This window comes from Glarea lozoyensis (assembly GCF_000409485.1).
Source record: "Glarea lozoyensis ATCC 20868 chromosome Unknown GLAREA7, whole genome shotgun sequence".
Taxonomy (NCBI): domain Eukaryota; kingdom Fungi; phylum Ascomycota; class Leotiomycetes; order Helotiales; family Helotiaceae; genus Glarea; species Glarea lozoyensis.
Genome location: NW_007361002.1, coordinates 1,115,407 through 1,583,467, shown reverse-complemented (window position 1 = coordinate 1,583,467; position 468,061 = coordinate 1,115,407). Strand labels below are relative to the sequence as shown.

At 45.4% G+C, this 468,061-nt stretch overlaps 149 protein-coding genes across 149 annotated transcripts; 71 read left to right on the top strand and 78 right to left on the bottom strand.

Moving 5' to 3' along the window:
- Positions 1–19,530: 19,530 nt before the first annotated feature.
- On the bottom strand, positions 19,531–23,374 carry GLAREA_01706 (Six-hairpin glycosidase; the record flags this gene model as incomplete). Its single annotated transcript, XM_008088922.1, has 9 exons — positions 19,531–19,548; positions 19,717–19,764; positions 20,278–20,305; positions 20,601–20,629; positions 21,194–21,212; positions 21,559–21,587; positions 22,055–22,081; positions 22,231–23,222; positions 23,290–23,374. 9 exons carry the CDS (start codon positions 23,372–23,374, stop codon positions 19,531–19,533), a joined length of 1,275 nt encoding a protein of 424 aa, XP_008087113.1.
- A 4,513-nt stretch (positions 23,375–27,887) lies between these two features.
- GLAREA_01705 (C2H2 and C2HC zinc finger) lies at positions 27,888–29,941 on the top strand (the record flags this gene model as incomplete). Its single annotated transcript, XM_008088921.1, has 2 exons — positions 27,888–29,636; positions 29,708–29,941. The coding sequence occupies 2 exons, from the start codon at positions 27,888–27,890 to the stop codon at positions 29,939–29,941; spliced, it is 1,983 nt and encodes a 660-aa protein (XP_008087112.1).
- A 3,006-nt stretch (positions 29,942–32,947) lies between these two features.
- GLAREA_01704 (uncharacterized protein) lies at positions 32,948–34,904 on the top strand (the record flags this gene model as incomplete). The annotated part of the gene is made up of 3 exons (XM_008088920.1): positions 32,948–33,163; positions 33,212–33,756; positions 33,809–34,904. 3 exons carry the CDS (start codon positions 32,948–32,950, stop codon positions 34,902–34,904), a joined length of 1,857 nt encoding a protein of 618 aa, XP_008087111.1.
- Positions 34,905–35,699: 795 nt separating this feature from the next.
- GLAREA_01703 (Histone-fold containing protein) lies at positions 35,700–36,321 on the bottom strand (the record flags this gene model as incomplete). Its single annotated transcript, XM_008088919.1, has 3 exons — positions 35,700–35,759; positions 35,810–36,134; positions 36,296–36,321. The coding sequence occupies 3 exons, from the start codon at positions 36,319–36,321 to the stop codon at positions 35,700–35,702; spliced, it is 411 nt and encodes a 136-aa protein (XP_008087110.1).
- A 749-nt stretch (positions 36,322–37,070) lies between these two features.
- On the top strand, positions 37,071–37,487 carry GLAREA_01702 (Histone-fold containing protein; the record flags this gene model as incomplete). Its single annotated transcript, XM_008088918.1, has 3 exons — positions 37,071–37,099; positions 37,153–37,421; positions 37,474–37,487. 3 exons carry the CDS (start codon positions 37,071–37,073, stop codon positions 37,485–37,487), a joined length of 312 nt encoding a protein of 103 aa, XP_008087109.1.
- Positions 37,488–40,785: 3,298 nt separating this feature from the next.
- On the top strand, positions 40,786–42,129 carry GLAREA_01701 (Periplasmic binding protein-like II; the record flags this gene model as incomplete). The annotated part of the gene is made up of 6 exons (XM_008088917.1): positions 40,786–40,820; positions 40,887–40,990; positions 41,070–41,287; positions 41,341–41,466; positions 41,530–41,659; positions 41,714–42,129. 6 exons carry the CDS (start codon positions 40,786–40,788, stop codon positions 42,127–42,129), a joined length of 1,029 nt encoding a protein of 342 aa, XP_008087108.1.
- An 876-nt stretch (positions 42,130–43,005) lies between these two features.
- GLAREA_01700 (uncharacterized protein) lies at positions 43,006–43,164 on the bottom strand (the record flags this gene model as incomplete). The annotated part of the gene is made up of 1 exon (XM_008088916.1): positions 43,006–43,164. The coding sequence occupies one exon, from the start codon at positions 43,162–43,164 to the stop codon at positions 43,006–43,008; it is 159 nt and encodes a 52-aa protein (XP_008087107.1).
- A 349-nt stretch (positions 43,165–43,513) lies between these two features.
- GLAREA_01699 ((Phosphotyrosine protein) phosphatases II) lies at positions 43,514–45,647 on the top strand (the record flags this gene model as incomplete). The annotated part of the gene is made up of 2 exons (XM_008088915.1): positions 43,514–45,284; positions 45,340–45,647. 2 exons carry the CDS (start codon positions 43,514–43,516, stop codon positions 45,645–45,647), a joined length of 2,079 nt encoding a protein of 692 aa, XP_008087106.1.
- An 841-nt stretch (positions 45,648–46,488) lies between these two features.
- On the top strand, positions 46,489–49,310 carry GLAREA_01698 (P-loop containing nucleoside triphosphate hydrolase; the record flags this gene model as incomplete). Its single annotated transcript, XM_008088914.1, has 9 exons — positions 46,489–46,505; positions 46,565–46,594; positions 46,653–46,673; positions 46,729–46,880; positions 46,934–47,169; positions 47,236–47,352; positions 47,396–47,726; positions 47,774–47,871; positions 47,919–49,310. The coding sequence occupies 9 exons, from the start codon at positions 46,489–46,491 to the stop codon at positions 49,308–49,310; spliced, it is 2,394 nt and encodes a 797-aa protein (XP_008087105.1).
- Positions 49,311–49,705: 395 nt separating this feature from the next.
- On the bottom strand, positions 49,706–51,235 carry GLAREA_01697 (uncharacterized protein; the record flags this gene model as incomplete). The annotated part of the gene is made up of 1 exon (XM_008088913.1): positions 49,706–51,235. One exon carries the CDS (start codon positions 51,233–51,235, stop codon positions 49,706–49,708), a length of 1,530 nt encoding a protein of 509 aa, XP_008087104.1.
- Positions 51,236–51,588: 353 nt separating this feature from the next.
- Positions 51,589–56,754, top strand: GLAREA_01696 (beta and beta-prime subunits of DNA dependent RNA-polymerase; the record flags this gene model as incomplete). Its single annotated transcript, XM_008088912.1, has 2 exons — positions 51,589–51,734; positions 51,819–56,754. The coding sequence occupies 2 exons, from the start codon at positions 51,589–51,591 to the stop codon at positions 56,752–56,754; spliced, it is 5,082 nt and encodes a 1,693-aa protein (XP_008087103.1).
- Positions 56,755–57,501: 747 nt separating this feature from the next.
- On the bottom strand, positions 57,502–59,323 carry GLAREA_01695 (MFS general substrate transporter; the record flags this gene model as incomplete). Its single annotated transcript, XM_008088911.1, has 6 exons — positions 57,502–58,306; positions 58,362–58,420; positions 58,484–58,544; positions 58,590–58,876; positions 58,939–58,953; positions 59,087–59,323. The coding sequence occupies 6 exons, from the start codon at positions 59,321–59,323 to the stop codon at positions 57,502–57,504; spliced, it is 1,464 nt and encodes a 487-aa protein (XP_008087102.1).
- Positions 59,324–60,086: 763 nt separating this feature from the next.
- On the bottom strand, positions 60,087–63,680 carry GLAREA_01694 (S-adenosyl-L-methionine-dependent methyltransferase; the record flags this gene model as incomplete). The annotated part of the gene is made up of 9 exons (XM_008088910.1): positions 60,087–60,545; positions 60,599–60,681; positions 60,734–60,941; positions 60,989–61,645; positions 61,725–62,794; positions 62,844–63,082; positions 63,160–63,243; positions 63,331–63,551; positions 63,600–63,680. The coding sequence occupies 9 exons, from the start codon at positions 63,678–63,680 to the stop codon at positions 60,087–60,089; spliced, it is 3,102 nt and encodes a 1,033-aa protein (XP_008087101.1).
- A 592-nt stretch (positions 63,681–64,272) lies between these two features.
- GLAREA_01693 (WD40 repeat-like protein) lies at positions 64,273–65,723 on the top strand (the record flags this gene model as incomplete). Its single annotated transcript, XM_008088909.1, has 4 exons — positions 64,273–64,324; positions 64,381–64,535; positions 64,586–65,619; positions 65,669–65,723. The coding sequence occupies 4 exons, from the start codon at positions 64,273–64,275 to the stop codon at positions 65,721–65,723; spliced, it is 1,296 nt and encodes a 431-aa protein (XP_008087100.1).
- Positions 65,724–69,974: 4,251 nt separating this feature from the next.
- Positions 69,975–70,596, bottom strand: GLAREA_01692 (uncharacterized protein; the record flags this gene model as incomplete). Its single annotated transcript, XM_008088908.1, has 3 exons — positions 69,975–70,190; positions 70,282–70,529; positions 70,590–70,596. The coding sequence occupies 3 exons, from the start codon at positions 70,594–70,596 to the stop codon at positions 69,975–69,977; spliced, it is 471 nt and encodes a 156-aa protein (XP_008087099.1).
- A 282-nt stretch (positions 70,597–70,878) lies between these two features.
- GLAREA_01691 (C2H2 and C2HC zinc finger) lies at positions 70,879–72,295 on the top strand (the record flags this gene model as incomplete). The annotated part of the gene is made up of 2 exons (XM_008088907.1): positions 70,879–71,978; positions 72,031–72,295. The coding sequence occupies 2 exons, from the start codon at positions 70,879–70,881 to the stop codon at positions 72,293–72,295; spliced, it is 1,365 nt and encodes a 454-aa protein (XP_008087098.1).
- A 2,688-nt stretch (positions 72,296–74,983) lies between these two features.
- Positions 74,984–75,151, top strand: GLAREA_01690 (uncharacterized protein; the record flags this gene model as incomplete). Its single annotated transcript, XM_008088906.1, has 1 exon — positions 74,984–75,151. One exon carries the CDS (start codon positions 74,984–74,986, stop codon positions 75,149–75,151), a length of 168 nt encoding a protein of 55 aa, XP_008087097.1.
- A 402-nt stretch (positions 75,152–75,553) lies between these two features.
- On the top strand, positions 75,554–75,937 carry GLAREA_01689 (uncharacterized protein; the record flags this gene model as incomplete). Its single annotated transcript, XM_008088905.1, has 1 exon — positions 75,554–75,937. One exon carries the CDS (start codon positions 75,554–75,556, stop codon positions 75,935–75,937), a length of 384 nt encoding a protein of 127 aa, XP_008087096.1.
- Positions 75,938–80,148: 4,211 nt separating this feature from the next.
- GLAREA_01688 (Thioredoxin-like protein) lies at positions 80,149–81,170 on the bottom strand (the record flags this gene model as incomplete). Its single annotated transcript, XM_008088904.1, has 4 exons — positions 80,149–80,306; positions 80,359–80,631; positions 80,690–80,789; positions 81,099–81,170. 4 exons carry the CDS (start codon positions 81,168–81,170, stop codon positions 80,149–80,151), a joined length of 603 nt encoding a protein of 200 aa, XP_008087095.1.
- Positions 81,171–81,581: 411 nt separating this feature from the next.
- GLAREA_01687 (uncharacterized protein) lies at positions 81,582–85,151 on the bottom strand (the record flags this gene model as incomplete). The annotated part of the gene is made up of 1 exon (XM_008088903.1): positions 81,582–85,151. One exon carries the CDS (start codon positions 85,149–85,151, stop codon positions 81,582–81,584), a length of 3,570 nt encoding a protein of 1,189 aa, XP_008087094.1.
- Positions 85,152–86,359: 1,208 nt separating this feature from the next.
- GLAREA_01686 (uncharacterized protein) lies at positions 86,360–88,629 on the bottom strand (the record flags this gene model as incomplete). Its single annotated transcript, XM_008088902.1, has 3 exons — positions 86,360–86,980; positions 87,036–88,107; positions 88,160–88,629. The coding sequence occupies 3 exons, from the start codon at positions 88,627–88,629 to the stop codon at positions 86,360–86,362; spliced, it is 2,163 nt and encodes a 720-aa protein (XP_008087093.1).
- Positions 88,630–90,328: 1,699 nt separating this feature from the next.
- Positions 90,329–92,395, top strand: GLAREA_01685 (FAD/NAD(P)-binding protein; the record flags this gene model as incomplete). The annotated part of the gene is made up of 3 exons (XM_008088901.1): positions 90,329–91,030; positions 91,088–91,381; positions 91,433–92,395. The coding sequence occupies 3 exons, from the start codon at positions 90,329–90,331 to the stop codon at positions 92,393–92,395; spliced, it is 1,959 nt and encodes a 652-aa protein (XP_008087092.1).
- A 669-nt stretch (positions 92,396–93,064) lies between these two features.
- Positions 93,065–94,822, top strand: GLAREA_01684 (Cysteine proteinase; the record flags this gene model as incomplete). The annotated part of the gene is made up of 3 exons (XM_008088900.1): positions 93,065–93,130; positions 93,185–93,323; positions 93,375–94,822. 3 exons carry the CDS (start codon positions 93,065–93,067, stop codon positions 94,820–94,822), a joined length of 1,653 nt encoding a protein of 550 aa, XP_008087091.1.
- A 552-nt stretch (positions 94,823–95,374) lies between these two features.
- GLAREA_01683 (WD40 repeat-like protein) lies at positions 95,375–98,607 on the top strand (the record flags this gene model as incomplete). The annotated part of the gene is made up of 6 exons (XM_008088899.1): positions 95,375–95,490; positions 95,549–96,881; positions 96,931–97,141; positions 97,211–98,109; positions 98,158–98,391; positions 98,440–98,607. The coding sequence occupies 6 exons, from the start codon at positions 95,375–95,377 to the stop codon at positions 98,605–98,607; spliced, it is 2,961 nt and encodes a 986-aa protein (XP_008087090.1).
- Positions 98,608–99,059: 452 nt separating this feature from the next.
- GLAREA_01682 (Mitochondrial carrier) lies at positions 99,060–99,944 on the bottom strand (the record flags this gene model as incomplete). Its single annotated transcript, XM_008088898.1, has 1 exon — positions 99,060–99,944. The coding sequence occupies one exon, from the start codon at positions 99,942–99,944 to the stop codon at positions 99,060–99,062; it is 885 nt and encodes a 294-aa protein (XP_008087089.1).
- A 296-nt stretch (positions 99,945–100,240) lies between these two features.
- Positions 100,241–102,007, top strand: GLAREA_01681 (Adenine nucleotide alpha hydrolases-like protein; the record flags this gene model as incomplete). Its single annotated transcript, XM_008088897.1, has 3 exons — positions 100,241–100,364; positions 100,419–100,595; positions 100,644–102,007. The coding sequence occupies 3 exons, from the start codon at positions 100,241–100,243 to the stop codon at positions 102,005–102,007; spliced, it is 1,665 nt and encodes a 554-aa protein (XP_008087088.1).
- A 1,405-nt stretch (positions 102,008–103,412) lies between these two features.
- On the bottom strand, positions 103,413–104,792 carry GLAREA_01680 (RING/U-box; the record flags this gene model as incomplete). The annotated part of the gene is made up of 1 exon (XM_008088896.1): positions 103,413–104,792. One exon carries the CDS (start codon positions 104,790–104,792, stop codon positions 103,413–103,415), a length of 1,380 nt encoding a protein of 459 aa, XP_008087087.1.
- A 634-nt stretch (positions 104,793–105,426) lies between these two features.
- Positions 105,427–106,327, top strand: GLAREA_01679 (uncharacterized protein; the record flags this gene model as incomplete). Its single annotated transcript, XM_008088895.1, has 2 exons — positions 105,427–105,623; positions 105,676–106,327. The coding sequence occupies 2 exons, from the start codon at positions 105,427–105,429 to the stop codon at positions 106,325–106,327; spliced, it is 849 nt and encodes a 282-aa protein (XP_008087086.1).
- A 502-nt stretch (positions 106,328–106,829) lies between these two features.
- On the bottom strand, positions 106,830–107,343 carry GLAREA_01678 (uncharacterized protein; the record flags this gene model as incomplete). Its single annotated transcript, XM_008088894.1, has 3 exons — positions 106,830–106,916; positions 107,033–107,145; positions 107,229–107,343. The coding sequence occupies 3 exons, from the start codon at positions 107,341–107,343 to the stop codon at positions 106,830–106,832; spliced, it is 315 nt and encodes a 104-aa protein (XP_008087085.1).
- A 1,787-nt stretch (positions 107,344–109,130) lies between these two features.
- On the bottom strand, positions 109,131–109,688 carry GLAREA_01677 (uncharacterized protein; the record flags this gene model as incomplete). The annotated part of the gene is made up of 1 exon (XM_008088893.1): positions 109,131–109,688. The coding sequence occupies one exon, from the start codon at positions 109,686–109,688 to the stop codon at positions 109,131–109,133; it is 558 nt and encodes a 185-aa protein (XP_008087084.1).
- A 412-nt stretch (positions 109,689–110,100) lies between these two features.
- GLAREA_01676 (uncharacterized protein) lies at positions 110,101–110,830 on the bottom strand (the record flags this gene model as incomplete). Its single annotated transcript, XM_008088892.1, has 2 exons — positions 110,101–110,426; positions 110,623–110,830. 2 exons carry the CDS (start codon positions 110,828–110,830, stop codon positions 110,101–110,103), a joined length of 534 nt encoding a protein of 177 aa, XP_008087083.1.
- A 1,725-nt stretch (positions 110,831–112,555) lies between these two features.
- On the bottom strand, positions 112,556–113,597 carry GLAREA_01675 (Cyclin-like protein; the record flags this gene model as incomplete). Its single annotated transcript, XM_008088891.1, has 3 exons — positions 112,556–113,109; positions 113,163–113,372; positions 113,438–113,597. 3 exons carry the CDS (start codon positions 113,595–113,597, stop codon positions 112,556–112,558), a joined length of 924 nt encoding a protein of 307 aa, XP_008087082.1.
- A 615-nt stretch (positions 113,598–114,212) lies between these two features.
- Positions 114,213–116,543, top strand: GLAREA_01674 (Mitochondrial carrier; the record flags this gene model as incomplete). The annotated part of the gene is made up of 9 exons (XM_008088890.1): positions 114,213–114,342; positions 114,392–114,472; positions 114,532–114,713; positions 114,764–114,789; positions 114,900–115,333; positions 115,401–115,471; positions 115,521–115,674; positions 115,726–115,891; positions 116,027–116,543. The coding sequence occupies 9 exons, from the start codon at positions 114,213–114,215 to the stop codon at positions 116,541–116,543; spliced, it is 1,761 nt and encodes a 586-aa protein (XP_008087081.1).
- Positions 116,544–118,176: 1,633 nt separating this feature from the next.
- On the bottom strand, positions 118,177–120,165 carry GLAREA_01673 ((Trans)glycosidase; the record flags this gene model as incomplete). The annotated part of the gene is made up of 8 exons (XM_008088889.1): positions 118,177–118,807; positions 118,865–119,139; positions 119,191–119,237; positions 119,291–119,459; positions 119,508–119,561; positions 119,707–119,726; positions 119,781–120,000; positions 120,151–120,165. The coding sequence occupies 8 exons, from the start codon at positions 120,163–120,165 to the stop codon at positions 118,177–118,179; spliced, it is 1,431 nt and encodes a 476-aa protein (XP_008087080.1).
- Positions 120,166–121,181: 1,016 nt separating this feature from the next.
- Positions 121,182–123,303, bottom strand: GLAREA_01672 (Glutathione synthetase ATP-binding protein; the record flags this gene model as incomplete). Its single annotated transcript, XM_008088888.1, has 2 exons — positions 121,182–122,207; positions 122,863–123,303. The coding sequence occupies 2 exons, from the start codon at positions 123,301–123,303 to the stop codon at positions 121,182–121,184; spliced, it is 1,467 nt and encodes a 488-aa protein (XP_008087079.1).
- A 1,240-nt stretch (positions 123,304–124,543) lies between these two features.
- GLAREA_01671 (Citrate synthase) lies at positions 124,544–126,647 on the top strand (the record flags this gene model as incomplete). The annotated part of the gene is made up of 2 exons (XM_008088887.1): positions 124,544–125,065; positions 125,118–126,647. The coding sequence occupies 2 exons, from the start codon at positions 124,544–124,546 to the stop codon at positions 126,645–126,647; spliced, it is 2,052 nt and encodes a 683-aa protein (XP_008087078.1).
- An 868-nt stretch (positions 126,648–127,515) lies between these two features.
- On the bottom strand, positions 127,516–128,245 carry GLAREA_01670 (uncharacterized protein; the record flags this gene model as incomplete). The annotated part of the gene is made up of 2 exons (XM_008088886.1): positions 127,516–127,707; positions 127,793–128,245. 2 exons carry the CDS (start codon positions 128,243–128,245, stop codon positions 127,516–127,518), a joined length of 645 nt encoding a protein of 214 aa, XP_008087077.1.
- Positions 128,246–129,028: 783 nt separating this feature from the next.
- Positions 129,029–130,842, bottom strand: GLAREA_01669 (Amidase signature (AS) enzyme; the record flags this gene model as incomplete). The annotated part of the gene is made up of 4 exons (XM_008088885.1): positions 129,029–129,252; positions 129,304–130,001; positions 130,054–130,504; positions 130,563–130,842. 4 exons carry the CDS (start codon positions 130,840–130,842, stop codon positions 129,029–129,031), a joined length of 1,653 nt encoding a protein of 550 aa, XP_008087076.1.
- A 1,155-nt stretch (positions 130,843–131,997) lies between these two features.
- Positions 131,998–132,689, bottom strand: GLAREA_01668 (POZ; the record flags this gene model as incomplete). Its single annotated transcript, XM_008088884.1, has 4 exons — positions 131,998–132,002; positions 132,056–132,189; positions 132,370–132,484; positions 132,557–132,689. The coding sequence occupies 4 exons, from the start codon at positions 132,687–132,689 to the stop codon at positions 131,998–132,000; spliced, it is 387 nt and encodes a 128-aa protein (XP_008087075.1).
- Positions 132,690–134,703: 2,014 nt separating this feature from the next.
- Positions 134,704–135,834, top strand: GLAREA_01667 (uncharacterized protein; the record flags this gene model as incomplete). The annotated part of the gene is made up of 1 exon (XM_008088883.1): positions 134,704–135,834. One exon carries the CDS (start codon positions 134,704–134,706, stop codon positions 135,832–135,834), a length of 1,131 nt encoding a protein of 376 aa, XP_008087074.1.
- Positions 135,835–136,229: 395 nt separating this feature from the next.
- On the top strand, positions 136,230–137,285 carry GLAREA_01666 (NAD(P)-binding Rossmann-fold containing protein; the record flags this gene model as incomplete). Its single annotated transcript, XM_008088882.1, has 4 exons — positions 136,230–136,722; positions 136,788–136,874; positions 136,939–137,031; positions 137,128–137,285. 4 exons carry the CDS (start codon positions 136,230–136,232, stop codon positions 137,283–137,285), a joined length of 831 nt encoding a protein of 276 aa, XP_008087073.1.
- Positions 137,286–137,399: 114 nt separating this feature from the next.
- Positions 137,400–139,814, bottom strand: GLAREA_01665 (Activating enzyme of the ubiquitin-like protein; the record flags this gene model as incomplete). Its single annotated transcript, XM_008088881.1, has 8 exons — positions 137,400–137,712; positions 137,764–138,158; positions 138,222–138,501; positions 138,556–138,847; positions 138,898–138,969; positions 139,116–139,374; positions 139,432–139,602; positions 139,803–139,814. The coding sequence occupies 8 exons, from the start codon at positions 139,812–139,814 to the stop codon at positions 137,400–137,402; spliced, it is 1,794 nt and encodes a 597-aa protein (XP_008087072.1).
- Positions 139,815–140,365: 551 nt separating this feature from the next.
- Positions 140,366–141,615, top strand: GLAREA_01664 (uncharacterized protein; the record flags this gene model as incomplete). The annotated part of the gene is made up of 4 exons (XM_008088880.1): positions 140,366–140,774; positions 140,832–140,986; positions 141,038–141,395; positions 141,443–141,615. The coding sequence occupies 4 exons, from the start codon at positions 140,366–140,368 to the stop codon at positions 141,613–141,615; spliced, it is 1,095 nt and encodes a 364-aa protein (XP_008087071.1).
- A 623-nt stretch (positions 141,616–142,238) lies between these two features.
- Positions 142,239–151,061, bottom strand: GLAREA_01663 (GTPase activation, GAP; the record flags this gene model as incomplete). The annotated part of the gene is made up of 16 exons (XM_008088879.1): positions 142,239–142,253; positions 142,307–142,559; positions 142,607–144,443; positions 144,503–145,179; positions 145,226–145,398; positions 145,459–145,545; positions 145,591–145,962; positions 146,009–146,296; positions 146,350–146,639; positions 146,689–146,848; positions 146,894–148,429; positions 148,496–148,616; positions 148,802–149,148; positions 149,195–149,778; positions 149,954–150,947; positions 151,008–151,061. The coding sequence occupies 16 exons, from the start codon at positions 151,059–151,061 to the stop codon at positions 142,239–142,241; spliced, it is 7,788 nt and encodes a 2,595-aa protein (XP_008087070.1).
- A 759-nt stretch (positions 151,062–151,820) lies between these two features.
- GLAREA_01662 (uncharacterized protein) lies at positions 151,821–154,952 on the bottom strand (the record flags this gene model as incomplete). Its single annotated transcript, XM_008088878.1, has 3 exons — positions 151,821–152,406; positions 152,457–154,845; positions 154,892–154,952. The coding sequence occupies 3 exons, from the start codon at positions 154,950–154,952 to the stop codon at positions 151,821–151,823; spliced, it is 3,036 nt and encodes a 1,011-aa protein (XP_008087069.1).
- Positions 154,953–155,477: 525 nt separating this feature from the next.
- GLAREA_01661 (ARM repeat-containing protein) lies at positions 155,478–158,435 on the top strand (the record flags this gene model as incomplete). The annotated part of the gene is made up of 4 exons (XM_008088877.1): positions 155,478–156,455; positions 156,503–157,743; positions 157,791–158,022; positions 158,070–158,435. The coding sequence occupies 4 exons, from the start codon at positions 155,478–155,480 to the stop codon at positions 158,433–158,435; spliced, it is 2,817 nt and encodes a 938-aa protein (XP_008087068.1).
- Positions 158,436–158,709: 274 nt separating this feature from the next.
- Positions 158,710–161,796, bottom strand: GLAREA_01660 (uncharacterized protein; the record flags this gene model as incomplete). Its single annotated transcript, XM_008088876.1, has 3 exons — positions 158,710–159,345; positions 159,394–160,041; positions 160,090–161,796. The coding sequence occupies 3 exons, from the start codon at positions 161,794–161,796 to the stop codon at positions 158,710–158,712; spliced, it is 2,991 nt and encodes a 996-aa protein (XP_008087067.1).
- A 546-nt stretch (positions 161,797–162,342) lies between these two features.
- Positions 162,343–165,687, bottom strand: GLAREA_01659 (Zn-dependent exopeptidase; the record flags this gene model as incomplete). The annotated part of the gene is made up of 4 exons (XM_008088875.1): positions 162,343–163,685; positions 163,737–164,202; positions 164,257–165,248; positions 165,582–165,687. The coding sequence occupies 4 exons, from the start codon at positions 165,685–165,687 to the stop codon at positions 162,343–162,345; spliced, it is 2,907 nt and encodes a 968-aa protein (XP_008087066.1).
- Positions 165,688–167,310: 1,623 nt separating this feature from the next.
- On the top strand, positions 167,311–169,285 carry GLAREA_01658 (uncharacterized protein; the record flags this gene model as incomplete). Its single annotated transcript, XM_008088874.1, has 2 exons — positions 167,311–168,495; positions 168,545–169,285. 2 exons carry the CDS (start codon positions 167,311–167,313, stop codon positions 169,283–169,285), a joined length of 1,926 nt encoding a protein of 641 aa, XP_008087065.1.
- A 1,443-nt stretch (positions 169,286–170,728) lies between these two features.
- GLAREA_01657 (uncharacterized protein) lies at positions 170,729–171,712 on the bottom strand (the record flags this gene model as incomplete). The annotated part of the gene is made up of 1 exon (XM_008088873.1): positions 170,729–171,712. The coding sequence occupies one exon, from the start codon at positions 171,710–171,712 to the stop codon at positions 170,729–170,731; it is 984 nt and encodes a 327-aa protein (XP_008087064.1).
- A 511-nt stretch (positions 171,713–172,223) lies between these two features.
- GLAREA_01656 (Protein kinase-like (PK-like)) lies at positions 172,224–173,663 on the bottom strand (the record flags this gene model as incomplete). Its single annotated transcript, XM_008088872.1, has 5 exons — positions 172,224–172,393; positions 172,484–172,649; positions 172,727–173,058; positions 173,106–173,416; positions 173,470–173,663. 5 exons carry the CDS (start codon positions 173,661–173,663, stop codon positions 172,224–172,226), a joined length of 1,173 nt encoding a protein of 390 aa, XP_008087063.1.
- A 1,559-nt stretch (positions 173,664–175,222) lies between these two features.
- GLAREA_01655 (uncharacterized protein) lies at positions 175,223–175,444 on the top strand (the record flags this gene model as incomplete). Its single annotated transcript, XM_008088871.1, has 1 exon — positions 175,223–175,444. The coding sequence occupies one exon, from the start codon at positions 175,223–175,225 to the stop codon at positions 175,442–175,444; it is 222 nt and encodes a 73-aa protein (XP_008087062.1).
- A 306-nt stretch (positions 175,445–175,750) lies between these two features.
- GLAREA_01654 (uncharacterized protein) lies at positions 175,751–176,323 on the bottom strand (the record flags this gene model as incomplete). Its single annotated transcript, XM_008088870.1, has 1 exon — positions 175,751–176,323. One exon carries the CDS (start codon positions 176,321–176,323, stop codon positions 175,751–175,753), a length of 573 nt encoding a protein of 190 aa, XP_008087061.1.
- A 793-nt stretch (positions 176,324–177,116) lies between these two features.
- Positions 177,117–179,221, top strand: GLAREA_01653 (Cryptochrome/photolyase FAD-binding protein; the record flags this gene model as incomplete). The annotated part of the gene is made up of 2 exons (XM_008088869.1): positions 177,117–177,718; positions 177,772–179,221. 2 exons carry the CDS (start codon positions 177,117–177,119, stop codon positions 179,219–179,221), a joined length of 2,052 nt encoding a protein of 683 aa, XP_008087060.1.
- A 531-nt stretch (positions 179,222–179,752) lies between these two features.
- GLAREA_01652 (MFS general substrate transporter) lies at positions 179,753–183,597 on the bottom strand (the record flags this gene model as incomplete). The annotated part of the gene is made up of 7 exons (XM_008088868.1): positions 179,753–179,926; positions 179,987–180,671; positions 180,755–181,006; positions 181,055–181,205; positions 182,059–182,095; positions 182,141–183,490; positions 183,541–183,597. The coding sequence occupies 7 exons, from the start codon at positions 183,595–183,597 to the stop codon at positions 179,753–179,755; spliced, it is 2,706 nt and encodes a 901-aa protein (XP_008087059.1).
- A 1,428-nt stretch (positions 183,598–185,025) lies between these two features.
- Positions 185,026–187,887, bottom strand: GLAREA_01651 (P-loop containing nucleoside triphosphate hydrolase; the record flags this gene model as incomplete). Its single annotated transcript, XM_008088867.1, has 3 exons — positions 185,026–185,198; positions 185,260–186,512; positions 186,563–187,887. 3 exons carry the CDS (start codon positions 187,885–187,887, stop codon positions 185,026–185,028), a joined length of 2,751 nt encoding a protein of 916 aa, XP_008087058.1.
- A 1,419-nt stretch (positions 187,888–189,306) lies between these two features.
- Positions 189,307–190,783, top strand: GLAREA_01650 (Nucleotide-diphospho-sugar transferase; the record flags this gene model as incomplete). The annotated part of the gene is made up of 4 exons (XM_008088866.1): positions 189,307–189,375; positions 189,429–189,485; positions 189,538–190,710; positions 190,757–190,783. 4 exons carry the CDS (start codon positions 189,307–189,309, stop codon positions 190,781–190,783), a joined length of 1,326 nt encoding a protein of 441 aa, XP_008087057.1.
- A 729-nt stretch (positions 190,784–191,512) lies between these two features.
- Positions 191,513–192,871, top strand: GLAREA_01649 (FMN-linked oxidoreductase; the record flags this gene model as incomplete). The annotated part of the gene is made up of 2 exons (XM_008088865.1): positions 191,513–191,593; positions 191,642–192,871. 2 exons carry the CDS (start codon positions 191,513–191,515, stop codon positions 192,869–192,871), a joined length of 1,311 nt encoding a protein of 436 aa, XP_008087056.1.
- A 388-nt stretch (positions 192,872–193,259) lies between these two features.
- GLAREA_01648 (uncharacterized protein) lies at positions 193,260–193,534 on the bottom strand (the record flags this gene model as incomplete). The annotated part of the gene is made up of 2 exons (XM_008088864.1): positions 193,260–193,437; positions 193,491–193,534. 2 exons carry the CDS (start codon positions 193,532–193,534, stop codon positions 193,260–193,262), a joined length of 222 nt encoding a protein of 73 aa, XP_008087055.1.
- A 1,530-nt stretch (positions 193,535–195,064) lies between these two features.
- GLAREA_01647 (uncharacterized protein) lies at positions 195,065–197,116 on the bottom strand (the record flags this gene model as incomplete). The annotated part of the gene is made up of 4 exons (XM_008088863.1): positions 195,065–195,575; positions 195,626–196,753; positions 196,833–196,949; positions 197,004–197,116. 4 exons carry the CDS (start codon positions 197,114–197,116, stop codon positions 195,065–195,067), a joined length of 1,869 nt encoding a protein of 622 aa, XP_008087054.1.
- Positions 197,117–199,625: 2,509 nt separating this feature from the next.
- GLAREA_01646 (FAD/NAD(P)-binding protein) lies at positions 199,626–203,520 on the bottom strand (the record flags this gene model as incomplete). Its single annotated transcript, XM_008088862.1, has 5 exons — positions 199,626–200,220; positions 200,279–201,679; positions 201,780–201,857; positions 202,755–203,377; positions 203,431–203,520. The coding sequence occupies 5 exons, from the start codon at positions 203,518–203,520 to the stop codon at positions 199,626–199,628; spliced, it is 2,787 nt and encodes a 928-aa protein (XP_008087053.1).
- Positions 203,521–203,906: 386 nt separating this feature from the next.
- GLAREA_01645 (uncharacterized protein) lies at positions 203,907–206,052 on the bottom strand (the record flags this gene model as incomplete). Its single annotated transcript, XM_008088861.1, has 7 exons — positions 203,907–204,011; positions 204,061–204,123; positions 204,184–205,096; positions 205,222–205,677; positions 205,728–205,842; positions 205,916–205,967; positions 206,032–206,052. 7 exons carry the CDS (start codon positions 206,050–206,052, stop codon positions 203,907–203,909), a joined length of 1,725 nt encoding a protein of 574 aa, XP_008087052.1.
- Positions 206,053–209,182: 3,130 nt separating this feature from the next.
- On the top strand, positions 209,183–211,326 carry GLAREA_01644 (Metallo-dependent phosphatase; the record flags this gene model as incomplete). Its single annotated transcript, XM_008088860.1, has 4 exons — positions 209,183–209,380; positions 209,442–209,720; positions 209,775–210,213; positions 210,263–211,326. 4 exons carry the CDS (start codon positions 209,183–209,185, stop codon positions 211,324–211,326), a joined length of 1,980 nt encoding a protein of 659 aa, XP_008087051.1.
- Positions 211,327–211,851: 525 nt separating this feature from the next.
- GLAREA_01643 (uncharacterized protein) lies at positions 211,852–212,604 on the bottom strand (the record flags this gene model as incomplete). Its single annotated transcript, XM_008088859.1, has 1 exon — positions 211,852–212,604. One exon carries the CDS (start codon positions 212,602–212,604, stop codon positions 211,852–211,854), a length of 753 nt encoding a protein of 250 aa, XP_008087050.1.
- A 762-nt stretch (positions 212,605–213,366) lies between these two features.
- GLAREA_01642 (acid phosphatase phoa) lies at positions 213,367–214,500 on the top strand (the record flags this gene model as incomplete). The annotated part of the gene is made up of 5 exons (XM_008088858.1): positions 213,367–213,580; positions 213,631–213,913; positions 213,964–214,120; positions 214,171–214,255; positions 214,304–214,500. The coding sequence occupies 5 exons, from the start codon at positions 213,367–213,369 to the stop codon at positions 214,498–214,500; spliced, it is 936 nt and encodes a 311-aa protein (XP_008087049.1).
- Positions 214,501–217,703: 3,203 nt separating this feature from the next.
- Positions 217,704–218,547, top strand: GLAREA_01641 (Pectin lyase-like protein; the record flags this gene model as incomplete). The annotated part of the gene is made up of 3 exons (XM_008088857.1): positions 217,704–218,028; positions 218,078–218,325; positions 218,380–218,547. 3 exons carry the CDS (start codon positions 217,704–217,706, stop codon positions 218,545–218,547), a joined length of 741 nt encoding a protein of 246 aa, XP_008087048.1.
- Positions 218,548–219,584: 1,037 nt separating this feature from the next.
- On the bottom strand, positions 219,585–222,307 carry GLAREA_01640 (uncharacterized protein; the record flags this gene model as incomplete). Its single annotated transcript, XM_008088856.1, has 2 exons — positions 219,585–221,666; positions 221,771–222,307. The coding sequence occupies 2 exons, from the start codon at positions 222,305–222,307 to the stop codon at positions 219,585–219,587; spliced, it is 2,619 nt and encodes an 872-aa protein (XP_008087047.1).
- Positions 222,308–224,198: 1,891 nt separating this feature from the next.
- On the bottom strand, positions 224,199–230,382 carry GLAREA_01639 (P-loop containing nucleoside triphosphate hydrolase; the record flags this gene model as incomplete). The annotated part of the gene is made up of 4 exons (XM_008088855.1): positions 224,199–224,372; positions 224,424–229,884; positions 229,934–230,266; positions 230,336–230,382. The coding sequence occupies 4 exons, from the start codon at positions 230,380–230,382 to the stop codon at positions 224,199–224,201; spliced, it is 6,015 nt and encodes a 2,004-aa protein (XP_008087046.1).
- A 1,486-nt stretch (positions 230,383–231,868) lies between these two features.
- Positions 231,869–236,456, bottom strand: GLAREA_01638 (Calcium ATPase, transmembrane M; the record flags this gene model as incomplete). Its single annotated transcript, XM_008088854.1, has 3 exons — positions 231,869–232,748; positions 232,802–235,947; positions 235,995–236,456. 3 exons carry the CDS (start codon positions 236,454–236,456, stop codon positions 231,869–231,871), a joined length of 4,488 nt encoding a protein of 1,495 aa, XP_008087045.1.
- Positions 236,457–238,912: 2,456 nt separating this feature from the next.
- GLAREA_01637 (uncharacterized protein) lies at positions 238,913–240,893 on the top strand (the record flags this gene model as incomplete). Its single annotated transcript, XM_008088853.1, has 2 exons — positions 238,913–240,247; positions 240,300–240,893. 2 exons carry the CDS (start codon positions 238,913–238,915, stop codon positions 240,891–240,893), a joined length of 1,929 nt encoding a protein of 642 aa, XP_008087044.1.
- Positions 240,894–241,144: 251 nt separating this feature from the next.
- Positions 241,145–241,948, bottom strand: GLAREA_01636 (vacuolar ATP synthase subunit E; the record flags this gene model as incomplete). The annotated part of the gene is made up of 3 exons (XM_008088852.1): positions 241,145–241,295; positions 241,351–241,859; positions 241,916–241,948. 3 exons carry the CDS (start codon positions 241,946–241,948, stop codon positions 241,145–241,147), a joined length of 693 nt encoding a protein of 230 aa, XP_008087043.1.
- Positions 241,949–242,455: 507 nt separating this feature from the next.
- On the top strand, positions 242,456–244,099 carry GLAREA_01635 (Multidrug resistance efflux transporter EmrE; the record flags this gene model as incomplete). The annotated part of the gene is made up of 2 exons (XM_008088851.1): positions 242,456–242,497; positions 242,570–244,099. 2 exons carry the CDS (start codon positions 242,456–242,458, stop codon positions 244,097–244,099), a joined length of 1,572 nt encoding a protein of 523 aa, XP_008087042.1.
- Positions 244,100–245,481: 1,382 nt separating this feature from the next.
- Positions 245,482–246,302, bottom strand: GLAREA_01634 (SRF-like protein; the record flags this gene model as incomplete). Its single annotated transcript, XM_008088850.1, has 4 exons — positions 245,482–245,775; positions 245,828–245,962; positions 246,046–246,061; positions 246,115–246,302. 4 exons carry the CDS (start codon positions 246,300–246,302, stop codon positions 245,482–245,484), a joined length of 633 nt encoding a protein of 210 aa, XP_008087041.1.
- A 3,385-nt stretch (positions 246,303–249,687) lies between these two features.
- Positions 249,688–250,473, top strand: GLAREA_01633 (uncharacterized protein; the record flags this gene model as incomplete). Its single annotated transcript, XM_008088849.1, has 3 exons — positions 249,688–249,856; positions 249,910–250,145; positions 250,201–250,473. The coding sequence occupies 3 exons, from the start codon at positions 249,688–249,690 to the stop codon at positions 250,471–250,473; spliced, it is 678 nt and encodes a 225-aa protein (XP_008087040.1).
- A 1,707-nt stretch (positions 250,474–252,180) lies between these two features.
- GLAREA_01632 (uncharacterized protein) lies at positions 252,181–253,332 on the bottom strand (the record flags this gene model as incomplete). The annotated part of the gene is made up of 3 exons (XM_008088848.1): positions 252,181–252,274; positions 252,328–252,868; positions 252,972–253,332. 3 exons carry the CDS (start codon positions 253,330–253,332, stop codon positions 252,181–252,183), a joined length of 996 nt encoding a protein of 331 aa, XP_008087039.1.
- A 647-nt stretch (positions 253,333–253,979) lies between these two features.
- On the top strand, positions 253,980–254,150 carry GLAREA_01631 (uncharacterized protein; the record flags this gene model as incomplete). The annotated part of the gene is made up of 1 exon (XM_008088847.1): positions 253,980–254,150. One exon carries the CDS (start codon positions 253,980–253,982, stop codon positions 254,148–254,150), a length of 171 nt encoding a protein of 56 aa, XP_008087038.1.
- A 2,646-nt stretch (positions 254,151–256,796) lies between these two features.
- GLAREA_01630 (FAD/NAD(P)-binding protein) lies at positions 256,797–258,240 on the top strand (the record flags this gene model as incomplete). The annotated part of the gene is made up of 2 exons (XM_008088846.1): positions 256,797–256,847; positions 256,894–258,240. The coding sequence occupies 2 exons, from the start codon at positions 256,797–256,799 to the stop codon at positions 258,238–258,240; spliced, it is 1,398 nt and encodes a 465-aa protein (XP_008087037.1).
- A 759-nt stretch (positions 258,241–258,999) lies between these two features.
- GLAREA_01629 (uncharacterized protein) lies at positions 259,000–260,789 on the bottom strand (the record flags this gene model as incomplete). The annotated part of the gene is made up of 5 exons (XM_008088845.1): positions 259,000–259,597; positions 259,669–259,677; positions 259,732–260,137; positions 260,189–260,211; positions 260,731–260,789. The coding sequence occupies 5 exons, from the start codon at positions 260,787–260,789 to the stop codon at positions 259,000–259,002; spliced, it is 1,095 nt and encodes a 364-aa protein (XP_008087036.1).
- A 1,416-nt stretch (positions 260,790–262,205) lies between these two features.
- On the bottom strand, positions 262,206–262,523 carry GLAREA_01628 (uncharacterized protein; the record flags this gene model as incomplete). Its single annotated transcript, XM_008088844.1, has 1 exon — positions 262,206–262,523. One exon carries the CDS (start codon positions 262,521–262,523, stop codon positions 262,206–262,208), a length of 318 nt encoding a protein of 105 aa, XP_008087035.1.
- An 864-nt stretch (positions 262,524–263,387) lies between these two features.
- Positions 263,388–265,121, top strand: GLAREA_01627 (Malate synthase G; the record flags this gene model as incomplete). The annotated part of the gene is made up of 3 exons (XM_008088843.1): positions 263,388–263,748; positions 263,797–265,006; positions 265,064–265,121. 3 exons carry the CDS (start codon positions 263,388–263,390, stop codon positions 265,119–265,121), a joined length of 1,629 nt encoding a protein of 542 aa, XP_008087034.1.
- Positions 265,122–265,760: 639 nt separating this feature from the next.
- GLAREA_01626 (L-aspartase-like protein) lies at positions 265,761–267,536 on the bottom strand (the record flags this gene model as incomplete). Its single annotated transcript, XM_008088842.1, has 3 exons — positions 265,761–265,956; positions 266,007–267,030; positions 267,083–267,536. The coding sequence occupies 3 exons, from the start codon at positions 267,534–267,536 to the stop codon at positions 265,761–265,763; spliced, it is 1,674 nt and encodes a 557-aa protein (XP_008087033.1).
- A 1,006-nt stretch (positions 267,537–268,542) lies between these two features.
- Positions 268,543–270,588, bottom strand: GLAREA_01625 (metalloreductase; the record flags this gene model as incomplete). The annotated part of the gene is made up of 1 exon (XM_008088841.1): positions 268,543–270,588. One exon carries the CDS (start codon positions 270,586–270,588, stop codon positions 268,543–268,545), a length of 2,046 nt encoding a protein of 681 aa, XP_008087032.1.
- A 1,232-nt stretch (positions 270,589–271,820) lies between these two features.
- GLAREA_01624 (uncharacterized protein) lies at positions 271,821–272,438 on the top strand (the record flags this gene model as incomplete). The annotated part of the gene is made up of 2 exons (XM_008088840.1): positions 271,821–272,278; positions 272,330–272,438. The coding sequence occupies 2 exons, from the start codon at positions 271,821–271,823 to the stop codon at positions 272,436–272,438; spliced, it is 567 nt and encodes a 188-aa protein (XP_008087031.1).
- Positions 272,439–273,278: 840 nt separating this feature from the next.
- GLAREA_01623 (uncharacterized protein) lies at positions 273,279–273,614 on the top strand (the record flags this gene model as incomplete). The annotated part of the gene is made up of 1 exon (XM_008088839.1): positions 273,279–273,614. The coding sequence occupies one exon, from the start codon at positions 273,279–273,281 to the stop codon at positions 273,612–273,614; it is 336 nt and encodes a 111-aa protein (XP_008087030.1).
- Positions 273,615–273,977: 363 nt separating this feature from the next.
- Positions 273,978–274,700, top strand: GLAREA_01622 (uncharacterized protein; the record flags this gene model as incomplete). The annotated part of the gene is made up of 2 exons (XM_008088838.1): positions 273,978–274,171; positions 274,220–274,700. The coding sequence occupies 2 exons, from the start codon at positions 273,978–273,980 to the stop codon at positions 274,698–274,700; spliced, it is 675 nt and encodes a 224-aa protein (XP_008087029.1).
- Positions 274,701–275,305: 605 nt separating this feature from the next.
- GLAREA_01621 (P-loop containing nucleoside triphosphate hydrolase) lies at positions 275,306–278,915 on the bottom strand (the record flags this gene model as incomplete). Its single annotated transcript, XM_008088837.1, has 5 exons — positions 275,306–275,675; positions 275,725–276,460; positions 276,512–276,584; positions 276,640–277,533; positions 277,587–278,915. The coding sequence occupies 5 exons, from the start codon at positions 278,913–278,915 to the stop codon at positions 275,306–275,308; spliced, it is 3,402 nt and encodes a 1,133-aa protein (XP_008087028.1).
- A 1,507-nt stretch (positions 278,916–280,422) lies between these two features.
- Positions 280,423–284,466, top strand: GLAREA_01620 (Protein kinase-like (PK-like); the record flags this gene model as incomplete). Its single annotated transcript, XM_008088836.1, has 6 exons — positions 280,423–281,039; positions 281,099–281,836; positions 281,900–283,722; positions 283,780–284,088; positions 284,136–284,297; positions 284,405–284,466. 6 exons carry the CDS (start codon positions 280,423–280,425, stop codon positions 284,464–284,466), a joined length of 3,711 nt encoding a protein of 1,236 aa, XP_008087027.1.
- Positions 284,467–286,486: 2,020 nt separating this feature from the next.
- GLAREA_01619 (C2H2 and C2HC zinc finger) lies at positions 286,487–287,897 on the bottom strand (the record flags this gene model as incomplete). Its single annotated transcript, XM_008088835.1, has 2 exons — positions 286,487–286,633; positions 286,713–287,897. The coding sequence occupies 2 exons, from the start codon at positions 287,895–287,897 to the stop codon at positions 286,487–286,489; spliced, it is 1,332 nt and encodes a 443-aa protein (XP_008087026.1).
- A 1,919-nt stretch (positions 287,898–289,816) lies between these two features.
- Positions 289,817–290,065, bottom strand: GLAREA_01618 (uncharacterized protein; the record flags this gene model as incomplete). Its single annotated transcript, XM_008088834.1, has 1 exon — positions 289,817–290,065. The coding sequence occupies one exon, from the start codon at positions 290,063–290,065 to the stop codon at positions 289,817–289,819; it is 249 nt and encodes an 82-aa protein (XP_008087025.1).
- A 4,462-nt stretch (positions 290,066–294,527) lies between these two features.
- GLAREA_01617 (uncharacterized protein) lies at positions 294,528–295,139 on the top strand (the record flags this gene model as incomplete). The annotated part of the gene is made up of 1 exon (XM_008088833.1): positions 294,528–295,139. The coding sequence occupies one exon, from the start codon at positions 294,528–294,530 to the stop codon at positions 295,137–295,139; it is 612 nt and encodes a 203-aa protein (XP_008087024.1).
- Positions 295,140–296,408: 1,269 nt separating this feature from the next.
- On the bottom strand, positions 296,409–298,051 carry GLAREA_01616 (uncharacterized protein; the record flags this gene model as incomplete). Its single annotated transcript, XM_008088832.1, has 2 exons — positions 296,409–297,797; positions 297,848–298,051. 2 exons carry the CDS (start codon positions 298,049–298,051, stop codon positions 296,409–296,411), a joined length of 1,593 nt encoding a protein of 530 aa, XP_008087023.1.
- Positions 298,052–299,275: 1,224 nt separating this feature from the next.
- Positions 299,276–299,851, bottom strand: GLAREA_01615 (uncharacterized protein; the record flags this gene model as incomplete). The annotated part of the gene is made up of 1 exon (XM_008088831.1): positions 299,276–299,851. The coding sequence occupies one exon, from the start codon at positions 299,849–299,851 to the stop codon at positions 299,276–299,278; it is 576 nt and encodes a 191-aa protein (XP_008087022.1).
- A 501-nt stretch (positions 299,852–300,352) lies between these two features.
- On the top strand, positions 300,353–302,160 carry GLAREA_01614 (Metallo-dependent phosphatase; the record flags this gene model as incomplete). Its single annotated transcript, XM_008088830.1, has 3 exons — positions 300,353–300,409; positions 300,462–300,563; positions 300,610–302,160. The coding sequence occupies 3 exons, from the start codon at positions 300,353–300,355 to the stop codon at positions 302,158–302,160; spliced, it is 1,710 nt and encodes a 569-aa protein (XP_008087021.1).
- A 1,423-nt stretch (positions 302,161–303,583) lies between these two features.
- Positions 303,584–307,217, top strand: GLAREA_01613 (Ankyrin repeat-containing protein; the record flags this gene model as incomplete). Its single annotated transcript, XM_008088829.1, has 4 exons — positions 303,584–303,600; positions 303,654–303,772; positions 303,825–306,997; positions 307,047–307,217. The coding sequence occupies 4 exons, from the start codon at positions 303,584–303,586 to the stop codon at positions 307,215–307,217; spliced, it is 3,480 nt and encodes a 1,159-aa protein (XP_008087020.1).
- A 1,886-nt stretch (positions 307,218–309,103) lies between these two features.
- GLAREA_01612 (uncharacterized protein) lies at positions 309,104–311,460 on the top strand (the record flags this gene model as incomplete). The annotated part of the gene is made up of 3 exons (XM_008088828.1): positions 309,104–309,183; positions 309,584–310,020; positions 310,079–311,460. The coding sequence occupies 3 exons, from the start codon at positions 309,104–309,106 to the stop codon at positions 311,458–311,460; spliced, it is 1,899 nt and encodes a 632-aa protein (XP_008087019.1).
- Positions 311,461–312,567: 1,107 nt separating this feature from the next.
- GLAREA_01611 (uncharacterized protein) lies at positions 312,568–314,517 on the top strand (the record flags this gene model as incomplete). The annotated part of the gene is made up of 2 exons (XM_008088827.1): positions 312,568–313,618; positions 313,697–314,517. The coding sequence occupies 2 exons, from the start codon at positions 312,568–312,570 to the stop codon at positions 314,515–314,517; spliced, it is 1,872 nt and encodes a 623-aa protein (XP_008087018.1).
- A 904-nt stretch (positions 314,518–315,421) lies between these two features.
- On the bottom strand, positions 315,422–318,153 carry GLAREA_01610 (MFS general substrate transporter; the record flags this gene model as incomplete). The annotated part of the gene is made up of 12 exons (XM_008088826.1): positions 315,422–315,860; positions 315,912–316,224; positions 316,341–316,532; positions 316,588–316,650; positions 316,699–316,932; positions 316,985–317,042; positions 317,093–317,133; positions 317,184–317,268; positions 317,315–317,549; positions 317,628–317,802; positions 317,855–317,884; positions 318,102–318,153. 12 exons carry the CDS (start codon positions 318,151–318,153, stop codon positions 315,422–315,424), a joined length of 1,917 nt encoding a protein of 638 aa, XP_008087017.1.
- A 1,865-nt stretch (positions 318,154–320,018) lies between these two features.
- Positions 320,019–320,526, top strand: GLAREA_01609 (uncharacterized protein; the record flags this gene model as incomplete). The annotated part of the gene is made up of 3 exons (XM_008088825.1): positions 320,019–320,132; positions 320,192–320,254; positions 320,368–320,526. The coding sequence occupies 3 exons, from the start codon at positions 320,019–320,021 to the stop codon at positions 320,524–320,526; spliced, it is 336 nt and encodes a 111-aa protein (XP_008087016.1).
- A 381-nt stretch (positions 320,527–320,907) lies between these two features.
- On the bottom strand, positions 320,908–321,854 carry GLAREA_01608 (P-loop containing nucleoside triphosphate hydrolase; the record flags this gene model as incomplete). Its single annotated transcript, XM_008088824.1, has 3 exons — positions 320,908–321,267; positions 321,319–321,522; positions 321,573–321,854. The coding sequence occupies 3 exons, from the start codon at positions 321,852–321,854 to the stop codon at positions 320,908–320,910; spliced, it is 846 nt and encodes a 281-aa protein (XP_008087015.1).
- Positions 321,855–322,318: 464 nt separating this feature from the next.
- On the top strand, positions 322,319–324,386 carry GLAREA_01607 (Acid phosphatase/Vanadium-dependent haloperoxidase; the record flags this gene model as incomplete). The annotated part of the gene is made up of 4 exons (XM_008088823.1): positions 322,319–322,442; positions 322,642–322,858; positions 322,906–324,251; positions 324,301–324,386. The coding sequence occupies 4 exons, from the start codon at positions 322,319–322,321 to the stop codon at positions 324,384–324,386; spliced, it is 1,773 nt and encodes a 590-aa protein (XP_008087014.1).
- Positions 324,387–324,963: 577 nt separating this feature from the next.
- Positions 324,964–325,525, bottom strand: GLAREA_01606 (Cyclophilin-like protein; the record flags this gene model as incomplete). The annotated part of the gene is made up of 2 exons (XM_008088822.1): positions 324,964–325,374; positions 325,448–325,525. 2 exons carry the CDS (start codon positions 325,523–325,525, stop codon positions 324,964–324,966), a joined length of 489 nt encoding a protein of 162 aa, XP_008087013.1.
- A 944-nt stretch (positions 325,526–326,469) lies between these two features.
- Positions 326,470–327,798, top strand: GLAREA_01605 (uncharacterized protein; the record flags this gene model as incomplete). The annotated part of the gene is made up of 3 exons (XM_008088821.1): positions 326,470–326,547; positions 326,612–327,493; positions 327,556–327,798. The coding sequence occupies 3 exons, from the start codon at positions 326,470–326,472 to the stop codon at positions 327,796–327,798; spliced, it is 1,203 nt and encodes a 400-aa protein (XP_008087012.1).
- A 2,502-nt stretch (positions 327,799–330,300) lies between these two features.
- GLAREA_01604 (uncharacterized protein) lies at positions 330,301–331,656 on the top strand (the record flags this gene model as incomplete). The annotated part of the gene is made up of 1 exon (XM_008088820.1): positions 330,301–331,656. The coding sequence occupies one exon, from the start codon at positions 330,301–330,303 to the stop codon at positions 331,654–331,656; it is 1,356 nt and encodes a 451-aa protein (XP_008087011.1).
- Positions 331,657–332,491: 835 nt separating this feature from the next.
- On the top strand, positions 332,492–334,679 carry GLAREA_01603 (uncharacterized protein; the record flags this gene model as incomplete). Its single annotated transcript, XM_008088819.1, has 2 exons — positions 332,492–332,607; positions 333,089–334,679. The coding sequence occupies 2 exons, from the start codon at positions 332,492–332,494 to the stop codon at positions 334,677–334,679; spliced, it is 1,707 nt and encodes a 568-aa protein (XP_008087010.1).
- Positions 334,680–336,040: 1,361 nt separating this feature from the next.
- Positions 336,041–337,695, top strand: GLAREA_01602 (uncharacterized protein; the record flags this gene model as incomplete). The annotated part of the gene is made up of 2 exons (XM_008088818.1): positions 336,041–337,046; positions 337,085–337,695. 2 exons carry the CDS (start codon positions 336,041–336,043, stop codon positions 337,693–337,695), a joined length of 1,617 nt encoding a protein of 538 aa, XP_008087009.1.
- Positions 337,696–338,672: 977 nt separating this feature from the next.
- Positions 338,673–339,686, top strand: GLAREA_01601 (uncharacterized protein; the record flags this gene model as incomplete). Its single annotated transcript, XM_008088817.1, has 1 exon — positions 338,673–339,686. The coding sequence occupies one exon, from the start codon at positions 338,673–338,675 to the stop codon at positions 339,684–339,686; it is 1,014 nt and encodes a 337-aa protein (XP_008087008.1).
- An 800-nt stretch (positions 339,687–340,486) lies between these two features.
- On the top strand, positions 340,487–341,413 carry GLAREA_01600 (uncharacterized protein; the record flags this gene model as incomplete). The annotated part of the gene is made up of 2 exons (XM_008088816.1): positions 340,487–340,574; positions 340,794–341,413. The coding sequence occupies 2 exons, from the start codon at positions 340,487–340,489 to the stop codon at positions 341,411–341,413; spliced, it is 708 nt and encodes a 235-aa protein (XP_008087007.1).
- Positions 341,414–342,566: 1,153 nt separating this feature from the next.
- GLAREA_01599 (uncharacterized protein) lies at positions 342,567–342,970 on the top strand (the record flags this gene model as incomplete). Its single annotated transcript, XM_008088815.1, has 3 exons — positions 342,567–342,600; positions 342,666–342,719; positions 342,777–342,970. The coding sequence occupies 3 exons, from the start codon at positions 342,567–342,569 to the stop codon at positions 342,968–342,970; spliced, it is 282 nt and encodes a 93-aa protein (XP_008087006.1).
- Positions 342,971–344,259: 1,289 nt separating this feature from the next.
- GLAREA_01598 (uncharacterized protein) lies at positions 344,260–345,056 on the bottom strand (the record flags this gene model as incomplete). The annotated part of the gene is made up of 2 exons (XM_008088814.1): positions 344,260–344,607; positions 344,718–345,056. 2 exons carry the CDS (start codon positions 345,054–345,056, stop codon positions 344,260–344,262), a joined length of 687 nt encoding a protein of 228 aa, XP_008087005.1.
- Positions 345,057–346,650: 1,594 nt separating this feature from the next.
- Positions 346,651–347,696, bottom strand: GLAREA_01597 (NAD(P)-binding Rossmann-fold containing protein; the record flags this gene model as incomplete). The annotated part of the gene is made up of 3 exons (XM_008088813.1): positions 346,651–347,107; positions 347,155–347,485; positions 347,540–347,696. 3 exons carry the CDS (start codon positions 347,694–347,696, stop codon positions 346,651–346,653), a joined length of 945 nt encoding a protein of 314 aa, XP_008087004.1.
- Positions 347,697–348,590: 894 nt separating this feature from the next.
- Positions 348,591–352,025, top strand: GLAREA_01596 (Ypt/Rab-GAP of gyp1p; the record flags this gene model as incomplete). The annotated part of the gene is made up of 1 exon (XM_008088812.1): positions 348,591–352,025. One exon carries the CDS (start codon positions 348,591–348,593, stop codon positions 352,023–352,025), a length of 3,435 nt encoding a protein of 1,144 aa, XP_008087003.1.
- A 423-nt stretch (positions 352,026–352,448) lies between these two features.
- GLAREA_01595 (HSP20-like chaperone) lies at positions 352,449–353,320 on the bottom strand (the record flags this gene model as incomplete). The annotated part of the gene is made up of 3 exons (XM_008088811.1): positions 352,449–352,693; positions 352,760–353,134; positions 353,302–353,320. 3 exons carry the CDS (start codon positions 353,318–353,320, stop codon positions 352,449–352,451), a joined length of 639 nt encoding a protein of 212 aa, XP_008087002.1.
- Positions 353,321–354,001: 681 nt separating this feature from the next.
- Positions 354,002–354,735, top strand: GLAREA_01594 (uncharacterized protein; the record flags this gene model as incomplete). The annotated part of the gene is made up of 2 exons (XM_008088810.1): positions 354,002–354,049; positions 354,100–354,735. The coding sequence occupies 2 exons, from the start codon at positions 354,002–354,004 to the stop codon at positions 354,733–354,735; spliced, it is 684 nt and encodes a 227-aa protein (XP_008087001.1).
- A 919-nt stretch (positions 354,736–355,654) lies between these two features.
- Positions 355,655–359,771, bottom strand: GLAREA_01593 (P-loop containing nucleoside triphosphate hydrolase; the record flags this gene model as incomplete). Its single annotated transcript, XM_008088809.1, has 19 exons — positions 355,655–355,800; positions 355,852–355,941; positions 355,993–356,096; positions 356,175–356,198; positions 356,248–356,384; positions 356,437–356,775; positions 356,833–357,059; positions 357,119–357,203; positions 357,257–357,278; positions 357,335–357,523; positions 357,589–357,638; positions 357,956–358,036; positions 358,086–358,103; positions 358,157–358,339; positions 358,388–358,507; positions 358,561–358,623; positions 358,690–358,719; positions 358,775–358,878; positions 358,928–359,771. The coding sequence occupies 19 exons, from the start codon at positions 359,769–359,771 to the stop codon at positions 355,655–355,657; spliced, it is 2,856 nt and encodes a 951-aa protein (XP_008087000.1).
- Positions 359,772–362,357: 2,586 nt separating this feature from the next.
- GLAREA_01592 (uncharacterized protein) lies at positions 362,358–363,338 on the top strand (the record flags this gene model as incomplete). Its single annotated transcript, XM_008088808.1, has 3 exons — positions 362,358–362,776; positions 362,823–363,156; positions 363,201–363,338. The coding sequence occupies 3 exons, from the start codon at positions 362,358–362,360 to the stop codon at positions 363,336–363,338; spliced, it is 891 nt and encodes a 296-aa protein (XP_008086999.1).
- Positions 363,339–364,694: 1,356 nt separating this feature from the next.
- On the top strand, positions 364,695–366,855 carry GLAREA_01591 (P-loop containing nucleoside triphosphate hydrolase; the record flags this gene model as incomplete). Its single annotated transcript, XM_008088807.1, has 3 exons — positions 364,695–364,882; positions 364,994–365,759; positions 365,881–366,855. 3 exons carry the CDS (start codon positions 364,695–364,697, stop codon positions 366,853–366,855), a joined length of 1,929 nt encoding a protein of 642 aa, XP_008086998.1.
- A 318-nt stretch (positions 366,856–367,173) lies between these two features.
- On the bottom strand, positions 367,174–368,060 carry GLAREA_01590 (alpha/beta-Hydrolase; the record flags this gene model as incomplete). Its single annotated transcript, XM_008088806.1, has 3 exons — positions 367,174–367,328; positions 367,385–367,542; positions 367,597–368,060. 3 exons carry the CDS (start codon positions 368,058–368,060, stop codon positions 367,174–367,176), a joined length of 777 nt encoding a protein of 258 aa, XP_008086997.1.
- A 1,469-nt stretch (positions 368,061–369,529) lies between these two features.
- On the bottom strand, positions 369,530–371,943 carry GLAREA_01589 (RNA-binding, RBD; the record flags this gene model as incomplete). The annotated part of the gene is made up of 6 exons (XM_008088805.1): positions 369,530–369,802; positions 370,254–370,506; positions 370,559–370,629; positions 370,678–370,842; positions 371,625–371,654; positions 371,707–371,943. 6 exons carry the CDS (start codon positions 371,941–371,943, stop codon positions 369,530–369,532), a joined length of 1,029 nt encoding a protein of 342 aa, XP_008086996.1.
- A 928-nt stretch (positions 371,944–372,871) lies between these two features.
- Positions 372,872–373,042, bottom strand: GLAREA_01588 (Oligosaccharyltransferase subunit ost4p; the record flags this gene model as incomplete). The annotated part of the gene is made up of 1 exon (XM_008088804.1): positions 372,872–373,042. The coding sequence occupies one exon, from the start codon at positions 373,040–373,042 to the stop codon at positions 372,872–372,874; it is 171 nt and encodes a 56-aa protein (XP_008086995.1).
- Positions 373,043–373,525: 483 nt separating this feature from the next.
- On the top strand, positions 373,526–374,676 carry GLAREA_01587 (CCCH zinc finger; the record flags this gene model as incomplete). The annotated part of the gene is made up of 2 exons (XM_008088803.1): positions 373,526–374,160; positions 374,211–374,676. 2 exons carry the CDS (start codon positions 373,526–373,528, stop codon positions 374,674–374,676), a joined length of 1,101 nt encoding a protein of 366 aa, XP_008086994.1.
- A 1,481-nt stretch (positions 374,677–376,157) lies between these two features.
- Positions 376,158–376,658, top strand: GLAREA_01586 (uncharacterized protein; the record flags this gene model as incomplete). The annotated part of the gene is made up of 1 exon (XM_008088802.1): positions 376,158–376,658. The coding sequence occupies one exon, from the start codon at positions 376,158–376,160 to the stop codon at positions 376,656–376,658; it is 501 nt and encodes a 166-aa protein (XP_008086993.1).
- Positions 376,659–377,855: 1,197 nt separating this feature from the next.
- On the bottom strand, positions 377,856–379,612 carry GLAREA_01585 (Cytochrome P450; the record flags this gene model as incomplete). Its single annotated transcript, XM_008088801.1, has 3 exons — positions 377,856–378,528; positions 378,575–379,318; positions 379,368–379,612. The coding sequence occupies 3 exons, from the start codon at positions 379,610–379,612 to the stop codon at positions 377,856–377,858; spliced, it is 1,662 nt and encodes a 553-aa protein (XP_008086992.1).
- Positions 379,613–380,487: 875 nt separating this feature from the next.
- Positions 380,488–382,010, bottom strand: GLAREA_01584 (Metallo-dependent hydrolase; the record flags this gene model as incomplete). The annotated part of the gene is made up of 5 exons (XM_008088800.1): positions 380,488–380,733; positions 380,793–380,979; positions 381,029–381,618; positions 381,686–381,785; positions 381,844–382,010. 5 exons carry the CDS (start codon positions 382,008–382,010, stop codon positions 380,488–380,490), a joined length of 1,290 nt encoding a protein of 429 aa, XP_008086991.1.
- Positions 382,011–382,382: 372 nt separating this feature from the next.
- GLAREA_01583 (cis-3-chloroacrylic acid dehalogenase, putative) lies at positions 382,383–382,935 on the bottom strand (the record flags this gene model as incomplete). Its single annotated transcript, XM_008088799.1, has 2 exons — positions 382,383–382,514; positions 382,567–382,935. 2 exons carry the CDS (start codon positions 382,933–382,935, stop codon positions 382,383–382,385), a joined length of 501 nt encoding a protein of 166 aa, XP_008086990.1.
- An 888-nt stretch (positions 382,936–383,823) lies between these two features.
- GLAREA_01582 (uncharacterized protein) lies at positions 383,824–384,531 on the top strand (the record flags this gene model as incomplete). Its single annotated transcript, XM_008088798.1, has 1 exon — positions 383,824–384,531. The coding sequence occupies one exon, from the start codon at positions 383,824–383,826 to the stop codon at positions 384,529–384,531; it is 708 nt and encodes a 235-aa protein (XP_008086989.1).
- A 409-nt stretch (positions 384,532–384,940) lies between these two features.
- Positions 384,941–386,127, bottom strand: GLAREA_01581 (GroES-like protein; the record flags this gene model as incomplete). Its single annotated transcript, XM_008088797.1, has 3 exons — positions 384,941–385,665; positions 385,714–385,848; positions 385,899–386,127. 3 exons carry the CDS (start codon positions 386,125–386,127, stop codon positions 384,941–384,943), a joined length of 1,089 nt encoding a protein of 362 aa, XP_008086988.1.
- A 2,112-nt stretch (positions 386,128–388,239) lies between these two features.
- Positions 388,240–390,480, bottom strand: GLAREA_01580 (MFS general substrate transporter; the record flags this gene model as incomplete). Its single annotated transcript, XM_008088796.1, has 4 exons — positions 388,240–389,336; positions 389,390–389,458; positions 389,509–389,749; positions 389,800–390,480. The coding sequence occupies 4 exons, from the start codon at positions 390,478–390,480 to the stop codon at positions 388,240–388,242; spliced, it is 2,088 nt and encodes a 695-aa protein (XP_008086987.1).
- A 3,307-nt stretch (positions 390,481–393,787) lies between these two features.
- Positions 393,788–394,412, top strand: GLAREA_01579 (NTF2-like protein; the record flags this gene model as incomplete). The annotated part of the gene is made up of 2 exons (XM_008088795.1): positions 393,788–393,988; positions 394,086–394,412. 2 exons carry the CDS (start codon positions 393,788–393,790, stop codon positions 394,410–394,412), a joined length of 528 nt encoding a protein of 175 aa, XP_008086986.1.
- A 1,790-nt stretch (positions 394,413–396,202) lies between these two features.
- Positions 396,203–401,152, top strand: GLAREA_01578 (uncharacterized protein; the record flags this gene model as incomplete). Its single annotated transcript, XM_008088794.1, has 16 exons — positions 396,203–396,580; positions 396,634–396,724; positions 396,778–396,877; positions 396,922–397,070; positions 397,119–397,266; positions 397,314–397,580; positions 397,631–397,677; positions 397,730–397,817; positions 397,869–397,882; positions 397,927–398,031; positions 398,078–399,395; positions 399,448–399,674; positions 399,728–399,741; positions 399,788–399,819; positions 399,866–400,374; positions 400,425–401,152. 16 exons carry the CDS (start codon positions 396,203–396,205, stop codon positions 401,150–401,152), a joined length of 4,215 nt encoding a protein of 1,404 aa, XP_008086985.1.
- Positions 401,153–401,391: 239 nt separating this feature from the next.
- Positions 401,392–402,992, bottom strand: GLAREA_01577 (Citrate synthase; the record flags this gene model as incomplete). Its single annotated transcript, XM_008088793.1, has 4 exons — positions 401,392–401,887; positions 401,955–402,653; positions 402,705–402,889; positions 402,945–402,992. The coding sequence occupies 4 exons, from the start codon at positions 402,990–402,992 to the stop codon at positions 401,392–401,394; spliced, it is 1,428 nt and encodes a 475-aa protein (XP_008086984.1).
- A 520-nt stretch (positions 402,993–403,512) lies between these two features.
- Positions 403,513–405,356, top strand: GLAREA_01576 (Phosphoenolpyruvate/pyruvate; the record flags this gene model as incomplete). Its single annotated transcript, XM_008088792.1, has 2 exons — positions 403,513–403,918; positions 403,966–405,356. The coding sequence occupies 2 exons, from the start codon at positions 403,513–403,515 to the stop codon at positions 405,354–405,356; spliced, it is 1,797 nt and encodes a 598-aa protein (XP_008086983.1).
- A 1,543-nt stretch (positions 405,357–406,899) lies between these two features.
- On the bottom strand, positions 406,900–407,634 carry GLAREA_01575 (uncharacterized protein; the record flags this gene model as incomplete). Its single annotated transcript, XM_008088791.1, has 1 exon — positions 406,900–407,634. The coding sequence occupies one exon, from the start codon at positions 407,632–407,634 to the stop codon at positions 406,900–406,902; it is 735 nt and encodes a 244-aa protein (XP_008086982.1).
- A 468-nt stretch (positions 407,635–408,102) lies between these two features.
- GLAREA_01574 (uncharacterized protein) lies at positions 408,103–408,609 on the bottom strand (the record flags this gene model as incomplete). Its single annotated transcript, XM_008088790.1, has 1 exon — positions 408,103–408,609. The coding sequence occupies one exon, from the start codon at positions 408,607–408,609 to the stop codon at positions 408,103–408,105; it is 507 nt and encodes a 168-aa protein (XP_008086981.1).
- Positions 408,610–418,038: 9,429 nt separating this feature from the next.
- On the top strand, positions 418,039–418,926 carry GLAREA_01573 (Ribosomal protein L6; the record flags this gene model as incomplete). The annotated part of the gene is made up of 3 exons (XM_008088789.1): positions 418,039–418,303; positions 418,373–418,486; positions 418,553–418,926. The coding sequence occupies 3 exons, from the start codon at positions 418,039–418,041 to the stop codon at positions 418,924–418,926; spliced, it is 753 nt and encodes a 250-aa protein (XP_008086980.1).
- A 200-nt stretch (positions 418,927–419,126) lies between these two features.
- Positions 419,127–420,191, bottom strand: GLAREA_01572 (Carbohydrate phosphatase; the record flags this gene model as incomplete). Its single annotated transcript, XM_008088788.1, has 1 exon — positions 419,127–420,191. One exon carries the CDS (start codon positions 420,189–420,191, stop codon positions 419,127–419,129), a length of 1,065 nt encoding a protein of 354 aa, XP_008086979.1.
- Positions 420,192–420,747: 556 nt separating this feature from the next.
- GLAREA_01571 (P-loop containing nucleoside triphosphate hydrolase) lies at positions 420,748–426,341 on the top strand (the record flags this gene model as incomplete). The annotated part of the gene is made up of 7 exons (XM_008088787.1): positions 420,748–421,285; positions 421,334–421,417; positions 421,467–422,229; positions 422,756–423,318; positions 423,377–423,964; positions 424,012–425,891; positions 425,943–426,341. The coding sequence occupies 7 exons, from the start codon at positions 420,748–420,750 to the stop codon at positions 426,339–426,341; spliced, it is 4,815 nt and encodes a 1,604-aa protein (XP_008086978.1).
- A 794-nt stretch (positions 426,342–427,135) lies between these two features.
- GLAREA_01570 (uncharacterized protein) lies at positions 427,136–427,591 on the top strand (the record flags this gene model as incomplete). The annotated part of the gene is made up of 1 exon (XM_008088786.1): positions 427,136–427,591. The coding sequence occupies one exon, from the start codon at positions 427,136–427,138 to the stop codon at positions 427,589–427,591; it is 456 nt and encodes a 151-aa protein (XP_008086977.1).
- Positions 427,592–428,346: 755 nt separating this feature from the next.
- GLAREA_01569 (N-terminal nucleophile aminohydrolases (Ntn hydrolases)) lies at positions 428,347–429,827 on the bottom strand (the record flags this gene model as incomplete). Its single annotated transcript, XM_008088785.1, has 2 exons — positions 428,347–429,176; positions 429,224–429,827. 2 exons carry the CDS (start codon positions 429,825–429,827, stop codon positions 428,347–428,349), a joined length of 1,434 nt encoding a protein of 477 aa, XP_008086976.1.
- Positions 429,828–430,515: 688 nt separating this feature from the next.
- Positions 430,516–431,394, bottom strand: GLAREA_01568 (NAD(P)-binding Rossmann-fold containing protein; the record flags this gene model as incomplete). Its single annotated transcript, XM_008088784.1, has 1 exon — positions 430,516–431,394. The coding sequence occupies one exon, from the start codon at positions 431,392–431,394 to the stop codon at positions 430,516–430,518; it is 879 nt and encodes a 292-aa protein (XP_008086975.1).
- A 628-nt stretch (positions 431,395–432,022) lies between these two features.
- Positions 432,023–433,993, bottom strand: GLAREA_01567 (Riboflavin synthase; the record flags this gene model as incomplete). Its single annotated transcript, XM_008088783.1, has 1 exon — positions 432,023–433,993. The coding sequence occupies one exon, from the start codon at positions 433,991–433,993 to the stop codon at positions 432,023–432,025; it is 1,971 nt and encodes a 656-aa protein (XP_008086974.1).
- Positions 433,994–434,735: 742 nt separating this feature from the next.
- Positions 434,736–435,924, bottom strand: GLAREA_01566 (Protein kinase-like (PK-like); the record flags this gene model as incomplete). The annotated part of the gene is made up of 2 exons (XM_008088782.1): positions 434,736–435,056; positions 435,109–435,924. 2 exons carry the CDS (start codon positions 435,922–435,924, stop codon positions 434,736–434,738), a joined length of 1,137 nt encoding a protein of 378 aa, XP_008086973.1.
- A 1,553-nt stretch (positions 435,925–437,477) lies between these two features.
- On the top strand, positions 437,478–438,870 carry GLAREA_01565 (alpha/beta-Hydrolase; the record flags this gene model as incomplete). The annotated part of the gene is made up of 2 exons (XM_008088781.1): positions 437,478–438,172; positions 438,219–438,870. The coding sequence occupies 2 exons, from the start codon at positions 437,478–437,480 to the stop codon at positions 438,868–438,870; spliced, it is 1,347 nt and encodes a 448-aa protein (XP_008086972.1).
- Positions 438,871–439,313: 443 nt separating this feature from the next.
- GLAREA_01564 (FAD/NAD(P)-binding protein) lies at positions 439,314–440,822 on the bottom strand (the record flags this gene model as incomplete). The annotated part of the gene is made up of 1 exon (XM_008088780.1): positions 439,314–440,822. The coding sequence occupies one exon, from the start codon at positions 440,820–440,822 to the stop codon at positions 439,314–439,316; it is 1,509 nt and encodes a 502-aa protein (XP_008086971.1).
- Positions 440,823–442,201: 1,379 nt separating this feature from the next.
- GLAREA_01563 (Homeo) lies at positions 442,202–444,316 on the bottom strand (the record flags this gene model as incomplete). Its single annotated transcript, XM_008088779.1, has 5 exons — positions 442,202–442,869; positions 442,920–443,195; positions 443,243–443,807; positions 443,881–444,230; positions 444,292–444,316. 5 exons carry the CDS (start codon positions 444,314–444,316, stop codon positions 442,202–442,204), a joined length of 1,884 nt encoding a protein of 627 aa, XP_008086970.1.
- Positions 444,317–446,761: 2,445 nt separating this feature from the next.
- On the top strand, positions 446,762–448,571 carry GLAREA_01562 (ALDH-like protein; the record flags this gene model as incomplete). Its single annotated transcript, XM_008088778.1, has 5 exons — positions 446,762–446,820; positions 446,878–447,277; positions 447,337–447,886; positions 447,961–448,314; positions 448,444–448,571. The coding sequence occupies 5 exons, from the start codon at positions 446,762–446,764 to the stop codon at positions 448,569–448,571; spliced, it is 1,491 nt and encodes a 496-aa protein (XP_008086969.1).
- Positions 448,572–453,528: 4,957 nt separating this feature from the next.
- Positions 453,529–454,462, bottom strand: GLAREA_01561 (uncharacterized protein; the record flags this gene model as incomplete). The annotated part of the gene is made up of 3 exons (XM_008088777.1): positions 453,529–454,046; positions 454,101–454,305; positions 454,355–454,462. The coding sequence occupies 3 exons, from the start codon at positions 454,460–454,462 to the stop codon at positions 453,529–453,531; spliced, it is 831 nt and encodes a 276-aa protein (XP_008086968.1).
- Positions 454,463–460,266: 5,804 nt separating this feature from the next.
- GLAREA_01560 (Phosphoglycerate mutase-like protein) lies at positions 460,267–462,276 on the top strand (the record flags this gene model as incomplete). The annotated part of the gene is made up of 3 exons (XM_008088776.1): positions 460,267–460,748; positions 460,857–461,229; positions 461,359–462,276. The coding sequence occupies 3 exons, from the start codon at positions 460,267–460,269 to the stop codon at positions 462,274–462,276; spliced, it is 1,773 nt and encodes a 590-aa protein (XP_008086967.1).
- A 1,137-nt stretch (positions 462,277–463,413) lies between these two features.
- On the top strand, positions 463,414–464,499 carry GLAREA_01559 (uncharacterized protein; the record flags this gene model as incomplete). The annotated part of the gene is made up of 3 exons (XM_008088775.1): positions 463,414–463,584; positions 463,692–464,124; positions 464,195–464,499. The coding sequence occupies 3 exons, from the start codon at positions 463,414–463,416 to the stop codon at positions 464,497–464,499; spliced, it is 909 nt and encodes a 302-aa protein (XP_008086966.1).
- A 1,102-nt stretch (positions 464,500–465,601) lies between these two features.
- On the bottom strand, positions 465,602–466,825 carry GLAREA_01558 (HIT/MYND zinc finger-like protein; the record flags this gene model as incomplete). The annotated part of the gene is made up of 1 exon (XM_008088774.1): positions 465,602–466,825. The coding sequence occupies one exon, from the start codon at positions 466,823–466,825 to the stop codon at positions 465,602–465,604; it is 1,224 nt and encodes a 407-aa protein (XP_008086965.1).
- Between the last annotated feature and the right edge of the window lie 1,236 nt (positions 466,826–468,061).

Here is a 468,061-nt window from a genome sequence, read left to right as displayed (position 1 = left end):
CTCTCTCTCTTCTTCTCTCTCTCTTCTTCTTCTCTTCTTACTACTCTCTCTTCTCTAATTCGTCTAACTTGTCTAAAGAATTAAGACTAGCCGCGATTATTCTCTACTCTTTCTTGTCTAGAGTATTCTCTTCTTTTTTAAGCCTCTATAGTAAGGTAGATACCTTCTATAAACAAACTATCTTCTATCTCTTTAGAGTACGTATCTTCTACCTTTTCTCTTCTAGAGATTTCTACTTAAATACCTCGAGTATTCTATTAACTTAATAAACGTCGTAAGTCTTACCTTAATAGGTATACTTAGTATATCGAGATAGTTTTATATCGGGAGACGCGACGTAAGGGCGTTTACCTTTCTCGTAATAGGAGTAGAGAGCTATATTCCTTTTACTAGTCTTTTTAATTAAATTTTCTAGGAAAATATAGTAATAATTATTAGTTCTCTTAATATAACGATTTAGGTATTCTATATATAGTAGATAGAGGTTTTGTTAGGTTAGAATATAAATAAGTAGATATAAGATTATTAGGACGTATACTCGAAGGTATATTTATTATAATAAGAGTAAGTTAAATAGATAATATACTATTACTATAGTAAGTTAAGTATAAAGCTTCTATCTAAAGAAATCTTAATTATTATATAGAACTTCTTACTTTACTTAAGTCTTAACGAGTTCGATAAGTTTAATAAGTTTAATAGCGAACCTAGTAAACTTATCGAACTTCTACTTATTACGTAATACTACCTAAAACTAGGGCCTATCCGCTAACCTAAATATAGCTAATATTAACTAAATTAAACTACTAAATAGTAGTTCTAGAAACTACTTAGTTCTTATAATCTTACCTAATTCTAGGACTTTTAGTTCTAAGAGTATTATAATACTAAGGCCGATACTACTTATAATACTATTCTCTATTTAGACTAGTAGGTCTATATACTTAAGTATAACTAAGAAATACGTTAGTTAAAGGCTATAGACTTCTCTTCTTTTTAATATACTACTTATTTATATAACTAAATATTCTAATATTATAGCCCTTAAAAAATAAATTAATTTAACTAGAAGAAAAATAGTACCTTATTCTTATTATAAAAAGGTAGGAAAAGTATATATAGTTTTATAAAACTTAAACTATAGTTATTATAGTATCTATACTACTACTAGTAAGACCTATAATATAAAAGAGGTAAACTAAATACTTATAGAATTCGACTAGAAGAGTATTAAGGCTTAGAAGGCTAAACTAGAGGCCGAGGAAGAAGAGGTATAAGATCTTTAGTAGAAAGCGTAAGTAGCCTAATAAGAGGCTACCTTCCGCGCCTTACGTATTAAGAAGTAGAAATACTTTCTTTATAAGTAGAAGTAGAAGATAATCTCGGCGGGTCTTAACTCGTTAGACAAGTTAGACGAGTTAGAGAGAAAATAGTAGTAGAATAAAGAGAAGAAAAGAGAGAAGAAGAAGAGAAAAGTAGAAGTAGAACGACTACTAGCCTACCCTACCTTACTCGATAACTTCTCTACTTATAACCTATTACTACTCGATTTAAATTTTAATTCTAAGTCTTTTTAGAAGGCCTTAGATACTAGTAGTAGAACTTCTTAAACTACTCTAGGTAGTTAAGGTTATTTATTAGTTTCTATATATTTTCTAATTATAAGTAGTCCTTTTATTTTATTAGATAATATAGTTTCTCTTTAATAAGTTTATAGTCTAAGATTTTCTCGACTTTATACTTAGTATTAGAGTTAACTAGTTTTATTTCTATAACTAGAGCTAGTAGCGCTCTAGGTAGTACTAGCTCGAGAAGAGATATATAGAATACTAGAAAGATATTTATACTTTTAGGTAGAGCTAATTTATAATTTAAGTATTCTTTAAGTACTTTAATTTTAAATAGTCTTAATTTCTTATTATCTAGTTTATTACTTAGTTATTTTATTTAGATATTACGTCTAATTAAATAAACTCTATCCCTCTTCTATAGAGTAGACTTTTAACTACGTCTCTTATTATAGTAATATACGTTTCTCTTAGTAATAAACTTAAGTTCTTTAATAAGTTTTTTATAAAGAGAGAAAAGATTATTAATAAGAATTCTTTCTATCTAGTTATTAATTTTTATATTATAAGGTTCTTAGAATATAGTCTTTTTATAACTAAAGTTAGCTTTAAATAGTAATACTTATATTATTTTTATAGGTATACTATTATATATAAACTAGGCTATAGGTAGTAGTATAACCTAATTATCTTATTTATAGTTTATATAATACCTTAAGTATACTTTAACTGCTTAGTTTATTCTCTTATTTTCTCTATTTATCTATAGATAGAATAAAGTTAATAGCTTTTACTTTATTTCTATATATACTATTATAGCTCTCTAGAGTTTAGACGTAAATAGTTTATCTTAGTTAGAGACTATTCTCTCTAGAGTACTATAATCTATAAATACGTATTAAATAAAGGTATAAGCTAATTTCTTAGTAGTACTAGATTTCTTATAGAGTATTAGAATTATATACTTAGTAAGTCTTTCTATTATAACTATAATTAAGTCGTATTTAATACTAGTTATTAGATCTCTTAATAGTAGAAGTTTAATAATAAAGTTCTATAATATTATTTTCTATAGTTATTTAGAAATTAGTATTATTTTTATAAGTCTATAAGAGCTATAGTATTCTAGTTTATTCTAAATATAAGTATTATAGCCGGTTACTACGTCCTTTACTAGAGATTAAAGCTTATTACTATAGTATTACTATTAGATTCTTTAGAGAGTTCTTTTTATTTCTTAGTAGCTATATTTCGAGGCCTTATAGAATCTCTAGATAAATTCTTTAGTATATAAGTTAGGTATTTTTAGTTTACTATCTTTATATCTAAATATTTCTTTTAAAATATCAGGTTCTTTATTCTAAGTAACTATAATTTTATTATACTATAGGCTATAGATCTTTATAAAGGTAGTAATTACCTTAGTATTAGGAATAAGGTTTTTATTCTTATCTTCTTTTAGAATAGCTTATTTCTTATATACCTTATTATTCTTATATCTAGACTATCGACTTAGAGTATTAGCTCTAGGGTTATCTTTTCCGGCGATATATTTAATAATAAGGTCGTAATAGGCAAGCTCCTCGGCCTATCTTACTATTCTCTAGTTATCTAGTTTCTTTAAAGTAAGGAACGTACGTAGATTCTTATAGTCTATATAGACCTTAACTAGGTACTTAGCTCCTAAGAGATAAATTTTCTAATATTTTAACGACTTAACTATAACTATAAGTTTCTTCTTATATATATTATAGTTCTATTTAGCTAGTAAATACTTCTTAGAGTAATAGGTAATAGAGTACTACTTTCCGGATTTATCTAGTTATAAGTAAATAGTACTAATAGTAGTATCTAAGGTATCGGTCTTAACTCTACTAGATTTATCTTTATTAAAACTTTATATTACGGGGTTACTAGTAAACTTATTCTTTAGTATCTAGAAAGCCTTTTTCTTAGCTTCTTCTATAATAAAGAGTACGTTCTTACGTATAAGGCGAGTTAGTAGGGTTACTATTTCCGAGTATTCTTTAATAAATTATTAGTAAAAGTTACTAAATTTAAGAAACGATTAGACGTCTTTAATATATATTAATTCCGGCTAGTTCTATATTCTCTAAATCTTCTTAGGCTCGATACTTATTTTTTCTAGTTTAATTATATAGCTAAGAAAAGCTATTCTTTATACTCTAAACTTATACTTACTTAGCTTTAGCCTAGAGTCTACCTTTACTAGGGCTCCTAGAACTAAATAGATATATTTTTTGTATTCTTCTTCTAATTCTAAATAGATAAGAATATTATTAAGGTAATAGATAATAAACTTACCGAGGTACTTTCGTAAGATATTATTATTCTATCTCTAATAAGTTACTAGGGTGTTAGTTAACTTAAATAGTATAATAGTATATTTGTAAAGACTAGAGATATAACGATTTAGTTCTACCTAAGGTAGACGAGAGTTATTGTAAGATTAGTATATTAAGAAGTAGGCGTAAGACTATTATTTATAGATTTAGAGATCTATTTATTATAATAAGAGTAAGTTAAATAAATAATATACTATTACTATAATAAGTTAAGTATAAAGCTTCTATCTAAGGAAATTATAATTATTATATAGAACTTTCTTTTCTTAAGTTCGATAGGTTCGCTAGCTAAACCTATCGAACTTCTAGTTAGTTTAATAGGTTTGTCTAGTAAACTTATCGAACTTTTATTACTATATAATAGTACCCTAAACCGAGGCCTATTCGCTAATATAAATATTACTAATATTAACTAAATTAAACTATTAGACGGCGGTCCTAGAAACTACTTAATTCCCGTAACCTCGTCTAATCCTAGAACTTTTAGTTCTAGAAGTATTATAATACTAAGGCCGACGCTACTCGTAATACTATCCCCTATTTAGACTAGCGAGTCTATATACTTAAGTATAACTAAGAAATACGTTAGTTAAAGGCTATAGACTTCTCTTCTTTTTAATATACTACCTAACTATACTATAAAACGTTCTAATATTATAGCTCTTAGTAAATAAATTAATCTAACTAGAAAGAAGATAGTACTTTACTTTTATTATAAAAAGGTAGGAAAAGAGTATATAGTCTCTTAAGACCTAAAATATAGTTATTATAGTACCTATATATTTACTAGAAAGTTATATAATATTAAGAAGATAAATCGAATACTCTTAGTTTACGACTAAGAGAGTATTAAGGTTTAAGAAGAGAAACTCTTTTTAGAAAATAAGTAGACTAAGGCCTAGATCTAAGAGATACTAGCTCGTTATACTTATATCTACTAGTAGTAAAAGTTTCTATAGAAACGAAAATAAAAGATAATTTCGGTAGGTCTTAACTCGCTAGATAAGTTAGACAAGTTAAAGAGAAAAGAGTAGTAAGATAAAGAGAAGAAGAGAGAGAAGAAGAAGAGAGAAGTAGAAGTAGAATAACTACTAGCCTACTTTACTCTACCCGACGACTTCTCTACCTATAATCTATTACTACTTAATCTAAGCTTTAATCTTAAGTCTTTCTAGGAGGCCCTAGATACTAGTAGTAGAACTTCTTAAGCTACTTAGAATAGTTAAAGTTATTTATTAGTTCTTATATATTTTCTAATTATAAGTAGTCCTTTTATTTTATTAAATAATATAGTTTTTCTCTAATAAGTTTATAGTCTAAGATTTTCTTAACTTTATACTTAGTATTAAGGTTTACTAGTTCTATTTTTATAACTAGAGCTAGTAATACTTCTAGTAGTACTAGTTTAAGAAGAGATATATAAAATACTAGAAAGATATTTATACTTTTTAGTAGAGCTAGTTTATAATTTAAAGGTCTCTTATATACTTTAATTTTAAATAGTTCTAGTTTCTTATTATCTAGTTTATCGCTTAGTTATTTTATTTAGATATTTTATCTAACTAAATAAACTCTATTTCTCTCTTTTAGTATAGGCTTCTAACTACGTTTCTTATTATAGTAGAACGCGTTTTATTCTAAGATAAACTTAAGTTCTTTAATAAGTTATTTATAAAGAGAGAAAAGGTTATTAATAAGAATTCTTTCTACCTAACTATTAATAGATATATTATAAGGTTCTTAGAATACTATTTTCTTATAACTAAAGTTAGCTTTAAATAGTAATACTTATATTATTTCTATAGCTATACTATTATATAAGAACTAGGCTATTAGTAATAAGGCGACCTAATTATCTTACTTATAGTTTATATAATACCTTAAGTATACTTTAAGTACTTAGTTTATTCTTTTATTACCTCTATTTATTTATAGATAGAATAATATTAATAGCTTTTACTTTATTTCTATATAAATAGTTATAGCCGTCTAGAATTTAGATATAAATAGTTTATCTTAGTCTAAGACTATTTCTTCTAGAGTACTATAGTCTATAATTATATACTAGATAAAAGCGTATACTAGCTCTTTAGTAGTACTTAACTCTTTATATAGTATTAGGATTATATACTTAGTAAGTCTTTCTATAATAACTAGAATTATATTATATTTAACTTCTATTATTAGATCTCTTAATAGTAAGAGTTTAATAATAAAGTCTTATAATATTATTTTCTATAGTTTCTTCGAGATAGGTATTTGTCCTATAACTCTATAAGGTATATAGTATATAGATTTATTTTAAATATAGGTATTATACTCGGTTACTACTTTCTTAACTAAAGTTTATAGCTTATTAATATAATATTACTACTAAATTCTCTAGAAGGTTCTTCTAATTTCTTAATAACTATATTCTAGAGCCTTATAGAATTTCTAAATAAATTCTAAAGTATATAAGCTTAGTACTTTAAGTTTTTCGTCTTTATATAGCGAGCTCTTCTTAGAGGCTACTAGTTTCTTATTCTAGGCGTCTATAATATTATTATACTATAGGCCTCGGATTTTAGTAAGGGCGGTAATTACCTTAGAGTTAGAGATAAGATTTCTATTTTTATCTTCTTTTAGAATAGCTTACTTTTTATAGATCTTATCTCCTTTATATTCTAGTTAACGGCTTAAAGTATTAGCTTAGAGATTATCTATTTCTTTTATATATTTAATTATAATATTAAAATAGACGAGTTCTTTAGTCTATTATACTATTTATCGATTATCTAATTTCTTTATTATTAAAAACGTTTATAGGTTCTTATAATCTATAAGGATAATAATAGGGAATTTAGTTTCTTAAAAGTAAATCTTCTAGTATCTTAGTACTTTAACTATAGCTATAAGTTTCTTCTTATAAATATTATAGTTCTATTTAGCTAGTAAATATTTTTCGAAGTAATATATAATAAAGTATATCTTTCTATTCTTATTTAGTTAAAGGTAAATAGTACTTATAGTAGTATCTAAGGTATCGGTCTCGACTATACTTAATTTATTAATACTAAAACTTTTAATAACTAGTTTCTAGGTAAACTAGTTCTTTAATTTCTATATAGCCGCTCTCTCTTTTTCTTCTATAAAGAAAGGTATATCTTTTCGAGTAAGATTAGTAAGCGGCCCTATAATTTTCGAATATTCTTCTATAAATTATTAGTAAAAGTTTCTAAAGCCGAGAAATAACTAGACGTCTTTAATATTTTCTAGTCCTAACTAGTCTTTTATTTATTAGATCTTCTCTAAGTCGATATTTATTTTTTCTAGTTTAATAATAAACTCTAGAAACTTAGTTTTCCGAGTACTAAATTCGTACTTCTCTAGCTTTAGTCTAGAGTCTACCTTAGCTAAGGCTTCTAAGACTAAGCGAATATACTCCTTATACTTATTTTCGTTTTCTAAATAAATAAGAATATTATTAAGGTAGTAGATAATAAACTTATTAAGGTATTCTTATAGAATATTATTATTTTATCTCTAGTATATTATAGAGGTATTAGTTAACCTAAATAGTATAACTATATATTTATATTAGCTAGAGAGTATAATAAATATAGTTATCTACTTATATTCTTTCTTAATTCTAATAAGGTTAAAGGTATTTCTCTAGTCGAGTTTTGTAAATATTTTTACCTTAGCTAGTCTATTCCGTAGATACTACGTATTTAGTAAAGGGTATTAGTTTCTAATAGTAATATCGTTTAGTCTTTAGAAGTCTCTATAAGGTCTTTCTTTATTATTATCTAGCTTTACTACTACTAGTATATTTAAAGTAGCTAGTAATTTAGATAATCTAATCTATTCTTTCTTAAGTACTATATTAATATACTTTTCTAACGTCTTAGAGACGTCGAACTAGTATCGTCTTAATTTCTTAAAAGATAGTTATCTTTCTTCTTTTAGATTAATCTTATAATTCTATAGTTAGTATTTAAATAAGGCTCGAAAGTCTTCTAGGTTTTCGAATAACTTCTTAAATCTTCTATACTATATAGGTATTTATTTTTCTTTACTATTAATAATAATAACCTATAGAGGACCCTCTATTTCTTCGAGGTATTTAGGCGCTTTAGAGAAGGTAGCGTAAACCTCTCTTTAGCCTTATAGTTAAACCTATATACCCTTATAGGCGTATCTTCTATAGATTATAGTATTAGTATACTAGTCTATTTCGAGGTTATACTCTCGGATCTAGGCTATTCCTAATATAGCCTCGTAGTTTCCGATTTCGGTAATATCGAACTAGATATTAGCTCTATATCTATCTAGTAAGGATAATTTAGACAAAATAGTTACTTTATTAACTTATCTATTACTATAATCTAACCTATCTACTAGTTTTAGAAGGTATAGGTAAATATTAGTTATAGAAATATTTAACTTTTTTACTATATAGAGTAAAATGTAATTTCTATTAGCTCCTAAGTCGATTATAACTCTAATCGGTTTTTCTCTAATCTTTATTTCGACTATAATTTACCTTTAAGCTCTAGTAGTATAGAGCTTATAAGAGTCTAATAATATCTCTATAACCTCTATATCTTAAAGTAGGTCGGTCTATATATAGTATTACGTTACCTATTCTTATAATCGGTATAGTATACTAAGGCGTAGAGTATAAGTATTAGAGACTAGGGCCTTTTACTAAGTAAACTCGTCTATTTGTCCTTTAATAAAGAAGACTTACTTCTAGATATACTTCTCTAGGGTTTTACTAATAATTTCCTATATATCTTCTAGTTTAAGGAGATTATTTAAGTAGAGTAACTATCTAAGTAGTTTAAGTAGCTTAATAGTTATCTTTTAAGTACGTTTCTACTAGAATACAACTCTTTTATATCTACGAAGAATACCTTATAATATACGTCGGTTATAGGCTTCTCCCCTTAGGTCTTTTTACTAGTAAACTTTTAGCTACTCTTAGTTTTCTAGATATTTCCTTCTTCTATAGTTCTCTAAAAGTACTAAAACTCTCTATATTTCGGTATTACCTCTTCGAATTAGTACGCCGATAAACTATTAGGTTTCGAGTCTATCTAGTATAAAGAATCTTCTACTCGGTATTCTTTATTTACTAAAGGTATCGCGGTTTTTTTCTATATAGTAGAACCGAGTTTAGCGGTTTCTTACTTACTCTAGTTATCTATCGGTAGAGTAGCCTTACTTAATACGGCTAGTTATCTAGTAAGACTAAACTACTTCTTCTAACCTCTTTATAGCTTTCCCTTATAATAGAAACTAGCTATATAACTCTCTTTTCTATACTTAAAGTAGAGTCTCTTCTCTCTTTAACGTATTCTTTTCTCCTTAGAGAGCTTTTTCTTACCTTTCTTTAAGGCGTTAAGTTCCCTTTTACCGATTATATTAAGCTCTATAGAGTTACTATAGCGGTTCTTCGATAGTTATATATAGTAAGAATAGACTTCTTTCTTTTTAATACGACGCTTATATACTTAGTTATCGATTTTAATAGTAGCTTTACTTAGTATATAAAGGTCCTTAAGAGGATCTATACGTAATAATTTATTCTTTATAAATTTCTTTAATTCTCTATAGAATAATATTCTTAGGGCTTTATCGCCTAGTCCTAACCTAGCTAAGGTTTACTAGAAGTTAATATTATAGTAAATAGCTAACCTTATCTAGGTAAGCTTAAGTAGGGCTAGCTCTAACTTCCTCTTAATATCGATATCTCTAAAGGCTTTTCTTATACTAATTATAAAGTCTTTTAGTATTTTAAAATAATCTTTAACGAACTAAGAGTAGACTATAGATACTAAGCCTATTTAGGTTTTATTCTTCTAGTAATTACTAATATAAGGTTCGATCTAGTTATAGGCTCTTTTCTTAAAGTACGAGATTAGAAATAAAACCTTATCTATTTTATTTCTAAACTTATCTCTATAAAAACCTATATAGAGCTAAGCCTTTATAATAAACTATTCTAGATTAGCTAGAGTCCTATTATACTTATCTAGTAGAGGGATTTGTAAGCCCTTCTTTACTTTAATTATAGTAGAGGTTAGTAGTAGTAGAGGTACCGAAGTTTCTACGACGCTTTCGGCTAGACTAGTAACGTTTAGGGCTATTATTAATAATCTAGTACTTACTAAGAATAAGGTACTTAAAGTATAACGATTTAGTTCTACCTAAAGTAGACGAGGGTTATTATAAGGTTAGTATATTAAGAAGTAGGCGTAAGACTATTACTTATAGATTCGGAGATCTATTTATTATAATAAGAGTAAGTTAAATAAATAATATACTATTACTATAATAAGTTAAGTATAAAGCTTCTATCTAAGGAAATTATAATTATTATATAGAACTTTCTTTTCTTAAGTTCGATAGGTTCGCTAGCTAAACCTATCGAACTTCTAGCTAGTTCGATAGATTTATCTAGTAAACTTATTAAACTTTTATTACTACGTAATAGTACTCTAAACCGGGGCCTATCCGCTAATATAAATATTACTAATATTAACTAAATTAAACTATTAGACGACGGTCCTAGAAACTACTCGATTCCTATAACCTCGTCTAATCCTAGGACTTTTAGTCCTAGGAGTATTATAATACTAAGGCCGACGTTACTTATAATAAGAGAGTATAATAAAAGTAGTCTTCTACTTATATTCTTCCTTAACCTATATTAGGTTAAAGGCGTTTCTCTAGTCGATTTTTATAAATATCTTTACCTTAGCTAGTTTATCTCGTAAGTACTAGGTATTAGGTAGAGGATATTAGTCTCTAATAGTAATTTCGTTTACTCTTTAGAAGTCTCTATAGAGTCTTTCTTTATTATTACTAGGTTTATTAGCGACTAGTATATTAGATACTATTAGTAATTTAGATTTTCTAATCTAACCTTTCTTAAGTATAGTTTTAACGTATTTCTCTAGCGTTCTAGTAGTATCGAAATAGTAGCGCCTTAAGGTTTCTAAAGAGTATTTTACTCTCTCTTTAAAATTAATTTTATAGTTCTATAGTTAATATTTAGATAAGGCTTAAAAGTCTTTCGAGTTTTTAAATAACTTCTTAAATTCTTAATACTATATAGGTATTTATTTCTCTATACCCTTACTAGTATTCTATAGAGGACTCTCTATTCTTTCGAGGTATCTAGGTACTTTAGAGAAGGTAGTATAAACCTCTCTCTAGCCTTTAAGTTACTATAAACTCTCGTAGATATATCTTCTATAAGATCTTCTATAGGTTACTATATTAGTATACTAATCTATTTCCGGGTTATATTCTCGGAACTAGAGTATCTCTAGAATAGTCTTATAGTCTCTAATATCTAAGATATTAAATTAAATATCTACCTTATATTTATTAGAGGAGAATAGTTTAGAGAGGACTATAGTTTAGTCTACTACTCTTTTATTATAATTAGTATTAGTTCTATCTACTAATTAGAGTATATATAGTTCTATACTAATAATAGAAATATTTAACTCTTTTATAGTATTATATAAGATAAAATTTCTAGTAGCTTCTAAGTTAAGTATAATATAGATTTTCTTACCTCGAATTTTTATTTTAACTATAATTTACTTCTATTTATTAGTTACGTAAATCTCTTATAGGTTTAAGAGAAATTCTATTACCTCTACGTCTCTTATTAAGTCGACCTAAACTTAGTAATAAGCTTTCTAAGTCTTTAGACAGTATAGTATATCTAGGCGTAGAGTATTTATATCGGGTATTAGGGCTTTCTACTAGGCGAAGATAGGTACTTATCTTTCTATAAAGAAGGCTTATTTCTATAGTTATTTCCCGGAATATTAGCTAATAATTTTCTAGATATCTCTAAGTTTAAGTAAGTCTACTAACTAAGGTAGCTATATTAATAGACCTAGTAACTCTATAGTCGTCTTATTAGTACCTTACTAAGTAAATACTATTCTTTTAGTATTAACGTAGATAACCTTATAGTAGATACTTATCTCGGGATTTTTCTCGAGAGTCTAATTAGTTACTATAAAGTAGTAGCTATAACGTATCTTCTAAAGGTTCTCTTCTCTAGTAGCTTTATCGAAGTACTAGTACTCTTCTAGTTCTAGTCTAACCTCTCCTTATTTAGAATATAACAAGTTACTACTTTCGGAGTTAACTATAGAGTAAGAGTTATTCTCTAGGTAGTATTTCTAGACTACCGATAGTTATATATTATCTCGGGTTTCTATATAGAGAGGTAAGATATTAGTACTAGAGTATACTAACGTTAGTATAGTTTAAGCTATATAGTATATTATTACTAACTAGTATATAGTATTAAGCTATTTTCTCGGGTCTTTATAGTTTTTTTTATAGTAGAAGTTAGCTAGGTAACTAGATTATTTATACTTATAATAAAGTCTCTTTTCTCGATATTATTATCTTTTCTTATCGGAGAGCTATCTCTATTATAGGGTTTTCTTAAAAGTTATATTTAATTATCTAGTATTACTATATTACTTATAGTATTCTTTATAGTAGTAATCTAGCTTCCCGCGCTCCTTTCTAAATTTATAAAGGTAGTTATCTATCTTAACTACTTTCTCTATTATAGTTACTATATTATAGTAAACCCTTTCTTAGTATACTAGTTCTTTCTAGAGGTAGACCTTTAATTCTCGCTAGAAGATCTTAAGTAGTACTATAGCGTTCTATCTAGTCTCGTTTCTATAACTTTAGAACTCTATAGTATATTAGATTATAGAGTCTATTTAGGTAAGAGCTAATAGCTTACGTATAGCTATTCTTTTAGTATTAATATCTCTAAATATTTGTTATATTTCTACCTTAAAACTCTCGAAATTTCTAAAGATCTTTTAAGTTACTATTATTATACTAGCCGGTTAGTTATTATACTTAAAATAGTCTCTTAAAAAGGGTTAGATCTAAAGGTAAGCTAGGCCTTTAAGGTAAGACGTAGTCTAGAGAACCTTATACTTCTTCGAGCTAAACTAGTCTTTATTAAAGGTAAAGTATAATTCGGTCTAAAGAAGAAAGGTCTTAAGCTTAGAATAGTTTTCTAAATATCGCTCGAGGAGTACTACTTTAAGTAGTACTATATTCTCGACTATAATATTTCTTTTGTCGTCGTCTAGTATACTAATATTGTCGGCCTTCTTACCGCTTCTCTAGGTAGGGTTAGTAGCCGACGTAAGGTCGGTATAACTAGCCGTTAGACTCTTATTAGGTAGTAGAGTAGTCTTCTTACTAGATAAAGCTATTATTAATAATCGAGGTATACTTAGAATAAGTACTTAAAGTATAACGATTTAGGTATTCTATATATAGTAGATAGAGGTTTTATTAGATTAGAATATAAGTAAGTAGATATAAGATTATTAGGTCGTATACTCGAAGGTATATTTATTATAATAAGAGTAAGTTAAATAGATAATATACTATTACTATAGTAAGTTAAGTATAAAGCTTCTATCTAAGAAAATCTTAATTATTATATAGAACTTTCTACCTTACTTAAGTCTCGATAAGTTTAACGAGTTTAATAAGTTTAATAGCGAACCTAGCGAACTTGTTAAACTCTTACTTATTACGTAATACTACCTAAAACCGGGGCCTATCTGCTAACCTAAATATAGCTAATATTAACTAAATTAAACTACTAGATAGCGGTCTATAACGATTCGGTTCTACTCGGAGTAGACTAGGGTTATTATAAGGTTAGTATATTAAGAAGTAGGCGTAAGATTATTACTTATAGATTCGGAGATCTATTTATTATAATAAGAGTAGGTTAAATAGATAATATACTATTACTATAGTAAGTTAAGTATAAAGCTCCTACCTAAGGAAATTATAATTATTATATAGAACTTTTCTTTTTTTAAGTTTAATAGGTTTACTAGTTAAACTTATTAAACTCCTAGCCGGTTTAATAGGTTCGCCTAGCGAACTTATCGAACTTCTATTATTACGTAATAGTACCCTAAACCGGGGCCGATCTACTAATATAATTATTACTAATATTAACTAAATTAAGCTATTAGATAGTAGTCCTAAGAACTACTCGATTCCTATAACCTCGCCTAATCCTAGGACCTTTAGTCTTAAGAGTATTATAATACTAAGGCCGACACTACTCGTAATACTATCCCCTATTCGGACTAGCGGGTCTATACGCTTAAGTACGACTAAGAAATACGTCGGTTAAAGTCTATAGACTTCTCTTCTTTCTAATATACTACCCGACTATACTATAAAATATTCTAATATTATAGCCCTTAGTAAATAAATTAATTTAACTAGAAAGAAGATAGTACTTTACTCTTACTATAAAAAGGCGGAAAAAGAGTATATAGTCATTTAGAACCTAAAATATAGTCGCTATAGTACCTATATATCTACTAGAAAATTATATAATATTAAGAAGATAAATTATATATCCTTAGTTTATAACTAGAAGAGTATTAAGGTTTAAGAAGAGAAACTCTTTTTAGAGAATAAGTAGACTAAGGCCTAAATCTAAGAGATACTAGCTCGCTATACTTATATCTACTAGTAGTAAAAGTTCTTATAAGAATAAAAATAAAAGATAATCTCGGTAGGTCTTAACTCGCTAGATAAGTTAGATAAGTTAAAGAGAAAAGAGTAGTAAGAAGAAGAGAAGAAGAGAAAGAAGAAGAAGAGAGAAGTAAAAGTAGAACGACTACTAGCCCGCCCTATCTCGCCCGACGACTTCTCTACTTATAATCCCTTACTACTCGATCTAAACTTCGATCCTAGGCCTTTTTAGAAGGCCCTAGATACTAGTAGTAAAACTTCTTAAGCTACTTAGAGTAGTTAAGGTTATTTATCGGTTTCTATATATTCTTTAATTATAAGTAGTTCTTCTACTTTATTAAATAATATAGTTTCTCTCTAATAAGTTTATAGTCTAAGATTTTCTCGACTTTATACTTAGTATTAGAGTTTACTAGTTCTATTTTTATAACTAGAGCTAGTAGTACTCTAGGTAGTACTAGCTTAAGAAGAGATATATAGAATACTAGAAAGATATTTATACTTTTTAGTAGAGCTAGTTTATAATTTAAAGGTCCTTTATATACTTTAATTTTAAATAGTTCTAGTTTCTTATTATCTAGTTTATTATTTAGTTATTTTATTTAGATATTTCGTCTAACTAAATAAACTCTATCTCTCTCTCTTAGTATAGGCTCCTAACTACGTTTCTTATTATAGTAAAACGCGTTTCGTTCTAAGATAAACTTAAGTTCTTTAATAAGTTACTTATAAAGAGAGAAAAGGTCGTTAATAAGAATTCTTTCTACCTAATTATCGATAGGCGCGTTATAAGGTTCTTAGAATACTATTTTCTTATAACTAAAGTTAGCTTTAAACGGCGATACTTATATTATTTCTATAGCTATACTATTATATAAGAACTAGGCTATTAGTAATAAGGCAACCTAATTATCTTACTTATAGTTTATATAATACCTTAAGTATACCTTAACTACTTAGTTTATTCTTTTATTATCTCTATTTATTTATAGATAGAATAATATTAATAGCTTTTACTTTATTTCTATATAGGTAGTTACGGCCGTCTAGAATTTAGATATAAATAGCTTATCTTAGTCCGAGACTATTTCTTCTAGAGTACTATAATCTATAACTACGTACTAGATAAAAGTATATACTAACTCCTTAGTAGTACTTAACTTCTTATATAGTATTAGGATTATATACTTAGTAAGTCTTTCTATTATAACTAGAATTACGTCGTATTCGACTTCTATTATTAGATCTCTTAATAGTAGAAGTTTAATAATAAAGTTCTACGATATTATTTTCTATAGTTTCTTTAGAATAGGTATTTATCCTATTAATCTATAAGGTATATAGTATATAGATTTATTTTAAATATAAGTATTATATTTAGTTACTACTTTCTTAACTAAAGTTTATAGCTTGTCAATATAGTATTACTACTAAATTCTCTAGAAGGTTCTTCTAATTTCTTAATAATTATATTCTAGGGCCTTATAGAATTTCTAGATAAATTCTAAGGTATATAAGCTTAGTACTTTAAGTTTTTCGTCTTTATATAGCGAGCTCTTCTTAGAGGCTACTAGTTTCTTATTCTAGGCGTCTATAATATTATTATACTATAGGCCTTAGACTTTAGTAAGGGCGGTAATTACCTTAGAGTTAGAGATAAGGTTTCTATCTTTATCTTCTTTAAGAATAGCTTATTTTTTATAAATCTTATCTTCTTTATATTCTAGTTATCGGCTTAAAGCGTTAGCTTAGAAATTATCTATTTCTTTTACGTATTTAATTATAATATTAAAATAGGCAAGTTCTTCGGCCTAGTATACTATTTATTAGTTATCTAATTTCTTTATTATTAAAAACGTTTATAAGTTCTTATAATCTATAAGAATAATAACTAGAAATTTAGCTTTTTAAAGATAAATCTTCTAATATCTTAGTACTTTAACTATAGCTATAAGTTTCTTCTTATAAATATTATAGTTTTATTTAGCTAGTAAGTATTTCTTAGAGTAATAGGTAATAGAGTATATTTTTCTATTTTCGTCTAGTTAAAGGTAAATAGTATCTACGGTAGTATCTAAGGTATTAGTCTTAACTATACTTAGTTTATTAATACTAAAACTTCTAATAACTAGTTTCTTAGTAAACTAGTCCTTTAATTCTTATATAGCCGCTCTCTTCTTTTCTCTTATAAGAAAAGGTACGTCTTTCTAAGTAAGATTAGTAAGTAGTCCTATAATTTTTAAATATTCTTTTATAAATTATCGATAAAAGTTTCTAAAACTAAGAAACGACTAGACGTCTTTAATATTTTCTAATTCTAGCTAGTCCTTTATTTATTAAATCTTCTCTAGGTTAATATTTATTTTTTCTAGTTTAATAATAAACCCTAGAAACTTAGTTTTTTAAGTACTAAACTCGTATTTCTCTAGCTTTAGTCTAGAGTCTACTTTAGCTAAGGCTTCTAGGACTAAGCGAATATACTCCTTATATTTATTTTTGTTTTCTAAGTAAATAAGAATATTATCGAGGTAATAGATAATAAACTTATTAAGATACTCTTATAAGATATTATCGTTCTATCTCTAGTATATTATAGGGGCGTTAGTTAACCTAAATAGTATAATAGTATATTTATATTAGCTAGAGAGTATAATAAATATAGTTATTTACTTATATTCTTTCTTAATCCTAATAAGGTTAAAGGTATTTCTCTAGTTAAGTTTTATAAATATTTTTACTTTAGCTAGTCTATCTTATAGATACTATATATTTAGTAAAGGGTATTAGTCTTTAATAGTAATATTATTTAGTCTTTAGAAGTCTTTATAAAGTCTCTCTTTATTATTACCTATTTTTACTACTACTAGTATATTCGAAGTAGCTAGCGATTTAGATAGTCTAATCTATTCTTTCTTAAGTACTATATCGACGTATTTCTTTAACGTCTTAGAGACGTTAAACTAGTATCGTCTTAATTTCTTAGAAGGTAGTTATCTTCTTTCTTTTAGATTAATCTCGTAATTCTATAGTTAGTATTTAAATAAGGCTTAAAAGTCTTTTAGGTTTTCGAATAACTTCTTAAATCTTTTATACTATATAAGTATTTATTTTTCTCTACCTTTATTAGTAGTAACCTATAGAGAACCCTCTATTCTTTTAAGGTGTCTAGGCGCTTTAGAGGAGATAGTATAAACCTCTCTCCGGCCTTATAGTTAAACCTATATACTCTTATAGGCGTATCTTCTATAGGTTATAGTATTAGTATACTAGTCTATTTCGGGGTTATACTCTCGAATCTAGGCTATTCCTAATATAGCCTCGTAGTTTCTAATTTCGGTAATATTAAACTAGATATTAGCTCTATATCTATCTAGTAAAGATAATTTAGATAGAATAGTTACTTAGTTAACTTATCTATTAATATAATCTAACCTATCTACGAGTTTTAGAGAGTATAGTCGAATATTAGTTATAGAAATATTTAACTTCTTTATTATATAGAGTAAGATATAGTTTCTATTAGCTCTTAAGTTAATTATAACTCTAATTAGTTTTTCTCTAATCTTTATTTCGACTATAATTTGTCTCTATTCTCTAGTAGTATAGAGCTTATAAGGGTCTAATAATATCTCTATAACCTCTATATTCTAGAGTAAGTCGGTCTATATATAGTATTACGTTACCTATTCTTATAAATAATAGAGTATACTAAGGCGTAGAGTATATGTGTCTAGAATTAGGGCCTTCTATTAGGTAAACTTATTAGTTTATTCTTTAATAAAGAAGACTCGCTTCTAGATACGTTTTCCTAGAGATTTACTAATAATCTCCTATATATCTCTAGGCTTAAGAATATTATTTAAGTAGAGTAACTACCTAATTAGTCTAAGTAGTTTAATAGTCGTCCTCTAGGTACGTTCTTATTAAAATACTACTCTTTTTATATCTATAAAAGATACTTTATAACGTATATTAATTATAGGTTTCTCTCTCTATATCTATTAGTCGGTAGTAAACTTCTAGCTATTCTTAGTTATCTAAACGTTTCCCTCTCCTATTATCTTCTAGAAGTACTAGTATTCTCTAGGTTTTAGGACTACTTTCTCGAGTTAGTAGGCTAAGGGGCTATCGGGTTCTAAGTCTATCTAGTATAAGGAGTCTCTAATCTTATACTCTTTAGTTATCGGAGAGTTCTTAGATTTTATCTAAACTACTAAGCTAAGTTCGGTAGCTTCTTACTTACTCTAATTACCTTTTAGTAGAGTAGCTCTATCTATTACTACTAGTTGTCTAGTAGGGCCAAACTATTTTTTCTAGCCTTTCTATAGCTTTCTTTTATAATAGAAGCTAGCTATATAACCTTCTTTTCTATACTTAAAGTAGAGTCTCTTCTCTCTTTAATATATTCTCTTCTTATTAGAAAGCTTCTTTCTATTCTTTTCTAAAGTATTAAGTTCTCTTCTACTAATCGTATTAAGTTCTATTAGATCGCTATAGTAGTTCTTTAATAGACGTATATAGTAAGAATAGACTCCTTTCTTTTTAATATAGTACTTATATATATAGTTATTAATCTTAATAGCGGCTTTACTTAGCTTATAAAGGGTCTTAAGAGAATCTATACGTAATAATTTGTCCTTTACAAATTTCTTTAATCCTCTATAGAATAATATTCTTAGGGCTTTATTACCTAGTCCTAACCTAGCTAAGGTTTACTAGAAGTCGATATTATAGTAGATAGCTAACCTAGTCTAAGTAAGCTTAAGTAGGGCTAGCTCTAATTTTTTCTTAATATTAATATCCCTAAAAGCCTTTCTTATACCGGCTATAAAGTCTCTTAGTAACTTAAAATAATCTTTAATAAACTAGAAATAAACTATAGATACTAAGCCCGCCTAGGTCTTATTCTCTTAGTAATCGCTAATATAAGGTTTAATCTAGTTATAAGCCCTTCCCTTAAAGTGTAAGATTAGAAATAAGACCTTATCTATTTTGTTTCTAAACTTGTCTCTATAAAAACCTATATAGAGTTAGGCCTTTATAATAAACTATTCTAGGTTAGCTAGAGTTCTATTATACTTGTCTAGCGGAGAGATTTGTAGGCCCTCCTTAGCTTCGATTATAGTAGGGGTTAGTAGTAGTAGTACCGAGGTTTCTACGACGCTTTCGGCTAGACTAGTAACGTTTAGAGCTATTATTAATAATCTAGTACTTACTAAGAATAGGTACTTAAAGTATAACGATTCGGTTCTACTTAGAGTAGACTAGGGTTATTATAAGGTTAGTATATTAAGAAGTAGGCGTAAGATTATTACTTATAGATTTAGAGATCTATTTATTATAATAAAAGTAGGTTAAATAGATAATATACTATTACTATAGTAAGTTAAGTACGAAGCTCTTATCTAAGGAAATTATAATTATTATATAAAACTTTTCTTTTCTTAAGTTCGATAGGTTCGCTAGTTAAACTCGTTAAACTTCTAGCCGGTTTAATAGGTTTACTCGGCGAACTTATTAAACTTCTATTATTACGTAATAGTACCCTAAACCGAGGCCGATCCGCTAATATAATTATTACTAATATTAACTAAATTAAGCTATTAGACGGTAGTCCTAGAAACTACTCGATTCCTGTAACCTCGCCTAATCCTAGGACCTTTAGTCCTAGAAGTATTACGACGCCGAGGCCGACGCTACTCGTAATACGGTCCTAGAAACTACTCGGTTCCTATAACCTCGCCTAATCCTAGGACTTTTAGTTCTAGAAGTATTACGACGCCGAGGCTAATACTACTCGTAATACTTAAGTAGTATATTAGAAAGAAAGAAAGTCTATAGCTACTATATAATCTATTTCTTAGTTATACTTAAGTATAAGGACACGCTAGTCCGAATAGAGAATAGTATTATATACGTAATATCTAGAAGTCTTATAACTCTAGAGTTAAGAGAGCCCTAGAATATTATATCTAAGACGTAATTAGATCTAGAACGAAGCCTTTAGGACCTAGTCTAATCTAAGATAAGTATTCTAGGGCTAGAGAGTTTCTAGAAGCGTCTTTCTAGATACTACTAGATTCTAGAAACTATAAGTTACTTATTTATTACGTAGGTTATAGAGGTAAACTATAAGATAGTTAGTTAACTCTTAGTTTCTTAGTTAGGAGAAAAGTTATATATTATAGTCGACTAGGTTGACTAGTAACTCGAGCGATTATCGACTTAGTCGACTATTAACTAGGTCGACTAACCTACTATAAAGGTTTTATATAATAATTATAATTTTCTTAGATAAGAGCTTTATACTTAACTTACTATAGTAATAGTATATTATCTATTTAACTTACTCTTATTATAATAAATATACCTTCGAGTATATAACCCGATAATTTTATATATACTTACTTATATACTAACCCGACGAAACCTCTATCTATAGTATATAGAATACTCGAATTATTATAAGAATAAGTTAATAAATTACTTAGAGAGAGAAGCTATCTACTTAGAACTAAAGAACTCTTATATAGTAGAAACTCTTATTCTAGAAGATTCTATTTATTAGAAATTAACTAGTTACTATTATTAATATTAATAAGAATATTAGTAATATTCTTATTCTAAAATATTTACTTAGAAATTAACTTTACTACCTTAGTAATATTACTTTCTAGAATATTCTATACTTACTATAGACTCTTTATAAGTACTATAGTATAATATAAGTATTTATTATTTAATACTTATAATTTAAACTTATAATTTTTAAGTAAAACTAGAATTTAGACTATTATAAGTTACTTTAACTTATTAATAAATTTATAGTTTACTAGATATATATTATAGATTTAAAAGTAACTTATTATAAAATATTATAATAAACTATTTATAGTAAATATAATCTTTTTATATAATATAATAATATATATTTATAGATAATAAAAAGAAGTATATAGTAGTATATATTTAATATTATATTATATTATACTAAAGTTAATATAAAGAATATAAAAATATAAAAAGTATATATAAAAAAAAAACTACTAGCTATATACTTAAAGTTTTTACTTAAAATATACTTAAACTAAACTTAGCTTTAGTACTTATAAGTTTTATTTAAATTAAACTTTAACTCTCTTTTACTATATAAGTATATATAATATACTATTATAATTATAAAGTTTATTAATAACTTTTTTTTCTAGTTTATTAATCTTATTACTTTATATATTTTATTTATATATATTTATATATATTAAATAATAATCTATATTTATTAAATATCTCTATTTATCTAATATTCTAACTTCTAATCTTTAAGTAAAGAACTAATTAATAAAATAACTATAATAAGTAAAAGGGTAGGTTTTTGTAACCTAGTCTCACTAGCACTCTTCTTAGCGGTTGCTGTCGCGGTAGAGGTCATCGTTGGAACAGGAGCAGTTGATGTAACAGGAGATGGCCTAAGATGAACCTGTCCTTCGTGGAGGGGTGGTTGGGAGCTGCTAATAAGCAGACCTTGTATTGTCTCCAGAGCACTCATCTGCTGACCTGCACCCCATTTGCCATCATATCCCCCTACATACCATTTCACCCCACACTCCAAGAAGTTAGCATATGAATATCTATCTGTTTCAAGAGGAAAGAGGGGTATCTAAGGATGAAATTCTCTCACAGCCACCTAGAGCCAGAGCTTAAAAGGGCGAACAAAGGGAAAAGGCACATACGGTCACTCCATCGCCAGGCCCAGAGCAAGATTGCGCGGCAGCTTTTGACGAAGCTGTAAGAAGCTGGTTTGTAGCGATTTTGGTGAATGGCGCAATCAGCGTTGTTGCCCACATGAAACGGGACAGGTAACCCTTGAAGGAGAACTGGTCCGTGTTGCAATGATTGACGGTCTCGCACGCCGGTTCGAACATGATATCCGTAGCGTTGTCAAAGGGGCTGAAAAAGTTGGCAGTTGCGTTAAAAAGACCTTGGGTGCGTTGCTGCCACAAGGCCGAGCCATTGGTATAATTGTACATCATTGCGGACCCATAAAGATATATTCCCGCGTTGTAAGTCCAAATCAGTCGATTTTGGTCGGAGCAGTTCTTCAGCACATCGGCGCCGTCATAAACGTGGTAATCTTCTGTCATCAAGTTAAGGTCCACCGTCCAATTGTAAACCTTCTCTGCCCAGTCCACATATGTTTGATTTCCGGTAAAGCGAGCCAACCGAGCTGAAAGTTGAAAGAATGCACCATTCGAAACGGTGTTTTTGTAGTCGTACCCATTGTTGAAGGAGAAAATCTGCCATCTTAAACCCCCAGCGCAGGATTCCGTGTCCCACCGGACAACTTGAGTATTCCAGAGCCGTTCGACCAGTTCAACCCAGCTATATCCGGAGGACGGTTGAGGGTAATCTTTCTCTGCCGCAGACATCGCAGCAAAACCCCAGAAAGCTTGATCATCATTGCCCTCGTCCTTTGCGTGCAGAGGAACCATAAAGTCCTGTTCGGGCCCAACTTGGCTGAGAAGTGCTTGTGTCAGGACATCGTTATATGACGAGTCCCCAGTATAATGGTAGTAATCCATTAAGGCACCCCACATGGCACCAGACTCCCACCAGTAGTATGGTGGTCCCAGTACTCCAACCGTCTCCGGTGTATTCGTGACATTGCCGGTGTAGTAGCTCATCATACCATGTGCGATGACAGAAGTTGCATTCCTTATCGAATCTGACAATTGATTAGATAACCTCGAACGAGTTGTACACCACTCCAATTGTAGCTGGAGCTTGCTCACCGGGATCGTTCACGTCCAGATCCAGCGCGAAGACGCACGTCGCGGCAGCAAAGAGCGCGCCGACGACATGGCTAGATGTTATCATCATGTGTTGACGGTATCTTGTCTTTCGCCCAGCAGGCTTCAAACGATGGACATATTTCGTGGTGGGTTGAGGTCGGTAGATGGCCCCCTTTCAAGAATGGCAAGTGCGAGGAGAGAGAGATTATAATCATCGTGCTTCCTGCTCGTATTTGACTAGCACTAGCTGCGTTCATCTTTTTTGTCAACAACAGGCATGGATCAGACCGTCGTCGACCAAGCACGCCGAGTTGGGAGGGAAAAGCGGATCTTGCAACATGCCGAATCGCATTGACCAATCATACCTTGTTGGCGTCGACGCATTCAGCACAAATATCATTAATCAGCGAGCTGACGATAGGGGCTGGGCCGCTGGGCGTTAAAGGGCTGAGATAAGGTTCTGATAAGCAATGAAACCTGGGAACATCCAATCCCAATCTGCATCTACTTTATCCTTTCGGACTGCTCTTTCACCGTACGTATCTTTTAATTTTGTACAGGTAACTCCATCTAGTCGGGAAGCCTTCCCAACAAAGAGGGAGCTAGAAGTCTATCACTCGTTTTCAGCTTCAATCAAATGAATAAGTTACTGTAGCAGCAGTCCAACAGACCAACAAACCAACCATTGAGGTCTCGTATCAACATACCTACAGCACTCTTCCTTTAATCTCTGCCGCCGCGGCACTGCCAGTGCCGCAGCGAGGGAAATTAGCATGAGAGTCTGCCACCACTACTGGCGCTTTCTCGTTATCATGATTATAGATCTGTGCACGACATTACTCTATTTTTGCTCGTACAACATTTTCAGGGAAATCGGTAGTGTTCCATGCGCCAGTCAAGTCAAGGTTGTTTGAATAATCAAACACAAATAACTTATTATTATTCATTACTGTTCGATCGAATTTTTTTCATACGCCGAACAAGATAGGCATGATTGAGTAATCACCGCACTTACCTCGGACCAGTCCGGCGTTCCTCGTAATGACATCCATCGACCTATGCAAACGAGCCCGAGCTACGATCGCAAATCAGTGAGGACGTAGTCTACTGACTGCGTGCTCTTGTTGTCATATGAGACATTGTAATGAACTTTGATCAAACAAGAAGCGATGCTTCACTAATTGTGTGGTTACTTTCGTAGAACGGCGCCGCCGAGGTGCAGGACCAAGCAGTATCTTTCCGACTGTTACACGCCGGCTGCACCCGAGTGGAACGTACGGAGCGTCCCTCTCTCGTAACCTTGGGGTACGCACCGAACAGGCCTCATACGAGTTTGATAATGTCAAGCTTCATCTCTCGAGACAAAGTAAGGAGGATTTGAGCATCTAGCAGCTTGGCAAGGAAGACTGCGAAGAAAATAATGACCGAGCATGAGAGTAGATTCGCAACCACGTATGTTATGTGCAATAAAAGGGAAATTCTTTACTATCCAAACATTTAACAACGAAGGACAGGCAGTCTACTTCGAATTAATTATCGGCGTATGTCGGAAACCACATCAAGTGATCACTTTCACTCATTCGTACTTTGGGTACTGTTCTGGTAGTTGTCAAAATACATGTGACGAAATCCTTCAGGATGTGCTAGTCACTTGACGTGTCCAGGTCTTTCTCGAAGAAACTGGACGGAAGCCCCCATACGTAGGTAGGTACCTTGGTCACCGCTCGGCTATAGGGAAGACGGGAGGTTTCCATTTATTCGAAATTCGCACCCTTCACTAAGAAATTGGAATGAGATCAAGTATGCGGTCATGAGTCAGTATAATATGCCTTCACAACAGGTATGGGGGTTGCTTTGTTGGGGAGTACCTACCTAGGTCGGTCGGTACGGAGCGTCGGATGCTTTGTAACTGTGGCGCCGCCCGGGCGACCTTGGTGAAGTGTGGCTCAGCTCCCTACGAAATAGCTTCTCAGCCACACTTGCCACATGGGAGAACATGATAGGTAGGGCTGAGCTTTAGTACCGAGTGCTTGGGCCGGAAACAGGCCTACTGTAGGGAGAACTTACTTTGTGGAGAGCACTAGTACGAGAAGAGATCGAAGTCATATCTAGTACTGTCCATTATCAGGTTTTACCTACTTAATAGGTAGGTACCTAGATATGCGCGCTCGGTGTACGACAAATCCATGGAGAGAAATGTGAATAATATCCCCTCGCTTCTTTTCTATCAGCTTGCCAGGGACATGACCGAGACGTGGTATATTTTGCGCCCAGTATCATACAATAATGCAAGGAACCCGATGAGGTGGGCACGTGGAAGGCTTAAGAAGCACTCCGCATGTATGCGTGTGCCAGCGCTTCTACTTCGTAACCGACCTGGCAGATGCTACTGTTGACTCGTTGTTAATTTCACACAAGAAATTTTCAGGGTAAAGTTCCGGGTGATCTATAATCTCGTAAGTGAATGACTGGCACCTTATGGCAGATGTTCAGTGAAGGTTGCAGCGCCTTCCTGCTGTATTAGATGTTGCCAATGTTGCCACGGGGTCGAGATTGACTACGCGGCCGGGTTCACGAGGACGGTCGCTGTCCTTCGTTTGGATTCTCCCACGCGTATCGCTTTGGAATGACCTAAGAGTATCGGCTAGGACACGATTGCACGACGTGTAAAATAATGGAAAATAGTCTAGACTAACCGAGTTAGACTAAATAATTTATATAACTAGTCAACGTATTGTAGTATTCAAACTAGCTGTTAAAGTCCGTAAGAGTGGAAGAGTCCGAGGACGCGGAACCGAACGAACTGTCGGGTACGAGCGAGCTCTTGTAAATAATCACTACGCACGCTTGCCCCCTTTAGAACATAAATGCCAACATCCTCGGCAGGGTTGTCGGAGATTAGCGATTTAGGAGGAATATGCGTCTAGAAGAGCCGGTGAAGTAGGATTCCTGTAGGGTTGATAGTTTCGGTTTTAGCTGTCTGACAGCGTGGTCGGCGAAAAGTCTCGCCAAAAGCAAACGAGCTGACGGTTTCCGGGATATGCCCATGAAACTTACATTTAAGCCTCCTCGACAATCTGTTGCCTATCTCGGAAACGATCGCGGACATGCTTTGCAGGCTGCATGTGTGAGATGAGTCTAACACGAATCAAATCGCATCTTTACCAGTCTGGGGTTACCTCCAGCAAACCAAGTACCTGTTTCGCGGACTGAGCCACGTGCATCCAGCTACACTGGACATCGCTCTCAAAAGATTGGATACACGTCAACAACAATAACGAGCTCAGCCAGTTACACTAGCAACTGTGCGCTAAGCTATGCCTGAATTACGATCTAGCTGAAGGTGATCATGTGAACCACTCTAGGACGCTTGGTACGGAGGAGAAGACGGATGCAAGCATAGGAAAATGACCGTACGAGCTACGAGCACTACTGCTACTACTCTTCTGTATACACTGAAAGTACTTTTCCAAATACGTAGGTAGGCAATGCTGTCAAGTCCACCTCCGAAAAGCTTCATCAGCAGGTCTGGAATGCTTTCAAACGATCGCATAATACAAGACCTGCAGCTTGAGGCTCATGCCTGGGTATTGAAAAATCAAACCGAAGAACCGAATTTGTCTGCACTTACTCCCAAACCAGTCAATGAGAGGCCCAAAGAAGCGTGCAGACTGTTTTCTATTTTCGTAGCGAATCGGCAACGGCGACGGCTTAAAGTTCTGACACGCTTCGACCTAGGGTCACTCCCTCGAAGCGAGCGCTAGCTTGTGGCTGAGCGCAGAGTAAGTGACACTTTGACAGATCCCTTCCTGAGGCAGAAGACCCTGAAATCAAGCCAGCCCCACTCTGGTACCACTTCCGGTCGATCCCATGCCGGATCAGGCGTGTGGAGCCGGCTCTTGCATGGAGCAACTGCGTCATCGCCTGGCTCTCGATCATTTGGCATCCAACTGCCCACAAACCTCACCTGTTCAGTCCTTTGTCCTAACGGACGTTCCTCGACCACTCCGATAACCTTGCACAACTGAACCGATGTACAATCCTCCTCCCCGAGTCCCCCTCCATGCGGCCCATCGAAACATGGTTACCACTGTGTGGTCATGACCTTGAAATACACCCTTTTCCGAATTGTGGGAGGGTATATCAAAACATTGGCCCCCCCGCGTTAACACTTGGATTCACCCCTCTTATGATTTTGTCTACAACTACTACTCTCACTAAGACATCCATCTACACCTGCCTGCACTAGCACCAGCACCAACACCAACACACCACGGCATAGCACACATAACCCGCGAACGCCCGCTCTGCACACCTCACCACCACCAAGCCAAGCTGACGAACCCCGAGATATAAACGAACAGTCTCTGAGCAATACTGACCGTTGATGACTACAACCACTAAACGTCTTCTCCATTCGAGCATCTCGTTTTCGTCTTCGTAATCAGAAGAGCCGAGCCACACTCCCGACTCGATCATTCCAGAAGCAAGCTCGCTTGCTTTTTCCGATCAGTCCGGGTCCACGAGTCATCCAAGGAATTTATACAAAGCACGATCGCCGCCACTAGCATTTTTGCTTTACCTCTCTCTCCTCTAGCATGTTGGCTGTACGACGTCACCCCCAGACTCCACACATTCCTCAACCACAACATTGGAACTCCTCGATACCATCAGCATCGAACAACCTCAACCAGATCAACACCAATCAACCTTTATTTACCGACGTCAACCTGACGAGCAATATATTTACCTTTGGTGGTGACGAGCCTCTGTTCGACTACCCACCGGCGCCTTACCACTCGAGTCCATCGCGACTGCCGATGCAGGCTGATCAGAGCAACAGCTGGTTCTCGCACGGCCAACTCACACCAACGTCGACGACGAGAGCACACCACCGTGAGTCCTCGCTGTCCTCATTAGGGTCAGCGGGACCATCGTCACCATACACCTCGAATACCTCGAATCCTCAAGTAGCCGGCGAAATTTACCATGACTTTAACGATTTCCAGCAGAATACATCCAAGCCATTGACCCCAATACACACGCCACTCCAAGAAAACTTCATCACACCACAATATCAGAGCTTCTACCACAATTCTAATCTGGCCTATTCGATGGCGCAAGAATCGTTGCCAAAACCATTAGGCAACGCGGATCTGATACCTGCTCCAGAGCTGATTAGCAACCCGAGCAGGAGAACAATGGCGGTGGCAAGTGACTCATCCCCGCCACAGTCGTCCGACGAGCAGAAGAATGGTGAGAATTCGAACACTGATTTCTGGTCAAACAGTCACTTACTCTCTCCTCGTTCAGGTTACAGACAGATGCCCAAACTCGACAGGACTATGACCGATATCTACAGCGACGAACTGTTCAATCCCAATTTTCAAATCACCTCCGCTCCTCTCTCTACCTCGATCAGGGCAACTCCAGTCTCACCGCACAACGATGTTTTCTCGCAAAGACTTCAAGCAGCAAATAACCAACATTTGAGTGCTTCGAATATGCAAACCCCTCTCACGATCCCATCCCGAGAACGATCACCCTTTCGACAAGGCTCCCCGCTGGCACCCACTAGCAATAGTTTTGCATCTCAACCAAATAATGCACGGTTTGGGACTGCATCGCACATCAGGGAACAGCAGAAGGCAGCGAATGACGCGCGGGCACTTCAACAGCAATTAGAGCGGACATCGCCAGAAGATACCGCTCCCAAGACCATATCACCCAAGGATGTGAATCTAGTGTATAACGAAGATGAGGAGGACGCGAAGACACCACTATTCCCGCAACAAGAACGTCGATCGCCAATTTACAGACAAACACCAAGGATATCCCATGAGCCATCTGAGGCCGACGAAGTCCCATCCCTCTCGCAACAAAGTTTCGGGAGCATGGCCACCTCACGGAGGGAAAGCTCTTCCAATTATTCTACCGCGTCTAACGGTGGACAACAGCGTAGCAGCAGTTATAATTTTGCTACCCCAGCAGTCCCCGCGCGACAGATCCCACAACAATATCCTTTCGTTCCCCAAACCCACCGACAGACAAGCAATATTTCCAACGTCAGTGAGGACTTCCCCGCTACGCTCACGTCGATGGAATCCAGTGGTAGCGACTTTGCGCCAGAATCGCCGGAGTTATTGAAGAAACCAGCTGGCTCTTCGGCCGACACAGGCACTTACACCTGCACGTACCACGGCTGTACCCTTCGATTCGATACACCAGCGAAGTTACAGCGGCACAAGCGAGAGGGGCATCGCAACTCCACTGCGATGGGGAGCGGAGCAGACGAAGGCGGGATGACCTCAGCGGCGCAACGGAACTCACAGGCAGGGCCTCACAAGGTACGTGCATCTCGACATCTCGACTCTTCCCCACAGGCTCAATCTAGATATACTAACGGACATGACCACAGTGCGAGAGAATCAACCCGTCGACTGGCAAGCCGTGCAATACCATCTTTTCGCGGCCGTACGATCTGACCCGGCACGAGGACACGATACACAACGCCCGTAAGCAAAAGGTGCACTGTCCCATCTGCACCGAAGAGAAGACTTTCAGCAGGAACGATGCCCTTACTCGGCATTTGCGCGTAGTCCACCCTGAGCACATCGAGCTCAACAAGAGCCGGCGTCGTGTGCATGATTGAACGTCGTTGTTCCGTCCGAGTTGACCTGAATCCGTGTCCTCGTCCACGCGCCTGCTCCTACCACGTTCGTCACCTTGGTTGTCACACCGTCCACACCTCGCTCCCTTCGAATGAACCACGAGAGCGGTTCCTGCGCCGTACGGCCTCGCCCGACGACGACTTGCTATTAAAAACTTCTGTGTCGCAGGTGTGCGCACCACGGAGAAATCTGCGACGCATGGACCTTAATGGAAGAGCGACGGCAGCTCCGTTCGGGTAACCATACCTTGCTGGCGCCCGGCCGCCGTTGAATCATCAGCCACACCCGCTTCACAAGCCACTCCACACCCCGATTTCATCCATCCCACTGATGGATGGCAGCACAACGATTTGTCAATTGGCACCTGCGCATGTGGAAAGAGGGGTCGACATACAATGACATCACGATCCGACGATTTTATGTTCTCTTACGAAATGCGCACTTTGGTACCACCGCGGAGTAATGGGTGTATTGTACAACAAATTGTTTTCCGGCTTGGTTTTTTTTCTTCTTCGTAAAATTTCGATTGCATCATCGGACCTGTCTCCGTGCATCTTTCATTTGTTTTTGACATATCAGTCTTGTAATTTGATGTCACGATTTTGCGTTCCATGTCGGCGGGGTTGAGGGTTTGGCGCCGGCAGGCTCCTGTGCCATCAACAAAGCATACCCTGATGTGTTTCTGTACCAACAGCATCTTCGAATTTCTCTTCGAGGAGGGGTGGAAAAGCGATCATGTCAGTCATTGGCTTCTAAACTAGAATGTAACAAACTTGTCTCGTTGCCGTATTTATTGTATTTTAATTAGAAGGAGCAAAACTTTGGGAGCAGTTAGTGCTCTACTCATCTTCGTAATCTTAGTACACATTACATCAGGGAATATGCCAGCTGGGTAAAGAAGGAAAAGAGAAGGGGCCCGGGGAAAAGAAAATGGCAAATTGTTAGAGATTTATAGTTGAATAATTAATTGATTTGATTCCTTTACTGATTCTGTTTTCTGTATATCTGCTAGTGCTAGCGCTCCCCAATTGGAGAGGGTTCTAGATAGCTGATTCTAGATCGTCAAATTGTAGGAAAGTACTTCTACGGAGGTATACACGTAAAAATAATAATGTGATATTTTCAGATATTTTGCTTAGACATGGGTATGACAGTTATATTTTTCTTTCTTGATGTAGACACAGTCGTAAAGACTGTGGGATCCCGCTGTCACTCAATTGTCGCAGCCTCAAGACTAGTAGAAAGCAAGCAATATACTAATTTCACATTAGTATACAAATGCTATGGTCCCTGAATTTGACCTTTGTTACCAACAAATAACGAACTATTAAAAAAGGTGGGGGCTAGTCTGGAATCAAAGTCTATATTACCTCTTTTTTACTTCACTTAATTCTTGTTTAAATGACTGTTTATTCTACGAGGACGCTACAAGAGTGACCGTACACACGTCAGTGGTATTTCTACCAACTTATCCTTATTGTAGCAAAACTCGAATTTTGCTTAACGTTTATCATGTTGGTACCTATCTTCTACATTCTCCGTAACATCCAACACCTCTGTGACTACATAACGGGTGTTAGCATACAACTACGCTTCTTTAGATCAAAAACTATAGAATATACGTTAGGCAGTGTGTTGGCTATAAATATCTACTATATTATCTTTGATTCTGGATCCGTTAAGAGAACAAAAAGAAGTGCTTCTGATCTTCTACATTCTGTGATCGCTGATGCTAGGTTTGGAGATCACTCCCGATGCCCATTGTCGTATCAAAGCTACATAGTTCCACAAATAGAGGACGTGTTGACTTTTATTCCATTATACTTTCAGTGCAAGAGCAGTCAGATGCAATGCCAACCCACGTAATTACCTTCAGATGCCGCTAGGACTTATTGGTTGTTACCGAGCGTTATAGTGGAAACTCGCTGCTCCTGAAGTTACAATTTCGGCCGAAATGGGAATGTTCTTTCGGAGTTAATTGTGCACCAAAATAGCACCAAGAGCTAGGGTGCAGAGACACTATGTTATTCGAAGACAGCTGGACCTGGTTGGCTTATGCTATGCAACTTAGTTTATAATAGTTTGTTGTCGCTGGCGTATATACTTCCAAGGACACAATCACGAGGCAAGCACAATGCGAAATCAAAGACATAGTACGATTGGTTTCTATCTCTTCCGCATCAGTCGTCGTTGGGCCTACGTCAAAGTAAATGCAGATCACCCAATAATCACATCGGCGTTCTAGTCCGTAGAAGTAATTACTGCTCTGAGAGAAATCGAAGTATCACTCATCAACGGAAGCGTAAAACAAAATGCATATATATACAGCCTATATAAACAACGAGTCTACTCTGTGATGCATTGTTTCAAAAAAGAGAAGATCATATTTGTTACCCAACTTGTATTTCGATCGCAGGAGAAGCCAATAGATGTCAATACTTACTTGAACAATTAAATAATTCACTTTCAAATTATGCTATCGCCTAACGCGCCAACATGTGTTGCTGGTAGGAAAATCGAATGTGAAATGGCTTGCTTTAGAATCCGGGCCGAATGAATTGGTCGGAAGGTAGCGCCTCTCCTCCACACAGGCCCAACAACAGCCACATAGGACACCACTCGACTAGGTTTGCGCACTTCGCTGACTATCGTATTCTCACAATACTTCCTTGTGACATATAATTGACATAAGAAAGGGTGTAACGTGCATCTAATAAATTGAGTGGTTCAACTTTTGGCGATGAGCTCACGACCATATGTCAAACGCAAGAGGACCATAACCGCCTGCAGGGAATGTCAAAGAAGAAAACAAAAGGTTTAAGCCACACTATTATGTTGACTATGTTATTTTCGAAAAAAGTACTGGGCTGATAAATAACTCCTCATGTTGTAGTGCAATCGCTCACAACCATGCAACCACTGTCAGGCCAGAAACGCGGCCGAAAAGTGCAGCTATGAGAAGTCAGTCAAATTCCCTTGCTCATTAGATGGTGTCTGTGCTGAACTCGGTATCCAGTTCGATTGCTCCAAAGGTAACAAGGAGCACGAGTGTCATTCGAGGACCTTCTCCACCTGGCTCCTCGACCTGGGAAAGGACGCAAGATGGTGAAATTGTAGACTCTTCCCCCGTTCACTCGGACCTTGCCGATCAGGTAGGTTATTCCAATATTACGATCGGAAATGCTCTGTCAAGCCTTCATGATGTAAGTGGGAATTCGTCGAGGCCATGAGGACATTGTTGACAGCCCAAGTCCTTGCTACGGGTAGACGGCAACATAGCATCCACAAACCACGGCTCGAAAAATGCCATATCGGAGCATATTAGGGAGAAATATCAGAAGTTAATCGGCCAATTGCCTGAAAATGATGTCGTGACTGACCTCGTCAACATCTTTTTCACTGAACTGAATGATTGGGCATTGGTTATCGAACAGCATTTCTTTAATAAGGCTCTCTCGGCATGGGATTCTGCCTCCGGATTTATTGCCAGTGGACGACTTAACCAGATTCAAAATGATACTATTCAATTTCCTGCTCTACTTTTCCAGCTGCTAGCTGTCGGATTACAAATCTCGCCGCCAGAGTCAAAAAGCTCGAAACTGCTTTTTGTGGATGGGTCTGGGGCTCGTGAAAACTTGTCTTTTAGATACAGCCAATTGGCAACAAGTCTCATGGAGTTGATAGGAAAGAATCGCCCTACTGTTACCTCTGTCCAGCATAATTTCCTCCTCGGACTTTGGCTCAAAAACCGTAGCCAGGGTACAGAATCATGGAGAGTGCTGAACAGTGCTGTCAGGTGTGAAGTCCATTCAAAGTATTCTCGCTGCCCCATGCTGATCCAAATACAGACAAGCGCAGGACCTGGGTTTGCATAGGGAAACGAAAGTGTTCCAAAGCCCAGGTGAAGAATTTACAGACGTCCTTGCTCGGATATGGTACGGCGAGTACAAAAGAAGGCTATGGGTGAGCCTCTTCATCTGGGATTCACATATGGCAATCATGCTAGGAAGGCCGCGCATCATTCACAGATCAGATTGTACCGTCCCAACCCCAACCGATTGCGATATTCCGACATATGCTTTGACGAGGATTCCCATGCCTTCTTCGTCGGGCTTCTCATCGTACACTTATCAGCTATTCAATTATGCACTGAGCCACAAAATACACGAAATGCTGTCACTCAACTCCGTAACGTCAAACATACGAGGGTATCAGAATGTTCAGCGTCTTGAGAATGAAGTGCTGTTTATGATGAATGGCCTGCCAGCATGCCTTCGGCCATATAATCCGGACTTATCATGGGATGAATCCTACCCTTATCTTCCCCTACAACGTCTTCAGATCGGGGTGGTGGTAAACGCCTATATAACTGCATTGCATCGACCGCATGCAGGAATTCAACCACTGAGTCGCGAAGCTGGCGTGAAAGCCGCAGTAGATACTCTGGAGTTTCAACAGCGTCAGTTTGAGATGCTAAAACCTCACCAATACAGAATTTACGGCTTCTCCTTCTTTACCATCAACGCCGGTTTATTCTTGTCCGCTATAACATTGGATCATGCACCGGGACCACAAGGAATGCTTGGGACCATCCTTGATGTCTTGCGAAAAGCTATCTACAGGCTGACCATTATGCAAGAACAAAGCGCTATGGCAAAGTCGGGCGTCGAGATTCTCACGCAATGTCTAAATGCTATCACGGCATTTGTTGACAATATCTACACGCCAGGAACATCATTCCAGAAGGAAATTGCTCAGAATGAGAGAAAGGAGATCGACATGCTGGGTATGAGTGCGCACCTACAGGACGGCTCTGTTGGTTCAGAGCTACTCTCCCATGGTTTAGACTTTAACGCGACGATGCTAGAGTCGATGGGTTTGATTCCAGATTTGATGCTGGACCCGTCGCTGGGATCATCTGAATGGTTTGGTTTTACAGTTTGAGATTACAAAATATCATATACGGTTATTACACCCCATGATGCTTACAGTGAGCAAATGTAGTATAACCGATGTCTATGACAGGGAGTCAAGCAACCCCCTTTAATATGAGAAGTGGAACTGACTTCTGCTTTTATACAGCATGGTTCCACATGATAGCTGAGGATCGACTTGAAGCCAACAAAAACCAAAAAAGAGGTGAAATACGAAGTTTGGGAGAAGTACCGTTCTCAACGACTAAGAAAAGTTTCCTGGACTTTTCGACCTTTTGGAATGATATGAGCGAGACAGACATGCACCAGGAGTTGTCCCCATGGTTGTCCATTGCAGTATGAAGCTTGTGTGTCGGTTTGAGCTCGAGAGAAGCAAGGCACCAATAAAAACAAACAGGCTATGCGGAGCGCGTCCAACTAGCAACGAATTTCCGCCAACGCGACAGAGGCTCCAGTCCTCCAACTCCCAATGGTGAACAGATCACAGACTTGTCACGATTCACAGAAACGAATTCAGATATAGAAACAATTTGGTAGTTGTAAAATTCATAATTGTAATGCCCCCACGCTCAGCACCGTCGCTGGCCGAGATGCTTCGTAATGTACACCCTTTAAAAATCCAGGCCCCATTGGCAAATAAACTCCACGCCATAACCATAGAAAACCCCAGACCCAGACCTTTACGCTCCCCTCAAATATCCCGATATGTTCCTTCAGAGTGAGTCATCATGAGAATTTGGATGACCAGGTCGGGATGCTTCATGTCGATAGTGTTTGAGAAAGATTCAAGAAATCATACCACACTCTACGATCGCTCACCACGGAGACGACGAGCAAGCTGGATGTCCTTGGATTGAATGGTGACCTAACAAGTTATTAGCTATGATATGCGAACAATGATAGGCAAGTACTTACACGCTTGGCGTGAATGGCGCACAAGTTGGTGTCCTCGAAGAGGGAGACAAGGTAAGCCTCAACGGACTCCTGGAGAGCGCCGATGGCAGAAGACTGGAATCTGAGGTCGGACTTGAAATCTTGAGCGATCTCACGAACCAAACGTTGGAAAGGGAGCTTTCGGATCAGGAGCTCCGTAGATTTCTGGTAACGACGAATCTCACGGAGAGCGACAGTTCCTGGCTTGTATCTGTGTGGCTTCTTGACACCTCCGGTGGATGGTGCGGATTTGCGAGCAGCCTTGGAAGCAAGTTGCTTACGAGGAGCCTTTCCTCCAGTGGATTTACTGCACGAAGGTGTTAGCTTTGGATCGCGTTGAGTGAGGTCAGACGCGTCAAAGTTGAAGCTCAAGATGTGCCACGGTCGCAATCTGGAGAGATCGCGACCGGCGAACACCTAGAACATCGCGCATTGTGCGATGATGAGGTTGAAGATGATAAGACATACCGGGCAGTTTGCTTGGTACGGGCCATTGCGAAGATGGATGATATTTGATATGGAAGTGTTTGGTTGAGATGGAGTTGTTGAGTTGTTGTTGTTGTGGATGGATGATTGATTGATTGTGGATGAGAAAGAAAGATGGAGGGGCGAAGGTTGTACTTTAACTTGGAAAGCAGTGATTAGCCGCGTCAGATCACGTCTCGCTTGATTTTCGTTTGATTGTGTTTGATTGGTTGATCTAAGAAGTGATTGCGCTAAGCCCAATTGGTCCTGACCACAACCGAGAATCAGGCAGTGGCACCCATGGACTCTGCACGAAAGTACTGCCAGGTAGTGTGAGTTTGGGACGGTATTCATTACAACGCAACATAGTGCACTGAATTGGTGATTAATTGGAGGTGTATTTCTAAACTATAATGACAGTTCATGTGATCATTGCAAGTTCCCATGAATCTCTTGTAATGTTTATTATTCACCCAATAATGATCCATCCATGGTTCGTTCATTTAGCACCGCACTCCGGTGCTGACGGTCTTGCCGCTACTTGCTTAAATGTGGAGCCTACGCGGTTTCGCGTTCCCAAGTTCCCACCTTGGAGCTTTGTGATAAGCAAGTGGTCTGTGCACCCATCACTTGGGAATAACATATAACATTCTGCTCGCCTTGTCATCCTCAACTTTGAAACCCAGTATCCACTTCGCACCAACTCCATATCAACCAAACTTTTCACTCCACGCGCCAAAACACCGCCTCATCAGCACTCCCCCAATAAACCTTCATCATGACTGGACGCGGAAAGGGAGGAAAGGGGTATGTACTCCTTCCACATCATCTTCAGCCTTTTGGCTAACCATCGCGTGCAGACTCGGCAAAGGTGGAGCCAAGAGACATCGCAAGATTCTTCGTGACAACATCCAGGGTATCACAAAGCCAGCGATCAGACGTCTTGCGCGTCGTGGAGGTGTCAAGCGTATCTCAGCCATGATCTACGAAGAGACCCGCGGTGTTCTCAAGACTTTCCTAGAAGGTGTTATTCGTGACGCAGTTACCTACACAGAACACGCGAAGAGAAAGACAGTCACTTCTCTCGATGTCGTGTACGCGCTCAAGAGACAGGGGAGAACACTTTATGGTTCGTACCGACGCGTTCCCTTTCCATGTCTATTTGCTAATTCCCGATGCAGGTTTCGGTGGTTAAGCGTTGCACTTTGGGGATATCATCTGCTTTACGAACGGTTGCTTTGGGGTCTGGGGGTTTTCTGGTGTTTTGTACAAATAGGGCCACATGGATTTGGCATGGGTGGGACATTCGGTGCGGATAATGAAACCAATATGAACTTCATCAAACTCCATTACGCGCTTTCCTGGTTTCTGATAGATTGTTTTCAACGCGACAAGGTTGACACTTATAAGGTAATTCAGGCATCGCCAGCCAGGTCCAAATTCGGCCTGAGTTTTTCTCTACGCGTCTGTTTGTTGTGAACCAGGCTCGTCTGGATTCGGCGGACGCGTTTGTTACCATGCGATGCGGTACACTTATCTTGCTACAATAATGAGCCACAAATTACGACTATGGATCGATGCTGCAAATATGAAATTTAAATTCAAACCCCTAAATCGAAATATCATTCTGTCTGTCTGTCTGCATTGCCCAGACCGTTTAAGTAGTTTTAAATAACATCCGGAAAGCCACGACAAACAAAGCTAATTCAGATGTCGTGAATTGTATTTTGTCATGAAAAATTAGTAAAATATCTAGACGTATAAAACACCTTAATTTGGAAATATGAAAGCAAAATACCTCTCCGGGGTTATATTCTATAATAAAGAGATAGTTAGATTTATATATCTTTAATATAGCGAACAATGATTTATATACTTAGGCCTAGAATAAAAGAAAGAAGTCTAATAATAAGTTTAAGGTTATTATAGGACTAAAAAGTCGGTAGAATAAAAGTCGGTACTTCTTCGATATAAAAAACTATAGCTATAAATAAGAAATATATTATAATACTAGATAGTAACGTAAGAGACTATAATATATAACTAATTCTCTTAGTATATATATATAAGTTCTAGAATTATAAAAGAAATAATATCTTTTAGTATCTCTAGAGAATAATTAAGCTAACTATAAAAAGAATTCTTACTTTATAGATAATATAATATAGTATATTTGTAAAGTTATCTTTCTTTTTACTTTATAAAGTTATCTTTATTATTCTTATTATTAGCTAAATAGTAAGTAAAATTAGTACTTTATAGTATTATAGTAATAGTTATAAGAATTTATAATTAGCTAGTATATAGAATTATAAACTTTTATAATTAGATAATTACTTTCTAATAAGCTTTATATAAATATAGTAATCTTAAGAATTTAAAGAATATATTATAGAAAAAGTTAAGATTAGAATACTTTAGTAATCTATTCTAGAAGAGTAGATAGATATTAAAAAATTATTTAGTTTTTATTATTATTCTCTCTTAATACTTTAACTATTTAAGTATATTATCTATTCTAGTTAGTCTCTATCTATATATATAAAAAATTCTAAGACTATTTTAATATTCTAGTTATAAGTTATAATATATAATAGTATTACTATAAACTTAATAGCTTATAAAAGTAATATCTAGATATCTTTACCTTTTAAAATATACTTTTATAACTTATAGATTTATATTAGAGATAGAGTAATATTATCTTAACTAACTAAATTAATTAATAGAATATTAAAATTTCTATCTTTACTCTTATATATAGATCTAAATAATAAATATTATAGAAAGACTAAGTATTATATTTAGTATTAATATAAGTAGAACATTACTACTTAAATAAGTTAATTTATATTTATATACTCGTAGTACTAAGATAAGCTCTAGGTTTTTATAGCTACTCTCTTTTAAAAAATTAGGCTAGAAAGAAGACGTTTAAGGTATTAATCTATACTAAAAGCTATCTTCTAGAAAAATAAAATAAAAACATTATAGATAACTAAACTAATAATTCTTATAACTAATTTAGAATTTAATAAAGATATATATAAAGGTCTTAGACGTTCTTTATATATTTTTAAAAGTACTTTTAACTATAATTAATTTATTATTAAAGCTATAATATTTAAGAGAGTAATATATATAATAATAGTTTTATATTACTCTATTTAAAGAAACTCGAAAAGGGGAACTATCTAAAAATTAGAAGTAGAAACTATAATTAGATATAGAAACTATCTATATATCTAAGATATATTACTATTTAGTAAAGTAATATAGAATAGAACTAACCTTAATACTTAAAGTAATAGAATTAAATTAAAAAGACTTAGAAAATATCTCTCTTAATAGGCGGACGATATATCTACTTTAATCTTATATTAACTTATTAATTTTCCGAATAAGAAGTTAATCGTCTCTAGCATTAACTGAATACGCCTATGAAGGAAGCTTGTCAATTAGCTTTCTAATAATGTTATTATAAGAGAATATCCCGATATGTTCGCAACACGCCGGAGGTAGATATACTAATACTAAGCAGACTTAAATTGAGACTTTGATAAGCCTAGATGATATTAGAACTCTCATTTGATATATTGCTGCAAAATAATAAAGTTTAAAGCGGTCTCTAATATGGTAATAGTTAGAAAAGCGCCCCCTCGTTCATACATGATTTCTCGCACTACATTTCAATCAGATAATCATCTCCGTACAACCATTCTGGATTTAAGACAGCCAGCTGAGCTCCTTCACTTATTAGATACAAATATCGTGACAGATCTACCAAGTATAATGAACTTTTGTTTGAGGCTCTCTTCTACCTCTGGGATTGAACGCAGAAGACTTGTTCAAGGAAAACATACCATAGGTACCTGTGACCGGACCCCCGCGTTCAACCCACTTTCATGCAGTACATGCAGAACGTATGTTTGCTGGCCAATTGACGTGGTAGAACATGGCATGACTTCCTATTAATAATTTACTTGCATCTATAGGTACGTGTTAGCTAGAGATACCATCTCATGGGGAGAAAATTTTCTGGTTAAATCGAAGTGTATAGAAACCCCACCATACCCCTCCTTTCCTTTCCATCGTCTATTTATCTTCATCCTCACCACTTCTTGACAAGCACCTTCAACCACACCACCATTAAGCACCAAAGCACCCAGAACGAAGCAGTATGTTCTTACAGAGACAACTAGCATGTTCAGAAGCGCAATGCATGATCTTCAGATCGAGGTAACGTCAATCACAAAAAGCTGTACGGGTGTTCCTTCTCTTCCGCTGTGCATTCAACCTCTAATTTCCTGTTCTCCGGGACTGGATTGACAGAGGAAATGTACAGCCAGAGAGATAAAGGATCTGAGATTATACCGTTAGAACTTGATCTGGATAATGCCAGCGTCTAAGAATTCATGCTTTCCCCTCCCCCATTCCTGTGGACAATCTAATTTTAGGTTAGCAACTGGAAACAAAGAAGAACGTGAAGCAAGATGTCTACTGATAAGATTACCTTTTTGATGAACTGGTAGGGTTATCTGAATGCTTGAGCTAGGATGGTAGCGACCGAAGACAAGCTGATTCCAGGATCTAGGCATGCTACGCCATACCACGCTCCAGTCTACTTGGCTCAGAAGTTGGGATATTTCGCGGATGAGGATATCAAGGTTGCACTGCTTGAGCCAAATGATCCCAGCGGTAAGTCTCTAATAGTATTCACCGAGCTTGCGCCATAGCAAGGCTCGATATTTGAGCTGGATCCATACTGATAAGCCAGATGTCACTGAAATAATTGGTTCCGGCAAGGTTGACATGGGCTTCAAAGCCATGATTCATACCTTGGCTGCCAAAGCTCGTGGTTTCCCCGTTACTTCCATTGGCTCTCTTCTCGACGAGCCTTTCACTGGCGTCGTTTATCTCAAAGATAGCGGCATTACAACCGACTTCAGAAGTCTAAAGGGCAAGAAAATCGGCTACGTGGGAGAATTTGGCAAAGTATGTGAAGTCTGGCTTCCGGATAGGATGATGCTTAACATTCGTCTTTGCAGATCCAGATCGACGAACTTACCAAATATTATGGTATGGAACCAACAGACTACGAAGCAGTACGATGCGGCATGAACGTCTCCAAAGCCATAATTGAAGGAAGCATCCATGCTGGGATTGGATTAGAGGTAAACAATACCCCATGGACCATAGCAAACCGTCACGGTAGTTTCACAGTCTGACCTGGATAGAATGTTCAAATGGTCGAGCTCGAGGAATGGCTTGCTGGGCAAGATCGACCACGCTCAGATGTGCAAATGCTGAGAATCGACGAACTTGCAGAGCTTGGATGTTGTTGCTTTTGTTCGATCCTTTATATTGGTTTGTGACTGTCCCCATAGCAGCCTTAGCCTCAAAGCTAATCATTACTTTTAGTCAACGACAACTTCATGGCTGAGAATCCAGAGAAACTTCGAAAGTTCATGAGAGCCGTCAAGCGTGCCACGAACCTCGTGCTTGCCTCACCAGAAGAGGCATACCAAGTGTACATCGACATCAAGCCCGAGATGGCGTCTGCTGTCAACCGAAAAATCTATGAACGCTCGTATGCTTACTTCTCCAAAGATCTGAAGAATGTGCAGCGTGACTGGGAGAAAGTCACTCGCTACGGGAAGCGTCTTGAGGTGCTGAAGGACGACTTTCAACCAAACTATACTAACGAATTCCTGGAGTGGGAACTCGACTCCGATTCTGCTAACCCCACTGGCGACCAGAAGAGGATGGTAGCTTTGCAAAAGGACGTGGCTGAGAAGGGAGGTTTCCAGCGACTCGACGTTACGATCGCCGTCTGAACATGACCGTCGGGTATGAGACGGACGATTGGGATTGGGAATCAGAAAGGGGAAGGACTCACTAGATACTACACTCGTTTGGAAGAAGACCAGAATTTGGTTAGTGATAAAATAAATACATGGTCTTTGCAAGGCATGAATTCAAGTTTTATCTTGGGTGTAAGACGTTGTGATCACAATGTCACATAGAATAGGAGGTTGTGTTCTTGAGCACTGGAATTCCAGACGAGATGATCGACACGCCCCACCACCCGAAACAGTTTCTTAGTGCCACACCGTAATGCGGGAGAGGGGAGAGGCGGGGTGATGGGTCCGTCCTCTATACTAGGCATGCGGAGCATTGGTATAAGGCAGCGCAAGAGCTGGGTAAATTATATTTGTTGATGCATTCTCCTACCGGTCAATAGTGGTAGGAAACGTCCAGACAGCAATATCCGTGGGGCTATGAAATCGATCGGGAGTGCTTTCTTTGATAACACTGGGCTGGAACTTGGAAGCCGATGCTGGGCGCATGGTCGATGCTCCATCACTGCCAAGTCTGACCGGGTGGGTAGAAGGGCTCCATTATTGGTGCTCCTTATCCTCCAGAAGTTACCGGCCTTCCCATAGGCCACCGCCGGCACCCTCCAGCACCTCACCCCTGTGCTGGCACAGAGGCCACCCCTGGAGTGTGCATGGGCTCCAGTCGTCTCAGTGGTATCATCTCCCCATCTCCCCAGAGCGACAGCCAAAGTCGTGCTCGAAGGGAAAGACAACACCACGAGAGTTTCGCATCGTCCAACTTCTTCAAAACCAACGACGCTTCTCATCTATCCCAATTATCGAAGCGCCATCTCCGTACCCAAGCTACCATAGTTCGCTACTGTTGAACTGTAATTATCGTTCAACACCGACTGGGTAATAGGTATCGACGAGATAGGCCAGTCTCTTATCGCCCTCTGCCTCTGCCTCTGCCTCTGCCTCTGCCTCTGCCTCTGCCTCTGCCTCTGCCTCTGCCTCCGCCTCCGCCTCTGCCTCTGGCCAGCTCGTCTGCATGTTCGTCCTGCCTTTCTTGCCCGTCTCATGCTCAGATTCCTCTCGACACGCTTCCAGTTTCAGATTGTCCACTTACCATATGCTCGCCGTCACTGACTTCCCTCACAGCGAAATATAAGTGATCTCTCGCGTCTGCCTCTCCTCGATTGGCCTGTTCCCACCCCCCACAGGTGAAGCACGCGATACCATTCCTTTCTGACAAACTCCGACCCATCCTGCGCATTCCAAACTCTGCTTTACCCACACATCGGACGGCCTCGAGCTTGCTTGGTATATGTCGAGCGCAGCCTCACACACGAGCAATTAGCTGGCCGAGGATCGCTCAGGGCTGGAGATTCCCCAAGTCGACATGTCGACCATTGTGCTTCCACGACCGATTCCCACTGGCCACACGCGCTCTACAACACCGACGCTCGTGCTCGAGAATATCAATACTCCTCCGACAGACTACCGTGGTGGACGAAATCTCCCCATCTTCCCCCCCATCGAATTCCCCACCGAGAAGCCGGACTCTCCTCCCCAGTCTCCACCCTCCAAAGAAAGGGAGCCCGAATTCTGTTCCCTCCTCTACCCCCCGGATCAGTATAAATCGCGCTCGCTTAGAGGCTCCAAGGTCTACGAGATAGACGCAACGGGTGTGGCGGCAGCTTTAGACCATATCGCACGCCAGCCTTTGCCGGACCCTTCTCTTGTATTTCCATGGTTTCACGGCCTCCATCCGTGTAATCATATCCAGCAAGCGTTCTTTATCGCCAGAAAGAGAAATCTGCGGAAGACACCGAAATGTTGGCGGGGCGTGACGATCGTGAAGGCAGGCGGAGATTTGAGCTGCTCCAGGCTCAAAGGCGCACTCGCCCCGGAAGAATTCCTTGTTCAAGATGAGGAGGGCACCATGTTCCGCGAGATTGATCCGAAAGAAGGCTTCTCGGTGCGAAACTTTCAGATCCAAGCTGCCAAATCTGCCATGATTTCCGACATTGTTGTGTACGGCGATAGATATGAAGCAGAGAAGCTTGCAAGGGACATAGCTGTTGCGCAAGAAGGCTGGAGAGAGGCACATAAAAGTAAAGGGCATGAAATTCCCTACTACAACACCTTTATCTGCACCAGTCGCTTTAGAGAGTTCGAGGAGAAGCATGCAGAGATAGTGGCCACCAATACTCGAGGGTTCTTGACTGGCAAAATCATTGACTTTTTCCAGCAGGAGAGGATCGAAATGTGTACGATGACGAAAGCATCAGAGATACATCACAATGTCTGGCTTGGTCCAACTCCAGACCATACCATCGATCCGTCACTGTTACCAGATGACGAAGAGCATTTTGATGTTCTGATCGAATGCAGCGATATGGGCTCTCTGAAGCCAAATATTCTGCAGGCAATTGCGGAAGATGGTAACTCGTCAAAGCAACCCATCTACCTGGATTTTCCGTCTTCTGGAAGCATTATGCCACCTTCTTGGTCTCAAGCTGAAGCTGATGGGATTCTGGATACTTGTAAATGGCTGTACAACGTAGCTCACGGCATCGGTTCAACAACTCCGGAGAAAGACGAGGATGGCGACTCTCAGATGTCTTTTACGGGGTCTCACGAATCAAGAGGAAAGAAGATACTGATCCATTGCACTGATGGTTATACAGAGTCTACTCTTCTGGGATTATCTTACTACACGTATGCGTCGGGCTTACCGGTACCCACGGCCTGGCTGGATTTGCACTTGTCAAGACGTCGCAACTTCTTCGCTTACCCCTCTGATGTTGCACTTCTTGCCTCAATTGCGCCAAGACTACTCACCGAGTCACCAGTGAATGTCAAGAAGTCCCTAGTAGAAATTACAGAACTCGCCAAGGAGGAACCCGAGTGGATCAAGAACATGGACGGGTCCCTACCCTCGCGTGTTCTTGATTATATGTATCTGGGAAATCTTGGCCATGCAAACAACCCCGATTTGTTGAAGAATATGGGCATCGGCCAGATTCTGAGCGTTGGAGAAACTGCAACATGGAAATGCACCCAATTGGATGAGTATGGAATTGACAATGTGATGACCGTGCAAAGGGTGCAAGACAATGGGGTTGACCCACTCACCGACGAATTTGAACGCTGTTTGGAATTTATTGGTATGTCGATTCTAAATCTTATGGTCCTCCGATGTGTAGCTAATGCCAATACTAGAGCAAGGAAAATCCAAGGGAACTGCCACTTTGGTACACTGCAGGGTTGGCGTGTCGCGCTCAGCGACTATCTGCATTGCGGAAGTCATGAAATCCTTAGGATTGTCATTTCCCCGCGCCTATTGTTATGTGAGAGCGCGACGATTGAATGTGATTATTCAACCTCATTTAAGGTTCTCGTATGAACTACTGAAATGGGAAGAAAAGCTTCGCAAGGAGACCACTGGAGAGAGCGGATTCAAAAGAGAGCTTGAATGGCCAGAAATTGCGCGAGAGATTGCAGCGATGAATAAACCTTACGCCAGATGAGACGACGTCATGATAAAATTGCTTTTACCTTCATTTTAATCTTCTTTTGGGATCCTACGATTTACGAGACACGACATATTATTTTATACCACCTTTGTTTCTTGGGACTACTTTTTATCGGGCTGGATGGGGAGTTGGAGGAGTCTTTACTCGTTGCTGGGGTCTGGCAGCCTGGGACTCGCTGCGACACACACGACATGCGAGGTTTTGGCCTTTATGGTCTTTGACTGGGTGGGATTGGGATAGGAACTGTTTGTATACATCTTGTATGACGTACGGAACAGACGAGGGGATTCTCGAACCTGGGAAATTGAAGTACCTGGTGGTGTGTCAACACTTGTGTATTAACCGAGCGAGTGGTTCAGATACAGGGCGACTGAGGAACAGAAGTTGTTAGTTACATATTAAATATCCCTGTTTGGTCAACATTGTTGGAGAAGGACAAATTAACAGTCGTATATTGTTAACTTGGTGTTCGCTGCTGTAGCACTTGAGACAATTTTTACATCTTATTTGGGAGGAATTGCTGTCTTTCTTTACACTTGATGACTTTTGTGTCTAAGTCGATAAACCACGATAATCAGAAACTACCGTTTACGTTTCATTATGTAAATTTATTGTGTAAATATGGTTATTCTACAACATTTGCGGTTAGTATCCATCAGAGGTCGTTTTGTCGATCTTTCTGCCTCGGCGCCTGAACAAGGGTTCTTCAGGCTGCCACAGGTTGCCGTAGTCTCCCATCATTCTCACATGTATGTATCAAAGGCGGCGAATTTGAGCTTGAACACCCTAAATAAAGCCAACCGCAGCACACGATAATTTTCGAACACTAACTAAGATGAAGTTCAACATTGGGTATGAGAACCATGTCATTAAGAAATTGAACACTACTACACGAATACTGATGAAGCTAGGGATCTCCCCGTGTTGTTTCCTTACCCTAGGTCAGTCTCACCTTTCAGAAATCCTTTCCTTACAAACATTTATTAACGTATCTGCCAGAATATATCCTGAGCAATATGAGTATGTTTAATACCCTTGAGCATTGTACTTTGCTTACCGCAGGTGAACAATGAAGCTACATGTGCGATCTTAAGAAGACTCTCGATGCTGGTGGCCACTGTGTATTGGAGATGCCATCGGGCACAGGCAAAACGGTCTCTCTCCTGTCACTCATTGTTGCTTATCAGCAATACTATCCTGAGCATCGAAAACTGATATACTGCTCACGTGAGTCTGCTACTAAGACTCTATTTTCAAAATAGGTGCCTGACTTGATACAGGTACGATGTCCGAAATTGAAAAGGCACTGGCGGAATTAAAAGCGTTGATGAAGTATCGAGCAGACCAGTTGGGCTACGTGGAAGAGTTCAGGGGCATGGGACTTACCAGTCGAAAGAATCTTTGTTTACATCCCTCCGTGAAAAGAGAGAAAAGCGGGGCCGTAGTCGATGCACGGTGTAGGAGTCTGACGGCTGGATTTGTGAAGGAGAAAAAGGATAGGGGCGAGGACGTAAATGTTTGCATATATCATGATGTACATTCTCCCTCCAGGTGACTGACACAAATCGCTGACAGGGGACAGAATTTGGATCTTCTTGAGCCTCATAATTTAATTCCGAATGGGGTTTGGACGCTGGACGGGATCATGAAATACGGAGAGGAGCATAAGCAATGTCCCTACTTTACGTCGCGACGGATGGTACGTTTCAACCTACCTTCAAAGTTGTCACTAACATAATTAGATGACATTTTGCAACGTCATCATCTACTCCTATCACTACCTCTTAGACCCTAAAATCGCCGAGAGAGTGTCAAAAGAGCTCTCAAATGACTGTATAGTAGTGTTCGACGAGGCACACAATATTGATAACGTTTGTATCGAATCTCTGAGCACAGATATCACGGAAGAGTCATTACGCAGGGCTACTCGAGGAGCTCAAAATCTCGAGACTAAGATATCAGACATGAAAGATTCTGATGCGGACAAACTGAGAGCTGAGTATGATAGTCTAGTAGCTGGATTAAGAGGCGCGCAAGAGGACAGGGATGAAGACGCTTTCATGGCGAACCCTGGTGAGATACCTTCCTTGTGCGAAATATGCGCCACTAACTCGGTTCAGCTCTACCCGACGATCTTCTAAAGGAAGCTATTCCCGGTAACATTCGTAGAGCGGAGCACTTTGTTGCGTTCCTGAAGCGGTTTATTGAGTATCTTAAGGTCAGGGAGCGCTTACCCGATTTTACTGTCGTCTAATCATGTCACAGACCCGAATGAAGGTTAGGCAGGTCATTTCGGAGACGCCCCCATCGTTTCTCGCACATCTCAGGGAATACACGCATATCGAGAAAAAGCCGCTCCGGTTTTGTGCTGAACGCCTGACCTCGCTTGTCAGAACCCTCGAGTTAACCAACATTGAGGACTATCAGCCCCTACAAGAAGTAGCAACGTTTGCAACCTTGGTTGCGACATATGAGAAGGGTTTCCTGTTGATTTTGGAGCCATACGAAACAGAGACTGCAGAAGTTCCTAACCCAGTGCTCCACTTCACATGTCTCGACGCCGCGATCGCGATGAAGCCAGTCTTCGATCGGTTCAGCACAGTGATCATCACATCAGGAACCATTTCACCTTTAGAGATGTATCCGAAGATGCTCAACTTCGAAACCGTTGTGCAGGAATCGTATCCCATGACACTCGCTCGACGCTCTTTCTTACCTATGATAGTCACACGAGGATCCGATCAAGTCGCCATTTCTTCAGGCTTCCAAGTTCGTAATGAGCCATCAGTCGTACGCAACTATGGAAATCTTCTCACGGAATTTTCAAAACTTACGCCGGATGGGATGGTCGTCTTCTTTCCGTCGTATCTCTACATGGAAAGTATTATTTCTATGTGGCAAGGCATGGGCATCTTAGACGAAGTATGGAAATACAAACTTATCCTTGTTGAGACCCCTGACGCACAGGAAACCTCCTTAGCCCTCGAGACCTACCGCACAGCGTGTTGCAACGGCCGAGGCGCTATTCTCCTCTGTGTCGCAAGAGGAAAGGTAAGCGAAGGCATAGATTTTGACCACCAGTACGGACGCACTGTGCTGTGCATTGGCGTTCCATTCCAATATACCGAATCAAGAATCCTCAAAGCAAGGCTTGAATTTCTCCGCGAGACGTATAGAATCAAAGAAAATGATTTTTTGTCCTTCGACGCCATGCGTCATGCAGCTCAATGTCTCGGACGTGTCCTGAGAGGAAAGGATGACTACGGGATCATGGTCCTCGCAGACAAGAGATTTCTGAGGAAGCGAACTCAGCTCCCGAAATGGATTAATGAGGCGATTCTGGATGCGGAGGTCGATTTGAGTACGGATATGGCGGTTGGTACCGCGAAAAAGTTTTTGAGGACCATGGCGCAGCCTTTCCCGTCGTTGGATCAGGATGGTGTCAGCACTTGGAGGATTGAAGATTTGGAGGCTCACAAGGAGAAGATGGAGAATGAGAGCATCAGACAGCTTAGGGCAGAGATGGAAGGCATTGAAAACGGAGGGGGGAAAGAAGTTGTCCAGAATGGAAATGGAAAAGAAGAAGCCCAGCATATGGGCGACGATGCATTTGATGATGCGGAGGCTGAGGCTGAGATGATGAAGCTGGATCATTGAGCTCATTTTATCAAAAAAGAAGAAAGAAAAAATAACGAAGCGAAAGCGAAAATCGGGAAACTAGAATGTATTCTTGTATAACCAGTGAGCACAATACAGGGTCAACCTAGAGGCCAAATCTGGTGCAACACAGAAAGAAAAACTCGCTCACCTCATCTGATACCCATCTCAACAAGGTTCAATCATCTGTGACACGGATGATTGGGGCCATTTAACGCGCGTGTTTGGATCCGAATCGTCAGGATCACACTGAGAGTAGCCAGTCTATGTTGCCCAATTAGCCATACAACCATACAACCATACAATGTTCGCTAAGATAAATGTCGGAATTTGTTTTACACCTGACAGTCCTATGATAAGCTCCTATGGTCAGAATCACGACGTATTGACACGTCTTAATGCATGCTCTTAGCCATCGTCCAAAAATTCTCCATCTTCGCCCGTGTCAGAGCTTCCCTCGCAGCGCTGTCTGTTTCGCACACTTTGCTGCCCCATTTCCTGAAGGCCCTGGCTTTCTCTTCACCCTCAAACACTAGCGTACACTTGTTGAGCGTCATATCCTTAAGCTCTCCTTTCTCATCCTCTGCTTTCAACCAATCCTGTAACGCTTCTGCCTTTGTCCCCTCCTTGATTCGCGTGGGCGAGTTCTCGGTCCAGTCAATACGTTGTAACATAAGCTTTCGATACTGGCGTATACTATGTTCTCCACCTTCCACAATCACTAGATTGAACCTCGGATGCATAACACATATTCCAGTGAGAGCCATTTGCTCCGCGTTCTTCGAGATCTTGAATCTGTGTGAACCGTTCGATAGATTGTCGATTTTGAACACCATCATCCTAATTCCTTTCGCGGAATCCTTTTCTTGATTCAAAGCGAGCTTTTCATGCCTCTGCTCTTTGGTGAGTTTTCTCTCTTCGTTCATTTCAATATGTGCCTGGTGTCGAGCTGCAATTTCTCTGTTTACTCTTGCCTCTACGGCAGTTGGATCCTTCACAGCTTCTTCACCTAAAACGCGCATGAGATTCCCCTTCTTCACTTTGGGGGGTGGTGCTGGCTCGAGACCCAGACGAATCTTAGCCTGTTGCTCTTTTAGTTCCGCCATCCTTCGTTGCCGCCGTAGTTTGGCTTGCTCCTTCGAGGTCAAGAACATAGGTTTTGGTGCCGGAGTATTCTTTTCCTGCGGCGGTTCCAGGAGGACCGGATGTTGAATGTACTCCGTAATTATAGAATCTACGGTGTCGAGCTTGAGCGTTTTTGGATCTTCAAGTCCATCGTAGTTTTTAGCATCTACTAAGCCTTCGTCCCACCATTCTATGGCTGGCGGTTCTTCGATCAGGTATTTCTTTTCCGTATCTAAATCTTCGTCGATACCGATTTTTCGAGACGATTCTGCAATCCTCTTTTTCATCGCCTCGAGGGCGGCTTGTCTTCGTAATGCATTGGCCTGTTGGATGTATTTCCCCTTCTGATTGAATACTAATTGCCTGGAATGCCTGTTCTTCAGCGTAGCTGTTTGCCCCCCTAAACTGATATCAAAGTACGGATTGTTTCTCGTCTCCTCCGCAGAAGGGCCAGACAGATCTAGCGGCTTTTTGACCTTCGCAGTAGCTTTCTCAACTTGGGGGCGCGAATTTCCTATGCTGGTTGCAAACTTGGGCGCAATCGTTTTTGACGGTTTGTATTGTCCCAGATCTTGGAGCGCAGGATGCAATTCCACGTTGAGCCCTCCTCTATTACCGACCAAGGCGGGATGCGGTGCAACATTCAGTCCTGTACCCCCTCCAACCTTCGACTTGCCGACTGCGGCAGCGACTCTAGCCTTCATGGCGGCGAGCTTCTCTGCTGCCGTTTCTGGCTTTCCGACGCGGCTGGAGGAGTCATGGCGAGGAGCGAGAATGGGTGATGCTTTTCCGCGATCCATAGATTCAACTTATCATTACCGGTATGCCAGATGGCTGATGTGTTTTAGGATATCGTGCGGCAGCTTGGATAATGGTTACGAATCGGTTCTTGCTGTTTCCTTCGCAGATGTTGTTGAGTTGACTGTCGCATGTATTTTCACGAGGACGCGGATGTAGGTGGCCCCGGCGTCGTTGATTGCATGAAAGTACTTTGACGCTTGGATCACAACCACCCGATAACGATAAGCCCCGGTGGCTGCGAGAAAAAAAGTCCTCATTTGAAGAGCTTCGCCATTGCTTTGCGGTAGCCCGACAACGCAGCTGACAGTCATCGTCCTAGAAGTGCCAGCCTTGGAATGGAAGTTTCTTCAAAATGAACATCTCTCAGCCTGTATCGTCCGCCATCGATAGCGTTGATTTTACCTTTCTCTCCGCTTCTGAAATCCTTTCGCTCTCTGTCGCAAGAATCGAAAACCCGGAGACTTTTGATACTCTGTTGCATCCAGTGCCGCAGGGTCTGTACGATACTGCGCTCGGTGCTTGGGGGGACCACTAGTAGGTGTAATCCCTCTCATGGTTTTGTGCTCAATCTAATTTTGGTAGCTGCTCAACATGTAAGCTCAAAGATAAAGCGTGCCCGGGGCATGTTGGCCACATTGAGTTGCCAGTGCCTGTCTATCATCCGACATTTATGACACAAATGCTTCGGCTGTTACGAGCGAAGTGCCGGTATTGTCATTATTTGAGGCTTTCTCGAAAGGAAGTTAACCGTTACTTGTGCAAACTGCGATTGATCCAGTACGGACTACTGAATGCGGCAGAGGAGGTTGACAACATCGAAGTCTCTAATACGGAGGATGCCGATGGAAGTGGGGGTGAAGATGGGCAGGCCTCGTCGGTTGAAAAGCTCATTCGACTAAGAAATGCTCATGTCAAGAGGAATATAAAGGTGGCTAAGCAGAATCAGTGGGACTGGCAGAGGGAGAAGAACGAAGCTGTTGCAGAAGCGAGACGGGTCACAATCAAGGAGTTCTTGAAAACCATCACGACAGGAAAGACGTGTAGCAATTGCAAGGGTATATCGCCAACTTACAGAAAAGATCGATTCGTAAAAATCTTTCGAAAAGATTTAAGCCCGAAAGAAAAGGCAAAGATGTCACTGGCAAACATTCAAGCAAAAAACGCTGTCACCACTCTGAGGGAGAGAGAAAAGCGTAAGGCCGATGGAGACTTTGACGAAGGCATTGCTGATATCGACTTGTCATCAAATGAGTCCAACGAAGACGAGGAAGGCGACGGGGAAGACCTTGATGTTGACGGGGACGTAGTAATGGGCGATACCGCGACGAAGACAGCAAGAAGCTCAAAATCCAAGGTAGCCGCAACCCCGCAGATCTACTGCAACCCCATGGAGGTGAAGGCGGAGTTGATTTTATTATTCGAGAACGAGCAGGAAATACTTTCGCTTGTGTACAATTCAAGGTCGACTGTGAAAAAGGCGGCGGTGGTTTCACCAGATATGTTCTTCATGCAAACACTTTTGGTGCCTCCGAACAAGTTTCGTCCCGAGGCGAAGACAGGAGCTGGAGAAATTACAGAAAACCCTCAGAACACGTTGTATAAATCGATCTTGAGGGGCTGTCTTCTAGTGTCTCAGATCTATGATGAAGTCAATGGGCTTACAGAGGAGACGCCCTATCGGATCAGAGATTTCGGTGATCTACAAGAGTCGTGGGCTGGGCTCCAGGACGCTGTCAACTCTTTGATAGACCGAGATCGCAATCCAATCCAGGGTGCGGCTGGCAAAAAGAACGAGGACGGGATAAAGCAGAAGCTGGAGAAGAAGGAGGGTCTCTTCAGAAAGAACATGATGGGCAAGCGTGTCAACTTTGCTGCACGCAGTGTCATTTCCCCGGATCCAAATATCGAGACCAACGAGATTGGCGTACCGCCGGTGTTTGCAAAGAAGTTGACCTACCCCGAACCTGTCACCAGCCATAACTTCAAAGAATTGCAACAAGCTGTGATAAACGGACCAGATATATGGCCTGGTGCTCAGGCAATAGAAAACGAACACGGTCAAGTCATAAGCTTGACAATAAAAACGCCAGACGAGAGGTTAGCTCTTGCTAATCAACTTCTAGCGCCGTCAAACAACAGGGCCAACGGGTCTCGAAACAAGAAAGTGCATCGCCATCTGACCAACGGTGATGTTGTTTTGATGAATCGCCAGCCCACTTTGCACAAGCCTTCTATGATGGGTCATCGTGCTAGAGTCCTCACAGGCGAGAAGACTATTCGCATGCACTATGCCAACTGCAACACTTACAATGCAGATTTTGATGGAGATGAGATGAACATGCACTTTCCACAGAATGAAGTTGCTAGGGCTGAGGTATTGCAGATTGCGGATACTGACCACCAATATCTTGCGGGAACTTTCGGAAAGCCGCTGCGTGGTCTCATCCAAGATCATATCTCTGTCTCTGTTTGGATGTGTAGTAGAGACACGTTTTTCGATCGAGCGACGTATCAACAATTGATATATAACAGCTTGCGGCCGGAGAGTGGTCACATTGTTGGTGATAGAATAGAGACCGTGACTCCAGCCATTATTAAACCGAAACCATTATGGACGGGAAAGCAGGTTATTACGACTATACTCAGGAACATTAAGCCTGTTGATTGCGCACCACTAGGCTTGAATAGCAAGCCATCAGTTCCCGGTGATCGCTGGGGCTCGGATTCGAACGAGGATCGAGTGCTTTTTAAAGGTGGCGAATTTATCACTGGCATCTTGGATAAAGCTCAAATTGGACCTAGTGGTGGAGGATTCATCCATGCCATTCATGAGGTCTATGGCCCTACCGCTGCCGGCAAGACTCTCAGTATACTCGGTCGCTTACTTACTAAATTCCTGCATATGAGAGCCTTTACTTGCGGCATGGATGATTTACGGTTGACTCCTCGGGGCGAACAAGCCCGGAGAGACACGCTAAAAGAAGCACATCGCCTTGGTCTCGAGGTTGCATCAAAATATGTCAGTTTGCAGGACCAGAAACCCACCGATACCGACGCTGAGTTGATGGAGCGGATGGAGGACGTTCTGAGGGACGACAGCAAGCAAGGCGGTCTCGATGTGATGATGAATGCAAGGTCGGGAAATCTGTCTTCACAGATTACCAAAGCCTGCCTGCCGGATGGATTGGTCAAACAGTTTCCAAAGAACCAGATGCAGAATATGACAGTTTCCGGAGCAAAAGGAAGCGCGGTGAACGCAAACCTGATTTCTTGCAATCTTGGTCAGCAAGTTTTGGAAGGTCGTCGTGTGCCCGTCATGGTCAGTGGGAAGTCGCTGCCTTGCTTCAGGCCTTACGAAACTAATATCCGTGCCGGTGGTTACATCGTGAATCGTTTCTTGTCCGGTATCAGACCCCAAGAATACTATTTCCATGCCATGGCTGGAAGAGAGGGGTTGATCGATACTGCTGTCAAGACATCCAGATCTGGATATCTGCAAAGATGTCTCATAAAAGGCATGGAAGGACTCAAAGTTGAGTACGATACCTCTGTTAGGGATTCTGATGGCTCCATGGTGCAATTTCTCTATGGAGAAGACGGTCTCGACGTGACGAAACAGGTACATCTTCAGGATTTCAAGTTCTTACTCGAAAACATTACATCCGAACTTTCGCAACTAAACTATGGTGATCCGAATTACGAGCAGATTTTCAGTGAAAAGGAAATCATACTCAAAAAGATGAAAAAGGCTTTGAAGTACTCGAAGGCAAACGATCCCAACGGACCAGATCCTGTACTATCCTCTTTCAATCCTGGCAAGTACGGCTATGCAACTTCGGAGAAATTCTACGACGCCCTTACGAATTATCTTAAAGCCAACCCGGATGGAATGGTGAAAGACAAAGAGCATCCCGATGGTGTAGGCGTTCGTAAGGCGTTGGAACCGGTTTTAATGGCTAAGTATTTGAAGTCCGTCGTCGATCCAGGTGAGGCCGTGGGAATTGTCGCTGGGCAGTCTGTTGGTGAACCCTCAACGCAGATGACACTTAACACATTCCATTTAGCAGGTCACTCCACCAAAAATGTCACCTTGGGTATTCCCCGCTTAAGAGAAATCGTCATGACAGCCAGTAATCACATCTCAACTCCCTCAATGACCCTTCGTGTCAATGACGAATTGTCAGCAGAGGATGGCGAGAAATTCGCGAAGGGTATAAGTGTCTTGTCGCTTGGTGAAGTCTTGGATGAGGCCACAGTTAAGGAGCGGGTGGGGCGAGGTGTTGCCTTTTCTGAGGCCAGGATATACGAAGTTCAGGTCAAACTCTTCCCTAGTAAAGAGTATATTGATACGTATGCAATTACAGTTGCTGATGTCTTACACACACTGGAGAAGAAGTTTGCGCCAAAACTACAAGCCCTCACTCGTAGAGCTCTAGGAAGAAAAAAGGAGGAAAAGTCTTCGAAGTCCACCAAAGGCGGAGTGCCAGAGATTGGGAAGTCTGTTGGTGCAATCGAGGACCCTGCGGCGGCAACCCGTAGAGGGTCCGAGGATCCACAAGCAGAAGATGAGGATGATGATATCGAGGAAGACGACGCAAAGCAGGTCAACGCAAATGCGCTTGTGAGCTATGCAGAGAATGATGAGGAGGACGATCAAGTGCAAGCTCAAATGCAAAAGGATTCAGAGCAAGATGATGCTGACGTCCCAGACATGGAGGACGAGGGAATTGGAGGGAGCCCCCGGGAACCTGACAGCGATGGTGAAGGGCAGCAGAAGGTCGACCGTCAAGAACAACGTGCTACAGAAGCTTCGGCGGAGCGAGAAGCTCGCGTGATGAAAAACTGTTCAGATGTTGTCCGTTTCCGCTTTGACGAGGAAGCTGGGGAGTGGTGTGATATCACTCTCGAGTATGCTGCTGATGTTCCTAAGATTTTGATGATGACAGTCGTCGAAGATGCTCTGCGACAATGCCTCATTCAGCAGATTCCAGGACTTGGTGCCTGCAACTACATCCCCAACCAAGACTCCTCAAAGTATGGCAACAAAATCCACTTGCCTGTCGTCCAAACGGTTGGGGTCAATCTTAAGGCAATGCAGACTTATCCTCACATCATAAACCCAAATACCATTTCCACGAATGACATTGCGGCAATGCTTGCGAACTACGGCGTCGAGGCCTGCCGCGCGACCATAATTCAGGAGCTCGCGGGCGTCTTCGGCGGTCACGCCATCAGTGTCGACAACAGACATCTAAACTTAATCGCCGATTTCATGACTAGGGGAGGAGGTTTCAGTCCGTTCAACCGCAACGGGCTTAGAGGGAGTGTCAGTCCGTTCATGAAAATGAGTTTCGAAACAACGGTTGGCTTCCTTGCGGACGCCGTCGCAGATGGAGACTTCGATGATTTGAGCAATCCAAGTTCAAGAATTGTAGTTGGGCGAATGAGTAAAGTTGGGACTGGCGCTTTTGATGTCCTGACGAAGGTACCTACCGTGAGAAGTGACGAGGAGAGTTGATCACATTGACTGGGTAGTATATGGCTCAATTTACATGCTTTTCGGAGTTTACGGTTATGTGTGGATTATGGTGGTCTATACCATCAAGAGCGTTAATGATTACATGCCAAAATAAGTTAATGTAGAAATGCATGAGATTGATACAAATTGTCGAGGCCTGAGAAAGAACTCGTTGAGTGACACAATACCAAGCCAGGCCAGGAATTACGACATACATACAGGAGACCAGCAACTAACTTCACTCATGGAAGTGACTCACCCGCTGCTCGTAAACTTAATTATCGACGGAATCCACTCACTTCGTTGAGTAAAACCTGTAAGCTAGTCCAATTATGCTTGTCTGTGAGAACAGGTATTCCCGTGGATTGCGCGATGATTGAGCGATAAGTGTAGAGCCTCTTTCCCTAAGAATGATCAAGCCATATTTGTATTCTACTTAGTTGTTGGGCGGATACTGAGGGACGGGATAAGGCTGACTGTCCTGTGATTAGGCTTAACATGATTCGAATTGGTTGTATATTCGCAGTTCACGATACCCAACCAGTTATTCGTTCGAAGTTTGCGTCAGTTAGAAAAGGGAAGGACTAGTAGCTCCCACAAACACTGGCAATTTAATATTTATCTCTATCTGAATAGGTTTCCATTTAGTACTCATCATAAACTTAGTCGACGCCGTATACAATCACGCTAGGTCATATTTTTGAAGTTCTTGTCTTGCCTGAAGTCTAGGTTTCCACCAGGCGTCGCTTAGGATGACCATTCAGACAATCCCAACCGCGTTTTCCATCTGCTCGCTCTTTCAGCCCACATGCTGGTGCTTTGACTTTCGCGTGCTGTCGTTCTGTTCTGCCGTGAGGCTTCCAAACCGCCTTTTTTAAAACCGCCGGGAAGCGAACACCATAGTACCAAAATCACTGCAATCAGAGCCAAGGCAAAAGGTTGTAAAACCTGCACACCCTTGGCTTGAGCGATAGCTCCGACAGCAAATGGAAAGAGTGCAGCGCCACCACCGCCAAAAGCAGCGGCGAACCCGATCGCCGACACATGCAGCCTCTTTGGCAAAATTTTGGTAGCAACGATGATCGCAGCCGGAAATAAAGGACCAAGAAAGAATCCCAGAAATCCCGCGAAGACAGCACTGCTGATGAAGTTTGGAATTAGCCAGAAACACAGCTCCAAAGCAACACTTATAAGTAAATATGCCGCAATAGCAGATTTCTCGCCAACTCTGCCTGTTACAAATCCAAGGACCACACGGCCGATGGTTATGCCTAGCCAGAAGCCCATTACCACCATTCCGGACTCAAAGTCACCCCCATGCCGCACTCTAAGCATGAAAGTGACGAGCCAACCACCTAGTGAAACTTCAACACCGACGTAGCAGAAGAGAAAGAAGGCGCAAATCCAAGTGATAGGATTATAGAGTGCCTCTCTTGTGCGAGAATGTCCACCCACTGAAGTCGTCAGTGGGTTGACGGCTCGATATTGCGACCCCGTGGCTTTTCGAAAAGTAATAGCACAGAAGATCAGTTCAACGACGGCAAGACCGATCCTGTAATGTACTTAGCACTTACATTCGAGTTCTATAGTAGATACTGGAGACTCACATCAGGAAGTAAAACGTGTTCCATGATAATCTGCCCTTTGTTACCATAGAGGTGGCAATCTGCCTCTTGTTACCACGAGCTCTCGACGGCCGTGCCTACACGATCCAGAATCTTTCACTTACAAGTGGACTTATTGTTGCTCCAAGACCGTAAGCACCATGTAAGAATCCTAGCAATCCATAGCTTTTGTTAATGAGATCACTTTAAACATGAATAACATTGGCTTACTCATTGGCGTGTTCCATATTACCGACCCAGGCGTTAAAAGCGCCATCAAGGAGCCCAATCCCGAAACCGGAAAATGCGAAGATAACAGGTAAAACAGCGTAAGGTGGTCTGGCCGAAGTTACCGAATAACACAAGATCTTGCATAGTGGACCAATTACAGCTGGACCAAGTCTGCCAAATCTCATGTGAATTTTGTTGTTTAATATCGCAGCTAAGGAATAACCGATGAATGGTGCGAGAAAGACCAGTGATATCACAGTATAACTAACATTATAGTAAGTCTCCAGCTACAAGTCACGTTGGTTAGAACAAGTGATCGGTTGTGGGCGATACAGAATTTTAGACGTACATAAGGTATCAAAGCCTATGAGCCGGGAGCTGTGTCAGTTAAACAGCACTCTATGTCGCGAGAAGTGAAAATCATGAGCTTCTGAGAAAACATGGCTATACATGAAGGTGGGAAAGCAAATGCAAATAAATAGTTAAGATTCACTTACCCCATAAGCAGCGTCATTCATTCCCATGATGGTAAACGCAAAGATAGTTGCAAAATATCGATATGCATTGGCTCTCGGCTCGTTCCATCGCTCTAGGTCGAGATCCTCGCTATCGGTAACTGAATGATCAACTTCTTCTTTTGTATTCTCGATATCCTTGTTTTCAGACTTGGCATCGGTAGGATGAGCGCTGACAGCTTCTGTCGTCAACATAGCCGCCTGAGCCTGTGTTGCCATGCTGAAGAAAGCTCGCCGTAGTAAAAAAATATCAGATATCTGGTAGGTAGAATCTTAAACTGATATCTACGGAAGTTTCTAAGCTGGTGGTCAGTCATTGCTTCCTTAGCATAGGACTGGGTAAATACTGAGAACTACGGAGGCAAAATTCTAGGCTCAAGGAGGCCATGTATTGTAGGAGAAAAGTAAGAAATGCTCACCGTGGGCGGAGCCCTTGTTATAGACCATCTCTGCGATCTCCAACATATCAGTCGGTAGCGTTTGGATAGTGGGATCCCCGGCTGCAAAGCCTAGGTATTCATTGGGTTTTCTTCCCCACTTCCGACACGGCGGTGGTTGTGTGCCCGCACTGAAAAATGTTCTATCAACTCTGAAGCCAAGAACCAAGCAGCTACATCCGTGGATCAGCCGTGGCGGCCCGCTTTTCCGGTCGGTTTTAATACGAGAAAGATGCACTCCACGTGATGTTGGAATTTTGCTGGTTGTGTAGTATGAATACGCCAAAAACAAATTGCATGTAGGGAAAAACACGGTATCTTTCTCGAAGTTGCAGGGTGACATAAGCAAGACGATAACTCGGATTCTATCCGAGTGCTGCCGTGGGATCATTCAACTATTGGCTTGGTGCGGTTGAGACCTTGCTATGATGTCGAGGAACTTATACTCACAGATCATCTGCGTAACAAGACTCAAATGCACTAGAAATCGTCTAGTTGCGACATAATCTACACTCGGCAATCGTGCGTTCCTGTGACCCGACTCCTTAGGGAAGTTTATCTCGCACTCGCTCATGAAATTCTGCGACGAGCCTTTGCAGGTAGAAGCTTCTGGTGTTGTTTGACAGGCCATCGAAAGACTTCAATATTCTTGTGATGTCTTGCCGTCCTTTCTCATACGCCTGCAAATCCCTGTTTCCATATACATCCTTCCCCGCAGCATAACCCGACTTCAAATCGCGAAAGAAAACGTTCACCGCCACACTGACGCCAGATATTGGCGAGGCGGCATGAAGCCACAACGATGGTATGAATAGCACATCGCCCCTTTTCAAGGTGGTTTCGTGCGGATGGCAGCCGAAGAGGCTGTTGCTTTCAATTGCTGCAAAGACATTGTAGCTTGAACTTGAGTCGCCTGGCTCAAAGTCGAATTTTGTCACATCTGTAGGTGGAAAAAGGAGCATTCTTTTTTCACCCTGGATCTGGCAAAGGACATTCGCCATTACCTGTACGATGATCAGCAGGTAAATTATATACTTATCATGATTATTAGACTTACATCATAATGAAGCCACATATTGACTGGACCGGATATGCGTAACGGTGAACTGTGCATGTTTTCATGTACATAATTAAGATATTCTGTACGTCTAGTCAGTACTAATGCGTTGTAATTACGCGGAGAAAGCAATACCCGGCAAGTGGAATTCAGAAGCAATCGATGGATAATCCCGTTCCAGGTTTGTGGGAATCTCTTTGGCGTTTTCAGACGAGAGAGCCCGCAGATATAGTCTCTCACCTCTTTCTATCGCATCTAAAAAGTCTCCAAATGTCCTGCTAGCGTATGCGAAATTCTTCGCCTTGAAGTCCATTTGTGAATGTGTACTTTGGTGGACAACGACCTATTATCATGAGTGTTTGAAGAAGAGGACAGTGCGAGTTGACTGACCTCTCTGCTAGAACCTATCTTTGACCTAAGGCCTGGTAAGGTCCATTCATCGAGGCAGCTACCGAGATCACAATCCTCTAGAACCACAGGGGACCCAGCTTGAAATACCGATTGTAAATCACTAGAGCCATCAACCTTTATCCTTCGCACTTGGATAGGCTGAGAAGGAATACTGTCGATTGACAATCCCGTTGATGGTACATGTTGCGGCATGGATGGAGTTGGTCGAACAGTGTGTGTATAGCTCCATAGATTATTACCGGAACTGTCATCCGGATTTTGGTCTCCTACAGAATATACTCCTCTGTTCCAGGATGTGCCAAACGAGAAGCATACAGCTGATCCTCCAACGATCACTATCGATGGCCCTATGGCGACGACACTTGACCCAATAAGGAGAGGCCTTGGGATCGTGTCATTGAGTTCTAACTGGACGTTCCTGAATTCTGCGGCACTCAAATCATCTTTCAACAAGAAAGAGTATATCTCTTCGCGTGAACCGAGCAGTGTGTCTTTAGCGACTCCACCAATGATATATATTAGTCCTTGATGATGTATAACGCTCGCTCCGAATCTACCAAATGCTAGGTTATTGGTTAATAGCTCTGATTCAGAAAGAGATCCATTATAACCGAGGTGGAATCGAAGTTTTGGGTTCTAACAGAAAATTAGTGAATGAATTCTACAACACACTTCTAGTGTTTCTGAATCCGAATCAATAGTTTGGATGAATTACCTCACTAAAGGGCGCCTCTACTTCCCAGTGCCACAAATCGGACTGTATAACCGCGTCACTAGAGAGCCCACCTACAACTAGACCACTACTCTTAAGGGAGTCCGAAGAGCCCATTAGAAAAATAGAGCCATATGTGTTGTGAGGAGCGCCACCAGCGCGCTGATGGCATTGAACCCAGCCCCAATGGCGACTCCAAATCAAATAATGCTGAGATAGCTGGCGTGAGTTTATCCTGCCAGTAGAAACGAGGACACATCCGTTACCTAGATACACAGCTTGGTGTCGATACAATGAGTAAGGGAGGTCATCAACCGGCTCCCATATCCCAACCCATCGGTGATAAATCCAACAATCTTTCAACCCTTTATCTGGAGATGTTCTACCACCGACCAGAAGTGAGGTACTCTCATCTATGATTGTGATAGTGTGACACATTCGACCTGAAGGATGGCTCGAGGATTTTGGTGCCTCGAACACCCTGTCACTACTCGCGTGCGGAGTAAGCGAAATCACGTCGTACGAGTCAACTCTGGTTTTCAATCCCATTCCACCATAATTCCCAAAAGCCGTCTCATGTCTGGCAGAGCCTCGTAGTGGCAATATTGCACCGAGTCGTGCACAAGCTTGTCCTTTTGGATTTTCAGAAAACATGACTTGTGCCGTTCGCGTTGATGCTGGTTGCACAGAGACAATAGACTTGTCATGTCCAGAGATACTATCAACTGGCACCAAGACATCAATTTGGAACCCTTTATTGACAGCTACGAGCAAGAAATAGTGACAGCCAAATAGGGCAAACTCTTCCCATTCATCGAAGGGCTCAACGTGATCTAAGACCTGGCGCTCTGCTGGCGAGATAAAGTCGGATGACGCCCATAACTCCCACAGGTTGCGTATGGAAATATTATCCCAGCCGAGCTTCCGAAAACGACAACTCTGTGCGTCGACCGTTGGATACTTTTGTACCGATCTTAATCGAGTATTCAGCTTCTTAAAGTGCGCCATCATGGTGGCTGCGAATGGGTGATCTTCGCCATCAGGGAGAAGCTGTTCAAGAAGGCAGAATTGTGCTTGTAGATATTAGCTGCGAATAGTACAATATAAGCTTGTCCCTCTCACCTGAAGGAAGCATACTCGCCCAACCAATGACGGCATCAGAGTAGACCGAGTCCATGTAGGCTATAGAGACCTCGGCCACAAAGAGTATTAGACATTGCTCGATATCTAGAGCTTGAGCTACTAAGTCATTCAGCCGTTGCAAGTCGCGAAGATCACAGCCTATTTGTAGGTACTGGTCACTGCTGAGCAACAGACCATCGTCTTGTGGTGTTTCCACGTTGGTCAGCATGGAGATCAACCTGCGGAAGCGGTCAGACTACCATCGAAAACCACTAGGTTGAAAGAGAGGGGATGCGCGGGCTGGAATAAATCTTACTCCGGTGTTTGCTGCACAGTTCTGCGTTTTCTCATCATAAGATCTTTATAATCAATGTCGACAAATACAGTGTTACCACAAGAACTAGGATACCGAGCAAGGCATTGCCACGGGAGCGGATCACTGCTCGTCAACGTTTGTATACATAGGAATGGTTGATTAGGGACGTACTAGCCACAGCCCAAATTGACCACGACTTTTCTCTTACTACTTGGTCGTTCTAGAAAAAGACGTACGACATTATCAATCGCCTTCATCCTAAGCCAGTAGCCGCGGTTAATGAGTGGTGCTCGTCGCTGTGGCTTGTTGACAAAATAGCGAAAGAATGGAGGCTCGTCCGAATAATAGAGACGTTCCACACTCCGTTTCGAGACAATGCTGCTATTGTTAGTCTAGAAACAGTCAACCCTTATCCGTCCTCTCCAGGGGGGAAAGCTCACCCCCATGATCAAATCGTCTTGGACGACCGAACCAGCCACCCTTTGCGGGTTTGGTGCACCACGAGCAGCATGGCTCTCCATTGTGAATGAGAGCGCGAGATTTCAAGCAAATTGAAGGTTTTCCTTCAGATGCCACGGGTTGGTCGCAACTTGCTGAGAGGGAATTGCATAGAAGGTCGACCCAGACTGATGTGTGGTGGAAGAATGGACACTTTGTTGAAGTGATCAAGCCGTGATTGTATTATCTTGCAACCTTGCGCTTGCGCTTGAGTGAGTCGTTCCCGTTACCCCTGTCGAATTTTCGCTGGAGCTTGGACCAGCTGGATGAAAGCTTCAAGCTCCAAATCCCGTGCCCAAGGACCCCGCGATGGAACGAACGTTCTCACATCCTCATATTCACACCTTTACAACCGTCACTCACGCCTTGTTTCCTGGCACCCTTCTAATTGTAAATCATACTACGAAATAGGAATGCCGAACTCTGCCCATAAATACCGTGCCACCGAACCGACTCTGCGTATTGCGCGACAGTTGCGCCAAAGTCCCGAGTCGCACCACCACGCCGCCATCCTCTATTCTGCCTCCTGCTTCATTGCGCGGTAGCATTTGAGCCAAGGAAAAAGAAGATCCAGCCAGCTACACATTATCTGACCCATACGTCCTGCAGGCCACGATGGCGATGAACTTCGTAACCTTCAACCAGAACTACGGCTGTCTCGCCGTCGGTGCGCTGCCTCCTCGCTATGATTGTATCGACGTCAAACTGATTTTGAACCTGCAGGGACCTCTCGAGGCTTTCGCATATATCACACAGATCCGTTCTCCAAGATATTTAGCAGCGATGAGGGGAATGTCGCCATTATCGAGATGCTGTTCTCGACGTCGTTGGTCGCCCTCATTCTTTCTCCAAGGCACCTAGTTATTCAAAACACCAAGGTACAACGGAGGATATGATACATCTCTTTCACACGCTGACTAGGAAACAGAAATCTTCGATCATTTGTGAGTTGACTTTTCCATCTGCTGTTCTTGCAGTCAGATTGAATCGGCAAAGGCTTGCCGTGGTGCTAGAGGAGGAGATATATCTTTACGACATTTCCAACATGACGTTGTTGTATACGATAGCCACGTCCCCCAACCCAAACGCGATATGTGCCCTTGCGCCGTCATCCGAGAATTGTTTCATTGCATATCCTTTACCGAAGCCAAGAGAAGACAATGGCGACAAACGCCCACCGCATGCGCCGCCCCTTTCTACGTATGTCGCTCCTACCTCTGGACATGTCATGATTTTCGATGCTTTGGAGTTGAAAGCAATAAATGTGGTAGAAGCTCACCGGGCGCCATTGTCGTGCATATCACTGAACGATGATGGAACTCTCCTCGCTACCGCATCCGAGACTGGAACTATCATCAGGGTCTTCGCTCTCCCACAAGGGACCAAACTGTACCAGTTTCGCCGCGGTACATATCCCTCTACCATCTATAGCATGTCCTTCAACTTGAGCTCAACACTGCTTTGTGTCTCTTCCACCACTGATACCGTACACATCTTCCGACTTGGGGGGCCCGCTACTATGCGGCCTGACTCGCCGAGAACTGGAAATGAACGCTGGACGCGAGCTCGTTCCCAAAGTTATGACAGCACCATAGAACCTGGGACGTCACGAAACGACGGAGAGGGACCTCATGCCCCAGAAATTACTCGAAAGCCTAGCGGTACATTTGGCAGCATGTTGCGAAGGTCTTCGCAGATGATGGGGAAGAGTGTCGCTGGAGTAGTTGGAGGCTACCTACCCCAAGCTGTTACCGAGATGTGGGAGCCCATGAGGGATTTTGCTTTCATCAAGATACCCAAAAATGGCACGGGGTTGAACTCTACCGGCGGCCCATTGCGGAGTGTTGTCGCCATGAACAACAATAGTCCACAGGTGATGCTAGTAACCAGTGACGGCGGATTTTACGTGTTTAACATCGATATGGAGCATGGAGGTGAGGGTGTGTTGGTGAAACAGTACTCGTAAGTCTCGTATCCAGTTGTGTGCGCTACGAGCTGATAACGTGATCAGTGTTTTGCACGGAGATGATAGGCTCGATCATTCAACGGCGGATTACACATCCTAAACGAACAGTCTACCATATTCTGGGTTTATGCTGCATGTCAGATGGAGTTCCGGTCGATCTATTGGAATTATTGCGGGATAGTTGGAGGCATTTGAACTGGCATTGTCTGCCGGCGTTTGGTTTTTGGTGACAATTGAGCGAGCACGATAATACACTTTTTCTACTGCGCGGCTGACTTGGTGGCTCGTCTGTTAGGCACTCCATTATCTATACCCGAATACTGTGTACACTATTTATCAATACTCAAAGATAGAAAGGAGAACGAGGTTGATAATACTAGAAGATGCAAGCCGGCATTTGATGGACTGAGCACCCGTAGCATGATATAGCTTGTCAGTTTGTTCCAGCTGGCGGACAACGGTGCTTGTTGTATCCTGCCAGAAGCCATGCAAGTCCGATGAAAAGATGCTGACAGCATGGAAATAATGGCAAGAAGCAAACCATGTTTGAATTCGATCTTCAGTCTATCTGCCAAGACTTTATCTCTACTGCCCCTAGATTTCCAATCCGTTTATCTCTTGACCAGCTGGGGCAAGAAAATTAAAAGCGATGCAGCTTCCCAGTAACAATATATCATAGGCTTGTGCAGACTCTCGATCTTACACAACATTCTCAGCTCATCTTAGGGGAATTGCCAAAGTGTGACAGACTCTGTGCGCTCCAGGCCAATTGATTGAACCATTAGGTGACTTATCCAACACTGTAACCGGGACATACATATCTCATTCATTTGTGGCAACCTACCCATAAGATACGAGCACCCAGCAATGAACACGGCTTCTTGCTGGCCGCGTTATGTCAGGCAGATGTGGAGGGGGAGGTACAACTGAGGTGCGTCGTAGGGCTGGAAGGGCAGTGGAAGCGTGCATGACACTCCGAATTCCCCGGCTCCAGTCACGGCACTCATTCGTATGCGCGCAAGGCATCTCACACGGTCCCAACATCTTGCTTAAATTATATGTCGGAATTATCGGATACCGTTTGTGGTCTTTGGGGTTGAATGAGAGCCAGCGCTTGGGCTTTACAGTAAGTTGAGAGAATGTCACGGAGGACAACTCAATATCGTTTTTAGATACGGGCCATACGATTCGAGTATATGCTCATGCTCGATGCGTTTGTTTCATGCCTGGAGGATGCAACATCGCACGCTTCGCCACAGCGGTAGAAGGCAAATTCGAAGATTCGAAAGATTCGAAAGACGTACAGAGAGAGGCTTCTGCGGCGAGAGCGCTGGCAAAAAAGTGCAGCAATGCGTTTTGACGTCAAAGACCTGGAGCTGATCATATCGAGGGTGCCAGTAACATTACACCAACATGGAATGTTAGCCTTGCATAGGCGTTGAAGAAGTACATGGTTGCTTTGGAAAACGTCGTCCGTATCCAAAACCAGTGATGGGCGTGTGACGAGGTGAGCCTCGTGCATTGTCTGACAGCGCCCCAATAACCAGATTGCTGAAATGGAAAGATACGCTCCTTGCTCTCACGGCACCGAGAAATCGAGACGGATGGGATAAGAATTGTGCAGGCAGTCCGGTACGAGTATGTCGTGGTCGTTGACCCAGTTAGGCCAAGCATGGGGTTGCTTCACCTATGAGACAGAAGATTTCGCAGATGCTAGTCGGGATTTGCTGCTGATCTTCACACTTTGAAGGTCGCGAACGAGCAGGTACGAAAGCACTTGCGACCAAACTCAGAAGCAAGCGTACGGTGGCCGTCTTTACTCTTTCTGCTGCCAAAGAAATCCCCGAAAGTCGCGGAAACTTCAAGTTTCCGACATGAGATTTTCCCTTAGGGCGATCTCTCAACTAAAGAATACTTTATCGCTAGACTAGACGCTACAGCAGGAATTGTGAAAGTCTCGAGCATCGAGTCCCAGAAAATGAGGAAGGATTCCGGGAAATTGGGTGTGGCATGAGAGTGATTCCGACATGCAAGCCCCTGGGCCCAGTACTGTCGTGAACGAAACAGGAATCAAAGAGTGATGAGAGCCGCCAAAAGCGGTGGTGATCGATAGATTACTAATGAAATGTGCTCGTAAAAGCACCGAAGCCGCGAGGAATCTTAACAACACCGTCTATTAAAGGTCACAACAAGCATTGGTCTTGGGGCTGTGCCATGGAGGATGAGCTAGATGATCCCCCATACCTCAACTTTCACATTATCGCACTGCGGAGTTAGCGGGGTCAAGATGGACGGCGAATTCAACCAATCATTGGCTATAGAAAGAATGCATTCTCACTTATGTCTGGATGCATGAAGTGATATCGTAGACAGTATGATATTTCGCGGATCTAATATCATATGGGTAATAGTTGTGGCTTTTAATGAATAGTAGGTTCCCAATTGGGTATGTATCATGTAATGACTACAAGGTGCTCAACTCGTACCTACATTTCCCAGTTCTGAATACACGAAGGAGCAACTCTAATTTTATGGTTACTAGCATCATTAGACTACATAAAAACAAAGATGTTCTGAACATGCATAAGGGAAAGTGTATACGTACGACCATGCAATCGAGACCTACGCCTACAGGGTATCGGCGGCTATAGTGCCTAACAGTGCTTCTGCAGCTGAATTGCCGCCTTCCCCCTCCTAGCTAGCAATCTCGCCCTGACATTCACAGTGATCGTTCGCCTAAATGAACTGAAAAGAGACGCCAACGCCGCTGCGATAAGGACAACGGCTCCATACTCGTAATTTAAACGAATGAACGAGCTCGAAAAGAAGCAGAAATGATCGGCTCGAAGCCCGCTCGCAGACCCGCCATTGCTCGCCGGCGTCCATTAGCCGCCGCGCGATCGAGTCCACTCCGAAGCTTTTGATTAGATCCGCCCGGCGCTTAGGAAGCCAACAAGGCGTTGCGGTACGTCAAATAAGCCCCTGGTCGGATGTAGGGTGATGGGTCGAGCTCAAGCCTCTGGACGGAGGCGGCTGCTTTGCCTCTGCCTCTCCCGTTCAACTAAGGCACTTAGCCTTTCACCTGTGCGCTTGGAAGTTGGAACGGCATCCGAGAGGGGAGCACAGGGAAGAAAGCAGATGATGGACTGGGGGATGGGAGATCCAAGAGGGTGGACGACGGTGAGCGCTTCTCGTCCACGATGCCCCCTTTATCCTGCCCCAAGTCGACGAACATGGCAGCGGGTGGCCCGCTGGTGAGATCTACGTACGGAGGTGCTGTACAACCTTCCTTCGTGACCTCGCCACAGCCAACGTCCCAATTCCCAATCCACTGGACCCATTTCCATTTACCTCTGACTGATCGTCTTGACGCGATCATCAGCTGAAAAACGCCAGTCGGTGATGGTTGGTATCGCGGCTGCGATTGCCGCTGGAGGATTACACGATGATTCCATGGAAAGCAGAAATGTGGAGGTGGACGGGAATGGAGTGAGAGAGTGTGAGCATCTCGGGAAAAGGAACTCTCTCGAGTTCTGTCAGTCCACCAACACACTCCAACACCACAAATACCAAAAGTCGCAATCGTAATTACGCTACAACGCCGGCAAAGCAGCTCTATATGTCGGACTGTATTGTCGTTCTGAAGCCAGGCTCAGTCTGCCTTGCGCTTGCGATCACCAAGCATCTCAGCATGATAGGGAAGTGTACGAGATCATGGCTATAATACCAGCAACATGGCGATCATAGCAATTCCAGTTACAGTACAGTACTGTACTTGCAGTGGATGCTGCCTCCTGCTTCGAGACTGCACTGCTGCTCTGCTGATGGAGGGGGGCACCCCTGCATGATGCACCTACCACATGCGGTCCCTGCTCTCACCAGGGACCAGAAGCGTGCACCAGCCAGAGCACCAGAGCACCAGAGCACCAAGAACCATCCCAACATCGCCGTTTACGAGCCGGCAACCCCTGCTGCAGAAAGAAACGGTCTGACAGCTGGCTGCTCCGTGGGATTTGAGTGAGTATTGTAGTAATGGCTGCATCTGACAGATACTTCTAATAATCATTTCTGACTTTCCTGTCCGGTTCCACCACGGTGGGTGGGTGGCTCCTCTTTGATATGTCTGTCTCCATCGGTCGCTCCCGCTAGGCCCTACCAAGTAAGTTCCTGAGAGATGCCCACTTGGCTGGGCTGGCGATGGCGCGACGGCCAGACTCCGTCTGAGGATGTATACCTTTGCCCTCCAGCACCGTTGAGCACCGCTGAGCACCTGCTGCTGTCAAACAGCACTCCGTATACACAAATGCTTTGTCTCCAGCAATCTCTGCAGCCTGAAGTAAATTACTTGGCTTCATGGCCCATGGCTCGTGGCTTCACGGCTTCGTGGCTTCCTGCTGGTCCTGTACGCTGCACGTCGACCGCCATTGGAGCTGGCCGCCTTCCCCCCCTGCTCGCTTGTCATGCTGGAAGACTCGCCCAAATGCAGGCCCTGCATGGCCCCTGTCCCTCGTTGTTCTCTGTACAGTACTGTTCCTGGTACTGTTCCTGGCGAGTTCCTCTCGTTTTCCTGAATGGTTCAGCAGCCGTCAGCCCCCCCTACCCTTCCCTCCCCCATCGCGGGCATCTAAAAAGCACAAGCACCACGAACACTGCCGTACCGCAACAAGCGAAAACGTCTTGTCTTGCCTTGCCTGGTCCATTACCACCATCCACCAACCCCCCATGCCATGATGCCCCCCCCCCCCCCAAAGCGACATGGGCTGTTGTAGACTACCAAAAGGATTGACATTGTCAGAGCCGGGGGGTGCTTTTAATCGTCTTTGTCCTGGACCCAGGATCTTCTGCTCCTCGAGTCTGCCTCGAATCCTCTTAAGGGTCTTTCCTCGCACTCCTCCTTCGTTCACGACTTTAGCATTTCAGTATCGTGTGTTCTGCCCTTAATCCAACCAAGGAGCCTCAGTCGTACCACGCATCGTCCCCGACTTGTGGCCAGCCAAAAGGGAGCGCTCTTCGTCGCTGTCACCGACCACCAGTTCTGTCTGGACCTCGAATGCGCCTCAAAATACTCACCCCAACCACTACCTCCAACGCGTCTGTGTGAACGTCTCCAATCAGCCGTCACCGAGCAACTGATTTCCAACATTGACGCATGCATCGACACAACGTTCGGCTTCTTCTGACCTAGCACCAACACTTCTTATTGTTGCTGTTGCCTCTGGACAATTTCTTATTTCTACTCTTCCTTCTTCACAAAGATGGAGCTGACCCCGCAATCCACTCGATCTCCCACGTCTCCATTTCGATATCCGTCAAACGCTCAGCCGTTGTACGAATATCCCTCGCCTGCCCAAAGTGATTCTCACTACAAGTCAACAGAACCTCTTCACGGCCTTGGGCTCTACTCTTGCCAAATGTCAGCATCACAGTCAGAGAACGGTGGCTCCGTGGTCACACAGCTCCCATCCACCACAGCCACCAGTAGCTGGCCCACAGCGACATTGCAACACAGGAGTGAACCCAGATCTACCCAGTCCACCCCCAACATCCTTCAATCGGAGTACGATCCCTTTGCTCCCTTCCATCCAGCAGTATCAGCCGCCTACAGCCATGACATATATGCTACGCAAACTGCCGAGTCATCTGTTCTCCCCGCCTCTCCAGCACCATCTGGGCATGCCTCGCAGCGATCATCATTCTCATCAACGCCAGCTTCAGAAGTCTTCACTCAGGCCGGATCGATCCATTCCTACACGCCACGCATCAAGATGGAAGAAGCTCACTCAGAGTACGCATCTAGTGGAGAGTCTATCATGATGAGTTCTTCGCCGCAATTAAGTCACAACATTTTAGTAGCCTCGACAAGTCCGTATCCTGGAAGTCTGGATGCCACCTTCTACCAAGGGGAAAATTCGGCCATGGGTTGGCCCAAGGTCGAATATACAACCACGACCCAAGATCTTCCCTCCATCTCTTCTCTCCCAATTCCACCTTATGATCGACGGTCAGAGAGTCAGGAAGAGCGGGTATCACGAGTGCACGCTCAGCGTCGGGGAACTAGTAACATTGCACGGACCAGACAGCCCCGTAAACTGACGACGAAGGAAGACGCCAATTTCCAGTGCCATGTCAAAGGTTGTGGGAAGTTATTTGGGAGAAGTTACAACTTCAAGGCGCACATGGAGACGCACGATGCGAGCCGGGAATATCCCTTCCCGTGTCCGCTGAAGGACTGTAACAAGAAGTTTGTGAGGAAGACGGATTTGCAAAGACATCACCAAAGTGTACATATGAAACAGCGAAACCACCGGTGTGACTACTGCAGTAGGTTCTTCGCACGAAAAGACACTCTTCGAAGGTATGTCAGGTATCCAAAACTTTTCCTGAGACTCTTGAACTAACTCTCCTAGACATATGGAAGATGGGTGTAGTAAGCGGTTCGACATTGAAACTGTCGATTTCCGTCCACAAAACTACAGCAATCCGGAGCCGTGTTCGATCAGGATCAGCCAGCGACACCCAGACCATCATCAGTCGCGACAAGCGTCGTACAGCTCTTCTAATGGTCTCGGTCCTCATGACAGTCCCCTCACGTCAGCGTCAGGGCCGTTTCTGGAACGACAGGAGTATATACCAAACAACGGTGAACATCATCACCAGCCGTGGGCCAACTGATTGCGGCTGCGATTCGGTGTAGAAGACCACGCCGATTCATTGACTGTTGGGGATGGGTCCAACAGAAGAAGCATCATCTGCCGAGCTTCAAACGCAGTCAGCAGCTCGAGCTCGACTTTCTCAGTCAGGGGATGTCTGCCGTGGGGGCCGCTGATGGTTGCGCAACGCGATGCAACCATCAAACCAGCAACATCAATCATCACGAAGTCGAATTACAAAGCTGGGCGCTGCGCTCAGTCATCGCTCTGGGCGGCTTCACAAAATCAATCTCATCAACGTCAAACGTGTCGCATAGGGATAAGCGGGAGTAGGAGGAAATGGCATTGCTTCTCGCATTATGTGAGATTTGGGTCACTGGCGTTCGGTTCACGTCATGCTTTGTTGCTAGAATACCCTTCTTCACTTGCGCTCAGTTATTGTATTCATATTGAAGCTCAGGAGTATGGTGTTCTGCACTGATAGAGATAACGTCCTAGAAGAGGGCGATCTGTACGCAGTAGTTTTTCATATTTTGATTGGAGGTCGAGGGACTTTTAGGTGCATACCTGTAGTGCAGACTGCAGCAGGCGGTAGAAAACTGGTCTGCATCTTTAGACCGATGTAGCACACACCGCGCGACGGCGAATCACAGAAAAATGTCAATCATTTCGCTACGTAGTATTTCCGCAATTGCCCACGCACCGTGCAGCCTCTATTTTTCCAAATGACTGATCATGAAAGAGCTTCCGGGACCCAAAAAAGATGTCTTGCGATATGGTGGTAGTGGAGCGCTTGAGTTGACGGAGTGAAAGTCATTACCAGCCCTGGACTGGTGGAGACTGGTGGAGTAGGCCTAATTGGGCAACTCACGACGGAGCCAATCATGGAAAGGTGTAGATTTTGCGTGGTCCGGACGCTGAAATCACCGGCTCCGTCGTTGGACTTGAGAAATTCCATAAATGTGCGCTCCCTACGTCCCACGGACTCCGGCTGTGTGGAGCATCGCGGTGAACTTGTGAGGAGGACGGTGGAGTGTGGACACTGGACTAAGGATGCTGGCGAGACGAGCTGGCATCGCACTGGCACCTCACCTCGTAAACCCCGCTGATACCGGGAGTCTTGCGTTAATCTGCGCACAAACTTTTCTTGACAAGTCCTTGGTCTGCTTCGTGTATTTCCCTATACGGAACGAGAGATTTGCTAGCTGCTAGTTTAATTATACGCTTATGTGCGGGTGTAGCGTGCACTAGGGCAAGAGCACAGAGCATAGCAAATTCCTTACGCTCGACACTCGTACCACGAACGAACCTCTCACCCCGGCGTGACACTAGTTGTGCTGAGCTGCTCACGGCGATTAGAAGGAAGCTCCTTCCTGGGAGAATCAAGGTACGGCGGCTATGGTGCGGTACTTGCTCCATAGGGAGACATCGTACAGTATGCTGTCAGATATCGATAGTATGAGAATCGTCCAACGGAGAACCAGCGCATCCAACACCAGGAAAGCGACCAATGATAACGATGCCAACCAACAACTCCAACTCACCTCGCTCCAGTGGCCAGCAGCCATCAGCAGCCACAGCGGGAGCGTGAGGGGGCAGGTTCGTTCGGAGACATTTCAGCGCGTTTCAATTTCGCACCACTGGCACCAGACACATGGCAGCCAGGACCGTCTGGTTGGTGTGGGTGGGATGAGATGAGATGAGATGAGATGAATGGGTGGAGGTGTGGTTTACTGTAAAGTACGACAAGTGAGTTGCAGCCTGGTCTGCCCTGGCATTGGAGAGTGGTCGTATGATTTTGCTTTCCTGTTTATGTACGTACAACACTAGCAGGCTTGCGGATAGCCTGCGGATGCGCTTGCTAACTGGACTTGGATATTTGTCACTGAATCTGGATCTATCCTAATTTTGATTCTGGGTCTCCGCCTCATCTGAGTCTGAACTGATTCTTTGAGAGTGGGGTGTACAAAAAGATCCATCGTACTCGCTATCCAGGCACCCAAGCTGGAAACAATTCAACAGAGTTTGGAGAAACTCCCTATAGCTCAAGCCTCAAAGGCAGGGCATTGAATTTCTGAAGAGCTTTGGCCGAAGAAGTGGCTGTGACGGCTGAGCAAGGGGTGGTGGCCTTCATGAAGGACGTGCTCGAATAGATGGGGATGCTCGATGGTCAACCGTCACTCGAGTATTCTTACAATTCCGTACCCCATAGATATGCTTGCCCATATGCATAACTATCAAAGTCCCAACGAGGGATTAATCTTTCCACTGGGTATACCACTGGGATACCACGAACTAAGTAGTATCCAATCCATGTGATTCGTCCAAACCATAAGCAATTCAGCTGGAGGACCAGAATCCCGGTTGGTACAAACGCAACTCTGGCTTCGGTGGGGAAGTTCACGGTACAGTGCAGCCGGGATATTAACCGCGCGGTTTCATCGTCCACCGTGGTTGACTGGATTCATGGAGATACTCAAGCAGCAGCGGGGGACGAGGCTAAAATCGACAGCACATTTGCACAAACGGCACAGATGGGTGACTGCAGCGGGAGGAACAGATCCAGGGCACAGGTTACGTGGTTTGGTGCAGAAGAAATCAACTCAAATGGCTCCTTCGGGACATTTATCAAGGGCTTTCTCCAATGATACCTTCGTATCAAACAGCCAGCCTCACAAATTGTCGATGGTAGGCAAGCCACAGAGACGCCATGGAATCGAAAAGGAAGCTCGTCACCCCGCACATCGAGATTGGCGTTCTTGCCCGTTTCTCCCGTCGGACAGCAAACAGATCCAGGACCGCACTCAGGGACCAGCAACCACAACGTCTTGATGCCGTGGATGTCGGTTGCCTCAGAGAGCAACGCGAGCAGCTGTAGGTCGGGACTCGAAATCACGGAGTAAGCGTTGGTCGTGCAGGCGGCGATGACGAGCTGTTGCACCAGTCGTATAACATGATCGAGTTCCGTCTCTTCATGGTGATCTTGAACGCATATAAGGCTGTCTTGGGGGCGGGAGGGAGAGAAATCCAGGAACTGAACGACGAAGAAGCACCGAGGTTGGGTAGTATCTGACTGCATGCTAATGAAGTCCTCGTGGGAGCCATATGTGAAATAAAGTGACCTGACCAGATTCCAGTGTTCACCCGCTTCCTCTCCTGCCACATTCGTTTCGTGAATCGCCCGTCTGGGGAGAGGCGCTGGAGCTAGACTAGGTTGAACGCACATGGCAACCAGGTCCCTGGCGTGTGCGAAATTCGAGCCCGAAGAAAAGGCGACCACATGGCGGAAGGTCGAGGAGGAGGAGGAGATGAGATGATGGTGACACGAAAGATGAATGAATCGGGGCTGGCTGTCCCAGGGCAGGAAGGAAAAGCTGCTGCTGCTGCTGCTGCTCACAGGCCTACTCGTACGGGGTATGATGTCTGCAAGCAACAGGTAGTCGAGCACAGTACGAGTACTTGGACGATTGATAGGAATGAGATTGGCTGCCCGGGCGTGGCGGATTGTTGCTGGTCTACATACGATGAGTGGAGACACAGGATGATGTTGTGGATGTGGATGTGGATGTGGATGAGAAGATGTGATCGTCGGAGTGGTGGACCTGGACCTTGGGTCATTGGAGACGTTATTGTTCTTCAATGCCCTGGAAGCCTCACACCTTAATCTCGCTCCACACCACTCACCTGCCCCTCCCACTCGCATCTCCACCATCTCACAACGAGCGTCACGGCCATGTTACCGTAGCTCTGGATATACCTACGTACCTTGGTACCTATCACTGCCTATGGAGCTACGGGGTACGAGTACTCCGTACAGCGCTCGAGTACACTTACCACCTGTTGTACGCCATTCCAGTCCTTTGCCGTGTTGGCTTTGCCGTGTTGGCTTTGCCGTGCTCTCGGAGATTCATCAGCGGCGCAATGATTTGATCGATCGCGGGTGACAAGATGAAGACCGGCATGTTGGAGATGCTGTAATCATCGAGGAACACCTAGCTCGGTATGGACGAGACTACAGTACGAGTACCCTTCCTGACCGAGGAGCATAATCAGATGCGCAGAGCTTCAATGCATCTGGCGTGGGGGAAAACAAGACGAATGCGGGTGACAACAATACTTCTCCACCGAGACTCCTGCGCAACTATCTGCTTTTACTGGATAATCAGCCATATGATTGCCAGGCCCCAATTCGACACACATTATTACCGTCGCTTTCCTGTGCGATGCGTCGTCTCGTCCGGAGGTCGCGTTTGTTCCATCTGCGCGTCAACAACATCGGCGAGCACTCATTTCCCGTGGGGACCTCACTGTGGTAGTCGCCGACTTCAAAGTCATCAGCCTCCTTCTCATCCTGCTTTATTTTAGGTGGCTTATCAAGACAAGCTCTCCATCTAAATTTGGCAGAAGCATAAGTCGGTGTTTTCAGTTGGTCACTAGAGTCTTGTACAAAGCACTAAGGGGTTCTTGACGGCCTACTCTGATATATTTCAAGACGATGCTTTGATGTTCTGAAGAGGCGCGGTCAATGGTGCACATAGGTCTTGTGATCCTGCCCTGAGTCATAGATAGGAAGAACTAACTGAGGAAGCAGAGTAACAGATTCAATGACACTCTTACCAAGATGCTGTTTCCCGTGCGCCATAGCTTTGGACGACAGACGGTCTACGACCTTGATATTCCGTCGTATTGAGGACCCCCCGTATCACCGATAGTCTTGTTAACGCGCCGTAATACAACATATTTGTACCTGACAGAGCAGCATGATGGTGCCCCCAAACTACATCCTCAAGAGCCGAATCGCCCGACTCTCGCTCCGATCCGGTGGCACGGTAGGCGCAACATCTACCCAGACCTTCGGAGAGGCATGGAATCAAATGGTAGTGACCGCAACACCTAGTTTTTCCAGTACCGGCAGGTTAGCGAAGACTTGTCGTTCCATGTCAGTCGGGCTTCACTACCGTACCTCAGGGTACAACGAGCTAATGAATATGTCTGTGTGAGTGCCAGACTACATTCGCAGTTTGAGCAGGAAATTCTGCAAAACCGCCTTGGTCACCAGACATGCAGAATTAATTTGCGGACAGTCGCTCCCTGTCTAGGCCTTGGTTTCAAGATGTCACCTCAACACGTTGCCTCTATCTAGAGCTTGCTTCTGTTGGCTGTGCATTTCTCTCGAGTGCTGCGACCTGTTCTGTGATAGACACGAAACATGCTGCACTCCCCTGGCAGAAGCATCCATTCCCCCAGGAATGAAAAGATGGTATCGTTCGTGATAGTTGCTAGCACGCTTTTCATGCATGATTGTGCCGTTCGACAGAGAATTGCCAACCGAGCTGTAGATGAGCCCTGATTGATCCAATACAACATGATGGGACGCTTTAACAGCGCATATTTTGCTTCTCGGACTCGTAGCATATTCGCTACTCTTTAGAGGAGAAGAATCTTCGCGGCGGCCAGGAAACCAGTGTCCAGAACTTCGAGCACAAGTTTAGCATGCCTATCTGCGTCAAGGATCGAGCTTCAAGTCGCCGTCAATATCAGCAGCTGCCAATGCAACATATCAATATTGTTCACTGGAGTTTTTTACCGTGAGCTCACGACTATCGTCTATCCAGGCGACGGAGGCAATCGTCAATGACATTTCCGTGGTAACGCGTCACACCTGTGAGGTCTCTTACGAATCATCCTCTGTCCATCTTGCGGGGTCTGCATCCTTAGCGACCTCTTGGGCTCTGGAGTCAGTCACAAGTGTCACTTGCATGCATCAGAACATTGAGAGAAGCTTTATTGAGGCACAGTTCTCAGCGGTTGACCCAGCGGTATTTGCGCCAGCCATGGAGCGCAGAGACTGCCGCGACCGCTAGACCTTCTAGATTCATCATTGCCTAAGTTGCCAATGGCTCAACTCGCATCTTAGGATGAAACTGTTGAAAAATCAGATGTCTAGTCTGGCTCTGGTATACATCAGGTCGATTGACCTTTTGACAAGAGCTGTTCGGAGTCTACTAGTTTCTCCGAGTGCCGAACCTCTTTTGGTTCGTGTTTATGCTCTACATCCCGTACATCCCTTTTATTTTCCCGTACAATCATGGAAAAGCCCTTCTTCCAAACGGCGATAATTAGCCTATGAGGGCAACTGAGTCTAGAATAATCCGAGGTTGCGCTTTATGCCGGCAAGTCTTGAGGAGAGGGGGCATTCGCGACCGAACAGTCCCACGGCGAGTTCCATTTCTCAACCACGAAATTCTGTGTCTTGTAAATGCTGGCAGGCGGTTGCGGCACCCACACACCCGTCCCTTGATGGTCGCATTGATTCCCTTGAGCTGCGCGGCGAGAGAAGTACATTACGTGAGTAGTACTTGTATGGATTCTGTGTTCCGTCTGTCGTTGAAATAAAGATCCTGATTTTCTTAAAGGCACGTGGAAGATCTCCTCGAAGGATCACAAACCCTGATAGCCTCTACATTAGTTATTCTGCTTAGTGACTACACCCCTCGTGGCCTTTCCCCGTTCACAGAAGGTCAGAGTGTCCGAAGAGCGAGAAGCGAGAAGCCCGCGAGAGGAGGCCGCGTTAGAGGTCATTACTGTAAGTGGTTGAATCATGTTAATGGGAGGGCTTCTTGGTTTCTGTTGGGTGAAAATCAGGATGAAGGAGCAGGGTCACCAAGCAGACGGGAATCCAGTCTGCAGAGAACACGTTAGAGCCAAAAACGTGCGTCGACTCGGTAACGAATGTACTGGTATGTTGATAAATTGCAAGCTGCTAGCTTCGACTTCTACAAGCGGAAATTCTAGGCGCTCCCGGTCGCAACCAGCACGAACTAGAACGAAAATGGTGACCATGTCAAGGGACAAAAGAATTGAAGCATGAAGATTGTGACATTCCCGAAAGGGGGGTGGGGGGGTGCGATGTTGAAATGGATAAGGTATCACCCTCGTCGTACCTGTCCGAAATGTCATCAACATAATCCTCGAGTCCTCGACAGTTGGTAGGTTAGATCGCTGCGTGCTCTAAGATCGCAAGGCCAACTTGCTCGTACATGTAAGTGAGCCTCTGGCCTACCTAGGTACATTAGTGGCTTTCCCATGGCTTCCCATGCACTCTGGCACTTTGTATCAGAGTCACCACCTTTTGTGGGAGGCAAGACGGTCGAAACTTGAAACGTCCAACTGGTCACGTCAGTAGGGAAATCCTACATGTACCCAGGTAGGCAATCGAATCACAAGCGCGTTATCTGAGTGTGCTGCACGAAGATTCGAGAAGACGTCGGCGGCAAGGGAGCTAGATTCGCGAACTCGAAGGATTGCATCTGTGGAGAGGCTGAGCAGCGAGCAAACACCGAGTCACCGACAAACAATGCGGTTCTCTGCTTTTGGCTGCAGATCAACCGACGACGTGTGTCTGCCACGCTGCCGTGTACTCGAGTACGGTACCTTCGTACGTCAAGCGAAGCGATCCAATCCCAGGCACGGCGCAGGTTTTGAAACGGGGAAGGATTCGAGGTACACTGCACAGCCATGTTTCGAAACATCTTTCCACACCGTCACCGTCCACTGCCTACTTGGGAGCTCTGCTGCGATTACGACTTTGAGTTATCACAGAGTTACATTTTCGTGTTTTCACCAAGTCGTTGCGTGGTTGGGGTATGTTAAACGTCGTGGCATTGTTGTTTGCGTGGGTACCTAGACATGTACTATGGACAGGCATATCAAGGTTACACCGTTCCAAGAGATGATTTGACATCCTGTTCGACTCAAGCATAAGTCGAGGCCTAGACATCCTAGTAACTTAGGAGCATAGAAAATACTGTTCATTGCGACTCTACAGCAAAGAATTCCAACCGCGCATTCTAGGCTTCTCAATCCCGAGATGCTCTACCACGACCGCCAGATGGTCCACCCCCACACCACATCTCTCTCTCCTTTAGAGTTCTCTGCCACAAACCACGGCAACCCAAAAGCGCCTTCTGCAAAAGCTTGATCGGTGTTCTTGCCTAGGAGCTCTTTCCCCTCTTTAGGAGCCATTTCCATGGCTATAACCGCGTCAGCAAACATAGAGACCAAGCATAAACTGTACATGCGTACCTTTCCTAGCCATTTCCTCACCAAGTGCCTTGCTCAAACACGCCATCAAACCCTCTTTCTCGTGCGTCGCTTTCCCATGAACCCAATATGCAGGATACAATTCATCCAGGCACTTGATCAATGCGTCTTGACCGCCTAGGACAGCGACGGCGCAAAGTGCACGCATGATGAGCAAAGTCAATGGCGGGAACCCAGGAGGCTTCTGCTCACTCATAGGGACTTGAAAAGCTTTGGCCCAGCGAATCCGTTCTTTATCGATCCATTTGTCCTTATCTGCGCGTTGTTAGCATTGCTACCCTGAGCTAAGTGTACATAACGAGTGATTCCAGACTTTTGATATTGAGCGGCGGCGTGTTACCACAAGCTTTCATAAGTCCACCAAGGAAGACGGGGATATATGTGATTTCCACACTCTTGAATACCGGGTCATTCTACGAATAATCATGTATTAGCAAGTATTTCCCGTATTGGCAAATTTGAAGCGCTCAAATCGTCTCAGCTACACAAATTCGACGGAGACATTAATGATGGAGCTAGACTCTGACACTCGAAGCTACACTAACATTGCATAGTAGGTATGCATGCCTATCGCCAGATGATGTGTAAAAACCCTCAACAAGAATAGCATCATGGCATACATCCCCTGACATAGTGTATAGTGTACCGGTCGTAGCCCCGAATGTGTCATCAGGCATAACATCAAGACAACCGCAGCTATAAGGCTCAAAAAATGCTCATACCCTGAGAATATAGTATGCTTCATATGCCATCGGACTGACGGTATCGACATACAGTAATAGTTTCGGACCCATTTTGAAATGATTGTCCCCAACAGAGTGTACGAGCAATCCAGTTGTCTGCTTTGCGTGAAGTTGCAATTTAGATTTCGCTTTTCCTCCAGACAAAGTCTGCGGGGGAAGTGCCTCGGCCCAGCTAAACCATTCCCCATGCCCGGGTAGTTTAAGAAACTACCTAGGTGGTTGCAGCATGATGTCACAGGAAGAACCAGAGCTTGTTTAGATTGCCATTAATCATGTTTCTTCGTTAATTTTCTAGGTAAAGCATGTACAAACTACATGTACAGGATGGGTATCAGTCTATCGTGTGCTACCATGTCCGACTTTGCCCCCCAACAACTAAAGCGAGGCGTATCTAATAAAGTCCTCTCCATTGCATCTCCTCAATTCCACACAACAGGTCTCTGTCCCATTACTGATAGCGTTTTAAGAGGATTTATGCCCAACCTTCCTTGCCCTCATATTCGGAAGTGTATGACGCTTTCCAGGCTCCCGTCCACACTCTGTAACAATCAATCGGATGAAATCAGGACTGACCCAGTAGCTGCTATGGGCACTAAGCATACTGATGTACTGAATTTCTAAAGGACCGCCACCAGAACTGAGAAACCAGTCGACCTGACCGTTGTCATTCAACAAAGCGAACTTCTTTTCGGCCAACTCTTCACGCGTAAAGTCGTGTATCTCCAACTCTAGCTGTGAAGGTAGTCGAAGTATCGGCGCAGGCTTTGAGACTTCGCCGACAGCCAAGTCATCAGAAGCAGATACACCGGGGGTAATATACCTCATAGCTTTACTGAGACTCTTGAAGAAACCAACAGTGGCACTAGGTACTTGAGCATTTTTCAAGCTTGTAGAATACGGTGCGTCAACTGTGGGATTGAGACGATAGGCAATCGGATCGTTGTAATGCATAATGTTATAAATGTTGTCCGCTGCCAGACAACCGTAGGTCCCTGCTTCTCCGGTAATCGATTTATCATTATCATCAGTAACTTCTGCATCGACTTTTGCTCTAGCCCTGCGAGGGCGCAATTGTGCTTTTTCGAGCAATAAGAAGAAACCTACAGGACTACCCGCCAAGAAGAGGTTGGTGCACTTGAAGTCGAAGTGCTTCGCGTTAATCTTCCTGGAATTCAAATCAAGCTTCGGCGTAGCGGTAGGCTGCTTGCTCAGGATATCAACAGCCATCGCGCTACCAAGAGAATGAGCTATCAAGTGGACCCTGCCCTCTTCATGAAACCCAGGATTGTTCTTGCACCAAAGTCGATACACCCTATTCGCCTCGCTGACGACTGCTTGAATCATTTTTGGTTTATGGTGGGACATGTACATTGGAATATCAAGCATCACGTCTGATATTAGGCTCCGAACTCCTGCGATTGAATCCGGCGTGATGTCCTTCATTGTAAACTCCGCAGATGTGTTGTTCTCTTGGTCCTGGCTGGTCATGGATCCCCCAGCCTCAAACGACAAATTCGAACGCCAATTCACAGGGAGAACCATAATACTACCTAAATCTGGGCGAAGCACCCTTTTCACGCCCTCATCCACGAGCTCCATGTTGACCGACCGACGTACTGTATTGATGGCATGTGTGAAATGAAAACTCTCGACTCGTTCCGAGAGTTTTTGACCAATCCCATGGACAACTAGACAAAGGTCGGTAACTTTTGGACGATCATTGTCTAGTTGGCAAGCCGGGCAGGCACTGCCCTTCGTAAAATTAGCGTCGCCTGAAACAGCTGCTTTTTCGACGGCCTTTTTGACATTGGCGGGCTTCTTTGTCGAATGTAGCTTATGCCAAGAAGCCCATTCAAATCCACGCACCACATGAATGCCCACCTGTATACCCTTGTTTATTTTCTGCAACGGTTTTCGCCCGTAATAAGCAGAAGGCTGAAGAGTAGGCTTGAGTATATAAGCATTCCGAGCATCTTTGTAGATAACTTGGGCTGAAGAATATTTCTTAGTGATGATATTAGACTTATCGGTATTTGCCTCCGAGTCAATGGTACCTTCGGCCGCGGTCTCTCCGTGAAAGCATTTGGCAGCGCAGTATGGGTTAGTCGACACATGTTTTTCAGCCTTTTTAGAAGGCGCCTTTTTGAGCACTTCATCTTTGGGCCAGAGTTGGTATACGATCTTTTCTTCGCCCACGGCCCCGACATCCATTGCACTGTTAAGTTCGTCGTTCCAGGTTTTCGACCAAGGTCTCAGTTCCCGGTACCCACTCTCAAGCTGATTAGCAACAGCAGGTTCGACAGGGTACATGGTCTGCTTATAAAACCAGGTCCCGCGAGTGACAACGGCGATGTCGTGAACAGGAGACCAATAGATAGGGTGCATCTGGAGGGCTGGTATTTTGACCAGGTGAAGTCGTGACACGCCTACTGGAACGTCCGTCTCGCCTTTGAGGGCCTTCTTGGCTTTGCAACCTGCTATTTCAACAGGTTCCGATTGTGTGAATTCATCATCCTCGGTTCTGTGAACGTTCTTTTGGTCATCGAGAACTTCGGCACCAGCAGAGGTAGGGTCCCTAGCAATTTGAGGTGTCTGATCATTATTTGACTCGAACTTTAAAAATGGTTGACCAGTCGTACCAGCTTCTTCACTTTGACTGGGATACGAAATGGCGCCTGGCGAAGAAGATGGTGTTACGGCGTCTTTCTTCCCGCGCCCTGTCGTGATGGGGACAGGCGAATCTGGTCTGAGGCCTTGTTTGGATTTGTGCTTCTTCAACAGGGATTCTACCTCCGACCTTTCTTTGGCTTTGGGTGAAGAGGCTGGAGACTCCGATGGAGCAGGTTTTGTGAGCTTGTCTTTCTTCGAATCTGGTAAGATTTCTGCTCTCTTTCCTTTTGCTCTGAATAGCAACGCCGGAGACAAGGACCTTGGCTCATTAACTGACTCATCAATCTTCGAATTTTGGTCTTCGGTAGAAAGGGTGGCATGGCGGCCTCCATGTTCCTGGTGGAGGTGCTTTTCATATTCCTTGTGTGCCTTTGACTCCTCGTGCTTCTCGAACAGGCGATATTCTTTTGTTTTTTGCTCGCTAACATCCGTACCCTGTTGTGCAGCCAGATTTTCTACAGTCCCATCCCGCTGACAATCGCTCATGGAATGTTGAGCCGAGATTGGATGTTGGGCAGTACCACTGGCGTCGCTCCTAGGGTTGACACAATCATGATGCTCTAATCGACCATCTGCTTCAAGAATGCCGCAGCAGGTCGAATTTGCGGCATCCAAATCAATTTGACGAGTATCGTCACAACCTGTATTGTTGGCGTTGCCCTCATCGATATCCGAATTATGGATAGTTCCTTTGACGTCTGCTTTCCTGCCGGTTGACCCCTCAGCTTCTTTTCCGTATCTTCTGTCTCTGCTCTCGCGAATCTGTTTCCTCGGGGATGTAGATACTCGTCTCTTAATCTTCCCAAGTGCAGCTTCAGCCCGCGCGTGTCTCCGGCTATGCCTATCTTCCTTACCCGCAGAGGTTTCAGCTGTCGTTTTCGAGCTTTCCCCTTCTGGCGTGAGTTTCGAATTCTTGTCATTCTGTTTGCTGTCTAGAATGTCAACAGGGAGACCGGCGGATAGCGTGGCAGCCTGTTTGATATTCTTGTCCTTTTCCACACTTTTAGCGCTCTCTGGGAGGTTGCCGGTCAGGTCGTCTGTGTTGGTTTTGTCTCCAGGCCGTGATGGGCGCTTTTTATCTTGCTTCTTGTCCTTCTTTTTGGACTTTGGCGAAGAGAAGTCCAACCAGGCTTCCTCTAGCGCAAAGTTGTCGCTCGCGGAAAATGGACGTAATGGATGTTTCGAACCTTTGGAGTCTGAGCCAGCCGTGGTGGGGACTACAGAAAGATCATCGATGGGGTCCGACCTGAAGAAATATTGTGGCTTTAGTTGCGGTATGTCGTCCCCGTCTTCAATTTCCCCGAAAGAGACACTCCGAGCCAAGTGGCAACTAGGTCCGTAGGTATGATGCATGTATGCCATTTCGATCTAGACTGTTTAGCATCACAGATGTTGATTGACAGATGTTCGCGTACGGTATAGGGATAGAGTCGCCGGTCTGCCAGCAAAGTAAAACACTCTAAGAGCGCTGGTATATAGCCAGATTAGGGACCAGTCTCGGTGCCAAAAATCACACAGTAATAGTAAAAGAGTAAGGACAGTAAAAGAAACCTTGCAGATTGCTAAGAGGAAATAGAGATGAGATTCCGGCGAGGATGGAGAGGGAGGGAGGCATGAAAGACGCGAGTATCGAAAGGCCACTGCTGCCACAAGCGTTACAAACAGATATGTTGCCTTCTGTTCCGGCAAGTGCGAGGCTCGACGCACCCGATTTTCCTTCAGGCAACGACGAACTTGACGATAACCATCTCGTTCCAGGGCCACCCTCCCATCACGCTCACCTGCACCCAGGAACCTGAAAGGACAAAATATTCATGTGACACAATTATGTCATAGCTCAAGCCACGCATCACAAGCCACATGGAAGCTCCGTGTACCTAGGTAGCTGGTCCTAAATTACTGACCTTCTCACTTAATAGTGATTATTAGATATTAACAAACTAAAGGGACAGGTACCAGACGCAGAAACATGTGTAACGACAACTATCAGAAGACGTTTCTGTTTCTGCCGCTCTATACCAAATGACATAAAGCAGCATGTTTGTTGTGTATCTGACACTACAAGACTTCTTCTCTATCGATTGTTTTGTGTTGTATTGCTCTATAGATACAGCATCTAGCTAATTACTTGTAAGAAACCAGCCGTACAGTTGTTTCCATGTTGCCAGTAGAAGAGCGCCGTCTTTTTTGGGGGTTTCGTGTATTTTTGATTTGATTGCTGCAAACTCAACACCTCGTTTGTAATCAATCCTCTTGTGCAAAAGTCTGCTCTTGCCCTACGAAAATTGGCAATGCGACATCAGAACGAGATATTTGATTTATCCATTTTCAACAACAAACAACAATAGAAGGAATTGGTGATATACAATCTTTAAGCTATGGTGAGCTCAGTACCACGCCCATATACCAGTTCGAGACCCATGGCGATCTTCTAAATTGTGGTGACAAACAGCAACTTGCAAGACAGGACTGTCAAAGTTCTCAAGGTAGCTAGTCGTGGCCACCACCTAACTGCACCATCTATTCCCGTCAGAGACCAAGTTCACATTATCATAAGGATGGGTATAATGCTACCTGTCTGGTTGTACCATGTATTCAGGAGTAATACTAAAAGCGGAATCGTTACTTGGCTGGCTCAAGTATGCTTCTTGCTGCACTTCATTCTTCATTCTCGGAAATTTGCTTTCGAGGTTTTCGATATTGAGCATAACCGAATCTACTGCACCAAGGACTTCCAGGATTTGTTTTACGTCGTGGATCAACTTCCAGAGGATAAAGTCACCATCGCAATACGTGTGGAACGTCATCTGCTTAGCGATCGCTGCCCAGCTGGAAAGCACAGCATTGACTTTGACCTCATCGCTTGCATGCTCCCCATGGAATCGGAATGCGCGTTGGTTGCTGGCAATGAATTCTTGCTGCGTTGCTTGATCATACATGAATTCTTTAACAGTAGGATGTGTGCCCCTCCACTTATTGATGACTTTGTTCCACGCCTCAGGCGATATGCGCGCTCCCTTCAACTGCGCCAGTAAGAAGGCATTTGCGGTTTGATGTAGATAAAATTCGAGCTCCATATATATCACTGCTTGATCTTTTGGAAGAAGCGATATCTTGAGCTGAGTTGTCTCGACAGGGTTTTCATTTCTTCTGCGATTGCTACTCTTAGGAGTCAAATCCACCTTTTCTTTCTGCCAGAAGTTAACACTGCTTACGCGATAATTGGACCGATCATAGTCGACTTACAAATCCACCTATCTTGTTTTTTAACATGTTGATCATGCCGCTTTTCTTTTGTTGGTCAGAAGAGCTTGTATTTGTCCGTGAACGGGTGCTCTTCTGCCAATCGGTTGCCTCTGACTCCCGTTCACCAGGAACTCTCATTTCCTCTCCAAATAACCCTTGCTTTCCCCACAACTCCTTCCTCCACGGCGACGGAGTGTCCGATGCAAAAAATCTCTTAACTGGCGACCGGGACCTTTTTGGTGGGTTCGCGTGGGGGCTAGGTGTCTCAAGTGGGAACCTAACATGACAATCTGCAGTTCGACCTCTAGCATAGGTATCGTGCTCGTAAGCATAATTTACGCTGTTGTTCGGCGATTGATAAATGTAACGCTCCTTATGGGAATTTGTTGACCCTAAGTCGTGGCTATGTCCCCGAGACAGTACGTTTGAGGACTGATGTGATTGAGTCGAAGAAGATGAGTAGGTTTCTCTGCAATTGTGACCAGAACGCTCTGAACAATCGTGGGAGCTACATTCTACGTTTTGCCGGCCACGTTGTGGACCTACCGACTCAGACATACCACGAAGCTGACGAGCCGATGCACCTCGAGAACCGTACTCGTCTACAAAGTTTGGTAAATTGGGGGACTGATCCATGCTCTCCCATCCTGTAGATCTCATACATCCTATTTGAGGAGAAGAACCGCTTCTTTGAAGTCTGGCTGGATGTGAACCTTGCGGTTGGTATACCAACGGACGTAATAGCTCACCCATGTCGCGAGCATTGCCGGCAGAGCGAGCATTCTTAATATGACCTATTCGAGGAGTCGGGAAGAAAAGTGGTGGGCTTTCGCGTTTTGTTGCAAGCTCACTCATTTGGGCCCATTCTTCCACGTCAAGAATCTCTGGAGTCTCCGGCTCAAATTCGTAACGGTTACCACGTCGGGTGATCTTGACAGCCTGAACAGGACTTTCGCGTCTTGTTGTGAGCACACTCGTGTGAGAATGTTCTTCCACTTGAAGAATATCTGGAGTGTCCGGCTCAAATTCGTACCGATTATCATGACGGGTGATCTTGACAGCATGAGCGGGACTTTGATGGTCAGTACGAAATTCCTAGAAGGCAGGAGGGGAGGTAAACCTACGAATTGAATAGTCCTTGTCCACCCATTCTAGCGGCGAAAAGATCTGCTCTCCTTTTGTTGACATCCACGAAGTCACCCGTGATAGCTGAAGAAGAATCAGAAAGATATTCGCCCTTTATATCCGAGACAGTTGAATGTGTTGTATCGATGGATAGCGCGTCTCTAGTAGAGGAGCTAGACATATGGGTCGTTGCACATTCTGAGCGCGCACTGAGCGAGTTATTGCCTGATGTCACCGCAGCTTGTCTTCCTTTGCGGACATCCATTTTGTCATGCGAGGATCCCGAGTGGGTATTCCTGGAGCTTGATGATGTTCGTGGTTGAAAATTCAAGGCGTGTGTTTCTCCTTCATGGGATCTGCCAGCTTGTTGTTCGGGTCGCTCAACTTGGGTGCTAGATTTCTTCCTTAAATGTAGAGGTTTGGGCTTCGTGTCCCAGTGCCATGGGAAATTTTTACCGTCCGTTTCCATTGGAGGAGTATATTGCTTGTTGCTGAAAAGCAATTGTAGAGTATGTATCGTTGCAGTTGGTATTGTTGTTCTTAGTAGTATTGTCGCTAAGAAATAATTTTGTTTACATAGTTACCTAGGTATTGACTTTTGTTTTAGCCGACCTTCTACATTCACCATCAGCTTTGGTGTATGACAGACTGAAGCTGCACGGAAGACAAAAGCATATTTTCCACAAAACTCTGCCAACTTGATCCAACAAATTGCTTTGTTCATCTGACCTTTACAAAACAAGTACCATGGCTTCACCTTTCGCGAGGCGATGATGCGGCTCTGTGCCCACTCTACAGCAGACTGGTGATTCCATCGTATCCTGAATAAACGAGTTCTGACAGCTGTTACTATACCACTGGACGCGCATCACGGCTCGTCTGGCCGAATTGTCGCTTGATACACCACCAAACAGAATATTTACAGTAACTTCTCATGTTGTTGACTCTCCTACAACCCTAGGCCCGTGTTTTGGGGGGTGTTGGCTAGCAATTCGAGAAGGGTGAACGAATACGCCGAGCTGAACTTTTGCCTTCAAGGGAAAAGAGGTTCGAGGCCTCCAACGACAAGAAAGTTATGGTCAACATGGTGCTTGATAGTCACAAGCCAGTGGGAGGCTTCGATTCCAAATAAAGCAAAGTGATCTTTCCTTTCTCGGATTATCTGGCTACATGAGCACTGTGGCTAGTTAGCGTGGCATATGTCTAATTCTTCTGGCATAGCTGCTCATTCAATTGCGATCGCTGCGCAAAGAATAGAGCTGTGACGGGTTTTGGTACAAGATCTCGACTTGGTTCTTCGACGTTTACAGATGAGTCTGAGATGATGGCAATTGACAAGCAACCTTGAACACGCTTCCATGGACTAGGTAGTGAACTACGCCAGACACACACAGAACATTTGCATGGTATCAAGTACCCAAAGGAGAATGTTGCGAGTATGATGGAATCTAAAAGATGGTGTGAAGAAGGCACACTGATGGTAAGAAATTCTGAAGTGACGTTGGAAAATTACGGTGGCCGAATCATCAACCGACCGACTCTGCAGCCACATTTCGTTCGTTTCTGGACCCAGAACTCCTGCCCAGGTGGGTTTATCTACCGAGTCTACCTACCTGTAGGTTCGTTGAGCGCAATGGGCACCTCCCTCTCCGATGACCTGGTAACCTCCAACTTATTAGCCCAGCTATGCGCATTTGTCCAAACGGCTTCGAAAAAGGTTGAATAAGACCTCGGGAAGCTCCTACAAATCGAAGTGCTTGATCGAAGCGGCGGGTGGCTCAAGCTGGTTTAACAATAATGCCGTTTTTAGCATCCGCGTCTACTTTCCCCGCAGCGCGCGTCAAAGCCGAGAACCACTCCCGCTTGATGGACTGGTGAGTTGTGGATTTTTTGAAGCTAATGATCAGTTAAGTATGTCAGACGAAGCAAGGATGGCTGTCATAATGTTTCCGTGGTCAAATACCGTCGAAGTCTCCGAGTTTCGTCCAGAGCGAATGCTTCACATCGTCCAAGTATATCTTGGGTCATTATTCCTTTCTGCTCCTATTGCCGCGGCACCCATTGTTTGTCTCCGTCATACATCTGTGTTCACGCCGACCTTATAATATTCGATCTCTACCTGGAAGCAACTTTGCCCTCAGTAGCATACAGTCCCTCTCACAGCCATCATGGACAAAGACATGGAACCAAGTGAGCGCGTTGGAGATACACACAGCTTTTCTGCACCCTCCAGCAAATATGATATTGTGATAGTCGGTGCTGGACCTGTTGGTCTCTTGTTGTCAACATGCCTGGCAAGGTGGGGCTACAAAATCAGACACATCGACAACCGCCCGGAACCTACGAAGACTGGTCGTGCGGATGGCATACAGCCTCGGTCTCTGGATCTTCTACGAAATATGGGGCTGAAGCCAGATATTATGGCATTCGAACCGGCGAAAGTCTACGAAGTTGCTTTTTGGGATCCAATGTCGTCTGGTGATGGAATCCACAGAACTGGAACGTGGGCGAGCTGCCCAAGTTTCATTGACGCTCGTTACCCTTTCACTACCCTCTTGCATCAGGGTATGATAGAGCGCGTATTCATCCGGGACTTGAACAAAAATGGCGTGGACGTTCAAAGGCCCTGGACTATCAAAGGCTTCAAGACAGATGCAGAGGCAGACGCGGATTATCCAGTTGAGGTTGATCTGGAGCACGTGGATGGTATTGAGAAGGAGAAAGTACGAGCCAAGTATCTGTTTAGTGGGGAGGGCGCTCGCTCATTCGTGAGGGAGCAACTGAAAATCGGCATACAGCACAAAGATCCTATTGCACATGTATGGGGCGTGATGGATGGTGTCGTGAAAACGGACTTTCCGGATATCAAGGTAAGCTTGGGAACACCCTTTTCCCAGGACGATCAAAGGTTGACCTTTCTTGAATAGATGAAGTGTACTATCCATTCTGAGCATGGCTCGATAATGGTCATTCCAAGAGAGAACAATCTGGTTCGGCTTTACATTCAGATTGCTTCTTCCACAGATAAGGACTGGAACCCTCGTAAAACAGCTTCGGAAGAAGAAGTTCAGAATTCAGCAAAACGTATTTTGAAGCCTTACGAGATTGAGTGGGAAAGAGTCGAGTGGTACTCTGTCTATCCAATCGGTCAAGGGATCGCTGATAAATATACCTTAGACCACAGAGTCTTTATGGGCGGCGATGCTTGTCATACGCACAGTGTAAGTACTGCATTCTATACTGATGGATTCTTTCTAACGGTGTGTATACAGCCAAAAGCTGGCCAAGGAATGAATACAGCGTTTCTGGACGCACTCAATTTGGCCTGGAAGATTCATCACGTCGAAGCTGGTTTTGCTGATAGGTCGCTCCTTGAATCTTACGAGTCGGAGCGAAAATTAGTCGCTGAGAACTTGCTGAAGTTTGATGCAAAATATGCTGCCCTGTTCTCACAGCGGCCTCCTGCTGCAAAAGATGTTGCCGCTGCTACAGCCCAAAAAGATCGAAATTCGGAGGAAGAAGACAACCAATTCATTGCAACTTTCAAGGAGTCGTGCGAATTTACCAGTGGATACGGTGTGGCCTACAACCCAAACACTCTTAATTGGTCTCCTACACATCCAGCACAATCGAGTATTATCAACCCTAAAGGTCACAAACTTACGACTGGCAAAATCCTTCACAATTCTAATGTCACGCGAGTTGTGGATGCTAATGTTGTCCACTTGGAACAGGAGATTCCCTTGAATGGCTCGTATAGGATATACCTATTCGCTGGCAAACCCTCGAGAAGCCAGAAAGCACTTTCTGACTTTGCTACCAATTTGAACAAAAAATCCTCCTTCCTGACAACTTATCTCCGTCCTGATATCGGTTCGGTCTCTCACCATGAGAAGCACAATCCTCATAGTCACTTCTTCACATTCTGTACAATATTTGCTTCCAAGCGACCTGAGATTGAAATTTCGAGAGATGTTCCAGAAGTACTAGCAAGATATCGGGACCATGTGTATGCCGATGATATTTGGGATCATAAAGTCCCGGATGCAACGGCTGCAGCTCATGCAAAAATGGGCCTCGACCCTGAATCTGGTGGCGTAGTTGTCGTACGCCCAGATGGTTATGTTGGGATTGTGACGAGCCTGGTGGAAGGCGCCGGAACTGTAGACGCCTTGAACGCGTACTTCAACAGCTTCTGCTCAAAGAATATATCTGGGCACAAAGCGAATTTATGAGAGGCCCAGGACAAACATTGCTGGTGTACGTGCGTTGTTAGCTAGATTTACAGTAATCTTTCTTGGGAAATAGAAGTTGAACATTGATGTTGATTGATCTTGTCAGTTGAGCAATGATCAAAGCTGGTATTGCTTATTCTGTGCTTGTGATCTTGATTTGAATATCAAGTCTTCTTGTCCACATTCAAGCCCATCCCACCTAAAAGCTCTAAAGGTACAGTTCGTGTGGAGGCTCAAGATCGTCGATTTCTCCGCGTGCTCGAGTTTCTAGTACGTTCTAATCTACCGCGAGTGTAGCCACTATCAGAACCCTTGTTACTTTTAATTTCAATGGGATTACACCCTCTGTGTAACTTTGCTGAGGGAAACATAGCAAGCTTATTTGTGTAAAGGAACAGTCCCTTAATAAAGGTGAGTACTTCGTCACCATTCGGTAAATCGCAGCACTTATTGGGTGGATGTAGTAAAAGCTTGAAAGTGGGTCCCGCATCGCTAAAATGGGTTGGTCGATCGCTTCCGGTGACCTTGCAGCCATTGCTACGCAATCGATCTTACTTTGTTCCCGCAGACGACAAAGCCGCCAACTGTCAAACCCATTCTAATGCGCCCTCAAACCAAACCTGAAGTTCGATGGTTCGACAATTCGTCGGATTGCACACGAATAATTCGATGATGAACAGTCACAAACGGAAGGCAGAGCATCAACTATCACCTTCATCGGTTGATGAGTTCGAGGTATTATCATGCGCCCCTGTACTCCGCGTACTCTTGTACTGACGAAAGAGTTAGTCCGCGACCTGTGACGCTTTCTCTACGCCCATTATGGGCCTTGTGCAAAGTGTATTGTCTGGGTTGGGGCAGGGGCTTCGCAAGTCCTTCACTTGGTACCAGCCAACGCCATCTGGAGAAAGGTCTATCAACTTAGGCTGTGAGATTTGCTGATCATAAATACATACTACATGGTCTGACTAAATCTTAGCTCCCTCTCCAGGCGCCGGTCCTTCCTCGAATTCGAAAATTAATAGCTCGGCCGCTGTCAAGCGTCAAAAGGTACAAAGACACCATCCCAACAGACCACATTCAAACGTTCGCGCGCCGCGGGAAATGGGACTACCAATACTGGACTTGGATGAGGCGAGAGATGAGCTTGAGGCTGCGCAAATGATAAACAAGCTTTTCGAGCCACAGCCTTTTGGATTTTCAAGGAGGAGGTCGGCTGGATGCGAAGAAGAATCCCAACGAGCATATGGACAACGACAACAAGAGCAACAACAAGTACACGAGCGGCAAAGCCGATTTCGTAGATATTCTGGATCTCACCACCCCAGGTCGCCGGCAGCGCAGGCTTCTCCGCAAAGTTCCTTTGGCCAAAACGATAGACGAAGGCGAAAAACAGCGAGTAGCTCCGTCCCCCCAAGTACAGCTTCTGTACACCGAAACACTGCTGAAACCCCTGCTTTGCTGTCTGAAGATGACGAGTTGTCCAGACGTATGAAAGAACTCCTCGGCGAGGATAACAAGGCCGTGGATTCCAAAGATGGTATGAACATGTTTAGCCCATCTGAACGGATGCTCCAGAAGCGCATGAAGCGAGCAGAGGAGAGAAAGGCCAGGGAATTAGAAGCTGCGGTTCTGGCAGCGAAGCAGCGCCGACTCATGCGCCGATGGCCTCAGAAAGCCTTGGTGGCCCCCCTAGAACCGGAATGGGAGAGAAAGGTCGAACAAGTATTGTCTCGCCGAGGTGAAGTTATTGCGACAACAATGAAAGGGATCGAAATATACCAAGATTCTTTTGAACGTTTAATAAGGGCTCAGCAATGGCTGAACGATGAAACGATTAATACTTACCTTGAATGGGTTGTAAAAGCCGGGAACCAAGCAGCTGCGGATGATATGAGGATCACTGGCGAAGCTCCAAGTATGATCCCTAAATTCATCGCCCACAACAGTTTCTTTTACACTATTCTTCTCAAAGAGGGTCCCGCAAGATCGGAGAGAATCATGAAGAGGTTGAAGGTTCCAGGAATCTCGCTTCTGGAAGTGGACACTGTGTTTGTTCCTGTGAACAATGGATCTCATTGGACTTTAGGCGTTGTGCGCCCTATAGCAAGGACAATTGAGTATTTTGACAGTATGGGAGGAAGCCCGACGAAATTTGTCGGGGTGATGAAGGAGTGGCTGCAGACTGCTTTAGGTAAAGCCTATAAGGAATCGGAATGGTCGGTGCCTAGCACGAAAAGCGCAAGACAAACCAACGGCTACGATTGTGGAGTTTTCGTCTGCACAAACGCTTTTTGTGTTGCCTTTGGCCTAGACACTTCGTGCTATGAAGAAAAGGACATGACCCAACAACGTAAGAACATAGCGGCCGTTTTGATGAATAGAGGATTCGAGGGCCCGTTTGCCTGGGCGAAGGCAGGATTATAATTGTGAGCAAGGGGAGTGGCCGCGGAAAGAGTCTCTGGCGTTTTGGATGGCTGGTTGCGGACGATACCCAGAGTGTTTGATTTTTGACCTGTTTTAATTTGGAGGGGCATATTGAGGGGTATTGGAGGGACGATAGTCTCGCAGGAGGAAGTTTCTACCATTAGCCCAGCGTTGCATTCGTGTCATGGTTTTAACGTAGATTCACTAGACAACGAGCTTCGATAGAGCTTTTGATTCCACCCATTCAATCATGGATTTTTTATGCTTACAATCTGCCAACTCTGCTGATGTCTCGCGCTCGCTGCAGCTCGCCCCTTGCTCATTTTAGCCGGTGTCAACCCCACAGCTTCAGGGGGGCTTGCGCGGTCGGGATTCCAAGGTTCCCATTCCATTTCCCCAGCTTCGGCTTGGAAACATCACGACAGGAGCATCTTCAGCTGCTTACCTGTCTGCTCGGAGGGAGGACGGCGCATGTGCATTCTTATAATTCATCTCATCTATGAATACTACTACCCGAGCTGCATGGTTGGGATAACTCGTCGCTAAGCGGGCATGGCTTTCAAGAAAGCGAAGCAGCGAGTGTCATACGTGCTTCCACTTGCGAACTCTCCTGGAGGACACCGGCTGGGCGTCAATGGGTTAGCCGTGGATAGCGAGAACTCTATATTGTAATCGTTTTCTCTCTGTCTCTACACGCTTCGTGGACAAAGCTGACGAATTTGCTAGATATTCCGGCGGCAGAGACGGCGCGATATGCGCCTGGGACCTCAACCTCGATTTGAAAAGCTCAGCGACACCAGACGCCGAGAACCCCTTTGAATCGCCGGAAGATCCCCCTGAGGACGAGACGAAGAGATCCCACGGTTCGTCCTTTCGAGCACAGACTCAGGCGCATACACATTGGGTCAATGACATTGTTTTGGCGCAGAACAATGCTGCACTTGTATCAGCCTCTTCTGATTTGACCGTTCGAGTGTGGCGACCTCTTTCCAACGACTCTGAAGCGCCGCAGACGATTGGGCAGCATGCAGATTATGTCAAATGCTTGGCCACCCCAAACTCACAGGCAGACTGGGTTGCTTCAGGGGGGTTGGACAGGAAGATATGTCTGTGGGACCTCAATGGAGCCGGAAAGAAACTGGAGATTGAAGTCGGAGACGAAGAGAAAAGCGAGAAGGGGTCGGTCTATGCACTCAGTGCCAGCCGTAGCATACTTGCAAGTGGTGGCCCCGAGTCAATCGTCCGATTGTGGGACCCAAGATCTGGGAAGAGAGTGACGAAGTTCGTAGGGCATACTGACAATGTTCGGGACATACTTATAAATGAGACTGGCGACACTATCATGACTGCGAGTTCGGATCAAACGGTCAAGGTTTGGAGTGTCACAGCTGGCCGCTGTATGCATACCTTAACTATGCACAATGATAGTGTATGGTCACTTTACTCTGAAGATCCGTCACTCGGAATATTCTATAGTAGCGATCGAGCTGGACTTGTCGTCAAGACGGACGTTAGAGGAACGCTTGGGGAGCTGGACGATGGCCTTTCTCTTGCTGTTGCGCAAGAGAACGACGGCGTGGGCAAGGTGATTGCCCATGGGGATTACATATGGACCGCAACGTCAAGCTCATCTATAAATCGATGGGCCAACGTAGACACCGGCTCAGATATTCAACTCCCGGAGGCATATAGACGGCATCGAGCATCAAGTGTGGCATCACGGCCCAGGCAACTTTCAACTACAACTACGACCAACGGAGCGTCCAAGAAAGAAATACCAGCGCAATCTATATTGAGAATTTCCAACACAGCAAGTTTTCCATCCGCAATGTCTCGGGAAACAGATTCCGCAACAGCAATATCTGCATTTGGCGCTGCAAGGAAGGGCTCCGAGGCCATTGTTGACCCCGACATCGGTGTTATTGTTCCAATCCATGCGTTGCCGGAAGAGACCATCGAGGGACAGCATGGTCTAGTGAAGCACAAGCTACTGAATGATCGTAGAAGAGCCCTTACCCTCGACACGGCTGGGGATGTATTGCTATGGGACTTGTTAGGGGTAAGCTCACCACTATCTCTCCTTGGATGGCCTTGATTAACGGAAATAGTGCATTCCAATCCAATCATTTGGAAAGCGACATCTTGAGGATGTAGAACCGGAGGTAAACACGATGGAAGCAGTCGCACCGTGGTGCTCCATAGACACACGCACTGGTCGACTAGCGGTGGTACTGGAAGAGTACAACTGTTTCGATGCCGAGATGTACGCGGACGAGCTCACACTCGAAGAGCCCGTCGACTTTCGTGATGATCAGCGAAGTAAGCATGCAACAGAACTTCATAGGGATTTCTTCAGCCACAAAATACCATCTCACTAACTCAATACAGTCAACCTTGGGAAATGGGTGCTACGGCACATATTTTCAAATCTCATTGATGAGCTGATCAAGAGAGACGAATTTTACAGGAAAAAACTCAACGACAACCTCAAAAAGCCGATTCACAGACCTGGGGCACCTAGCTCAATTCAAATCCCGACGAACACTACCGGATGGCAGGACACCACACCGAATGCGACCCCAAGAGGCAATGGCCAGTCTTACCCCATGACTCCGGGAATGGGTATTGGAGTCGCTACGCCAGCCGTGTCTAGTCACTTACCCGGAGTTCCTGAAGATGGAGCTCCTCTTGACAAAAGGGCCTCTCAGGCTAGCCGCTCTTCTGCAGACTACTTCTCAAGTACCCCTATTGCAACAGATCCCAAGACGGTAGCTACTCCTGGCGAGAAAAGCGAAGATAACCAACCTAAATCGCCTTCCGATGCAGACAAAGAGACGAATGGTAAAGACGTGAACACTTTGTTTGGAAAGAAATTTCGAATGGGCATGTCCTTTGGAAGCAAGAAGTTGGGCCGTTCAGCATCGACAAACACAGAGAAACCTGTCGTGGTTGACGAAAAAACCGAGGACGGCTCCGAAAGTTCGGAGAACGGCGAGAAAGAGAAAGAGGTCGATGACAGCTTTTTTGGAGTTGTCCAGAAGATCAGAAATGATTATGAGAAGGCTCTTATCGACAACCCCGAACAGCCCGTAGAGACCGGGATTACACCTAGCCTTCCAAATGAGACACCCGTATTGAAACCTCCACCACTGACAACCGTTATCATTCAGGAGGAAACTTCCGGTGGAAGCGCAGACTTGTACCGTGGGACTGTTGCGACGGTCGGTGAAGATGCAAGTATCATTGAGCAAAGGGCACCCATGTGGTTAGGAGACCTTCTTCTTCGAGTGAGTAAAACACAATGCAACGAGGAAAGAGAATCTGACATTACACAGAATCGAATACCAATCAAGGAGCCGGTCAAGGTTTCTTTCATCTTACAGCCTTGGCAGGACCAGCTACCTAGCATTGCTGGCCCTGACGGCAATTCCCGCCTCAATGCCAACCGAATGCTTCGCGTGAAGAAGATCCTAGCCTATGTTGCTGAGCGTATTGAACCGGCTCCAGAGGTACCAGATCCGAACGCATTAAGTCCAGAGGAATATCTAGAACTCTACTGTTATGACCAAGTAAGTCTGTTAGCCTCAAATATGAATACTACATCTAATACCAGCTAGAAACTTCCAATAACAATGAGTCTTGCGACCCTTCGGGCTCATGTCTGGAAAGGGGGAGCAGACGTGATGTTGTACTATAAAAGCAATGGCCGGAAAACTATATTGACTAAAGGCAATGAAACCGTGGCAGCGGATGCCACTGCTCAGACCGCCGAGGGTACATCATAATAGTGGTCCTAAATAGCGTTATACATAATCAAGAACATCTCGAGGCAATTCCGTACCTTATTTCCGAGTCATTCCCAATCATCTACCTGGCTTTGTGGTGCAGCTGTTAGACAACACGACAATCACACCAACATCACTATTAACAAGCAGTAAGGCCTCCGTAGGTCTTCCTGGCCCGTTTGTTTTGTTGGCCATGATAGATCGGTAAAGCTGTCACAGCGCGTTCATATTGTAAGGAACTTATTTATATGGTGCTTTGCCATTGCGTTATGTACTATGTATATTTACAAGTATAACTACATATTAAGTGAAGGTTATCATAGGATAACATCGACTGACAGAGCTATATCGCTCCTTTCCTTACGCATGAGAAGTGTTTGGAAGCCAATGGCCATCCACGATCCCACATACATGGATTGGTACCCAACCGAAACTGGAAGAAAATTATGGTATTACAATGGACGCCCATGTCTCTTTTCTGTCAGTGTATTTGCGGCCCACTGGTATGAACCCAGGAATATGGCACCCCCAATACTGATCCACATAATTCTAGGTCCGATTCCGGCAAAGAAAGCTTTGTATCCATGATCCTTCAGTATCTGATTAAGCATAGTGAAGAATGGTGTTTTTTCCTGCGCTAACATCATTCTCGTCTTCAAAACATCTAAAGGCGTCGTAAATCCTGCAGCAACAGCTCCAGCAACACTTCCAAGAACTCCGCTCTCTAAGGCGTTAATCTCCTCTCTACCGGATTTTCTGCGTCTGTACTCCTTCATAGCCTCCCATAGTGGAAATTGTATGACCGTAAATGGCACCTCTCTCATGATCGTGACCGACCAGCCTCTGTACATCTGTCCCCAAACCCCCGAAACCCCTATGGTTTTATGCTGTGCTAGGATAGCCTGAAGAGCAGATAAAGAAGTCGGATGTTGCCCAGCTTGAGTTCTTGTCTTCACCACTTCTGTGGGAACCCTCACGGCGCAAGCCGCTACCTCCCCCAAACTCGCCGCCACCATATGCTCAATAGGCGCCTCCCAGTCACTCGGTCCGCCTTCAGTTATCTCTTTCGCATGTCTTCGCGCAGAGAGAAATCCTTTCGTATAATCATATGTTACAAAAAAGAGAGCAGCACCGGGCGCCGACCCAATTATGTTGGCGCCTACTCCACGGTAGCAGCCTTTGAGCCCGCCATTCCCTAGGAATCCACCGGGCGCTTGGGATCGTGTCTTTATGGTGTCGATTGGGAAAAGAGCAAGGTCTACAGCTGTTCCTGCGAATGCGCCGGCGAGGAGGGAGGTTGTGAAGGTGGGGCGAGGAGGTTGTGGGTTGGTTGCCATGTCGGCCTAGAGCCAGCGCGATGAAATATTACGGACAAATAGAAGAAATCAAACCAAAGAAATCCCGTTAGTTGCGTGGCCGCAGCCGTGATATGGATGTGGAAGACATTCTGTGTTTTTGCATAAGCTTGTTGAAGCCCGAGCTCATGTTTTTATTGACTCCATATTTTGTCCCAAGCTCCGACAGAGTCACCTACGAGTACGATATTTAGGACGAAAAGGGTACTGCAGCACGTGAATGATCCCGAAGACTGACCACAACCTTACAACCTCACAACCCACCAACGAAAAATGTAATGACATTCAATCACATATCGAAAGCCACAGCTCTAGCAAATCCTGTGACCCTGCGCGAGTTCGCTGTCGCTCTGTCGAAAACATGGGGGACAACCAACAAGGCCAATCCCTCCAGGACGATCGGTATGTGGTCTGTTGATGAATGTCTCGACATGTAATTCTAATGGCCGAATGCAGGGCTTGCCATAAGCGGAGGAGTTGATTCAATGGCTCTTGCTGCATTATGTTTGAAAGTCAAGTCTTCCGCTTCGGTTCCAAGTCAAATGCAATTTCGAGCGTTTGTTATTGATCACGCTGCACGCCCCTCGAGTAGCGAAGAGGCGATACAGGTTGTTCAGGTGTTGGAACAAAAAGGTTAGAGCAGACTTGAATAAATCCCAACGCGGTTGTTAATCGTCGTAGGCATTCCCGGGCAGGTCCTAAATGTAGCTTGGGAAGGTCAGCTGAAACCATCCGAGCTATCAAATTTCGAGTCGCTTGCCAGAAAACATCGATACCAGCTATTGGGGAAAGCATGCAAGCAGCACGGCATTACGTCTTTACTCGTAGCCCATCATCAAGATGACCAAGCTGAGACGGTATTGATGAGGATACTCGCGGGCCAACGTGGACCTGCGCTTCAGGGCATCAAAGGTGAAAACGGAATTCCAGAATGCTATGGTCTCCATGGAATCTGGGAAAGTGGTGAAATCTCTACGACCACATTTGGGTCAGTTGAAGATACAGGCCAGTTGCAAATAGAGACCGGTGGCATAAGGATACAGCGCCCTCTGCTTGGGTTCAGTAAGGATCGTTTAATCGCTACATGCGAGGCTGAAGATATGACCTGGTTCGAAGATCAATCAAACCAAGATCCAACCCTTACTACCAGAAATGCGATAAGGCATCTTTATAGGGTTAACAAGGTGCCTTCTGCATTATCAAAAGATAGGCTTCTCCATCTGACTGAAAGGTGCCACGCTGCGGCCACGCTACGTGATGGCTTAAAGAAGCATTATCTTGCCAAGTGTGAAGTGACACGCTTCGCAAGTAGGAGTGGGACAATAATTATCAAGTTCTCAGACCTCAATGACCACGATCTAATGCTAGCGGCGACCCTTCTCCGTCACATCATCATGTTGATCACGCCAGAAGAGCACGTCTCGGTCTCAAGCCTCCATGGAGCCGTAAAACATGTTTTCGATCAGCGTGATGCAGGGCAAAGTACGGCTTCGGCGATTAGGTTTAATGTTGCAGGTGTCCTTTTCGAGTCACTTAAAGAAGATATTACGCTAAACAATTACACCGAAGTACCAAAACGGACTCCTCAGAGCAGATGGCTTATCTGCCGACAAACCTACCTGTCATCTGTACCGAAACCTTCATTCAGCGTAGCGCCGTGTCCCCCACAGGAGACTGTGTGGTCAGATTGGCAATTATGGGATGGTAGGTACTGGATACGTCTAGTCCATCATTTCGGAAAACCGCTTGTTATTAGACCGTTTTCCCCAGGAGACGTCGCGAAATTCCGCAGATCTCTTTCATTGGCCGGTGCCAAAAACCTCAGACGATACTTTGCTACCATTGCCAAGGGGGCAATACGTTATACACTGCCTTGTATCGTAGCTGAAGACAATGGTGAAGAAACTGTTGTCGGCCTTCCATCGTTAGATTTATATTCTTCAAGCGCGCCGATGAAGTGTCAAATTAGATACAAGAAGATTTATCTAGATGGCTTGTCGCTCCAGACCGGTCAGGAAAAGTCACAACCTGTCAAGGACGGCTAAAGTGTCTCCAAACCTAAATTCTATGGAGGGCAGTAGAATAAAGCACGTTTCAGTGGATATCCTTGGTTTCTCAAACTTGAGCTTCCGGATTTTTCGAGGAATTATCGAGTTCAACATTGAGTATAGACATGTAGACTTATAAGTCATATGTAAAGTTAGTGGTGTAAAATAATCAGTTGTTCAATATCCCGTACTCGTTAGGAAGAAAACCAAACGTGAAAGGTCGTTCATTGCGTTCAAAAGTCATCTAGTGAACTCGAGATAAATATACTCATGATAGCGTGATCGACTAGCCAATTACCAATTTTTTTTTTATTAATTTTACATACATTATAAGCTGTTGTGTTGTATCTTTGGTTGCAGTCAAGAGGTGTTTTAATGCTCATACCTGAATTATCGATGTCGTGCGTACTTTGGATTTTTCCTCCAGCCCAATAATGTTTGAAAGTAGTCTCGGCCTTCACTTATTATCTAGTAAGATTGAAATACCTCTGTTATCGTATTTTGGAAGTACTTAAAGATTCGGATTATCCCCTGTACAGGCAAGTTTTATTCATAGACAAGCAGTAATGCAACAAAACCAACCCCCAAAAGGACATATAACCTTGGAATTAGAGAACTTCTACTTGTATTTAATTCTCGCGCAAAATGTCAAAACCAGTAGTCTTCCTACAGCGTTAGCCCTACAGATGAAAACTCGTCGCATCTCAAGCGTGACGAATTGTACCTCGCTTAACACCATCTTCGAACTTTTAGCTAGAATGATATCCAAAAGAAAAGCAAAAAATTGTTCGAAGTTGAATGACAGTTAGCTGTCACCCGCAGATTTGCGGCTTCTGTGGATCGAACACAGTGCCTCCAGATGATCGTGTAATTCCGAAGTTGACTTCAGTCTGGCGCTCTCCCAAGTGAGCTAAAGCCGCTGATTGGTTGACAAAACCGCTTTGTTTCAAAATATATACATCAAACCATTAAGTCCCCCACACAATCTCAACGGATCGGGGTCGTATTCAAATTCAAGATGTTGATCGAATTGGGCAATCAATATATTTATTGTTAAGTATGTGGTTTATGATGGCAAATACTATATTGGTAAAACTTTAGCTGCATGCTCGACGTACATATCCAAGAAAGGGTTGTTAAGCTGGTATTTGGAATTCCCAAATGCACGCTTGGGTATCCTGCTGAAGCATATGATCAATCTCTGCTTATGAACGCGCAGGCAGCGTGTTCGCACTTTCTCTAGATTGTGAGAATGCTCTACGCTATTGACCCAAAACAGAAAAGCCAAAACAGAAAAGCCAAAACAGAAAAGCCAAAACAGAAAAGCTGTTGCATCAACGTCTCAGACCATCCTTATCTTCTAATATGGTCAATGATAAGAGGACCACTTTACGACCGAAGTTTACAGTTTCGTAATCACATCTCTAGACGAGTCACTCAGCCTACGTGACAAAGTTATGTCACTTCCGAATCCATTACCACCATCTGGACCACCAGTTGATGCCAACCCAGGACTAACCCCAAACCTCCTTTGATTCTCTTGCATACGAAACCTCATCAGCCATCGGACATGCATACAAGTGACTTGCTGTGTGCTTCTCAACTCGGCAAGTTCGTTCTTGATAGGCAATGTCTCATTAAAGAGCATCATCGTGTTCTTCCCCTGAAAATCGGACAGCTCGGCTGAAAGATGGCTGAGCCGACTTTGTTGGGTCTCTAGCAATGAAAGTAGGTAGTCATGTCCGGAATCCAAAGAATCTGTAGAGGCTGCCTCCGGCATACTAGCAAGAGATAGATCCATCAAATCCATAGGTCGATCAGAAGCTCGCTGTCCACTCTCGAGAAACTTAATGCGTCGTTCCTGAAGTTGGTTTGTCTCCGTCAAATTCCGTACATCGTCTCGCAGACTACTAATCTCGACTTTCAACATCTCAGCCATAGGCCCTATGGATTTGAAGTGGCAGTCATCAGCATGTAAATAAAGGTCCCTCCGTTTTGATTCATGTTGACAGCCATATTGCGCCCATTTGCATATCTGTAAGACATCTGGACATTCTGCTTTATGCTCAATTTCCTCACACCGCAGGATTTCGACTTCGCAATAGTCACAAAGCTTTGTCCTATCTCTACACAGGGTCTGTCGATGAGACTCCATCTCGATCTGCTCCAATGTCTCGTAGCAATCTGGACACTGCGCTGGGTAGTGAAGACACTGCTGAGTAGAAAGCCTCCTCTTTACCACTTGAGTGCATCCTTGCTCAGAAAGTGACCCGGGACACCTCACCATGGCTTCTAGGCAGTACTTTTCTAGGTGGTTTTCGAGGATGGCTCTTGCAAAAATGTTGCCGCAACAAGGACATTTTGCTTTCAGGGCATCAAGCTGATTGAAGACCATTTTGGGCGCCCTCGCTATCGTTGCTTGGGATAAGGGTAAACGGTCGACCGGACACAGCTCGCCATGCGACAGTGCATCATCGATACACGCACGGCAAAAAACATGATCACAATCTGTCAAGACAGGATCTACGAATGGACATCGACATATCGGACACACCAAGTTCTCATCCACGGTGCCCCCATATGTAATCGCTCTGAGGTCGACTGTATGACGGAGATTTAGAGTGGAGATTTTGTGGATAGAAGAAATAGATGCACCAAGTGCCGTCTCTGTCGTGCCACCGGACAGGTTGTCGAGATCTGTATGGAAGGTGTAGGCCTGTGAGGGGTCGGACAGATGTGAGCCTCGAGAAAGTAAACTATCAGGTTGTGACGGGGTATCCATCGCTGTGAATGACTTAAGAGTTGCTGATTCGTGAAGTCGCGGTTGGAACCCAACTGGGCAGAAAATATAACTGTATGAGTGAGTGAGGACTGAAGTGCGCCGAGGGTCAACAAGTGTCTCCCGTCACTGCTCAAGTCGTTGCCACCCTGAGAAGAGAACGTATCGAAACCATAAAGTCTTTGATTCAGACCCGGGTGTTGTCACTAGGATCACCATTGACAGTGCGAAATATGTGAACAAGGAAAAGTCATGAGGCATATAAGGAAGGTATGGGAGAATGGTGTTGTAGGTATTCAAACTCTTCGAGTCGGCTTCGGCTCAGGCACATTCGTTAATGGTGTCAACGGCCACCGTACTGGCCGGTGCACTTATTGGCAGATTCACGTAGGCGGAAGCATGAGAGACATTCCGCTGCGCCGTTCCGCTGACGTTGAAAGAGGTTCAGAACAACCTGGAAGTCGTAGGCCAACTTCTACGAGTAGCAACTGCCGAATAGAACGTGTTCTGTGATTCTTGACCGCAGGCCTAGGAAAGCTCTCTTGAATGAGAATACGACAGCCACCATTTGACATACCACTCTTAGCTTCCCCCGCGCCTGTTCAGAGGGCTGGCTGCAATACCTATACTCGCGGCCATGGCGAATCCCAACCAATACTTCCTGCTGGCAGACCACATTAAGCTGTCCCTGCTAGAAAGGCAGAGGGCCATATCGCTCAAACTTGAACCTACATCTCAGGATGGACATATATCACGCTCACTTGATTCATTACGAGATGGTCTCGAGAAAGTCACAAAGGAAAGGGTCCGGTTGGAAGAGGCAGGAGAAACCTCGTAAGAAACTCCTTGCCAGAGGCATTGCTACATAACTGACATGTGAGCTCAGGGCGAGTCTCACTCTCTCAGAAACAGAGCACGAATTACGAACACAATACGATGACCTAGCGTCACAATTCCACGGACATCCTTCCAGCACAACTTCATCCACAATCACTCACCCCAACAACCCATCTTTGTCGGACGACTTTGCCCGAGCCACAGAACGACCGCGAGTGACGTCCTCATCATCCTTCCTCAAGAAGTCATTGCGCGGTGTGGCCAGTCCAGCTACCAATTCCCCGAAATCAGTACGATTCTCTGATGCGCCCCATGTTCAAGAAGAAGAAGATGCCCGAAACAACCTCTTTCCTTACCGCGACGACCCAGAACAAGGACTGCCAGATCAAACCAACTTAGACAACCAGCAGATCCACGCCTATCATTCCCAAGTAATCCGAGAACAGGATGATGCGCTAGACAGACTGGGCGAGTCTATAAGCAGACAACGGGAATTGAGCATCCAGATAGGTGATGAGTTGGAGGAACAAGTCCAAATGCTTGATGAATCCGATAATCTGGTGGATAGACATACAAATACTCTAGATAAGGCACGAAAGAACCTAGGCACGGTCGCACGGAAGGCGAAGGATAACATGCAATTAACGATAATTGCCATTTTGATCATAATATTAGTTCTACTTATTATTATTCTGAAATAGAGGAGAGAAGGGCGGAGCGGGGTTGGCTGTATATTTGATTTGGATTGCATTTCACGGGCGTTTCGGTCAGTGTGGCGGCATAGTTGGGACCACTGTAAATATCCTGTTGGTAGTGAGAATGATCGATATCTTCCCGTAGACGGGCGTGCTGCGGGAGTTCCAAACAGCAATAATAACCATCTGTGAAAAGATCTCGAGCACTTACTTGCACATGATGATGTGAATCAGACCGAGATTCATGGACTTTCTCAATAATAGTGCCTCTAAGAGCATTCGAAAGCTTGTACGAGCCTTTTATATTCACGACCGGAGGGCTCTTTGGACCAACAACAATACGCTAGGAAGATTGGAACGCGGAAAGGACCGGTTCACATTATCATACACCACTTCTTGGTAATTCCCTCATATCCCTGATTCCTTCACAGAGTATCACTTTGGCTCGTTCCAGTCCTTTCCCCACATGTCAGCCTCCATAATCTCGCAGGCCAACTTGTTCGACCACCTACTTGTGTTTTTCGGCAGCATGATGTTGTGTTCTTTTCTGCAATTCCTCGGGAGATTCATCCTTGTTGTTCCTATCGGCTGCGATCTATTACCGGTCAGTCAGTGAGTGATTCCTGTAGTTTGGGAATCCCTCGAGTTGGAAATGATTGGCCCGAAGAGCACCGAAAGAGAGATATCTGTTATGAATAGGGGCACACATACAGCTTCCTCGCTGTTAGAGGCCAACTCGGGCTTCCAATGACCCTTTCCTTCCTTTTGCTTCTTCAATTGATCTTGCTTGTGGTGCTCATTGGCGGCGCCTTGATCATCATTGTCTGTAAGCCCTTGTTAGCACTTCCGTCCTTCTACTCGGGTGTTTTATGTTTTTCTCAAGAGAACACGGAAGGGTAGCACATACGTCGGTCATCCTCCTTCAACATTCGCGCACTGCTCACTGTGAAGGCTCTGGACTGGACGGCCATACGCTGGCTCGCAGCCAAGGAACGAGGAAGGGTACGAGTTAAGAAAGACATGTTTTCGTGGTTGTCGGGAAGGCTTCAACTACATATCTCAGTTAGCTGCTTCCCTAGTAGGGACGGATGTAAATCCCTCCGTTGCATCTGTTCCTGTACGTACCTATTGTATTGACAATTTTGAGCTTGAACGAGATTTATGTAGGATGCCAACAAGTGAAAACTGAGGTTGAAGATGGGCTAGCCAAGGACCATGAGCTATTTGGTCATCAAACAAAGTTGTCGCTAATTTTTGCTTGCCCGAGGTCATTGGGGTTGGAGATCCAGGTACGTGACCTCGGAAGAATGTCCCATAAGAAATGACGACGTCATCATGGGTATCCCCTTTCGCCCATCATCATCCCACCGACAAGAGGCAACCGATTGTTGTGCACTGCGTGCACTCCGGATTGACCCGCGCTACAATATTGTGAATGCAGTACTGGCATGTTGTACGGTTGAGGGAATCGACGCTCACTCCTTAGCAAAGATGCATCTCATGGAAATGATCAATAAGTATGTTTTCGTAGGATTAAACATCCGCCTCTAACGGCAGTCACGTCAAATGACCAACAGGAGAGGAGGATGCGGCTCCTTTGAAACATCCCGTACGTGGTGCACAACTGTCAAACAGGCATGACGAACAAGCCCATAAGTTTTAAGCGCTTCCTTAATTCCGTACGATGGGTTCGAGGTTGGAGTCAAATGTGGTGGAAGTTGTGTCACCGAAGCGTCGCCTCGTACAGGGTCCGACGATCAATATTAGTGTGATACGGACCATACAGGACTCTTGACTTCGTGAGTAACTGAAAAGAGTATCCTCAATCATTACAACAACATTGCTAGGACCGTCATTAATCACAGGTCTCGAGTTCTGGTCCGTCCGACTTAAGAAAAGCTCATTTTGTAGCCATTAAGATCGAGGTCAGTCATCATCATAGCTAGCTTTAGATATGTTAGGAATTACAATTGAATTTGTATTTTTGCTACTAGACTACGCCGAGCATTATTTGATTCTTGAACCACCAAAGCTCCCGTCGATGTTCCCTTCCGATCCGATATATATATGCATAGCCATGACTGTGTACTTAAATGGAAGAGGTTGCAGATAGAGACACGAAGGTCCAAAAACCAATAAAGCCCAACCCCATCTTTGCAGACATATATCATCAATATCCCGACCTGATATAATACGACACCGACAGATTAATCCAACAAACGCTCCAGTCAAATCGCCCGTTTGACCTAAATGACAAAACACCAGTAGAAGCGCTCATCATACAAAAGGCGCAATCTTCGTTCAGACCAACACCATGACCAACCGACCCAGCTATATCGAGCATAACAAAAAGATATTGAGAAGAAATCTTTGCCCCAGTAAATACCGTAAGAACACCAGCTTAACCACATCTCAGAATAAATGAAATCGTCGTCTATATGACCCGGTAATATATATCGTTTTTCGTTGGAATCCGTGAGGAAGACGCCGCTTCCTGTTCCACCCAAATGCAATGCGAGTAAATAAACACCAAAACAAAATTATGCAGTGCGCGCTCTGAACCAAGTCATCAACGTGAAAGAAACACCGGGTATCGAGATCTCCGAGTCGCGCCATTTTATTCTCAAGAATCGGGAAGGTAGGTTGTCGAAGATTTATACAAAGAATTCGTTGAGGTGAGGGGGGTTGTCGAAGCCAAGACCGGTGGCCATCAGGTATGATGACATGAACAAGAGTGCGTATAACAATTAGGGTGATGAAGGTGTAAGATTAACTCGTGCGAACTGGGTAAAACAGGAAGCAGAGACATCTACCAACGGCGACCCATTTGTTGAAGAGCACGACCTGGACTCACGGATTGTGGTGGGCTGGACATGCTAATTCCCGTACTCGGGTTGACGATCGGGATGGCATTACGGATGCGAGTAGCTGCCGGCTGATGCAGCTTCAAAGGGGTGGGCTGGCTCTGATAAGAAGGTATGTACGGGTTCGAGTTGGAGTTGAGAGAGAAACCGGTGTCGGGTGCCACTTGATGTGTTTGGGGGCTGGACTCTGGGGATCCGCTCGACAGAGATGAGCGGTCAGAGGACGACGAGTGGATCGAGATCATATCCGTCTCGGTGAGTAAATTTGGACAGAACTCCAAGTCGTCGTCGAGGTCGAACGATCTTCCGGCTTCGAAGCGTTGACGGTAGTTGGTTAACACCACAGCCTCCTCTTCTTTCCTCACCGTCCGGAATTGCTTGTGTGGATTCTGCGACAAACGAGGCGCCCGACGACCACGACCATTATGGTGTGAATTTTGCGTCGAGTGGGCGTTCGCCGAAGCAGGATGCTGATGTGTGTTGTAGTGGTAGAAGGACGACATTATCGAAACATACAACGCACGGCGAGATGAGGTCGGAAAGCGGTGGAAAGCGTTGGTGCGGGAGGTTGCGACCGGAGGGGATGGGCTGAGCGAAGGGTGCTTGGTCGGTGTGCGAAGGTTTTCCAGGTAAACAGAGCACCAAGGAGAGAATTCGAATTAAGATATGTAGACGACAAGAGCGGTGGTAATGCACAAAGGATGTTGATGTGGATGTGGGTGTTAAAGCTATTGATTCTGTTGTTGCTGTGATGAAGATAGGATGGCGGGTAGTGAAGAGGATGGGTTGTGGTGAAAGAAGGCTGGAGGGAAGGAGACGCAGAAGACTGTTTTGATGGGAGAGTCCGGTTGGGTGATGGAGGGAGCACTAGGGATGGGTCGAGGTGGTATCATCGAGTGGCGAAAGGAGCTAGTCTCATGACGGACTCGCCTGAGGACGAATCAGCAGTCGAATCCCACCCCCTTCAGGGCGGGTACCTTGCCCCTGGTTGTACGGGCGCCGGGACAGGCTCATTGCACTCTTCGCCATTGCTGTCTGCGCTTCGAGACACTGCGAGTTTGCCGACGGAGGGGACGGAGGGGAAGCACGAAGCACGGCGTTGGCGATAGCTTCATTCCTCCCTTTGAATCTCACGGAGCTATTCACGGCAAACACTTGAGCGGCTCCATTAACCTTAAGGGTCACGCATGATCCGCGTTGGCACAAATGATGGTTCCCCGGTGGCTGTGATAGCCCCCCGTCTGCGAACACCAGCATGATGTTAACCTTGAATTTAAAGCTGTGATTTAAAGTCGCAAAAGGAGGCTGTGGGCGTGCTTGTTCTGCTGCTCTGGTGCTCTGGTCTGGTTTGGGCGGCTCTATCTTAATTGTGAGGGACGCACGAAAGTGTTTCAAGAGAGACCAAAAGCGCCTACACCAGGCCGAGACAGGCCACACCTGGTCCCACAGATACAGCGATCTCGCCGTGTTTCTCAGTGTTCTGCGCGTGCTGAAGTATATGTCCGTTCTGAAAGGAACCATTGCTTGGCCGCAACGCAGAAAGGTTTCGAGCAGGGTTACAGCCGCGGGCCTCATGGGGGACCAGCAGTGCGACAGAGCAGATCTCTGGTGGTCTGGAGAGAAGTGAGACATCGACTTCTGCCATCTCAGCACCTGGGTCCTGGACTCCTAGACTCCTGGAGCTAGAAACAAGGGACCGGCCGAAAGACCACGGCGATCTGCTCCTGCGTGCTTGTGCGTGCTTGCAGCTCATCCACTGCCATCTTTCGGACTGCGTGGTGTGGTGGGGTAAACACCTCGACGAGGGTTGTGGTTGGCAGAAACATGTCAGCATCGCAGGAAAAGGGCAACACATCTCAGGATGCTGCAGTAGTAGCTACGGCCATCCAAATAGAACAGAGAGACCAGAAGGGACCGGCAATCTCCAAGCTTGAAGTATCGTTTCCATTGTTACTTCCCTGCTTCCGTATGGCGAACGTGGTGTTCGTTTGTGTATCTTGACCTGTCCTGTCCTGAGCTTTCGCGCATTGAACATCACATCCCACCCGAAAATCTGAGCTGCCAGCCTTCCACGGTCAGATTAGAAATTGCCCCTCATCCTCGAATCCCTTCCCTGGGGATGGTGGGGAAACTTAATCCAATCTCCTCCTTTCTGCTGCTGCGTGCCCTTCATATACATCAGCCACGCCTCGTGCAATGCACAATGAATGCGCAATCTTGCCTTGTTGAACTGCTACGAGTACCGTTCAAGCTATCCCCCGCCCAAACCCGGCCTATCACGAGATTCTTCCAGGTTACTGTTCCATTCGCAGCATGGCTGCTATGGCATTTCAATTGCATTGATGTTGCACCGCCTTCTACGGCCACCATAATCATCCAATTCCACCAGCACCACTCATAAGCAGCTCTTTTGCCCGACGCGGTTCCTTCCTGCAAGCCCTTTTTGCTCGACATTCTAGAGCCAGTAGTCACCCCACAACAGGCATTCATATGGTCGAAAGGGGACTGGCCAAATCGGCGAAAGTCGACTTTTGCATGCCATGACACTACATCCAGGCCTCACCGCCAGTTTCGACCACACACCCACTTGCGAAGCGAGACTCGAGTGTCCATTGTTTTCCGAGAACAATTAATGACCGCTGAAGGCGTTCACCTACAAAAATAAGCCTCCATCGTGATCATGTAAGATTGCTTTGACGTGCATGGGGCGGCACGTGGTGGAAAGTCTGTGTTACTCATGGTCTATTAACAACTTGTCGATATTGGATGATTGGAATTGGTTTTGAAACTCCATCTGTACAGAAGGAAATTTGTCCATGGTTTGCGAGCACAAAGTGAGCTGTGCACTGGATCCAAGGCATTGCCATTATCTCGAGTGCTCGCCAAGGATACAATAGGCTTTGAATGATACTTTTCAGTTGTGCCTACTGTATGACACTTGAAGAATCTACTAGCAATAACCTCCTTCCGTAGTGTCCAAAAATATAACTTATCAAGGATGTCGATGCTCACCCCCTTTCGGTAAAACGTCTTCCTAGTTACCATCAGATTTTCCTTCCTAGGAAGAATATCATAAACGAACATACAAGTTCGTATGACAGGAGGACCCAATCAAATAACCACAAGACGAAGCAGCGTGAGGCTTAACATCCTTCGAAGTATTGTGTCGAGAGAGGTCCCGTCCACTATGTATATCCGCAATGAAACAGGAAAGCTCATCGGTCTAACGAGCCTTCTGCTAGAGTCTGCAGTGGGCATTGCTCTCGCTAAATCTAAATGGAGGTAACCGGTGCTCAAGTCGGTGTACTGACGAACACATAAATATGCTAAAAGCTTGAAGAATGTTTGCAATGTTCTTGATGTCAGTTATTCACTTGTCAAGCGAACGTGCCTTGACAAAACGATTTATCTGCTCCCTCGTGAGCTTTTCATTGTATTGTTCTTGGACTTCATAGAAAGATATGATTTCCTGAGTGCAATCGACGATCGCTTCAATGTCAATGTTGCTTTCAGCAAGCCAACTAGCAAGTCTCTGGACTTTAGTTCGTGAACTGCCGTTGGCCTTGTCTGGATTTGAGGATTTCAACGAGCCTGCCGAGCTTAGAGCTGCGTGTGCCGCACTTGCGAGACCTCCTGCAGCATTACCAGCAGACTGGACTCCTGTTTGATTCGGCCGTAGCACGAGAGCAAGAAGAATAGCCATCAGTGCTATGATGTGAGGTGCAAAAAGCAAGGGTAAATCAGTCATGTAATGGTCGTTGATGATTGACCATGCCAGATTGGATTCTTCTTGTGTTAGTGAGAAGGTGCCTTGAAGAGAAGTGAGAGTTCTATAAGGGTGATGTACGATCATTTGCGAGCTCATTTCCGATATCAAAAAGAACTCGCATTCCCCAAGCTTCGAAGTATCATTGCTGAAGAAGTCTAAACCAAGATGTCAGCTGTTACTGCGCGCGTTGGTCCCAAAGGAGTTAAACCTGGCCATAACGTGCGTCCCTCACTCACGACAAGTCTAATGTGATGCGGGCACTCCTCCATCTTGCATGCAAGATAGACTGCAGTTGCAAGTACCAAGTATGGATTCGTCCGCCTAATCTCGACTTTTGTGTAGAATCGGCGGATGTATAGCTGGGCTGTCGCCATTGCTTGTTGTCGTACGCCGAGACGCTTCCCGAGCCTTGCGACTTCTGCGAAGAAATCAGTTAGCTTCTGCGTGAAAGCGCACTGTAGTTAAAGACGAGGTCAAACTTACGTTGATTGAAGTATATGCTCAAGTGCCTCAACTGGGGAAGCGGGTAACCTTGCACCAAATTCGGGTCTTCATCCTCGAGTTTCTTTCGCAGATCTTCCAGTCCTTCTCGAGTGAATTGCCAGCGTCGCCGCTGCGATGACTCCCAGTAGTTGGCTGCCATTTGCCGGTTCTTTTCCGCCCAGAGGCATGTAGCTAGTCCAATTGAAGAACGACTGGCATTTTCAAGAGTCGGCTGGCAATGGTTGCGGCGAACGAGCTGGTACGAAATTGATTGCCGCTCCAACTTCTCTGCTTCGAAATTGACACTGTAAAAGGTGAACGGGTGAGTGAGAATGGCAGTATCTTAGCAGCGTTTTGTAAACTTTGAAGGTTTCTGCTTGTCTCAAGGTAGCGAACGTCGACGTCTCTGAACGTAAGCACGAGCCTAAACCTGGGGAAAACTTGCCCCGAAGTTTTGCCTTTATCGACAACTCTTATCACCCGTGTGCACTCTTACTACGGTGACCTTATCAGCAGGAAAAGCCACGAGATCCCTGTGACGAATTGTGTCGAGTTCATTGAGAACTTGCGAATTCTTGGTAAAACAAGCATCAACATCAACAGCTCGAAGCCTCCCACTTTTACAGCCATATACACTCCATAGACCTTGGGCATAACGTGTGCCATGCCAGCACTTTACCGCCGATGAAAGCCAACTACTTACCTTTCGTTGCAGATTCTTTGCAGCATCTACAGCATGAATAGGCAATGATAGGGGGAAGGCCGGAACATCACAATGCACATCCCAGAGAGCCAAAATTCGCGGGATCTCCGTATAGAGAAGCTATGGAGTAAGCTTGATCCGCAGAAAAAGGGCGAAATAGATGTCAATGGGCTAAGGAAGGGTCTGCATGCTATTGACCATCGTAAGTTCTCCAACCTTGTACGCGTCGCACATTCTGATAGAAGCCACAGCTCTGAAAAACGCCGATGACATGCTCAAAGATGTCGTAAAAGCAATGGATAAGAATGGCGACAAAGTCATACAATATGAAGGTGGGTGTCGCAATTATCAGTACTGTCGCGGTTGGGGGTCGAAGCTGATATCCGCGCAGAGTTTCGTGTCTTCGTCGAGAATACCGAGAAAGAACTTCTAGCATTGTTCAAATCCATAGACCGGGACGATGATGGTAGGCTTGATAAAAGCGAGCTGAGAGGTGCTTTCAAGAAAGCTGGGCTTTCAGTCCCCCCTTCCAAATTGGACCAACTTTTCGCCGAGGTCGACGAGAACAACGATGTTAGTCTTACTCAAAGGCTACTATTCCAGCCAAACTAAATGTCATTTAGGGATATATAACTTTTGCGGAATGGAGGTATGTGAAAGTAATTCCGCGGCCCAGACTTTCTATTGTGACGTCTTTTGGCTCGCCTAAGAGGGGATCGTTATACGCGCCAAATTTTAGCACTGCTAACACAGCTTAAGAAACTTCTTACTCTTTCTTCCCACGAACTCGAACATTCCTGTACTCAAAGAAGTCCTTTCGTATTACTCCTCTACGATCACGTTGAACGCTGAAGGCGACACATCTATCAGCGAGGAAACTCTGGAAGGATTAGGTAGAAAATCATTTCTTTCAGCGTTCTTTGGATCCATCATGAAAATTGCGGAGCCTCCAAAGCTCCGCCCTCGTCCGGGAAAGTCGCATTCGGAAGTCGCAGTCACAGCAGAATTACCGACGTCAAATGACAACATGTACAACGGTAGAATGTCACTTGAGCCGCAAGTTGACCACAGTACTCAGTCTTCGACAAGCGCTTCAGAGTATCTCGACCCGCAAGAGCTGGCTGATGAATCCATTTCCGATTTTGACGCAGGAGATAAGAAGTCCTTGCTCTCTGAAATCCTGCCCGATCCCGGTTAATATATCTCTTTTTTCTTTCAAGGGAATTCCATGAATTACGGCTAATGCGTATGTCTTAATAGGCTATTTCGCAGCTGGTGGTATTGCTGGAGCAATATCTCGTACGTCGACAGCACCCTTGGATCGCCTCAAGGTACTTTTTGACGATTAATTCTACCTTCCACCAAACTGACGTGAGCTAGGTCTATCTAATTGCGAATACTGGTCCTGCTAAAGACTCGCTCGATGCTGTTAAAAAAGGTGACGCAGCGTCGGTTGCAAAAACTGTTGGTAGGCCACTTGTTGAAGCCACCAAAGAGCTGTGGAGAGCAGGAGGAATTCGCAGCTTATTTGCTGGTAAGCAAATATCTGTGGCTCTTAAGCGAACGTGTTGCTAATCGTAGGCAGGAAACGGGCTCAACGTTGTGAAAGTCATGCCAGAATCTGCTATAAAATTTGGTTCATACGAGGCTGCGAAGAGAGCTCTGGCCCAGCTTGAAGGTCATGGTGACCCTCAAAATATCAATCCATACTCTAAATTCGTTGCTGGGGGGGTTGGTGGTCTTGTATCACAGTGGGTTTTCTCGTCTATCAACGTCCTCAATCGTACTGACTTCTTGCTGGCTGTTTGTATATCCGATCGACACGTTAAAGTTCCGGTAAGACATTTTTCAATATGAGGCGTTTTACAGGAGCTAATAGGCAGCAGAATGCAATGCGAGACAGTGGCCGGTGGTCTTCGAGGTAATGCCCTAATTATTGAGACGGCAAAGAGGATGTACAAACAAGGTGGTATCCGGTCGTCCTACCGTGGTCTGACGATGGGACTTGTTGGCATGTTTCCATATTCGGCGATAGACCTCGGAACTTTCGAGTTCTTGAAGACCTCACTCACTCGTCGCAATGCGAAGCTCCTTGGCTGTGATGAGGAAGATGCTCTCCCAGGATCTTTCGCGACCGGTTGCATTGGCGCGTTCTCGGGAGCCTTCGGAGCCAGTATGGTGTATCCTATCAACCTTCTAAGGACTCGTTTACAAGCCCAGGGGACTGTCTTACATCCCCCAACATACACTGGGATAGTTGATGTCACCCGAAAAACAATCCAGAACGAAGGCGTCAGGGGTTTATTCAAAGGCATAACCCCGAATTTGTTAAAGGTAGTCCCAGCTGTCAGCATAACATACGTTGTCTATGAGAACGCCAAAAAAGTGTTGCATCTTCGATGAACAGGCAAGATGTGTTTTATAGACGGTTCTGATAGAATGGTGGTGTTATACATGCAATATAAAGGGCCAACTACATGCCTCGTTGGGGTTATGAAATGTACACTGCTTGAAGAAGATGCATTATAAGGGGAAAGGTGCATAGCACGGGCGTTAATTTGTAATTTTGAGGGATTTAGGCGTCTTAGGATACCCGACCTGGTATTTTATGGTCTGAAATGGTTGGAGAATGAGGTCAGGTATTGTGCGCAGCCTAACCTATTGGTTGACAGTTCTGTCATGTAAGAAATACTAGGCAAGACTACAACTTCCCCAACCTGTCATTGTAATCGTGATACGTTATGATGGTGATGCAAGTCTTTCAAACAACATACACGTGTTTAGTGTCATGTTTATAACGGCTGTCTTGTATGAAATATATCTCCATGCAGACTATTGTAGTGGTCTTACACTTCCTCAAGCCCTTGCATTCATGACTTTCTCGACACCTTCTCTTTGAGCCTTATGTCTACAGATAAGGGCAATGGCCTATTCTTTAGGCGATTGAGTCTGAGGGCCCGCAGATTATTAGTCTGGCTGTTAAGCAGTCATAGACGGAACTAAGAATTCGAGCATCCGTCGTTCACACTTCAGGTACCTAGTAGAGGACTAAATCTAGTCACACAATTACCAAGTAATCATCTTCACTTCGAATTTACCAAGTTCCAGTTCACGTATATCAAGCATGCGTTTGTGCAACACAAACATTCAACATTCAGTCAACAACTTTTCTTTCATTCGCCATTCACTCACTCAAAGACTATGTTGTAGCACTTAGGAACTGTTTATACTTCGCTTAAGAACAGTCACCCTAATGAACCAGTTCCAGCAAACAACATGATTCACCATGTTTAAGAACACACACAAACCCCCTACTAGCTAAAACTACTTCGCCCCCATCACAAAAGCCCCTTACGATTCCAACCACCCTTAAAACCCAGAGTCAAAACCCAAAGCCAAAATCTAACCCAAACCAAAACCTTATCAAACCCCATATCACTCTCTCAAACTCCTAAAAAGTCAAAATGTGCATCGTATTCGACTACCAATACCAAAAATGCAGCTATTTGGAACCATCAAATATCCTTGTCAAGTGCTACAGCTACCGACGCCATCGAATCTGCGAGCAAGATAATGTCAAAGTGGTCAAGCGGAAAGGATATTGCAAGCCGTGTGCCGAGGCTTGGGAGGAGACGGAGGAACAGTTCAGGGCGGAAGATCGCAAGTTGAATCGGGAGTTGAATGAGAGATTACTGAATGGAGGACTGGGAAGAAGTTAGTGTGGATGAAGAATGCATGTGGAGATAATTATCGTGTGAATGATGACCATACCTTGATTGTGCGACAACTGTGGAAAGGAGAATAAGCACGCGGAATCATCTTGTAATATGGCAAGGCATTATAAAATAAATTGACTACCGTACATCTGACCTCTAATTATCTGCTCTATCTATTGTGTAATTTTCTCTCGATCAAACCAGCAAACCGAGTAGAATGGAAAAAGCAACATAAAACCAAAGTGCTTAGCCCCCATATGACATAAATCGTGAAGCCGTCATAAAAATAAGTATGAACAAAAAATTAGGCAGCGAATACCCTACAATAGTATAACCGCCAAGAATCCAACAGCGAGAAGTGCACAACTTGTGATTTTGAGATTTGTTGCGCCACTCTTTTTGCTTGTGGTTGCGGCAGGCGCAGAGCTGGTGGTAGTGGTAGGAGCGGTAGATGAAGTCTGACCGGATGGGGTGTTGCTCTGGTCATCAGCCAACACAGTTATACTCAGGTCCATGGTCTGACCATTAGTCCCTTGAACAACCTGGCTGACTTTAGTATTGGTGACTGGGACCAATTTTCCAACATTTGATGAAGACACGCCATTATTAATGATGTCCTGGGCGCCAGATGGAGTCTCAGGGATAGTAAAGTTATTGTTAAAGCCCGACTCCAGAATCAGGGTCGAGTTACATGTTGGAGGTGTAACACTAGTGTTCTCAGCCCTCGAGCCCTGAATGGCGGTAAGATTGAGACTGTTGTATTGCCCTTGCAGCGCGTCATAATCCTGACGAAGTTGGAGAGAACCGTTGCTCGCAATAGAGACAAGCCCATAGTTAGATGTCTCTTGAGAGAACTCGTAAACAAGACCACCGGACATGACAGGGGTCATAAGGGGACCATACAAAACTGGTACTTCAGTGAATATCCGAGGGGAGGGCTTATTGCACCCGCTAGAGGGGAGAAGTTAGCAGAGCTATGGCTGGATGTTGTGGAACAAGTGTGCTTACTATTCGGAGAAGAAGACTGGGACGCTAGTGCTCTGGAAGTCCGAAATCAAGGTGTCATAAGAACTGGTTTGAAAAGTCGAGTCTCCGCACCAAGAATAGCTGTTCAAAGCAAACAAATCGACACGCGATGGGTCCGAGTCATCGCCAGTTGTGGTGCATTGCAAATAGTTCCAGGTGTCAATGAGAGTGTCCCTGACATCAGCAGCACTGTAACCCACTGGAATGCTTCTGGTCGAGTGTTTAGCAATGTAGTTTTTGAGATCTCTGGTGACGGCCTGTACGGGATTAGACATAAACTCAACAGAACGCAGTTTTTGGTGGCTTACTCTCATGTAGGGTGGGATGTTGGCACCGGTGGGAACATCGTTGATAACTTATTTATCTGTTAGTATTCGTCCGTAATCACCAAATCCACGGACTGCATACCTTCATTTCCAGCAAAGAAAAGCAACGTATTTGGGTAGTTCTTGAACGCCTCTACGACAGCAAAAGTTCGGTTCAGATAAGATGCCGTGTAGCTCGACTCGGGATCACCTCTGTTGATGCTCTCTCCAGAGAATGGAGCATTCACATCTAGCAGCATGTATATTCCGACCTATCTAGCCATTAGCAGACGCCGTGAACGGGAAAATTGGGTACTAACCGCATTGAAGATGGAGGCGCACTCATCATGATTAATATCGGGAGAGACGTTGTACTGGGAATAGTCAGTTTTAGTGCTGGTGATATCGATCGGAAGCGTGATGCATGAAGGGTGAGATAACTCCGATGCTACCTAGGTAGAGTATTCGAAACGCCACAAGAGCGTGTCAAGGCATTATATTGGAGGAATAGAAACTCACCACTCGAATGGCATTGACACCTAAGTTTTACGTTAGCCTTTGTCCACAAACGATTTCTCAATTGGTACACCAACCCAACCTCTGCATCAAAGCTGCGTCGCGTAGACATACATCTCCATTGCTCAAGGGATCTTCTCCAGATTGTGGTTTATATCCTGCCTCGCCACCAGGTTGATATGCAACACCAAGAATCTGATATCGGTTTCCCGTGACCGAGTTAACAAAGTTCGAGCCTTGTATCACGAGTGGCTGAACTGCGAGGGCGGTATGGGCGTAAAGCGCGAGAAGCGCAAGCTGTGGAGGAACATGGTCAGCGGGAGTCCGGAGGGGAGTAGCCAGAACGAGTCAATCTAATGTATCGAGGGAATTGAAGAGCGATCGAGACGCCCGGAATCTTTGGATGAGGGCTCGAGGAGGCTCTCCATGGTCCAGAGAGAGACTTACCGTTTGCGTAAACATTGCGCAGCTCCAATCCAATCGCCAATGTTTCGTTGGTGCAGAGATGACGAAGTAACTTGTCCGTGCAGCGACTCGGCGGGATGCTTGACCAAGTGACAAGGAATTAAACGAATGCTTGAGAGAAAAGACAGCTGGTACTTTCGTATATAAAAGTAAAAGAGAGTGTTGAGTTGAATCGAGACAGGACTTGCGACGAGGTTGGCGGGGAGAAAGAAAATAATTAGCCAAGTTCACTACCTTCCTTGGTTGCGACCTAGATACAGTAGGTACCTTGGTCTTGGTACTTCGTACAGTAGGAGGCACCGCGACCTCGCTCGCTAGCACTAGCTACGGAGCTCCTCTTAACCTATGCAGGCCAGCCAGCTTTATCGGATAACCTTCCTTGACCAACCAGAGCGCGCTTCTGCTGCTGACATCCCCTAGCGCTAGCTGAATGGTACGAGAGGAATGGATGATAGCTGGAGCATTTCTGGTCCTTAGTCCAAGACCGAAATATGCACATCATAGCAAAGCTTACTTCACCAATGCGAGATTCTTCATGATTCTCTCTTTTCTCTTCGCGATGAGATCACTCGATGGTCGGGTGGGTTTCGGCGAAATTACATTGGAGATGGGACGGCTTCCAAGCTTCGTCCTGAGGGTACGCCGCGTCCCGTACAGGTCCTGATAGCAATGGTCGACCTGAAGTCACAAACAGGCTTTGGGTTTACTCTACCGAACTACAATTCATTCACATCTCACCAGAATGCACCAACTCCAGTAAGGTTCTCGTAAGGGAATCAGATTCTAATTTGGCCAGGTCTTCTTTTTGCGCGCTCATTGAGGAAGACGTGACCAGATCCCTCGCCAACGCCTGAAAGTGTACATAGGTGGCCAAAATCCACCCAAGACAATTATGAATATCTATCCGTGTAGTTTGAGGCAAGAAGCGTTCGCTGCAACTACCACATTGATGCTCAAACATATGCCCAAACCCCATCATCATCAACAAGCAAACAAATTCGTCTTACTACCGTCTAACCTTGGAATTCCGGCACGGTACTAGCTTCCTTGCGGCCGGGTATGAGAGCCAGAGGGACGATACCACTGACGTGCATTTCTGGGCCGTATACGTGCATGTCCAAGTTCATTTCCTGTGCGGCGGACTTGATGTTTTTCAGACCCTCCTGGTAGTTGGGTCCAGCACGTCTCACCCAGATCTGGACCTTGTGCTCGTTGAGCTGAGTGCTGTACTCTTTCAGAGCGCGGATGACGCCCTTGAAAGTTGAGGCGACGTTGGTGAAGTTGGCAATACCACCACCGATGAAGAGGACCTTGCCCTCCTTGTGCATAGGAGCACGAAGCATCAGGTCAATGACGGTGCGAGCGTAGTGGAAAGTCTGAGTCTCTGTTGGAGCGCCAGAGTATTCACCATAGTTGGCAAGCTCTTCTGTGAACCCACTGCTGGCAATAGCATCGGCATAGACGACTGAAGCACCGCCACCAGCGACCAATGTCCAGACACGACCATTGGCGTTTAGGATTGTAAGCTTAAGGGAGGCACCGGTCTTTGCATCGAGCTCAGCAATGTAAGCTTCCTCTTTGCTCATTTCACGACCGAATGGAGCTGGGAACTCCATTGGTGGTCCGGCATCGATGTTGACCTTTCCATCTGCTGCCTTGACGGCGGTCATGCCGAGAGCAACAGGCGAACGAGCGACGGCCCATTTGACACCACACTCGAATTCCGCAGTCTGATCGATCTTAGCTGCCAAATCCAAGAAATGAACTTCGGCGGATGTGGCATCAGCGTTGGGGATAACAACGAGAGGGTTGATCTCGAGGTAGGTGAACTGGCAGTCGACGTAAACAGCATATAGTCTTGTGATGAAGTCGACTAGAACATTGTGGACACCCTTTGGTACCTTCTTGAGCAGTGTAGCGGCAATTTCTTCATTTGATGGGTATTCGGAAAGATCAACCGGAACGAGAAGCTTTTCGGCCTTCGCATCAACATCTCCAACATCGACACCTCCCTCGTGTGTGAAAAGAATCCAGTCACCCTAATGGAGTACTCATGTTAGCACGTGCATTTACTGGACATTGCTGATAGTATGTTCTGAGGTGAAAACAGTATGCATGACATTCGAGCCTCATCCGAACTTGCCATCTCGGGTTTTGTCCCAAAAACGGAAGAACGGTATGCGGCAGATGCACAAATGCAGGTACAGCTGTGATACTGAATATGATATGTGCCCTGGAGCAAAGCGAGTTGTGGGCCACAGGAAACGAGGCTTTAGCTTCCGTTCGCCCGTCGTGTATCTGTACCGAAAGCCGCTACGGCCGATCGCCACAAAAGGATCGTGACCACCCACAGTCAAATGCGACTTTCCTCACTCGAGTAAAGACAACCACTTCTCAACCACCCATGGATAAATCTGGTTCAAAGGGCAAAGCAGCAGATAACACGATCATGCAGCGATTCATCAATGAATGTATGACAAATCAGTAAACCCGGATTTCTCTGGTGCACTCTCATGAGAGTTTTGACCATGTTGAAACAACGGATACAGTGGCTAAGAAATGCCTTTGAGGACAATCTACCGTGGATCGGCACACCCTCCTAGACGAATCCCCAATTCCAGGTCGATTCGACACTGGCACATAATGCTCCCTAACCACCGCCAAGAAATATGAGAAGAAGATCCGGTCACGTACCTCTCTTTGGGAGTTGATGTTGATGTAGTATTCGGTTCCATCTGGATGTGGTACGAAAGGTTCAACCAAGAACTGTCGCAACACACCATTCACAGTTTCCACCTTCTGTGGCTTTCCAGCACGAGCGGCAATCCACTCCTTTGCCTCCGCCCATGTCTTGTTCAAGGCCAAAAGACCACTCTTTCCTCGACGCTTGATCAATTGATCTGGCTTAGCAACGAACTTGGATCCTGGGACGAGGAGCCATGGGTATGAGACTTCGGCTTGGTCTAGGATGGAGGAGACCTCAGCATCTTCTGGGAAGTATAGGGAAGCGAGCTTCGGTGGAGGGTTGTGAGTGGAGGATTTTGGGAGAGGAGATGGCTTAATGACAGGAGCTCTGGTGAGGTGATAGTTGAGGATAGCCTTTCCATCGGCTTCGAAGATCGACTTGGCGGCCATTGCGATATGTGAGGGACTTCTTTTTCTACTGCCGCGCTGTTAGCTGAGGGTTGTCTCGGAGCTGACGAGAGCAGCTGGTACTTTATTTGTAGAGACGGCGGAGGGGTACTCGGGGCTTCTTCAGTTCCTGAACGACTTGTGGAATGCACAACGCAGGGCAGCAAAAAGAGCTCCTTGGACTTTGGTATTGCAAAGTCACAGTATCTGATTCATATACAGCACGAGGAAAGGGCACCGCAGTGAAAGGAGGGTGTTGTCGGACAGAGATGCGGAAAAGTTCAGGGCGGATCTTGGGAGGCAGACATACCAGAGGGGGATCTTTATCAAACAACGCTTTCACACTTCGACAGGCAGACCTCGTGGCGGGAAAGAAGCAGTTGGTAAATCAGCGACGCGGATTGATTGAATTAGGGATTGGGGGATTTTCGTATCTGAGCAGAACTCCTGGATGAGTGAGGGCAGCTTTCGAGCTACGGTCACCGATACTTTTCTGTGGTGTGGAGGGCACGGCTGATTGGTGCATGCGGGTGGAGTGGGTCCTCAACCAACGCCGGTCCCCCAGCGAAAAAAGGCACAGAAGCTCAGTCGCTCCGCCGGCCTCCGCTGCATCTGTCGGGTCTGACTGGTGGTGGCTAGGGCGGCGCCAGAAAAGGGGTCAGATTGGCCCGGCTTCACGTCAGCGTCCGCCAGCTTACCTGCACCAACACACGCCGCCTTGACAGTCGGGTTTAGCTGGGGTGGACAGTGCGGGCCAGGATGGATTTTGGGAGGGACCACCAGAACGCTCAACACGACCGGATTCACAGCTGCTGAGAAGATCAAAGTCTCCCCCTTCCACCTCCGACTTACCACCCACACCTCGTCTCACCTCGTCTCGGTGTTCAACCAGCTCGATCCTGCAACCTGAACTTCTTCATCTCCAGCTCTCCGACGAAGTAAAGTCTCCGCGCTCCCTCCGCATATACTATTGAAGCTTTCCCGATTCTCCCACGCTCTCTGCCCCAACGAACCTCCGTCCGGCTTGAGAAAAAGCTCTTGTCATCCTGTTTGCACCCCCCGAATTTCCTCTTGTTGATGTGAGTGCTTTTCTACCCCGTTGTCTTTTTGCAAATTCTAGATGCTCTGAATTGGATCATTACGGCCTTCTACCTCTCCTTCAAGCTCGCTTTTCTACGTCGAACAATTCAAATTGCTCGAATTGCATTTTCTCAATATTGCATCTGCCTTCCTCTCAGCAACTATGCAACTCGTCAAAAATCCAATTGCTGACCCTAAGGTTTCCGAAGACCAAATCATGCCTTCTGCCACCACCAACGGTGCCAATGGCATTTCTCCTCAGGCGCCGCAGGGAGCGTCAGCCAACGACAACATCCGCCGATTTGCTGCTCCCAGCCGACCGTTAAGTCCTCGTGCTGAACACACTCTTTTCCACGACAAGACGAGATGTTTTGTCTACGGTCTCCAGCCACGAGCCGTGCAGGGCATGCTCGACTTCGACTTTATCTGCAAGCGCAAAACACCTTCCGTTGCGGGTATCATCTACACATTCGGCGGTCAATTCGTCAGCAAGATGTACTGGGGGACCAGTGAGACTCTCCTTCCAGTCTACCAAGACGTAGAGAAGGCAATGTCCAAGCACAGCGATGTTGATACCATTGTCAATTTCGCCTCCTCCCGAAGTGTCTACAGCTCTACTATGGAGCTCATGAACTTCCCACAAATCAAGTCAATTGCTATTATTGCAGAGGGTGTGCCAGAGAGGGTAAGTACCTCTGTTAGTGGAATGAGGCAATTCATCATCTGACATTTTCTAGCGTGCCCGCGAAATTCTCCATGTGGCAGCAAAGAAGGGCATCACCATCATTGGTCCTGCCACTGTTGGTGGAATCAAGCCTGGATCTTTCAAGATCGGTAACACTGGTGGTATGATGGACAACATCGTGGCTTCCAAGCTTTACCGAAAAGGTTCCGTCGGATACGTCTCCAAGTCTGGTGGTATGTCCAACGAGTTGAACAACATCATCGCCAACACAACCGACGGTGTATACGAGGGTGTCGCCATCGGTGGAGATAGATATCCAAGCACAACATTCATCGACCATCTTCTCAGATACCAAGCTGATCCCGAATGCAAAATATTGCTCCTTTTGGGAGAGGTTGGAGGAGTCGAGGAATACCGTGTGATTGAAGCTGTCAAATCTGGAAAGATTACCAAGCCAATCGTCGCATGGGCAATCGGAACTTGCGCAAGCATGTTCAAGACTGAGGTGCAGTTCGGTCACGCTGGTTCTTTCGCAAACTCTCAGCTCGAGACCGCCGCTGTCAAGAACAAGTCCATGAAAGATGCTGGCTTCTACGTCCCAGAAACTTTCGAAGACATGCCAGCACTCCTTAGCCAGGTTTACCAGAAGTTGGTCAAGGACGGAACCATCAAGCCGCAACCAGAGCCAGTTGTTCCCAAGATCCCAATCGATTACTCTTGGGCTCAGGAGCTCGGTCTTATTCGAAAACCTGCCGCTTTCATCTCTACTATTTCTGATGACCGTGGACAGGAACTCCTCTACGCTGGTATGCCAATCTCTGATGTCTTCAAAGAGGATATTGGAATTGGTGGTGTTATGTCTCTCTTGTGGTTCCGTCGTCGTCTCCCAGACTACGCTAGCAAGTTTTTGGAGATGGTTCTCATGTTGACTGCCGATCACGGCCCAGCTGTGTCTGGTGCCATGAACACCATCATCACAACCAGAGCAGGAAAGGATTTGATCAGTGCTCTCGTGTCTGGCCTTTTGACCATTGGTTCTCGTTTCGGTGGAGCTCTTGATGGAGCTGCGGATGAGTTCACCAAGGCATTCGACAAGGGACTGAGCCCACGTGATTTCGTTGACACCATGCGCAAGCAGAACAAGCTCATTCCAGGTATTGGCCACAAGGTCAAGTCCCGAAACAACCCCGATCTCCGTGTGGAGCTTGTCAAGGAGTTCGTCCAGAAGCGTTTCCCAAGCTGCAAGATGCTTGACTACGCTCTTGCCGTGGAATCTGTTACCACCTCTAAGAAGGACAACTTGATCTTGAACGTTGATGGTGCTGTTGCCGTCTGCTTCGTTGATCTTATGCGCAACTGCGGTGCCTTCTCCGCCGAAGAGGCTGAGGACTACCTTCAAATGGGTGTCTTGAACGGCCTTTTCGTGCTGGGTCGTTCCATTGGTCTGATTGCCCATTACCTCGACCAGAAGAGACTTCGAACTGGTCTCTACAGACATCCTTGGGATGATATCACCTATCTCCTTCCATCTTTGTCAACGGGTGCGCCTGGTGCTGAAGGACGTGTTGAGGTTCAGATGTAGATTTGCGGATTTGAAGGTTGGGTTCTATGGCGTTGGTCTTTTTAATGCTGTGTGTGGCATTTGGTAGACCCCAAAATTACGAATGGCGCAACTTAATGGCCTTCCGCCTGTATACTGCGCCGGGCCTATGTTACATTAGATGTTCACATAGCGAGTAACTTATGAATTGAGATTTAGATATTATCACTTTATGGAATTGCTTTGACTGACTACTTGAATGCTTCCTCATTCACAACTGCCTGCTTCTCCTAGTTTTCCACACCTCATGACCAATTTGTATGTACGATTGTATTCTCTGACCCTTTCTTGATGTGAAAATATTGAAAGTGTACCGAAACGGCAAGTCTCACCTATCAGAAGAGCGTCTGCAGCATTCAACAGATTGGCAACACAACAATCGATATTTGCTGGCCTTCTGCTAGCTTCTCTTCCAGGAGTGCAAATCTAGTTAGTAATTTGTTAGTGTGCGACGTGGAACACACCGCTTGTATGGGAACAGGGTCGTGGGTCAATAATGAATACGTCCGTCACACCGCTACGTTCTAAACCCAAGACACGATTTCTCAACAGTTTCAAGCACATGTTGGCAGACAGATGCGAGACAAAAATGAGTTGGCCAAAATTGTTGTTCTTGTGGTATTGTGCAATCCTTCAACCCGAGCAACTCCTTCTTGCCCCCGTTGATGTTTTCATACCCTGTGCCATCAAACTAAGCAAACTCCTAAAGCGCCGATATCCTTATAAAGTTGTGTATTAATACAACTAGTTTGCACGCCGTTTAATCCAGATCCCTTCTTTCTCAACTTCGCTCCCATCTTGTGAACCCAACTCTTTCTTCAATATGCAGCGGCACATTTGCTTGGGCAAATCAACCTGATTGAGCCTCAGAGGAGACACCACCCCATGAATTCAATAATTCATCAATATATGCTCGTTCAATTTTTCTTCCGTTTCCTTTGTCTTCTTCCTTGAGCAACACTGCCAGGACCTCAATTGGTGGGTTAAGACCAAGTTTCTGGGCGCGAGTCCATCGACGAATTCGAGAGATTCCGATACATGGCTAAAAAGCAATTAGCCACACAGCCCCAGACACACTCATCTGACAACCGTCCGACGATCAAATAATCAAGAGAGAATAAACTTACCCCGAACTCACTACTCATATCAAAAAACCTACAAACCTTCTCCTCCAGCGGAATCCCACCCATGTGAACCCTCGGCACCAACCTCTCCCTCTCCCTATCTCTCCAAAACTTCTTAATCTGCTCATCGCTGACTTTACTCGCCCTCACCTCCTGCGCACTCCTCGTGCCGTCCTTCAATCCCTGTTTCACATTCTTGATCTCCGCTTTCGCCTGTCTCTCGATCGCAGGCGCAGAATCAATATGTCCTAGGTCCTGCGACGCAGAGTCGATTTCTGATTTTATATCTTCTGCTTTGATGATTTCTGATTTGATGTTCTGCGAGAGTTTCGAGGGTTTGCCAGGGAGTGCCGCAGAGGGTTTGGTGACTTTGTTGTTTGTGAACGCGAGCGTTTTTTGGGTACCCTTTTGCGCTGGACCGGAGGATTTGCGGGTTGTGCCGCGAGTACCTGCCATTTTGTCGAGTTTGTGATGAGGAAGGTGCGTTCAGTGGTGTTGTGGTGGTGTCTTTCGCGATTGCGGTTCGGAGTTGGAAGCTTCGATGACGATTGAGATGCTGGGGGTGTTGATTGTGTTGCGCGAGGCAACCATCTGCAGAATGCTTGGGCTGTAGCAAGCGAGATTTTGTGGAGGGCCGCTGGGACGAACCACCACTTCACCACAATCTGTTTAAGAGGATTAAAGTCCATATTAACGTGACTTAGTGTGTTTTACTTGATAAGAATTGCCAATAACTTCTAAGGAAATTTTTTGAATTTGAAACTCAGAAGCGCTAATTTAACTTAAATAGTTAAGTCTCTTTATAAATCTACCAACCACTAGTGAACTTCTATTGATTTAGTACTTCTTGCAGTTATTCATCGCGCTGAAATTATACCTAGAGAATGTGGAAACAACTCTGGGCTTTCCAAATATGCAGAGCTGGTATAGTTGTACTGGGACGCCTCTAGGCTCTACAAACCCAAATCATCACAGTATGTGGATCAGATATTCTACAAGGTGTGTTGTAAAGATGCTCAAACCTCAGACTACAAATAGTTTCACAGCTATAACAAAATGTCTAGTCTAATACACGAAAGCTAATATCTCTACCACAGCACTTGGTCTCAGAGTGAGCAATCCACCAGCCTCTACTTATGCCTTGTTTCTTACTGAAAAGTGCCCGACCACCACTAACATGAATTTACAACCTCAGATCTTTGAACTGTAGCGTAGCCGTACACATGAAACCCATACATATCACATCCTCAACGCATTCGCGATGATCTCTACCATATCCAGCACTTTCTCATCTTCCAAACGTCTACCAACACACTGCAATGCGACCGGCGTTCCGTGATAAAATTCGGGATCATAATCTGCTTGAAGGGCTTCATCCTTCTTGTTCAAAGGTTTCCAGTCAGTTCGGACTTTATCCACGTCCTTGTCAGTAAAAGTAACTGGGAAAGTACACGCAGGATAATCTAGGTTCTGTCAGCTAGTTACGCAGGGAATCTCATCGAGATCGTAATTACCGAGTAAATTGAAGACTCCAGTGTAGTTCACACAAAAGATGTCAGTTTGGGTAACACCGAGTCTTGGTGCTGTCCATGGTGAGGCAGGTAGAATTATACCGTCCATAATCTGGTTTCCATCTTCCGCAGTAGCATTCCAGCGGTCCAGGTACTCCTTTTGGAAACCGTTTCTGGCGGTAATCATTTCTCTTAGCTTGGTCGGTCCAAGAGTCCCATGCTCGCCTTGCTCATAAGCCCGTTCGTAGCTCTTCATGCTTCCAAATACTGGCTCATCATGTTCCTTGGTCAGCCCTAAAATAGCAGCACCACCCAATGTGTAAAACGAGTTATTCATTTCCCGAACCATCTCAGGATGATTATTGGGAGACCACTCAAAAACTTCATGACCTGCTTTTTCCAGGGCTTTCTTAGTCATCGCCAGTCCGCGGACAATGGGAGGATGAGCGCTGATTTCTCCGTCATTATCGGAGATAATCCCGAAGCGAAGCTTTCGACTTGGAGGATTGATAGTACCACTTCGCCACGGAACAGCGAGACATTTGGGGTCTAAATTCCATGGAGATACTTCATTGGACAAGACTGCCTGGCAATACAGCTTCAAAGTATCTATTGAGCGGGACATCGGTCCATTGTTGGAAAATATGAAATCCTGGCCTGTGATCCCCGACTTTGTACCGTAGACTGGAAACCTTCCGAAACTGTATGTTCATGTTAGAGGATAGTTGGAGCTTGGGATTTGGGGGTGCTTACGTTGGCTTCAACCCATAGAGCCCATTGAACGCGCTAGGAATACGAATAGATCCACCAATATCGGTACCGACACCCAAAGGACTTCCTCTCATTGCCAAAAGTGCACCTTCTCCTCCACTACTCCCGCCGGGACTACAACCGCTGTGGTATGCTCCAGTAGTTTCACCCCAAATATTACTGTTGGTCTCCATCATCATCATGGCCACGGGAACCGCAGTCTTAACATAAAAAACAGCACCAAGCTTGGCCAGAATACTGACCAAGACGGTTGCTTCACTTGTTTCTTCATTTGCATAGCAGGCCATTCCAATAGACGACGGATGAGGTGGCGTCACCATACAGTCTTTTAGTGAAATTGGGAGGCCATGAAGCGGTCCAATAACTTTATGTTCTTTCTCAATATAGTCGTCCAGGAACTGAGCTCTTTTCAGAGCTTCGGAAAAGAGAATTTCTGTTAGACAATTAGTCTGTATCAACATCAGCACGATATATTAAATCTGAATAAAAACCAGTTACCAGTTGATTTGCTACAATTGAAGCTTTACAAAAAGCTTTCGTCACTTCCGTGGATGTCCAGGCCCTAGTAGCGATCTTTTCGAGGATATCGGCTGCCTCTGCCTCGATAATCTCTAGCTCATGGGTTGTGAAATGTTTTGAATCCTTAGGCACTGTAGTCACATTTCTCGGTAGATTTTGAAGATATTCCGAAGGAAGAAGATAATGTGTTGGAATCGCGGCTTTTCGTCGAGCAAGTGCTATTGCAGCGATTTCTTTGTAGTTCTGCCCCATTTCAGACAATCGTTGGACTAATGCAGAAGATTAAAGACCAGAATGAAACAAAGTGTATAATAAAAGTAAATTTAACAAATAAAAGATAATAGTTGGGAGGAGTTGTGTGTCATGAGAGTCTATTCCAAACAATTGTCTTGCTGAATTGTAGTCATATCGGCAATCATTGGAGAAGTGGGGGTCGAAGTCCGTAGCCGGTGGTTGCAGATCAAGCTCCTAGCCTCATAAGAAATTGACTTCATAGAAAGAGCGTGGTATCCAAAAGTGGCACATCTCATGTCTATCATTTATATGGTCCAAATCGATTTCGCTGGCATGTTCCAGATATCGAGACTACGTGGCTCATGCGGCCGGTTACAGGCAATGTCCAAACACAGAGTCATCCAAGAACATCATAAATTTCCCACGAACCAGATATACTCGGGAAGGTAGCTCTTCAGATGATATATTGTAACTATTCATATTAAGGTCAAATAGCCGTAACGAATTGGTTGGGCGACGGCGCGGCGTTCCCAAGTTACATCAACTTATCTGGTGTAGCATGTTGGCAATGAAGACATATTTGCTGGAATCAAACGAGGCTATACAACAATACAGAACTATGCTCCTACCCGAAGCGATGGGATCTACCTAGACCGACAAGAGAGGCACGCAGCTCCCACATGCTACGGTCTGAAAGTAGATGGCTCTCAATACAAACCTGTGGAGGTTAACGCCTCCTGGTCCCAAAACACAAGTCATACTTGGACACATATAAGCTTGTGCCTTCGGCCTTAGATTAAAGAATTGATTTCATTGTGGAAGATGCGTTACAAGGTCATGCGTGCTGAGGCTGGCATCATCGGCTGACATACAAATTCTGTAGGAGAGCTTGATGCTGTTTCCCTTAACATGGAGCCACCCCCTAATGGGAAGTAGAGGTAGGCTGAGTAGTGTGGATTTTTTTCTGCCATAATCTATAGACGTTCAGCCCATGGAAGAGTGAGGAAGAACGCATATGCTCAAATGGTGTCGGTCTCTGCTCGAGCAGTCACAACTGTAGTCTTGGAACTTCAAGTAACATCTCAATTAAGTGTTTGTAATCCGCCTGAACTCCCCCAACACCCCGTATGCCTGACCCCATGCGAAGCCCAAACGCCTTGTAGAAGAAATTCGTTATGCTGCAATTTCAGGTTAGCCAGCTACCTAGAGGGGTGGTGTGCATATGCCTTACTGTCTAAGTAGTCTGCGGCCATGAGCAGCTCTAGGCACAGCTCTGGTGGAATCTCCATATCTGGAACGTCTTCTCTATCTCGGTTTTTGAAATTGTAGCAGAAATATTCTGCAATCTTCTCGAGGATGATGCCACTATATTTCCGTGTCAGTTCCCATCGGCAGGTCAAGCAAAACTTTTTCTGGGGAACGAGAGCAGCAATTGCGTCTCAGTTCAAGTGTAAAAGGCATCAGCCAGCGTCGCGGCCGACCCTTTCGGGTTGGAGGTTCTGTCTGCAAAAACTTTGGTATAATCATTGACAGAAAATTTCCTACTCTCCGATATCCGTAATGGGTCCCGGATCCATATTTGCCAAAGGGAGAGAGAATCGGTTCACATACTTGATCTCAGCAAACGTACAACGGCCGGTCGTCGCCTCAGAGAAACCACCTACGTGTGGCAGAAGGTCAGTAGAACTTCCAAAAGATCCTCTGCACGGTGGCTAGCTGCAGGAATACCTACTCTTCGGATCTAACATCCTCTTGATGGCGCCACTTGTGCAAGCTGCTTCGCGAAGAACCACGAACTCGAAGCCATCACTTGATATAAGCGTCACGTACTTGCTGAGCCCTTGGGTCTGCGTCGAGCTCGACATCGTGGATGGGATGCCAGGTATTTAGCTTGGAGAAACGCGTCTGTGTGGTGACAATGAAGGGAAGAAAATCGCGTCTTTATCGACACACACCGGGTGTGGATACATAACCGAAAAGCATTCCTTTTGCTATTGATGATTGAATTCCTGAATACCTAACCGCCATATTTCGGTAAGCAACATAGCGTTCACCGTGAAATCGATGAAGCTAATGCCGTTTTTGAAAATCAGCCAAATCATTTGTTGCCAATCTCGAGGGCTCTGGCGGCCATATCCCACTGGCGCGACCCGGCTGAAAGCCTCTGTCAAGTGAACGAAAGTACTTGTAGAAGTTCGCACGCCTTGACGAAGACCGTTCAAGTTGCTGTACTGGTTGTTGAGTCTAGCTCTTCGCATCTCCTGTTGTTATCATCGCGAGTCATCACTGCGCCTAGGTGCGGGAAGGAATGGAGGATCGCTTTTTTGGAAAGGCATTCAAGTATGACAGGAGCAGTCACGTTTATAGTGGGAGACCTCAGCAGGGCAACCATGACAACAGCAAAAATTTGTACTGGATTTGCAGGAGTATATGGGATGGAAAATGTGTCTTTGTTCAGAGTTTGTACGTGCCGCCAAGCTATCGCACTTAATATCAGACAAACGCCACCATCTGCAAGATCAGCCTTTCCCGTCGCGCGAGACCGGGAGTGGTCGAAGTTCGAACGATGTGGCTGAAATCAGATACGGCTCGGTTCCATCATCTGTACCGCTTCCCAACTTCTGTCTTCCATATATTGGTTGTTTTCTCCTGATTGGGATTTCTAGAGCCCAGTCGTTACTCCTACAACAGCATGGCAAGAAATTGTCCGGAGTACCTCGAAGTTCAATTAGATGAAATGTGTATTTCGAAGTGAAGATGATACGAGTCTGGGCCATCCCGGTGTTGCTCTTCCTCTTTGGCGTTACACCGCCGTCCCGCAAAGCATGACCAACTGCCTAATCGGCTGAGAATAGATTTCTGCCACGATTATTGTCAGTGACGTAAGGATGCTTTGAAGTCAATGGACTCTCCCGAAAGGATGCTCGACATGATGGCCCTTCTTCGATTACTTTGCTTACTGTTCTAATTCGGCGGGTTGAACATTACCTTATGCTAAAGTGGATACCTACTTGACTGATAGTGGTCGCTGCCCACGACCCAACTCAACAGAGCGGCCTGGAACCAGTTGTACGGAGGTAGGTACTGTCCCTATCCATCGGCTACAAAGTAAGCGGCTCGCTGGCGTATTCAAGCTCGTACTTTGAATATGTCCGACATCCGACGACCTCGACCTGAAGTAGTATTCGGCTTTTGAATGTTTTATGCATCCAGCAAATCAAATGATTCACAGCTCAACGCACATGCAGCCTTTCCAATGACAATTCGAGCTGGAGGATGATTAATAAAAGAATCCGCCCTAGTCCCAGTCGGTCGAGATTTAGGTGATAAGTGCTCCAAGTCCAGAATAGGGATGAATGCTGGCCGATGGCGAATCCATGCTCGTTTGCCTGCTCCTGTCCTGTCATCTAGCAACCACTCACAAACCCCCCGTACTGCTTAGTGCCAAGTTATGAAAGGACCAACAGGACTTTCTCCAGTAGGAAGATGCGCACTGGCACGCGACACAGCTCCGGCGTGATGCTAACGTCGGATCAACTGCTTGGCAACAGTCTAATCAACAGTTTCTACCTCTTAGGTCGGGGAGCTTGCGTCCTTAACCACAGCTCAACTGTCGTTCTTTCTTTGATCGCAGCATCTTTATCTTAGAAGAGGTGGAAGCTCTCCTCTGCTGCAACACTCGCTCGATCGGTTGCCTGCGAGCTCTCCATCATGATGTTTGCTGTTATACCCCGCCTCGTTGGGCGATGTTTTCTGCATATTTACAAGACTCTCTTGAACAGGTTCGTCGATTGATGACGAGAGAACTGTACGAGGTATTTGGCTGACTTGCTACATAGACACACTCTTTTTGGCCTTCTCAAACACATTCTTATCAACATGACCTTCATCTTAATATGGATAACAACCTTCAAAAACGGTAACACAAGTCGCGCGGAAGCAGTCGGAAATCTGACTGACTTATTATTTCTAGCTTATCGAATCGATTCTTCAATCAGGCCCTACATACATGTAAAGTTTCTCGAGGAGGAAGACCACCGGGTGTTCGATATCACATTTGCGGGTGTTGCGATTCAGTGTATATTAGCGGTTGCCGGATATTCTTGGATGTACGCCCTCACCAGACGACCGAAACTCTCGCTACTCGCAGCTGTACCTCCCTTCGCACTTAACATCCTCCACATTGGAACGCACGAACTCTCACCGGCTCTCGACGTTTTTACGTGGCTCTCCTACGGAGTGATACATTTCGTATCGCCTTTCCTCGCAGCATTCTGGCTTTGGCTCTTTGCCTCACCCGGCGTTGTATCGATCTTCGCATGGTCATTTGGAATCCAAAACTGCTTAGGAATTATCACCCATCTTTCTTTTCCAACTGCTGCCCCATGGTATGGCGATCAGTACGGATATCCTTTACCTCCCGGAAACTACAGCATGCCAGGTTCTGCGGCGGGTCTTGTCCGAGTTGATGCAGTTTTGGGAACACACATTTATCAGAACGCTTTCAAGGCTTCTCCCCTCGTTTTTGGTGCCTTCCCATCACTCCACGGCGCCTTCAGTTGCTGTTGTTTTTTCTTCATCGCTCGCTACTCCAGACGAGGTGCATTCATGCTTGGGTTCTACGTTTTATGGCAATGGTTTTCGACCATGTACTTGCGACACCACTGGCGCCTTGATCTATTGGGCGGGCTCACATATTCAGCTTTCGCGTTTTCGATATTTTATAGGAGCTTGCAGCGCATGGATAGAGCGTATGCCTTGGGTGCTTCGGGGGGCAATGGTTGGCAACGGCTTTTTGAGAACACTCCATTACAACATGTCTTTGATGGAAAGTCTGATTATCAAGTTGTTCGCGAATCAAGTGACGACGAGGAATATTTCAGCAGGAGCACAAGTGGGGAGATGGAGGAGAGAACATCAGCAGACTTAGAGGCACAGCGGTTGGATGATTTAGAGCGAAGTTGGCAGAGCAAGCATCCTTCACAGAGGAGTACAGTTATTAGCTGTTAAGTTGGGTTGACCGATTAGTTAGACAGAAGAAGGGGGCCAGAATGCCACCTCGCTTCGGATCTCTCGGAAATAGCACCAACAATGTAAATAAACAATTCCAATATCAGCCGGGTGCCTGGACCCTCCTGCAATCTCATTTCAGAAGCAGAAAGTGACATTTCGGCATCCGACAATATCCGGCGCTCTGTCTTGCGCTAACACAGACTCCAGAGTTCTGGAAAAGCTTTATGAATTCTCGCCTGGATATTCCCAGTCCAATGTGGCTAACCCCACATTTTAAGGCCACTTGCAGATTCCACCTCAAGTTATCACGGGATCTGAGTTCATCATCGCCATCTTTCATTCGATCCAATCATAGCTTCCATTGAACCTCATCACCAGTCATTGAATACAAGATGAAAGGTTTAAACTTATCCAAGATTCACAGTCTATCAAAATCACCCGCCCTCTTTCTTCAAGCCTCCTCAAAACAATATTCGACCCAGACCTCCAAACTTGGTGTCCTCCATGGCAAAAAAACCATCATCACAGGTGCCTCCCGCGGCATTGGCCTCTCAATCGCAGAACGCTTCGCAGCAGAAGGATCATCCTTAGTCCTCGTCGCCCGTAACACCACATCGTTAAACAAACTCCTCTCTTCCCTTCCCAGTGGCCCGACTCAAGGTCATGAAATCGTCGCTGGGGATGTCGGATCCGAAGACTTCTGGACCTCGAATTTCAGAGGGCGGAAGGATGTTGATATCCTTGTGAACGCGGCGGGCGTGACGTTTGTAAGTCCGTTTCTGAGGATGGGAGGGGAGAAGATGGAGGCGGTTTTGAGGACGAATTTGATGGGCACGATGTTTGGGTGTGGTGCTGTTGGAAGGGGGATGTTGGGGCGAAGGGATGGTAAGTTTTCTTGTTGATGTTTTTGGCTTGAGTGTGGAGTACGAGATGGGCGCTAATTGAGGTAGGTTGCATTGTTAATGTTGCCTCACTATTGGGCATGAAGGGTGGACGTGGAAGTGCGGCTTATGTTGCAAGTAAAGCAGGAGTTATTGGTGAGTGAAATGCAAGAGCATTGCTATCACAGCAACGTTATTAGAACCACTCTAATCTTCGAAGGTTTCACGCGAGCTCTGGCAGCAGAATTGGGTGAGAAGGGGACACGAGTTAACGTGATTGTCCCTGGATACATTGAAACAGACATGACAGCTGGTATGTTGCCATTTCTTTCTCTAATACTTGACTATTCTTCCGCTGTCGGATGTCCCTCTTTTCCTGCCAAGGACTTTTCTAATATACAAATGACAGCTATGACTCCCGAGGCACGCTCCGATGCCCTTGACGCCATTCCCCTGAAACGATTTGGAGAAGCCTCAGATATTGCCGATGCTGCCGTCTTTTTAGCTACCAATAAATACGCAAACAACTGTGTGCTAAATCTTGATGGCGGCCTGAGTGCCGTATAATTAATTACACAAACATAGAAGATTGGTCGAAATTCCGAAGGTCGCTTATGTCAATACGACCAAGCGGACATAATTATGCGAGGCAAGCGACACCCGAGTCGCTTACCTATGGGATCAGTCGTCGTCAATCAAGATAGCACCATCCACCGTGTCATCGAGAACCACCGTCTCGTTGGTCATGGCTTTGGATCGCTTTGTTTGATGCTCTACATCTTCCACATCAGAAAACGTCCTCTTCTTGCCCGATTCGGCTGATTTCGCTACGATTCCGTTGCCGTTGGTTGCATTCGGCTGAGGCAGCTCATTTGAAGCTCCGTTTGACTCTACGACTTTCTGCCTTCGCGGTATTGGGGAAGATGGTGCATCGGCTGCCGGCTCAGGTGGAAAGTTTACTCCTTTTACTGGTTTGTCGGCTATTGGGCTGCTGCTGAAAGAAACGTTAGGCGATGAAGAGAAGGAACTTGACGAGGAGACTTACGATTCTTGGATATTTAGCACTAAGTTTACCCTTGGGTTCTCATCATCCTCATCGATAATAGTCAAGAAGCTATCACCTTTGATTCCTGTCCCATCTTGGTGAGCGACAGAAATGACGAGAAATCCGGACAACTTACCGAGTTCCCCAAGTTTTTTTGTTAGATTGTCAGTCTCTTCGACATCATATAGCAGATCAGCGCCATGATTTACTACTATCTCTTCGCCATAACCTAGCTCCATGCGCAGGAAATCCTTGACAAGGTCTCCAAGGGTAGCCCGTGAAATGTCAACAAGTACTAGAGCTTGTGCCACACTGCAGACTGGGCAGTCGGGATTGGGTGGTCTCGACTTGTCGGATGACAGCAATCTTTGGGGCGCAAACGGGGAAAGAAATATCTAGCCGAGTTAGACACATCCTGCAATTAAACAAAGCATTAGACGGTCATCATGTTTACTTACCTCCCGAGCACTCGAATATTCTCCCCGTAATACTTTAAATGACTGAAGAACACATAAACCTGCTACAATTGCATTTGTTGTTGCAATAGCAGGAATGATATTGCCAGCCATCTGCTTGATATCGAAACGAGATTTGGTCTCGATGCCAAAAACTATTGATCGTAGATTGGCGCTAGCGGAAACAAAGTCCAGAGTATCATCATCATCTTTATCGAACGTGATTACTGGTTCTGTGCTTGATGCTTTCATTGATTCGACCCTCTTACCCAGTCGTTCCAAACTTTGCTTGTGTTAACATACGACTCGTAGTAGAAGGGACGTAGAATGAACCTACCTATCCCGGAAGACGGCCACGTTTTCCTCTAAGGTCCAGGCTCTCTGGTCCTCCTTCAGCAGCTGCTCAATGGGCAATTGTGGGTTTAGCTTCCATTTTTCGGAAATTTCTGTATAACTTAATGGCCGAGGAGGCCGCCGAGACTTCCACATTTCTTCCATGGAAAGAAGTCTGTTGATATCATCTTTGTACACCTTGTCAAAAACAAGCTGGGGGAATTCTGGTGTGCCCATAGCATTCCTTATTTTCTTTAAAGCCTCCGATTCTTGCCGTAGTTTTTCGATCTCCTTAGCTGAGGTACAATTAGTGAAAAATTGTGTGATATGCCTATTCGCCACTGACCATTTTCTGAGTCTTCTGAATGATCCATCTGTGCCGATTCCTCCTCACTTGTTCCAAACATTTCACTGAAAGCTAGTTAGCATTCATATATAACATCATGAATAAGGCATGGGACCTCAATAGATAGCTCTTCCCCCAGACAATGCAATGTATGGGCTGGCTCGGTGTGCTTCGGATTGTGCAAACGGGAAATGTCTTGGGCGTTTCCTTGGGCGTACAATCATAACATGCCGTCACTCCCTTCTTAATGACCTGCACCTGTCCATTGAATCCAGTAGTGCCACTTTCGATGAGCGGTACATCCGCAGCCAAGCACATTTTGTTGACATGTCTTCTCGCTTCCAAGTTATCTAACGCGTTGAAGACAATTGTGAACCCTTTAAACCACGCCACATTGAACTGAGCATCTTTAATATTCGCATGGTGAGCTTCGAGCTTGACGTTAGGATTGAAAACATGTGCTGCCTCCTTTGCGACCTACGACCCGAACTCGTCAGTCTTGTTTCCTCCCATGTCAGAGCGAATGAGTCTCACCAAAGCCTTGGACTTTTTTATATGTTCCTGTCTGAAGAGGAATTGGCGGTTTAGATTACTTAGATCGATCGTGTCCAGGTCAACAATGTGAATCTCGCCAAATCCAGTAAGGACGAGGTTTTTGAGCAGCTCGCAGCCAATACCTCCAGCTCCAACCATAAGTATTCGTGCCTGTCAAAGTGGTTAGCGGAGCAATTCCTGTGCCAATTGTATGTGTATCGTATGGGGGCAAACAGAAGATTCGGAATACATTCGCAGATGTCTTTGGAGACCAGTTTCGGATGTGCGAATGTGGTCTCCATGCTCGATCTAGAGATATAATCCCCCAAAGACATCAGACTGCAGTAGAACTGTGGAAAGCTGTAGCTTACCTCCTTGACCATCGGGTTTGTGGTTTTCCCAAGCGACTGCTGGTATGAATGATCCCGAGTTAGAGATTGGATCATGATGCCGTTAGGTGGAGGCGATCGGCCTGCCACGATGGGAAGCGAAAAAAGAGGAATTGATGTCTGCGTTGACGTTGGAGAGTGTTTGCGCCTGGACGGCTGGGTACATGACAAGCCTCCAGTGAACGCGACGAGTTGCGACCAGAAGAAGCGCGATACCGACCGAGAAGCAGATACGGGATCCTTATCGCCGTATCAATTCCGACGATCCGAGCTCGGACCGGCAGGTTTCAAGGTGACGAAGCGAGAATCATGTCCTCACCTTGAGGTTTGGCAAATAATCTCACATTTTCAACGATTTGAGCCATATCAAACACCAGAAAAATTCGTATATCGGGTGCTGTCGCGCTTTCATCACCAAGAACGCTTCTGCTACGCGGACAATTTCAATCCAGAAAACCCTTCTATCGACTTTTGTCCACTAGCGAGCACGACTTAGGATTGACAATCCTCCCATTTCGACGACTGCATCCTTCGTCTGACCCAATATGTCTGATTCTGAGCCAGACAATGACCTTCTTGATTTTCTTCGTCAACACTTTTCCAAAGCCTCAATTGCAAGTGTACCAGAGACAAAGGTGCTTGAAGGTGCTGAGTATGTCTACCATAACTCTATTGACGTGGCCCTTGACTCGCAGTCGACTATTGCAGCAGCTGCCATGATATACGAACAGATGCAAAAGAAGCAGTATTCGACAAAGACATGGCAGTCACACGATTTTCACCCACAAGCACTTGACGCAAGCACTGTAGACTTCATTTTTACTATGGACTTGCTGAACTTTTCCTTTTGGTCTGAGAACGATGAAGAAGAACGGTTCGCTATCGAGTACCAGGGGAAACGTTGCACGGGATACAAGAGCTTGGTTGCCGCATTGCAGCGTGCACTTGAAGAGGGTTTGTTGCTTGCAAATGCTCTGAGAGGTACCGCTCATTAATCTCTTTGCTCTGCAGGTATTCCAATTACGTCTTCTGATTTTTGGCAGAGCGAAGACGAGTGTACCATTGATGTTTTGAGACATGTTTTCAGAAGTGCCACAGCCGAGGAAATTCCTCTCCTTCGCGAACGTTTTGACTGCTTACAAGAAGCGGGTGAAGTCTTGTACGAAGTATGTGCTTGCTTTTTGGGTGTAGGGAATGCTGCTAAATCCTACTTCTAGAAATATCAATGCAGTTTCACGAAATGCATTGAAGCTGCCAACCATTCAGCAGCTGCTCTTGTCAACTTGCTAGCTGAAAACTTTACTTGTTTCAACGATGTTTTCCCTTACGAGAACCGCAAGAATGTACGATTTTTGAAAAGAGCGCAAATATGCGTAGCAGACTTGTGGGCCGCATTTGATGGAAAGGGCTATGGGGAATTCCATGACATCGACGGGCTCACTATCTTTGCGGATTATCGAGTTCCTCAAATATTGAACTCACTTGGCTGTTTGTGGTACAGTCCTCTTCTACAAAGTGCCGTCAATCAGAAAAAGGTCATCGAAAGTGGCCATTCTTGGGAGCTCCAAATAAGAGGTGAGTTTAAAAAACCCTGTGCTATAAGGATGCTAATGATTTATCAGGTTGTAGTATTTGGTGTGTCGAACTTATTCGCAGGGAAATATTGAGAAAGCATCCGGATGCAAATATAAATGCCATCTTGATTGACTTCTTTCTGTACGACTTAATGAAAGAGCGTGAAGCCGCGGGCCAAGAAGATATCCCTCACCATAGAACTAGGAGTATATGGTACTAGAAGTTTGGAACCGAATAGCATTATAAACCTTCTGCTTAGGCGATATCGTAACAATGGAGAAGAAGCAAACTGGTCATCTAAAGCTTCACCTGGTTAAACCGTTAAACCCTGGCAAATTGATCATACAGAGACACAAGTAAATCGAACAGGACTTACGAATAATTTACTTCCGATTATCCTGACCTTCAAAGAATTAACTTTTATGGCAGTCTTTGACGACATTTCTACCTTCTAATCTACCGCCTGCTATAGTGACCATACGTTAACCTGCATCAACGACGTAGACTTACCGGTCCACAGTTAAGTTGTGATGCTAGTATCATACTATTCTTGGAATAGTATTGTTTGTAATTGATTTTTAAGCTATTGGAAACTAGATAAAAACAAGCAAGTCCAAAAGCTAAGCTATTAATATCTATTTTTGACAACCAAAGCGACCCTCCTCCTCTTCACCAGTTTTAGTCATCAAAATCGTAATTGACATGGCCAGCATACATCATATCATTCATCAACAGCCGTTAGAAGATATTTAAGTGTGTGTTAAGGTCGTATAAAGTTAAGAATGCGTTTATTGATGGATATCACCCCACCAAAAGGCACCAACAGTACTCTATTTGAACTTGCTATGCAATAATGAGCTGTAACTTTGTTAGCAACCATAGATGTTATGGGGATAGGTAGAAGCTCTCACCTCAATAAGTCTGTCTGTGAGGGCAGTACATTCTCTTTCATGTTCATTCTGAGTGTGGAAAGTCGCCGACCTCCATAATCCGCCGAATCCAATACCATCAAGAACGTCTTCAAGCATTTCTGCAGTATCCACACCACCAGCAAATTTAGGATTTGAAGTTATGGTACGAAGCAGTTTGTGAGCGGACTCAAGAGTTGCAGCATTCTGGCAATTCAGGAGAACATCATCGAGAATACTGATTATAGGAGCACATCTGCAGGACTCAATGATTTGTTTTAGTCAAGGATGGGAAAAACTTACAGGTGTAGGACAACAGTTGGTCGTTTTAGTGCAACTTTATTCAACCACAAAAGTCCACGATTCTGGATCGCTTCCTCTAAGTAGCGGAAGTCAACAATACCGATGGCCACGTTCAATAAGAGCTCTTTATCCTTTATAATTGTGAGATCAATGACATTCGTGACCTCTCCCGTCGTAAGGTCACCCCCCATTATTGTTTTGTTGGCAGCCCAGCTTTGCTGAGCTTCTGATGGTGTCATCGCCCTTGACATTAGCGCTCCCAGGTATGGGACATAAGAAAGATCCGCTGGGAACTTTGTGCCGTCCGCGGTGTTCGCACTTGTCGTCTCAAGAAATGTTGACAAGACACGAACCGCAGTAGCTTTCGTGACAGAGTCCGACAGACCTTTCACCAAACAAGCAACAACAGCAAAGTGGAAGCTTTCAATACTGAAATGGACTCCGTAAATTTCATCGAGCTGAAAAGCAGCATCATCCAGTGGAAGACGACCTTGCAATAGAACCGGCACCATGCGACCATCCTTAAATTCCCCGGAGGTAGCGATGTTGTTCAGTACGGCATCTAAGAACGAGGCCGTGCAATTGAAAAGAGGAAGAGGAACGAGCCTGATGAGCGAAAGTGCTAACCAAAATAGCTGGAGCCCGTAGCGAGAAGCCGAAGGAAGCTTATCCATCATCTTGGTCAATGAAGTGACAATTGCGACAAGCATTTCACTGTCACCATCCTCCATAAACCGACCAACGCTACTCCTCAAGGCAACCAACACCTGATACAAAAGATCGTCATCCACATCCTCTCGCGCTAAACACCCCATCACAGTGAAGGCTCTCGGCTGTATAGCAGGATTGCTCTGAAAAGCGGTACTTGCAACAAGGCTCATCCATCTGGAGCGCCATGCATTTGATGTATCAATTGTTGGAGCTGCGACTGTACTTACTTCTGATAGCAGAATAGCCAAGGATTCCGTCGCATTCAATGCCGGCATTCCAGAGTCTTGTAAGAAAGAGATGGAAGCCCCCTCACGTGCTGCCACATTGAACAGGGAATCATTCCCGGGCTCAGAAATTGATAGAAGCAGCACTTTGAGTCTTGCCATTTTAACTTCCTCCAAAGAGAATGTAGTGCACATCGCATGTATAGTATTAGTCAAAAGTCGGTGCACCATTACACGTACTTCTGGACTACCAGTGTTTGCTAACATCGTGACGAGATGAAAAAGCTCGGGAAGAAACAATTGTGACTGAACCCCACTATCAAATGAAGTTGATAAACAAAGGCGAAGAAGCACGCAAATTTCACTCCATACTGTGTTGTCGGGTAAATGACGAGTAGGACGAAGAGATGTTCTGTTCAGGGCTTTCCGTAACCGTGAGAGAAGCTTTCCGCGGATGGTGATTGTGCCAAGAGAAGCAATTACAGAACCTAAAATCTCTGTACGTTCATCATCGATGCCGTAGCTTAACGCAATTTTAGTAACCTCTTCCAAGAATATGTCTGTGTATGTTTCTTCGCAACAAATCATCGGCCAGATTCGGTGCTCAAAGGTGGTACTTAAGGTCACATCTGAAATTGCCACCTCAATAAGCTTGCGAAATATAACTGCAATCTTCTCTCTAGCTTTATCGCTATCAGTGTCGTTAGGTATTGAGGTCGTCCTTAAGCCAGGTAGCCATGGTGCCATATATGCGAGACTAAGAGGTCGCTGGGAGTATGGGAAACTTTCCCAACCAACAAAAAACTCGTTGAGAAAATCGACGGTCAGCTGCGGTTCTGACAGAGCGAGCTGCTTGCTGATGTCGATAATAAAATTGGAGGGATTCAATGGAACACATAGTTCTGATTTGGTAAGCATTTGGATTTATTGCGAGAAAGAAATATAAAAAAAATTGACATACCTTTCGTGCTCATGAATTTGGCGTCTGCTGCGAACTTGAACGCACGGCATAAAGCACACAGCAGATTGTAAGATGCAAGTCTAAGGACCTGGTCGGAGCTTGCCATGTTTGTCAACGCGATATTTAACAAGGTCCCAGGTACATCTTGTGGGCGAACAAGCCTTTCAAATGACTTTAATGTGCGCAGTTCTTTACCTTGTTTAGACTTCGCTCCTCGGACTGCCTGCAAGACCTCTGGCTTCCTTGGGCTGGTGAAATACATAACAATCTTCCCATTCTCGGTCCGAAGACCGAACGCGGAGTCATCTTCTGTTTGTATTGATGTCGGTGCCTCGTCTACTTCAGACAGCCGAAAAATGTCATTTACGGTAGCGTGGAGCCTCAAACCAGGTACGACCTCTTGCTTTTTGGCTGTTGTCACCTGTACAAATTGACTGCCAACCTTTATAACAACCTCAACTTTTCCCTTGGTTTTCGAAAGTCGAGTGATAGGCTGAAAAACATATCTTGTGTCGGTGACAACACTAATTGTATCTTTAGGTAGATGCAATTGACTTAGATGGAAATGAGCCTGCAAGTCCTGGAGACTTCCAATCAGATGATAGTCGACATTCTTTGGATGGAATGCACTGTTTTCGCTTTTTGCAGCCAAACGCAGAATGCGGCGGAAACATTTTCTAACATCTCAGTCAGATAAAACCTAAGTTGTCAAGATAAACTCACCGAAATGCACTGTTCATGTTGTAGACGAAGACTCTCGAAAGTTGTCTGGATAACTCCGTAGGAGTCAATAGATCCAACTGTTTAAACAAGGCATCCTGAGGCTCGTTTTGTCCATTATAGCATGTTGCATCGATGAGGATACCAAAAGGTCGATGCCACATGCGGCTAGCAATCTGTTATTAAATATTTTTAGCATCTTGACCGATGTGTCTGAGAGGTGTGGCTGCCCATACCTTCAGATATCCGAAGAGTAGAAGCTCCCAGTCTACCGTCTCAGTATCAATGTTACGGAGAATAATACAAATCATTGGCAGCCCATCCTGTTCAAAGTTAGCCAAGCAGACAAACAAGTCAGTGACACGTACTTTACTTTCCCCTCCATCGTAAACAGCACGAGTAGAGACTAAAGATTCTGTGTTGCGTCCAGCATTTTTCAGCATAAAATGTTGAAAACGTGAATATGACGGTGGTGTATTTTGTGAAATCATGGGTCGATTCCACGACACATCCATTGGAGGTGGACCAAGGTTGGTAATCAATTTCCTTAAAGATTCTAGCATAGGAACCGAGCTCCCGATCTCCACTAATGGTGAAACTACAACACCCTTCCGTTCTCGTAGTACAATCTTCTGACGGACATGATCCCAATGATCATATAGAAACCTGTGGAGTGCGACACACGAGCCGAAATCAAAAGCTTCGGAATCTACTGTCGGTTCGTTCACATTTGGGGCTACCTGATATCACGATTAGTAAACTTCAAGCAATGACCAAAATACGTACGGATATTTCTCTCAGAAAAGTTGTAACACGATAAATGTGCTGGGTTAAGAATTGATTTAGGGGATACATGAAAGGCTCTTTGGCGCCAAAAAGAACGTTGTTAGCAAGATTTTGTACGACTTTAGCAATTAGCAAAAGTCCACGTCGCATTTCTTTGGACAGGGGCGAGCTGATAAGACCCTCGACATCTGGAGCAACGATGGCAGGGCAGAAGAAACGTAAGAATATGAATGCCCCAACAGCAGTAAATATTGCGTCTGGAAATCGCTTCATGACCGCCGTCGAGATCTAAAGATCCATGTTAGCAAAATTTCCAATGAAGTGTGAAGCATAAGACTCACAATGCTACAGATTTTCCGGAAAGACACAGGCATATGAGGAGCAGAACTACAAATATCCTCTATGAAGACCCTAGTGACCACCTTGAGCTGTAAAGCATTCTTGTTTAACTCTTCAGCGGAAGTAACTCGAGCAGGATCAAGCTCCAGATCAAGATCTTTGGACGTAAGGACTAGTCTCTCAAGAACCTCTTGCAAAGTTGCTTTCAGATACGACGCGCCTTTCCACTTGGCATATAAGGAAAGCATTTTCGTAGCAACGCAATTTCGCCGTAACAGTTCGGCTTCATTCTCTAAAGATGAATTAGAGGGAAGTCGGTATATTTAGTATCAGGTACTTACCAGTCTGCTCAACCTCATGATCAATTAGACCCTCGAGTAGGACCGATCCCAACCCCCTCGAATCAAAGATGTTGAGTAGCGAGATTGTCATTTCGTCGACTTCATTGCTTGGGCATGCATCACAAAGAGCGATTGTCAATGGCATATCGTTGATGAGCAACTGCAATAGTTAGCACTAGTAGTGGATGATATCTGACGTACTCACTTCAAGCAACTCATCGTACTTCTCGTTAACTGCCGTATCAGAAAGATTATTGAATTCGGCACCCTGAATGAGAATATTGCACAGTACTTTAACGAAAGCGGTTCTTATGTCTAGGTCTTCATGATACCCAATTCCCAGAGAATGCTTGAGCCCTACATCGATGTTGGCACTTAACAAGTTAGATAATGCGGTGATTGCAAGCTCGGAAGTATTTGAAGAATCGTCGTTTCCAACTGGGAGCGATCGAGCGTCGTTCCTCCTAGCATCGCCAGAGTCGTAGTTTAGGAGTGACAGAAAACGATTAAAATATGTGTGGAACATTTGCGACTTCAGGTCGCTAGTATCTGCATCGCTTTGTCCGTCAGCTGGTTGTAAAGGAAGCCGGTAAGTCAGATCTGCTAGAGCTTTGAGACACGCTTTGTCAAGGTCTTTCTGAAGTCGCAAAAGCTCTTCAGCACGAGCCCCAGGGGCATGAATTGCATCGTTTGGCGTGCCGGGTCGTGCGATCCAACTAAATATGACCTCCAGTAATTGGTTCCTAATTCGGACATCGTGACGTAAATTGAGGAGCTCCTTCTTCTGGGTAACAGTCTCACAGAGTTGGCATATCTTAATCTTCACCCTCAAAACACTAGCACCTTCCTGTATTTCATCCAAAAATTTAGCGAAGTTGAGTGTCAATGCTCCTACATCCACAGAGAGAGAAGTGCCAACTTCAGCTGGACCCCCTAGCTTTTCCACAATACTTCTCAGAAGTGCAGAGGCCTGCTCCGCAAAGATGATTCGGGACTCAACAGAGAGCGATGTGTTCGTGCGGGGACTGTCGAACAACGTGCCGAGTTCGGTTTCTAAATTCTCAAACAATGGCAAATAGAGAGGCGACGCTAACTCGGTAGAAAGGGTCTCTCTAGTAGCTTCTCGTATGCGTACATTGTTGCTTGCAAGTAGTTGCACGCTTTGTCTCATATACTTTGTCAACAGGTTTTCGTCATAGCTGTCAGGAAGAAGACGGTCAATCCACCTCAAACCTGCAAAGTTTGACTCCTCTGGTGATGGTGTTCGGCCAGAGATGCAAGTCCCGCCAAGCGATGCTAAGAAGCCAGAGTAATTTCGCCATTCCACCAAAGCCCTTTCCTCCAAAATCTCTGCAGGACGAGAAAATATGTGTTTGGAGATTCTTAACCAGAAGTCAAACACGGTCTCCCAAGCAGCCAGCATACCAGCTGTAGGATGCGCCATCTGTCTCAAAAGACCACGAACGCGTTTTTGAAAGGCAACCAGCCCAGTGAACCGAAAGTCTCGAGAGGATATCTCGGTGTATAAATCGAGATTTCGTAGAGTCGGGGTAAGTGCTTTGGCAGATGATGCGGTTGAACCATCCACAATGCGGCCTTCATCGCAGAACAGAGATATGCATTTGGTGACTAGTTGGCAAGCCGAGATATCTGTTGAGCAAAGCGAAACGAGAAACGCAGTTTCCAATTTTGAACATGCAGCAACACGCTCTGGAATATCTTCCTCTAAATCCCTCAGCTCCTTGTTTAAAAATTAGTTAATGCTAGGATATGTGCTCAGAACATCATGTTGCATGCTAAAGCTTACCTTGATATGCTTCAAGAGTAATAATCTGGCTTCGAGAAAGTCATGAACGAAGTGGAGAGTAACTTTGCCGTCGTCGGTCATGTTGATTAACCTCTCAGCAACCGTCATCAGGACTACCGACCTAATCAGCGAATAAATTAGTTATACAAGCATCGAATAAGGACACGCTACATGTGTACATGACTTCACGATGGGAAAGTTGTGAGGCTTGATTGATTTCTTATCCAGATACGGTAGGTGGATGCCACCTAGCAAGAGGACCACTTTGCTAAGCGAGTTTAGGGGGGGCGGGGGGGAGACACTAACGATGTTCTCCAAAATGTATGCTTGAACAATTTCGTTTCAGGTGTTTCAACGCGGTGGTAGATGGCAGTAGTGCCCTCCGTCATGAGCTTCCGTGCTACAGTGCATGTCATATGTCTTGTTCGTTCATCGTCTGTGACCAAATAAATCAGAAATGATGTAAGGGTGCTCTCGAAAAACTTCACCCAGTCGTCCGTATTATCGGGCGCCCCTACAAGTAGGGTGAGCGGTGATGCATCTAGGAAAAGAAGAATGTTGTAGATCATGTCGGATGAGGTCGCGACCTCGAGGGGCTTCAATATTGGATATGGTTCGTCTGAATGGGACTCTCGCATTTTCAGAGCTTGACTCTGCTGACTGTTAGCAAGGAAACTGCTTATCGCCTCTTCAACGAACCTTAATCTGAGCTCGAATGAAGTCCGCTACCTTTGCGTATAGCGGCTGATAATCTTCCGGATTGGACTGGCGAGCGAAATGAGAGCAAGCTGATATAACAGCAAGCTTGAAACTTTGCGCGGCGTTTGGAGCAAGGCATAAACGAGCTAGACTGGCAACGCTGTGCTCAAAATTGAGGTGCGTCAAACTGACAAATGTTGCGGTCATGAGTGGCCCATCAATATTTGACGTATCTATTCCAGTGGAAGGGTTGCGGAATACTGCTTCCCTGACCTCTTCCTGCACGTCCAATGCATAGCTGAGTATAGCGGCGTCACTGTCCAGACTGAAATGCCGCGCGACTCTCAAAACGGATGTCAAACAATAAACGGCTGTCTCATTCCTGTTTTTCAAGGCTTTTCTAAGCATCTCTAGAAAGGAAACTTTCTTAGTAATACCACTACTTTTCGCATCTCTCATATTGCTAGCCACCTCAAATACTTCGGGCAATAGCAACAGAAGCGAGATCTGAAAGGGGAACAGAAGTGCTTTTCGCCGGCCACCGTCGAACGTGGTGGTTGTCATATCAAACAGCGTGTCTGCACCTAAAACTCCACCGGATTAGCCCATTTGATACGAATAAATGAATAACCATATGGAAACTTGAAAGAGATTTAATATTGTCACGCTTGATCTAGCACCAGCCATGCTTGCTGGCAAAAACGACATGTTCTAGGAGATCACAGGGAGAAGGAAAGGGCAAAGAGAAGGTTAACATACCGCCATCAAGTCTTTTGTGTGTGGAATGGAGATCAACAAATTCCTGAGGATTTCTTTCAAGCCATCTGGTAATTAGTTGTGGGACTACCACTGCTACTGTCGTTTGGAATGTCTTGCGAAGGTGTAGGAAATTGCCACACAATTCCTGAATCAGAACACCGAGTTTCCGGGCATCTACCCAAAAACAGGAGATGTATCGAATGACAATTAATGCACTTCTATCATCATCAACTAATACGTTGGGAAGGCCAGGCCCAGTCAACGCAGGATGGACTGCCTGCACCAGAGCAATCCTAAGATACTCAAGTACCTTGGTCCAATTCGAAAAGGACAGATATTCGACAATAACCCTGGTGAAAGCATCAATAGCATCAGTATTCTCTAAGAGAAGTTTCGGCACTTCAGTGCCACTAAGCTGCCCATCGAATGAATCCACAGGATCTTGCCTAAAGATGTCATATTTGTCGAATTTCTTGTGTGAGTCGTCCAGAATGTTCGAGCTGGGAAGTATATAGGTATCTGGCACAGGTCTCGAGAACAGCTTGACTGCGTCGAACAATCTTCGGACAAGATCGTCACTTAGGGCGTCAGGCGGCTGAGTTCGCGCGAGAAGGGTGTTTCGAGATGCCCGTCTTTTGTTCTGCAACCCTTTTGCGCCAGGAGAATTCTTCAGAATCCTCCCAGCATCCGTGTCTTCTGAGTCCGAAGTGCCATTTTCCGAGGTCAACGAGCGAGAGCCTGCGTTAACAGTATCCCAATGCTTCGAGCAGCAATCTGCCAAAAGCGCAAGCACATAGAGCTCCGAATATACCACATGTATTGGGTGCGAATGTAATCCTTTGTATGGTCTTGCTAGCTCCTCCAACAATTGTACTAATGCTTCAATGACAACAGCTATGCAAGCATTGCTAACTCCCACCAGGGTTGAACGTGTGAGCACTACAACTTCGTCGCGAGCAAACTCATGCGAAGGAGATCCGGTTCGATGGGGGAGCTGCACATCCAACCATTAGCAGTGCACAAATAAATTGGGGTTTGCAAAGGAACAGCCTACCCTTGTGGTCAATCGGTCAACGAGCGTAACAACCAGACTTGAGTCGCCATTCATGGCTGAGAGCTGGAATCGCCGCGAAGTTTAACCTAGTCACCACCTCGAGGCATGCGACTGGAATGTAAGCATTCAAAAGCAAGCACAAAAGACCCGGGGAAGGTGCAGAGATATTGTCTTGAGCGATGGTATGAAGGAAGCCAGTGAATGTGGTGGTGCAATCTTGGACATAAGGTAACCCAGCGATGTGTAGCACTCTATCAGCAGTGAAGCGAGGATCTTGTGTACTTCAGCACATCCTGCCAGCGGCGCATGTGCAGGAGTTTGAAGAACACTGGTGGGAGAGAAATTTGTGGTGGGAAGGTAGAGGACGTTTCCCAGGTTAGTCGCGTAAAGTGCAAATAGCTCGAGACGTCTCAGGAACCCCTCGATACTTTCCTCCGTACCGTCTTATGGCTGAGCTTGAGCCTAGGTGATCTGCATAACACCCCTGCAGCCTTAATCGGGGCCAGCCACAGCATACTGTCTCACTGTACAAGCCGGCACGCAACCTGGAACCTAAAACAACTTTTGAGAAATACGACACTGGTAGTAGCTGCGGTACACCGAGAAAATTCACAAGAAGCGCCACAACCAAATTATCCAATAATCTAAAATTTACTATTAAAATCTCAATTTTTTTTTGGTCTTTGTCTTTCTGCCACTATTTATACATGCATAACCTCCCGCCCATACTTTTACAACATCCAACCTATGATGCCTAATATCTTCTAGATTCCGTTGTCCCAAGATACCGAATTCTTTTGTAATTCCATTCACTCAACGATGGCCGCGATAGCCATCATTGCCTCTATATGATCCCCGATATGATTCACCTCCGCCACGATGTGAGCCGCCGTTGTAACGTTGACCACCATAACTACCGTTGCCGTTATTAGGCCGACCATCGTAGCCGTATTGCTGTGGGGGAGGCTGCGAATAACCTGGAGGTCCTGGAATATGGGCAGGTCCATTATATCCATAACCAGGTGGCGGTGGAGGAGGAGGGCCGCTGCCAAAACCTCCCATTCCAGGAGCGGGAGGCGCCCATCCAGAGCCGGGTGGTGGTGGAGGATAGTACGGTGTATTGCTGTAGCCATTATTATAAGAGTTGTTAGCTGGGCGATTGTTTTGTCCGTAGCCTCCTTGATGGTGGTTCGACTGGTTGCCACCAGCATAATTGAATGAATTACGACCCCTGCCATCCCCCTTCAATGGCACGCCCCCATGTGAACGACCCGACTTGGCTGCCTTGCTCTTAGTTTGCTCAATATCACTGGCATTTAGAGCAGGTGGCTTAAACTGGACTCCTCGCAACAACATGGACTTGTGGACATGTTTTGATTTTGGCATTTCATAATGGACACTAGTTTTATATTAGTTGATTTCCGTTGTGTTTATGAAAGGAGAAATTACCTGATAGACCGATCGTCGTCGAGGCTCGGCATGGCATCGCTAAGCGGGAAAGAGAGCGAGCTATGTGGGATATGAGCTTCATTCTTTTCCACTATTCCAGTCAAACCTTCACTGGCACGGGGGTCTAATTTGACAACGGAGTCGCCTTGCTTCTTCGAGTAAAATTTGGCGGCAACGTGAGAGTACAATTCCTCATGCGCTTCAGCAATGAGTAGTGCGTCTTTGCCAACTACATTTCTAGCTGCCACATCAGGAGCCAAGGTCGGGTAGACCTTCGCCATGGCTTGCAGCAAGCGTTCAGAATCAATGAATGGCAGCAGTGCCACTCCCTGCCACGCAAACTTCTTGCCATTGAGGTCAACAACGAAATCCTCAGGATAGAAATCAATAATTTCGCTGTCCGGATTGGTCATCAATTCGTGGAAGGCTGGTGGAATGGCTTGGCGCGAAGCCGCAGGTAACACTCCCATGAGTTGTTCGTAGGGCCTGAAAATGCGACCTTTATTGAAACTGATTGTCATATCTTTGAGGTCAACGAAATCCGCTGCGAAAGGTGCATAATGATACGGGTAGTACCAGTCCCAGGATGGGCAGCCTTGGAAATAATAGAGTAGAACCCAGGCCAATCCTTCCACGTATGCTCTTGCGACTTTATGTCTAAACTCAATGTCGCTTGGGTGGACATCGAACTTTTGAGAGTAATACCGATCGGCATAGCCTTCGTCCCAGAGGCGGACATTGTCAACTGGCGGTTCGTCGGTGGGGGTACTTGGCGTGCCAGGCTGAGGCGTACTTGAACCTGGAGTACTGGTATCTCCATCCTCCATCAAGTCAGCTTTACGCTTTCCAAGGGCAGAAGCCGGCGACTCCTGAAACGCCTCGGCAGATGGGTTTGCAGCCTCTTCATCCGTAGCTGAATTGTTGATTTGGCTTTTTAAAGCTGCAGCAGCACTCTTGTTGGCCAGATTCGCTTTGTAAATAGCACCTCGATTAACCGCCATGTCGTGAGTCATTGTCCGCACGTCCCGAGAAATATCGCCGGCACCTGGAGCAAACAATGGAAGACCAACGGGAGCATCGTTGTGCCTACCTGTTGTTCGACCTTCCGACGGAGAATCTTGGGCACCCCCTCGACCACCCCGGCCTCCGCCACGTCCACCACGGCCGCCACGTTCAGCCTGGAGCTTCCTTCTCTTTGCTCCGGCTTCTCTTCTATCTTCGGTCTCCTTTCTACGGCGGAAAATGGCATCTTCTTGCTTGGCAAGTCCTTCAAGGATAAGTTGGGCTCGCTCCAGGTCAACGTGTCCGTCCTTGGTAAGATAACCGCCCATGAAAGGAATGTTGTCACGCCAAATTGCAATCAGTGTGTCAATACCATTCTCTCGGATCTCGAGACTAGGAAGATGTGGCAAGAAATCATTTCCAACAAAAAAGCACATGAAAACCCAATCATCTAGTGCTCTTTCAAGGTCAAACCTGAAAGGTTGACTAGGAACATAAAGCTCTGCCTCGAGATACTCGCGCAGGATGGAGACATGCAACCAGATGAAAGGCTTCAGGGCAGGAGCACTATCTTTCTCGTCGAAGTCTCCATCCTTCACTTTAGCCTGACCTGTGCACTCTCGTGCCTCATGGCCAGCTTGACCACACATGTGACAGGTTCGTGGCTTGGAGTCTTGTGCAAAGACGTCTTCTCGCAATACACGGAAATGTGGTTCATGAGTTGCTAGACCCAACATGATCAAATCAGCGTCTAAGCCGTATATAACATGTCTCGTGTTGGGATCATGGTCAGGAGATGATCTTTGTGATCTAATGAATTCCATGATCTTGTGTTCACCCTCACCAGGAACAGTCGAGTCGGAGATGATAACCTTCATCTTTGCCCAAGCTGGATCAGTATTAAGCTTGAGAGCAATCCAGTACCGTAAACTTGATGCTAAAATATCCATAAACGGCGTTCCAGGGGTAATTTCATTTGAATCAAATGCTTTCTTTACGGCTGCGTCTTCAGTACGGCCGCCTTGCGACTTTAGCATCTTGGCCAATTCGGCCTTGTCGGCTTCTTTCTCTTTGGCCTCCTGAGCAGAACGAAATCGACGAGAACGTTGTTGGTTCATTTTTGCACGCGGCGCAACACCATCAATAGCGATCAGAAGCAACTTTCTAGGGCGAACCATGTTTACAACACGATCGGTATATTTAAATATCTCCAACATCATTTCCTCTTCATCCTTCGGTGGAGGCCTATCTTCTGGATGCGAACATGGATGGACAATACCGTTCATATCTAGATACAAATTATCGAATTCTTCGCCGTTGGGATTGGGACCCCTAGTATCGACCGGTATTTGGACGCCGTCAATTTCGCGAGGTTGCTCTTCAATTACTTCAGATAGTCAGCACTGTACAGAGAAAGAGGTCCACAAACTTACCTCCGCTCACAATCTTCGGGTATTTTTGGCTGAGCCAGCGGAAAAGTGCTGGGACACCCATATTGCCGGTTGCTTTGTTACAGCAAATAGAGTGTCAAGATGAGTAAGGAGGATCAAAGGTTCGTAGACTGCCTAGCTGAAGGACCTTGAAAAGATGCTCTCGATCTAGTTCATCTGCGACGAGCTTCAAAGTTGTTTCGAAAACACTGGTGACCTGATCTTCCGATGGAGTGTTGAAATATTGATATCTTACGCCGTTGTCGTGGTTAGATTTGTCCGCGAGGGAAGAGAAAGAAAAATGCTGAAGGTTTAGGGCGGAAGAGATGCTTTGTCGCGACTCGACCCTTGGGGCGATGCTTTAGCGCGACGCCTAAGGATAAAACGCCATGCCAAGTGGTGAATGCGCCGGAAGCGGATCTACTTTGAGCCGATTATCTGGGGAAAGAAGACAGAATTATAGGCGGTTGACGATTTGCTGAACAACAGCTAGCCAATTTATCTTTGAGAGCCAACAATGAAACAAAACGCGCCCCCTAGCTGACGTCTGACATCAGATGGCTAACAAATTCGAAGCATATGTTGAGCAATGTTCACTATCGCAAGTACGCCGGCGAAGCAGAGTGTCACCGAGACCATATCGACCTTAGCCTCGAGGCTTTCAAGCTCGACTCTTTTGGAGGACAGACGAGCTGCGATTTTGGGACTGCGATCATTTGCCAAGGACTATCCTGCATCGGTAGCATCTGATGCGCTTCGAGGGTTGATTACTAGTCTCACGAAAGATGGCGAGGATGTTGATACCGTTAAGGTGGTGCTCGAGACACTTCTGATGCTCTTCAACCCCAATGAGAACAGCCCAGAAGCATCAGAGGAGATTGCATTGTGGCTTGCAGACGAATTCACACAACGTCAAGATAATATCACCCTATTGCTTGATTTCCTAGAGACCAATGACTTTTATTCTCGATTATACTCCTTACAGCTCCTCTCCGCCATTTTAGCGTCTCGAACCGAACGAACGGAAGAATGTATCTTCACAGCACCATTAGGAATCTCGAGATTAGTGGCTGTGCTAGATGACAGGAGGGAGGCGGTTAGGAATGAAGCTCTTGCGTTGCTCACCTATTTGACGCCTAGCTCGTCCGAACTCCAAAAAGTAGTAGCTTTTGAAAATGTGTTTGACCGCATATTTAGTATAATCAAGCTTGAAGGTTCCATATCTGAGGGAGATAGAGTGGTAGAGGATTGTTTGATTCTTCTTGCAAATCTTCTTCGGCTCAATGTTTCCAATCAGTCGTTCTTCAGAGAGACTGGCTGCGTTCCAAAGCTTGCTCAATTACTGAGCAACTCCCTCGGTGGTGACACTACCGGAGAGGTCGCAGAATGGGCAATGCTCCAAAAAAATAGAAACACATTTGCGTTATTGGCTGTCCTCAGATTGTTCCTGGTTACCGGTGGTCATGGAACACCTGCGAACCAAGCATCTTTCTGGCAACATGGAATCTTGGCTCTAGTTCTTCAGATTGCCTTCAGTCGCAATACGGAAATGCAGATAAAGGCAGAGGTGAGAATCAAGCAGCTTTATGTGGGTGTAGTTTTAACAATGATCAGGCGCTTATAACTTGTGCGGATCTAATTCGAGCAAATTCGAGGCTCCAAGAAGGATTTGCTCAACTTCAAGTCACTTCAGTTTTGGACGAGCCGCCATTAGAAGGCACCGAGGCGGCACCGCAAAACGGTATTCCCAAGGTCTATGTCATAGACGGCCTTCTCGATCTCACACTAAGTGTCCCAACCCCGGCAGCTTTCGATTCTCGGATGGCTGCATGTGAGTGTATCAAAGCATATTTCTACAACCATCCTGCCATTCGAAAACACTTCTTGCGACGGGCCATTGATGGGCATAAAACTGGCGCTGACGAAACCGCTAACGTGTTGACAACTCTTTTGCAGCCTATGGATAGCCAAGTTTCTAGCGATCCTTATCGTTACTGGTTTGCGGCTGTGATATTATTCCATTTGATTCACGAAGATGGTGATGCTAAGAGTCTCGCAATGAGCCTCACTGAAGGTGATGCATCATCCGGCGAAGAGGTTGTAACCTGCATTCAGACCATAACGGAAAATCTCATCATTGGTATTCAAAAGAATGTCGATGAGCGTGTTCTCGTGGCCTACTTGATGCTTTTGTCCGGGTGGCTTTATGAGGATCCCGATGGCGTTAACGATTTCCTTGGGGAGGGTAGCAACATCCAGAGTCTGGTACAGGCAGTTGTAAATCCTGGACCAGGTGGAGTTCTTGTTCCAGGTCTTGCGGCGGTACTTCTTGGAACAATCTACGAATTTTCAACGAAGGATTCTCCTGTACCTAGAGCTACTATTCATCCTATTCTGGCATCGCGAATGGGTCGAGATTTGTACGTTGATCGGATCACGAAGCTCCGAGGCCATCCATTACTTCGGGATTTTGAAGTGCTTCCGCAAAAGCTAAGCTCAGCACCCCAAGGTGGATTTCCGGAAGTTTTCTTTGACAGGACTTTTGTCGAGTTCATCAAAGACAATTTCGGTCGCATACTTCGTGCAATTGATCGTGATCCGGGAATGGAAATTCCCATTATATCGAATGGGGTTCAGAAAGGCATATCAAGAGAAATGGTAGACTCACTGCGGTCGCAGCTTGAGCAAAAGAGCAAGGCACTTGAAAAAGCAGAAGAAGATTTACTAGTTGTTGGCAGGCAACTGGGTCAGGAGCAGGCAGATCACCGCAGAGCGAGGGAAACCTCTACTGTGGAGCTATCAAGGATAAAACAGGTCAATGAAGCTCTTCAAAGGCACCACGAAGAAGACCTCAAGTGAGTTATGTTTTGAGAATTCGCTAATTATTTACTAATGGTTTTAGTAAAATACGCGAAGAACAAAATCGAGTCGTTCAAGATCTTCAGAGACAGCTTGACAGTACCAAGAAAACAAACGAGGCCAATGCTGAGCGGGTCGCACAAGATCACCAAAGACAACTTGATCATGTACAGAAAACGACCGAGGCTAACGCTGCGAGGACGCGAAAACGCGCCGAAGCGGAAGTTTCCGACCTTCAGAAGAGCCTGAGCAAGTTAGAAGCAGATCTTGAGAAGGTAAATACAGCTGCATCTGCCATTGATTATCTACTAACACACAACAGGCGAATAAGAATCATTTGCAGGACCTCAAAACTGCTCACGATGAATACATGACCAAACAGACTGAGCAAGCGGCTCGTCTTAAGCGAGCAGAAGAAAAGCTAGCCGAAGCCAACGAGCGCGCCGAAGCGGCTAGAATAAAAGCAGAGAAGAGCGAGACCGCCGCATTAGAAAGGGCGAAGGAGAAGCAAGCCATTCAGAGCGAATTAGATGATCTGCTCATGGTGTTTGGAGACTTGGAGGATAAAGTTACTAAATACAAGAATCGACTGAAGGAAGCTGGTGGCAATGTCACAGATGAAGAGGACGATGATGAAGAAGAAGAAGACGAGGATGGCGATGGTGATGAGGAAGAAGATATTGACTAAGCTGCTGGCTTGGTTTGTTATATATGTGTCATAGTACTATTAGCGATGCATGGATGAAAATGACCGATTGGATTTTAGGCGTCACCTGTGAAATTCGACGTCAAGACTTTAAACAATAAATCAAATGGGCCTGGTTTTTAAGGTATAGTTCTGTCATAATCTCATACTCTCAGGCTTCTGTCACCAAGTCAATCAACAATTTGGTGTCACTCAAGGAAAGTAAGAATCAGAACGCCTTCCCAAGATAAATGGTTTAATTATGGCTAAGTAGATTCTACCATATTCTCTTTGCAGACATTTCATACCGACTGATCTTCGAAAAATCCTGCGCAACAGCTGCTTTCTCCTTGCCCAATCTCTCCTTCTCTTTTAATTTCTTTAACGTCTCTAGATCATCTTCGAAGATATGGCGTCGTTTCTCATCCTCCATCTCAACCATTCCCCAGCTCCCGAGTCGCTTACCCTCCAAATTGTAATTCTCATTCTCTCGCTTCTTCATAGTTCGATACCTGTTCCGCGCGAATTTCAAGAGAACCATGCCAAGGACCAATTTGCACGCTAGGAGCACCAGGAAGGCGCCAAGGAAGAAGATTAACATCGTTAACGCTGCGATAGCATCGTCTGCGCTTGGAAGATACCACCGGCTTGAAGCTGTGGGGTCGGAGATGCCGAAAGTTGAACGGCCGAGAGCTTTGCGAATGATGTTATCGAAATGCTCAAGCGCAGCTGTGGTCACCGGAGATGATGTAGCAGCATCCACTGACAAAGCCGTAGCTGTCGAAGGCAAGGGTGGTGGAAGATGAGTAGCGAGGAACATGTGGTATGTTTGGACGGAAGAGCGAATAAACAGGCACGACAAAGGGATAACCGGCAGGCCCAGTCGTTTCATGAGATTTTGGTTGACGAAAGCCTGGAGATCCTGTTAGCCTAAAACCAAAACTATCACAGTCGGATTTACATTGGTATAGTAGTCCTTGGCAAGAACGTCAAGGTATTTCTGATAAACCGCTGGCTGGATTCTATTGAATTTGCTGATGTAGGCGTGCTTTATCCAATCGACCAGCATTTCGCTGCCAAGAACTAACAAGAATGGTGAAAGCACCTCCCCCGTCCAACTAGGAAGTATTGTGAAACTGTTTGGCAGTATTGAGTTGGATCTAAGGGGCGAAACTGCTTCTTTGACGACGTCTGCAGCAGCTCCCTCGCCACCTAGGATGCTTAATCCGCCAACCTCGACTATATTCCTTAGGGCAATGATAGTCAGCATCAGCCAGAGCTGGAAGCGTTCAACAATGTCAGCGCAGGTCATCTGAAAAATATTGTCCTTCTGGAACATCTTGAACACTGTTGACTTAATCTCAACGAATTGATTCGACATGAGAAGTGTCAACAGAGCGTTGGAATATGAATTGACTGCCACGTTTAATGTGATAACTTGATAAAATAGGGCGGCGGAGTGGACGACGTTGTAGATCAGTGCCAGTATAAACATCCCCAATGGCCGCAGTATTTTACTGCGGCCATCGAGGTCTCTTTCGAGCGTCTCATCTGAAAAAAGGCACTCGAATATGTCTTGTCCAAGGGCGGAAAATAACTTGTCGAAGACCTTGACTCGTCAGTACACGGGGTACAAAGATGATATGGGGATGCATACCTCCAAAACATTATAAATAACGTAGAGCTTGATAGCTGCTTGACCTCGAATGCTATGATACATTCTACTTGCATCGAATTTCAATAAAATGATACAACTGAATATGATTACAGCACCTTGGAGAAGATCGGCTTTATGGTGAGAAGACAGAGACGATGGCACGGATTGCGTTCTTCGATGTCTGCGTCCCCACCCTTGCCTTGATTGGTGCCGCCGTTCATGTTCAGTTTTCGATGCTTCACGGGCGCCATTACCATTGACATGTTCGGAGGGTCTCCCGGGACGACTCTGATATGAACTTGTCGTTGAAATAGGTGGCCGTACCCTCGACGTGCTTCTAGATCGGTCTGAGGAGTCTGTCTTGTCTCGGCCTTCGCGTTGACGATGCCAGAAGCGGCCAGCGCCATGATAAATAAACCCTAAGATAAACTTGGTCTCCCTAGCAAGGACTTCACCCCACCAGGAGATCAAGACAATGAGCGCTTTGAAAAAACGAAGAGGTAGGATGGTAAATGTATACAGCCATGCATCCAGGCACGCTAATGAGCCAAAATAAAGGACTTGCTCCAGCTGAGGTGGCAACAAAAGAAAATTCAATAGACGTTCGAACTTGATCTTAGAAGACTCATAAGGATACTCGCTATTCGCTGCGCGATAAATGTACAATGGTGACGGGCGTGATGAGGATAATTCAAGCTGGAGATAGGTGGGTATCGACATGGGCGGAAGTGGAATATGCACTGGAGAATGAGGCTCTACTGAAGGCCCTTGTGTATGTTGCTTTGCGGCAGTACCGAGATCTAGTGGTTCAGGACGAGGTCCATGAGAGGCAGGCTTCCGTCTGGGTGATGTTGGACGAGGTGTGCTTTTCTGGTACGAAGACATGCGGTTACTGGCCGCTGGTAGAGCAGAAACAGAACGCGATGAGAATCCTGGCCGCCTACTAATTCCATTCGTCGTCGGAGTTGAGGCACTTTCCGAGGTAGATTTCCTATCTGATTCTGGAACAATGCCTTTTTTTGAAGGTTCAGAAGAGCTCTGATGAGCGAGGTCTTTTCTCTTTTGAACCCCCACGTCCAGTCTGTTAATCTCTGTCAATGTGTCTTCTCCCTCGAAGACTGGAGACGCAGCGAGAGTTGGTTGGGTCGGATGAAGAGGTCTGGAAGGAGAGGTCACTGGGAGACTCTCTGGGGCAGATGTTAATGCCTCCATATCAGCAGCAGACAGCTTCAACACCTCTCCATTTGCTTTAGCGATCGAAAGGGACGGTTTTCGGGCGGTAGGCGGTTTTTCCCTGGCAGGTTCCTGCAGATTGCTAGAGGAGTGTAGCTTCGAAGACGCTCCCGACCTTGTGGAGGTTTCAACATTGTCGGTTTTTGTCTCGACTTTATCCAATTCCTTAGCAGAGGCAGAAATGCTGCGCTGATCCACGCTCGGAGCCAGCTTATCGACTTGCTCTCGTGACTCTGGGAACGTCAGGCAAGCAGATGAACTGCGTGGCGACGGTGAAGGAGAAATCAGTTGAGCTGGTTCAGGGGCGCTCAGTTGGTATTTAGGATGCACATCGAAGCTAGGGTTGATGCTTGGGGCATGATTGGACAGTTCTGCTTCTGAATCTTGGAGTATCTCACTGCTCCTGTTTCTCTCGTGGGTGCTGGCGACGATTGCTTCTAGTTTCCGCGCTGCCTCCTCCGCATAGATGCCCATCTCGATCACCCACTAGAAGTTGCATGGATGGTAAGGCTGCTCTAGCAATTGGAAGTTTGTGGTGTAAAGTCCATTTCTCTGCAGCGGTGGTCTAGACGAACGAGGAAGTCGAATCAAAGAACTGGAAACCTGTCACATGTCACATGTCACCTGATTGGTCTGAATTTATGGTGGCGGCGACATTGTGGCCAGAGCTTGTGGGAGAACTCCGGCTCTGTGCCTCTTTCCCAAACCGGAATGCTTTAGTCCCAACCGGCGAGTTAGATTTTAACGCAGTGTGGCTAGTTTAAATAAATGTAAGTAGTGAGAGAAAGACTTCAATTAGACATTAATCACCGGAGTATCTTGTACCTAGTGCACTGACAGGATGGTAATTTAAGCAACGCACTATCTATATTTCATTCTATTTTTCCTTTTCCCATCCGTTACTAATACATACCGTAAATTTCCACCACGCCGAATAGCCAACGTGGGTATAATATAAATTCAGCGCCAGGTAATAAAGTCGAATATTCTCAACCTTGAAAACAGATAATCTTACATTCCTCATTTTCTTGGTAACTCCTTGAAAACCTTTCTAAAAATTTCACGACTTTTGTAGAGATTGCTGACTCTCAACCGCTCATTGTCAAGGTGGGCGCTGTCGCTTGCTTGGCCGCATGGCAGATGAGCTGCAGGTGCCCCAAACTCCTTTTCCAGGAACCTGATGCTTGGAATTGAGCCTCCTTCACGTATGTACAATGGCTTCCTTCCACGTCTCTTCTGTGGGCTAGAACTGCCATTTGTGATTGGGGAGAGCGCGGGGTCATCGAGGAGAGACGTGTCAAGTGGCGTCGATGCGAGAGATGTGTGGTCACTTCCATTTGTCAAAGTCTTCGTAGTTGCAGGTGTTGGTTTCAAACTCGGACTCGCGGTTGGGGTTAGCATTTTTGGGAGCTGTTGCTTTGGTTTCGGTCCGGGTACACTTGAGCGCCTCGATTCTCCAATCGGGCCCCAGACGTCCATAATCGCTTCCTCCAGCGTTTGAAATATTTCGTTGTCTGGATCCCCGAGCCAAGCATCAGCTTGGTTGTCAATCGCGATGGACATGTGATTGTGTGTGTCGAGTGTTGCGAATGCTTCTGAAAGAAACGTGGTAAGAGATCGAATGACCTCTTCAACCTCCTGATTCGGGACAAGACGCAACGAGATCGCGGCACTCGCATGAGACGATACAAGAGAACCGTCAGGACCGGACACCTTATATCGGTGGATTGTCAGATTCGGCTCACGCCATCTTGCCATTAGCGATGCTTTGAGAGTTTCTGGCGGCCCTAGCTCTGGGTTGCGACGGATCAACACTTCTGTAATATCATCATACCGAGCTGATTCTGCTGCTGTTAAGGGGAGGATATTGTCATAAAACCCTGGAATCTGTATGCGATTGTGGAGTCCCTTTAGCTTTGCCAATACCGAGGTCAGGTCAAATAAGGGTTCGTCCATCATGAAGCTACCATCTACACCGCTGTGAACATCAGGGTGATTACTGTCGACTTCTACAGTCGCATGCAGCATGCCTCGCAAGCCATAAGTCAAGCAAGGCACCTCATCGTCGAGCCAATAACTGTTAGCGAGTATGATATAGTCGATTTCGCCCACAAGATCCTTGTGTTGACGGACTGCTTCTTTAAAACCGCGTGATCCTGATTCTTCCTCACCTTCGATCAAGAAGGTAATATCGGATTCGAGCTCCTGTGCGAGTACAAGATCTACCACACCGTAGAGAGCTGCCATGATTGGGCCTTTGTTGTCTGATACGCCTCGGCCATATAGATAGCCATTAACACCTTTCATATCAAACGGATCGACAATCCACTTGTCTTGCTTGTTGTCGGCAGGAACAACGTCGTCTAGTATACAGTCAGCCAATATACATATATTGCCCGCGAGATAGAACTTACAGTGCCCGTAGAACAAGATCTTCTTTCTCTTACTGGAAGTTTCAGAATTGCCTCGAAACTTAGCGTACACAACTGGATTGCGGCCATCACTTGTATTAAGCATCTCCGTCTGAGCCCCATGTTTCTTGAACAGCGTTCGAAGAAAGGTAGCTCCTCTTCGGCAGTCCTCAGCATGATCTGGTCGCGAGGAAATTGTCTTGAACGACACAAACTCTTGCAGAGATTTCATGAGTTGACTGTCTGCTATTTCGGGCCTTCCTCGAGTTTCAAGCCTGCGATCTGTTATATTCCAGATAGAGACCGAATTATCGTTAGCACCTGTGATATAAAGTTGCTGACCATTATATGTGGTTACTGCTGAAGCTAGTATACGGCCTTCATGGGCCTTCCAACGATTTACACAATGGTACTGTTGATTGAACTGGGAAGAGTTTTGATATTTGCCATATTGGACAGTGCTGTATTTCTGATGCAAACTGTCAATAATCTCGTAAAGGTATAGGATTCGGGGATAACATACCCTTGCGAAACCTGTAGATCCGGCACTCCAGAGGAAGCCCCAGCCCATTTGCAAAGTCATCACGTCGCCTCTGTGCGCCTTGATAACTCGCAGCTTTTGCTTGGTGTCCAGGTCCCACAACTCAACCACACCTTCCAGTTTGCTACTGTAGAGGAATGATCCATCCACAGCCATTGAGAGGACCGACTCGGCATCGTCTTCCCCTAAACAAGCCACCTCTGTAATGTCTTGATTGCCGTGAGCAAGCTTCCAGATTTTGATCGTACCATCGCCTCCACCTGATATCAAAACATCTTCATCAGACTCGACCAGCCTTGTCACCCCTCTGACGAGAAGCATGCAATAGACATAACCGAAGTGCGCATAGTGCTTCATATGTGCCTTGTCGATTTCTAGTACTTCTCCGTCCGTAACAGAGGTTCGGCTAGGGAGAGGCCGAGGAGTCGAGGTCCCGCCATGCTGTACTGAGTCGAAGAATCGGTGATTTCGTCGATCTGGATGGCTTTCTGGATTTGGTCGCGGCCGTGCTGCTGAGTCCTTCAAACTACACCATTGAATGCTAGTGTTTTGCGCCCCGAGGTAGACCGTCTGGAATTGCTGCGAATATGCCACACTGAATACGTCCCCAACATCATAGGTGCTGTATATATGGTATATACGCTTCAGGTTGACTGGGCACCATGCGTTGACAATGGCATCCCCCGCGCTAGAAAACAAAAGCTGGCCGTCTGCAGAGAGGAAGAGGCACAAGACAGCTCTGGTGTGTGCTTGAATGCGAAGCACGAGCTCGAAAGATGCCAATGACCAAACAACAATTTCCCCATCTTGTGTTCCCGCGTATATATAGCGATCTCCAACCACGAGAGCTAGGATTGAGCTGTCGTTCTGTAGATGGTGAGCAAGCTCTGGTCTCTCCTTTCCCCGGACTATCTCTGCGCCATCTTCCGATCGGTCTGTAACTTCGTAAACCTCATCGTCGTCGCTCGCTGTTGCTGTAGAGCGGTCAGAAATATGAACGGGTAATATTGGAGGGTGCGCTGCTGCCCGAGTTCCAAAAATTGATGCCATTGTCCCCAGTGGATGTGTTAGGACGCGACCCTGGAAACGGTGCTAGATCCGCTGTGGCTAACCCCACCTTGCCCCGGATGCCCTCGTGGGGGCTCAATTGAAGCTACCTAGGTAATCCGCAGCTCTTGTAACCAGCCGTCTGTCCAACCACACGAACAAAATGGCCAGACGAAGCTTGAAAGGGACAAGAGTGTGGGGGCTTCTAAATCCGAAGATATCGATGAAAGGAAAGAGAGGAGAGTTTTGGAAATGCTTACCGGCGGTGTCTTCCACCTCCTCTACCTCTTCTGCTGTCTCGTCGTATTGCTGTCCCTTGGACGGCGCGTCTTCATGATCATCAACCCAAGCAGAAGCGTTGCACATTTTTCTCGTTATTGTCGATATGTTTTCTCCCCTCGTACAACCATTCCACCTCGTAAAGTACAAATCCCCGCTGCCTTCAAGCAAGATTTGGTTTCTTGCAAGAGCTGGCATCTTTCCTGAAAATTTGTTCAAGCGAATGAGTCAATTCGATTGCGTCAATTGGCAACATAATTGCGTCTTCAACATTTTCTTCTGGGGTTGATTCTGAGGAAATTTTGAGAAGGCCGGCGAGCTTGTCTCAGAAAAGGATATGTTTGAGTCACCTGGCTATAACTTTATTTCAATGCTCCGTTTGTGCTCCTTCACCAAACGCATTACGCATACCCCACGCATATTCACACTGCAACTCTAGGTAAGAGAACAGTGGAACATACATATTCAGCCCGAATGGAAATGAAGAGTCCATCTTGAACATCTCAACGAAGCACACGTGGCAGCTCCGAAGCAGGAGGAGACGAATGTAGCGGTAAGGACCAAGCTACCAGCTACCGTCGAAGGAGACTTTATGTAGATGGTGCAGATTGGTACTTTCGTACTTCTTATTGTACAGAACTGAGATGGCTGTAGTCAACTGATTCAGTATGTTGAGATTGATGGGCAAGCTACTCTAGTCAATAAGTAGACCTGTAGGTTATATTTCGTTGTCAGTCTCTTTTTCACTTGTCACACTTATTTCGTGCCGACACTGATGATAGCAACAGGAATTCCAACAAGTTTCGTCCCGCTGAACTGTAAAAGATTGAAATAATCGAACTCAATACATCCACAATGGATCCTCCTAACGATCTTTCGAGGGATATGCGGTAGTCATCAACAGACCACCTTGGGCAGAGCAAATTTTGGTAACGCTGAACAGAGGATAATTGAAAGTGGATCTACGTTGAATTACTGCCTATAATTTTCGTACAAGAACATGGTATTCAATGGGCTTTGGACGAGGGTCCTGCTCGCGAGTCGCTACCTTGGGAAGGCAACATTCGTTCTGTTGACTATGTTACGTATCTACTAGATTGTCTACCAGTATAGTAATGATATTGTGCACGTTTTTTTCGTCAAATCACCATCCAAATTCAAGATGCAACCTCGATGTGGCCTAGTATTTAGTAGTGGTGAGACAAAAGATTTTGATCTCATTCCGGTTCCTTCAATTTGGCCTTGGAAACGAAGTATTTTACAGCAAGTCATCTTCTTAGTTCAAAGCCAGATACAGCAAATATTTATTGCTTTGCTATTCCCCGAAAGAAGTTGGTAACACACTTGGATACACAAATTGATTCATCATAGATCATTCATGTTTCTGCAAGCGAACACCTTCACAGGTGACCCCTGTCCACCAATCGCCGGCATGAACCTTTAGGTCTAGTCTGCTAGGGCCTTTACCTTTGAACCTCGACTGTTCAAAGACGGATTCCTCTTTCACCTCTATCCTTCTATCCTTCTATCTAATCAATTTGCATTTACATAGAACTTCTTTAGTCTACTCATACTCAATTTGGTCGACTTGTTGACGACAATCACCCAATTATCATGATTCCCGAATCCTCTTCTCCAGCACGAGTTTGTACACGCCTCCCTTTCTGAACACGAGACGATTCTCCTCGCAGAGCCTTCGGTGTCGCCAGCATGTTACGAGGTCAAATAGATAACGATCCACACGATAAGCCATTGTTGGAGGCTGGCAGTGGGAGTGGGAGCGGGCCAGGGAGAGATGGATTGGGAATATCGGAACAGGAAGCAATCACAAGATCACCATCCAAAGGACGCTCCTTATCGCTTTCTGAAGGTGGACCTCCTCAACTGTCTCCATCGCCCAAGTTTCGAGAACCAGAAAAAAAGAAGTCGAAAGACGATAGCGCCATCGATGGCAGTCCTATTACGCCGCGCAGACCTGCCTTCGTACGCGGTCTTTCCTTGCAAATGCCAGCTCGCGATCTAATGTCACCAAATACATCTGCATATATCAGTCGTGCGCCGTTGTCACCCAAGTTGGACCATTCACAGACATATGGCTCGCCAACGAGTGTGCTTCCAAGGAGGTCTCGGGGTCTGGATTTTTCGCGGGCCGCGACGAACCTTCATCACAGCACCCTTGCGGAGCAGTCGTCACCCGACTCATCGCCCACAATCTCAGGACGAGCTATGAACATACCTAATCGGAAAAACGGGCTTCATTTCTTGGGCGGACATGAAACCACAAACATGAATTCAAGCTCGTTGTGGTCGACTATGGCAAATGCGGATCGGGCAGGAGTGTCGAGTTCTCTGGGAAGCGTGAACATGATGGATACAGTTTCAAGTAGCGACAGCTCCGACGATGACGATCTTATGGATGCAGACGATATCGATGATTCGATTCTTACAACGCCGCAAGTGGGCAAGATGGGCACACCGTTTGGAGCCATCCCTCAGGCCAGTCCAGGTAGTGGATGGATGGGCCAGTCACCGGCCGTCAGTAGCCTTATGAACTTCCAACGCGCTCGACTACGACATGGCAAAAGTAGAAAGAACTCGAGCAGTGAAAGTGGGAATTCGATGGCCAGCCCCAGCTCTAGATCACCCCCCGCAATGCGCAGTATCGAGAGCATGGCCAGCAACCTTCTTGGAAGAGATGTGCCGCGGGAAGGCGTAGGTTCCAGGAGGGAAAGCATCAGCTGGGCGGCCAATCAGCTACATATATCTGGCAGTGAAAGTGATGACGGTACATTGAAATCTACGTTGGAAAATGTCGACGGAATGCCTGTGACACCTGGTCGCGATGGTCAGAGGGGGGTAATACGTAGAGTGGTGACCAGGAGAGGAAACATGCTTGTAAGCTACAGATCATGTCGCAGTGATTTATATTGCTAATGAATCTCAGCCCAAGCCCAAAGGATTTGCCCGCATTCGAGCCGCCCTTGCTGAAGAGGGCGCCCCTGTCGAAACTGAATTTCGGCGAGAGGCAGAAGTAGTACGCCAGACGCGTGAAAGCGACGTGGACTTGGAGCTCACACGACACCCCTCCATATCTACCAGTACAACTACACACTCGTCACCTAACTTGGGACCACAAACACAAGATTCATTGGAGGGAATACCTGAAGATGATATAATGGCAGACATCTCTACCGGGCTTTCCAGTAGCTTCAAGCAGCATGCGATGCGCAATTCAAAGGGAAAAGATTTCTGGGAAACATTCACAGACGAGAAACATCGCACACCACCTCCACCTAACTTTCTACCTCGTGGGTCATCATCTGGAATGAGTGATGACCTCGTCCTTGACTCGCCCACTCCACCCATACCGAACGAACACCGCAATTCTTCCCCTTCGAGATCCGCCACTCCTCAACCAACGCATGCTGAAATGACTCAGAAGATGAATAAGAAAAGGCGTAGAGACGACGACTTCGACCCTTCAAGCTTCAAAAGAAGAGCTGTTAGTCCTGGGATGAGCGCGCATAATAGTCCCATCATGCAAAGTCCTATGCAGAGAGATCCATGGGGTGCTCGGCCGGCTAACAACGGGGAAAAGAGTGTCAGCGGAATGCCTACTAAGCGGATCGGTTTGCAAGGCATGGTGGACACCAATGATAGCTTGATGAAAATGAGCATAGAATAGGCTATTGATTGATCATCTACTAGTTGCATAGCATAGGAGTTTGGGTATTATACATAGTTGTGGATAGCGTGTGTACTATATACTATGAAAGCGACTCAGCGGAGGACGTGTTTTAGATGTGCAAAACCCGAGTCTGTGACTGACCGTGTGTGTGACGATGTAAAATATACCCTATGAGGGAGACTAAAAATGTTAAGACCCAGACATAGAGGACCCAGACATATCCTTCCTTTCAATTAAATGTTGAAGTCTCCTTCGAACTTTTTTGGGGGAGAAAATACATCACATACACTCTCATAACTCTCCATACCCGAACCGTCGCTCAAAAAATCTTGTTCACCAGTGCCCTTTAACACGCTACATTTTTCACTTATTGACTACGTACGTGCTGTCAAATAGCAAAGTTACACATCGTACTGCCTTCCTGATAAACTATCTTGTGTGTGCAGATGATGTGGTCGAGACAATGCACATCTATCTGTACTTACCAGAAATGCAGTAACCTTTCCCACAAAGAACCATTTTGAATAACTTCCCGATTTATTGTTTTACACATTATAATAAACTGCCACAGATCCCAATTAGCGAGCCGAGCTTAGCTAGCGACCAAACAAAAAGAATTTCCCCAAACAATCCCTCCACCACAGATCTTGCCTCGAAAAGATCAACAACCACCACCACCATGAGCAAAAATGGCAAAAATTTGGAGGAGCGGGGGATCGAACCCCGGGCTTCATGCAATCATAGATGGATACTGTTCAGAACAGACAATGCAAAGCAGGCACTCTACCACTGAGTTACACCCCCAAAGGCGCTGATTCGCTGGAAGAAATGTTGAGTTTTGCATATATATTGGTAAATACAAAAGTGGAGTGTATGGGTCGGGGGTTACGCGAAGGTCTGTGGGGTACCTATGTGGAATGGAATGGGTAACATTGACGTCTTTGGATGTTTTCAGTTCCTTGTGGCGTGCTATCATCCCATGGACGGTCGTGCCCATATTGATTGTATTATGGGACTGTAGCTGTATTGGATCATTGATACCTCCACTGCATTCACAGGTGCGAGCACTGAAGCCTTTGAAAAGGTTTGCTTTCAAACAGTAATGACATAGACATGAGGATTTGAGGACGGAAACTGGAAACCGGGGACTTTGAAAGCTTTCTTTACCATATAGTGGGGAGCAATATCATTGGGAAAGTCAATTGTCATACTGTACCCAGTGCATAGCTATGAACAAGATTTTCGTGATTATATTTTAATAATTTATTTAGCTAACTTTTCTCAGATCAACGAGAGTAGTAATACCATCCCAATTCCGAATGAGTTTCGTGCAGCGCCAAAGGAGGGTCCGAAATATAAAAGTGATATACGCTGCACAAATTCCCAAACACCCAAACTTGAAGACTTTTGACTCCACACTCGCAACCCACCTTCCGTCACCTACCCGACCCGCTCAACAGCCTCAATCTCCTGCACCTCATCCACCTTCTTCTCTTTCATCTCCCCCTCCTCTTCCAACTCACCACCCTTCCTCACCCGTTCAAAATGCTCATATGTCAAACCACTTGGCAACGCTCCCCTCATATTCCTGCTCACAAATATAAAACTGTATATCCCATCCCCCTCCCACGCTCCATATAGACTTTTCCACCCTGCATAGGTGGTACTGAACATGTTAGGACCAAAACCTTCGAATCGATCTGCTTTCCCGTATGCTACCTCTGGTGAGTTGTTGAGTAAGGTATGGAAGATCTGATAGAGATACGTTTTGCAGTCGTGGGTTGTCCAGAGCCATTGGGGTATGGATTGTGGTGTTATGGAGGGGGTGAGCGGGAATAGTGGTGTTGATTGGAGAGGGGAGATGGATGGAGGAGAGAGCGGAGTGGTTGGTACAAGGCAGGGTGTTTTGGGTGTAGGTGTTGGTGTTTGAGATGGTGATATCGACGGTGAGGGCGCCACTGTATCATTTCGAAAAGCGGGATGGCTTGTAGGCGGTGGTGTAGGCGGTGGCTTCTCCGATATAATTGTCGAGGCTGGACTCAATGGAGTCCTTGATTCCGTGTCGTCGAAAGTACTACTTGAGATATCTGATGAGCTTGGCGATGTGCTCGCTTCGATTATTACTGGCACAGCACTTCTTTCTGGGGGTAATGCTGGCATCAAAGTATGCTTCGGCGTCACTATTCTGAGGGACGAGCTCCGCGAGAGAATGCTTCGAGGGAGGCTTGGAGCCGAATTCGTCCTGTGGGATGATGACGGTCGTGATGCTTGCCTTTGGGATGCGCTTCGCAACAGTGATGTTCGGGTCGAATTGTCGCTGCTGGTATATGGCGGTGGCGATGAAACATCCTCACTGCTTGACGAAAAGAAACGGCTGCGAACTCGAGTGAAGAATGCGGGTGAGGTCTCCCGGGTCGAAGTCATTATGTTTGAAATGGATGTGTCCAACGCCTTTCCTCGAGGTGTTTAACGTTTCGAGATTGATATTGTCGCCGACTTTTCACCTGCTCTACCCTTGGGTTTCCCTCGTCTTGTATTGTAGAATTTCTGCATTTTAGTACGTTGTGAAAGAACAAAGTGTTCGTTGCGAACTATTGCCTCTAAGGGTCGTGGCATTCGTGGCCCAATTGTGGTGCTTCCCGCTTTTAGAACCATGGTTATCGAAAAGCCATTCTAGATGTCGCGTCGACGAGCCTTTCCGAGAACTGGAAAGTAGGAGGAAGATGTGGAGAATCATGTGATGCTTACAGCGAATGATCTTCCTTCAAACCCCGTCGGCTGATAGTTCTCTAGAGAAGGCGGTACTGGTTTCGAGATATGGTGGAACAGATAACAAAACGCAAATTCCAAAAGCAACTGCCGATACGGATTTCCTGTGACTGGGAGAAAAGACGGTGACTCTGGTATGCACATACACCTTGTGGTTTTAAGAACTTCAGTGCACCGTCTCGATGTCAAATATCTTCTTTAGTGCTTCCGAGGCTAAGATCCGATCTTCCGGATTGAACTTCATCAAACCTTGAAGTATAGCAAGTAAAGGTTTCAGCGATTTATCCTCGAGAGATTCAAATTTCCGTTCGAGACCCGGCTTGCTCTCGGGTACATCTGATAAAATTTTAGCCTGCGTAACCCATATTCAAACGTCGCATTAAACAACTGGAAATGGAGAATAAATAAATTCAAATGAAAGCTTACTCTCGAACACCTCCCACTCCCTTCCACCTTTCCTATGAATCTCCCGATACACCTCATCCCACTCCTTTGGCATCTCGCCTCCAATAAAGGCAAGCATAGAAGCGATGAATCCCTCCTCATCGCCCAGATACATGAAAGGAGGATCTCTGAATATGATTTCGTAAATCTGGATTTAAAAGTTAGCTGTACAATTATTCTGTTCGGTCTACGACTTTGCCCGTAAAGTCATTGAAAGTGACTTACCGTAACACCAACATCCCAGAGGTCGACTTTGAAATCAAAACCATCTGTCAGAATCGTCTCAGGCGCTCGTAAGGAATTTGGTTGTGCGAGATGATCTGGCTCATGACCTTGTTCGAAGGTATCACCGAAGTCTAGAAGACGAATATCTGCTTCGTCGAAAATATCCTGAGTTTTCCATTCTGCTGCCTTGACGATTTGGGTTGGAAAGCCTGGAGGCAAACCTTCCCCCGATTTGAGTACCAGATCATGGACTTGAGGTTGATCGAGGTGATCCATGAGATTGAAAGTAGGAACTTGTGGGAGTGTGTATGCTATATTTCGAATACTGATGTCTATTTGTGTTAGTGTCCGATGTGACTAGTGAAATCAAGACATATACCACCATGACCATATCCGTTCTCATGTATAAAAGAAACGGCGTGTAATAACTGTTTCGTGGCTTTCAGAACCTCTTTGCTAGTCAACGAATACGACTCGAGGACGACCGCAAGCGAAGGTCCTAAAACCTCGAAAATTAAACACTGATGTTTCCCATTCGGACCTTCAAGCTCAAAAGTATCGAAGAGCTCGACTATGAACACTTCATCTAATCCTTCGTTAGACGCCTGATCTAGGCCCTTCAGATGCTGCGCTTCAATTGACGCTGGACTATCAGCAGTCAAGATTTTGACCGCCACATATTTCTCTTCTCTTGTTCGATCAGCATATATTTTTGAACTCCTGCAGATTATTATCCAACTCACTGATTATCCCACGCAAGCCACACAGTCGAGAACCCACCCCAACCAAGTTTATGCTTTACTGTATACCTCTCATCACGGAGCGTCTCGCCAAGACACAGTGGATGAAACCCTCCTTTTTGGTATTTCGACAACGGCTCCTGACTACTTCTCAGCTCACAATTATCCGTGTCTTTGAATGAATCGAGACTCTCCATGATGGTTTAGTGTAGGAAGAAGCATTATGGACACGATGATACGTCATTGAGGTTTTGTGCAAACGTGTTTTGCTTTTTTTTGAAGGTGGTGGAAAGGGGCGTGCGCTAGGAAAGTTGTGCATGATTGAATGTTGGGGGCCAAGGCAGCTTCACGAATTTCGATTCTTTCATTATGTCTGCTGTAATGTGTAATTGTTTGCTTATGTAGTGTGAGATAGGAAATCAATTTTTTTTTCTGTAATAATAGTCTAGATGTGGCAAGTCTCTCATATTTTCGTTGCCCATTGGCTGCAAGATTGGGAGCTCAGGGTAACAAGACAAGTTAGGAGAATGGATGGGCTAATGTTTCGATTATTGACAATTTCAATTACGGATTGAAAGGTCAAATCTATCATCCTGTAAAGTTCTTCAGTTCAACATATGACGCCATCAATTCTCCTTAACTTCCATCTGTGTTTATCTATATTCGAAACACAGATTCGTTGGCTCAATTGTAACTCACACGACAGCTCAAGGTAGAAAGTTCGAGCACAGATTGTTCACTTCCATAATCTCTTGTCGTCACACAGTAGTTGAAATTCGACAGCTGACCTACGCCACACAGAAATCAAAGGATACCTATAAACAACTCCACCGGTATCATGTTGACAACATCCTGCACAAAATCTTGTGATATGGTCACAGAAGTGAGGCGAAGTCTAATAAGTTCTAGGTTCTCGGCGATTAGGAGGAGGCGTGCTGATGTGGTTACAATGGCCACAACAGCCTCAACACAAGAACGAGGAAGAACATATTGTCTCGCGTAAGTTAAGGGGAACAGGAGTTGAGGTATTATGATGATACAACCTATCCCTGGAAGTCCACCCGCGATTACACACAGTACCTTGGTGGTGCGACCTCATCTAGAGTAGGTGAAGTTTACAGCAAAGTATATCGAAATGAAGAGTCTCGATCCTTTGTTGATTATCATAAACATGCGACCATCGGCGGTGAGATCGCATTACCGGATACTGATGCGCGTACACGGGACTGGTTAAACCTGCCAGGTTTGCATATGGCGCGGGAACTGGAAGGAACAAAGTTTGTGTTCGAAAGTCAATTTTTGAGGGCGGTGATACAGAAATTGGCATTCATTCTGGAAAGTGGCGTCCATGTAGGTCCAGTGAACGATCCAAGAATCCAATATACAAATCAATTCATGAAAGCTTGGTAGCGAGGAAGAAACGAGGAAGAAACCGGCGCCCTAAAGTTCGGGCAGACAGCTCGAGACCACGCTGCGATGGCGACTAGGGGCACCTCGTTCTAAAGATCGTTGTCGATTGCGAACCAAACACGGCAAGTCTACCAGGCAAGCTCGATAACGGCGTCTTATGGCGTTGGCGTACCATTGGCTCGGATTCAATTGGCGTTCGGGAGTCATGTTTCTAGTGAGTACTTTCGTGGGTTAAGTCCGCGTTTGTGATTCCACATGGAGATATTGTGCATGGCAGCGTAGCTGGCATTTCCAGGCATCCTTACACGTCCTTGACCGAGGAGATGCGGTGATCAGATTGCAACTCATGCCCGAATATCTGGCGGCACCAATTCCGCAGCGACTTCAGCAACTCTTCAGCGAGAAGCATTTGCGGCCACCGAGGAACGTGACCGAGGGAGGACGTCAAAATGAAGCTGGGGATAATGCAGCTCACCCACCCATGTTCAAGAGTTGTGGTGATCATTGGATGGCCGAGAGAATCATGCTGGGATACGGCACCAAGACGCAGGGGTTGAGTTCTCTCTAGCGTCGATGTATCGAGATCGTCCGGTTCAGCCCCCGTCCGTCGAGATCGGCTTGAAGCCAAACCCAACGACATGCGGACGGAACGCCGCAAGGACGAGGATGACTAGAAGAAACTTCGCAAGCTCGACCTTTTTCCCAGCTTGATCGATACGGTACCGTCTCAGCAGGCCGTCATCCAATTCACGACATGGAGGCGGCTCAGCGGTGGTCGATTCGATGGGACAGGAGATCGATCGGCGACGGTTCAGTTCGTGCCATCGTGGTTGTGGTGTTGACAAATGCTGCTGGTGTACGTATCTGCCTGGGTCTAGGTATGCAGGGACCTGTCTACGTCGGGCACTTGAGTTTTCTTGGGAAAGAAGGGAAGGTAGAAGCATGATGCTACTACTACTGTATCCCCAGAAACGCTTTTCTGGTAACGCTTTTCTGGTAACGCTCCCTGCTCGATGCCGTAGGAGCTATCCCCGCTGAGTATCGGTTGGTCGCGACAGGCAAGCGGGCCATTCCTCCCCTCTACTGATTTCATCCAGATTATTTCCTCCATCGATTGCGCAGAACTGGGCCGGTCCGTGAGTGTCGTGGGTTGATCAGCGGAACTGCAGTGTCCAGCGTCGATGCGGGAGCACATCGTGCAGTGCGGTGTTGTAACAGATGAGCCGCGGGAGCTGATGTGTCGACGCAGGTCGATGCTGGCAGTATCGCTTAGGATAGATGAAGAGGGAGGAGGAGAGAAAGAGAGCCGGAGAGCAGGAAGCATGGCAGGACGAGGAGAGTTTGCGCGGCGTCGTTTGCGACGGGACTCGCGACTCGCCCAGGTATCCACGCCAATAAACGGTCGCTTGAGCCACGAGGAAACTGATACAGTAGCGGAATGTCTCATCTTTATTATCTAACTTGCCTGGTTACCTAAGTAGAGAAGAGTATACGGTATGTATATAGGTACCTGGTTAAGCAGAGTCAAGTAAAGAATGCGAATTCGAATACGGCGGCCGGAACCGTACCGTGCCTTGCTTTGGCTATGGACCCTCGCTCTCGCCGCCCGCGAACCCTCTCGAGACCCTTCACCTCCCAATGCGGATCCCCTAGGAATTTTTGATCGATCGGGACCAGGGACCCACTTTGATCTCAAAATTGCTGGGACCCTCCACCCTCCACCCTCCCACCTCCTCTCGACCCGTACCGAGACGCTGGCCGCCAGCTGGGTGATGGTTCCTGCTTGGAAGAAATACTCCTTACCCAATTGGTCAGCCCATGATCATTACTCTTTCACAACTGCTACCCACTCGCCTCTTTCCTGCTGCTCACCCCAGATATATACCCAGGAAGCTGAAGATGCGTTTAATGATAGATCTGTTCCTGTTGTCATATCCATACACTACACCGTACTAAAGATTGACGGTTCTGCATCTGATCTGTTCATTTGCCACCCCTGGTCTCGCTCACAACACATTCACCTCTGTTGCCGTATTCTCGTGGTCTTGGCAAGAGCGTCCTTAGCCCCGACCATATTTATATTCATTTCGATCTCCATGACCGCTTGATCTTGAAAACACCAAACATCAAAAATCCATTTTATACAGACGAGCTGTGCAACTCGGAAAACCATTGACAAACACATCTCCCACCATCGCCGACATCTTCACGACCTCTTCTAGACCCATCGTCTTCATCTTATGTTTTCCACCGCGTCAGCCACAAGAAATCGTGCCCTTTCCGCCCCTACCGTTACGTCATCCTTCACACGACTGATGGGTTCTCAAGGTCCAGAGACCAAGGTTCTCATTTACCTGCTCCGAAAGGATCTGCGTGTATCTGACAATCCGGTCCTTCATGCGTTGGCCAAAGACCAAAGTCATGGATTCACCCACCTGCTGCCTCTCTACGTCTTTCAGGCGCAACAGATCGAGGTGAAGGGTTTCATTCCCGAAGGTGAAGCTGCGAAGAGTCCCTTTCCCGAAGCAAGAAGTCAAGTCGCTGGATTTTGGAGAACGGGTCCTCACCGTGTCAAGTTCGTCTCCGAGTCAGTATGGGACATGAAGAAGAACCTTCAGCAGCTTGGAAGCGACTTGTGCATTCGAGCGGGAATGGCTGACGGTGTCCTCCGGCATGTGATTGATGAAATCAACCAGAAGAGCGGGATCAAGGTCGGCGCTGTTTGGATGACTGCGGAAGAGGGCGTCGAAGAGAAGCGAGAGGAGCGCGCCATCAGAAATCTTTGCGACGAGACTGACACGGATTTTAAACTCTTTGTGGACGAGAAGTATTTCATCGATGAGTGAGTACCGGGCTGTATGATTCTTCGTCGGAGCATCTGCTAAAGCTTCACAGTCGCGACCTACCATTTAGTGACCCCCAAGACGCACCCAACGTTTTCACTGAGTATCGCAACAAGGTTGAGCCTCTTCGAGAAGCCCCTCGCGCAGTGCTTGCTACCCCTGAAAAGGACTCATTGCCACAGTATCCCGAAGACTCCCAAGTACCCGCGCAAGAATCCCCATTCACCATTCCTGACAACGCTGAAGGTCTTCTGGCTGCTTTGATGAAACCTCTCACCGATCCGCTAATCAAAGATCCTCCCAAGGACCCCGGCGATGTTCAATCGGCGCATCCGTTCAAAGGAGGCGAGACCGCAGCTCAAGATCGTCTTGAACATATCATAGCTTCGGGTAGTGCTTCGAGCTACAAAGATAGTCGCAATGGTTTGCTCGGCCTAGACTTTTCTACAAAACTCTCTTCCTATCTTGTCTATGGCTGTATTACATCTCGACAAATTCACACGGCACTTCTGGCATTTGAGGACGGTACTGATGATGGCAAGTGGAAAGGTGTCACTGGCCACGGAAAGGGAGAGAACCCTGGAACAAAGAGCATTCGGTTTGAGCTCTTATGGCGAGATTACATGCGTCTTTGCAACATGAAGTTTGGACCTAAGCTCTTCCTGCTCAGTGGATTCCGAGATGAAAATCCGGCTAGATGGGCCACTCCAGGTCGACCTAGTCATGGATACTCGAAAGAGCAGATTCAGGAAATGGTCGAGCGTTATCTTAACGGTACCACTGGTATGGGCTTGATTGATGCCTCCCAGCGAGAGTTGTTCCATACTGGCTATACATCCAACCGAGCACGTCAGAACTCTGCATCTTTCTTGGCAAAACATTTATGGATTGATTGGCGTATTGGTGCGGAATGGTACGAGAGTATGCTTGCGGATTACGATGTCTCAAGTAATTGGGGCAACTGGCAATACCTTGCTGGAGTCGGAAACGATCCTAGAGGTGAGGCTAGAGTTTTTAATCCCGTCAAGCAAGCTTACGACTACGATCCTGCTGCCGCTTACGTCAAGGCCTGGGTTCCTGAGCTTCGTGGTCTGACTGATCCTGGAGAGGCTTTTCAGCCGTGGACCATCCGTGATGAGCAAAGAAAGAAGGAACTTGGATTAGCTGGACTTCCACTGGTTGAGAAGCCGCTCAAGCGAATCGATTTCACTGTTGGTAAGCGTGGAAAGCATTTAGGAAGAGGTCGTGGAGGTCGAGGCGGTGGTGGGAATTATGGAGGTGCCAGAGATGAGAACAAGCCCGGCGAGCAAGGAATGGGTCGAAGTGGAGGTCAAAGTCGTGGTGGATATGGTGGAAGAGGCTACGGAGGAGGTGGTGGTAAATACGGCGGAAGTTCTCGTGGCTACAATCGTGGTTATGGAAGAGGCCCTGGTGAAGGAGGTGGCCGAGAATTTCGCACTGGCATGATGGATAAGGAGAGAGCATATGCACAAGATCTCTAGGAATATCGACGATGTGGAATGAGCTCATGTAAGATTTGCATTTGCTGGAGTTTCTTGGTTGTTCATTGAGCGTGGTTAGGAGGTAAGCATGAGGTTATTGTGCTTTTGCTTGGCTCAGATCATTGTTGCACACCAATTTTGGGGCATTGATCTTTTGGTCGCAGTTGATAAGTGGCGATATTAAACAAAGTAGTGTGTAATACTGAGCCTAGTTGATAGCTAAATACTCAGGAATTTATTCATATGCGCACTTTCATATGTTGTTTTGCGAAATATCAAGTTGCGAATCAAGTACACAAGATTTGTATGCCATAGTCCCATCGAATTCTGAGTAAGATTCTGAGATAATTCGGCATTAACTTGATTAATTAGGAACTCAGTGACTGACTTTACAATCAAGGTTCTTGCAAGAGCTTTTTCGATGTCAACAAATCTCAGCGATACATCAGCACACAAGTATCCATGATCGAAAGTAGCGCGAGTCCTGGATAAGAGAAAGATCTTGTCATTCAAATCCCTAAAGATCTCCGATCAAGCAGAACTTTTCGTTACCACTTCCTCTCCAAGATCCTTGGAATCAACATCACCTTCTCCATTACTCACTTCAAGCACCCTATGTTTCTCCTCTCGTGCGGTAAAATATAACAACCCACTCGCCCAAACAGCCAACGCAATACAACAACCTATCATGGCCCACATTCCTTTCTACAAAATTTGTTAGCGACAATCTCTTAACAAAACTCACAACAAGAAGCAACCACTTACAGTAAAATCCGGCGCCTCACTCGCCCCATAAAACACCAAACTCCACCACGCATTCACAGCATTACTCCCACAATTCATACTCGCAATCACCACCGCCCTCACGCTGTCCTCGCGCCATCTCATCGCATCGTTCGCCCACGCGAAAAACGTAGCTTGACACGCATACACGCTGCCAGCCCAATAATACGCCGCCATCCGCACGCCGACGTCCTGGGAGCATAGAATCATGACCGCCGTCGCGATGCCCGTGACGCCGATGAAGTAGGCCACGATGTACCGTCTCCCGCCGAGGAAATCGGTTAGTGTGGCGAAGAAGAGGGTGGAGATTATTCCGACTGCGGGGACGCCGGTGGGGTAGTTGTTGAGTTGCGAGACGGAGTAACGTTTTAGGGATTTGAGGTAGAGGGATAATAGCGCGTTGGAGGAAAAGGATTCGGTTTCGCCGGCGATGATCCAGAGGATGGTGAAGCCGTAGATGTGGTAGGATGAGAAGACGCGTTGGAGGAAGTGCCAGTTCCACGGCTGGCGTTCGGGGACGGTGGGGATGCGGGAGATGGCTAGGGAGCGCTCGGTGGGTGAGAGATATGGCGCACTTGTTGTGGAGGGCGTGTCAGGGAAGAGGAGGAGTCCGTAGATGGCGATGGGAGGGTGATGAGACCGTCGATTATGAAGAGCCAGCGCCAGCCTGAGAGGCCGCTTTTCCCGTCGAGACTGGCGTGGATGGCTGTCTGTAGGAAGCCGCCGAACATAGTGCCTGCGAGGCCGGACGAAGTGAAGATTCCTGAGCGCTTGCCGAGTTCGCGGGAGGTGTACCATGATCCGAGGATGTAGTGTGTTCCGACGAAGGTGGAGGACTCGGCGATGCCTTGGAAAAAACGGATGGCCATTAGGTGTTGTGGGTGTTGAGCTGCTGCTGAAATCATGGTTAGGCTTCCCCAGAGGATCATCATGGAGGGGAAGAAGATGCGGGGTTTGAGGTGGTAGAGGGCTAGGTTTGAGGGGATCTGACCGATCACGTAGCTGTGAGTTGTTAGAGTTGTGGTCGCGGTTTGGGGTAAGAGTTCGTACCCGACTGTGAAAACAGTGTTGATCTGGTTATATTGGTTCCCGGTAAAGGAGAGCTCTTCCTTCATTCCTGATACGTAGGCATTTGCGAGATTGGAGCGGTCTAGGTAGTTCATAAAGTACATTAAACAGCAGAAACTCAGGATGAAGAAGTCTGGGAAAGAAGTTAGCTTTTGTTTGAAGGGTTTGGATATGAGAATATTATATTACCAAGTTTCCTGACTAGTTTACCTTCTCCTGGATGCTCATAGGGCTGGGAGATATACTCCTTTACTCGTTTGAAACCCATTCCTTATTATGTTTCAACAACTTTGCAACTCGCTTGTAGAGACTTCGAGATCTTTGAGTTAAAGCTCGCATGAGCTTCATAGGTCCTAGTTGAATCACAGTACAATTGATTGATGCCCAGAAATATGTGCTTCCCTTACGACCTGTAACACACACTGTCTTTCTGCCTCTTCTCAAACCGCAAGTGTATTTCATAGACTCTTCTAGATAGTGAACTTAGAGACAGAGGATTGAGCTGTTCCATAAAGATAGCTATAGGTAGATAAGAAGAAGCATCCATATCAATACCCGATTCCCCATCATAAAAGCTTATTGCCCCTCCGATTCGGTCGGCCAATTGCTGTTATCGTCGCACACTAGATCATTAGAGTGCAGATCGTCACAAGCGAAGAGTGGGAGCCAATACACCATCACGTGATGATTTTCCGACTTCAATTGTTGACTTCAGGTTGACCTGGAGAACTGCGACATGCAACAGAAAATGCGTATTGGCCAAGACTAGGTCCATGAACCTATCAAACTGTTTCACGCATGAATCAAGGAAAAGTGGTGCGTAACGTTCTGATAACCGGATTTTGCATTTCGAGGGTTTGAGATGGAGAAAAGTCTTGTAGATGCTAATATATGGAAAAATGGGTATGTACTGTAATCCCTTTAATGAAGGTATGCAGATGCTGTATCTAATTATTAAATGCCTTGCGCCCAAAATGCCAACATACAATCGTGTCTTCGTGCTTTCATTCCATATACAATGGTCTACATCTCAATCAATTGAGGTCTGCTTCGATGAATTTTTTCTACCTTCTTGTCCTTGTGCTTGTTTAGGAAAACGCTGAGCGACGAACTTTTCTTTTTCTTTTCGCTACTAACAATGACAAGTTCCTTGCCTTTGCTTTCTCCACGCTTGCTACGTCCGCTTTCTGATGGTGCAGGTAGCATCTTACTTGAAGAAGACCGGATGGGAATTTCCCGAGTGGCAAAGGTGCTAGAGCGAACATCGCTTGCATGTTCTTTTTCGCGGACGCTTCTATGCGTTTTGACGCTTCGTTCACTGCAAGCGCTTTCTGGTGCTTTTGGACGTTGTCGTTCCTCCTTTGCCCGCTCCCGAATTTTTGATTTTAACTTTACAGCGCCAGGCGTGAGATAGACGCCCTCGATGCTTTCCGATTCGGCATCTGCAATACCTCTTCTCCAGCTCTCTACACTGCCCATTTCAAAACTATCGTAGACGAGTGCCTCTTCTTGGCGATTTGCTTCTTGAGCTGCGGCCAATTCGTTCTTTGCTTTTATTTGCTTGACAATCTTGTAACCTCCAAACATAACGATCGTCACGCCAAGTGCAACACCACCAGCAATCAAAAACTGAGGCGATGCAAGTAGCGCAAAAGCAGCTGGTGAAGAGGCCTTCAAAGATGCCAAAACGGCAGGACCCATTGTCTTTAAAATGTTGGACAGCTCAGCCAGGGTCAAAGCCACAGCAGCCATAGCCTCTGGGTTTTTCTGTAGGTTGGCAATGATTGTCGTCGCCGAATGCTGCACACAGTGTGCTTCCAGCAACAAGGATTCTAATTTCGACAAGCCCTCCTCCAGCTCCTCTTCTTTATTCGAATCCCGAGATCCTGGCCGTTCATGTAATTCTCCATATGCCAAATTCATGTCGATCTTATCAGCACGTACATCCGGGTCCGAAACGCTGCGGTGTAACGAGTACGGTGGAGGAAGGGTTCCGGCTCTGGTCATTTGACCTGGAGCGGGAGCTCCAAGGTCGGTATGTCGACGGACCATTCCTGGCTGAACATCATCGAATAATGGAGAGGGGTGTCTCGACCCATCTTGACTCGAGCTCCGTTTCCCATGCGGCCTGGCGCTTCTATTACGTTGCGACGAAGAAACACTTCCTTCGGGAATGTGCGATAGTGGTGGTCTTGAGGTCAAGGCTTTATCTTTGTGGTGTCGGGAAGATCGCGTCGAGCGATGGGAGCGTCTAGATGATGCAACCGATGCGGTGTCTTCACGAGCTTCTATTAAATTCTGTGCAGCTTTGTATGCAATTCGCTTTTGTCGTTCTGCTTTCATCTCCTCCTTCTTCTCTTTTTTCTTCGTCTCGTATGCATCTCTTGCATCTTTGAAAATGTTGACTAGTTGTTTTCCCTAAATTGAAGGTCAGCTTGACATGTGAAATATGCAGGGACAAAACCTACAGTGCTGACCACCTTGCCAGACTTATTGATGATAGTGATGGTTTCCATTGCTGGCATCTTGACGTTTTTTGATTAATATGCGTAGTTGTATTCTTGCGAAGACCGGCTTCGATGTTTGAAAATAAATGATCGTGATATTTCGGTGAAGGACGTTGAGCCAGCCAAATTGCGGTGAGCCCGGTACTTAAAAAGCTGGGACTTGTAGATAACCAAGGAATAGCCGCCTCTATGATTCTATTTCAAGCACAAGAGTTTCAACACAAGGCCTCTGTCTCCTTTGTTCGAAGACTAAAGAAGCGACAAAAGTTGATCGTGAATTTGGGAGAGAGGCCTCCGAAGTTGCAGGGCTGGTGTTGTAGTCGAAACCCAGGTCAGGTGGGCGAGGCAAGAGCGCGAAATCGTTATCGGGATTGGCGGGGAGTGGCAGAAACTCCTGGCCTCTCATCCAAACAAGGCAAAAGAGGTCTTTCGCGACTGGCCACATCAAACAAATTGCACCAAAATAGACACGATCAATTACTGTGTTGCGTGATAGAAAGAGCCGGTGATTATTGCTCGACCCACCAGAAGTCGTGTCAATGTCACAGCGCTTCTTGGGTCGCAGAGCCAGAGCGCACGCAGCGGAGAAGTCGAATCTGTGGATGAGATGGGAAAGCGACGAGGCAAAGATGGGAAAGGACCGTCAGTCACAGCTGGCGCTTCGTGATTTGCCCGCGGCTGCATCTTGTCCCTTCCCTTTTCAAGGCACAAGCAAAGGCCCGGATGGCTTGACCAAGTTCTTCACAGCTCGTCTAGGATCTGCTGTCGACACGCTGTCTGCCAGTCGTCTCTTCGCCCTTCTGCCGGTCTCAAGCAGGTCGATTTTCTCCACGTTTCACGCATCTCGACGGGTCGTGGCGGACGGGATCCACGCGGTCTCGATGTGGCGATGCTACCAATTCTCGTGTGGCTGGAATGATAGAATACCTATAATCTTTTAGTCACCGTAGGTGCGCGTTTGCGACGGGTCAGATTTTGTCTGTCTGTCATCGTGACTCGCAATTCGACGAGGTGATCGTTGAAAGAAGGCAAGATCAACTGGCAAAACGAGCTGAAGCCGTCAATTGCCAGGAGCCGCAAAGGTGCATATCAGCACACGTGAAAGGAAAAAGCCCAAAATGCAACTTGACATGCAGTGATACCTCATCGCAGCCCAACATTCGGATGTCAAGATCACCAGAATGAGACGGGTACATGCTTTCGATTGAATTTCATCTCATCACGGAACAGATAATATCTAACCTACACTGCGCTGCTTCAACAGAAACTTCTGATCCGTAACTACAAGAACTGCTTATCCTACTGACTAGCCATTCGTAAACTCATATTGAGATGATAAACAGCGATTCGCTCCCAAATTGAGATCGTACACTCCGTAGTACCAATTACGCCACCTACAAAGAAATGACATTCCGAATTCGGGGTTTCCTGCACCATTTGATCTAACTATTCGCCATCCTTCATGGTGGTATCTAAAACATCAGCACTTGAGTCTTGGCGGAGTTTTCTGATCCAGTCCAAAGACTCCTGTAATCTTTTGCGGTTGTCTTCCAGCTCCATCCGGCGTTTGACTACTTTTGCATTTCCGGCCAGCAATTCTTGACATCTAACTTCCCCCCCTAAAGTATAGTCAGTAATCAAGCATTTCAATGTAGGAGAGTGTAAATCAAAGAGACTCACCTTCATCGATCTTAAGCTCGGCCTGGACATAATATTCGAGGGCTTTGAACATGTCATCGATCAAGTGTGCGTTGACTGCTGCACACACGGAATCACAAAACCGTTGTCTAGCAGTCATGTAGTATGCTCTGATGTACGAAGCCAGAGCTATTTCGGATTGAAATTTATCTTCTCCAAGCTTGTCCATCTTGAACTTGCTGTACACTTCAGCCATGAACTCTTCCCTTCTTGGGTCACCTTGGCTGAAGGTTAAGGCTTTTGTATACGCTGGTGTTGGATACACTTGGCAATATGCCTCAATCCTCGCCATTCGTCGTCGACCCTTGAACCACTCAAGGGCCCTTTTCTTGTGGTTTTCGAACGAGGCGTTATTCATGGTGAAGAGAGCAGATTTCTCTACTTTGAATAGACGCATCGTTTGATCGTGAAGTGTCTCTTTAGAGCGTTTGAGAAAGCTAGCTATGATGGCTTGTGAGCGCTTATAAAATTCTGTCTCGTTGTACTCGCGTTTAATGTCCGTATCGAGTTGCTGTTGGAATGTCGCAGATAGAATATCGAAAGTGGCCGCGAGGAAAGTTTGGAGCGGCGCGTCCCATCTAGCAACGCTTTGTAGCGCATACTCTCTTTTGATCTTATCAAGACTTCCGTCCGGAACGCCAGCAGGTATCTGCTTAGATATCTCGGTTTTCAACGTAGAAAGTGTCATCATACCTTTGCCCCAATCGGTGTATGGTTCCCAAAAAGGCCCCAGGTCACCCTTAGACCGAGTGTTCGCCTTTCGCCACTCGTCGACATCGACTCCAGGCCGTCGATATATGGGCAGTGATAGTGTAGGTGAAGTTTCCTCCTTAGGCGCGAGTTTGGTCTTCTTTGGGCTTATGATATTGCCGAGATCTTCACCGGACCGCTTCACAAGTTTGACTGGCGAAGTCTTGACCGGCGAAGCGCCTTCTCCGCATGAGTCAGAATCCAGTTCGTAGATTGTAGGTTTCACTTGTTTATCTGACGGGTGAGCACAGTCACACATTGGCCTCATGGCATCCAGGGCTTTCGAAAATTGATTGCACAACTCCTTCCACTGGCTGTGGAAGACGTTGGAGCTATTATCGAGGAGACCTCTGAGACCATTCTCAAGACTGTTTAGCCGCGTACGCACGGTGACCTGCGCTTTATCGTTGACTTTCGGTAAGCTAGATAATTCATGCTCAACTTTTTCGAGCTCTTCGAGAACTGTGCTGTGGATTTCAGGGATACTAAACATACCATCAGCTTTGTTTTTCAAAATGTGCTGAATGGGGCATACCAGGAATAAATAAGGCCCACGAACGTCTTGGACAGGTATTTTTGAATGACTTCTGTTCCGCATCGGTCGCGAAAACATGCCCATTCTGCGCCTTCACGCCAGAGCCGACTTTCTTCAAAAAACTTCGTTTCATATTCCCGGGCAAACTGATGATATTGAGGGCCTGGTGGCGTCTTCCAGTCTGGGCCAGGTTGGCGGGTAATGAAGTACCCATGCTTGAGTTTATACTCATGACCTTGGAGTATCTCCGTGTACTCACTAGTATCAGTTACCCGATCTGAATTAGTGAGAACCCCGACACACCTGTGTTCAGCTCTCTCCTGTCGAATTAGTAGTCGAGCTGTCGAATTCTGGGGGTCTATATGCATAGCCATAGCACAGATTATGAGAGATTTTTCGTGCCGAACGTATTCTCGAGTCATCGTTCTGAATGCTTCAGGCAAATACTGGTCGCTGGCAGCGGATACAATAAGCCCAGGTAAATCAAAGAAAGACAGAGCGGGAAGGCCAGGGGCGGATATTGAAATGGCGATAACGTTGGGTGAGTACACAGCCTGCTCTTTAACTGCGTTGTTTTCACGTAACTGCTTGTGCTGTAGAAAAGCGACATTCTCAAGGTTCGAGTCCGGAACGAATTCTTGAGGGGAAATGCTGGGATTTAGGAGCGCAATCTGTGCCCACTTAAGGACATCTTCTAGCTCGCTTTCCTCACGAATAGTCTTAAATGGGACTACGTCCGTAGTTGGATTCTGAGCCCAGAAATGATAACTTCGAGCTGTAGCTTTCTTGGTTTGATCGTAAGAAAAGGAGATGTGCAGTGAGACTTCACATTCCCAGGCCGGTCCTTCAGAAGTTTTGATGTTAGTTGGACATCTTGTACAAGTAGATCCACCCCGAGGTAAGTTGATTCCAGCAATCGCTGAAAGTAAGGATGATTTCCCTGATGACTGGTCTCCTACAAGTACAACCTGCGGTATCTCTGTCACGATACCACCCACAAGCCCTCTGATTTTATCGATAGCGTCGAGTGCAGTTTTGACATCTTTGCCGACTAAATGAAGCCCTCCCGGATGACCGTCCACCTCTCGGGCTTCTGTAGGCGAGGCATCACGGTGGGGTAAGTCATGATGAGTATCTTGTGCGGGCGATCTTCGACATCCGACAGGAAGATGGCCATGTGCGTCCTCGAGGATGCCTTGAGATTTTTTCAGATTCCACTCTTCAATCTTGTTGTCGGGTGGTTCGTTGGACATTGTCCTCTCTTTTGGCGTTGGGTAGCCAAAGCTAGTCACGGTGAAATCACCTTTGACGCGGTTGGGAGGCATTCCAGATATACCCTATAGAAGGTGCGGGAAGGTGATCGACTTCCACAAACTTGATACTCGTCAGCAGGGAAATATTTGCCGTAAGCCACTTCAAGATACCTGAGATCGAAGGTTGCGGAAGATAGACAAGGTACGCAAAAGCTTGCTCGTTGACTGCGAGGAAAGCAACGAGAGCTTCGACTTACAAATCTGTGAGATCGATTCTCGATGAACAATGGGGATAGAGGATGGAATAGTGTCGATAGGACAAAAAGATATCGACCAGAATGGTCAAGGCGCGGTGAGCCTGAGAGAGGCAGAAAGGTGGAGAGACGAAGAAGCGGAATGAAGGTGAGGTTAGGTAGGTATTCACCTTCAACTCTCGAAGCCAAAGTGAGCAAGAGTTCGATGATATAGAATATGTAGGAGCTCCGCGAGTGACTGTGGAGTATTGAAGTGGAAGTGTGGAAAGCCGTCGAAGGCTTCTTCGCCGAGGTCCTACTTATGATATATGAGCATCGCTCCCGGTTTGCTTAGGATGGTCAGTTTATGCAGCTCAGTCCGTGTCTATATCGAATCAAATGTAGACGATCTGCCTCGAGAGACCATGGTGTGTATGCAAGAAATTTCTCCTCTCGAGATTCCATCCTCGAGGTTGTTAGTTGCACAAGCGAGAACTGTTATGGCGGGCAAACAATACTACAGCTCGATCATAAGTGTGAACCGGACAACCTCGACAAGAAAATCTCAAGGCATGCTCGAATCAAGAGCCCTGCATAATGCGGCGGGCTGCGTCCGGACGGGAGGCTAGAATTGGCTGCATCTCTCGAGGCAAACGGTTCACACTTTCCAGCAAGATTCTTGTGTATTTCCTGGCAAAATTCGCGAGTCTTCCTGAGCCGATGTGAATATTGGGCATAAGTCCTTCACAAACCCAAAACCACCTGCACCGAGTCTCTCAAACCACATAGTTCCGCGCCTTATGTGTACCTAAGCCTTTCTGAAGGGTCCATTGCCGCCGCTCTTTTCTCCCAGCTTCCTTTCGCTGTTGCAGAGTAGGGGTCGTAGCATTGCGATGATGCTGCATTGAAGTTCCTCGGCTGCTTCTTGGGACAGCACCGCGAGAATCTATCATCCTGATCGATTAGCTCCGATTCGACAAAACTCTTGTAACCAATGTATGAAGTATGTCTCAAGGGAGAGGAGATATGGGCAACGGGGACCCCAATCAAAGTCACGATGTTCCACTTCCTGCAAATTGCACCCATCACATGATTAGGGTCCAGTTGTGGCTCGTCGTCTTAACCCCTGCCGGTGAGGCTGACCCACTAGAGGGGGAACATCTGCGCTCGTATCCCAAAAAGTTCCAGCAGTGCTGGCATTTCCCCTTAGTCTTCAACGCCAGATCATAGTGATATTTATTACCCACCGATTTGCAACATGTCTCTACAGATCCCCCACCGTGAAAAGGCCAACGGCTCCCAAGCTGCCACCAAAGCTGTCATTTTGGTAAGGTCCCCAAGCAAACATGGTGGAAAAGAGAGGATTAACTAGGGGGTTAGGTTGGTGGACCATCAAGAGGAACCCGCTTCCGACCATTGTCGCTCGATTTGCCAAAAGTAAGACTTCTCAATTGTCTGCATAGTCCCAGAAAACTAACAAAGATCATAGCCTCTCTTCGAAGTTGCAGGCCATCCCATTGTTTGGCACTGTCTCACCGCCATCGCGAAAGTCCCCTCGATCCAAGAAGTGTGCATGATCGGTTACTACGACGAGACCGTATTCCGCGACTTTATCAAAGACTCCTCAAAAGAATTCCCTCAAATTAAGATCGTCTATCTTCGAGAGTACCAAGCTCTGGGCACGGCAGGAGGCTTATACCATTTCCGGGATGCTATTCTCAAAGGAAGACCAGAACGCTTCTTCGTTCTAAATGCCGATGTGTGTTGTTCATTCCCGTTGAATGATATGCTTGCTCTGTTCGAGAGCCGAGATGCAGAAGCTGTAATTCTTGGTACACGAGTTGGTGAGGAGGCCGCAAGCAATTTTGGGTGTATTGTTTCGGATGCCCATACACGTCGGGTCCTACATTATGTCGAAAAGCCAGAGTCCCACATTTCGAATCTCATCAACTGCGGTGTCTATCTGTTCGCAACCGAATGTATCTTCCCTTCAATTAAGAGTGCCATCAAGAAGCGCACGGAACGACCGCGCCTCGTCTCATACCCCTCCTCGGAAAACCTTGAGTCATCGTACTTCCAGGATGAGGATGATGAAGAAAAGAAAAACGAGGTACTCAGATTGGAGCAGGATATTCTGAGTGATTTGGCAGACAGAAACCAGTTCTTCGTACACGAAACCAAGGATTTCTGGAGACAGATTAAGACAGCTGGATCCGCTGTACCCGCGAATGCTCTGTACCTCCAGAAAGCTATGCAGACGGGGTCAAAGGAGCTGGCGAAGCCATCAGCGAATATTCTGCAGCCAGTGTTTATTCATCCAACTGCCACAGTCGACCCATCCGCGAAGTTGGGTCCAAATGTCTCTATTGGCCCAAGAGCTGTAATTGGTGCTGGAGCACGAGTCAAGGAGTCTATTGTGCTAGAAGATGCAGAGATTAAGCATGATGCATGTGTCTTGTACTCCATCATTGGCTGGAACAGTCGAGTTGGAGCGTGGGCTCGTGTTGAGGGTACACCGACTCCAGTCAATAGCCATACCACGAGCATCATTAAGAACGGAGTCAAAGTTCAAAGCATTACCATCTTGGGCAAGGAGTGTGGTGTTGGAGACGAAGTTCGAGTTCAGAACTGTGTCTGCTTACCATTCAAGGAGTTGAAGAGGGTGAGTTCTAATCCAATTCTTCTTTGGGGTACACTAACTAGTACAGGATGTTGCCAACGAGGTCATAATGTAATATATCACATGTTGTTGATGGGCTGTTGTGGGTGATCTGCGGCGTCTATAGATGCAGTAAAAGTCAATGTTTTCCCAAGTAGCGAAAATAATCAAGCATATTTGTCACTTCCCTGCAGGATATAAAAAAGATCCGTACCGGATATAGGGGTCTTTTTCTACTCGGGTAGCATGCCGGCGTGCCTTTTGTCTCCTCACTGCGATCTGGCATTGGCCCAGCTCCCAAAAGAAACAAAAGAAGGTAACCGATTGAGTCGTTTCTGCTGCTTGGTAATAACCTTAAAGCTACCCCACTATTCCGCCCCACTTGGAGGGGTAGCACGAATGCCGAGTGCGTCCCGAGCCTTCTAAACGAAGCTTGAAACAGAATTTGGTTGTTGGACAGTCTCTGTTCATCTGCAATATCCAAACTTATCCAGACATTACTCGGCGCTGTTAGTCAGGGGAATACATGTGGCAACCCAATGGTGGAATTCCATGGATTTGTAAGCTGTGATGGCTTTTTTCCTATGTGACATCACCAGCGTACGCTCTCCATGTAGCAACAACACTAGCCTAGCTGGTGGAGCGGCAATTAAAATGGGAATTGCAAATGAATATAAATAAGTATAATCGAGAGACCACTAACTTCTTCAATTAGCCTTGACTTGTCGATTGCTTCAGTACTCGCTCCGCAACGTCCTCCTCCAACTCATCCACCATCCAAGCTCAATAGCTGTACGAAAACAAGATGTCGTCGCACCACGCAGTTACCAAAGAACATGGCCAGACAGCTAAAGTCCCAGGAATTCCCAACGTCGCAGCTGAAGGAGTATGTTGCATCACAATATATCGGTTCCATGGCTAACATCCATCTCAGATACCATACTTCACACCAGCTCAGAATCCGCCCTCTGGCACGGCTTCCGACCCCCAACCTTCCAATGCCGCCATTCCAAAAGTCTTCCAACCTATTACGATCCGTGGCTTGACCCTCCAGAACCGAATTATGCTATCTCCTCTCTGCCAATACTCCGCTGAGAACGGTCACCTTACACCTTGGCATCTTGCTCATATTGGAGGCATTGTATCCCGGGGTCCTGGGCTCACCATGATTGAAGCTACATCAGTTGTTCCTGAAGGTCGAATTACACCCGAGGATTCTGGAATCTGGGCCGACAGTCAAGTTGACGGTCCATATGGACTGAAGGCTATTGTTGATTTCGCACACAGCCAGGGCCAGAAAATTGCAATCCAGATTGCTCACGCTGGACGGAAAGCTTCTACAATTGCACCGTGGTTAAGTGCTGGTGCTGTGGCGACAGAAGATGTTAACGGTTGGCCAAACAATGTCAAGGCACCTTCAGCTATTGCGTACAATGACGCCCACTGCCAGCCATCTGCGCTTACACTGGACGAAATTGAGGATTTGAAGAAAGCGTGGGTTGCTGGTATCAAGCGTGCTATCCGAGCAGGATTCGACGTCATCGAAATTCACAACGCTCACGGCTATCTTCTCCACTCGTTCCTGTCCCCAGCATCCAACCAGAGAACTGATAAATATGGTGGATCATTCGAGAATCGCACACGTTTGACTCTTGAGTTGGTCGAATTGACAAGAGCGGAAATGCCAAAGGAAATGCCTCTTTTCCTGAGAATCAGTGCTTCGGATTGGCTAGACCACGATGGTTACACTGGTGAGTCTTGGAAGATCGAGGACAGCGTCCGGCTTGCCCCGCTTCTTGCCGAGAAGGGAGTCGATCTGATAGATGTCTCATCTGCTGGTCTACATCCATCCCAGAAAATCAAGCCTGGTCCAGGATATCAAGTTCCATTCGCCAAGGCCATCAAAAAGGCCGTCGGTGATAAAATGCTTGTCGGCGCTGTTGGAAGTATTACAACCGGTCCTCAAGCAGAGTCGATTCTCACTGGTAAAGGAGAAGGTAGTCACGGAGAGGAAGAGATTGATATGGCAATCGTCGGAAGAATGTTCCAGAAGAATCCTGCCTTGGTTTGGACCTGGGCGGAGGAGCTTGGTGTGGAAATCAATGTTGCAAACCAGATCCGTTGGGGATTTGGAGGCAGACCTGGTGCACCAAAGAAGGCTTAAATGTGGTATTATAGAATATTGTGAAAGACTTTAGCGTTTGGTGTTCGCTTGGTAGTTAGAATTAGACAGAGCAAGGTACTTCATGTAAGCATGAATCATTTAGAGCGAACAATAGTCTAATCCCAGGAAACGTGTAACATATGCCATATAAGAGACACAAATGGTTGAGACACATTGTAAGATGTCTGATTTCGAATTCAATTTGAAGCTTATCTGTCATCGTAAGCCAAACTAAAGTAAAGTACCATGCCGAGCCAACACGAGAATTACAACCAAGCCAAATATTAGAGAAAAGCAAACAACGCCATCGATCCACAACTCCAGATGACCTAATCCCAAGCCCACTTCACCAACCCCGTGTCGCCCTGCTCGCCCTCACTGAAGACTCTCACTTCTGCCCTCCACCTGTATAAAAACCAGCCCAAGGGTCCTCTTGTCTGTCCTGATTCTCATAACGATCTCGAGCTGAATAGTAGTTTTGACTTTGATTATATGCTTCTAGCTGTTCTTTCGTGAGGCCCGTTGAGGTTTGTTTGGATGACGAGGTAGAGGATTTGGATTTCTTGCTGTGGATGAGTGGTTAGTATGTGGTTGTTGAGGGTTCGCGGGGGATGCTTACGAGGAGGACTTGTGGGAGGAGTTGTGGGGTTTGTTGGGTGGCATGATTGATTGGATTGGAGTTCTGGAGGTGTTGTTGGATGGGAGGTAGTGATGAGATGGATGAGTGAGTTTGTTTTGGTTGTGCTGCTATTCGTGAGATGAGATTTTTATAGGACTATGTACAGTCTGAGAAGATATTCCCAACTATATTGTGCAAGCTTTCCAATATAATGAGCGTGTCTTGTCATACAACTCTACCCTTACCACATACCTTCATATTAAAGGCACACCTCAATTCCTCGGTAAAGACTGCAGGATGTATAACCTTAATACCACAACCTACCCAAGGACCCATCAACAACCTCAATTTCACGTACATCACTAACAACTAAGGACAACCTCAGTAAGAAGCATCACCGTTCGCCACAAGCCCAGCGAATCAACGAACCATCACGTGAAGCCCTAAGACCCAAACAAACCCTTGAGATCATGCAAGAGTCCACATCGTGCATTCGAGCCTCAGAACCTTCCTATCATTTTCTGACTGGCGTACGTGGCATGCAGGTCCCGTGGTTGTGCGTAAGACATGTCACTCGGGCCCTCAGGCAGAAGTTTAAGCGAGTCACCCCCCTTTTCTTGGGCCTCCTTTGTTGGTACTTGGGGAAATGAAGGTCTTGGTAAGCTCTTAAGGCATGATTGCTAATAGTGTTGAGCGTGGGGTGTGGGTACTTGATGTAGAATGTAGAGGTGAGGCGGCGTGAGTTTTTAAGGCGGAGGTTGGTTCAGGAAGTTGAGGAATAGGCAAATGCAAAAAAAGGGCACCAGGCAACCGAAGGGCGTAGGCAAGTCTTTCACAGTTTACTCTAACAAGACATCTATGTATAATCGTCTTTTGAGGAGTAAGTTTCAAGGTTTCTGAGGTCTGCAGAGGACGTTGTCGAGAAGTCATATGACAACTCTCTGAAGTACAAACTGACGTTATCTTGGTACGCGGTAGTTGTAGCGGATTCTCACCACCTGAAAATTACTCACTGCAAAAGCCTGGATTGTTACCGGCTTTCTAACCATTTTGTACATTAGCAAGACCGAAAATTTGGGTTTGAGATTGAACCATCCAAACTCTTGTATGAACTTTATTAATGCAATAATTTCAAGTTTATCTAATGTATAATGATCAAAATCTGGCAAAAGAAGTTCTCTGGTATTGATGTTTCAGATGTAGTTACACATTATGGCAAAAAAAACGTTTCCACAGCATGATAAGTACACATGAGATGAGAGTCAAGGCAAGCACACTGTATTCAAATATTTCCACGAGAATTTCGTTGTTAATTTCATTATCATACTTGAGTCCATGAATGTATGTAAACAAGCTAAGCAGAGCCAAAGTCAGTCGACTATTGTCGCTTGGCGACGAGACGGCCAGAGGAGCCATGTAAGGAGATTCGTAAGTCCCAGGATATTACCGTAAGTGAAGAAGATCAAAGCACACCACATTGAACCGAATAAATAAAACACCCAGGGGAACCTAACCCGCAAGTCCTCCCAAAAACTCCTGATGTCTTTCAGCGCAGACGACATCCAAACTCCGGCTCATTGAACTGATGTTTCTGTTGCCTGCACCAGAGGCTTCGTTGAGCAAATGTTTTGCGGACTGCCATTGACTTCCTTTGCAAGAGGGGGGTCATCTAGGAAACTTATCTCCAACTCAATATCTGGACGGTGACCCTTTGAAACCTGATGAACTTTCAGGTTATCAAAGCGTGTGTAACTTTTGCCACATCCCTTAAAGCCACACTTTGCGGGCTTGACGAGAGCTTTACTACACCCGAATTTGCAAGTCTGCCTGTGGCGTTTAAGGTTCGATGTTCTATTGCCCGTTTTGCCCGATGGTTGATGACCACATGGACAATTAGGCCCTTTGATTTTGCTAACAGAAGCATCAATGACTTTGTGTTCGTACGATGAAGTGAAACTTGTTCGTAGAGCTGGCAAAGGTCTTTGAAGTGGGCTGGACTGAACAAAGGTGATAGGCGGCGGCGGCAGTTGTGGTTCTTGATCAAAAAACGCGGGAATGTACGAGTGATCCGGAGAGGTTATCATACTACAGTTAAAGTTAGTTTCAGTTCATGGAAACCAGTGAGCCCAACTCACTGTGAAGTCATCCGCATATCTTGAGGTGGATCAAGTTCGGGATTCTGGAAGTCTGCTATGCTGGACGAAGCTAGAGTCATTGACTTATCAAAGGCCATACTTCTATTTTCAATCAAAGTTGACGGCGAACTAAGTGGGTTTGACGGTGATTGCATACATTCATCAGCCGAGTAGAAGTTTTGAATCTCGGTTATGTCAGGGAAATAATCATATGTCGCATAACGCCTGTCAGAGCAATCATTCTGTGGTGCGAAACCTCTATCATTACAGCTCGAGCTTTCGTTGACGTCGGGTGAGATTGGTGATGTATTTGCAGTTGCAATTTCTTGTCTAAACCCAGTAGAATCCATTGACTCGTCATCAAATATACTGCTGTGATATGTTGATGAACTCGAGGGGCCAAAAGCGCTGCGGGAAGCTGAGGAAGGTATGGAAATGGGAGCAGTATATCTGCGGGTACTGTTTGTATTGTTGCGATATAGCGTTCGCTCGTCGTCGATCACCTGAGGACAGTCGCAATCAACAGGAACTCCAGGAAGTTCGTGAAGGTTTAGCGCAGCCGCTGGGCTTAACACGTTGCCAGTGCCTCCTCCAGCTAGAAAGGCTTGCTCGAAGGTAGCATCAGATAGCATCCGAGGTCCTGGAAGATCAAATAAATATTCGTGCCCATAATGTGCTCGTCCATAACCCATGCCATAAAAGTTTGACGGAAGCTCAGCTGTTAATTCAACATCAAGCTCATATATACCAGGGGTGTATCCTATTTCCGAGATCTGACCCTCTGGCAGTTCTGAAACATCTAATTTGGACGAAAGCTCAGCAAGATGCGGATAGGAAGGCATGTCGCTCTCTGTTTTGGTAGATTGTGGCATCTGCGGCGCGTTTGGAAACCCCTTTCCTGCAGTGCTATTCCGGGGGGATAAAGGCGACCGAAAAGGACTCAGTGCAGTGGCTATGAGGCTCTTACACGACAATGGGTTGCAGTCTTCCTCCGTGGCATGAAATCTACCAATTGGTTCAGGTCTTCCACAATAAAGACACTCAATACGCCCTTTTGGAAGCTGGGTGCAAGCATAGAGATGCTTCATCATCGACTTTTCGTCCGCAAATTCTTCTTTCGGGCAGTCACTATATCCTCACACCGTTAGCCTCTATTTACTTGGTGTATTCCCACATCGCGCACACAGATTTTTCTTTGTAAACTTACATGAGAGGGCACTTCTTCAAATTCAAACTCGCGGAAGGGGACTGATTCCGAACGTATGCTACCCAGGTCAAGAACCTTGCTACAGAAGCTTTGTGCTTAGGAGCCTTCGGTTGCCGCCTACCATACGAATTGGTTCCCATATACTAACACCGACAACAAGATGCTACGTACCTGGTGCCAATGCTGGCGATACAAAGTCTTAGCGAAGGTCTCTTCGCATGGATAGCCGAGCGATGTTGGGGATGTGGAGGTGTTTGCGTACCAGAAAACTCACTTGAGGCCATGATGTGTTGGAAATTAGGATTCGATAAAGCATAAATATCGAACAGTCGATGTGGACCTTCCCTTCTGCGAAATAAGAGAACGCTCCTCAAGGGAAATGTCCTTGAGTATACCCCGGATATGCGAGCACCTCGTACACAGCGTACCGCTACATCATGTGTCCCGACGAAGTCCAATAACACTGCAGAATTTCCTTCCTTAAGGTTGTTCGAAAGCTGCTAACCTGAAAGCCCTTGCGCGGGCCATTGCAGGTCGAATTCTATCTAGAATTGCCGGTATCAAAGGCCCAGCATAACGACCAAGGGTAAAGAGCGACGTGGCTCCTGCGTTTTCTTTGTTCGATTGAGAAATTGGGCCTATGAGATGGTATAATCGTTAGCGGAGCGATATTCGGCGACATCGAAAGCCGTCCGAGCGAGGTGGGCAGTTTGCCTTATTCTTGAGAGCTCGGATTGGTAAGGACGATGCAGCTTCCTGGAGGCAATCGATACCTCCAACAAGGTGCGTTACCCATTGTAAGGAGTTAGGTATGTAGGTCAACAGCCGTATCATTTTCCTAGCAGTCCAAACTCCTTGAAACGTACCATGCGTTCAATCACCTGTGGTTGGGGTTACGGAGATGCGTGCTGCCTAAGAGGTCAGACGAGGCTAGCAAATTCCCAGGTGAAGGATAGAAAAAACCAACGACAATTGATGTCGATAGCTCGTGCATCAAGAGAGCTCGAGCTTAACAAGAAGCATTCAGCGGGGTGGCAATTGATATAGGTGATGGACAAGGCAGTGCAATGAAAGTCTTCTGCAATGAATCCCTATGAGACGTGGATTAAATCCATCATGGGGGCGGATAGGGGGCCAAATACAAAGTCAATCCCAATAACTTAGTGTTGGAGCTCTTTACTCGAGAAGTGTTGTTCTTCTCATGTGGTGGGGCTGGGAAACCCAAACCACGTAGCCAATAGAGAGAAATTTGCCCTTTCAGAGGCGTTGGTGCATATGTACTCGACGGATAATATCTTCAGGAAGATGCATATCGATAAACCCAAGAAGCGCTCCTCAACAAAGCAAGATAAACAGTTGGCGATCGGGCGACACCTGCATGATCATGCTTTGGAGCGGCCACGACCGGGTCGAAACCGCCAATTCGACAGTTTCTTGTAGACCCAGTACTCCTAATTGTTAGGCCCGTCCTCTAAGAACTTGAGCGAGCGGTGAATACAAAGATATCCAATAGCGCAGTACAGGTAGAAGACGCTCGCATAAACACACCCAACACGGAAATTGAGGCTCTTATGGGGTTTTCGACTGCATGCTACTGCGGTCCAATTCGGTCGAAAAGAAGGATCGGCAGACGTAGTTCTTTTCTTGTGTGACGAGATTATGTGGTATCAATCGAATGGGGTTGAATTAGACGGGATAAGTGATGAAAACAAGAAACAAAGCTTACCTTGCATGCATTGAGACTAGCTTAAGCAAAGTTTAGAGCATGTGTGGAGCAGCAAAGCCTTATCGATACATGATCAAAGTGCGTATACTGCCGTTCCTGGATTTGACCTGGAGCATAACGCTTTTCCTGCTTTCCGAAGAGAAGGCTTCGTCACCGGCCGGCTCAATATGCAATAGATCCAGCTGAACTGGAGTAGCTCCCGCAAACCGAATGAATGTCGAGAGAAACACCCGGAGATAGGAGTATACCGTATTTATAGAAAATCGAGATTTCGGTTAATGTAAAGTGGTAGGATATGAAAATCTCACGGCCAAGGAAACAGATCGTTTGTTTTGTGAGGCTTCATACACGAACGCGAATCTCTTTGTCCGAACAAGAGGATCAGCAGAAAAAGCAAGCCGTGGGGGTTTATTGAAACTGACTATCCGTAATGGTGTAATGGTGTGGTGACTGAAGAGCGGCTGGGTTGACGTTGGTGGTTGTCAATTCAGCAGCACCCAGACGAAGAGACCCACTTGAGTAATCTATGATTGGTGTGACACGGCATAGTGGGGCGCCATGGGCGGCTGGACACAGTATCACGTGAGTCGTTGCCACGAGTTTGCAACCTCTTAAGCAACAACACTGATGTTCAGGAACCAGCTTCTGGCCCTACCTCTCTGCATCGATGGACGTAAAACATATCCGAGAAGATTCTAGGAGGCGGGGAGTAAGAAGTGAGTACATTGGGGATGTTTATACCCGGATTCCTCTTATTGTCTAACCCCTAAAACAACATCACAAGTAGTCAAATAGAATTCGCGAGTATAGTTCTGCAGAGGTCAGAATATGAATCTTGGGGAAGATAAGACAGTCTTTGATAGAACAAAACGGCTAGGAAACCTTGGAAATACCTGACTTGTACCAATCCCCTTGATTAACTTGACGGATATAGGACGATTCAGAGTATTAACCTTCTTGGAGGGGAAGAGGGTAATGTGAGTAAGTAAGTAATGTGGTGAGAAAATAGTATATTGAGATGTCTAAGGAGAGTAAGTGAGCAGAGCTCGTACCGACCCGATCAAGCATCAAGCGCCCAAACTAGGTTCAAACCTCATCATCTCATTCAACATCTGCAAGTTAAAACCGTCGCCCTCACACAAACTCAACAACCATTCCGCATCCATCTGTCCCAGTTCTCCATGTCGCCCTTCCCATCTACCAGTCGACCCAGGAGACGTATGCTTCTCGGGCATATAACCAAGGTCGTCTGGGTCAGGTGATCTGCCTATAGGATCATACAGCTCCTCTACTCCGAGACCGGGATCCGTAAAAGTTTTCGATTTCGGGTCTGGTGGTTTGGGTGATGAGCGCACGTATGATTCTGGAGCGCTGCCCGGGAAGCCAGGAGAGAATGATGTGAGGGAGTTTGGTAGGTCGTGCGTGGACGGAGTTTCGGTTGTGATTGCTGCTGGTGCTTCGCCGTCTTTTGCTGTCGGTGTCTTAGGCTGAGGGGCTTGAGCGAGAAATTCCATCGTCGCGCCAATTACGTTTTCTAGAGCGTCGCGGTACTTTTTGACGACTGGTGTGCGTTCGGCCATTACGAAGAGCGCACTCGAGCAAGCGCGGAGGTCGTTTGAGACTGTGAATGTCCAGAGGTTAGGGGATGTGAAAAGGCAATAGCTAGATTGGAATTAGATTATGCTCAGTTGATTGTGATTTTTTAAAGTAGAAGACTTACCACATTGTAACCCCCGCTATGAAGACTGAATGGAGGGCAATGAATGAATGCCCATAACTGTCTCTCTGGTGAAGCCGTTTGAAAATCTGGCACAGCTGACCTGATGCTAAAAGGCAAAGTGCAATTCGTCTATCGGACGGTGGCAATATTGTCAAGAATGGCTGCAAAAGTAATCTTACTGCCTTGTAATAATGCATTCCCAAGTAGTCTGTTTCATATGGAGACGACGGTGGAAGCGCTCGATGCCAATCCTCTAGCATTTTCAATATCGGGTTTATTTTGCAGATTAGACTTGATATCGGTTTGTCGACGCGGTATATTGTACCTTGAATATGTGATTCTAGCCTTTTCAGGCGGAAACATTGTATAGCAAGCGTGATATTAGAAGATGGCCGAGACTTCTGGAACGTCGGTGAAGGAGAGACTGCCAAGGTACGTGCGATCAAGCCATCATCTCGAACAGTGTCATCTATTTCCAAAGGCATTGCAACATCAATATCGCGATCCGCAATACTGTATGGTCGACCCAAAGAAACAGCAATGACGCGCTCAAGGAAGTACACAGTCCAGAAGAGCCTTCTCCTCAGTTGGCCCTCATATGGCGTTAGATGCCCATAATAGGCTTCCCGATGTAACCCTAAATCGATACAGGTACGAATTGCCAATCCAATCATGTACCAGATGCCAGAATTGGAAGGTGATCGCAAATTGTACAATACGAGAAGTGTCATGGCCTCGATGTTGTGCACAGAATGGGATTCTCGCGCAGCCGAGATATATTGCAAGGCCGTCATGAAGAAATTCTCAGGAGCCGTATAGTCATACTGCTCTGTAAGCTTAAGCATCGTCGCGCCGATTGCGTAGATCATGTACATCTTGAAGGTTGCATACTGGTCTTGTGGTGATGAATTGTTCTGCTGAAATCGGCCCGCATGTCGTTCCCTGATCTCAGACCTGTCCAGAAAGGGGTAACGAAGATGTACCCGAGTAAAATAGGTATCCAGGATTCTGTCTCCCATTTTGTCATTCGGTGGCCCAGCACTATTTCTTTTCAGATCCGCAATTGTCATTGCTTTAGGCTGGCTTGAAGAGACATTCGATGCGAGCGCCTTGTTCCAAACCGTAGCTTGTACCATTTGCCCCAGGTTCTTCGCCAGAGAGAAGCCACTGGATGAGCCAACATAGGCGCCATCTCCGCCCAGACTGATGAATCCAACAATGTCGGCAAAGTTATGGTTTTTCTGTTCCTTCTCCGCAGAGATGGGCGAGCCTACTAGACTCGGGTCCAGAGCTGGTTGAGAATTGAGCTGAGGCTTAACAGCAACCGGGGGGTTATCCGTGTATGCAGCGAGTTGCGCTTCGAGAAAAGATATCCGCTCGAGGAGGGCTTGATTCGGACCACTTTACGATCATCAGCGTTTGTGACTCAACAATGGCGGGACGGCATCAGAAACACACACCTGTTGTATTCCTCAATGGCAGATTGAGGCTGTATACATACCTCATTGGCACTCGCGCAGTTAGCGCAAACCGGAAAGCCGTGGCATTTCTGTTTCCTCTGTCTGCACCGTTCACAGCTCTTTCTCGCCCTTTTAGAAGGTCTCGGATTCTCATCCATTGCTTCTGGCGCAGATGTCATACCTATATCCAGAAACAGAGTTTCTCTTAGGAAAAAACATCATGTCGAGTAGCGCGGTGCTCTTGTCTTGTTTAAAAATGGGGGCTAGAGAGTGGGAGGACGTCAACGCGATAAGCAAAGGTTTAACAAGCAATGGTGGGCGAAACAATTGGTCATGAAATGACAGGGGACGTATAGAAGCCTGCGTCTTCAAGAAATATAAATATCCCTCCGGAAATTGCATTATTCGCTAAAGAACTGAGGAACTTCTTCAACCAAGAGATATAAATTTGACGACGCGAACCTGAACTGTCACGTGACATCGCGATTGCCAAGAACCTTGGAAAGCTGTCGTTTTTGTCACTCCCAGTTTCCGTTCCAAACATTTTGCGTTGAAACGCTTGATTAAGATGGACGTTCACAATAACGCCTCGTTCATTACACAGCAGCGCACTTGATCTCTCTTAAATGAAAGGCAGGCACGTAAGTAAGTACCTGGGAAACTTCCACATATATATGAGTGGAACTCCGCGCACTTCGCTGTCGCTCGTGCTTGACATCGACTGTTTATCTACAATCACTAAACTGGTCAGCGAAGCAGATAATTGAGCTCGTCCAGGAGTCCATCGAACCGCACACAAGTTGTCTGAATACCATTATCATAACATGTAAGAATACCACAGCAACGAAAAGAGTACTGTACTTCTCCTTGTTACACACGGAATTTCCAAATGTGCTATACCTAAGTATACACAGGCTTTAAAACTGCCTTTCGTTCACGCAACGGCACATTTTATGACTGTTCAGGTTTAATTTATTGAGATAACGCCTTTAAAAGCAGTAGTAATGTGAGCTTACGAAATAATGTAGCCATCTTCTGTCCTCAACAATACAATATCATTAGACAGTGCATTTCTCGTCTCTTTCGACACTTGATCTTCTGGTATGGTACCTCGCCAGGTAACGTATCCAGCATATTCAGGCGCCACTTCAGGTAATAGCTTCCGCCTGATTGTTGAATTAGAACCATCGGCTGCAATAACCAGGTCTGCTGTTGTCTCGGTCCTACGACCCTCAATATCATGGAATTTCACAATCATCTTTTTCCCATCGTATTCAAGTTCATCAACATTTTTTCCCGTTTCGTATCTGACATCCTCACTTGGCTCAACTCCTGCAAAACTGTTCTTGAACATCTGATAAAGTGTGCTCCAAGTCGTCATGTACGCAGCTTCTTGAGGTGGAAATGTCATCACAACATTGCCCTCCTTATCAACAATCTCAACTTTGCGAGCGGTAATCGCATAAGACTCGTGGCCCTTGACATATCGGTCAATGATAGTTTGAACGTCCGGACCAGCTCGTATCCCAGCTGCTTCACTCTGCAAGATTGCAGGCCCCGATCGTTCGAGGACGCGGACTCTATGACCTAAGCCTTTGAGGACCAGGGCACTCATAAGGCCAGCTAAAGAGCCACCAACCTGTTCCCAAGTTTAGTGATTGTGGATATTCCACAGAGTAGTTTTAAACCTACAACAATAACATCGAGAATTCTTTGGTCCATGACTTCAGTGCTAGGTGGTACACGAAGTAGTAAGTGCGTAGTGAGTAAAAGGATTGACATGATGGAGAGATCCTGACCAAGCAGTCTCGAATTCACAGAGCACACGCCAAGCTGTATTATGTGCCACAGTTGTGCATTACCATGTTGGCATAATTTAACTATTCAGCATTTGTATTATGTTGGAGAGGGGCTGCGTTGCTATCCCACCAATGTCAGGCTCCAGCCAACACTCAGCTCCACAACTTCATGGCAACAAAACTACCAACATATTAGCCTAAGTAGATAACGAAGGACTGCGATGCCAGTTTAAAGTAAGAGTAATTGTTATTAAGATAATTCAACTCGTTAGATAACCAAGATAGCTCAACTCATTACATATTAAATCATGAGAAAAGTCGCGGAATGAATTCCTCCTATTCCCGTGGATTGTCTCATAGATAGAAAGTTCACAAAGCATTGCCCCATTGGGGAGCGTTAATAATGATGCCCATTAAACATCCCGAGATGATACCAGTCACAGGAAGGGTGATGAACCATCCCATGTAAATCCACTACCGAGCGGTTAGCGAGCCCCTTTATTAACATTCACAATTTACTTACTGCTACCATTCTCCAATTGATCGACTTCAACTCTCCATTGCACAAACCAACACCAACAGTCGCCTAGAGGTTTAAGTGATTAGCAATGCTACATATGTAAGCTCGCGTTGGGTTGGTGCTTACTCCGACAATACATTGTGTGGTCGAGACTGGAAGAGCTAAGCGAGTGGCCATAACGACAGTGACAGCAGCTCCAAGTTCCATGGAGAAACCACGCGAAGGAGAATGTAGAGTAAGACGGTTGCCTAGATTCCGCATAATGTTGTAACCATAGGTCCATAGGCCAACAACGAGTGCTGCCGCTCCGTAGCACAACACCCAGACCGGAACTGGAGATTTAGAAGAGAGTTTTCCAGTGCTCCAGATCAGGTATACTGTAGCTAGAGGTCCAACAGCATTACTGACATCGTTGGCACCATGTGCAAAGGATGCAGTAGCCGCTGTGAGAACTTGAAGATAAGAGTAGGCATGTTCGGCTTTGTTATCGTAATGAGTGGCTTTGGCGTGCATTTCCTCAAGATTACCACAAAGGACAGAAGATTTCTTCTGCTCGGCAACAACATCAACCTCGACACCGTGGAAAAATGCCTTGTATAAAACTCTTGGTAAGTTCTTTGGCTCGTACCACTTGCCAACTTCAGGTTCATACCATTTCCTAGGCACAGTGGTCCCAGGGATTACGACTTCGTTGGAGGTTCGTCCTGAGCTGCTTCCGAATGTGATCTTCTCGTTGGTGTTGTGATTATCGGCTTCGATATCATTAGCCAGATGAGGATTGCTGCGGCCGTCGCGTTCAAGCTCTTCTCGAGTTTTGTGTCCCGCGTAATAGTCTCTCACAGTGGTTGCGCTGGCGTCTGGGTTTGGCGGTACTTCGCCACGTCGAAGCAATAGCGGACCTTTGAACATATCGTGCCATTTGAGCTGCCAATCTCCCATGTGGAGTGTACGATGGAGGTAGGGAAGAAGGAATAGGACAGAAAGCAATGCAACACCAAAGGCAACACCGAATATGACTCCAATATATTCACCTGGACCCCTAAAGCAAGTTAGTATATGTTTTCCTCGTAGAGCCCAATCCAAGCAGCCGTATCTAAAAGTGATAATGCCGCTAGCTACAAAGAATAAGAGCTTAGCTAGAGAGCAAAGGCAAAGGCTGCATACCACTTCTTGACGGCAGATGCTGCAGATGCAGCACCTTTCCAAACGATCAACATTGTGAGGATACCCGAGGTCAATGCAAAGTAAAAAGGCACCATGATAAAGGCAGCTCGAAGTGGATTCTTGCGCTTGAGCACCCCGTATTTCGTGATCATGAAGATGATAGATGCAAAACAACCTGCGATACCAGGCGCGATTCCCCAGGTTGCGAAGATCTGCGCGACACCATTCCATCCCCAGTTGACACCGTCAGTACCAAGTGTGGCAATGCCGACGCCGATGACAGCCCCAATGATGCTGTGTGTTGTAGATACCGGAAGTCCAAGTCTGGTAGCCAGTGATAGGTATAAAGAAGAAGAAACAAGGGCACATGTCATTCCCAGCATCAAAATTGTTGGCTCTTGTTCAAACGCCTTCGTCGTCAGGATCTTTCCTCTGATTGCGTCTGCTACCCGAGCACTTTTGTCTGTCAGCTAGTCTGAGATGGCCCAGATGACGCTTTCGCTTACCCAACACCGACCGCTCCAGCGAACTCCATCACAGTCGCAATGCACATTGCTTGCTTGAGGGTTATTGATCTCGAGGAAACAGAGGTTGCGAAACTGTTGGCAACATCATTGGCTCCTTCGAAATGTGTTAGCTGCCAGCCTCTAAGTCGAAGTAGATCAAGGGTTAATGATCGAGGATGGCTGCTCACCAATATTCCAAGCATCAAGGAACGCAAAGATCATCGCTATCGCGAAAATGTACTGATGGCAAAGTCAGTCAGTCTATCGTGATAGGTATTACAAATGGAAGGCTCTTAGTACTGACATCAAATTGATGAAGCGCCATGTTGAAAACGGTTCAGGCTTTGAAGAGACAAGTGGTAAATTGAAACGATGATAGTGAAGAAAAGGATTGCTTGAAAGTGTCCTAGATTATGTATGTTGTACGGCTGCGGAGCTACTAATAGGCTTTAAATATACTGTGCTCTCTACCATAAAATGTCATCTGAATCGCGCCTTCTCCATGCGCGCCCAGTTCTCTTGCTCACCAAGAATTCCCACAACTGTATCGCCACGCTTGAATATCACATTGACATCCAATAAGGCTGCATATTTCATGACCGTGGACAGTAAATCTCTGAAATTTTTGTCGAAACGAGCCACTTGGCCAAGCAGCTGCCCACCCTCATGAGTACAGCCAACCCCTTGGGGTTTCTTGGACTACGATCCAACAGAGCAGTATGGTAGGCAAGTTTCCCCGTGGGTGTAGAGCAATGCACCGGGAAACCAGCAGATTCACGTCATTGGGTTTATCGAGATGATGGCCCGAACTTGGCTTATTTGGCATTCTTGGTGTTCGACCAATTCTTTTACATTGCACCACAATAAGGAGAGCCATGCTCCAGTATGTGTAACTAATGAGTGGGGACATAGGTGGAGCCAAGAGGAGGATGTTCAGTGGACCTCAGCAGCCAAGGTCTTGCGACAACGTGCTCAGGACATGCAATGTAATTGGTCGCAAGCAACGACAGGTCTTGAAGTCAAGTCCTACTTCAACTTCGGCAAGCACAAACAATTGAAACCCCTTCAGATATTACTTAGAATGATGCCAGAGAGAAGGAACTCTCATGGGAATAGCAAGACTAAGTAGGTAAAGTTCCAATGGATCTAATGTACACATAAATCTGCCAAGGTAGCGTGGCTCCTCGAACTCGAGTTTTATCGTGAACAATAAGAGAGGTTTAGTGCTTTTCATCGTCAAAAGTCTAGCCAACCCCATATGGATATGAAGGCTGAGAGACAATAAGGTAGCAGCTTTGAAGACACATGTAGAGACAGTGCAAGAACGTTCAGCAAACAGATTATGCAAGAAATATGGGCCAACACATCCATGATAATGCTGAAAGAGACTGGGAAATGCCGAAAAGGCCTGGAAAATATAGCAATCATCCTTTCGAATAGAAAGAAATGATACGCCCATGGGTCGCTGAAAGTTTGTCCATCGCTAGATTCCTAGGCCGTCCGTCCACAGTTTTCGACAGCGAGTTGGTAACTTCTTTAAAATGCAACCTCCGATTCTTTTTCAACGCGGTACTAAGCAAGGTAGAAACTTCTACAAATCAGTACAAAACCAGGGCAATTGATACAGAGAGACATTTCGAACATCCAAACAATAGCATCTAATCTTCTGTAGATATTGACACAACAAACATCTGACCACTGCCACATGTCTGGTTCCATGGACACTGAACGTATGCCAATTTCGATTTGTGCGAGAGCGACGCCGATCTTTAATGTGTAAGCCAGCTCAGAGTGGAGCCCGATCCCAGGTTTCTACAAACATGTACGGAGTACCTCGCGGAGGACAAAATAAGTGTCAGTTACCTGCCTACTAATTTTGGGACCCAATAAGTCGACGTCGAACGGAGCTTAAGAAGTTTTATTTACTTAAAATAATTGACGAAATGAGTCATATTGTTCCAAGTTGATCCACTAAATGCCGATATTTCGTCAACTTAATCGAAGAAATATCGTTCTTCGACTGCCACTTATTTTGTCCACCGCGAGGTACCTAGGGAGTAGGGAATCTGCACGATCGAGATGCTTGCTTGCCACGAGGCCAAGGTCGTGTCAACAAAGTGCTCCAGAGTATTGAGTTTTTAGAACGACCCTGGTAAAACAGAGCGATAGTCCCTCACATGGTAGTGACTGGAACAGGAATTACTCGATGTCTCCTCTGTGGCTTCCGGTCCGAACGGGATAATGTCTCACAAGCTCCTTGGGCGACCGTCAGAACGGATTCAACATTCTTTACGACGGGGGTGCGAACGTCTGTACCAACAAACGAGAAGCATGCTTTTCGACTTGCACGTAATCCTTTGGGTCAAGATGCGATGGGTGCGATAACCTTGCGTGAACAGACACGGTAGTTGTTGGCGAAAGGTCTTACCCAGCTTGCGCGAATTGGCGATACTGGATCAGCAACTGCGTGTCCATAGCCTGTGCAGTCATCAGCAGGACTCCCTGAAAGTCGGTAGACTCAGATGAGTTTGAGGTCTGAATACGGCTGTGTGAAGAGACAACCAACACGCGAAGCACCCCGAGTGTCATGCGAAATACTCGAAGATACGCGAGAATCAAGTTTCGACGCGGTCATGGCCCAGAACCCGCGGGCAGATGGTTGAGTTTCGACAACTGTGATTTGAAATTAAAAAAGGTATCAACAAGAATGGGTAACTCATGTGTGGAGTAGAGATGAACAACAAGCGGAGTGGAAAATTGATATTCCAAGACTGTGGGGTCCCAACGCTAACTTTCGCGTCGAGAAAGCTTGTCTCCACTAGTTGCGGTTCTAACAATTCCATTGGTTCATGGCCCCAGGGCGAAACCCTTCGACGTTAAGCTGTCTTTCCCACCTTCCGACCGACCGAGTAGTTCCTACTCCCCATTTATTCCATTGATTTGGTTCTGTTTTCATGATTCGGATGTTGATCAGACCTGCTCCCGGGCGCTGGTACAAGTATGTGAGCGACAATTCGATAAACTGTATGCATGCATACAATTCGGCTGTATGGTACCGCCAGGTACCTTTCGTACGCTTCTCGCAAGCTACCGCCACCCACAACGGGTCCGGGGTCTGATGCAGTCGATCTAGGCCAGGAACGAGACTCAATTCGGAAGGTCAAACTATCTTCTCCGGTTCTGACAGCAACGTGCTATCAATGATAGGACTAATGAGCCACTGATAACGATGGGCTAAACCACCTGGACCATGTGGAAGGCGAAGGTTAGGCAAGTCGTATGGACTTGTACCTATCAGCGACGAATATGCTGTAGCATATGTCAACGGAATCCGGCGACACGTCTACGGTAAGCTAGCGCGGCAGCATCATTGACAAGAATTAAGCTTCCTTGGAAGTTATAAAGAAGTCTTGTCGCTTCTTGGGTTTGCATGCCAGCCTACCAGCTTCTGCAACATGAGACATTCTTTCGCCGCGCTCCTCGGCTTGGCCGCAATCATCGTGGACACGGCCTCGGCATGTGGAGGTTGCAACAACCCGCTGGAAGCTGTTGTACACGAACGCAATGTTCGTCGAATGCAACCAGAAGCCAGTGGTGCGGTCAGTGGCCCCAAAGCTGAGTTGGAATGGGGCCAGTTGAATTTCATGCACACCGTAAGCACTCACAACACCATCAATAGCCGAGTCAAACAATGAATATTAACATCTTAATCAGACCGATACGCATGGCTGGCTTGAAGGTCATCTCAAGGAGCAGAATTATGGCGCTGATTGGGGTGATTTTGTGTCCTTCTCCCGTCACATGGTTCAAAAGGCGGGAAATCTTGGTGTGGACCTCTTGCTTGTTGATACTGGGGATCTCCACGACGGCAATGGGCTTTCCGATGCCGCTCTGCCTAACGGTGTGCTGTCAAACCCAATCTTTGATGAGATTCAATATGATGCTCTGACTATTGGTAACCACGAGCTTTACATTTCCGATATCGCGTACGAGGTGAGACCATGAGTCTAAAACAATTCTTAAACAGTACTTACTAATCTTCTCTAGACTTTTGCCAATTTCAGCAAAGTTTGGGGTGAGAAGTACATCACTTCAAATGTACAGATTGTCAACCCTGCTACGGGTCAATTGGAGTACATTGGTAAGAAGTATCGTTACTTTACCACACCACATGGACTTCGAATCATGACATTCGGCGTTCTTTTCGATTTTACCGGCAACTCAAATGTGTCTAAGGTAATTAAGGCTGCAGATATGATCAAGCAAGACTGGTTTTTGGCTGCAGTCAACTACCCCCAGCCGATCGATCTCTTCCTTATCATTGGCCACAATCCAGTCAGAACCACTGACTCATCGAGTACAATTGGTCTGCTTCAGAAAACCATCCGAGCCATGCGTCCAGAAGTGCCAATTCAAGCATTTGGTGGGCACAGCCATATCAGAGACTTCCAAGTCTATGATGACAAGAGTACCGGTCTGGAATCTGGTAAGTTGCTGAAGCTGTGAAGTCAAAGCAATCCTCTAATCAGCATCAGGACGTTATTGTGAGACTCTCGGCTGGCTTTCAATGAGTGGTATCAATTCTAGTACCTTTACCGGAAACGTGAAGCCGAGAGGCGTTGCCAATCCAACTAGAAAAGCTACCAACACTTCAACTTCCGGTCTGGTCTACTCCCGTAGATACCTAGATTGGAATCGCTTGACGTTCGAATACCACGCCACAAAGTCTCAAGAGAGTACTTTTGACTATCATAGCGGTCTCCGAGTTACGGGTGATATTACTAATGTTCGCAAGAAGCTCAATTTGACCTCGCTGTATGGATGTGCACCTGCTACTTACTGCGCCAGTTGTCTTCCATTCGGCGCACCGGGCAACATCAACAGTCTCATTTCCACTGCTCTTGGTGAGATTGTCGTCAACCCTTCACGTGCTACCACTCCTCGATATGTTATCGTAAACACAGGTTCAATCCGTTTTGACCTCGTGAAAGGGCCTTTCACCTATGACGATTCGTTTATCGTTTCCCCATTCAACGACGCCTTCCAGTATATCAAAGACGTTCCTTACGACATGGCACGCAAAGTCCTCGCAAGTATCAACGGCGCACCTCTCCCCGACAAACGTGATCTTTTTGACACCACGCCTCGGCTCGCCGATAGAACCTGCGCCGACCCAATAATGTCCCAGATCTCCGGCGTCACAAAGAGAGAACCCATCATCCAACCCATCACCCGCCGTCAAACCATCGTAACTCCCGGTTACGTCACCAAGGACGACTTTGGTACTGACGGAGACGATACTGTGCACTCCAAAATCCCATCCTACGCCCAGCCAAACTACGTACAAGGAAATGGATCATTCCCTACAACCGGGACACCAGCAACCGTAGACGTGGTATTCCTCGATTACTTCGCTACTACGGTGGTAAAGGTCTTGAATGCCATGGGAGGAAGTTATACATACGCGAATGACGTTTCGTATTATCTCGATCCTAGCTACACTACGCAGAATTACCTTCCAGATTACGCGAAGAAGTACTGGCAGGCTAACGTTCCTAATTGTCCTGTAGGACAGGGCGTTGGATATCCGGACAAATAGTTTGCATCCGGGAACAGAAAAGAAAAGAATAGTGCCTGGCAGGGTTTGAAATAGATTGAAAAATATGAACAAACTACAACAATAGACTGTCTTTCATCACTTGATTATGGAAAGTCTCCATCAGATCTTCCACTAAGCTGAGGGTCTAACGCTACAGGCAGACTGTTGGAGCGTCTCTCAAACATCTTACAGGAACCAGAGTATCTCTTGCGGAATCAGTTGGACGTGGTCTCACTTCTGTAAGCGTATGCAAAACACACCGATATCACAGTTATTTGTAATGAATAGCATAAAGCCTCAAAAGGTTAACCCTAGTCCTACAGAAATAATAAACATGTAAAAAACCAAAATCTAACTATACCCGGTGATATCGTATATCTCATCACTCCGTAAAAACCCAGACATTGATAATGGAACCACCCATGTGAGCATAATCCTCGTCATCCACAATCAGAGCTCAAGCTCTATCGATAAGTCATATCATGAGACAAGATAAATGTACCTCGGCATGTTGACCACGCCGCCTCAGATAAGCAGTCTTCTTTCAAACCCGAATCTCCTCCTACCCGACACATCTTTGCCCTTGTCGCTCGATTTCCGACTGTATGCGCCATCGACTTGAGGTACCCCAATGCGTTTCGGAGGAAAGCTATTTGGTTTGAGCGCTGCAGCCTGATCCCTTGCCATATGGTACTTTTCGAAAACCTGCTCGACCAGCTGTTGAAGTTCCGCCCTCGTAATATCATTTCCACGAATGGCCAACCTCATATCTGTTTCCTCGATGAAATCCTGCACAAGTCGCAAATTGTATTCATCCTTCCGGAACCGATCTGGCAAGCCTTGGCCTTTCAATAATGCGAGTATCCCAGCCAAACTTGCGTTCAACACACCGAAGACCGTGATTGCAGTTTTGTGAAGTTCTGCTTGACCTCCCAGGGAAGAGAGTAGAGCACCCATAATCACTTGCAGAGCGAGAGCAAAGTAGTAGAGAAAGTTGACGATTCGATACTGCATCGTGCGCGACCGCTGGGACTCGATGATTTCCTTGTAGAGTCCAGTCGCTCCCTGACGGGCTGTCTCGAGGTCGGCATTCTCTCCGTAAGTGCCTGCAATGCCAACCGCTTCGCGATATCGAATGAGATTGTTGTCGTAGTTATCCGAGCTTGTTGGTCTCTCTGGCTCAACCGCAGCCTCGTCCTTCGCAGACGCTCCCTCGACGTGCGAGCATGGAGCGGTCCCCAACAGGAGAGTTTGCTCGTCCGGTCCTGTTGCAGCCATCGTGATGGGCGAAATGGGGGTGAGATGAAGGAGTTGAAGTTGCAGTGAGTTGGTATGAAACTGCAAATCGACTTACCTCGCTGCCGCCTTCCATCTTCTCCAGCTGGGCTGCCTGTGAAGCGCCTGCCCCGGCTGCTGCTGTCAGGCGCATTTGGAAGGAGCAGATGACTGCGATGAAGGGGGCCAGACATAGTATTCTGAGACCGAGGTTTTCAGTAGGTCTTGTTGTATCCAGCCCTTCTTCTCAGGTCCCAACAACGATTCACGCACTCGAAAGTCATCGGGATGGCCGTTAAGGATCAGATCTGAAGGCGCATCTGAAGCGTTTGAGCAGCTGGTGTTCCTGCAGTTGGAGATGTAAATGCGACGGCTGAAGATCGCCAAGATGACTCGTAAGGCGGTCCTTGATTGGCTGGCACTCCCCCTTCTTGACCACCAATGGCAGCTGTAAGATGGGCACGCCACTCCGGCAGTGAAGGCTGACTGGCTCGAGACTGGTTCCTCTCAGACCAGCCCTGGAGGACCACAACAACCTTTCCTTTCTCACCTGCGCTATTGGGCACATCTCATGCTCGCCTCGTACCCCTTGAGGAGGAGGAATGTCCGTAATAGGCTTTCAGCAGCGGGTTCGTCCGTTATTTCATGTGCTATTAAAGTTAAAACCATGGACTCGCCCAGAATGATAGGTTTGTTGTCAACTCGTCGTCCTGGCAAATATTTTCTTGCTTTCCACTCTCACTTTCTTTCATATCACAGTAGAAAATGCATTTAATCGCCCTTTGCGCTGTGGCAAGCGCCATCGTTGTTGGTGTACATGGTCAAACACAATATACTGCAACAAACGCGGCGTCGGTGGCTGCTGCGAGAGCCACCGCTAGGACTCTCAGCCCAACGAGCTATGTGAAGGGTAAAACGTTTGACAGAGTTGTACAAATCTGGCTGGAGAATACAGACTTTGATATGGCACAAGGAGACCGTATGTGCTACCACAATCAATTAAACGGGCGGGCACTGAACCAAATATAGCATCTCTCCAATCAATAGCCAAGAAGGGGATCACTCTGACGAACTACGAGTCTGTAACTCACCCAAGTCAGCCTAACTACATTGCTTCGGTTGGAGGACAGACGCATTGGGTTATTTGGGATCTATTCTCGCGAATTAGCAAATCGACCAAGACCATCGTGGATCTTTTAGATGCCAAAGGTGTTTCCTGGAGCGAGTATCAAGAGGATATGCCCTATTCCGGGTTCCAAGGAGACTTTGTTAATCAGCAAAACGGGAAGAATGACTACGTGAGAAAGCACAAGTACGTGTAAAGATGTCTTCTAAATTTCCAGTGCTGATATGTTTTACTAGCCCATTGATCTCCTACGATTCCGTTTCTTCAGATCTGGATCGTCTAGCGAAGATCAAGAACTTTACAATGTTTGACCGTGATCTCAAGGCGAACAAACTCCCACAATGGATGTTCATTACTCCAAACATGACAAATGATGGCCATGATAGTTCAATCGTATGTAGATCGTAACAGAATGTGCAAACAATAACTAACACGTCACTCAGACCGTTGCCGGAGCTTGGGCGAAAGGCTTCATTGAACCTCTTCTCCAAAACTCGAACTTCATGAATAACACATTGTTGATATTGAGTATGTGCCTGAATTCCACTTTTGGGGATGAATACTGACATGAAACAGCTTTTGATGAAGCTGAAAATTATTTCGCTAGAAACCGTGTGATGACGGTGTTGCTTGGAGATGCTATACCGGCCAGTCTTCAGGGTACAACAAATGATACCGAGTACAATCACTACAGCATTTTGAAGACTGTAGAAAACAACTGGAATTTGGGAGATCTTGGGGAGAATGACAAGAAGGCAACCGCATTTTGGTAGAGTCTTCAGTATCAAAAACAAAGTTCATACCTCATGCATCTGTTCGCTCAGTCGTGTCCGATAGTATAAGGTCTCCGTAACCTTGATTATTTTGTTCGCAAGATGTTTTCTGTTGTTGGGTGGCAGGTGAGCCACATGCCATGTTCGCTAATTCTTCCCTACATTGTTGGGCTAGTAACTAACTCCCAAATCATGATCAACATCTAGTTGCTGAATGGCATACATAAGATCTTACATTTATGTTCTTGGTCAACTCAGCGACCTAATGTCGATAATGTCCGGACTAGGCAGTATCAATTGAACTAGAGCTCATCTCTGTTCGCTCAGTTCAGAGACTCAATGATCTTATTGCGATTGCATCTCCCCGAGTTCTTCGTGTCTTTGCTGAGATAGTTCCATCCGATCTACGAAGATGTGGTCAGTTGCATTTAAAACCAGAGTTTCGACAATCTATTAGGTGTTTTTGACCGCGAAGTGTATGCTTTTTTAAGGATGTGTACGAAGAGGGTTAAGTGACGGATTTCACAGATCAATCAGAATTGTATTGGAGGGATTCGATTCGGATATGCCTTCAGGCGTCGTTCTGACAAGACCACAGGCTTCCCCTCAATATCGAACGATCTGTCGACGAGATTATCGCCACCATAGATTTCTCATTGACGGAAAATTGTCGCGTGTCTAGGTAGGCTGAGGGGAAATATAGGCCATCCAGTTGTGACATCTTGTGATCTTGTTCTTTCGTAAATGGTATGTAAGCGGAGTTACTCGATGTACGCGGAAAAACGAATGTTTTCAAAGCCTTTGAGTCCCGAGGATCCTCTAATGTGACCCAAAAATTTGTTCGAGAATGATAGAAGGCGTCCACACCGTAGTCTACAGGAAAGCTGTCCGATGGCAAACTCTGCGAGAACATACTGCCTCCTGACTTGTGATAAATGTGAAAAGCTCAGCACAAGCGTAGATCTGATATATCTGAATTGGTATAGATAATCAGATGGGGCTCCGGGAAAAACCTTATAGGCGACACACATTAGATTTCGGCAAGATTAGATGACGTTAAAAAAACTATATTCAGCGGCATCTAGTGGTTAGGCTCCGCGCTAACACTTAAAAATACGGCTTGCTTTTCCAATGTATTATTTACATATTTTGGGCGAAACGTGCGCGCATGAGGACTTAAACCAATTGAGACGATGTTTATACGGTGTACGATGAACCAATACCTGCACATTTCCCCACACTCTGCCAAGCGATTACATGCGGGAAAAGGACCAAGGAGAACTCAGCAGTTGATCACAACGCTTCATTGGACACACAACTCGGCTTTGGTTGGTGGGGAAACAATAGGTCCTTCAGTTCTTGAACTTGTATTCCCATTGTCGCAAGAAATCCTCCGTTCGGTATAGCAAGAATCAAAGTGTCTTTTCAGGTGTGCTCTAGTGAGCCAGAATTTAGGCTGTTGAAGTTCGCTACATTTGTGGATTTTTAGTGGTGGACTAATGATCGTGAAATGTCAAGAGTGCAACGGACGTGCCTAATGGCATCCCAAGACGGATCTGTCAGATGATGGACAGCGCTGCTTGTCATGTTCAAAGATCGTCGTTGAGCTACTTCAGAGTAGGCAGCAAACTAGTCTGCTAGAAGCTCCATTGACTAATGTAGTGTAAGCCTTCGATGGGACAACCAACGAACACGTTTGGCATATTGTAGCGGAGACAACAGCTAGATATGGTTCTTAACATCGGTCGAACAGTTCGAAGAAGACCAGCTTTGTTGTTATTATTCGCAGAAAATCAAGCGCCCTGATGCAGCCAACGCTATGAGGTGAGAACACCTACTGATCTCTCGACACGGAATTCACGACACAAGGAGAAAATTGAAAAGATCTGATGTATTTCGCGCCTATCTCGCATCGAAAGATTGGAGAGATCTCAATTCCGATTCAGTCGGGATGGTCTTGATAATCCGAAATCGCCGTCGGCAGCGGTTTCTGCTCCTTCTCCTTTTGCGGATTCATGCAACCTTCCACTTTTCCATTGACGGACACAAAATACCAAGACTTTCGCATAAAGTGTTTCTGGATCTTGCCAAGTTGCCAAGCTCCCCTGCCAAGGAGAAAATAACAGATGAACGCCCAGCTGTGTTTGGGATCTACAAACTCATCAAACAGTTCATGCTGACGCTGTGGAACATGAGGTTGTTGTGCAGAGCCTCAAAAATTTGATGCTTGTGTCACCGAGAGTTTTGCAATGGTATTTCTGTACAACTCCAAATGCCATGTCGGCAAGATGCATATCTTCAAAACGATGGAAGTTGGGGTCTGTAAGCGAGTTCAACGGGAATATCCCCTACTGTAAAGCTTCGGTATGAGGAACCCACTTCGCGGTCCTTCATCGTTCAAAGAAGCAACAAGTCCTAATTTTATTTCCCGATTAGTCCTCAAGGAGCTTTTAGACATCTTGGCCAATTAGACTGACTCTCTCAAACAGAAGCGACCCATAATTCAATTTGGAGCACGAGCCAGCCGGTTGCTTCCAATGGGTTTTGCCTTTAAAAGAGGGGAATATTCCGACGGAGAAATATATATCCAGTTCGATTTGAGGATATCCAACTCCACCACTGTTCGAAACCTGTGACCCTAGGCGGCCAAGTGATTAGAATGAAGAATTTATGTCGGCATCCGAGTCTGCCATGTGTCTAGATGGCTACCAACCCACACTTTTAAATCGTCCGTCCACTCGATCCCGACACGGTAGCCGGGTTTGGACTCTTTTTATGGTTATTCCATGATGTTTCCACAACGGATACTGCCTGGCTTTGGCCATATGTTGGATCAATTAAGGTTAATCCACGGCAAAGAGGTAAATTCACAGACTCATAGCCACACCTGCCGGAAATCTACCAGATCAAAGTGGCTCCAGGTAGCTCCAGGTATAGTGAACCAAGACTCTAGTCAGAGATATCGGAGTTTGTGAGCTGTGTCCCCTTAGCTGATGTCTCTAAAGATATCAGACATCCAAAATGTATAAGAGAAGCTTCCTTCCCTCAGCAGTTTTTCTTTCCTCACCAGCTTCATTTTAGCTTTACTTTCGTTCTACAACACTCTTTCTCAATCCAACTAATAGATCATTGTATATTTTACGTTCTTTTACATATTATTACATCCCTTAAGCCCAACCAGCTTATCAAACAATATATTCAAAATGCAGTTCACCACAGCAGCCCTTACCGCTATCTTGGCCACCCTCGCCGCCTCCCAGACTCTCAACATTCCAGCCCGTTCCGGAAGCATCCAAACTCTTCGTGCCCCAATGGCGATTTCTGGGTCAAAAGACATGGGCAACAAGGAGTACGACCGTGGACAGGCCTGCGACACTGACGCTGACACTGGATCTGACAACGCTGTTTTCATTCTTGAGAACGGTGCTACCCTCTCCAACGTCATCATTGGTGCCAATCAACTCGAGGGTGTGCACTGCAAGGGTGCCTGCACCTTGAAGAACGTCTGGTTCCGTGACGTTTGCGAGGGTAAGAGAACTTCAACAAAGAGCAATTGTACATTACTAATTCCGTATAGATGCCATCTCCCTTCTCGGTAACGGTGATGTTCTCATCCAAGGTGGTGGTGCTCAGAACGCAAAGGACAAGGTCGTCCAGCACAACGGAAAGGGAACGGTCACCATCAAGGACTACACAGCCGTCAGCGTTGGAAAGGTCTACCGCTCATGCGGTAACTGCTCCAACAACGGAGGACCAAGAAAGGTCATCATCTCCAACCTCAAGGCTAATGGAGTTACCTCCGATGTTGCCGGTATCAACTCCAACGTATGTTTTCTTCATACCATGAATCAGATTTAGCGAGGTACTAACAACTCACAGTACGGTGACACTGCCACCATCTCCGGATCCTGCGGAAAGGTCAGCCACGTCTGCCAGGAGTTCAAGGGTATCGACAAGAAGGTCACCAAGGGCGAATCCCCAAAGCTTACCTCCACCGGAAGCTGCCTTGGTGCCCAAGGAAAGCTCGCTAAGCTCCCAGCCTGCTAAATGCCTACATTGAATACGATTCAAGCTGCTCAATCTTGAAATTTTGGGTCGAATTCGGGAAGTGATTATGTGGAGGAGTCTCTTTTGATGCTGTTGCATCTTTCGTCTCTTTTCCTTTCGTATATTCTTCGATTGTTAGGACACTGGTACGCGACAAAAATCTGGGAATGGGTTGCTTGGTTCTATCTTGTATATATTCTGGTGTGCTAAAGGGCATGTGAAGCTGAAATACATATCCTGAAGCCAACAAACGCATTTGCGCTGTGCTGTGACCAATGTACCGGACGAAGTTTCGGCTTTCTAGTGATACCACTTGTGACGATAGCTAGCATGTATCTTCGTCGTTATCATACGACTCATTCTACGAGTCAGTCTGGATGGCACCTCTGTGTTAGCCTGAGAATCACCTGTATTCTTCTTTCGGCTTAGTTCCACACTATTCCTGTGTGTATACCTCGTGACTGGTGTATAGACTCTATGTGGACGTATTAGATCTCCTTCCATGTTTAATAGGTGTATATACCTATGGGGACGGATACAAGTTCCTTTTACGTTGTCGAGGCACACGTATCCTAGACTAACATATCTACTACTTAACATTATACTTACATCTATTTAGCTCACATTGAAGATCAGTTAGCCTAGGGCACGCCGTCAAGGAAAATCTTAGAATTCACCGTAGAGACCTGGTGGAAACCCTACTTCTCTTGCCGAGCCTATTCCTCTGCTCAATGATACTAATTTAACAAATTATCCGTGCAACAGAAACAAAAGCATAAAACCATCCTCATAATTCGTTAATATTCCATCAATTTCCATGTCTATTTGCATTGTTACATTCTATCCAGATGTTAAACATAGCTCTAGCCTTTCTTTTCACTCTATGTCCCCTTGATTCTATCTATTACTAAGAAAGTGTACTGCAAAACAAGCCAGCCAATAAATGGAGAAAACATTGCTACGTTCATAATTGGTCCCTAATTTATCAATTTTCCCCATGACTCCATCTTTTCCAATCATGTTGAACATGACAAACCTCAACGTAGCGCCTCCTCGTCAATAGGTTGATAGAACAATTTCAGCTCCTGAACACCAGCAGCAATACCCGTCAAGGCTCTAACCAAAATCTGGTTGTCCCTCTCAATTCGACTAATCCTACGTTCCAACTCTAGCGTCTTGGGACTCTTTTCCTTCAATACGTTGTTTCGTTTCATACGGCGATCATGTCGGCGTTCCTCGAGCGTAGATGGAGGCTTAAGACTTTCCACGGATCTGTGTCGTGGTACACCACGAAGACGTGTTGGTAGGGCTGCAACAGCAAGAGTATCGGAATCAGAAGCTAGGAGTGATTCAGGTACAAGATGGGTGCTTGTTTGCTCAACTGACTGAGAACTAACAGTGCTGTAAGCTCGTTTAACGGATCGGTCACTTGTTGGAGGTGGAGCTGAATAGGAAAGATCAGAATCTCCAACAAAGCCCGTGTACTCCGGGAACTCAGCGACCGTTCGGATAGGTGACAGAGATATCTCTGACATATTCTGTGCTTTGATCCGCTCTATATTGCTGGGTCGAATCGAAGAAGCACGTGAGGAGGCTTTCGCTGCACCTGGCTCAGAGTTGTTGCGCGAGATCATGGAGAAGTCTGATACTATCTTGTCGCATAGGCTGTCTTTGCTTGCATGTATGCTATGTCGTGGGCGTACGCTAGATTGACGTGTCATGCTTTCTGTCATGGATTGAAGAGGCGTATGAGTCGAGTAAACGGATCCTGAATCCGGTCTCTCCCTTCCAGGAGCTAGCGAGGTTGCTCCACGGTATTCACCAGGTCGTGGTAGAGAAGGGGAATCTGAAACAACTTGGCTTAGCCCTGTAGCCGTTAAACCTCTTTCTATGTTTTCATTGGCCTCGGTACCATTCATGCCAGATGCAGATGGCGCCTTTGATGTGGCAAAGATGCCCTGTGGCTTCTTACTCGACTCCAATTGTGTAAACCCTCCCTCGTATTTCTCATATTCAAGAGGCTTTGGCATAGGTACGTCAGAATAAGCGCGATCATGTCCAAAGACCGTTGGAGCACTCTTCCTGCGACTGCTTGTGTTTTCCATATACAGAAGAGCCATATCCCGCGATTTCTTGATCTTTACTTGTTCTTCTCTTGTCTTCGGCAAAAAGTCATAGTCATCATAATCTATATTGTCGGTTGGTGTTGTCAAAAAGGTGTTAGCTCCAACAGTAGAGTGTCGTTTCAAGATTTGTGTCTTCACTGGCCTCGTCTGGGAGGGCGGCGCCGTTGCAGGTCGTGATATAATAGCGACCCGAGCTCCAGAAACGTCGATCAAAGTCTTAGAAGGAGCCGTGCTCGTGCTCTGAGGAGGATGAGTTTCCATGTTAGCTTCACTCAAGTTCGACGTAGTTGCAGCTGCTGTGTTCAACCCATGAATGGGCTGTATGCCATCAGTGATGATCGAGGCACTATTGAGATGCGTTCTAAGGTCGTTGGTTGAAATATCCGTAGGACCGACTGAATTGTCAACATATTCTTGTGGCACACCTAAAGGTACCCTTGTCGTCTGTCGCGGAGGTATAACACCAACATTAGAGACATGGTGACTCGGAGCAGTTGAGACACTACTTGCGCCGCGCGAATGGCTACGAGTTTGGGAACTCTCCACAGTACCACTGGAGTTGCTATATTCTGTGTGCTGGTGCTCCAGGGGCGTGATAATAGAGAGAGGAGCAAACCCGCGGGTGTATCGCGAAGGCATACTCTGACTTGAAGCATGTCGCGCAAGTTTGGAACGCCTTTCTTGCTGACGGTAGAAGTTTTCTAGTGTCTTGACAGCTTCGGCTCCTATGATATCTTCCGTAGGTGTTGCATTCATTTTCCGTTGTTCGCGCTCGTAGTCAAATGTTCCGTTTTGAGCGCCAGACATCAGCATATGAAATGACCCTGATTCGCGCGCTTCGGCTACCGGGTTCAAAACAGTGAGTGAGGCTCTTCCTGATCTTATATAATTCGCGTCTGGATCTCGCATTGACTGGTAGGAAGACTGCGTAGACAGTGTTTGTTCTGGTGAGATCGTGATTGGCACATAACGTGCACCGGCGCCAGTCTTACACTTTTGCAATTGGTTAGCATTAACTCTCCTATTAGACCAGGTATCTCGATTATGACAATCCTCGCTAATGACTTCGAAACGCGATGCGATTGCAGTGGACTTACCGAGACATTTGAATCAGATCTTTGAACTGATTCTGGCTCCTTTTCTCTCTTAGAACGCATCTTTGAAAGTATCCTGAATGGTGACTTCTTTGCGCCTTTATTCTTGCGATTTTTCAAATCGTCTTCGGCATTCTCAGCCACAAGATTGGTCTCAGGTGGCGGTACTCGCGTCAGGAAATCTGCAAGCGCTCGCATGCTTTCTCGATTACTCTGAGACGCACCCGGGTCTCTTGAGCTTCGTCGTGAGTAACCTCCATCTGATCGCTCTCGAGCAGGTCTCTTATCCCTGTCTGGGTTGTATGGTGGTTCACTCCGCCGACGATCATGTCCTTTCGTACTTATGTCGCTGTACGTGCGGCTGGAAGATGGTCTGTAACTGCGGATATCACTTGCGACAGGTGGGGCGTCTCTGCGAGCGAGAGCTTCGCGATCTGAGATGACTGTCACTTCATGATGGACTTGGATGGAATTTGACGAATTAGACCGCCGGCGCGCAACTTGCGATGCGCTTCTCCGTCTACTGCTGGAGGCTTCCATTGCTCGTATTCTGCAGAGATAAGTCAGGCAGATGTAGCATAAGGTAAGGACAAGGTGCTAGAGATTGGACTTACTAGAAAAGTAACATTTCTGGGTCTATTTCTTCTTCTATGCTTGCTATCCGCCTAACGGGTTTGTTTTCTCGTCCTGGCTGAAGGATCGAGACTGACGACGAAATGTTCGGAGGTCTTTGAGGTAGGCAGAGTATGTTCCACAGAGAGCAAACGCCAGCAGTTCAACACTGCGACCTGTACCAAAGCTGGAGTTTGTTTGCAGGAGTGTGTTGTTCAATTGAAAAATGGATTTGCGCCTACATGCAGCAGGAAAATTGCTATGGGATCTACGGTTAAGATTGCAGCGACGCCTAAGTGACACAACCCAGGGCAGTGGCAGCTCTAATTCGGATTTGCGCACAATGTTGACGAAGTACTCGTACTCAAGACCAAAGTTTGGCAGGAGCGAGGAAAGAGCCGCCCGTTTGACGGGATCAATCGAGCTATGTAGGACAGCTCCCGATCGTGCTAGAGTAGCGTCATCTCTAGTTGATAGATGTACTTGGGTAGCTCTCCACGAAATTGGTCCAAACAGGCGTTGGTGGGATATGCAGTAGCATTATCCGTACAGGCGCCACAAGGAAAGGTACAGCATGGACGCGCAGCCTGCAAAGTGCAGACCGGATGGGCATATGCTGGTTACCCGAAGAGACCGAGTGATTGAATTGAATATTGCCTGGGTAGGTAGTGCGAGAAAGAGATTCATTGGGGGAAAAAGGCAAGATAACAATCGAGCGAGAGAATACCGACGATTAGCTGTGTACGCAGCGGCAGTAGTGGAAATGAACCACACACCAGTACCGGGAAGGACAATGCTCGCTCCTTGCCTGCTCGACTATTGCTCGATCATCTGCGGCCACTGTCCGCTGGTAGAGACTTGATAGTAGCGTGGTGCTTGATCCGGCCGAAGGCTGCAGATATGTGGAAGTTAAAAGTCCCACGGCCGTCTGCAACGAAGATTTGTTGATGAATTCAAAGTGGAAAAGACAGCGTTCAAAGAAGACGTAGAGAGATTGTCTACACTTCTTCGTTCTGTTGCTACAAAATGCTTATTCGAACGGCCCAAACATGGAAGTGGAAATGAAATCGGGCTCCCTACAGAATAAATCAGCCCTGTGTCACAACGTCTCACCCCAGCTCTCGGACAATTAACTCGCATTCCGCCAGCCATAATGGGACATGCAAACGCCTGGCGCGGGTCTCTCGAGCGGGGTGGAGACGATCGGCGGACAACAGCGCACTCGAAAGATGCGCAAACTCTATTACTGCTCGTCCATTCGAATTGGTCGTAGATAACAGTATAGACTCGAAGTGACGCTCAAGGGCCGAGCAATGCAGAACGGACTGCCTCCACGATATTTGCTCTTTCCGTGCCGATAGCTACAGCCACTCATGTGACAATTGACAATTGACAAGTGACAAGTCGAGCATGTTGAAGAGGGAGAGGTCTACAGACGTTGGAGACGAGTACTACTCCATGTGCACCAAAGACGCATCTCGCAAGGTGCACCATTAGCGAGCACACCCCTACCACAACTCTATTTTGACTTGACTAGATGCAATAACGAGGTCTCGATCCTCCATGGCATCATCGACCGTAGAATACATTATTGGCAATTCTGAAAGTTGGCTGGTGCCAACGCCAAAATATCACTAGAAACCCCCTTATCATATGCTGCCCCTACGTAGAGATGCCCGCCCTATTCCTATTACAAATGCTAAGAAGATGCGCAACCGCTTGTCCGCGCCAAAATGCGATACTACGCCAGCAATGCTTGAAACAAATCCATCATACTCTTTGCAACCCAAAACGCCAATAATGGTAATTATATATACTTTCAACCTCTCTTCGGAGGTTTACGTTGTATGAACGGATCCGCCGCTGCCTTTCGACGTGGAGGCATCATGCCAGGCGGTCGGACTGGTTTCGCTGCCGTAGGAGTTGGCTTGTTTGCCTGTTGAGCTCGAAGGGCGGCGTCCAGATCGGGACCCTTATCTTTTGCCGGTGCGACCTTGGGAAGGAAATTAGTCAACATAGACATCATCTGGACATGCACTCATACCTTTTTGTTAGCGGTGCCATCTTCTGAGATGGAGTCCCTCGATCGTTTACCATGCGAGTTTTTAGCTGAAACACTGCCTCCTATACCTGGAGAAGAATTGCGCGAATCGGTCTTGGATATAATTGTATCGGAAGATAACCCTCTCGTTGGAGTTGGGCGTGCGGGTTTCCTATTCTCGTCGCTGATCGAGCCTTGTCTGACCGTGTCACCCATAGGAGCGTCGGTCATGATAACATCATTGTCCATTGCCTCAATCACGCTTGATTTTCTATCCAGATTCGAACTAGGCGCGAACGAAGAATTGCTCGGAAGAACAGGGCGACCGTTGGTAATTGGGCTAGGAGGTGGAACTTCGTTACGGGACGATGTCTTGGATAGCAAGCCCATAATATCCCCTCCGCTGTACTTCTTTCGTGTCTTCGCATCCTCAATCAACTTGTTCCAGAACTCTCCTTGGCGCAAAGACCTGGAATCACCAAGAACCCAAAGTGAAGATTTGGCTCTGGTAAGACCAACATTCATACGTCTAATATCACTCAGGAAACCAATACCGCCGGTAGACTTCGCTCGGACACATGAGAAGATAATAATCTCACGTTCACGGCCCTGAAAAGCATCGGTAGTGTTAAACTCGATCTCGTTGAAGATACTCTCACCAAAGCGGTTTTGAAAGCGATCTTTGAGAGCATTAAGCTGGGCTTTGTATGTGGTGATAATACCGATCTTGCCAGTAAAGTCAATGTTTTGGTAGTCTGTCTTCAGGCGCTGATACAGCTGCATTGCGGCATTAAGTTCCGGAACATTGATGAACGAGTGCCCTGCACCTTGAGTCTGAACACCCTCGACATCGAAAAAGCGGTAAGGACCCAATATCGTGCTTGCGTGCCATGCTTGTCGTCTCAATTTGGCCATACCATCACCATCAAGCAGTCTTCCCTTGTAGAATTGCTGACTAGGAAAGCTAGAAATGTCCGGATGCATACGATATTGGGTATCGAGGAGGTGTACATCCTGAGGATGATTCTTTTGCATTCGGACAAACAGACTTTGCTCGTACCCATAGCTTTGAGCAGACCTCGAAAGAACAGTGGGTGGTAACTGCTCAGGATCTCCAACCAGTATACATTTGGAGCAACCGTATTTCAATGGAATGAGAGCGCTCAACTCAATACACTGAGCCGCTTCATCGATGATGACAGTTTCAAATTCAATTGAGAGATGTTTAAACATGTCGTGACCACTACCACTGAGGGTAGAGCAGAGCACATGAGCACCATCGATTATTTCTTGCTGGTATTTTCGTCGATTGATCTCATTTTGCCTCGCGAAAGTGTTACCGCTCTGCTTTTCCTCATCGATTTTGTTGCCGAGATGAGCTTGCTTACGTTTCAACTCATCAAATTGTCTCTGTAGCTTACGTTCTCCATCCGTGTCTGACTTCTGGCGCATGGCATCCATCTGTGGTCTGAGAGCATTCAATTGCTCCTTAATAGCTCCGGCCTCCTTGTGGAGTTTGTCTCGGTCTTGTTGTACCTTGTTCCCACTATCATCACCTTCCATCTTTCGGCGGACCAGCTCGTCGAGCATTACGTCTTGAACCCCTGCGTTCGCAACGTCGCTCCTACCGATGCGAATTACGTTGATCTTCTGATGCGGGCCACTCAATGGTTGGATCCCTTCCTTAAGTCTGACCACCAACTCATCCACAGCAGCGTTACTAGGAGCACAAATCAAGAGTTTTTTCTTAGGACCAATGGAAGGAGTACTCTTATCTGCGCGTCCGGGCATAGGTGCTAACGCTCTCGGCTGAGCATTTTGCTGCTGCAATGCCTGGGTAAGAAGAGCGCCGACCATAGCAATGATAGTCTTGGTCTTTCCAGACCCTGGCGGTCCTTGAATCAAGGTAAAACCGTCATTGTCGTTGGCGGACAAGATTGCTTGAGACTGCCCTTTGTTGAGATTATACTTAGCCTTTAGGTTGTCAATTTTCTCATCCGAGTATTTCTGAAGCGGTGATGGTTTCGCCTCCATAACCTCTGCACACAGATCGTAATACTCCAAACTACTCAAAGCTGCGTACTCCCGCTGAGTGGTGTTCATATCAGCGAGTTTTACAGTATGAATTTTTGCGTTCATCGAAAGACCTTTCAGGAGTTCCTGGTCAATGTTCCTGCTGACCTTCAACGTCACCTCGATTATGTCTTTCTTTCGGGTGGTCCGGTCTACGCGGGCAAGACAATGTGGCTCTTCTCGATTCTTCATTGGATCCTTACATTTCGATAAGAGAACAATGTCGCGCTCGTTAAGCTTCATGTCGCGATTGAGAGTCATGGGCATCTTGGCACTTATCTCCATGAACTTATCGACAGACATTCGATTAAGCACAGTGATCTCAATTGGTCTGGAGGTATTCTCTTCTTTCGCCACTACCAGAGATCTCCATACTTCTGCAATAAGTAAGGGCGTAAATGTCTTCTTGTAGATATCGAGATCAAGGAAATTGTCGGCAATTCTCCTATATTCATTGCTGGTGGGTGGGGTATCGCCCTCGTGGAAAAGGTCCCATTCGAGTATCTCTGTGTAAAGTCTGTCCATATTGGGCTCTACTCGGGCACGCAGATCTTTGACAGATCTCTGGACTTTGACTTTGCGGACTGGGCCTTGTTGTAACTCTTTGAGCGCACGCCTTCTGCTCGCTTCATATTCAGACACCGCTTTAGCACCGACCTTTCTCGTCTTAACAAGAGCGTTCGTCTCGTCTTCATCTTCATCGGCATCACTGTCCTCATCCGAAGATCCAACCATGATTTCACTACGTATAGGAGCGTGGTCTTTGCCAAAAACACCACCTATATCTTTGAGTCCAGAACCTTCCCCACGAACTCCACTTAAGCCGCGGAGAGCCCTCGCTTTTGCAGCCTGTTCATTCTTTATTCGCTGCTTTTCCGCTTCGGCTTGACGGCGCTTCTCTTTGAAATCTGTCATGTCGCGGCTAGGTGCGGCAGGTTGTATTACAGAATGTGGTCGCATAGAGTTAAGCAATGCTCGGTTCTTCTCTGTCTGAGAAGCCAAGGTTAAAGTAGTCTGCCTAACAGGCAAGGTCGGTTCACGTCTTCTCCCATCCGCAGATTTTGACCATGCATCAATAGTGCCTTGTTTCTTGACCACGGGAGCCACGGGAGTTGGCTCCACGGTATCAACCCCTTGGTGTTCATCAAGAGCTCTCTGCAGCTCCGCCTTTTGTTGAGGAGTTAGATTCGTCCGCTTGAAGTCACGTTGATTCTCGCGTTTGCACGCTGCCTTAATGAAATCCGACGCATAATCGTCTATCTCCAGATTCGACTCCCCAAGACATCGCAAGAGTTTGCCTAGAAGACTGGTTATAACACTAACAAGGTAGCTGTCCCTCAGCCTGAGAAGCCCTGTGAGGCCGTTAACATTTTGGCAGACGACTTCCAGTACCCGTTCGGTGGAAGCATTAGTATCGCCAAGTGTCGGATCTGTCAGCGCGGAGGCAAAAACCGTGTAGTTGTTGAAGAGACTCTCAGAGTATTCCATAGCGTCTCGACAAAAGTCTTGCATGTAGGCTGTGGATTTATCGACCCGCGGGGCCCAGGATTCTGTTGCACAGAACACCATATCCATTACTCTCCACTGACCTTTCCACCAAGCCAAGACAGCGCCGCGCTCTGCGGTGCTGAGTGAACCAGAACGTAGCTTTCCTGTGCTTCCGCTCAGAGCCGTGAGAATTTCACGTCCCGTCTTGATGGTATATGGAATGGGCGAAAAGGTTCTAGACTTGCAAACCTTACCTACGGCGAAGGTCAAAGAATTTAATGTTGGAACGAAGAAATCATCCAGCAGAGCCTCGACCGCGTCTTGCTTTCCCATCTTACCAGTTAGGGCCTTGACAAGGGCTACGGCAGCCTCGTGGACGTCTTGACTCGGAGAAAGAAGAGCTGCGAACACCGGACGAGCTGTTTGGGGAGATCTACAGAGTTCTTGCAATTCTTCCGATTCAAAATCACTTAGTCGCTCATACACTCGTGAGATACTGTCCATAAGTTGCCCGAAATCACGGTTGTACTGTACGTGATCCTTTGGCATTAAGTCGGCAGCTTTCTTGTTCTTTGGTAGCATCACGTCTAGGCCTGTTAAGATGGTGGTGGCGCTCAGAATAACTTTTGCCAACTCCACGTTGCCCTTGCGGAATATATCAAGTACAGCCTGCCAGACAGACTGGGAGTGAGATCGTAAGCCTCGCTGAATGGCGATGTTGCTCGAAAGAGCCATAAACTCGGCACTCATTGCTTTGCAATCTAGCGCGAGCGCTTCGCCGATCACAGTCATACCCAACTGCTTCAGTGCCAGATTGTCGCTTTCCGGGGCTAAGTCTGCAGTTCCTGTGATCAACTTCTGATATTTCTGCACCAGGCCCATGATGTCGTTAATTACAAGTAATGATGTAGAAGGATTTATGGTGTACTCAGGGCTGTTGAAGGTGCGCAGGGTAACACGAATAGATTCTAAACCCGCCCGACAGCATAAAAGTTTGGCGCCTACGCTGGACGCGTCTGTCCCTTGAAATCGTTCAAGCAGGTTGAAAAGTAATGACCTACAGGCATCGTAACGATGAATGGGCTCTAGTGACTGGATAAAAGATGGAATCCAGGTAACCGCAGGATTTGTATCGAAATCAACATGTTTCGCTTCATTTTCAAGAAGTTTTCGGAAACCAGGACTGTTGAAGATTTGTTCGGCTACAGTGGCAGGAGATATAGTACCAAGCGCTGACCAAAAGTCCTTGGGTGACTTCTTCAGAAGCTGCGAAAATGCTTGGATGACGTCTTGTACGATTTCTGCAGAATCAAGTTGAAGATGCTGGAGGCCTAGATGGTAGATTCCGGGATGAACCTCCATCGCACGCAGGGAGTGGGTTATCAATGGCCCATCCATTTTATCCAGGATCAGAAGGAAACCGCTCCAGAAAGTTTGCACTGCTGCTAAATCCGCGTTCGGCTGGGCCACTTTGACAATTGCTTCACCAAGAGCATCATGAACAACCCAATCGAAGTTATCAGCGTCAAGAGGCTTGGTCAGACTTTGCCATGAAGCTTTTGCGAATCGCGACCGTATGGCATGTTGCTGAAAGAGGAATCGAGCTGTGGCAGGGAGAACGTCTAATAACCTCAGGACGCTTTTGCGCTGACACTCTTCAAATACGTAGTTGAAATTGTTTGATAGGTGATCTTCCGACTTATGAAAAGCGGTACTACACAAAGACTCGTAAAGCGCTACCACTGCTGAATGGTCCGTTTTGATTAGTAGTTTTTGACTTCTTTTGGAGGGCTCGGCTTCACATAGAATATTTCTAGCAAGAAGAAGGCCTCTTTCGATTCTGCGTACATCCAATTCGTTGAGACGGCTGAGCAGTGCAGCAACTACCTCGTCTGGGAATACCCTACAGACACATCAGCACACGTTTTATGTTGCGAGTTGGTTTCAATCACTCTGCAAGTTCCTTTAAATACGCTTTCCTACCTATATGCCATTGGCGGACGCAGGCATCGCATGACTGGAATAAGGTATCGAGTTTTTGCTCGTAGTATTCGTGGAATCCTGGGGGCGCGAATTCCCCCGCGCCAATCACCAGCGATGCTGCGAAAGCAACTTTAGATCGTTCTTTGCCCTCTTCAATTGCTTTGTGTTTTCCTTCGATGCTTATACCCTCAACTTCCCCATCGTCCAGCTCTGCTTCGTCCGGGTGAAGATAATCGTGATAGTCCTCTGCCGATCGCTTGGGACAAAACCAATGAGCATCCTGGTTGTAGCTTTTCAAATGCCTAAGGATCTGCCCATTAGCTGTATACTACAATCGAACGGGGAATATAGTCGAAAAGGTCGACACATACGCCTCCAATTCCCTGAGCTGCTCGAGGAGTTCATTTTCGCCAGCCATGGTGGCGCTTAAGCAACGCCTTTGTTCCCCAATGAAGGCTACCTGATCTCCGCTAGTTCGCCATCTTTTCGACAGAATCTATGAAGCTGGTGTGGTAGATTGTTCCGGGGTTGGAGATGTAAAGAAATGAATAGGTGATGAACAATTATGGGGTGTCTTGCTCTTGGGTGGGTACGATCTTGCGTAGTCTAAAGCCTGTAGACAATTCTATTAGTTTTGGTCGAATATTTTGAAGATGCAAATAGCTTTGGGGAGAATGTCTTGGGGTATGTTCCACGTCTTGTTTTGGAAGAGAGGGATGGCGTTGGATTTTATCAAGATCGTAGAAACAGACAAGTATGCCAGAATGCACTCGATATATCACAGCAATGCCGCTGGTTTACTTTGGCAGCGGCGTCAATCTCAACGTGTCTTTCGAGCCTTGCAAGCACCTTTCCAACTCGTGCAGTCTCAGAAAGAGAAACCAGTATAAGATAAAAGAGACTGACAGTCACACTGCACCCCCGTTCCGTGAATAACAGGCTCACCAACTTCTTATCTCTGCTAGTCCGAGTTCCTACTCAATATATGTTCTTAGAAGCCTATACAATAGAGCTGCCGATGCTGTGCAAGTGGAAAGATCCTGTTTACACCGGATGTTTGTCGGAGATGGACTGGGAGGATCGTGTAGAGACGGATTGATGTTATTTGGCAGGTTCGGTCGTATGATTGCAATTCCGGTTCCTGCAAAATGAGGATCAAGTGAACAGCAGACAGGTGAGGAGTGGTATGAAGCAAATGTTGTACGGGTATGAATTTCGCGTTAAGTGGTTAGACACGCCGCGCCGCGCCTGATGTGATCCCTGCATACCGTGAAGAGCTCTCAAGGCCACCAGGCCACAACTTTGCAACTTTATAAATCTAATCTAAAGTGTCACACAACATAAAATCGCAGGAACGAAGCATGCAACACAGTGCTGATGGGGAAGGGCCAGAGCCAACGGACAATTCATGACTGCAACATCACATTCAAAAGAAAGTAACCCCAAAATTTCTCACCTTCACTCACACGAAATATTCTCCAGGATAGACATGGAGTTCTAATAAAAGGAAGCCAAAATAGTTAGACACATGAACTTCTTCTCTTTAAATTATTTGCTCGTAACCGCTGTATATACAGAAGGAACGAAAGACTCGCCCAACCTATTTCCCCCAATCATCTCCAGCTTATCGCTCGAGAGCGATCCAATATTTGCCTTTAGTAACAGATAGAAGATAGTCTCGAGGAGTAGGGATAAACAACCAAAACCCAAGCCTCCTTCCAATCCTTTGTGAACGCCGAGACACCCATGCAGTAGAAACAAATGCGGTGAATTACCGGTTCATATAGATCGCTCAATCATCATGCTTGGAAGATCTCGATGTATCAATGACAAAAGAAACAATGGTATTTTACAACTCCTGACCACCAACATTGCTTTTAAAAAGCACAACACACTGATCACCTTCACCGGAGCTCTGATGAAATGTCCTGCCTCCTACTTCTTACGGGACCGATGGATTGACTCGACTCGAGACGAGTCAGCAGCGCAGCTGATGTGAAATCGTTACTCGCTTCGAACGATGGACGAACGCGGTCCATAGAAGCGCGTATCCGGTCAAAAGATGGTCTAGGGCGGTCCATTGACGGCCGCATAGGCAGAGGTGCTTCGAGCGACTGGCGATGTCGTGTAAATTCGGTCCCATCACTGCCGTTTTGGCTTCGTCCGTTGTAGGTAGTAGCGGCGGTTGGAGCGACTGAAGGGGGGTAAATGGGCCGTTGGTCTTCATCAATGCTTGGATAGTAGGTGTGCTTACTCGGCTTTGGAGCATCAGATGAAGATGAGGATGACTCCTTCGATACCCCGTCATCAGATATGATGGCTCTGTCGAGATAATCGAATTTTCCTTGCCTAACTTGCTCACGGACAATGTCGACGTCGTAAGGGAAGTAAGCTTTTTGGATAACTTTAACGCAGAATCGGGGCAGGAGGCAGAGGATAATCGAAAGTGAAGTGACAGCCCAGAAAGTTGGCTGGGCGAATATCTCGGCAGCTGCTTTATAAAAGTATGCGGATGATTCGAAAGCGGAATAAACACCAGTCCAGAACCAAATGAGTAGTACACTCACAGCCACCAGTAATACCATAAGCCAATCCCAGCGATAGGTGTTGAGCAAGAGGTAAATATTGATCACGGCTACAGCGGCTGGGCCAATGTAGACACCAAATCTTTCCCGGCTATCGATACCCAAGCCATTAGTGCTGGCAAAGTTGGCGGCTCGGAAAAGGAGCCAGGCAACAAAGAAACAGACGACGGATTGGTAAAGACCATCAATCATATACAACCTGATATTTTGTGATTAGTACAGCGAAAGACGGGGGGTTTTTGAGCAACTCACCAAAACTTCCATTGCGTCCATTCCTTACGCTCAATGCCCCTTCTGTAAAGTTGGGGAACGGCCAGAGACACCTTATCGCTGACATCCTGATCTAATATACCCATAAAGACTATAGGCAACGACGTAAAAGCCAAGTTGAAGAGAAGGATGTAAGTGTAATCGTATAGGTAGGTCATGTCAAAGTCGCAGAAAATCTGGTACCAGAAAATGGTAAAGGTCCAGATGACGTTTTTGTAGAAGAAATTGGCGATGGTTTCAGCGACTCTTCGATAAGACCAACGTCCGTGTACCAGAACCAACCTCTGCAGAAATCGGAATTGGCCGATTGCATAATCAGAAGACATGACAGCTTGACGACCCTCCTCTCCAGCAATACCAACACCAATATCAGCCTCTTGGATCATGGCGACATCGTTGGCACCATCACCGATAGACAAAGTCATAACATCCAATCCATTCTTCACCAATTGCACAACGGCGGCTTTTTGAGCGGGAGAAACACGGCAGCAAAGAACTGATTTGCATTGCTTGCAGAGGAGTAAAAATCGTTGCCGTAGTTGAGGATCGAGAACAAGCTTGAGAGAGTCACCGTCAATGACGATGGCGTGCGTAGGCGCAGGAGGGTGATGACTTTTCCTGGCCAGCTTTAGTTCCTCGTCGGAGCCTGTAATGTTGAATGTTTTGAGATGTTTATCTAGCTCCGCTTCAGCGGTAGCAACCTGTTCATCCTCGATCTTGAAAACGATTAACTCCATGTCGTTATTGAGCAAGTTGCATGAGAAGCCAATGTTGATCGCTGTTTCGACCTTGTCACCAGTAAGCACCCAAAGCTTTATGCCAGCTTCGGCAAGGAGGGCAATTGTGTCTGGGACGCCTTCTTGTAAACGATCTTCGATCGCTGTACCACCAAGAAGAATGAGATCGCGTTCAATAGTGTCCGCAACGGCTTCGAGCTTATCCTCTCGGTCTTGAATAGATCCCGCAGCGATCTCGTGTTCCGCATTCCATTCCTGGTACTCCTGCTCATTCAACTCCTTCTGGGCAATGCATAGTGTACGCAAGCCTTCCCTAGCGAACATTTCAAGATGTTCAGCGGTAGCCTTTCGTAGAGGGCCTTGCTCATTTGGTTTTAAGCGGGAATAGATCATGCTGTCGGCACCTTTACAGAACAGAATGATCTTGTTATCTGGCATCCTGATTATCGCGCTCATCCGCTTTCTAGTGGAATTAAATTCCAGCGTATTGAGAACCTTGTATGACCTTTCTTGACCTTGAACATTCAATCTTATACCATCTTCCGAGTTTCCCAAGACTGTATAGCCAACATCTCTTGCAGTCGAGACCAACGCAGCCTCGTCCGGTGACTGGGCCTTGAATTCGATTTTGGGGGGGTCCCCAGGCACAGTTTCAGAAATGACAGTATGGCACAACGCCAGGGCCAGCATGAATTGGTCATTAGCTTGTTGCTGCTCTATTCCAGATTCGCCAGCGAGATCAGTGACAAAATCGGGAGCTACGAACGTCAAGTCTTCGTCGTGAAGATATGGATTATCGTGAAGCTTTCGCAAATCTTCCAGCATTCTAATTCGACCTTGTGCAATTTCCTCACGACATCTTGCTGCTTCCTTTTCCACGTCGATTCCCATTCGCTTCTGCATACCAGCTTGTGCCTCTGTGTAAGCTTCGCCGTAAGGCACACCGTTAATACTGGCCTTCTTGAATTCCATCACGTTTTGCGTCAAAGTTCCGGTTTTGTCAGAGAAGATGTACTCAATTTGCCCCAGATCGTCGGAGATGTTCCATGACTTTGGTGTGCAAGGGTAGTCCAGGGGCTCGTAATACATATCCACATCGGAATATATGAAAAACGCCTGGCAAGTTTTGATAATCTCGAGGGAAATAAACAAGGAAATTGGCACCATGTTCTGGAATAAGATGAGTGCGGCCCAGAATGTAATGAAGCCATCCATTGCAGGACGTTCGCCAATTGAACCGAATTCGAACCAGGCGATTGAATTGTTGCCATCCCCAAATGCAATACCCTCAATAATGGCGGACACGAGACAGATAAGAACCAAGACAATGAAATTGTAGATGACGTTCCAGTTCAACTCCCGGGAAATCCGAGAACGTTTGGTGGGCGTGATACCAGCGTTCATCATGATTTTGGTGTCAAACCCAGTAAAGACAACCACACCCAAAATCCACTCAGTGTTTCTCAGATTACAGCCTCGAAGTAATAGGTTGTTGATTGAGATAGGTTCAACCATCTCCTCTTTGGTTTCATGTTGCCTCCATCGAGCCGCAGCACTATACTGATAGAGATTCGCCTGTGGGGGCTCACTCTCAATTGAGAATTCGGTCTTCTCGCAGTCGCGAGCGTGCTTGATTTTTCTACCACTTCGAAGAGCATGGCGAACTTTCAAATTAGTTTCGCCGTCCAAGTTCTTGGTTTCGACATAGCAGGCACCATCGGGGTCGGATGTAGAAAGGATGACTACGTCTGCCGGTATCTGGTCGTCGTTGTAAATTCGGACAAAGTCGCCCACTTGCACATTCTTCCAAAAATCTTTATGGAATCGGGCTTTGCCAGCCGGCTTTTCGGGATTAATGAGAGATCCAAAGTGGCGAGCAGCCGGTGCACCATCCCCATTGAAGGAAAACGCGGTTTTAGGACGTTCATGATCTGCTGAAGGCACTTCTAGTCCGTCTGCGCGAGGAAGTGGGGAGGGTACTGGTGTCATCTGAATATCTTCGCGAGCAGAGACGAAAGATGTGCGTTGGGTATGTGTAGAAAAAGCAGATGCCCGTCTAGTGGCCGCCGATCCGAACGATGGTCGAGGTTGGTCCATGGCTCCCTTCGCGTACTCTTCCCCAGGTTTCTGTTTCTTGCTCATTGACCGCCATGTGGTGGCGATGAACCGACTGGTAGCTTTCTTAATCCTTCTCCATAATGAAACATCATCGGCGCTCACGTTCACATTATTCCAATCGACAAGTCGGTGAATCGAAGAGTTGTTCAACTCGTTGTCCAGTACTGTCCGCCGATAATCTTCAATCGCATCCTTGACAGCTGTAACGACGACAATGACAATTAAAGGTACAGCGTTCAGACCGGGATTGGATGCGCCAAATATGCTGAAGAACTAGGAACCATCAATACGGCCCAAATTGATAAGAGGTTAATGCTTACCGTTAAAATAATCAGAAACAAGAAATAAACATTAGCAATATTGTGGAATTGATACCAAAGATTCTTCGGTACGAAACTGATTGGTGTATACTTGGCCGTCCGAATCTTATTTCTTCGATAGTGCTTGACCGGGTTCCCGTCCTCATCGATCGCTTCGGGTGGCAGAGGAATATTGAACAGAATATTCCGCGGGCCTTGCTTATCGCGGTCGTGATCTGGGTCTTCCACTACTTTCCCGTCGTCTTCTGGCTCCTCTCTTATCCCACCGAGATCTGTACCCATTGACTCTCCTCCACCGGAATCTCTCTTCTTCTCGCTCTGTGACCCCCTATGATGGAGTCGGTCGATTATGGACCCACGCTTCTTGGTGCCCGACTTTCCTTTCACCCTCTGCGTTGCCCATCTTAACCTTTTCGTCGGCAGAGGTGCCTCCTCCGGTTCTTCGAATGAGGAGAGCGCCATGTCGTTGGCCTATACGCTGATGTTGGGCGCAGCCCTGACGGGATGTGGTTTGGCCTCCAGGGTTAGTAGGCTGTCTGTAGCCACGTTCGATGATTGAGTGTCGACTGCTCAACTCCGTGGTGGACAGGTACAATCACTGCTCGAAGTGTTGCGGCAATTCGAACTTGACAGATAGTGATTGATGAGGTCGCAATCGTAAAGTGAATTTGTTCGCCGGGTACTATGGAGACCGGAACGAACGGATCGCGTCGACACGACAGATGCCTTGTCCTTTGAACTTCTCGACTTGCAGTAGAAGAGGATACTGCTTGACCATGCCAAACTGCTTTCCTCGGGTTCGGTTTGTCGAGTGGAAAGATTGGAGGTGGCGTGCGATTGACGGATTGTTAGTCTGCAGTTGGGAGGTGGATTGTAGTATATTGTAGAAGACCTGAGTTGAGTCTTGCCGGGGCTAGCGCGAAATTGCTTATTCAGAACGGGCTAAAACAGAGCTGCAGACCCTTTGAAAACCCCGGTCGTGGCGATGATGGCGGGCACGATATGGGAATCCCTTTGTGGAGCACAAGAAACAAAAACTTTAGTGGTGCCTCAAAGAGAGCTATCGCGACGACGCAGAAAGAATAGTTTGGGGTGTTGGTGGGAGGGTTGAAGAATAACCTTCCAGGAGAACAAGGTGTTCGTTTGTGGCAGAAGGAGCGCTTCGTACCTATGTACGGAGCATCAGCAAAGCACCGCCGCTGGGCTGGGCTGAGAAGACCTGGGAGGGACGGAGTGAGATTCGCTGTGCCGGACTTTACGGTAATATAAAATTGCCAACGCTGAGCACTCAAATGCGCTGGATTGTTCGAGGTCTCTTCGCAGCTCGCCAATTATTCAGGGGCATCGCAGGCCCAGCAACGACTCTACCGGCCAAGAGACAAAAGGGGGCTGAAGGAGGATTGTTGGCGGAGGATCACATTGCACTCGGTGGTCTCTCACATATCTAACCCTCTCTACATGCGCAATAGGAATGACTGCACATTCTACACGTGCAATAATCGCAGGTGTTTCGTTCTTACTATGCAGTTGCAGTCATCATACAGTAAGTAGCTGCTAACATTTACCTAGCGGAAGTCAGGGAGGTGCCGTGAAGACGGTGAAGCTGCTAAACCCCGAGCAAGCCCGGTGCGCGGCGGTGGGATTGGTAAGAGCAAGTGGTCGATGTCGTAGTGGAAACCTGTCACAGTGGTCATTTTCAACGTCCCGGATGCGGAAAAGGCTGACGACCGAATCGACGGTACTTGGCGGGGGGGGAATGCAGAAACTAAAATGAAGATATACGAGTACGGTGCTGTCCACAACAAAGGATGTTGTAAACCGCGCGAGGAAGGAGACGGCATAAATGAAGCTCTAGACTTCTCAGACTCTCCATCTTCCGTAGGACACTTCTCTTCCCGTATATGATTCCCACAAGCTGCGACGTTGTGCACCGTAGGGCGACAGCGATTGTGTGATCTTGATAGCACGGTCTACAGATTATTTGACGACTGTACTCAGCACCCCGACTTCCGGTCATCCCCTTTTCTGCGGCTGATTGCACAAAAGCGCCGTGCCATACACCTACCGCAGCATAACCTGGTGTAGATACGACTTCCACCACACAATTCATGTGCTTCTACCAAAACCAATTGTTGGCAAGCATAATCGTACGTAAATGTCTAGTATTATTGGTTCTTCTGCTAAACATCAAACGACGAACAATTACGGAGCATCGAGGCATGAATGAAATCAAAACACGAGCTTCAGAAGTTCGGGTTGCCCCGGCCAAGACTCAAGAGAAGACAAATGATTCCGGTCCGGATTTAACCCGAGTCAGCAGCTCGGATGGTTGGATTCGAGTCGCGACTCTCAGTATCCTAGCCTTCCAGGTTGGTATGCGCCTGTATTCCATAATCATGTTTGTTTGTCCAACCCGAGCAGCTCTTCACAACTGCACATCGAGGAATCAGCTCAGCGGACGCCGAACGTGGAGCAGAAGGTGGACGAATCAAGCAGACACATCATCTCAACAGCAGCAACGATCTTCTTCGAAGTGCCTCTCGCTGATCCTGGGCCTGGCGCTTCTCATCAATCTGTAGGCGAGAATCCTCCTTCAGATCCCTCCAGAGGCAGTTGCAGATGGTCGACTTGCGGTGCCTTTAGACAGTTCTTCTGCACTGAATCACAAATATCTGCAAGCTGGTGAAACCGTGTCAAGGACTTCTTCGCCATATTTCACATAAAATACCTCGTGCACTGACGGTTTTGAGAGACTTCGCTTCCATTCTAAACATCGGGGCCAACTCACCGATTCCGTCGTGTAGAACCTTTGCACGTAACTGACGCGACTCCACGCGATGTCTCTGAAAAAGAGCGCGTTTCTTCCCCACTGATTTATATAGGCCGGATCATTTTCTTGATGCGCCTCATATTTGGAAATGGCTGGCGACAAATCCATCCGAGACTTCTTTGCTCCGAAGCAAACACAAGCTGCACCCCAGTCTTCCCTTCCTAATTCCAATTTACCATCCTCACGAGCAAAGTCAACTTCCCAACTTGAATCCTTTAATTATAGTGTTACCAAGGACCACTCGTCATCTTTTTCATCCAACCTATCATCCCCACTCAGCAGTAATAATTCAGCGTCACCAACACGAACGGTTGGACGCAGTATTCTAGATCCTGCACCAGGTTTCGCCAGCTCTGGTAGAGAAGTGAGAGGTTCTGACGATGAAGAGGATGATTCAGACTCCTCACTGGAGGAACTCCAGACCATCTTCGCTACGAAGAGCTCGACGGTGCCAAACACGAAACCAGCCGCACCTTCCACTCCCACAGCGAAAAGAATCAAAACGACTGATTACAATCTGAATGTTTCTCCATTGGCCATATTACCAAAGTACAGGTCGGATTTAAAGTCACTCGTGAAACTTGCCCAGCATGAGAAAGAGACTGAAGAAAGTGCACAGAGAGTCAAGGCGATGGAGGCCGATCGAGAAGAGCAAGAGGAAATAGCTCTTTCTCGAGGAGACATTGACTTGGCTTCAGCAAAGCTATCTCACGGGTCGTTACTCGAGTCTGTCGTAGCTCAAAAGGAAGAAGGTGGATTACGAAAGGTCACTCGTGCTTTAATGAGGACAGAAGCAACAAGTGTGCAAAAACACTGGTCCTTTTTCTCAACCGAAAATGAACCCCCGAAAAGCAAGCGGGAAGCTTTCCCATCTCGTTCAGTTCCAAAATCTTGGCGGGATATGTTGGGAGACCCAGAGATTCGCCATCAGACGTTCGTCTCTGGCTATGCCGAAGACATGGTAGCATTAGGAAATAGTCTACCAGATGAGCTGTTCATCTGGATTCTCAATGATGCCAGCTTTGAGCAGGACGACGTTCTGAGGGCATCGTATTACAACACTCTTAGAGTATCAGCAAAAGAGCAGACTAGCAAACTAGTCACACCAGCCATTATCGAAAACATGTTCCGTAGTCTTGGTGCTAACCAGAACGCGCTATTAATTGAGGAAGAGATGACACCAGTACCTGGACGGAATTCGCTCAGTCAGAATCACGATTGGTCGCCTCTGCGCTCATTTGCACTGTATTTGGTTCTGAGTGCACATGCACTGGGACCGGAGTCACGGGAGCTTGCCATTTGTTTGCTGATTCGGATGTTGGCCGATAGCATGGTATACAAAAACATTGATCTGCTAGATTCAATACAGACTACGGTCCGGTATCTTTGCAAATATATCGAGGATGGTGTTTGGGAGGCTTCTGTAAGCAAATCCCAACATTCCGTCATTGGTTAGACTAACAGTACTACAACAGTGCCAAAAAATCTGCAAACTGATATTTAAAACTGTCAAAATTGCTACAATGTGTTTGCAAATTGTAGAAGCATTACCCTCCACCACACCCAGGATCCATGACCTTCGGAGGAGACTAGCGCTCTGCTACTTCTACGGCAATGAATCTCATTCTGAACAAAATCCTCATTACACTTTAAATATATCCAAAGTTACGAGACGACTGACAGAGGAGGGATTCCAGCCAAATCAAGAGACAGATTATGTAGAATTCTCAGCTCTGATTGCACTTTTAGACATTGCTGTAGACGATGGAAGGAATGTGAATCTAGATCTGAAGGATAAAGCAGTGGCAGAAGGATTCGATGAGCAGGTGGAGTTGCTCATCAAGGTGCTTTCACATATTCACGCCGGTATTGGTAATCCTGGAGCTGCATATATATCCCGGATCGAAGCAAAAGAGATGCTAGACGTTGTAAAACAGCGATTTTCAGACACTCTACGTGCGAGGCCAAAGGCTAAAATTTCACATTTTAACAAGCCTGCGGAAAAGGTCGAGCTTTTGGGGAGAGAAAGAGCTGGCATGAGTGCATTCCTAGCAAGGAGCAAGGCATAGTGCAAGGATAATGCAATTATACACAGATACCCACATGTTCTGACTACTGAGTATAGCCACAGGTAGAGGCGGGAGCTGCAAGTATGAGCATCTGAAGACCAATACTGCACGCAAATGAGTTTGAGTATCATACAATTTCTATGAGGTTTGCTGAAAGCTAGCAGCACAGTTTGTTATTTATGTCAGTTTCCAGAGTCAACCCGACTCCAGCCAAACACCACTCCCTTCACGTCCTCGAAGCAACCCACCGTCTAATTATAAAACCTCCTGTTCTCATTCTTGCCAAATAGTGTCGTTCTTACAGATGGCAAAGCATTGTCCTGAAGCAGCTTCAGTCGTTCCTCAAATGTATTGTTGATATCAATCTTTCCACCACCACCAACAATCGACAGACCACCAGCACTGCCACAAGGTTAGCTCACAAATCCACCAACATGCAATCTCTCTGCCAACTTACGATCCCTCAGGCTGAGGATTCTCCTCATCAATCGACACCGAAATCTCTTTGCCCACCTTCTCCTTGTACTCCTTCGAGGCCTGCTCGATAGCCTTCTTGAGCAAATCATAATCCGCTTTGCGCCCTCTAACCTGCACCTTGGACTCATTCAGAGCATAAAAGCCTTCCAACATCAGGTTCTTCAGAATGGTAGTGTATTTTCCCTTATCCTTGGTCGCATCTGTCAATTTCTTCTCCGCCTGCTCGAATATTGAGTCTAGCAGCTCCTGTCTGGCGGAGAGCACCTTTAGTCGGGTCTTGTTGGCTACGGTGGAACGGGTGATTTGCTGTGACATCTGAGCGGCCTTAAATTTCTTCTCGTATGCTGTATCGATTGAGGAAGTTTCCTGGCGAACAAGCTTCGACTTCTCAATAGCGAATTCTTCATCTGCTTTTATTTCGATTTCGCGGCCCTTCTCCATTGCTTCTTGCTTGATGAAGGCCGTCATCTTCTTCAGCTCCTGTCCGACCTATACGTAACTACAATTAGCTACCAAACCATGTAACATAGAAGCCCGAAACCGACCTGGTCGTCGGATAATGCGTGAGACTGCGACATCTTGGGTGGTGGCTGTTTGGGGAGCTGGGGAAGTGGTATTGGTGTGTTTATGAGGGCAGCTCTAAGCTCCCATCACGATAAGAGCAGGAGCAGAGGGACGTCGTCAAGGTCACGTGCAGCTTAATGATGGCTGAGTTGTCTTGGAACTCTTGAACAGTGCACGCCTGTACGATCTCAATTAGATTCAAATGGTCAAATTGCCGGGCCACATGATTCACAAAATAGGAATATCGCGTTACAATTCTCATCAAATCCTGTTCAGAAGGCACCCTAAAGATTCCTCTCATTCCTATTGCAGTGACCAGTCAAAACTACTAGCGAGACATGTTCGAGGGTGACTTGCTTAGCTTGGCATGACGGTGAGAGATGGCAAGGAATATATGCTCCCTTTGACAACCAACACTTCTTGCTCTTGAATAACCTCCCCGTACTAAACGCGCCACTCCCGGACTTGGTAGTTACATCTCCGTTCCGCCAAATGCATTGTTGCGAAATTGCGACTGCGTGATGGGAAACCTCGGCGATCTTTCGCCAGGAGGTAGTATAGCTGTATGTATACAAACACCTCAGAATGCCTCTACAAGTCCAGCCACAGTCGCTGACCATTATGTTTCTCTTTAGATAGGCATACTCGTTGGACTTATATCAACCAGCGTCCAGAGCATAGGCCTAACGCTGCAACGCAAATCACATATACTAGAAGACGAAAAAGACCCTCACGATGTTCGACGTCCTCCACATAGAAGAAGGCGGTGGCAGCTTGGGATGGCTATGTTTATCATATCGAACTTGGTTGGAAGTACCATACAGATAACAACATTGCCTTTGCCGGTTCTCTCCACTCTACAGGCGTCCGGATTAGTCTTCAACTCGATATGCGCCACTCTAATACTTGGGGAGCCCTTCACGAGGTGGTCTTTGGGAGGAACGATACTGGTATCGAGCGGAGCTGTGTTAATAGCTATCTTTGGCGCAATACCGGAACCCGCGCATAGTTTGGATCAATTGTTGGATTTACTGGGGCGGAAGGCGTTTGTGCTCTGGATGATATTCCAGGCCTTATTGGTGGTCGGTATAATCGTTGTAGCCGGGTTTCTCTCGCGAGCTCCAAGCATATCAGCAAGTCCGCGGACTCGATTATGGAAAGGTCTAGCATATGGATGTGTGAGTGGGATATTATCAGCCCATTCGTTGTTGTTGGCGAAATCGGCAGTGGAGTTGTTGGTCAGGACGATTGTAGACAGGATCAACCAGTTCAACAGATGGCAGTCTTGGGCGATCCTTCTTGGATTGATCTTCCTGGCTCTTACTCAACTATACTTCTTGCACAAAGGGTTAAAGCTGGTCTCGACAAGTGTCCTTTATCCCCTGGTCTTTTGCATATACAACATCATCGCTATTCTTGACGGCCTGATTTACTTTAACCAGACGGACCGTATCAGTGCTTTACATGCTGGATTCATAGCTATCGGAACTGCTATACTCCTCTCTGGTGTACTTGCCCTTTCATGGCGATTGTCAGATGAGCAGACTCAAAATCCAGCGGTAGCTCAGAGCGCTCTTGCACCAGGGCTTGGGCTTGTGGAGGATACGGAAGAAGAGGACTATTCCGACGAGGTAGCTGCAGACGAAGAGAACGCGATTGTTAGCCAACATAGGGCATTGTTAAACGGGGAGCCCATGACACCGACCACAAAACTAGATACTGTACTAGGTGCCACAAGGCACGTTCGAAAAACGGTGCGCCTCACGGAAGCAGACGAGATCTGGGGCGAACTTCAAGATGATGACACGAAAACCACCTCCCCAACACACCCAAGACGCTCCTCTACGAACCTTTCAGCACCTAAATCCCCCAGACAAGGAGATAATTTAGGAAGTCCAGAACCTACCGAACACACATCCCTGTTACGTAACAACTCCTTCAACCGAAGAAGACGCAGGAGATCAGCAGGTTTCCCTGGATTTCAAGCCAGACCGGCGTCAAGAAGTATTCGAAGAAGAAATACCCAATCCCAACCACAAGAAGCAACCGGCGGATTCTGGAAGATGAGATGGTGGAAACGAAGCTGGGGAAGCGGAAAAGATCCACCTGATCCTGGGCTTGGTGAACGGCCACCCAGCGGTAGTGGTGCAGGTAGCGCAGTGTAGAAGATAACAAAAATCCAACATCTTCCACGCTCGCAAGCGGAATTCTTGTATATTGCTTCCCCAAAACACCGCACCCTACGCTCTTCTACGTACATAACATGAAATTGGGAGTTTCCACGGGAGTCCAGCGTAATCATTTCTAGGAGTTTAGGGACCGGGTTAGTAGGAAATGGAAATGGGAGAATACATCCTATGAGGGATTTTTGTATTCTACTATACACTTTGTAGATCGATGAGGGGTTAGGGACTGACAGGAGGGGGCCTCATCATTTGTATTTTATGCGGAGATTCTAGGGCTATTTAAGTTGCATTTGAGAGGGGATGGTTGGAAGAAATATAATGAATGGTTTTAGTATATCGTCTAGGATTTCTGCATGACCTTTGACTGTTCCGAAGTCGATGTGTTGAAAAGTTATACGTTGCGGCTTGGCCTTGGATTGCTTCCAACTTCCATGTCCACTGTTAGACTTAAAGTTACCTAGGCAATACGCACGTACTATTGTCAAACCGCGCCCATCTAATCATTGGAATGTCCGCTCTCAAGAGTCAAGAGTCAAGATTGTTATCTGCTCAGCTCATATGCCTAAATATACCGACTGGCGAATTCCACACATGCTGGTTAATCCTCGCCAATGACACATCTAGAAGTTTAGGGTAGTCAGAATGAATACAAAGTTTTCATTATTGTGTAGCATATCCACCACTAATCGAGAGGGTGATAAATCCACAAGCACAAACATGTTACTAAGTAGTTGAAGAGACAAAGAGAAGTTCCAGATAGAGTTCGTAGGACAGACTGGATGAGAAATCGATATTCAAAATACAAGTAGTCTCAGTTAGACATTGTGTGGGAGATTTATTTGAATTTTAGATTCAATGATGCATTAACCCCGCCAGATCTGGCACCGAGGCTGTAATATACAGGTTCAACTAAGCAGCAGCACGAGTGACCCTATACCCCACCACCACCATGATTTCCACTTCGAAAGCTTACGCAGAATTTCTCAAGAAGATGTGAGTTCCAAACATCGTCTCATGAAATTCGAGCAATTCCAATGTAAAAAATCAAAGAGCCGCCTCGTTTTCCCCTCAAATATCCCTATCAACCCAAAATTTAGTGACTGGCAAGATTAACCGATTATCAGCGCCCTAAGCATGTTTCCCCTTTTCCGACTTGTAGTCAAGAGAATTCTGTGCAAGCAATAACTAACGAAATAGCAAACCCATATCAAGACACCCGAAACACCAAAGTAAGTTAACGGGAGGATCGAGACCCGCAAGACACGAACGTTACGGAAGCGTTGTATTATGTGTCGGGTATCAGTACTATAATTCAGCCCAACCCTCTTTCGTGTACTTAGGACCATTGGCGCAAATGCATTTTATGCTTGATGGGAATGTTGTTGTGGCATGCCAGTCTGTGGTGGCATAGCATATCCACCCCCTCGTTGTTGTTGCTGGACATAGTTTTGATATGCTATGGCTTGTTGTTGTTGATCCATCGAAGCCGTCATGTAATTAGGATTCATCTGCGCGTGTTGTTGTGGCATGGCGGTTCGGGGCTGTTGCGGTGGAAGATGTTGCTGTGGTGAAGTATCTTCTGGGGAATCGACGGTGTTCTGATCGTCAACCCCATTCTCGCCGTTCCCGGCGGGTTCGGGAGCATTCAAGCATGCCTATTCTCTGTCAGCAGACGACTCGCGCAGCTGGAAATCAACCTGCACATACCTGAATCAAATTTTTGCCTTCCGCTTTGGTTACTAAAGGCTGGAGCTTTGGTGTCGTGAAGGTATAGACCAAGCCGGTCTCAGAAACGACGAGTAGGAGCACTTGGGTACCAGTGAGGACGGACAATTCGTATGCCTAGAAAGGAAAGATTAGTATGGCTACTTGAAGCTATCGCAACGGAGCGCCGACGCGTAAAGCTAGTGAGGAATTGATTACACGCCTTTTTCATGATGCCTGCCTTACGCTTCGAGAACGTTATGTGTCGGCGCGATTTGTCTGTAATGAACTTGATCTCGATCTTCCTGCGCTCGCGTCCGGGCTTATCGTCATCATCGTCGTCGTCGTCCGCGGTCGAAGGCCTTTGGCGCTTGATGCCCCGAGTATCACCACCTGCGAGCGAGTTCCCATTGCCCACCGCATGCTCATCGAGTGTTGAAGGCGAACCTTGATCGTGTTGGTCGGTGATGTCGGCCATTATTGATAAAATGTTTAAGGTATGACGAGAACAACTCTTTTGAGTTGGATGCCGACGGCCTTACTGCTTATGGGAGTGGAGAGGCTGTTGTCCTGCTTTGTCGCAGATACCTGGTCGCGAAGTGCTGGATTAAGGTTGGCGTGGTGGGAAGAAGCGAGTTGAGTCGGAAAAACCGCCTGCGAAGGGCTGGAAATGCGGTGGTCTGGGGGTGATGGAGGTCGGGTGAACTGGAGGCGTTTTCCGACCGGTAGAATTGTAGTGGTGTACCGTACGTACGGCACTGGATTGGGATGCTGGGCAGACAGCACGGTGCGGTTTTCTTGTGGTGTTCCTGGATGATGGCTGGAAGAGGAAGCGATCTGGATAACCAACTGTGGGAATTAACGATTGATCAGGAAAGGTGAAAGCGGGACGATTGACAGGAAGATAGATTGGAGCAGCGCGGCGGATGACTACAAGAGATATGGAGTAGTGCGTGAGAAACGAAGGTAGAGGCTGAGGGGGAGGGGGCAGCGAGGGAACTTGGGTGATTTGGGGGAAGATGAGAGGGAAGCTTGGGCAAGGAGAAGCGTAAGCGTGGAGTCCGGGCGCGGGTTGGTGGTGCTGTTAGGCTAGGGCCCAGGGGGGAGTCGATAGTGGAGCTGGTGGGTGGGAGATGGGTGATGGGTGATGGGTGATGGGTTTGGCGGGCGGGCAGACTGACAGACAGAGCCTGTGCCTCGGGGATTCGGGGGGTGCTTGGAGTGTGTTTGTGCAGCGGTGGTGGTGCTGGAGACGAGATATGCTGGCGCTTTGCCCACGTTGTGTCCACTGTCCCTGTCCACTGGAGATTCGGCGGCGGGCACTGGACCGCTGGTGCAGCGCAGGCCTCAAAGTTCAAGCGAACAACGCTGCTGCTGCCCGCTGCTCCCTCGACCGCGACAGAACAATAATGCACATGGTTTGGTCGCAGTCGCACTCTGAACCTCTCCTTTAGGATGATCCCGAATACAGCCATTTCTCGTGCCATGTGTCGTTCTGCACCGATTCCCCCATCCCCAACTCCTGCATCGTGCACCACCCAGCGGCCACCCACTGCCACCAAACGAATTGCTGCTGGTGGTTGGGAGATGTGCAGACTCGCAGGCAGCCCTCGGCCTGCTGTTTTCGGCGACACTCGACCCCCCCACTCGCAGGAATGAGGACGTGATGCTCAGCCAAACAGCGTGCGCAGAATCCGCTGCAGGTCTACCGGGGAAGTCGTCCCTGGCTCTCCACCCACCCTTCCACAACATCAGACGAGCGATACCGATGAGGGGGAAGGCAGCCATATCGCCAGCCCGAAATAGAGGAGATAATGATGAAATACGTCGTTATCACAAATTGCTGCAGCGACACTTGCAGTCGTCCTGCGCAGCGATTGCACCCACTCAGCATGCTCATTGGCCGCAAATATACAGAGTGCTGGTTGCGCAACAGTTCGCAAGAACTATTTCGGGCGCAACAAAAGTACTTCGTATGTTCGGACGAGTGCACGAGTTGTGTTGCAAACCTCCCCCCGTTGCTGTGCCGCGCTTGCAGAACACGCAGAAAGTTGGATCCTTCGACGGCGGAACCGTAGATGTTGTTGTAACCATTGTCGCAAAAGAATTTCGAGGTTTTCGAGGACTTCAACGTCGAGGCGCATCCAAGTAGATTTCCGCGCAAAGGCGCAGGTGTGTTCGAAACATGACGTGCGTGGGGAATAATAGAAAACCGTTGCGCGACTCCAAAGAATACACACGTACCTTCCAAAGTTCTCAGCAAACCCCTTTTCGTCCTAGCCTACGCGATGCAAGGTTGATATGTTTGCTAACTGGAGCTCTTGTCTCAAAAAGCGCGGTGCTATTACTTAGTCGCGTCGATGTCTTTCTTTCCGTATTCGTCGTCGAAGATGCGCTTCATACACGTGAGGGTAGGTGCAGGGATACAAGTAGTATGGTAGAATTGCGTTTGAGAAAGGCGTGTCCTGTTCGAGCATCGCTCCTCAGAGGGAAGGGGGAAAGGGTTGATTTAAGAATTAGGAGCTTAGCGTCATCTGGACTAGCGTGAGGGGTTCAAGATATTCCGCTCCGGATCTCCAGTCTGACTGAGGGTCTGGAATGCTCGATTCTTATCCCCATTCTTGTCAAATGCCGACAGTTGAATCCTTCGTAACGAGAATATTTGTCTAATTGTTGTCGAAAATAGATGAAATAAACGAGAGTTAAAGAAAACCGTTAGAGCCGGTAGTGGTATGGCGACCTAATCCTGATCAGGACATCATCAACCAATATTCACCTCGAGTACGTACTTATCAGAAATATGTTTACTTAAATCCATTCATACAAATCGTTTAATTGAGAGAGATATGCAGAGATCCTCCACGAAAGAGCATAAATTTAATTTCAGCCCCAAGTCATGAGGTTCAAGAATGGTTATTAAGCACTGTGGCTTCTGGTTAGATGCGTTGAAAGCTCTTGTTTTAGGTACCTGCTAAAGAATACAGTCTTTGGCAAAAGCTGGCTGGGGTACCAGCGCAACATTTTTGAGCTGTCACCCCTAAAATTTCCAGAAACAGTGCGGTTCTTCGAATAAGTTCATTCTTTAGATATTCGCCCAGTCAATGTCATGAAAAGTCTACAAACTCGATAACTTTCGGTATATACTTTGACACGTGACTTTGACCATATCTTATCACTGGGTCTCCTAATTTCCGCTAAGTACACCACTACCTTCCAGCACGTTTAGCTACAATATCCGACGGCTTAGAGAATTTAGGACTCTTCTCTACAAGCTACAATGCTAATGTGTCGACTGTGAATGTCGCTTAATTGTCCTCAAGTCGGCTGTTTGGCGCTTAGCGACGTTTTACTCGACCCTGATAGGGACAACAACATCTGCTCTCCCTCTTTGACAAAGCTTCCGATCGACCTATTTAATAAGCTGAGCAGAACACCAGTTCTGTCTACATTCATTTTCACTCGCCTTGAGCTCCCAAGCTGAGGTTTTAATGTCCTTCCCTACGGAGCACCAAGCAACCTGGTCCGTGCCATCGCAGTCTCCCGCAAACGGCTGCCACAGATCCAAATCTTGAGGCAAGATCCAAAACATCATTTGTCTTGGATCCTACACCCATAACCGCCCAAGCCACGACTTGTCTCCACACTCACGACAGCGCAGGTTTGTTTCCTTTCTTCCTCTCTTCCTTTCACTGTTTCTCTCTCTGTGTGTCTTGTCTTTCGCTTTTTGAATTCGTTTCCTGTTTATTCTATTCTTTTAATTCTAACCTTTTCATTTCGTAAACCTTGGGGAATTAGACGCCGGTCGTCATTGTGGTAGCTGGCCAACTCACACTTTACGAAATATCACGAAGAAAACACTCAAGATGGCGCGCGATAACATACTCTTGACCTACGTGGTGGTGGATGTCTTGTTCGTGGTTACTGGGGCTCTGTTGATCATCTTTTCAATCAATACCCAGATCGAAATCGCGAAGCCATTTACCAAGGACAATGTCGTGAAGGATTTGCTATTGGGGATGTGCCCATTAAATGGTAAGGAACATGGCTACCGTTGTGGGAGCCAGAAGGGCTAATATGTATACCAGCTGCTGTAGGAAATGCGGTTCTCGTCTTCGTAACCTTCCTTCTCTCCATCCCAGCGATAGTCATGCCAACAACCCGAACATGGCTTAAGATTCATGGATACATGACCGTAGTCTGCGCGATATTCACATTGGTTCTCGGTTTGGATATATGGTTCGAGACATTGAAGACGAGATCAAACCTTGCAGTCATCTGGAGTGCGCAACCAGCAGACACCCAGAGTTTGATCCAACAAGTTGTACGTACCTGCCGATCTTTTGATGTCTACTTTTATTTTGCTAACAATAAATCAGCTCGGCTGCTGCGGCTACATGAACTCCACTTCTCCGCCATTCGTCAAGGACGCAACCTGCCCCAATGCCCTCGTCGCTGCCGCTCAGCTCGGTTGCGTAACCCCTTTCTCGGGAGAAGCCAATAACTTTCTGGACCTCGTTTTCACCGGTGCTTTTGGTATCGTGGGTATCGACGCTGTACTTGTAATTCTTACTGCAATTGTGCTTAAGGACCGCAAGGAGAAGGAAAGATATAGGTTCATTGATGAGAAGAACGGAGCTGGAGCTTTTTAAGCTGGGAAGGTTGATGGATTGTTACAGACAGGGCATAGCGAGGTATTTGAATTTTGGACTGGGAGCACTTGGAAATATCTACGACCGTAATATTTTCTGCTTAGTTTAACAGCTGATCGAAAGTCCCGCCAGAAGGAGTTTTATTTTTGTGTATATTCAGTTGATTCCCTCTTAGTCTGGTTTTATAGAATAGTCTGGGCTGTTTTTGCACATAGTAAGATCACTTGAGAATTATATTGCACTTGTTGTGTATAGCACGAGCCTGGGAGAAAGACTCTCCTTCGTTGTAACATGTCCCTGTCAAGTATCAGACATCTTGCCAATTCCTGAAAGAAAGGCTCATAGCTTCGCTTTACCTGTTTAAAGCAGATCTGGTCGAAATCGACTTCTGGTTCTGCTGGTTCATAAACACTGAAGTTACTCGTAGGAGCCAACTCAAATTTCTTAACTACTAGATCAAAATAGCGATGTATCACTTTGCGATTTTAGCCATTACAAAGGGCAAATAGGCCTCCACCTAAACGTTTTTTCCTAAACGGAGGACGAGCTGTTCTTTAAAGTATGAAACTGTGAAGATGTTCATCAGTGCCGTTTTCCTCCTACAAATCATATCTGCGAGTTCCTATTGCGAATTCGCGATCTCTCTACATGTCAATATGAACTACTCAATTTACAAAATCTAAAGTTCGTCCTTCAATTTTATGTTTTGTCATTTTGCCAGAGATAATGTAATGAATCATTTTGTGAGGGTTGGCAGTGCTTTCAAGAACGTTGGTGGAATCGAAGTTGCCTGTAGAGCTGTCCCTTGTGGTGTAGAGCTGAACCTTGCGGCAGTGAGTGGCTAAGGTTGGCGATAGGAAGTGCTTCATTGGCGTGTAAAGGACAGCAATAGCTTTAGAGGTAATGGTATGATCTGAAGTATAATAAACAGGGTTCGAGGAGGAAGCATTGAGTAAAAGGTTTGAGGTTCACGTTGCAGTGATGTAGGTACCTATCCTGGTGTTCACCAACACTTCTGACGACCAAGTGTGGGCCAGTTGCTATTGGATGAAATGCTAAGGGGTGGTTGTAGTTTTCGAAATTCGCGTATCTTTATCCCACTGAAAGGTTTCAGTAACACATCACTTGCTCGTGGTGAAGTCCATGCCGAGGGGAATATGAAAGTCATGTATTAGATGCTTTTGCAATAACTTTGGGCAGATAGTCCAGACAGGGAACCAGGACCATGCTTATCGTTCCATCGTTCGAAAGAACTCTAGAAACAGGCGTAATATTTGAAGAGTGTCTCCCAAATGCTGCAGACAGTAGGCATGGAAATTGAAGAAGCAAAAAAATCCACGTACGCGTGCGGTCAAGACCAAAAGATATCTTTGTAATGGAGGTGTTATTGAAAGATTGCACGCTAGATGATGAAAAACAACCCGATACGAGAACTCCGTTTCTTGTCTGCCGATTAATTTGGCCAGCTTCTTGCCCAACGCTCTAAACTCCAAACCAACCAGCAATGTCCACACTCGTGGTTTGATAACCAACAAGTGACGCCCCTCATCCTGGAGAGATCATAAGCCCTTATCGAACATCGATCAAACATCCATTGACCGTTCTCAGTGGTATGGCCACTATCTCTGAGAAGTGTGTCTCGCAATCTATCTCTTGGATCCTGCTCGCGGTATAAATGACTACTAATAATTCTAAAACGTGGGTATCTTAATTTCCAATCCTGTCCTTTGTGGCAAGTTTATACTCCGGACACCATTCATCAAGGGACAAAATATGTTCCTTCAAAAATCTATCAGGTTGACTAGAGTAATTCGTTAGTTTCGAGGGTGGTACCGTGAAGTAGATAGTACTCACTGTAGTCCTAATGGATGAGGGTAATCGATCGTTTCGACTGCAAACGTTCTCGCAGTTTCCATGTCTGGTAACTTGATGCTGCTCACGATCCCCTCCTCGCTATCCTTCTCCTGCAAATCCTTCATCCGGGAGAAGAACCACTGGTCCTCGGGGTATGGCTCTGGCTTCGCAGCCCATTCGAACTCGGACAGTACCCTCAATGTCGTTTTCCTGTTCCTCAAGCTTAATCCGCCATTATATCCAACTCCAATATCCGGATTGATTGGCGCGCCCACAAAATCCCACTCGAAAAAGTCGTCTACCTTTCGTACTGAATTTGAGCATAAAATGCTATCTGTCTGGAACAAGAGTACATGTTCTGCAGGTGCCATTTCCTCCCAAATCCATGGTGTCGTGAGAAAGTCCGAGACGGAATTCCAGTTCGGGAAGTATACGCCGTCAGCGAGAGCGCGGATCACGACTCGTCCTGCTCGTTGATGGCGTAGAAGAGCAGCGGATGTGCTAAACGATCCAAAGTTTTCAGCGGCTGTGTAGATTACGACTGTTCGCGAGAGCTGGATTAGCATTTTCCAATGAATCTTTTTGGCTCAACCCCGCTGGCCTAGGCCACAAATCTTTGCAAAGAGAGAGCAGAGAAGACTTACTTGGCCAGTCTGGTCCAAGAACAGCACTGAAATGAAGCACAAGTGGTACGATTCCTCCAGATCTTCGAGTCTCGATAATCACGGCAGCTTTGTTACTCGTGCTGACATTGACCGTCATCCAATCTGCTTGGAGGTGCGAATCCGTTTTGTTGCCCGAATGTCGAAGCAGCTTGTAGTAGTCGTAAAACTGCGCCTTTGTCGCACCAAATGTTCCATTTCCAGAAAACACATTGAGTTTATCCGCGTACTTCGAATGGTTGAATACCCGACCCAGGAACCAGAATACCAGGATCAGCCATAGCGACGGCAAAATCCATTTGCGTGACTGCGCGCTCGCGAGACTGGCGACAGCGATCCGCATCTTCGTCGTACACGTCTTTCTTCGACTCGAAGACAACGACGACGTCTAGGTGGAGCAAGAGAAGAATGGAACAGTCGCAGTGATCATCGTCGAAGGGGGAGACCTCGAATATGGGACATTGTAGCACATATCAAGCGTCGCCTTACTGATGGTACCACTATTGCATTTCCAGGGGCCCAGTAGGCATCCTTTTCTGGACCCTGACGGCCCAGCCAGACGGCCTAGGGCTGAACCGCTTGGGCGCTACGCTGTACGGCTGAGAGAGCTGATAAGGATCATGCGGATGCAGCTCATCTCTTTGAATCAGGGGTTATGCAAAGCTACACGTGGGATACTCAAGTAATACTCGGACAGCTCGAAGGCCTTTCAATTGAAATTGCAGTCGTCGATGGATCCCTTTAGAGCTTGAAATGAAATCGAAAAACATATGGTGATTCAGTATTGCTTTGTTCTCGCCTATCCCCGGGCCTAGTTTCAATAGACTGTATTTCTCCCGTTAGGCCATGCTCAAAGAGGGAATGGATATGTCGCCAGCGACACCTGGCCAAGGATCGACTCAGAAACCAATACTAGCTTGTTTAATGCTTCGAACCATCAATGGCTTTCTTCGAGAGCCATCTCGCGAAAGTCACGCTCTTTACATCTACATGCCTGGTCACAAGATTCGCCATCCAGAATATAGTGGGATACAGAAACAAGACCGTGAGCATTACGTCGGATGCATAATGTACGCCATCATCTTGTCCAGTGTATTTCCACATAAAATTAGAAAGGTGCCATCCCAGAGTATACAGAAGGGTTCCGTGGATAATGTATAACGAAAAGGATATTTTACCGAGGTACTGCGAAAACTTAGTCGTAAATATAGTATGAAGGAAGTGAGGATTGTCGACGGTAAAGACGAGATTGAACGAGGCAAGAAAAATCCAGAAGTGGTCTTCATCATACATCGTTTTGTAACTTGTAGGTATCAGAGACGTTAAGGTCATAAATCCTGGAGATTGTGCAGCACCGTCAACCACATGAGGTGTACTGCACACGAAGAGTGACAGAAAGAAGTTCCCGATCCAGAATATCTTCGCAGCCATTCGGCGGTGTTGGCTTCCAGAAACCCGAGTGATCGGGTATTCCATTTCCATTGATTGCAGCTCTCCTTCTCCCAGTATCTGTTTATCTCCCTTTGCCGATTCTCTCATATGATGCACTTCCGCAAGAAGAACTCCGCTCAGAAATAGGAACAAATGGGAATAGACATTCCAAAACAGAAATAACACAATCCCAAGTAGTACTCCGAAACGTATAGCTCTACGAAGTTTAGCAACTCCGAGGAGGGTGAGGAAAATAACCAGAGACCCACGTAGCTCAACTACTATCATCCAGAGATTCGTATCGTAGGGCGGATTATAAACTGGATAGTTGGCCGCACGGAATTGATCGGATAGCCCAATAACACTGCGAAGCCAATGCATCAAGTTCTCTCCAAACGTGGGGAGCACAACTGGTTCTCGAGAGCCAGGCCCAGTTCCATATAAGCGCAAAGCCGCGAGAAGCATTGCTATGAATGAAATCGCGGCAGGAGGAAGAACAAGCCTGAATCCTCGCCGCATCGAAGAGTTCTGGGACATGGCCTCCTCTCATGAGACTCAATGGTTTGTAGCTCAGCGAAAAGCCCGAGATTGCGAAGAACACGGCCACTGCTGCCAATCCAGCGCCATGAAGTAATCTGAGAATTGGAAGTTGAAGAATAAAGTAGCTGGCACGAGTAGGACTACTTCCGTAGCCCGAAACGAGATTCGGAATAACCAGGTGGAATGGTGAAACAAGACAAGTAAAGATGCCACACCCCGTAAGCCATCTAGCTATGCTGTTGGATGAAGTGTTTGTTCTTCTGGGTGAGACTTTTGTGAAGCCCACATAGTGGACTGACGAATAGTTGGAGGCGAGGCGTTGAGTCGAGATGTGAACAAAGTTAATGACCAGCTTGACAGCGAATGAATAAATGAAATGATTGAGTCATGTTTCAACGCTGTATACAACCCCGTTGCAGAATGACTAGGAGTGTCGTGATGGTGTTGAGTTGGATTTCTGCTGTGGTTGTGTTCTTCCCAATCAGGAATGGTCGAGCTTGCTTGGCTCCTCCGCCTCTTGAGAATCTTCAACTCTTTTCCAACTTCCAAAAACCTCTCAGAAGCACGATGTTGTTGACTTCCGAGTAATAAGCCCCCCAGCTGATTCCCCTTCCAGCGTTATTTCTCCTCCAGCCATATTTCGCAGCTTACATGTAAGCATGCCAAGGAATAAAAAGTAAGGCATACTCGTACCTCCGTGTGCGATCAACTTTTAAAGGGGTCATATTCACTTCATATCGGTTCTTGTCAGCCACGTTCCGTATTCAGTCGCCCGCACGGCAGGCTTCTGCACTGGACCTGCATGGGCTCGGCGCTGCAATTTCCACTCGGCTTGTTTCCGTGGTCGTTGGCGACGATTGTCCGAGCTGAAGAAACTTATCTCTTCAGGTATATACAGCTATATTCCACACTTGATGGCATATCTGAACGCGGTGAGAAAGGAAACAGAGTGTAGACTTCTTACGCCAATGAATCTTTCTATTTTCAAGCCGATTTGCTGAAACTTCTACAGGTCGGTCACATGACATATGTGTATCACTGGTGCAATCATTACCTCGTAGTATTAGACGACATCAGGTACCTCTCAGAAGGTCCAAAAGATCTATATATAGCATTCCGAACAGCTGTATCAAACCTATATCTACATAATTTTCAACAAAATTTACCAGGCCACAATTCAACCTGGAGCCCAGCGATGGGACCTTGATAACGAAAACTACTGGTATTGACTTTTCTTAAGCATCAGCACCTAGTGGTGAATTTTGAGTTTCGACATTATGTTAGAGAGGTGATCTATTGCTACAAGACTTCTTCACTATGAAAATATCTTGCTGTAAGAGTTTTGCTTTGTAGCAGGTCTTACAAGATCGTTACAAGACAGCTAAGCTAGTCACAAAGAATGGACTTTATCTGAGCCACACATTTTGGTTTTCTTCAAGTTCATCGTCGAGAATTTTTTACGTGGACACGAATGACACAAGTTGAGATCGAAACTTATCATTTATACAATTCTCCCTGCTCCAATAATTGGTTGATTATTTTCCTGTCTACATCTTCAAATTACAGTCTGTTGGAATTACTCACAGTTGGAAAGACGATGCATGGCCTGCTACTGAATGTTGTTGTTATGCAACCATGGCCACCCATTATCAGCATCCACCCTCATGATTCACAAGCAAAATGCCAGATGTCTTGTTACATTTATAGGAGACTTTCGGTTTGGGGATTATCTTGTTATTGCTTTCTTGACAATACATTTTCATCACCATTCTTACACTCAAACTTCGAAGTTGTCTCTATCTCTTTCATTAGATCAACTAGGGGAAGAAGATCGCCATGGAGACCAAGGCGCTTACTAGTATTGCTATCATAGGCGCCGGTCCAGCAGTAAATCCACTCTTCTCTACTCTACCTATCTCTAATATTTCTCTAGGGTTTAGCTTTGGCTCTTTCTCTTCATATGCACGCTCCTCACATCAGAACATCTCTCTACGAGCTTCGCTCACCAACAACGTCTCTGTACGGCGCCGTCACCTTTTCACCCAATTCAATCCAAATTCTAGATAAACTCGGAGTTTATCAACGGATCAAAGACCATGGGTTCGAGTTCGAGGATATAGTTTTCAAAGACAGTTCCAATGTCACTACTGATGTCTACTGCATGGGAAAAGAACAGTTCGGCTATAAAGCACTCCGAGTTTATCGTCGAATTGTACTGCGTGAGCTACGAGCAGTTGCAGCAGACAGAGGAATCAGCGTCTTCTATGGCCGAAAGTTCTCAAAAGTGGTTGACGAGGGAGAAGAGGGTGTTACATTTGAATTTGAGGATGGCACAAGAGAGTCAGCGTCTCTTCTTGTTGGCGCGGACGGAATCCATTCTCCAGTTCGCCAGTACATACATCCTGATGCTTCACCGATCTACAGTGGTAACATGTGCATCACCTCTGCTGTCAAGCGTTCTCAATTGCGTCTTCCAACTCCATATTTTCCTCTACCGTCATCAATTAGCTCAACACTAGGTGTCGTTGTGTTGGCACCTCAAGATCCTGCCGGAGAAGAGATCCTCGTCTTGACCCAACGACAGCATCCTGAGCAAGACAAAGAAAAGTGGGATATAGTGCGAAACAACAAGCACAAGCTTCACTCCATCCTACAGACCGGCAAAGAGACATGGCCTGATGTCGTGCAGTCAGCCTTGGAGCATCTCGACATTCAAAAACTCTCAGTGTGGCCTTTCTACCTTGTTCCTGGGCTCACTACCTGGAAGTCGGAAAAAGGAGGCGTCATCATCATAGGCGATGCTGCTCATGCTATTCCTCCTCCTGCCGGCCAAGGCGCAAGTCAAGCTCTCGAAGACGCTTTCTCGTTCTCCTATCTTGTCTCAAAGCTATCAAAATTGGACGATAGGAATGAAGCGCTCATGAAATGGGAGAAGTATAGGATGGCGAGGATGGAAAGAGTCACAGAGCTAACCAGGAAGTTGAGCAACCGAAGACTCCCTGCGGAAGCACTGGTGAAGTTGTTACTTGAAGACGTGTTCGTGGACGGTGCAAAGGAAGGACAATCATGGTTGTACGAGCCTAGAATTGAGAAAACGGTCGACGACTTGCTTTCTAAGTTGACGAAAATATCGGATCCAGCAATTGAGTCGAATCTCGACTTGCTTTCTATGTTGACGACATCCAAAACGCCGGAGCCAGCAGTTGAATCAAAGCTCGCCGCGTCCTTGACTGCTGCAGCATTGATTTTGTCCGTATCTTCTGGGAAAGCAATTGCTTGAGTAGGCTAAGCTTGCTTTTGAATTGTGGCAGGTGGTACCGTGGACGACGAAAACGAGTGACCGTCACAACTATATCCGAAAAAACAATACAGCACTCGCTTATTTCGGAAGAATATATTGATAAAGGGGTATCCATTTCATCGCTATGAATAGCGCTAGATTTCATTAGTTAGCTACGTAGATTTTAGACTCAGGTTAGCGTGCAATTCGATGATCACTACCACGCATGACTCAAATTGTGAATTGATCCATGATACCAGAATAGCCTTGATTGTATTATGTGATAGATGAGGCATGAAATCGGCTACACTGAATGAGCTATTCCATGCATTTCGCTTGTTGAAAAGTTCAGAAGTAAGTTCCCGTGTCACATTCCGGGACGTATGTTACTGTTTCATCGATTACAAAAACAAACAGATGATCAGAGACGTAAACTGCTCACTTCATAGTTTATCTATGTTTCCTAGCTGCACTCTCGCTCCCGCAGGTTGTCCGGTCGGGACGACTTAATCCATCCCTCTGCCACAAGTCGAAAGCTGGACCTATAGATTTGGGTTTCCCCGGAGTTATCAGCAGCACAGAAGCTGCTCTATTTTGGCTTGTTATTTCCATACTACCTACAGTCTATAAATGGTTTTACCATGAGATACCACCAACTCATGAGACACTGCAGTTAATATTACATCAACAGCAGACATCACATTATGACTTGTATTTCTTTGATTTGTAAATTATTTGGTTTCCAACCAGACTTGACTTCTACCTAGGAGCCCAAACAGTCGTATGCACACCCATTCCCTGCTTCAGCCCAACATGATTCATGACCTCCGACTGCTCTACCCCACCATCTCTCTCGATCCTGTCACCGAGTAACGTTCCCTCATCGCCCACCTCACTCCTGATACTTCTAGTTCGATGGCTAGCCTCGCCTTGCTCCAAATCTTCTACGAAGACATGCACCTCCTGCTTCATATTAACCTCCATCCTCTCCCCAATCCCCGAATTCACAGCCTGAATTCCATTTCCTTTCGGCGCGTAGAGCTCAATTGAGGAGGAAACACTGCCTTTTCTTCTAGAAATGCCCGAGGAGTCGGACTGTGCGCTGGCTCGTTTTCCAAATATCGGGGTTGATGGTTTGTTGAATACTGGCCGTTGGAAGTTGAATGCGCGTGTAGAGGCCCCCTGTGGACTATCCTTCGTATATATTGATGATTTGGAGATCTCGGGAGTCCTTGGGCGGGTGGTAGAGGCAACGGCCGATCCAGCGTGGGAGTGAGCGTTATTGTAAACTTCTACAATGAGATCTGCCATGGCCATCTCGATGTTCAATTTTATAATATAAGCAACTGGGTGGAATCTTGTGCAAAGTCAGTAAGTTTCATTGGCTTTTAAGGAAGAAAATGTAGCATGGGATGGTGTGTGTCTTACTGCATATATCTACCAGTTCATACATTAGCATATTTCTTGAAAGTTTGTTGGTAAGGTTCTTACACGAAACTGTTATTTAAACTCATCATACTGATGATAAGAACATCCATACTCAACGATAAAGCAATGATGTATTTGTTGAACCTCACCAAACGGTCATATTTCTTGAGCCCAAGTGACACGAGCCTCTTTTGAATGACGAAAATAAAGTAGAAATTTAGAGCCGCGTCGATGACAAGATATATAACTTTTTCGCAACGGTCCCAGATGTTGTTAATCCTCTCAAAACGGGGAGATATTTGAAGGCGTGCAGGAATCCAAATGCAATAGACCGAGATATTGATTGCGGTGATAAAGAGAGCGACGGCGAACTTGATTCGATTGGCTTTCCGGTGATCCGGAAGAAGAAGAGCAATTCGATTTATGATGATTTGGAGAAGAAATTGAACTTGTAATGCCCAACATGTCACTGGGAATAGGTTAGATCAAGACAATCACGAAACTCCGTTTCGGCACTTACAAATCCAGAAGTAGAAGAGGAAGCTAGCCAGCGTGTTAGTCATGGCTGGTAAGCCACAGAACGATTGCATGCTTACCTAGGAGGAATGATTCCAAAAAGATGAAGCTAGCATAGAACAGACATTGCCAGGCAAACGAAGATCTCAAGCCATATCATCCATATATAGGGTGTATTAAGCCTTCCTGTTCCATACTTTCGTCTTATTCTCTGGGTCTGCTTGACTGCAGTCCACTATATGTACTTTCAGTATTATGGACAAATTGCAGATATTTCCACAGAAAATATAGAGCTTGTGTAGAATTAGCGGTAATTGGTATTTCTTACTGTAGTTAGAAACCCGACACCGAGCGTAAATCCCCAAGCAATTGAAGAAATTCTGATCGCAGGTATGAAAGTCAGCGCGTATACTTCATAGGATCTGGAAAATAATGGTCGATGTTCAGATGACATGAACCCTTAGATAAAAGGTAAATTCCACGAAAAGACCCTAAAATCCTAGGCGCAGAGAAGAATGAGATGAGATATGCTGGGAGCTAACTTACGCCAGATCGGCTTTGGTGACTTCCTGAAGAACGAAGTCCTTTCCAAGGAATGTGAGCATTTTGTAAGTAAAGACTGACGGTGAAGGCGAAAACAAGGTATTGTCAGCGAAGGCTCAAGCTTTCATAATGAAAGAAATTCTACTTGTACAAACTGTCTTCAGATGAGGAGTATCTTCCTAATAACCAGCGAAAGTGGCGAAACTTCTTGTGATGTAGTATGGCAAGGTTCCCTGTTTACATAGCACTTCAGGATCGACATGGTCTGGGCTAGTGCCATGTATCGCAATCATTGAAAGCTTGCTAGCAACATTCATGCACCCCCTACAAGTGGTAGACTTGAGTTTGTTAATACCTTGTCCCCAACAGCGCCGCGAATGCTCCACCTTGAACGCGCAATAAGGAAATACTTTTGCTCGATCCGTCACACCATGATTGATTGGATAGACGATTCGAAGGCGCGGGAAGTTTCATGGCTACCTTGCCGTATAAGTGGTACAACGACAACTTCAATGTCGGTGCGAGAAAGGCCAAACATTGTATTGGGTAGGATCAAATCCAGGCGACTGTTGTTTACAAGGGTCTATCTTGAAGTTAGTACTCGGAACGCGCACTAAAGCTTCCCTCAAACTCGCACGGCCGCCACATCATTTCTAGAACATGCACAGATTCATCAATCCTCAATGCGACTTATCCTGGAGAGTCGCTGTTCGTGCTACACCGCCAAAGAAACCGACTTGCAACTCAGTATATCCTCTCTAGAAGGACCCTTAGAAGTGAAAAAAGGTTGCTCATCTCTCAGGACGTCTAGCCAAATCCCTAAACCTTAAAAAGAAGAGTTTGGACCAGCATCCTCGACATAAATAATGCTATAAATTGACAAGCACTATGGTTGGCCATCAAAAGCCTTGACAAAATACATACCATGGGATATACATATTGCAAAAGCCTTGGCTTTAATCGGGAAGACCGATTCCAAACCACAGAGAACATATGTCCTTGAATTTCAACAGAAACGCAGAAATTAACATGTCTCGAACTGTACGTGGGCAACTAAAGACTAGTCCCTAGGCCAAGAGCACCACAAGTCATCTTTACCAGATGTTGACGTCCAGTCTGAAGACTTACGTGCAGTTAAAGATATGAAATTCTCGCAGAAAAGGCCCTTAAACATCGAGGCCAGAACAGTCACGAAAAGTCCCTAATACAAATAACACCCTCAGAAAGAGTTCTTTTGTTATGGGAAATGCTTGAATATCTGCTGAACTTGTAGCGCAAGAAAGACCCGATCATTTCTTGAAGGAAAACTCATGTACAGACTGAAAATCAAGAGAGTCAGACACAGGACAAGGCGAGCGCAAGCATGAATCTGAAAGATAGTTGCAGCGACGGGAGATGTGCATGATTCCGGAGGCGAGCACGACAACGATCCTTGAATGCTCCCGATCAACGACTAGTTCAGACGAGCTTTGACAATCTTAAGGATCGACCGTTTGTTTCGTGGAAATCAATATCGGTCTAAGCCAAAGCGTCAGATCGCTGTGAAGAAAGGTAGCCAGGAATGTAATATTTTGGATGCCCTTTGGACCTTGTGAGGTATAATCGATAGTTTCTGCTGTTTTGAGATCGTGTCCAAACCCCCAGAATGTGCAACAACCTAATTGAGAAGGCCCTTCAAAGCCTTTCCGGCCTTCTGAGTTCTTCTCTCGTGATGTTGTCGAAGACGATATGGAAAGTGGACTTGGTTGATAGATGTTCCATGGAACCATCCGGGACTCTACAGAGTTCAGGTCCATGGTTTTGACTTTTGCGAGTCGTGCAAACACTTTGCGGAATCGTCGAAGATCGGACAGCCGTAACGATGGGGACTCGAAAGATGAAGCAGAAAATGTTTGTTGTCGGGTCAGTGGCAAGACTGAGACGAAGGATTATGACTTTGTCGAGTCGATTGCTCTCCGAAAATAGCTCGACGTTTCCATCAGTCACGTCACGTGTATGCCAATACCGAAGTGAGTTCCGGAAACCGCCGGCCACGGGCCGCGCTTGATTCAATTTCAGGCCGAGGCACGCGAGGCTCTTGGGCTCTTTATTGTGAGGAGCTTGGGCCCGCTGGGGAGACGTCAGGACTATCAATTCGGTTCGAGATTGGCTCCAGAAGCACATGCAAATACATCGACAATAGGAATTCGTGTATAGAAGTGTTTGCATGTGAGCTGAAAGAGGAAAAGAAACGCTGTTGATACGCTTTATAATTCTGGATGAATCTGATCTCTTACTAATAGTGAATAACTGTTCCAAATGTCATGTATAGAAGAAATATCATCTAAGAGCGGCAAGCAAGCCTATCTTCACTGCTGGAGGACTTCTCCTGATCTGGGGTATTTCCCCACATCCACAAGCACAACAACCTCCATTATGACCCCTCCCTTCCACCCGAACCGATGCTGCTCTAAATCTCCGTCTGCCGAATCGCTCCCCCATTACCGGGCCATGTCCTCTCCTCCTACGGACGTTGGATGACATTTTGAATGGTCACTCATTCCTCGGTGACGCACATAAAGGGCTGATCTCCTCTTTCCCACCTGCGAATATACATTCCAGACCATCCCACCTCAGACCACAAAGAAGTCATAGATATCCATCACAGATAAATATCCAACATGGCTACCACAGACTCAATACTCCAGGGTGTCAATATCCTCGGCACGATCAATGACTCTCATAAAAAGATCCTCAGTAAAGACGCTGTTGCTTTCCTTGCGCTCCTCCACCGATCGTTCAATGGCACAAGAAAAGAGCTCCTCCAGCGCCGAGTTATTAGACAAGCGGAACTAGACAAGGGATCTCTGCCAGACTTCCTACCAGAGACCAAACACATTAGAGAAAACGATGCGTGGAAAGGAGCAAAGCCTGCCCCAGGCTTGATCGATCGAAGAGTGGAGATTACAGGACCAACCGATCGCAAGATGGTTGTGAACGCGCTGAACTCGAATGTGTGGACATATATGGCGGATTTGGAGGGTTAGTACAAGCGACAAGAATTGGCGAAGATATACTAATTTGTAATAGACTCCAGTGCCCCAACCTGGGATAACATGATCAACGGACAAGTTAATCTTTATGATGCGATTCGAAAACAGGTAGATTTCAAGCAAGGGGAGAAGGAGTACAAGTTACGAACCGATCGAACATTACCCACACTCATTGTTCGACCTCGAGGATGGCATTTGGAGGAGAAGCATTTCACAGTCGATGGAGAGCCAATTTCTGGCAGTCTCTTTGATTTCGGTCTCTACTTCTTCCACAACGCAAAGGAACTTATTGCGAGAGGAACTGGCCCATACTTTTACCTACCCAAGATGGAATCACATCTCGAAGCACGCCTCTGGAATGATGTATTCAACCTAGGACAAGATTATATTGCCATCCCAAGAGGCACGATTCGAGGAACGGTGTTGATTGAAACTATTCTTGCAGCTTTCGAGATGGACGAGATCATTTACGAACTCCGGGATCACAGCGCGGGATTGAATTGTGGACGATGGGATTACATTTTCAGTGTCATCAAGAAGTTCCGTCAAAACTCCAACTTCATCTTACCGGATCGGTCAGCAGTCACCATGACTGTTCCCTTTATGGACGCCTATGTCAAGCTTCTGATCCAAACTTGTCACAAACGTCAAGTCCACGCAATGGGTGGAATGGCTGCTCAAATTCCAATTAAGGATGACAAGGCGGCAAACGACAAAGCAATGGAAGGCGTCTATGCCGACAAACTCCGTGAAGCCAAGGCAGGTCACGATGGAACATGGGTAGCTCACCCAGCATTAGCAGCCATCGCCTCCGAAGTCTTCAACAAACACATGCCAACACCGAATCAAATGTTTGTTCGTCGCGAAGACGTCAAGATCGGCCAGAACGATCTCCTAAACATGAACGTACCAGGAAAGATCACCGAAGAAGGTATCCGCAAGAACCTGAACATCGGACTCGGATACATGGAAGGTTGGCTCCGCGGCGTCGGATGCGTACCTATCAACTACCTTATGGAAGACGCTGCGACCGCCGAAGTGAGTCGAAGTCAGCTGTGGCAGTGGGTGAAGCACGGTGTGCCCACCGCTGAAGGCAAGAAAGTCGACAAGGCGTATGCGCTCAAGTTGCTCAAGGAGCAGGCTGATGAGCTTGCTTCCAAGGGCGCAAAGGGGAATAAATATCATCTCGCTGCGCAGTACTTTTCTGGACAGGTTACCGGAGAGGATTATGCTGATTTCTTGACTTCGTAAGTTTCACTTTCATCTAATTCTGTTGCGAGTCCAAATGCTAACACGAAATTTAGCCTTTTGTATAATGAGATTACGAGTGTTGGTAGTTCTTCGCCTGCGTCGAAGTTGTGATGAGTTGGGAATTTGGAATTTAAAGCAAGATTGATATAGTCTTTGTATAATTGAGAATGAAATATGAACATATTCAAATTTGATTCGCGGTTTATGTCGTATCTAATTGTATAAAGTGTGCCTCGGTATCTCAATCCCCTCATAGCTTGTCGGCGGTTGGAGCTACATACCTAATAGTTACGGTGCGGGTAAGAGAAGCCTCCGACAATAGAGGTTGATCAGGTAGCGAGAATTTAAGATTTGCAATTGGGAGATAACTAAATATAATTGGGCACCAGTGGGTGACACAATTCTCTGCGCACCCAAGAACTTTGAAAGCGGATAACTCAGCACAACAGCGAGATATTATGTTTCTGGTAATATAGACTTATTCGCGAGGCTTAGGACTACCACTGGATGAAAAAATTATTACAATTGGATGTTGTCCCGTCGTTAAAAGATTACTTATGGTTTCTGGCTGCGCAGAGAGTTATGTCAACCCCTGGTGGGGCAGACGCAAATCGCTGTGAACTATACAGTAAATAGAAATGCTAGCCAAGTACAGACATCTATTTTATACAAATGTCAAATCTCTCTAAGACCTACGACATGGGCCAATTAAAGCCTCTTCACCCTTCGCTAATGGTATCGACAATTCTTCTACTCCTTTTTCTTGTACTCTGAAGGACCAATCATCAGTTCTGGTCGGACGAGCGCATCGAAGTCCTCCTCGCTTAAGGCCTTCAACTCCATAGCCGACTCCTTAAGAGTCGAACCCTTCTTGTGAGCATTCTTAGCTACCTTGCTAGCCATGTCGTAACCAATCTTTGGGTTTAGTGTAGTAACCAACATGAGCCTAGAAACGTGATTAGCCCCAAAATTTCCCATGCAGCTTGTTTGACTTACGATTCGTTCAAAATGCTCTTGATCTTGTCCTCATTCGCTTGGAGACCAACAACCAAGTTCTTCTCGAAACTAGCCATTCCATCGCTCAAGATGCGGATGCTATGTAGGACATTTCGGATGATGAGAGGCTTGTAGACGTTCAACTCAAACTGTCCGTTCATACCTCCGATGGATGCAGCTACGTGGTTACCCATGACCTGGGCGCAGACCATTGTCAAAGCCTCACATTGTGTAGGGTTGACCTTGCCTGGCATGATACTGCTTCCTGGCTCATTCTCTGGCAGAGCAAGCTCACCAAGACCACAACGTGGACCAGAACCAAGATACCTAATGTCCTGAGCAATCTTGTTAAGAGAACCTGCAAGAGTATTGAGAGATCCTGATGCTTGGACTAGCGCGTCATGTGCTGCGAGTGCCTCGAACTTGTTTGGAGCAGTCTTGAACTCGGTGCCAGTCATTTTGCTGACCTCCTCGGCAATTGCTTCTGCGAATCCTTTGAAAGTATTGATTCCAGTACCGACAGCAGTTCCACCTTGGGCCAGGAGACGAAGATCTGGAAGAGAAGATTCGACGCGCTTGATACCGAAATCGAGCTGAGCTACATATCCTGAGAACTCCTGGGCGAGAGTAAGTGGTGTAGCATCCTGGAGATGAGTACGTCCAATCTTGATAATTTTCTTTGCCTCGAAATCATCGACTTTTGCTTGGAGAGCATCTCGGAGAGACTTGATGGAGGGAATGAGTTCGTTCTCAATTTCCAGCACAGCGGCAATGTGCATTGCGGTAGGGAAAGTATCATTCGAGGAAGCACTCATATTGACATGGTCATTTGGGTGGACTGGCTTCTTGCTACCCATCTTTCCTCCCAGTATCTCAATAGCACGATTCGAGATAACTTCGTTGGCGTTCATATTCGACTGAGTACCGGAACCTGTCTGCCAGACAACCAGTGGGAAGTGATCAATAAGCTTTAGAGAAGCAACCTCTGAAGCTGCTTCTTGAATTGCTTTGCCAATCTTTGGGTCTGCCGAGATCGTGAGCTTAAGAGCATTTTGAGTAGATAGTAGAAAGCGTACCAAGTCCGTATTTCATGTTGACAGTCGCAGCAGCACCCTTGAGGATACCAAACGCTCTCACAATTGGTGGAGGCATGCGGTCTTGTGGCTGGTTGATCTTGAAGTTCTCTAACGACCGTTCTGTTTGTGCCCCCCAATATTTGTCTGCTGGCACATGAACCTCTCCAAAGGCATCGGTTTCTGCTCTTGTCTCCGCCATTTTGTATGAAGTTGCGTGGAAGTCTCTCGTGAAGCGGGGTTGTCTGGAGATGTTTGTGGTCTTTTGGGAGCTCCAGGTCAGGGAAGATGAAGGTGTATACGGGGATTGGGTCGCAACAGTCGACTTGGATCTATTCGAGGAAGGAGTATTGGAGAGAGTAGTCGCGCTCTTGAGGAGAAGGGCATTCGAAGCCCTCGGTCTAACAGCTGACAGCCCACCAGCTGCTCTTGCAGCACACGCCGAGCTCCGGAGCATATCGTGAATCTGAAAGAATGATTGGCCGCCGGGGCAGGTATGTATGTTTTAAAACTGGGTCAATTGGCTGAATATGCGCAAAATAGTCAAGAAATACACCAAAATGAGAAGATGAAATGTGTCCTGTGATATGTGCAATGAACAGGGCGCAATTGACAACGATATAAATCGGGCGGATGAAGCATCATCCAGAAAAAAATATCGCTGATGCTCTCGCCCGGCGGTGGATCTCCGGGGTTCGGGAACGCCCGGAACAGTGCTGACATGGGGTTGGACAAACCACAAGCGGCGAGGGGATAACCTCATCTAGAACTTTATGAGAGTCGTGTTGTACAATATTCTGTTTTTAACGTCGGCATCTTCAATTATCCTCCCTGCCAGTATGTCAGTAAACTCGAGTTCAAGACACCTGATAAAGCTTACTAATAAATGTTGAGATACCACATCTCTCAATAATGACCGGCATTGACTACATTGTGTGTGGAATTGTGATCAAAGGGTACTGAAATCAACCATAAAGCATGACAAAATTGTGTTGTTGGTCTCTCCATCTCGAACAGAGAGCTGGAAAGTATCGTTTACATATCAGATCTCTCTAGGAAGGTATTAAATTTCCTTCTACAGCGCTTAGGCCAAGAAACGTATCTTCGCTCTTTGTAGGAGACCAAGTAAGTCACTTTATATACCGCAAATAGCAACAATCAACCTCAGGTATGTAAAGACGTAGATTACTTTAAGTACGGCTCTAGATTTATTCTAGAGTATTTGTGCTCCTACGACGCAATGAAGTTTAAAACGTCCTCATTGAGTTGCTGTATGATTCGGTTAGAAGATTCTGAAGTCAATTAGAACACTAAACGCAATGAAGAGATCTGCTAACCATTTCCCATACACATGGAGCCATAAAAGTATCGTATACAGTGTGGATGATGGACTTAATATTAGTAGTCTTCAGATAGTATTAAAGTGTACCATTCTCATTATCATAAATCTATATATGTGACAATCAAGCATAGCCAAAGGTCTCAGCATGCACATATATGCCCTGAGCTCCTGTACCCTTATGTACCGCTCGATCGTCACTAATAGCTACTGCAGCATTTCTCGTACATTGAACCAGTCCAGCAGGTCCGCACACTACCACTGCCATCTCGCCGAGAGCCACCTCCGCTGTCTTCCTGATTATGTTGGAAACATGGGGGCGTCCGGAAAGGACCGCTATCCTCGAGTCAACTACTCTAGCTGTCTTCTGGAGACTAGAGGTTGAAGAACCTGACTCTCGCTGTCGCCTTTTTGATGCACAATTGCAAGGAGGCACGATGGCATCCTCATCTGTGATGACGCGTGTGCAACAGCAGTCCTTGTCTTCTGAGATAGAACTTATCTCAGCAATACTGCCATCTAAATTCTTCTTCTCGTCCACAGGACTTTCTCTGCCCGACGCTTGGGCATATTCCGTCAAATTTCCTCGAGTATCGCCGCCCTTGATCGAAGATTGACCGCTGGTCAACATGTCGTCACAGGTGACATATATGCTAATTTCCACCGCAATATCAAGCCCCTCATTTCTCAAAGACTCGACGTCTCTGATCACCGCCTCAAGCTGAGAACCAAACCATGCAACTGATGATTTTCTCTTAACAACCCATACGAATTTGATATAACGCGTCACGGCTCCAGCAGGTGTCATGAATCCAGAAAATGGAGAAGAAGACGACTTGGATCCTATCCATTGTTGCACGACGTCTCTCATTAGTGGCACCGTGAAGGTCGCACCAGTGGATCCTGCGATGAACACAAGACTGTCGAATTGCCTCAATGATCGGATCTTGGAGTAAGGACCTTCGATGAAGACCGATCGACCCTTCTGGTTTGCCTGTGATGAGGGTAGACTTGGCCAGACTTTCTCCGCGTATTTGAAGAACCTTCGCGTAGCACCTTTCTTCGCCCGTACTACAAATTCCAATTTTCCATCTTCCGGCAAACTGGCAATAGTGAAAGGGTGAGCAGATAGTGGTGCCAACACATGGCATGCGAGAAATAGATGTTGGCCAGCTTGCCATGTGATTGGGGGATTTGGGATTGTAATTCGAGTGTGGTTTTCGTCAAGAGGCTCAAATGTAGCTTTACAAGCTATAAGCCCAGAGCTAGTCTTGTGGAATATTGCCAGATTGTAGTAAAAAATGTACATCGTGCGAACAAATCGATCAAAGGCCCAAAATGCAAGAGGAAGCCAGATCCAGATCTTGTTCTCGTCCGGGATGTGAAAATAGAGAGCAGCGACGAAGCCGAGCCAGGATATAATATGTTGTACTACGAAAACTTCGTATGAAAGTTTTCGGATCGGAGCGAAGGATGATATAACGAGCCATAGCAAAACACCTCCTGCCGCGATACCTTTCTGAGTGAGAGGATCCGTCTTTATTTTCACCATAATATAGTCGTATCTATCCCAGGAGGTAAACCAGTATCCCATGTGGATAAGAACGGTGAAGAGAAGCGCTCTCGCTGTCCATCTATGAAACCAGCTTAGCCGTTCGTATCCCATGCCGCTCAAAAAGCCAATGATATTGCGCTTGCCAGCCAGCAAGACGATGAGTGGCATCTGACAAACAGCAATAAATCCTGAGCGGTAGCCTATGTCCTCGAAATCCCTGAAATCCTTGACGTTGAAACGGTAGAAGACGCAAACAACTATCAGTACGATATAGGCCACCATGGTGGTGATAAGACCAACTGGAGGAAGATAGAAGTGTTTGTTTCGAAACGATAATGGAGTGGAGTAGTTGGAATATTCTCTGATTGTTGCCGTAATTGTGGCATGACTTCGAAAGAAGAATGACTCTGGCTTCGAGGGGGACGGCTTGTTCTTTGACGATAACCTCTGATAGGCAATAACTCTGTTGAGGACATTGGCTATCGTAGCGGTTGCAATCGCGGCGCCGACGAAGGACCAGAAAATTCGTTGCATATGGAATAGGCCTGGCACGCCTGCTGCCATGGCCATCGCACCGCCATTATGAACATGCTGTCTCGCAGCAATTGACGCCATGTTATCAGATACTTCTTGTCGAAACAAAACCATATACTCGAGAGATCCGGCGAGTATAAAAATACCGTCCGTCACACCACAAACCAATGTCTAGTTTTTACCACTCATGAGAATTTCAGTAGTTTGAGCAGGACCGGTCATGTATTTCCAGTCTGTAGTTTTTGCTGCAGAAGTCGGCGGGAGTGTCAAATGGTGAATCGAAGGACGCTGTGGTGTTGGTAATGAAATATTTACAAGTGGGCGATGGAAGGATAGCAAACTTGTAAAGAGACACCTGCGAAAAGCGATAGCGTGGAATGCAAGAGGTTAATACAGGACCTCACAGCTAACGCGGCTACACCCACAGTCATACCAAACTGGAACTTACGGCTGGTGAAGAAAGAGGCGCAAACCTGCGCAGCATCTGTGAGTGGGAGCCAGGTGATCGGATCTCACTACCGTCTATAGTGAGGGCACAAAATCGCCTCTTTGACAAGGGACACACAAAAACAGTATTCCGCACTAGTCGATTGTGGAACATGCGCAGGATTGAGAATAAGATATCCCGCTAAAGTGGTGTACGAAAGTGTGATGGATTCACTAGAAGAGGGCATCGTGGATGAGAGAAAGTGCTTTTCTCGATAGGATGAGCATCTGACGCTGCCTTACAGGAATGACTGAATAACAGTACACCAAGGTCACCGGCAGCCATACGAATTGAGCTGCCTGACCAAAAGCAGCACCCACATTCCAGACACGAGCACAGACCAATCCCCAGAAACTCGCTCAAACTCTCTCACGCGCAAAATAATGCGCAACAGACCATTCCAAGACCCAGCGTCCTGGTCTTTCAGAATGCATAATTCTTGGATGCCCCAAAGCAGTGCCCGTCAGACTCAAACAAGCTCACGCTTGACTAGCCAAGAACTTCCAAGGCTCTTTCTTTCTTATTCCGTCTGGTATCCGCACGTGGGGAAGCATTTCTGTCTCTTCTTTCCAAACCCGCTCACGTCTCAGTCGCTTCTAAACCCGGGATCAAACTGGTGATTGTTACTCAAAGCTTCTCAAAACCACGCGATTTGGCTGCTTCTGTCGTATTAAATAGCACACGTCCGCCCATTCGCACTTGTCTTGAGAATACCATCATACATCTCATTCATCGACTACCAACAACACTTCAATCTTATCGGACATTCAGAGCAGCGCTCGGATTATCTTGAACGTCTCTCCATAGTTATCATACCTCAGCAAAGATGGATATGAGCAGTGTAATCAACGCAAGACATGGCGCGGAAGCGGAAACCGAAATGATGACGGCCTCCATGATGGAAATGGTGTTCTTCTCCAGCACAAATACCGCCCTTTACTCGTCGATGTGGGTGCCCAAGAACATTGGACAATACGCAGGAACTTGCATCTTTCTCATCCTTTTGGCGACAATCCTGAGAGCTTTGCTAGCGTTAAAGGCATGGAAAGAAGCCGCCTGGTTAGACGCAGAGTTCAAACGAAGATACGTCACGGTTGCTGGAAAACTTCCCAAATCGGAGCGCATCTCGTCTGATAGCAAACGGATGATCTTGACGGAGAATGGAGTGGAGGAAGAAGTTATGGTTGTGGCCAAGAGTGGTATGGAAGTTAGACCATGGCGGCTTTCTATTGATCCTGTGCGAGCTCTGTTGGATACAATTATTGCAGGTGTTGGGTGGCTCTTGTATGTTCTGCACTCATTCGTTTCGGTAATCTTTTGCTAACTCGATGCTAGGATGTTGTCAATCATGACTATGAACGTTGGATACTTCCTTTCTGTTCTTGGAGGTACCTTCCTGGGCAGTCTTGTACTCGGCAGGTACAGCAGTCGGGAATCTCACTGATACGAACTATACTTTACGAGAAATGACATTGGCGTTTGGGGAACTTGGATTTGCATAGTCAATGCTGTGCACTGGCGACTGGTCACTTGGATGGAGCAATCCATACTATGTTTTTGTATACTGGCAGTAGTACACTATAATAGATTTTTGCTGAATAATAGAGCATTGTTCTTCTTCACGGGAAGCTACATCTTGTCCTACCTGCCGCGTCACTCTTGATAATTTGACTCGTCTTGTGACTGTTTTGTATCTCTTATGAGGTAATGAATGTCCAGAATTCAGCAACAAGCGGTTTTGCTTGTTTTGTTTTTGCGTCGCACTCTATGATATCGCAAGTTGTGGGAAAATTGTACTTGAATAGTTTGACCTACCTTTTTTAGGAAATGACTAGAATACCAGGATTCCAGGGCAGTGAAGATTCCTCCACCCCGCCATCTTGCTAGGGAGTGGGTGGGGAATCCCGCACTCAGGGTCGCGCTAGCAGGGAGCTATAGACGCCCCGCAGAAACATGCTCAAATCTTCTCTCACGACAGCTCTTGGCGACACCCATTCGATGTCCCGGGACACACTTCAAGACAGGATTTGAAGAGCAGAATGCTGATGAAAATGGGATGCGAAGGCTCTTGTAATTGATGGTAGGCGAAACCAAGTATCCGATTGTCCGCAATTGCCACTTGCTCTTCTGATATCCGCTCATCTTTCACCGCTGCGTTTCCGTAACCTAGTCGACTCAGTAAGTGGGCAAACATCTAACCCACATTCCCATCTCTAGCTCTTTCGGCAAGTGGTATCTAGGAGCTAAACCGAGAGCGAGGTGAGGACAAGCTTTCTTTGACGCGATGGATAGTCGACCGTCCGAGCCCAAAATTGGATCTGAAACGAGAGCTTATCTGCTCAAAAGAACTTGCGACGAGTCTTTCACAATTGACTTCAAAGAATATACGAGCAAGGAGCCGTCAGATCCGCTGGAACAATCGCCTCTACTTATGGATGTTGAAACTGCTCCTCCACGCCGTGAGCAGGATGCTAAGCGAGAAGTAACATGCTCATATCGTGCTCTTTGTGTCTCCTTCTGGAAGCTGCACCCTCATATGCACGTACTCGGCTTGCAGATCGTAGGGGCCCATGGCTTGCTCCTGATGCTTAGCTTTGTACAGACAATTGCTCCAGCTTGAATGGAGCTCGTGAGCATGTTTTTGTTTTCCACAGAGCACAACTCCGGGGCTAGGTAGCTTTGGTCCCAGGTGTACTGCTCAAAGCTCCCGTTCCTGAGATGAGGCTGGCTTCCGTGCACGCTCTGGACTTGGCTGCAGAGTAAGGTGCGCATTGGGGCGTGGTTTATAAGGAAGAGCACCCCGCCATTTTGAGCTCTTTGTGTTCATTTTGTGTATTGCGAGCTAGTTTTCCAGTATTCACAACTTCACCTGTGTTTTGTCACACCAGAAACTTGCTCATTTAGTCAGCAATTGTTATTTAAGCTGTTCTTTTGGCCAATTGACCTTTACCCATCCTCATCTGTCAAGATACAAACAGTCAGGATGAAGACCACCATCACCACTCTGGCAGCATTTGCCTCAATCGCCTCCGCCCATTTCACCCTCGAATTCCCCACAGTCCGTGGATTCGACGAAGACAAACTCACCCAATTCCCATGTGGTTCATTTGACACCGCCGGCGTCAAAGGCCGCACGCCATTCCCAATGACTGGCGGAGAAATAGCTCTAACCATGGGGTAAGTCCCATTCCCTCCGTTTCCACAACCAATTCTAACACTACCCAGCCACGACCAAAGCCAGATCGAAGTCCTCATCGCCATCGGCAACGACCCAGGCTCCGCATTCAACACCGTAATCAAAAGCCCCATCTCCCAAACCGGTCTGGGCGCCTTCTGCATGACGGGCATCTCCATCCCCTCGACCCTAAACGTGACCGAGGGCCAGAACGCCACCATCCAAGTCCTCACCAACGGCGATCCAACCGGCGGTCTCTACAACTGCGCCGACATCACCTTCTCCTCGACCGCGACGATGCCGAGCACGAGCGTCTGCAGGAATAACACCGGTGTCACGGCGGTAGCCGCGAGCGCGGATACGCATCCTAATGGCACGGCGACGGGAACGACTACGGGGGATGCGTCGGCGACGAGTGCGAGTTCAGGCGCGAGTGCTACTGCGACGAAGAATGCTGCTGTGAGGAATTTGGGTGCGGAAGTTGGGGGGTTGGTGTTGGCGGGTGCGGCTGCTTTGGCTATTGTTTTGTAAATTTTGTTGTTTGTATATACCCGATTGGTAGATTTCTTGGGGAGAAAGAAAACGAAAATGAAATTATGAATACTTCAAATATGGAACGTCTCAACTTGGTCATGTGCGAATTGGAGACTGAGATTTCTTACCTCTTCTATGATAGTGGATAGTGAGACATGCGTTGAATCATAGGAAGGAGACAGGGCAGAGGGTTAATGTTCAGAAAAGCTACCTCTGAAATTCAAATACAAAGCGACATTCGAAAACTGTTGTGAACACTAGTTCCTACACAATTGCAAAATGACATGACTATAAAGCTGAGTATTGAACTAGGTGGTCGCTGAAGCTTTTGGAGCAGGTGTACTTGGTAGAGATAAAACCAATGAGTTGTAAAACACTTCAAGCCATGATCGATGGATTCCACACAACACACACGGATATGCATCACTCAATATTTCACATTCCAAAGTTGCCTAAATAAAAGCTCTAAAGCTTCAAACGCCGTCATATAAGGCATAGCCATTTCAACCCATATACACCACACACCAACCACCTATACACCCAACGACCCAATAAACACCCCCAAAAGCTCCCGTCCAAAAACGCCTTAACCCTCATCTTACCTACCCAGCCGCCATAATCGCCCTCCGAATCCCAATAATCTTATTAATATCCAGCTGTTTATAATCATCCGGCATATGTTCACCACTCGCAATGCACAGCACCTTCATACGTTTATCATAGCGTAGACCCGTGAGCAATTTCGGCGTGATGAGGAAATACTGGCTGGTATGTTCTCGACATGCGATTTCGACCATGCGTTCATGGACCATTCGCTCGTTTCGGGGGTCCATGCCTTGGTTGATTTCGTCGACGACTCGAAAAGGGGCGCGAGCGAGGGATTGTAGGGCGAGGAGATAGAAGATGGTCGAGACGGAACGTTCGCCGCCGGATTGGCGGTGGGCGTCCAGAATTTGGAGGGTTTCATTTTCTCTGTGGGATAGTTAGTGGTTGTAACTTGTATTTAGAATAGCTGACTTACCTGAACTTGACTTTTATCTCGATGGCCCAGTCGTTGAAGTCCTCGCTCTTGGCAACAGAAACTTCCCCAGCACAGCCTATCTGCTCAAAATTGTACGAGAAGGCGTCACTAATCTCGCGGATGAGACTGTCGAGCGCAGGCTCCCAGATGCTTCGAGTTTGCGTAATTTTCCTGTTAAGCTTTTCCAGCTTCTCATCCGCTTCGCCGATTTTGTCTTTCATCTTATCCACCTCCAGTTGGCGCCTTTCGAAGTCTCGAATGGCATTGGGATTAGTTGCATGGATGAATTCAAGTTTAGCTTCTTCGGCTACGATCTCGCGTTCCAATCCTTCCACTGTCAACCCGCGTTCGACTTGTTCAGCATAGTATTCCGCATTCTCTACACTGGCAGCGATCTCGTTACAAGCGGCCAGCGCATTCTTCGCCCTTTCCTTGACTCTTTGAGCCTCCCTTTCCAACTGAATGACTTGCTGACGCTCATCTTCCACATGTTGCCTGATGGATTCAGTCTTCGCCTCAAGCGAATCAGCATCTGACTTGGCCTCGATGTATCTGATTTCAGCCTCCAGCAGCTCTTGGTGGCATTGCCGAATTTTGACTACCTGATCTCGGTATTGCAGGGCAGCTTCGCATTTTTTCATAACGAATCCATCCTGTTGATTCAAGTTTCGCTTGACGCTGGCCTGGAATTCAGTAATGTAAGACATTTTGGCTTCCAGTTCCTCTTCATCACGTTCTACAAAAAATTAACTTCTCGTACCAATAGTTAAGCATGTGAGTTGCTTACTAATTTTGTTTGGAAGTGCCAAAAGAACGCTTCGAGCTGATTGTATCGCCCCCTTTTCCTTGGTGAGTTTCGCCTACACGCAACATTTTAGTATACTTTGAAACGGACATTGGATGAATGTAGCTTACAGCTTCTTCTTCGGCAGTCTTTGCCTCAGCCTGCAAACGCTTCACACTCTCTTTGATCTCACCAGCCGGCGCTCTAAGAGTTTCCCACTCTTGCTGCAGAGTATCTATCTCTGTCTGTAGTTCTCTTCTGGCCGAGACGTCAACAGGGCGATCGACCCAGTATCTGGCTGCTTGGACACCTTTCGTTGCGGTTGACACGGCAGCGTCTCCGTATTCAGCTCGTCTTCTTACAGTGTAATTATTTCGTCCAGCTGCAAAACTAACGATTTTCTTCGTCGCTAATATGGTGTTGTATTGTTCTTCATTTAGTTCGTTCAACGCTACAGCAGCTTTGTGTAAGCTTTTAGCAGATGTGAGCATAGAAAGTACTGTCTCCGGGCCGTCTATAAAGTCTAGCGCATAGCCATCCAACCCATATCTCTGTAGCTCTGAGGAGGGTATGTCTGGATGTCGTTGAACGGCCCCGTCCGCCTTTCTCAATGGCACAAATGCGAGTGACATGGGTTTGCCAAGGAGCTGCCTATTCAGTTTGTTGAAATCATTGTCTGTTTGTGCGGTTATAGCCAAAAAGTCGTCAGGTTGGAGGAGAGATTCAATGACGCTCGTGTATCTAGGGTCTTTTACGGAGCATGTTATCAAAGGCGGCCCATAAACTTCTTTTTCGAACTCGTCTTGGTGTTCTTGCACCCACTTCCATGCTTTGTGGGTTTCTGTTGAGACTGCCTCAAGCTTGTTCATTTGTTGGCCTTCGCGTGTGTCGAGAGCAGCTAGTTGCTGCTCCTTCTCCGCTTGTCTATTTCGATTTTCCGTTGCTTGCTCTCTGAGGGCTTCAACCCGGGATCTCAGCTCCTCTATTTCAGTATTCTTGTCTCGAACTTCCCTCCTTTTGGCTTGCTAACACAAAACATGTTAGCTGAAGGTCAATCAAATAGATGCAATCGACTCACAATCTTCTCGTTCCATTCTTGGGGGTCGAACTCCACAGGCTTCTCGTTATCAAATTTCGCTTGTAATTCGCGGATCTTTCTTTGCAACGCCTGTATTTCTTGTCGCCTCGCCTTGAAGGCTGAACGCTCTGCTTCGATTGAACTAATGGCCGTGCTGAGCTGATCATCTATCGCTTCCATCTTGCTAGCCACCCGCTGAGCATCGCCTTCCGCCTGTTCGACAGCCTTATGTCGAGCTTTCACCGCCGTAGCAATTTTGGCTTGATAAGCTCTCTTTTTCTCGGCGGCCTTAAGGGTGGGATTTACTTCAAGCTCTAATTGCCTGAAGCGCTTTTGGGAGGCCTCTTTCTTCTTCTTGAACTCCAAATGTTCTTTACGCGCATTACTATAATCCACAAATGGAATCGTCTTCTTCAGGACATCGATTTTTTCTATGACCTGGTTTCTTTCCTCTAACCGTTGGACTTCAGCACGCAGATTTTCTTGTCTACTTTCAAGACCAGTTAAGCGCTCCCGGTCTGCTTCGGTAGCTTGCTCCACGGTTTTTTGTTCCCTCCTGTACCTTTTGAGCTTCTCGTGTTGGTCAATCATTTCCTCTGGGGCCGCGGCACGTTGAGTTTGTAGCAACAGCTCGACAGCTGACATTCTGGAGAAGTGGGAGACTTTATCTTGGGGAAGAAATTGGCATAAGTTGTCGATTTGAATATTGTTACTCTTAACAAGGCTGTTGACCGCACCGGGGGACGACTTCTTCCCATCTATCCACCAGTCTTTGCTGTTACCTTCGCGAGTAAGTCTGACACGAACGACTCGGTTTCTTGGCTCTTCCGGCTTTTTGTATAATTCGATTTCGATTTCCGCACTACTCGCGCCATGTTTGACAAATTCGGCAAAACTTTCGCCTCGGCCGAGGATCTTAGGGGAAAATCCTAGTCCCAGACATATTGCACAGACAAGTGAGCTCTTTCCTGTACCGTTAGGTCCGATCACCATGTTGAGATTTGGTCCAGGAAAGAACTCGGCTTTCTCGTATGTTACAAAGTTTGCAACCTTGACACGAACGATAGCACCGGGTTGAAATGCTTCTGGATCGGTATGCTCTCCATCGTCCTCCGAATCTTCGTCTTCCACGCCATCATCCTGTGTTCTGCTACGCGGTTGGTGAGAGGGTGGGTTTGAAGTGGATTGTGATGCGTGATAGCCATTAGTGCGGGCACGTTTCGCTGAATTAATATCTGGTGTTGAGTTTCGAGTTCTTCGCATCGAATCGCTATCGTCGGCGTCTTCTATTTCAGACCTGGTACGACGAGAGCCACTCGTTTGCAACATGGCGATATCCTCGCCGTTCCGCCCGTCGTAAGTGCTGTCTTATTTTTTTTCGTAGAGAGCTCGTGCTGATAGACGCGACGCGACGAATTAACAGTTGGCGTGTCCACGTGACGCATAGTGAAGCTCTATCTTGGACGTTGGCCTTGCATATCAGGCTTGACACCTACTCCATCGCCAAGCATTGAGACGACGAAGTAACCTTGAGGAGCATCAATATTCAGCTTACGCAGACTTCACCTTACATTACTATTCAAATATTACCAGTCTGCTACATGAAATCTTGAGAATTTGGAATTGTTGTTTTGACACTTCTGGTCATCTTTCGTGCAAACGTGGTGCTTGATGGACCTGGGTGGCTTTTGTCCATTAGGAAGTTATTCTCATTAGACAATCAAAGCATGGAGCATTGAATTAGGAGAATGAAAGAAACTTTCTAGTGCCGATATTCTGCTGTTAACTTCTATCATGGCGGGGGGTGAAAAGAATGAATCCCATAGTTGTGAATCATGGTGGGGATAGTTGTTGACTGGTATATCACATCTTCAGCTTAAAATTGGTAAGGGTAGTAATTTTTTGTTTCAATTAAGCTGTTTATGTCCCTGTGTGCTAGACGGCTTCTCATATCTAGCAGACTAACATAAAGTATCGCAAAAGCGTTCCCAGAGAGTCAAGTGAAGCATGTGGAAAACCCAGCAAGTACTATAACTTCTTTCTTACTTAGCATACATCTAGCTAACACGACCCAGTTACACAAATAAATCTGAGTGTAACAACATTTATTTCAAACTAAATTCCACCAAATCATGCTATCCCAGCTTCAGTTGAGGACAGATAGAAAGCATAAGGTGCATACCTAGTATGCATAGAGTTCAAGACATGTTAAAATGCTCTAAATGCGGAATACATCAAGGCGCAGGCTTTGATAGGCCGATTTTTCCCCGTGAGTTCCGATCGCTTAAACGGCAAGCAACTTCTGAGATTCTGAGGTTGTGTTGTGATTCAATGCATTCCTCCCGCCGATGTATGCGAGGAATTGACAATGTCAACAAATCGTCTCCGCTACAGCACTTGGTCGCCAAAGTAAAGTGTCAGCTTCAGCATCTCCCTAGCTCTTAATCGAGATATACACTCGTTTTTTTCTTTGATTTGTTATTACAATTGATTTGTGCTCTGAACTTCAAGGTTCGAAAGTAGACTTTCTCTAGCTTCCAAACAATAAACACCAAGACACAAGACCGCGTCGCGTTCGACAAGCATCCACAACTCATACGATACCTCCTCATAGCACGTATACGACTGTGCTATATACTGACAGCTTTTGCAAATACAGATTCGTTCTGCTGTTCGTGACCCGGAACACGCTTCGACCTAGCCAGACAGGGGATCTACCTACGAGTTGCTTTGTTTACATCAGCCATCACACTACCAACTTGAGGCAGCGACAACCGGCTTCCAGAGTATTTTGGTCATGCAGTTATAGAACGCAAACTAGCTCGACTTTGTTACTATGAGCAACCAACTTCCACCTCGACCGCCGTCGCGTCGTCAACCTCTCGGAGAAGCGACTCGTAGAGTCAACAATGCTCAACAGCCGCAATCCATGCCACACCATGAAAGCCTCAAAGTTGATGGCCTGCTTCAGGTACACAAACCTTCCTCCCCATCTCCGCTATCCCAGGGCGAGACTTATCGCGACGCCTCGAGAGGATCTCCTGCGAACCCTAGGCTCTCTGCCATATCCAAGGATTACCAGGGAACCGATTCCAACCGCAACTCGCAAATATCCACGGTATCTACCAACGCTTCTGATGGTAAGCGCATAAAACAGTGCATTGGGCCTTGGAAGCTGGGGAAGACTCTAGGCAAAGGAGCAACTGCTAGGGTTCGGTTGGCCAGACATGCATATACTGGTCAAGAGGCCGCGATTAAGATTGTTCAAAAGAAGAATGCGATAATGTCTCAGGCTGGTAGTCTCGCTGATATCGCCGATACCACCGCATCGGATTTTGACGAGAGCTTCCGACGAATGCCTGTGGGCATTGAACGAGAAGTTACTATTATGAAGCTCATCCAACATCCCAACATTTTGAAGCTGTATGATATATGGGAAAATCGTACCGAGATGTAAGTTTTAGAGTTTTCAAGGTTTCGTAGGTATTGAACTACACTTACTAGGACGTTAGATACCTGGTCCTCGAGTACGTCGACAACGGAGAACTATTCGAACACATATCCACAAAAGGGAGACTTTCAGAGGCGGAGGCGGTCCGCTACTTCCGTCAAATTCTAAGCGCTGTCGGTTATTGTCATTCAATGAATATATGTCACCGAGACTTAAAGCCGGAGAATATCTTGTTGACAAGAGGTGGAGATATCAAGATAGCTGATTTTGGCATGGCCGCGCTACATCAAAGCCCAGATCACAAATTAAAAACATCGTGCGGCAGCCCGCATTACGCCGCTCCAGAACTAATTCGTGGTTCTAACTACCGTGGAGACAAAGTGGACATATGGAGTATGGGAGTTATACTCTACGCCACGCTTGCTGGAAGGCTGCCTTTCGATGTCGACGGAAATTCAAAAGATTGGTTACAGCCTCTTTTACAAAAAATTCGCAAAGGCCAATATGAAATGGCACCGGAGTTCAGCAAGGATACCGTTAGTCTCATCTGGAGGATGTTACAAGTCGATCCTCGGAACAGAATCAACCTAAACCAAATATGGAGACACCCACTGGTCAGAAAGTACGAGTACCTAGATGACTTGGGCAAAGGTAATCAGTCAATGTCGCCGAGCGCTATGGACTGCGCTAGGCCTGTCATGCGCCGAAGTGAGATTAACAAGGAGTTGCTCCATCATATGAGATCTTTGTGGCATAAATATACTGAACAGCAGTTGCTTGATGCTTTGCTAAGTGAAGAGTAAGTTTCAACTTCAATTGAAGCAATGATTTATCGCTATGGGGTTATGCTAACACTTCAAAGGCCCAATGAGCAGAAGCTATTCTACACCCTCTTGCTGAAGCACCGAGAAACACAACTCGAAAACTACATTCCAGATTTGGCGAGTTCAGCTAGTGACTACCACCATGCCAGACCTCTCGCGATGACAAAGACGTACTCTACTTGCAATTTTTCTCAAGTCAATACCAAAGGACGTGGACGTCAAGTCTCTCGCTTCACAGTGATTAGCAATGCAGCGGAAACAGAAAAGAGTTATGATCCCTTTAAAGCATCTCGACCCCAGCATCTAGACGCCATGCGAGAGGCTGAAGGTGTCAAAGTAGTCATCCATCGTGATCAAGATAGCGGCGAGGATGAAGCATCGCTCAAAATGCGTATCCCTTCCAAAAATTCTGTTAGCAATGCCAAAGACCGTGGCAGACAGAGGCCTGTTCACCCTAGAATGTACGCATCAAGAAGCTCGATGGCAAGCTCAAGCAGAAGTCGTGGTAGCGCCGTGTACTCGCGAGCTGTGATTGTTGGTCGCAAGCGTGGGGTTAGCTTTACGCATCTCAGGAGACTATCTGGTGAAAGTAGAGTCAATCTATCGAGTAGCCCACACAATTTCAAGGCGGGTCGGCATAGTAACCACACCGAGGTCACTGACGATGGCGGGGACATCATTCGGCCGGTAAATGCTATCTCAGCATCAGCGCAATACATCCGGTCGAAGAAAGGACAAATAGTGGCTGTGAAGCCGCTTCTAGCAGCGCCGAAAAATGGTCGTGGAAGTCAGATATGGACTGAAGATGTGCGACAACTAAGCACCAGTCTTGCCAAGGACTGTGATGAGGCTTTTAACAGAACATCGATCGTGCCCGGTTCTAAGGGGCGGAAGTTGAAGCGTGCTTCACTTGATTCTCGACCATTGCCACCACCGCCAGCTCGGTCTGATTCTGTCAAAATGGAACTAATGGAATATCGTAAGCAGGCAGAGCTACGAAAGCATTATGGAGGAGGTGGCTCGCCCGGCCATCTAGATCGTATGGTATCGCATTTCGACACTTTGATACAACAAACTTCTCCAACGAAAGTGGGTTCTACTCGGAGAGCAATTTCGACGCCCGTGGAAGCAAAACATAGAGCACCAGCACGTCCACTTCCCTCTATTCATGAAGCACGAGGTGAAGACACATCCCCTCGAAAATCTTCACATACTCGGAAAGAGTATGGCAAGCCTAGAGTTGAAGCAGCCAAGAGCAGCCGCATAGCATCAGCTCCTGAGCCGAGAACTGCCACGACTCAATATTCCGAGGACTACTTTTCAAAACAAGCTTCTCAGATAAAAGACACTATCCGCGTCGTGCCGCCATCTTCTCCTATGAGCCCGGTAAAAGTCCCGGCGCCTCTAAGTATTCGAAAGAAGAGTTCGAAGGGGGGCGGTGCCGTGCCTATGATGAGCGGTGGGTTAGACTACAATTCTGCTGGGAAGAACAATCACCGCACCTCTACATTGGAGCTCCGACAGCAGTACATTGCTGGCGGCGAGCAAGGACGATCTGAACTGGAAACAATAGACGAGCATCAATACAACACCCAGAGTGAAAATGTCGGTCATGACACCAGTCTAGGCACAATAGTTAGGAAAAAGTCTAGTTGGTTCAAACGAAACTCAAGAAGTGGCTCGATAGAATTGAAGAATTCGGAGGCCGCTTCCGACTCCTTACTTTCCGAGGCTTCGAGTAAGAATACTGCCGACGACTTTCACAACCCTCGTCCACTACCAGTACCAGCAAAGAATAAAGGATTCAGTTTGCGCCGCCTCTTCAAGAAACGAAATTCGAAGCCAGACATGACAGTTAGCCGTAAGTTTTTGATTAAAACTATTTAAAACGATCGTACGACACTGACACTATTTCTAGCTTATGATATTTACGACGACAATACAGACACTCAAGTCTCGATGGCTGACGTACAGCAGCAAGCGCATGCTGCTCGTAGTGCACATCATGATGATCCACGAGCCCGACAGATAGAACCCCAACAGAACTGGTTCGCCAAGCTATTCAATGTCAAGCCAGCAACAAAGTACATATGTTTTTCCGTCTCCAGACGGCGAGCTCGACAAGAGATTACGAGTGTACTGCGCGAATGGAGACGATATGGTATTCGTGACGTTCAAGTTGATAAAGAGCGGAATATCGTGTTTGGCAAAGTTGGAGCTAAGAATTGTAAGCACAAATTGTGTCCTCTTTGAGCTATGACTAACTGAAGACAGTTCTGGATATGAAAGAGGTCGCTTTTGCAGCTGAAGTGATGACGGTAATCGAACATGGAAAACGATCTGCTCTCAGTATCGCACGATTTACACAGGAAAGAGGTGCTGCGAGCAGCTTCCAAAAAGTTGTGGAAACAATGGAAAGCGTACTGAAGTGTCGTGGTATGCTCGTGTCTGACGACAGAAAAAGTAGAATGATGATCAAGACACTGAATACGGCATCTTGAAGACCGCGTGCGGTTCTGGGAGTTGTGCTAATATCTTCCAAGGCGATGTGGGCATCTTTGGTTGGAGACCGCAAGACTTTTACTATTTCGTTCAACCTTTCTAATCCCTTTTTGAAAAGCGATTTCTGCATAGGCTTGGGGTTTTGCGTTCAGACTTTGCTGGACCAGGAGGAATGCTTTGGGGATAGTTACTTGTAGGATAAATTACAATTCGGTCTGTTTTGAAGAGAGAGGTAATCAGAACCAAAGGGTTGGGGAGTTTGGAGAATTGTTTCGAAGGGACGAGCACTTTACTGTTTCGTGCCAAACTCATAGATTTCGAAATAAAAATATGCTTCAAAATGTGGAGAGATTCGGATCTGTTTTCTGACGCTGAATTTCTGAAATCCCGTTACCATTCTCATCTGGACTCGGAAGACTCAAAGTTTTGCAAGCCTGCCCCATTCATCCGATGCTGTACAACAACAAGACCATCGATGTTGCCGAATGATAGAAACAATAAAGTGCCACATATAACCACATGAGCGGGGAGCGTCCAAGCAACTTACATCTAAACAGCAGCCCAGAAACCTGCTTCAAAAGGCAGAAATCTCCTTCAAAAGGCCCATCACTTATAGTCCAACTACAAAACTCATCACCATCTTCGCCACACACCAAACCGCAGTACTCCTAGATATCCTAATCCCATCCCATCACACGAAACTCCTCGTACACCGTACACCGTACACCTCGACAAACAGAAGTGGTGTGGGGTGCCCCCCTGACGCAACTACCGGACCGGGATTAGATAGGCACAAGCACAGGGCGCTTTTTGCTGTTCGGGCTGTGTCGTGTCTCGGTACTTGGGGTGGACACGACAGCAAACGAAACGCCAGGAACGCCACTTTTCAACGGCTATCGCGAGATTTTCTTGGGGGGGCGTGGTAGGTGGTGCAGGGGAGGGCAGGGGTGCGGGAGGGTTTTATACATTTATTATTGGTAAAGAAGGAGTTTATTACTTTCTTTAACACATCCTAAATGTTAACGTTAACAACACAAACATCCGCCCCAGACCCACACCACACCACACCACACCACAAACGCAGATCCCATCCTACACCGCGTGTCAAAAAGCCGGGGGGGGTCGAGGGCGGTCATACAAAAATTCAGTGGAGCCACATGAAAATGCCCACCGAACCAACCCGGCTACGGGCATGTTGTGATTATGATGGCATTGTGCAGTTCAGGCAGGTAAGGTACCTAATTTTGGTGGAGGGGAGGGCCGATGTGGTGGTGGTGGCTTGGGAGATTGTTTATTTGGACTTCATGTCTTCTTTTTTCCTCTTTCTCTTTCTCTCTTTCTCGTTTTCTGACCTTGACCTGGTTTTGGGATCTGGAGTGAGTCTTTGGGAAGTCTCCTTATCTTTATTCGTTGGCATTCTCAAAATCAGCAAAACTTCCTCCAACAGGGCCCGGCGTTTTTCGTTTGCAAGTCGTCTGAACTTGCGGTCTGTACTTTGTTTAATCAATCTGGTCTCTTCCTTTTTGGCGCCTCACATAACAGAATCGCAGAATCGTCAAACTTGAGCAGTAACAATCATTCATTCATGATTAAACTTATGTCCCCTCGAAATCCGCCCAACTCAACTTAGCTATTGTAATACAAGTATAAAAACAGATGAGTCCGTCTTTCCCCCAGATCAGATCATCGGATATCTCAAAAGATGGGCTACTCAAATGCCACGAAAGATAGCAGAGAAATGGAAAAATGTTGCAAAACCCGATTGCCGTGGAGAGGTATTCCCTTCCATCCATCGAGCGGTAACCCGAAGCCCCAAACTTCCCAAGACGGCGAGAGAAGACGCATTGCATCCCGCAAACACCCCCGCTAACCGCAACTCCAAAACGTCGTCGAAATATAACCGTTCAAGCTCCCGGCGACCTTAACCTGGCCCGTCTTGCAACCATAGACAAGATTTCTGATCAAGTCAATCCTCAACGCCAAACACAATTCCGGTTTCGAAACCCCCATTTTGTATTACAATCCGAAATTTGCGCCCCCCGTCCAAACACCTATTATTGCACAAAGAGCGAGCATGACGACTTCGTGTACTGTCGCAACTTTGCCCACATTTCATGTATGGCTCAATTTGCCTTTTTGATCTCCGGACTATGACCCTCGGTCGAGTCACTCATCACTTCGGACTTGTCAACTGGTGACTGGCTTCCAGTACTAGTATTTGCGGTACCATTTGTTAAGTTCTTTCCACATCCCTTGACCAAGATATGTCTCTGTTCGTTCAGTTAGCTTTCTATTTTCAAGAGAAACCACCTCCAATTACTGCAATTTAGAACCGGATCAAGAACGAACCTTCAATGCGTCTTTACGCGAGAAACTCTTATCACAATGTCCGCACGGAAAAGGCTTCACAGCCAAATGGATTCGCTTATGTCGTTTCAAATCGTGATTTCGATTGAAAGACTGTGGGCATAGATCGCATGTGAAAGGCCGGTCATTCTGTGGCTGTCGCTCAGGATGATGTCCATACATCGGTCCGCTCATCTGGTGTGGTGGATATTGCATGTTCATCCCTCCAACGATCGCCATCTGGTTTCCCGGGTTGTGGATATTCGACATGATTGGACCGTTCATGGCAGGTAGGTTGAATCCTCCATAAGGCCTCGCTTGGTATCCTTGTGGTGCGGAAACTGGAGAAATTCGGTTGATCGGTGCGGATGATGAACTTGGAGGAGACTGTTGGGTTGGCGATTGTTGGGTATATGCAGGGAACGTGGATTGTTGGGGTGTTGATGAAGGGGTGTAGTACGTTGGGGTAGGAGGAGGACGACCCCCATATTCCGGCGCGTGGATTGGTCCTTGATGTGGTGCCTGTGACACGTGGTGGGTGTTATTCAGACCATTGTTATTCAACTGTTGAGGGGGCGGTGGCGCTGCAGAGGGTTGTTGGTGTTGCTGATGTTGCTGCTGCTGCTGTTGTTGCGGGGCAAGAGTTGGAAGCTGTTGCTGCTGTTGTTGTTGCTGCTGCTGCCCGCCGGAAGAACTCATGCTCGTGGGAAAAGGAGGAAGACTGAGATCGAATGGAGGTGGGGGAAGTCCTTCTCCTGAAGTAGGAGAATTCGTGCTCCGATTCTGGAAATTTGTTGATGGTGAGTACAGTGGCCGCCCGTTCATGAAGTTCTGCTGTTGCGCGTACGGAGCAGGCATTGGTGGAGCTGAACTGTAAGCATAGGATACCGGGTTATGGATATTGTTTGCAGGCCCGGGCCAGTATCCCATCGGTTGATATGGACCAACACCCGTTGCTGAACTCCCCGAACTTCCACTATTTACGCTCGACAAAGGACTGTGTTCGTTTGGTAGGGCCGCTGGAGGAGTGAGAACGCTGCTCACCGAAGGGACGGGCGCGGAACTGGTAGGCGCGTATGCTGGGTACTTGTTATGCATTCCTGACTGGAGATGATCCGGGGGCGGTAGCTGGAAAGTCGGTAGATTGGAGGCGGCGGCCCTTCGAGCTGTGAAGCTCTGGGTCTCCATTGCAGAAATGGCTATTCAAAACGATGTCGGCGAGGAAGACTCGGAGATGTTTGGCGACAGATAAAGACGAGTAAGCTGCGCGCTTCCTTTGGTGGTGAGGGCAGAGGTGCCGACGCGAGTGAATGCTCACAAAGCGAATTCCGGTTTCTTTCTTACTTTCTTTCTTTCTCTCGTCCCGAACCAGACCAATTGCTGTATCACTGACTTGCTGTATCACTGACTTCCTGCACGCAACACACTCACGACGCGACTGGAAGAGTAAGTTCGAGGTTTGGTGTTTCTCCAGAGGTCGGTGTCCACACAGTTGTAGAGAATGTGGAGCGTCGATCACCTGGATGGCGGCCGGGGAGGCGTATATATGTAGCTTATTGGAGCCGGGGGGACGCCTCGACAGATGATGGGGATGGGATGGGGGACGGGTGGCTCGAGAGTTTGAGGTCGAGGCTGGAAAGTAAGTTGCTTGAATAAGAAGCAGAAAATAATGACAGTCCAGGACTAGCCAGCAACGACTAGGACAGGGTCGAGTGAACAGGTCTTTTCGCTACGGAGCTGCATTTTCCTTTCTTGCTTGTTGCTGGGCTCGCGGGGGGTCACATCTCAGGTTCCAAGGCATATCTACCGGGGGGCAGCGAGGAGGGGGGAGGACTAGAAAGGGCTGCCAGGCCTGCGATAGAGTGGACGAGTAGGCGTAGGCACTGCGTACTAGGTCTAGGTTCAAGTAGGTAGCGTGCAAGGCTATAAGCTTTACGCTGGCTGAAGTTGGCTGTTGCTGGCGCGAAGTGAAGAGGGGGGAACGGTGAACTGTGCTGATTGCGCTGCGCAGGGGTGCCAGTTGCATGGGATCGTGGGATCTGGTTCTGGCTCATCTGGCTCGGAGTAATCCGGTCGACGGTAACCGCTTGAGTGATAGCTGAACTGTGCGGGACTGTGCTGGACTATGCTTGTTTAGATGATTTGATGATTTGATGACAGTCTGCAATAACATCTATTATAATACCCTTATCCCCTCTCACCCATGATGAGTTGATCAAATCATTCAAGTGCCGTCTGACTGGGAGAGCAGAGCATGAACAGAGGAAGACGAGAGACGCTCGCGTAAGGTTAAGATTGCTGCTGAGAACCAGCTGCTGCGAGGGAAATGCGAGGTAAACACGCGGGTGTCTAGGATCAGATGACCGAGACGGACCGCCGCGCGATAAGACAGCTAAATGCGAGAACCGAGTCTGAATGTTTCCAGCTACCTGGGAAATTAGCACAACGATTGCCTTGTAATAATACGATTACAGTATCTTCGTCTAGTACTAGAAGACGACGACTAGTACGCATCGCATTACGAGCTCTTCTTCTAGCTCTTCCTCTCTACCACTCTATCTAACTGTCTAACATCCAAGAATTTCCTCAGCGTCCAGAGTCTAGACCGCCGCTTTTCGCCTCCGCCGACCCTCCAAACGTCGAGATGGGGGTCCAGCAGGGGCGCGCATAGTGCTCCTCCCGTCTTGCTGGGAACAAAAATTATTGAATCGACACCACCACCACCACCACACGCTTCTCCGCATCAACATCAACCCAAGCATTCCAGCACTCTTCACCTCAATCCGGCTGCCCAATACGACCCTTACCATCTCATCGCAACGTCAACACGGTTTCCCGCCCCGATATGGATGCAGAATCGTGGTCAGCACCACTACCATTGCTTACCAAACTTCAACCTTCTCTCTCCTTGCAACCCGACCACGCCGGATTCGGACCAAGAAGTATCGGGTCATGACTTTACGGATTCCACGATTTCCGCATATAGCAACTTTCCTTTTTGCGGCTGGATCAAATGAAAAGCTACTCGATCGAAAAACGACGGCTAAGATCAAGAACGAAAACTTGGTACGGTAGCCGACGCGATGGGTCCTCTCGAGTCAAACATCTCAACCAGCCTGGCATTTGCCCGGTCGACTCGTCCCGTCGTCGGTTGACCATCTGCTTCCCTTCCTTATTTTCTCCAGCGCCGTGGCAGCCCAGGCGGTCATTCGTCCAACACCGGGCGTCGCTCCCGTCCCCGAGTTTTGTACCTCTGGGATTGGTACGCTGCGTCGCACCTCACCTGCAGTGATGTCGCAGGACGCAGTGACCAGTGTGGTAAGCTGTCCGACGCCATATCGATGCATGCAGCCCATGGGGTTCCAGAGGCTTTTCTTGGCTGCACGCCCACGAGCTAAAATGCAGCCAGATGCCCAGGAAAAGCTGTCGCAAGGACTTGCCAGATGTCGTGCGGGATGGGCTGGCTCATGGCTGATGGCTGATGAAATCGACGGGAAATGGGAGACCACATGCACTATGGATGGATAATGGAACACCGCTCAACACTGTCGTGGGACGATCGTACGAACATATGCAACAGCCGTCAACACCACAAGAACAGTGAGCACACCCGACCATGCACAGCACTCCGAACATTCTACCGTCGTACAAACAAGGAACCAGGTTGTAGAGACGATGCTCCTCTGCGTTTTCACCCAGTTTCCCAATAAATGGGTTCCATTCAACACGGGAAGCGCGTGATCATTGACTATGATTGGCCTGTCGCGTTGATGAAAAGCTTCCCTCGAAGCAAGCACGCTATCGCTATCAGGTATGCTTGCAGCTTGGGAATTTTGGTAGACGTCAACTGGTCTCGCCGGATTATCTCATACGTTTCTGTAATGTTTATTGGAAGACAAGAACTACTTCTCTGCAGCGAAGCATCTCCAAGCTCGCACGCTACTACTGCCACTTGTCCCCGACTGCACGGCTCACACATTTCACAAAAAAAAGTGGTGGAGAAGCATCTTTTTGCGCGGGGAAGAGCAGCCAATATTGACAAAATGGGTTAAACGGCATCGTGAATGGCACATTTAAACTCCTTGCCCTAACTACAAATCTCTTAGTTGACGCCAGAGACGGGACACCTTGGGAAATCTGGATTGCTGGATTGCCGGGGCCTCTTGCAGGGCCTTTTTATGACACTCGACAACCACCACCGCAAACACAACCGCTGTATGGACTGTGGGATTGTTCATGGGTTGAAAGTCATTGGCTCTGTCCCAAATGGTCGCCGAGGTGCCAGAACCGAAATCGAAATCGGAAAGCAGCGGTCTCTGCCCAGACACATCATATATGAGATCAAGAAAAGAAAAGAAAGCATGCTTGTCATCTATTTCACTGCTTCGCCTATATTCAGTGTAACGACATTAAAAGCACGAAAGCCTCTTTTCCATGCTTCGTCGTTGGTTCATTCGAAGAAGCGGAATCTTGTTGAGGTCGGAAGCCCACGTTGCGCTGTAACTACCTTGATTGAGAAGTTGCACCTCTGGGTTACCAAAACCGAGGGTGCGGCTTGTGGGAAAGTTATTTAGGCAAGAAGCTGTAGGCCTGCACACTCTCACTATTAGCCTGGATCTCTCGCACGACTCCTCGTGTTGAAAATAACCTCGTGGGACACCAGTTTTAACATCCGTATTTTTGTTAAAACGTGGACTGTATCCAGCTAGCGGAAAGGAGTGCTCAAGACAGCAAAATGAGGTCTGCATGTGGAACAATTTGCTAATGCGAAAGAAAATATTACGGTGTGGGCAAATTTGCGACCATAACGGGAATGTCGTTTATTTTGGCTCATCTTGGATCTGTGGATGGCCAAGTTCCAGTTGAGCACGGTCTAGACCTCTGGCCGCTGGCAGCGACATCTTCAGAAATGTCCCCTGTAAGCACGGATCATGGATAGGCACGACAGGAGCATGGACAAATGACCACATGCAAGCCCGTCCCGAAGAGTTCCTTGAGCCTGGGAGATCTTTGCTGTTGTACCTGGAATGGAATAAGCAGTCCCTACGACTGCGAGTCTGTGCGATTCTGCTGGTTATCACAATCAAATCGACATCCATGGACCGACAAATGAAAATGCACACGGAAGTTTGCCACAGAAGTAATACACAGCTCGTAATCCGGCGGTTCATGGTTCCGAAGCTACCAGCTTTCGGGGACAACTCCTTAGACTTACAGATATGCGGGTGTCCATGTCCTGAAAATCTGTGGGAGTCAATCAAGCTCGCCTAAGGCTCAAGCTCCCATGTTCCCCGCGGTTGATTTTTGCGATCTGGATACAGTATTATGGCGCGGGCAACGATGTGCAAAGTTCAGACGAAGGGTCAATAGAATGTGTTGCGTGCGATACTCTAGATGCGGCGGGTTTCCTTTAGAGATCAGGGAGACACATTTCCAACCTCGTCGTCTCCGGAACAAACCCATGTGAGAGGGGTACACGGTACGACCCAGCTCCAGGACACAGGGGCCGAGTGGATGGCGGACGCCGGATGCTCATGTTCTATACTCGAGCACAAGAAACAGCAGTATCAACCATACCTCCGTACCTAGAGGGAAACGACCCCTAGGGTTCTTGCATATGTTACAGTACCGGCCACCAACTCACGGCTTTCAGCCTTCTTACCAGCTCTCTGGGTACTCTTCGTGTGCCATTCTGTCGTCCCGGAAACTCAACGTCGTGCGGAAACTCGCCTTTTTGGCGCGATGGCTTGAGATGCACCGTTGACTTGATACTTTGATGGTCAGTCAACCGAGAAACGTCTACTCACTTCGAATAATTGCTCCATAATTTCAGAACACATTTATGGACTGTGCTGGGAATATCAGCCTTCATGACAGGGACCGTAACAATCCTTGATAAGCCGAAGCCTCGCATACGCCCACAGACAAAAATGATCTGGGGGCGCTAGTTAGCCGTCCCCCAGAGAAACCACGCAGAGCCGCATTGTCCAGTAACAAGCCACCAAAACGAATGCACGGGAAATGTTCACGTTTATCCGCAAGTTTATAGGTCAGGAGTCAAACTCTTTAGGAGATGGTGTTGTGGGAATAGCCAGAGCGGCGTTCTCCATCGACGCCCATACATGTGCCTCCAGGGCCTCCCCAGTCGATGGCTTTTATGCATGCACACCTTGATTCAGATAAGATTCAGCCATCAACTGGCTCGGAATGAACCACTTCTGACCGTGCATTATACCATTACCTCGCTTCCTAAAAATAGGTTTATTGATAATAAGCGTAGTCAGCGATATTGCTTTCTTGGATCATCAGCTCGAGCATCAGACTACTCCGTAAGTGCGACTGAAATATTCCCTTCTTGTAGTCTGTCGAACTCTTTTGTAGTCACTTTCTGTGCTGATCGTCATTTATGGCACAGCAAGAATATGCACCAAGCGCTGGCATCTTATTTATCAAGACAGTTCATTTCCTCGACAGAATTTCAAGCATTTGAGCCATCCAGATCAAAGTGTCCACTGTAAAATCACCCGCAGCTTGTAGACAGTATCACTTCAGATTTCCATTCACTTAGGATATATTTATAGTGGCACGTCGCTTCGTGCTCTACGGTACTTCGTCCGAAGATGTACAAAGAGAGCCGTGCCGCATGGTGTTTCCGGAGGCAGCTCTGAATTTCCGACTTACCCTCCGTCTGACAATTTTCAGACAGCTGTTGAGAAGATCTTACAGCTGAGGGCTGAGGGTGTTCAGATGACACCCATCAGTTCAAAGCTATGTTTGCTTTTTTTCGTTACCCCTCGCTTGAGCATGAAATCAATTAAACGGATCTCCTTCAAACCTCATAGGCTCGGGGTGTAGAATTGTCTGGTAGAACCGAAGAAGCAGTGCATTACAAGTTTGTGGAAGGATGAACCTCCGAATAACTGTTATGCTTTTTAAGGTAGTTTTATTCCGAATAATGGAACGGTTCACCAGCAGAGCAAGCCACCGGCATGTTCTTCAGGTTCGACAAGGCAATCGGCAGAGTCGAGAGGCGCTAGAGATGGAGAGACTTGACAAGCTCGTGCCTTCAACCACGCAAACGACTGGAGAACAGCTCAGTGGTATTGCCTAGAGTTATTGCCTAGACTGCGGATATCGGAATCTTTAGCGGCCCACAAATATAGGGTTATAACGATATGGCTTTGCCAACTCATGAGTGTTACCTCGCTTTGGAGACTTGATACTGTGAATCGTACCGAGATCCACACCAATGTACGGGAGATTTCAAGCTAAGGCAAATACACATCTCAGTGTGCTTCGGGAGGTTTGTTAACTCACAAGATCGTACATGTTACAAAATTACCGGAGATTTGAGCAGACTGAGCCTGTGATTTGATCCTTTCCAGTAGAGCGGTGACTTCCGTACGGAGATATTGAAAGAGTACTTCAGAATACTAAAGAGAGGCTTTTGCAAGCGAGTGCTGTGGTGTGGTGTTTCTTCCTCCTATTTTTGTTGGCTTTAGTACCACACCGCATCCAGTAACGTCTTTGAGATTTTATCAATGTATCACCTTAATTATCAATACCTATGGCCGGGAACAAAATATCGCGTTACGATTCTTCGACACAATGACAAGAAACCAAGGCGTATTTCTTTGACCGAGGGCTGTATGCTTTGTCATTCCGAACAAGATGTCTCTGCAACATTTTGAGCTGGCAGCCTCAAAATTACTCGTCAATCTCTATCAAGAACTTTCTTGAAGCAACATCAATTTACTTACCTAGGTACCCAACTCTCTACTTGAACTTAATGAATTCCAACCATAAAGTAACGTGAAAATGTGTCGACATCACGGCATTATCCGCGAGTGTGGTCATGAGATTTGGTATCATGAAGGCTGCAATGCAAAGCAAGGTGTACAATATGCAGAGCCCGAGAAGGTCCGTCTAACTGTAGACTTTTTCTGTTACTCCTGTCTCGCCAACCCAGATAGGTATGTGGTGCCTTCACAATATCTGCGCAAAGAGAATCTCACAAACGGCAAGGCATTGTCAAAGTCGACTTTGCGTGATGCTAAGACCTTTTTGGACGCCCCTACGAGGCCTGGACAGCCAAAATGGGCTATAAGTCAAGGAGAATTTGACCGAGTCTTACTCACTCGTTCAAATTTACAGGCACTTCTCATTAGAGATATGTCCAACTCCATCATCGAGACTGGAGACATTTGGCCGTTTGAGGATTTCGAGCTTCCTGAATATGCTCAATTACTATCTCAGCTTAATAAAGTAGTAGAGCCTAGCTTGCTGTTCCGTAATGACTACTTTGGTTTGTTTAGAAAGACTAAGGAGCCTCAAAGACTTGAGGCCTCGAAAAAAGGCTCTAATCTATTGAATTTGTCGGTGTTGGTTTATTCAAAACCGAACAGAAATAGACTCGAGAGCAGGATATGATCAAGAAACTTTCTAGTTTGTTTCCCCTTTCCTGAGATATCACTTTACAAGTAGATTCGCCTCCCTCCTGATATACGAGATTCGAAGTCTACATCCAACGTCTCTGCCTTGGAGAGACCATGACGTTGTGCATTTTGAATACGCTAAATATTATGCTCTATTATCCTTGCTTGATGTAGACTATAGAGCGTATTGTCAACTAGCTGAATTGAGACTGTCATTAACAAGCTAAAGAAAAGTCGACTATTTGCAGTAGACTAAACAAGTGGTAAGTAGAACATCCTAAATAGCTGTTCAATATTTTTTAGTTAGCCTAGGTAAGATGAGTACTTCAGATATTAACAGGGCTCGAACGAATCTCGAAGACGTCTTGTGCTAGAGAACAACAGAATGAACACATGATGCTTCATCAAGGCCCCAACTTCCCCAGAAAAGAAATCATGTCTCTACTACCAAATCATACCGTCCACCACCAGCTTAAATCCATACAACTCAAATCCCCCTTCCAGAACACCCCAACCCCCTCGTCTACCACTACCCAATCCATCTAGCTCATCCGTCTCGCACCAAATCCACACACCAACCCTAACCCCAACGCCAAAAATCCCACTAACCCATATTTCTCCGACGCTTAACTAGCATCTCGGCCAAGCGCCTAACCTTAACATTCTAGACCTTGAACGCAGTCGGTCGGGCCGACACGGAGAGCGCCTACATGGGAGGCGGGGAGGACCGTTGATTGATTGTTTGGGTTTTTTCCGGGCTTGGGAATGTGGGTTAGTATGGGAGTTAGTGGGATGATGAAATTTCGAGGTCCATGATCGGAGATGATGAGAGTTTGGGAAGGAAAAATTGAGATGTCGAGTCGTATTCTGCGAATGACTGTTTGAGTGATTGTGTTACGCTATCGATGAGGGAGATTTCGGACCACGGTCGATAATAAACCTCCTTTGGAGCTAGGTCTAGTTAAAGGCACTGTAAACCATGTAGGTGTACAACGTGTCTAGGCGGTTTATCGAATCGATGTCCGCTAGGCGTTGGTTGAGAAGACTTAACATTGTCTTTGAAACTTACAGAATCTTGAAACTTTAGGGTTGATGTTTGAGATCTCGATTTTTCTGCAAAATGCGCAGAAAAATGTGTAGAACAGAGTCACCACCTACTCAAGCTCACAAAAAGAGATCGCAATTTACTCGTATCATAAACGTCAATCAAGCTCGCATAGTGGCTCGCAAAGTTGCTGAAGAATGGACATCATTTCCATTTCTCTCACTTATTATCTATATCGCTCTTTGCCTGCTCTATAGGCACACCATTTCCCTCAGCATCTTCCACTAAAGGTTTCGAATCGCCGTTCGTTTCCACTTCCCTTAAATCTTTTTTCAATTCCGCTACCACCTCTTCATAACCCTCCGTCTTCATATCCGTGATCCCCAGATCATCTTCTTCCTCCTGAGTCCTGTCGTACTCGATTTCCTCCAGCTGGGGATCCTTTTCAGGAAGCATTAAATTCTGCACATAACTGCCAGCAAGCGGATCGGTAAGAATGACGGTAAATTTGGCATCCCCCTTGATGGCGGCGTCTATGCCATCAAAGAACTTTTTCCAGTTCGTCTTGGTTTCCGAAGCGAGTGAGTCGCCTCCGTCTCCAGAATCGTCACCAACATCGAAAATCTGTTTATGTAAATCGTCTCTAATATTGGTCAAGAGGCCCTCCACTGTGGTGAAACGCCCACCAAGTGTTCCCGGATTGACTTGCAGACTCAACTCCGGACATTCAAGAGCACAGGACTCTGATTTTAAGATGTCTCGTGCTAAATCTGTTGAATTCTCGACCTTGAGAGTGATCTTCTTTCCCTTTTCCGGAATCGCACCACCAGTCTTGACTTCGTTGGATCGATATCCACATAATTCGCAGACCGTGCTCATAATAATGACCTGCTTAAAATAGGGAATGTCGACCATTTTCATGTGCGTAACACAAGGTCGGGTGCATCCAGGACATGCGGCCGGGAAAGAATATACTTCGTTGGGCACCACATCGTCGTCTTCGAACGTAGCCGCGGTAGGCATTCCCTCTACGGTTGTGACAATTTCTTCGTCATGCTCCAAATCATCATTGCCCGTCCCACCGATGCCTAGATCCTCATTCTGCTGAGGAGTGCGCGAATATTCAACCTTTTTCCATTTTCCGACGCCATCCTTTTGATCTGGCTCGATCCATGAGTTCCCCGCGGGATCATCGAGGGTGACCCTGAATGGAAAGCTCTTCCCATCAATCATATCTCGGCCTTTAGCAAGGATCTCTTCAATTTTAGCCCACACTTCTGGCATCTGCTCCTTTCTCGCAGGTTGGTGTAATTCTAGATCCTCAAGTATCATCGAAAGTAGTCCTTCGACATTAGTCAATTGCCCTCGGCCAGCCGGGACCTCAATGTCGAGCTCGATAAATTTGACTACACAGTTGTCTCCTTTAACGACTTGTCGCGCGAAATCGGCAGGCGTGGTAAGACGAAGTTCGTATCGCGCGCCTCTTTGCTGGATTTCTCCTGCAGATTGGATCTGAGAATTCTTGAAGCTACAGTGCGGGCAGTAGAAAGACATTATGATTATTTCGCGAAAGAAAGGGATCCGAGTAAGAAGCATTCTGGTTATGCCCTATTCCAAAAAATTAGATCAGGTGTGGGTTGATCCGTGGAAAGACTCACATTTTCTCTACAATTCATACATAAACTCTCAATCTCGTCCACTACTTTCTGCTCTTCCTCTGGCACTTGTGTTGTGGTAGGGGCGACTTCATTCGCGTCTGCTTTGGAAGCGGCAACATTTTCGGCCTTATTACCTATACTATCAAAGAAATCGTCAAAAGCCTTGCCGTCAGGCTTGGTATCTTCTTCGTGGGTATTTGACATTGCAGATGTATAAGTTGGTATAGTTGAAAATTAAAAAGTTGTCGATGGCGGGGTCTTTCAAGGAAAAAAATATCATCGATAAGCGATAAGCACTTGTTAGAACCTTGTGGAACCCCTCATCAGGCTGGTCACAAGGCTGTCAAATTGTAACAGATTTCTTAAATATTATGTTCGCCACTCTATCGGTAAAAGGTTTCTGGCTTCTCTAATACGTCTTCAATCGAATGACAATTTCAAACAAGCTAACTAAGATGAGGGTTTTCTAATCGCCGCAAGTCGCTTTTTAGCATACATCGAGTTCTCAAGTCCTCACTCCTGACAAACCTAGATGGGCAAACTCAATCATTCCTACGGATTTTTGATTGCGGTGTATTACATCGAGCCTCTCAGGACTGCAATGATTTCAGAAGATTTGATACTAGCCGTCCGGGGCTCCTTTCTGTCTTCAGAACGAATTCGTACGCAGCTATCATGCCCCCAGTAATCATTACGACCAGCAAAACGGAAAGGAGAATTCTGCTATGTGTTAGTTCTTTCCTTGCGTTGTTCCATATGGACTAACATGACTTTTCTGTTTCTTGAAATACAAGACATTCGCTCCGAAGACGACCCATGTTCATAGATTTCGATACTGGAATTCCTCAATGATGTTTCCTCGTTGCTGTTACATTCTTGTCGAATTAGTTGCGGCGTCGGTTGAACCTCGTCACATTTCAGAACTCGTGCTTCAGAGGCCGCCAGAGGATCTTGTTGTTGAATATGCTCTTGGTGACGGAGCCAGTGTCTGCTGAAGGATGGGGTCATCCGCTTCACGCGCTCATGTATTCCATAAGGTGTTGGAATAGTATATTGTTGACGAATTTCGAGAGGACATCGTCCCTTTTGTATAAGGTCGTGATATGTATTTGCATTTTTGGGCCGTTCTACCTTTGGTTGCTCATTTGAGCCCCCAGCGCGAGGGGCAAGCAGTGGTGTATGCAAATCAGGTCGTTCGGTCCTTTGTGCAATGTATGTCTTATCCCAGCATGTTAAGGGCTTGGGTCTGGTATACTCAGTCTCTTGCCAATAGTATGACACAGAAGGTAGTTGATATCTCGAACGTCGCGATGCTAGTTTCCAAACATGTCAACAATTTGCAACATCTTAGACAGCATGAGTCCGCACCATCGACCTTTGGAGTCGGCTTCCTAGTCGCAGAATGTACCCAGCTATGTCTTTCGGCCATCACTTCTTCATGAAGTCCAACAAATCGAGGCCAAAACCAGATGACGTGCCCTGAGAGGCTTTCTGTTTCGCCAACAGAGCTTGAAGGCCACCCTGCTTCCGATTCTTCGCTCGCTTCTTGCTACTTGTACTTGGGCTCTCTGTGGCAACTATGTTGGATGATAATTTAGGATTGGCGGATGATGGAGGGATATTCGCAGATTCTGGGTCGTGAGCCGATGTTTTCCTAGGTTTGTGTCGTGGTAAAGATGTTGGAATAGGATGTCGAGTTTTCTTCTTGCAGCATTTGCATGCAAAAGTGATACATTTGCTCTGGGGAGCATCGCGCCTGCCATTCAGCTTTCGTCTCGATTCTTTTTGGGCCTCCATTGTCGCCTCTAGTCCTAAAATCATGATAGTTCCGCAAGCACCGCAAGTTTCCCGTCGGTGCGACTCCGTCGGCTCAAGATTGCTGCAAGATAAGAGAGCATTGTACGTTGACATGACCTGCCTGGAAACTGCAGGTGCCGTTATCGCAAGAACACGGGCAGATTCATTCAAGAAGTTTAAACGCGCCGAAACTTCGGAAGATGCCATAATACGTTCATTGGGAGCTCAGCACTGAATATGAGGCCTGGTGTGACGCGACGAACGAAGTGATGGGTGAAGAATATTTTTGAAGCAGCTGTGCGGGGACATCAGAAAACGGCATATGTTCATGGTCCGAGCTTTCTACATTTTTAGAGCGTCAACAAAACCAAAACCATTGGATATTCATACATCTGGATGTCGCAGTATTTCATTGATATGATATTCCGATTTGTCACTGATATTGGAAAAAGAAAAATTGTGTTTTCAAAAATGACTTGACTTGTTACTAAGGTTTTCCATAAAGCCCGTTTTTTGTATTCAAAGCCAGGACGTCGTTGCTCAACCCCATACTTCTAAATCCAGGCATTCGAGTAGACAACCCTTGCTTCTCGATGTGTTTCGTCATTTTGAGCACTCGAACTCAACAAAAGTTGGCATTGATCCACTGAGCTTTAGTTAGTCAATAGGCTGCTGTTAACAAACGCACTCTCTCTACCTTCCTGTACAATGGCTTCCGCTACGCTTATCGACGGGCAGGGTCTGCGAATTGCTGTCGAAGGATGTGTGAGTGTTGCTACCCTCTACTTCCGGTTCATACGAACTGAACCACAATTAGGGGCATGGCACGCTAGATGCTATATACGCATCAACAGAGAAAGCATGTCAAGTAAGAGGCTGGGATGGAGTAGATCTCCTCATCATTGGTGGAGATTTCCAGGTAATTAGAATATCGAATACCCATCAGGCGTTACTGACGATTAAAGGCAGTACGGAATGCACACGATTTAACGGTGATGTCCTGCCCGGTCAAATATCGAGCAATTGGCGACTTCCACAAATACTACAGCGGCTCCAGCAAAGCCCCTTACCTCACGATATTCGTTGGCGGCAATCACGAGGCTAGTAGCCATCTTTGGGAACTGTTTTATGGCGGCTGGGTTGCGCCAAACATGTACTATATGGGGGCCGCGAATGTCGTGCGAATAGGTGGTGTTCGTGTTGCGGGAATGTCTGGCATCTGGAAAGGTCGAGATTTTAACAAGCACCACCATGAACGCCTGCCATACAATTCAGATGATATCAAGTCAATATACCATGTTCGCGAAATCGACACACGAAAGCTCCTACTGTTACGCTCACAAATTGATATTGGTGTTAGTCACGATTGGCCGCGAGCCGTTGAACGACATGGAAATGAAAAGTTGCTATTTCGGATGAAGCCCGATTTTGAGCAGGAGTCAAAAGATGGAACGTTGGGTAACCAAGCAGCAGCCTACGTTATGGATAGATTGCGGCCGCCATACTGGTTTTCTGCTCATATGCACTGCAAGTTTTCTGCTACCAAGAGTTATGAGAGTAATGTACACCAGGTGACTGGACCTGTCACTTCCTCAAGCGCAACAAGAGATATCACCAGCTCCAAGTTGGATGAGGTTGAGACCCCAGGCAGCCTAGCTATGCCCCACAACGAAGACGAGATTGATTTGGATTTGGATGATGATACCACACCTCCTCCCACAATTATTAATAGTGGATCTGCAATTCAAAATCAAGACGAGATCAACATAGAGGACGACGAGGAGGCCACGAGTAAAGTATCAGCAATAACTTCATCTGTTCCAATGGACATTCGCGCTCAGCTTCCAGCGGCATTTTCGCGAGCTCCACCCTCACAGCGTCCAACTCCAGGACAGCCCTGCCCTCCTGAGGTGACCAACCACACGGTACGATTTCTTGCTCTGGACAAATGTTTACCAAGTCGTAAGTTTCTTCAACTACTGGAGATCTTGCCGCACGGTACGCCCAAGGATGACTCTACGACCGCTGAACCGAGTGCTAGAGTCAAGCCAAAATTCGAGTACGATCCTGAATGGCTAGCTATCACACGGGTCTTTGCTTCTGATATAGTTCTTGGGAGCAAAACTGTTCCTGTACCGCGAGATTTAGGAGAGTCTCACTATCGGCCCTTGATAGAAAAGGAGCAAGAATGGGTCACAGAGAACATTGTCAAGGCAGGAAAGCTTGAGATCCCTGAGAACTTTGTTGTTACCGCTCCTATATTTCAAGATGGGATGCCAGAGATCGTTAGCGAGGGGCCTGTTGAATACAACAACCCTCAAATGCAACAATTCTGCGGTCTGGTAGGCATCGAAAACAAGTTCTTTGCCACTGACGAAGAGAAACAGGAGAGGATGAGGAGTGGCCCACCTCCAGCGGAGGAAAGACGGGATGGTGGTTTTGGAAGAGGACGTGGGAGAGGACGAGGAGGGGGGAGAGGGAGGGCAAGAGGGAGAGGCAGAGGGGGGCGTTGGTAGAGCTCTTTTGCATTATTGTTTACTTCCAATGATACCCCAGGCATACGGATCCATCGCTATCGTCTTCCGCTGGCATAAACTAGCTTATCTTGCAGCAACCGCATGTCGGAGTGCGGTAGTTCATTTCACTTATGCTGTAGTTTACTGACGGCCACTTCGAGAATGGTGAGGCAGGAAAGATCTGGAGTTAAAAAACAGGGTAGAGAGCCACCGTGCTCAGCAATGTTCTGAGATGAACAACTCAGTGGCATCTGCAGTGTGCTATGAGAAGGATTCTGAATTCTTCTTGGGGCTTCAGAGACTGAAATCTGGGGTCGGACAAAATGCAGAGGAGCGGATCGTGAAGCTTAGCCAGTCCTGTGGCAACATGAACGCTCTTCGCCCTTTTGAGAATCCAGTATGCATATCTCCACTCATAATCAGGATCATCACATGCATCGTGGGGTCCCGGCTCAATAAGAACGTTGGCATGCCTGTATTCATATCAAGGTACACAGGAAACACTGCAACTGTCAGCGGTACCATTGCATTGCAACGCAAGACGGTGAACTGGTCTATTCTTCGCGCTTCCCCTTTCTTTGTGCCAACGTAAACCTCCTTCGAGCGCCCTTCATAGTCAGATGATCTTCGCACTCGAGTAATGAAAGGTCGACCGTCGCATCCCGACGCCGGGAGATCCGGTCTTTCGACCGGTTGGTGCAGCGCGGTACCTGCTGATCCAGTGATCGCGCATGCAAAGGCGGTGAGTGGCTGGTGCTACGAGTGGACAAGGGATAACGACCAGTCAAAATATGTCCAAAAATAGTGCACACGCTTGACGGTGAAGCTGCGTAAACACCTTTGTTATAAGACACAATCGTATTTCCTTGCGTTCATTTTGGAAAAGCAAGAAGCTGCGACCGTTACCTCTCAGTCCAGTCCAGCTTCCATTTGCCACAGCCCCACAAATCCCAATTTGTGTGCTGCAAGCACCTCATCATATCGCTCAAAATCTCATTACTCCGGCAAGTGGCAGAATCAAACCGACCAACCGCGTCCTCGATTTAGGACCGTGGACAATCCTTGAATCAACACCTCTTGACTCTCGACTACGTCCTGCACCTACATCACCTAAGAGCTCCTCCTCGAAAGACTTTGCTGTGCAAATCTTTACATTTCGACGTACTGGAGACCCTCAACAAACCCGGACACCCAAAATCCAGAGAACTGAATGGCTACCCTTGGTGAGATGATATTCGACCAACGAAATTCTATTTCATTTTACAACCATTGACCTTTACCGCGGATCTGTCCTGTTTCTGGATTTTAATCCGTCAACTGGAACGATCACTGTGTAACTGAATGTTGCTCTGCCTCATTTGAAGCTTGGAAACAAAACTATTGGTTTGCAAAACTGTACACAATTGGAAGAAATTGAGGAACAATGAAGTTCGGACGCAAGTATGTTCATATGCTGGCCATTCGGGCGCAAAGGCTGACATCAACTCCCCCAGTCTACCCCGAAATCAGGTGCCAGAATGGTCTTCCTCATATATCAACTACAAAGGCTTGAAAAAGCTCATTAAAACTGCTTCTGCGGTATACAAGCTCGGCAAGGACGTCAATCTCGCTGGTAAGGGCTACCCAATTTCACACAGCTCAAAGTTTTACTGACCACGAGACAGAAATTCTTTTCTCGCTTGACCGAAACCTCGAAGATGTGGACGCATTTTACAATAAGAAGTTTGGAGATGCCTCCCGGCGATTAAAGCTATTACTGGAACGCTATGGCTCCTCGAAACAGAGTCTGGAAGAACTCGATCAAACCGAAATTGAGGAGTTAATGAGCGCTCTACTGGAGCTTCGTGGCCAACTTCGGAAGTTACAATGGTTCGGCGAGGTCAATCGACGGGGTTTTGTCAAGATTACCAAGAAACTAGACAAAAAGGTCCCGAACGTCTGCGCCCAGCATAAGTACATTGCTTCCAAGGTGGATCCGAAACCGTTCGCTACAAACGCGGCTCTAGCGGAGGCCGTGAAAACGATAAATGACTGGCTTGAGGTCTTAGGAGATACTAAAGGGAAGGATGGTACTACCCCAGTCCAGGCAGCTCACACTGTCAAGCGCACATCGTCAAGGTCTATCATCAACTTGCCGAACGGACTTCTCGATATCGTCGACCAAGCTATTCGCAATGACGATGTTCCCATTCTCAAAGAGGCCCTTGCCGAAGTCAGTTTCGAGCCTCACGATGCAGGAATGCAAAAGTTGCTAGTCAATCTTCTTCAAAGATCTATTTCGAGCCGATCACGTCAATGCATTGGCTTTCTTTTGACAGATATCAAATCTCTAGACGAGACGGATGACATCAATCATCGTAATTGTTTACATCGCTTGGTTATTTCCATTGGTAGATCCAAAACGAATCCTCAACTTACCAAATCCCTTGAGCTCGATTCTGAGCGCATGCGATTTCTGACCCCTGCGGAATCACCTCTGTTGGGTCCTGAACGTTGCGAAATCCCCGAATCTACACTTCTAAGCATCAACGACGAGTCGGTAACCCTCTTGATTTACCTTCTCGATAAACTTCTACCCCACCAAAGAGCTGCATTGTCCAGCAAAGACTCGTACGACCGCTTACCTCTTCACTACGCTGCAGAGTACGGATTCGTCGTGGTTTGTGAAGTCGTCATGAAGTACATGCAGACGTGGGGTCAGTTCAGTGTAGAACATGGCATCGATGCTCCTGAATGGCAAGACAAAGAGGGACTCGCGCCTCTACATCTGAGCGTCATTGGCGGCCATACTCTGACCACTGCAGCCCTCCTCAGAGCGGAGAATTGGCAGGGTTCCAGAGACCAAAAGGCTGCAATGAGACGGGATATTTCGAAGTCCAGCGCAGTTCTTGCGCTTGCCACGAAATCAAATTTTGCCCAAATCGTACAGCTTCTTGTTAATGCAGGGGTGGATATCAACTGGCAAGATGAAACTGGCGAGACTGCCTTGCATGTTGCTGCTCGTTTTGGTCACGATGAATGTGCGAAGGCGCTATTGAGCGGTACTGCTGATCAAAGAGCTGATGTCGAACTTGCGGAGAATTCATTCTCATGGACCCCTCTGCATATCGCTTGCGTCGACGGTCATCAATCTATAGTTGAGCTTCTCATTGCAGCTGGTGCAGATATCAAGCGACAAGATGCGTCTGGTTGGACCGCCAGGGAACACGCTGCATTAAGAGGGCACCTTAAAATCGCCGATATCCTCTTGCAGGCTTCGTTAGAAAGACTTTCGACAGGGTCTGATGCTTCGTCGGGCACTAGCTCATCTTCATCACATAGAGTTTCATCGCTCGAAGCTGTGCACTCACAAAGTAGCAGTAACAGTATCCCCAAAGCAGTGGAACCTGTCAAGTCCTTTGGTCATCGATATCTGACAAATGAAAGTCTCGTCCTTGTTAGTCTAGGTTCCATGGATATGAGGAAAGATCTCCCAGCCGTGAAGCTTGATAAGATTCCAATGGCCCAGGCACATTCTACCCAACTGGACACTGCGCTTTCTGTCATTGTTACTGCAAAGGGAGCCCAGGGTGAGCCAACGATCATCGATCTTCCAGTCCAAGACAATATTTCAACAGAGCCAATCATGTTTTCCACCGCGGACGTTTCGGCAGTCAAGCTTTACTTTGACATCGTCCCAACTTACGCCGGAATTCAGGAGCATAAGGTTGGTCGTGGGGTGGCCATCTTAGCCAACATGAAACAAGCAATTGGCTTGAAGCGAATGAACTTGCAAGGAGACGTGAGCGTCCCAATCATGAGCACTGACCTGGAAGTGATTGGCAGCGTCAACTTCAACTTTCTCATCATTACACCATTCAGCCACCCAAATATGGGAGTCACTGCGAAACAAACGTACTGGAAGGAAATGACGTCGACTATGGTCATAGGACACCGAGGTCTCGGCAAGAACGTCTCTTCAAACAGGTCTTTGCAATTAGGAGAAAACACGCTACAATCTTTCATTGCTGCGGCCAATCTCGGCGCCAACTATGTGGAGTTTGACGTTCAGCTTACCAAAGATCTTGTCCCCGTTATCTACCACGACTTTCTCGTTAGCGAAACGGGAATCGATGCTCCAGTTCACACTTTGACGCTTGAACAGTTCCTTCATGTCAATGATGGTACGCCACGCCCTTCTAGACCGCCTTCCCCGCCGAAAGAAAAGGATAACCCGGCTTTCAAGGTTGTTCGCGGCGCAGATCGTCAACGATCGCTATCCCTCGGGAATGCTATACCTGAGGACGAGATGCCTGAGCGAATGAAGCACACTCGTGACTTCAAAGCCAAGGGCTACAAAGCCAATTCCCGCGGAAACTTCATTCAAGCACCATTTACGACGCTCGAGGAGATGTTTCTTAAGCTGCCAGAGAACGTTGGCTTCAATGTCGAGATGAAGTATCCTATGTTGCACGAGTCGGAAGAACAAGAAATGGACACATATGCGGTTGAGCTAAACAGCTTCGTGGACACTGTATTGACGAAAGTATACGACCTCTGCAAAAAGCGAAAGATCATCTTTAGCAGTTTCAACCCGGACATTTGCCTTCTTTTGAGTTTCAAACAGCCGAATATGCCAGTACTCTTCTTGACTGATGCTGGAACGCACAAGGTTGGTGATATTCGGGCAAGTAGTTTGCAAGAAGCCATTCGCTTTGCCAGTCGCTGGAATCTTCTTGGTATTGTCAGCGCTGCCGAGCCACTATGTAACAGTCCACGGCTTGTGCGTGTGGTAAAGGAAAATGGCCTTGTTTGTGTCAGCTACGGGAGTCTGAATAATGATCCTCTCAAAGTTCAGGTTCGTAATATTCTACTATTAGTACGTCTCCGACGCTAACATTTCACAGGAGCAAGTTAACGAGGGCATTGATGCGGTCATCGTGGACAGTGTGCTCAAGATCCGAAATGGTCTTACCAAAAACTCGAAGCCAGCCACTTTGACTGTACCACAACCACTTCCGACCCCAAAAGCCGACATTATTAATGATGTGGGCGTAAAGGACACGATTTCGCTTTAGAGAATTTGTGGATGAGCAAAACAGAATTGTAACCCATGTGCTCAGCCGTTGGAGTGTTGGAGAAGGATGTTCAACTCACTCCTCATACCTTTTCCTATGGAGTACAAAATTGCTTTACCTTCGACTTCATGGCGTTTTCTGATTCTTTCTCATTGTACACGAAGATTAGATCGGTCCTTGTTTCCTTAGATAGAGTTTTCTTTAGCCGTATCCGAACTCGACCGGGCTTTGGCTTTGGCTTCGAATTTGACGTTTTGAAGGAGCTACGATGCTCTCTTCTGGTCTCCCTCCTCTATAGCTCTGCCCCTGCTCTTTCGGATAGAGTGCTGCTTCTATTAACGGCTTGCTGACTTACGCTTCTAGCATGACCCACCACAACCAATTCTCGCTGCTTTTTCCCTACTACCACGTTATGAGCTTCCAGAGCCCTTCGACCCAGTAGCTTCTTTATACTTGTGTGCGAAGCTTAAGTCCATCTTGACGATTCAGACGGCACATTATAAGTTAATTAACAAAACGACAGCTTCGGTTTCTTTGGTGATGTAGGTTGGCATGTGAGGTTTTCTCTTAATCGAGTTGCCAAATTGCCGCTACTTCATCTCTATAACAAATCTGGCATAGAAAGCAAGACATCAATTTGGCTGAGCCACACGTTACTAAGGATACTATTCTCAAGATCGAGTGTACTTTGGGAGAAGTAGCCTTAGGATCGTGACAGTTGGAGACTTTACTCTCTCTCAGCATTCCGTTCAATGGGTTAGAAGCTGAGGAGGGTGAAACAACTTCACGATCTGTTGCCTCTCACTGGACTCAATTTAGGTTCCTATTTGAGTGTGTTCCTTGAAACTGGGGAGTGATTCAATGCTGATCCCTAAAATTCGACATGAGGTGATATATTGTCACTTTGACGATGATAGTGAGGCTCATGATAAATCTCACATAACCTACTAAATTACTGCAGGACTACATCAGTCATCGCCTACTAAATACCTCGACCGTAGCTTAACATGATGTCAGAAATTATGTACTTGTTCACTTGTACTTACAAGACTCGGTGTCCGAGGGCTATGGCTCTATCATATCCACCAGTGCATTGCAAGACTTGTGGGACACTTTCCAATCATATCAATGCCCTGAAAACGACTTTCCAACACTCCTTGCCCTGACAGTCATATACAACATTCGTAATAGAGTCAATGTTGTATTCTCACTCCAGCAGATTAAGCTAGCTTTTGGCCAGGATATCTGTGTTTTATGTTCGGGAGGTATCTCATCAGACTTGCAACACTACCTAGGTACTGGTCCGAACACAAGCCTCTGGCACCCGTTCAATCCGCCAGGATATATTTCAAAATACTGCGAATTTAGCACTAGGTGAGGTCTTGATCCTCTGGTGGCTTTCTTCGCTGAAGATCACCGTAATGCAAATAGCATCCTTTAAACAGTATATAAAGTAGGGCGGAAATGAAGTTTGACATATCCCAGTACCCTTTGCACATTTTCATGGGATGCATGTCGTTTTTTTATTGTCTAACTCTTCACTATGGTTCTGTAAGTTTGGTGTTATTCTGTGACTCATTGTATTCGGGTTCAGGATTTGGGCGCCAGAGTATTTGGTGCTGTGGTAAAGAGGTGACTTTCCTTCAACACTAGGCGACGCGTCCCTTTCTGCTTTCAGCACTCCAACGCCATTCTTACTTACCACAACACCTCACAACAACCAATCTTCTGCTTTGCATTATCAATTGCAGCTACCATATAATATTGGCAAGAACTTCGCAAATTATTTTCACTTACGCTTCACTTTCGATCTGTACCAGGAGGGAGATCCAGCAAGATCCATATCCTGAGATATTCTGCAACTTGAAGGATTGAATTTGTACGAGATGCCACCAGAAACTTCAAAGGGCTCGCCGCCGAGAGTAGTGTCGGATCTCTGTGGTTCAGATATCGAAATGCTCGAAAGGTGAGTCAATAGTTCAGCTGAGTTTCTTGTTTACTTTCTGCTTATACCCGGAGCAAGAGAACAACACGATTATGAGCAAAACTGATCGCGTCCTTCCTATCATTATACTGGACTCTTACCTACGCAGACGGGAGGCCATTTTTCTTCTGCTATGCTCCAGGCTATTGTACAGTTGAGGTTGCCGTTCGATTATTCTTATATCAATGTCTCAAGTCAGCAGAGAATTTTGCTACGCGCCACGCTGTTGTTATCGAGCGATTTGACTTTATCTTGCAGTTCGGTCACTAATCGTCTTTTGTTACTTGCATAATTCCCCTTTTTTCTGTTTGCTCCGCCGCGCTAACTCACTCACTCTTACCCTTCACTCTTTGCAGAAGATATGAAGCGATTGCTAATACAGAGTAAGTGGATCTCCGAATATTCAATACAAGACCAGAGCCAACAAACGAAACCGAGTCATTTCCATCAAAAAAGAGGCAATCGATGAGCATGCTGAAGGGGAGACGGTTGATAATTACAACGACTCGGAGATTGAGATGGGGCCAATCAATAAAAAGGCAAAGACAGCCCAGATCCCTGAAGATGCAATGGCGATTGGTGTCGCAGCAGCAGAGCCTAAAGCAGTAGTTTACGCTTTCCTTAGCAAAGCAGAACACCCAGCACTTTTGTTTCGAATCGATAACGCTCGCGTGAGGAGAAAGAGTCAAACGGAATTCGCAACCGGCAAAATGTCCTTTGATCAGATAAAGTTCGACGAAGCATTCCACAAAGGTTCCGAGGGGGATACCAAGAACTATATCCGGAAAAAGCTAATGAAGCTACGTGGAACAACAGCTGGTGAGCAATATCCCTTTTCAAGCCCGAATTTCTCTGTACCATAGCTTACAGGTTATAGAAAGCACCCATCGGTCAACTCCCGGGCCTCGCGTGACTCTCGGCGAGGAATATTTATCAGAGGTCTCCAACGGTTTGATGTCCAAGAATATCCAAGAGACCGGCACAAAGAACAAAATGTCTCTACCCGATCCACTAATTGGACCCAGTGCTACAGGTAACGGACAAACTAAGAATGGGAACCTGAACTCCCGGGTGAAGGATACACAAAAAGCTCCAGAAGACGTCACATCTATAACAAAGTTGCCGGACGAGAAGATCCTTAACGTCGCAAGTCCAGATCTATCTACACTTTCGGTGCCAACTTGTGGCAGCAGCGAGGACAATCTAAAGAGGTTCACAGATTACAGCGATACTATCCAGAAGTATCTAGACGGCCTCCACTCAGTTTTCAAACATTCTCTTGAGAAAAAGGATGAAGTTATTCATGAATTAAGATCCGAGTTGGAGAAAGCAAAGTCCGCTGAAGCCAAGGACAAGAAGCGTATCAAGTCCATGACTTTTGACATTGCTCGGTTCACAGTCAACACCAAGGATCTTCGAGCAAAAGTTGAAAAACTGTCAACAGAGCTGACGGAAGCTAAAGCCATGACGCGCGATTATAACACGAAATCGAGAGTTGCGTTCGAGTTTGACAAAGCCGAGAAAAACAAACAAGAAAAAGACATTGACATCGAACACAGAGTACAAGACAGCCAAGAAGGTGCACACTCAAATGGTCCAACTGAACTTGAAGGCCGGGTAGAAGAAGCCGCCTGTGCAAAACCTTCTGCTCGAGTCGATAATAAATTCCGCCCAGACAAGACTCTGGTTGTTACACCGGGCCAGCTTAGCAGTGCAACCACTTTCTCCAAAGCAGAGAAATCCACGACAGCTAGCGTTTCGAAAGGAGAAACACCGAGTGTCACTGAAACTGAGAAGTCTCAGACCAAACCAGCATTTCAGATGACTGATAACACAGAGGTTAAAGTCCATCAGTTCACAGAACGAGGAAACATCAAATCTTTGAATCTCTTGAAAGGCGGTTCTGTGTCAAATACTAATTCAGCGACACCACTCGTCGACCTTGCTCAGTATGTCAAGATTTCAGATAATGAGCCTAATGGTGGCATGTTGAAGGAGAGCCGTCCGCGCAGGGTCACATATGGTAACCGAAGTTTCGACGAGATTAACATCCTTTATCCTCTCAAAGACGTCACCATGACAGGCAAGGCCAACGGCTCTGTTTTAGTTGGGCGAAAGGTATACCAGAGATATACTCACAATGGTGAAACCAAGCTACTCTTTTCTGCTGGCCATTTTGATTCTGTGGTTGATAGAGATGGGAGGAGATACCTGAAAAATGTTGCGTTGAAAGAGCATAAACCGGAATTCGATCTTTAGAGGGTATCGAAGTGGATTTCCTTTTTTAAAGTACTTTGAAGTCGTTGTCTCGAGGTAACTAGCTAATTAGCGAAGGAGGATTTCGGAACGACACACTATGTCATTTGAGCGATCTGTGGGCTCTGCAGAGACCCTTTCAGGAGGATATTCATTTCTGTTTTATAGGATATTGTTGTAAGCTTATTCAGAGAGGCATTCAGGTAATTGCGCCAGGAGGCTTCAAAAGTTGTTTCGCCCAGGATTAAGTAATCTGATGTTTTAAAGGTCTGTAGGATTCTAGATGCGGTATACTTTGTCAAATAGAATTAAGAGTTTACTTTATTTACACATGGTTAATGTCCACTTATCACAGGTGATGACGCCCAATTTGAGGTGATAGTAACCCGACTAATAGCACTTTCGCAGTGGACAATAAGAAATAGCCAAAAGCCGACGTTTGTTCGGTTTCTTTGACAAACCTAGCATGTTTCGTCACTGGAGTTGCCAAACACCACGCAGTTGGTTTATACAGCGAATAACAGTCTTGGAGACTTCGTTTGAAATTTCATAAGCATAAATAAAGTCTCTTATAATTTCATGAATTCTCCGCTACGTTTGATTTGGCACGGTAGGAAGTAGGTAACTGTAATAACTCGTTGTGACACATTACGAATGTGTTTTCCCTTTGATCGTTGGAATATAGTCGTACTTTGAAAGCTTTACTAGGGTATATAAATGCATCTCCAGACGCTAACTAGATTATGATCTAACCTAGAGGTGTTGAAGACTTGGAGCAAAACGATGTTTAAGTTAAGTTGATGATATCCTGCAATATCTTTTATCTCGCTTCCTGCAAAACTCAGCTGTTTATTCGTGAACCCACAGACGCACATTCATTTGTTCACCACTGACAAACCTGCTCTAGTACATGACCTATGAGTTGGCCTACCATGTATTCACCAGAATCAGGATTGTTTACCTTTTTTGGTATAGCGTCTAATGTTTCGCGTCAAGGAAATCTCCATTAAAAACACGAATATTTATCTCTCCACCAGACCGCGTTTCGTTCTCGCCATCTGAACAATTGCACCACTTCAGCCCTTCGCCAGATTCTCTGTTCCTCCAAAAATGAAGACTAGAAGCACTGAAAAAAGAATATCAGCAGAACCGCTCGCTTTCCATCCTGTGGGCGTCAGAAAACAACCTCGTGTCAAGAGTACACCAAAAAGCGCGCCTCGACAACAACCTGGCAAAGCTCAGGTGAGTACGCATGTACAATATGGTGTCTCAGATGGTCATCATGTCAATACCTTCATTCTGCCCTCCCAACCGGCGCCGAATTCCTCAGGCAAGGCTACCAATGCAACCAAACCGCGACTAATACTGAGGCATAAGATTCCGGAATCATCCCATCTAGCTCGAGCAGTACATGTTAATTCAAACAGACAAGATGGCTTCGTTGCAAATACACAACAACCAACAATATTACCAGAAGATGTGTACTACTACATCGGTTGGATCACTAACTCCGACCCACCCATTCGAGTAAAGGCAAGCAGGCACGGAGGATATCTAATCATGCGAGTACACTCACCTTCAGGGCGCCCTGGAACCGCTGATCATGATTCTCCAGGCTTGAAGGGACGCATTCAGATTAAGGAAGTCACGCTTGATCCGCAGTTGTTTTCGGCCTACACTGACAGTATCGACAATACGAATATGGTAAAGAAGGAAATGATTGTGGAACATTTTCTGAGGATTGTGTCAAATATTCAAACGCCTTCGACGAGTACGAGCCAGACTCGCCTAGCTGAGAAGCGTACAGAGCCTAAAGATCCTGCCTCTCACGAAGAAAGACTTCAGCCGCCGACAAGTGGGCATATCAATCAAGCTCCACATCGAAAAGGTCTTGCAAATAATACCTCCCGCGAAAAAGATGTTACGGTGCCTGCCCATGGTCATCTCGCCGTTGGTAAATACATAAGAGAAACCAAGAGGACTGACGAGACTGTGTGGGCTTGCTTGCAATCATGGCAAGATCCGAAGGCCCGCACGAGACTGACTATTAACGAGAATTGCAAGAAGGTAGTCAAGGGACAGTTTATATCGTTCGATCCAAAGCTCCCAAGTTCCTCGGCAAAAGCAATGCCATTGATCAAGGCCCAACTTCGTATCCTCGGTAAGAAAGGCAAGTTTCTGGATGCCGAGATCATTCGTCGTATATCTTCAAGAATATCGTGCTGATAATAAAAAACAGCAGAAAAGAGTGGCAACAATCCAGACCAGAATTATTATATCGACGATGGAACAATCGATTTCGGGCCCCAAGAAGTTGAATTGCACGTTGAACCACAAACCACGAAACCTTTGAGCACCATCGCCGAAGATCTCGAAGGTCTAGGAGCTTCCCTCGAGTCTGATTCCGAGAGTACTCTCATTCCTGCCACCACGGCCAATCCGGCAATGTTTAGCATGAGCAACAATATACAAATAAGGGGTTTTATCGGCAATAATATCTATGCTGCCCAAGGCAGCCAAACAGGATTTTCAGTCCCAATACAACAGCCGGCTATGATGGCAAAGCCCTACAAAAGTATTTACACAGACCTTCGAGCACCGCTGCAACAGTCAGCTATGATAGTAGAAAGCACACAGACTCCCCAGGTCATTCAAACAGGATTTATAGCGCCGTTTGAACAGCCGGCTATCATGGCAGAGACTCCTCAAGACATTGAAATGGGCTTTCAACCACAGATTCAACAGCCAGTCATGGTAGCAGAAAGCACACAGACCGATCGAGCCGTCCAAGCAAGCTTTAAAGCGCCAATTCAACGACCGATCATGATAGAAGAAAGCACACAGACTGACCAAGCCATCCAAATGGGCTTTGGAGTGCAAATACAACCGATCATGATAGGAGTAGCAACCCAGACTCAACCTATGGGCAATGACACAGACAGATTCTGGATCCTGAGACTCGAAGGGGAGAACGATGAGCTGAGGAAGAGAAACCTGCAATTAGAGAAGGAAAACTTCTACTTGACAGAACGACTCAAGGAAGCTACTTCTGGCTTGTAAAGATGACAGTGGTGTGGTGTACAAGATGCTGGATGGGAACATTGTGGGTGATACAATTGGTGGTCAAATCGGAATGTTTGTTCAACTGAACTGAAACATTGTATTGTACTTTGTATATAGGTCGTATAAATTCGATCGTGTCTGGATATCTCTCAGCTTTCTGTAAATCTAACTAATTGTGAGCAACATTTAGGCAGGAACCCTCTGATACCTACCTTGGAAGACAACACACCGCGAGATAGCGACTTCCCTTTACTATGTAGCTTACTCAGTATCCCGTATTCTAAATGAATGACAGTCGGAACAATATTTCTCTGATGAAGTTGATAAAACACCATATATCTCATCTGTTATTCTCAGCAAAGAGGACCTTCCAATATCTGTTCAAACCTCGGCTTCGCGATGGAGCTCATGAGCAGTCGTAGGAACACGATGTTTCTTCGATTGGAATTGAAGAAATATCGTGTATTTCGCCTATTATTTTCAGTCAATAAGATATTCGCAAGCTCTAACTATCCAAAGTTTGAAGTTGTTTACCCGCTCTAAATCATGAAGTTTTGTTGAAAGGATAGTCAGGGATTCTACCACTTACTCAAGACTGTTGACGAAATATCGTGTATTCCGTCTACTATTCCGAGTAAATGTGGAATTTTTGGTTTCTCAAAACATCATGACAAGAGCGCTTTTAGAAATTGCATCGTCCTTGGTAAGTCGGTGTCATGTAGAAACAAGCATAATAAAATTAGCATAGATATCGGGCCGTTGATGGGTATAAAATTGTCATCTACTAACTGTCGAGCGCTTCTAATATCTATTAACCACCAATCATACATATAGTTATGTCCACCTTGATATTCTTCATTAACAGGCCACGTTTCCATATGGTATCCAACTATATCGGCCATTACACACTTCTCTCTTCTTGAATGCTCATCCGGTGCCTCATTTTGCTGTCGTCACCAATGTCGAGGGCCTTTGAGCTCGCTCCATGATAAGACTCCTCGTCAGAGATTTTGGCACTGGGAGTGTTGACGGCCAAGTTGTGATCATCATCGTTGCGAACGACGTACTCCTCCGTATCCAAATCCTTAAAGATGAACCAGAAGGCGATTGCAGAAACCATACCAACGATACTTGGACCAGCAAATGCCCATACAATATGTGGGTCGGAAATAGCTGGTGCGGTTGCAAGGTTAACAGCGTATTGAATGGCAGACATGAAGCAGTTGATGGCGCTGACCAATCCACGCATGTTTTTTGGCGCACGAGAGTAAGCGATTCCGTAGGCGGTAACATTTACTAGAATTTCGCAGAGAGCTGTGATGGATAATGGAATAGCAGTCCTATCTTTGTCAGCGAGAATGTTCGTGGATTAAAAGGAGTTCAGAACTCACCACCAGATGTTAATTGGTGAAACTAATGAGACTCCGTCGGCGTCGACACAGGTAAGACTCGAGGCATGGTCACCGCAGGGTCCTGTGATATAAGCGTAGTGAGTGATAATTGCCCACCCAATTGATCCGATAGAGCAGATCACCATTCCCGTTGTCATACGAGCAATTGGTCCAAAGTGAATCTTGTATTTTCGAAGCATCGGGTAAAGCACATAGTCGAAGAGTGGAACCCCGAGAATGATCACGAGAGGATTGAAATTGCCGATAAGATCGTTTGGTACGCCATTTGTAGTCAGCATTACACTTAGAGCGTCTAATGAAACAATTTAGATTAGCAAAAAATATGGTGTAGGTGGACATATTTGCTTACCAGCGGCTCCTCCAACACCTCCGTCGTTGATGAAAAAATTGGCAAAAACAAGAAAATACCGCAAGCTTGGAAAGTCCGCTGAGTGTCTCTGACAAATTGATCGTCCCATGAAACAGTCACAGGGTTACTGCTTTGTGCAATTACGGACGGCTTAGCAGCCTCCCAAAAGCCAGTTCGTCCAATTTTGCTGAATCCGTTACGCTTTAAGCACATACCAACAACTTTGATGACATTCCCAAGATCACTTCCACCTATATAATTTGGTCAGCACTGCCTCATATCGGTTCGAGAGTCTGGATTGCATACCTGGTTTGTGTAGCACCAATCTTGGGTGGAGCCACCAAAGAAGCGCAGGGAGCATGAAGTATACTATTTCAATTAGCATTTAATATCGATTTTAAGCCAGGATTAACGCACTGATGCCCGGAACCAAAAAGGAGCTCCAAAATCCAACGTATTTAGCTAGATAAGAGGTTGGGACACCCATAAATCCACCGATGTTGATGAGTAGGTAAAACCACAACATCATTCGCTCTGTAGTTGCCTCTGGGTCGATGACAACTTTCTCTCCAGATTCCAGTGTTTGAGTGACAGGTCTATTGTGAGGATTCTGATCAAGGATAACAACGGAGATATTGGGCTTGAAAAGTGCTGAGTCATGTCAGAAATGAACATTTTAGGAATCATAGGTTTTTCGACCCACCTGCACCGAAAGCGAGAATGTATAGGGAGAGTAAAAATGGTCCTTCAGCATGCCCTGCCTGGAAGAGTATGTTAGAACAGTTTTCAGTCTAATGGAATGAGAATTTACCTGAATGACCGAGGGGATAGCAGCAACCACCATGATTACGTCTAAAGATTCATCAATTTCTACACATATGTCCAGCAAACGGAAGACTTACGAGCAACACCACAAATCGCAATACCTACAGCGATGGTCTTGAAACGACCCCATTTTGCGTCTGCAAGCCATCCTCCAAGCATTGGCTATAAATCGTTAAGAGACGTCTTTGACTTAATTCGAGGAACTTACAAGAGCATAAGTTAGGAAGCCGAAAGAAGATGTCACAGCAGCGGCGACAACGGTTCCTTTTCCTAAGGCACCGGCAGTTTGTTGAGTCCCACGTGGTGGTGCGCCAGCTCCGTTGCCTCCTACGGGAAGAGGACGGTTGACGAAATTGCTGAAAACTTGTTTGACACCAATAAATGAGGCACGTTCAGCGAACTCGACGACGCAAAGTCCGTAAGCAGTTATTGGAACATGTCCACTATAGTCTATAGTAAGTATATGATATACAAGATAAATGCTGATGCTCAAAATTCCCCAGAAACTCTGAAAGACTCACGCGACTCGACGAAGAGTGTGCAACTCTTCATCCGTTGGAGTATCATCACCAGACGTGTATGCGCCAGGGTGGTTAAAGCTGTCCGCATGGATCAGAGTTCCCTTCTCTGGGGTAGCCAAGATGGCCCCCGACCCAACGATCTGCTGCGCTTCTGGTAAGGTCTGATTATTCATCGCTAAAAGTATACATCAGCAACTGGCTCCGGCACGGCGACTAGGAAAACCTACTGGTGATGGCTCTATGATCGAAGAAGTCCACTGACGACAAATCAATGGGAATCGCAGACAAGATATAGACGATGAAACGATCAACCTCGCACTCCACGCATGGCTTCACTCCCCCTCCGTTATCAGCCCTTGACCCGCATAGCAAGGCGATCTGAGCTGCTGGGACACCATTTTCCGTACGCTCTTTACTCCTTTGGGCTCACATGCCCGCGGCTAGCCAAGATACGCAGGAAGTGATATAACATACCCGCCGCCAGAGTCGAGCGACGCTCAATGAAGAAGTTCGTTAATGGTATCATTCTTGGCAACAGGCTAAGCACTATGGCGCACGATGCCGAGGAAGCTTAGGGTTCGGTACGGAGTACTTCATGGGCCTGATAGCACAATCTAAATAGCGGGGATGAACCTCAATTTGAAGGTATTCGAGCCACTCGACGTGACAATTTCCAGGATCATGGGAGCCGACACAAGACAAATGATACTCCGTAGACAATTTGACAAAGTCCAGATGCTAACCATAGGCGCGCGAAAGGTTGCACTGGGAGATTCTCGAGCGCTGACCGAGGGGCACAGAGGTGTGGATCCATGCACAACAAGCAGGTGGACTCCGTACTTGCAGCGAGCGTGCAAGCAACGCCAATCACGCCACGAGAAAGCTTCTGTTCTTGGGGTTTCTTGGTATCCTTTCCTCGTGTGCCTCGACGGTGCAGTGCCAGGTAGCCGGTGGGCGATCTGGTTGAAATTGGTGTCGCGTATGATTAGCCATGATTATTGCCTATTTGCCATTTGCCTACCAAATCGCGAAATACAGTCCATGATTTGATAGGCGATAGTGGCGACTTTTGACGTAAATTGGCCAAGTAGGTGCTATTTGTTGTTGATATCGTATCTACCATGATTCTGAGCACCTCGCGGTGTGCAAACAGTGGCAGTCGAAACACTATGTTCGTTGGATGAAGTTGACTGATCATACTATATTTCGTCTAAATATTTCAGTAAATAAGACCATTGTATACTCCAAATAAATTAAGATGAATTAAAGTCCTTTATTCATTTTAAGCAGCATTGTAAATGAAGGAATATTTAGGAGGTCGTACCATGTGTCTTTTTCCTCTTCAAGACACTGTATCTTGTATGGATAGGGCTCACGACAGGAGTTTTATCTTGGAGAACGTCCGGGCATTTAAATTAGCGGGTTAACCGTATAGGAGCAGACCAGAGACTCGGATTTGTAAAGGGGTTCTTGAACTAACAAGGCAGCCTTAGCTCACATGTTCTGGAAGACGTCTAGAAGGCGCACTGTGGATCATTCCGTATTGTTTCCAAATCCCAGCCTTCTCGTTCCCACTCTTGGGATCCAATGATAATGTCAGGGTTCTAATGTAGAAAACCTGTTGAAGACATGAAGGGTTAACCCATTGAAGGAGAGGTCCCCGACGCGGTACGGAGTATCATTGAGACCCTTTATCATTGGTCTTTTTTGACGAGATAGACGTGCTGGATGAGGAATGAAGAAATCGGGTGATTATTCCTCAACAGCGTGACTTGGCCGGATATCTGATGAGAGTATCCTAGGCACTACCTAGTTATGAGTTTGCAAACACTCGCACTGATATCTTTCTTCTTGTCTTTCATGACCTCCGTGGCATAGATTGATGACCGTTGAACATTATTGTGCATGACTCAAATGTGTCAAGTCCGGTGGACAAACGCCAACAATAGTGGTGAAAAGAACATGACTTCTGCTAATGACAGTTGAAGATAACGATCAAGGGCAAGTGGATTGAAGCGTACAAAAGAACGACCGGGCCGGTGGATACAAAGTGTGCCCGGCAAGACTCCACCCAAACGACTGATAGAGTACGAGGTCCCAGAGTAAGCGCTGGCCGGGGATTGGAACAAGAATGTATCCAACTCTTCAAAGGAAAATAGGTAAAGAGTAAAGTATTAGGGAACATCTGACAATGAAATAAACATCCAAGAAACGTCATCCAAACATGCGGCTCAAAAGCTTAATGCGCCTCGGAGTTTTGGCGTCTTCCAAGGTTCAAACCGCCGCCACAAAATCATTTTTAGGCGCACAAGCACGTCAACGCGCCTAAACCAACACCCCCTCCAACGCGTCTCCCTTTGGGCACCATACACATACGCAGCCCATACCAAGATGTCGACAGCATCCAGAAATGCGGGCGCTTCCACGAGCGGCGCGCAAGCTGGTGTGGGTGAGAAGTCGCTCTTTGAGCAGCAGCGAGAGCTTCTGTTGAAGGAGATTGGCGTGGTATGTTCTGCCTTTGCGCCCGAGAAACAAGAGCTCGCTGACGGGGTGCAACATTTTAGAGCTTCGAGCATGTCCTGCATAACATCAACAAATTAAACCGATCATTGGAGGGCGTCATTGCTGTGAGTAATACTGTCGGAATATGGAAATCTAGCATGAACTTGAACTGGTTTCGTTGATGCGAGAGGATTGTCGAAAACTCACTATGAACTCAACTGATGCGAGGTTCATCTAGGTCGGAAACGAGTTCAGCTCCGTTGAGGCACTTTGGTCATCATTTGAAAATGTGATGGCCAAATATCCTGATGCAGAGGCAGAAAAGAATACTAGCGAGGAAGCAAGAGACACTGCCGAGGGCGACGAAGAAACCGTACTGCCGGAACACAAAAGTTGATGTTGATGGATTTCAAATAGACGACCGGGAAAAAGGGAAAGATTGATGAGGCGTTTGGATTACGATACCCTGGAATTGAAACAAGAGCAAGAAGAATAGCGATCAGTAAATTGAGTATGTTCTGTATGAGTGCCAAACAAGGTCGTAATACATAAGAGATCCCCCAATGTTTGCGCGTTTACCAACCAGCACAATCCCTATTAGTCAACAGAAGAAAGGTACGAAATGAGAGAGTCGAAGTCTAGGAATATGCGCTCTGGCCAAAAGCTTCTTCTTCTGTCCGCCAAATATCCTTTGCCAGTTCATCATTTCTAGAACTCCTTGTTATGCATTCATTGGTCGTGTCGTTGTGATTATCATATTTTGTCGCAATCCAGGCGATTATAGAAACTTGCAGTTGGTCCTCTTCTTCTTTCTCGTACCACCACTACCACCACTCGGCTGACTTGGACTAGATCCTGCTTGTTGAGGCTGTTCTCTCTGAGAACTTCGATCATTTTGGACAACAGTGTTGATGGCTGATGTGAAAATCTCGTCGACTCCAGTCATCTCTTTACTACTACACTCCATATATCTCGCCCCCATTTTGTTTGCAACAGCCATGCCTTGTTCTTGTGTAACTGGTGTTAGACCCTGAGTCTTAAGAAGGTCGATACAGGTGCGTTTTGTTCGGAGATCTGACTTAAGTCCGACGAGCACTAGGGGCGTGTATGGGCAAAAATGAAGAACTTCTGGGTACCACTGATCCTGAGTTAGGGATGGGGGTGCTAGTAGGAGTGTACCAGAACTTACTTTATCCATCACATTCTCCAAGGAGTTCGGGCAGTCAATTGCAAAACAGACAAATAAAAGATCTGTTTCGGGGTACGATAAAGGCCGTAGACGATCGTATTCTTCCTGCCCAGCTGTATCCCACAGTGCAAGTTCCACTGTTTTGCCAGTCGGCTGATGTGTTGGATATGTAATATAGTTCTCAAAGACCGTTGGGACATATTTCTAGCAGATGATCAGCTTATGGAAGTACTAAGATCTCTACATGTACATACCTCTGGGAAGTACCCTTGGCTATAACTTATAAGAAGACATGTCTTTCCGCATCCACCGTCACCAACGACGACAATCTTTTTTGAATATGACGGACCTTCCGTGACCGTCGTTCCTGCGGATTCGCGACCCGTAGAGTTGCTGCTCATCATCGTGCTGACGGTTCCTTCGCTAGATCTGGCGCTTTGCTCGCGGCGTGTTGGTTTTCTTCGAGGCTGCTCAAGTTTTTCCGACATATCAGACCGCCTTCCGTAGTATTCCCCTTGTTGGTACTGCGCCGACATTACAGCTGGTGAATCGGTATATGAGGTTGTGTGGTGTGCTTCAGCAAGCAACCGAAGCCGAACTTATATTATAACGATGATGATTTGCTTCAGGTTGATCTTTGGAAGCTTCTAACGTGGCTTGTGTCTTATGTTGAGAATGTGGATGGGAAGTTGGTTCAGGAGAGGATGGATTTCCCCAACCGCAAAGTCAACATCAGCCGGCCCACCCTGGCTGACCCAGCAACCACAACCAGCCTATCGAAATAAGGTTTGACACAAGCACAATCGCGCACGGTATCAGCCGAGGTGGAGAGTTATCTGACGACAGGAACTTTGGGGTTCAACAATCGTCACCAGGAACAATAAGTGGTTGATTTCCGACGTCCATAGTCGCTCCTTCATATTCATTGGACTTTGGCAACTCTAATTACACATCCCATATTCGGTCGAGTTCAAACCATTCCGCCCAACCGAATGCATCAATGTGTCCACCTCCCAATGGCTCTGGGCCAGGGCTCGAGAAATCCTTGAATTCCTCACCACCTACAATCAAGATCAATGAAGCAGAAGAAGTGCCTGATGCTGGCCTGCGAAGTTTAGATCACTGTAAGAAGGAATTTCCCGTCACCCTCTCTCGGCTTGGTTCGACATTTGGTGGTTGTGACCTGTTGCGATTGCTTAGGAAGTGCGCATTGGAAGGATCGCACTAAGATAGCAAACACTTTGCCGTAATGGCAATGCGGTTTCGGCTTTTATACTCTAGAACATGCGGTCTAAAACTCTGTATATACTGACAATTTTATAGACAAGCGTAAACTTCCACCATGGCGGTACAAGATGCGACAGAGCCTGCTCCCACTCATACGCTGGGAGACCCCCTATTTAGCTTGGATGCAGAACAAAATGCGATCTCCAGCTCTCGACTCTTATTTTGCGATCACAGCGAACCTCGGCACGCATACATTTTTCATGGTCGTCCTTCCTATATTATTCTGGTGTGGACATACCTCTCTGGGAAGAGGGTGAGCAAGGTCATGCTGAAACTATGAATTTAGCTGACGGTATTCAGGATGGTACACATTTTAGCTAGCGGAGTCTTTATTACAGGATTTCTCAAGGACTTTTTCTCACTCCCTCGGCCGCTGTCACCTCCGCTTCAAAGAATCACCATGTCGGGATCAGCGGCTCTAGAATATGGCTTCCCCTCGACTCACTCTGCCAATGCCGTATCCGTTGCTGTGTATGCTCTTTTTTCAGTAAATTCCCCGGAAAGTCAACTTCAAGCGTCCACGAAACTCATAATAGAAGTTGTCAGTTACTCCTATGCGTTTTCGATCATCCTCGGCCGCTTGTATTGCGGTATGCATGGCTTTCTTGATGTTATAGTTGGAAGTATTATCGGGGCTATGATATCTGCCATTGAGTGCATTTATGGCCCACGAATCGATCGGTGGCTTCACAGTAGCTCCTGGACCGCGCCTGCGACTGTTGCCCTCGTGATTATAGTTCTGATTCGTATACATCCTGAGCCAGCTGATGATTGCCCATGCTTCGACGACAGCATTGCTTTTGCAGGTGTAATGATAGGCATTGAATGCGGTGGGTGGCATTATGCGACTGGTGATTGGGCCTGGGACTTCCCAGTGCCTGCAACCGTCCCATTCGATCTCAATCATATGGGATGGCCAACAGTATGCGCACGAGTTTTTGTTGGGGTACTTGTGATATTTGCTTGGAGGGAGGTTATGAAGCCTGCTTTACTCAAATTCCTTCCCCACCTATTCAGGGTGATCGACAACTATGGTTTTATACTCCCGCGAAAATTCTTTATGCCTGCCTCTGAGTACAGTAACATTCCTTCGCGATTAAAGGTCGATAACGTTATGCCATCTGTTTCCGATCTCCCGGGCTTACTCACTTCGATTCGCCATCCTGGTCGTGGTCGGGCTGTATCTGTTGGTCCACAGTCTGCGGCGGACGCATATGAAACTCTTGCTTACCGTGAGAAGCGAAGAAGAGATAGCCTGACGAATTCAGATGGCGGGATGACTGGGCCATCACCTCGATCAAGTAGCAGGTCAAAGGACTACTTTTCTGTCGAGACTGATTCTACTGAGAAGAAAGGATCCACAGGACAGTCTTCAGGAATATCGGGGTCTCTGAGCGTCAAGCCCTCCGGAGATCTTCCCACTCCAGCTCAATCTAGAGTGGGTTCCTTTGAACAAATGATGGGTCAGGGACATGTTGTTTTGACGCCTTCGACTCCCCCAGCGATCGCGGATGAATACGACGAAGATCCCGTGATTGAAGTTGCTCAGCACACCGAGATGAATGAGACAGAACTGTGGTCAAAGGTACAGAAACCTAGAGTAAGATATGACGTTGAAGTGGTCACGAAGTTGGTCGTGTATACAGGTTCGTACTGAAGTATACATTTTGATGGACTGCGCTTAACAACATCTAGGAATTGCAGTGTTGGCTGTAGAAGTCAACCCCATTATATTTGAGATCGTTGGTTTAGGAATGGGTCAACATATACCCAGTCGATAACGCATTATTTGAGCATTTCCATTGTCTTTTGAACAGCTACTCCTGGTAGCCTCGACGAGCATCGCTCGTATGTGTATAGTGATTTATGATGAGCAGGAAAACGATGGCTTTAATGATCGCTTGATATTCCGGCGTTCTGGACATAGGCTAAGACCAGGATAATAAACATTAATACATCGCCCTAAATGGCATAACGAACACCATCTTGTCCACTATTGCAATCCATATGTGAACAATGGCGCTAAGGTCGTCATAGTGTATCTCGATCTCTTCAAGAGGTGACATGGACGTTGGCCCTGAACCATATCACTGTCGTCGCCACCTAAATCCAGGAAATTTGCGCGCAGAAGAATTATCCCCCTTTCGCTAGGTCACCGCACGCACACAAGTGCGTATTCCAGCACGGTGTCCTCCCTCCTCAGCCCAGATAATTGCGTCTTGCGCTAAGTAGGCTTGCAAAATTGCTGCTCGTCCTGTTCCAAAGGAAGCTCCAAATAGAAGTTCCAAAACAATATTTAAGTCCCCTATGCAGACGGGTTCTTCTTGACGTGTTGATACAGTCTCGATTTGGACACGCTCACCCCGCTAATGGGTTTGCGTGAATTGTGATGCTCTCTATCTTGATCTCTTGCTTCGGCCTGTTCTTCTTGTCCACCTCAACGGCCTCCATCTTGCTTAATGTGGCCAAACCATCGTCTCCAATAACATGACCAAAGACCGTATTTTTGCCATCCAGATGCGGCGCCTTGTCGAAACATATGAAGAACTGGCTTCCATTGGTACCTGGGCCTTTATTCGCCATACTGACTATTCCTCTGGCATTGTGTCTCAACGACGGTCGGATCTCGTCTTCGAAATTTTCTTCCCATATCGAAGTCCCTCCTTTTGGTTGCGACGTAGGCGCGCCGGTCTGTATCATGAAATTGGGTATTAAACGGTGAAATGCGGAGTTGTTATAATAGCCGGACGCACAGAGTGCAATGAAATTCTGCACAGCATGTTAGACTTAAGCAGTCACATTGCGCTTCGTGGGCAAATGCAGCATCAGAAGGTTACATTACCTCTGCCGTCTTGGGAACGCTCTCGCAGAATACCTCTATCTTCACATCGCCAAAGTTCGTATGTAGCGTGACGGACATAACTGATTGAGCTCGTCTGCGCTGGGAGCATAGCTGAGCGTGGTGTGGTGAGGTGGAAGCAGAAGCGTTCCTCCGTAGGGCTGAAAGATCTCCTTGATCCACAGCAACTACGAGGTTACGCGGCCGAGCAAACGAAGACAAATGATCCTTGGCTTGGTGACGGTGGTGACCTCGGGCGGGATCTCATGCGGGGTTCTGGTGGTGTATGAGTGTGTGAATATTGCCTAGGAATTATCCTACTCATCGAAACCTTGAATATTGTTAAATCCAATGTTCGTTATTAAGCTCGATGCTCTGGTCCTTCGAATCACCGGTTTGTTTATCGATTAGAGTATTCGAGTATCGGCGCTAGTCGTGCACGGGAGGCCGAATGAGAGACCGTTGGCATACACATCTATGCGGAGGGGAACTTGGAAGGGTTTCCGTTGCAAGCAGCCACAGCTGTGCAGCCATACGAAATACAGTTCATGTACCCTCCTCCACACCACACCACTCACACCCGCCTAAAGCATAGCAACGAACGTTGTCTCTCCACTATAGGACCTCGTTCCAAGACTCCAACCTCGAGAAAGGGAACCTCCAAAACATCCATACCCACGGTCCACAATCGAAGACCTGCCCTCCGGAGCTCCCAAGCCACCCAACGAAGCTATTCACGCCATCCAACCCGCTCCCCGCGCAATCGTCAAATACATTTCAACTGCACATCGATCCATCGCCACTTTGCTTCGTAGTACTCGAGCGCACCAAGAGCTGAGCTGCAGCCTTGTCCATATGGGCTCGGCCAACAACGGACATTGCTAGCAGTTCGCAGCGCAACAACAAACGCTTCTCAAGCCATTTCTTACATGGTCGGTCGATAATCAAGACGCGCAATTGTCTGTCGACACCAACAACATCTGGGCGCAGACCGCCCGGTTGCGCCAGCGTGAGCCCGAGACAAAATGGCAGTCTTCGTCAGAGTCTCGGGGCCGCCAAATAGCAATTTCCTCGTGGGCTATCCGGGTATATCAGCGACTTTGGTGAGAATTTTCTGTCCTTTGCGACAAGATGCGATCTGTAATGCTAATGTGGATTCATTCGCAGCCCAGAGTAGAAGGGAAAGTTGAGATTAGGCCTCTGACAGGAGTAACTTCACCGGTTGCGATATCGCTGGTCCGAATATGTTTGCAGAGGAGAGAAACGATACATCCTTCGGCGGAGTCGCTGACGAAGAAGCATCTGGGCACGCCACGAAGGGACACCACGGACGTGGTGGGAAAGGAACTGTTATTATTCCGGTGTCCGGCTGGAAGGGAATCCGAGAGTGTAGTTTTAATGGACTTGCCGTTTGTGCTATTCATACCATTTGGAAGAGGAGGAGAAGAAAGCAACCGACGGATACCTCCGGCATCATTACAACTTCCGAGTCGAACCGCGGAGACATTCTATGAGCTGGTTGTCACAGTCCAACAAGGCCAAGAACAGAAAAAATATGCGTTTCCAGTACCAATACAGAGATATGATACCCTGTCGACCTTTGGAATGTACAACCGTCCCGAGTCGAACGATCAAACGGTAGACAATCTGGTCACACTGGCAATATCATTACCTCGCTGGTCGTATGGGCCATTAGATCCGGTGAGCGTCTATATCAAGCTATCACCAAATCCAGATTGGTTAAGTAAAGCGAAAAAAGTCATGATACAGAAAATCACAATTGGAATAGAAGAGGAAATTACTTATAATCCAGAGGGAGATGAACCCACGAAGAAAGTCACTCGCATAGCAAAACATACGTCAAATATTGGAATGAAGTTACCTGAGGCTGGATACTTCACAAATTTGGGTCTGGTGTTTCCCTCAAAAGAGCTACGAGACCCAGAAGGTATTATACGTAGGGGAAAGGGAGCGTTTCCGATGTACTCGGTCAACTCTTTCACAACGACAGGGACATTATACAAGATCGAATTCTTCCTAATTATCAAGGTGCGTGCCCTCCTTCTTACCAGCTTACTTGTAGTGTTTGAAATGTTGCTAATCGATGGCAGGCGCACTTGTCTTCAGCCAGAGACATCACGTTGAGGCAGCCAATCGTGGTTTGCCCGATGGATCAGCAAGACTGCAAGGAAGAAATGGATGCCATCGAGCAGGCCGCAAAAGATGCTTCACATGTCGACCCTCATAACCCAATGCTACCCGCCTGTACGATCATTCGCGCTAATGACAAGGACGCGCTCAAAGCTTTAGGCTGGACCATGGTGGGTGGACAACGAAAGATGGTGATAGAATGATGAGATTCGCCATCACCCTTTCTCGTTTTAATTGGCCGGCCCAGCATAATCAATAATAACAGCATATGAGACGGATGATTCTACCTCGTAATTATCTTGAGGCCAAAATCTTTGGGATGTAAGCTTCAATTTCGGTTATCTGTCGAAAATCGACGAAATATATTTGAACGGAGGTGGCCATATTTGTTACAAAGCGGCGGCGCGTTGGAGGCTTGGTTGGACTGGCGTTCTGGATGTGAAATGAATCATACTTTCATAAACATGAAATCTGGATGGAGATTATATGGATGAGATATACTCACCTTCCGCCAATGTTATTTTTGCATATGAGCGGCGTTTTTACGTGGTAGGTGTCTCTTTGACAGGAGACATTCGACTTTTAGGGGGCTTGGAAGACGTGTGTATATGAGACGACTGGGGGATTTATATGACCTGCTTGTGTTGGATTGGTGGGTGGATTTGTCGATCAAGGCAGGAGCAGTGTTGATATAATGAATGAAATCTATGATACCACAGCCGCTTTCTCAATTCTGCTCCCTTCTCCTCATCTGGCTCGTGATCTATTGGATGTCGTTACTTTTCTGGCTTCTCATGGTTTGGTTTGGCCGCTGATTTTATTTGTATTTTCGTGATACGCTTCCCAAGCAATCCTCATTGAAACGGAAGTCCATCCCTCAAGAGAACCGAATCTCCTCAAATTCTCCACAACTTCTCTCTCCTGTTCCCATAATTCGAGACTGTCCATTAACCTCGCATTCCCACCATATTGTTCAGCAACTTCGACTAACCAACCATCTTCGCACCTCCTTACTCAGCCTCTCAGCCTTCACTTAAGCCCCCAGCTCATCTCATCTCCCTGTGACGTAGGAGAAGGCTGATATGCTTATCGTCGGAGGTATAATGTTGTGAGATTAAAATGGGATGAAAGAATAAAGCATTTATTTTGAAGCTAGGTTTTGGTTGTAAATCTATCCGATTTTTGGAGAAAACGTTTTAAGACTGTTTAATCGATGGGAGTATTAGCTGTAGTGAAAATAATAATAATAATAATTGCGCCTCTGGCAATGTAAACTGATGCCCGTCTACGTTCAGGAAAAAAACCTTACATTTTGGTACATGGTCCGTGTGCCTCCTCCACCAAAACCCTACCCTTTCTATAGTAAATAACCCACTTTAACGTCTAGAAAGTTAAATTGAGTCTTGTGATACAAATCATACTTATATGTTAAAACTGTGTGTGATTTTTACCTACTTAAAAAGTTATGTTCTAGTGTGGGAGCGGTTTGAAAACTGTACACCAAAAACGACGCTTTTTACCGAACGAAGAGCCCGGTGCCAAAAGATCGAAACAAAACGCAATTGATGCTTTACAAGCACCAAAAGAATGAAATGATGAGTCGTATTTAATATCTCGGGCTGTGCTTAGGTTTACGCCAAAAAAAAAAACACACACCGCCTTTTTACTCCAATTTCAGCCAAAACACCAAAACATCCACCTTTGTGCTCCATATACTCCTTATACAACCAAAAAAATCACAAGAGTTACTCCCCCGCGTTAAACTGAGCACCGCAGGATTCGAACCTGCGCGGTTTCCCACTGCGGAAATTGTTGTAGCTGGACTTGCATCCTAACCTAAACACAGCGCCTTAACCACTCGGCCAGATGCCCTTTCGCTTGGCTAAAATTGTGCCAAATTTGCAATATTAAGCAGCTTTACTAGGTCAGTGTGACGTTCATACTCCAATAATGTAAGAACCTGGAAGCTTATGAATGACTCAGGTAGTCATTGAACCCACCAGGGGGTGACATAACTCTCTGCGCAGTCAGAAATTACAAGTAAGATTTTAACAACGAAACAACATCAATCTTTTTTTTTTTTTTTTTGGATTTATGAATCTAATCGTACTTCTAACCCTCACGAACAAGCCTATGTTAACAGAAACATAGTTTTTCGCTGTAGTACTAAGTTATCTGTTTCCGGAGTTCCTGGGTGCGCAGAGAACTGTGTCCCCGGCTGGTTACCGTTCGATGCTTCAAATTATTAATGTTATCCTGCATTAATAGAGAATGTTCATTATTTCGCGTTTCAAGAGACAGTCTTCCGAGCCAGGCGCTGTAACTAAAACAGGGACAGGCACTCTCAGGGGGAGGAGAAAGTGGCTGATATCGTCCTAAATACGATAACTTGAGATCTTTTTAATAGTATTAGCTAGAATCTAAATTGAGATCTATTTAGACTTTAATTATTAAGAAAACGAAAGAATAGAGAGTCTAAGAAATAAATTTAGTTAAGGTACATATTCAAGAAGTCGTAAAACCACTGTTTTTCACGTATCTATGTCTTAGAGTGGCCTATGCGACGAAATCAGCCACTTTCTCCTCCTAAGAGCAGGCCCCCTGAGCTTCGGCCTGGTGCGCAAGGCTGACAGCCGACTCACAAAACCTGTGCCATCTGAGAAAGCAATGGAAATATTCGACATCCCACGATAACTCACGCGAGCATGGCTGACCTCGACGAAGATGCCCCAATTATCTCCTTACAGTCCAACAATGAAGATGACGATCCAACGGACGAAATTGCAGATTACCGACTACTCTCCACACTTTCTGCAAAGTCGGGCCAGCTCCCAAAACGAGGAGAGAAAGACTTCGAACCTCACGGCACCAGGCATCAGGATGGTATTCTAGAGTCGAGTAGGCAGGCTATGCACGATGCTTTATCACACACCAGATTTCATTCCGCGAAGAATCATACAAGAGGCTTTTATTATGGGGACGAGAGCTTGAATAGAGATGAGGTTGTTCCGCCGGAATGGAGAAAAGGCTTAGACGATGACCATGTTGTCGTTCTAGAGAATACCAAAGGTCCGCATTGGAAAAGTATGGGGAAATCAACACTAGGCCAACGATATGCAAGTGTGTGGCTACTGCCTGAAGAGGCTCTATATTTGGTGGAGAGAGGTAATCTTGACCTCTGGTGGCCATCACGTTCGTCGTTCAAGGGTATGGTTACGAGGAAAAACGATGAAGAAGATATTGAAAATCCTGACACGGTAGATGAAGACATCGATGAAGGCGTACCAATGAGTTTACAAGCGGCATATGCCCTTTTGATTGGCAGGGACGAGCAAAGAGGCAAAGTGAGCTTAGACAGGTACACTGTATACACAAATCTCAGAAGAAATGGTTATGCAGTCTTAAGAGCCTCAGATGATGCGACCAAGCCCGGCGATTTTCAGAAAAGCAATAATGCCCCCAAATATACCGAAAACATATTTAATTGGCTTTTCGGCGGGTTCTTCCATTATGAACCCCCACCGTTTGGGCCATTGGTGAAGCCTGGCATGTACAAATCGTACAACACCATCTATCAGCAGATCGCCATAATTCCGAGATACAAGCCTTCACTGGATGATGAAGTAACACCACCAGAAGATCCATACCGGGTTGTCTTTTACGCCTGGAAACCGGACAATGTAGCCAACTTTATCAAAACAAATCCAGGTATTCCCGATTTCCGAATTGCAATCACGGATGCACGTTCATCATTCGTACCGTCGCTGACACAAGTCGAATCTTTATTGAGGAGCACACCGTGGGATCCACCCAAGTCGGAGTGGGCTGGATTACCAGAGAAGCTTTATCAGCGTTTGAGACACGGTTGGCGAAATGTGGTTTTGGCGGTCGTTGATCAAGGGGTTATCAGCTATTTGCGCCTTGGCGAGACTGCATTTGGAGAAGAAGATTTGTCCAAGAGGTTTGACCAAAATCTCTCTGGCGGTGGTAAGCGAGGTGGAGGCGCGGGTCGTGGTCGTGGGGGACGTGGGAGGGGAAGAGGACGAGGTAGAGGTAAATGAATTAATAGCTTCCCTTTTGCATTATCTGTTCATTGCTACAATGTTGCTCGTATATGTTGGGGTTAGATTAATTGATTGGTGTGCAGAAGCCAAAGTGAGAAAGATGGCTTTTCGACCCTTGTAGGATTATGACAGTTGTTGGCAATGCTCACAAAAGTCGTCAACCAACCCGAACGGCTACTTGCAGATTAGGGAGCCCCTATCACGGCATTTTATCGATATTATCGTATTTGCTGCTTTCCCAAACGCAATTGAAAAGAGCCAATTGTTCTTCGATTGTTGTGACATATTTATTAGATGCAAAGCGCTATTATGACGCTGGCTGGTAAAGTACGGAGTAGATAAGATGCACAAGCGCTCTTCTCAAATCTTGAAACGTGAATCATTCAAAACAGGACATTTGAATCATCAGCTTTCGTCCACTACATAGATTCGAGCAGTAATTAATTGCTAAGATCTGGCTATTCACTTTGAAAAGAAAAGGAGATTAGAGACACAGCTGTCGTACAACTCATCACTTTAAAGATCCTACCGGACCGCCAACCGATAATCGATTGCCTACAGCTCCCTTAAGGCGAGGGATAAAAGGGCGCTAGCTTAATCTACATCCGATTAATTGATTCGCTTGACCAACCTGAACCTGAACCTAAGCATTTCTTCTGCGTCTCATCACATCAACGGGTCAAGGCTCCTTTCAACTCTCTTTCTTTCTCCGACAATCAATTTCCAACGCTCTTTTGATTCTTTTTTACCTGACTTCTTACCACACTCGTACCTTCATAACAACGCCCCAACAATCAACCATATCTCGATCTAACAACGCATTGCCACAACGATGGAGGTGCCACCTGGTTCGAGCTCTGGTTCGTTGGGTTCGTTGACCACCAGAAGCACAGAAAGTATGGAATTAGATGGCTTTGAACAAGACACGCCAGCAGAACCAAGTAGTCCGTAAGTACCTGCTTTCTTGATATTCTTGTCCTAAAGATTATTCGAACTCCCGCCGTCGAATATCTACTGCTCTATTCGATCCTTATCATCGTCCTAATTTTCCATCGCGCTGTGGCTTCAATCATCATCATATTCATGTTGGCTGCGTGTCCTCGTTTTCCAACATGTTCAATGTTTCCACTTCACCTTTTGGCACAACTGCGCCTTCCATAGCGATGCAATGTCTATGACGCGCAACGCATAAATGACTAGAAGTTCTATGTCTTCAGATGCATCACTTCACGTCACAATGTTTTTGTCACGTCATATTTGTCTTTCTTTTTTTGGCACCATAGCTGTGTCACTTTTGTCAAATTCTTTGTGGCTGCGATTCACTCGGCACGTGTGTGCACCTCTCTTTTGCAATTTTTGCCATCACTTTAACTGTTAATTGAGCGCTAGCTAAAACTCTTTTTAGGATCTCGGGTTCTAACACTAACAGCATCATCGTTGATGTCGGAAGAGATCAACTTGACGATGCACCATCACCTGAGTACGGCAATGCATCTGCTATTTCAATCAATCCAGACGATGAAGAAATAGCAGTCGCCGCAGCTCAACCAAAGAGAAAACGTACTTCAATCAACTACAATGTAGATGACGCCCTGAATTTTGATGATATTCATGTCAGTCCTAGCATCACAGGTCCAATCATCAAGCGATCAAAGACGCTACCGAAACCAAACGTCCGAGGTGTCATAATCGGCGTCTGGCGTGACTCCAATGAGCTTGATGTTGCTAATAAACACGTGGTATTCGGGTTTATCGATATTCACGATAGGCTACGTACAAGAATCTACGGAATGAACCGCAAGCGAGAAGAACTTGTTGGTAACCTTCCTACAGGCGCCGGAGGATGTTGGGTCACCTTTCCTAAAATCATCTTCGATTCTCACTTGAAGGATCTTTCTCCCGGTCAAGTCAAAGAATATGTCAAATTTCGAGTTCAGGATTTAGAAGATTCATCAACCGAGGAACGTTCCGAGGAACTCAATGCAATAGCTGTCGGTCGAGCGAAAGCAGCTGTGGCCGATGGTATTGCGTCGCCAGCCAGTAAACAAATTGTGCATCGCCCATCTGGACGTAAATCAGCAAGCCGCCAATCATTCCCACCGCAAACTCTACGCAAGACGCCAAGCTTTCAGGCAATCAATTCTCCAAATGATAAGCTTACGAAGGGTTCCTTCTATGATGGCAAACCAACGGGTGTGCTTTTAGGCTATTGGGTCGATTCAAACTCGCCGCTAGTGGAAGACAAGCACGCAATGTACGGTGTCATTAGTGGGCACGACTGTCTTCGGGTCAAAGTGCAGAGGGTGACTCGTGATGGTCGATACGTTGACGGTAACTTTCCCGTTGGAGCTGGGGCAATGTGGTTAAATTATGATAAAGTCGTGTTCGAGCCACACCTCGCCGATTTGACCAGACAGCAAATGAAGGAATACACCCGTATTCGTCTAAGCGATCTGGCCCAGTTACAAGATGAAACTGACCAGGAGCGTAAGTTGAACGAGGCGAAAGCTGTAGCGCAGGCGAAGGAGATTGCTGCAAGAGATGATGTTAGCGACAAAGCCATCGTGCAAAAGGCTCCTACGCTTGAGATGGAGACTCGACATAGTGCTCGGTCTGAGCAAAGGTCCCAGGCCAAACAACAAGCAGAAGCAAATGCCGAAGTGGAGAGAACACGAAAGCAAAAGAAGGAGGCTTCCGAGAAACAGCACAAGAAGACTCAGAAAGAAATTTCTCTGGACGAAGCTTCTGCTCAAGGGGCAGCACAGGTTGAGCTAAAGAACAACATGAAGAAGCTTAATCGTATCTGGAAAGCTCAACAGACGGTGACGACTCCACAAGCTCAGGCAAGCACAGCCACCCCACCCCCTCCGCCAGAAGAAGTAAAATATCATAACGGCATTAAATACGAAAGGAAGCAAACAGGAGTTCTTCAAGGAAAGCTAGTCAGCGCTGCTCAAATACTGAATATTGACGGCGAGGACTACATTGAGTATCGAGTTTTAATGAGGCCGGCATTTTGATTACTTGCTTCTGTTTATCCTGAATGATGGGGACTAATGTACGAGAGTTTTCTATATCGACTTTTGTGTTTTGTAATACCTATCGACGGCAGATGGTTTCAGGCAGGGCGTTATTGTATACCAATCGTTGATTTTCATCATGACATAAATTTAGATTAGTCTTCACATACGCGCATACCAATATGAAGTGGAAAGCTTCTGCTGGACTGGGATGGAAATTAGAACTGGTTTAAGGGCAGTTGCCGAATTCAAGGGTTGTTGCAGTCATGCCCAGTAAATTAGCAAAAGAATATGTTACAACAGTCTTGGTCTACTCTGATCTGGTCACCGGGAAGTGTCGAATAATGGGTTGTAAGTACTGGTGGTAGTATGTCTATTTCAATCCGAACCGAACCTCTTCGTAGGATTTGGAGTCATTCGTTGTCAGCTTAGAGCTCGTAGGACACTTGTTGAGGTAAGAAATCCTTTGGTGTGAGTTCAGTAATCTGACGAGATTCTCCAGGTCATTTATAAAGTTTCTGGTCACTGGCCGCCCACCGCGAGCCTAGTTGTTTGACAGACTCTAATAGTTCGATTTCTAGAATGATTTATTTCGTGCTTAAAGGTATTTGGAGACTGGTTTAAGACCAAATTTGGTGCAAAAGATCGTATTGCTTATAGACAACCAAATGCGACGTCTTTTTACTCTCCAACTCCTTAGTCTCGTTAGTAGTTCGGACCTCGAATTCGACTTCACTTTCGATTATACTGTCTATTAGCGCCCCAATAGGTAAAGATCGTCGTTAGATCTATTTCGCTAAAATCTAGACGCAAGGTCAACTTCCTATTTTTGTCCCACTACGCAGTTCTACTTTATTAGCTTCAACTTCATCGGATCACAGAGCCCTCAGCAGGATCTTATAATATAGGATCAAAATTGTGCCATCTGGAGGAGACAGAATCGGCCGCGTTCGCTTTCGATCTAGGTCACTAGGTGTACAGATTTTTCGGAAACGGCAGTCACCTCTTCAAACGCCAGGCGGGTGGAAGATTTTGCTGCTCACTTGCTATCTCCAGAAAATCTTTCGTTGGTCAAGAGTAAGACAGAGAGCTGATAGCATATTTCTTAACAACTATATCATCTGGTGTATGTGATTGTGTGCGTTGAAGAAGATCGGGTTTTGCACATCAACCAGGGTCCCAATCTGGCTTTTCTACAACTTCAAGCCTATCTTGAGTTATTACGCTACGACATAGGTAAGTTGAGGAACCTTTTATTTAGTGTTGATGTAAACATGAAAGTCTTCTCGCTAAACATTCCAATGTGCAGGAATCGATCTCTATACTCTTCGACGCCATCAACCTTCCTTGACGACTTCACCATGGGTGATGAGAATTTACCTCCGAACAGCATGACGCCTACTAAAAGCACGAAGTCTGCAGAATCATCCATCTGGTCTTACAACAACATTGGATCGCCTACAGTAAGACCTTCAAATATCATTCCGATCTCCGGCGAAGGACTGGGGTTGAGAACTAGAAGTGCTGTTACGGCAGTGGCTGAACCTTCCAATGCAAAAGAAAACCAAACAAAAGCTTCAAAGAGATCAGCAGAAGATACCTTTCCCAAAGATACTGTTACTGGGCACCCAAAACGAGGAAAATTTGAGGCCATGAAAGGTCCTGCTAACATGGAAAATGTGGAAACAGAATTCACTACAAGCTGCGAAATCGAAAATCGACTCGAGGATGGACAACCTGCAGAGCCTCCGCAACATAATGCAGATCTCGTTGTTGGCACCAGTATTACCGATCCTGGCAAAGTTCGCGTATTCGCTTTCCTCACCAATTCCAATCAACTGAAGTTCGCCCCTGACGAGACTGATGTTGAAAAGAGCGACGTCAAGTTCCATAAAACAAGGTCGAAGTATGAAGAAGTAATTTTTGACCCCAAATTCTGCAAGGGAAAAGAAAGCGATACGAAGGAATATATTAGAAGTGTATTACTCAGTAGGAAAGGCTCTTCCGGTACGTTGAATATCACACGATCAAAGATCAGGTCTTTGAACATTAGTCAACCAGAACCAGCGCCAGTTGAGCAATCTACAGCACCCCAAGATAAGCAGATTGAGCTGCCATCAGAGCCTGCTGTTGATTTTGAAGCGCCTCCATCTTCAACCCTTGAGCCCTATCTGAGCCAAGTACAAAATGTCTATGATGATGTCGTGTTGGAACGTGATAGGTACAAGAGTGAGATTTCAAAGCTTTCAAACAAATACAGCACACTCATGGCGGAGAAAGACAAACTGCTTTCTGAGAGAAAGGCAATGAAGAAGACTCTTCTCGCAGGGGAGGCATCCAACAGAGAACAAGCCACCAAATTAGCTAGTAAGGATGCTACTATCAAGTCTCTACAGGACAATTAGGCCGTTTGGCGAAGGAGCTACAGCAAAGAAACATTCGAACAACTGGCAATACAATAACGGTCAGGGGCCAGGAAGAACAACTGCAAGGAGAAAGTAGCAGCGACTCTGCCGAACAAACATGTTCTCGCGACACAACAAGCCAAGAAAAATCACAAAACAGACAAACTCTCGCCGAGCAGTTCAAGTCACTCAGACCACCCGCCGGTTGTTTGGAAGCTGATCGCTCAGCCGCCAATTGTCAAGCCGCCCATCTGACCAACCCAGGAGCACCGAAGGAGATCACTGTGGATAATGAGAAGTACGAGCTTATCCCAGAAGGAAAGCAGAATGCCGGCTATTACAAGCAAAAGTCTTTCAAAATCTTTGGCGACGATGGAAAAGCTTACAAGAGTAAAAGCTACCTCATGCCGCTCGTTTTACAGATCCCAGGAGACTACACAGGCCAATCTGCGCTGATCAACAGCCAAGTATGTGATCGCTATATCGAGAAAGGAGAGGAGAAGTTTGTGACCAAGCCGAGTGCTCATTATCTGATTAAGCATGAGGGACAATGTTATGCGAAGTGGACTGTGGCTCGTGTGATTGAGGTTCATGCTGACAGTTCTCCATGAGAATAGTCATCCTAGTGAGCGAAATTTTCTGTCAAAACACAAAGATACCGTGGTATCAATGCTGTTAAGAAAGAAGATCGAGGCGGAGGGGCTGAGTCAGCTTCGTGTCTGATTAGAGAGGCGTTCGTAGCTAAACTTTTGTGTCGGATTATAAGGATAACACTCGATTGTAAAAGGACTCAGATTTTAGAACTACTTGATTAAAACTAGAACTTTAGCTATAAATTAGAGCTAGTAAAATACACACCTTTTTATAGAATACGAGTATTAGTAAAGTGACATTTTACGTCGTTATCCTAAAATAGTAAGAGAGGCTTCTAGCTTAACATATCTAGAATAACAAGTAAGAAGGTACTAATTAGTTAGAAAAGTAGGGAGCCTGTGGACTGTATAGTCGATCGAATCGATATTGTATTTTGACTACTACTATAAGTCAAGCCTAGTAATTAGTTAGTAGGCTATTTATAATTTAACTATAGAATATATAGAATGAAGGTAAAAAATATAAAATAATTCAGAACACCTTAAACGCAGAGTCTAGTACTGTAGTCACTTATTAATAATCAACTCTTAGCGCTCGTTGACTACTTCAAAGAAGACGAAGATGGTCGTCGCCGAGGCAAGTCATGTGACCTTTATTTCTGCTTGTCTCGGTTCGTCCCGTTTCTAGCTGCACAATGACGGGCGGATGCCAAGTACTAAGTTCCTTGATCGCCCAGGAGATAGCTCGCTATATTTCTCCTGGAAGAATTGCGAAGATGAATTACTATCTTTGTAACACACCTTTGCCTTTTTCCGACGGCAGTCAATTGTCTCTTCATAACGTCACATCAGGATTCCAAGCGAACACGACAATCACCTATCAGCTCTTCGGATTCGACTAGAAATAAGCTCAGAAACGTCATCGTCACAAGGCTTGGCGCTTTTCACCTGCCGGTCCATCCGAAAAGAAGAACCTTATTAATCCAAGTACAGTCATGGACGATTTTCTCGAGTTGGGCATGGAAGGAGTTGATAAAGTGGTGGACAAAAACTTCCATAAGGTTCCCGATAAATATCTTCACTCAGACGCATATATCCCACATCGTAGACACAAACGCGATTCCACTAGAAGTAGTACACAAGACCCATCCGAGGACGCATATTACGAGGCCAAGGCACAGAGAAAATCATCGAAGGATCAGAAGCCTAAAATGGCCAATCAAGACGTTGCCACCGGAGGTACTTATTTAGACTACAACCAGAACCCGAATTATAATCACAATCCGGTTCCCAACTACGGCAGCGCAGAAATGGCGAATGTACCCGTGTACAGCAACGTACCACCACATCCCCGACCACAATATACACCATATTACCCTTCCAACGAACCTCCGAGACAGTATGAGTCCTACCGTCCGGACTTCGACGATCGCCGCTCGCGCAGGGGAAGGAGAGATTCGAGTTCGAGTTCCTCAGGATATGATTCAGATCGACCAGTCAGGAGGCCGGTGAGACCGAAGAACCTTCAGCGGAGAAGGAGTTCAAGTTACCACGGCCCGTCGAGCAGAGGAAATGATCTAGCGCTCGCGAGACGATCCGGGTCCAGCCATACGGGTGTAAGAGATCAGGTTAAGGATAAAGCACATCGTTATGGCGTGAAGGGGGAGATCGATGACCTGTTTACTTCGAGTAAGAAGGGTCTTACTGGCGCGGCTGTCGGTGCTCTTGTGGGTGGTTGGGCGGCGCATAAAGCGCAAGAGGCGAACAAGAGGGGCAATGGCTCATCGAACAACCTTATCACATTGCTTGGTGCCGCTGCTGGAGGCATTATTGCCGATGTGGGCGTTAGCAAGTGGGAAACTGCGAATTCAAAGACCGAAGAGAAGGAAGAGAAATGGGAGAAGAAGTTTGGAAGTGAGGGAGGAAGGAGCCGTAGGGGGAGTAGGGACAGAGGTACGAGGAGGAGAAGAGACAGTTATAGTTCCGATGAGGGCCGTTATCGACGTTAAATGGGTTATGGTTATGATGTTACGGGTATATATATTTTTATGCAACATAGATGGGGTTTTTGCGTTGGCGTTCGAATAGAGATCATTGCGGATACGGAATGGGAGGAGTATGAAAATGCAGTTGGACACGGATATATGGCATGAATGATGAAATAAATGTAATGATAGAATATTTCCCGAGAACAAGTTTTAATGATCAGCCTACGATTGCATTGTAAGTTTAAGTATTTTACCCCCATTCTGTTTAAAACAAACGTTAGTGCAGTGTAAAACCTGGTCTTCATATAAACCGTATTTGAGAAGTATGTGGTGAAGGCACCGACTCGAGGTTTGGTGGCCTTTTCCTGCATATGTATACAATGAAGTCGACGACAAAGGACGCATGGCACCAGCACGTTGCGTATAAAAATAGAAAGCGCATAGTAATTTCCAAACCAGCCTAGCACCTTCTAAGGGCTCATATGGAAGAGTGATAACCTATTTTTGTGTTGGGTTCAGATTATTTCCCTGATCAAAGTACTGTAGGTATTATGCATCACGGGCATCGTATTGCAACATAAATTCCTATATGAAAAATCTGCAGCTTATTTTTTACATGGCTAATACATGTGTCTTTGCATCAGAATTTATGCATAGAATCTCCAATTGGTGTAGTTATACCCCTACCTAAAGCTTGCCATCTGACGGTAACGCAACCGAGGCAACCAAAGGGGGTCGAAGCGTTTGACGTTCTTATTTAACAAGCCACAACGATTGCTTCTTCACAACAACCATCATACATTATTGGTACTCGCAACAACATGAAATCTTCGGCAGCTATGCTTATGGATACTCTAAAATGGGTAGAACCCAAAATGACCCCATTGGACGAGTCGAGAAGCATTGACGGTTGGTATGAATGGGAAGGACAAATCGCGTCCGTAACCTGGTCGCGTTACATTTTTTGGATGTATATGGACCCCGACACACCTACGGAAGAGTTACCCAAGTTTGAACCTTTACAACTGTCAAAGCTTCTTCGTACTCAACTCTCCGCTGCTGGACTATCGTTACCAAATTTGTTTCAACTATGCGTGGAAGAGGAATAATACTCTTACAACGACACAGCCGAGGAAGCAAAACTCGGCATTCTCATGCCAATGTACAAAGGCCTAGATACGGAGAAGACTGGAGAGCTTTACCGCGACTTAACTGTCTTTCCATATCATTATCCCTTGTTACGGAATAAACAGCTTGCCCTGCGAAACATCAAACGAACCATGAAGAGAAGCGTAACACCCAAAATTAGGAAGCTTATCATTGAAAGCGGCGCAAATACCGCATACGACATAATGAAATTGATCAAAGAGCATTGCGCTCCGAGAGACCAAGAATACCACGCGGCATGGAAGAAGCTGTGTATTTCAGCTGCTCCGAAAGGCAAAGACAACGTCAAGAAATGGTTGAGGGAGTGGGAAAGCCTGTTTCATAGATGTCAGCAACAAAAGTTAACATTCTTAAATGGGGATGTGCCACTATTCAATTTCCTCGATGCGATAAATCGTGTCCCAGGATTTGACACCGAAGATATGAGATATCGAATATTATACAAGAATACCGACTGGACGTTCCTATCTCTTGTGAATTTCTACCAATACAAAAACGAAACATTGGAGCCATGGAAGCGAAAGGCAAAACGAGTGCAACGCAAGAGGCAGGGCAAACATCGGGCACCTGCTTCTAAGTAGTTGACTTACTATAGACAAAAGATCCAGTTAACGAAAGATGACATCTTATCTCCTTCAGTTAGATATATTAGGTATCCTACATACGGAAACCAGGAAATGAGCAGATTTTTATCCCGACTTTTGCAATTGAGTGACCTTGCTGGCTTTTATGTTTGGTCGACGCTGGCAAGACATGACACAAATCCTCCCGTTCGATGAAGCAATCGATTTTGTTGGAGTTTGAAAGCTTGTGGGAAAGCAGTTGTTCTGAACTGCAGAACTTCCCTATTCCAAACAAGGAGACCTGGCTGGTCTGGAGCCTAGAACTGATCTTCCTCTGACCACTTCAATATGACTTCATTCTAAAAAAGGAATTGGAGTTTGTGTTACTATGCCTACGAATCGACAACATTTCTTATTCGTGTTCGGCTGGACAAGCAGCAATTCAAGCTATCCTACGTCAATGACTTGAGCAGATTGCATCAACGACGGCCTCGACCAGAGTTTATCCCTGGACATAACGCGTGAGACGCGTTGTCTGAGCGCGGAATATATTGATCATTGCGGGGTTGATATTTGCTTTTGGCAAAGAAGTGCATGAACCAACGATCGAGATCGCGCTATGATGGCAGTGTGGATCACTTAAATGACTTCACACGAAGTCACATGTTCTCGTGTGATGGCTTTTTGGCGTTTTCACGATGTGTCAAATGTTTCAGAGGCTGATAGGAGCCGCTAGCAGCGTGGTTGTCATGGTACCTGAGTGGACTTAGCTGCGAATGTGTTGACATCATGAGTTAGTGGATGAGCTAGGAGCTGCCGCACCCCACATAATGAGATCTATGGGATTGAGATCATGCTCGGGGATGTCTTCCGCATGGAGATTTGCATGAATGGAAACTTTCGCATAGGAAAAGGCCCGGAATCCGATTTGTCGATGTTAGTGGTAGGGCTTGGTAGATCGATTGGTTGTGGGGTAGCTGTGATGGAATCGATCGTTTTGTCCGTATGAGGTGATGTGAGCGAACACTTGGAAAAAATGGAGGAGGAAAGGTATATAAGATTGAACAATTCCGGTCTCAATCACTTTCTTCTATCCATCAAACATCACAACTTCATACCAACCACCCAATACCCAAAAACCAAACAAAGTTTGCAATCAAAAATCATCAACATGTCATCTACCGGAGAGACCTACAAGCCAACTGGTATGTTTCACATTTCCCCTTCATCTTTCTCTTTAGAACTTGATCAAGACTGACATCTTACACAGAGCACGGTGGACTGAAGGAGGACGGAACTCCAGACAAGCGTGTCGGCACTGGACGTAAGTTTTGACTTCACACATCTCCCTTCCACAGTAAGACCTAACATACAATCACAGAGTTCGCTCAAGGAAAGGTCGACCCTCATGAGGCTGGAAAGTCTGGAGGAGCAACCTCTGGCACTGGAAATGCTAGCTCAGGATCAACTGGCGGTTCCACCGGCGGCTCTGATGCCTCTGGAGGCAACTACAAGCCAACCGAGCACGGTGGATTGAAGGAGGATGGTACCGTAGATGGACGTGTTAAGCAGTAGATTGATTCTGTTGTTGGACAAAATAGTCACTGCTTGATGCAGGATATCTTGTATGAATAGCGTTATGGTTACGGATAGCGAACGGGACGCCGGGAGCTGATTATGAATTTGTTCTCTTTTATCAGTTTTGGTCACTCTATGAGAAAGGATTTCAAAGAGGTTCTATGCGTTTATGCTGTGTCGGTTTGTCAGTGAATAGTGACATATCAACTATATCCGATTACCGAAAGCATCAGCATCCGGAATTTGTTGAATGATGACGTCTCCATTGTACAGTCCATACTGGTAGGAACATCGTCCGTGCAATGACGGATAAGAGTTTTAAACAAAACAATACCTCTTGAACTGAATTCCGGTGATTGTCATTAGACGGTTTTTGGAACTCGTTCTGAACTGCTGACTCCGCGTCGTCCTCGCGTTCAGGATTGAATCAAAAGTAATGGAGCAAGTTCACAATCAACAAACAAGTATAATTTTACCCAACGAATGTTATGTGACCAAGCCGATATAACATACTTATTCCGTCTACTATTTTCAGCAACTCCATAGTTCAAAATCCAACTTAAAATCCTGAGAGATTAGATGATTTATTAGCACTAAATTTCCCTCCCTACTCTGTATATTTCACCCTGTCGAAAGCTCAAAACCACTTATCTTGTCCACTGCGTTGGTGACAGGTGCTTATGTAACAAGTAATTAATTTCAACAAATGTAAATCTAAAACTCGATTCTTACCGTTTTCTGTATGTGAATTGTGAGGAGTTGATGAGGTTGTTTCTCTTTTGAAGTTGGGTTTTACGATATCATTTATTATTTTCCTAAGAGGGCGATGCAAAGACAACTCAATAGATCACTGAAAGTAAATTGGAAATTGTGCAGGTAGTTTCGAGGCGAAAACTTGGCGGATTCTTTTAGGTCTCTAGGTCTGAGAAACGTGAAACTCATCCCAATTAATAGTCCAGTAATGTGATACGTGCTGTGTTCAACAGGCATGGCAGCCAGTACAAACATCTCAAGCAAGATGCGAAGATTCTGATCAAATATAAAGCTTGTATTCTTTCGTGGAGCCAACTATTACATTAATACCAAAGGTATCCTCTGAAATTTTACCATTCCAAGTCTTTCGTATGAACATTGGTAACGATCCGTTTTGATTATCATCAATCATCGCTCATCCACGTGCAAATTATCGACCACACTAGCCAGGTCCTTTACTGTATCAACGACATCTCGAATGCCACCACACAACACCCTTCAAGACATTAATGACATTTCCAACATTACACTATTCATCTGTAAGCGGCCGTCCCTCCCACAGCTCTCCGAGCCCTCGCAGCAAATCTCAACTTCGCCGACGGATTGTCACAAGTCGCAGTCAGACATACACCCGGCAGCACGCTCTCGTCGGTAACGCAGCACGAACCGATCGCACAGATGCTGCTACCTCCACACTCCACGTCGGTCGCACACGGCTTGAGAGAGGCGCAAATAGCATTGGCACCACAGAAGCCAGAAGTGGAAGCGCCCGTGAAACAGTAACAGTTCTCGTTGTTTTGGCAATTCTCGATGCCCGCGTCACAGGTCGAGCCTGGGCAGGTTGGTGGGGTTGCGGTGGCGGTTACGATGCTGGTCACGGTCTGGAAGGAGAAGGTGAGTGTTAGTTTCTGAATTGGGAGTTGGGAATTGGGAATTGGGAAAAGTGGAAAGTGGAAAAATGGGGGTGGAATTGAGGCTATTGATTACTTACAGGTGTAGGTGCTGTGAAAGTGCTTGGTACAACACCAAAGCAGGAACAGGCGCTGGAATATCTGACGGTTCCCGAACAGGCACTGGCGTAAACTGGAACGGTAGCAGCGCGCTTCGCAATAACAGTTGGAGCTGGAGTGATTGTCGTGGTAATGAAGACGGTGGTAGCTGAAGGCGTGACGGTGGTTGCCAGGAAAGCAGCACAATCTGCCTTTGCACTCGCGACTTGAGCTGCTCCTTTGGCGGTACCAGTAACGGCTCGGGCACAATTGTCTGCGTTACAAGAAGTTGCAATTGCAATTCCCGCAAGAGAAAGAGTGACAGGGAGTAAGAACTGCATAGTGAAAACAATTGACGATTGCAGAACACACACGACGATGTTGTTGAAGAGGGAGAGTGTGGGTTGAACAAGTTGAAGCCCGGGGAAGCTCGAGACTTTATTTATCCAACATTAGCATCTTGGAAAGGCACAGTTACATGACGGCAAGCCGTGAATATTATCGATGCGCCCATTTTCACTTGGATGGGAAGAGTAGCGGCATCTTGACCTGCATATCTTCCGGGCGTGCAGTGATACCGATAAACTCCTCTATTCACCGGAACGGTAAAATGCAGCCTTTGGATGAATCGGGAATAGAGCTTCTGCATTGGTGTCGACAACCCATGCAGTACCTCCGTACCCGGCCAGGAACAGATGCTTGGCTTTGATCCTTACATGCGAACATGTTTATTCTCAAACAAAAGACAATAATCGCACATATGTTGGTGTAAGAAGTGCTGCTATATTGAGAATCCTCCTCGAGTAACAAGTCACTCGACAGTACGGCTCCGCCTCCACGAGGGCTCCCCTTAATTTGTCGAGCGCGCTACGGCCGCCAATTCTTGTCACTTGTGGTTCGGTTGCTCACTGCACGCATGCCTACGACTCTGCACACATGTAAGAAACGGGGTGTTGCGTGTAGCGCTCACCAACGGGCTCGTAACCATGGCCATGCCGTACGACCCTGATCTCAGGTACCAGAAACCAATAAGGCAAAATTGTTACCGAGATCCGCGTGGGACGGTTGGACGGATACTTTTAGGGCGGGGAATGCTTGCTGCGGTTGTGTATATCCCTTCGAGTTCACTTTCAAATCGTCAAAGTCAAGATGGAGCTGGTGGAACACAATCACTCCGTTCTACATCGAACGATGTCATGGCTATTTGGCTTTCTGTGACGTACGGAACATGCTCTCACCCGCGAGAAATACACAGCTTGTCATCACCAGTATTCGTCCAACTCGTACGTTCAAGGTTGATTGCCGAATCATGGCGCCGGATTCTCGCTACCGTAGGAAGCGCATATGTTGAAACAAAAATGTTTTGAAACATTTCAACATGCACTTTGTGGGAGAGGGCAAAAGTTGGATGTTTTGACTTCGAATGCATGCTGGAGGCTCGGGAACATCCAAGCGTCGAGCCTTGTCTTGACGCTACCTTCTGCTGACAGTCTGACCACACCTATTCAAAAAACTTCCAGAGATAATTGTGAAGAGCAGATGACAGTAAAATGTAAGTTGGCGAGATGCAGGAGTTGCATAACCTGTTACGAAGTCACCAACCTCATAAGGTTAGTGCTTGGCATGAAAGATCAATGAGCAGAGAGTGGTCTATCAGGATGATGCGCGTGGTTTCTTTTGGGAACTCTCGTCGAAGACCTAGCCATAAGCCTGCATTTTCAAAGAGGACAGTCACTTGTCTGACGACAGAAGGTATGATTAACAGAAGAAGAATAGGTTCCGTAAAACCAGTCACCAGCACTGGCGAAGTGATCGAGATGTTCAAGACTCGACGGGTAAATCGCAGCACCTAACCGGCGGAAGGACAGTTCTGCAGGCTCAATTTGAAGGGTTATGGAAATAGGGGTGGAAATCGACAATGATGATATTCAAACGCTAGCCAAGCTTGCCAGGAACGAAGGGGTGTCCGGCACTGAGCCCTCCGTCAACTGCCCATGCTTGACCGTTGACATAACTGCTTTCCTCACTTCCCAAGAACAAGGCCACTCTTGCGACCTCATCTGCGTGCGCCCCTCGATTCAGAGGGTTGAGCTGGCCTATTTTCTTCTCTGTTCCTCTAGCTCTTGCTGCTTCATACATCATAGCCGTCATTCCTGTTTCGATCACACCAGGACATATAGCGTTGATTCGAATGCCACTGCCGGCAAGTTGGTATGATACCGTCTGAGCAATCGATATCACAGCTGCTTTTGAAGCAGAGTAATCCGTAGAGCCAGCGTTTGATCGAAGACCCGCTACCGAGGCGGTACATATAATACTTCCAGAAGGATACTTCTTTTCGGAAGAGGTTTTTCGCATCGCTGGTGCAGCATATTTGGCCGCTAATTGAACACTTTATCGCGGTCAGTTGCCATCTTCTGGTCTGGAGTGAAGCTCTACCTAACGACATTGGTGTTCAGAGTGGAGAGGAACTCCTCAGCAGATATGTCCGCAAATAGTTTGTGCTGCCCAACAATGCCTGCATTGGCGAAGAATATATCAAGTCTGCCATAGGCCTTGATCGCGTCAACTACCACAGCCTTCACCGACTCCTCGTTTGCCGCATCGAATTTTCGTGTATGTACTTCGACGTTGGGATATAATGATGCAAGTTCGCGCTTATGTGTCTCGAGGTTGTCATTGTTGAAGTCGCAAATATACACAGCTCTTGCACCATTCTGAGCAAACTGGTGTGCAGATGCTCGACCAATACCTAGAGGGGAGTTGGTTCCTGTAGGACATATTAGCATTGCATTGCATGGCGAGAGTGTTTGGATAAACCCACCCGTTATGATGACTACCTTTCCCTGAACTCGAGGACCGTTAGAATCGGGCGCTATCTTCTTGAGCTTGGGGATATTTTCGAAGTTTCCTTGATCAGGAACAGGAGCTACTAGCTGCTCGCTCAGTGCTTCCAATCTTCTCTTCGCCACGGCTGTCATGGTTCTTGTTTTAAGAAATAGTCTGAAAGAAATAAAAAGGGTTCAAGCAAGACCTTCGAGAATCAAAACAAGGAAATCAAGAGTGGTCTTCCAAGGTTGTTCAACGTTTGTTGTCGATTGACATGTAAGCTTAATATTGCGGGGGAGTTCCCGAGCTTGATCTGGGGAAGATTTGTACCGCGGCATAGCAAGCCAATCATGCCCGGCCTACACGTACAAGTCTTGCACTTGCATCCATCCCACTTAGGTTCAGGTATCTGCTACTTATTGCCATACATCTGCCTAGATGTAAGTAACGAAATGCTGCCTATTGATTCGAACAGTCCCAGGTTTATCGCCATCTTCGGTGAAGAGAAGTAATCTGCAGAAGCCGTCGAGTTTTATAGTTGGAAGTAGGCATCCTCAACTGGAAAGTACACACAACTAACCTTCAAAATAAGGTACTGTACTAGTAAACCTGAAAACTGGCTCTAAAAAACCGCCGTTCGCTTGGTATATGGTATATCGTGGCCAGCTGCAATCAATAGCCTTGGGTTCATGTTGGAAAGAAGTATTTGCTTGCGTAATGCCATAACTATGCGCTCTAGTTTTGGATCTAGATCCTGTTACTAGTCGCAGCACGTAGCTTTATCAAATCGCAGTATTTGAGAATCGTGCGCGTGCAATCATTGTATGCGGGATTTGCGTGCTTGAAATTCTCTCACTAGCATGGTGAATTACGCCAGAAATCGTGATTCATATATGGCAATCCTCAAATATTCCGTAGTGAAAGAACAACTTTGGATTAAATTGTCGCTGTGTAGCTTTGTTTTTCTTTGGGTACCTAGGTATTCTCTCTCGTTGTCTCAGATCCTGGTAGCAGGATGGTCTAGGCGAGGCGAGCTTATGACGAAGATGGCATTTGTTTCTCACAACTCCCAACCCTATCCCCACCCACAAGACAAGTACAACCCTTTCGCGTCCACAAACCATTCGAAAGTTGGCCAAAGAGCCTTTACAGAAGCATCATTTGTTTCATGCCATTCGGATGCCTTTTCCTCATCGGTGCGGAGGTTATCAGAGGATTGGAATTTAGATCATTGGGAAACGACAGATACATGTTTCCTGGCAATGGAACTTGATGTTGGTTCTCCCTCACTCCAGAGGTCGAGCTCCCACCACTCCACCGCTTCCGCGAAAAGTTCACGATCGCAGACCATACGTGTACGGCCCAGGAAATATGCTTCGTACATATCCAGCTCTGCGTCATCCATTTCAGACAAGTCCCTAACTTCATTCCCCTCATTCTCGCCAGAATCCCCAAGGGATGATCGACCACCAGGTTTTTCATTACAATCTACCGGCGATATTACCAGTACCCCACGAAAAGCCTCCGAATCTGCACCATCTATTGTCGACAGTCTGACGGCGTCCAGCGTAGAGCGAACGGCTCTGTTTGACGATGCGCCTCTCACCACAAGACATGTACCTGGTGCAATTCATCTCGCCAACGATGAACATATCGAGAGGTTGATTGCGAGGAAAGGCGCAGTGGCACTTGTCCGGCAGATAGCTGAGGATCTGGCTCAGCGCGATGCTCAAATAGCGGCAATACGACGAAAGGCAGAGAACCGAGAGCGTGCTCTAAGGAAAATAATAGTGGAATGTGGTCTGTCGAATTTGGATCTTGAGACTCGATTAAGAGCTGTGGAAGCGGAAAAGCGAGTTGCCAGTCATGGAAGTCTTGATTCTTTGGTACCTGAGGAAGGGAGATTGGAGGACTTGATGAGTGACGCTATGAATCAGCAGGTTGCGGTCGGAGAGCGAGCTGTTCCAGACAGCGATGCAACAATCCGGGCAAGAGATTCTCTGAAAGCACTTGAGGAGAAACCTCTGAATACTCAGAGGGGTTGGAAGGATTTCATATGGGGAGGGACGAGCAGGAAGGGCAGCCGATCAAGTAGCGTTGTAGGCGATGGTATTAATGGCACGGCTCCGTCAAATACAGGAAACGTCGCAACGAACGGACGCCGTACGGTTTTACAGAATGGTCTCTTCGAAGCTCCGGAATCATTACGCAGCCCGAGCCGCTCTTCTAGCATCAATGCCAGCACTGTCACTCGCGACCGAAAACCTTCTTCCGGGTTAGCGACTTTGGCGTTAAAACTTGTCGCAGGGAGTGCTACCCTTTCTAGAAATCAAGAAGAGTCTGATGGGCGAGGCAGAGCAAACAGTACTGGAGTGTCAGGTTCTATGAGGGCGCCATCTTCAGCCAGTACCAGGACGACTATGTCAGCAAGAGCTGCGGTTAAACAGCCATCTAAAGCAATTCCAACTGGCCGGCGGTCGCTGGCAGGATCTAATCAAAATGGTGCCCCTAGGGTTAATCAAGATAGATGGGACACGATGGGCGCAAGCCCTCAAAGCACATTGTCAGGCGTGGAGAATTATGGCCCTGTAGAAATGGATCAAATCCTACCTCCTGAAGCACAACCGCCTACACTTACTCAAACTCATAGAAATCCTTACAACCAGGAATTCTTGACTGATCGTTTCGGCTTTATCTACGATCAGCGCCGGAAAAAACGACAAAAGGAAGCAGCTGAAAAGGTGCGAAATGGGAAAAGAGGCAGTCGTGTGGAAATGTTGAATAGCGCAAGAAGTGGAATATCAGCAGGGATTGCTGATGACGACCTTAACGGATCTGATGAAAGGCCTGATACCCCTACATCTATAGACGAGGGAGTCGAAGATGGCAAACCTGCAAAACGTTGGCAAGACTATCTAAAGATTGCCACGTTTCCTACCGAGTTGCTCTCGCATACTCCATTACGTTCGCAGCCTGTTTTTGAGGTAATGGAAGGTAATGAGGGCCCAAAATCACCAGGTATAGTTACCGATGAGCGTGGTTTCCTACCTTCAGCAAGCACGGCAGCTGCAACTCCAACAACAGCCGTTATTAGTGAAAATGCGACAATTTCCAAACCGGATACATCCACCGTGGTTGAGGCAGAACTCAATGCCGACGACGTCGAACCTGTCAAGCTACTTTTGCAACAACTCGATGAAGTGCATGATTCCCTGCAGCGGGACAAGACGATAAAGTGGAATGATTTCTTGCGGAAGGTCAGAGCAGAGCGCAAGAGGGATGGTGAAGCAGCCGCAGCAGCTTTTGCAGCTACCACGGACAAAAGCTCCCGTTCAGTAGCTGTGATGCCAGAAGCCTCCCTCATGGATGGGGAAGTCGTTGGAGTAGCTGGCTTGGGAAACAAAGGAAAAGTTGGACGTGCAAAATGGAACGAGTTTAAATCACTTGTGTTAGGTGGAATTCCAGTCGCATATCGTGCTAAGATCTGGGCTGAGTGCTCTGGAGCTGCAGCGATGCGAGTTCCGGGTTATTACGACGACCTCGTCGCTCGTCAAGAAGCTGACGATGATCCCGCAATCGTCGCTCAAATTCAGATGGATATCAATCGAACCCTCACGGACAATATCTTCTTTCGAAAAGGACAAGGGGTCACGAAGCTCAATGAGGTTCTAGTTGCTTATTCTAGACGGAACGCTGAAGTAGGGTATTGCCAGGGCATGAATTTGATCACGGCTTGTTTACTCCTCATCATGCCGACGGCTGAAGATGCTTTCTGGGTGCTCACAAGCATCATTGAAAATACTCTACCACAGGGATATTATGACCATAGCCTCTTAGCGTCCAGAGCAGATCAGCAGGTGCTCCGCCAATATGTTACAGAGATTCTTCCGAAACTCTCCGCTCATCTCGATGATCTGAGTATTGAGCTTGAAGCTTTGACATTTCAATGGTTTTTGAGTGTCTTTACCGATTGTCTGTCTGCGGAAGCCCTGTTCAGGGTCTGGGATGTTGTGTTCTGCACGAACGATGGCAGCACATTTCTATTCCAAGTGGCTCTCGCATTGCTCAAGCTTAACGAACAGCAACTACTTCAATGCTCTTCGCCGGCGAGCATCTACACATATATCAACCATCAGATGACGAATCATGCTATCAGTATAGATGGTCTCATCCATGCATCTGAGGGATTGCGGAAGGTCGTCAAAAGAGAGGAAGTGGAAAGCAGAAGAGCCAAGGCAATCGAAGCAGAGAAAGATTTGATCCGTCAACGAGAAGCTCGGAATGCCATTCGAAAAGCCGAACGCCGTGCAAAAGCCAACGGATCTCCGTCTAGGACGGTCAAAGTCAACTCCAGGAGGAGTAGCCCATCTCGAAATGAAACCAAGAAGACTCAGCTTGAATTAGGGACTGATGACTTTGGGGAATTGACAGTGAGAACGCCGATGCCAATAGAAGAAGAGACCGCATTACAGTTAGGGTAGGAGGGGAAACTTATATTAGATGGAATACGGCGACGAGGATTAAGCGGGTTACTTGTCGTGTGCATTTTCTGCGGGTTTGGGATATGATGATACCCCCTTTATTGTTTCTGGGATTTGAATGGAAATTGAGATTTTACGTTTGTAGATAGACATGTCGTGTCATGGTAGGAAATGGGAATGATTATTCGAGAGTTTGATACAGTAATGCACATGCAGGGATAAATAATGTGGCTTGAACGTCCGCACAACCTATGTATCAATTGCTTTTAATGTTGATTTACCTAGAACCTATGGTGTATCATACCAACCCCCACAGAACTGATGTCGTGGTTGACCGCCAATTGGCAAGTGATGAATCCGATGAATCAAGGTTGACACGATACGTTGGAAGTATTGCTGCCAAAGAAGCCCGAACCGTACATCTCAGTTGACCTCCTCAATCTTGGAGGTAGGTTTGCTTGAAGAAGCTGCTTCGTCGTCTTCCTCAAGCTCTGGCATATCCTCGTCATCCTCATCCTCTCCCTCTTCCTCGCCCTCCTCACCACCCATTCCTGCTCCGCCAAGCTTAGAGAAATCAATTCCACCAAAATCACCACCGGCGCCGCCCATCATGGAGCTCATATCACCCATTCCTGGCATACCACCCATTCCACCCATACCTCCTGCAGCTGATCTGTTAGCTTTGCTTCATTCCACCCCACACCTCGCGCGCCGGGAAGTCGTAGAAAACTCACCTAGATCATCCTCAGGAGCGTCTTCCTGCTCATCCTCATCAACCCACTTATCGAAATCCGTCTTCAAAAAGTGCACTTTCTTCGCCTCCTTCAACAGACGTGGCCAGAACTCCTCTTTCAGCTCCTTCTTTCTCAGGACCAGCTGCACGTTCTTGGCCGTGTGGTTCACCTTTGTGTGCCCCTCGTCGATCTCCGAGTAGAGCTCGAGCTCGAGGGCGTAGTCTTTCTTTAGGGAGTCAGAGTGCCCGGCGAACTTTACGGATGTGGGCTTGACGTCCAGCTTGAGGTTCGCGGCTTGCACATCGGGTACGGTGATGGTTACGTAGAGATAGTTCTTCTCGGGGTCGGTTGCGGAGGAGCGCTGTGCCCAGAGGACTGTGAGGAGGGGTGTTAGCTAGGTTTGAGAGGGGTTTCCTGGTCCTGCCGGAGAGGTCGTGTTGTCTGGTTTCTGGATTTGCTTCTTTTTCCATCCTGTTTCGCAATCCAGCCCGTATATCGATCTAGGAGACAGACACTCTTCATGCAGGGTGATCAAAGCTTACCTTCTGGAACCAAAGCCATTGTTAGGAAAGTCGTGTGTGGGACGAGAGCAATTCAACAAGAAAAGGTCGGTATATTATAAAGAGATTTGGTGTTGTTGTAGTTGCAATTAGTCAAAGGTGAATTGGAAGAAGAATTTATTTGTTGGAGATCAACGTTGCTTGCTACAGACTTGAAAAGAAGCGCGCACTTGCAGGCAAGACGAGGCTGCAGGCGAGCCACCTTCCATCGAATGTCATGGAAAGCGAAATGGCGGGCAGATCGCAACCCTGCATCTTCAGCTGGTTAGTTTTCAAGGCAACAAGGCTAGAGTGAGGGGATTGCAGTTATGAATAGGTTCATTATTTTGAATTATATATGGAAGACTTTAATCTAACTGTCAAAGACGAGTCCTAAGCAAAAGACGAGGCGCAATGTCAATTTAAATTCTGGTTGTACTTTCGTCACTTTCGTAGTGCCGTGCAGCCCTATTCCAGCCACCGCCAGCCTTTTCTGCCAGTCCCTCTGCCCAAAATGGTAGCCTGGGGAGGGTCACGTCACTAGCCGTAGATACGCCGTGAACCTCGATCCAGGCCGGGAATAGTTACATCCAGTAGACATATTCACAACCACGGTCACATCTTGACCCAACCGCGGTCTCCAGCAACTTAATCTGCTACACCAATTATTCTCGGCTCAGGCGAACAGCCAACAGTCTTCAAAATGGAATCCATCAAAGCCGTCTTTTTCAAACCAGATCCCCAAGCCCAAGTGAGCAACCCCACCACCACAAGACAACCCAACCTCTAACCCACCCCCAGGTACGGAAATGCAATCAACTAATCCGAGCAAACACGCGCAAACTCGATCGCGACATCGCATCCCTCAAAGTCGTCGAAAACAAAGCCAAACAATCCATCATCCAAGCCTCCAAGCGCGGCCAACGTAACCCCTCGCAAGCAGCGCAAGCCGCCAAAGAAACACGCATCTTCGCCCGCGAACTCGTGCGCATCCGAAAACAATCAACGCGCTTAGTGACGAGCAAAGCGCAGCTGAATAGCGTGAGCATGCAAGTCACCGAGGCGTTTGCGGTGCGCAAGATTGAGGGCAGTATCCGGGCCAGCGTGGGGATCATGAAGGATGTTAATAGTCTGGTGCGGTTACCGGAGTTGATGGGGACGATGCGGGAGTTGAGTCAGGAGCTGGTTAAGGCGGGGATTATCGAGGAGATGGTGGGGGATAGCTTGCCGGATCAGATGGAGGAGGATGAGGAGGAGGAGGCCGAGAGTGAGGTTGATAAGGTGCTAGGAGAGATTCTGCAGGATAAGATGGCGAAGGTTGGAGCGACACCGAATTTGCCTACGCCGGTGCAGACGGAACCTGTGGCGGAGGATGAGGACGAGGAGGCGGCTAATCTGGAGCAGATGAGGGATAGGTTGAAGGCGTTGCAGAGTTGAAGGGTTTGCGAAAGTGGTTCTGGGAAAGCGATCATGGTTGGTACTGGCGTTTGGATGGGTCCAGGTTGGTTCTTAGGAACTTGTTTATATGGTGTTACGGAAACATAAGATTTCTTACCAGTGACCTCTTACGGGGGTGCTGGATTTTGCTTTCACATTGATTCTTGCATATCACGAGGAGGCTTCAAAGACAACGCACGTGTTAAGTTGGAGTCTGATAAATATGCGACTATTGTTTACGCTTCTATCTCGACATTTCCTGTGGAGTAGATCCTTCAAATGAGTTGTCGACTAAATTGAACATTATCTCACAGCGGTACAGCTTATCTGCGTGACGCAGTATACTGTGAAATCCTAATTCTTGTTACAGTGTTGCTTAAATGCTCAAGTGTGTTGCCATATTGTTCATCTCGAGTCTTTTCTAAGAGTTAGTACATTTACATTAGTTGATGTCAGGAGAGATTTGGCTCTATTGGGTTACTGATTTCTTCAATCTGTCACAGATTGAACTTGTCGCTAAACCCGTCAGCCTGCTCCATGAGGTTCACATGATGATGTCTGGTGCGGAATCTTGACTCGATCGTGGTTTTCTTTGATACCGAATGTCATTCATGTGTCTTTCTGTCCAGCCAATGCTCTAAAATTCAGGTTAGTTTGACGTGATACATTCCAATATTTCATGTAAAACCAGATGCTGTAAATATATTTATTGCTTTTGATGTTGTAGCTGCCTAAATCATAACTTTTGTGTTGATCAATGTATCTATCGAATAATAATTTCCGTATGTATGTTGCAAGATCTTATGTCTGGTAAGTCTTTGTATGTATGTATTGATCCAGTGGTGTCCTCCAATTTCCTTCTATCAATGTATGATGCCCTTACTTATAGCAAAATTGATATGGCGAAATGATCGACTTTTCAGAGCTCCCGGTAGTCCTCATCATCGGAGTCGGAACCTAAGTCGTATATGGGGATATCGTCGTCGTTGTCATGACCATTCCCAGCACTATGCTCGTCCTTCTCGTCATCATAGTCTGAAACAACTCGCTTTCTACCGTTCTCGTCTGTATAGAAGATTAGCTGATGCTTTATATCTTGTGTTCGGAAAGACCAACCTGTAACTACCTTTCCAAGAAGAGAAGCCATCTCGTATTTCGTTAATTTTTTCATTTTCGGGTCAATGATGGACTGCTTATCGAGCTGCTCTGTAAAATAAAGTGTGAGCTCCAGCTCCTAAAGCATGATAACAAACTTACTTTCGTAAATACGCGAATCGATAGTATTGTTGACAATAAGCTTCGCAAAATGCGTCTCACGTTGTTGGGGCATACGATGAACTCGACCGAATGCTTGTTGTTCTCTGGATATGTAACAGTCAGGACACGAAAATCCGTAACTGCGCACCAGTTCATCGTGTGTATAGAAGGAATGAACTTACAGGCAGACGTTCCACCACAAGTCGCTACTCAATATTAGTGACAGCTGAGGAAATCCAAGGCAAGCCTACTCACATATTGATTACTCGATTTGCAAACGCAAGATTGAGGCCAACACCACCGCAGCCAAGACCAGCAATCATAACGTTAACGTTTGGGTCACTTTCGAAAGTGTTCACCGCGATATTACGCTTTTCTGGAGCTTTGTCGCCCTGGAGAAGATGAATACATAGATATTACCTATCAGAATGTATTGCAACTTACCGTGAAATAGACAAATTGGCAGCCCATCTCTTCAAGCATTCGACCAGCGATTGCCGCAAAACCTCTCCACTGGGTGAAGATGATGATTTTCTCTTCGGGGGTCTCGGTCAGCAGTGTCTTTATGATCATCGTCATTTCCTGCGTTTTGGCGCTTTTCATAATTGGGATTCCTCGGTCGTATTTCTCCGCCCAGGTATACGATGTTATTTTCGGGTGGAACTGCAAGAAGTCTTTGCCTTTTCGGTGCACTGTTGGATTTCTCCGGCTATTCTTTGGACTCCAAGGTTTAAGATGTTTTGCCGGTTCGAACGGAGTATCGCACTTAGGACACAAAATCACCTAGAATCAATTTAGCAATATTACTCGATCGTGATTTGTAAGGACTGGAACGCCTACGCCTTCGCAATCAGGATCAGTTCCCTCCAGGCTTGCAATCTCATTGTCCATGCAATCGTCGCAAAAAATATGACTGCATTTCTTGATAGTAACCTTGTGAAACTGGTCTGCAGACTCAAAGCAAAGAGAACACTGGGCTTCTTTTTGTGCGTCGATAGCTTCGTTTGCGCTCTGCCATGCAGGTCTTCTCTCTGCTAGTTCCTTTTCTTTTATCCAGTCTTGCACTTCTGAAAAAGAGAAGACCCATTAGATAAGCCCAACATAGGCAGAAGGGGGGGAAGCATACTGTTTAGAATTGTAATATCTTCGGGAGAGTTCAAAGCAAGAAGTTTCTTCTCCAGGCCTTTGAGGTGTTTGACTTCCAGGGCAGCCTGCGTGTTATCAGATCATATACATCATTTACAGGTGAAGCACCAGAATCCACTGTACCTTTATTTGCCTCTCCACTAGTAGGGGATTAGCTGTACATTGTCTCAATCTTGTAAGATGAACAACAAAATACTGTAAATTCTTTTGCTCGTCAGTGGCCTTCTCTGGATCAAGATACTCATTCATAAGCTCTCGAAGTCGATCCTCGAAAGCACGGTAGAGAAGTTTCTCTTCACGGCCATGCTCAAGTATGCGAATGTATTCGTGTGCGTCTGGTAAGTCAACAATTGGCCGCCCAAGGAAAATGTCTGTTGGCTTTCGGCTGGATACACATTTAGCCTTCGGTCTTTTGAAGTATACAGCTGTTTGATTATCTGGGAAGCCTACTGTAACATTGTTTTGCAGAGGAGCTGATCCAGTTCATTGCTCGATGTCAACTAACGGTACTATTAGTTGATTTATTCGTATAAGTGACTGCGTTGGGGCATGAACATTTTTAGGATCGCAATACCGATTCTTGAATCTGTCTCTGCATTAGACCTCATCATAAGCAGCACGAATCTGGGAGATCACTTACATTCTATAGCTTGGAGCAACCTCATGGTAATTCAGGAAGCGAAAGTACGGATAAAACTCTACTTCGGGTAAGCTTTTTAAATATCGATACTGGTCATACATACCCTCTAAGCGATTCATTATTGGGGTCTTATGGCATTAGCGAGCAGCTAGAACAGCGGGTGAGAGCAGAACTTACTCCACTCATCGCCCAAGGCCGATCTGTCATCAGCGTACATGCAGCTAAGCTTCGGCGAGAAAGATGATTCTTCATGTTATGCTGATTTGCTTAGCCTCTTAAGAAACAAAATGACGGAATTAATTCTTACAGACTCATCAAGAATAACCTGTAAATTTGTTAGCAGTCTCATCGATGATTAATACAAGAATAAAACTTTACTCGATGGAACTTGATCTGATGCAAAAGTCCTCCCTCTTCGCGGTGCTGTTCAATCCATTCTTCGATCGGAGTGGATTCGTCTTCTTCCGGGTTCCCTTTTTTCTTTCGGCTCTCAGTACGCCCACGAAGCTCGTTAATAATTGTAGCGTCTGGATAAGGACAACTAGCCGAGACTTCATTCCACTGTCGAACGTTACTCTCTTTTTCATACCAATTTAGTTTGCTACTTACAGAAGTGATCATGATATCACAATCCGTTATTTGCCAAAGCTCTAACTTCAAAGAAGCTTTGTAGATCATAACCTTTAGAGGACCTGCATGTTTCTTTATCTCCTTCAACCATTGCAATTTCTGTAAAACATCTATTACTAGTCGCTCTAGACCCCTAGTTCTTTTTGACCTACCAAAGCAGACGGTACTACGATGAGTGTGATCTTTCGATCTTGCGAGACATCGTCAGGTGGAGGCTGACTTTGGATCAAGTAATCATTGTATTTAGATACCATATCATAAGATATAATTTATAAACCTACAGCGAGAGCTTGCAAAGTCTTTCCAACACCCTGATGTTACGGATTTAGCTCATACACTTAATGTTGGTTTCAACAAGTAACTTACCATAGAATCCGCAAGAATTCCCCCTCTGGGACCCCCAGAAATATCAGTTGGATTCTCTCGCTCGATCATCCACTGCACTCCAATCATTTGGTGAGCATATAGTGCTGTTAATATCAGCAACCTACTCCCAGAGCTTCATAGAGAACAACTTACCAGTTTTCATACCCTTCATTAGATACTTATCATTCTGAATGCGTACATGATGGCGCCCTAGATAGGATAGCGACTTTTTCAACGCAGACTGATCTATCCCAAATTGTTTGATATCTGCTTTCTCTGGGCGGAATTTCTTCTGCATTGAAAGTTGTGTCTTTCTGTTTGAGGCCAGGAAATCGGGTGCCTTTGCAATTTTGGGGCGAACAGCAAAAGTCGGGTCATGTTGAAGAAGTCGCGTGATAGTTTCAGAACCATCGCAGTTTGCGTCTAGGACTTCCGATTTCTTCTGTTTCTTTCTTGCAGGACTGCTGTTCTCGGTTTTTTTCTTAGCCTTTTCTCGCTGCACCAGCCGCGATTCGTGCATCGACTTCCCTCCTTTCTTTCGCGCGACTTTCTGTTTGCAAGAAAGCTTTGATGTAGGAGCATCATCAAGCTCGGCGCGTAAAGCCTTCGCTAAGACTTCGTCTTGGTCGTCCGGAAGATGAGTGGTCGCAGCATTGTCTTCTGGAACGAATAGGCTAGGAGAAGATTCCCGAGGGCCTGGAGAAGAGTTTTTCGAGATATTCTGCGGTTCGAGGTCTCCATACGCTTCATCCAAATCAAAGGCGGAGGAGTGAAGTCTTTTATTTTGGGGGATCGATGTCGACTCCTCGAAAATATTTTGTTCTGTTTTGATAATTGGAGTACTTGGCGAATGCAAAACAGGGTCGTTCATGGCAATGTTTGCAGTCCCTTCAAGGATAGAAACTGAGCAGCCGTGAGGTAAGTTCTCATGAGGTTCCTGGAGTAAGCCCATAGACCTCTCTGGAGAGCTCATTCTAAACTTCCAGGCAAAACACATTTTGCATTTTCTGTGGAACAGTTAGCTTGTGGAACAGTTAGCTTTTCCTGACTGAAGCATGAGTTCTGAAAGTTCGCCCTAGTACGTCAAGTTTTATCTTGTGTCAAACTAGCCAAGATGTAAATGTACCCAAAGCCTACGAAACCCCATCTCTCGGGATGTAAATTAACGGAGCAACAAAAGCAAAAAAGGAAATAACTTCACAGCTTTAATGATGTTAAGCCATGTTACAAGCAAAATTCCAAGAATCTTTTACTTCGGCGGGGAACAATGAAAGTGAAGATGAACAAACCCTCTGAATGCTTGCCTTTCCACTCTCTCAGATGTTGTAGCTGCAAAAAAAGCGAGCTTCTAATCAGAACTGTGTAGAGGCTGATTGGGTACCGTTCGTGAGCTAAAGATCGTGAAGCAACTTGATAGTAGTGAGAATGAATATCGATGAGGGGTCTGTTATCATGAGGAAGAATTAGCAACCGCGTGAGGAATAATGGAGGTTTGTTGAGGGGAACCTGGAGGTGACCGTGCAAAGATGATGTGTAAAGAAGTGTAGGAGGAAGGTGAAGATGTAAAACGTACTGATTTTGGGAGATAACAAATCTAGAGACTCGAGATAAATGGCTCGGGTCAGTGGGCTGAGGTGAGGTTAGGAGAGAGAGATAAATAGATGCTCCGCTCTAGACATCGAGAGTAGAAATGAGACGAGGCCAAACTCCAAATATCAAGATAGATCGAAACAAGTCTAGATTGGAAGCTGAGGAAGGAAGAAAAGTTAGTATCGAAGTTGAAGGGGGTCCAAGTCTGCCAAGTCTGTTAGTGCTTCAGCATTTCTGCCGTTTCTGAAGATGATACCGACCTGTGAGGTATGTCACAGCTACAATTCAGATTCCACGTAGAGAAGGCAGTGGTACTGAGTAACATGAATGAGGAGAGAGGGTTGAGAGAGTTCCGGAGTGTAGAAATCTCCTGATAGAAGCTCAATGTGTCTGCATTATTGCATGTAATCATAAACACACATCTCTTCAGCTTTAAAAAGATGTGCCTTTCGCGAAAGAAAGAGCGAAACCCAACAGAAATCAATTCGACTTGCCCCGAAGTTTGTCGACCTCAAGGGAAGATTGCATGGGTAGATCTTTTCTTACATCTTACCATGTTGCTACTTGCATGATTCTTCCAATCAGAACTTTACCAGTGAAAGACAACACCTATAACCATGCGATTTACAAAGTTTGTCCCGAATGTCCGACATTTTCCTTGTGACAGAGTATCTTGCTCCCGAACACATCGTGATCTCTTCGGTTAGTATCCAAGGTATGGAGAACCGCTCGGGGAGTGGATTTACCGCTCGTAGCAGACCTTAGCAGATTGTTCTCTGGTATGTTCAAAGCCCGGTTTTGATGTCAAGACCGATTTGTGTTCTGGTCATTATGTCTGTTCGTGTTGTCGTCCCCATGAGAGCAGGTCGTTGTCGTGGTCGTCGAATAAGCGATGAACCGAAAGTGGGGCTTCGACATTGGCAATCGCAGTTTTCCCAAGCCTCTGGTATTCCTGTTCAACACAGCATTTTGCACTGCAAGCCCGATCGATAGACAAGAAAATCAGGCTTAATACATTTATAAATTCAACGTTCAGATGCTCCAAATCTACTGAGATGATCATTTTCTCCACACTTTTACTTCTTCGTCTTATCTTGAACCTTAACGTTCTTCCCTTGCTATCTGCAGGTACCCAAGCCGTTGATAATTTTACTTAGTTACTGTACCCGTGAGCCTCTACAATATGATTATCCAGCCATGTATTGTAACGGCTTCTGGCCAAAGATTCTAGACTAGTCAAAGTCAGCTACAATTTTTGGAATCTTTACGAATAGCTAACAATCGACTTCGTAGTAGAAGCTTCCCATTTCTGGTCTTGTGTATGGTTCGAATGTCAGTTTCGACATCGATTGACTCTACCATGTGGGTGCGTTAAATATCCCCCTGGATAAGATGCACTCCTGCACGCTCTAAATCTGTGTCTCTTCGTCAAAGAGCAACTTCCGGGCTAGCCCATGACGATAGGAATACATGCTCAAGGTGCTTGTTAACTGTTCTATCTAACAGTTGAGACGAACCGGGGTTCTTACGCTTTCCAGTCTCGACACAGTATATCTACTACTGTACCACGCGGTTCGCTCCTCGTCGAATTTGTTTCACTGGGACCAAGCAATGAGTTTTCGCCTTGTTTCGGAAAAATTGTATTCCCCAAACATCGAGACTATCGTATGCAGAAAAGAGGGCCGATTAGGTATCTCATTTAGTCAACTACTTAAAGGTAAAATTTCCCAAGTTCCATACCACTGACAATGCCGACACCGTGGACAATAAACTCGCTTAGCTGTGAATGTATTTTATCTAGCTCAATGATAAAATCATGAGAAAGACCTGCCAGCTGGAGGCAAAGGTGAAGATACTGTTACGGACTGGGCTAATCTTACAAGTTTACCACTTTATAACATAAAACCTTCTAAGCCTTTTCAATGTCACTTTCAATGTCAATCTCAACCAACCATCTGGCAATTATCAACAATTCTTTATCCAAATATCAATTATGTTCTTGAAAGGACTAACGCTACATCCATCAACATCGGCATCGTCCGAAAAGACCGATCTGTCAATTGCATCAGGGAGTGAAGATGGAGGCATCAAAATCCCTTGCAAATTTCCCAGGCCAGTTACAGTTGAGGAGATCACAGATGCTGCCTTTGAAGATGAAGCAACAGAGAAGAATCTGTTGAGACGTAACGGCCATCCAGTATCTCTTGAAAAAGATGGAACATACTTTGTCGACTATTACAAACAGGTTTACAGTTTCTTGTATTTCGCCACGGGAAAAACGAACGGCCAAAGTATCCGCGAGTGTTTTCCCGAGGGTATAGATCCGACACACGAGGATATGAAAATGGTACACGCAGTGGTTCAGGAGATTGGAGACAGGTTGACTGATGGATTTGGTATCCAGATCGTTATGTAGGTCTTTTCAAGCGCCGGAGAGTCAACAAATTGCTAAATTGAGGTCGAGGGAACTGCTTCGGGACCCGCTATGGACTATGGATCCGGTGCCTGATTTTGAGACGCAAGACGACCGTATTCACTATTTCATATATGCCTTTGAAAACAACCCATTTGCAACGGTCAGTTTGTTATATGAAATTAACCCGGCGCTGGACATTATGTTTATCCTATCCGACTACGAACACGACGGCGAACTAAGCCATCTCAACGCTCTAAGAACCAAACTCAGAGGTCATCTTTACACTCGCCTGGCGTTATTGGCAGATCTAATATTCTATGGTTATTTTCTACGTGACGCTGAACTTGAGGGGACAGACGGAGACAATTTACAATGGGTAAGAAGTCTAAATCTAAGTTTCACAAAAGCTAACTAATACAGATCAAAGGCCGCGTCGCTTCGTGCTTGAAACCAAGCCCTATCACGAATGGTCGATACGGAGAGTTGGACCTCGATGACTGGCCGATCAAAGCCCAAATCGACCCTAATGACTGGACCAAGCCATGGGATGGCTGGTAATATGTATCTCGAGTAAATCAACTGGGGACAAAATTATTATTGGAAGCTGCTGGGGTAATTTGGGTACTGCATAGAATGGCTGTGAGGCTGGAGGGATTATCAACATCATTCTGAAGAGAAAACATTCGTTAGTTGTGTCGCATGAAGGGGTTGCCAAACCTTGCGGCGTTAAACATATCAATAGACATTCTTACAATAGAGAAATTTTGGAGGGAAATGACCTTCACCTGCCTGAAGTAGCCGTTTCCAAGTATTTTCGCAACTCTGTGCAAAAAACCAATTGATCGAAACAAACTTGATATCTCGAATCGCTCTGCTGCCTTGCATCATGACTGGAAGCGGGGTATATGGATAAGAAAATCATTGCTTACATACCAGCTAAGCGACTGAGTGCGATAAGGAAGTAGGTACTGCTGATTCGTACACATCCATGGATACATGAGGTGTTCTTGCCTTGTGGTAGACAAACCAGTGTCAGTCTTCTGCTAATTAATATCTCAAGTAGAATCGTTTCCCTCGAACAGTAAACAAATTATATGATTTTCAAGACTGCCTTAGCTATCCAGACGACCGACATATTTCGAATGCTGCTTACCATTTTTGTTCTCACGAGGTTGCCTCTAGAGTTCTGAAGTTCTCAGGAAGGAGAGTGGGTCAATGATTAAAAGCGGGTCACACTTTCGGATAATCCTATTGGCTAGCAATGCGAGAGAATTGAACCCCTAACCCAAGCCCGAGCTCGAGGTCGTTTGCACAACAAGACTATCATTTCAACATCAATCTCTCATTCGACAAAAGGCAAGGCAGACTCGCCCTAAAGGTGAGCGACTTCTGGACTCGCAATTTTCTTACCTACTTCCCCGCTTCAAACTCACGTTGTCTCACGACATGGCCGCTTTCCTGCATACAATCATGTCCATCCCCACCAGCAGCCTTATAAAGATAGGCAAATCATAAACTCTACCTCCCTATTTGTTGTCCGGCAAACAAAGATTCTGACTCACCGGGAAGCCGCATGTGGTTTGGAGTGATTTCTCTGGAGTTGAGCCTCGATAATGTATACCAATGAGGCAATCGCTAGGTTCGGCCTGCATGGCAGCCTTGAGATATCCATATTTCCATGTCACCAACAGGGTCTACTTACTTGCGTATCACAATCAGTTCAAACGATAAGAACCAGCCTCGTGAAATTGGCATGGGGGTCTGTTGCCTACGAGTCTCCTACTGAAGTTGGTATTCAGAAAGTGTACATAACTTGACTGCCGTCAGCAAAGGACAAAGCAACTCACTTTTGTTCTCTACTTATCACACATTCCGTCTTACTCTTCATCTCAGATTATTTGGAAATCCTTCAATATGAGCACAACTCCAGAAATCCTCGACTATGTCAAGGTTACCATTCCTACAGAGGATGTCCCAGCAGCTACCACCACAACTGGAGTTACGACCACGAGAGCACTCAAGCCCAAGGCCACGGAGCCTGGTATGAAGTGTGAGACTAAAGATTTCTACAAGAACAAAGACGCATCTGCCTGGACTCACAAGTAAGGTTTACCTCTCAAGTGATCATTACTTGCTGCTGAGCCAGTTCAACCTGACGCTGGTGGCATGATTGCAAGTACTTTGAATTTATGTGTCTAATTCTCTCCTCTTAGATACCCGGATTATCTTGAAGAGGCAGTCGAGAATGACGAAACCGCCCAACTTGCATTTCTTAAACGAAACGACAACAGTTCTAGCACTCGCAAGAAGTTCTCCCTGAACTCAATCATTGTGCAAAGTCCACTTCTCAAGAAAGCATTAGGAAAGGTGTTCGAAAACTACGAGGGTGTTACAACAGATCTCAAACGTCTGAAGTTCAAGAAACCATTTGCACCATTTGTTCACAGATGGGAGAAATTCGAGGAGGTGAAGGAAAATGAAACTGACGAAATCACCAAAAAGCACCTGGAATTGCTCTGGGACACCCTCGAATTCGAGCTCCGAGACACCATTGTGACACAGAAGGACTTGATCGCCAATGGTGTCATGACTCACGACTACCTTTGGACAATGTTCGAGCCAGGATGTTTGGTCTTGCAGAAATCTGCAGATTTTGAGAGGATCATGGAGGTCCAAAGCGCCAGCTATGACGGATTTCACACACTCGAGATGAAAACTTTGTTTGTTGAGTGGGACGGAAAAGACTTCGGAATGGAGACTGAAGACCACACGATTGACAAATTCGAGGGTACCAAGAAGATTTCTGAACTGTCAATGGTCCCCCTTTCGTACCATGAGGACTCGGTTGGCGTTCAACAGAGATGCATAGAGCGTGGTCGTACCTGGGAATCACTATGTGGCTATCACTTCAAACAATACAAAGGAGTAGGAACCAACATTTCTGAGGCCAAGTTCAACATTGAAAGTAGAATCATAATCGTAAGCATCTTTCTTCCTTTATCCCTACATTTATGGGTTTTGCTTGGAGTATTTATTCTGTCTTGACTCGGACCATGAGCTATTATTTGTTCAATCAGTCTCTGACATTATCGCGCGATAGGACACTGCAGCCTTCAATACTTTCAACCCGAACAACCAAGTGTGTCTTGCAAATCTAAGAGACGATGATTCCTACAAAGCCCCATCCACAGAGACTGAGCCCAAGGAGACGGCCACTCTCACTCCTTATCAATTGTTACTTGCATCAAAGTATCTCAGAGGATATTCTCTGAAAGACAAGCAATGGTTCAAGCTGGATCTTGGCAGCGTTCGAGAAATCGAGTGGAACGAAACAGCCTTCTCCAGCTTGGTTCTTCCAGAAGATACAAAGGACTTGGTACGTGCCTTTGCGCAGAGCCAGATCCAACAGGAAGAAGTATTCGACGATGTGATCAAAGGCAAGGGTAAAGGTGTGATTATGCTTCTGAGTGGTCCTCCTGGAGTTGGTAAAACTCTTACAGCTGAAGCTGTTGCCGAAACCACACGCATCCCTCTTTACTCGATGTCTGCAGGCGATCTCGGTACTGACCCAGCCTCCGTCGAAAGCACTCTGAAGACGATCTTCACCATGACTACCAAGTGGAAGGCAGTCCTGCTTCTTGATGAGGCCGATGTGTTCCTAGAGGCTAGATCGAAGAACGACCTTGAGCGAAATAAGCTCGTCTCGATCTTCCTCCGCATGTTGGAGTACTTTGAAGGTTTCCTCTTTCTCACCAGCAATCGTGTCGAGGATATGGACGCGGCGTTTGAGAGCCGAATTCATCTTTCACTGCAATACAGCGACTTGAGCTTCGAGTCTCGTAGACAAGTCTGGTTGACATTTGTTGATGGTTCTGACCACAATGACAACTTTACCGACGACCAGATCGACGCTCTAGCCGAGCTTGAGCTCAATGGAAGACAGATTAAGAATATCATCAAGACGGCTCAACTTCTGGCAACTAGCAAGGCTGAGGTCTTGAACTTTCAGCACGTGCAGGTTATCACTAAGTTGAGGGCTAAACACGCTGCTTGCCTTCCATTGAGGAGCAGCTGAGAGAAATTGCTTATTCAGCGAAAAAGCGTAGATAAAATGCAGGATATTTTGTCAACTTAATCGAATAATCTCGTGTTTTGGCTACCAGTTAAATTCTTCACCATAAGGCAGACTAGCATCCGTGAGCAGTCTTTTGCTGACACGAAATAGTTAAATGGACTTTCGCAGATGATGCTCATTTGATTTTCCTGACCACGACTTCCCTTACCTATGCGAGTCCAACATGACAACAAAATTCGTAATGCACTTTTACTCCAATGAACCACCCAATATTCCCCCACCCAAACGCACCAATCCCAAACTCCACACCAAGCAAAATCAAGAAGTAGCAAATTTCGCCGCTTCAACAGCATTCAATCCATACAACAAATGAGGAGAAAGAATCAAAGGTCCGTTAACACAAATATTATCACCCGCATTACAAAACGTCTTCCTCTTAGATTCAGCAACATTAGCTACGGGTTGTTTGCTGTCTGTTTGAAGTTAGTTCTCTTCCTTACTCATTAGTCGTAATAGATGATATACTCACAAGGATCTCCAAAGATAATAACCTTGCTAATCCACTGCGCAGTCGCCGCTGGCAGTAATTTCGCAGCATTATGAATAATCTGTCCACCCTGAGAATAGCCAGCAGTGATCAATTTAGTATTAGGACATTTTGCTTTCAAAGTGGTGATTTTAGCAGCCCTATCACCAGAACATCAGTCTCAGTATTGGAGACGCTGGATTAGGAAGACTTACATATCCGCACTCCCCTTAGCATCACCACCAGCCAAATACCCCTGCACATCCGCCGCATAGTTATTCACACCCTGAACGACCACATTCGCAGCTCCAGCAGCCATATCGAGGGCTTTCAAGAACGGCGGACCGACGAGAATGCCTACATTTCCAGGCTCCGTGGTACCGCGGGCGAAGATCACGGTGTATGGTTTACAAGTGTTTCCGAGCTCGTTGTAGGTCGTTTGTTCGCCGGTCAAGGCGGCTAGGAATGATTCGAAGGTTGTCAGGATTCCGGCCACGGCGTTGATGGTTCCGTCAACGGCTGGGAGGTAGTCGAGGAGGAGATCTAGGAATGCGTTGAGAGGTGTCTGTCTTTTTTCGGCTTGGTCGCGGGTGAGGACTGCTTTTGGAATTGGTGCTGCTATGGGAGAGGCGAGTGCCAGACTTGCGAGGGAGAGGAGAGTTATAGTTGAGAACCGCATGATGGATGGTGGTATTATTGCTAGTAAAACCCGAGAAGTATGATGAACTATTGATCAAAGGGTTCGCGAGTCTCGAAGAAGTCTTTCAAGTTAATGATACCTTACTTCGGACAACAAACACACACACCTGACGAAACACTCATTTCCCCATTCCAACACGCTCTCTTTATACACCTCTCTTTCCCCTCTCACCATCAACTCGACATCTTAACGCGGGGTTTCCACAACTATACCAGGATCCCGTGCCGTACATAAGCTTTATTACAATCCTCCCAGTCTCAAAGCAGACATGTCCCCCGAATCATTTGCACCAAGAGACACTCATGGACAAATACAAGTCCTGATTTATCCGGTCTGGTGATGAGTCTTTGCTCCGGCGCCAAATACACAGATAATTCGCCAGAGGCTTGGGGAGCTCGGGGCTTATTGAAATCTAGTTGACGAATGGGTAGCGAGAAGTGATCGTTGGCACCCCTGTTGATTCGCTGGTGAAGAACTACTTTAATTCCACTTGGAACATCGAACTTAGTCGCCAACCAATACAACTGTGAAAGAGCGCAAAAAGAATGTGATGAATCTCAAAATGAGAACAACTAAAGATCTTCCCCGATCCAAGTGTATCCACATACAAATAAATCAAAGAAACCACAAACAAGGCCCGTAAACAAACCCCGGCTTCTAAAACTCTACGCGACACTTCCCCCGCACCCCACTCCAGTCAAACCTCCGTTCAATCGCGGGGAAACATAGCAGCTTCACCAAACTGACAACACACATGCTTACAAAAAACGTTCTCAATCATTCAAACACTCAGGAACAATCAAAACAAACCTCGGTATCCAATCCTTCGATCTCCATGTGATATCTTCATCGAGCTTGTCGTCTGGGGGCTGCCAGCGGCTACCCGCCGCCAATCCACATGCAGAACCGCTCCCGAGATCTATGGATGTTGGTGTGGTTGTCAAATAGTGATAGCTGGAATGCTATTGGAGAGACTGGGACGAATCGGGTAGTTAGCTCGCCGGGTTGTTTTAAGCAAGTTGAGTGGTTGAAAGTGGCAGAGGGAGCGACAGTTGTGATAGTATAGCCAGTTCTACGGTACGATCGAGGAGATATAGTGCTTGACTATTATTGAATGATCGTGCATGAAAAGAGAAAAATGGTTTAACTGATTGTGGCTCTGTTGCAAGAATTAAGATGCTCCTTTTAAGAGCATCGGGATTACACTCGTCATAGATTGATTTCGATATGATAACTAATTCCACGCCCCACAAAGAATTTTAATGCTGTTGAAGGAGCTCTCGGAAAAGTTGCATGAGCGTCTGACACTCGAAGCAGATTAGGCATGAGCTGGGGTGCAGTAAAGTGATAATACCTTCACAATGCAAAGGAATGATCTGTTTGTTTTTCGTGCACGCAGCCGGGTTTCACTGACTGAAGAATTGCACGTATGAAGGTAAGGCTGGTTTTCAGTGGCCAGGAAATAAGCCAGCCCCTAGAGCACGACCAAACTTGGGGCCTATTTGCGCGAAACAGTTCTCGGAAACTTGGTTGGCAATTCTCCCGCCACCCAAACTTCGCGGGTATTGTCGGTGATTCTTTGGGCATAGATCCTTGAGACCTCTCAAGATGTACTGAGAGAAATTGGACAAGGTGGATGGGATGGCGTGCCCGTGCGAGGTAGCGAACAAGGTACTCGGTGTCAAATATTCTACAGCTTGGGCAGAAAACTGGAACGAGGACTGTGTTTGTTCAGCTCTCGAACAGCGTGCCCCGCCTGATTGGGGTGCCGCTACGATTGGATTCGTCACAGTTCGAAAGTCATGTGGCTCGGAAAGTTGCTTCATTCGTTCTGTCCCGAAAGATTCTTCGCATTGGCATTGCGCCTAAATTACAATTTCGTGATGGTCAACGTCTGCCGATCGACTGTCCATTAGGATATAAAATGTTCCCCCCATCCATAGACTTAAAAGAAATAGACCCGCGGTCCCGAAAAGGTGTCGAGCTAAGCAGTAATACAATCGCAGCATGGATTTTCGGTTTAATGTGAAAAGAAACGCGCGCGTCAAATTGTGGTGGTCCATTATCGGCCATTGGAGGTTGCCTGTGTTCCCCCGCTCATGCATACCTCATAGTTTCTTCACTGAGAAATAGTTAATAACATTTCATACATATAGTGCAAGGGCCACTTACCAAGACATCATCATCCATGTTTGCATCACCATTGGCAGCAGGCTGAGCAGTTCCTGCACCGGCAGTCTCGGTTTCATTGTTTCCAGTTGCTCCAAAGTAATCCATCATCTCGGAGTCAAGCTCTTCGGCGGTTTTCTTAGCAGGACGAGCATTCTTGGCTTTCCCCCCACGGCCGCGCGCGGCCTTTCCTCCACGAATGGCTGGAGCAGCTTTCGAGTTGGCAGCCGATTTTGGCTGTGCTTTGGGTTGTCCACTGGCAAACATTAGTATCCAAAGCATATAAAAGGGAACTCGGAGCTGCTCACGTAATACGATCGCTGAGTCCCTTTGGCGGGGGTAGAGCTGCAGCGCGCCGCGCATCAAGAATAACATCGATCTTTGAAACGTTAGTATTTTCTAATGACGAATTGAAGAGCAGACATACCTTCATGCTTCGGTTGTCGACCATGACGCCATTTTGAGACTCAACAGCTTTAACGGCCGAGTCGGGACGAATAAAGAAGATGGTGGCAATCCCACGACTAACGCCTCCAGGCCCATATGATAACTCCACCCTTCTGACAGGTCCAACGGCTTTGACAAAGTATTCCTATTTGTGCAACTTTGGTTAGTTATTTATAAACCGGTAATCTATGAAGTTGAAGCGTGTCTGGTGGTTGGCCGCTGGTAGAAAGGGAAATCGCGCAATCTCGTAATCGAACCGGAACAATATCACCGGGGGCAGTACAGCGAGCGAGCAGTAAGCGTTAGAATATGTCTGAGGTCGGCCGGGAAAGATCAAGTCCAAGATGAGAGTGGAACACCGCCGAGGCCTGACATCATCATCGAGTGACCGAAAGTCCGTATACTCCAGGTGCAAAGCAGTCTATCACTCATCTGCCGTAGAAATATCCCGAACACCCATTAGGATGCTACCAACGAGACTTGACGTAGGTCAGTGTGTAAATAATGCCCTCACGTTGGTCTGACATGTCGAATGACCGTATTTGTCGGCTGGGAGAATCTGCTATGCTGCTTGCCCACTGCTGCGCTCGCTGATACTGTCTGTACAGGATGCCATTTTGGTTTGAGATGTTGATCTCAGCCACAAATATTGTCTGCTCCGTTTTCTGAGAAATGCTTGCCAGGCAAATCTTCAAGAATTAGGATTATGCAAGACGACAACAAGCTCGACTTCATCTGGCAGGTGCTGCATGTGATCGAGCAAGAGCAGAGAAGGAGTCATTGTTGCAAATATCCAAAAGCCCGCATGTAGCCCGCGGAAGTCGGCCAACGTTGGAGATCACATCGATGGATCATGAATCATCGTAGAAGATGGAATAGGAGTTCGACAAAATTCCAAAGACAATAGTTGTCTCATCGATAACATACCTTCACCATATCTTCGGTAACATCCTTAGGCTGATAGAGAATTAGTATGACAAAAATTAACAGGGGCCATATCTCGACTTACCAGATTGCTGACCATAATTTTACTTTCTCCATTTCCTCCTGATGGGCCTGTTGGAACAGGCTTTACGGCAGCCTTTGCGCCCCTTGCATTCTTCTTTACGCCTCCGACCGGAGCAGGAACGGCTGGCTTGGAAGTACGACTTCGACGGCGTGCGACTGCGGTTTTACCTCCACGGCCAGCGGTGCGACGTGTGGAAGAGAGGATCTCATCGAGGGATTGATCGAGTTTTCCCGACATTTTGGATGGGATCGCGTTTGCTTAGGGGTGAGCTTGTTATAAGGACTGATCTTTTAAGATCAGGATATGCGCGCGTAATTTCGCTGGTGAAGATGAGGCGGCTTGTGTATGGATGGCACAAGTCCGAAGTACTCTATTGTCGCTTTGATGTGATCGCGATGTTGGTAATGGTGGCTTGAAGGTGATGAGGCTGGCGGGAGCAACGCGACTGGATAAAAAATGGCAGAAAGATGCGACTTCGAAGTTGGATGAATTTGCAGGTGTTGGCAAGATTTGCTTGAGTATTGTATTCAAGAGATAGCAGAAGAATCGGAGGCTTGAAAGATCTTTGTTTGTTCGTGAAGGATGAGTACGTTGGTCGGATGATGATGAAAGGGGAAGGGGGCATGAAGGAGCTGGCAAATTTAGCGCGATTTTCATAGCGCGCGATCAGGCAACAAACAGGTCACGTGAATAATGCTTTGCTTGGTTTGGGTACATGAATAGTAGCAGCCCCTTAGGTAGTAGATGAACCAAACGGCGTACTTTGGTTCATTCACCAATTGGAGTTCAGTTAATATTTTTGAGTGTTGAAGTGTGATTTGGCTTAGTGGTAATCCAATTACTCTAGATGTCTTGTAGTAGAAAGGTTTAATGTATTTATGGTTGAATTCTGGTTGTTACTGGTAGGTCAAGGACAGAGTCCATTCCCAGCCATTAAGAGCAAGGATAAAACGCATTTCGTAATCGCTTTTAGGAGGCTTTTTTCATTTCAATACAGATCTTATGTGGCGGGTACTGTGATAACCTCACAACCCTCCATACTGCTCCTTAACGCCAGGTATGCCGAATTCGAATGCTGCAACATGGACGTGTTTCTCGACTCCGTGGAAAATATCTTCGACCCCTCGTCCTCATAGCTTTTCACATAGTCCCACAATCTACACTTTCACCTTCCTATCGAACCAGATGTCACCTCCGCCTGCGTTGAGTTGCGGACCTTGACATCTTCAGCGTCTTCGATGGAGTTGACCTCGAGCCAGTGGTAGACAATTATGAGCAGCATTGCAATTGATCCAAGGACAATCGCAAGTCTGTAGAGGTCGTCGTCTGAAATCATTTTGTTTCCGAATCGGTATTGTCGCTGAGAGAGAGGACACGTAGTTTGATTGTGACTGAACTGCTAGTGGACATTAGTTGATGTGAAATGGTTAGAAGTTGAGGGAATTTAAAGCTTACATGGAATTCAGTGACCGAAACGACGTCAATTGATCAAATACAAACTCCTTTGCTTTTTAGTCGTCTTCACCTTGAGGCCAGTTTGAGCTCCAAAGTTATTAGAGCACAACTACCAGCCCCACAAATTAGCGCGAATGTCGCTTATGCGGCCAATGACGTCGACCTTTTCAAAGTCCCCCACCAGATTCGGATTCCAGACGGTGATTTGCCTCGACATTTTGGACGTCTCGATCGAAAACAAGTCGGCTTCTGCACCACAGTCATTTCTGGACATCTGAAAAGCCGCAACGGGTCAGAACTCGAATTTGTCTATTTTCGATCAAAAACTTCACATCTCATCTGCGACCATACTCCATCCGCAAAGATGCCTCCAAAGAAGCAGCCGCAGAAGGAAGGCGGGGGCAAGAAGCCCTCCGCAACCAAGATTGTGGAGGATAGAACATTCGGGATGAAGAACAAGAAGGGTGCGCAGATGCAGAGGCAAATTGCCCAGATGACACAATCTGCGAAAGCTGGAGGAACACCCGAAGAAAAGAAGAAGGCCGCCGAAAAGGCCCAGCGAGAGAAAGAAAAGGTGGCGTCAGAAGCTGCAGCAAAAGAGGCGGCAGAACTATTTAAACCTGTCCAGGTGCAAAAGGTCCCATTCGGCGTGGATCCAAAGACCGTCCTGTGCCAGTTTTACAAAAAGGGCCATTGTGAAAAAGGACGAAAGTGCAAGTTTTCACACGATTTAAATATCGAACGGAAAGCACAGAAAAAAGATCTTTACCAAGATACTCGAGAGGAAGAAGAGGAGACCAAGAAGAAAGAGACGTCGGACGATTGGGATGAAGAGAAGCTACGGAGTGTAGTATTGTCCAAGAAGGGTAATCAAAAGACTACCACAGATAAAGTCTGCAAATTCTTTATCGATGCTGTTGAAGAGGGAAAGTATGGTTGGTTCTGGACATGCCCGAATGGAGGGGATAAGTGCATGTATCAGCATAAGCTGCCACCTGGGTATGCCATACTGAGGATATATTCGTCGATCATTGTTAACGTAGCACTAGGTTTATTTTGAAGACCAAGGAGCAACGTGCTGCAGAAAAAGCACTTCTGGATAAGTCGCCACTCAAAACACTCACACTCGAGGATTTCCTGGAATCGGAACGACATAAGCTTACAGGAACACTTACCCCTGTTACCCCAGAAACATTTGCCAAATGGAAAGCGGAACGAATGGATAAGAAACAAGCTGAGCAACAAGCCCAGGCCGCTAAGGAAGCGACAGGTCGTGCTTTGTTTGAAAAAGGAGACTGGAACGCCAGTGGTGATGAAGATGAAGACGACGATGGAGATGAATCAGATGATGATTTGGAGAAGTTGCGACAGGAAACAGAGGCACTTCGAGCGAAGAAAGAGGCCGAGCGACTTGCTGGATATGGTCACGCCTACACAACGAATGGGGATAACGGGGTCCTCGGAAGTGTTGAACCAGATATCCATGGTGCAGATGATGAGAGTGGCCCATCTTAACACCATAATTCCACGGGGCTGTAAAACCAGGGCACGCGAACATCATCGCCCTCTCACAATCATCCTGACAACACACAAGCTGTCGGACGGGTACGCCGTGCAAGACGAAGTCTACATCATAAGTTAGTCGACATAGGGGTTCCCGAATGATACTCGACTTCGGACGCAAGGTGTCCTCGTCTCCCGACGGTCGCAGTGATGAGATTTGCAATTGCCAGAAATAGTAGGAACTTGGCATCGCTAAATGTTACCACTAGTAAAGTATGTTGTTTGATGTATACACAGATATTTGCCAGCAACTCAAACTCCAATTTCAGCCCGTTTTCAAAATCCATTGTTTTCACATCTGATACAGTATTCCTGTATGTGAACTTAGCCACCTCTACCGAATCCAGAGATGAACGCGTTGTGACTTCCAGTATCCGTTGGTGGCTGTATCTTAACATCTATAGAATCGTGCGGTTGGTGGCAAAGATCAAAGGAACGATGGACGATGGTACACAACGCTACAAAATACAATAAATCTAAGAAACTAGCTAAGAGACATTCTATTATTCAAGAAGAAGAGCATTTGTCAACATGAAACGACCAATCATGATGTTCCGAGTCTCTTTCTAGTTGCCCCCTCGTCAGGAATAGAAACATGTCGGCATTGCAATGTGACATGGTCATGTTTAGCTCGACAGAAGCTCTACGAAGCTTCTATCAACTCAAGATATCCAATACTGGTCGTATCGCTGCTATACGATTGAATCGTGTATACGCTGTTCTCTCTAAGCGAAACCTGCTCAAATGCGCGCAGTCGAGATTTACACCCCTTTGGGCCATGCTTCACATGTAACATGAGCATCTCGAGCTCGAACATACCTTTTTCCTAGCTTTGACTAAAGACACAGACAGGTGCGGAGAGGTTACAACGATTAGAGACAACATGTTACTCACCCCACCACGGATGTTATTTGAGCACTTTTATCTGTAACGTGCTGAGCCCACCGAAGACGCACACTTCGGGCACAGATCACTTCATTGGAAGCTACTAGGATACATAGAGGCAACACTCACAAGTACATATCATCCCAAAGTCACCAAAAACCTTGCTCATTTACTTCGTCTTTACATTAATCAAATTTCAAGGGAACACGGTTACATATTTTAGAGACTTTTCGACTATGCCTCAAATTAACGGTTGTAAATTCTCCTGGTATGTCTCGATATGATTCTTATTAGTTGCTTTGTTACCGGACGGCGCCTCGTATTGAGTAAATTATCAAACCTCAATGAACTGACCTGAGGCAGTGAGCCATGCTTAAGGGGTCATAGAGCATCATCTTGTGCTCATACAGATAGAGTTTTGGTCAAAGTGCGGAAACCTGGAAGGCCACTTGAGACCTGTGCACACCAACTGTCAACATGTTGTTGTGGAAGACTTGATGGTCTATTCTCTCCTAGTACCAGTATGCACTAACTCTTACAATTTGACCATGAAGCCATGCTCACTCTTCTTAGTACCGCTCGAGCAGAGTCCTAACCACCACTCTCTGTTAGATTCCGTTGTCGAACGTCGAATTTCGTATACACGACGAGAGGAAACAGAGCCACGGATCAAACATGGTTATAGCATCACCAAACGTCCCGCGAATAGGAGAAAGACGCCTACTAGTTCTTCGATCGATCACTTGAAACGGACAAAGCCAGATCCGGTGACTTCGATTTCGACACTGCTGCAGAACTGCTCTGAAAATACGTCCCCACGATTGCAAGCCTGGACAACGGTACCCAACCCAGCTCCTGCAACCTCAGGTCAGTTCTTCACAGATGGGACAAATACGGACAGAAGCGAGCAACGCAGAAGGGATGTTGGGCAGACTCATAACGGAGGATCACCCTACCGCTTTAGCAGTATAATCGAAATTGCGCCCAGCCATGGTGGTCTACACAAAAGTGAAAATGGCCGACAAGGACCGTCCACTTTTGTTGGGTGACAAATCCAGAATCACCAGCTATATGGATAGCATCCAAGATGAAGAGAACAAACCTGAATAAATATGAACATTTATTGAGATTTTGATATCCAGCGTATCGCATAGGATATTCTGTTTGACTGTGTATTTCTGAGGAGCGGACAACTAATTCGAACGACGCACTCATTTCATCGAGGCATCTTTCAATTGCCTTAATATATCTCATCGCTCCGCTTATTTAAGCGCTCAACTAGAAGCTACCCTCAGCTGCCACATCATCCCTGATTAAAGAATTACTGGGCTTTCAAATAGTTCCCGCTAGCATTCACAGTGTTCATTTTCAGCTAGCAAATTAAACTTGGTCAATAGACTCCTATTTCTTTTCTCGATATAATATCAACGGTGTATACGCTATTTCAAAAACCCTTTTGGTATCCAACGCCCAACTCTACCCCAATTCTATCCTCCAAGATTCCCATCCGCACCTAGTTGTCCTCTTTCTTCATCCTCAATTTGGTGGGAAGATATCTGCAAAAGATCGGCAGCGGGAGCAACGGGGATGGCGGCAGTATCTACAAAACGAGCTGAAGGACACTTGTTTACAGTTGCAACAGTAGTAGGTGTTGTAATCTCTGATATCCATGGAGTCGACGAATTTTGTTGTTTTGTCTTGGTTTTGCTGGCACATTGCTGGTGAAGTGGGTTTTGGTTGTGGTAGTTTGTGGTGTTGAAGTTTGTGGTGACGGGAAGATGGTTTTTTGCTTGGTGATGGTGGTGCAGGTGGAGGAAGGTCGGAGGATAGCACTTATAGGAAGTTCTGGTTTACCAATCACACGTTTTCTCTGAATGAATGGCGAGGGTAAGACAGCTTTATGTTGTCCTTGTGGTTATTAAGTATGAATCTAGGTTATGGTCCAGCTATTCATAGAGATTTAGCCAGTCCCTAGTCATAACTTCAACTTAATATATTAGAAACTTCTGGACGCACGATTCTTCACTCACACCTTAAGGAGAGGACACTGTCACAGAAATAGTTGATTCATAATGTGGGATATGATTCTGTCATGCTTTTGTTGGCATGCAAATTCTAAGCTAATTCACAATAGCCAAGTCCAATAGAGGTCCAATACATATGAATAACAGATTTTATGATACATGATTGATAAGAGACATATATTAAAACTCCAAGGATACAAAATTACACAAATTCCCTCAACTTTATGAAACCCTTGTAATTTTGACTCTCGCATCACCACATGGAGGAAGGACACCAACACCTGCCATAGTCTCATCCGGTATAGGAGCTTTATCAGTGAGCTTCCCTTTGGTATCTAACCAGCCTTGAAACTCGATGTCGTATTTTGTCACAAAGATCGCTACCGCTGCCAAAATCTCCTGTTTGGCGAAGAATCTTCCACTACATATCACATTGCCTCCACCATATGGAAACCATTCATCCGGACGCATAGCCTTTTCATAAGCAGATTTCTCGTCTGGATCAGAAGGTTTCATTTTTGGCATTTCGATGAATCGTTCTGGCCAGAAAGTGTCTGCCGGATGACCAGGGACGTCCCATATAGGACCATGAGCTGGCTGCCAGGATGCTGCCATTATGTGGTTTCCTTTCTTTAGTATATAGCCATCGCATTCTGTGTCTTCGGTCACTTTGCGGGTGACAGCCGAGGAAGTTCGGGTACGAAGACACTCCATGTACATCGACATAAGGAGAGGTGAGTTGGCGAGAAGATTGGGGATGTCAATCGTTAAGTTGCCCGCTTCGTCCTTTTTCATTGAGGGTGCAACTTCATCGCGAAGAGTCTTGATCAAGCCAGGTCGCTTCAGGGCTTCGAATATTATCCATCCAGTGCAGGGAATCGCGTTGGAATTGATACTACAAGTGATTAGCAGGAAACAATTAGCATATGGTAGTAACTCACGCCCATATCATTGGTAGCATGGCAATGGCCTGTCCTTCTCTTGATAACCCAGACTCGGCAATCACCTGCACCATTTTACGACTGTAGGTAGATCCAAAACACTCTTCCCAATCTGCATCTTCATTCTTCGGGTCATAATTCTCCCAAGCATGATTAATCCACCTTTTGCAATGATCTATCATTCGATCACTCGCTGCGTACTTTGCAGAGATGAGGAACTTTGGTAGACCAATAGCTATTTGAGTGAAGCCTCCATCATATTCCCAAAAGTCTTTGGTCAAGTCAGGGCACAGCGAAAAGATGCTGGTGCCGACAAGAGATTTCGTGGATGCCACGAACATGGCATCCTTAAAGTAACTGTAAAGAGACGTAGTAAAGCTGTGATTCAATGGTTTTTTGTCCAATGCTTCGTTGAATTGTTGGATGAACATGTTGGTAAGCATGTTCACGTTGTGAGCAGTGAGAAGATACTTAGGTCCTAGATCGTGGGATTTCTTCCAGATTCGACCCTGAGCAGGAACATCGGCGACTGGTTCATGAGCTAAGCCTGACTTATCCTCATCAAAGACACCTTGGTCCTTTTTCGACATGCCTGAGTTATGAAATATCATCATGGTAGTTGAGAACTTGGTAAGCGTTTTTGAGTTTTTGAAGATAGTCTTCATGTTCTTTGGCCCAAAGAGAACATAGATCTTGATAGGACCAAGTTTAAGTGACACCGGTCTGTCTTGAGGGGACTTTGACCTGTTCAATTATCAGTAAATAAATAAAAGCGATAAAATTGTGTGCTGACTTTGCCCAAAAGTACATGTCATGGCCAGTGATGACTGCTGTAATCCCACCGATCCATGGTATTGTATAAGGCAACGTCAACGGCTCCCTGCCTTCGAATCGACCTGCATTGCCCCTAGATTGGACGAAATATCTAACTTCTGTGAATATCCGCGTAGAAAGCAGGACAGTGGTTATCGCCAATGCTATCGAGACCACGATGTCAATTGTTTGGTGGCCAGTACAGGCAAGAATAGCGAAAGCCATGATAGAACATATGCTGCTGCGTTAATTTATTGATAAGGGAGGAGACTTTGGGAACCCGAAGACGTAACATTCAAGCTTACGTACATTTTGTGCACGTTTGTTGGTTGCCCTAGCTCCTGCCCTGTGAGATTTTAAGTTGGAGCTGAACAGCGCCGCAAAGTGAGCTTCGGTTGGCGTCGTACAATTAGCCAATTGGGAGGCGAGCACGGAAGGTTAAACGGATAACAAGCTCGAGGTCTGAATGTGACAGAAATAAGAAATATCATAAACATAGCGAATACCAGTCTAGCTACGGGTTTCTAGAAGAAAGGAATTAGTTTAGGTGGTTCAGCGAAGGTTATCGCTACGCTCGAAGTAGAATGGTAGCGAGGCTCCAGAATTAATCCTTCAAGTCGACTAACATCGTTGACTTCCTCCATGTTTTCAGGTAGCTAATACCTTCTTTGACTCCATTTGAAGCCTATATTAAAATATCTAGCAGCATCACAATAGAAAGACCTCACGAAAAAATCAATTGGCTAACTCTTTCGTTCACCATGAGCCACGATGACCCCATTACTTGGAACAAAACTATTTTATCTCATATATGACACTCCCATTAGCCACCAAAGGGGTAAAATTGTTGGCGCACTGATCCAAGCGAGTGGCTAGGAGCTAACGAAGCATCCAAATCCGTCAGTCCACATATCTCTTGGCTAATAAGTTGGCTTACGGCGAAGCTCGGTGAATCGGGTATCCGGATGTTGAGGTGAAAACTGAACCACGGAGCTATATCATGATCCAATATCTTGTAGGAAGACATAGAGGTTGCATCCCACAAGTTTTATATCTTAAATATTTCGATTGTCATAGTGGCATGAAACTCAACTCCAGAGTTACAGTTCGTCGTGCTTCGGCCTGCTGTTGACAACATCTTGTACATCGTAGGGTAGATACACTAGATCAGGACCACCCCAATCTGCCGGCAAATCAGTTCTCTTCTCCCATATCGCAGTAGACGGGATTTTGTCTTTCATGTCCTCCTTGACTTTATCGACTTCATCCATAACCCGCATGAGATTTTCACCCATGACATTATTGATTTCTGTATCATTCCAGCCTCGACGTAGTAATTCGACGATCTGCAACGTTGGTATGGAACATCAGCGGTTTTATTACCAAAATCAGCTTCAGTACTTACAAGATTGGGATACTTGCTGGCGTCTTCCAGCCCTATAACACTTGAATACATCCCATCGAAGTCTGAGGCAATGCCAACGTGATCTCTTCCTACAATTGAAGCGATGTGCTCTATGTGATCTGCTACTCCAGAGACATTTGCAGTCTCTGGACTGGGTCCGATGAACGGAGGGAAGAACACCGAAAGACTGCAGTTACTATTAGCAACTACATCTACGATTGAAAGTATAAACGCACATTATACCTGGATTTTGTCCTGGTCCATCACCGATCAAGCGTAGAATATCGTCCGGGACATTGCGTGGATGGTTCTGGATAGCTCTGGCTCCTGCATGTGTCCAAATGACAGGTGCAAGTGACAAGTCAATAGCATCTCTCATGGTTTGGTCGCTTGTATGCGATAGATCAATCATCACTCCTAGCCTGTTGAGCTCTTGGACAAGTTCCTTCCCAAATTCGGTAAGACCAGGCCCATGATTCGAGCTCTCGAGAGGTGGTCCAAATCCATTGGAAGCAGCGAAAGAGCTATGACAGGTGTGGGTAAGTGTTAAGTATTTAACCCCCATCTCTGCGTATAATCTGACCGTAGAGAGCGAATTGCCAAGGAAGTGAGTCCCTTCCATTCCTATTAGGGATGCGATTTTGCCATTGGCAAAGGCAGCCCTAATCTCCTTGGAAGAGAATGCGGCTTGCATGTGCTCAGGATGCTGTTTAATCATATTCTTGATTATGTCTAGCACTTCGAGTGAGTCTCGTAATCCCTCTGTTGTTTCCAGGAAATCCGCTCCGTACTCTTGATTTAATACTTGATTGGCGCAAGGTGCCCACTAGGTGATTTAACTTAGCTCTATCACCAAAGACTCAAGTATCGACAGAAAGTGGCAAGATACTTACAACTGTGAAAAAAGCCCCTCCCAAATGACCTTCACGCATTCTCGGTATATCGACATGGCCTGGCAGTTTACTTGCCAGTTGAGGAATGACATCAAGTGGTCTTCGATCTAGAAGTCTCTATTAATGTATTATCATTGTGATACAACGGTACTTTTTACGTGCCTAGGCCTCGAATGATTTGAGGGAGGTCAATGTGCGTGTCTATCAAAGGGCTTTCAGACATCAGCTTGATAGCTCGAGAATACAACGCATCTTCTTCCTCCTGTATCCCCTGTTGAGCATTGACCAATTGAGACAGGACTAATGTCCAAGTCAAAAGCTTCATAATTCATATACTATCTGTTGTAGTGAGTCGGATGTAACAGGAAGGTGAAATTGGGGTCAATTCCGAAGGTGGGATGCCAAACAGAGTTCGGTAATCTCATGGTCCCTGGCCAATCCAATTCATCTTGCTAAGCAGTACTCGGCCTGCACAGTATTGTCACACAGCATGTGCGTTTCATCCACAGTAAAATAAATATATGAGAAGTGGCAACATGAGATCGGACATACCAAGCTATCATGATCTCAGACAAACATGTCAAAAAAAAAAGCACTCCTTAACCTGACAGATATAAATACACCACCATCCATTGTTAAGATATGAAGGTGTGGAACCTTATCAAATTTTCGTTGATTTGGGTTATGAACCTCGAGATTAAAAAGATTGAAGCAATTCGGGTCTCTTTTTGACTTCATCTACTAAACCTTTGAAGTCTTCATCACCAGCCGCTGCCATTTTCTCGAAATCAGACCAGTTCTCTTCAAGCCACTGAGCTTCTTTACCAACCTGATTCCGTGATCAGCACGCTCGATGTCTCGTAGGAGAACCGAAGACTCACAACAGGAATGGCCAATCCGCGCTCCCTAGCCACTAATCCAGGTACAATGAAAATGCCTTGTAGTTTTTCTTGATTACCTACGACTTCATCCCAGCACGCTTCCATCTCCTTGGCCAGTTTATCAAAGCCCTCTTGGCCTCTGCCACCGCCGCCTCGAACATAAGCGAATATCACATTTGTTCCGTCTTTGCGATTGCCTCCAACAAAGAAGTCCTCTGCATTGGAGTCGGCGTGAGCTGTGAATTTGATGTTTACAAAAAGGGATGGCGTGTTGAATGTTTGAGCATGGAGGTTGGTGAGAGAAGTTGCCAGATTTTGGCGCTGAGAAGGCGCCAGGGAAGCTGAGTGTTGTATATGGTAGAATGGCATGATAAAAGTATGTATTTGCTCTCTGCTTTGAAGTTAGTTTATTGATTTGTAGATGATTGTTGATTGAATTAGTTGCGGGGAAGGATGCCACATTAAGGATGATTACTTGTTCGGATAACTCTCGGCAGTCCAGCTGCATCCGCCAAAAACGTCTCAACCGCCGGCTATGCGGATTGCACCGCTAGTCAATAAAGAAGCACGAAATAGCCCGGCATCGTGAGTAAAGAACACTGGTAAGGAGTGTTTGTATTTGTGACGTTACAGGCTCAAGCCTGGCACTGCTTATGCTTCATAATTGGTTACATCAGACGAGTTACTTACCAAAAGATAGATGCATACGATTTTCCATACAGTATCGAGATAAAAATGGGGCCCTAAATATGAGTTGAGAGATACAGTGACTCCGGACAAAAAGTATTCTGACAAAACGACTATTCGTTGATAACATCCTGCCCCGGTATGGTTCACATGATCTGAATCATTCCAATCGATTATTGGTGAGTAAGTGCAAGTCGTAACCGACGATTGACAGTCGACATAGATAAATCGGCAATCGTGTGACGTGTATCTTAACGAAGGAGATGAAGCTGAGACCGCATCCAGCGAATTTTGATGTCGAGGACACAAAGCGGCGGAAACCCATTTGCTTGTTGAAACCCGATGACACCGAAGTAATTGGTAAAGAAGAGTATGGCTGATGCTCATGCTGTTGGAGGTGCGACACTTCGAACGAAGTTCCTGGCGTGGTCGCTTACTCAACGACGTTCTTCGAAGAGGTTGCCGAATACGGAATACAGTAAGTATGTCAAATCCTGAGAAATCCAGTCGCTATTCTTTCACTGGACCCAAAAATAAGCCTGCTCAGTATATAAACTGAACAGTATCCATATGATCCCTCCACTTTCTTCTTCTGCGTTAATTCCCATATCAGTTCTCGATACATCACATACGTCCAACAACATACCGTTAAGAGCTATGCCATCTATCATACGCCACGCAATTCAATCCTTAAGTGGTACAAGCAACAGCGATTGGCCGTTGATTCGTGAATCACAGCCTCGGTATCAAAATGATTCAAGGGAGTCATACGTCAGTGGAGATAGGGGCATGAGAGAAGGAAGCCGCGTTAATGAATGGGTGGATACCCAAGACAGAGGTCAACAAGCTAGACATTCAAACGATAGGCAGGCTCCAAGCACTAGATCAATAGCAGAACCAAGAGTCGGAATACTGGGCTCGCGAAGGATTTCAGGACGAGAGAGATTGCTGGACCTCGCGAATCTCAGAAGACCATCAAGACCTTCGCGTGCTTCAAATGCTCCAGAAAATTCGTCCACGTTGCGTGGATTGGCAGCGCAGTCACTATCAAGATATATGGATCAACGTAATAAACCGCAAGCCAATTCATCGACCTCTCAACAACGACGGGGAAGGGAATTCGACTTTGAGAACGAGGAGCTAAGTGATGTTGAACAGCAAGACCAGAATGATCCGAGACAAGCTGAGAGGCGGCATCAGGAGAGCTATTCGGCCGACAGGAATGGTTATGAAACAGGGCCGTATTCACAGCAAGAGCGGTGCTATGAAATGCGGTAAAGATCAAGAGTGGCTAGACTTGCTTTGAGATTCCTGGAACGAGAGAAGATAACTTACTATGTCAACAACTGAAAGAAATCGGAAGGGATGGGTTTTGATGGAGGAAAGAGATTGCTCAGAGGAAATGATTCTCCGAAATACAAAGCTTCCTTGGTTGTATTGTTGATTTCCAAAGCGGGTATTCGTGGAATATCAAAGAGATGCATTAGATAGAAATAGAAATGAAGCCAAATTGCGACCAGATGACGGTGATGTAAAAAATGGTGTTCTGACAAATACGCGTCGTCACGCATCATAGGAGTATATCTGAGACCACCGACCACCACACCCCTATAACTTTTTCACAACCCGCTGATTCTAAACTACAACTTAATTGCCTTCCGCAAACATTTTCAAACTCCTACTTTATCTACTTCGATCCCAATCCCGGTGTGTCAGCAATACGGAACAAATACTTGTTTCCAGAGTTCTTTCCATCACGCAAGCCCACCATTCCATCCCCAATACTCGCCAGTCCATTTGGTAGGACTTCGTACGGATGACCCTTCAACAGGCCCTCCTGCAGAGCGAAGGTCATATACGAGAAGAATGCATGAGTGAATGCCTTTGGTGCGATATTGAGTCCCTCAGGTCCGTCTGGGCTGGCCGGGTCTGTTGGCTCCCAAAGCCCTGGCGCAAAGGGAGTTTCGGCCTTGATATATGCGGGAAGTCGCTCTTGATGAGGTCCCCCGAGCATGAAAACATATGATGATTCTTCGCGGGCGAGTAGTGGGGAGAGCATGTCGACCGTGTCGTTGTTGCTGATGGAATCAACCACGTAGTGAAGCTCCGGCGCTGATTTTCGGACTTCTTGAGCCAAGGCGTCTTTGCCAATGCGGTAATCAAGTAAGATATCTCCTTTACTGGGTTCGAGGATTGAGGAAACGATGTCGCCAGACTTGCCAGCTATCGCAATGATGGGATGGATGTTGGCCAGCGCAGCAAGCTTTACTGTGAACGCTCCAGTGGCAGAGGAGGCTCCGTAGACCAGGAGAGGCGTCTTGACCTTTGACGGTGCCCATGGCCCTTTGAATCGCAAGTGCTTGAACAATCCCAATGCCGCCGTCGTATAAGCCAGCCCGGTTGTTGCTGCCTCTGCGGCATGTCAGTGTTGTAGTTTCAGTGAGGATCGGATGTCCATACCTTCGAAGGTCACATTATCAGGAATATGGGCAGTTGTATGTGCAGGCCCAACACCATACTCAGCAAACCCACTGCTATGATTCAACGCGATTACTCTGTCTCCTACTTTGAAGTTGAGAACTTTTGATCCGACAGCTGGCCAAGAGTTAGCTGGTGAAGAGTGACAGAAAAGGGTTTACTCTGACCATGCACATAACCTGCGAAATCTTTTCCCGCATTGCGGTGGAGAGGGGCTTTGAGGTCACCGTGTATGAGTTGTGCAACTTTCTCGTCAGCAGCTTTCCAGTCAATTGGATTTGCTCCCGCTACGACGATCTTGACGATGATGTCGTTGTCTCCAGGGACCGGAATTGGGGCATCGTCGATAGTGATATGTAAGTCTGGGTAGATGAACACTTCTTTCATGCTTGCCATTTCTTCGCTGATTGGATATTTAAAAGTACAAATTCTTCTAATGGATGTTGTCTAGTATTTGAAATATCCAAGTGAGTTGAGCTAATGTTTCTTGTATCTCAGATACGCATCTATAACGGTGTATTCTTCTTCCTATATACTTATTTTCTACGACCGTCTTCCATGCACCTTCATTGCTTCTACTCAATAAATCTTTAATGATCATACATTATAAATCCCGGATTTCCCATCTTTCATGGCATTCTCGGACGCGTTGATAAATCAATCCGATCACGATTGAAGTTGTCCAGCCAATCCAGCTTCTTCAGCTGTAGAAGGCAGGGAGCGTCTACCAGAAAAGTGCAGCCAATAACATTCTACCCACCATAAGATTATCTGTAGGCTGATGACTGATCACAACAGTGCATCTTGAATATCAATCATAGAACTGATTGGAATGAGATTAAATGGCAAATCGGATTATGAAGTCTCAATTGTGGAGGGTAATTGAAGAAATTGCTGCCATGAGGCAGAATGCCACTGATTTGCAATATGTTCTGACGACGAGCTTGCCACAGATGGATTCTTTTTATGTTGAAATTCTCTTTGCGCACGGCAGCACGAAAGTCTACCTATCAATAATGTAGATGAATACTCCGCGAACCGAAATCTTCAGAAGTTCTGCACAAGAATAACTAATCGAATCCCTATCCCAGTCCCGACTTGCTTAGAAAATTTCAATTTCGCGACTCGGTCTCGCGATTCGGTCTTGAGCATCGAAGGGCGTGTCGAAGTACATTTAGAGATACTTGACACGATAGCCAAATAAACCTGCTGACCAATACTGCTCTTCCAGCTTTCCCCGGCGCCTTAAACTTGTACATTTCAGTCAGCATTCTATCTCACCACGTTCTCGAATAACTTCCAGAACCCTAAATACAAACTCAACTCTCAAAATCAATAAAAACATCACATGACAACCCATCGCCTCGACCTCCCCCCTTAAACTCGGTTACACAGAGCTGAAGCAGTGCCGTCTTACATGCATACATGTACCAGTACATTGGATTCGTCGGGTCATCTCTGACACGAGTGCATCATACGAGATAACTAGAATAGAGATGTGGCTTGGTGACGTGCGCTTGGGATTTTAGAGCGCGGATTTATCCTGATTGGGGATTTAGAGCGTGCGAATCGTGATCTTACGTTTGTGGGCGATTCGTACATTTCGTAGGTTCGGTAGTGTGTGTGATGATTGCCTAATGGGGATGGAGAGCGCGATGGTCGTCTCGTTGTGGAAGGGAGGGAGTGGTTTGGCATGTTGATCTAGAACGGAGTGTTGTAGGGCGTATGGGCGGCGAGGGAAGTGAGAATTGATGAGTGCTATCTTATGTTTCCATGAGGAATGAGAACGACTTGATTTTCACTCAGAGTGTTCCAGGCTGCTTAGTGGTCTACGAATGACTGCTTTTATCATGATGTGGCTACGGCCTACATTGGACCTTTGAGGATTTTCCGAAGGTTCTTGTACCGGCCATAGAGCACTCCTGTCTTCCTATGAAGCTGACGATAGCCTATGTCAAAGCCAGTTTCTCGGCCGTTATCAAGAAATAGTAAAATTCCGACATACATGCGATTTGAAATTTATTATTATATACGATATCCTAAGATATGATGACTGCTATGTACTCTCCAAGACCAATTATTTACAATCCTCAAATGAAAGATTTCAGACCAGCAAACGACGCATAATCACATGTTGTGATTCACACCGCTTCTACCCAGACTCGAAGCTATGCATAGAATACAAGGAAATAACAATAAGAGAGAATCAATCTAGTCTAAATGCTTTCCCACTCCAGCAATGTCGGAACTCTGTGGTCGTGTTGATATAGTACATAATGGCGCTGTAAATTAGATATTACTGGATTGATATCTGACATTGTATGTTGATAATGCAAAATGATGTGAGGTCTGAGCCTCGGGTATATAAATGAGTGTTGTATTGTGTGCAGTCGCATGTGCGACTTGGGTATCAAATGAATGTGGTCGTAAGTGCTGCCGTGAAAGAGCGTAGGACCTCCGAAGTGGTGGAAGAAAATGAAAATCGTGAAGTCGTGAAATAATGCCGTATTATCGCTTGAAAACTTCAGGCCATCGTATGTCTTTGATTTTATCGGTCAAACCATTGCCGATTTGCCATCCAGAGAATTTGATAAGTCTGGGCTTCGGCCACGAACTGTTCCTTCTCGCAACCCATGGCTTTCCAAAGAACCATAATAGAAGCATGGTTGGGGTTGCACTGAGCATGATGAGTGCCATGGCCAGGAATGTGAAACCAGAACCAATTTTGTCCAAACTGGGTTGAACAGTGCCTATCGCGAGTCCAGTCAAGAGGAATCGTACCAGATTCATGGCAGGACCTACCGATACTCTTTGTCTAGACAAGTCACCAATAAGGACACTGTTGAGAAGAAGTATGGCGGTTGCGGAAGCCCCAATGATGAACTGTATTATCAAAGGAGCGGCTATCGAATGGGACTTCTTCTGAAAAGAGAAGCCATAGCCTCCAACTGTGCTGATGAATATCAAAGTTATCCACCACAAATTTCGTAACCGTGCGCGTTCAATTGGGAAGTCTTCGAGCGACTTGAAGTTGAGAATATCAGAGGCATCGAGGCCATGCATATGACGGTAATGAATTTCTGTCACTTTGAGGTCGTGGTCCATCAGGTATCCGATGGAGAAAAAGGTGAAGACTGAACCAGCCCCTGCTGGCAGAAACGCTAAACCAATGTAAAGTGAGGATAAATACTGATAATGTTCCTTAAACATTGTAGTTGTCGTTGCGATCGTTGTAGTAAAGATTGCAAATGTGACAGCACCAAAAATTGTAGAGATTAAGACGTTCTTCTGTTTGAGGCAAAACAAAGGTTCCACAAATGATCTCAAAGTCAAAAATGTCAAAGATATTTTGAAACAGTCGTCAGAGTCAGGCTCTAGTATAGCGTCATGAGATGATGTAATCATGTTGATTAGAGGCTGGTGTATGTACCCCAAGCGATAAGAGCCATTTCCTGCGATACTGCGAAGCGTTTCTGGCAGGAAAAGAATAATTAGGACAAGTGCGATGAGGCCGAACGCGCCAAGAAACCAGAAAATTGCTCTCCAGCCAGCGAAATAAGTGAGTAATCCACCGATTGTGGGGCTCACAAAGGTAAACGTTAAGGCTACGTGTCAAAGTTAGTATGTGACTTGGCTATCGTGACAGCGGGAGACTTACTCGCTCCAAAGAAGCCAATATACTTCTTCCTCTCCTGGGGTGTGGATATGTCCCCTATTACTGCTTGGCCTAAAATGTGATCAGCCAAAATAACAATTACAATAGCATTGAATGCTTACACGTAGCAGTCAAAGCAGCTGTGCCAAACGACTGAAGGCCGCGGAGCATTGTCAAGGTCACAAAACTGTTGGATAGAAGCAGGCCAACATCAGCTCCGAGGAATATGATCAGTGTTATAATGAACATCGGGCGTCTACCAAAGGCATCGCACAGCGGCAGCCAAAAGAATGGTGCAATACCCTGAATGATGATATAAATGGAGATAGTAAGTAGTACTAGTGTTATGCTAACGTCGAAGTCCTGTCAAACGTTAGTACGGATCTTGACGCCAACCACATGAACTAGCTTACATTCGAAATAGCCCGAATCGTTGGGAAATAAATACTCATAGACAATGGCGACAGGATAGCAACAAAGGTCACAAGTACCACTAGTTGCCTCTTTTTCGATGGATCGAACACGTGAAATGGGGCTGGTGGTAGTGCCTTGCTGATATGTTTTCTTGCCTTTTCATGAAATAGAGGCTGTGGAGCTTCTGTAGGGGAGTCTGGAAACCATTTCTCGAAATGATCCAATGGTGATGTTGGACTTCTCGTGCTTCGTGGATTTATATCTGCTGGCTGCGCATGAATCGCCCCGCAGTCTATTGAGAAGGGTCCAACAGAACTTGAATTGCTTGTAGATCTTGATCTTGATAATTCTGGACGTACAAGTAGCGATCTACTGTCATATGGAGTCTGCAAACCACCCATTACTGGTGCAAGTCCCAACGTCGAGTTGGAACCGGGTGATTGGGAATAGGGATGGTATCTAGGACTTGGAGGTGCGTGTAGTAGCTCGCCGACATGGACTGATATTCTCTGGCCTTTCGAAAAGGACATTATTGAAGGACTTTTTGCCATGTTCGAAGTCCAGCTCTTACGAATCCGACGCTTTGGTTGAGATTGTGTACTAGGCTTCGAAAAATTGGAAACCAACGACTGGGCGGGACTTCGACTTCTTGAACGTCTTGGTCTATGGGAGAGAGCCATGGTGGATGACGATCCTGTGCGCTTGTTCAGAAAATTAGAACTGAGACGTGAAAGTCGAATCTTCTAACACCCGCAAGGTGACTGAGGATGGTATTTTGAGCAGAGCCTCGACAATAGTAGCCATTTCACCTGGAGCTATCCTTGAACACTTGTTACTGGACTGGAATTGTTTCCCATACTGGCACGCCCTAGCCCTGCGTGGGTTACCTTGAGGTGCATGATCCTGCGTGATAATGATCCTACCATACAGTAACTTGAACTACAAGCTATACATAGGATTTTCTTGCCAGCAAAGCTAGTTCTATCAGTCCGACCTGACACATGTTGAAGTGAAGTATAGTAGAATAGAAATACAGGTCACCCAAAAAGGTTCGCTGAAGCATAGTCAATGGAATTTATTGAAGATGATGTCCTCAGAAGACATCGATGCAAGCAGAGTAGACGTAACAAATCGCCTTGACGTTCCTCCCTCCGGAATAAACCCCTGAATAGTGAGACAGACAATGATAGAGGTAGATCCCGCTGGGGAAACGAGGCACAGCATGTTTATCGCACGTGGGTTGCTGAAGGATCTCGCTGATCTCGATATATCTCGTCCGCCTCCCGCAAGGGGAAGGTAAGCAAGGCTGGCTGACCAACTTCAGATGCAAGTTGGTGCAACTTCGCTACTCGGGAAATATCCATCATGTTTCCAATTGAGGTAATTGACGTATCCTCGAGGATACTTCTTAATTGAGAAAATGCTGAAAAATATCGTGTCGGCTCCGGGTTGCTAACATTGTCCGGAAATTGAGATCAGCATCCACGTCGTCACTTGAAGACTGGTGCATCGGCAGCGTCGCTCATTCCATGTGGTTGAAACCGCCCGACGTTACGGCGAAAATCAAGCTATTATCTTCATGATATCCGGAGGGATCACTGCTGGTTTCGATTCAGAAACTCTGTTCCTGGCCGTTGTTGTTTTGATGTGCTGATAAAGCCCGTGACTCGTGGCAGACAAACAGCCCGATGTTGGGGGCTTGATTATCGTACCAATCGACCTATGAAACCATCAGCGTATTGACAACGGGCGAAGCCTTCGCGAATGCTGATGGTGGAGGAAGATGGGTGACTGGCGAGGGGGTCAAGTTTGAGATGGTTGTACCAGTGCCAACACGGGAGGTTGGTTGTTCCTGAGGGAGGTCCGCTAGGTGCTAGGGTCTCTGCTAGCGTGTCAACTAATCATCGCCCAGAGCAAATTAAGCTTGGGAGATCTCACGGGACGCTCGGACTGTTCACAAATACTGGCATAAATTGGTCATCCTTGCACACACTGCATATTCTGCACATCCCCATGAGGCCACAATTATGAAAACCTTTGGCGATAGGGCGAAGAGTCCTTCCTGCCAGCTGGCTGGTGATCCTTCTTGTATCCCAGGTTGCTCTTATCAACTGGATAATTTGATTTCTGCACTTCTCCCCTCGTGCACCGGTGCATCCTCGAGCCTCGTCTCCGGACCTTCTGGACTACCTAGGTAAGCCAAATAGCTGCGTTGCCACCCCCTTATGATTTTGTTAGGGGACCTCGTTTGCACCAGCGAAACAAAAACACAACATTGTTGGATACAAGGTACGAGGTACATGGCGGATTTCGCGCTGTGCACAATTCAGCCTAACCGGACATTGAACACATCAGTCTGACATGTGCTGGTCCTTGGATGCTAGCCATTCTTTGGTGATGTCGGTAAACACGACTCTACAGGATCAGGGAAAAGCCTCGATCTTTGTTTCCACAGCGGCCCGAATATACGAGCACCTGCCTCGCAGACTTTCCACGAGCAGGTACCGTTTCGTGTCAATGATGTGTCGATGTTCGAATAATCCTGAAAAATATCACTCTTCGACATATGGTAGTGCTGACAGACAATTAGACTCGAAAATTCCCTAGGTCGACAGCAACTTAGCAAGCACTCCACCACACCACACAGCCTGGAACCCCGGATTTCTGTTTGCCTGGCTTTACCCGCAACCTTATATTTTCAAGCTAAAACGCTTAAACAAGCACGGCTGATCTTCACAGGCTTGCCACGAGCTATTGCCTTTTCACTGAGGCTGGAACAAAGCCTGCGGTTTGTTCCAACCCAACTAGCAGTGATACCGCTCTTAAGTCCGCATTATTCTTTTTGGCCAGGTACTACCCCTGAGGTTAAGCACCAGGTCTATATCAAATAAGGTGGAATTTCCTTAGTGGAAGCTCTCTCATGTTCTCCTCTGCGAAGACTCTGAATCACGATCCGTACGAACGTACAAGTCTCTTACAACACTCCAAGTACTCTGCAAGATACTCATCTTGATGGATTTTACTCTGCCCGCGATGTCGATCGTGGTTCCCGGAGGATCGTAACGTATGAGATCAACCGGCAGTCGATTTACGCTTATTTGGTGCTTATCGAGGAAGGCATTCGAAGAAAACGACGAAAAATCGCATGCTTCATTTCTACAGCGAATTTCATCCACCACAAGTTGCGATCACTCTTCATAGCAATGTGTTTGAAATTGCCAATCTCGTTCTTCTTATACGTGGCTCCTCTAAGCAGCGAGCTCTACGCGGACACATTAAACTTCCTTTTACATCGCCTCAGTACTATTTATTTAAAAACTATACTTTTATACTTAGCTATACTATCGTGATTTATAATGTAGTAACGAACTTATTTATCCTCCTAAGAAGAATAAATTAAACTTAACTAATTTTAATCGTCTTATAAACTACGGGATTGAGTATTATTGTCTTTAAAGTCGTTTAGCTTTAGGCGCCGGAGAAGGAAATTTAATAGCTAGTATAGATCACTGTAAGCGAGAGACTGCGTGGTCAGAAAGTACATCACCAACAATTTAAACTGCTAGGTCGGCCAACAACTACTCGTTGATAGTTGCTCATGACTTGCAGATATTGACGATGTTCTTCCTTTCGCTTAGACAATATCCCTATCTTGGGACGTTGCATACACCTGATTTGTAAGATCACTATTCAAAAAAGAACCACGGACTTGCACTGATCAAAATCAGATTGGTCCTTTTTGCGCAAAATTTCCTTTTCGGGGTAATGGTTAGCAAATGTCGAGGAATTTACTCTGATAACCATCATTTACGTGACGAATAATTCATTTAAACGCAAATATCTAATAAATAGGCTGCCAGGTCACAAAGTCAGCTATAAAACCCTCAATTAAAGTCAATCAAACTTCGCTCTTTGTAAACATATTTCTTATCGATATCAAACCTTAAGATTATCTCTGATATCTACATCGCTCCTAAGTCCTCTCAAATGCCCACCTATTTCCATCATGACGGCGCCTATCCGACCCCCGAGACGGACAAGAATGCCGCCCTCCGATTCTTAGCAAACTATACCAAGAGGATTGACAGTGCCGATTATAGCACGTCATATTTACCCTATTACCATCCTAAAGCAGTATTTCACGATGCTACCGGTGTGGATTATGTTGGTGGTCAAGCTATCTGGAGCGTAAGTTCCCACTTGAACTTTTACTCCAACAAATCTGTTATTGCTATACACTCTACATTGGCATATCATCGGGCACATTCTAACACAACTCAAACAGTGGATAACAAACCTCTTCGCCCCCTTCTCAAAAATCTACATGGAAACACGCCACATCCTAGTAACCAGCCACGAAGACGGCACCCACGAGATCTTCTGCGAATGGTATGCGCATTTCTGGCCCAAGGGTTCTGAAGGCGACGAGCGCAAGGTGTCGATTCCTCGCGCTATGGTTTTTAAGTTAGGGCATGCTGAGGGAGATGGAAGTGATGGGGAGGTGGGCTTTGAGGGGCTGCAGATTGTGGATGCGAGGCTGTATTATGATAGGAGTTTGTTGTTGCCTTTGTTGGTTAGGAGTCAGCAGGAAAAGGAGAAGTTTGGGCATTGAGTGGATGGGAGTATTGGGAAGGGTGGAGATATGCTTGAAATAGCAGAGGCTCGTCGAGTGTTGAGGACGTAATAAATCCAAGGCTTATTCTATCTTGGTAGAGATTATTGACTTCTGTGATATCTCACAAGAAAGTCAAACGATTACAGATTATTGTTCGTACTGTGCTTCGCATGTACTCCAGTTTGTTGGAGGTAGATTGACAATTTCGAGAGAAGCAGGTGGTTGTACTCCCTATTTCGGGCTATAGAAGCTTAGCTCCTTGAATTCGGTAACCGCTGGATTCATTCTTGATGTTTCGAAGATGTGAAAGTATTCGTATGCAGATAACATGCTGCTGTTGTCGTTGTTGAGGAACGTCACACATGCCTTGATGGAGAGATTTGTGTCGCAAGATTGGTTAGGTGTTACTGGCCAATTAGAACCATGCTTCTCAGGATATATGTGGAGAACAAGTTCGAATGTTAGTGTGCACGTGCCAAGTCTGTGCCGAATAATCAACAACCGCTTTCCTCTGTCTTTGTCCAACTTCAACCAGGTAAAGAATACTTTTCCGGACATTACTGGCCATCAATTAGTTTATGTTTATTCCTTCGTTCAGATAATACAAATCGGTTTCATGGTGAGCCTTGGGACATTTTATTTCATCCGCACGTTGATCGGGTCCCTCCTCGGCCAGGCACAGAAAATATCACACACCACGTATGTTGGACATGTGAAATATTATGTTGTGTACTGCGACCAGCAACGGTCTTGAGTTATGAATGCGAACACCACAAGGGGAAATTGTTCAGTTTGACCTTCGACGTTGGATCCTGGGACATTATATTGTGATACGAACAAACACACGACAGATCTCTCAACAACTTCGATGTGGGCTTGAAGATCATAGTCAATAGATCATTTCGAGGAAGTTGCAGTCTCGCCCGCTCGATCGAGAAGGGTCAAAAAAGTGAGCAAAATTAATACCTTTTGATATCAAAGTCCACAAAAGCACCAAACAGTTTTGGGATAATCACCACGAGTCTATACAATTTATAGAACTGTCGAGCTTGGTAGTTGTCAAAACCGAACACCGCTTTCTATGTAAGAGTTTAATATTCAAATAGGTTATTCGGCGTCGATTCTCTCCTTTTTGTGGAAAATTTGACCACAAACGGTTCTTCTTTGACTCTTATACCACCATGGTTCGTCTCAACCTGGAAGGCGGCAGGTGGATCAAGTACAGCGAACTTCATGTCACTTCAGTTCTGTGTCAAGTTCTCTAAGGGGCACGTGTACCACGGCTTTTCTATCTCTCAGAAAAAACGCCCGAAGCAAATCAAACTTCACCGGTTATCACTACCTAGGTATTTCAATTTCATAGGGTTCGCCTGCTGGTCTTGATATCGTTATTTCGCTTTGAGAACACATCGGGCAGTGGCAGAAAGTTCGCGGACAGATGCACCTGCAAGCTTTTAGTTACACACCCATTTTCAATGCACCAACTGTGTATTGCATGGTACAGATTGTTGTCATGCATTGCGAGATTGATCTCTACCAATGTCGCATTCCTCGCGCTTCTCGAAGTTCGTTGAGTTGTAACATGCATGGATGAGCTTTGCATCTCGTGTGTTCCTACCTCCATCGATTGCTTTCCGCGAACACCGCGCATAGTTCCTTCCTCGACATATTCATGTGCAGGTCTCGTACCCTCTCGAATTTTCCCCTGTTTTCTCTTTCGTTTTGAATTGGACTCTGCCAAAGATTTTGTTGTTGCGCCGTTTCTGCCCCTATCGAATTCAGCAACCATGTGGTTGGCTTTTGCGTTTCTTTTGGCATTGGGACCTAGATTTCTGCACGGTGCGTATACAGATGAAATCCAAGATGCTGATCCAGCTCAATCTGGATATCTATCCAACCACAATCTCGACCCCGCCGTAGTCAAATCATCAAGTTTTGGAATTCTATGGAAAAACACATACGCAGCTAAGGAAAGGTGGTATGCGAAGCCGCTTGTTTACACTCCACCCGGTGCTTCTCAATTAGTGTTTACAGCATCTGCAATGAATGTTGTTCGGACACTAGATGCAGTAAATGGTACCCTTTTGAAATCTCGGACTATTCAGCCACCATTCTTAATGAGTGATATTGGTTGTGGTGATATTCCAGACTACATCGGCATTATCGTAAGTGGCCCTCAATCGATCCAGCAATGTCCTGACTCAATGGAATACCCCAGGGAACGCCAATTATCGATCCTGAATCAAATACTGCATACTTCTTTTCTAAAGGGTACAAAAATGGAGAAGCGAGCGGCGGGGTCGCGAATGGTAAGTTTATGGAAGATTTGAGCAAGGACGGTCCTGATACATGAACTGAGTAGGCATTTACAAGTTTTACGCCGTAGACGTTTTGACGCTCGAAGACAAGCCTGGATTTCCGGTGTTGGTTGACGGAAAGTTTGCGGATAATGATAAATCTCGGTAAGAACTTGCGACCCATGATATAATTTGTCTAAACAATGTAGATATTTTCTTGGTGGCACTGTTTTGCAACGGCCGTCACTTGCAATGATTGGTGGCAAAACTAAAACCATCATTGGAACTTTTGGGGGACACTGCGATTTATTCAATTACACTGGTATGATTGTGGCAGTTGGTACAGCACCAGGCGCAGGTACGTCGGATTCCAGATCTCTAAATACACAGCTGATGACTCGAGCAGGTGTAGTATCTCTGTACGCAATGGAAGCGACTCCAGGCGCTCCAGCACAAACGCTCGATATAATGAACCAGCAAGGTGGGAAAGCTGGAATATGGCACGCAGGAATGGGATTAGCAGTGGACGGGAACAAATTCTTTGTGGTCACTGGGTTAGATTGAACTTCTACTAGCTGAGACAATCACTCATGAATTCTAGGAATGGTCAAGGCCATGAGAACGGGGATGTTCCAGCTTCCGGCAGGACGCCGTTATCAACGCTGGATGAGGTCGTTGCCAGTTTCTCTCTCTCTGATTCGGGAAAAATATCTCTCGTCGACTATTTTGAACCGTACGAGTACGTCAGTATGGATGCTGGTGATAGAGATCTCGGATCTAGCGGCGTTACGCTTTTGGATCCTGGTGTTTTCAAAGGAACAGGTGTAGCTCGTATAGCCGCGGTGATGGGAAAAAACGGAAAAGCTTAGTGAGTGGTATCGCCAACGATCATGTTATTCGAAGACCTGACAGGATCAGTATAATGAATGCAAACAATCTAGGAGGTTTCAAGCAAGGTGTAGGAGGTGATCAATTCCCTTTTCTATGTTGTTGGACAGCTTCTTACACAGAAAGTAGGCAGTGACAACATCATTCAAACCATTATTACGCAGGGCTCTGTCTTTGCTGGGGCTGGCTCTTACCCCTTAGAGGGCGGTTATCTCTAGTAGGCATTCTGTCTCGCCTCCTCCCTCAATATTTTCGCTAATTGTTGTAGTTTTACCCCAGTTGGTAGGTTTGGCGACATCTACTGCACATACATGTTGACGTTCTAGGTAATCCAACGCTATGCTACAAGATTGGTGCAGACTCCCAAGGACTGCCACTTTTTACTTTAGTAGGTCAAACACTGACCAAAGGCGCTGGTAGGGTTGGCATAGGTAAGCTTTAATATGAAGTCTCGCAAACTATCTAATATATGACCAGGAACACCAACAATCACTTCGTACAAGGGCAAAGCAGGAACCGGTATTCTCTGGATTACTGATCCCGACGCAGGCTTGAGGGCATTTAATGCTGTCCCTGTGAATGGCATACTTTCGCCCATTAGCCTACCACCCACTGGCGGCCTTAATAAATTTCTACGCCCTGCTTTTGGAGACGGGCGGCTTTATGTGACAACCTCAAACGGTAACATCATATGCATGGGATCCCCTGTTGCTTTGCCTTTGAAATGTTCATCGCCTGTTGACTTTGGCGAAACAGTCATTGGTTCAACGAAGACCTTGCTGATAAATTGCACAACTTTGATTCCTCTTACGTCGATAAATGGTTGTGTTACAGGCGTCGGAACATGGAAATGCTCGAACTCCACTCTACCAAGTGGACCGCTTGCCGTTGGAGCTTCATTTTCTTTCCCTGTAAGTTGGGAGCTAGCAGAGGGTTCAGTAGAAGATGCAAAAAACGCTTCCTTTGGCAAAGTCATTCCCGGCGTCGCCAGTACCAGTCTCAATATATACACCAGCAACGCGGTACCCAAATATTCGAATGTTCTACCAATTAGTCTGACCGGAACGACGGTCTCAAAATCGGCTTTCTTCGATGTCGTAACACTCGAAATAAATTTCGGTGGTCTTGTCGTCGGTTCAGATGGAGCAAAGACGGGGCTATCTTCTTCCCTGATTCTTTCGAATATTGGAGCTGAAACACTCACATTCTTAGGCAGTGCTTGGGCTAACAGCATTGATTCTGAAGATGGCCCGGTACTATTTGACAATATCACAGATGGGAATTTGGGATCTGGGTTCAGTTCATCGAGTCTACCAAAAGTGAATGATATTCTCACAACGGGGGAGTCGATCACTGTTCCGTTAGAGTTTCTCACCAATAAAACGGGAACATACTCCACCTTTGTAGAATGGTGGACCACGGGGGGGTCTGGATATGTTCTTCTCGCTGGTTCAGCTTCCACCCCACCTGTCGCTAACATATCAATTTCCACATCGGAAGGATACTGGGATAGTAAAGAACCCCTGGTTATGGACTTTGGGAATGTCGTATCTGGCACGACCGTGTCCAGAAGCATAAGGATTTGTAACAATGGAGGATCTGTACTTATGATAACTAAAAGCAAACCACCTTCTCAGAGAGAATTATTTGCTCCAAATCCGTCAGTGGATCTCCACGAAGGGCAAACCATCGACGTTAATGCCTGTGCATTGGGTCAAATCTCTATAGTCGCGGCGCCATTGGGAGTCAATAGGCCTGATCACTCCTTAGCTGATGTATGGATTTTGAACGTCGAGTAAGTTTTCTAAAACTCTCAATGACAATGGAACAATGCTAATATAGGTCAGCGACATCACATTTGGAGTCCGTGATGTTTCAGTCAGGGCGAATATTGTTACACAACAGGTTGGCCCTCTTCTATCGAATGGCTCAGCTGAATATTTGTACCTTGGTTGTTATAATGACGGTAAAGGGAGGCAATTTCAGAAATCATTCAGCTCTCCCACCAACGAAAATGGGCAGTGCCAGAATGTATGCTTTAAGGCTGGGTACAGGTTTGCAGGGACTGAATATCGTAAGTGCGAATCTTTTCCTTATTGACTATTGACAGCGACTAACATTATAAAGATACTGAATGCTGGGTTTGTCCTCAATCCACTGCGTAATACATTTCTAACCCCAACATAGTGCGGGAACAATCCACCATCTGTGGCCAAATAGTTGGTGAACCCGCTTCTTATGATATTCCATACTGATCAGTGACAGTTCCATCGAAGCTGCGAAAGAGTGCTCCTTTAGCTGCCCAGGAAACACAACACAGGCCTGCGGTGGTCCCGGGACATATGTGTCCGTGTATTATGACCGTCTGAAATATGTCCCGGGCCCCGAAGCACTTCCAATGGATACATCAATGATCCAGTCGACTTCCGTCTCATCTTCGACATATCTCTCTAGCTCTAGCGTCACTTCTTCGAACTCAGGCACCCCAACATCGCCGACATCTACTTCTAGCCCTACTGTCACTTCTTCGAACTCGGTCACTTCCACATCGCAAGCCGCAAGCAATTTAACATCATCAAGTGTCACATCTCTTATGCTGGGCCCAACAAATGCGCCGATCAGCGGCGGATACTCATATGCCGGCTGTTATAGTGAAGCAATTGGCGAGCGAGCACTGAGCGGAAAGAGCCTGGCTACAGATGTGATGACTGTCGAGACATGTAGAGTTTTCTGTGAGGGCTTCGTGTGGTTTGGGCTCGAATACTCCAGAGAATGTAAGTCATCTTTTTGGCGGTTTACGTCGAACAATCTAACGTTGAAATAGGCTACTGTGGAAATGATCTTAACGTAGGGAGCGTTTTAGCTGCAGAGAAAGATTGTTCTAGCACTTGTAGGGGCAACCAGCTTGAATTGTGTGGCGGCTCTTCAAGACTATCGATGTACAACAGCTCTCTTCCTGTCTTGAGCGCAACCACCGACTCGAAACGGAGAACTGAGACGACCAAGCTAGGTGCCTCTAACTCGGGAGTGAGCTCATCATCGCTTCCCACTGCATCGTCGCAGATCAACCCAACCTCAATATCCGTGAACACAGTATCAGCTCCTTCTACAACGACCATAACAATGGTAACCGCTGCGCCAACACTCCTATCTCCAACAATCTCGGCATCAATCTTGAATGGATTCACTTCCATGGGCTGTTTCTCTGACCCAGCGGGCGGTCCTTTCTCCGGTCATAACATGCCTAAACTCTTTAGCAACGACAGTATGACACCATCGCTCTGTATTTCGTCTGCCATAGCTCGTCTATCAGCCGTACCCGCTGCAACATACGCCTACGTTGGACTGGAATACGGACGTGAATGTTATGCTCATACTGCTCGCCCAAGACCGGAGCCTACTGCGCTGAAAGGACCAAAGGCCTGCACCATAAAGTGTAAGGGAGATTCCTCCCAGAGCTGTGGTGGAAGAAATATGCTTAATGTGTGGATGCTGGGTGGTGTTTCTGAGACTAGCGGGATTGGTGCTACCATCACGAGCACTCTGCTATGAATGGACAGCTTAAAGAATTTTGAGGGGGAATTTGGCGCATTTTGGCACATGGCAGCACTTACTTCACCACTTCTCACTTCACTTCAATATCATATCCGAAAACTAGACAATAGAAGTCCATTAAAATGCTTCACTGTTTACGTTGTCGCAAATGTCGCAAGTCTACAAATGCAAATGGGTGGCAAACCCTCCTAAATGGTTTTAGCCTCTTAACTCCAAAGACGTGCCTTTTCAATACTTTAAGCCTTCTCGGCAAGTTCCACAAGACCTTGCAAATTGATGCTCTTAGGTCTCTCAATAGGCAATCCCAATGCACGATCCCAGATCAACTGGGCCAATGGTCCAAGACCTCTGCTCACACCGAATGTAGCGGTGTAATAAAGCGTCTCGTGGAACCCGTAATGGTGGAACAACACACCGGAACTAGAATCGACATTTGGGTAAGGATTCTTTGTCTTGCCGTGTTCTTTGAGCACTTCAGGGGCAATCTCGGAGTTCTTCTTCACGAGCTGGAAGACAGGATCTTTTGCAATCTCCGGTCGCGAAGAAGCGTAGTCCATAAGTGCCTCGAAACGAGGATCTGGCTTTCGTAGTACGGCATGACCGTAACCTGGAACTACACGGCCAGATTTGAGGGTCGACCATAGGTAGTCGGAAACGTCCTTGGATGTGAAGTCGGTGCCGACGTGTTCTTGCATTTGCAAAATCCAGCGGAGAACCTCTTGGGCGGCAAGGCTGTGTAATGTTAGATTGCTATTTGTGTATAACGGGACGTAGAAAAGAAATGAATGGTACAACATACCCGTGAAGTGGACCTGCAAGACCTTGTAACCCTGCTGAGTAGGACAGGAAAGGGTCGCTCAACGCGCTACCGACCAAGTGTGTAGCGTGAGCAGAGACATTTCCTCCTTCGTGATCACCGTGCAAGGCGAGGTATAATCTTAGCAAATCCTGGAAGTTCTCGTTTTCCTTTCCTCCTTTGCCTAGCATGGCGGCGAAATTGTAAGACCAATCTTGTTCTAGGTCTACGGATGCTGGCAGAGCACCACCACCTTGGTATGAGTTTTGATATATCTTCGCTGCGATTGTCGGGAGCTTAGCGAGGAGAGAGATGCTGTCGTCGAAGGTTGGTTCCCAGTAATCTGCCTTGTTGACACCCTTTGCGTATGCTTCAGCGAACTTGGATGTGTGAGATAGTGCGGATACAGCAATAGCGAATTGAGTCATTGGGTGGAGGTCTGTTGGGAAGCTGTCAAGCATTTTGTTTACGAAGTCTGGAAGAGCTGATCGCTCCGCGAGCTCCCGCGAGAACTTTCTGACTTGATTTGTTGAGGGAACCTGCCCTGTCAAGAGAAGCCAGAACATTGCTTCTGGCAACATTTCTGTACCGCTCGTCCCTTTAGGAAGCTCTTTCTGGCAATCTTTGATTGTACGTCCATGGAAACGAATGCCCTCGTTGGCATCAAGAACAGAACCTTCCCATACCATGGCTTTTAATCCTCTGGAATTAGTTAGTAGGGTCTCTTTCCAACACTCTTGGGCTATTCAGTACCTCATGCCACCAATTGTGTTTTCTACCTTTACTTCACCAATAACTTTGTCCCCCATTGATTTAACTTTCTTAAGAAGCTCCCGCTTGGCAGGAATGCATTCCTTGAAGGTAGTTTTAAGATCTGGTTCGGAGGAGGTGGCATAGTTTCTGTAGGAAGGGATGATAGTTGTTCGAACAGTCGCAGGCTGTTGTTCCGTTAGCTTTAAGACAGTTCTTGCTAGAAAAATTCATAGTACTTACTCTAAGTGCTCTAAATGCCTGAGAGGCAGATCTTGCGTTCATCGCCATCTTCTGACCGTTTGACCGCTGACGCGGGGTACGTGGGGTAAACTTGTGGGAGTTTCTATTCCTTGTTTCGCAGCTGCGGTGTAAAGAGAATTCCAGAAATGTATATCTTGAAAAAAGCTAAAGTCCTAAACAATTGAGACTTAGTAGAGTGATTTTCTGAGTTTGTGAATTGCAGCTGCTGAGTGAAGTCCGCCAGTTGGTGTTTTGAAGGTTGTAGCTCTTGAGCCGAGGATAACTTCTGACCCCTGGGGAAGCTGGCGATTGACCAATCATGCATCCTCGGGGCTCTGGAAACCGACATCGCCGGACGCTTATGCCGAACACAACCGCTAGATCCCTCGCCTTCGCAAGTCCCAAGTAAACATCAAACCGAATCCCGATAACGGATTTTGCAATTGCTATCTAAGAGACTAAAGTACCATGACCAAGCAAAATACTTGTAGGTGACAGTTATAAGCAAAACCAAATATTTTGTTTTCTTTTCTTTACTTCTTGCGTGGTTCTTGCCAGTCCCAAAAACATGCTTCGACGAATCGCATCTACAGCGCCGAGGCGGATCATAACAGCTCGAACTTCACAATCAGTCCAGCATGGCCGAAATCTTTCGATATCTCCTGCAAGAATGGACGCTTTGAAACCCCTTACCCACCCAGTCTCGACAGCGCTGGCCTCAGACTCGTTCCAATTGCTCCCCGAGTCGCAGAAGCCTGGCTCGGCGGAAGATGCCCTTTATGAACAACAGATAGAAGATGTTACAGCCTGGTGGGCGAGTCCGAGATATGAAGGTATCAAGAGACCATATTCCGCGGCAGATGTTGTGTCAAAACGGGGGAGTCAGATGCAGTCATATCCTAGTTCCGTTATGGCGAGAAAGTTATTCAATCTCATTAAAGAGAGAGAGGCAAAGGGGGAGCCAATACATACAAGTAAGTAAATGTCTAGAGCACCAGAGTAGACACTGACAGTTTCTCAGTGGGTGCAATCGACCCCATCCAAATGACACAGCAAGCGCCAAACCAGGAAGTCCTCTACATATCAGGATGGGCATGTTCCTCGGTTCTTACCACTACAAACGAAGTGTCTCCAGATTTCGGCGACTATCCCTATAATACCGTACCGAACCAAGTTCAGAGGCTCTCCAAAGCGCAATCTATGCACGATAGGAAACAATGGGATGCGAGGAGGAAGCTGAGTCCTGAGAAGCGGGCGCAAACACCGTACACAGACTATCTCAGACCCATTATCGCAGATGGAGACACTGGCCATGGAGGTCTCTCAGCAGTTTTGAAACTTGCTAAGCTCTTCGCTGAGAACGGGGCTGCTGCTGTACATTTCGAGGATCAAATGCATGGGGGTAAGAAGTGCGGTCATCTTGCTGGCAAGGTATTAGTACCAGTCGGAGAGCATATCAACCGACTGGTAGCAGCGAGGTTTCAATGGGATGTTATGGGCTCAGAAAATCTTGTGATCGCGCGAACAGACTCAGAAAGTGGGAAATTACTCAGCAGCGCAATCGATGTTAGAGACCATGAGTTCATTTTAGGTGTGGCGGAAGATGGAATCGAACCCCTTGCCGAGACAATTCAGGCCATGGAGCTCAAAGGAGCAACTGGGGCGGAGATTGACAAATTTGAGGCGGATTGGGTGAAAAACACAAAGCTCATGTCTTGTGATGAGGCTGTTGTCAGCCAACTACAGGCACATGGAGCCTCGCAAGTCGATGTCGACTCCTACACTAAACAGACAACGGAGAACAGAGATATGTCGATCTCAAAGCGCCTACATCTCGCATCTACCTTTACATCAAAACCTATACACTTCAGCATCGATATCCCTCGAACGCGAGAGGGCTTTTATCACTATAGAGCAGGCATGAAAGCAGCTACGAAGCGAGCCATCGAATATGCCCCATACGCCGACCTTCTCTGGGTCGAGACGGGAGATCCAAACGTCAAAAATGCAGCCGAGTTCGCAGGCGAAATTCGTGCCGTTCATCCCCACAAAGGCTTGGTGTATAACCTATCACCATCTTTCAATTGGATGGCTTACGGATTTACGCCCGAAACTCTGAAATCTTTCATATGGGATATCGCGAAGCATGGATTTGTGCTACAACTCATATCTTTGGCAGGTCTTCACAGCACGGCCACGATCTCACACGAGTTGAGTAAAGCTTTTAAGGAGGACGGTATGTTGGCTTATGTTGACATGATTCAAAGAAGGGAAAAAGAATTAGGTGTCGATGTGTTGACGCATCAGAAATGGAGCGGCTCTAACTATATTGATGGAATTTTGGGAGCGATACAGAGTGGTAGCTCTAGTAGTAAGAGTATGGGTGATGGCAATACTGAAGGTGGATTCTAGGGTATAAATGAACACAATCAAATATTACAAGGCTTCAATAAGAATGTTGTATAATCTCGTAGACCCATCAAGTCTACTTACTACGACTGTACTCTTTCTTTTTAGATCTAAACATTTTTTAATCAAGTAAGCTTTGTGTGTTTCAAGTTCTATTCGTATCGTCATCTAACAAGGTAACATATAGTTTTACCTTAGTGATATGTTTTCCCAGCGAGCATCTTCAGCCGCTTCTCCGTGCATGATAACCTCGTAATAACATGTGCCCACCACTTTGTAACGACCAGGACTCGGAACGTAAGGCAGCTCCGATCCCTGAGAGACACACACCACATCGTCAATCTTTCATTCCAAAGATGCCCATTCGATTCCTCCGACTCCTTGACAAAACATTCTACTTTCAGTCCAAGTTGCCAAATCATGTGGAAAATGATCCAGCTGCTTTAGCCCCTTAATCTTCTCACGATCTGTTGCTACCATACAAGGGCTAAAGCATCTTTTGATGGCTGCGTCAGGGTCGAGCTCTCGACTCGTCAGATCCCAAGTCCTGTCATTCGACTTGCCGCTGGCTTTGAGGTTGAACGAATATTGTCTCGCTGGCACAAATGTCTTGACCACATTTAATCACAAACCACTGTTGTAGACTTCGAGATTCGTCATCATGCCCGTATTCCATGCTCAATAGGGAGCCGAATACCTTTTGTAAAAGTATATTATGGGATAGTACTTCTCCTTCCAACGCCTTTGGAAATCTTCATCGTTGACATCCAGGAAGCGGGTCAACGTGCTGATGACAGTGCCTTGGAGAGTAAGGTATTCAAGGTCTATGTCTGTTTCAGACTTGTGAAAATATACGATAAGTCTGGATTCTCCTCCTGCTGTAAAGTTTCTGTTCTCACAGTCGCGCAGTTGCAATGGCAGACCCATCCTAAGACTCCAATCTGGCACCCAGGATGGCAGAGAAATATTCTGCTTCGACTCGTCACATATATGAACAGCTGATAGCAGGCGAAGTGCTTCTCTCCACGACATACTTCTAATTTCGTCAGCTTGGTGTAGAGCTCTGGCAGCGAGATTCTCAAGTCACAATCCTGCTGAAAAGGTCTAGCATCATTCTTATTACTTAATCCAGAACTGCAAAGATCTTGTCTCTCTTACCACCTGAATCTCTTTCTCTCGCATTAATAAAAACTCCCTAGTACGCCATTCCTTTTTCTACTTAACCCACCTGTACTTTGGTACCAAATCTTTCTCTCAGCCACGATTTTCAAGCATTGTGATATACTAGATGGAGCTCATCCCAAATCGGCCTGTCCTACATCGTCATTAATATATTGCATTTCACCAAAAAAAAACGTTCAGCGTCCCAAGCATATCCCCCGCACAGGATGGTCACCTTCTTTGGGATGACGATTTCTTGCAGTGTCGACATACGAGTGGATCATTGTCGATCGAGTAATCCTCTCCGGACAGCCTACTATCATAGCATAATATTAATCCTCCTCCACGGTCTACTTCTTGTGACTTTAGGCTTTGCCAGTAGCGACTAATCGACCATAAGATCAAGCTTGATAACATCCTGCTGGCGCTGAGACCATTCATGGCGCTTAGGCCATCTGCAGGCGTCTGCGGTGACAGATATATGCAGTAGAGGTCCATTCAACCTATCTCCAAGTGTGATATCTTGTCTAGGTTGCTCAACTAGTGCGCTGAAGTATGCCATGAGCGCGGCTTCTGTATCAACTGGATTCAGATCGCTTATCGATTTGGAATAAGTCATCAAAGCGACTGCTTGGTCACCTCCTAGCAGGCAAACGGAAACGCCATTGTCAAGATCGCCAAAATAGACGGCAATGAAACTCGGAAGCTGATCTCGGGGTGTTGTTAGAGATGGCCCAGAAATGCCAAATTTGATATAGCCAAAAAATCGTAGGAGCTCTCGAGTTAAAATTGGTTTATACATCCGATCATAGAGCCCCGGTGGCCATGCTTCGATATGTGCGAAGTGGTATGGTTCAGCACTTGCGAAACGTATTCGAATTCCAGTCTCCGTATGCAGATGGTGGCTTATAATTGCAAAATTATCCCAATCCCGAGCGATGTATATTGTACGAGCTTTGTCGCGCCGCATCAAAGATACCACGGCTAGTTCTTTGGGCCGTTCGCGGACAAAGACAGTATCGTTCATGTTGACTAGAGAGATGCTGTGAGGATGTCCTGAGGTTTCACAACCCAAGTAGAAGTGATGGAAATTGATGTCGTTTTGAAGAGCACCATCCATGAAGGGATAGAATAACGAAGTATGCACTCGGAGTCCCTTATTAGTCATTGCAATCTCTTCAACTTGCGAAAATTGCGAACTGAAGAGACAGCAATTCCCGAGTGCGACGAATTCTAGAGGGTGACAAGAAAAGATTCCTCGGTACGGTCGACTGTCTTGATGATGCTGTGACCAAGCAAATATTGATAAATCGGCTGATGACTTGATAACTTCTTCCTGCAAACGAAGAAAGGCCCTGTCCCCTTCACCATAAAGCAAGGGCATATTGATTTGGAAAATCCCCAGGAGGCAGTAAGCAACATCCTCTATCCGCGACGTTTGTCTATAGGAAGCCCAAGACATCCGCTGCCCAAGGCATGTTCCACGAAGACTAAAATCTGTGTCATCTTCGAGAACATCACGGCTAATGCCAGTTATACGAGAAAGATTTTCATTTACCGTCAAGTCTGACTTCGAACCTCTGAAACTCTAGGTACGATCGTAGAACTCTATCTTGGTTGACGCAATGAGTTCCTGAAGCGTCCACCCCCGGGTAAACCACCTGAGAGGGCGAGCTGAGGGATCTGAACCAGCGCTTTCATAGGCAGGGTCTTCGATGTTCAGTTCGCTATCCTTAAGAGACTTCATGTCAACCCAGTCATATTCTGGTCGCCAATCGCTCAGGAACGCGTAGTATACGTGTGCCCGCTGATACCAGCAATACATAGAGTTGATTGACTCAGAGAGCTCGGCGCTTGACAGCTTATCAATGCAACAAGTATCCACCCAAGCGTATTTGATGCCACTCGCTTTGGCAAGTTGACAAGTCTTCTCGATCTTCGCGAAACCACCTTTCATCTTCGCCTCCTCCAGGTTAATGAACTGCTGGAAACTAACTTCCTCATCACCCCAAGTGTGAGACAGAATTTCATACTGGGGGACATTAGGAAACATAAAGCATTCAAGGTTGAGTGTCGTCGTGTTGATTAGCCACATTGCGAGAGATTCAGGTAAGCTTTATTAGCTGTCGTAGAATATGCTATCTTCGCTACATCCGTAGCGTACTAGCGAGTTACTTGTGAGTAGTGAGAGTACCGGTAGATAGGTAAGTTAGATTACCTTAAAGCCCATCCATGTAGGTAGAGATGTAGAAAATAGATCGTAGGAAGCTTCAGAGGAGCGCCTGCAATAGGGAAGTCTCGGAGAACCCACATGTAACCGATTTCCACTCTGAGTGCACGGTCCACCTCAGTACACACTCAGAAATCATTAAATTTGACCCTACTAAAACTATATAACTTTTACTTAATATAGCTATAGAAGACGATATATAAGCTACTCTTAATAAGTGTAATACTACTCTTAATCCTAATTATACTTAGATTACTAAATCGTATAACGGAGTATACCGTTCTACGCTTTCTAGGCGTTATCGGGGGCAAATAACGACTAGAGCTATTGTAACCTCTACTTACCGCTAATGTCTTATAAACGCCTAAGAAGAATAGTTAATTAGTCAAATAAATAAGCTATCTGTGCGGTATATACTACTAACGAGTTCGGTCGTTAAAAATATAGTAGAAGAGATAGTCGGGGTAGCTATAAATAAGAACTAGGTCTTATAGTTCGTCCGCCGGTATAAGTCGAAATTACTAAGTAAGTACCTAAGAAATATCGACAACTAGTAGGCCTACGCTAAGTACGCTCCGCTATTTACTTATTTCTATAAACTAGTAATATCTCTATTTCTTATTTAACCTATTTCTATCTCTTATTCTACCTATTATACTATATAATTTCCGATAAAGAGAGGGGCTAATAGTAGAGTAGTATAAACGCGTACTTTTAGTTTATCGAATAGATTTCTCCTATATCTATAATATAGACGAGAAGGGTTTTCTCTAAGGCTTCGTATACTTAGTAAAGAGAATAATAATAAAGAAAGAGTATAATAGCGGTCGTATACGTTTAAATTGTTAAGATAGAAGTCGAGAGTTTATAACTCTAATTACCGCTATCTACGCGGACAGTATAGTAATTCTACCTACCCTTATATATAAAGGTACGTCCGGCGACCTTATAAGCTCCTAGGTAGAGGACGTAGATACTTAGGATAAGGTACTTTTTAGTTCTTCGCCGACTAGGTAGAGTAATAACGATTTTGGCCTAGAATAGCTAATAAAAGTTTTTTACCCCTCTACTATTAAGAAGTCTAAGTAAAAGCGTAGCCCTCGACTTCTAGTTATAGACAGCTACTCCTCTTACGTTAATATAAAGTTCCTAGATAAGTACGACTCTTTAAGAATAATTATCCTTATTCTACTACTATATACGACGTACCGTCTCTAGCCTCTCGACGTCGGTTTATTCGGGCCGCCTACCTTCTTTTATTTATAGAAAATATAGGAGTTAATAAGAATAAGCGGTAGGCTTTATTTCTTAATAAAGAGGTTATTTTAGGGTTATTTTAAGGCGGCTTAGAATAAAGCTTTCTATATTAAGAATATTAAGTCTACGTTCGCTAAAATAAGGTACTAGCCTATTAATTCTATAGCGGTCCTATAAGTAATTATACTATATCTAGCTACTTCTCCTTAATTACTAGATTTATCGAAAAAGTACCTTAAGACCCCTAAAACCTCGAAGACAATCCGCCGCTTCTAAAAAGAGTATATAGCGAACCCGACGCTACGTAAGCTCGATAAGTTATTTCGAGCTAATAAAGGTTTAGTGTAAGGGTTTAGACCCTAGGGGTAGAATACTAGCTACACGTACTAGTGCTTACTAAGCGAGGGCCCTACCCTAATACACTATATAAAGCGCTACTACTAAGCGCCGTACTCCTATATATAAAAGGCGGGCTCTAAGTAGAATCCTTCTCTCTCCTTTATCGAACTTATTTAATTCTATAAGTAAGCCCTTATATATATATAGCTTTCTCGTAATATTAAGTTCGATTAATTATAGATCTAAGACAAGTCCTCTAATCTAATAGGTTTATACTATCTACCGGCGAAAGCTTATTAGCTACTAAGAAATAATAATAATAAGTATTAATAAACGCTAAGTTATTAGAAGTACTTTAAAGGGTTTACGTATATTAATAAGAGATAGAGGCCGAGTTAAAAAGAGAGCGTTCCGTAGAAAAACGTAGAGAAAAAGAAGAGAGTTAACTAAGTACGTTAGAAAACTCCCTCTCTATAAATAACCTTTTAAGAGCTCTAATCGCCTCCCTCGACGTAAATAAGTCGTAGTCTAATAAATAACTATTAGGCCCTAGGAATTAGTACCTACTAACCTAGAATAGACAAGTAGATACCTTTCGGGATTACCTTTTAAGACTTAAAAGCTTATATAGAGTACGTTCTATAGTAAAACTAACTCTCTCTATAGAGTATTATTAGAACGCCGTCTATAATACTCTTCTATTCTAGAAAAGAGCTAGAATAAGGTACTTCTAGGAAAAAGGGGACGCTACTTATAGTAAGGAGCCTAAAGTATTTTTTACGTAACTTAATAAGACTTTTACGGATAGTAACGAGAAGGCTAAAGCCCTAGAGAGGCTATCGAATATAAGATACTCTCTAGGTTAACTATAGTATAAATACTAGCTAGAATTCGATAAACTTCTACTATATACTAGCGAAGAGAGCTAAGAAAGCGATACTAAGATTAGCTACCTTAAGAATACCTTCTTAAATTCTATTCGGATATATATAGTAACTATAGTAAAGATAATAGACTACTATAGCTTTATAGAAGAGGTAGAACGTATTATAACTAACCTTAAAGAGACTAATTAGTTTAAATTAACTAATAGAAAATAAAGAGAATAGAATAAGGACTCTATAATAAGAATAATAGTAACTATATAGTTATAAGGGCCCTTTATAATATCTAGAGTAGATACTAATAGTAATATAGTAATAGTACCTATACGTATATATAGTAAATAAGAGAAAGGTAATAGAGACTATAAGTCTTTAAATAGAAAGTAAAGAGTAAAATAGATAGACGTAGCCGAGAGAGAGAAACGCTAAGAGAAAAAACTCTATTTTCGATATAGAGCCTTAGAGTACTATATCTAAGAATACCTATACGACCTACCCGCGTAACCTATTAAAATTAACTAAGTTAGGTTAGGCCTACTTCTAGAAGACGACGACAAAACTATAGAGCCCGAATCTTTTAAATTAGAAAAAGTCTAGCTCTTAGTCGTAGTTAGAAACTAAGAGCTAAAAGAGTATTAGCTAAAGGATAAGAGAAAGAAAAGAAAGTAATAAATAGAAATCTTATATATATAGACGTAATTCTTTAGAAAACTTTCGAAACTTTCGCTCTTATTAATAAAGAATACTAATACTATACTATAATTAATAGAGACCTTATAAAAGGACTTAGTCTTAAGTTTATTAGTAATAAAAAACGAAAGATAATAGAAGCCTCTTTCGCTATACAAAAATTAGAGATTAAAGGAGTAGTCGCTTTCCGAATAGATATTACCGGGTATAGTTAAGTAGTATATATATACGTAATACTAGACCTAGTATTTCTAATAATTCTCGGGAACTTCTAAAAAGTATAAAATAAGATATAGACCGCGCTAGATAAACGGTAGTTCTATTATAGTAAGGTAAGATAATAGATAAAGAAAGGTCGTAACTATTATAACTATACAGATAATAGGGCTTTTACGACAGTAGCCGCTACTAGCGCTAAGGATATTAGAAAGGCTATAAAGGATAAGAAAGAACTATCTATAGAATAGTTAGAAGAAAGACTACCTCTAGAGGTTTGTAATATAGTACTATTATTTTTAAAGCGAATAGTAGAGAAATTAGCCCCTTACTAACTAGAAATTAACTATAAGATCGAGATCTAAAGCTAGGTAGATAGGACCCCGATAGCTTTACTATAGAGACTACTATATAGTATATCGAAGAACAAGCTACTAGTTTTAAGAAAGTCGCTAAACAACCTCTAAGGAAAGGGCTATATTAGGCCTAGTATATTAGAGGCAGCGGCCTCTATCTTATTTATATAGAAGCCCGGGGGAGGACTTAGGTTCTACTATAATTATTATACTCTAAACGTAATTATAAAGCCGAATAGATATTCTCTACTACTTATTCCGGAGACTCTTAGAAGTATAGCGGGCGCCGATTAGCTTATAAAGGTAGACGTAGTCTTAGCCTTTTACTAGATTCGAGTAGTTATAGGCTATAAATATAAAACTACGTTCCAAACTAGATTTAGTTTATTTAAATAGTTAGTAACTCTATTCGGTTTAAATAGGGCCCCGGCTATATTCTAGTAGTATATTAATAGCTTACTATAAGAGTATTTAGACGACTTCTACTTAGCCTATATAGATAATATAGTAATTTATATAAAGGGGTTAAAGGAAGACTACTTTAAAAAAGTCTATAACGTTCTCTATAAACTATAGAACAGAGGCCTATTTCTAGATCTAAGAAAAAGTAAGTTTACGTAAAAGAAGATTAAATATCTAGGATTTATTATATATACTAATAGGAGAGGTATAGGACCTAATCTAGAAAAGATTAAAGCCGTATAAAACTAGGTAGTACCTAAGACTTAAAAGGAGGTCTACTACTTTCTCGAGTTCTATAACTACTATTAGATATTTATTATAAACTACTTAAAATTAGTAAAGCCTTTAACTATACTAACTAGTAAAGGTATACTATTCTCTTAAAGAAAAGAAGAGAAGAAAGCGTTCTAGGTTTTAAAGAAAAAGTTTTATATAGCTCTAGTACTTTACTACTAGAATCTATTACTTTCTATATTTCTTAAAATAGATTATAGTAGGTTTACGCTAGAAGACGCTCTTCTCTAAGAAAAAGATAGAGTCTATTAACTAGTCGGCTTCTTTTCTTAGAAGCTAAATAAGGTAGAAATTAACTATAATATCTATAATAAAGAAATATTAGCTATAGTATTCTACTTAAAGTTCTAAGGATCTAAGCTAAAAACCTATAGCTACTTTAATATTTTAATAGACTATAAGAACCTAAAGTATTTTATAACGAAAAAAGAATTAATAGAGTAGTAAATTCGTTAGTATAAAGTAATATTATTATTCTAGTTTACCTTAGTTTATAGACTAGAAAACGAGGTAATAGTACTAAACGTCTTATTAAGAAGAGAGTAGAATACTTTAGAGAAAGATAATAAAATATTAAGATTTAGGAGATTTTTAGATCTAGACTATATTAAAAACTAGCTAGACCTAGTAGAGAAAAGAGAGGTAGTAGTAGTCTCTACGTCTACTTAGATACTAGCTATATAGTTTAAATAGAATTCCGACTACTAAAATATAGAGTCCTTAGCCCTATTCTAGAACCTAGATATAAACGAGTTATAAGACGAGATAGTATAGAAAGATATACTATACTAAACTATTCTCTACTCGCTATAAAAAGATAACTAATTATTTCTAAGTAAAGTTAAAATAAAGATCTAGGTAGGCGACTATAATATTAATATAAATAGTTACCTATACTATTACGAAAAGCTATAGGTTCTAGGAGCTCTCTTTTTGTCGAAGAGTAATATAGATAAAGAGAAACCTAAACTTTTATAGAATAATACTCTAAGAATAAAGCTTATTTAGTCTATCTATAATTCTCTAGTTTACAGCTATCTAGGTCGAGACTTTACTACTTTTATACTAGGGCGTAGTTTTTATTAGTCGCTATAGTCTAAGTATATAAAGTAATTTCTAAGAAACTATAACTATTATAAAAGAAATAAGGTATAGAGAGAAAATAAGTATAGTCTTCTAAAACTATTACTAGTACTCGATTAATTCTTTTAGGAAATCTCTATAGACTTTATAACCGACCTACTAAACTCTAAGGGGAATCGATACCTATAGGTAATTAAAGACTAGTTAAGTAAAACCGTTATATTAGAGGTAATACCTAGTATAAAAGCTAAGAAGTATACTAAAAGATTTATAGAGTACTAGGTATAATACTACGGGATACTTCACGTAATTACTAGTAATAGAGGGACTAACTAGATAAGTATATTTTAGAAGGCCTTCTATTACTTAAGTAGTGTTTAATAGAGATTAAGCTCTAGATACTACCTATAAATAGATAGAGGGCTAGAGAGGATAAACTAAGAAGTATAAGTATACTTAAGGCACTTTATTAAGCGAGATTAATTCGACTAAAACTAATAGCTCCCTACTGCCTAGTTAGTACTTAATAGTCGTTATTAAGTAGGCTTAGAGATAAGTCTATTCTTTATAATATATAGTTACAACTTACCGTCCTCTATTTCTCTAGAAATAAAGTCTAATTTCGATATTAGGCTCCCTATAGCTAAGAGAGTAAAAGTCTTTATAAAAAAGATAAAGAGAGTTACTAAGCTATATTAGGTAAATATAGTAAATACTATCTAGAAATAAGAGGATAGTACTAATAAAAAGAGGACTCCGGCCTCGGTTTACTAGGTAGGTAATAAGGTATAGTTAGACTTACGTAACTACTAGATATCTCGACCTAAGAGGAGCCTAGACTATAAATATATAAAATATATAGTAGAAAAGGTATTATTACTAGTATTCGTCTATTTATTAGGGATCCCTAGTAATATTTACTCTATATTTTATATAGACCTCTTACGGCTAGTAAGTTAAGACTCTCTACTAGAGTAGAAAACTAATAATAAATAGCCGGAACCTAAGCTATTTAAAACGTATAAAAAATAGTAAGTAGAAGAGATACTTTATACTAAAGATAAAGCTAAGAGAAGAGGAAAAGTTAGATAAGTATTAGTAAAATAGTCCGGCTACTATAAGCTAACCTAGGAACTCTTAGAAAACCTAACAGATACTATAGCTATAGATAACTTTAAGACTATCTATAGAGATCCTAGACTCTATAATAGCCCTTTAATAGTATAAGGAAAAAGAAAGAAAAATTAAGAATAAATAAAAAATATATAAATATTATAGAGTCTAAGATATATTTTATAGATTATAGAAGTTTTAGAAAAGAGTTTTAGTTTTATTATTATTACGTTATTTTATTAGATTATCCTCTATATAAAGACTACTAAAAATACTATAGAAAAAGTAAGTTATACTATAGAAAAATAATTCTACTAAGTAGTACTAAGGTCGTAGCCGAAGGCTACGTATAACTATACGGAGACCGAGCGAAAGTTACTAGACTAAGGTATATACTAAAAAAATAGAAAGAAAAATCTACTAGGCTAAAGTTAAAACCGGAAACTACGAGAAAAGAGCTAGAGGCCGAAAGATTTACTAGGTATTATTATACTTTCTCTTCTTCTACTTAGGATCCTTAGACTTAGCGACTTTAGGCTACTTTAGGGCGAGTACCGGGCTATTACGCTAGACTCCGAGTTAAAGCGCTAGAGGGACTCTACTAGGGCTAGAAAGTAGTTAGTAATAGAAAATAAGTAGAATCTAATAACTTATAGTAGGCTATTCTAGGCGATTATCGAGATAATAGATCGAGAAACTTTACTAGCGACGTTCCTAGAAAGGGTAGTTAGTAATAGAAAATTATTAAAAAGCGAGTAATTTATAATAAAAGTAATCCGGACTTCTAGAGAGGCTTTAAAGTGCGCTAAGCTTTTAGAACCTTAGTTAAATCCTTATAGGTATTCTTTCTAAAATACTTATTAGCCGATATAAAACTAGCGGAGCCCGATAAATATATACCTTCTTATTTATAGAACGTATCTAGGTAGCGTAAGAGATATAAGTAAACTACGGTCTATAGATCGGTTAGCGATATATTTTAATTAGAGTCTAGTTAACTTATAAGTCCTTATAAGTATATTTTAAATAGGTATAAGAGATATAGAACTAGGCTCGTATAAGCTAATAAAGTTAGCGGACCTTAATAGAAAAAGGGCGGGTTTCGTAACTTATATCTTAATTAATATAGTTAATAGCGAGGTTAGCGTATCTAGTATAATAGATATAGACTACTAGGGGAGGGGCTATCTTCCTTCGATTAGTTTCTATTAGAGTCTAATAAGAGATCTACTTACCTTTATTTTAGTTAGTTAATAAAAAGAAAGAAAGGATAAAAAGAGGGAGGGATTCTAGTATTTATAGCGCGGATTACTAGTAGCTATAGAGATAGGCCCTATTTAATTAGATCGAAATAGAAGGTAAAAGAATATATAAAGGTAAAGTTAGTAAAGGTAAAGTAGAAAAAGGTTAGGTTTAAAAATAATTATATTTTAGACTATAGAGAGAAAATAAAATCTAATAAATATACGTCGGATAAAGTATTATTTTAAGGGGGGACTACTAATAGAATAACCTAGTAGTAAATACAGATACTAATAGGCTATAGACGGAAGGAGGGGGGTAATATAAGGGTTTAGACTCTAGGGGTAGAATACTAGCTACACGTACTAGTACTTACTAAGCGAGGGCCCTACCCTAATATACTATATAAAGCGCTAGTACTAAGCGCCGTACTTCTATATATAAAAGGCGGGCTTCGAGTAGAATTCTTCTCTCTCCTTTATCGAACTTATTTAATCCTATAAGTAAGCCCTTGTATATATATAGCTTTCCCGTAACATTTAGCTACCGAAGCCTTAATTTAAGTTTACCGTTCTATAGGATTTAAGAAAGCTCTATAGCTTAAGAAGAAGAAACGCTAGCGTAGTAAGAAGTTAGGATTAAACAGGAAAGAAATTAATAGGATAGCTTAATTATATAGGGTAGCTAAGATCGAGGAAGCTAGGTAATATTAAGCTATAATTAAAGCCGAAAAATAACGAGTTAAGTAAGATAAAGAGTAGGATAGGTTAAATAAAGAGGTTAGAAAGAACTAAGAAAAGAAAGAGAAGGACGACTATAAGACGTAACGTAAAATAACTACTTAAATACGGAAGAAGGTAAAGGCGTAGGCTAAAGCGGATAAGTTAGCTACAAAATAGGCGGTAACTATACTAAAAGAAGTAGTAGCGAGCCCGGTCAAGTCTCTAGTAGTTATATTAGTTATATCGAGTAATTTCCTAAGTAGTTTAGACGCTATATAACCTCTAAATATTACTATATCTTATTCTATATAGAATAAGGTAACTCTACCTACTCGATCTAGTCGATAGCGTAAAACTCTATAACACTTGTTATAATAGCTCTAGAATTAATTCTATATATACTTTAACCTTACCTAAGCTTAAATTATTAATTATAGAATATTATCTTATATAGTTATTAAATAATATAATTATTAATTATCGTAGTGTTTCGGTCGCTCTTCCTAAATTAAGCGTGCACTGAGTTGGACCGTGCACTCAGAGTGGAAATCGGTTACTCCAGATCACGTGCCGACGAGTCGCATCACCAAAAAAGTTCCCAGCTTTAATGATCAAGCCAAACGCTAAACAACCACGATGCTGTCAACCGCTCGATCGAAAGGACTCGAAAGAGCCTTCACCTCAATTCCTTCAGCAACGATACCGTCTTTCCTCCTCCCAGCTTTCCGGGTCACAGCGACGCGATGTTTCTCCACCTCCCCCAGTCGAGCCTCACAAATTGGCAGAGCAGCTTTGAGTATACCTCCGGAGGTAAAGTTCGAGATTCTGCCTCCGGTTATTAAGAAGGGTGCTTGGGGAACAGGTGGTCCGGGAAATTTGGTAAAGGTAGAAGGTCCATTAGGTACGTGAGATGTGGAGGATGAAGTGCAGGAAGTGTTTGAGGAGAGGTCTAATAGGAATTGCGGGTTAGGAAGCTTGTCAATGACCGTCCCATCGTTCGTAAACTTAGAGCACGATACCGAGAACCGGAAAGCATATGTCAGCGTCCAAGACAAGGAGGTCAAGAAGCAGCGCGAGATGTGGGGTATGTGAATTTATCCTGCTTCTTCTTTCCTATGAGCTTGCCCAAGTACTCACGTATTCCATCTAGGCACGACACGCGCATATCTACAAAATCACATCCTCGGAGTCTCAGAAGGCCATACTGCCATTCTGCGCCTCGTAGGCGTCGGATATCGAGCGACCATCGAAACGACCGCGACAACCGTCACGCCCGAATTCCCAGGCCAGACCTTCGTCGCATTGAAAGTAGGATACTCGCATCCGATCGAATTGCCTGTGCCGAAAGGAGTAAAGGCTAGCACGCCACAGCCTACGAGAATATTGTTGGAGGGTGTGGAGAAGGAGGTGATTTTGTCGTTTGCGGCAAAGATTAGGATGTGGAGGAAACCGGAACCTTATAAGGGGAAAGGCATTTTCGTTAATGGCGAGACGATCAAGTTGAAGGCGAAGAAAATCAAGTAAATGATTCGTATCTGTGGGGGAAGACGAAGCGTTGCTTTTATTATGTTGTACAGTATAGCATCACTAAGGCAGGGCAAGGCATATTGGCCTGGGAAATGTAAAGATATGTGGGCAAACTCAATGTAATATCAAGACTGCAGCCGTAAAATGGAACGGTCATATTCTCAGTTTCTGTCTTGACATAAACTGCGATCTATGTTCTATTTTGAAGAGAGGACCTCCTTCACAACATCAAGGACGTAATCGTGAATCGCAGCAGGCGCAGCAATAACACCCTTATTCTCTGCAAGTGTTCTTCCTTTTCCAAAATCGAGTCTTCTCCCCAAAGTATCAGTGACTTGACCACCAGCTTCCCTCACGATTAAATCACCTGCAGCGTGATCCCATATCTTCTCCTGGTAAGTCTTGCTGGTGGGTAGTCTGAGATAGATATCCCCAGCACCTCTTGCAACAGACCCATACTTCGCCTGTGAGTCCATTCTCACACTTGGTTTGGTAATTCCCAATTTGCTTGCGATAGCGGCTTGGTCCCCGTGAGATGAGTGGCCAGCCTCAACACTTTCACAGAAGATGGCTTCCTTGATATCCTTCACTGGCTTCATGGCAATTGGCTTGCTATTTGCAACAGCACCATCTGTCAAAGGACGGCTCGTGGCACCTTGGCCAAGAACAGCTGAGAACAAAACTCCATTCCCTTCAGTATCTGTTTGATCTTTGCCAGATTCCGCAGTGAGTGTGGCGGAATCATCGACGGGAAGATTTGGGCAACCGAGAACACCAACTTTGACGTCTCCATCAACCATCAATGCTAGGCAGACAGCGTATTGGCCACCTCGAAGGAAACCTTTGGTGCCATCGATGGGATCGAGAGCCCAGATTCTTCCCTTGCTGCCTCCAGCGCTGTTGCCAGCATCAATGGCTGTAAGCATATCATCAACGCTCTCAATTGGGCCACCAATGACCTTCTCCGCTGCGTCGTCTGACAGTTTGGTGCCCTTCACCAACGCCCAGATCTCATCACGCAATTTCGTGTTTTCCCTCAACGTACTAGCCTCTTCCTCACCGACAACCTCATCTTCAGGGAAGTTCTTCTTGATAGCAGCGATAATCAGAGCCTGAGCACCGAAATCTCCAATCGTGACAGGCGAAGCATCATCTTTGGAGACAGTCCCCTTTGCTTTCTCATGGAAAACTTTCTTGGTGAGAATGGCAGCTCTTTGAACCGCGAGCTCTGCAACTTCCAATTCCTTGCTGTAGGTCGACATCGTGACAGTAGTATAAGGGTTGAAAAGAGTTTTTTGAGATGAAGGGAAGTGGTGAGATAGAAGAGAAAGACGCGGCCAGAACTTTGTTATTAAGGTAGCCAGTATTACTACAAGAAGGGAGATTAATAAAACCGGGCGTCTTGGATTGCTTTTTCTGCGTTGCGATACTTGGGGTGGATGATGTGAAGCGTTGATCTGATATTTCGTGCTACCTGTTTGCACATGAGCCGGGCCGAGACCAGCTGGATATGTAATATAAAGAGAATCAATTGCGGAGGGGATTTAAGCAGACTGTTTGTGTGATTTTTGTTGCTAGAGGCACTTACTGTTGAGATCTGGCATCACAGGACTCTTAAATAGTTATGAATGATCGAAAATGTATTCGTATTTCTAACAGCTGGTGAGTTGTGGTGTGGTGAGGATAGGTGAGCTTTGACATTTTCTCAAGCCGATGGCCGAACATTTGGGACAAGACGACGATTAGTTCCTACTTAATTCCGTTGTTTCACTAGAACTACTTTATTATCTAGTGCACACGTCTACCTTTATATTCACCATGAATGTGACTAAAAGGAAGTTCAATGCCCTTCTAAATGGCATTGGCAATAAATCAACGACCTCACTCTCCTCCCAAAAGGATGTCAACAATGATTCCAGCGTTGATTTAACAGCTAGCTCAACGACCGACCAAGCAGACTCACAGCCCAAGAAGCGTCGCACTAGCGGTTCAACTTCGAAAGACATAGAAACAGTTTCCACGGTGAAAACTCTCGCGACGAAGCTCTCTGCCACAGCAAACATGACACATAAGAAAGCCGCATCTGTCGCAACCACCCCATTAAACATGGAGAGTCCCAAGTACGCGCCTTGGGATCGAGAAGAATTCCTGAAGCGTCTGAAATCATTTTCGAACATTGCAGATTGGACGCCCAAGCCAGCGAAGGTTAACGAGGTAGAATGGGCGAAGAGAGGGTGGGTGTGTCAAAAGATGGAAAGAGTCAGATGCTGTCTTTGTAATGTGGAGATACTGGTAAAACTCAACCAGAAAGTGGTGGACGGAAAGGTGCAGCCTGTGTATATTGAGGATAACATAGGTAGGTTCGCGATAGAGAGGTTGGCAGATATGTGCTGACTAGGTGTAGAAGAGGCTCTGGTGGAGAAGTATGTTGAGCTCATTGTATCTTCGCACGATGAGAGTTGCCTCTGGAAGCAAAGGGGCTGTGACGGTAGGAGCATCATACTTTGGCAATGTCTTCGACCGCTAACCTCAGACAGATACGATATTCAAATTACCGCTCACGCACGCACCGACGACACTTGAAAGTCTCCGCGGACGATATGACGAATTGCTAGCTAGGAAGGCCCACCTCCCATATGACTTCAACATACGGACACCGTCTGGTTTTGACTACGACACTGTCTTGAATTACCTTCCTAAGAACTTCTTCGCTCCAGCCACCCAAACAGATGTAGAGAATGCTTCAACCCCAGCTGTGAATAAAGTTGCATTTACGATGGCGTTATTTGGCTGGCAGGGACAAAGACACGAACGTTTAGGGGATCAGTTGGACTCATTATCTTGCCAAGCATGTTTCAGGAATCTTGGACTGTGGCTATTCAGAAGCAAAGAAGTTAATAGCTCAGGTGAAGAAGTGGTTCGAGCCCCGATGAGCTATTTGGATACCGTTGAGGAACATCGAGACTATTGCCCTTGGAGGAACGCAGTATCACAGAATGGGTTGAAAGCGGCATCGGTGTCAGAAACTACAGCTGTCCCAGGATGGAAGGTTGCGATACGGGTATTGAAGAATGATTATTACTTACGGACAGGAAAAGATCCGAAACAAAGTATTGCGGAAGTTACCAAACCAGTGGATGACCAGGCTAGCGAATTTGGTAGTATAATGGACGACACGGAAGATGTGAAAGTTAGAGACGAAAAGGATAAGGAGCGGTGGGCTCGGTTGAGGAGAGTGAAGAGTCTTTTTGATACGAAGAACAAAAGGAAGTCTGCAGCAAGTGTGAAGGAAAAGGCAAAGTAGAGCACTGAGCTATGGTGCTGCTGGATATGAATTGCTCGATTCTGTACCAACAGAGTGTGGTCAGTTCAAAATGTTTTTGGTCGCATTTTGGCGTTGGCTTGGGAGCAGGCTACAATATACCCACAGGCTCTTATCCGTTTTGTGCATTTATACTTTAGGAATAGATATTTAATGTTTTAACCTCCACATTTCCAATAAGTATGTCATGATTTGGTTTTTCTCTTCGATATCAGTTATACTTGTAGGTAAAATTGATAGGTAAAATAAAGGTGCACTACCTACTAAGGGTAGCCAGCGTCTGGCGTGCCTGCGTGGGCCCACTCGCGTAAAGTGGTTTTCCTAAGGGGCGAGTTTTATTGAGTTGCTATGACGACAGACGCGATTAAGGGACCGCGAGGCTACAATCTCAACGATAACATTTACTGCCCGCTTTGCGATAAAGACTTATAATAACCGACTCCATGAGGTACTCTTCGTCATTTACAACGATTTGCATCAACATCAACTAACTCATATCACCAGAGGCACCTCAGGCTTTGCTCCCCAGAACTCTTTGGGCTCGTCCGAGACACCCAGCTTTCGCTCTCGCTCCCCTGACAAAAACAAACCGCAGCATCAGAACTTACCACGATCAACTTGGACGACTTCGGACTGGGAAGGCTCATCACCATTTAGAGACTTCAAAGTTCCATCTCCTCTCAGTGAGATTGGTAACTCGACATCGATTCTTTCGCAAGATACACCTGGATCGACATCCTTTGTTTTTGGCGAAAAGCGTTTGAGTGCGCCAACGACCGAGTCTCCTATACCTTTTGTATTTGGCGCTTCCAAACAGCATAGCGATAACAAGATGGTCAACGAACGCTCTCCCGCAAAAGTGCCTTTGCGACCGGTCGTACCTAACACTCAAGCGCCACAGATGTCTCAAAGCTCCGATTATCCCAAACCCTCTCAATCAAATGTTCCTCAATTTGGCCAGTCGAGTCTTCCTCAATCACCGCTTCCAAAGATTCCGCAGAAGAGTTCGAACATGTTCATCCAGCCAAAATCAAGACCTGAGCACCATAGAGAGAATGATAGACCAGGTATGTTTGTGTAGTGGGGTTACTGCCGGGCCAAAGACTGACATAAATACGCATCTAGCACATCCACATATGGATGCTATAAAGGAAAAGGCGAAAGAGTTCTTCAACCCCTTGATTCCTCGAGCACCCGCGGCATACAATGCGCCAGTCGCTGCCCCAATGCCTGCTGCAACAACTTATACCACGACCAAAGCAGCACCAGCGCCAACCTTCAGTTCATTTGGGGGAACATCTAGCTTCTCTACTGTTAATGGCAGATCTAACTACATTGATCTTACTCTGAGCAATCACCGTGCGACAGAAAATGATTATGATCCGTTTTCATTTGTCGACCCTGCCAAAGCGCAAGCTGATCTAAAGGCCCTGTTCGAAGGGGTCATCGACGATGATGACGAAATCCCACGTACCAGATCTCGCAGAAAGAAGAAGGAGGCCGAAATTGAGGATCTTGCAGATAAATTGAAAGCGATGGATGTGCAAGAAGAAGAAAAGTTCGAGGTTGAAGAAGAGGAAGATGATGGGACAGTTGAGGGCATCAAAGTCAAATTACTTCCTCACCAGACAGAAGGCTTCGACTGGTTGATGGCTAAGGAGCTGGGCACAAGTAAGAAGAAGGGCAAAGCTCCTAAGGGAGGAATTTTGGCAGGTATATTGCCCACTTGTTGTTTTCACTGCCCCATACTAACAAGTAAGACGACATGGGTCTAGGCAAAACCTTGCAATCTATCGCGCTCATTGTCAACAATCCGAGACCTAAAGACGCTGATTCGATTGCCAAGCGCAAGCTTCCTGCCGGTGTAGAGAAATGTACTTTGGTTGTGGCTCCTCTTGCTCTCATCCGACAATGGGAATTGGAAATAAAGGATAAAGTGGAAGAAAGTCATTCGCTTCGAGTAGTTGTCCATCACGGACCACAACGGACCAAACGTTTTTCAGATTTGAAGAAGTATGACGTTGTTATCACAACCTACCAGATCTTGGTATCCGAGTTTGGAAACTCCTCTACTGATGAAGATGGTCTGAAAGTCGGCTGTTTCGGTCTCCATTGGTACCGTGTTATCCTTGACGAGGCTCATACCATTAAGAATAGAAACGCAAAGGCAACTCAGGCATGCTATGCTTTGCGGAGCGAGTATAGATGGTGTTTAACGGGAACGCCCATGCAAAACAATTTGGATGAACTTCAAAGTCTCATCAAATTTCTACGGATCCCGCCGTACGACAATGTCAGGGAATTCAAGGATCAGATCGATAAGCCCATGAAGAACGGTCGAGGTGATTTGGCATTGAAGCGTCTTCGTACTATTCTGATGACCTTCATGAAAAGACGTACAAAGGATATTCTTCTTAAGGAGGGAGCATTGAATCCTGGTGGTAAGCCATCGGCTCCCGGAGCCGCAAGTACCACTGGATTTAAAGTTACGGAGCGTAAGATCGTGAAGATAGCAGCTGAGTTTTCGGACGAAGAACGGCGATTTTACGAGCGTCTCGAAGCCCGTACCGACGCCAGTATCGAACAGATGATGAGTGGGGAAAAGATTAATTATGCGAGCGCTTTGGTCATGCTTTTGCGTTTGAGACAAGCTTGCAATCATCCCAAGCTTGTCGGCGGAAAGCTTGCAACAGACAGCGATGCTCTTGCAGCTGAAGCGGGTCCCTCAAAGAAAGCTAAATCAACAAGCTCAGAAGTCGACGAAATGGCCGACATGTTTAGCAGCATGGGTGTAACATCGAAGAAATGTGAAGTGTGTCAACTTGAACTTGGCAAGCAAGCTATCGAAGATGGAGCAGTCCGGTGTTTGGATTGCGAAGCGGATCTTGAAGGCATTGAGAAAAAACCCAAATCTAAGCGGGAGAAAAAAGAGAAGAAACACAAGCACCGTCATGAGAAAAAGGTGGCCAAAGAGATCGTAAGGAAACCTCGAAATCGGGCTATCATCACTGATAGTGATGATGAAGAGGAGACTCAGGAGGGCTCTTGGGTCGTACCCGAAGATCAACGAGGCTCTCTGAAGCTTGGGAAAGCTGGAGGTGTTGATGATGAGGATGCTGAAGGTGGTGGAAGGTGGCTTGACTCGGACGACGATGACAGCTTTCCAGATGTCAAAGACATTGGGACGCAGAAGAAACCTATCAAGCTCGATGAATCTGCTACCGAGTCGGACTCCGATGAAGACTCAGACTCAGACTCGGACTCAGCCTCAGAATCTGGAGACGAAGTGGAAGATGAATTTGGTTCTGACGAGGATAAAGAACTTTCAACTGTTGCGACGTCAACAAAGATCACACATCTCATGAAGATTCTGGGCAATGAAGTGGCGGAGCACAAGTTCATTGTCTTCTCGCAATTTACATCGATGTTGGATCTCATAGAGCCATTTCTACGTCAGAAAGGATTTAAATTCACGCGATATGATGGCAAGATGAAGAACGACCTACGCGAAGCCAGTCTCAATCGGCTTCGTAACGATCCAAACTGTCGGATCCTGCTGTGCAGTCTGAAATGTGGATCTCTAGGCCTGAATCTGACCGCAGCTACTCGAGTAGTAATCCTCGAGCCTTTCTGGAATCCGGTAAGTTTTATTAGGAATTCGGTTTAAAAATATCTACTAATTTCTACCTAGTTTGTTGAAGAGCAAGCCATCGATCGAGTACATCGTCTGACTCAAAAAATTGATGTGATTGTGTATAAGATCACAGTCGCGGATTCTGTAGAGGAGCGAATTTTGGACCTCCAAGAGAAGAAAAGAGAACTTGCCAAACAAACCATCGAGGGTGGTAAACAAGGAGGTATCGGCAAGCTTGGTATGAAGGAGATTCTGTCACTCTTCAAGCGTGATGCAGAACATTCCCATCCGGTGCAACCCGATCAGCTTAATCTGCACACTAAGCCAAGGATTTTGAAGGAGATGGGAGTGACCAGTTCTTCCAACGATTACTCAAGTTCACGAGAACGCAAAGCCACGCCACCCATGCGGCAAAGCACTGTAAAGGAAGACGAAGTCTATGGTAGACGATGGTAATAGGTTTTGAATAGTTGATTGGAGTAAGGCGTTTGTAAGGTCGCCCGGCCAATGTAGATACCCGGTTTGGAGGAGGACAAGACAAATTCTGTGATCCTTCATTCTTGATTCTTGTTTGAGTTTCACTTTACCGTTGTCGGCTTTAGGATTTCCTGGGCAAATGTGAAGTCTTTGTCGTGTCATAAGGTTACAATGAGGCTGTGTAGAGTTCGAGACTTTCCGGCCATGTTTGGTGATACTCGAGTAGACTTGGCAGAAATGATAGCTGCGGGCTATTGAATTCTGGTCTGTAATCCAGACGTTGGATCGGCCTATCCGCTGTACTCAGGAGTCCTTCAGCATGACCAAGCGCTTTGCTTGGACTGCGAGCGGCCGTCGTTCTTTAAGCGGCATGAAGCGTACCCGCTTTGGGATATTATTCTGGGCGGGTCACAGCAGTAATGGCGCTGCTTTTATTCCAACCAGCGCAGCCAAGGCAAGGCTGGTGTTCTCCGTTGAGGGCTTAGAATTGCTTGCGTAGTGACGTCGGGCATAGCCTCGTTTAATGATTTCCCCACCTCATCTCCTATTTGATATGTGATCTACTTGTAGTACTTCATAACATCGAGTCAATTCTCTTTTCTAACATATCAATCGAATCTTCAATAATCTCAAGATCACAAACAATCAGCTACACAAAACCTCGATGAGATATCCCCAATTATAACAACAACTCAACCGTCATTTACTACAGCCATAAATCAAATCCTCCAATTCCAATTACATCACCTCCAAATCATATCAATAACCTCAAAATGCCATTCCCACCAGACCCTCGCGCCATTCTCGCAAAGAGACACCTCCTGGCAAAAGCAACCTTCCTCCCCTCCGCCATCGCACCCTACCACACCCCCCGCGCTCTCCCCTCCGCCCGTTTATTCAGCAGCACGCCCATATCATCTTTCCCCCGCGCCAACGCGCAGAACAGAGAAGAGATGAACACGGAACCCACCGAATACAGCAAGAGCGGCACGGACTCTAGCGCGGCAGCAGAAGACGAGGCGTTTGATCCGAGTAAGACACGGCCGGAAGATGAGAAGGCCGCGAGCGAACAGAGTCTAGATGTTAGCCCGAGCAATCCAGAGGTGTCCAGGCAGAGGGACACGCAAGAGGGAGGTGCTGAAGGGAGCGCGAAGGATGATTCGAAGAAGAGTGGGACGGGGCATGGGAGTCCGAAGAAGGCGGGAAGTGGGGAGGCGAGGAAGATTTGAGAAAACTACGATGGATGTGTGAGAAGCATGAGGAAACGGTGAGGTGGTGGTGTATATATGTATAATGATTGAGATGGTTGGTGCATGTTTTTTGGCGTTGGTTGTGATGGGATGAAAGAAGTCTTAGATAAGATTCTGTGTATGTCACTACATAGTGAGCTAAAACTAAGAACGGTTTTGGTAACTTTGTGGCTGTAGCAGTTCGATTGATAATAGGTGCGACTAGTCCATTAGCTTCGTTAATCTGGCTCGCGGAGGACAAAATGAGTGGCAGTCACCTACCGGCAAATCTTTTAGACTGAATAATAAGTCGACTTCGAATAGAGCTTAAAAAGTCTTATTTACTTAAAACAGTTGACGAAATAGTCATAAAGTTCCAAGTTAATCTACTAAATTACGATATTTTGTCAACTTATAGTCGAAAAATTATTCTAGTTCGACTGCCACTTATCTTATCCTCCGCGAGTCTGGATCGCTGTGTTTAGGATATGTTCGCATATACATTTTGTTGATATGTTTGATATAGCACTTGAAAAACTGCCATTCGGGGTCGCTGGTGGTATGTTATACAAGGGCTGACCGTACGGCTCTTTTCTTGTTATATGGAATCAATGCCTGCATAGCCTGTGTCTCTCCCGCCTCGATTTCTACAAAGTGAACAGGTACTTACGGCCATTGCCCTTGGAATATCACAAAGGGCCTACATGTGACATTTTTGATATCTCGGTGTAATCAATTTTAGGTAGAATTGATCTTTATTGAATTTTCTCATCAATCCAATCACGCAGATCATACTCCTTACCTTCACCCTCATAAGCCTCCATACCCTTATGCTGGTTGGGCTTCCACACTCTCATAACAGCCTTGCCGTGCTTATCAACTGCGGCTCTGAACATACCGCCACAGTTATAATCATCAACGATATGAGAGACTGCCGACTTCTTGTTTCCATCTTCATCCACAAGTACAGTGAGTTCAATCCCGATAATTCCACCTTCTCCTTCACCAGTCTTACGCCAGCGGTCGCCAGCACTCTTGACGAGATCTCCTCCAGGGCCTGAGATTTCTGTAATTGCTTCTTGTAATGAGGTTTTTTGGGATTTCGAGCCTCGATATCTCGCAATAGCTGAAGCTGTTCGTACGGCATTTATTCGTAAAAACGAGTCACCATTGCCGGTACCTGACATGGCCGTGGAGCGGAAGACCCGATCATTTTTGGAGATGACGTTGAGGTCAATATCGTTTTGTATTGGAGAATATGCCATAGGGTTTGGAAAGCAATCAGCCATCATGCCTTTAAGCACGCCACTTAGTATGAGTGCTGGACCAGGCTGTGAAATAAGACTCTCCGCTTTCGATGTATATTCTTCCTCCCATTCTTCCGCCCAGAATCCAGCACCCAATGTTGGTGTATCACCTATTCGTCCCGTCAATTTGTTCGTCATTCCACCGGTACTGGTCGCGACTGCAACTACGCCTGCGCTGTCCAGAGCTACAGCACCACAAGTGCCCTGTGGAAAGAAATGTTCTTCATCCCAGGTCGAGTCTCCACCTTTCTTCTCCTTCTCCAGTCCTTTAATATGTTCTACCAAAGATTAGCAAATTCCAGCTATTCAACTACTAGACGCATACCATCCCAGCGAGCCTGAACAAAAAAGTACTCCGGCTCAACCATCTCCAACCCCCACTGCTCAGCCAGCTTCTCCGCGCTGAACTTGTGCAATTGCGAATGACCCTGGGCTCCAGTACTATAAACGTTCCCATCAACATCATGAGCCATAGGACCTCTATGTTCTCCATTCCCACCCTCCAAATCCTTCTCTCCTCTAATCAACATCTCCCTCGCCAATTTAATCGGATTCTTAACATGTTGCAACCCCATCAATCCAACACCTCTCTTCTTCTTGCCCTTTGAAACCATAACCGACGCTTCGAGCTCATTGACTCCATCGCGTGTGAAGACGGCGCCATGGCCGGAGTTGAATAAAGGGTTGTTTTCGAGCTGCGTTACGGCGTATGTTACTGTGTCTAAAGCGGTAGCTGATGCGGATGTTTCCAGGGGAAAGGAAGATGGAGAGGTGAGAAAGCGGTGGGTTTCGGCGAGGATGCGGAGGAGTGAGTCGTGGTATGCTTTGTATTTGAGTGGTGGGAGGTTTGAAGGCAGGATGTTCCCAGCACCGCCGTGGATGATAAGTCTAGGAGTTATGCCGGTCGACGACTGTTTTCTGTATTCCATTCTTGTATCTTTATGGGTATGTGCGTGTACCTTTTTAGGGCTTTAGGTGCAGAGAGATGCGATCATAAGAATAATGAAATATGAAGCTTAGGTATCCAAAGGAAAAAAGACTAATCTGTGTATTGGTGCTACTGTACAAAGTTCTTGGTTTGTTGATCGCAAGCGATAAGGATGCTTATCGAAGAGGGGCTCGCAGCTTCTCTTATTGGCCTAGTCTGGGACGACGAATAACAAAATCCTCAAAATCACCTTGCTATTTAGTAGAAATATTTGAAGCTGGATACAAATCAGGTCAAATAGTTTTAAATTTTAAAGTACCTAATTAAATGCTACCACAAGTATATAATAAATGGTCACCAGGGAGTTCATTGAAGTATTTCAAGGAAACGAGCCGACAATGTCCTTTAATTTTGGTGGTAGTCGGCCATAACTCAATACTATTGATTTACTGAACTACGTAGAAAACTCTGAAAGATTAGTAGCGAGTCTGGCAAATAGAGCTAGCAAGAACAAATATCTGGACAGTATTTGAACTGGTTGAATCATTGAGGACCCTACCACTTCCCAGTCAAAGCAGCGAAGGTACAAATATTGATTTATGATAGGAACAAGATTAAGAAGTGATGTATGGCGTCATAATCAAGGAAATTGATGCCAAATTCAAAAACTCAACTCCATCAGATCTCTATCAAACACCCAAATCATCATGATCCGTGTTGCTCCAAATCTGCTTTGTGCCCTCCAATGTATTTGTAAGCTCCTCAATTTTAACTTTCCACCTCTCCGCATTATCTTTTCCAAGTGGAAGTCTGATGAATTCCTCCAAATTCTCGCCCTGGCCTTCCTTCATCACAACCTCCATGATCGCTTTTGAAGCTTTCTCAATATCTCCCGGTGCTTTACCAGCCGCAAGCCCCTGGGTAACAGCGTCAATCATCTGCTCAGTGATCGTATTATGATACTCTATTGGCATATCAGAGGCAGGAAGAACACAGTTCGCTGCAAACTTCGTTCGAAAGGCCCCAAGCTCGACCAATAGCACACGGATACCAAGTGGATTTACCTCGTGGTAGAGGGATTCAGACATTGCTTCGAGTGCATACTTAGAAGCGCAGTATGCTGAACGAGAGGCCTTAGCTTCAATCCCGGCGGTGCTGCTTATTTGAACAATAGTACCGGATCCTCTTCTTCGGTAAAATGGCAAAAGTAGACTGGTCAGCTTAAGTGGCCCGAAGTAGTTAGTTTCCATCTGGGCGCGCACTTCTGCTTCGCTGATTGCTTCAAATGCACCCAATTGAGCATAACCTGCACAGTTGACCAGGACATCTATCTCTCCGTAAATGCCAATTGCTTTGTCTATTACTGAAGCGATCTCCGGTGCTGGAAGGGTCACATCGAGGGATAACCATTGACCACCGAGAGACGTGACTTGAGCCACCAGACTTGGTGTCTTTGACGGATCCCTGGAGGTGGCAATCACTTGTTGACCGTTACGAAGAAGCAATAGCGTGAGTGAGAGGCCAAGGCCAGAAGATGAACCTGTTATGAGCCAAGTCTTGGGAGACATCTTGTCTTTCAGTGGGATGTATGTGACGGTGCGTCCAACAAGTAGATTGGAAAAGCAACGAAGGAAAAGATTGAAGAAGACGAGATTCTGTTGTTATTGGGATGTTATTGAGATATAAAGATGGTATGTAAAGATGGGATATTGGTGAGTACTAATGAGGCGTAGTGGACAGCCATTCGAGAGACTATATGGATTTAAGGGAGTTAATTCCGAGGCTCCACCGGATATGAAATCGCATGGTAGCCCTTTCCCAGTGAGTCGAAATCTCGTTACTGTTGCGATGAAAGAAGAATAGAGGTATAAAGAGCTGCTATAGGTTGGTTGAGTTTGAAGTATCTGAATCGGCGCAAACCGTAGTCCATCGTGAAGGACAATGAGGATGACACTCGGTTAGACACCTCAATTGACTGATGCACTCAGGAAGAATGGTTGCATTTTAGTGCTCGACTACATATTGGAAGCCGATGTTAGCCTCGTTACACTATAATGGGGGCAGGAACCTTCGAATTTAGCTGTTATATACACTTACTTGTTAGATATAATCATATGACCTATCTTTTCCAGACCATTGGCTAAATATCAAATTGCCACTGAAGTTTGTTTCGCCTTTTAGAAGAAAGGCGTCCGTTTAGTAGTTGAAATCCTCATATGAAACCGATTTTCCTTCAAGCCAGGTCGTCAAGGAGTTGCGAAAGCCTATCCCGGTACAAAGATACCACTTGGCCGCATCGTCTTTCGAAAGATCCTCTTTCGTAATTCTGCGCTTCTTTATGTGCACCGTGAAGGGTATTTTCTTTAGCTCTGTGGAGTCTTCATTGATTTGGCCGGTAATGTATAATTTTGTCTGCTGAGCCAATCCGGGGACCTTGTAAAATACGTGATTGACTAAAGCTAAATCACTACTTCTCACTGTCCAGTATAGGTTGAGATGGGTCAAATCAAGATTTGAGGCTTGTGCCAGGAGTGGTGTTATGCCGACCCCAGCGCCGACGAAGCTGATCTCCTTTGCTTCTTGTTGTTGAATATAGAACTCGCCACCGAATCCCCGAAGACGTACATCTAGTCCGGCACGAACATTAGATTTAAACAGAAAATCCGTAACGACCCCAACTTTTCGAATAGTAATGTCAAACTGATCGAAACTGGAAGATGTTTCTGGTTTTGATGATGAAATAGTAAAAGTTCGCATAAAGTCATCGTTGATACTCTGCGGATCGTCGTCTCGCATATGGCTATATCCCACATCTAATTCGTCCTCGAAACTTAATGCGACATGTTGCCCGGGCTTCCATTGACCAGCTTTCTTGGGGTCGGGAATATGAAAGCGAAAGCGCGCAATGGTCGGTGTAATGATTTGCTTGTCGATCAATTTTACCATGATCTGGTCTTCACTACCATTGACCGTTTGTTGCTTTTCTGTTGTCAAGTACCTTACAGGAGGATTGTAGGGTGAGTATTCTCCTGGACTGCCACGGAAAGCTAGACCATCCGAGACGTACCTTGCGGCCTTGATCGTTATCTTGACCGCCAGGTTGGTATGCGCTATCAAGCTAGAAGCTGCCTTTCCAGTCAAGATCTCGGTTTCTCCCGTTACATACAAAATATCCCCGGTTTCGAAGTTTGGAAAGGCCAGACCGGCTTGAGGCGTTGTCTTCAGATTCCCAAGGGTTTGGTATAGTCGATTACCGCTATACTCTGGATACACAATGCTGACTCCCTTGCTGTCGTTCTCTAAGACCCTGACAAACCCAATCGGTCCACCTCGGTGATTAGTGTCCATATCCGATGCATGGTTTGAGGAGGATATGAAAAACAAATCTGCCTCCGCAATGGTGTCCAAAGCTTCTTTTGATAAGGGCAGCTCGGATGAGACAAGTCTCGGGTGTGGTAAGCTTCTGACCAGGCTCTTAATGTTTAGATACTTGGGGCAATTTGCGAGTGATTGCTCAATCTTGACAACTAGCTGAACGTCCCCAATCCCCTCTTCAGTGGACTGCAAGGAACCCGCAACCATTCTCCCAAAAAGCTTGACTCTACTACGGGTTTCCAAGTTGATTCCAAGACCTGAAACCATTTTGCCGTTTCCCTCAGCCTGGACGACCTCTCCATCGGACTTCCCATCGAACAATATCTCTGCAACCGGATCATTCAACCTGTCGATGGTGGCCCGTATGCCGATGATCTGTTGTGCTATAGCCCTAGAGAATCCGGGCTCCCCACCCCAAAGAGTCGTCCATGGCATTCCCTTTGAATCTAGAGTTCCAAGTGCAAGCAGTGGTGATCTTTGCAAGGTGCTAGCGGCGTATGTTGTAAGCATTGGGCTTGTAGGGTTGTCATGATCTGGTACATGAAGTAGCCTTCGCATCTCCTTCTCCCCGTCGTGCCATTGCGTATCTACTTCATAGAAAGCCATTTCGACCGGTGGTATGTAGTTTTGAGGAAGAATGTCTGACGAGTTGGAGAAGAGGAACCCTGGGGTTTTAAGGAGGTTGAAGGTAGTGTAGTTTGCCGCGCAAGAGGGCAACAAAAGAGAGCATATTGTTGACAAATGGGTGGAGCTTGAAAGGAGTTGCAGCTTGACAAGCGCAGCCCAGCCCATCTCGATACAAATCCCGGGCACTGCTCGTAGAATGCGGGGGAAGGAAGCACTGGCCAGCTTTACTGTAGTAGAGTGAGTAATCAAGCCACAACATCGTCTCCAATTTACATCGTCACAAAAATTTTCTTATCATTCAATGAGACTCCGATCAAAAGAAATGGATATTGACATAAATTTCATCATTTTAGGCCACGGTAAAGAGTTTGGTTGCTACAAACGCCTCAAAGCGACTTGGCTTCATAATCAAACACCGAGATCTCGAAATGGAAAGGAGAAGGACACCTCCGCGGATTTCTCGCCATATGAGAAGGTCAATATGCATTTATTGGACGACCTCTCTTCATTGACGATATGCGGTTCAACGTCCGCAAATGATGCCATTATGTTGGTAAGCAAGCGGATGGATGCCAAGTCATGGACCCCTTTTCGTCAGATTCTCACCTCGCTTCGTCATTCAAATCAACCAGTCTCAGACTGTCAGTCCACAGTATCTTTCACTCTATTCCTAAGTGGGTAGATCATTTGATTGTCGATAGCAAACTCGCCTGGTCAAGCTGGTTTTCACTCAAATGGGAGTGAGGGCATGTGAAAGTAATATGATATTTCCGAGACCTAGAAAACGAAAATAACATAAGAATAGGTGTTACATGAAGAGCGACTAACGTGCTCGGCTAGCCCTCGAGCTCTCACTATCAGTTCATGTTCGTAAAAACATTAACCAGTCTTCCAGCACCACGTGTGGTCACACCTCTGATAGCTTTTCATCGTCCTTGTCAAACAGTTCTCTTCCCTCTGTTGTATTTCCTCTCCACTGCCTCCACTGATTATCAACCATATCAACCAAATCAAAAGTATCAGGTCTCTCGGCTGGATCTGTTTGTAGCATGTCCTGAATTATGGGCTTGACATATTCGGAAAAGCCTTTGTCGCACATTCGTGAAACCTGCCAGGCGTAGTCGAACATCCTAGGTGGAGGAATTCCTGTCATCATCGTATAGACAACTGCGCCAAGTGACCATATCTCAGAAGCTCTGGTCCAAGGATGGCTACCAGTGTAAATTTCCTGTGATTTGTTAAAAGTCTCTAATGGTGTAACAGATTTAGATAATACTTACTGGAGCATGATAATATTGTTTGAAGATAGGCTCGTTTCCCATCGATTCTGCGATTGCCATTCGATTGCCGGTAACTCTTGCAGTCTGGAAGCCACCAAGTTTGCAATCACCATAAGTTATACCCTTTCTGGTATCAGGCTTTTTGAACCAAATTTGCGAAGGGCTAACATCCATTATCAGGATTGGCTGCCAGTCTTCGTCATGAATTTTGTATTCTCCTGGAACACCAGCTGTTTCTTTGACACCATAGTGTAGCCACAAGAGAGCTCGTGATATGCTTCGAAGGACATGCCAGCAGAGACTTTCTGGTAAGGAAAATCGGCCATAGTTCTGGGCAGCAAGCATGCTCCAGGATGCTTTATCGTCAAATGGAGGAAGTGCGTTGGCTGATGGTACAATGTAAGCAAGAGATCCGGCATTCATGTCTTCCCAGATTGTCAAATCTGCGAGAGGTCCAGCTAGCCTTGAAGTGCCAGCTCTTGACGAGATTCTATCTATGTCGACCAACGAGATGATGTTTGGATGGTTCAAGATTCGAGAGATGGATAGTGCAGCAGTCGGAAGAATAACGCTGGCGAGCTTGGTGTTATATGTGGCATTCTCGTCATCAGATTCAGAATCCTCAGAATCGTATTCGAAGCCGTCTGTTCCTTCTCCGGATTTCTCAGCAAAGATAGGTACGTCTTTGGTTCGCGCATCCGAGATCCTTGTGGCTAGGAATCTGGCATTGTCACTGACACGTAACACCCGGACTGACGAGAGCAGATCGTCTCCTTTAGTGGCATCTAGCGGAATGTAACGAGGAAACACAGACATCTGATTAATTGTATCTTGCGTTCGTCAAAAATCAGTTGGTTGACGAGAGATTGTGCTGAGGGAATACTCAGGGTGTAAGTCAACACGTCAGGAATGTATCTAGGGATAAACAATCGAAACACCCCGTTTCGTCACAATATCGACCTGAGACAAGAAGTACTCCTCACAAAACGATTCTAAATGTATTTTTCTTCACATTAAAGATAAGCAAGAGATCCGTTGTAAGTAACAGTCAAAGGTTTCGAAAGTTAACAAAACTTCTCAGGAAAGTACAACTGCCTGGTGGTGGGCCTTTCACATCAAGGTAAGCTGTTAGACTCAAACTACCCTGGTACAATTTACTATAAGGTTACATGATGCTTCTGTATATTTTGAACGAGAAGCTGTGTCCTCTGTCGTTACGGAGATAGGTCCGCACCTACATTCTGTGTGTCGGCAAGGCTTGCGCATGTATTATTCTGGTTCCTTGGTATTCAAACCTTAACCAGAAGCCGCTCCACCAGTGCACTTATCTCAAAGCAGACTTTGAATGCCAAAAAAACCAAAAAGTTTCTCGCTTGCTTTCGCTTGTCAAAACTACCTCGATTTGCTATATAACTATTCCAGACATACCTGCACGGTGTTTGTTGAGAGTCAAATATTTAGCCAAACCGGTAATTAGCTGTCGAGAACCTGAGAATGAATTTCAGTCCCTGGCAAGGGAAAAGCTAACTTCTTTTAGCGTCTCCACGCAGGTTGAACAATCCCCATACGGTACAGTACCATCTACTGCAAATTGCTCAGTGGTCCACGGACGCCCCCACTCCCCCACGTTAAGGGACTATTCATCCCATTCAAATGGACTGACAGCACATCCACTTCAAATTGAGTTACTCACGCTTGTCGATCGGTCCGCAAAAAAACGGCAAGAAAGTCTAATTCATCCTTGTTTCCTATCCACCAGATCTTATGAAGTTGAAAATCTACAACAAAGGCAGAAAGGTTGCTCAGATTAAGCGAGCCGGACCTCCTTTTATTTTATTTCACCTCACCGAGGAGGAGGAGTTGCTAAGTTTTTTGTACACGCAGTTGCAGTCCCTTTTCACCCAATCGGATGCGAGACCTGAATCTGATTCCTAGTCTTCCACGTGTGGGTTGCATTACCGAATGCCATATCACTGACGTCGTTCACGAATAGAAATCCATTGAACAATCTCACGATAATCTCAAGCAGTTAATATACCTCCTATCGCGAGCTTCAGGATGGGGTTTTCCCAACCTTGATGAGATTCGAGTTTAGGTAGGGATGCATCGAGGATCCGCTTTCAACTAGTGGATGGTCCGTTGACAATAGCGCCGTCCTCCTTCTGCCGAATCCAAATGGAGAAATATTTAGATATTTCAGATGGGCTAGTAGATCTTCTATCCTCTTCATGGTTAGATTCCACGTGGAAGGGCTAGGATAGTCCCCCCATTAACTCATAGCAAGCGCATTATGCCTTATCCCATATACCCACGTTGCACCACCCATCCTTTATTATTCCGAGATAAGGATACATGAAAATACACGCAACATGTCTTCACATAAGACCACACCATCATCCTCATCGCATCCTTCATCTACCGGTCAATCATCTACAGGTCAATCCTCCTCTTCTCGTCCGTCTGGCGCGCGAACATCAAGCAGTAAAACATCAAAGTCTTCTGGATCAAAGACAAGCACCGCAAAGAGAATCACACGCGGCCTGGCAATCTTAATTCCCTCCAGCGATAAAGAAGTCAAGAAACGACTGCGAGTAGTTTCTTCACCGAAAATGGGTTCTATGAGTCCTAATACCAGTGCGGCTAAATTCGATTGCTACCCACCATATCCTTTACATGCCAGTGTCAAAGACAAATTGGATCCCGCCTATGTCGCATTTTATAATAAACATGTGGTGAATAAACAGCAAGTACATTTACAGCCTGTAGCTGCCTCGAGGACGAGTGGAGTGTTGATTCCGGGTGGTGGCCCTCAACTTTCAGTTGGAAGGGTAGAGGATATTGTGGTGAAGAGGAGGGAAACGAAGGGGCCGGATGTTAGATGTAGAGTTTTCATACCAGAAGGGGAACCTCCTGTAGAAGGCTGGCCGTTAGCACGACAAGGATGGCCGCTGATGGTGTATTATCATGGTGGAGGTTGGGTGCTAGGGAATCTTGATACGGAGAATACTGTGTGTAGTCATTTATGCGCAAGGAGTAGATGTGTGGTTGTAACTGTAGATTATCGGTAAGCCTTCCACCAGAAGTCAAGACTCAGCTGCTAACGATTGTAGACTCGCACCAGAAAGTCCCTATCCCACCGCCGTCCACGATTCCTGGGAAGCCCTCACCTACATGCTCACCACAGGCATCAAGCGGTTCAATCTCAACCCAACCCTCATCGCTGTAGGCGGCAGTTCAGCAGGCGGAAACCTCGCAGCAGTAATGACGCATAAACTACTCACCTACAACTCAGAACATCCCGAAAGCCCCTTGCCATTCTTCAAGGCACAGCTTCTCATCGTGCCCGTAACAGATAACACGGCGTCCGTTTGGAACAACGACTCTTGGCGGCAATACGAGTTTACGCCTGCCTTACCCGCGGCCAAAATGGAGTGGTACCGCAATCACTATTTACCGGATGAGAAGCGGCGGGGGGAGCCCGAAGCCAGTCCGCTGTTTTATACGGACAACGGGGGGGGAGTGAAGGAGCGGTGGAGGAGGTTGCCGAGGGCGTTAGTGGTTGTTGGAGAGCTGGATGTGTTGAGGGATGAGGGTGTTGCGTATGCGCAAAGACTTTCGAAGAATGGGGTTGATGTGCAGTTCAAGGTTATGAAGGGGATGCCGCATCCGTTTTTGGCGATGGATGGGGTGTTGAAGCAGGGACGGGATACGATTTCGTATATGGTTCAGATGTTGAATGAGGTCTTTGCTTATAATAATTGACAAGCACATCTGTTTAGTATTTGTTGTCTACATACCGGTAAACCAGATTAGCGCTTCAAGGATAGATACCTATTTGTGAGTTTTGCTTTTATAACAGTTTTATCCTCCTCAAAGTGTTGATAGGTGTAGGAACTGATAGTAGAGTAGTGATGAATCATAACGATGAGCCGATACAGTCAACGTAGGGGATCAGATGTAGCAGCAGAGCTTTTATAAGGGTTACGGGTAATTTCTACCACCCTATATACCGCACACTACGAGTTTATGTATGATCAGAAGGCTATTCGACGTCGCTATTAAGCCTGATAGCGTGTTATGATACAATTTATTCTAATACGCTTGTTAAAGTTCTAAACTACAAGTTTAAATTTGGACACGCTACTGGTTTTAACAACAACGTCAAGAAACCAAAGAAATCCATATCCTCGAAACCCCTACCCCTCTCAACGCTTGACAAACTCGTACCGATCCAGTTTATCATCCCATTCTTTCTCCTTCGACGCGAAGAAGCTTCCAACCCACGAGAACAACTTGGCAATCCGGCTCCTACTCAACCAACTCACAACTCCTACAACTCTCAAAAGAACCTCGATTCCCCAACTCGTCATCGGATTGGCGATCGCTGGTGCACCTGGGATAATGGCCTGTCCTTTCTCAACAAACGGGCGCATTTTGATCTCGTAGAGTCGAGCTGATTCCGAAAAGTCTAGCTTTTTCGGCATTTTGTCTTGCGAATTTGCAATCTGAGCACGTATCGAGGTGACAAGCTCGCCGGCAAGAATATATGCTCCGACAACAGCAAGCGTAGTGCCCATTCCAGAGATAGGAGAAGGACAGTAGCCTGCGTCTCCCAGGAGAACAATCTGACCATTTGAGGTGGACCAAGTCGGAATTTTCACTTGAGCGACCTCTTGCATATAGAAGTCGTTACTTGCCTGCATTCCCCTTAGAACTCGGCCAGTTTTCCACCCAGAATCCTCAAACAAAGCCCGTAGCATTTTCTTCTGCTCTGCGGTAGACAGCGAGTGGTAGTTCTCCAGAACTTTACGGTTCGAGTCCGATGCCATGATGGAAAGATAGGCTCGTGTACAACCGGCATTGTCTGGTCGAAGGAGGATACAACGGCCGAGTGGAGCATTAAACCATGACGCAAAAGTACCGTCTTCTGGTTCATACGGGATTGTAAAGTAAGAAGTGTACTGCCCTAGACTCTTGAGAGCATCTTGTGACTCCTTAAACGCAAGTCTCCTGATAGAAGAACGCATGCCGTCGGCACCGACAACAATATCGTAATCTTTCTGAATTCCTGATGCAAGAGTGACATGGACTTTTCCAGAAGGAGAGACGGAAGGTTCGAGGATCTTGTCAACAGAGTCTTCGTAGATATACTGTACTTTCGTACCTCCCCGCTTATATTTGGGGCTCTGAGATGCATCAATCAGAAGTTTCACCAAATTGCCTCTTAATATCTCAATATCACTTGTAGGACTAGTGAGATAGGAATCAACGTTGTCTTTTTGCACTGGAAAAGTTGCCGCAACGTTTCCCTTCTGATCAAGAAAGTTGAAGCCAGCTTCATCTGTGGTGGCTTCTTTAATCTCTTTCAGTAATTCAGAAAATTCTTTTTGTAAAATCTTGACCCCAGCGCCTCTTAGGTCGATCTGTTGCCCAAAACTTATGCGATCAGGTGCTCTTTCTAACACCGTAATATTGAATGGAATCTCGGATTGGGATAGGAGTAGGCTCAAAAACGGTCCCGCGACGCCCGCCCCGACGATGAGAATGTCGATTGGTGTTGTGGATGAGCTTGGTGGTCCTCCATTTTGACTTAAAGTTGGCTGAAATGTTGACCTCGTAGCAGTAGAAAACTGGGACGTAAAATTATTCGCCAATAACGCAGAATGAGGACGTTGAGGGACTTCTATTTCCGAAAAGATCTCTGGTGTTGACATTTTCGAAGCGAGGAAGAGAAGCAGGGTCAAGACGATCTTGTCGTCAACTTTCTTTTTGTAGGTTAAGAAAGAAGTGGTATTTATGTTGAGACAAGCTAGTAAAAATTTCACACCAACAATAATTGAGAAAGTGGTGGTGGTCTCGGGTCTTCAACGATGTCATGGCACGCACGCATGGCTAAGTAGCTCGCGGGAAGGTGCAGATGCTAAACTCACTTCTACAAGGGTGAGAAGCTCGTAACCCACTTGCGGTGTATCTTGAACCAAAATTTATACACCTTAATTAAGATTAAATTGTCCACTAGGCTACCTGTTATTGTCACTTTGTACTCAATTCGTCAAAACACGTAAGCTGTGCTTCGAGTGGTGCTAGGACGCTTCGTATTGCACTTTCATTACATTTTGACCATCGTTGGAGCTACTCGAAAAGCCCGAGTTCTGTCGAAGAGAAGCCACCTATCATATGAGCAAGGAAAAGTAGGTGCAAATACTCCGTACGACAAGTTCCTCCTTTCTCTTCATATAAGGAGTGCCAGAAAGTCCGAAGTCCGACAACAACGGCAACTTCCAGGAGACTCGACATCTAGTTTCAATGGCTCAGTGTAGTATTAAGAGAGCAAAATCCAAAACTGCTCTTATTGACGTAGGTTCCAATCTGCAAACTAGAATGGAACATGGTTTGACAACATTACGCGCCTCTGGACTGTAGAATCGCTCGCATATGAACAAGACCACGAGTGTATTGCAAGACTGACGGGACACCCTCCAAGTGTATCAAGGCCAGGGACCGATCTTTGAACACTCCTACCTAGTCATATTTGCTCTTTGCAATAGAGGCAATATCATATATTTACTCAACAAAGTTAAGTAAATATGAACCCCCCCCAGATACTGCTATTCTACCGCCAGGGGGTGTCCCGTCAGACTTGCAACACTCACACACTGGTAGACCTGCTCCATTAGAACACGAGTCTTTGAAGTATTGAGACAAGAATTGAGTTCACACGCAGGAAATCCCTTAGACAACAACCAATTCAGCGTGGAGCTTCGGAATTCAGTTTCATTACTGCTTTCATTCCCCATCTAGCGCCTTTCAATTTCTCGTTACCCAATATAAAACTAGACAATCCGGCCTAGCCATTTTCTAAGTGGGAGTGAGATATTCCTACACTCAATCAACTCCAATGACTTTTGACACGACCACCCCGGCTGCAAGCCCAAATTCGCATGCCATCTTCCAGCCCCAAATGTCCCGAAATTTCTACAGGGGTATATGATTTTAAACTCCATAGCGATGCCGACTCCCAAAATCGAACGCCAATAAACCTATGCAAATCTAGTTTTTGTAAATTTCGTGCGCTGTTGAAACAATATTCCAATCATCCCTCACTTGCGAGGAGCTGCTGTGCGAGATTGACATCATCGGAAACTTGAGGCGGATTTGGAGCAACTGGCTCAGTCACGTGGAACTGTTCGGGTGATTCGCCAGCGTTGTGGTTAATAGGATCGTGATGGTCCGCCACTCCCAATGTCATCATACCGTTGAAATGAGCCTGTTCATCCAATTTCTCGCTAGCTGCCTTCTCTTCTGCTTCCTTTCGCGCGGCTTGACTAGGCGCTCTGGTCTTTAACTCTCCAGTAACTGACTGTAGATAATAAGGAACCTCAATTCTACTCTTGAGGAAGAAGAGTTTTAGGTTGCGAGCTTTATCCTTCAATTGTACCTGGCTTCTGTCGGCCAAAATATCGTTGATTGTTCCTTTATCCCCGTAAAGTGCGAGAATCTGACTCCAATGAGGGCCTTTCACTCGATCCAGACCAGCCATCAACGCATTCTCTTCTTCTGTAGTCCAGGGCCGCCGCTGACTAGGTGGGCCCGGCTGGCGAGAGTTTCCTGGATTCGATTTTGCTACCGCGGCTTGACGGGCAAGATTGTAAAGAACCTGTGTCGGGGCGCTTTGGGTATGATAAGGAATGTTTCCAGAGCCATACTGGGGTGGGAATGACTGATTTGGGGTTGTGGATTGCTGTGGCGGTTGTTGAACGTCTGATAGACATTAGTTAAGTGTGTCAAGGAAGATATCAAAGAGAGCTAACCTTCGTTCTGTGATGCTACATGGCCCGCACTGATACTAAGAAGAGCCTCTTGTGCCGCAAGATCAGCTGAAGCCATTAAAGAATTGTTTACTAAGCTGCTATCTTGAGTGCCCTCGATGCTTTCCACCGGTTTGTTCCCTGGTTTTATGGGCCCAACGGGGGTTGGAAGATCGTGCTTTTGCATATATGGTCCAAGAAGTCCTTCATATTGCTGATTTATGTGCGTGCTAAGGTCACTAAGAAAATCCTCCCAAGGATATTGTTCGGAAAGTGTCTCTGTTCTGTGATTAGCTCAGTTGATTTAAGCAGTCATGAAAGCTTACGTATAGAATCTGCGTCAGCGGGGACGCTTAATAGATATTCTTTTCGCGCTCTACAGTCAGAGACAAATTTAGTCTCGCTGTCGGAGAGTTGAACACCGGGATGCCGCGCCAACAAAATGGAACTCAAATCTGAAGGAAACAGATCCTCCAGTATCTCCTCCTTAGTCTTCTCATTGTCTTCTTCTCCGAGCGCTGACAAGTACATCTGTGTTTTCAAATTGGTGCATAAATTACAGGCGTTTGCGTCCATCGTCTCGTTTTCTGGGGTAAAAGTGTTGAGAAACCAATGGTTGAGCTCATAAAATCCAACATCTTGCCCACCAAAAACCCCAGCAACGAAAGTTGCCATATTTGTGTTTCGAATGATTGACCTCTGCTTGACATCGGTAAAGCCAAGCTCGTCCGCGGACAGGAAGACGTTTTCCTTCGAATATATTTCTTTCGTCTTGCTGAAAAGGGACTTTAGTGTCGCAAAAGCCTGCCCATGGTCTGATTCGATTGTGCTTATATTATTGATGGTCTCGGAGTATGGGGTTTGTGCCAGTATCGACAGAAGCTGGATCGACTTGAGAACGTTAGCATCTCAAGCATTATTCTAGTTGCCAAAGAGACTGCGAAGGGCGAAAATTCCCACTTACCAAGTTTTCTAATAATGGCAGACTCAATACCCACATGTATAGACTCGGATCATATGGTGTACTTTCCGCTGGTGTAGGGATACTTTCTCGACGCTGAGGAATTGGCGACGGAGGCTTCGGAACATGGTGATCATTTCTGCTCGCGGATGGTAAGGTAGCACCAGCGGTTGCTTGCGCGAGTAGGGCCTCAAGATCGAAGTCCGCGTGTTCAGATGGATTTTCGATTTTCTGGCGCTTGGAAGAAGTATCCTGCTCGCGGTCTGGTGTCCGTTGTCTTTTCTCCACCGGTTGGGTTGCGTACATGCTAGCAGCTGCGGCTTGATAGGGAGTAGCATCATGGACGAAGAAATCTGAGACACGCGTTAGTACATGTAGCGATTGAAGTTCAATTGCGGTCTCTTCGTGACTGACTTGGCTTAACATCTGGCGTTTCCATCATGACCTGCGCAGCTCTCGCATTTAATGGCCAGCTGTAGGAATCGTACGGGCTCGGAGATTTGTTGTGTAGCTAAAACATCTATCAATGACCACATAAAACTTGAAGTAAAGGTTTCCTAGTAATGAGGGGTCAATCCCGGGCGTGATGGCGTTGAGGTCTCGCAGCTCAAAAATTATCGCGATAGCTGCCGATAAGGTTTATCTCCTCAGCCCTAAAATTTAGCGAGGGTCAAGCACATGATAGAACCAATTCGCATCCAAAGAACAACGTCATTCAGTTAATCAGACTCTATTGCCTAACTTTGCTAATGATGAGGCTTTGATTCAAGGTCAAAATGGTATCAGAAAGCCACCGACTCTAGGCTCAACAGAACTCTTAAACAGCAATTTACAAGAACCTCAGTAAAGTTACTAAGGAAAAGATCTAAAGGCTCGTCATCTGACGCATTTAAGAATGGACTATTACATCTTTCGTGAAATGTCACTTTTGTAGGTGAAAATATGATATCGCCTTAAGGTGAATGGGGAGACCCGAATTAATTGGCTGCATTTGATAATATTTACTTCTCAGTGTAAGAAAACTTTAGTAGGTAAAGTAAGTCCTAGTTGAGGAGAGAAATTATTATTAGTACATCAGGGTTTCATTGATCTAGAGGGTATTTGGTTGCTCGAATAGTCAACGTACGAGGAGGCTAAAGCTCACGAGCTACATAGTCAATGTTTCCGAAGTAATAGCACCAGACTTTGTATTAGAGTAAGAGAGTAATCAATATTAGCATCGCAGACTTCTCACAATGAATGGCTGGTGTTATTCCGATTTTGAAATGATCTTTTGAAACCCGGCATTGATGCTGGTATACATGTCATTGTCTAGCGAAATATAACTGACCGTGTAATTATTTCGTACAGTCTAGTCGTTTGCAAGTAGCTGATATATACTGGTCCCATACAGATGGCATATAATCACGTGATATGCACCCCCCCCTCCCCTCGAAGCGAATTTCTCAATTACTTTTTGTATTGTTCAAAACTATCTACAGGATAACAAGAAAGTCTAGACGGCTCTGTCAAGTTTCTTGCGCTGCTTTTGGCGAAAATGAAGAGCTCCCCCAACTGGCTTAGCTTGATACCCTACAAAACAATATATCTCCCTTCGTCCTGGTCTATCCCCGGACCCCAGATTTCCAGAGCGCTTCCCCACACGAACAGCCCCTCGGTAATACGGACATGTTTAAGGTGATTACTGAGAGGCAGTTAGTAGCGGCGTGACACGATTTTAAGGTTTGAGGGGCCACGCGCTATGTGAATCTCAAATATCATTAGGTTACACACAATTCTGTGCTTGATGGTGGTGTAAAATTCGCTATACCATTGGCTGGCAACAAATACTCTTTTGAGAAGAGGCGGAATATCGCCGCTCAAATGCTGATCTACGATTAGATAGCGTCCAGGATACCACCAACCATTTCAAGAAATGGAGACTCATAACATGGTAACGCCGAGTGAAGTTTATATTCTGAATACTAATCACCTAAATCCGAATTAGAGTCTTGGAACGGCTTCAAATGACCCCGTGTTTTTACAACTGAAAGTGCCAAAGGACCTTCCAAAAAGCCCGTCATTCTTCGCTCAGGATTGCACCGCCCACCGAAACGTGGGGTTGCACCCCGCTATGCCGAGAAGGCGAAAAACATCAACAAAGAAATTTATCACAAAGAACGAGATATGACTATGATGGCTTTCCTTCGAAATATCTTGAAAGAAACAATCACAAATCCAAGTCTACTCCGGAGCTTAGATGCTGATGCAGATGTGAACCACAGATCTAGAGTGCCCCGTCTAGAGCATTGGAGATCTTGAGTGGCGGTTTGAAGTAGTAATGAGGGGTAAAGACGACTTTCCCATTTTCGCTCTGCCGATACTCCCTGTCCTTTGTGCCGAGCATTGCGAGCGTATCGAATTACAGTAGTACACCGGCCGGACACTCCTTGCCTCAAACAAGTGTGTCAACCTGGTGGAGTCAGAGGGGTAGACCGTGAGGGTATTTATTACTGAATGGACAAATAATAACTAAATATTATCAATCTCGGTGAGAGAAGAGTGACAATCGTCGTAACTTCTGACCTACCCGGTAATGAATTGGTGCCTCGCTTGTGACCCCTGACAGCAGTGCTCGTAGACGATGACCATACCACCCACCACCGAATGTAAAACCCACCCGAATGGTGGGTGAATGTGGCTTTTCGTGTATCACACTAAATTAGTTCTCGTTGTAGAACCATATTTGTTTGGGCTGTGCCCGATTTATCTCGGCTTGACTTAGATAGCTCCCCCGCACATCCCCCGCTTCTCGACCTCACTTTAAATCCAAACTCCTCCTTTCAACTTGACACTCACTTTCATTCGCACTTCACATTCCTCAATATACCCATAAACACTCACAATGACTACCACACAACTCGAGACGCCATCTAGTGGCAAGTACACTCAACCTACAGGATTGTAAGTAGCCTACTCTACGTGGAATTGTTGTATATCTGCTAACATGGGGGTGTTAAGGTTCATTAACAATGAGTGGGTAAAAGGTGTTGACGGCAAGACCTTCGAGACCATCAACCCTTCCACAGAAGAAGTTATCTGCTCAGTCGCAGAAGCCACAGAGAAGGATGTCGATATCGCAGTAGCTGCTGCACGAAAGGCATTCGAGGGACCATGGAAGAAGGTTACACCAGAAGAGCGAGGCAGATTGCTTGTGAAGCTCGCAGACTTGGTTGAGAAGAACCTCGATCTTTTGGCTGCTGTCGAAGCTCTCGATAACGGCAAAGCTCTCAGTATGGCCAAGGTAGATGTTGGTATGGTTGCTGGATGTTTGAGATACTATGGCGGTTGGGCCGACAAGATCGAGGGCAAGGTTATCGATACAAACCCAGATACTTTCTCATACACAAGACATGAACCTGTGAGTGCCTCAACATTCATGATGATATATTGGACAACTAATTAGGGCGTTTTTATCAGGTTGGTGTTTGCGGGCAAATTATCCCATGGAATTTCCCATTGCTCATGTGGTCATGGAAGATCGGTCCAGCAGTTGCCACTGGTAACACAGTTGTCCTCAAGACCGCTGAACAGACTCCTCTTTCCGCTCTCGTCGCTGCGAATTTGGTCAAGGAGGCCGGTTTCCCACCAGGAGTTATCAACATCATTTCTGGATTTGGAAAGGTCGCTGGTGCTGCTATCTCATCGCACATGGATGTTGATAAGGTCGCTTTCACTGGATCTACCGTCGTGGGTCGCCAAATCATGAAGGCTGCTGCTTCGTCGAACTTGAAGAAGGTCACTCTCGAACTTGGAGGTAAATCACCAAATATCGTTTTCAACGATGCGGATATTGAGAATGCTATTTCCTGGGTCAACTTTGGTATTTTCTTTAACCACGGCCAGTGCTGCTGTGCCGGTTCCCGCATCTACGTTCAGTCAGGTATTTACGACAAATTCGTCGAGCGATTCAAGGCTCGTGCTACAGCCAATAAGGTCGGAGACCCGTTTGGGGATGATACCTTCCAAGGTTCGTATTTTTTGTTATAGACACGGCTCGGCTCCGGAGCGAACGAGGAAAGATTATGCTAATTCATCGGATAGGCCCCCAAGTCAGTCAGCTTCAGTTTGATCGCATCATGGGTTACATTGAGGAGGGTAAGAAAGAGGGTGCTACCGTTGTTACCGGGGGTGAACGTCATGGTGACAAAGGATACTTCATTCAGCCAACCATCTTCTCTGATGTTAAGGAGGACATGAAGATCATGCAAGAGGAGATCTTTGGACCAGTCTGCTCTATTGCTAAGTTCGAGACTGAGGAGGATGCTATCAAGGTTGGTAACGGCTCCACCTACGGTCTCGCGGCTGCAGTTCACACCACCAACTTGAACACCGCGATCAGAGTTGCCAACTCCCTTCGAGCGGGTACCGTCTGGGTCAATCAATACAACATGCTCCGTAAGTATTTTTCCTTTCTTCCTCCCGAATCAAACCCTGTTCTGTAATGATCTGGAGCATGTTTGATCTTTAGACACGCCTCTCGGTTCCGGAGCGAACAAGAAAAACGTATGCTAATTTATTGGATAGATCATACAACCCCGTTCGGTGGGTACAAGTCATCAGGCCTGGGTAGAGAGCTTGGAGAAGAGGCGTTATTCAATTACACAGAAACAAAGTCGGTGGCCATCCGTTTGGGCGACGCTCTCTTCGGTTAAATTGTCTGATTACGGGGCGATGAGCATGGATTTCGGGCAATGAAAATATGTAAATGAATAGCTAGCTAGCCTTGCTGCTTAACTGCAACAACAATAATGATATCCTCTTGAAATAATGGTGTAAAGTGACGTGAGGAATGGTTAGGAGACCGATCACGTGAGCTAAGCGAATCACCCCTATTCCCTACCCCATGGCTCTTCAACACTTCCTGGTAAGCTTTGAACTCTTTGAACTGGCTGCTATGTTTTCTAACTTCTATTAAATATTAATAAGACTGGTTCTTCATTATTATTTGGGATTTCTACAAAATATCATCAGAATGTCAGAATGCCAATAGACAATGATGTGTTCTACAGACATATAATATTGCAGAGAACAATAAATCAAAGATAGACTCGTGAAGAGCTCCTTTTCAAACTTTGTACGCCGTGTCCTGTAGTCTGAACTTTCAATTCAAAGCTTCACTCTGATAGTTGAATTGTTGTGTCCGGTCTTCACGCACGTGAAGGTTCCGCATGTGGAATAGTCTGCGACCCTTGTGCGTCAAAGGTCAACTTCTCTTTACATCGCCAGCACCACCACTACCATCACCACCATTAGCCCAATATTCCAGCGTCGCCACATGATACTGAACCTTTGATTGTAGCTTCAGCGAGAAAGTGCTGAGCTTTATTGCTGACTCCCACTGCTCGTCACCGCACTTACCTCCTCCCTGAAATCAATTATTTCGCACCCACTCCTACAACTGCATTTTGGTATCTTCAAATCCATCTCTGCACCTTCACCGCTAATCTTTCCAGCATTTAATTAACTTCCAAGCTATTGCTCCTGCCAATTGCTCGCTCCTACCACTTCCTCCTCGTACGATCTTGTGGTCACAGCTCGTCTTCTTGAACAGTCTTGCCCATTATTCAGGAGGAGCAATTGCTATCATGCTCTCAAGTAGCTCTCTGCTGAATACATTCTCGAATTGAATTGACGAGCCACAAATCCTTCGCATCCAACGCCATATCGCTAATCGCTGCACACATAATGCCTTTTAGCCCCATATCAAGCTCCATCAGATCTGGCTTTTGTCAATTGCTTGGGTTATGTGATTTTGGAAGCTACGCGGAGTGCACGCTACAGCCAATCTCATCTCATCTAGACTAGTCACTGTCGAACAACCCAATTTCCTTTTTCTTCGAATCCACACTCCAACCACTCCTACTTTTACAAGTCCATTCACTTATTCTACCCATACTTCTCACGCCTCCCATGACCTCAGCTGCGAGAAACACACCTCATCTCGCGAGTTGTCCAAAATTGTTGAGATGTTGTATTATAAATTGGGTGCATCAGCTTGATAATAAAAATCTGCCCCGCTATGTCTGAATTTCGCAGTTGAGGGCATCCCAGTAGTCAAGACAAGTGGCAGTCGAAGACGACATTTCCTCGATTAAGTTGACGAAATATAGCATATTTCGTCTGTTGTTTTCATTAAATATAACCACATCTATTTAAGTTGGGGATTTATCATTTGAGAACACTTGCCCGCTAGGTATACTTTAAGTTGACAGAATTGTTGTCTGTCAATTAAATTGTCCTCTGTGAGAAGAGATACATTTTAGCTATTGTGCCTGCTTCGGTCTTTTCCAGTCTTCACAATTTATCACCAGAATTCTTTTTCTGAGATCTATGCTTCAGCATGTTGTGTCGTGCGACTCTTCGCCACGTTGTTGCAAGTCTGACGGGGACACCTGCTTACAGTGGAATATCGATATTCTGCTAGAAACCATATTTACCCAGTCTTTTTGAGCCATTGTACACTTTTTGTCTCAATCAGAAAGGCTAAATATGCCTTTCAAGGAAAGAGTGTCAGGGAGCTGTCTTATGAAATTATCGTACTTACAGGATGTCCCACCAGTTTAGTAATATGACTCTTTGAACGGGCCACCTTCGAATTTCGGCCGCACTGAGTGACAGGCGGAGTCAACGGTGCAAGAAAAGATTCTCACTCAGCTGAGAGTAGGAAGAACATTTTGATAGAGCACTCGATGACTTTCAAAATAATACTCACGGGGGGGTTTAGGGAAACAAATTAGAGTGTCGTTAATATCGAATCGGAACGTTTGGTTGGACTTAAAGTTTGGCTTCGATTTCTACATGGAACTAGAAATGAAGTTCGTAGTAAGATTAAAGCGGCGGATTTTTTCGACATTATTGAAGCCAGCAGCTTCTATTTTTAAAACTCGAACTAATAAATAATTGGTTTAAGAAAGTTTTTGCATCTTGTATGTCGGTACGGACCCGAACGATCTCGACGATCTCGAGATACTCGTTTATACGTTTCGGCAATTTGACTATACGGAAGGTTTTACAGCAGTGACTAAAAAGCTAGTATTCGAGAAAGCTAGTAACATATCTATCCGGAACCCTTGTCCTATCTTCAAATCGCGCCTCGTATTGTTAGTAAGTATGACCCGATCACATTTGTGATAAACATGCTAATCAAATGACAGGCGGAGTCAATAGTGTAAGAGTAAACATGACACACAAACTCTACGACGGCCTGTACACCCATAAACGCTTTTCAAACACCGGGTGCAAGTGCAGGAAGGAAGGAATGTTCAAAAAGCACACCACACGACAGCACGGCCATTGATACCAAAAACTCCATGACGGTCTTTACATCCATAACCTGTTCGCATACGAGGATGCACTCCACGAGACAACACGGCCACTAGAGGACAAGCCAAGGAAGGAATGTTCGCATACGAGGAAGCACTCAACACGATAAGAGCCTGGTCAATAATGACTGAAAACATATGGAAAAGGACAGGTGAAGGAAGGAAGTTTCGCATACGATGAGCACTTCACGCGACAAAAGGATGGGCATTAGAAAAGGACAAGTACAGGAAGGAAGGAATGTTCGCATACGATGAGCACTTCACGAGACGAAAGCATGTCCCTTTCCCCATGTTTTTGTCATCAATGGCCATGCATAGGAAGGAAGGTATGTTCGCATACGATGAAGCACTCTACATCACTGATGACACAATCATATGGAAAAAGACAACTGTCTGTTAAGAGGGCCATCGAACATTTTGCTTTAAGAATTTTGAACATTATCCAGGATTTGGACGAATCTCAGGGTTTATGGCTCGACTACATTAAGAAGCCTGAACGTAAGGACATATTACAAACTCATTGGGATGATGGTTGCCGTGGCATACATGGACCCTCAACATGGCGGTACTCCTGGTTGTCCTCGGATCAGCCAATTGACTTTCATGAGCAGGTACACCAACAAAAGGGAAATACTTCCCCATAGGATTATACATACGCCCCACAGCGTGCACAAGGCTCCGGAAGCGCTTGCTAAGAAGTGGAAAGCATTCTATGCGAGATACCTAGCCCGCGGAGGTCAATACATGTGGCAGTAACCGTCTATATCGTCCCGAATCGCTTACATGGTTCAAGCACGGTTCCGCATTACTCACTCGTAGCACTTCCTGCCCAAACAGCTGAACCGTCGACTATTTAGTTTCAGATAATGTTTCACTCGAAGTCTGGCATTGTATGTACTTACTACCAGGGTGATGCAAGTCTGACGGGACTTTGACAGAATAACGGCACTCTGCATAGAACGCTATTGTTACTTAATTCGTCTGAGTAAATGTGTGATATTTCCTCTACAAGAATGGCCAAATATGTCTCTTAGCCGAGGTGCGTTAGAAAGCCGTTTCCTGATATAATTGCATTCGGTGTATCGTGTCAGACTTGTAGTAAGTGCACTGGTGTTTTCAAATTTATCCTCCCATCGAGTCTCTAGCGCCCCCTAAAATCTATGTTCCAACTAACATATTATTAGTACGACATAAAGTGGTACTGTGGTTTATAGACCGTTGTGGATTCAAGAGTTACAGAAATGCATCTCGCAGCTTTACGATCTTAATATTACTACAGTACTGTGCACCTAATTGTTAATTACTACGCTATGCTTGTGAATAAATACAGGGTCCCTGACTACAGCACTTATGAACCGTTGGAGCCTCGGCGATTTGTTAGTAAATTGAAGAACTTCCGGGTTGAGGTATGCTCCGTACGATTTGAAGAATTCCAGATAACCTATTTTGTTGACAGGAGACCTGCATAAAAAATAACAAAATCTGGACTGTCTTACGGGGTTGGCCAATAAATTGAAGGGTTCCGACATATTTGTATCTCTAGCATCCAGTCAAGATAATGCCTCACAGAGGATGAAACATTGTAAGCGGCAGAACCTCCAACGTGTTACCTCAGATTACGAATAAATGAAGGTTTTCAGTTACTAACTTATCCAAGTTCCAACCTCTATGTTTTACTGAAATCAATAGAGGAAATGCGATATTGTCTCAACTTAGTTGAGCAAATACAATGTTCGAACTGGCTTCTTTTTGGATATCTGATTTTGGACGTTTAAGTTTTAGTTGATAGTCTTATTTATCTCAACATCCGCACAAAATTACGAAGAAGAGTTTCAATATCACCCGTTGGGCAGGGAAAATGTATGTATTCCTTTTAATTACATCATATCATTAGAAACGCCGCCCCGTTTCCTACGAAATTAATACACCGAAGAAATCTACTAACATGGTAGTAGCTATAAATACTAAAGAAATTAATCTGAAGTAGGTGTAGAGAGGCTAAAGAAATTAATCTGAAGTAGGTGTAGAAAAGAAGCTAATGAATTTAATCAGAAGTAGGGTGAAGAGAAACTAATGAACTTAATCAGAAGTAGGTGTGAATAGAAACTAATGAATTTAATCAGAAGCAGGTGAAGAGAAACTAATGATCATTCCAACAGCAAGTGGACGAAAGCCCCAGAAATTAATCTGAGGCAGACGAACAAAAGCTAAAGAAACTAATCAATGATAGTTCTTGGTTTCCAAACCAGAAAAATTTGTCGGTAGAAAGGTGATGCGGTAGAACTTATTACTTTTTGACATTTTCATTCAAGCCCAGCTTCTGTAGATCAAGGAGAGCAAGAGGTGGACCATTGTAGAATTGCCGTGGGTCTGGATGGTTCGATGATCCGTTGTCAAAGTCCTCGGGAGCCTCCCATGCCTTGAGTTGGGCTATCAATGTTTTGCGGCGCTCATCTCGTGTAGGAGAGTCTCTTGGTAAAATAGCTTGTCTGTCTGTTTGCGGCGGAAGATCCAGTGGTTCTGCACTCTCGCTCTCCTGTCGCTGATCTTTACCAGGCTCGTCTGGTACGCCGAACATTGCGATTGCGCGGCCATAATTCATCGCAGCCGGGTCGGGTGTCGCTGGGACACTGGAGCGGTCCAGACCTTTGGATGATGATTTGTAGTCAGGATTTTCCTCTACCATTTTGATTAAGCCATCTCCTTTCTCGGTCTTCGAAGCTTTGCGCCAGATCTCCAGAAGCTCGTTTTCTCGCTCGATTGCCTTGCTTTCGAACGCCTTTGAGAGCGCGTCTGGATCAGTGCCTGCTCCGCATTAGTGTCGCATCGACTTGAACTTGTGCATGTTTTTTCCCTTACAGTCGCACACTTTCTTTATTTCCACTTCCTCTGAGGCAAGCACTGCTTCGAGCTCTTGACGGCGCTGGTCCCATGCTGCGCAATACTTTGTCGCTTTCTCGAGCTCCGCCGCAAAGTTATCACGCTCGACGCCACAGACGTCCTCTTGAAGGAGAGCTTGATGCCGGCTCATAGCTGCCTCACGCCGCTCTTTTTCCGTGGTAGCCTGCCAGTTGTTAGTATGCTGATTATGAACGCAATGGGGTCTGCGTTACATCTCTTATCTCATTTCTCGTGCCATGAGCAGCACAAGCCAAGCAGCCAGTTCTGTATCTGACGTGCTGGCAGAGATCGCGACGATCAGTAGAGAATGGAGAAGGCATTTCTCTAGGTATTGTATGAATGTAGTTGAATTTGTTATATTAGATCGTGGAGGTGTGAATGCAGGTGTTGAGAAAGGTTCACGAAAGATGAGCGTCAGGCGAGGATGATCGTCAGTCAAAGATGAGCGTCAGTCACCTGCTCACTAATTTCCAGACTGAATAAGTCGACTTCATTAGAGCTTAGAAAATATGATATTTACTCGAAATAATTGACGAAATATGAAATGCTGGGAGTTATTTCGTCTGTTATCTTGAGTAATTCTTGTGTTTGGACTTTCACTTATGTTATTTAGCATGAGCTTAGATACAAGGCACTGATCCAAATAAATCAATACCCCGACTTCACCATGTACACTCTTCCTCTATTCAGATACTGCTATGACACTAGTACCTTCCTATGAATCTTACTATGTGTCATCAAAGAGACAACCACACATGTACATAGTCAAAGTGTAACTTCCAAAGTAATCCAAATCAGTGCCATGTTCAGGGCTAGGGCTCTATGGGTATAAAAAAGATATACGAGTATAATAGCGCCTTATGGTGAACAAAATAAGTGGCAGTCGAAATGAAATATTTGCTCAGGACAGTTGACAAAATATGTTATGTTTCGTCTATTGTTTTCAGAAAATAACACTTCTTACACTCTATTTTACTCGATCAGAAGAACCATCAGGAAGTCCGCAGGTCACTTTCATTTTGGTACTGTTCACCTTCAGACTCGACTTCACCTTCAACAAGGTTAAATCTTGCCGGGCAGGAAAAGGCGGTGATAGCCCCCCGCCATATTTCAAATCAAAACAAACATCACGAAGCACACAAACTTCCAAAACTTCCAATTCACACAATCAATTTCAAAAATTACATTCATGTCGTGGCCACATTACTACACAGTTAAGATCGTCACCAGAGATCCTTGCCCACCACGCACTTCAACCGCAGGAAAGGAGTTACCAGCTTGGAGGGAAACTGGGCGAAAGCGTAAATGGGAATCCGACAATAACTCGCCTTCCTCCAGATCGTCAATTCTTCTCCTCCACCATTTGAGCGATCACTGACCAGCAGCAGATCCCGTACACGGCGAGATAAGCAGCAAACATGAGCAAAGCCCTCAACAGCCAGCATCAACGGAACTTTGGAAGTCGCGAGGCATACCGTCCGCAATAGTTACGACACCAACATCGCCATGCTTACGGAGGACATGCGATTAGATTTCGATCTGAGGAAATATGGCGATGAGGACTCTATTGGCTACGAAAGCGATGAATGAACACTCCTCCCTGTATCTTCAAAATCGTTTCCTATGCTAACACCCTCAGATATCTTCTCCGGTTTCCTTCTCCTCACCATTGATTAGCTTCTCTGGTTCCCTCTACCCACCATTGATTAGTTTCTCTGGTTCCCCCTACCCACCATTGAGTAGCTTCTCTGGTTCCTTCTACCCACCATTGAGTAGCTTCTCTGGTTCCTTCTCCTCACCATTGATTAGCTTCTCTGGTTCCTTCTCCTCACCATTGATTAGCTTCTCTGGTTCCTTGACGGCTGTCGAGCTAGTTCTCCAGCGTCTTGTGCCCATCATGGATTAGGTTCTATGGTTTGACGGCTGCCGAGCTAGTTCTCCAGCGTCTATATGCCCATCATTGACTGAGTTTCTAGTTTTCTCCTACTGTCTACGCTTTCATCACTCCACGACACCGGATTCTCTTTTACCCCAGCAACAATCGAATCAACCTCAACTACCTCCAATATCATCCTTACTTCCTCCCAACAATGTTCAGCGACGAACTTACTTTACCCTGCCGCCCGGACAACGTATTCTGGCGTTTACCGCAGCCAAAGAACTGAATGACTTCACATCTCAAGAACAAATCGAAACGGAAAACACACCATACCGCCAAATGAAAAGGTTCTTGAAGACCCCTGGAACCCAAGAGCAGTGGAATTGAGCTGGAAAGGATGAGTCCGAGTCTCTAAAGGAGAATGACACCTGGGATCTAGTGGACGACCACGATGGAATAAAATTGTGTGGGAAAAGTGTCTACACAATCAAACGCGGCCACACTGGGAAAATCATTCGATTCAAAGCTAGATGGGTTGTGGGGGGGCTTCGAGCGATATGAGGGAATCAAATACAATGAGAAAATCAAGTTCTTATCCATTTGCACATTTGACTCAACAATGTTTCTGCTGTGCACATTGAATCGTTGTGATATTATGTCGCCCGATCTTAGTTCCTGGAAAATCCATGGCGGTCGAAACACGATATTTCTTCAATCTAGTTGGCAAAATATACTATATTTCTTCAATTGGTTTCGGCCACTATGGTCCATCATATCCTCTCTTTGGAACCTGTCCAGATGGGAGCGCCTCTTCGCTACTTAATGATTTTTCAGCTCTGTTCTCTCCACTCAATGCTGGTCTATGGCCCACCAGGGCTTTAACAAATCCAAGTGGAACCACAAGGCTTGTTTGAAACACTGTAGGTATTTCGAGAGCCGGAACCTCAAATCTGGGGTGTTCGACCAGTAAATGAACTCCGTGAACGCATGGAATGGATTGAGGATGGAAACTCCATTTCTGACGAATCTTGCCATTGACCGAACAACATTTTAAAATAATGAGTTTTATGAGCAGGTTACTTTCAACATTTCGACAGTGTCCTAAAATCAACTATAAGCCAAATAAAACCAACGACGCAGTATATTGATATTCTTTGGTAGAAGAGATCTGAGAGTCCTACCCGTTTAAAAGTTTAATGATGAAACGATTTAACGTGAAAGTCAAAAATGTTTACTCTTTTTATTGTGAGAAAGAAGACAAATAATATATTCAAAACAAACCCTATTTCGCCAAGTATGTTAGACCATTAAAAGTGGGAAACACTAGGTTATTCTTCTTAACAGAACAAATGTGAAAATCCGATTCTGTGTTAAATTTAATAAATGTAAGATACTTAAACTAGACGGGAAGTAAATCTATTCTCTCGAGTAGAATAAGTTTGTCGATTCGAACCTACAGTCAAGTACGACATTTGCTAAAAGATACTCCACAGAATCCCAGCATCACTTGCTCAAAGCAGTTAACGAAATATTGCGCATTTTGTCAACTGTCTTCCAGCAGATGTTATGTTTTTACTTGGCTTGAAGTAGACGAAAGAGACGGAAGTCTAAAAACCATGTTTAGTATAGCTTGCTAAAGAAAATTGGCGAGATACCGATTGCTTAAAGTAATTGACTGAATATTGGATAGTTCGTCAACTACTTTCAGTAAATATCGCGATTTTAGTAGACTTATAGAGGACAAGTTAAATGATAGTGCCATATAATTCTTCTCTTATCGTAGGATATTATTTAGGAAGGAAGTACTTCTAACGGTCGATCGAATTAGAGTAGAGTCTAAACACGTTTATTTACTCTAAATAATTGACGAAGTTTAGATAATTTATTAATTACTCTCAATAAATAACGTTTTTCGACTCGGCTTACTGGGGATAAATAAATTAGTAGTACCTTATAATTCGTCTTTTATTTTAGGACATACTTCTGATTATCAATTGACCTAATGTAGAGTCTGAAAGTGTCTATTTACTCAAATTGATTACTGCAATTCAGATAATTTGTTAACTGCTTTTAGTAAATAATGTGGCTTAGCTCGGCTCGGAAAGAGCAAATTTAATAATAGAACCTTTCGATTATTCTGTTGTCTTAGGACATAATCAAAAGGCAAGTCGAAGAGGCTACCTCTCCTCCTACAGTCCCAACCCTCTCGACATGTTGATCTCAAAATGGTGCCAGATGTCCGGAGCTTGCTACCTAGTGCAGATTAACCAGTGGAGGAACTCGCTACCAGAATACGAGAAATCAACAGATGACTGCATCCGAAACCACCCGAAAGGAAGAACAAGAGAGAAAGCGGAAGCAGGAGGAGAGCGAGCTGAAAGACATCATGTTGGTAGTCATTAGGAAAATACAGGGCTTGGAAGTAACATCGCTATATGGGGCGCCACATTAGATTGAGAAAGCAATGGTTAGAAGTAAAGAGCCATAGCGGATGACGATGGCAGGGCTAAAGGGATCGATAGAGGTGGGAAGAAAGAAGAAGTCCAGAACACCGAATATGACCTCAAAGTACTTCTAATTTTTAGTCGACTTTGAGTAGAGTCTAAAAGTGTGCATTTATTCGAATTAATTGACGTAATTCAGATATTTCATCAACTACTTTCAGTAAATATTTGTGTCTTGACTCAGGCCTCAGCTCGTAGAGGGATAATACAAAAAACGGACAGGAATAACTATTCTATTATCTTAGGACATGGTCTGGAGAATGTGAGGACTTTTGATTATCAATTCGTTTCAAGTAGAGTCTAGAATTGTCTATTTCTTGAAAACAATTCACGAAATCCACGATACTCGTCAAATTAATCCGAGAAATAGCATGTTTCGACTCCTATCCCATGATATTAATTATAAAGGCGGCTCGTCAAAAGAAATAAGCATAGAAGAGATAATAGAGCCTAATAAGTTTCTGTTTTGTGGGAATTAATTTAGAGAAGGTAAGTACTTACAACTCTAAATTTGTTTAAAGTAGAGTCTGAAAGCGACTATTTATAAATTTAATTGACGAAATATACGATGTTTCGTCAACATGTCCAGAGAAACATCGTGTTTCGACTACTACTTATTTTGTCAGACTCCTTGTGCTATATACAGTATAATGAACAGGGCTGTGTGTTTGAGAGAAATAGCCGGTATAACTCGAAGTGGACGAGAAAAGTGGCAGCCAAAGTACGACCTAAAGTTTGACCATATTCGGCCTCATCACTCAGAGTACCTGGCGAGGTATTATGTATTTCATCAATTACTTTGAGCAAATATTGTGTCCTCGCGATAGACGATAGAGATGGCTGTAACCCGTGGCCATCCTGGCGATTCTTCAATCCAGTTTTTGAAAATCATAGACAAAATATATGATAATGCGTCAACTTGATCGAATAAATATTGGTTTTGACTGCCACTTCTTTTGTCTACCGCGGGTGTAGACACAAACTACTTGGTGCTACGTACAGAGGTAGGGCTATATGTATGTTGGAGGCGGATGTACTGGTATGACGCCTTGAACATGGGGGGATGCGATAAGCTAAAGGATTATTGACGCTTAGCGAAGTCACCAACCCCTCCATAGGTAGTCGACTGAGGAATATCCGGTCTTTTTGGACTCAGGTACTGAGATTCCTATCTTTCACTGCAAAGTCTCATAAATTAACCAGCAGACAATTGCACTCCAAATGTAATGATCCCAACCTCCTCTCCCCAAGTGAGGTTATGATTCCCATCTCGCCATGCCATGCCATGCATGCACCTGCGGCCCAGCGCCGATAGCTTCCTTATCGCATCAGATAGCGGGATAAAAGGCCGCACTTGGCACTTTGTTCAGTCCACACATGCCTTTCTCGCAACATCCAGCTGCAGTCAATACGCTCCTTGACTGGCACGCCCAATTGGCGACGCACATCGCGTGATATCCTGCAGAAAATCCAAGATGAATCGAGCTTAGCCTGCGAGCGGACAAGAGCTGCGAAGGACAAGGGTGGAGCTCCCCGCGTCTCATGAGGCAGAAGAAGGTGGGTGAATACCACGCATTATTATTCTCTTTCTTTCTTTCTTCTCTCCTAGTTGCTCTTACATCTGTAAACTCCTCCCTTCTATTTGAGGTTGAATATTTGTTGTGCTTGTAATTTTCTCACGAGTCGAATCTTCACCCTCCCCTCCCCTAAAAACAAGCGAGAGCGGATAGCGATTCCAACCATGACTCTCCTCACCGTCCTGTTGACGCTCACCACTGGAGCTTCAGCAGCAACCCAAGTTACCTGGGCCTCTGTGGCATTCGTGAATCATGGAGAGAAGATACCGTATCTCGAAAAGGGCCCTTACAATCTTACGCCACTCGGTGCGACTCAGTTGCAAAACGCTGGATCCGTCTTTCGAGATCGATATCTGAGCCCGCCAGTCAATGGATCACAGCTTACTGTGGGCACGCCAATTAACGGCTTGAATGTCAATGATATCGAAAACACTCAGCTTTATATCGCTAGTCTGAACGATGAATATATCAGTGCCAGTGCGACGGCGTTCATGCAAGGTGTCTATCCTCCGCGTGGAGAATCGGGTACCCTAACAATGGACGAGGAAAGTCTTTTGGGTAATGGATCATTAGCTCAGTATCCTCTAAATGGCTATCAATACCCTAACATTGAAACCCTGGGCTCCTTAGATTATAATTCGATCTGGTGAGCAAATTCCATTTTCCTCCACTGTGATCCCTCTGGGCGATGGATCTGTACTTTCTGTTCAAAGGATGGATGCTTCTGCTATAGCATAAATTAACGACTTCTTAGGCTCGGTGGAAACCAAGGATGCAACAACTATACTCGTAACATGCTCAACGAGATCAGGACGCCATCCTATGTCTACAAGATGACCCAGTACAGGGACTTCTACGAGGGCTTGCAAGACCAGGTATTCTGGGAGTTCAATAAAAGCATCCTCAACTATGCTAATGCCTATGAATTATGGGAATATGGAGCCTACAAGTACCAACACTCGAAGTCGATCTACAACTCCTTACTACCAGAAAATCTCAACAAACTACGAAACCTAGCTTCTGAGCAACAATGGTTGTTCAATACCAATACCCAAAGCATTGGAAACTCTGATAATGCCATAGCTGGAAAGACATTGGCAGGCAAAATGTTCTCAATACTCGCGCACGTAAGTCATCTTCGAGACGCAAACCCATTGTTACCCCTTACGCCAGGTTCTTGTCTTTTCGACGACAGGAGCTTGTCCAGCCCATATATTCAATGCTCTCTAAATTAGAATGCTGACCATGACTCGTAGAATATCGGCACCCAAGGTTCTGCAAACAAATTGAGTGTAATGTTCGGCTCTTTCGAACCCATGCTCTCCTTCTTCTACCTCTCGAGCCTCAGCAGCAGACACGATGATTTCATGGGTCTGCCAGAACCAGGCTCTGCATTGATCCTGGAACTATTCTCGTATTCAACATCAGAAAATGCTGCACAAAATCTGAGCACGCCATTCCCAAGCGTCGACGATTTATGGGTTCGCTTCCTCTTCCGAAATGGTACAGGCGAGACGGAACCAATAATAGCATATCCTATCTTCGGACGTGGCAATTCTGAAGTCGATATGTCATGGAAGGAGTTTGCCGATGGAATGGCCGATTTTGCTCTTACGGATGTTGCGGAGTGGTGCTCCTCGTGCGATGCCGTCAACCTCTTCTGTGAGGCAATCGAGGGCAATATCTCAAGCAACAATACCGCAAGCACACCTTATGTAACAGGAGGAGGAAGATCCAGCGGTGTATCTCCAACGGTGGCTGGTGTAATCGGTGCCGCTGTCACTATTGCAGCGTTCATTATCGCCGCTTTGGCACTTATCTTCTTCGGATTCCGAATCGATCGCCGCGAAAAACAAAACCCAGCTGCGAAGAACGGTGATCTGGGAGTTTTAAAGAGAAGTGGTAGTGGTGGTTTCAAGGGAGCAGAGAAGCTGGCTAGCGATACTGATTTGGCGCTGAAGGGAGGCGCTGGAGCAACGATCATTCGACACGAGCGAGTGGGTAGCTGGGAACTGAATAACAGCCCAACAAGCGGTATCACCCACTCGAGTTTGGATAAGGAGATCGAATCTGGAAGAGCTGTGAGTAATGCTGATTATGGACGTCGAAGTGAAGATGGAATTGGAAACGTCAATCCATTTGGCGACCCAGTTAAGCCAGTAGACCACATTTGATTCGGATGGCAATTTCTGTTCGGATAGTTGTGTGCCAGTTTACTGGGGATTTGCTTTTGGTTGATGTATATGATGATACCCTTCTATCTCTCTCTATACCCCATATATGGTTTCATCTGTTTGTTATGAACGGGCTGGAGTAAAAGATGGCGTTTGGGTGCTTATTGGGTATAGCTTTCCTTGTCTACTTGACAGGAGACGGAGACAGGATGTGTGAATGAAGCTATGAAATAAATGAACCATTGATGCAGATTTTCAAACATACGGATCTTTGAGATACCTATTTCCTCATATTTCAAAGTCACCGACCAGTCAATATATGGACATGATCAATGCCACTTCGCGGAAGAAGAGATAAGTGTCAGCGATCCGCCCATTAATATTTTGACTAAATAAGGCGACGTCGAAAAGAGCTCACGGAGGTGTCATTCACTTAAACTAATTGGCAGATGTGATAATGTCCCAAGTTGTACCACTAAATATACGAGATTCGTCAATTGATTTCAGAAAACTTTATCTTTCGAATGCCAATTATTTTGCCCACCGCGAGCCTACCCAGATATTGGACAGTTCGGCCGAAAGTAAGATCTGCTTACTCTCTCCAGTACACCAATCGTCAATTCCTCCTCGATTACGCAACGCTGGTACCTTGCATCAATCCAGCACAGGGCAGCCTAAGCCCTACGTGAAACCCACAGCCTCGGTATCAGCTGCTTCTCGACAAAAACTGTTGAGAAACTTCGAAACCCAATCACGATACCTTCTACCTCTCTCTCCTCGGCTTCTCAAATATACTTTGAATAAGTAATCGTCCCGAGTATAGCCAAGAATGAGATGTGTTGTTGTCTTTTGGAAAAAGACGCGTATCATGGGGATGAAATATGGAGTTGACCTCAACAAAATATCTAGGTGGTGAGAAGAGCTGTGCCGCAGAATATCGTGAGTGAGATTTTTAAAGTCGGAGGTTTTGATATATATTATGGGTAGGTAGCTGGTTGGGAGAGAGCTTCTATCTGTATGCTTTAAAGAATGCTCAATTTTGCTTTCATTCACAGTTCCGAGCGGAAATATTTTTATTTCTTCATATTCTCATCTGATCTCAATCTTCACATCTGAGTATACAAACACAATCTCAAAATGCCTTCACGATCCTTCTCCCCCGTTCCATCGGTTCCGACGCCAGACCCCAAAACCAAAGCAAAACCTCTCTCTCAATTCTCCCGTCTTTCTCAAGTCGTCAGACTCTACACACCAGATCCATCTATAAAACCAGATCCAACTCATCCAACCACTATCCTCCTCTGCTCAGTACGTAACTTTCACTTGTCTCGCTAGCCCTCCTCTCCAGTAGTCAGACGAGATATATCCCTATCCACAACTCCCCAACTTAAAAACAATGACTAAACTCATCCCAGTGGAATAACGCCGCCCCAAAACACATAGAATACTACACGCGAACCTACACCAAGCTCTATCCCTCCGCACGCATCATAGTCTCAACCATGAACACCAAGCAATTCCTCTTCACCTCCGAATCCACACGCCGCGCTCAAGTCCGCACCGTCATCACCGCTCTCCTCTCCGAGCCCCAAATGTCTCTCATGGTCCACGCCTTGAGTAACGGAGGTGCCAAGCGTCTCTATGCAATCAGTGCTTCCTACGCAGCCGCAACCGGAAAACCACTACCTTTGCGCGTATATGTCCTAGATTCCGCCCCGGGAATTCCGCAATTCAAAAGAGACATCCATGCGTTGAATTATCCTGTTAGGGGTTGGAATTGGTGGGTTAGGTGGCCGTTTCAAACGGTGGTGGTGCTTGTTAGTTGTGTGGTTTATGTGGTTGTAAATTGTGCGTTCACACCCCCCTTCTCCTCATACATAATACCTAAAATTTCAAAGACTGTATGCTAATTTTTTAGGGCTACCGAGATGGTTCTGGTACGAACTCGTCTGGGGTCCTCACGACGGTGCGCATAACACAGCGTATCTAAATAAGAATTGTGTCAAGGCCTTTGTGTATAGTAAGGAGGATGAGGCGATTGATTGGCGGAATGTCGAGGCTCATGCTAAGGAGACGGAGGAAAGAGGATTTAGGGTTGAGAGGAAGTTGATTGAGGGTGCAGCGCATGTTCAGTTGTTCAAGGGGCGCGGCGGGGAGCTTGATTATTGGGGCTTCATTCAGAAGGTGTGGGATATGGGGAGGGAGGTTGAGGTTGTGGAGTAAGAGTCGATTGTTGGTGTGTTTTTATTGAGGTTATAGGGTTGAAAGTTCTAAAGTCCTCGAGCGATTTTTAAGGGGGAGCTCGCTTAGCGACTTCGTTGGTTCGCAGCCGAGCAATGTCAGAGAACTAATCGTAAATAAGGAGACCACTATTAAACATAAAATATACAAGATAAGCTTTCTCATTAAACCTTGAGAGAAATTGCAGTCATATGTGTAGGTATCTAACACCAAACATCTCACATACATTAGAGCCCCCTTAAATTCATAAGCCCTAGCATGATCACAAATTCGGGCAGACTTGACGGGCTCATGACCACTTGAGATAACAGCATCAGCGACAGACGAAAGAATGACATTTCCTCTCGATACGAAAGCAATTCTCGAGACGTTGACTGTGCAAATTGTAGCCGGGACAATGAGAATCTGAAAAGAACGGGAAGGTGCAGAAAGTGGATCACTTTAGCGCCTACTATAAGCCCCCCCTCGAATCCTCGAACTCTCCATTTTCCAACCTCCATGTCTGCCTCAGACCTTTGGGTTATTTTCCCGTCAAAGATCAGAATGGAGTGCGGTATCCGGCATTGATTTTTGTACCATGATTAAAATTGATAGCTACAGGTCTAATACACTAAACTTCTTCTGAGTCTCTTATGTGAGCCCCGATTCAATTTTGGGTCTCTTGATCCATCAAACAAAGCTTTCCAGGTCCTCAATGGTCAATCGGAACCAAGCTTCGAGTTGTGAAGCACTTGAGTAAGGGTGAGGATAGTGGCGAGGTACATGAGATACACGACGCTTTTCATTCCAACACAGAGTATCCAACATAGATGGTTCCAAATTTAGGGTCTTACAGTATCGATACTGGAGCGTCTACTTCCTCCGTGAACACTCGCCATATTTTTAGTGATTCGACTTCCTTGTAGATCCTCTGCCCTGACATCTCTACGCGACCTCCAGACTTTATGGTGGCCCTCTACTGTCCTCATCCTGCTCTCTCACCATAACTATCCAACCGATGATACCGGTGTATCCAAATGGACTCAACCAAGACCGGCCAAGATGCTGAAGTAATACCTGAACAACAATGACTTCCATGCCATTATCATCCATTACTAATTTCGCCCTCTTCCGTGTCACTGCTATCACTACCCTCATCCTCGCTACCATCCTCACTATCGTCTTCACTACTCTCACTATCCTCACTACCGTCGCTACTTTCGCTACTACTCTCCTCACTCTCATCTAAAGCTTGCTGTCCAGTCTTCTGCAAGAACTCTTTCTCCAGCATGAAACCTTTGGGCAGCGAAGAACACTTTGCGAAAACGTATATCGTAGGATATTCCAGCACAGCGCGGCCTCGTAATTGATCCGTGAGATGCAACGTAGGATCGAGTTGAACCAGTACTTTCGGGAATGAGGATGGTGTCGGGACACGTTGGAGGTAGAAGTCTTCTTTGTATTCTTCTAAGGCTGGAGTATGCGTCGAAACTTTTGATGGATCCGGACTTGAACGAGCTGTTGTCGAAGGTATCGGGATGTTCCAAGCACCAGTCGTCGGCTCTTGTAAATAAGCAATTCCAACCATAGGAACCGAAGATTGCCTGGTCGCTTCGATCTTTGCTCTTTTAGCCAACCGTTCTCTGACCCTCAGATCACTCGCCTTTCTCTTCTTCAGGGCCGACTTCTCTTCACTTCCCATATTTTCTCTTTCAACCGCTTCACATGTCCTGCTCCACATTACACCCAATGGAATATTGCCCATACATTTCGCCATCAACTTTTCTTCTTTTCCCTTTTCTTTTTCTCCCTCTTTGATCCATTCGACTTGCCAATTGATACTCTTATGAGGCTTTGACCAATTGGTCTTATTCTCCCGCCGTCGAGCCATACCTACGGGGGCACGCATCACTCGGATTCCCATAAGTCTCAAACACTTGTCTATCAAAACCTCTCCTGGAAGCAGATTATACTTCCGATCTTGGTTAGAAGACCTTCCCTTGTGTTTCCTTTCAACACCTCCTCTGGCCTCTCTCAGTTCTGATTCGCTGACAAGCTTTCTATCTTCCACAATCTCTTTCTCACTACGTTCGATTTTTGCCTCTATGGAATGCAGGAAGTTGTAATCGTGATCGACACCGCTAGGTGTGAGGAGTTCCGAGCGCGGTTTGAATGTGGTAGGGTCGCGGACTCCAGAACATGAAGACCATAGTTTGTGACGGCGAGAGCATTTAAGGGAGCAAGTTTTGGTGGAGCATTTCGGGCAGGTATATTTCGGAGTCAATATGTGGCAGATAGTGCACAAATCTGAGAGGAGTGGCTCTGCCATGGTGATGTTCGTAGTCGTAAGGCGATGGGAATTCGAGGCTGAAAAGTAATAATTAAAATAATTTCTGCATACCGCGGACTGCTGATCCAAACTACATCTGCCTTGATGTCGATAACTTTATGAGAAATAAAACATGAAATAATATGATTCCATTCGTACAGACTAGTTTTCGCAGGTTCTAAAAAGTTGTGGTAGATGAGAAAAAGAGATCACAATCGACCTCGGGAAGCTCGAAGATTTCCAGCCTTGTGACAAGGGCCTGCTGGACCCACCTAGGAAGCAGAGCCCCACCAAGGAGACTTCCCACGTGCTTCCGCAAGTTCTCGTACAAGTCAACAAACAATTCGAAAGTCGAGCTTAATGATTGATATAATTCTAGATAGTATGCTACGAACAGTGGGTGCTTTTGTTTACTTCCATCTTAGCCGCTCACTCTCTATGCCATATTACATTGGCACCATTAATAGCCACTAGTCGCTCGACATGAAGTCTCCAGTCGAATTCGACATCTACAAGTACGCACGTGTTGGTGGTATAAATCTCCTTATTGTAAGCATTTATTTTCGGGAAGTCTCGGATTGAATTGTAAAACATGTTGGAGACTACTCACTATGCATGTCCATCTAATTTTGATTACATTTAAATCTCTCTGGCACGCATTTTTATTTGTCTGGCCTCATTGGCCAGGGCAGACCAAACAAGCTTCTATAAAAGGTTGTTTCAAGCAGTATGTTTTTTTAACAGTATGTCGTTTTTTACTCTACTGTTTGGATCGGTCGAAACCCACGTTGGTCTTAAGATGGATTGTCGACGGACCAGTCTTTCAGTCGTTCCCGAATTTGCACTGCTATGTTGTGTTGGCATCTACCGAGACAAACAAACGATATTGTCAGATCCGATTGGATTTTATTTTCATACGACTTTTCTCTCGGTTGGCGAGGAATAGATCAAAAATGAATTGGTTGAAGCGTCTTCATACTCAACTCATGAACCCTGTGTACAGGATGTGTTTCCGGCGATCAACAAGATCTATAGATTGACTCTACGCTAAATACTGTACTATCCCCCCCCCCCGAATAGAGGTAATACGGTGGGTAATGTGGATTTTTTTGGACGAGTAGAACTTGTCGGTTCGAAGGTGGTTTATGTGGCAAAGATGAAAATTTGTCCTAAAATCCATATATCGAGGCCAACTGACCAGTTAATAGCTACGCCTGCACAATCCCACTGAATAAC